This window comes from Pieris brassicae, chromosome 10 (assembly GCF_905147105.1).
Source record: "Pieris brassicae chromosome 10, ilPieBrab1.1, whole genome shotgun sequence".
Classification (NCBI taxonomy): Eukaryota; Metazoa; Arthropoda; class Insecta; order Lepidoptera; family Pieridae; genus Pieris; species Pieris brassicae.
In genome coordinates this window covers 13,481,037-14,016,496 of record NC_059674.1, presented here as the reverse complement: position 1 = coordinate 14,016,496, position 535,460 = coordinate 13,481,037, and the positions used below count along the sequence as shown (strand labels likewise).

Below are 535,460 nucleotides of genomic sequence, written 5' to 3'. Positions count from 1 at the left end.
ACATATTCTACTATGATATAATCTATACATTCTTTAAATTTTTTATCTATAATTTATCTTTATCTGTCAAATGAATTTAGTTATAAATTGTAATTCACTATTTATAAATAATTTTATGTACCTACCTACTTGTAATATTTAAGTGATTCTCGTAACGTATCTGTTCATTAAATATTTTTCTTTTAATAACAAGAAGATCAACCTTCTTTAAATTCAAAACTAAAACATCTTTTTCTTGACCATATTGGATCCTTGACGTAGTCAGCGCGTTTTATGAAACCACAGACTATATACAGTACGTGATTCGATTTAAAAAAAAGAATAAGGTACGTCAATATAAAATATTATTTAACGAAATCTTATCTAGTAATTAAACACGAGTTAATACTAGTAGATAACAACGTAATAATCCTGATTAAGCTATTATCTTGTGTTTTGAAAAGAATATGCTTATACGACCTGGCATACGTGAGAACGCCAAACAGCAAAACCTCTTTATTGGCAAGTACCTTTGCCATATTGCATATTACATGACTTTTTTGTCTATACCTTAAGACGTCAGAAGTAATAAACAATACAATAGAGGATAAACAAATTTGTTTAATCCAGTACAACGATAAGATACTTTTTAAGGGTTCTATAAGTCCTAAAGCAGACATATTTCAGTTTGTCTTATAACTTTTTCTAAGGCAAAAGCGGTCATACAACCCTGGTGACGTGCAATACCACTAAGACATCGAGGTGGCTAAAATATTTCATGTGCCCCAAATATTTGTCGAAAACAGTGTTTAAATTAGCCTTTATCAGCTGTTATGAAAGCTAAAATTAGCGCGATGTAATTTTATAAATCCTGAGCGTCTGTAATCTGAGACTTGTCATGCGAGCGCTAATGACATCATTGTTCAATCTTCATATGACGGTTAAAATACCTTTCAGCTTTGAATGAGGTACTGAGTAGTGATAAATCAAGGTTTAACGAAATGGACTTTGGACTTTTATAAAGCATTTTTTTTAAATTTGATTGTTACGCTCGAACAAAAATATGCAAATATAAGTTTTGATTGTTAAGTGTCATTCGTTCATTCATCATAGACAATTAAATTAAAATTTCATATGAACAGTTAAGATAAATACAAAAAATATTATAATCCGAAGGGGAATTAAATGAAGATCAAAAAATTATTCAGGCCACTGAAGTCTTTCTTCACGGGTAGCATTTAACCTTGGAGTCCCAGGAATACGAGACATAGAGCAGGTGCACACAATTATCTACGTTGGTCTTAGACTCAAGTCTTTAACCTCTCAGCAACCTATCACCACTATTGGGTTAGAAATTTCAGCGGATCTATTGTGAGGATTGACCATTCGGTCAAGTCGACACAACGTACTAAGGCGAGAGAATAAATAATAATACATATGTATGTATGTAGTATTGTCTTTTGTTAACATAGCTTTTACACATTAAGAAAACACTTTTTAAACGGATTGAAACTATGTATTATTATTAAAACGGTGACCGTGACCACGCACGCTGAAAAAATACATAGCTTCAATCAGTTTAAAAAGTGTTTTCTTAATGTATGTATGTATTATTTACAATGTAAAGGCATTATCTTTTGCGAACTAGTGAACTGGGGAATCGACTCCAGGTGAGATAAGACCTCCAACTCTTCAAAATTCTAGTGTCATCTTCCCTCAAAGGCTGCCGGCCTAAAAACCCACTAAAAATGGGTGTCTATGGGCTGCGATGACTGCCCTTTTTGAGCGTCCCGCAGGCTCGTTTGCCCCCTATTTTATACAACGAAATGTTTATTCCTTCCCTAAATTTAAAGAAATACTGATTGAGATTCCTACTTTTTATTTCGATGTAAAGACCTCCAAAGAGTAATCTCTAATTCAATAGACGTTATTTCAACTAAAACCCATTGCAATAAGAAAACAATGTAGCCGTTACTACTATCGTTATAACTATATTGATTTCGTTATAATTCTTACCATCTAAAAATCTGTCTTTTATACATATTTATATATATTAAAACTTATAGAATATGTTATTCCTGTTTTAAAAAGGTATTATTATTAAGAATAATAAAATATCACTTTTGAAGAAAACAAAAACGAGGTAGGTATGTTGAGGAATTCAACACATTTCCTTTTTATCATGAATCATGATTAATCGAAATTCGAAAGCCGTGGAATCGGTCATTGTGAATTGGTTTTGTAATAAAATAATTATGCAATTAAATTCTGGGTTATTCTTTGTAATCTAGGAATAAAAAATACAACAATATATATTACAGATTAGGTTTGATTTTATAATTGTAAATATATTGAAATTGTATCTAGTTACTACAAAAAAATTGTTGTATCTCTCTCTTTGTTTAATGTAGAATCTTATGTAGGTAAATATGAAGTTTTCTTTTTATAAATATTTGTGTCGGTTGTAGAATTCCAATAATGTTAGCTTATTATCCTTTTAGCGCCATCTATTTAAAATTCAAACTGAAAATAATAAAATAGAAACCGTCGTTTTGTGCAATTTACGTAATTTCAATATGTAATAGAAGATGGCGCTCTAATAATATTAAAAAGTAAGGTAAGTTTAAGTGTTGGTGCGCCATCTATCGACAATTTTATAACTTATGAAATCTCTCCAACACCTGAGCTTTATATCGTTAATATGCTTTACTACTAGATGGCGCTATTTTCAAAACAGAAAATAACTTTATAAGTTGTTTGTTATTGTTCTAGCGTCATCTATCCAATGCTTTAAATAACTTTTACAATCCCGAGACATCAAAAACTAGGCTTGATGAAGTAAGTACATTAAGTCAAGGTGGCACTCATATTAATGAAAATGTTATTATGAACTTCTTAAATTATGAAAATGATTGAATAACAATTTAGTAATTAGTTTGTTGGAAGTTGATATTATATCTGTAATTATACGCTATTACAATATAACTCATAACTTATCTTTATGGTTCGCTTATGATGTGCGTTTGCCAATGAACAAATACGAATTTTAATAAATAATATGTATATGTTATAATTTCATAAATACTTTCTTATTATTTATTGACAGATGTCGGTAGAAAAGCATGGCTTACCCAGCTTTTTAGTAGCAGAGTGCCGGATGACTTGACTAGAGATTTATGAAAAACACTAAAATACACAATGAGTTAGTTATGTATATAATTACGATACATTGTTATAAGTACAAAGCTGTGTACTTAGTACTTACAAAGCTTAGTATAATAATACTAAGCTTAGTTGATAAATATATTTGATCAAGGGAATCATTCTGTTCAAACTAAAAAAAAACCTAAAATGTTGTCGGTTTGTTTTAAAGAATTTGGTGGTTGTGGTTGGTGGTTCAGCCGCGGAGTATAGCGTCTGAGTCCGTGCGTTTAATATACGTTATTTTATAAGGTCCAGTATTTTTTTAAAGACAAGTGTGCGTAACAGTTCCGTGTTTACGTTCGTGTCCGCGTTCGCGACCGAGTTTGAAAGTGAAGTGGGTTCACTCGAGCATACCTCACAAACCTTTGGTTTATATGTTAAATATGTACTTTTTCTATTTACCAGATATTTCATCTGTATTTAGCGTACATAGAACCAAATAAGCATATGATATACATACATTTATAACGGCAGTGTTGGCTTAGTGGCTTCAGCGTATGACCCTCATATCTGAGGTCGTTGGTTCGATTACCGGGTGTACATCAATTTACTTTCTTTCTATGTCGGCATAAAGTATTCGCTCGATTGGACTGAGGAAAGTGGCTTGCCTTAGAGCCATAAGGTCGAGTGCGTGCATTAAGCACAGGAGTCTGATCACCTACTTGCCTATTAGGTTGTTAAATTATCATGAAACAGATACAAAAATCTGAGGCCTAGGCCTAGGTCTAGACCTAAAAACGTTTAAGCGTCAACGATTTACTTTTATTTTATAATTATTATTTTCTTCTCGTAAATATTTCCTAAAACTAGTCGCTTTAAGGCGAGGTGCTTTTAGTAGCTATTTATTTCACCCCTCAAATATCACACCAAAACATATGTAATGCTAGTAAAATTGTGGTAAATAATCTGTTAAAAATATATTTTAAATAGATTTGTGTTTTGGACTTGCTTCTGCTGCACTTGACCCATTAGCACCAGTGTATTATGTACAACAAAGCTTTCATCAACAAATCTACATTAATTTGAAAATGTTGTCATCCCCTGTATAGAAGGTGAGAGAGGCTCGATCGTTGCGCGTACGCGCCTAAGCTCAGTAGACAGTTGACTATCACTCGCGCACCACCTGAACTTACAACCGCATTCGAGAGATGGCGCTTTGCTGATTTAACCCTAGTGAAAAAGTGCTGTGAACTAGTAGAATACTAGAATAGTATGTTAGTGACAGTGAAATGCTACAGCCTAGGTTATTAATGTGTGGCAGTGAGATGGGGCTAATTAACTGTGTCCGATGGGGTGTGGTGGTGCTTTTGTTTACTCTAGCGACATGTCAAGGTATGATTCACCCCTTAAAATTTTTAATAAAATATAACAGACTTAATTTGTATATGTACTCAAACAAATGTATAAAAAGTGCTTAATGTAATAAGTCCAAGAAAGCTTTTATAATACTATAACACGCCTCTTAAAAACACAATATATATACAACATTTTATTATAGTACAATAAAATAACAGTCACGATCTTATTGATATTAAAACATTTTCGTAGGTGTAAAATTATCTATGTCAAGTCTTGAAAGCTCGCTTATAAAAGACATCAACGCGTTGCTGCATTAATACTAAGGTGATAAATAGCCTTATTGCCCCACTTTATAACCTATCATCTTTATAAATATATTTTTAAGGTGGAAATATAATAATTATTATTATATTTATAAAAAATATTGTATAATTTGTTTCTATATACTGTATATTTAATTTATTCTAAAATTCCGGAAAGCTTTAAGTTTTAATCAAACAAATGTTAAGAAGGTTTTACCTTTAATATTAAAAGTTAAGAAGGTTTTACCTTTAATATTAAATTATAAAAACAATTTAAATTATTGTGATTTGAGTCTGATTTGTCTGTAACCCTTTGAATATTTCAATAACCGCTTAGAATATAAACCTGTTTTAAAATTAATCACATAAAAATAACTTAGACGTGTGCCTAAAATTTACACAGAAAATGGCAGATTAAATTTTGCTATTTTAGGTTTATAGAAATGCAAGAATCTTACATTTTTATTAATAAAAATAAATACAAAGATTACGTTACATGTATACTTGATAACGCAACTCAAGACGATTATTATTTTCTGTCTTAAATGACATAGTTACAATTATATACTATGTTTTAATTATTAAATTTATAGAATTATTTACCTTATTAAAGCAAATTTTAGAATTTACCAACATTTTTAAGACCCAAATTGACTCATAATAATTACTAAATTACGCTAAGTCATTATGCAAATGTTAAAATTCACTTATGAAACACTCATTAATTAATTGTTATGTTACCAAATATTATGCCACTCTTAAAATATTACATTTACAGTTAATGTGAAGAAATATAAGCTCTTTCAACAAATAATAGGATAATGAATCGTTTGAATGTAATGGATGAACAGAAAGATGAGGGAATTAGACTAGATATGTTATGGACCAATCACAAACAAGCGAAACGCACCATCGTTTTCGTTTAACGAAACCGTAAGCTCTATAAGCATTTCGTTAACGTTTTGATGTCTTATGAATCTACCATTGGCTTTATAACTAATATATAGTCTGAAATAAATAAGCTAATATTATTAGAATTCCTTATTAATGTGTAAAGAAGTTTTTAACGTTATTTTATGTTTACTTGGACAGTCATATAGCAATGTTAAATATGGAATAAAATCTGAAGAGGCTTTTAAATATACTGTAATGACAATTATATAATATGTAGTGTAGTAGTAGTAGTGTAGAGTATGTAATCTTTTAAAAATCTTTGTAAATATAATCTCTCATTGTTGATAGTGAGCTTGGCACCTAACGATTACAAATGTTTATTAAGAATTATTTGTGGTCAATTTTGAAGACAATTTGTTAAAGATATTTAAAATAAGTAAAACTTGATCAGCGCCAGCGGCTCAATGATCATTCTAAACTCTCAATGTTAAAGTAAATTCAAGAGTCAAACTAAGTCTCGACTCTGAACCTTACACCCATATTCTAGACATTCGAAAACAAGAAGGAAGTTATGAAATCTTGATATTTAAATGGCCAATACAAAACTTCTATATTTGTTGTTTCTCTGCAATTTCATAGCTTATTCTATAGGTCGCGTGTGGTAAGTATTTGCGTAACTGGCGAACGGTCAGCTAAATGTCATATGGTGTCATACGATTGAATCTTGTTTTATTACATGTTAGCGTTCATCACTTTACCCATGGTCTTATTAACATAAAATCCAGTATGTAAAGATAATATTTAGTTATAACATACTGGTAAAAAGTGCTACTAAGAGGTATATTCTCAAAATGACGCAGGCTAATATAATTCTAATTCTATAAACTTACCAATTTTCAAACATTCGGACATAAGCGCGTGTGAAATCATACATAAACCCTGATCTAGGAAAGTACGTTTCGACAGTTCGAAAAAAATATTTTTTAAAAATCAATGAGGTCATTTCGAATTACATAAAACAAAATAATGAATGATAAAGGGGTTAATAATGGTTCTAGACTCTGAAGACGGCATACAAATATAAACAACTATTGTACGTTAAATAGTCAATTACATCTCAGTTCGGATCACAATCACGTTGGTCACGACATCTTGGCTTAAAAGTGAAATGATTGCGTCAGTATTAACTTTCGATGTATGACGAAAATCTATTTAGTTAGAGCCTAGTTGAATTTATGTAAGTATTGCGTATTTCAATATTGTATCTTTAAAATTTGTATAGAATGCGGATGCATAAGCTGTCAATCAGAGACAACAATTTATAAAAAAATTCTTTTCGTTTTTAATACGACCATTTTTGGTATAGATAAAATGAAAATGCAAGACATAGATATTGCCCGGGGTAACTTAAAAAATATATGCAAAATAATCTCCACACATTATTTATTATCATATATTATTTATAAAGAAGAAGAAAATACGTCAAGAAAACGGTGAAAGTAAATTCTAAAGATTTTATTGTAGGTGTAAAATTATTGCAAATTATTGAATTCACATGAAACTGTATAAGTATTATATATATAATATTTGTAGCAACAAGGTTAGTCGATGATCACAGGAGACCGAAGAGCTGGTAGCTACCTCGGACAAAGAATTAGTCTAGCTATTCAAAGGGGAACCCTGCCAGTTTTTTTGTTATTTTAAGTTAGGTTAAGAATAGTGTAAGTACTGTATGGTGTTGGATTGTTTTTATATCGAAACAAAATAAGATTTTTTTACATGAAGTATTAGTTTAGATATCATAATGATAATATTACACGTTCCACACATAAATTGTTTCTTCAATGTACTTATTTCAATCGACGAAAATTGCTGATAGCGAGACTTTGTTTGTATATAGATGTTTTATTAATTAATATAGAATAAGAGAAACCTTAAGGACAATTTCCACGCTTCACGATTTAAAAAAAGATACAATTACAGTAATACGTACTTCCGTTTGATAATGAAGTAATAGAATGATAAAGGGATTCCAAATGGTTTAAAATTGTGTATCCAATGACATATAAAGTAGGTATTATATAAATAATAGTCAGTTTTCTAATAATCAAGAACAAATCGACCGAGAATGTTTTAAATGTTATTAAATATTGAGAGTTATTTATCGAGATATTCTTAAAATACCCAGTAACAGTGCCTTCTGTCTTCAACAGCATTATTGCTCTACTGTCCCTAAGGAACTCCTTGTTCAGATAATAAAATCCACATTTGAGTCCCCGAGTGAAATGTACACTTCATTGAGTAAAATAAAAACATATATATCGATTATCGTCGAAGTAGGCTCACCTTATAAACCTGTAGCTCACTGGGTCACCGGTACTAACGGATATGTACTCACTTTTAAAACATTCTCGGTCGATTTGTTCTTGATTATTAGAAAACTGTCTATATATATATATAAATTTATCCCTATTTCCCTTGGTCACGGCATCACGCGTGATTGGCTGGACCGATTTCGCTAATTCTTTTTTTGTTCTGTTTGTTATTATCAGTAGAAGGTTCTAATAATAAAAAATAATAAGGAAATTGCGCAGAAATTTAATTAAGTCATCCATACAATACATTAAGTATTACACTTTGTTTCTGAAATATTTTTTTAGTTAATTATAGCAATTCGAAATCAATATTCATAGTTAAGACATGACAATGTGTGTCGGGTCCGCTAGTTAATTATATATATGATTCCTACTTTATATGTTCATTGCTTATTTAAAATGTTAAATAGTGGCTTGGTTTGATTTAAATTTTAAATCTTTTTATTTCTCTATGATGACAAAGATTTATCTATAAAACAATCGATATTGGAAAGCTTTTAACAGTGTACTAAAAACTGCCCTTATATTGCAGTTTGTGTGGATTTAAGTACTCTAATTATATTTTTATTGTTACAATAAACCACTGAGGTATGTAGTCAATAAGCATTAACCTTTTATGGGTCAGTTAAACAGTTAAACGGTATGTCGAAACTAGCCTATAAAGTAAATACTATTAAGTAAAATACGGGTTAGCGTAGAGCGTAAGCGTGAGTGATAGCTGTTATTAAAAGCTTAAATTTGAATTTATAAGTACGAAAAATATAGTGACCTAACAAATTTTACTCATACTCAAATATTATATTGGAACATAAAAATTTCAAACTAGCAAGTAAAAAATAAATGCAGTTATTAAATTGTAAGAGGGAGATTCACTGAAGCATTAAATGTAGTAGATAAACGAGCTCAGCAAGCATATACATATTTTTAGTTCTGGTATCTTTAGGATTAAAAAGAAAGTATTATAATAAACACAAGTGGCATAGATAATTTATTTATTTAAAAGGTGGCTATGTTATAGGTATGTACTGTATTAAGAAAGTATCATCAACTGAGCTTTAAGTTCCGTTAAGAGATTCAACCAAACCATTATTTAAGGTGATTTACAATCTATATTCATTGATGTTGTAATACTTAAATTTCGCGCCTTTTGCTCCATTGGCTTGAGTTGTCTTTTATGTCATATCTGTTTCTCGTTTGTCTTTGCCCATATCTCTACTCTGTGAACAATACTTGCCGATGTATTGTTTTTAAAACTAAATAAATTCGAAGTTATTTTTCACATAATACTTGTTTCCATTAAACAATTAATATAAACGCCTATTGCGATTGTGACAGCTCTATGCCTCAATTCATATAGGCAGATATATATTATTCATAGAACCTTTCCTTAAATCTCTCCTTGTAAAAGTCGTATTAGAATTTGTTGCCGTTTAAATAAGCCTAGTAGATAGTGTCTTTTTATGCTAAAAAGACATTTAATGGGGAAATTATTATGTACACGCCTTAATACTTTCACAATCTCCAATGAAAGGTCAAACCGGCTGCGTGTGTATTTAGATGTTTGTGTGTTTACGTGTGCGTGTGATCAGATGGTTCAGGCCAATGCTAGCGGCTTTCTAATATTTCGATGTCTTGTTGAAATTTTTCAAGGGCGCGATTATTAACTGTCAATAACACAGTAAATTATAAAAAATAGTAGTACTTAACTTTAAAGTATTGTTAAAATTTATTTTAGATAAGCTAGTTTCAATTAGTATAATTGTATTTTTTTTTAAATTTACGTTACGTTACGTTTAGTTACGTTTAGTTGGGCACCTCTTGCTTTCTTTCTTAACCCATTGTATTTCAAGGGTCACCTGAAAGTGACCCTTTTTACCGTCCATTACGATTCATACCTAATTTGTGTACTGATAAATATTTTTACTCACGATAAAAAATATTATAATTTAAGCTTAATTAATTAAAAGCCAGTTTATCGAAGTCAACGCAGTTCTTTTTCCAATAATTTTTCTCCCAGGTAGTTTGGCAATTCTAGTACTTCATAAAGAATTTCACCTTTATTAGAAAAAAAAACCAAAGTAAAACTTGGGATTGGTCTCCGATGTCTGTATCTTTTACTTAGTAATTATATGAATAGGTAAGTCGGTTATCTGGGGTAGGGCCTTCTGTGACCCTGTCCATTGTTGGGTTTAAGACAAGTTAACAACAGTTAAATGCCCAGAAGAAAAATGCTGTTGCTTCCTTATAAGGTATACAGCAATATTCGTAATTAAAAATAAATTCCTTGAGCTTTTCAAGTAACTGCAACGTCTTATATCTCAATCGTGATGTAACAGTTTACAAGTCTGTATAAAATATTACGTGTAAAGGTCACAAATAAATGTCAGGTCATTGCAGATACCCATCATATAAATGATGTGTCATTGGTGTGAACTTTTCATATTTGGAGCAAGAGTTAAGCTAACAGGTGTTAAAAATATCACATTCAAAAGCTACAACAGCTACAAGGTAGGCCTTTTTATGAAAAAAAACAGTAGCGCTAAAATCTTCTAGTCGGGGCCCCAGATTTTTGTGCCTCTTTCCTGATCATTTATTTATTCTAAAGGCAATTAACATATCAGTCTTATGTGCCTGACTCATACAAAGCATGCAGTTTTCCTTTACCGTACAACTTAGTTTTAAATGCGTTCATAGACAGAAAGTCTCTTAGTGCACAGCCAGGGATCGAACCTACATCATGAGAGTCACATGCCGAAGCCTAAGTCAGATACAGAAAAAATATAAAAGCGAAAATTTATAATATGTTTTGTATATAAAGTAATAAATAGAGTTCTCGTTGACATGATAGTTTTAAATCAGACGAAACGTGTTAAACGTAAATTCGCGCTAAAGAAGTTCATTTGGTTCTATGATACGTTTAATTAGTGACCACCTGACCAGGGGTTCACCATCGAATATAAAAAGAAGGCTTTTTAAAATGTGTTGGTACATATAATACAATACCGTTCCGTGATGGTACTCTCGAAATCCGGGTTATGACTTATATACTTCATCAATAAAACTCAAGTGAAACCAGTAGTTTCTGAGATAAGAGCGTTTTACTAAGCAAACATTCTTTAATCACATACACATTTAGTTCCAGGATATCATCTAATGATAAAGCGATGACTCCAAATATAGACCAGAAATTAAAAGTATGTCATTGCAATTCGGAAGTTTTCTCAGCCGGAATAAATCTATTTTTATGTAATATCGAATGATTTTAATTAAAATTGTCCCTGTGGTCAAATCAGGAAATGCGTGGTAAATTCAGAGACTGGCGAACGAAGGCTATATAAAGGTCGTACATATTATTATTGACACCTTGTCTAATTCACTGTTCAAAAGAATACCACTTATTTCCTTTTCTATAACATATATTAGAGTTCGTAAAAACTTTGGCTAAAATATAAGATTGTTCGAAATGGAATGTTGAATACAGTCTTTTAATATATTGGAAAAGTTCAGTCATATTGACGTGTAACAATTGAACGCTTCTTGTCCCATTGTTACGCGATATTAAACGGGAAGGAGGCTTAAGGGACCGCCCATAGACAACTACATTGGCTACTACAGAAGACTGGCAAGTGCATTGCCGATCTTTTAAGAATTGTTAAGCTCTCTTGTTAAAGGAACCTAACTCTAATTGGTTCGGAAATACTTCAGGGAGCTGGTTCCATATAGTGTTCCTAGTTCCACATTTCCAAACCAAAAATTTCAATGAAAGGCAATCTGAATATTGTGTATTCACGTTTCAATTGTAAACGACATATTCACACAAATGCAATACTTATGACCCTGTAGATATTTTATGTAACATATTACATAGAATTATTCAATCGCATGTATAAAACGCATTAAACAAAAGGTCATTTAATTAGAAATAGGTTTTGACCTCTAAGTAGATCAGTTTCGAGGAAATTAATTTAATTTTTTGGCAATCGAAGGCTATTTCAACCAAAGTATGGATCCGAATTACTGAATATATGAAAATCAGAATGAGTATTCGGTATAATTTTAAAAGTCTATATAAATACTTTTAATATATAAAGCAAATCTGTTTTTGGCGTATTATTTTTTTCTATTTACTATTCTCGAACTTTATAACACCCTCGACGATGCCAACATCGTCTTATTAATAAAATACAACAGGGTGAACTGGTCGGAACTTATGCACTGAATGGCGGACGACAGGACCCTAAGGTGCTTACAGAACTCACAACCTGGTAGCAACAGAAAACCCGGTAGACTGAGTTTGCGTTGGTGAAATGGAGTTGCCAAACCTCGAAACAATAGACGTTCAAAGTTGATCGCTAGAAGCAAGAGATCGTATTCGATATCGAAATATAATTGCGGATGCAAAGCTCCTTATGGGTCATCAGTCTTTGATGATGAAGATACAAACTAAATAGAATGCTTTTAAAATATCATTACATATTTTTCATGTTAATATCTTAAAGTATTTTCTTTCCACTTTGTAGACGTTATATTAGAACCGATTAAAATATTAAACGATTGGTGAATACTTTTAGAAAACTTAGCTAACAAATTATATAATCTGAATAGGGAAGTGCTGTGTGAATTTCTTACTGTAATACGTCTATTTAATCTGAGGTAATACTTTGTAATAAGAGGTTTGGTCTTAATGTTTTGACGTAACATCTTGAAGATAATTTAACTTATTTGAGGCAACCCTGCGGTCGTAATATAGGGCTACCAGGGTTTTATATGTGGCTATATTAATTTAGGTCAAATATTTGTACTTCGTTGTCTTATGGCGAAGAATAAATATCATGTTGTTTTCAGTCTTGTGTTTACGAATATTTCGGAAAATGATGTTACTATCAAAGAGATTGATACTATAATACAGTGGCACTACAACCCTATATGGGTCTTGGTTTCAAATTGAGTGATCTCCTGATCACCATCAGCATTCTATCTGACACATGCCGTGGACTTTTAAATTTGAGATATGCCGGTTTCCACATGATGTTTTCCTTCACCATAGGAGCGAGTTAGATGTGCACATAGACAGAAACTCCATTGGTGCACAGCTGGGAATCAAACCTACGACCTCAGGGAGAGTCATACGCTGAACCCACTTTTAATAGTTAATAAAAACTATGTCATTGAAAACATTTGATTTTAATAACTAAATAGTATTTTTTTGTCTATGTATATATTTATGTATACTATTTATTGTACATTATCATTATTCTGTTTCCAAAGTCCATTAATAATGTCCGTGGCATTACAAAGAAAAAATATTTTTTACATTTTATATAAAATGCATTAACCTATACGCCTTGCAATCTAGGATGGATACCTAAACGGGTGAAATGGCACATAATATAAAAACCATACCGGATGGTACTGACCAAGAGAAAATTGGATCGGGCTTATTCGAATCACGTTTTTACGATTCCGGAGAAAGTGCGCTTGACATCTTTAGATTGATGTGACGTTCTGAAAACACGTTGTGGACTTTAATAGATTTTAACTTGTAAGGTTTAAGGCCGAATGAAGTTATTCATAGAGTATAAAACACTTTACGGACAATATCACATTTCTGCGGTGCGCTTTTCACTTAGAGCTTTCTTTTATGAGTGTAAGATTATTATTTTTATCTATAATGCCAATTGGATGAAACAATTGCCTGTGTTTAGAGAGGTGAACATGTCAGTTTTCGAACAAATACAAAAATAACTTTCGAAAAGCTCTCAATCACTATACCCTATTTCTTTTCTATATATACATCAACAGTATTTGATTTTGTATTATCATGTATGGTTGGACAAGCATATCGTAATATTCTAAATAAATTACATAATACTATTGCGTTCGTGCAAGCGCAGCCGCGCGTGTCGCTAGTGTCGTGGGAAGTGTACAAGTGGTACACTTAATTGTTTTAATTACCGCGCTCTGTGTCAATGTTCGACTTACGGAAAATGAGACGATTTTGTATGAAGCATATTTATATGAAGTTTTCATTGAAAAATCGAGTTTCATAGAAAACACGTTCGCACACGTTCGTTTATTAATCCATATATGAATATTGGTAAAAGTAACTTGGCTTGGTTTTGCAGAAACGTCAGAAAGAGGTTTCATTCTTGACGAAATAATTCATATGAGTAGGCTTAGAAGGTAGGTTACTTAGTTTACAAAATATTGATTAATCAGACATAAAAATCTGCCCCCTCATTCGGGGACAAGATTTCAAATATAGATAATTTACGTAAGAGAAACCACTTTATGTTATTGAGGTCGACGAATAAGGCGTGAAATAAAGTGATAAATAACATAATGTTATACGTAATTTGTTATGTAGCTTAGTAAATATTCTTCATATAATAATTTTAAAGTTTAATATGCTATGAGAGTGATGCTACTACTGAACTATTTATTTGAGAGAGTTGAGTTATTAGGGCATGTCACATTACGCTCGTCCGTCGTTCGTCCAATCTCCGGCAAGAACTTATTGGTTTTATGTACTTTATTCGGTAAATAAAACTACAGAAAGCGAAAACTATAGAATAGTAATTTTTTTTATGAAATCTTATGCCTATTTGGCACTAAATTCTTTGCTAGCATATATTTCAAAAAGATTTTGTCTAGTAGAAAAATAATTATATAAAGAATTCAATTCAACAACTAGACATAAAGTTTCAAAACTAATAAAAACAGGTCTAACTACATAATGTATGCTAATAACACAAAATTTCTATACAAATATTGGATGAACGAATACAGCACCAGTGAAAGTGCATTCCGTTGGCAAATCTGGGCAGCCCTTGAGCGAAGTCTACTAAATAACTTGAAATTGATTTTTCCTAATATATCTTTAATTAGTAAGAAAAATCTTAAGTATTTGTCTCGTCAAAGTTCAAACTAAATGTCGCGTTCGCCTTGAGATTTATACGTATACATGTACCAATCCTGTCTAGTCTAAGCATCTGTTACAATTAACTGTTTAAAAATTTACAAAGGGACTTACTTAGGACTTTCATAGACTAAAACCTGTGGAGAATAAAGCCGTAGAAACCTTTTTTTATGAATTTTTACGTTTGATAGTAATGTTGATATAATATATTTAAAAAAAGTAGAAATTAATCATATTTGCATGATATTAATTTGATTGTCTCACCACACAGACTCAAACTGTTTTCTGTGGATTCACAGAAAATAAGGTCTTAGTTATGTTTTTCTAAGTAAACCTGAAACGACGATTATTAGAAGTACTTCCCACATATATCTATAAAAGAGATTGATTTAATTATAATAAATTTCAGAAATGTATACACATATCAAATTCTGCTGTAGGTTGTTATTACAATGTACGAGAATCAAACGTGATGATGACAATACGTGGTGTCAAAAAAATTTCTAACATTTCATGTTAATCAAATAGTTCCTAAGGTGTGGTTTTAATAAGGAACTCAGTTCGCATTTACGCTATATTTGGCTTAACCAATTATTTCACACGCAATTGCAATTGAAGGAAAATTAACTTGTTGCAAAGAGTAGAAAACTTGATGATGTTATTGCATTAAACATGTCAAATTAATCGGATCGCATCGACTTTTTACTCAATCATCCGCCAACTTTGTTTATTAAAATTACAATACTAGTAGATATTGTAGATATTTAACAACACAAGATAGTAAATATGTTCTGTGTATACGGCGCTGAATGAAGGCGGTTATTTTATCTTGTAATAGATTAAAAAACAACTATAGACCTACTTTCACAATAGTATGCATAATTTTTTGTAAATAACAAGAAAATTTTATTATTTATTATTATAAAACATATTTTTTAATGACTTTTTGAAAAGTTTTATAAGGTTTATTGCCGACTTATTAAAGTTTAAAATACATTATAAGTTTCATTAATATAAATATTATTCCAAAGATTACGCAATTAATAACCAATTGAATTACTATATTAACATTTACGAATGAAATTATATTAAAATTTTGTTTTTTGTTTTCAGGTAATACTTGTTGACATTTGCTGCAAGGTCGACAGACTGTCGAGCGTGACAGTGAATATTACTTTTATTTTTTCCGAGTTAACGTAGTATAAAAATATTTTATAATTATATACATAGATATATAGTGAAATTGATAACAGAAAAATACTAGACAAAAGCCCATAATAATTTCAGTTTACCTATTTATTTTAAGTGAAACTTTTGACTACGTAATAATATAATTGTACTATAAACATGTGCAACTCATTCTAGTGTTTTCTTGACATAAATGCGACAAAATATTTATTAATACTGAGGAACAAGAATAACTTTTAGGTTTAAGTTTTCAGTTGTAAAGTTATAGTTATGATGAAAAGAGGGACTTACGAATTCATTTGTTATTATTTAATTATAAAATCCTAAAAGCAGGAAAGTATTGCTATAAAATACAAAGGGGATTCTAATACAATTCTTATTTTCGTCTTAATTTAAGTAAATTCCAAAATAGTTTCTTTTTTAATTTTTATTTATTTATTTATTTATTTACACTTCGTTACACTACAAAATAAAAATAAAAATTAACATAATTAAATCAAAAGGAGGGCAACTGGCGGCCTTATCGCTTACGAGCGATCTCTTCCAGGCAACCACTGTGAGTAAAGAAAAAAATAAATGTATTAAATAAGATAGGCAAGTAGTGCAAAATACATGTAATACACAGTTGTTAAACAAAACTAAACAGGAATAAAATATTAAAGATACATTAAAGAGTAAAAAGACACATAAATCACGATAATTTAAGATAAGTCTCACGTCAGTTAGTAGTTAGTAAGAAAGTTCGGGATACGATGTGGACAGGTAATGTTTGTACAGAAGAAATTTAAAGGAAGATAAAGAAGGAGCTAAGCGAATAGGGACGGGAAGTGAATTCCATAGCCTAACTGCGGAGACCTTAAAGGAATCGCCAAGAAAGGAGGAGTTATGAGATGGGATTTCAAGGGTATAATTTTCGGAAGAGCGTAAGCTATAGTTATGGGCTCCCAAAAAATTGAAATCATTTTTGAGATAGGAAGGAGTTTTAGGGTTGAACAGGATGGAATATAGGAGATGAAGAACATGAGCATCGCGTCGCTGACGAATTGGCAACCAGCCTAGCCGCTTACGGAACGCAGAGATATGATCGTACTTTCTTAGACCGAATATAAATCTGATACAGAAATTTTGGAGACGATCCAGTCTATTTAGCAATTCCTCGTTAAGATCGGAGGAGCAGGCATCGGCGTAGTCCAGTAAAGGCAGGAGGAGAGATTGCGCCAGTGAGGTTTTGGTACTAAAGGGAAGAAAATTACTGAGACGTCGAAGGATACTGGAGGCACCGTATAATGTTCGGCTAACTTCTTTAACATGCTGCTCCCAGGATAAATTTTGATCAAATAAAACCCCCAAATTTTTTACTGTACGGCTAAAATTTAAAATTACACCATCGATATGGATAGGGGATATCCTGGCCCAATCAATTCTCGTCGTGAAATAGGGGCTGCCAATAATTAATACCTTACTCTTTTTGGGATTGATTAGAAGACCAAATTTTTTACTCCAGTCAACTATCTTTGCCAGCTCATTGTTGGTAGATTGTATGGCTTGCGGGAGATCATCGAGACTTGATTGTACGTAGATTTGAAGATCGTCAGCGTATAAATGAAAATTAGTTGAAAGTCGGAAAGTTAAGGAGTTAATATATATAGCAAAAAGAAGAGGAGAAAGTACGCCACCTTGCGGAACGCCAGATTCAATCAAACTCCACTGAGATATGCAATCGCTTGTCTTAATACACTGGCGGCGCCCATTAAGATAGTTAGAGAACCAGTTAACAGCATGAGAAGAAATATTAATAGATCTAAGCAACCCCATTAGAATTTTAAAATTAATAGTATTAAAAGCGTTGCTGAAATCTAGCAGTGTGAGAATTGTGAGTTGTTTGTGGTCCATGCCTTCGCGAATATCATCGGCTACTCTGACCAGAGCAGTAGTAGTGCTATGTCCAGGTCGAAACCCAGACTGAAGTGGATTCAGTATGGAATTTTTGTTTAGGAAATTATTTAATTGCTCATGTATGAGGCGTTCAAGTACCTTGGATAGAAATGGCAGAATCGAGATGGGTCGAAAATCAGAAAAAGTACTAGGATTAGCCTTTTTGGGGATAGGGATGATAAGTCCATCCTTCCAGCAAGAAGGAAATTCACCTATAGAAATGGAAAAATTAAAAATATGTGTGATTACAGGAAGTATAAGAGAGAGAATAGGTATGATCATAGCACGACTAATCAGGTCAGAACCAACAGCGTTGGAATGAATAGAAGAAATACTCGATTCAACTTTCTGACTAGAGAATTCATCGAAAGAGAAAGATGGAAAACTAGGACGAGGGAGAGATGATATATACTCAAGTGTTAAGTCCAGATCGATATTACTTGAAGTGGAGTGAGAGGTAAAATGGGCGTTTAGGCTGTTTACGTCGATATCGGGAGTCATGGCAGTACGTGGTGGCTTACCGATACCCAGAGATTTTAAGAATTTCCATATTTTTGAGGGATCCCCATTAGACACTGAGTCGTGAATGTGTCGTCTCTGCGCATCGCGACAACGCGTGTTGCAACGGTTGCGCAAGGTTTTGTAAAATACATGTTCCTTATCCGTTTTGGCTGTTCTCATCTTGGCCTTAGCACGGTTTTTTTGTTTAATCAAAGATTTGATTTCATCGTTGAGCCAAGGAGCAGGTAAATGCTTGAGTTTAACGGGCCTCAAAGGAGCATGTATATCATAAAGATTAGTGATGGAGGCATTTAGTAAATCAACTTTACCATTGAGGGTGGGACACTCGTAAATCGTGCTAAAGTCAATTCTGGCCGCATCTATAAGCAGACGCTCGGTGTCGATCGCAGCAAAATTACGCCTAAGGACTACGGTGGGTTTTAGTTTAGGAGGTTTAAGATTGAGAGACAAATAAATGAGGTCGTGATGAGAAAAAGCAACAGCAGGAAGTTGGCCATGGTTGGTAACTAGGTCAGGAGAAGAGGTAAATATAAGGTCCAATAAGGAAGGAGTGGAGCCTGGGACTTTGTGTGTGGCATTAAGTGGCAGGTTATGAAGATTATAAGATTCGGTGATGGAGAGCAACTTTTTCGATCGGCAGTCGTCTTTGATTAAGCAGGTATTGAAATCACCCATAACTATTATGTTTTTATAGAGAGGCGAAAATTTTTCAAGAGTGTTATATATATTTTTCTAATATTGTAAGCAAAAAAAAATTTATTACGAAAACTACGTGTTCAATTGTTAGATTTGAGGAATCTTTTTAGTAAAAGTAACCTTTGTAGCTCTTACAACAAACATACAAATAAATACTTTATTGGCGTCGCAGTGTTGTCAACATAAAAAAGGAATTTAACAATGCTGCCACCTAAAGTCTTACAACAGTTCTCGTTCCACACAGACTCTATTTTCATAAATTAGGGAAAAGATTTAAACAAAAATAATCTGCAGTAATTCGATACTTGATAGTTAATATCAACCCATAATATCTAGGTTTCCGTTATTGTATATATATTGCCCACAGTTAATGAAAAGCAATGATAGTATCTGTTCGCGCTAAATCGGTGTCAATCAAAGAAGGATGACAATTGTCGATTTGAATTTGACACACGAACCGGAGATGATAGGTGCTGTTCCGGCGTAATGGAGCAAGGGAGTGAAATTTTAACCGCTGTCGCGTGCGCACTAAATATATACCGCATACCGTATAGCATTTACTTTTTTTGGATTCATCATTGAAGGATCCAGTGTTTGGAGTGAGATACGCTACCGTTGCTGGTAAGTGCTAGTTTAGTCTTATCGACTATTGGATTCCTTTTTTATTAGACTGACACGCGACAGCCGAACCAGCGCATATTATTTCACCGAGAAGGGAGCATCCTAGATATAGGTTCCGGATACCCAGGCCCACACAGTATCTTATAATAAGTACTAACAAATTTCTGGTTATTTCTCTAAGGAAAATTTGCACTAAGTATGCGTTAACGTCATATGAAAGTTGGCAAATTCCATAACGTACAGATGTGCGAAAGTCGCACAAATGCATCGCAGTGGGCCACTTTCATCTAAACCTTTCCCTTCTAAATGGTTTGTTTCCTGTCAATTTTTTATAATTTTACGTATTTTAATCCTGTCGCCGATAGCCATAGTAAATATAAAGAAAATAGAAGGCAAAACTTGGACAAAAATATCTAACATTAGAAGATAATGGAAGCAGCTGGAAGAGGTGTCACCGGACCCGCTGATTACCCAAAACGGATCAAGTGCTATAATAGATTAACTTTTATTTATGTATTAGAATTAAAAAAAAATGTAACTTAAATAAGTGTTAATATATTATACTGGGTGTCAGCAATAAAGGCTTAATAATAATAATAAATCCTGTACGATTTGACATACGGGTGTCACTAAAACAGAATTCGGTTGATATCGGCATCAGCCATCTGGAGTATGCAAATTATTGTATTTTTCTCTAGGATACGTTTCACCGTTTACTTTCGCTATTTTAATGGTTGGGAATAGAACATTAAAACAATATGGCTACAGCGATTTTTCTCACGTTAAAATGTTAAGGCATGAGACTGATATTGAGGATTTATATTATGTTACGAACGATTCAAAAGACAATATTAATTTCTAGAACCTACAAAGAATTAGATTTTTGGGCTAACAAAAGTAAACCATAGCGAACTAATTTAATTCTTTAATTTAGAGTGAAAAAATTAATTACCTTCGCTTTTATTTTAAACGACTTTTACCTTGAACTTGACTAATCCATAACTAATAAAGTCAGACAAAATGTATTATAATCGTTGGTGTCCTTTTATTTGTTTTTATTTATTCACACTCAGTTCCTTTAATAGTAAGTACATATACAATCAGGCGACTTAAATTATTAGGGAGGATATGGGTGACCTTATCGCTAACAAACGATCTCTTCCAGGTAACCTTAGTAAAAAAAAAATTCTAACTACTACTTTACCCATACAACCTGGACCTTCGTCGTTTGGCGTTTATTAAGGCATTTTTTCTGCGCACCACCGCTATGTGGAACCAGCTCCCTACTGTAAGTGTTTCTGAACCAATTCATACCAAGAGCGTACCAATTCTCAAAAGAGTGAGTGTTCCAATGTGAGTATCCAATGTCCATGGAATCATTTAACATCCAGATGAGCGTCCTGCCCGTCGCATCTTTTTATATAAAAAAACAAAACTAACGTAACTATACGTAAAATAACAAAAATAAAAATTTAGATTAACAATGCAGACTTGTTACAAAACTTAAACCAAAAGATTTTTTATATTTATAAAACTTGAATAACTTATTTAAAAATCGCAAAAGTACCGAGAGTTTGACTGTTTATCTAATTATTTATTAGAACGTTGTTATTATATATTTTACCAGTAGGCCACTGCTCAGTAACGCTTTCATCTACTCCACTGCGTCTTTTTTGTGCGTTAATAACAACAAAGCCCGAGGCGATTCTAGTGAAACAATAGATTCATCTTATATCTTACTTGTCTATGAAGAAAAATTATGAAACAGAAGTAAACATATTCTCCTCGTCGCCCAACATATATTTTGACATTTGATTTTTGCGTTTTGTGTCCTTATAAAGTTGTGTAAACACAAATAAAAGTGGGCTGTAAATCTAGGCCATGTTCATTATTCAGATCTTAACCGATCAGCTTTTCATTTATATTGTTCAAGGTTCGAATAACAATAACTTGTTATCAAGTGGACTTAAGTAGTCTACTATGATTTTTATATAGACTTTTAATCGCCACGGCATGGAGTTTGAGTATATATGTACTTCTAACTTAGCTATGGTCAGTGTGAATAAATTTGCCGTTGCCGAATCTGGAAAACATTAAATCTGTTGGGTGCGAGTTGATATTCGAAGACGACGTATGAAAGACTAAACGACTACGATCTGTTTTGATTGGTTTAAAGCAATGTCTTCCAACTTTTTTTGTGCCATGCCAACCTTAGCCTTTCTAAAATTCTTATACGAGCACCCCTCTTATGTTTAATGTTTAAAAAAATAGTTAGCTTAAGAAAACATTATAGGTGGTAGTAAGAAATAACGGTTACCCACCCATTATTGATGAATTACACCTCCAAGGAAAGACATTTTTCTCTTGCCACCTGGACCCACTATAGCAGTTTTAAAAGATCGTTCTCCCATTGCATTTACAGGTCGTACATTGCGCCGTTTACCTTTTGTTCTTATCCATTATGTTACTCGTTTTGCTCCCTTCTATCTTGAAGTCTAGCCGCAGGTCCCATCCACTTTCATTTTAATTTTTGGCATACTTGACTGCATTTGTGATTTTGTCAAAACTATTCGATTTGGTAATTAATGTTATAATAGTATTTACTGAGCTAGGCGAATTTCCACGGGTGAAATTTAGTATGTATTAATTACATTGTCTTAAAAGCAACAAAAAACAGCTGAGGTTTCATCCCAATCACGGTCCACTTGTCAAACCTGTCTCATATCAAATCTTGAGTACAGGTGTTCAGTCCTCGACAATGGGCGAGGTGATTGACCCGTCTCGCTTTCACCAATGTGAAAGTTATTGAACCTCTATTTTTTGATGGACTTTTTACACTTTCGATTAAGCTTTAGGGCTTTTGTAGTGTATAAGTTTTTGTCTCAGGCAATAGGGTATAATACATATAATGATTATAATACATAAATATTCTTTACTATTCAATGCAATTATTTGTAGTAGGACGGTTAATATTTTAAGACTGGTAACGGATTGCGAGCCTTATGGTAGAGTGTGAGTGAGCCTCCTGCCCCCTATTCTGTAGCATAATCTTTTAATAAAAAACATAATTTTAAAAGGTATATAGTACACTCAACTTTTCATTCTTGTGTCCACAGTGCAACCAAATTGGTTTATATCACTAGGCAAGGCAACATTTATAAAAGATTCAGAATTTACATGAAAATATGTATTCCATGAAATCATGTTTCGTTTTGTAATAAAGGGTGGCAAATCTTAATCAAATATTATTCTGGATATATATTAAGACTAAAATATCACCATGGCTATGGAATAAAACTTTGTTTCCCGTTTGCATTTCCTCAAAAATCAGGAAGAGCGAGAGTAATTTCCTTGTGAGTTTTTACGTTAAAATTTCTAAACTAGTATCGCTTTCCGGCTACACTCGTAATAAAACTCGTTGCGATCATTACGGAGAAAACATCACTAATTGCGACTCAAGCGTAGATTTGAAAATGTCATTATTATTGAATTCTTTTAATGACTTCAACTTATCAACTGACAGAACTATTTAAGTTACTAGGACTGAAGAACGATGACGTATTCGTTTTCTTTAGAGTAATTTTTGAAATAGCCATATTATGTCTTGAGACACGAGTCAAAACATACTAATGGGGGCTTAAAGTACGATTTAGAATAGCACCGCTTTATTGACATTTACCTACTATCTATCTATAATAAATTATGCAAACGTATATTCATATCCTAGAGATAGTAGGATAAAAACAATAATGAGATAAAAGTTATTCATTCTAGTTAGCTGAAAACAGTTTATCTTCAACTCACTCATAAGAGTTAGTAAAGTAGAAGATGGAAACATAGTAGTAGAGGGACGTCCTCAACGTGGTCGGCATAGGTTGGTCTTAGGCAAGTGTTAAGCTAACCGAATTATATAATTTAAGAAAAATAACAATATGAAAACGAACTGCAATGTATAGGATAAAAAACTCAAATTTATTTTATTTGTTTATGGCCAGTTAATCTTAAATAATGACTAATTACGTCTAGCAATCGATTAATTTGAAAACTTTTAAATATACGGATGCATTAAGCAATAAAGTCACTAAAGTAATTCAATGTCTTGTTTAATTAGATATTAAATATAGCAGTAGTCTAATAATTTGCATTTCTGACTTTCAAGGTTTATATTAGCTTTTAATACCGGATACAATTACATTTTTAGGTCAATTAAAAAACGAAATAGCTCTCCCGATATGTTTGAGAAATTTAGGGGATATAAGGATTGGAATTGGCACGGACGTTTAATGATAATCCAGTGGCGTTACAACGCCTTTCCGCCTGATACAACAGGGTCAGTTTTCTCACAAACTTCAAAGTATGAACAAGTGCTTGCGCTCATAGAAATCTTTTGGTGCACTGCTAGAATTTAAACGTACGAATTGCGTGGGCATTAAAATCTTTGTTCAAGGAATAAATAAACTCCAGACTAACTACTAGACCAGGTCCATTAATATAATATAATATATACCTAGTTTTGCATAAAAAAGACAGCAAAATGTGATCGAATCCGCCATCCTAAAATACCGGATTTTTGTATAATATTCGTAGGCACATTGTCGAAAAATACCAAAGTTATACCACACATGAGTCATGCAGGATGATGTGACGGGAAATAATATTTATAATAATCTAATTAATGTCACAAATTAAGTATGTAAGTTAAGTGACATTAAGTTGACCTCAATTTACGTAATTAAGTATTGAAAGAAACTAAGTTAAGTATGTGTAAAACTGCCGAGGAAAATAAAATAAAATTTATCAATTAATATTTCATATGCCCTGATGCAACTGTGGGTAACTGTTTATTATTTATAACTTAGAAAATTTATGCCGAGTACAGGGCCAGTTTATACTGAATTTGAAAAGTTACAAAAATATGCATATTTAACGAAAATAATTAAATATTAAATAAAGAACGAATTTCTTTTGCCAAAGTAGACGATGTTGAAAACTAAATTACCCGATGTAATATAAAACGAATTTTGATTGCAGCGTGACGAATGTGGACACAGCTCACAGAAATTGGCTTCTGAAATAATGAGGTTCGACTTAATTATTCTTTTCTTTCGTATAGCAAATTTTAAACATCAACAAAGCTACAATCGTAATATACAACTATTATAAAAATGTTTTGGCTTTGGACTGAAATGTGACTGTTTTTATTTCCAATTTCAATTCCAAAAATATCCTACCATGCGAAACCGGTATACCAAGGGAATTTATAAGAAGGTATGTTTCACGAGAAAAAATGTAATTAAAATCTTTTTTTGAAATATAAATAGAACACATCTAATCTTTCAGTTACATTGACGAACTGGTACAATTAGACTATCTGATCAAGGTACCCGAATACAAATTTCATAGTTTGCGCTAAGAGAAATACGCGGATCGGGTTTGTACAGAAATAGCCACGTGACCACGAAGTTAAGTCAATGATATACATTTTTTATTATCCTAGATCAATCCTATACTGAAATTGACATACTTTATACAGTAGATTAAAATCAATGAATCTATTCCATTCACTTGATTGACCAAGCCAATTACATTTATCTGTGTGTCTAGCGACGGGTCGGTTACGAGTCGTCAAAAGTGCATCAACCGGAACCAAACACGCACCACTTGCAACGAAAGCCGCTCACTGACCTATTGCGATTTGCAATATCAGATCTAAGATTTTTGTATTGCTACATACAGGAAATATATTTTATTATGCGAAAGTAAATAACTAAAACGTTACAGAAATTAAAAATATTACAATAATATTGAAAGTGAGAAATCTTTATAAAGTATTAACTAGGACCATTCTTAACATGGTTTGTTTCATTTAGACGACCTACATTTTTCTGAAAAACAATTTTTGTTGAACACGAAAATGTTTTTCATATAAACAATTAAATAGATTTTGGTTGGAACGGGACATACACTATTATATATCACAGAACAACAACGATACAATATGAAACGTTACTTTAATCAATTATTCGTTAATACTTGTCAAATCCATCAGATAACTGAAAAAGGAAGTAACGGCGCCTTCCAAGCTTATGATAACAAACTTCTAAGAATTTAAGATTTTAATTAATTTACAAAGAAATTTTAAAGTAAAATAGTTTTGACTACGATCAAATTTTGTTAAATATTAAATCGTTTAATTTTGTTACACATACGTTAATTTCTACTAGTTATAGCATTTTGAGCTGCACCTGAGTATGAGTTATGGTCAAAAGTATACAGTAAAGAAATATAGAATCCATGTCATCCGCTATGTACAGTGCCGTTGCGCGCTTTATTATCTGTCATTTAAATAAATGACGTATCGCGGGAGGGAAATTACGAATCTATAGTCTATTAATGATAATTGACATCATTTTCCCGATTGATCTCATTTCATAGGTCCACGATTATGTCAGGATTCCTGATTACATATCTTTATCTATTTTGCTGAGAGAGAAAACGGTCTTAAGATACATTGTTATTAATATCGATTGATGTGTTGATTTCAAGTACATAGTGATAAGAGGAAGTACTTGAAGAACAGACCTGAGAACCAGAGAGACAACTGTGAGCTGTTTTATTACACTATTTTTATTGGATTAACAATGTAATGATTTGAAAAGTGTTTTGAACTATGCTTTTGATTGAATAGATCACTAGGGTGTGTGTTACACTAGGCAAAGATTGAGAACTAGAAACAGTCTAGGAATTTATTAATTTATTATCTTAAATAAGATTGCTTAGGTTCAATCTAGAATCTCTTACTAAAAGATTTTAGATATAGATTAAAAAACAAAACAGAACTAACGGCCGCTTTTTGAGTATCGTACTTCCTCTATGGTACTTCTCGATGGAAGGCTTCCTATTAAACCACAGATTAGAGAGAACTAGATCTCCATTCAGAGCTTCTCGACGTGACAATTATATATACTACAGAACATGATGGATTTTGATTACTCGTTCTCGGACAATAAGTTAGCTATATTCGTTAGAAGGAGCTGTAGGTATGTATGTTTTTTACATGCGAATATTTCTTCACCGCGCAATACTGACGAAGTTAATACACACCTATGTATATGTATTTTATAATCCTTATAAAAAATGAACTGCTGTATGCCTCATTTTTTCGAACTGATTAGCGTAACTCCACTATATGTCGCAAGTTTTGCACATTCCACGTTAGTTAAGGCGATAAAGAACTATGTAGTTTGATTGGATTTTTGTTGGTTCTCGAAACATCTAAGCCTAAACAATTTTTACTAGGAAGATATGTTTAAGTACAGCATTAGGCAAAGCTCCATAAATAGTTATTGATGGAACCTAGTACAGGTTGGCTGATCACTCATGATCGGTTTTTGTTTCGGCATGTCGATTATTTAACGATGTTTCCTCAGCTGTGGCTTCAGAGTGCCATTCTCATCCCTGAGGTCTTAACTATGTGCGCATCTAACATTTTTAATGTGAAGCATCGTGAAGTCAAATCAAATCAGAATCATTTATTCATATAGGTAACAAAATGTACAGCTATGAACGTCAAAAAAGAAATTCATATTGAATGCTTTTAATTTTACTTTTACTGCCAGTTCCCAAATCAAGGGCGTAGAAGGGAAGAGAAGAACTGTCAATAAACTCTCTCTCTCTCTCTCTATTTTTAATCACCAAGTTGTTTGTTTTACAGAATGTTTGTAAGGAGCTGCAACCATTACACCATGTTCCACATGACATCTTAAGTAATTAAGAATAATAAAATAAATTAAAAACAAAGATTTGTTCTCTACCAGCATGGTATGGCATGGTGAAATAGGAGCACGCACTTTCATTCTCGTGGGAACAACGCAAATACACAGTCGAAATCACTAACATCATCGCATACACGAATTCAAATCTGACCAGTGGCCACAAGTAGCACCGGTTCACGGGTATCACGCATGGACAGCCATCGACTCTCTCGCCATATTTTACACATTTACATTGACATTTAAGCGAGTATGACGATCCTTGAAATGTGAACTTGGCTACATAAGAAAGTAATACTATTAGTTATACTGAAATAATTTGATACCATATGGATCACGGTTTGTTCCCACTATACTATACAGTCGTGGATGTTGACGATCTAGACTACTTCATGTTCTCTGCTGTTGAACTGAGTGCGATTTGATTTTCGACAGATTTAATTACGAAACATTTAAATTCCTCTATTGTTTTTCTTATTTTGAATGAAATCATAGTTTTGTACACATACGCATTTTAAGAGTTCAATATAAATTGAAGCTGAAACTAAAAGAAAAAACGTTGTCAGCATTTAAAAATAATTACTTAAGACTCATTCCCCTCTGCGTGTTTTGTTTGGTTCTTTGAGTCGGAATAATAATATAATAAAATTTGCGTATCATTTATGCTAATAAATGACTCATCATATGACCTTTAAAAATATAAAATATCGTGTCCGGTTTTAATGAGAATTTAAGTTTTTAATATTAAAAACGCTGATAAAACCCTTAATAATCATCGTCAAGTTCCATGGAGCTTGGGACCGGTATATTCATCTGGGTACATGATAACTTTTGTTCCACAGTTTGATTTTAGTTGCTAATGAATGTAGTGGAGTAGCTATGGATACAAAATCATAGACAATTAGACAGAACTATTCTCCTGTCAAACCATTCAATTTTTGGAAGAATGGTATAGTGTTGTTGATATATTTTTTGTTTGTGTGACAACAACTCTAAAATGCTGCAGTGCATCAAGCATTCAAGTTCTTAGTGCGTTTTCTACCTGACCTTGATTTGTTTGAAAGTAGTTCCTACCGGACACTTACAGGTTTATATACTAGTTGTAAGCTGAGGAGATGTTCGTTGTTAGAACGTGTATTCTTGTTCGTCCAAAATTTAATTGAAAAAGGTCCAAGAATTCAATGAAAAAAAATAGAGAAACTTAAACGTTATTATTTATTTTTCGTTGATTTGATATAAATTAAAATTTTATCGGTGTTTTTATTGTGCACCTATCTGACAACGTTTAACAATAAATATTAATAATATACGAACATCTTTTCAGTACTGAATGATATCCACTTCAATCTTAAAATATCATCATATAAAATATCATAATATAAATCAAGCAGCGCTGCAAAACATGACTTGTTCTTTACTTGAGACTTGTTCTAAGCGCTTTAATCAAGCGGGCCCATTTTAGAATTCCAAATTATTCGTTTAATCAAAAACAATTCACACTTTATATTACTTTATTACGTGAATAGCTTTACAACCATCAAGAGGCTCACAAGCGCTGTAACCAATTTAATGATATTTTAACAACATTTTCACACTCGTAATTTTTCTCTATACTACAAGTTACACAGATCAATGTTGGCTTCAGCGTGAGATTCTCACTCCTGAGGTCGTAGGTTTGAGTCCCGGCTATGTATCAATGGACTACACCTCCCTTTTCTACACCCCAGAATGACACTAATCAATGAATCAAATAGTATTTTTTAGCTAGTATTATTACTTACGTTAACAATAATTTCACACTCGTAATTTTTCTCTATACTACAAGTTAAACAGATCAATGTTGGCTTCAGCGTGAGATTCTCACTCCTGAGGTCGTAGGCTCGAGTCCCGGTTATGTATCAATGGACTACACCTCCCTTTTCTACACCCCAGAATGACACTAATCAATGAATCAAATAGTATTTTTTAGCTAGTATTATTACTTACGTTAACAATAATTTCACACTCGTAATTTTTCTCTATACTACAAGTTAAACAGATCAATGTTGGCTTCAGCGTGAGATTCTCACTCCTGAGGTCGTAGGCTCGAGTCCCGGTTATGTATCAATGGACTACACCTCCCTTTTCTACACCCCCAGACTGACACTAATCAATGAATCAAATAGTATTTTTTAGCTAGTATTATTACTTACGTTGAGCTTGTTAAAATGTTACGTTATAATTACAGACCAATTATATTTATAAATTAGCCACGTCTTAACGTGTTTGATGTCTTAAAAGGATTTAGAAAGTATTGGAATGATATCCGCGATCTCTATTCGGTGATAAAATCGTTTGTCGATGACTTTCTTGTACCTGATTCGATTATAATCGACATTAATATTAATCTAGTCAGAAGCAGAGTATTGAATAATTTTGTATTATTCGTTTTGCAAATTTAAAATAAGCACAAAGGATTAAAATAACATTTTTTCAATGTTACTCAAGAGTATATCTTACAATCATAAAAGGTACTCATCCGTATCTTTCTATTAATTAGTGTTAACGCTGTGAAGAAAAGAGATAGATAATTGTTTGACACTGATTTAGTTAGTGGGAATTAAGAGTTATTTTAACACTGCTGTGACACAAATATCTGACCACCATTGTAGAAACCCATCCAAAACGTTGGGTTTTTAATAAATTCACATTTACAAATCCTGCACAATCATCGCTTTCGTAATTCATTATTTCTTTTGTATTGCATCGCCATCCACGAATCCGTGAGCTTAGCTTTTTAGCTTTTGAAGTGAAACTTCTTTATCAGCGTTGGAAAATTTTTGGCTTCGAAGAGCCATTAATAACTAAAATATATAATAACGATAATAATGATAGTTATAATTCTATTAAAATTAATGAAATTATGTATTATTTGTATTCATGTCTATTATAATAAAAGCCTTTTGTTAATTTCTTTTCTAAATCTACTTTATGTAACCAATTTTCGTAAATACTGTAATTGTGTGCTTTCGGATGTTATCTAGAGGTATGTTCTCTATCACTCATAAAGTCAATGTCAATACAATAAGATGGTAACAAACTATAATTTGACTCCAAATTTTATAATTAGGCCAAAAATCGTCGATGAACAAAAAGCTGTAGCTGACACTCACGTGCCTAATGATACTGCACTACTAGGGTATATTCCATAGTACCATACATAGGTATAAACGATTTATTAGTGGAAGGTTTCCTAACGCCTGCAAAAAGACTAGGCCGTAAGAAGTTATAAGAAGTCGTATCGTGTTTGTCGCAAGTACATTCCGGGTCAACACTTATGGATAGTGCTAGATTCTATGCTGTTCTATTAAATAATTCATATGTTACCATTAATTTGTTTTTAAAAATACCGTCCACGCGCCATGGGTTAAATAAAAAAAATCGTATTTCGGATGGCTTAAAGTGAAAAGTGTCGAGACTTCGTAACTGGTACGGGTTGCTACGGGTATAAAAACTTTCAGCTGAAACAGTTAAAGTACTACTCAGTAGTAGTAGCATAATAAGTATTTCTAATCATTTATATTTCCTTAGTTTTGTGAGCACAGCGATTAGCTAAAGTCGGAGTTGCTCCGGCGCCACCTGATTCTATGCCAGCCACTCTTTTCTCTGGGACTAATTCTATTCATTAATGGCATTTTACACGTTTACTGTACGTAACCACATGTTATTATATCCTCTATTATTAAAGGCATCCCTCTGACCTACTTCTTGGTATCATAACCAGTAGTGATGACTGCAGAGTCGACTTGACATATTTCAGCATACATTGATGAATACAAAGATAGTGAGAGTGCTCTGTTCAATGCCACTTATAAATGAACAGCTATTGTCAATGTCACGAAAAAACTTTTATTATACGGTAAACGCTTGCCTTATCCGTCGTTATAATGCTATGATAAAAAACTCAAACGCGTCTCTTGGTGAAATTGCGTATAACCTAAAAGTTCTAAGTTCTCCAGTGAAGAACAATTATAAAATTTCAGCCTGCAACAATCATAATAAACAAGTTTGTATGATTTGCATATGTGTGAGTGTGTCTGTTTCAGTGCGTAAACGTGAGACAAAAGATTGGAAGGCCAAAGGATCTGGAATCTTACCCTTCCAATCTTTTGTAACCAAAATCAAAACTCCCGGAAGGGTTTTCAGTGTAAGTACTCACTCATGAGTTGATTTGCTTCAAATAAAAACAAAAGCCCATTGTATATCACTCAAAATCAATATTTAACATTATGTTTTCTAAGAATCTATATATTGGATTAAAAGTGTGAAAGGCTTCACATACGTTTTATATAAATAAAAGAGATTTGTTATTTTTACCTTGACATTTAATATATTTAATTTTCTATTTCATCTGTGAACTGTGCTGCATAGTGGTGTGCGTTGTTATCGATACATGCATTGTTTTTTTTAAATTTGCATTATCATAATAAGACGATTTAAAAAAGTAATATAAAAAACATAGAACTGGTATTAATCAATTTCGCTAGAATATTTTAAAAAATTCTTAAAATTATATTATTTGTATGACCACTATTTATCAATTAAATACTCTGTATAGTATTTTGTGCCTACAAAAGAACTAGAAAAAGTACGTGATCATAGTTTATTTGTACTTCACTTAACAAAAGATTGAAAATGGATGGTCACGAAATGGTACAAGGACGCAATTGACAGTTCTATCGAGATTACGAAATAGCAACGTTTATGCTATTTATAACTAATCTGAAACAATTTAACTACTTTTATAATTTCAATTGAAATCAGGGTCAGTTAAAACGTACATATATGACTCGATCAGATACGTGTCACTCACAATCACTTTAATTAACGAGCGAAATTGTAATAGTCCGAAACTGCAAATATGTATATGTTATATATATCGCAAACATAAAAGAAAGAAAATGTCAAAAACATACTACACGCATAGTTTATATTTTAGATTATTTATTGAAGAAAAACACTTAAAACAATAGTACCTACACTTTAGATTAGCAATTAACGATAAGAAAAACACTTTTTGAATGGATTAAAGCTATATATTATTATTATTAAAAACTTATAATTATTTACATAATTCTAAATTTTAATTTTTTTCCGACGTTTCGCGTGCTTTTCAGCGTGCGTGGTCACGGTGACCACGGTGTTTGTTTTTCTTAATGTGTAAAAGCTATTTTAACAAAAGACAATTAACGATAATTCAATATCAGGTTCATATTTATTTTGTCTTTTTGTTATCTTTTAACCTACAATAAGTTATTTTATTATTTGATATTGTTTTTATTTGTCAACCGCACGTATACCAATTCCTTGACAAAATTATACTACCGATAAAGTACTCTGAATTCGCATCACTACTTAATAAAAAACAATAGATAGTGAGCGTCTTAGCGTAAAGAAGAACGAGATTGCTTCCGAACTTTGTAAAATGGCGGTAGCCATACATTTATCTATTATGGGGACATTTTGTAAGTTGTAATAAAATAAAATATTATTGAAAGTTGTAAGATGATTTATATTAAAGTCCTAAAGGAGTTTAAAACTCACTAACCCAGAAACACGGCACAATAAGTGACTTTCTCTCGTAGGCGAATAAAGATTTTATATAAGTTTGCAATTTAAGCGCTTAGCCATTGCCAAGTTTGTAATTCATACTTATTAATATTAAACAATGTATATGTAACATTATCATAATTTATGTTCCGATTACGCTGCATTACCTAACGTGTTTAATGTATATTACTACAAGTAGTTGCATTACACTAATTGCAACATTATGTATAAATATTTAAAATAATAAAGTCAACTAATCATATCAGGTTTGCAAGATTATGAATGTTGAAGTTGTGGTATTTCGATTGGAAAATCTTACGCATTATTCCTTTACTACATACATTATTAAATAGCCAGTTGCTGTTGTATTTGAATATCCTTTATATTGTATACATATAATGTGGCTATATAATTAAAATGAAATTTGTACTAGTGTACACATTCGTAAGAAGTGAATCTTTTTTATGACCTTATTTTATGAAAAAAATTCTATATACACAAATAACACAATTATTGCATTTTACATTATTACTACTAAGTTTATTACAGATTTTCATTAATTGTAATACAATGATTACTATCATTGTTATCGTTATTATATATTTTTGTTATTAATGGCTTCGAATCTCTTCGAACCAACCGTGGTAGGGACAAGAAAAAGATGGCGCGTAACGGAAAAATCTGAGGGTAATTTTTTTTCTAACGCCATTTCACTTCAAAAATGCCAATTACTAAATTACCTCGTAGATTTTAATAAGCAACCATAGTTTCCAACCAAATAAAATTAAGAGTTAAACAGATTGCTAACATTAAGCCGAAATTGCCTGACTTTGGATATTCTTTACGAAATCCGAGTTATTGTGTAAGAGTTATTATAATAATTATGATATTAACCAAGGTACTTATTATACTTTCATTCACAAATGGATATCAGAATTATCCAACTTATATAAGAATGATAGCCACTGTAGTTTTGTTGCGCGGCCGATCTCATGACCTATTGTAAAGTATACAATAAACTTACGGTGTGTTACACATACGTTTAATAAGAAATTAGGCCTAAAAGCATTCCCACACAATTTCCTAATTGAAATTAGAAAGTTTTTAATTAAATTAATTAAGAATGTTAATACTTTTTTCAAGTTATGAAAAAAGAAAATTATTCATGCCTATTTTTATATAAAGCATACGTTTTTCGCTTTTAGAATTTTTATGTCGATTAAAAATGTGTTTTAATTTATTGTTGTTTTAATTTTAATGTGTTTAAAAAAAACTTAGGTTACTAAGCAGCGATACGTAATAATTTATACCTTAATCAAAAACACAATTTGGCGTCAATATCAAAGATCTTCATATTTACTAATCAATTCAATAATAATATTAAAATAAAAATGAATGTAGGTGCAACATTATATATGCAAAACGATTCATTAGCATACTGTTTGGGTAAACAAAAGCTAAGGTCCAGTTATTTGAAGTAGGCGGTACATAAGGAAAAATCGCTGTTAGTTGAGCCACTTAATGTTTAGAAATTATTTGAAACTTATTTTTTAAGGACAAAACACACGGCTTTTCTTAACATTAAGAATTGATATACGCTTCGCCTTACTTCAGTACTGTAATTAGAAGATTTATTTTAAATATGGTTACCATGGTAACGATGTTTTCCCTTGTAGGACAATTTATTAAAGACAATCAATAAAAGTTCTATATAAAGTTATGTAATAGTTGGTTTGTATGATTAAGGGCGTGACAGGTTGATTATGTAACAAATTTATTCCATAGATTTAACAAATCCTGCTTAATTCTAGGTTAATTTAATCGATTACATAGCAAACAACAGGCAATATATGTTCGCCTTGAACCTGTTTTATTGAATACGTTTTAATAATTCAATATAAGCTCTATTTACTTCAATTAGTAATAAAATTATTTAGAAACATTAAGTGTAACTATAGTTTGGTCTGTAATAGTTTTTGTTATTTCGTATTGTATTATTTTGTTATGTAGAAAATTATTTGTACATATTAAAACTTTTAAGTGCTACATCTGTTTAAACTTGCAAGTACCTATAGTTTTTTGTAATAAATAAAATAATATGCTTTAAATACAAACAATTAACATCTGAAAACACAATATTACAACATTAAACGAAAAACATCAATATTAGACATAAGCGTTTAAAATTACTATCCGCGTAACAATTCATACAATTTTAAAACCTGAAAATATTTAGTTTAATATTAATTAATATTAAAAAGAATGATGTAATACGTTAAGTATAAGTATGAAAAACATATAACCCTGACATAGTCAAAACGAGATCGATTTTCGCAACACGGTTCGAAACTTATGATCGTGGTGTTAACAAATAAGCAAAAGCTAGCTTTCGGGTCATGTTATAGGAAAAACAATGTTAAAAATATTGTGTGAATGTCATATTGACCGTATTAAATGTACAGGTACAGGTAGTACAGGTAGAAGGTACATAAAAACTCAAACACGTCAATACTGTTGCTCATTCTTTCGTCAATACTTGCTTCATGATCATTTACGGTCGCACATACGATTTTTAAAGTTTATTATAAATTCAATAGGTCTAAAATAGAGACCATTTTAGACCTATTCTTTACTCCTCTGCTTCTTTAATTCAGTAAATAATTAACGTTAAAAAAGTAGCTATAGTACAGAGATTTTTTTTATAAATATAATTATTAATCTAACGACGATGTAATACGACGGTATTTATCTTAAAAATTATGTTTTTTTTTGTTTTTTTGGTTGAAAGTCCTGCAACAAATTATAGTATGAGTAGTGCTCAAACTCAGACTGTGTACAAGATGGCTTTTCTTTGCGCGCATTTTAAACTCGCTCTTACGGGGAAGGAAAACATCATAGAGCCAGGAAGTCGACGGCGTGGGTAAGGCACAGGCTGATCCACCTACGTGTCTATAAAAAACCGAATATGGTGAAACCGGTTCTTTTATACAGTATTCCTCACCGAATACTGAGATTTTTAAAGTAATATTTGACCAATAGTAATCGATATCGTATAAATCCTTCATCCGTCAGTTTTTTGCAGTTGATTAAAAACAACGTCGGTTTTTGATTATTATTATTAGATATTTAGTTCCTATTACGTCGATACAAAATCATGTTTTATTATTTAACGCAAATACAATGGTTTTTGTTCAAAATAGTCACGATATCGTGATAAAACTTGATGATGCTCAAAATATTGGATAATCTTTATTAAAGAAAAAAACATAAAAGCCGCTTTGCGATATCCACGAAAAATTATTTATTTCATTTATTTAGTCGTTTATTAAACTGAATACAATGCTTGTAGATACAAAGTGCGTGGTTCACTTAGTCATACGGGCATACTTAGCTTTGAAAATAAAGGTTTCGAAAGTATTATGACAAATTATCAGTGATGTAATGTTACGGTAATGATTAATGGTTAACACAAAAATACGTTTTAGCTTACAAAATGATCATAAATTATAACTTTTACTAATAGTCCGAATAGACTAGTTTTGCTGAATGTGATCAGAGATGGCGTGTTCTTAAGTAGCTAGTAAAAATATAACTTATTTAACACATTTCTTTTGTTATTTTTATTCGTTTAAATCACTATTGAGACATAGAATTACACACAAATGAAGTGGGTTCTCGTGATACGTTGTTTTCTTTATCTTTTATCTTTTAGTGTTAAGATTCATTGAATTTTACTCATAGAAATCTTTCAGTACGCTTTTCTGTTTATACGCAAAGTCATACAGTCAAGGCCTGGTATTATGAATAGTCTAAATAGTGTGTTATAATAGTGGAAAACGCGAGGCAAGAAAACGTATAATTTTCAATACACAATTAAAATTAATAGCTTTTCGTAATGGATCTTCGTTATATGGCGTATTTGTAATCGGACCTATGTAAAAGTTAAAAGCGTTAAACTGACTCGAAGAAATAATTATAACCGTTTGATTACTTTGAAGCTCGAGAAAGCTCGTAACATGTAATTTTACTATTTATAGTTAGAGATGAAAGTTTCATTTAGCAATTAAAATGTTTTCGTGTGAACCTTTGTTTTACAGAAACAAATTTTGTTTTAAAAAGAAATGCTTAGTTATATTTTTTTAAGTCAGCCCGATACTGTTGATAATAATTTTTATTATAATTTTGCTGTTTTATATTACACTTGTATGTATAACGAGGACTCAGTTTCCGCACTTAGACGTCTATTATGTCCGTTGTGCGTAAAGTCCTGTCTAATTAGGCTAAGCATCCTTAGCACTTGTTTTAAACAACTTTTATTATTTATTTATTTTGCCTCCCCATAATTTTTCGTATAAAGTTAGTTATTATAAACTTTAAGGCTATTTTCTTCTATTGAACGTTTTAGAAAGGTTCAAATTACATTTTTTATTTCATTCATGTACGTAGATTGCATCGCAGTGTTTTTACGCTACGCGAAGCACAACACTACTGTCGATAAGATGACGTTTTTATTTGTTACCATTACCGTGAAATGTATGTTAATAAGTTTTTAATCAAGCTAGAGTGGGGAGATGCACAAAACAATTCTTCTCAGAAAATAAAAGGCCTAATACGAAAGAATGATCCTGTTAGATTATTCAACTTTATATATTAAAAGTGTGCATATGATTTTATATTTCATTAACTTAATAATAATAAGCTAAACTAAGAGGCGATTGCCTCGGTAACTTTTTTTTATATACAAGGTGATCCGTGAGGGCCTTCTTTGTCTGACTCGTGTCGTAAATTTATTGGTAGCCGTTCGAACGAACGGTTAGGTGTCGCATGCTTAAGCCCCTATGCAAACACTGTTCGATTATTTCTTTAAAAAAAAAATCTTTTCATCTTGAAATAACCAAATTCTTGAACAAATGTATGGAGGAAAATTATCTTCGATGTGGACAGGAAATCAAGTAACGGAAACAAGGTGCACGCAATTCAAACAATGCGTGAATGTATTGTACAATGATTTTACTCAATTTCTTTTTGCGCTTAATGTTACATCAATCATGTTACAAATTCCTATGAGAATTGAACATTCACTATGGGATTAGCTATGATTGATGAATTTGTTCTACAAGCTTATGAAGCGAAATGTATAGTACCGATAATACACATTCGTGAAATATTTGTGTTACAATTAGAAAACGCTAAGAAGACATAATACCGTTTTGTTTACATGACATTAACGTAAACATGACAAAAAACCAAAACAAAATATGTAAATCGCCTTTCGGCTAAATGTAGATTATTTCTGGACGTTAATAAAACAAACATTTATTTATTTATACAACTACCCTAATACCTAATAGCCAATGCGATAGTTGTGATATATAATTACAGTAGCGTAGGACATTTGACGTCGTTTTTGGATTCGATCGAATTCGATCTGAAAACATATAAAATATCGATCGTTTCGGCAGTATTCTCGCAACACTTAAATTAAAAAACTTACATACGACACAAAACTTAAAGACTGAATTACTTTATGTAAAATTACACGCAAAAGTAAATTACAAATCGATATGGTATGTAGCGATTTGCTGTCCGGCCCATACGCAGTTCGATCGTTTGTTACTACTCTGCGAGGCCTGCACGCCTACTGCCAGATTAAATAATTATTTTATGCGTGTACCATTTTTGTACATATATTTAAGGTTATAATATTGTTGTGTGTAGTTTGTTCTTTATCTATAGATTCCGATATAGAACATTTTTGTCTAACTTTAGGATCCCAATAACTTTTACTAAGCTAAGAAAAATTACGTGTCAAAATGTGCCCTTTCGAAGGCGTTCCTACTCGATGTTTTGTTCATATGTATTTATGAGTTTTATTGTTTCAGGTAATTATCCGGTTACTTCATCTTGTGGTATTAGGTACCGTAGAAAAGGATTTGTATTTGTCATTGAATACTTTGTATTTTTTTAATATTTTACGTTAATAATATAGTAATAATATTCAGTAAGTACTTTGGCAAGAATAAGGCCGAAAGCCCGCGTGATTTTAGATGTTATAACTTAACAATTCTTATCTTCCAGTTGCTAATTAAGCAGCCGATAAATATACACTCCCCCTGACAAATGAATTCGAACAGAATTATTACAATTGTGAAATCGTAAAACTTAATTTTATGCAACAGTCTGGGTTATTGTTACATGCGACTACAAGATAGGGAAGGTCGTAGGATCTCGAATAAATACCAAGGCCGGACGTGCAAGGCAGACTGCAGATTCGGACATTCATTATACCTTCATAGGCAATTTACGATTACAAAATTAACAGTATTTAAACTCTCATTGCTGAGTATTACATTTAAATAATTTCCCCTCTTATAAGTACAAACTGGGTACAAATGTATAAAATACAAACTGGTCTAACTATGACTGATTCCAAATGAAACTGTTGTTTTGGTAACTCAAATACATTTAAATGTTACATAAACAAGTACATAAGAATTTTATTGAACAATTGTACAATGACCAGGAGGTATTTCGATCTAATACGTTTATAAAATGCGTTTCATTATTTCTACATTCCACGTTATATTGCTATTGTCAATCCTTTTTTGTACCAGAATGACGTGGGCAATTTAGATGTGTGTGTAGACAATGTAACATATAATATAAATCTAGCAGTAGATCAGCCATATTGTTGTTGAAGACCAGTGTTGGCCTAGTGGCTTCGGAGTGCGACTCTCATCTCTGAGGTCGTAGGTTCAATCCTCGGCTGTGCACCAATAGACTTTCTTTCTATGTACACATTTAACATTTGCTCGAACTGTGAAGGAAAATATCGTGAGGAAACCTGCTTGCCTTAGACACAAAAAGTCGACGGCGTGTGTGCCTGACACAGGACGCTGATCAACTTCTTGCCTATTAGATTGTCAAATGATCATGAAACAGTTACAGAAATCTGAGGCCCAGACTTAAAAAGGTTGAAGCGCCACTTATATTATTTTTTTATATAAATGTCTAGATATATATTTGGTGGATCTTAGTCTTTCTCAGTGTTGGCAGTGGTTAAAGTTTTTCTCAGTAGTGTCTTGGGCGTGCTACATTTATCTCTTGGGTCCGCAAGTACCCCAACTGTACCCTATTAGATTTTACGTGTGCCTTTGATACTCACTCGTCGAAAGAAAACATAGGGAACCGGCATGACTGAGACCTAAAAAGCCGACGGCGTGTATCAGGCACAGAAGGCCTTAGAAGGCTATTAGTTAAAGATATCTAAGCCAAGCGTTGTCACGGGTTTTTTAAGACTCTTGTTTTAGCACTTAAATTGACTGTAATAGAAACAATTTAGATTATATGTCCTAAAGGTCGAAGGGGAGAAAAATATGTTAAAATAATATTTTTTTACATAAAACTTCAACGATACATTAATATGTTATGCGAAAATTTAGTACATTATTTCTATAGCTCAACATTTAAGTGATTAAATGTTGAGGTATGGAAATAATATAATAAGTGATCTAGATTATACCAAAAACAATGATAGACAGAAGAGATATTACATTTTGAAAATAGAACACAAAAGTGTCATCTAAAAGTAAAATAAAACCATAGCCTTCTAGAATATTTTGCTATACGAATAATATTTGCAAGTACTCTTATAAAATATGGTTAAAATTAAATAACGAAATTAATTATAATCGTGAGTGGTCACAGCTAACCGTAGTTAACGGATCGAAACGGTAACACGTAATCCATTACGGTAAATGGTCTGGTTCTTACGTAAAAATTATATATTTTGATAGATTTTTGCAACCAATTTTTTTTATGTTCTTGTGTTTTGTCACAAAATCTGAATTTTATCAAATGAATTTACTGAAATTGTGAAAATTACTTATAAAAAAATTTAAGATACATATAAACATAACCGTTATATACCGTAATGGTTGAAATAAGCTTAATAAGGCCTGCTTACACCGTTTGATTTGTTTATGTATAATATAATGCTTAACTCAAAGTAGAATATTAATCATCATACTATTATATATAGGTACATAAGATAAATATCTTTATATAACGGTTTTAAACTAAATGTACCATAAAAAAATAAACAAAGGTACAATTTCTTTCATTTTAGTAAGGTGCGCTACCACAGTCATGTGTTTTTACTCTGCCTGGGTTGGCAAACTATCGAAAGAGGGTACTTACAAGGAATTAAAATTTGTGTATACTTTGGCAATACTTTTAAGTGCATTCAAAGTCAAAGTCAAAAATCATTTATTCATATAGGTAACACAAGGTACACTTATGAACGTCAAAAAAAAATTTTAACTGCTTCTAATATTACATTTACTTGCCAGTCAACAGAAGAGAAGAACTGGCAATAAACTCTCCGCCACTGTTTTTAGTCACCAATTCACCGAATATATTACCTTTTTAAGAATACATAATGTCTAAATTCTGAGGGTATTTGGAAGATGCACACAGCATTACACATAGAAACAGAACGTTTTTAATTTTGAATCGAAACCTATATAGTAATTATACTTTGTCCTTTGTCAAATTTTTGTGCGTGAATATACTTTGAAAATTGTAGAGATTTTTTGGTATGTTATATAGTATTATTAAATAATATAGCACAAGTCTGAGCAGGAAATTAACCAGTTTCTTGTATAGAAAGTAAGGTTCTGTCGAGGTCACTGAATGGTATGGCGATTATACTATATCGAGGATATTTAATCACTTTTATTTAAATATATTTTGAATATGACCTTAGCATTAGTAGTTTGACGTAGATTATTGGAAATATCTAGAAGTAATCCAGAGATGGTATAATCTTAATTTGTAGCGGAACTTTTTGAAATTAATTATTTAAAATAAATTATGTACCCGCAAAAAGCTTTTATTTGTAACAATATTAAATTTCTTTATTCTCGACAATTATGAATCAAATTATTAAACCGCTAGAGATAGCCTTCTACACGTTATTAATCTTTAGAATATAACATAATATATATAACCTAAAAGCTGTTTCTCAGAATTCGCGATGAACGCAACTATTCTAGTGCGTGACCAACTGGAAGTTGACTTGTCATTGAAACATTTACTATTGCCTTCACATTTAAACTAGACTTCCTAGAGATGACACCAAGGGTTGACTTATGATATCCTAGTAAAATCTGATGTAACTACTTATTAGAAATATAATAATCAATAACAAGAGGTACGTTAGATATGTATATTATTATTGTTTTCTTCAAAGAAGCTTAAATAATGAAAAACTTATTTATTGGTGAATTTGTTGCTCGCTTGATAAGAGGTGATGTGTTTTACGTTAAATACATATTCAATTCATTGAGTTGTTTGATTAAAAAACAGTTATAATACAAACTATCAAAATTGAAAGTGAGAACGTGAGGAATGAACGGAAAGGGGGTCAAGTGAAAAGCCCGCGAAACAGGTTCTCATTTTAAATTTGGGCGCGAACACAGGTTTCTCTTATCACGTGGCCTCCACAGATAACAATTGAAGACTGTGAGAATTCGGAATTTGAATTTAAATTTTTTTTAATTATTACTGCTTATTATTGCCCTTTTTGTAAGCTGATGGTATCAAACCTTTTTTAAGAATTCCTTATGATTTTAAAATAAATATCTACAGTCAAACTATTCTAGAAAATATTATGGTATAATTTAATACATATTCTTATGTCACGAATAAAGTTTATTACTTCGATTACAGTGGTTGCTTGTAGGTCAAGATTTTGCGGTTTACAATTAACCTCCATTGTGAACACATCTAATAATTGTCATATCATCCTAACTGTTGAGAAAACCTAGGGCCATCGTTTATCTAATAATTATAAACATTTCAATTATATAAAAAAAAACACTGGAAAACCAAATATTACTTTGTAGGTAGTGATAGCTTGCCCCATAGGAGGATTTCACTTAATCATTTATTCCTACGATGTTCGTATGACTATTTAACTGCATTTTACTAGTGAAATGCTAATTAAAACTGCTTTCACGACACTATATTTTAATGCATCTGGCTCTAATACCCGTTGCAAACGGTATGAAATATCGTCACGTACTGTCACTGGTCATAATTTAATATTTCTTCTTATTTTGTATTAAATTTGAAACTGGAACTCGTATTTTCGCTGAAACATTTTTTTCGCAAACTCTTTAATTTATGGCCTTTATAAACGAATTAAATTCAACTGGGTTAAATTTAAACGATTAAGTGTTTTTTTAAGGAGAAAGCTTATAAACCATCTTTTCAACTTTATCGTATGCGATTCAGCGACTTAAGCGTAAAAGTATGACTTCTTTCACATTATTAATGTTATGATGATTGATAAAAATTAACTAAGACTGAGTTTGGCGTGATTTATAATAAAAGTGTCTCATTTGAATTTCGAACACGTCTTTGAATGTGATTCTAATTTTAAAATATAACTTTCATCGCAAAACGCGTGCAATATAAATTCTGTCCTTGCTGTTCTCTGCTTTCCCAATAATGATTCATTTTACGTACGAATTCTTGTGAAAGCCCATTCTTACAAATACATTCTTATTGAGATTTTTGATTCTACCAAAGTAATAACTCTCGCGTAGCTCATATAAAGACTATTTACATTAGTTCACGTACAAACGTGTTCGTTAAATGAAATTTCACAGCAATTAAAAGTGTGTTAATTTTATTTACACTTGGCTGACCTCAAACCCGTGTCCACATTCAATGTAAATCATGCATTACTAAACCAAATGCTTAAACGGTTAGTTCTGCGATTTGTTACAAAGAATTTATATGGTATACAAGACAGTTTCTCTAAGATGAGCTGTCAATATTTTCAAAAATATATTAATTTCATTGGTGTTTTTATGAAAAACGTATGTATTATGTTAATTTTATAGACCCTTAAAACATGATCGTGTAAGATATGCGTCGTAGTTGTACGCATTGGTGATTTTGTTTTATAAATATTTGGCCAAACTATCGTTAAGCCCATGTGCATAATTTAAATATTTTTTATTTATAACATATACCATACAATTTTCTACTATGTCCTTAACGGCTATTGAACTGTGAAAAAATTACATTATTACTTTGGGCGTGTGAAAATGTAAAAAATGTGAATCTCCACACTTTCACCGAATTTCGCGTTCTATAACCAAACATTCTTTTTATTGTTATCTTTAAGTTAAGATTAAATAGTGAAAGCTGTCATGATAAATATGTTTTCTAAATTTGAATTTTGATTTGAAACATAAATTATAGACATTGATTCTTTAAAAAAAATTGTATCGAATCTATGCGAAAAATAAAAACATCAATCCATTACCATTCTGGAACCCTAGTCCGATTTAAAGGTTTAGTTTTTTTTGACACGATTCCAAGACTTCTAATACTGAAACAACTACATATGGATATTATAAATAATTTAAAACGATTTAAAGGGGAGTTCCTTGTAACCTCTATATACGTAATAGCATCACATTGCTGTTTTTAAGTTGTTTTTTAGGCTTCCAAATTTAAAATTAACCAATCGACAATATTCTAGATTATATTTGACAACACGCTTTAAAATGTTCCTAGAATAATTGTTTCAAAGAATCGCCGGTATTCTTTTTTTAAAATGTGGTTTTTATTTTTCAATGTTTTAAGCATCTGTAGCTCTCGTTTAGCGCATGCGCTGTATCTATATGTAACTTAGCAAGGGTTTTGGGTCCATTAAGTTCAGTTGAATCGAAAACAACAACAATTACATTGTTACATGATTTAAGGATTCAAAATGTCGAGGACAATTGTTTTCAAACAAAATTAATATTTTTTTTATATAGATGATTTTCAATGCAAAATAAATAATTGTGCTAAATGAATAATTGTGCTAAATTAATGAGTTCTAATCTGGTAAGTGTTTCCTTCATGTACCTACGCGAATAAAAAGCAATATTAGTGTAATCTAAGTCGACATTATATGCAAATGAAGTTAAGTAGGTTTCCCCATTTCTCATGAGATTTCTATGCCATGTTTGGTTTTATGACGTGTGTTCAGTTTATGACGTTATTGTTAAACTTCCTTTCAAAGTACATATTGGTTTTGAATACTAACTTAAACTTCAAAATAATTAAAAGTTTTTTTTCAAATATCAAGTAATAAAGCTTTGTAATTGTTTAAATTTGATTGTGATTTACTGGTCAGTTTCATTCGGCTCGTGTCTAACCTAAAAAAAATTTGTTTCGTCGCCATTCGAACTTAGAGCCGGCCTTCACCATGTGAATTACCAACCAAGCCATGCTATAATACTGATATAGACTATATATGATGAAGAAACCATAATTCCAAATTTAAATACAATATGCAACGCTTTAGTCACTTGATTTTATTGTCTGTGTAGATTTAGAATAAATCTTTGTTCGAAAATTTAAATATACTTATAACATACTTTCGAATTTAATAAACTTGAATGCGTCTTGTGCTTAGTTCAATAGTAAAAGTTTTGTAACAATATCCGATATACTTATTGCAATTATATCTATAACAAGATACGTAACCATTTCGCAACAAGTGAATGTTATTAACCTTCAGAGGCCTGGGAAAATAAAGTGAAAATGAGGATATAAGAACAAAGTTAAGGATTTAATTAATTTAAAATCTCTTTTCTCACCGACAAGGATTTTTTAACGTATTAAACAATTTTAGTTGGTAAATTTACGACATTATTACGAAATTGAGCTGTGTTGGCCTAGTGGCTTCAACGTGCGACGTTCATCCCTGAGGTCGTAAGTTCGATCCCCGGATGTGCACCAATGGATCTTCTTTTTATGTGCTCATTTAACACTCGCTCAAACGGCGAAGGAAAACATAGTGAGGAAACCGGCTTGCCGTAGACCGAAAAAGTCGACGGCGTGCGTCAGGCACAGAAGGCACCTACTTGCCTATTAGATTATCAAAAGATCACGAAACCGATACATAAATCTGAGGCCCAGACCTAAAAAGGTTGTAGCGTCATTGCTTTATTTTTTATTACGAAATTGACACAGTAACAATTTAGAATATTAAATGGGACTAATTCTAATAGGCAGTCAAAATAAATTTTGACGAACAATATGGACTAGTCCATACTTATATTTTTCTGTTCTGATCTACTATCACTACCCATCCCCCGGGAGACACCCTGGCTACTTTGAACTTGGGTTTCCGTCAAACATCTCAGGCGCCCTCGCCTTACTTTACCATCGATTCACTAGTGAGTGACCTGACTTTTTGATGTTACTATTTTACCTATACGGTCATATATTTCAATGTATTTTCGTAAATAAAGTCCGAAAATAAATTATTTAAGGTTTTGTTTATCAATTGTAAAAAAGATGGAACTAATATCCTGTTAAAATTTAACAATCAAGTGACCTAATGACACGTTTGACTCATCATATCCTTTGGTCAAAAACAAGTTCTCCTTGAAAATATTCAACGACTTCTAAATATTCGTTTAAATTAAAAATTCGATACACAACATTTTTTTACTCGTTCTAACTGAACTGTCAACTAAAATCTCGTTAAAGGAAATCATTAAAAAATTATGTCGTCACAGTGACTCAGTCTTAATTGTTTCTTAAGAAGATTTTGCAATACCAAAATATAGAAAGTGATATATGTGTTTTAGATGTGTGTTATCTAATAACAAGGTCCTACAATCACTTAGAAAGCCTATTAATAAACTGGTTTGCACAATATCGGTCCGTTTTGAAATCGTTTTAAAATACGCTAAGGGTTTTTAATTCTGCTATATATCGATTAAAGTGCTTATTATATTAATGGATTGTTATTTTATTTATATACTAATAATTGGGACACTGACATACTAGAACTAAAACTCCAAGGCTTACATTTCACAACGTTATATGTGGGTTTTTGTATCAAAAGTAGACTTATCAAAGTTTTCGTATTTCACCAATATGTTTTTATTCAAACGTGTTACTAAATCGACGTATAAATTAATACAACATGTTATTAGATACATAAAGATTTTTAGGAAGTCGGTGCCAAGTCAAGCAATTTAGTCAGATTTTGTTAGACAATGCTCCACACATATTTTATTTTGTAGAACTAATAATTATTGTAGTCATTGAATTCATTGGTTTTTGAACATATACAAAATGATACACGTCGTCGTAGGCGCATTCCCCTTTTCCCTTCTGACATGTGTACTTTAAATTTTAAAGTCACTACAATAACACTTAACACTTTAGCATGATACGAATTTTGAGGTGAAACAAATAATTATCCCAATTAATCGCGTTCTATCAGGAGAAGTCTCTTTTAATTTTCCCTAATTTTCTGATCCTCGTGGTTAAAAATGCGTAGATATGTATTCTATAACACCAAATAAAAATCTAATTTCCAGACCGGACAAACCATATTTTCTATTCATCTGACAATACTCAACAAAAGATTGTGAATACAAAAATAATTGTTACATCATTATTTCCAAACATGTTCATTTAATCTTCATAAATTGCAATAAAAATTATTTCACACTCGTGAACGATTATGGGTAAAAATATTTGCATTTCGCAAAAAATCTCTCACGATTAAAATCGTATAATGGACGCAATTTTTACACAATGCGAGCTACGACTAACGACACTTTACGACATCGTGTGGACGTGTTGCATTAGATTGCAATTTTAATAACCGAAAGGATGAGCCTTGGTGATTATCGGATTAAAAGTAACGTAAGATTTAAAATCGACTAAATTTTTATTATTCAGAAACTAAACTTTGCAAACAAGGAACAATAGAGCTCTTAGGGTAAGCAATAATCTACCCTCAATTAGGCTTTTGATTTTTTTTTCTATATGTGAAATGGACACATGGTCGTGAAGGGAGAAATCGTTACGCTGATAACCTACTTGACTACAAAACCATTTAAAATATACATGCCTAAATTCAGCCAGATGACTTCATATACATCAATGTAGGTACTTAGTTTCAAAATATATACACTATATACTATATACAAGGATGTATCATTTTGGAACAAAAGTGACAAAACATTATTTTACTAATTAAGAGTTATAGTACATTTATGAATAAGTTCATATAATATGCAGCTGCATGTTGCTCAAATGACTACAGCAATAATATGCTAAATAGCAAGAAGTTTCGTTCACGATATTAAGACATTTACTCCTTTCTAATAAATATCATTTTGCCATAACCTGTATAAGTGCAATGACTTTACCCAGTGACATAGTTTTGAGTTAACACCCAGTTGCAATATTTCACTTACGAATGGCCGTTGATAAACTCTCACTAGAGTTTACGTTGGAACCCTAATTTGACCTATTGATTTCTTCTATGTTAGCCTTTAACTTTTCAGCCACTGATTATGTAAACCTTTAATAATTTATTCCAAACCATTGATTGTCTAATAAATAGCGGCGATATAGAGAAAAAGATAAGCACAATAAGCATAGCTTGTAAAATATTGATAACAAAATTTAAAGAACATTTTCATCCGCTGGTAATTTGAAAAAATACTTTGTGCTTTTTTCATTTCGCGATAAAATTTTACAAATCTATAAAACTGTTTATTACTTTAGTTATCATGACGAAACGTTGTTACTGGATCATTAGGGCGTAGGCATTTCATACATATTAAGAAAGTCGTCATGCGGTTAAAAAAACATTGGTATGTGACAGGAACTAATACTGGGTCGGCACGCACCCTGCATATAATGAGCATCGAACCCACTGACTTACTTAGCCTGTCATACTTTTTACATTAGCTGTGTTGGCATACTCTATAGACTATATACATCAGGACTTGTTTTCTAAGATGGTTGATTTTCATAACTTTTTTGTTGTATTGACTATTTATTAAGAACGGAATAAAGATAATTGTTTTATGTTGACATGTTACGGTTACGAGTAACTGAATATTTGGAAGATATTTAACTAACCAACTAATCCTGATTTTGTACTAGAAAAGGGCTAGTGAATAACAAATACATTCAATTAAAAAATCCCCTACAGAAAAGCAAGCTTATATGATGAAGTCACATACTATTCAAGAAAGCTTTGATTTCGTTGTATTGTAAACTTTTTCAGGATTATTAAGAAAATTTACCACGTTAATATTTTGTTTAATACAATTTACTACAGTTAGTCGTAAAGCATTACAAACGTCGATTTATATAAATAAAGTAATACATTAATTTATAAGCTTTTAAAGAAATTTTGTTTTAGTGCGTACTCGCGGGAACAAAACACAATATAAATAGTTTTTTGTTTTTGTTTCAGAAATGAATGAGAACGAACCTATAGAAGCGTCGAGAATAAAAAGAGAAGGAGTTCCTGAGAACAGGGGTGAGTAATCTCTTGCATGTTGTTTTTAATCTACCAGGTATAGATACACTTCTTTAAACTCCACTGTCTAACGTATTTGCACACTATTGTCATTTGATTATATTTAGCAAAAAACGTTTAATGTTATTATAATTCCGGCAAGGGTTCTAAACACGAAACGATAATGTTCATACACTTGTTTTAGTTTCCTAGTCGAACGTAAGAAATGCGTTTTGTATTCCTTTAGTTGAGCCACTGAGCGCTGATAAAGTCTTCTACTTATATTAAAAAAAGCGTTTAGCGTTTTTGGCTTCAATTATTTTTTGCTTCATTTTCGCAATTGATACTCCGGTTTCTGGGTACAAATGTATTTATCAATTATAAGCTTACAAGTGAAATTATAAGATCAAACAGACGATCTTGATACTAGTTGTTTATAATAATTAATAATCTTAAAAAACCAAAGTGTATCAATTCCTGGGAATTTATTTGTAAAAACGCTTGTAACATAGTATATTATGCTGTAATTTCCTTTATTTGGTTTGTCTCTTTTAGTTACTTATGCATTTATAACATGGTTTTACCGGGGAATTTTACCGTGTAAAAACCATAGTCATTATTTGTTGTAAAAATTAGTGCTAACTATTTTATCTATTGCTTCCTATAAGCATTCTTTTTTACTCTTTCTTTGTTGCATTATTAATTGTATGTTTTTTCTTTCTCTTTCAAATCTAATCCTCGGTCGGGGTCTCCGAACTCAATGGACTTTGTAAAATAACGCACCCTCACCCTTTCCAATGACGGATGACTACAGACCTGACAGTACTTCTTTTAAATGACCAAAAACGAAATGACTATGCTTCGAAGAGTGGTCGGTATCACAGTGTCAAGCCACTTATTGGTCTTCTAACGTCAACGGCTCGAACATTTATTCAAGATGGAGTAACAACAGAGTTTGCTACACAAATCCTCGGTACGACATTAGATAATGGCCGTATATATGCACAAGTTCTAACAAAATCTTCACTTGTTTTATATAGTAAGCCGTATAACGATGATCCTTATGTAGTTAGCCCTACAAGGGTACCTTCTCTAGATGGTTGGAACGTGAAACAAGATTTAGGTATTATAGATCCAGATAAATTTGTGCTTAAGAATACCGATTATTTAGCACCTAGTAGTAAAATGGATATAGTTTACGCTAGTAAGCCGGCTAAAGACACTTTTAAATTTTGGAACATTGCTCCTGAAAATCAAGTTAATGATGACGAAGAACCAACCGGCCGTAGGGTTCAAGCTTACAATGAAATTCCAAAATTTGAAGCGTATAACTATCTTGACGGTCCAGCCATTGATAATGAGAAAAAAGTAGAATATGTCGTAGTCCCTAATAAATTAGATGATGTTAATAGCCAATATCGACAAAGTAAAGCATACAACCCTGTCATAGAAACCCCGGAAGACACTAATGAACAGGTTGATATGATTAAAGAATCCGAAATACTTAAAGTTAAACCCAACTATGACTTACCAACATTTACGATTAAGAACGAGTTTTCACCGATATTTTATTATATTGATAATGTTGAATCTCGTCAATCAGGTCAACAAACATTGCCTCAAACAAAATTACCTAAAAAGTTGTTCGGACATAAAAGTGAACCAAAACCTAAAAAAACCTTCACTTATCAAGGTTTTGCTGATTTTACGACCGTAGTTGGCGATACTGTTATTGTATTTACACCAAATACCGATACTGTCCGCCAGTCAAATCCAGATGAAGTTAATATCTTTCCATCAGCAAATCCAGTAGATAAATTAGCGACTAAAATTACTTTCCTATCTGCTGATATTCCCGTAGCAACTTCAACATTTAAAGCTCATGAAGAAAATATGGTAACTAAGTTAGCCACGCCAAGTAACAATGAAGATAGTAATGAAAAACTTTTCTATGATGGTGACAAAAGTGATGAAATTTCCCATGATACTGATAGTAATATTCCCGATTCAGTAAGCGTTCAACATTCGAATGGATTCGATTTAAATTTGGATGTAATACAGCCATCAGAGACAGTTTACACAACAACGGAAAGTACACAAAACACAGACAATTTAGAAATTATTTCAATAAATGAACAAAGTTCACGACCAACTGAACCCTTGAATACTATAAACCCATCAACTATACTATTAGATGAGTCAAAAGAATCAGTGGTTACAGAAGGAAACGTTAATGAATTATTTACAAATTCCGAAGAAGAGACTGAAAATACAGCAGCGGAAGTCACTGAATCTACAGGTGAGGATGAGGAGTCTGAAGAACGTGAAAGTACGCACGAAATGGAACCAGAGTTATTAACAACAACTGAGAGTGGTCATAGTGAAGAATCCGAAGAAATAGAAACCACAACAGAGAATAGATACAACAAGCATGAGCAGGTATTCTGTAATGACGGTCTTGAAACACAATCTACTATGACTACCGAATACAAGACATTAACATATTTAACAACGTACTTTATTCCTTTAGAGAGCACCGAAACAACTACGTCTATAAAATCAGACATTGTAGTTGAAAGTAATGTCGGATACTTGACTAATGTAGTGTGCAAAACTGACGCTGAGAATATTGAACCCACCTCCGTCGTAAAAGTTGAAACTATTACTACGCAAAGTAATTTAGAGACACCAGGTACACAAGAAGATTATAATGACATTATAACAAACGCAGTGACAGAGAGTATGCCTAATACTACTCCAATGCAAAAAGAGGTACTTACAACTTCCCAAGATGAAGAGCCGCTTACACAAGAAGATTTCAATGAATCGGAAATTATATCAAAAGAAAGTCACACAGAAGTATCAACAGCTACAACTGAGCGAGTTTCAACTAGCCAAAGTCACGTAGAGGTGTCAGTTAGTACGGAACATACCCCAACTGAAAAACAGCCACTAAAGGAAGAAGTAAACGATGCAGATAATGAAATTGACCTTATTTATAAAACTTTATACACCACTTATACGTATTTTACAACATTTTTTGGTGACCAAACATCCAGTGTAGCTAGCCATAAATCTATAGTAACTAATATAATCACATCTACAATAGATTTATCACGATTGGATCCATCATTATTAGATGCTTTTAACGAAGGTGAAATTGCTCCAACTAATGTTGTAGGAGTCGGACAACCTACAGAAATAATACCTATAAATAGTATAATAGACTTAGTCAAAAATAAAGATGTGATTGAATCTGTTGAAACAGGCGAACAATATAATTCTCAAACTCCTACACCAATATTAGAAGATGCCCTAAAAAGCATAAATCCTGATTCAGTGCAAACTTACTATACAACGTATAAATTTTTCACAACTATCTATGTCGGTACTGATGCAAATGTTTGTAGTAGAAGTGAAATTTATACAAATTATGTTGGACCTGATGAGTTGATTCCAACTAAAACTAATCAACTAGCAACTGAAAGCACAAGAGCTCAATTTGATTTCAGAAATTGCAAACAAATAAAAGGTAAAGCACTAGAAGATAATAAAAGTACCAATAATGAATATACAGAAAGTAGTGTGTCGGTAAATACAAAGGTTGATCCTAAGGAAATATCCCCACAATCTACACCCCTTGAAGTAGACATGTTATTTAGCGTAGATTCCAATCCACTGATATCAGAAAATTCATATGTAACGGACGTAAAATCGTCATCTTCTAAAGGTGAAACTAAATATTTAGATAATAATAACGTGCTTGATGACCAAATTAGCTCTGAAAGCAATATCGATGAAATAATGCCTTCACCAACGCTCCTTCTACAAACAAGCTACACAACATTTACATATTTTACCACAATGTATATTGGAAAAGACTCAAGTAATGTAAAAAGCCGATTGGAAACCATAACTAATGTTGTGACAGAGACTATAACCCCAAAATCCGAGCCAGAAGAAGAAAGCAACTTACCAATTACATATTATACAACCTTTACGTATTGGACTACACTTTATAAAGATAAATCAACAACAATAACAAGTCGCGAAGAAATTGTTTCAAATGTAGTTACTCCTTCGGTTCAAGTCAGTGCTACCATTAGTCCCATAGATACGTCACCTATAGACGTTGAAAGTGTTTTACCACCTAATGATCTTGAGGTTGTTCTTAAGCCATCTCTACTAGAAGATACTCTAGAACATGATGATGGAAAAGCCACATTCTATACAACATATACATATTTTACGACATTCTATTCTGGAAATACGTCACAAATAAGAAGTAGCTTAGCTACAGTCACAAACATTGTTGACAGCACTAAAGTACTCGAAGATAATCAACTGGGTAGAAAAATTCAGAGTGGAGGAATTGATAAAAACTTAGTTCAAGATAACGGGGAAAAATTATTACAAAACATAATTCCAACCCCACTTAAAGAAGAAATTAAAACAACGCAGTTACCTGATTTATCTTCCACAACGACTACGGTTCTACAAGGTACTTATATTGATAATCTATTTGCTGAAGTAAAACCAGAAAATCAAGAACCAATTCCTGACCAAGAGAAGAAAATAATATTTTCCCAGGTGGCTGTTATATCTGGAGATTCAACTATTGTTACAAACGATAATAAGACTTTAGACGAAACGACAACACCAACAACTACCACATCTACAACGGAAAGTTCAAATATTCTCACTTCAAATCCTGATGTGATAGAAAGTTCTGTAACTGAGCCAGAAACCACAACACAAGCTCAATTAAGCGAGGAAGATGATGATGATTCTAATTCCAGGAAAAAGGGCCGACTTAGTTTCACGACAAAAAAACCTACATTTACACCTGTTATTATTCCGTTTGCTTCGAGAAATAGGCCAACATTTAGTCCAAAGCGGCAACAACTTCCGAATAGTGCTACAACAATTACTAGACCGGAATTTACACCGACAATAACTGCTACACCAACTCTGAAATCTGTACGGCCCACTGGTAGTTTTGGTGGAAACCGAAAACCAATAGCTGTTGTAAGTTCATCAAATTCCGGAAAAAGGTTCTCTGGTCGATCAAGTTCATCTGTAAATCCATCTGCCAATATACCAGCCTCAAGGCCTGGAGGATTTGGCAGAGCAAGTATCCAGCCATCAGCAAGAAGAACTGGTTTTCGATCGAGTTCTTTGCGTAACAACTTAGACTTTTCTAGCAGGTCAGCAGTACCAAAAATAAGACCTACCGCAACAACACGCCCGAGAACTGGTAGGCAATCCTCTTCTGTATTTTACACACAATTAGACCAAAATGAGGGTGAAACGTATGCAACCCAACAAGAAGAAAACGTAACAGAATCATTAGATGAATTTACCGAAACTCCTACACGTCAAACAACGAATAATCCATTATTAAAATTTAGACGACCTCCTATTGCGAGACAGCCGGGTACAGCTATAATACCGAGATCAACAACTCCTGCCCCAAGAAGAGCTGTACCAACACGTGGTCGACTTACAACTACAACAAGACGAACGACTACTAGAACCACGAATAACCCATTACTTTCATTACGCAGACAAAGGCCTAACGCTTTGTTCCCAAGAAGAAATCTATTTAAGCAACCAGAACCAGATCCCGAAGAAGAAATAAGGGAAAATGAACAAAAAGTTGATGAAAGTGACGAAATTCTAGAAGAAGAGGAATTTGAGGAAGATAACGATTACGATTCGTCAGATCGAAAAGAGCAGAAAGTTGCAACACCTGCTCCATTTAAAAGATCTAACGTTGTTTCTATAAGACCTTTTGGTTTCAAGCGAAGAGTAAGACGTCAAGTTGATTATGGAAGCAGAAAGTATAACAACTTTAGACGACCCGGTACAAAGTCAGTAAGTACACGTAAGCCTGACCCGGAGCCTGAAACAGAACCACCAACTCCTCCAAAATCTAAATCTAGTAGATATAATTCAAGAGTACCAGCCAACCCGAGAAGTACAACTGCGTCAGCACCAAAGTCCACACAAAGACAACCATTCATTGTGCGTGGAGAAAGTAGGACAACAACCACGACAAGTCCAGCTTACAAACGTGGTGGGAAATCAAGAACTTCATCTAGAACAACAACTTTGTCTTCAAGACCTAAAGCCCCTCGTTTATCGGGGAAAAGTTCCCCAACATCAAGATCAAATTCGGGAAGAACAACGAGCAGAAATTCTCGACCTCGAACAACAACAAGCAGAGCGTCTAGTAGACAGAGAAGTTCCTTCGAAAATTTTAGCGGTGAGAGACACAATAAATTTGACAACATATTAAATGATGGTAAAATAACTGTTACCCATCAAATACCTTTTGAAGTTACTATACCAATTGTAAATGGAAAAATTACAGAATACAAAAATGTTTTATCTGCAAAACCTAGTATCGAAACACTTTTGCTAAATCAAGTGTCCACGTCGATCGGGCCTTTAGGTAACCAACAATTAGTACTTGCAGTAGAATCAACTGAATTATCAGATAATGGTGCCACTAAATTAACCAAATATGTTCTTCATGAAACACCAACAACTACTGTTATATTTACACCTACAACAATTCGTGGTCGTAAAACGTCATTTTCCCACGTATTACCAAGTACAGTCTACAATGTAGAACCTGTGGTGCAAACTATAGCCCCAGAAATTAACACCAATGTACCATTAGCAAATTTATTACTTTCTCAACTACTCTTAGGAAACCAACAACCAGCAATAAACCCTCTACTTGCTCTGCAAGGTCAAGGATTATTACCTCAACAACCTATAGTACAAACACCAGTAACTGAGTACAAAACTAGATCTACGACATATGTAACAACAGTAACGGATGCAAGAGAAACTGTTTTGTCCATTACATTTAGAGGTACACCAATTTTAACTACAATAGTCAATCCAACTATGGATGTCATTACAGCTACTGAATTCATAACAGAGACAGTAGTAACAACACCGACAGTTTTAGCTCCACCACCACAACAATTCAACTCGCTACTTCTTCCATTACTTCTTCAGCAACAACAGCAACAACAAGCTTTACAAACCGCTAATCCTTTATTAGGCTTAGCTCAAAACGACTTAAACTTATTATCAAATAATTTAGGACAAAACAATAATGCTCAAAATAACCACTTTAACAATGACATCTTTAGCAATAGTCCCAAACCTAATGTTCTCTCAGATTTTAATAGCAACGAAGACTTTTCTGACGATGTTCAAAATGACGAAGAGGATATTCCTCCTCCATCCCCACCCCCCTCACGCAGAAGGAGCAAACCAAAATCTGCCAAACCCTCTCCACCAAAATTGACAAGCGTTGTAACACTATACGTATCTGGCAAACACCCTGGTGAATTTAGCACCGTGTTGTCGACAGTTGTTACAGATGAAACCCAAATAGTAAGAAAGCGTGAAGCGATATATTTTGAAGACGTCAAAATAATACCTTCGGTACTACCGACCGTAAGCGAACTGTACGGTTCACAAGGAAATGCTATGGAAAACTCTATTATTTCAGATATGGACAGATACTTTTTAAGCTCAGTAGAGGACTCTCAAGTAGAAACTCAGAGCTTGGAAAGTATAATTGGAAGTTTAAGTAGTCACATAAAATATGATGCTTCGCCAACTTATGTCGTAAAATTAGCAAGTGCCTCTGTAAGTGATACAAAACAAAGCTCGGTAGATGGCGTCTCGTGAAAGCCGAACGATTGGTTAGGTATATAATAATGGAAGTAGTTATTTATTTACATTGTATCATAGTAAACTATGAATAGTGCCTTATAGTTTTAGTTCATCGTATAAGAAAAAATACTCTTTTTACTTTAGATTTAAATGTTTCTTAAGAATTACCAAAAATATTCTTTTTTGTTACCAGAATTTGTACTAAGGTAACGTTTGTCTAACCACAGCCTAAGAATGACTTTTGGTACTTAAAGTATAATTTTAGTTACTTTTTAATACTCGTACATACTTAACGCTTCAAATTGTAAATTGCAAAATACGACTTAAATAATATTAATAAATTGTATTGAATTTTTGTTTATGTTTCATTTTACCTTTTATAATCTCATCAAAAACGTAATATCATTGGCATGTCAAAAATACAATCAAGTAATTATATAATAGTCTTCAAAATAATGGTAATCAAAGAAAATAACATTTCAAAGCAACGGCTGATTGAGAAGTCTGATAGGATTTTTCCAAGTTGCCGTTTCGGATCATAGACTACAAAATATGACTGAAGACTGACCTATAAAACTTGACACTGACTGACATCAATAGGAAGACTTGACTACCTACCACGGCCCGTCCATCCTGCGCTCAACCAATCTTGGTGAGTATTTTTTCTTAATTATGCTTTACAAACCCATATAAGTTGATCTTTTCAATAGTTGATAATACATAAAAAATCTTGGTCATGACTTCTGTGTGTTTTGTAATGTAGTCAACAATAAAACAACTAAACTGCAGCTTATAAAATGTAATTCCTTATCAGGTTAATTGATTTTAATTATTTTAAGAAACTATTTACTTATGCTGACAAAAAAGCTTGCAGTATTATAAAACCAACTATTATTTTTTATTGCAATTTATTTTTATTGACTACCGATGATACTTAATTGACATTTTAAAAGCTGTAGTTATTTTTTTAACATGTACATAGTATGCCTGTATGAATGTTTAATACATGAAGTCTTAGGTTTATTCAACTAAGTTGATAAAATTAATAAATTAAGTAATGACGAGTGTCTCTTTTATTTGGTAATGTTCAAAGTTCAGAAATCTTAAGGCTTCAGTAACAGTAGAGCATGATGTATGTTGTGCACAGAAAAAAGCTAGTAGAAAAACAAAGCTAAATAGTTGGTTCATTATTGCATGAATGCTATGTTGATAGGTAAATTTTTAAATTATTTTCAAATCCACATATTTAGTTTTTATTAGTTCAGATGCTTAAAAAGCTTTTAAATATTTTCTCATACTCGCCCTACGATAGATGAGACTGGACGCGTAACGTCGTAGTAGATGATTTTCAGGTCATTTTGGTAATGAGTGACTCGGTGTAATTTCACCACTCGAGGCGACAAAGCAGTGTGCGAAATCTCTGCTGGAGTCTCATCTCTTGTGGTACCTTTTAAAACTGAATTTCAGTTTTAAACAAAAAAATAATTTAGTCGGCCTAAAATATTTCCTAAACGAATTATACAAAAGTAAATAAAAATATTATATTGTATATAACTATTGTATTTAAATAATGGTAAGTTCAAAACCTAACCTCTCACCGTTCCAATGACGTCATTTATATTTTCAGCGTTTAATACAAATGCTATCGTATACGATAATACGCCATGGAGACCAGGAAGGGACACAGGCGTGCCGCATCGTTCAGAGGAAGATGTCAGGAAACTTAATCTTGCTACAAGGATCATGTCCAACGGTGTTGAGGTTTTGGTTAGAGATAAAAATTTCGATGGAAAACAAGAACAGGTAATTGCTATTTTTGCTACAAGCGAAAATAATTATTTAAAATATGCCAATATATAATATTTATTAAAAGTGGTATACAATGTGGATGAGTAAAACGACACATTTTTTTATGAAATTAAACCCTAAAATTTGACAATAATAACACAAATATGAAATTTTGTTTGTCACATAATTAATTTTTAACAGCAAGAATTTTTTCTAGTATAATTTCCAGGCCAACCAACCAACTGCTGGAGCCACATAACTTGTTATCGTATTTTTATTTTCATTTTATTTTTTCTCAGCGTATGCTAAAATTATTGCCAGTTGCTTCAACAAAACAAAGCAGCATTGGTCAAAAACAAAACAAATCACTATTATCATCAGCAGTAGCTACAGTTGTTAGTCGACAGCAAATGAGCGCAATCTTACCAATACACCAATTAATGCAGCACAATTATATAATCAAGACATGCATGACAACTTACACATATCTCACGACCATAGTTCACAACAAAAGAAGCGCTATTTCAACGTTTGAAACTATAGTGTCTGTAGTTACAACAGAGTCACTGACCAATCTGTACGCATCTGAAGTACTTGCTGACCTAAAGCCAACGAAAGTAAGATTACTTACATTACCCAGGGTACCCTAACTCTTGGGGCTTTACCACATCCAGTGCTGGCACCCTTACCATGCGTTATTACCTAAATTATGTATTGAAACAATAACCCCAAATACACAATAACCTACCCTACTAATTCGTTATCATAATTTTAACAATGCCCCGTTATGACTTTAAAATTAATTAACTATTTATTGACATATTGTATTTGCAATTTCAGACCAAGTACATGGATGTTAAAACAATACATGCAACAGCTACAAACAATATTTATTTGGGAAATCTTCCTAAAATTGACAAAAGAGTTGATAGTCAAGAAGATGATGTTATGTTCGATTTGATACAGCCGTCGGAAGTAAGTCACTCGCCATGTTCAACAACTTCATGCTCCTGTAGCCACACAAAGACTGAGAGTTTGCAATCGAAATACACTAACGCAAAAGATTCAGTATCCACCACTGAAAAGCATGGATCAAAAACTACAAAAAGAGATAAACTCAAGCTAGATATTAAAACAACAAATAAGGAAACATTAAATATGAAAACAAATTATCGACCTTACGACTATGAAATAAACTCTCAAATTACTCCTACAGACAGGATCGTAGAAAAATATACAGAAGTTATAAGTGATTATTCTGATGAAAAAGAAACAAGCCCTATAGAAACCAGTGACCTCTTAACTAACGAGCAAGCACCAACGCCAATCAAAAATAATAAATTATCATATAATAGTAACAATACTTCTGAAAAAGTGAAACCAGAGAAACCGCAAAAGATTAATAAAAATAAACAAGTTGTAGCTGAACTAATAAAACTGGGGTCGCTTGGAATTAAAGGCTTATCCCAATTAACTCCTATTTTTGAAAAAATGACAGGTAGTTTTATGAAAAGACAAGACGATAATCAAAGCACAACATCAACAACTACACCAAAATCTGCTACAAAGCTTACTCAATATTCTGCTGACAAGCGTGTGGATAGTGTTGAGACTAAGCAAGGAAACTTTCCAATTTACATCCCTGTAGATGAAATGGAAACATCTGAATCGCAAGTGTCTTTTTCAAATGTTTCGATGCATCCCAACTTTCCCTGGGCTCTTGAATATAAACACTCTAAAGGACATATACTTCCACCGAAAATTGTACAAGAAAGTCCACTCGTTAATGGTGGTATCCCTATAAGCCCAGGTGAAATTATACGAGCAAACTCTGACGTTATTGTCGGTAAACCTGCAGTGGGTGGACCCCTGACATTGGCAGCTAGTGGCATCAAATTGCATAGTTCAGGAAATCGTCCACCGCTGGACAGTTTTATGTCTGATAGCGAGCAATATTCTGTTAATGAACCATATCCACTTTCACTTCCTCAAAGTAAAAAAACAACACTAAATAATGTCGACGATTCATTTGATTTAAGACCTCCAGAACCACCTAAGATTTCACCCCAGAGAAAGCCATCTTTGAATGTATATGCGCATCAAAGCTTACCTACCAATAAGAACTATGAAAAGCCACTGTACTCCACGCAAGGCATTGCAACGAGCCCTAAAGATAGAATAAACCAGCATAAAAATATTCAAAGTACCACGTTAAACAATGATTACGGTAAGCCAGCATTTTTAGATTATACACCACTAGTAGTTAAACCTTCCAATAGTATACCATTAAAACAACATATTGAATTTAGACCTTATGATGATAAACATATAATGGATAGCAGCCCCAGTTCCTCAGAAATTGTTAGTACAAAAATAGATGCGACGGATGAAGATTCAAGTCACTCAGACTCGTTAGAGTCCGCAGACAAGCCATTTCTAGTCGACATTCAACCTTCCAGAGTAGCTAATGTATTAATACCCCATGGAAGTTCAACCGCTCTAATATTTGCTGGATCTTCAGAGCCTCACAAAACCGGAGAATACATTGATGACCCCTTACCATATCCTGAACCAGGATATTTTGGAAGTTTTAGTATTGATGCCCCACAAATGACTAATGTTCATAGTGTTAATCCTAGCAAAGATCAATTTTTAAAAGATTCTCGTATCGTCACCTCACTAGATCTATCAAATAATCAGAATATTCGATTTAATGAAGGTACAAATGAAACACGTAATGGAATATCAACAAGGAAAAATAACCAACGTTATAATTTACAACACATTCCCCCTCCAATCAGTATGCAAGAAACGCATTTACGTATAGGTCCGCATATTACTGTTTATAAGCCTGATAATTATAAGGGTGATTTTGAGAAATATAAGCAAAATAAAAATTCTAAGCCTAAAGATGAAAGGCAAATAATTGATCGGGAATATGAAAATTATCTTGCAGTACCTCCTCCTCCACCAAAACAACAATTTAGCCAAGAAAAACCTTTTATCACTAATAAGCCATATAGTCAGCGGCCAATTGTACATACAAAGCCAATTCATGATATGAAGGTGTTTTTGAATGTTCAACATCCTGTACCAGATCAGTTGCCGCCTAAGATTACATCTGAGGTATATTTTGCTTCACAAGCGCCGACTAATAGCCAATATTCAACGTATACTTATCATATACCCAAATCACAGGCTACAAATAATCAATTTAATAAGGCGAACACAGAAAATCACACACAAAGTAATTCGTTTTCTATTGTTTCATCACCAAACATTTCGAATAAATCAATAGTAACCAATATTGGTATGGATAATACATACAGTGTAACCCTTAATACTGGAACAGGAGTTAAAAATACTGGTGGAAACGCTCACATGATTGGTTCAAGCATTACTGTTCCAATAAGTACATCTGAACATAATGGCGAAATAAACGCTAATATACCAATTGGAACTAATTTTGCTATTCGTGTTGAAGATGATCCATCAAAATATGATACTGTTGCCTTACACGGTAAACCAGACCCAAGTTTATCTTTACTCAGTAATAAACCTATACAAAGTTACTTTAATAAGCCTTTGAATTCACAAAGTGTAAAAAGTACAAATATTATGGAGCAAGATAAAAAAGATGTTATTGTTTCCATACCTCCATCTCAGAACAGCCACGCGAATTTCCCAATGATTAATGAACATTCCCATAATTCAGTGTATACAAAAGAGTCTTCCCCAGAAACACTAGAAGATAAGAAGTCTGTGGACCAAAAAAGACCGGGAAAAATTATTTCAAACATACCTACAAACTCTCATGGCTGGTATTCCAGTATACTGGATGAAGATAGCATTAAACACATGAATAACATTAAAGGGGATGTCACAACTACAAAGGTTATACCTTTAACGTATGATTATAATAAAGATACAAAACCTACCATTAGTAAGAAAATTACGAATATTGGCAAACCTCCATCAGACTTTTTGGCTACATTAACACCCGTTGGCAATAAATTTAATATTGGTAGACCTTTTGTAAAACAGAAAGAATCAGATAAACCTACCGTTTCAACCTTTACCATTAAACCCAGTTACATACCAACATTTAACGCAGGGGAACAGCCTGTTTATAACATTCCAATAATAGAGGACTTTAATGATGATAAATCTAAAATAAGTTCAATTGGATCGTCTAAACCTGTTTATGAAAATGCTGAAGAAATTTATGATGGTAAAGATAATTCTGATACAGAAGGAGAAAGCGATGGAGAAGTAAGTTCGGAATCCATGAAAGTTCCTGTAGTTACTTCATCTAATGAAGAAAAACAACATATTAAATCAACGCAGGACATTACTATAACAAAACCCCTGACATCAGACAGTAAAATAAAAATAAATAACGTCCAAAGTGGTTCCCAAACGGAAAAACCTTTCGGCTCACACAATAGAACTACATATCAATCAAATAGCATGAGCCCAATTATAAGCCAATCTAATACATACAATATGAAGCCTAGACCATTTACTATCAGCAGTTCAATTCCACTTGATCATCAATTACAACAACCACACTGGCAGATTAACCAAATGATGGAGAACAATAATAGTACATCGTACGAAGACAGTTATGAATTAAATACAGGAGAAAAAAAATATGACAATACTATGTACAGAAATAATACTTCTACTAAAACTAGCCCAGAAGATCAGAACAATAAAAGAGTTGATTCACAAGTTAATACCAGCCATAAAAATAGTTCAAGTATTATAACTTCAACTGTGCACATATCGGACAAGAAACCGTTATTTATTAAAGAATTAGAAAAGTCCACAGTACCTACTTATATAACAACTTCCAGTTCCATACTAAATGAGACATTCGGTGATAATATTATAAATTTATCACCACCTCCTCAGAATCCAAATTACGCACGTCCCCATCAAAATAAGGATCTTATTATGGGAATGAGTCCACCACCACCCGACAACGGTTTAAGTAAACATCAGTCAAGACCTCATCAAACTCAAAGACCATCACTGCCAATAAGAACACCACCGCCATACAGGAATATTCCTCCAAGAACATTACCCCCCAGATTAAGTACTCCGCGCCCTCTGCGGAAGCCAATACAAAAAGATGAAGTATCCACTTATAGGCCAAGTAACAAACCACAAGAAGTAGTCAACAAACCTAAAAGACCATATTACAATCGCTATCAACCATCATCTCTATTATTACCTCCTCCTAGAGAATTACCTACAAGATTACCCGATTTAAACTCAATTCCAGAGACACCCCTTATAACGGCATCAGGCTCCGGTCTAGTTTTCCCCACTGCTTCGATGTCATCTAGTTGGCTTACATCTTCAGCAATAGACTTTCCTCACAGATTTGATTTTACACCTACATCAGTGCTCTTCCCTGAAATTATTACATCATCAACGGTTTCACTTCCTGACGTAAACTCGGCAGAAACATCCATTGAAGATTCATATTCGTATGAAGATGTTTCATATCAATCCAAGGAGGAAAGTTTAGATAAATCAGTTGTAGATAAGAACACTGATCAATCTCAAGAAGAAACATCATCTGCAAATCCAATGTTTACTAATCACACGAGTATTTTTAACGAATCATCGCATGATTCAAGCCAAGTAAATTTAACGGATAAAGTTAAAATTATACCTATAGGTGTAAAAAATAGAACACGCAAACCATACCCAGTGCGTGCAGATAATAAATATAAAATTTCATCTAAAAGTAATGTAATTGCACCGACGAGAACAATAACTCATCCAGAAATATTATTCCCAACCATACATGTAAGCAATAAAGAAATAAGACCTCCGTTTAACAACCTCCCAAGCATACATAATGTGGATATCATAGAAAGCTCGGAAACTTTGTTAGAAGAAGATTTTATAAAACCTACACAAGTACTTAATGTATATGGTAATGCTCCTGAAAAGACGTCTATAATCGAGAGCACTTTAACATCTACGTTTACTATAAGTAAAAATGATGAGCACATAGATACAAAAATATTGCATCATGCTGGAAATGAAATAAAAATATCGGACGAAATCGTTCCGACTAAAACTAAGTTCAAAACATCAGTTGTTACATTTACCAAAACTCTTACAGAACTTCCTGAGCTTATTTCTAGTGTCGGATACGTCAACTTGACTCATACTTTGACCGTAACGCATACAAAAACAAGTTTAATAAGTAAATCAGAAGGCGCTGTTACTGAAACGTTAATCTTAACTAACACGCATACATCAACTGTTGTCGATGTTATTACTGAGATTTACACACATGTGCAACCGACCACTATAATTGAAACGGTGACCAAACATATTCCTATTGTAAAAGTAGAACCTACTCTGGTTCAGGAGATAACAACAACAAAAGTACCTTTAGATGACATATCGATGTCATCAGAGGAAAAAGACAATTTTGTCATTAGAGATTCAGATGATAGAGTAACTGAAAATATTCAAAAGATCGAAGCTGAAGAAGAAAAAGAAAATGATAATTTCTTTATTGTTATGAATAAGTCACAAAATGGAGGGAAATTGCCACCGGTTAAAGCGGATATAGAATCAGGCGACTACGACGGTATTACAAGAAATGAACAAGTGAACAATAACGGTGTTTCACAAGTCCTATTTGGCGAAATATTATTAGCCGGAACTCCGTACTTGGAAACCACAAATATTGGCCACCCTGCCGGTAAGGAAATTACTTGTGATAAAACTATGTGAACCATAAAGTAAAATCAATAAATAATTTAAATATTTTTTAGGCTTTGGAAAAGAATGTCAACCTGATTGTAAAGCATCTAGAAATGAGCGGTGTCAGCGAATTGATGGATTGATGAAGTGTGTATGCAGACCAGGCTTTGCCAGGATGTTCCCTGACCGACCATGTAAACGTATGTAATTCTTTTTTTTAATTATGTTATTACTACTATTTACAATTTATAAATATTTGTGAACTTCCCTTGTACATTTACATTTATTTCAAAAGCCGTCTTGATTTTTGAAATTAAATTTTACGTTGACTTTACTTACTTATTTAACGCAACCCGAATTTATCCGTCGATTATAAGTCGCAGTCGTAGCTTTAAGTGATAAGGTTTTTTATGTCTGAATTCTTAATACTTTTAGCCACGTACACGTATTCGGTCAGCCTTGTCCTTGCATCTCAAGGAAACAAACGGTTACGATTCCATCCTAATCTAGCGGATAACTCAACAAAGGAATATAATCAGCTAGCTATCGATACTCATGAAGGTATCAATAGAATGGTTATGCAATCTGACTTAAGAGACGTGTTCCATGGTATCCATATTACTGGATTCCGTCCGGTCGAGATAAAAGGCAAGAATGGAATGTATCAGGGAGTTACGAATGACTTCTATGTACAGGTATGATCTGATTTTCACCGGTCTCGATCATATTTATTGCTTTAGACAAAATATTTCATAGACTCGATGTATTGTGTTTAAATTTTAGCTTTCAGATAATGCTCACGAGTATAGACTTAAGGAGGTAATCGAGAAATATTTAAGAAACAACAACTACAGTCTCGGAGGAACAGATGTTCATGCAGCAGCAGAACATATCGACAGGCTGAATGTTAGCGGTAAGTAGTCTCGCATGCAGGCAGATTTACGCATGTTTCTTTATAGGATAAAATAACATCACCAGTGATAACTTAGATAACCTCAAAACGGATCTCTAAGTCATCTTAGTAACTTGTGAATAAGGTATAACAAAAGCCAACTTGTGACTCATATAAATCTTACATTCCCAATGATATTTATTTTCTAGACTTCGACGAATGCGTTAGCGGTCAGTTCCATGACTGTTCAGAACATGCCAAATGTTTCAACTTACGCGGAACTTACACTTGCAGCTGTTTGGAAGGTTTTGCTGATCTTAGCGTCAATACTTTGTACCCTGGAAGGATTTGTTCATGTGAGTTGTTTTTGTTATTTTTTTCTTGTAGTTAGAGCGAGGTTTTTCCTTCTCAAAAATCCAATCCATCCTGAAACTCTATTGTGTGTAATCGATTTTTAAGAAAATGGGCATTTTTCAGCGGAAGCGGTTGGCTGTGATACATGCAATTATCACGGCACTTGTTTCGATCGAGAGAGCGCTGTCATATGTGAATGCTTCAAATGGTACGCTGGAAGAACCTGTCAGGTCAATTTAAAAGGTGTGTATCCAATTTTCATGTGCCTATTATATATCTTCTATATATATATATAGAGGATACCGTCTTAGATTTTTCATCAATTTATGCTACTTTTAGGTATCTAATATTAAATGTTTTTCCAGCGGTGTTAATAACGGTAACAGTAAGTGGTCTCCTTATTGTCACTGCTGTGACCATTTTTGCCTCCCGGAGATGCTGTGCAGCAAGGAGTCCAGCCACGCAGACCTTCGTTATTGGTTGTATGCAGGGGATGCCGAGCTTACATCAGGTAAGTCTCTAAATAATCGCTCCTCCATACGTATTTCCTACTTCTGAACGCATAGCATAATATATATCGAAAAAGTTATCTGTAATTTCCAAAACATTTTTTTTTTCTTAGAATCACACAATATGGAATTATAGATTGTAAGCGCCGAATCGATTTTCCGGAGTTGGTGTAAGAGACCAATCAGTTGAAAATAGAGAAAAGATTTTAACTTTCAAGTTTTTATGAAATATGCTTTAATATTTTCAGGGTAATATGCCGAAACAGAGAGCTGATCGAAGGGCTTTGATAGCGGAGAGAGAGACCGCAGAGACGTGTAGTGTACAGAATGCTTCATTACCTTACGTTCCAACAAAGGTAAAGATTGAGATAAATATGTTATAAATAACAGTTTATATGAAGCAATAAGGTAAGGGGGGTGGGATAAAATAAAACAAAAGACGAAAGATGTCGAATTTCGTTTGATTGTGATTGGTTAAACGGATAACTGCAAATGCTTTTAATTTAGCACAATCGAATTACATCTTTAACATAAAATTATTACCTCAAGGTCAAATGATTAGTATAGTCCATTTCGAATAGGACAAAAGTCGGAATTCGGAACATACATAGAACTGGATAAATTTTATTACCGTTTAAACTAAAATTGTATGTGTTGTAAGAAACACAAAAAATAAAAGTTGCGGGAGAAATTATTTAGTCTATATTAACGTTGTTTCCAGCGCGGTCGATCATCGAAGTGCGTGATGTCTGAGCCGCCCGCGCACTCCCCTCCGCCGCCACCCGCCCCCGCTGTCCTCATACCCCGGGCTCGTCTGCATCAACATTCGGACAGGTAAGCATTTACAAAAGCAAACATTTCTATTCATGAATATTTATGTCATAAGCATAACTTTTCTGAATGCGAGCTGGTACTTGCCTACTTGATCGCTGAGAGAAGGTTATTCGAGATTGGACAGAGAACAAATCACAAAAAAATAAAAAGAACAAGGACTAAATATTTAAAAGCTGAGTTTGTTTGCTTAATTACGCCTATCTTAGGAAATATACATTCGTGTTGGTTGGTCTATTTATTAACACGTTAAGACCGAGTATTAAAACTTGTCATATTACGGAAAACTAATTTTTCAAATGGCAATCTTAAAGTGTTCAGTGTCATTGGCGTCACCTGTCAAACTGTGGCGTGGTGTGTCGTATTATAAGAGAGAGAGATACATATATATATATATACATATATAAAAGTTAAAACCAAATACCATTTAAACTCAGTTTAGAAAAGTTATTTACGATACACCGAAGTATTTGTCGGAAAGAAAGTATGTCGGAATGGAATAGAATACATTTTCTGTTGATAATAAATAATTAATATATATATAATCACAGTTAATTTAGCGCCCCCAGAGCAGCTATTTATTTTTATTGGTCGGGATTTATCTAAACAAATAAATTAAAATAACAATATTACAACAAATGTTTAAGCATGGTGTATAGTATCCATACTTTCAATACTACATTGTTAGGAGATTTCGCTCTTCCTACATTCACATATAACAATTTTATTGGGTGTGCCTGAGTGCATGTGTGGGGGGGCGGGTTGTGTGTGAAGGTGTATGAATGAGGCACAGATATCTACTCATTTGTTTTGTCTTTAAATAAGCATGTGTCAAATTAAAGCCTTTGTAACCAAAATGTCTATCTACTACTTAGTGTCTTATATATCTTAATATATTTGTTCTTTCAGCCGAGATAACCTATCGAGGAAGAAAAGTTTAGAGGCGTGCGCCGAAGCAAAATTGATCAGCTATCTCGAGTCTGGCGCTACTAACGTTACCGAAGAGGTATGTTTAAATACTTTACAATCTTATTTATTAGATCATTAAGAAAACAAAACACTGTTGGTGTTTTGAGTTCAATTTAACCTCTCTGGAGGAAGCGGCAGTTATTACTTGAACCTCAGGTGATTCAACACAAACTGTCGAGGATTAATCGAATTTAATTTCTATAATTTAAGAAAAAACATTATAAGGTATAAAAATAATTATTTTTAAATTTTGGATATGTACTTGACTTTAACATTCCGTATTTCAGATGAGACGAAAACACAGTTTAGAATCGTCATACAGCGCAAATAAGGACCGACATAACAAACAAGGTAATAATTATAATGCAATAGATTTTTAGGAATTAATAAATATCTCTAAGTTGGCCTTGGAGATGTTTTTGCCAAGTTTTTATTCTTAAGGCCCTATCCCAGTACGAATGCTGTGTGAGTGTCTCGGGATGGAGCGCTGAGGCGCGCCGTCCCGTAATAACAATTAGTTATGTAAAACATTAAATTAATGTAATTTCATCATTTTTTTCTGAAATGGATTACTTGGCTTGCGACAAAATATATCGTGTAAATTTCAAAATCATGTTCTATATACATTTTCGCCATAAAATGAATTCAAAGTGTCAAAAATTGGCTATGTTTGGATTTTTTTCTATCGAGCGAAGTTATTTAAATCGTGTATCGATATTTCAAAAAGGGATACATAAACTACTCAACTCCACTATATATTTTTCCATTCGCAATACTTCAAGAAACGATGACAATATATCGAAAGAAACAATGTACGTTTTTGGAGTTGTGCGACCGTATAGGACTTTAAGAGCTCCCTCCGCCCGCTCAAGTGACTAGTGAAACAAACATATGCCTGAAGTTCGTGAACGCCAGTTAATTTTTATTAAATAACTCGTAAAATATACAATATTTAATAAAATCGCTAGTAACAGCACTCGGCCAAACTAATTAGCTGTAATTCAATAATTTTTTGACTTTATAATACTCGCTATGATTGAATAAAAACTAAATTAGACATAAGTTAGAGGTGACTTTGGTGTTTGTTTTGTATTTGTATGTTTTTAATAACAGTCAATCATCGAAATAATAGCGAAGCATCTATACATATTTATTGTTTTTAATATAAACATCACATACTTAGACAAAATGAAATCTACGATTAGAGATTTTGGTAGTGCACGATCTTTAAATGTCACCCAGAATCCTGCCTTGCCACATTTGCCTCCGGTCCCATAAAAATATAGTCAGGTGTAAATTCGTGGTTCGAATACACGCTTATGGTTGAGATTATATACTTTATTACTATAACTTAAACCAGACTATTAATTCGAATATTTAAATAAATGATTTTTATCAATATTCCAGGTGCACTAGTATCAGCTGGATTCAAAGTGTCCACAACGGTCCGCCCTGAAGATGGACTCAAGGAAGACGACGCCTCATCCATAAACAAGACTGACATCGATGAACAGCTTTCCAGGTTCGACACCCTGAGAAAATCTTATAGGTATTTTTTATTTGTATTGTCGTATAGAAATTATACACCGCCGAATACGCTCAGTGTACAATTTTACTTATGTGTCTTCTTTTACGCCGATTTTTTTAAGATGTTAGTACTTTACCTCTAAATAAAACAAAGATATAGACATATTTGAACCTTACTATCTAGTAAGGTCAGGTAGCCGTTCGTGTCCTTTCATCTATAAACGCTGATGACAACAAGGGATAATTATAAACTTGATAAAATTCATCACTATTTGTAAAAAAATAATAAATCAGTGGCGATATAACCTTTTTAGGTCTGGGCCTCAGATTTATGTATCTAAGTAGAAGGTCCTTTGCACGCCGTCGACTTTTTGGGTTTCCTTCACCATTCTATCGAATATTAAATGCACACATAAATAGAAAGTCCATTGATGCACAGCCGGGCTCGAACCTACGATTTCAGGCATGACAGGCGCACGCTGAACCCACTAGACTAACACTGCTTTTATTATTATTTAATTACTACGTAATATGATATCTATATGTACTAAATATATAAATTACTAGTGTACATTAGTAAAATATAAATTGAAAGTGTGAATACTGTAACCGAAAGTAACCAACTGGCCTAACACTACACAATTAATATGAAAAAGATCAGAAATATATCTTAAATATATACATTATGAATAAGCACTTATAGATTGTCTATAAGTTAAGTGCAATACATATTTCACTAAAGTTATACAATATTTAGTGCTTATCTATAATTATTATATATCGGAAAATGCTTATTTATATATGTACTGTTGGTTTCACAAAGGCCTCTAAATGTTTACGATCGTGACGTTCTCTAGTGGTTCGTGTTCACAATGGATCTTTTTTTAAATAATTCTCTCATCTTCTTATCTGTCTCTCTTTCGTTTCCCACTTCATGAGTACTACTTTGTTTCATTTTTGCTTATTTTCTCTCATCATACGACCCGTCCATCATCATAAACTATTAAATAATTAGTGCCGAAACTGCCAATATACCAGACCATAATGGACGACCATAATACAGCCAAAATAATTCATATTACATAATTGTTTAACCAATTTTTAATTTACTCTTTTGCATTTCAGTCAAGAGGACAATATGTCTGAATGGACAGATGCAGAAAGACGCCTTGGAGAGCTGTAAGCTAAAATAAAATCATTTAAAATAATGTATTTTTAAGTATTTTAAACCAAAAATATACTTATATCAAACAACCTAATTTATTTATAAAATAGATGAACTCGTTTTTACAAAAGAGAACTAGAAAAAGCTTATTTCAATATTTATTGTTTATTATGAATTTTTTGTGAATTTTTACAATAATTATAGGACCCTGTCTGAGGCTCGCTCGGTGGGCGGGACATTGCCCGCGAGTACTGGGCGGGCGGCGTCTTCGACACGACTGACACATCAGGTATTATCTGTTTTACTGTGTCGTAATTTTATAGTAGATTTGATTTAGCTATCAATTCTAAGAACAGAGTAGATAAAAACTGTTTTTATTCTTAGCATGACCGTAGCGCACCTGTGTTTTGTAGTCTATAAGCATTTTTTAATAACTTTCCTAGGAACATAGACTAAATCCATCTATAATATGTATCTTCTCTATAAAAGTATGTACACACTTTCGTCTCTTTCTATCAAATTATGTTTACGATATAATAAAAAGGGACAGGCAAATACTCTCAAAACGGTACAGCCCGATTTATGAATAACGAGAATGAGTTCGAAGCAAATTAATGGAAACTCGGGACATCATTTATTACAATTTTACATTATTTTTGATCGTTTTGTCTTTTGTTGTCCTTAATTTTTTAATAAATCCGTAGACTAGTAGTTAGATGTTTATAGCACTACCTTCCTTACTATCCAGGAAGCACACACGATGGCTGAAAGAGACCTGGGCTCCACCTTCCTCCTGCCGCACGTTCACCTCTATAAACCTGACCCTGTGGGTAACTGCACGCGTAACTCTTCTAATTACTAATACATGGAACCCCGGCGTTTAAATAGACAATTGATAATTATAGTAGTGTAGTCGCACTCTTTAAAATATATATATTTAACAATTTGTTAAGTGGCCTTATCCAGAGATCTCTTCCAGGTAACCTCTTATGAAATAAAAGCAATTGCAGGTACGAAATTGAATAAATTTGGGATCGAAATATCTAGACTGCCATATGATACGATAAGCAGAAGTTGTAGCTTTTAAAATAAAAATTTATGGTTTATGTCACCCCCATGGCGCGATGAACGTGCTAACACGTAGAGGTCCTAAGTTCTTTTCCAGCGAAACAATAATACTCTTGAGTCGGTGCGGTCAAACTTCTAATTGACAAGTCCCTCTCTGCCCCCAGCGCAAATAATATTGTTTAATATTTTTTTTACAGAACAGTGACGTATCGGAGTTCGATTCCCTTTGAAGAACTTGAAACTAGTAAATTATTTCAAAAAGCATCAGTGGTAGAACGAGACTTTCCTACCAAAGCTAATTTAATAATTTATTCAATGTAAATACTATCTTCTGGAATACTCTTAGCAAAATATTAGACGCACATTAAACATTGTACCTTTTGCAAACAAAATATAATGCCATAATATATTTAAGCATGGTTAGGTGTAAGAATGAAAACGTTTTGAAGAAGAGATCTAGAATGATCTTTTATTTGAAGAGTTTTCGTTATAGGTAAATAAATTGTGCAACGAAATGTGCCAATGCATAGACATTGTAAACAAATTAAACGTGATTATTATAATTGAAAATGAACACTATTCAAACTTTGAAATTACTTACAAAACATACATCATTATGTAAATACAAATTATCCTTATTAGTTATGTTGCTAGGTTTAAGATTATTTATTTCTTATTAATAACTCTTTATTATTAATGTTTGTTAAATATATTCTTGATTTAAAATGTCTATTTTATTTACCTTTACTTTAAAAAAAAACAAATCGTTCATTTCAGTTTGAACGATGTTATAGGTGTCATCGTACATATTATATATGTACGATGTTAGTTGTTATTCCCTCTCGGATCTCGCTTAGAAGAGTATGTCGTTTATAAAACCACCAACCCATTTTACTTGAATGTTTTTTCAAAATAACCTTAAAATAAAGCAATACCAAGTACTAGGATTACAGTGCATCGTAGGTGCTTAACATTCAAAAACAAGACGAGCAAAGCTTTGTCATCTCTAGGTAAACATGTAAAATGTTTGAAAAAAGTCACAGCGAAGAAATTTCTGACTTTACAGAAGAAAAGAAAAATATCATAACTTACTTGAGAGAACCAATAGAAACAAATGGATAAGTTATTTCCTATGATTTCTGCTCTATGTAAGAGCAATTCGAATATAAAGTCGATTACATTTTTGGCAGAACAAAATGTTGAGTTCAAAATAAAAGATAGAGGCATTGGAGATGAAGCTAAAAAAACGAGATTAACATATTTGGATATTAGAAAATAAACAAGAAGATACCGCTCAACAACAAAAGAAAACACAATTGAGATGAGAAATGTACCTCTGGAAGATAAGGAATAGGCAAAAACGTAAAAGGTTTGCAAAAACACACAGTGAGGAAATTTCTGACTTTAGGGAAGAAATGAAAAATATTATTACCTCGTGGGAAGAGAAACATCAAAAGCAAATGGACAAGCCCAATGATTTCTGCCTTAAATCTGAGCCGCTCAAATATAGAAAAGTCTATTACTATCCTAGCAGAACAAAATTTAGAATTTAAAAAACTACCATTGCATAAACACATCAAAAAAATCAAAGTAAATTACATGATCTCCAATTCCTAAATACATACCCTATCCTGTGTCATCTTACCTTGCTTCCTGCTGGTTCCTCGCTTATGGAAAAAGCCGTATTCAAATACAACTCACAACCTCCTGAGCCTTACCAAACTCGGAAATGGATGGGTACTTTCACGATTTCGACAAAACATCTAATTTCTCCTCAACTCTCTGTTTAGGAACTCTCTCTCTCTCTCCCGAAGAGCAAGAAATTCATTTCAACCTGAAAACAGGGATATTATATATTCTTACCCAAAATATATGAAGTGTCTTATAAGAACTCGGATGACTTAGATTAAACTTAGAGCTGCTTTATCTACAAACCCGGATATAATTATTCTAACAGAATGTAGACTTCACCACGATAAACCCCTTCCTATCAAAAAGGGCTATCAGGCCCATCATATAACAAGAAAACAAACTCAAAACGATGGTGTAGTTATTTATGTCAAAGATAGCATTGAACACTCCGAGCAAGAACTAGACTTATTCGGAGCGTCTGGCATGCTTATATAAATACAAAACCTAAGCATACTTGGAATCTACCGATCACATACAAACATCAACAAAAATAAATTTACAGAATCAGTGACTAAATACCTAGAAGATAACACCTTGTCTAAAAACATTATAGTACTAGGAAAACATTTACTGACTCGGACGGTACTGACTATCTAACACACCTCTCGGGATTAGGGCTGATTCCAGGACACCGCTTACCAACCAGAGACAAAAACTATCTAGATCATGCTATGCTTAACCTTGACCCTAAATGTTTTTCAGCAAAAGTAGCAGTTTTAAAAACTACCATAACTGATCACTCATCTATGTTCTTATATATATTCAAACACACGACTTCGACCGAAGTTAGTAAATATAATACCATAACCGACTATGAAAGTGCGCTATCCACCCTGACGCAAACTGACCTCTCTCATCTATTAACCATAGATAATCCCAATAATTTAACGCAAAAACTGACTGATATACTGATACACAGACTCTTGAAGCAAACACTAAAATAAAAACTATCCCAAAAACCAAGCGTTGTCTAAAGCCCTGGATTACACCCGGTGTTCTGAAATGCATAAGACAGGAATGAACTCCAATTGCAACTCAAAAAAGACTCTAGTAACGAAATCCTCCAGCTAACATACAGACGTTATCGTAACTACTGCAACAATTTAATTCAAAAGCTGAAGCGCAAGTATAATAGTGAACTATTTTCTAAAACAAGCAATTATACTAAAACCCTCTGGAATATAAATAAAGAAATAAGTAATCTAAACAAACCAAAAAATCAGAACTTATGCATATATTCTAAAATGTGTCATTAGTAGGCACGCAACCACTCCACATAGAACCTTATTAACCTTATCTCTATAATAGTTTAAATAAAACCCTTAGCTTGCATAATCTTACATACCACAAATGTAAAACAACTTTAAAGCATTGGCTCAGTACATTCAACTATAACAAAAGAGAAGCATTGTTAAATCCTCTAATATAATTTTTCCTTAATCCATCTTTTCATGCAACACACATTTGTTTCGTCTTCCGCAAACTCACACAATTAAATAGTCATCATAATTTATTCATATATTTTTTATTTTTACAGTTACCTCGTTATTAAAACCATTTGTGTTGGTTACCCCTATGAAACTTTGTAAATTTAAAGAAGAGCGAAGCTTCCCTGTCACAGGTCTCTGACTTGCTAGGGAGGCGTCAATCTGAATTCTATTGTACATATAGCTAAACTAATAAAGAGTTTTGAATTTTGAAAGTAAAAGGTAGACACAGGTAAAGTAAAACAACAAATGAAATATGAGACATAGCATTTTATTCAATATCCAATATTTTAATAGAATATTCAGCATTACAAATACAACGTAAAACAATCTAACGTAGCAAATAAGATAAACTTAATACGACGCGTCACCACTTGACGCCACTTACTTAACATTGACTTGAAGCACACATTAACGTAATTTACTATAAACCGCTATCATTAACTGCAGTCAAGACTTTACAATTTCAACAACATATAAATCCAAGTTTAATATGACTTAAAATTTTAGCACATAGTAATAAAGCCTCAAAATTTCTCAAGCGTAGAGATAACTAGGATAGAAAGCTGTTTGGTAATTATTTGAACTAGAAACAGTTACCGTTGTGAAATAAGAATCATTTTTACTTCTTACTTAAGTCGTTACTTCAGATCCCCTGACGCCCACAACTCCATCCTTATATCTCTATGGTAGTTCCAACTTATATATATTATAGTTATACCATTTTTAACTACGAATAAAAGAATCGTCTTGACTGTAGTGTACAGCAAATATTTAAACCACCTAGATATGAAAATCTTGCAGAAGCAAGTCCACCAATCAGGATCTCAGTCTCTGAATTTTAGATCGTTCCTTACAAAAAGTGGAAGTGAGCAAGCCACGAAACGGCCAATTAACAATATGGCAACAACGTTAAACCTATTTTAAAGCCGTACTCAGTAATTTTTAGTTTCAGTGACAAAAACGATACATTTTTTTTCATCGACACCTACTACTAAAACTAGTATTGTAATTATGACATTATTACAAAACTTAAGTAAAATGTGTGAGAGCCTTGGTGTTTCTGAGTACGGCCATAGAGAAATAAATTTTAATTACAGCATACAAATAAATTATTTACAAAAATGTTAAAAAATAAAAATTTCAAAACTAAAACACTTAATCAGAAAATATTCGATACAAAAAATAACGGAAAGCCGGCCGTACCTTATCCTAAATTGTACCTCTACCTAACTACTTATTGAGAAATTGTGCATGAATAGAAACGTAAAAATTCTGATTACATCTAGGTTTTCTACTAAAACTTGTTCTACAACAAAGTTGTCACTTAATTGCGTTAAAATCAAAATGTTTATAGGGTAACAGTTTAATGTAAATAAAAATTGCTTCAAAAACGTCGATTAGAGAATGTCATGTTTTTTAAGTCCAATTTCGATAGTTGATGGATTTTATAATCTAAAAATTATTTAATATTTACCACTTGGGGGGAAAATATAAATATCTGTACGGAGCACAGAATAGCTTGTTATTAATATTGATGATATTACTAAAAAATTCAATAGAGATTCAACAGCTTCTAGTAGAACACCGAGACATCGTTTTACTCCGACGATTTAAATCTGTATAAAGGACAGATTTTGTAGGAATTTTTGTTCAAAATGTCTATAAAAACCCGACGTAATGCTCACAATGTTATATGTTCTAAAGGTAAGCGATATTTGAAAACTAGACTACAGATCTATGCTATTTAGTCAAGGACATACCGGTGACTTTGATAAAATAATGAGATATAAATTGTTTTCAAAGACAAGCAGCGAGCGAATAGACAAAGTCACACGCATGCACTAGACTGCTGAGATCCTGTCAACGCACAGGCACATTTTTTTTTAAATCAAAATCGAACTGAGTCTTGAGAAAAGGACCCAAGATATATGCCATAAAATCTAAAAAATCTGCTCCAAACTACCTGATTGTTATTCATTTTTAGAAATTATTTCATATTACTTTCGATAGATGGCGCTGTGATACAACTGTGTTAATGTACTAATTTTAAAACACGATTTAATCTTATTTAAATAACTTTGCTATCGTAACAATACTTGATTCTAATGATTGAAGTTTCATGGTAAAATAAATCACCGATTTATCAAATGGCAACTGGTGTTGAGCCATGTAAAGTTAACTCGTGTAAAGAGAAATTTGTGATTTCTGAATTTGTGGAATGTATTTGATAAAAGGTCGACTAAAATATTTAAGCACGCTGCAGGACCTCAGCTATAGGTCGAGTATGGACAGTCGGAACCCGACAGTACAAAAGTTAGTACCAAAATATTAGTCTAGTTTAATGATACATGAACTACAAATACGGTTACATTGGGATCAAAATCTTGGGTGTAATAACTCCACAATAGTTTGAATTTATAGTCTTGTTGACGGAAATGTTTTGAAGAGTGCTAAAGCTTTGCATCAAAAATACTAAAGCTTGTTTGCTGGCCAATGATATAGGAACAAAACTTTGTTAGAAATTTCACGATATATTATTACTCTTTCAAAGATATTAGTTATGTTGTCTCAAGCATATATTCGCCAAAATGCTGGTTGACCGTCAGGCGATATTAGCATTGATCACTCTTGAACTATATGTTTCTTAAGTACAATACAAATTGCGACAATGGATATATTGAAATGTTATAATTGGTTGACGCAACAAGATCGGGATTAATTCCTATTTGCGATAGTTTTTCCTAAGCATATGGATATAATTTTATTCCTTTATTATTGGCTTCATCAATTCATGGCTAGAATAATGTTAAAATTTAGAAAAGTAACAGTAGTCTTTTTCTTTACTTCTTTGCCTCTTCTTCTAAGCTTGAGTGTGGCGGCTTTGCGATCATCGTCAAGGATCTATAAAAAGGTCAACTTTAGGGTTTAAAGAATATAACCTACTATATATACTGTGGAATAAATCTCTATATATTCTACAATGAAATTCAACACATAAATAACAATGAAAAACGTAATCAAACTTCAGTTTAAACATATATATTGCCTTACTTAAAAATGCTACTTTACAAAAGCTATTGCAGTAAGACGTTTCGCTTGATTTGGCTTTACAACATATATATCCCAAGCTCACTTGTCAATGATGACTCTATACAAATAATACTGTTATAGTCTATATACTATTTATAAATCAAGGTAATTTACAGGTATATTCATAAATTATAAGTATAAGCACTCATAAATGGAGGCACTTAAGATTTACAAGTAAGTATTTATAAAAAGGGTGTTAAAAAAACAAAAAAACTCTTTAAATAAATCCAACACCAACGCTTCGTGTTAACGCAAATATCATGCTATATGAAGCAAATAAAAACCAAGCAATACAATAAAAAGTGTACCTATTTTTCAGTCTTGTCTTGGGGGTGACTTAAACAATAGCAGCTGGAATTATAATGACATTTTAGTTGATATTTCCAACGATTAATACTTAAATGTGCTTACTTTGGGAACACTAGTAGGAAAATACGGAAAGGTGAAAGAATAAACCAAATACTAAATAATGAGTGAACTGTTTTGAATAGAAAACTTATTCAGATGTACTTTAATGTAATAATATGTACGTGGACTTTAATGGGGGTGCCTAAAGTGCGTGTGTTTCATGATGGGAAGTAAGTAATCGAATGATTACTTCATACGCGTATTCACCAGGTAGTAATTTTCTACCATAACATATCTGCCAATTTAAAAACACATTTGTAGCCGTTACAGAACTATTTGTAGGGTAAACTTAGTGTACATCAGAATAAGCGTCATGATCTTTATTCACGCAAGTACCATTTAATCGCTTAATTAATAATTGAATTAATAAACAAAAACTAAAATACAAGGGAGAATAAAACGCTTTACACAACGTTTTGATATCTATGACGTGTATGTGTGCAGGCTGTGACAAAATAAAAATAAGCATCGAAATTACGGAACTAGAATAACTGACTAAAAGTCTAGCTTAGCTGTTAACTTAATGAATAACTTCATATAAAACGAATTGAAGAGAGTAAATTATGAGCAAATGTATATTGAGGGTGCACGTGTTTGCAAGTACGTGTAGGCTTTCGTACGTATTGCATTATACATTTACATATACGGTGTGTGATCTTTGTATTTGATTGAAGTGATTGGTAAGCTGTATAATTTTATGTTAATCATTATTTTCTTTATGAAATGTGTACTCAACTAAATTTTCATAAATAATTTTGTCGCAATAAGTATTTACAAGTTCTTCAGATAGTTGTTGCAAAATTTTAAATAGGTCTATGGAAGATTTTAAATGAGATTAAAATATATTCCACGCAACGAAGATGCATCTTCGATTAATAATAACATTATCAGGTAATATTATTTAAATTTTTTCAAGCAAAACCCGCACAATGCAAATATTTTGACATATTACCTTCGTTGAGCAGGTATAGGTGTCGAAGTAGTGGTGGGTGGCAATGAAGCAGGACAGCTGCCAGAAAGAATTGTTGGTTGTTCCTCTTCTTCTTGGTGTTCTCCTATATTAATAACTAAATATTACTACGAGTTGTAACTATACTTTTCTAATAAAAACATTTGTATGTTTAATAAAACAGAGGTTTCAAATTTTCAATTACCGCGTACTTGTTTTTTTATATGTAAAATTACTAACTAACCTCGCAATATTGGTGTATCACCGATATAGAATGTTGCAGCGGGTGCTTCAACAGCTGCTTCTCTTACAGAATTATCAGCGCTTACGGCACTTAGTGTGTCCGTACTGTCGAACATTATCGTCCTCTCTTTGGTCTTTGGGATCCTTCCATCAAGTTCCTAAAATTTTCTTTTATTTGAAATACATATAAAGACATTCTGCGCTACGCAGCGGGTTTTGAAATCGTTTAGTACCAAAGAGGATGAATTGAAGATATTAGTAGAAGACAATTTCAAAAATGCTTATCTTGCAAAAAATGGAATCACTGGAATAGACGTGACAGAACAAGGTTCAGGTAGTGTATAGTAAGTGTAGTTCTGTTATGCATTCAAAACAATAGTTGTTGTAATTATATAATAGCTACTTTTGGTTTTAACGAAGGACAGGGAAAACATGAAATTTAGGACATGGGAGTTGAAAAAAGAATGTCTTCAAAACCAATGTAATAAAAGTATTGACTGAAATGGTAAAATGGAATAGTTATATAGTCATTACACCCGCTAATGGAGTATAAGTCAGTTATTAACATTTACAGATTCGGAACGAAAGTTACCATGAAGGTCGGAACTACTAGGGACAAAAACAAGATTCTTAATTTCACTCACCAATCTCTCAGTATCCGAATCCGGTTCATGCACCTCAAAGTGTGAGTACTGCTCACTGGTGGATTGGTGTTCGAGGCTTTCCATTTGAACTGCGGTGACAGGGTCCAGGGTATCAAGGGAAGATACCATGGTGTTCGACCCTGGAGGTGGTAGCGCTGTTATCTTTCTGATTAGTAAAAGCTTCATAGCGATAGTACATAGAAGTTAGCTTTAGAGATAAATTTGAAACAAAAACCCCGTATTCAATTTCCACAGCAGTATACGAGGCCTAACACCCTTACATTAATAATTTTACGTGATATTGCGCATATACTAATAAACACGAAATAAAATATGATTCGAGGTTATTATTTTTATAGGCGACATACAAAAGCGGTAAAATGTTTAAACCGAGCATTGACTGTATTCCAAATTTAGGTATTTTTGCCAGGAACGATTTTTTTTAATTCGCACTAACAATAAAAATGAAACGCAATGTCAACAATTACTACAATGTCGTATAAAAGCGGTACCAAATCGGATACTACACTATGGCTACAACTTTACTTGTATCAGTATCCTTTAAAACAATAAAATACCTAAATCATGGTTTTGATTATTTTAGCAGCGCTACGGGGGTTTTGTTATCCGCAAATGTAATGCAATGAAATGAGATATTGTATGACATGATTGTTATCTGGAAATAGAGCAGACGTTTGAAGGTGAGAGATCTCTAATATTTATAAGTGCGATAATATAGAATCTGCATATAATACATTAAAGCTAAAAAGATATAAGATATAAAATGTTTTATGCAGCAAAAAACTGAGCTGTACTGGATGGTAGGATTTACACGTACCTCCAGACGTAAGGCTTCCAGTCATCGGAGTATCAACTTCATAGTTGTATGTAGCTCGAGTTGCGTTTGAGCTTGTTGCTTCCAAACTATCTGTACTTCCAAGCATCAAGTCCGCACGGGCTCTGAAAGACAATAATAAATATAAATGTTATTGTAGAAATGTAATACAATATTGGTGTGTCCTCCTTTATCCATTGATAGCGTAAATTTGACATGGTGAGTGTACAAATTGTACCTAAATGGATGAATTATGAATTTCATAATTAATTTTATTATGACAACTCTTTAGTTTGCAGAATAAGAACGCAAACAAAACAAATTTGAAGGAAAAAATAGGCCGTTAGAGTATTACGTAAGCACTCATTAATTTTCTCATATGCTGATTACGCCAACAGTATCTATTTACTTTTTACACATATTACCCACACATTGTCTATGCTTGCAAACAGTATACCTACAAAAAATTAATACGTTTATTTACTATTATTTTTGAGAGCTTTGCTTACTTATGCTGACGAATGGGGGGGGGGGCTGAATTGCAGTAAATCTGCTTATGTAATACTTGAACGGCCCCAAAGTAAAGGACTAATTGAAGTATTAAATAGCATTTGTTGTTACTACTACAATTTTCCGAATAATGTATGTCGTTTCTTATACAATTGTTATTTTTTGAAACTTTAAATTACAAATTAAAACAAGTTATTTTAGTTACATAAATAATTAGGGATTGCAATGAGTGGTCTATTCGCTAACAGGCGGTCTCTTCCACGCAAACCGTAATAAGGAAAATATTAAGTGCATAGCTAAATTAACTAAAATAAGATTAGAGGTAACAATGACAAATAAGTTATAATTACCAAAATTTAAAAAAATCATGAATCACAATTTACAATACAATACAGTTTGAGTATATTCTACTCGCTAATAGCTTCTATAGAAGACGTAAGACAAATTACCTAACATAGTTTAACAATATTCACTTGAAAAGAAAATAAATTGTAAAATTAATATAACTCACCGACTAAAACTTCCAGAAGAACTCAACTCTTCGTCTTGAACACTCCAAGAGCCACTGGCCGGATCTGTAAAGTGTTTACCAGACACAATACTGTGAGCTACTGACCTCCCGGATGAGGGTGATAGCTCACGTATTGCGCTACTTTCTCTAGATATATCTAAATCTTCTGGCCTCTCTGCTGATACAGTCACACTATGACGGGAGTATACTATTTCCGTTTCACTGTGCTGCCGGTCTAACACCGTCATTAAACTATCCATTTCCGAAGGTTGTGACGCTAAAGATGAAGACATTTCAGAACTAAGAGACATGCCGCATTCATCATAGTATGTTCTAGTTGGAATATCAACACCGTCACTTTCTGTAGCGGTTACACTTTCTGAAACTTTCTTTCCATCCACAAAACGCTGTTGAATCACAGTCGTCGTTCTCACAACTTCGATCACGCCTCCTTCGCGTAATGTGTTAGATATTTTATCTATCTTAGATTTTTCTTCTTGATCTAAAATTTTCATCATTTCTTCGCAATCTCCAGGAATGGATTCGGCTGAACCATCACTTGGTGCAGCTGCACATACGAAAGAGGATTTCTTCGCACAATCTTCAATAACTTCCGATGCTTTGGGTTCTGACATTTCAGGGTCGGGAACAGGAACAAAGAACGCTCCTTTGTCGTCGTACTTCTTAACAGTTACTATTTTTGGTCGCGACTCTTGCATACGCTGTTCTAAAGCTAGTTGTTGATCTATTAATTTTTTTATAGCCGCTGAATCTGCTAATAATTTCTGTGAGGGGCTGCCATAGCTTCCAACTCTTTGAGATGGACTTCCACCTTTCTGTGATGGGCTTCCATTCTTTTGAGATGGACTTCCAGATTTCTGCCCTGGACTACCACTTTTTAAAGGTGGGCTGCTATCTGAACTACTGTCATAAGAACGTTTTTCTTGTTCTAAGAAACTACCACTTACAACTTTAGGATCCGCCAAGAGGAGAGCTTCCTTTTGCTTAGCAAGTAGTTCTGCTTTAAGGGCTTCTAGGCAAGCTGATTCAAGGCCTTCAAATTCTTTTAAACTAGAAATTTCTATTTCTTCGCCTTGGTTTTTACTTAAAATATACCGACGGGGTAAAGAACCATTTAATGAATCTTGAGAAGATGAGGAGTTTTGTTGATATTGTTCCATTAATGCCCTTTCTAGGTTTTCAAACTCTTGGAGGGAGCTAATTGATATATCATCATTTTCTCCTTTTATCCTAAATCTCATACGCGAGGCCATTTCTGATTCAGATAAACTTCCGTATGAATTTCTAAAACTACCATAACTGCCTATAGATTCTTTTTGGGAACTTAAACTTCCAATACGACTAGCATCGAAATCTGTCATTTCTTCTTCTTTAATGTCCTCTAAAGGAATTCTTTCATAATCGTAACGTGGATCTCCTTCAAACTGCATCTGTATCCAGCGTTTACCAGCTTCAATTTCTGCTAACTCCTGAGCTTGTAATCTACTTTGTTCCATTTCATATTGCATGTCATCATCAGAGGAACCGGAAGTACTGCTGGTACTTTCTTGCTTTTTAGAAGTTTTGGACAGATAGTCCTCAACCTCAGTATCATGTCGTACAACGTATTTCTGCGTCTTAATTTGTAAGCTTTTACCCTCTCGATCAGATTCTTGAGCTTCTTTAGCCACTTCTTCAATTACCACGAAGTCATCCATTTCACTTGGTTTATCAACCATTTCAAATTCATCACTCGTAGGTGAATCTTGTTCTTTTTCATAATGTTGCAAAGTTCTGTCGTCTGTTGTAACCACAAGTTCAGACTTGCTGCTTTCAGTAACTATATCAGATTTAAGTTCTGGTGCTTCAGATATATCATAAATATCATCTAATATATATTCACGCCCATTGTCAGTGGAAATAGAGCTTTGACTAGGCGCTGATAATGGGGTATGTGGTGTTGAAATATATTCTTGAGTCTTCAAACTGGAAGCCGAACTTTGTTTACTTTCTAATCTATCATCATCAGGTAAAATAGATTTTTCCGCTTTTGTTTTTGGAACTGATGAGTCACTTTTTGACTTTAATATTTCCTCATATTGTTTAGTACCAACTGGTATTATATCATCTTCAACATCGGCAAATTCACGTACACTAGGAGGCTTTTCAGTTAGTGTAAAAGGTATAGCACTAATATCTTGAACAGATTTTTTAACAAATTCTTCTTTAACTTCGATTTTGGGGGATGTTGAAACGTCAATATTTGAAGTGGAGGTTAAATCACTTAGAACAACGGTTTTTTCTACAGTAGTTCCTTTGGAAGTTTTTGTTGTAGAGTTAGTTATAATACTTCCGAACTGTTCTATTTCTTGATATTCAGCAGAGCCAACTGGAATTATTTCACTATCAATATCAACAAACTGCCTTTGTGTTCTTTCAATTTTTGTTACAGAAAATGGAACAGCATGGTCAGAACGTGACGAAGTTCTAATTATTGTTTCTTGAACTTCTTCTCTATCTAAGTCTAGTTGTGATTGTGATGATGACATATCTAACTTGGAAATTGAAGACGATAAAATTTCGTCTGTCTTCAATTGACTTGATATAGTTGTATCTGACGCTTCTTTATCTTTTAAGGAGTTCTCATCGAATTCTGTACTTTCGGAAGTGGTTTCTAAAGGAAAATGTTCTGGTATCATATCTTTCGGTTGAAATCTCATTTCGTGTGATCTTTTCATTTTTCCAATTGGTTCTTCTGCATCTTCCTTAAAATTATCTTCATCACCGTTTTGATCATCATCCTCTTCACTTACTTTTTTTGTGAGATCCTTTTCAGTTTCATGGAGAAATTGTTCTACATATGTACTACTTTCCATTAATTCTTCTTTTAATTCGTTCGCCGAAGGCACTAAAGTTTCTGATGCATCAGATATATCGATGCTTGCTACATGGCTAGAAGCATCCGAATCTAAGCTTTTCACACTGTCCCTTGACGCAAGAGAACTGCATGCTGTGTAATAGTCTTTAGAAGTTCTTAGAGATTGAGATGAGATATCATGACTTGTTAAAGCTGTTTCAAACTCAGTTCCACTTTGTGCTGTCATCATAACTTCAATATCAGACGACAAAGGTCTACTTTCTGAATGTTCAAAACTTTGATAGTGACTTTCTCCAGAACTTGACCACCCTTCAATGTCTGAAGCTGAACGCCTTTCAGTGACACCCAGTTTCGATTTCATATGCTTTTGGACTCGCAGCTTAACTTCCGGACTTCCCTTAGATGACAACTCTCTATCAGACATAATTTCACTTTCAGTTTCTAAAATAGAATGAGGCCCACTATCTGATTTAATAGAAACATCAGCGTCCAATGGCGGGCTTGGTTCCTTCATGACAATAGTTTCTTTCATTTCAGTATCTGACATACTTAATTCTTCATGAGAACTTAATTTATGTGATATGCTTTCAGATATTTCTTCACTTTCTCTTACTACTATTTTAGTTGATATATCTTCGCTATGTTGAGGTTCCTCTTTTATAACTTCAGGTCGATCAGGACTTAATAATATTTTAAATTGAAATTCTGATGGCGATTGTTTATATTTTATACTACCATCACTTTTTTCGCTTATAATTTCTACTTGAGCGGCTTCAAGTGACTGTTTTACTTCATCAATTGTTTTTTCTAAAACAGACAAATCTGTTAATGGTTGATTGTATACAATTGTATCTAGACCAATCTTCTCTTTATCATGTTTTGCTGCTTGAAATTCAGCAGAAGAGAGGTCTGTATCGTAGCCGCTGCTACAAATATCTTCCATACTTTTTTCCTTGGTTAGTTTTAATTCCTCTTTCTTATGATCGGTTCCCGTTCCTGTAAGAAACGCGGAATCTGCCTCTGTTGAAAAGTCAGACGGATGTAAGGTTTCAGCACTCACGGTTGAATCCATAGATTTTTGTAAGATTTCAGCTTCATGTGATTCTAAAGATTTAATCATGCATTCGGTATCTACGCTGTCTGCTGATTTAACCATAATATCCTTCGAAGTACTCTGTTCTTCTGAGACCTCTACGGCCCCTGGTGACACAATATCACTTTTAGTTGCTTTCGTAGTAGCATCGTCCATTTTAGCGTCACCCAATATTCTTAATTCAAACACGGTATCGCTATCACTAGCTATTGTAGTTTTTACTGACTTTATTACGGTAGATTTAGCAGAGCCAATTTCAATATCCCCCGTTTCTGATTTTTGAATGGATAACACTTGTTCTTCTATTTGATTTTGGGAAATTTTCACTGGTGATTTAGAAACTTTATCTTTTTTAGGCGTATCTGCGTCATGGGGTAATTCGGGAGCTATTTCTGATTCTGAATGGGTATCTTGACTACCAGTTCGACTAAAAGTGCTTTTAACTGGAGAAGTTGACACTCGTATTTCCTTGATAAAATCTACTTCGTAAGTTTCATCATCTTTTTTGAAAGACTTTGATTTACTTTTAGGACTTCCTTCTGTGGAGCCACGTCTTTCTGCAGTTTCACTTTTAAAACTGGTTGCATGTGATGCATCAGAACTTAAATCATCATGTTCTTTGCTCTCTATTATAGATTCTTCTTTGTGATGTTCTACTTTCGAACTCACCACTTTACCCTTTTCTGATACCTCAACACTTGATACAACTTCATCTTTCTCTACTATCTTTAAAGCCGAATCTACAAATGCTACTTTAGTTTTTGTGTCATCAACCTCATGTATATCCTCCAGTTCACCTGGTTGAGTAAAATATTCTTTTCCCCATTGCTCATGCGATAAGTCTCGTTCTGATATTTTTATATCATGTTTTTTCTTTACCGTTTCATCTTTAAGTGCGGTCATACGCTCTTCCGACTTCGTTTGCCTTCCACTATACAAGCCTTGCTCTGAAAATTCCCTCTCTACTTTCACTAAATCCGTATCATCCGTACTTTTAAAAACCGTTTTTGTTTCAGTATCAGATCTTTTCGCAGTTGCTTCATGTGCTCTTTCCATTTTCTTTTGCGATGTTTCTGTCTGTTCTCCATCTCTTCGAATTATAGTTTTTTCCTTTATTTCGTGCTCTTGCCCTCTTAGTTCATGACTAGTTTTTGTTTTTATAATAAGTGAATCGTCGTCAGAAGATGAAACCTGCTTTGTTTCAGAAAAAAATTCTTGCCCAGATATTTTTTTCACTTCGGTTTCCTTGTGTGATAAAACAGTACTAAATTCACTAGTAGTTCCGAACTTTTTTATCATGTCAGACATAACTGCATTTGGATCGATGTTTTGAAACACTAATTGAGATCCTTCCACAGTTTTATGTACTGAAGAAGACGAAGTAGATGTTTCTACTCTAGATTCAGTGTAAAAAGTGTCCGTGGATGTTGACTTTTGCATTTCCTCCATCTTAACAGCAAGTTTTTCTTTTTTAATTTGATCGATGACGTCGATACTTTTTTCAATAGTCCTATCAACTAATTCCATGGCACCACTCGTTATTGTCGGCTTATCAACATTTACGAAAGACAAATTATCAGCTAAATGCTTTGATGGTGATCTTGGTGTGGTAGCGGTGCTGTGTACTTTGGTTGCATCTGATAGTACGTCTGAAATAAAACAAATACCAAATAAGGAATCTCTCATAATTTCATAAAAGTAATCTACTAATAATGTAATGTGCAAAATTTTAATATGGTTAAATTTTCCTCCATTACTATTATTAGTAAACATTTGATATAAATTATTTCTTCAGAATATATAATACACTTGTTGAATGGATTAAATGCCAATTAAGTATAAAAAGTAGATTGATGGTTGATGATAAGCTTGTGAAATGGCTTGTATAATAAACAAGGAAAATTGTGATCAAAGCGAAACGTTACCCCAAAATAACACAATGTTAAAATAAAATTGTGCGAAAGACAGAAAATCCAGTACCGCTAGTAAAAAGCGATAAGATACATGATTACGATTGACACCGTCGGTCCACTTACCTAAAGCAACGTAAGGGCTCCGCAAGAAAGAAAATAAAGTTTACTGTGCTATTCAAATTGCCATACTGCTCATTAGTGACAGTTGCAAAACAAACTAATGTCCAATGATATTTTAATCCTATCGTGTATCATAATGAAAGTATTATTTGGATGAAAGGCAGCTTGTCATGTCTCGTGTGGCAATTTTTAATTTTGTAGATACATTATTTCCTCAAATATTTTTTTAAGTTGGGTCATGCGATAATTGGCTTAAATAAAAAGTGTGGCGAAAATAATTAACATCTATTGTGTCTACTTGACAATGAGTAAAGTTTCGCCATGACACTACATACTTTGCCATAACTACGCAAAAGCTTATCAAAACGAATTTATAATGAAATAGGAACATTATTTCAACACATACGTCATTACGCCGAACAAAATAGAGCGCCCTCAAGGGGTAGTTAACAACCCCAAGTAAATCTATTATTTACCTCATTTTACGTATAAAATATATGTTTTATTGCCAGCTTTACTAGTACACATTTTTTTTAACTTACCGCTTTGATGAGCGTCTGTTTCGCTAATAAAACTATCTCCGCCAGAGGACGCTCTCGGTGACTGTCTACTTGCATCCAGGTACGTCGTCTCCGAACCTGAAAATGTGTAGTATTTTTTTAACATAAGAGAATTTACTCATTGTTGAATCTAAAAAAACTAATATTTTTAAACAAAACGATTGCTCTTTTACTTTAATGTATAAGCAACGTAAGCCTCATTGATTAAGAGATTGAGATTAAGGTAACATGTAAAAATGAGTTTTGCAATGTTCTTTGCTCTCTATTATAGATTCTTCTTTGTGATGTTCTACTTTCGAACTCACCACTTTACCCTTTTCTGATACCTCAACACTTGATACGACTTCATCTTTCTCTACTATCTTTAAAGCTGAATCTACAAATACTGATGAACTTTAGTTTTTGTGTCATCAACCTCATGTATATCCTCCAATTCACGTGGTGGAGTGGTCACTAATCCGACAGAAAACTATGTATGAAGTCGATTAAAAAAAATCTCTTTTTAAATTAGTTTCAACTATGTCTTATGGCTTCATTCCCAAAAAATCCAAACCAAAAGAAAAACGAGCAGTAATGTACAAACACAAATTCTGGGCTCACGGAATAGTACTCTTACTTTGGAGAAACTAAAACTCACCTCCTAGTTGTAGCCCGGATTGCTTGTCGCCAGAACTTTCACCAGTTTTCGCTTTATCACGAATTGTAAGATCCACGGGAGATGGCGGTGGAGTCTTTGATAGTTTCGACACAAGGTCTAAAAAGTTAAAGTAAAGTTTAATTATAGAATTAAAATGGGACAATAAGCACAATACACCGTCAAAATAACCTAGAATCCTCTTTAATATAATAAACTCTTTTTCGTCACTTACCATGTGCTACGTGACTTGAATCAATCCTTATCAACGCACCCTGCGCTGATATATCTTCAAGAAGGTTTGAACATCTCCTGTTTAATTCTTTCATATCTCTTATTTCAGTTTCCTCATCAATGGTAGACTCATCCATATCTTGTTCATGAACTTCTATTAGTGCATCTTCAGCAGCGGCTATTTTTACACCTTTTTCTGTTTCTTTACTTGTGACTTTGTCTATAGTAACTTTCGATGATGTTACTTTTTTATCTAATACTATATCAGTCTTAGATTGACTAAATGCCTGCTCAGATGACCACGATATATCCTTACTTTGTTCAGATGCATCTATTGTTTTAGTTTTATCAAACTTATCTTCATACTCACTAAAGAACCTGCTAGTTCCATGTGAGGAACTTGATGTTTGTTGTGCTAATTTAGACGCTGATTTGTCATCTTCTATTTCTTTGCTAACAGTCACCCCGTCTGATGCATCAGACGCCAACGTCTTAGAAATATCCAAGGATGAATGATCTTCTGAAAACGTTTTCTCGTCAATAGAACGAGTTTCTTTAACGCTATCTATTGAAGCTTTCGAGAAATCTTTGGTTAAATCAACAGTTGAGTCTTTAGATAACTCATTTGTTGCAAAATCTCTGGACGTATCTTTGCTATCAATGGATGATTTAGAGTAATCTTTTGTTAATTCTAAAGACTTTTTCGATAAGTCAGGAGTTGCACGGTCATCAAATTGGTCTTCAGTTTTATAATCTTCTTTGTGTTCTAGAGATGTTTTAGAAGAGTCTTTCATTAAGTCAGCACCACTTAATTTTGAAAAATCGGCAGATGTACCTTCTTCTACAACCGACTTTAGTTCTTCATCTGAAGATTTCGTTAATGTAGACACAACAGTGGTTACAGACGATTCTGTTGTCGACTTAGAAACCAAATCAGATCTCATTATACTATCTACAAAATGAGTTCTTTTCACAAATTTTTCCTGAGTTTTGTCTTCTGTTTGGTCTTTGAACTGACTAGAACTTGGGCCATCAGGTTTTCTATACAATTTGTCTTCTTCATATGTTAACGAATCTTCAATACCTCTCCCTTCCTCAAAAAATTCGCTCTATAAAAAAAATCAAATATATATATAAATGTCCGTTTACAAATATATATAACCTAACTCAGGTTATGGGATTTCATATTTGAATAAGAAATCAAATCTATTCTATAATAACGTCGTTTATATTTCATAATCAACTCGACAATCGTCTCACGGCATATACATAAAATATCAGAATAACAAAAATCACTAACGTCATTGCTTAAAAAACGTTATATCGTTAGTCTATGGTATATTATAATTTGACTTATCTGTAGCAGTTTTTGTTTCGCGGAACGTCGCACTAACATTCCGCGGGCGAACAAAAGCTGCGAAAGCGTCATGGAATTGAAAAGTACACTTTCTGAGTTCCATTCGCGTGTCGAATTCTCAATAATTTTGGTAATACTAATATAGTTCTGCTTTTATTAGCCGCGTACAACATTAAAAGATACAAAGGAGAACCATGCGTTACAAAATCACTTTGTTTCTCATTCTAAATTCTACAGGCTTTCTAGCTGAGCAAACGATATAATAATTACATTTTATTACCAATGTTGGTATCATTGTGTAGATATATTGGTATTAAAGCCATTATTAATGGCTCCTGGAGTATGTATAGGACCACCAGCTGATTAGGTATTGTCAATCGGGTGCACCGCGTCTTGAAAATGTTGCCAATTTTTTTTGGTACTTTAGGGCAGTTATGCATGCTCTGGAATTTCTATTGTGGGGGGGGGATGTTGTCACAAGTATGACTCGGCTGAGTATTCGCTTTTTTTGCCGAACGCGGAGCATGTTGTTGCAATGGTAATTTTAAGAGTTTAAACTTGTGCCGGTATTTCTATTGCAGGTTTTCAAATTTGTAAAGGTAAATAAGAACAACCATTTAAGAAACTATTTGGGACGAGGTCAGGTTAGCAGGTCTCCTTTATAAAAGCAAGTTTCAATATAAATCCTTACGTACCTCTTTTTCAGGAAAGTCATCAGCATCATCTAGAGAGTCAGTTTTGACCTTCCTAATATCAAAACTTGTAGCGATAATTTTACCTTCCATATCAGATGTCGGTTCTATGATCTCTAATACCTTTGCTTTATCCATATCTAAAATAAAAGATAAAATTATGTGGATATTTTTATGAAATAATTTATTGCTAATTGCAATATTTTTATTTTTATTTACTATAATATTTATTGATATGAGGCTGATATTGGTTGAAAAACTGATACCATAGGCTTTATGAATTATAAAGAAATATTTCCAAACCTGACTCAGAATCTGTATAAATTTGTTCTTCCACTTCATCTGGGGAGCTTTGTACGGAAAAAGTTCGAGCATGCTTCTTTTTAGGTAAAATAACTATTTCACCACTATCCTTTGATAAAGATTTCATCAATGCTGGCCTTTCTTTTATAATTTTGCCTTCCTCTATTATAATACCTTTATGCAATTTTTCCCGTACTTCAATACCTGTTTTCTCTTTAATTTTATTTTGGTCATCAGTAGAACATTCTTTTGTAGTTTCTATAATTTCTTGTGGAGATGATTCAACTTTGTCAAATACTACCTCTTCAGAAGACAAGTCAACTTCTTCAGAAGCCTGCTTAATAATAATTTCAATATTATCCGCCATTTCCTTCATTGCAGAATCAGATTTTTTAATTTCTCCAATAGATTTTTGTTCAATAAATTTGGTAATTTTCTTTGCTTTTGAGTATTCTTCCTCAGCTTCTACTTCAGATTCTGCTATTCGTTCGAGAGATATAGCAGGGCTAATACAGGAATGTCGCCGTTCATCTTTTTGAGGAACTTTTGCGTCATAACTCCTTTTTTCTGTTTCTGTCACATCTTTGCTTTTAACCTCTTTTTCAATTGTAGGGCTGCGACTTGCAGCTGCTGCTATTGTTCCCTTTTGTAAGATATCATCAATTACTGGTTTGATTTGTTCTTTAGAAATTTCCGGAATATCATCAATAGGTAAATCTTTAGGTATAAACTGTTTTGTTTCTTTTATATCTCCCATAGCTTCCGCAATTTCAAGTTTACTAAGAGTGTCAGTTCTTATCTTAGTTACATCAAATTTAGGTTCGTTGATATTATGTGCTCTCTTTTGCTTAATTTGGTCAAAGTTGTCTGTAAATTTGTTATCCACAACTATGTCACTGTAAGTTTTTGATGTTAATTCTTCGGTATATGTTTTCGATTGTATAGTCTCCGAAACTTTTGTTGAAGTGGTTTGTTTGCCATCAGGATATTGAACAACTTCTGTTGTTGTTGTCTTTTGTACTTCATCACCAGATGGCAATTTTGTAAGTTCTACTGTTGTAGTAGTTGTTATTTGCTCACCAGCTTCACCTATTTTGATATCTACTTCAGTATGAGTAGATTGAGTGCCGGTATCTTTTTCCATTTTAAGGGTTTTTTGTTCGTAGAATTCCGGTTTTCTTAATACTGATACTGTATCAAACATTTGTTCTTGCGAGGTAATGGACTCCGTTACTTTAGTAGACACAGATTCTTCACCAGAAGGATGTTTAGTTATTTCCGTTATAGTAGTCTGAATTATGTCATCTCCTGAAACTGTTTTTATTTTTTTAACTGTAGTTGTAATAGTGATATTTTCTCCTGCTTCGCCAATCTTTGTATCTATTTGCGTATCAATACTTTCATATTTTCTTTCTAATTTTTCGTCCTCTGTTTCTAAAGACTGTAAGTTACTCGTCAAAAATTGTTCTTGTTCCTTTGAAGATTTCAAAACATTCTCTGAAACCTTGGTAGTTATAGTTTCTCGGCCAGATGGATATTTAGTATTTTCTGTTACAGTTACTTTTGTAGTTTTGTCTCCATTTTCTGACATAATGACTTCGGTAACCGTAGTAGTCGTTATTTTTTCGCCTTCTGCTCCAATGTTTATTTCTGTTTGGGTAGAAGTGTCTGTATCTGTTGGAATCAATTTATCTAGGGATTTTTCAGATGTTGCATGGCATTCATCTTTTGAAAGAGTTATAACATCTTCCAACTGTTTACTGATAGTGCATTCATGCAGTTGTCGCTCTTTTGTTAAGAATTGACTAGTAATTATTTTATCCGAACTGGAAAAAGAAAACAAATTTTATAAAACAATTAGTAAATCGAAACTTCGTATAGCGTAGCGCTGCTTTAAACTTTCTGACCTTATTTCTTCTATATGCGGAAGTTTATGTACATAATCTGCAACATGATCTTCAGGAAAAGCTTCTACGTCATCTAAAGAATCACCATGTATTAATTTGGATAGTTTTGGCGTTTCTTCTTTACCTAAAAATTTATTTATTTAATATAATGGACATTAATGCTCTGTATTAATAATGTATGTAATATATTTAACAATGATTGCTGGGGGTGTACAGTAATTTACCTAGTGACTTTTTGCTTTCGATGTCTTTTAAATCCATTTTGTCTTTTATATCAAGGTGTGTACCCTGTGTTCTGATATCATCCTCTGACTCCTCAAAGGTATAATCTCTGGATTCTGTCAGGCTACGAGCGTCAGATGGCCGTTTTTCCTCTAACCGGAGTTCAGTAACTGAACCAGATTCTGCTGATGCTACAGACTGACGCTTAGTGTCTAAAATGTAAAAAAAAACAATTAAACACATTGTCTTAGTTTTTTTTTGTTTAATATTAAGTTCTTACATATGCTATTGACATTTAGTCTATTTACACGTGAATTTGTTTTTCGAAAACCATGATTCATGTAATTTTCCCGTTTCAATTTTTTGTCTTTGCACTCTTGGCACTCTATAAAATGGAAAATATGAAATATCGCGTTATTTACTAGTACGAGTTCCACCGTTGCACCAGTCCTGCAGAAACGGCTAGAACGAGGTGTATCGTGCGGCGGAATCGCAAAAGAAAACTCAGTACGATTTTGGTTCCAACGTTTTCGTTCTGGAAATTTCGAGCTGCAGAACAAGCTCCTTGGACGGGTGGAGACTAAAGTTGATAACGAAGAATTGTAAGCTATTGTGAAAGCAATCGCAAACTACGTCCTAGTTCACTGCGGATGATGAAAAAGCTACGATATTCGAGTGCATGCGGGCGTTCAACAAGGCTGATTAACCTCTCCATTACTTCTCCTGGTTGTTTTCAACGGGAATATGCATCTCACACATCAAAACAAGCGCCGCAGAGAAGGTGCTTGGAAGCCGCAAGAAAAGCAGAATCGTGGCCTTCCAAGGCACCATACAGTTTTACACGTGGCAAAGAGAGCCGGAAACACTTGGAGCGAGATAAAATGCGAGGCTCAAGACCGAACGCGATAGAGACTCACTGTAAAAGCTCTCTAACATCTCGGTTATAAGACGTTAAGGTAAGGGGGAAAAAGCTTGAAAGGTGGTTACCTCATGAATTGAGTAAAGCAAATCGACAAACCGGCGTCGACTGTTGCGTTACATTACTCAACCGGCACAATGCTACAGGAATTTTAAATAGATTCATTACCTGATGAAAAGTACACCTGTACGATAATTGGAAGCGCTAATCCTAATGGTTGAAGCAAGCGAAAATTGACTCCAAAAAAGTTACTTGTGAGCGTTTGGCAGATGTCTGTTATCAGTAACTGCAAAGCTAGCTATTTATTTTAGTTTCAATCGCTCTAGGCCAATGCTATTTCACAACATCGCTAGACCACAGACTGCTACCAAATAGATGAGCAATTGGCATGTCTAGGATATTCACTGTACTCCCCGGACCTTTCTCCAATAGATTACCATTTTTTCCGAAATTTGGATAACTTCTTGTAAGGAAAAAAATTCAAATCTGATGGGGCAGTCGAAACCGCCTTCAAAGATTTTATTGATTCCTGTCCCGTGAATGTTTTTTTGTAAAGTTATCAATAATCAACCTATAATATGGCAAAAGTGCATACATAGAAATAGTACATACCTTGATTAACTTAATATATTCTTTTTTTTTAAGAACTTGTTTTCCTCTCATAAAAAGCCAATTTCAAGGACTTAAATATGTACTTACCAAGATCTGCAATATCTTCCTTAAGTTCCACTTTTGTACTTTCAAAGTCTTTTATAATATCTTTCACAGATTTCGTAGTCTCTGTTCCTATAATTTGTTCGCTTTCTTTATGATCTTCCGCTTCTGAAGATGATTTTTTGTCAGTAACAGCATCTTCTGAACTTATTTTATCTGAAATTCCTTCCGATGATTTTCTATCAGACATTTCAATTTCTCGGCTACTTTCTGAAGAAATTTTATCAGATACTTCATCTTTTTCAAAAGATTTGTCAATTTCTTCAGCTTCAGTGACAATCATTTGAAACTCTTGTTTTAGTTTAATTGGTTCAGTATCAGTCATCAAATCACTTAATTTTGATATTGAAACAGATTCAGTCCTAGAATGTCTTTTAGGGGTCATTTTTTTAAATACAACATCTACTTCTTTTTCTTCGCTAGTGCTTGAACTTTGCTTATCTGAATCTAATGTTTTAGGGTCGATTCTCATGGAGGTAAAACCTACACTTTCCTCAAATTTCTCATCTCCGAATCCACTACCAGAATCTGCAGTTTCTTCGTATTCTGCCCTCTCGTCAAATTCAGATGATGAAACTTTGGCTTTCATATCAGATTGGTCTGATTTTAAAGATTCAGCCTCTGAATGGCGCCGCGAATCAGTGTGTTCAGAGTCCTCTAATGAGTCTGAATAAATACGTTTTGAGAAGAAACATTCTTGAACTGAGTCGTCTTCTGGAACGGTTTCTATGAATTGGCGTGCCTTGGCACTAATAACAGGTGATTCTTTAGGAGGAATCTAAAACAAGCATTAATTTTAGCTTATGTTTACCTTATATATTTACTTGGACCTAAGATAATTTAAAAAATAAATATAATGTGCATAGTAATGCTGTCGGTTACCTTAACAAATTCTTTATGTCCTATCGAAACGACCTGTGTTTGTGAAGTGTATTGAGTTTCATACTGCAAAAATTCTTGCGTTTGCAAGCGAGCCGATTCTATTGTTTCTGAAGTAATTTCTTCTGGTTCCTCAACCTTCTCAAGAGATGGCTTATGAGCAGGGCTCATACCAATTTGATCCTCTAAATCCGAAAATTGTGAGCTTTCGTCTAGTGAATCGCTTCTATGTTTAGAGTACACCTATAAAGTATTAGTTTGTAATTAGTGTCGAATAGATAACTAACGTATTGTTGTTGTATAATGTGATGTCTTGTATGCAGGCAACGAAAAATCCGTTGTAAAAAACACTTGCCGTGTTCACGATTAATATATAATTAGGGTGGTTGATTTTTTTATGTATTTAAGTGTCTGTTATAGACGCTTGTTATAGAGTGCCCAGGCTCAGATTATATTACAAATGATGAAATAAAAGCAGCCATATCATACTGGCTCCACCTCTTGCAAAATTGTTCAATATGATATTAGAAATAACCCATACCCCATCACAATGGTCAGAATCTAATATTATCTTGCTTTACAAAAAGGAGACCCTAAAGATATAGGCAATTACCGGGAGAATTGGAGCATGCTAAACATTAAAAAGGTAGACAAGATAAGACACATAAAAATAAGATCAGAGACCAAAGCAATTGATGCTCTAAGCCACGCCAAAAAACTAAAGTGGAAGTGGGCGGGTCATGTAGCACGCCTTATAGATCACAGGTGGACGAAAGTAATAACTACATGGAGAGGCCCACCAAGCAAACGGTACAGAGGCAGACCTAACGCTCGATGGGATGATGACATAAAAAAAAATCGCGGGTCCTCAATGGATGCAAATACCTCGAGATAGAGAAAGATAGCAAGCCTTGGAGGAGGCCTTTACCGGAGAGGGTTCCTGATACATACTAACTGTTACAAATATTTACTAACAAATAGGATAACCAGATATTAGTGGATCGGGAAATAATTTAAGGCTTAAAATGAATAAAGAAACAAGTGTGGTTGTGTCTTAGCGCTAGATTTGAGTTAGTTGTGTAAAAACCATAAGTAATCTACTGTGAATCAACCACGTGATCGTTTAAGATAAGTTACCTTAGACTCAGTCTGTGAAATGAAGCTAACGTCTTTTTCAGTACTTTGCTGTAAATCAGCCGATGAATCCAGTTTTTCAACAGCAGATGCTTTGTGATCTTCTAGTCCTTCGGAATCTCCCGAGTCTGTTTTAGTCTTGCTTATTTCAGATTTAAAACTTGTAACGGATTGCTGAGTTTCAGCCTAGACCAATAAAGTAAAATTAATTTTTATACCTAAAATATTATTGATTAATAAATCAAAAAAAAAAATACGAAAATACCTTCTTTTTGCTTTCATCTACTGATACATCTTTTTCTTCAAATGTTTCTGTGATTTCTTCTTCACTAACTTTACTTCTTAACTCATCAGTAAGTTGCTTTTCAATTTTTCCTTTAATAGAAATAAGTGGCTTATCATCCGAAACATCATTATCGTCCTTTCTGTCATGATCACCCTTATCTAGTTTATCTTTCAAGCCTGTCTTTTTATCAAATATTTGTTTACTCATGTCAACTTTTTTTAATTTCTCTTTTTCGGCCTTAATAGTTGTTTGAGATTCTGTCTCTGTTTCAGAATCAGTGGATTTTTTTAGAAATTCACTGTCCTCTTCTGATGATACTTGTACTATTGTTGAATCAGTTCTTGTTGATTTTGTAAAGGTTTTAGATTTATCTTCTATAATTACTTTGGAGTCAAACCTTTGTATGGTTTCTTTGACTGATTTTACGGTGTCAACTTCTTTTAAAGAGAGTTCAGTTTTTTGAGTCTCTTGTTTTTCCGTTTCTAATTGTTTTGCTTGCTCTCGAACAAACTCATGTGTGTATTCAATATTTTGATCATGCTCCATTGTATGTTTTTTGAGAGCTTCTTTTGTTAATTTTACTGTTTGAGTAACATCAACTTGTGGTTCTTTCATTATTTTCGTCTCGAATACACTTATTTTATCCTTTAATGTGGCTTCAGCTACATCCTTCTCCACTACAAGCTCAGGTGATTTTTCGCCATCATCTAATTTTTCTTCCACTCTAGCTCTATCTATTTCTTTTTGGGAAATTATTTCTTTCGTTACAGTTTCTTTGGTTTCTGACGTCTTTGTTTCAGTGGTTTCAGTAGTTAAGGATTTTTTAGGAGTTATAGTGATATTGGAGAAATCTCCCGATGGAAATCGCATCGATTCATTGCGCATGTGCCTTTGTAAATGTTTTGGCGTTGGTTTTGACGGTGATGATGGATCAAACTTTTTGAACTGCTCTGTTTTAAATTCTTTGACTTCTTCTTTCTTTTCAGTTATGATTTCTTTGTCAGTTTCAGTTTCTTGATGTTGTTGCTCATCAGTAGTTTCTGGCGAAGTTTTTGAACGAGTTCTTTCTAATTTAGGTTCCTTATCTTTTACCTGTTAAAGATAATGTTAGAATAACTTTAGCAGAACGACATATAGAGCGTCAACAAGAAAATGTTACCTACCTGTTGTTCTATGTCATGGAATTTTTTTATATCTGGTTTTATTTGTGTTTTAATTTCAATTATCTCCTCGCGAATTTCTTTCTTTTGCTTAGATGCTGGTACTTTACTAGAACTTAATTTTTTTGTTATTTGCTGTTTTCTCTCAGCGACACTACGTTTAACATCTGTAAGTTTTTACAATAGCACACGATTTATGTTTATGCATTAAGTTACTTACAAAAATATACTATTAATATATACAAATTGAATTTTTACTAAAAGAAACATAAAAAAATTATTTTAATACTTTCCAAAATCAATCTTAATAATTAAACTTCAACTTAAAAAAATAATAGGAAAAAAACTTACACAAAGTTTGAACTGAACCTCTTTCCTTAAATTGGAAAGAGTAATTAGTAACGGAGATTTGAATACCTTCATCTTCACTTTCTTCACTTGGTGTAGGTGTTCTTTCAACTTCACTCTTATCCACGAATGATTTTTCTTCCGGTGAATATTTCGCTTCGTCTTGATCCATGTCCTCTGTATGTGTACGCTCAGATATTTGACTGTCATCCATGATGTCTTTTAGTTTGTTGTCCTCTTCAGCTTTATCAAAATGGGATAAGCAATTAAGCGCCATAATGGTTTAATAATTACTATGATGGCAGTTGACACTGTATTATACAGTAAATAATTTAAAACGCAAATGTTACTCACTCTATGGATAACTTAAATTTATTTATTTTTCATAAGAATGGAAACCATACTAAAATATAAAAAATTGCCTTTAGTTTATTTACACAATATAAATTTAAGAATGACACGAAAATTTACTCCCAATTTTTTCTATCCGTGAATACAGGAAATAATAACATTTAACTAATAAGTCAATACAAAAAAATACATACTATTTATAAACATTATTATCTAGCTAACAACACCTGCTGCAAACTACTCGAAAAGTCGAGTTACGTAATATTTTTTTATAATAATCAAAATCAATCTCACAGTAGTAAGTTTGATTAATGGTTGTGAATGACAACTCAATGCATTTTTCTATGGCGCAATTAAGACGAAAATTTGAGGACCATTATTAAGAAACAGATGTAAAGTTCAAGACAAAGGCGAAGAAACGTTGTAGCGATATTAGTCCTTTCAATAGATACCTATAATTTCCTTTCAATATATATCAATATTTGTTCAACGTTTAACATTTTTATTTCAGCATAATTTTTTATTTTTATCATAGTATATTTTTAGTTTAATTTTTTGTGTTGCAAGTAATTCTGTTTTTGTTTTATTTATGCACTTCTTGTTATTATCTTTATTTTTTTTCCTCAGAATGTTTTTTGAGTTGCCTGGCAGAAATCACTTATTAGCAATAAGTCCGCCTATCGCCTAATAACTTCTGAAACCTGTTTTTTTAATATGTATGTTTGAGGTGTAAATAAATAAATATTTTTCTGTAAGGGCAATATCTATTATATTTGCAGAATATTCGAAATAGTACAGCTATAACTGAAATACCTCTATATGCCTCTATTTCTTCTGACTCCTGTCTCTCTTGGTAAATATTACGTTGAATTCTTCGCTCGTTAATTCCTTCTGACTGTGATGCAATTATGTCGTCTCTGCCTATACGGCATAGAGCCAATTCTAATGAATTATCTGTAAATAAAATTATTAGACATATATTTTGTAATATGGTTTTTATCTAGTGTACTAAAAATTTCATTTTTAGGGTCATTAAACCCAAACTTTTGTTTTAAATTGAAGAAAACATTTCCATCGCAGAAGTTATAAAAGTTTGAACTATTCTATTTGTATCTATCTATAGAGTAAAATTTTATTAAAATATGACTTAATTGGTATTAATTAGTATTAATATAGAAGAGAATTATACCATAATCAATATTTTGCCAAATTTCCATATATGTAAAATTTTAAATTTATTATAAACATAAATCTCATCTACAATTTGTAACCTTCATTGATTGCCATAACTATGACGGCAAATAATCTAAAGTATGAGAAATTTTGTATTACCTAGGGCTTTAGTCCCAGATTGAGTCTTCCACAATTTGAGCATAAGTTGCGCCTGCTCAGATGTAGTGATACGTTTTGCCTGTATCTGATTAACAGTGGCAACGCTTACACCCAATTCATACGCAAGTGCCACCCAATCTTTACCCAGAAGGTTACAGATGTCTTCTAATCTGTAATTTAATATAAACACAATGTTTAATCAAAACTTTAACTCATATAAACTGACAGCTTACAGCCAAAGCCAAATAAAAATATGAATTAGCACCCAGTATATTGTATTCAAGTACATATTATTTATACACACTGTTCGTATGGTTAATACCCTTAATCATAAAGGTACTTTTTCCTACTGAATTAATGTTCAAAATGGCAGGAGGTCAGTAAAGGTGAAAAAGGATCTTTAGAGGTTGCTAATTTTATTTTAGTTACTGATATTTTAATAAAACCTAAAAAATATCAGTTATAAAATCTTTATCTATCTGAAGTAATAATAATAATTTATAATTGAACAAACTATACTAGTTTTTTTTGTATTTTTAGAAAATACCTTGGATCACTAAGCCGTTGTCGCCATATCCTCTCCTGTTCCTCAGTACGACGAGGCAAATTGTCAGATTGAACTGGAGATATCCGCTCGGCTGATATATCATCAGGAGCCATTATGTTTAATACTGCGATCTGTAAACAAAATTAATTATTTATAAAAAAAAATATTCACACAAATGGAACACAAATTGGTCACAAATTCTCCGTCCACCGAAGCGTCGACATTAATTACAGTAATATTTTAATACTGTAAACAAGAAACTTCCAGACTGAATCGGAATAAATCGTGACATAATCATTACGTAAATAACAAATTATGGAATATTTTTAATAAATAAGTTTTGCTATGAAAACGCAGTTCTGTAAATATAAATGTTTTTTTTTCCGGTGAAACATTTATATACGGGAATGCTAGCATTATTAAGAAATGTTATGATCGAGTAAATTGACCGTTGATTTTTATTATTGCTTTGGATAATCATTGAGATTTCTTCTATGATTTTTAAAAAACAATTTTATTTTATTCATTTTTTTATCATTCAACTGTTTCATACTTTGGAATCCTTACTTAATTAATAAGTATACCTTATGTAAGTTAATACATTTTTTTTACTCAGTGGTTGCCTGGAAGAGATCGCTCGAAAGCGATAAGGCCGCCAGTTGCCCTCCTTTTCATTTAATTATGTTAAATTTTTATATTGTTATTTAACGAAGTGTTAATAAATAAATATATGGGGAATGCAGGATAGTACAGCACTGATTGAGGATTCAGTGGTTGTGGTGATGGTGGGTTGGACGTTGGGTTTGGTAGAATGCAATATAAAGAGAGATCGGTACTCTGAACCCGCTGCTCGTTATAATTTAAGGTAGTGCTAATGACGATGTTAATATAGATGGAGTGACGATATTTCTCCGATATACATATATATATAAATAATAACGTCTTCATTATATTTTTTCTAGGATTATCAACGTTATTCAAACTGATATTTAATAAAGTTGGTAAAATATTATGTGGATAAAAAAATTACCGGTGTCGGCGAAGGTTCTCCTTTAGGCACCTTCGGGTCCCTCATGAACTGGCATCGGCAAATAGGCTCTAAGTCTTGGGTCTTGATCATAACTGGGAAAGCCACTCTGTTCTCTCGGAACGCTCTGAACGGTATTGAGAGCTGCTCGCCAGATTTTGCTACTGGTACCAGGTTTCCACCAAATTCTAGGTATATAGATTTGCCTTCGTGAACCTAGAATTAAATGGGAATTATCCAAAATTAATTATACATTAATAACCTTAGGTATTTTGATAGGCCAATTTTAACTAAATCGTAATCGTATTTTGCGACCTCACGAAGATGTGCATATTTTTAAGTACACCTTCTATAAGATGCGTTACTGCAGTGCGTAATATAATCCGTACAAAGACATTTTAATTAAGAAAAACACTTTTTGAACGGATTAAAGCTATGTAAAATATCTCGACTATTTATTTATTCTATCGAATGACAAAATATCTGCATTTCTAACACATTTAAATTCAATACACAACAACATCAAATTTAGTGTTGAACAAGTAAACAACAACGCTTTTTGTATATTTTATTTATTTTTATTTTATTACACGCAAAGCACACTAGGTCACACAATACACAGAAAGGCAACCCACACAGATAGGTACCTCAATGGTGAATCCCACCACCACCCATCACAACTGCTTTCTGTCGGTAAATGTTTGTTCCAGAGAGTCCAACGTCTTTGTGATGCTGCCCACCTTGAGAAGGAACTACAGCATGTAATACAGGTGCTACACCGAAACAAGCTGCGCATCCCCCGGCTGCATCACAGAAACAAAAACAAGACACAAACAGTTCCCCGTCAACCAGCCTAACTGCCATATGTAAAGGGAGTTACAGATAGAATTAGCCGGATCCTAAAACGAGCTTCTATTAATACAATTTTCAAGCCGCACAAGAAGATTCAGCAATTTCTAAGACCAATCAAAAGTAACACCCCGTTGCAAGATGCAGGTATATACAAACTGGATTGCGACTGTGGCCTGTCTTACATAGGGCAAACTAAACGCAATATGTCCAGCAAACTCAAAGAGCAAATTGCAGACATAAAACATACACGACACACAAAATCAGCAGTCTGTGAACACACACTAGATAGGCCTAATCATTACATACGCTTTGACCAACCGAAAGTACTTGCGAAAGAAAAAAGATTCTTCCCAAGATTGGTCCGCGAAGCCATTGAAATAAATAACACCCCAATTTCAATAGAGAAGACGACCTAAAATTATCAAACACCTGGGATCCAATAATATCCAAATTAAAACGCGAAGACAAACAATCCGCGATAACAGAGGACACCGTGAGCCATTTTTGCAAAAACTCGTCATCTTTTCGTCGATACCAACTTCGGGGCAATAAATACAGATAAAAAAAACTTTCTCTGCAGCTGTGATACTTTTGACATTTAACACCTTTCGTCTTCAGTCACCGTGACCACGCACAATGAAAAGTACACGATAGGTCGGAAATTTTTAAAAATTTAGAATTATGTAAATAACTATAAGTTTTAAAAATAATACATAGCTTCAATCCGTTCAAAAAGTGTTTTTCTTAATGTGTAAAAGCTATTTTAACAAAAAACAATACTACATTTTAATTACTTCGAAATTTATTTTATCTATTGTTTTATATAATTTCATCGGCAATATAAGCCAATGCAGAAAGTATCCAAATAAAACTATGTTCAGTATTTTGTTGTCAAAGAGATTTTTTTTCTATGTATACAGAAATATTCATATGAAATATATGTATGCGATAATCCCATTTTTATCTCTTTACTATATTTGAGTACATCATATAAAAAACGTACTTTTTTTTAATTTTTTTACCTCTACATCCCGACTCTTAGCGACTTGGATGAACCGTTCAATCCTTTCCAATGCCTTGTCCTCTTTGTCATCTGTCACGCAGAACAATCGTAGTTGAGCCTGTGTTTCATCCGTGCGTTTCGCATACACTACGAAACGGGCCATAAATGGTACGTGAATTGCCTCCCTGGGAAGACAAAAATTACAATTCAATTTCAAGTTTATATATATTGAAAGCAAAAATAATTTAGTAGTACATTTAGAATAAGAACGTAATTTATAATATATATTGCCAATACATAAGAAAGCAAGGAATTGCTATAGATTGTATGGACAGAAATATACTCGTAGATAAAGTTCTTATACTATATCACAATCGCATAGGTCTGGTAAAGTATAAAAAGCAGCGATTTCATTGAAAAAAATGGAATATTATGGGCTCAAAAACCGCCTGACTAAGCTTTACTTAATTAAGTCTAAAATGATTACAACTTTACCGGTATAATTCCGTAGCCATTTTAGTAGCATCCTCAACATGTCTGCAATCAATTAGCCAGTATCTAGCCGATACTGTGGTTGTGAATGAGACGCAATCATTCACGAATGTCAGCGGTGTGTTCTCGGTAACATCCTCCCAATGAGCGCGGTTCGTTCCTCCTATATATAAACGTATCATGATAATGCAATAAAATTCTTAATATGCGCAAAAATACAATTACATTCCAAAAAGCATTAATTTACTCTAAAAAGTCGAAAAGTATCAGTAATGTCTACTTTATTGGATTAATACGACTTATATTTTGTGATAGTTATAGAAAATATACTTGTCACAACTATTAAAATTAAGGCCTTAACCAGCGGTCAAAACGCCTTTGTTTCAATCATAAGTGCCAATTTACACATGCATTAACTACATCAAGTATTTTAATGTACAATACAACAATTTATGTAATATTGTCGAGTGTTCGTAAATTGTGACTTTTGTACTTTATAATCTTTCTCGTAACAAAATATGATAGGTAAGAAATTAGGTTGAAAGGTTAACAAATTAAAAAAAAGTTCCAAAACGGCCCGTAGCAAACACACATCAAGCAAGGACAAACCACAGAAAAAAACATACCGTTTTCAGTCTTTCTCATGAAAAGTGAATTAGATGTGACACACTCGTATGTTAAAACCTGTTAAGCATCGTGCTGCATTTTCAAAATAATAAATGATTCAATTTGAACAATAAATTTGGCAGTTTTTCGAAAAACAGATCTCTCGAAGTACACTGTAAAACAAAAAGTAAAATCCAATCGGCGTGCGTCATTTGGTCGTGAATAAAATGACAAAAAAAATAGAAATGATGAAAGAAAGAACAGAACTGATAGGCCGTTTTGGAAAAGAATTTGACCACTTTAAGCAAATTAATATAATCGGGAACACTGACAGAGATGTAATGAAGATGATAGTGATTTTACGAAGAGTAACTCGAATCCCCTGAACAAAACTAAGGTGTACTTAAGTTACAGTGTGCCAAAGAAATTTCCACTGAAACCGTTCCTAAATCGAAAATACGTGAATCGAAGTGCTCGATCAAAACATTGTTTATGGTACAGAGTGACTGTGAGTTTAAAAAGCCAGAACTTCAGCCCGTGCAAAGAATGTAACAAAAGCAAACATGGAAAAAAGCATTCAAGAGTGATAGAGGAAAATATTTGACAGTTATACTCGATAGAGTACAACTATCAATAGGTGAGAATAAATCAAAAGGTTAAATTAAAAATAAATGTGAAACTGATTGATTTGGATTTGTATCTGTATAGGTCTAGTTTTTACCTTCGAGAGATCTTTTGCGAAATACCCCTGTTGGTGCGCGCCGAAAAGGTGGCAGCGTATTAATTTACGCCACACACGGTGAGCGTGCAACACACACAAACACACGAGAACAAAGACAATGTAGACACGCACAAAACGCACACATAGGGTTGCCCCTTAGCTGCTTTGTGTATTTGCTATAAGCGCAATTATGAATCCCTAGCCCTTATCAGTGTTTCAGAGTATAATTTTTGGTCAAATCTAAACTATTCGTATAACATGCTGATCCCATCGCCTCGATAAATGGGATATTACTAATTTGGATTTGAGAGTCTCTACACTATCGTTAATTTTCATACTTTAAAAATAATCGAACTATATATTCGTACGATCTATCGGCTACCAATATTTCGAATTTACTAACAACGGATCAAAGGAGATTATCTACATTACCTTAGCGGTGTTGTAATGGAATATTGTTTCTAGCAAATGCGAGCCCTTACCTTACGCAAAGCCTAAATTGTCAATTTAGCATAAACAAGCCATACTCCATTGCAACACTTCAAAATACTGTATTAGTTAACGAAAGTTAAATCTAATTATCAAAAGCGGTTTTCTTAAATTAATTAATTCGAAAAATATCTAAAGTTCACATACGCGTTATCCAGAGTACTCGTAAAGGGTAGTTTATTAGAACGTGGTCTTTTCTATTGAAAATTAATGTAAAACACGCTTTTTAATAATTATACTTAAAACTTCTGGGAATGGTTAAAAAAATGGAAAATGTACCTGATATGGAGCAAAGAAGCCTCAATGTTGGCGCTGATGATGTACTGTATTGATTGGTCATGCCCTGTGTATGCGGCCTTGGAGCTGGCATACTAAGAGTTATAGCTTTGTGGAACTTTCTGCGGCGAGGCTCTACTGTTACTACTGGAGAAACCGCTACGCCTCGTCCCAAAAGCTTTGCGGTAAGTTCGGAATCAATTATCTGAGCCTGTAATTGCGATTGAAAATCCCTTACATTGTGAAATTCATAAAATAAATATAATGTAGAAGTGACAAATGCAAACTATTTTTTTTTAATTTAGTATTCTGAATCTATTTTGGACATAAAGATTACAAGAACTTAGAATAGGCCAAATTTATCGATGAATAAGTATAGTGTGAATCACTAAAGACCAAACAATGCATGCAGTGCTAAAAGAAATTTTCACTTACCTTAACTGCAAATAATATTAATTGTTTTATTAATAGTGTTGAATGGGTGAGGGTGCATGATAAAGCATATGAAAATATGAAATCACAGCTAAAGCAAAGAAAAACATTTTCTCACACATGCTCAGTTGCATATGTTAAAGCGCTAAAAATGCAAAGAAACATTTACATGCAAATCTCATTTGGTCTTTAGGGAATACACAAACAGTTTTATTAAGCACATTACCCAATAAATTTAGCATAAACCTTAAAAATACATACATTTATTGAATACAATCAATTGACAAACAATTCTTCTTGAGTTTACAATATCAATGTGATTCAGTCAATTCTTATTTTAAATTTTAAAATTACATGCTTAGCCTAAAGACCAAAAAACAAATCATTCACGTCAAACGATGTGTGAGAAAAATCTAGAAAACCGACAGTGATTTCATATATATCATCGCTTCAATTAAAAGATTTTTACATTTTATTACGTTTATTCGTTTCTACATTCTTTACTAAATTTATTGGGTACATGAGTTTATCATATTTATTTTATAGACAAATTACAATTGAAAGTAATTTTAAACCTATTCCAATGGACGTTAGAAGAATAGTTTTAGGCGAAGTTCACCGAATTTTTAAGTGAATTACTCATTATTGCTTGAATTTTTTAGTAGGTACATATGTAACTATAATTTGTCTACATTATATTTAAAATAAATATCCGATATGTTCTATACTTATTCTTAAATCAAATAATACTGAGATTTTGGTTCTCTTAACCATTATATCAAGTCTACGTACACACAAGTTCGCGAGTGTAAAAATCACTACGTGCCAATCATTCCGTGATAAATATGAATTATATCAATACATTATATCCATACAAAAATTTCATAAAACCAATATTACACAAATTTGAAATAAATCTGTAAAGTATTTTATCACAATCAAGACACGTATTCGTTGCAAGCGTACAAAACTCTCGACAGACGTAAGAAACTATTTAATTGTCTCCAATTCGACATGGATTTAATAATATTTTCCACATATTTTCCTCGACGGTGCGAAAAAAATCGAGATATTTCCTGTGTACGTGTATGACGAATACGTGTCCGTTAGGGTACACTCATGACTCAAGCGCGAATACAGAACTGAGAGGATAATAATATCGAGGTCAATATTGTCCTTAATTCTGCTGATTTTATTAACATCTTGTTTGATATCTTCGACGGAATCGTCATATGTGAATATCTATCTTTATGAGGCGACCATTTTCGAGGGCTGAATCCGCGCTTGCCACAAGTAAAAACAACTGAATTCCTATACTTTATTGTCTTTGTTAATAATCATAATAAGCAGTAGAAGCCGACTTTTATATTCTAATTTTACATTATTACTATTCGATTGTAAAAATAAGACCAAAAATGGTAGTTGATTTGGCATCCATATTTGTACTCTTGTTTGAGTTTTAGTAAAATTAAAGTCTTTAGCATTTAGGGAGCGTTCAAGTATTTTGTAACAAATTTTGGGGGGGGGTCCCGTGTAAAACGTTATGATGCGGGGCGGATATTAAAGTTAATATTATTTGAGACTCTCATGTACTTTACACCACATAAGTAAGTTTTAGGTATAAAGAGTTAATGGGTGGTCACAAAAAGTTTTATCGTTGGGTACAGAAAACGTAACGGCGTGTTTCAAGGACGGGGGGGGGGGGTCAAGAACCTCCAAAAATGACTTGACATAATACTTGAACGCTCCCTTAGTAAAAAGATAATTTAAATATCTTAAACAGCAATTAAGTACTACACCTGGCAAATGAAACATATACATACTATGATAAAATATAAATATACGTATGAACACGAATAAAATTTCTTATACTATGGTAACTATGAGTATTCGATACATTTTCATAAGTACGGATAAGATTATACCGACTTAGCCGGTTGGTTAATAATACTGATCGTTTTTGACTCCTATTTTAATTTACCGTAACTGAATGACAACAAAATAACCTAAGAGTATTCAATCAGACAAATAAGATTGTTTACGTTCTAAGAAGTAAATAATTCGTTGATAGCAACACTGAAAATGTAAAATATGTTAAAAACCTCATGACAATTGTCGAAACACAATACATTCAAAGTGACGCTATTAAAATAGGAGTTTTAACTTATCTCTACTACCAAATCAAAGAGAACCGTTTCTTCTTCGACACATTATTAACAGTTATTTTCTTAAGATTCTTATCCTTAACACCTGAGCGAGGCTTAAAGAGGTTTACCTGTAGGCCAACTTTGATTTTCTTTGTGAGGGCTCCTTGTGGGAACACCGCTTGTACTTGTGGTACTACTGAGCTTGACACCATGCCGCCTAGAAATAAAATGTATGTTATATTAGCGGACCTGACACACGATGTCCTGCATGAAATTTCAAGCGATTGGGAAATTAAACATAGTATGAAAATACTGACTCCAGCGCCATCTACCGGGCGGATTTGTAAATCTAAACCATCCAGGACTCCACCGAACCGCACACAAAAACAAACCATTCAAATCGGTCCCGCCAAAGGAGTTCAGTGACATACACACGTACCTACAGTATAATTATATACACACACATATATATGTGTGTGTAAGCTATCCTATCTTTGCAGTTAGATCAAACTGCACACGGTGTGCAAATTTGAAATCGGTTAAGTAGTTTAGGAATCCATAGCGGACAAACAAAGCGACGCGTAGTTTATATATATATTACGATTAAAATCATTCATAATTAAGAATCAAATCTGACAAATAATTAGGAACACATTAGGTTACAACGCGAAGTGATTGAGATTACAAAGAGAATTAAATGTGCTTAGCGGTTTTGAAAAATGTAAATTGTCTTAGAGGTAATTCTGATCACGTGGTGATTAAACGAGTCTCCAAATTAGCCTGATTGAATAATTGAAATGATAATAATGCCAACACCCATGGCAGTCCATCCGAATGCTCGATAATAATCGTTATGTGGAATATAGAAACGTGCATCTGTACGTACCTTCCGGCCCAATTGCGTGCACCTCTTGTCGTATACGCGATATAACGGCAAAGTACTGTGGAAAGTCGTGAGTTAAAATACGCGTCACTCTAGCTGCTTCCCAACTTTTTTCTTCCTCGCTTGTATCTGTAATGAGTGAGTATTTTAGTTAAAATAATTAAAAAATACAGAATAAACACTGCTGCTAGCGGTTACAGACTACATAAAGTTTTTAAATTGGCTAAAAATGGCTTAACATATAAAAAAATACACACATGTCGACGCTTTAGGGACTTGTCGTTAAATCGATGGACGTTACATGGAGTTTATACTGTAATTGTGAAGTCAATCGACGACAAAGTCCAGTTTTGATGTGGCTCGCTATGTCCATTGGTGTTAGTAATACTAAATAAAATATATGGTGTCACCATAGATCAACCTCAATGTCAAAAACCGAAGAAGTTTCGGAATATAATAAAGTAACGAGTTAAGCTTGCTGTGTCTTCCAAGTCTCAGCTAAGGTTGTACCTGATTTTTTTCTATTTACCTTCAATCTCCAAAGTCTCGTTCAGTATATCTTGAACAACATCATCTGTTGCGTCAGTGTTATGTTCTCTCCAACTACTTCCATTGTCTGAACGAAGAATAACAATCTCCCGTTCCTTGCCTCTAAGAGATGCGTAGTGCGGTACTTCTAGTATAACTGGCCTGTAATAATAGAAAAAAATAAAGCATACAGGGTTTAATGGGATAATTTTACGTAGAATATTTTTATTAATAGCGTTAAAATTATGTACAAAAACCAGGCGTATAAATAAAGTGCCTAATCGATAGTATATAATCCATTATCTTTATAGGACTCCAGCGCTTCTATCTGAAAACCACTTCTCGAAAACCTGCACTCGTACTCTGCATGTTACCAACAACGATCCTAATCTCAATAATGAGCATTTCTTGCGCGATCCAAAGGTTGTGACATCAGCGCTACCCATATCGAGAGAACTACGTCGAACTTGCATACAAACATGTCAGGATCTGTATCGCTGTTACAAAATCCGTAATTAGTTTAATATAAATAAACTATAATGTGGCTATACAAACAACTTAAGAAATTGAACATACCCCAAAAACTTGGAAGAAATAGGTCCCATCTCCAAGACCCTTGATGCTAAAGCCTCTCCTTCCATCAATGGTGGCATGTGGTTAATGCGCGAAGGCTTTAAATATCTGAAATCAGCATGAAAACGTTTCAAACCAAAAAGTTTGCAGCAATATTTTATAATTGTAGACCTTTATTATATATACATTTCTAAAAAAATATAAAAATCAGTGGCGCTACTACCTCTTAAGGTCTGGGCCTCAGATTTCTGAATCTGTTACATAATCTGTGTCTGTGTCTGATTAGAGTGGCATGCTGAAACCATTACACTAAGACTGCTCCACGTTTATTATTATATATATATACTTATATATACAATATGTAAGTTTCCAAATCCAAAAATAGAATATCGTGATTCATATCCTAGGAAATATGAGACACTGTCAATGTTTTGAATTTAATTAGGAAAAGATTTTCCAGGTGACAAAAACTAACCTGCATGTGATTCTGGTGGGCTGTTGCGCGGAGAGAGGGGGTACAATAACCCTCACCCCTCCGCCCCGACACCCGCGTAACGCTCCACCTCGAGCGTCCACGAGGAATGATACCAGGAAACTATAAATTGGTTGAAAGTATTTAAAATTCGTATTCAATGTAATAGTCGTATGTATGCTTTTCATTTGAATAGTGAAATAAAAGTATTTTTCCTATGTGAATTAGTAAAATTTTATATTTCTATTATAATAGGGTAGGAGGGTAGGGAGAAAACGAGAGGCACGGGCGGTGATTGCCGTGTTTTCGACACTTTAAAGACATAAATTGTATCTGGTGTGATGTATAATTTTGAATTATTTGGGAAATAACTGTGTTGAGAGGTATGTTTTTTCTAATTAAGATTTGTTTTTATTTTGTTGTGAAGCTATCTGAAATGTTTTCTTCCTTTTTAGCTTTGGGAAACGCCATCAAATTAGATGTTCATTATTTAATGATAAATTAACAAATTTGTTTATGTGGTAGACGTTACCACATATAATGGGTTTGGTGGGATAAACCAAAATCCTCTTGGCATCCACATTTATTTAGTTAAGTTAATTATAAGATTTAGTTTAATATATTTTAGTTTCGTATTTTTCTAGTTTAATTGTTTGAGGTTCCTTTTATAAATATCCTAATATGTGCTAATTTCTTTTATTTAATGTTAAAAACCCATAACACTATGTTATTTGTTGGTTTATAATTATTTTATATAGTAATACTAGCAGACCCGACAGAAGTCGTACTGCATGATATTTCATGCGATTAGGATATTAAACAAAGCTTGAAAATACAGACGGCAGTGCCATCTGCCGGGCTGATTTGTGAATCTAAACCATCCAGGGCTCCACCCAAACGCATACAAAAAGAACATTCAAATCGGTCCAGCCGTTTAAAAGGAGTAGTAGAGTTATACGATATCTTTTAAGTTAGATCAAACTGCAGACAGTGTGCAAATTTGATTGAAATCGGTTTAGCTCTTTAGGAGTCCATAGTAATAAAATTGTAATATATATTAATATTAAAATTGTATTTATACAATTATTACTTAATTAAAATAACTTACTTCTTCCATTGTAACTTTTTCCTGTTAGTCCAAATCCAGTAAGCATGTGCAGGGAGAAATGTTAAGTTTTATTTAACACCAATTATTCTGAAATATTAATGGGTCATCTAAGTAATATGTAACTAAGAAAAAGTGTTTAATACAAAACTAAGGGTATATTGTTCTCAATTAGGAATCTTTATTGTTGTTATTGTCCCAATTTATTGTTAAATTTTGTCCATAACGCCATTGATGAGTTGTCCTTTGTATCAGTTTTATATACAGGCAATAAGTTAATGTTATATTTAAATCCTGGAAATACTGACTTGGGCAAAGTCGGGTCGACGTTGTAGCAATATCCCTCTGGTGCATGTGCTGTGCTATATCGGCTAACACTCTTCACTACCACTTCACTTTGAGGTAGGAAGCCTAGGCCGTTCATAGAACCTAGAAAAATAACTATGTACAAATACACAATCAAGAGACACAAAATAAGGCCTGAGATGTCCAGGGAGACAGGTAGAAAGTTTAAAAAGAATTCTTTAGAAGTTTTTGCATTGTAAAAAACATAAAGCTTATTTAGGGATAATGACAATGAATGTTGGTGAAATAATATCACAGTAGCTTTTGAAGATGCAATCAATGTAACATTTTCAAACATCTTTTGATAAAACAGGCAAAAGGATAGTACTGGTTATAAACAATCTTTCTGTTTCCAATATTTTTCAAACATAATATAATTTTTAAGCATATAGTTAAATAATCCTAATAGTCCTAGTTATACTTAAAATTGTATCAACAACCAAATAAGTAAGTACCAAAATTCTTATAGAATATATTTTTAAATAAGTATATTTCAATACCATGAGATATTTCCATAATATTCTTATGACTCATAGCAGATTCTGTTCTCTCATCTTTGGTAACATCAATGGGGAGAGAGTCATCGCCAAGTGACTTCATATCATCAGCTGTTAGATATCTGTATGGCTGGTCATTTAGGATTGTATCTTCACCTAAAAATAAAATTCAAACTTAAGGTTATTATACATATTATAGAATTATATGTTACACTGTGTGTCCAGACTAATATTGTTGATTTAATCTATTAATTTGTTTGATTACTTAGAGCAGAACCAAGATCTTGTAATTATAGTACTATATTGTTTCATATATTGAGGATATAATATAAATAAGTAAATCAATGGCGCTACAACCTTTTTAGGTCTAGGCCTCAGATTTCTGTTTCATGATAATTTGTTAATCTAATAGGCAAGTAGGTGATCAGCCTTCTGTGCCTGACACACGCCGGCGACTTTCTGGGCCTGAGGCTAGCCGATTTCCTCACGATGTTTTCCTTCACCGTTTGAGCGAATGTTAAATGCGCACATGGAAAGAATGTCACACAGTTGGTGCACAGCCGGGGTTGGAACCTACGACCTCAGGGATGAGAGCCGCCAACACTGCTCTATTATATATCTACATTGAGGATATAAGAACACATTTTTTATTTAACAAATTCCTCGAAATTAAAACCAATGTTTATTATAACATACCACCTTCCTCTTCAGAGTCCGACATGAACGTCTCCAACATAGTCTCTGGGGCCACAACTTTGTACTTCTCCTGAGAGGCTGGTGCAAGGGAAGGCTCCGAAACTTCCTTCAGCGTCTCCATTACAGTCACATAGCCTAGCTTTGAAGCTATATCCAGTGGGGTTTGACCGTTCTAGATGAAGAATAATCAGACTTAAAGTGACTTCATCAATTAAAACTTTTAAAATTATAATTTATTACGGGGGTATGCATTTATTATATGACTATCAATAAATATTAAATACCTATTTTTTAGTTGTATAACAAATTTATTAAATAATACTTAATTTATTTATATACGAATAAAGATCCATAGAAAGTCTTAATTAACCACTTCGAATCAATAAAATCCTCGACCGTATCCGAAGTTTGCAATTGTCTCGCAAAAAAAAAATGCTGTGATCTTATAATTTCAGAATTAGATCTTGTCCATGTTTAAGTTATGAAGGGAAACTGCTTTATTTATTTTAATGTATCGCATATTGTATTAAAAAAATATAATGCATGAATAAATGTTAACGTATTTCTTTATCATTACTTTGCTACTAAGAAATTTCACGAAATATTCACGAAAAAAACAATATCTACTTACCATAGTGGTGGCATTAGCATCGGCCTTATGTTCCAACAAAATATTGACGATGTTAATGTGGCCTTGTTGCGCAGCGTGATGCAGGGCAGTGTAGCTAAAGACAGAGTATTGTCTTTTGTTAATATCTGTATTTATTTCAATGTCAACTCCCGAGAAATAAATACAGATAAATTCTCTACAGCTGTGATACTTTTGACATTCAACACCTTTTGTCTTCAGTCACCGTGACCACGTACGCCGTAATATAGTTATAATGTATATAATATAATAAGCTTAATTTAGTAAATATAGACGATACCAATTCGCCTTCAAAATTTTGATCAACGGTGATGAAGTCAATTTTACATTTTTAATTTTATTTGCAAGAACCTATAAATTAAACTCATGGTAAATTCATTACGATTAGTTATTTACATATCATTTTCCTTCAGTGTGTTAATATTTTCATGTATTGTTTGACAAAGCTCACAGCTAGTTGATAATACTGATTAAACATACCCATGTGTAGTCTGAGCTTTGACAGACGCGTCGTTTTCCAACAAATAGCGAACCATGTTAGCCTGTCCGTAGTGGCTAGCGATGTGCAAAGGCGTATAACCACCCTTAGTGCCAATGTCCACCTGTAAAAACTAGTGTTAATTCCGGTGTCTACGAAGGCACCTCTTTTGTCATTATAATGGACTTTAAATTCTAAGTTTTCTCCCTTTTTTAATATAATTTTATTGTTATTATAATTACTGTTTCTATAGATATGATAAATATTAAAAGGCCGGCAACGCACTCGCGAGCCTTCTGGCATTGAGAGTGTCCATGGGCGGCGGTATCAGTTAACATCAGGTGAGCCTCCTGCCCGTTTCCCCCTTTTTAAAAAAAATATACTACGACGTAATAGTTTTGAAAGAATGGGCCTCGGGCACGTGTAATCATTATTGATTTTAAAATCAAGCCCATTACTAATATTAATTTAATACAATATATATGTTTCCTTCGCAGCTTTTCCAATTCCGCCTTTACTGCCATTTCATTGAAGAAAGCTTTGCCCGGCCGCCGATGCAGCGTATAGATCTTGCTGACTAGGTATTCAATTGAGAAAGACAAACAACAAACGAAGTAGATTCTACCAGTAGAAATTGTCATAGCTTATTGTAATCTGTGCTTATTTTTAAGCATATGTCGGAATTGGCTCAGACATCAGCAGTAAAGCACGAAATACAATTTAATTAATAAAAATAAAAGCAGTGAGGGAGAGAGGTGACAGTCGGTTAAGACTGTGGTCCGTGCACCTCGACGCAACCAGAAAAATGTAATTAGGTGTTTTGTGATGTAAATAAGGTTTTTTATCGAACCTGAGCGCCGTTCTTAATCAGCAACTGTGCCACTGGCACCCTGTCTTCTTGCGCAGCCAGGTGTAACGCTGCCAAACCATTCTTGGCCTGCTGGTCTACCTCCGCACTTTGTTCCAATAACAGTGCGCACATGTCTGTATGTCCCTGATTGGAAGATTATTAGTAAGTACCCGCTATTAATTTGTTACAAATACTTTACGCTTCGTAGTTAAACACCAAATGGATTTACTTGTAAATATTATTTAAATTATTTTTCTAGTAATTTAATTGTTTATTTTAATTGTTAATTTAATTGTTGTTTCATGAACTTTTATGTAACTAACTTAAGATGTTTTGTATTTTCCTTTACTCTTAACTTTATTTGTATTCCTGCTTTATAAATCTCTTTCACTAGCTTAATGTTATAATAAAAAAATGAGCAGTGTTGTGTTGGTTTGATTATGCACCTTCCGGAAACCGGCATCCCTAAAATCGTGGCGTCTGGCGTTTACTTATACTACAAAATCTTATTTTTGACATAAGTGATTAAATACCTGTTGTGCTGCCAAATGAAGTGGAGTAAATCCAGCCTTTGATTCTGCATTTGTCAACGCTCCGTATTCCAGGAGAGTTGCGGCTGTTTCCATTTGGTTCTTACGCGCCGCTATATGCAGTGGTGTATGGCCGTTCTTTGCCACGGCCTGCAAAGGTATAACATATTTTTAGATCTTATAAAATAGGCAATATATTGCCGCTTGTGATATTTTAATTTATTGCATACAATTTATATGGAACTTACTTTTTACCGAATTTATAGAACTTGTTATATTGATCCAATTTTAATAATAACTACTAGATACTCTATCGCTGTAATACAGTGTCGCACAATATATATAATGAAATATAATGCAACGAAGCACAAAGACACTTTGCAATATGTATCGTATTATCCATAGTTCAATAATAGTTTATGTTTCGCGTAATCCGTTGCTACGTCAGCTCTACGAATATTGAGAGAACTACGAGGTCATTGAAATTGCGTACAAAACATCGTAGAAGAAACTTATCAGTGCCGCAGAGTATTGGCGCTGGTTTGGTTCCTAATTGAATCATACATATGATGTGTCCTATAGTGTTAATTATAGTTGTTTAATAAAAAGATACCTTGGCGTCCGCTCCCTTCTCCAGCAGTGTATTAGCAACAGCCTGCTGGTCATACTGAGCTGCGATATGTAGAGGGGTCATACCGTTCTTGCCAGCCTGATCTGGTGATGCTCCGTTTGCTAATAAGAGATTGGCCACCTATAAAAACATCAACGAATGAAACTTGATACTTTGTAGGCCATAAAAAATTGTTTGAGAGTTGTTAAGGCGTCCAACAATTTACTGTAGTAACAATCTCGTCTTGAGGATGAAAATGCACTAATAATTATTAAATAACATGTTTTTTATTTGTTTTTTATCTGATCTGATTGACTAAATATATTATTCTCATACAAATAGTATGAGAATAATATATTTAGTTATATATATAGTTTTATCGTTCTGCTTCGTTTATTTGCGTTTACTGTGTCATTATCTCAATCTGACTACAAGATATAAAATGTTAATAAATTATGAATTACAATCTTACAATGAGTCGGTATACTAAAGCTAAATAAAAAATGGTTTGATAGCTTCTGTAACTAGATTGTTTGATCAATATTCAAGGGATCAGGTATAGATATGTTTAGGTGAAAAAATTGTCATATATTTCTTTTCATTTACCTTCAGATTTCCATATTTGGCAGCCAGGTGAAGAGCCGTGAACCCTTTTTTAGTGGTAGCAGTTAATGGTGCATTATGTTCGATTAACGCCGCAGCAACCTATAAGTAGTTTAATTAAGATAAAAATTAATTGTACATATGTTTAAAGCTTCAAAAGGAATAGATATTTTGAATAGAGAACGCGGATGTTACAAATTTTCAAATTTTTACTTACATCATGGTTATGTTGTTTAGCAGCAATGTGAAGTGCGTTATAATGGTCTGCAGTCATTGCACGGACATCAGCGCCATGTTGCAACAATAACACTGCAATGTCAACATTGCCTAGTCGAGAGGCAATATGGAGTGGCGTTTGACGCTCGCGGGCCTTTGCCTCTACGGCAGCTCCATTGCGGAGGAGAATTCGTATTATATCCGTCTGTGAAAAGATCGATGGTAAGTGATTATATATTCTGAGTATGTATATGATAAAAAATAACGTAAGTCATTAAAATAGTATCAAACTAGAAAAAAATGTAATTGATATCATAATAATCGCAAGACAACTGTGTGACTTCATTAGTAGAATTATAATTGCTTATGAAATTCATAAATGGCATTTCAAATTTATCGGGTCATAAAAACGCAATTTACGCAACGCAAAACATAATTTATATATAGTTATATGGAATTTTTACCTGATTTGCTCTAGCAGCGAGATGTAAGGGTGTTTCTCCCCTAACAGTGGGCACATCAGGATTAGCTTCATGCTGCAGCAAGTATATTACGATGTTCATGCATCCCATGAAGGATGCGACATGAAGAGGTGTCAGGCCAGATTCGGTGGTAGCTTGGATGCCTAGTAGATTAAAAATATGTATTTTATAGAAGCATATATGCAGATATTTTAAGTGTACTTTATATAGTCTTAAAAAATCTCTTTTTGTTACAGCATAAAAACAACGTGACAAAAGAGTACTTCAGTTAAAGACTACATTAAATAATATTTTAATTTGGATTTATTCATTTAATTCATCTGCATTTACGAAGTATCAGTTAAACTTTCAGCGCTATTTCATTATGTAAAATTATTTTCCACATATAATGATACTCACTTGCACCATACTTTAGTAGAAGTTCGACTACTTTGATCCTGTTCTTCTTACAGGCAATGTGTAGAGGGGTAAAGCCATTGAGGGCTCGTGCGTTGGCATCGGCATTACTGTAAAGAAACATTAATATAGTGACATAAGGTATTTACATAGAACTAAACACAACCGTAAGAAAATTAAACAGAATTTCTTAATTTTAGATAATATTACAAATATTATCTAAAATTATTATAATAATTAGCTAACTAGAATAATTTAAATAATGGAACGAGCATAAACATACCTAATGTATACGTACAATTTTAAAATACATAACTGTTTGGCATGAGTCTAATAACATAATATAATTTATGAACAATTCGTACAAAAACAGTAATTTATGTAAGATATATTCGTACTTACTATCATAAATAATTATTTGAAATAATCTCTGGACTCTTATGAACTGATATTGAAAATTTAACACCTGATATGCTGTAATTGTCTTAAAGTATTTGTTTGGATCAAGTTGAAATTATGCACATACTTTTCCCATAATCCCGAAAACCCTAAGGGTTCTGCTGAATCTGAAGTTATGTGATCCCTTTCAATGCTCAAAACTTACCGATCCAACAACAATTTAGCTACTTTAGCGTGTCCACAGTGTGCGGCGACGTGTAACGCTGTCAGGTAGTCCACGGTGACGTCATCGACTGGGGCCCTTCGACCCAAGAGGACGCGGGCGGCTTCGGAGTGGTCACCTTGAGCAGCCATGTGGAGTGGTGCTAAACCATTCTGGATGGATAAAAATGTAATGGATGGATGAAAATAGTGGTCAATATCAATATACGATGCATATGACGCGGCCATTCATAAAATTTAAATTAGTAATATTATTTATTACATATAAATTATTTGTATGCAGAAAGCGGTTAGTGGGTAGGTCCTGGATATAGGATTCGCGACGAAAATATCTTTATTTCTTGATTAATATCAAATTCCATATAGTATAACATTTATTAATGACTTTGTAATTAACAAAAAATTACGCCCTATAAAGATAACTTACCTTGCTTTTACTGGTAATAGGTGCTCCTCTATCCAACAAGGCTTCCACCACTCTCTCGTGACCAGAACGCGCTGCACAGTGCAAGGGTGTCAGGCCGTCTCTAGTGCGAGCTTCCACGTTGGCTCCATTATCGCATAAAAGAGACACCATGTTGTCTTTCCCTGTTGTAAAGGTTTTATACATTCTTTACATTGCGCAACTTTTATTTTATTGTCCTTCATTATTATAGTATTGAACTTCGTTAATTACAATGATGTGTAAACTAATTTAGGTTATACAACTTACTAATGATATATCTTAGTTTTTAAGGCTTTAAATAGCCAAAATGAATTTAACTATTTTCGAAATAAAGTATTGTTTTTTATTAGAAAACTATCCTAAACTTTCGTGAATTAAACACGCGTACTCATAGGCTTGTATTTATTCTACTTTTGCGCCGTTATCTACAGTACATACGATAAGAAACTCATTTCCTAAAATATAATCCTAAATTTATTCATCCATTCATACCCCACTTAGCAGCGACATGCAAAGGACAGATGTTATGCTTAGCAGCACAATTCACATCGGCTCCTTTAGCCAGGAGTAGACGCGCGACTGCCTCGTTTCCATAGTGAGCTGCGATGTGTAGAGGTGTAAAACCGGATTTTGATGTTACGTCTGGATTGTGTTCATTCTGAAAGAAATAATTTATCATTTCTAATTCATAAGAAATACGTGCTCCTTTAATTAATGGTATTAGTATAGTGGCAGGTAGAATGATACCTAGCCCGTCTTGGTTAAAGACTCATAGACAATGGTTTGTTCAAAGTAAGTCATTCCATTCAAAAGCACGGTATCCAAAATTAAATTAAGTAGCCATGATGAACCTTCGAAAAGAGATGGCGTTATAAGAAGATTGCAAAAGTATTAAGGACCAGTATTCAAATAGAATCGTGAAGATGACGTCTGTCAGGAAGGACTTTTAGCGATTTTTTTATATAATGTACATTAATATTATGTAACATTAATACATACATTCCACTTATGTACCTACTGTGTATCATGAGTTCGTCCTAATTTTGAGGAAATTTTAATATATTTTTTTGTTTCTTTTATCTTTGGTTTCTTTACCTCAAGTAGTAAATTAGCTGCCTTGACGTCATCTTTCTTGGCAGCAATGTGAAGCGCAGGAAGACGAACCCTGCCTCGAGTATCAGCCTCCAAGAGAACGGCCACTACCTTCTCGTGGCCTTGTTGCATCGCAACAGCCAGGGGAGTAAAGCCATCCTGTGATTAAAATGTGTTATTTATTCAGAAATGTTTGCTTTAAATACTAAGCGGATTCAAATCGGTGTGTCTTAAAGAACATACGAAAAACGGATAAATGATGATAAAAATAATTATTTAATTAATTTAAATATAAAATTGATTATATTTAACAACATAACATACATACAACATTATATAAATTAAATTGCTCTTTTTATTGAATTATTATTTTTTATTACCTCTGTAGCCAAACTCTGGTTAGCTCCATTGGAAAGTAGAAATTTGACAACACCATCGTGGTTTTCCTGTGCTGCCATGTAGAGAGGAGTGAAACCATTCTGCGACTGGATGTTGACCTGCAAGAACAATGAGTTTTAAATATAGCAACTAATTTAAAAGAGACAATTCTACAAAATAATAAACCGTAATATCCTAAGTTTTGTGCGTAGCTATAAGATTTTCATAAAAAATATCTGACGCATGCGTGCATGTTACGTTGGTGTTTTTATCTTTTACTTTGGTGTTTTACTTTATTATCTCATGAATAAATTCTCTCTACGTAGTATGATTATAGCAGTAGTTATAGTCACTATTTATTTGACAAGGACAATATAATGTAACAGAACAGTTTAAGATCCAATAAAAATGGGGGCGTAGTCAAGATCCATTAAGAGTTGTGTATGTAGAAAGTGGAAAACTAAATTTGTATGAGAATGTCGTAACGCGAAATTTAGTTTTCATTCAACTTCTACACACACACTACCATGTACTGTTTAAATATAATTTCCATAAAAATACTTTACAATCTGTGTGCTATAAATCTATAAAAATACACTTACAACCTAAAATGCAACCTTTGTCATTTTTCGCATCCATGGCTTCGTTTTGTACGTAATGACGTCATTAAACCAAAGTAAAAGTTCCGCCGAACTAATAATTGGTTTAGGTTAGAAGGATTTGCATAATAGAACATTATTCATGACAGAAAATATACGATTCTGGCAAAATTGAGCTAACGCTAGTATACACTAGGGAGTCCCTGTGCTGTGTCTAACTAGATAACAATTATTCCATGGTATATGGTGCATGTTTAAAACTTTTTTTTATGAAAAAGAAGTGTGTTACTAGTTGTGTCTAAATCTACTAATCAATCAAAAATACTATAGTACCTTAAGTATACCTAAATGTTTGAGTTTGTGAAATCTATTTTAAAATAGTATTTTTACAGTATAAGTCAAAATAAAAACACTTCACCTGAGCCCCATTTTGCACAAGTAGTCGTACGACGGCTTCTTGGCCAGCCAGTGATGCGATGTGCAGGGCTGTGTTGCCCTTCTTGGTGGCTGCATCTATCGAAGCTCCACGCTGCAGCAACTCCTTCACTACTTCGACATGTCCGTCTTTAGATGCAAGGTGGATTGCATTCAGGCCGTTCTGAAGTAAAACCACTTATTAGTATATGCTGCGGTGTTAAAGACGCTAGGTGCAGCGTATTTCAAAATAATATTTAAATATAGTGTTAGCGGACTGACGCCATCTTTGAGCAGAAACTTATGTAAGGCGCAGTAAAACCGGAGTTGACTCACTTTTTTTTGCGAGACTGAAAGATTTTAGTTGCCGCCTGGTAGACAGTATTGGTGACCCCAGAGCTGGTGCTTTCCTCGCTCAAGGAATAAGTATCGCAATATAGCAAGGAAATGCTGCCAGTATTAAAGGTACACTGTCACAGGGTTCATACTTTTTAAATTAGTTTTAATGTTCTATTTATTATTATTATTACTCTGTAAGTTAAGAGCAGTGTTGGCCTAGTGGCTTCAACGTGCGACTTTGATCCCTGAGGTCGTAAGTTCGATCCCCGGCTGTTCACCAACGGATTTTCTTTCTATGTGCTCATTTAACATTCGCTCGAACGGTGAAGGAAAACATCGTAAGGAAACCGGCTTGCCATAGACCCAAAATGTCGACGGCGTGCGTCAGGCACAGAAGGCTGATCACCTACTTGCTTATTAGATATGCAAATGATCATGAAACAGATACAGAAATCTTTAGGTCTGGGTAAAGAGGTTGTAGTGTAAATACTGTAAATTTGAGCGTTTTGTTTAAAAAGGTATAATATGGTTGTAAATAGTAATTTGAAAAAGGTTTTGTATGGTAATTCTACGATTGTTAAGATTGTTATTAGACGTACATAATAAGGTTTTTATTCAGTAAGTATTAATCACTAATACAGATTTTAGACAACATCGAACTTCAGACATAAACAACTATAGGTACAGCCCGTACTTTGTAAATGTAACGGGGAAAAGTTCGCACTTGAAAAATACAAATTCGACTCGACTCGCGCGCATTCTGAACACGGAGAACTATAATATTTCAGCTTTGCAAATTAGAGAGACTTGTCGCAACGCTTATTCCAGAAAACCTTGACGTGCCCCATAATATGAACAATAATGAAGATTATTAAGCGTGACTTACATAACACTTCAGTAGTAAAAAGGTTAATTATAATATTAGCGGACTCAATTCCTAGAAATGTTGAAGGAACACGCGATTTCATCACGAACATAATCCGGTGTGATTATTTTACTATGTGGCATTCGGTACGGTATGGTACGTCTTTTAGTACGATTTATTAGTCTAGACTATAATATTGTTAGTAATAGAATTAGACATAATGAAAAGATCAAAGTGGTTTGACGGGTGGATAAAATATATAAAGAAACATTTATAGTGATAGCTTGGTTTCCCGATATTAAGGAATTGGCTATAAGAGCCGGACTCACCGGGGCAAACGTTTTTCTAACTTTATGATTAGACTAACGAGCCAACAAAACAAATGACTGTAAAACGCGGAAACTGTTGACGTGAAATATACGACAAGTACTATATTTTTTTGCTGTTTGTCTTTGAATCTCCGTAGATTTTACTCTAGTGGTTGGCGCAAATTTTAACCCAAGTGGCGAATGAACTTAGTCCATAGTCTATTCCTAGCGGATTAATAATTATTTGGGTGGTACAGAAGACTGATTTATTATTAAAATTACTTGAAACAGACCCATAAGAAGAAGAGAAATAGCTTCAAAAATAAACATAGTATTTGATTATAGAACTTAGACTTATAGAAAGACATACATTGAACTTAGTTTAACATTTCTATTCCACAGACTCTTAACCAGCCGATGATTCGATGTTCAAATACTATAATATTAAATGTTACTTACAGCGTTGCTAACGTTGATGTCAACCCCTTGCTCCAGCAGACTGATGATCTTGTCAATTTGACCTGCGCGCGCGGCGCGAAGGAATGCCGTGCTGGCGTCCGCCTGTTGACAAGGTTAAAATAAAGTACACGAACATAATTTTGTCTTAGAATAATCGTACTAAGAAAGCTGAAACTTCGTTACATATAATCTTGTGTTTACGAGCAAAATTTGACAATCTGGAGTTCAACGTTTTGTAGATAATAGAAGATATTTTAGTTTTAAAGCTATTTTGACAATACGATGCCACATATTTTTACTGATCAGTCTACTATCTAATATAACATACAAATGTACTAAAGATCAAATAAAGAAGAGTCTATTTTTTAATACTCAACTATTCTGGCTTTAATTATCAAATATCACAAGAAGGTAAAAAGTTAACCTTTTTCCAGCAAAAAAACATTTGTTTCGGAGTGGTGGGGAACTGATGTTCCTTACAATAAATTATCAATACAACAGACTATATGATATTTATTGAAACTGATCTATCATTAATTATTACAGGACATCATATAAATAAACTTAAATAGCTATCGTCTGAAAATCTTTAAATCGTAGAGAAGCAAAAAGCAAAATAGATCGTCAAGGAATAGTATAGTAAAAGCATTCGTAGCAAACTACTGTAAAAAGATTCAACGAACTGCGGCAATCAGTACAATAATTACGACGTCACCCCATTGGTCTTTGTTTAACCCCGGTAGGGTTACACACTTGAGCTCACACATAATATCAGTATTTTCTTTAAGCTCTCGACTTTTTGCTATTGGAAAATAGGACTTCATTATTTGTATTAAAGTTCGTTTTAAATAAGTTTTATCGTTTTATAGACAGCTTATAATTAAAGGTTGCTTTACATATTTTAGGGAGCAGATTTTTCTTTATATCTGAGCATTTAACATTCTCTCGTATGGTGAAGGAAAACACGGCGACGAAACCGATTACTAAGTGGCCTATAGGTATAGAAAAATTAATGATTAGGAATGTGCGTTCTTTTAGCGCCACAATTTTTTTATATATTTCTTCCTTAGTTTTTAACAAATCAAAAGAAGACCCGGTTTGAGAAAAAAACGATACACAGAATCAAGAGATTTGCATTGTGAGTCAGGCGTGGCGGAATCCTAATTGTGGAATTGAAGTAAGAAGAGTAGTTAGCTTGCTTGGTCTAGCCAGGGCTGATGGATACTAATATTGAGTGATGCTCAATCACATTTCACTTAAAACTCTCCCATATGAATTTACAACAATGTTATATGAAACTCTTTTTTTTCTGGACTTTTTACGCGGAAACTGGAATGGACATGTTTTCTGATGAAGCTAATAATCTCATTGTGTGGAGAAGACCGACGCGCGACGGATGCGACGCCGCTATGCGGAACTGTGTTTCGAAGAAATCACTTCTTAGGGCGTAGTGTCCGTTATGTTTTGGGCTGCAATTAATTCGACGGATCGTATGGAGTTAGTTTTTACGTACAAAACCCGTATTGAGTGGTCTTGAGGAAGATTCCATTTTAATGGATGACAATGCTCGCCCACACCGTAGCGACGCCGAAGCATACAGCAAGAAATTGAGATCCATCGCTTAGATTGGCCAGCTCGAAGTCCTGACCTCAATCCAATTGAGCATGGATGATCTAAATAGACGAGTATGATCAGTGCAACCTGCACTACAAAACATCTGGGAGCTAAAAAAAGTCATCGCAGACAAGAGGAATACGTTGGGAACGTATTCCTCAGAACTTTGTTAAAAACTATGTAGAAAAGATGCCAAGAAAGATTCAAGTTGTGATTTTGGAAGGAAGAGGTCACGCTCGTTAATAGATATTTACATTTCATTATAAAGGTTAAAAAAACTTGCCTTTATTGCCGACCACTTCTTACTGTTTGATAGTACATCGGCTTTAAAAAAAAACAAGCATAAAAATTTGCCAAGATTTCACTTTACGCATAGTAATTTACATAATTATATGCTTACAGACTACATCAGACAATTAAATTGCATGTAAATTTCCTTAGGTTCCCGTTTCTTGTAGCCTGGATTTTTTATGTAGCGTTGAATGTTGCGACAAATATGAACGTTTATTTATTTGTGTCAAGTAATAAAATTTAACGGTGTGGTCTCTAGACGATATCGTATTACGTCATCTTTTTCACTACATATAAATTTAACTAGTTTCAGAAAATATAAACATTTATTTGTATTACCAATGAATACTACATTTTGGAGTTATATTAGTCCATACATTCCGATCCACGCCACGTTCTTTATAATCTACTAACGGACCTGGCGAACAATGTTCCGCCTAACAGTTAAATAATATCGCTTAACTTTAGTTTCGTAAAATTTATTTATTTATTTTGTGTTATTCGATAACTTATCCGATATTTTATTACTTATTAAGCTATTCGGAAGAATCCACCAAAAAAGAGAGAACTAACATCGGTCCAGCCGATATTGATTTATAAGTGGTGTAACTAACACGACTTTGTTTTATACATTTAGATAAAAAAAATGTGTTCCAAAATAAAAAAATCGGCATGGGCAGGAGTTTTTGTTAGCCCCATGGTATTAGTCACTTATTAGACTATTACTAGACTAACCAAACTACTTATTATCTGGCTAAAATGTTCTAGCCTAAAGTTATATAATATTGTTACAAAAAGCTGGCCCAAATTGGCGTCAATATTTATACCAAGAGGGTGTTTCACCCCAAGCCAGAAATAATTGCTCACGTGCCCAGACACAATCCTACTTAGTCATGCATATGACGTCATTACATAAGTTGAAACCTAAATCTTTGATCTAAAACACGATGCAAGCAAGCAAGTGTTTTTTTTGAACCGAAAAGGTTATGTTTCCGTGGTTGTCATTTATACTTGTTAACTACGACAATATGCTCGTGCCATTAGCATAAACTATACATTAGTTTCGTCAACTATCCGTATTGACCCACAATAACAAGTTTTTGACATTGGTATGGATTACTACACCCTCGATTCGTTCGAATTAATTCGATGTATGTATGGCCTATTTGGAACGAACGCTTTTACTACATCAAATTCCATCCCCCAAATGACGTCGCACGTGAGTCCAGTGATATTTCCCGCATCTCATGAGGCAAGGTGTTGTAAACACTCGTTCCGAAATAACTTATATAGTTGCGACCGTATTCCGTTTTGATTTTAACTAGATGTATGTGATTAGTTGAGCAGTGTTGGCCTAGTGGTCGTAGGTTCGATCTGTGCACCATGGACATTCTTTCTATGTGCGCATGTAACATTCGCTCGAAGGGTGAAGGCAAACATCGTGAGGAAACCGCCTTGCATTAAGACTCAAAAAGTCGACGTTTGTCAGGCACAGGAGGCTGATAACCTACTTTCCTATTAAATTGATTAATGATCATGAAACCGATACAGAAATCTGAGACCCAGACCTAAAAAGGTTGTAGCGCCATGGATTTTTTTATGTGATTAGTTGGGTTGAGTTTGGGATGTTGCGTGTGGCAGAGAAATAATCAAAGTAGAATAAATGCCTTCAGAAGGGACAAGTTAAAAGAATCCATAACCGACAAGCATACACCAGAGTCGATGAAACGAGAGAGGTATGTCAGGACTGTAGCAAGTGAAGATTATGGTCTCTGCCTACCCCTTCGAAAAATAGCATGATAATATAAATAAGTAAATGTGATTGGTGTTGGTGTTATGCCAACGACGCGGTGGGATGGAAATTAAAATTATTGTGTTTGTGCAACTGTATAGTGTTCAAATGTCAATGTAAAGTCTGTCACTTTGACACTAGCATAACTCGAGATTTTTGTACATGAATTTATCGCTTTTGCTATCCCTGCTAACGGGTACTGTTAGCGGTATAATTTTGATTTAGATTGAACACGTATCTGGTATAAATGTATCGAAGTTTCAGCCTAAGAAGGTAAAAATCCTGGTACCTGATAACGGTAACCATAGTAACGCGTTACTGACTAATGTTACTTTTGTATGGCTATCAGTACATCTGTAGTATACTGCATTTAAATCTTAATATACAAATTTGGGTCATCAAAGTTATTTGTATTATTCTGTATGGAAATTTTATTTTAGGGGGTGTATTAATAGACAAATTTTATTTATTTGAAGAATATATGCATTAAATTCCTCACCCCATTTTATTTTATAGCTTTTTGCTTGACTGACAAGTTACGATGACTATTCGAAAAGACCCTTTTCGACATTTAGGTAATGTATATGTAAAACTGGATAGTATTGGCTTTTATATAACCTAGTATCTAGGCGACGTATGTGAACCTAGGAGACCAAATTTAATCTATTTTTTAAGTAACATAAATTTATTATAACATAACTAAAAATCTTGGTTACGCAGAATTAGTACACATTATGCATATTTAAAGTAGTCTAAAAAATTAAATATGAAAAAAAAATCAATCTTAGTTTTAAACACGAAAATGTGAACCCCTGCGGCCATTTATACAAATTAATGTGTGGCAAACAATATACGAACTTGTTCTGTTGTATTGATTGTTGTAATACTTGTAATGTAGGTAAACCGAAGACAGAAATAAGCTAATTAACAATTCTAAGCTGGTAAAGGCTGGCATACATATGCGCACTTTATTTAAGTTAAATATATAATTAGTCAAGTTTAATAACTATTTGCAAAGGGAGACGATAGTGATAAAAACAAAACATTATATATGTATAAAACCTGTAACGCTACAACCTTTTTAGTTCTGGGTCTCAGATTTCTGTATCTGTTTCATGGTCATTTGTTATTTTAATAGGCAAGTAGGTGATCAGCCTTCTGAGCCTGACGCTCGCCGTCGCCTTTTTCCTCGCGAGGTTTTTCTTCAACGTTCGAGCGAATGTTAAATGCGCACATAGAAAGAAAGTCCAATGCACAGCCGGGAAACAAAGCTACAACCTCAGGGGTGAGAATCGCATGCTGAGACCAACACTGATCTAATTTATAGTTTATATAAATACATTTAAAATATAAAATCCTTTATGCAATAGATATAGTTTATGAATAAAGTTCTGTAGTACAAGTTGAATGTATATTGACTATGATAAAAGTAATTAAATTTAAGATTTTAAGGCCATCAGGACTTTAATTTGAATAACGTAGAAGATTTGTGAAATCCAACGGGATTTCACAAATCTTGCCTTGCCCTTGCCTAATTGCAACGCCAATTAATCACCTGTATTCTGTAGCTTTAATCTTAAAGCTACTTTCAAGAGCAGTCAAATCCTTTTTCTATTTAAACTTGGATATATTTATTTGTACTCAGATGACGACCTTACATTATTATCATCATCTAGAGTTTCTGCAAAGACTAAAAGTCCTAAATCAAACTTAAATAAGCTTGTGTTCTAATGCAAAACGCGAGTAAAATAATAAACAAATCGATTGCTGTACTCTTATCTATATAATCAAAACTTTCCAAATATAGAACCCCAATTCTACCCCAAAGTAGCCATTTCAACCCTAAACCTATGGCGTATGAGTACAACCTATTGATAACAAATAGGGCGACAATAGATGGCCCTCAGTGTCCCCAGTAAATGGGTCGGGACCCTGACGATATTTATAGAAGAATGCATCGATGTTGCACAGGTTTCTGCAAACGACAACTTTCTATAGAAATATTATTTTACAGTTTACAGTTCCTTTTACGACCGCAGTACAGAAGAAGGTTGTTGTGCCGCTACGACTCTAACAAGACCAATTCATATTCTAGACGAATCAATAATTTGATGCTAATATTGTGTACTTAATTCAACGATACAGACATAGATATTTTTTCAATAGAAATATATATTGTTTATTTATTTAACTGGTTTTGACATATTGTGAGCAGTGTTGGCGTAGTGGCTTCAGCATGCGACTTACTTCCCTGAGGTCGTAGGTTCGATCCCCGGCTGTGCACAAATGGATTTTTTTTCTATGTGCGCATTTAACATTACCTCGAACGGTGAAGGAAATCATCGTGAGGAAACCGGCACAGAAGGCTAATCACCTACTTGCCTATTCGATTAAAAAATGATTATGAAACAGATACAGAAATCTGAGGCCCAGACCTAAAAATGTTATAGGGCCGTTGATTGATTGATTTTTTTTTTGACATATTATAAAGGAAAAGTTATTAATAGCATAGCAATATACAAATTAAAATTATAAAACTGTTTCGACGTTTAACATACTTCATGGAAAGTTTGGGTAAGTTTGTAGTTATTTTGTTCCATATTTTTATTTTTATATTCAAAAATACTGTACATCAAAGAAGTCTATTGTAAGATTATTAATCTGTCCCACACAATGTACTATTCAAATATTTTCATTTAAAACTACTGTAACGTCATTGCAAAGCATTGAATGAAAATATGAAAAAGCACTTCAGTTGTGTGTTTGTTACATTCATTCATGGTGTTTCATCATTGAACTATTTTAATAATTATACGTTACATAATTCTTAAATTAAAACATTTAATAATATTCTTGAAGGTCACCTTAACACAGTTCATGCAGATTTTATATTGACTAATACTGAAAGATATTTAGTTTATACTTGTGTATAAATTCGGCTTTCAAGAAACGTGTATTTTGTAACTTTACTCGTTCATACAATGACCTCAACCTCACCTTTAAATATTTATTATTATTTCTTTATATTAGACTTATTTTACTTTAAGCCATTACTATTAAGGCAATATTTATGTAACATCGGTTTTTCAATACTATAGTAACCAAACGACATAATACCATTTATTACTTATATTTTCTGTAATACATAGATTATATTTTTACACAAGTAGATCTTCGACCGCTACCGCAGAAATAAAGAAATACCTTTTTTGTGTTAAAGAATCTTTTAAAATAATATATTTTGTTCAGCAATATTCTTGCGCTTAAACTGCTTCAAGCTTTTACGAGTCAAGTTGCATAACCTCGAAGCACAAAAATGGGCTTCTGATTGCATATCAACGAACTAAGATCTCAATAAAAGCTAAGCATAACTATTCCTTTGTTCAGTAATTATACAGTGCACTTCTCATAATGCGTCTGTGGCTTTGAAACCGTTCACAAAGCGTCTAGCATTGTACCAGACAAACTGAGCTTTGTTTTCATATTGTGGAGCTTAAAGGCTAATGCCCCAGACAAGCTAATATGAAGAATGAAATTTGATGTATTATTAACTAAATAAAAGTAAATTGTTTAGTTTTCAAACGGGCTTACATGTAATATAATATATATTATAGAATTTTTTTTAATCCATAGGTAAATATGTGATATAATTTTGGAAAATTTATATCTCAGAATAACGTGAAGAAACGTGAAAGGCGTTAACTTGAAGGAACAATTAATTAACTTACTTACAAATCCTAGGACTACCAGCGTTAGAACCAAGGGTGGATCTACGGATCGGATTGGCTAAAAGGGTGCTTAGAACTTAGTAAAATAAGCCAAGAATTAAACCCTAAGGTCGTGAGTTTGACCAATTTTCCTTCTTATCTTACACGACGATAAGTACTGAAGTCTCAGGCCAATATCGAGAATCGCATCACCTTTTTAGTTATTATTAGTTGAACCAACAGTAGGGCATGGTAACAAACCCGCTGATAAGTAGGTACATGCGTAAAATTTATTTTGCTATATGCGTAAACTCTAGGTGGTGCTACTAGCATGCGCAAGTGAATGCACTTCAATCCTTTTCCTGTATATGCGTCTTTATAGGAATAGTATTAAACCTACAAACAGAGCACGTATTATATCGTGGTCAATTACTTTCATCTAATTGAAAATTAAAAATTATGTTTCTGTACGTTTAAGCTACGAAATTTCAATTTATAAATTAATGACTGAATAAATGCTTTGAAGCTTTTATTATCTACTTAATTTCATAAATGAAATCATTGATTTCGTAAGAACACTGGAGATTTTATTATAGTTAGTTAGTTTCGAACCCTATAAAATTGTCCCATGTGTTTGAACCTTACATGAAACAGTAATTATGCACCCCTTTCTGATAAGAGTTAACTGCACGCGATGCAGTTCTGATAATACTTGATTGATCGGAATGAAAAAAAAAACATTACAAAACTATATTTCTTTTGAGTAATTTTACTTTATGTCTGTAATAACAATAACATGATATTTATTATATACTAAAACCCATTTTATAGTTTTCTGGCAAAATATGTTACATACCTTATTTATTATTATATATTTTTATCAATAATACAGCTTAAATGAAAAATAAATTAATACATTATTTAGCTAATTTACATATTAAAGAAAATATCATATGATAGTAGTTTGTTTTATTTTTTTAAGGGGGGCAAGCTAGCCTACGGGACCCCCAAAAAGGGCAGCCATCGCAGCCTACGGACAACCAATTTAGTGAGTGCGTTGCCGGCCTTTTAGAGAGGAGTATAATTGTTTGTAATAATTGGAGGTCGTATCTACCAAGGAAGACCAGGGGTGGATTCCACAGTTCGCAAAAGAATGTCTTCTGAAGCTGACTGTGGAAGAGTTATCAAGCTGATGCGTATGAAATTTCGAGTTAAAACGGCTCGTACGGTGTTAAAACGGCGCAAAAGTTACCAAACCCATCAATGATATATAATATAAAAATGCAAGAAATCATAAAATTTTCTATTTAGCAAAAAACTAACATCTTGAATAATGTTGGTAATTATGGCTTTTCCAATAAATGCATTTCTGCGTACAACTATAATCGCAATGCAGTCGACAAAATAACTAGCTTATTGCAATATGTCTTACGTTGTATTACTCGAATATTCTCGTAATTTAATTCGCGTTTATATCGGTTAAACGTATTAATATCAATTAGAAATAAGAACGTAAGTATTATTATTAAAAGTAGGGTAAACTCCCAATGTTTCATGTTACACAAATATAAACAGACAGCCCACACACCCTAATATTTACATAGCCTAATTACTGTATTCATAATTAAATATTCGTTTAGTATTAAATACAATATGGGCAAATTCAATTCCTTGTTCGGTCACGACTTTCATTCCGAGGCATAGAAGAATTAACCGCCGACTTCTTAATTAAGAACTCAGATAACGGACTCGTCTTCCTAATAAATCCATGCATTTTAATTTGGTGTTTTTCTTTCATTAAACTTTTCTTTTTCATCTGTAACATTAACTTAAATTACATTAGCTATATAAGTCCTTTATTCCTAAGAAAACACTGTTATAACTTTATTCTCAACTGCCTCTTTTCATCACAGCGTAAACGCAATGGGACATAATGAGGCGACAACTACCTTAGTTAAAAGTCTATTATTGAAGTTTTATGAATATGCTTATATATTTATCACATTAACTAACACTTTCATTGTATATACATCGACAGTTATATGATTTAGCACCGCAACATTATTCATTCAACCGACTTCTAAAACCTGCAAAGAGGAGTTCAATATATTTTTAAAAATATGTTGGACTTACAAGAGTTGAGAAAAAAATTGCGGTTTGGAGAAATAATGCAAGGAAATTGAATATTGAATTTTTAATTCCCTTACATATTGAAACAAATGTTAGGTGATAGTTCAGGATTATGGGAAGCCCTACACCAATGGTAAGAAATCCGATACAAAGTCAAGGGCGTAGCAAATGGAGCGTTAATTGTATGGCGCTATTCAACCCGAACGGTATATGTGTATACATGTATTGTATACTCACGAATATGCAACTTATATAAATTGTTTGTCTGTTTGTTTTGTTATCTTAGACGTGAACTGAACACTGAACCTATGCTATAGATCCGACACCTCAGGGTTCACACAGCACTTTAACCACTAGATTATATTATGATTAATTATACTCGAGCAGTATCTGCTCAGGTATAATTACTTTACCGGATTTGCAATGAGTTCAATACAAGTACTACTAGTCTATGATTTGATTGCCATTAAATATATTACATATAAAACCGATGACGAAACATCACTATTTCTGTTTGATTTGTTGAAAAAAAAATCTGATGTAAGAGAATATGGTCCACACTCTAAAGATATAACAGAGAGCATGTAGATTTATTTATGGAAGCCTAAACTAATACTCAGGGAGCAGTGTTGGCCTAGTGGCTACAGCGTGCGACTCTCATCTCTGAGGTCGTAGGTTCGATCCCCGACTGTGCACCAATGGAGTTTCTTTATATGTGCGCATTTAACATTAGCTGAAATGGTGAAGGAAAACATCGTGAGGAAACCGGCTTGCCTTAGACCCAAAAAAGTCGACGGCGTGTGTCAGGCACAGAAAGCTGATCACCTACTTGCCTAATCGATTTACAAATGATCATGAAACAGATACAGAAATCTGACGCCTAGATCTAAAAAAGGTTGTAGCGCCATTGATTTTTTTAAACTAGTGCTTTAACACATAAATAATGTTTCAGTAAATTTAGTAAACGAAAACCAAATTTCTTCCACTTTATAGGATATTTTTGCACTAATTTGAAATCTTTAACAAAACTAAGTTCTATAATAAACTGACCCAGTTTAAACCATTATCCAATTACCAAACCCTAGAATTTTTTTTTACTATTTAGACTTTAATTAGGCCTTCCATTTAAGCCCAGTTCATTACGTTACGTTTTTCATTTATTTTTGAGTCTCATTAGTATTCAAATATCTGCAGAAAATGTAATTTATTTACATCCTTAATTAGTAAAACAAATCAATATTAAATAGAACAAAGAATCCTTGTTTATTGAGTTTTCACGTTTCTTACCTATTTAGTTTTTTATTATTTCTTCAATTCGGTTTGGCCTCGTTGAGACATCAGAGCTAAGTAAGTACAATATTACCTTCGTGATTACCTTAATTCTATGCAAATACTATATATTTAATGAAAATTTCATAATTGCATGGACTGGCCCAGTATAATAAAAAATTGCAATGCACCATTCTTCGTTAACAATGTTTAAAAAAAACAAATTTAAACTTTTGTTACTGTGTCTGTGCCCATCCAAAACCAATCTATGAACCAGCGTCGGTACTCAATGGTTAAGTCCGAGAGATATTGCGAACTACGGCTCCGGTGACAAAATCTAATCCAATATTTTGGATCCACAGGTCAGCACGCTATACCAATCATACCAACTACAACATAGAGCTTTTGATCACAATTTTAATATATTTATTTCAATACTCAGCACTAATGGCGCAAGTTAGTTATTTTTGACTATGTATTTGGTTGTGCCCACGAGAATGTAAGTGCGTTCTCCTATTTCACCATGCCTCCTGCTGATGTCATGTGGAACATGGTGTAATGGTTGCAGCTCCTTACAAACGTTGTGTAATACAAAAGAAACTTGGCAATTAAAAAGAGTGGCGGAGAGTTTATTGCCAGCTCTTCTCTTCCGTTCTACGCCCTTGATTTGAGAACTGGCAGTAAATGTAAAATTAGAAGCATTTAATGTATATTTCTTTTCTATTGAGGTTCATAAGTGTACATTGTGTTACCTATATAAATAAATGATTTTTGACTTGGACTTTGAAGTTAGGATCAATTGAGGTGTCAAAGGATACAACCTAAACACCGAATTTGTAGGTTTCGTTATATAGTCGAATTGTTAATAGTTGTCATGATTATAGCTTAAATTTTATACACATTTTTCTAATGTCTTAATAGTGTTCATATTAAAGTCATTTGCTTCCATAACATTGGCAATACGCCAAGTTCTAGGATGTAGGGCTTTGGCACTGTTTGGAAATTCAGGTCGTCATTTGTCAAGCATCCATTGTTCTTTAGTAAGACGAAGGGTGACTATAATGATGTCATTACATTCAAAACAGGACCCTTAAAAGCACTTGTGTTTCGAAATTTTTGAAACTTAAAATCGTTGTTGATTCAAATGTTTTGTAAATATTTCCTAAAACATTAAGAAGAACGCTACTATAAATTCAAGAAATAATCAATAATTATTGTTACATCTTATTAGACTCAGAACCTCGAATATCTGAAATTAAAGCTATAGGTGTCTTCTTTTAGTATTTTTTTAATAAATTGTCTTTGGACAAAGACATCATTTAACATTAGTAGCTTAAATTAAGACTAAGAAGTTATTTGAAACTATCCTACTTGACTAAAAAGCATATTTAAGAGAGAAATTCAATACTTACAGTCTCTATTAAGAAGACACTCTGTTTATGTGTACTATTTATATGTTATTTTTCTAGTATACAATAAACTATTCACGTACAAAACAAACAATAGCTATTTGAAGCTTATATATTATATATGAAACGGTGATTGAATCTTAAGTGGAAACTAACTCCCATCTTATCTGGCATATTATACTCGTACACACACTTTTTCTTTAAAACTTAGCCATAATATGCAAATAGGATAGGTACGTTCCCTAGGTTCTCATGCCCAAACATTTGGTACCGTGAATGTGGGAATGAGTTGTGCCAGGAACATTGCAATTTGATTTTTTTTTTATATTTCTCTCCCTTTCTATGGTCTACTCCTTTGGGAAAATGGCATGAATAAATAAATTTAAGATTCACGAGTAATGCATGTCTCCTTAGTAAGATATTACCGCTACGTGTAAATCTCTCTACATATTTTATATACTTTTACTACCATTTATTACATGAAATATTTATTAACAGGACATATATAATTGTAATATTACTTGAAATAATATAACGTTTTCAGTTAAATTAAATATAAATTACTTAACTACTATGAGCTTGAATTTTAATAAATTATGATCCACGTTGGTAGTAAGGGTGACGAGACAGTTCTGAACTAAATTAAGTAAATGTAGCAAACACTAGCGTTGAACAATTAGGCCAGTTAAAAATTCCTTTTTGTAACGAAATTCCGAATTATATGAAAACTCACTAAACATTGCGTATGAAGCTTTCATAGCAGAATTTTTGTTCTAATAACTAAATGCGTTTTTAATTTAACGGAATTTAATATTTGTTAACAAACTCAACTTTTACTGTTGTTGATTTGATACTCTCGATAACAAATTTTGACATCTGTGCCGTCATCTATCAGTTCGATTTTAAAGTCGACTATAAATATCTATGTATGTATGACTCTTATTGTACGTACGCAAAATCCGTGATTTTTATAATTTGCTACTCTTAGCTATCTACTCGATGTACCGATAAGAGACCAGACGGATTAACTGAGTGAATTTCCACAACGGAAACTGATGTCGCCGGCGCCAGATTCCATTAGGGTAGCTACTTTGATTCAATTGTTTTGCTTTTCTGCAGATTAATTTAACGATAATATTAACTCTAGCTACGTCAGTAGTTAGTAGCGCTAGTATGTAAATTAAATATATATTTATTTAATACACCGTTACATAATATTACAAAAAATATGAATATTAAATAATTAGGGCAAATTGTCTTTCGTGAGAAAACTTTCTTTCAGGCAACATTTGTACTGAAAAAAACAAAGAGTATGGAAAAGGAAAATAATATCACTAACACAATTTATTTGTAATTTACTAAGCACCGAAAAATGTGTAGAGGGATAAGCGATTTACAAAAACGTTTTTAAGAAGTCAAAAATCAACGAGTAATGTATGCTGTACTGAAACGTTTTATAAAAAAGCAGTAAAATAAAAATGATTTAACTAAGAAATATCTCAATACTATAAAAGGATATTCTATATTCAGTTCAGTCAAATAGAATTAGCACATCGTAGCAAATAAAAATTTACTTTGTCTTAAATATACGTAGTTTACATATGCAAATTAAAATATACATAAATCAATACTTATATAAGTCAAAACAGTGTCCTTCACCGGGCTTTGCGCTTTGCGGTAACTTACCTGACTAGGCGTCGCCGTTTCAGTCGTCATATCTGTTCCTACTTGCTTTTCGCTGACATGTACACAAAGCTAGGCTCAGCTACAGACTAGACCCGACCCGGACGTATCGATCTAAGTCTCACCGAATCAAAATGTCCTCACCATAATAAAAATCCATAAAAACTAATATCGTAACGCCATTCGAAACTACTACAAAAACACTAAGCAACAATTAAAGCTGAGGCCTTATAAACAGCATATTATAATTTATTTTAACAAGAACACGAGCTAGTTGTTGCGTTTGAGACGTAACCGCGGGGGTGTAAAAGAATTTCGCCGGTATACAAGTGATTTGGGTGGGGTGGAAATAGCGCGCCTGCGCGAACTAACACTGTGTGCGTGATTTGCGTGTGTACAGACCGATACACTTTGGCCTCCCCCTCTGAATTTTTCCCTAAGAGGAGAACGGTGTTTGATAGGGATGAAAGGTCAGGCTAAAGTGGTTTTATTCACAAATACAATCGATAATGCAGACAGCTCAGGAAATATCAGACATGTTGTCGGGAAGACAAAGCGTTTGCAAAATGTCAAATGTATACCGAATTGAACTGTTTAGCCTTCGATTTATAATGCGATGATCCTATTATATTGTTTATCTCTGTTTAGCTCTGGAATAAGAAAATAAAATAGCTAGATTAGTTTTTCAATTTAATTAATTATATATTTTCTAGTAACACTTATATATACATATAAATCATAATAATTATTATATCATTTTTAATTACTATGTCAAGAAAAATCTAACGCTGATTCTACGAGAGATTTAAGTTTGTCATTAAGATAGATTTCATTTTCTTACCCTGAGATAAAACCTAAAACCATAACATAAAGTAAGGAAGAAACGTATAAACGTATACAATTCGTAAGTCAGGGCCAAGAAAGTCATACTACATTGAAAAACAATGAAAGACATTTAAAGAAAAAATAAATATATAAAATATATATATAAAATCCCTTAGAATAATAAAACAACGATTTTGATAATCTCCACGATGCCAAATATAGACAACCTTGGCTCATACAAAGAGGATTATGTCTATATTACTTTAGGAGACTACCGGCTCAAACCTGAATTATCACAGATAATCTTGTGATTAACTTCTTATAGTAATCGTAAGAATATTTTTAATAAAATATTATACCGACTACGTTACCTCATGGTATTGTACCTTTCTAAATGCAAATTATATTTAAAGCATTATTCGGTTGGCATGTCCCTCTCTCAGCAAGATGTCTTAAAACGTTATAAAGACAATTACATATTTAGAATATCCTAAAATCATTAAAAACCGTAAAAGTGAAAATTATTAATTCAACATTTTTAATGTTCCGTTCAAAGATTGCGTTCAACTTTATTTCTCAAAGTTTGTAATGTACATCGTCATAAGTATCTAAAAATAATGCATATATGGTAAACATATTAGTTGCTAGCTACATGTACAAACGCAGAACGCATTGCGTGTCTAATGAATAGTAATAATTTCTTAGACGCTCCTTCACATATATAAATAAATGCTATGAGTGACTTTTTTGATGTTTTGTAAATATGTACATATTTATTATTTTAATTTTTATTGAACTTTTACGATTTATATAAATGTCGTATATCTCGTAATCTCGTATAATATATATATATATTATACGTGTCACAATGTTCGTTCCCATACTCCTCCGAAACGGCTCGACCTATTCTGATGCAATGTTTTATCCACATTCGGTAAGTCTGAGAATCGGCTACTATCTATACTTCAAACTCTTAAGTGATAAGGGGTGTCCACCCCAAAAAAAATTTTTATGATTTTCGACATAAAAAAATACATACAACCCTTAATTTTCTCCCCTCTTTTTAACTTTTATTTGTTTATTAGAAAATTATGACTTGAATTGAGGTTTATGTAGAGAAATATTCACAGAAAAACCTAATAAGTTTTCATTCCAGAAAACCGAACAGTCTCTGGAGCAAAATGTTCCATATCTGTATATTCTAAAAAGGTAGGCTAAGTAAAATTACATTAAGGAGACACGAAGTTCGCGGGGACAGCTAGTATATATATATGGATTTTTATTTTTTTTAAATGGGTTTTATTTCTTCTAAACTGGAAGGTTATGGATCAATTCTATGGACCGATTTTGGTGATTTAGGTAGATTAATCGAGTCCGCTATAAAAAGTATGTCTAACATGCATAGTTTCCTAAATAAAGCTTACATATTCAGCTGTAATTTTTGTTTATTATTCCTTAACTTATCAACCGATTTGTGAAACGTTTCAAATTTGAACGTAGGAACATACTGATACAAATGAATTTCACAGTACTAAATTTCGCTTGTAAAATGAATCGCTAGATACTGGACCGTCTAGGTCAGTGAACCCACAACGCACGTAACACTGAATAAAAGATACTTTTTAAGTGCGTCTTGAGTCGCGTCGTCGTACCATACACACACACATACTCACAGCTTCCAGCGTGCCTAATCAAACATCAACACGAATATTGTAAAGTTTTTCTGTAAGTCTCTCTAAAGACTTGAAAATAACTGTTTATCAGGAGGATGAACACATCCCATAAATATTTGCATGAAAACCATAATTCTTAATACAAATATTGTATGCAGGCAATTGATTGATACTTTATCAAACTTATAATATATATTCCAAAATTGTATGTGGTTGTGGTCGTAGACCCCGGTTCATTGCGAGTTGCGATTGCGAGGAATTTGGTATGTCATGTCTTTCGACCTAAACATGACGAGGTATAAAGAATGATTATTAAGTAAGGGTCTTTAAAGGCCTATACTGTACTGGAGTAAAATTATTCCATGAAATTGGAATATTAGTAGAAAAAACAAAAAGTATCAATACAAATACATATACGAAAATCCATTGCAATCACGTACGGCTTATCGCTTCAATGTATACCTATTGAAACCCTAAAGCTTATATTCAGTCCAAAACGAAGGCTTTCACTCACAAATAATTGGATCTGTTTATTCGAGGCCACTTTTCTTACCTTCTTAGTATTAATTAAAGCCACTTATTAAATATAAATATCATTTCAATTCCTCCTATTCCCTTAGAGATCTAAATATAATTAGATTAGTAAACCTATTAACTACTTATGGAAAGTAGTTTGCATCATCTCAAACCGTTTTCACACCATTGCACCTTTCCGTGGTCACATATAAACGACTGTTAATAATTCTACTATATAGTGTTTTTTAGTTTTCCATAACTACCACAAATGAGAAAGGCATGATCTGGTGACTGTATGGTGTTTTCGGTGCCTTAAGCGTCTAACAAAAATTATTGTTTACCTCGTACGATTGACCGTGCGTGGAACAGACATTGTTTTACTTATAGAATAATAGAGTAAGTCTGTTTATTTAGCTCTTTGTAATATTGCATTGTACGGGCTTATATGCTGCAGGAATAGGTCACCTTCCTGTCGTTTTTTTAAAATATAAAATAGGGGGCAAACGGGCTGGAGGCTCACCTGATGTTAAGTGATACCGCCGCCGGTTTTTTTATTTTTTCTAAAATTAGTGATAAAATTGCCAATTTTCGTCATGGAGGTATGCTCTGCTGAGAGAAAACGAAGAGTTCTGGCCTAGACTTTAATTGTTTTGTCTAGAGATCTATTGGATCTAATAGAAACCGCAAAGTTCCCGTGTCAAGACCCAAAAGTGATTTTTTTTTAGAATCTTTCTAAAATTTGTGAAAAAATTGCCAATTTCCGTCATAGAGGTATGCTCTGCTGAGGGAAAGCGAAGAGTTCTGGCCTAGGCTTTAACTATTTTGCCTAGAAATCTATTGGATCTAATAGAAACCGCGGAGTTCCCATGTCTAGACCCAAAAGTTAATTTTTTTTAATTTTGCTAAAATTTGTGAAAAAATTGCCAATTTTCGTCATAGAGGTATGCTCTGCTGAGAGAAAGCGAAGATTTCTGGCCTAGACTTTAAATGTTTTGCCTCGAAATCTATTGGATTTAATAGAAACCGCGGAGGTCCCACGTCTAGACAACATGCTTTTTTTTTTAATTTAGTGAAAAGTTTGAAAAATGCTAATTATTTCGTTTTCTCTCACTCTTCTTTATTATTTTTTTTTATAATCAAACCTTTTTATTTTTGTATTTAAGTGATTAGGAACTATTACAATTAAATTGGTTGTTTTAATGAACCCTTTTTTGTCGAAATCGATAAGAAATGCTCTGCTGTGCCCGGGAAGCTGGCAGAGCATTTCACGATTTAAAAAAAAAATATTTTATGGACTTAAATGTGCAGAACTCTTTCTAAAAACTATCAGGAACTCTAGAACTATTGTGTTTGCTGCCAGAACTCTAATTTTGTGCTCTGCTGGTAAGTGCTCTACTAACTTCACAGACACGAGATGATACGGGTGGAATTTTGTATTCTGCCTCGACGTCCGATGATGAAACTCAGCTGCAGGTATTAATCCGAATAACTCCTCGGAACACTCTCCATGGTAAATGTGGTAGAAGATGCAGAGTGACCCCACATCTCTACGCAACGCCAAAGGATCGAGCCGCTCGGAGAGGGATTGGTCATCGACGATTCGAGCCGCTCTTCGTTAGATACGGTCAAGTGGAAGGAGCTGGTATTGGGGAGCCCCCGCCCAGAGGTGAGAACAGTATTCCATGTGGGGCCGTATTTGCGCTTTATAGAGTTGCAAGCCGTGGCCCGGAGTGAAGTACCGTCTTGCCTTGCTGAGCGCACCAAGCTTTTTGGAGGCTAACTTAGCCTTACCCTCTAAATGAATGGCGAAACTGAACGTCGTTCGATATGTCAACGCCAAGTATTCCGATGCTGGCTGTGGCTTCAAGAAGAGTGTTTTCGAAAAGAGGAGTAGCGACAAAGGGTGTTATTTTCGCGTAAAACGCGCAAACTTGTGTCTTCTTGGGGTTAAATTGGACTAGGTTAGGTCTATCCCAGTACAGAAAATACACAAAGGCATACATACTATTACTTAACTTAAGTAACAAACAAAACAAAACTATACGAGTGGGTGGAGTGGGTGTGTGAAAGAATTAAGTTAAAAATTTCTTAAAACACTCCACCGAGCTACAATTTATTTTGCAGAGAATATATGTTATTTGCACTACTTGCTTACATTTGCTAATTAAATATACAGGGTTAACCTCTTTTACGTTAAGTAGAATATTAGTGAAATAGTACGACGTGACTGACCTAAAGACCTCTGTTAGGGGGCTTCCTGTGCCTAACTAACGTCTACACGTAACTTATAATTTGTAATTTATTTATAACACTCGTCTTTTGATGAAACCCTCATACAAAAAACTCTTAAATTATACAAAAATTAAACAAAGTAAAGCATAGCGAAATAACGTAATGTTTAAAGCAGTGTCATCCTAGCGCAGCTCAACCGGGTCATCGGCCCTAGGCTGTACACCCATGGATTTTTCTAAGTTAAATGTAGTTAAATAACACCTTAGTTATGTCATTTTTATGTATTATACTTATACATTATGATAATGTGATATGGCGTCAAACCTAGCCGATACAATTTGATAATATCGTTGACTTCAGACATTCCTGCCTCCTAACTCCTTGGTGAGGGCAAAATAAATTAATTCTACTTCAGTTTTAAATATTTTAAAAATTTAAATATTGTATGATGACTATTAAGAAAATAATACTTAAGCGCCCTCTCTACTTACACACTCTTACTCTTACTCTACTTACTACAGGTTTAGACTGTAGTTGGCTCTATTATGCCTACCTGACACTAGATGGCGTTTCAGATATAATCAATGCGCGAAATTTCAATTTTGCCGTTAAAACAAATAGCTAAATTATAGTGAACTGTTGTAGTTGTTGAGCCTAAAAGGATAATAAACAAATTATTATTATGTGTTAATAGGAGTTATCTATATAAAAACATTGTGACATATTGACAGAAAGCAATACTTCATAACAACATATCAAACTGAAACATGACCAAGTAGATAAAGATTGTGGAAATGTGAATATACTAGCACGATGGTGGCTTTCAAAGCAAATAAAACATAAGTTACACAAAATATGCTTTTACGACCACTACTTCAAATAAACACACGCCCTCATCAGCTATATTCCTTTTTTAATCAAGTACGAAATGTTAGACCTACAATTAAAATAGGAAAAGACAAATTTCAGTTATTATTGGACGTACATCAGTTCAAAAAAGATGAAATACGAGTCAAAGCCCGACCAGAGTACGTTATTATTGAAGGAAAACAAGAAAGAAAGACCAAAGATGGATACGTGATACGAAAATTCGTCAAAAAATATCGTCTTCCCGATGGCTGTAATCCTTTACGTATACGATCCGAGTTGTCTTCAGACGGTTGCCTTTTTATAACAGCGCCAAGAGAAACATGTGGATTTTCATATCCTTGTGAAACTGTAGTGCCCATCACAGACTTTAACAAAACGACCAAACCTTGCGACACATTTCTCAACGATATTCCTATTGATAAACCCAAATCACGGCCAGAAAATGCCAAAGAACCGCCCAAAAACCAAACAAAATAAAGGACTTAAATAATGAACTGTGTTTGTGACAATCCCTAAAAATTCCAAAATTATAGTTGGATATGGGTGTAGGACCAAATTAAAGTATATTATATTCTATTTTTACGCTGTTCTAATGGTTCAGGTATTTTTGTACCATAAACAAATTTAAAAATACCACTGCTGATACAACTGCAATATTTATATCTCTCATTGAGTCATCAACACCGAACGTTCAAGCTCGCTGTAAGCCAGAACGTTCGAATACGCAAATAAAATATACGTCACGACTTCAAATATAAAGAGGATCGCTCGGCATTCCCTCTCAGTACTGAAAACAAATTTGAAAAGACAATATGTCAATATCTCCTTATTTCTTCGACTACGATTTGCCGCGGCGCTGGCCCCGTCGCCTCCTTGAACAGAATTTCGGCCATACCCTATCACCTGATGACATTTTCGCAACCAGCCCGGTCGTACCAAGACTTAACAGATTTTGATGGCCACAAGACTCCAGCACGATTAAAGTGGACAACGACAAGTGGTCCATCAACATCGATGTTCAACACTTCGCACCGGACGAAATAACAGTAAAGACAGTTGATGGTTTTATTGTGGTTGAGGGAAAACATGAAGAAAAGCAAGACGAACATGGGTACGTGTCACGGCATTTTGTAAGACGCTTCAAGTTACCTCAGGAAATAAATGTTGACGCGATAGTAAGCAGGCTTTCCTCCGATGGTGTGCTAAGTGTGTTAGCCCCCAAAAAAGAAGAAACACAAAAGGGTGAAAGGTCTGTTCCTATCACACATACTGGCCCAGTGAGAAAGGATGTAAAAGAAGATACAAAGGAAGAAAAGAAAGAATAATTCATTTTTAAAACAGTTTTTAAGGGGTTTTAAAACATGTTGCCATGCAGTAAACACACTGCAATCAGTTTTGTGAGTAAAATAATTGTAAAATTGTGATAAAATGTGTGTTGAAATATTATCTGAATATAATTAGGATGTTGAGTCAGGTTATTGTGAGTATACACTGTACATGCCTCAATTCTTAACAATATGGAAGTTACAAACAAGACTGTTTTTCGTAAGATTTTTACTAAATTATAAAAATTTGTTTACTAATGTCTGTTTTTTATTATTTATGGTAATGGTAAGAATGAGTTTGATAAAAATGGCTAATATTAAACACCTAAATCACTGCAGAGTAATTAAAGGTCACCTACATATTTTACCTTGACCAAAACACTGGTCATGGCTTGCATGCACTCAACAGGCTACTCCATTTTTAACAAAAAAAAATACAGAATATATACTTTTTAGGCATTTATATTATATCCATATCTAATACATATGGGGTGTATCTACACATCGTCAAAATTGGAATTAAAGTTAAGTCTTTTACTTATGAGTGTTTGATTTTAATAGGTCTGTACTTGAGAATTATAAAAAACGAGAATAAGAGAAATTAAATTATAATGATCGATTTCTAAACATAAGAATCTTTCAGCGCTCCATCAAAATAGTGCTCTCAAACACGACGCGCGCATCTATAAAAAATTATTGCCATTACCGATTACGTGAAAACACGTTCCCAGTCTCGTGAAAATGTTGTGAGAACTATGTATCAGGAACCTGGGACTTCCCAACTATTCAATACTAAAATAAAATTTTAATCACAATTTAAATATGAAAAAATGACACCTATTCATACAATTTTTTATCCTTTAAAGGTACTTCCATTATTTAAGATATGAAAAATAAAAATTTACACAAGGTATAATATAAGGGGACCTACCATATCTTATACTGATAAGGCAATTTCTAATTTTTATGGAATTAATACCAATAATAATATACATATGATTTTTAATTATTAGGGTGGAAATAAAACAAATTTATAAAGAACACAAATTGTTTATTATTAAACAGAAAATTATATCAGTCTTATAGAAATGGAATTTCACAAACTTACAAACGAAATGCATTATTCAGCTTTGTCACCGTTCGCCTGATCATTAACCTCCTTCCGAACTGGCCCCGTTTGAGCAATTGGTACGTTTCTTTCACCCTGCACTGCTGGTGGTACCTTCCTTGGAGCAATAACGGTTAGCACGCCATCAGATGACAAACGAGATTCAACCGACTCCGGAACACAGCCCTCTGGCAACGCGTACCGTCTAGTAAACTGTCGAGAAATGTATCCATGTTGATCTTTCTTCTCTTCATGCTTTCCTTCTACCACGATGTACCCATCTGCTGTCTTAACGCTTATCTCCTCAGGAGTGAAATGCTGGACATCTAAATTCACCTGGAATTTGTCTTTGTCCGCCTTGATGCTGGAGCCAAGGTCGCGAGTCGCGGCTGCCAGGTGACGCCAGGGTCTGTAGTACTCCCGGGAGGCGAGAGGACCAGCGACAACGCTCAGAAGATCATCCGGAGTCAAACCCAGCCCGAAATGTTGGTCCATAAGACGGCGGGGACGCAAATCATCCAATAATAGAGGTAAAAGAGACATGCTGAATTTTAATTTATATTATGTTCGACTTGAATGCAATATGAGAAAAGCACCGATAACTGTCACTACAGCCTCCACTCACTATTCACTTTTGTTTTCAAGTTCCAACTTTGAACTGACACTCACTGTGCCACAAGCTCACTTTATATATGCGAAGAATATTCTGGATAAGACAGGAAATTTCGCGACGCTTAGAGGTATTACACCTTTGGTTCAAAGAAAATTAAAATCATAACAATCCTTTTTTAAATAACTTGATCTTTGTCGTGTATTAAGTAGTTATCTAATATCTTGAATTTTTATAAAATGTTGCGTAAACCAATTCAGATTATAATAGGTTTTTAACGTTACTTTATACATACGTATACTTGGGTATTTAAGAAATATTATTTGTGTAATATTTTTATTTTTTCTCAATTATTTTAGTTCATGAAACAATATACAGTTATGAGTTCGAATGTTAAAACCATAAACCACATTCAAAATATAGGTACTTGTATATTTAATAGGTTACTATCAAAAAAGTATATTGAAATGGAAGATTAACAATATTGATACTTTTTGTCTATTTTTCGTTAAAACTATATATTAATAACCGTATATATATTAATATTAATTAAGTGATCTATAAACTACAACTTTTTGTAACGAATTATACACCAAAGGTTTAGGTTTTCTGAGAGTTACGTTTCCAGAAAATTCCAGATACTAAGGCGACATCTATAGTCGAGTAGCAATAGATTTTAATTAAAAGTTGTTTTGTGAAATAACGCCACCTAGTGAAACTTCTACAAACTAATATAATGTTCAAGGTCTAAATTTATGTTTATTTTTCATTTTTATTATTATATTTATATTAATCATTATTAGTTAGTTAATTATAAATAAAATGAAATCAGCTAGATTTAATTTTTGAATACTTTATATTCTATAATTATATTTATTTTTCATTATGGCAAGCAAAGGTATATTGGTAAATAGATAAGTTGCTATATTATTTTAGATTAAACTTGCCAATATTTTGGGAACCTATGCTAAAACAATTTTCTATGAAAATATAATTTAGACGCAGAAAGTTGTGCTTGTTCCTATTTAAATAAAGGGGAACTTTATAAAAATTTAAAGTATTAAAATTTAATATTTTATTTTATATTGTCATTAGCTTGACTACTTTTATTTTTTAAATAACACTATTATATGTTTATTCAAATGTATCATGTAAATTTTTCATTTTCCAATTCCAGTCGTTAGTAATGTCGTACAAAAATGTCTTTGTGTTGCCATATCAAATAGCTGATAGATGGCTACACTGACGATGACGAAGACACCGTCTCCCTCTCCCCGCCTCTTTACCCCCTGGCAAAATCAAATGTGGAATGAAATTGACGAATCCATCGTCGTCAAACTTTGAAGTTGTTATAACTCGTTATATGAGCACCACTCACCGCAAGTAAATTTGTTACGTTTTGTATTACAATCGCGTACTTAGGTATTTATTGTGTTTACATGTAATTATAACATTTGTGATATTGTGAATTTTATGCAATTATTTGCCTATATCAATCAGTTTAATTGGTGCTGTGATTTTTACAGTGTATGTGCAAAGTGCGGATTCCAACAGCGGTTTAGTTGTCGATGTTCAGAATTTAAATACTGTGATAAATTTCAATAGACGATGGCAGATAATACAAAATTGACTGATGAAGAGAGAGCAGAAATCAGAGAACAATTTTCTCAGGTATGGGACTTAAACTTTAATATTCTATTGTATTGTATCGTAATTTTTACCGGTGACTGCACCAGTACAAATTCGTTAAGTATTATTTAAAAAAAGGAATGACTCCTTTTGAAATATGCATCAGGATTAATATAAATCTTTTTTATCTTCCCTTGTCCTACATGCTTTCGAATTTATTTCAGCTTCTCCGCGTGTGGTCCAAAATAAGTTTATTTCTAGGCTAGAGGAGTTCATAGGTATTTTACGTCTCTGTCTTGTAATTACGAGTAAATACAAGTGATTACTTGCCAGTATTGATTTACGTCATATTCAATATTATTGATTTAATTGTTGAAGGTAATGTGACCTTTGGTTATTTATCTTATTGCAATAAAAATTAGAACATTGACCTTTCAAGCATAAAATTGTATGCAAAATTATTTTCATACAAATCGATTGACTTATTTTGTCCTTCTTAAAATCTGATCTATTGAGTAAAAAATTGCTTAATTAAAAAAGGACCTATTTGAAAAGATGTTTTGTTTAAAAAGTAGATTTTTGGTGAAATTACTATTCACTAAAATTAATAATTATATTATATTTGAAACATTACAAACAAGGACATATTGTTAACAAACTATATCATGTCAAGGAGACATATGGTACCTGAATACTAAAATACATGGTAATACCAAATTGCCTCTTGTGTAACCGATGACACATGCCGAGAATATTTACTACTTACATATGGCATGACTAAGTATTCTAGACATTGTGTTTGAACTAAAAATCAGAAACCTATCACTTTTTGTCTAAAACATCTAATTTATTAAGTATATACATATTATAGAGGCTATTAAATTTTTGCATGCTTAAAATGTACTAACAAAGGTACTTTTTTGCGGACACAATGGACTCAACATTCCACCTGTATGAGCTAGCCTAGATGTGCCAGTAGTAGAGTTGTACTTTACCCCATAATTTTTATATTAAGAATTTACCAACCTGTTTCATATAATTAACCAAGTGATCATTATTCATTTCTAAGAAAAATATTAAATGTTTAGTAAAAAAATAAAGCCTTTCTTAATTAGTTTTCTGTGCATTAATCTGTTTATATTTCAATCTTCAAGGTGTTTAAGATCTACCAATGCTTAAACCAATATTTAAAATCTATATTTCTATTCTCCATGTTTTTTATGATCTTATTCTTTATTAGTTTTGTAAGCGCGATTTCGTTTCCGTGTTTTAACCACAGTAAAATTTTATCATTTCGCAATTTTTAGTCAGAAACAATATCTTTCTACTGGTATAGGAATTTTAAATTAATTCAAAAACTATATGCTATGTGGAATCGAGTATGCAACGAGTAATCGAGTTACCGAGTTTTCGTATTAACAAGAACATCGAGATACGTATGATAAAATTGCTGAAATTTCGACTTCCAGAGGCGCGATTTCTAAGTGTATTTTTCTATTTGTAGAGTCGAATTTGAATATTAATTCAACTTAAGTTTTGAAGTATAAATTGTTTTATGAATATATTTATTCATTGCACGTAAACAAGACAAAAACAATATATTAGAAGCCCTGAACCCAAACATTCATTATGGATTTTATTGCTATTATTTCGGTTCTGGGTTCAATTCTGGTTAAATTATAATTTCTTCTCTTGGAAGGAAAAGGAACTGATCACTTTCTTAGTAACACATAAACAGGTCTTAAAAACAAATCTCTGGTCCTATTGCAAAATACTAGACTGCACACACACACTTCTTCAGTCACTTTCATTCATATACTAAAGTACTGGTTTTTTGAATGAAATGCCTAATAGACCATAAAACTAAGAGGAAGTAATGTTCATATCAACAAGAAAAACTATAATACACACAAATGAAATCCACTTTCACAGTTTATTAGATAATGCACCAAGCGGAACCAAACAAGATAGTTTAGTCAAGATAGATACATAAAAAACGCAGAAATCAAAGAAATATCATCTTGTAGCAAATTGATTATCCAATATTTGCTTTTATGGTTTATTGTGCTGTGAAATTTATATTTTTTAGGCATTGATAACTAAAACATTATTTTATCTATTTTATAATAAGTATAACTTCTAAACTACTATAAAAATATACTTAAATATTGGCTATAAAAATAATTAAGTCTAACTTGGTTGTGATATATGATATATATAAAATTCTATTCATAATGTACTATAATTCAGAAATAGCCTTTGATTGTTTTGTCTTTATTACTTCTATGACACTTTCAAACCAGCAAACCGTGACAAAACATTCTAATAATACATGAAATACCAAACTTTACTTGGTAATGGATAAATTTTAATCATATAAAATTTTTAGAATCTTCTCGAATTTATTGATTTCTTAAATATTTGTCTTAGTTCAATTTTTGGCTAATATTTGAATACATATTTTAAAGGCACAATCTGGTCTTGAGCAAGATATCTTCCTAAACAAACGAAAGACATATTCCTGTCGGTATATGTGAACAGTTTGTTCCGGGATAAAATATTAATTGTCTAAATAAAACCAAACCCAGGTTCACCTACCCACAATGCACGTAAAACAAGAAATGGGCCAATTACATTCTAATTCTTTTATGAACATTTGGACGGTCGAGATGGTCGTTCCTATTCAAGAATCCGCAACACGGCCTTGAAAGTGCCGTCTCCTAAGAAAGTCTTTTGGCATTGGATATATCTCATCCCACCGTAACACCCCAGGAGAAACATATCGGCATCATTCGATTGTTAGCTTCTAATATTAATTTAATTAAATAAATATTAGAAGCTAACACGATATTCTATCGTATCCTGGGATAGTTAAAAGTATTCTGACCATGAGTAATTTCTATGGGCAATTACTAGGTTCCAGGTGTCATTTTTCTCAAGAATAGTTGCATATTTAAATGCATACGTATGTATAATGCATGCATAGTTTTTTCCGTGCTTATCAGAATAAGCGCAACTGTGTGTTTGTAATCCGTAAAATATGCATATAATATTTTAATGCCTTCAAAGGGCAAATGGAGATATTAATTTCACTTTAAAGTAAATTATAGAGGTAATATTGAAAGGGTCTGGTTTTCGAGGTCACACTTCCGTACTGACTCATTGGTGTAAATAAAATTTACATGACTAAATCTTAAAATTTATTATAGGGAAGTACTTTGTAGGTCACTGCGCCAAGTCAATAACATTTTGATTAAGATCTTACTAAGTTGTTATTACCGTAAATATTTTAATTACTATGTTTTTATTGAGTATGAAATATATATACTGCATGTTTTGGTATACGTACTGTATTTATACATAAAAGTTAAATCTACTGTACTATATAAAACCTCGATGATTATTTATCTTTATCGTACCAGTGGAACATTACCCACAAAATCCTTGATTAAGTCTTAAATAAAACCCAAAAAAACTTGTTAAAACCAAGATGAATTTCAACCGAAAATCGTACGGCATTATCAAAAGAAATAGCTATCTACCAGTACTTAATAGAAGATTATTATTTATTGCTATCTTATAGAAGATATAAGTAGTAGAACGTAATAGAGATGAAATTAGTACATACTAAATTATAAAATTCTATACCGTAGATAGAATCGACTGTAAAATATTAGTGGATAATTCATTATATTCATAGTAATTGAGTAATTCAGTCAAAAAAATAATTGCCTAATTAACAACTTATAGTGGCATGGGATTGTTATCTTTATTATATTAATATAATATTTAAATTAACATAAGTAACTCTAATGAAAAGCTGTGCTCAGTCATAGCTAAGACATATAGGTAAATACATAAAAGGAGCAAAATTTGTTATTGTTAACTCTTCAGTGAGATTCAGAATTGTGAGTCAGCGCGAACTGTGACACCCGTACATGATAATTCAATACGTTTTTTGATAGGTAGCGTCTCAACTCTTTAACTAATTAATCACCATATATGTTGTAAAACACAAAATCTTATAGACAGTGATTTAATAAGTTTGTACTTGACAAAGCCAACTTGAAACTAGATGTGCAACGACCTTGCTTCGGAATGTCGTCTCGCCTTTGTCCTATCATGACGTAAGATCGTTAATAAGTTGTACTGAGTACAACATCAAAGATGCAAAGTACCAGTAAGTTGTAAACACAGAAACGTGAGTGACGATAATTAAAAACATACCAATATGCATTACATAAATACCATATACAGGCCACTTTTATCGCTTAAAGAAAATCAGAAAGAATATTGTGACGAAAATAATTTTTTTTTTTTGAAACATTTAAACTTTTTATTACGATAAGAATATGAATTGGTTTACTATTTTGTCGACTCTGTTTAGCTACGATTGCATATATATTCGTTATGTTTTATATAGCATTCATTATTGAAAAATATATTATAATTTTTACATCAAAGTAATTGTGTATTCAATAAAAACTTACCTGTCAATACTATACTTTCATATGTCAAATTTTAAAATTGCAGTAGGTGTAATTGTATTATTGCTTGCACATTATATATGAGTATGAGTCATACTCGTCCTGATTTCTCTTAACATCATTCAATTGGTGACAGAGCGATTAGTACTCGTATATTCCTAGAACAATTGTCCGATAAAATTATTATTTATGACGCTCGTTATGATGTAACATATTGATTTCATACGACCCAGTTGTTTAAATCCGATAACTGTTTATTGTCTTGAATTATATTTTTTAGTCGCTAATACACGATTTGTGTAGATAACGTGATACTTTATTTCAGGTACAAATATGCGTAAATTGTAAAAAATAAAATTAACTAAAACAAAACGCATCATAGGGAATCTTTATCTTCTTTCATAGTACGAGCAGACATTCAGTGTCAACATAGGACTGTCGCATAAAGTGAAGATAAAATAATTGTGTTCCAAGGTATCTTCTGTTTTTACCTTCGGAAGCTAAGTTAGCTTTTACTTCAGCCTTATGATTTGAATTTCGAATAGATTTGCAGTGTCCAGTGACAGAAAGGGTTGATCTATTAAAAAAGGGTTCAACCGTGTCATGCAAATGCCCACTGTCCATTTCAAGTTAATTCAGTTTCGTAGACAAGGGGTAACACTAACAAATCAATACATTATGAAAGGGTTCTCTCCCCGCGTTTGATGAGTATGGAAATTGTGGACGCACTAACAGTACAGATGCAACTGTGGATGACAAGTAGCTTTTCAAATATTGCTCTCCATAACCATGCAAGCGTTAATATAGTGGCTGGTTTCTGCGTTTAACGCATTCTTTTGGGTTTACGCGACGATTTTGTTAGTGTTTATTATCTTTGAATAAAAAGAATGGAAATACTTTTTAACTTGACGTTACGAGCGCTTTGCAGTCGTCGTCCTTTCAAAAACTTTAACCATAATTATCCCGTAAATATATTTATTTTTCTAAAGGGAGTCAATTTTTATAATACAATAACACTTTTAAACAAAAACCATCTACAATTATTACATAACAATATACTTATTTGCATTGATTGATTACAAAGATAATGTGTATAAAATGACGATTACCTTATTGAAAATATTAGGCAACTTTTTTGAATGACAGTGCCAAGTCATAATTCCTTGAACAATGCTTTTCCAAGTTTTTATAAAGCCAAGTTAGATTATGTAAGGTTATAAAAAATAAAGTATTAAAGAATAACGATAAATATGTTTATTCACGTCTTCGCTGCACATCCGTATCATTTGACACCACGATCCAAGTCGGTTCACAAACTGAGAAAGCTTGCACGCAAAAGAACAGGTCGTATTGATAACCTCCTCATTCGGTGATCATTTCGGTTAAAAATAATTAAACAATCAAGCAACAGTCCTGATTCTCTTTCCAAACTACCAGGTAGGCATAACTCTATAGGTACAAAGAGTTGAACGCACACACGCACAAGGTTGTACGCATTACGCAGGTCAACAGTCGGTGACTCACACACTGGATCCTTCAAATGATATTTACTTTTATATATAACTTGTGTCTTTGTGTATTTATTGTATTGTAAATAGCTATGCACATAGGCTATAAGTTTGTATGTTTGTAACTCATGAATGAATACACAGTGCCTGTTAGCTATTTCTTTATTCTGAAATATTTCATTTTAAGAATTTCCTCATACTGTTGTTATTTTACGTGCGTACTCTGTACAACAGATACAACTATCTAACTGAACTATCCGACAAATAGATAATAGATCTAATAATTATTAAACACATTAGAAGGAACAAAAAAGGCAATGCTAATAATGTGACCTTTCCTGTGCTTTGTAATTAGGTACTTCATCAAATTGAAGTTTATTGCTACCCACTGTAAAGATTGGGCCAAATTTGGCGAAATCGTAAATGCATTGCTTTCTAAATGCAAAATATATAGATAAGATATTCTAGATAAATGAATGGCGTCTTAGATAAGAAATAAATGATAACGCGTTGTATAATGTTTTTTTATTCCGTTCCGTTATTCCGTTATCCATCATAAATCAAACGTTACATCATTACAGCAACATAGAGGTACATAGAACATTATTAAACAATTAATTACGATTTCAATTGCGGACGCACTGTCGATATGTTGAAATCCGTCATCCTGACAATTGTAATGAAGTTTGTAATAAGATTTTTTGTCTGCGCTTTTTGCATCGAAACATTTGCAAGTTATCAGAGGCTCAAATTGGGCGCTTCTTTCTCACTATTCATAACTTAACTGTAAATTAATTAAATCGTTTATCACACGTATGAATGCTTTAATTTGCACACAAAGAACATCGTACACGTCAAGTTTCGCACGAGTTAAAATAGCGAAAGATATAAAATTAGGTGTCAGATTGACATTAGTGGAATGCGTGAAATGAAACGTTATTTTAATATAGCTTTCATTTGTTATTTAGTCATCAAATGTATTTCGTGTAATCGAAAGAAATCGTGTGACGAATTTATGTAAAAATAAATGCTATTATGAATGCTATTTAATTGTTTGATTTTTATAATGTTATAGTTTATATGTCACTGGCCTTAGTATATATGTTAATGATTTAAATTTGTTCGACGTCCTGGTGGACAGAAAAACTGTGAACAGTTTGTGTTTCCACCACACCAACTTCCCTTTCTATTATGAACATTTATACAATAAATAAAAAAAATTACTGACGCTGAGCAAAATCAGCCAAGTAAGTGATGAGCCTTAAGACGTTATAATTATTATTGCAGCTTCTTATTGCAATCGAATCGATATTACATATCATATGCTCGACCACTTAAAAGCGCCCAGGTCTGCAACACTTTATACAAACCCCTTTTATATTAAACTGAGTTGGAAAATCAACATCGCCCTACCAGTCTGACTAGTTTGTAACCCGACCGTACGTAAACTGGTGTCACTGCGGAAACCGCGCACGTGCGCAGGCGCAGTTTTCGCCACAAATAGCCCGAAGTAATAGTACCATAGTTTGTTTATTGCATCTGCACTTCGGTATGTAACGGAACGTGAGTATGTGTACCTAATTCCTTTTATATATACACATGACTATATAACCCTGTTCAAATGCTAACAAAGTAGGATCTACTGATTCGAGTCGACAATTAAGTCAGTAGTTACGCTTTTAATTATTCCATACAATATTAATTTATGTAGGAGAGAGATTCTACAATCAACAGATTATATCTCTAGTATTTGTTTATTACTCTGTGCTTATTGAAGCGTTCGCGACCATCAGACATTAAGATGTCATTGTCAAATCCTGCCTTTATCTGTGTCGCAAACGCAGGCATCGCACAAGCAATTATTTTTGTGACATAACAATGTTAATTAAAATAAGTTCTAAACCAGGAAATTTGTCTGATTTTCCAATGCCCAAACAGTTAATGATGTCTTATTAAAAGGAATTTGTCGATAAATTGAGTCTTGAGAATTTTTTGTATAATCTGTACTGTAACTTTTCATATCTTCATTCCACGCTTCTAAATTAAAATAACCATTTAGTCTTGTTCGCGTTCAATGAATAAGGAATTATCTACATCTGGTAATCATTGCGATGAATTTGCAGCGCTTTATCTTCATGTGAATTTCTTATTAAAACTTATCGTTGAACAGAAATAAATAAATAAATGAAATAGTTACGGGCTGATGTGTGTACACAACACCATACTGGTTATATTGACCAAAATCAAAGGTCCTGGCGGAATTGTATGTATTAGGACGACTATCGGTCTTTGCGAACAAATATGAGTAGACCCTTCGATGACGTTATAACAGATTTTGAATGTAATAATTTAAATCAAATCAAAATTTATTTATTAATGACACTATGTACACTTATGAACGTCAATATAAAATTGAAAGGTCTATTTGAATTGCCAAGTTTATTGTTTTTAAAGGAAATTTTAACAATTACAACCTTTGACACCATGCTTATTCTGCAGCATACTGAACATATTGAAACTATTAGTTCATAATAAAACAACGCTTAGCTTCAGCAGACTTAAAACGTTTATATTTGAATATTTTTCTCGTGAATGACATTTATGTCCTTAATATATTATTAATTATTAGAAGAGACGTCTTAAACAAGGTAACCATGGTAACAAAAAACTTAAGTTCACGTTCAATATAACAAATAAGGACTTGTAGACAAAAAGTTCGTTCGTTCAGCCCTATTACTATGGGGTCTTGTGTTTGTCGAACATGTCATGTATTGGTAATAAAGCTATCAATTAAATAACTTAACAATGCCGATAATCGGTTTAATGTTACACAAATTAATCTTAATATAATTATTATGTTACATACAATATGTACTATAAGATAATAAGTTTGTGAAGATTTTGTATATGTTTGAATGACCAAAATTAGGACGGCTGCCCGTTGGCGACGTGTATCTCGTTCTTTTTTTGTATTGAGAAATAAAGTTCTTTAAACATTAAAATAACCTTAACTCTGCTATGCCAAATCAAACTTGGAATATTTCCTATCAATAAAGGCACATTGTTGTACTGAATCATAAATTCTATTTTTAGCTGATACAGTATGTATACGTACTTTTATATGTATTTAATCACCAATAACTCATACACGCTCATATTAGCTAACCACAAGTATTTTTATGAAAATAAATAAATTTTCATATGCTATAGCATTCGTTAAGCTACGATACGTTGAAATTTCTATTGGTACTCTTATGTAAACCTGAGCAATTACAAGAAATGTATAGTGAAAATTAGATATGTTTAAAATTATGGTATAAAGCATTAGTTATTATACAAATGTTGCTTAAAAGGTAGTCCAAGGTTACGGGAATAAAATGCTTGCGTTTTCTGCTAGAATAAAAAGCTCTTTTGATTGAGCTTAATTTCCTTTTAACAATCGACCTACGAGAATATATTGGGTAGTTGTAAGTTGTATTTGTACTACGCAAAAGAACTTATAACTCTATAAGGGAAAAATAATTGAACGTTATTTATTTTACCAAAAACTCGAAGCGCCAACTTCTCATTATTTTGTTTAATAATCATTTTTACCAATGTAATTTTTTATGTATGTCCTTATATATTTTTATAATACATCAATATAAAAAAAATATACACAATAGCATACATATGTACATACATACTTACACAAACATATATATCTAATATCATATAGAAATAAATATCATATTTCAGTACATGTTTTTAATTCAGTTGTAAATGAAACAAAACTGCAATTGTCATACCTTAGTTTACGAATGCTTCGCACGTGGCGTATCGGATTTCCATCAAATGTACGAACACGAAAACATAATTTAACTACTACACAACTACAACTACGACATATAATGTCCCTCATATGTTATTTCTGGTATTTTAATTCAATAAATTCCCTTTCAAAAGTTTAATCTCAACAAAGATTTATATTACGATCTATATATATGGCGTACCAAACAAGTTAGAATAAGAACGCTATTGGTATAATACGATCACAATATTCTTAACCTACATAGTAATAATAAGATTAATTAAAAATTAATAAAAAGTAAAATTAAACGAATTTAAAAAGTTTGGTACCTGTGGCCACACACAAACACAAACTGGTATACCTTTAAAGCTGGCAGCATTTCCTCGCTATATTGCGATACTTATTCGTTGAGCGAGGAAAGCACCATTTCTGTGGTCTGCGTTATCTACCAAGCGTCATCTTAAATCTCTAATTGGCCCCTGTGTACTTGAACCCCTCAGCACAAGAGTCTCTCTAAAGGGAACAAAATCAAAGTAGGAGGGCATACTCTTATATTTGAGAGTTGAAACGTTATTTTTTTTCTATATTACAATTTGATTTCTTATAATACCAATTGTAACAATTTGTTCGTTTAGTTATCGGTCAACACCTGCAAGAACCAGTCTTACTGTTACTGATAATATACATTGCTTCTCTTTTGATAATATTTTATAGTTCGGACCGAGAACTAACAGTAAACAGCAATGGTAAGACACCTTATACTGTGTCTCTTTTCATCACAGCGTAAACAATTTAACAGAAAGAGACGAGAGTACTTTAATAAGGAGGGCAAATAGAGTGATAAAGTTTTTTATAAATAATGGGATTAATATAGAGCATGGCCACGTATAAAGCGAAAGGTCGGGATTGTGTTTTCATTATTGTAAAAGTGAGATAAATAAACCTTTTAATCTGGTAAAATACATCTAAGCATGATTAGTTTGCGTTAAACATTATATATTCCTTACATATAACTCGTGTCCCTGTTTTAGTTGAATAACCTTTATTTCTTGACATTTGAGTGAAAAGTCAAGGATTTTCAATTAATCTTAAAAAGCTTTTGCTACGGGGCTTCGAGCCGCATTTATTTCTAAGCTTTATATTAGAACTTTAAAATTGCTTTATAAGTTTTTAAAAAAAATTATATACATGTGTCTTTACTACGACATCATGGAACATTACGATCCAACCCAGCTTAAGACTAATAAGTAATTTAAGTATAGCCTAATTTACTAAAAAGGATTGTTATCATAAGTAAGTGTCCAATAACGCTACTTATAGTCTCTATTAAAGGGAAAAGAGGCTTTATAAGTGACTTATAGTTCATAAGCTCTCTAAAAAGGATTCTCTTATCAAGGCTTTGTTAAATTAAAGTAAAACTAACCTGTCACTGGAAAATTATTGGATATTTTGAATCTTATTAAAAATAAAGACATCCATAAATCGTAATTAAATGTTATCCATACTTTTCTCGTCGTTTGAAAATAAACCAGCTTCCCGCTCAGGTATTTCCGTATTCCTTAGGGTACTAAGGGTAAAGAGCGTACCAATTATTGAAAGGCCGGCAACGCACTCACTAGCCTTGAGAGTGTCCATGTCATGTATCGCTTATAAGGAGATCCGGGTCTATTAAGATACTTGTAACAGACATATCCTTGGTTTATTTACGGAAAAAGGACCAAACTGACCAATGGTACCGCCCTATGTGAAGAAAGTTGAGGAATGTTAATACACATATCGAGTAATTCGAGCTATCTTGAGATCGGAATTAATAGCGTGCGAACATGCACAACTACCGCTGTTCCCATGCTCTGTTTCCCAACGTGTTATTGTACACTCTGACCTGATACGCTTTTCATTGCTTTATGTCCAATTTTCTAGAGTGGAACAGCACTAGCTGACTTGTGATTTGAAGACTTGCTTTTCATTTGTTTAATGAATAAACGAATATTTTTCGTATGACGCAATACAGACTTTTCACTGTATTGTAACAATATGACCAGTGTCAGTAAAAAGCCGTACGACAAAACCTGAAAAATATTATCATTAAAATTTAAATACTTTAGGCAACTGTTCATAACTAGAACTCTTCTTCACTTTAAGTTTAACGAAATTAAATGGTATTTAAAGAATATTGCATAACAACATATTTTAGAGTGCAAATACTGGTATATTCATAATGTTTTTCTTATTATTGCCTCATATTAACTCAGGTGACGTTATGTGAAGAACAAAGAGGAGTATTAACCATAATTATACAGTGACAACATTCCTGACCACACGTCTGTATAAGGCATACAACGCAGTTGATAAAAATCAAACGACAAATATGGCTCGATTTAAAATGACATAAGATAATAAATATATGTAAACAAATACGCTAGTTTTGTTTGTCTTTGTATGTGTTAGTATTTTAATTTGAATACGAAGTTTTTGTGAGTACATTTTTGATTATAAAAGAAATAGGATAAAAGTTATTTTCCACTGAAGTTGAACTGAACTCTACATGTTTCTTAAAATACATATGAGTTTCAGTCCCTTATATATTTTACAAATTATTATTAAACACTGGTACGAGCAATGTTTGTTAAAAATTATGATTGAATATATTATAATATTTTTTAGACTTGTTTGAACTTGGATGGCCAGAGCTTTCTTTAATATAAAATCAAGAGACTTTTATTTTACTAAAATTTTCTTAACAATGAAATTAATTGATTTTACCTTCAATCTTGCAAACCAGAACTTAACAGTTGTTTATTTGGGTCATTCTCAATATGGTATTATCAATTAACCAATTAAATGTAGTCCAACACCAAACGTTATACGTTACTTTGTATAAATATAAATTAATAAATCAGAGGCGCTACTACCTTTTTAGGTCTGGGCCTCAGATGTATGTTCCATTATCATTTGTCAATCTAATAGACGTAAGTTCACGGCATATGTCTGTCACAGGCAGCCTCCTGTCCGCCGTGGTCCTTTTGGGTCTAAGACAATCCGGATTCCTCACGATGTTTTCCTTCACCGTTCGGGCAAATGTTAAATGCGCACATAGAAAGAAAGTCCATTAGTGCACAGCCAGGAATCGAACATATGAGCAAAATATAATTTGAAGCATATTTTAATATATAAAATCAAGTTTATCTTTTTACATATCCAGTGGCGACATAACATAATATAGGTCTTGGTCTTCTCCACAATAATCCTCCACTGGTCTGGATCCTTGGCGTCTTCCAGTTCATGAAATTTCCAATCATTTTTAAATCGTCTTCGATGCAATAATTCTATCTCTTTCTGAGTCTGCCTCTTGGTCTTTTGTGTCCGCTTAAACTCCACTGAGTCATGGTCTATATAACGACCCTTTAATGAAACTACTAAAAGGAGTCGTTACACTGTAACATTAAATAGAGATATCGATATTATTGTTTGCAATTTTGATGTTCGTTCGTTTGTTTCAACCTGTCAACGTCCAATGCTGGATCCTCTAAATTTCCAGTATGGCTGGTTCCCCACGCTTTTTATTCAACCTCCTTCCATCCCCACCATCTATCCACCTAGTAGGAGGCCGTCCAACGCTTCGCGGACTGGTCCTTAGGCATTTCAGGACTTTTTTGCCCCATCAGCCATTCGTTCTTCGAGCAATGTGCCCGTCAATTTTGATGGAGTTTTCCAATATCCGTAGCACTGATGTCACAACCTTGGGATCTCTTGATAAAGAAGCTTATTTTTGAGCCGATAGGTCGTTATCGGCATTGAGAGTCTAAAACGATTTTAGTAAAAAAAAACGTGTTTCATTTCTACATTTTTACTGGTGGCTCTGGGTATAAATGTCTAAGAAGCGGATATGAATAACAATTGTACTCCCCGGCTACTATATCACGCATCCGTTATTCACTTAACCTTTGATCACAGACTTTGACTGTCAGGAGGCCGCCTTTGTATAACCACCGAGAGTAACCAATAAAACTTATGCAATTATAAGTCAAAAAACGCACAACCTAGATAATAACATCGAGGCACAGTACAAATACATAAAGCTTCAGATTTCTGTATCTATTTTAAAAAAAATCTCATGTAAAATTCGCCAATATTTAGTTGATATGCCGGTTTACACAGTCATTGTCTTTATATCTTGTGTTATTTCGACTCCTATAAAGATTTGTGTGGACCTTAATTTACTATTACTAACAGTCTTATTACACAAATGTTACCTTTTTGTCTCGTTTCATCACAGAGTACTAGAACCAATTCAGTACTCAGTTGATACAGTGTATCTTGTTGTTATTTGCATCTTATTGCAATTCAATCTGTAAAGAGAGGTGCTAAACTCACTAATAATAAAAGAAATCTATTAGATTTAGTTTTCCAAATTGATACAACATAAATTTCTGATCACTTATACGCATTAACCTCTAGTGAATTTTATATATATGTGTGTGTTGTTATCATGCCTTTAAACAAAACGCCTTGCAAATGTTATACCTTAAATTAATTTTGTATTTAGTTTAAAAACAGTTACACACAGATAGGTCATTGTTTTTTTTTTCAATCAAATAATGGTGGAGAGAAGTAGTTGTACAATTTTAAATACGCAATATTCAAGTGTATGTTTAAATTTCCTGCGCATAGCAAAACGCTTTATCGGCGTACGGCCAGTGATATTGTGGCATTTCATTAATATTACTACAATTTGATTATGAATGAGTTCGCTATTTCTTTACGCTTTGTTAAGCAGTTTCCTCTGGAATATTCTCTATGAAAATGTAACATAATGTTATGAATGTACCAGTATTTTCAATACTTCGGAGCCGGTACGTTTCTATCCTTAATTTTCATTTTATAGACGAGACCTAAAATTACTTGGGCTTATACTTGTCTATTACCCACTAAGCCGCGGAACTAAGATAAAGAAAGCAAAATACATTGTACATTTTTAATAATACATATTTCGGATATGAGTTGTGGTTAGGCTATAAAACAAATGGCGGAGCATGCGGTATGACATGAGGGACCCCTCTACCCCATAAAGAGCCTTTTTAAAATAAAAACTTAATATCATAAGTACAGTACTGTGTGCTCGCCGTGTATATATAAACCCGCTCTATGTTAACGGCACGAAAATAAAAACAAAGAGTTTAAGTTAAATACACCAGGTATCTTTATGTAGTTTTATGTAGTGTTGACATATTAAAAAATAAAAGTAAAAAAAAACTATTTTGACGCTAAACGTTTTTTTCCGATTCAGGTAATTTCAAGAAATGTGTCACTATTTATCACTATTTTACTTACGCAAATGAAACCACAAGTTGATGTCTATTCTCTTGTGTGGCTTCCTAGTATTCCCCTAGACAACACGATACTAACGCCGAGGGACGGTGACTCAGGGGATTTGGAACGTCATGTTATCCTACATGTATAGAGAATAACACATTTATTTCAATTTAAAACTTTATATTTTGTAATTAAATTTATTTAATATTAATTTTGTTTATTTAGCTTAGTTTACACACGTGGAGTGTAACCATTACGGTGGTCGCTTGTGTCGATCCAATAAAATATGTAAATTGTTGATAGAAAATATATTTTCGAACAGGACAAGTGTTACAATTTAACTCACAGCGTAGTAACAAATGTACGATCTAGAAAAGATGTAGCTTACGAGAGCACGTCACAAGAACTTTAAAATCAATTGTGCCGTTGTGGGTCATTGAACCCCTAATCGCAAGGTCCTCGACCACAACAGTTAAGGCGCACTGCGCACCGAATAAAAATTGCATGTTTTTGGAGCGTTTCCAAATTGTGTGCCATCTGTTCGACATGTCACAATTGATGTCCATTTATGATTATGGATTGCGATATTGGCTAACTAATACTCACCATCTTAGGATTTTTGAATATTTTATTAAATGTTTTATTAGTTTTATAACCGCATTATGTTCAGCACTCTACGGTATTAGCCTACTTTTAAATAAAGAACAAAACGATAGAGGAAATCTATCATATCGAAATTGTTTAAGTTCTAAATACAAAATTTAAATCTAATTCGAAATATAACCTTCGTACATTTTTTATTTTAAACACAGAATGCCACGGGAAAGCCTCGCTTGATATTATTTACGCGCAATATCAATTGACAAGATCGTGTGTCCCACGAGAAATCTTGTGTTAGTCGCATTAAAACTAACGGTGACTGAACTTTTAAAGATCCTGCACTTAAGATTGGACTTTCAATTGATCCATTGTTTAAACCTGAACGCTTCTATTATATATTATAGATATTGTATATGAAATGGGTTTTAGATTCTTTTTATTACGAAGTAAAGCGCACAATGCGTTACTTCAGTCTGTGGATCGAAAACGAATAAGACAGAGTTTCTATTGTACCCCAAAAGGTCGTTATGTACAAAAACTCTAGTTACTTATATAAGATATTTTTTTATGTTTTATGTTAGCAAAATTCACATATATATACAAAACTAAATCTACAATACACATTTAAATCTCCACTCTATTTGTTGATTTGTATGAATGATAACTTAAACACAATTGATAAAACGCCCAATCTTTGTTTCTACCGTCACTTAGTTTTATATAAGTGTAGACCTACCCACATAAATTAATTTAAATCCTCGAAGATTTGGCACACGACTAAAGAACCGTGTAACATAATACTGAAGTCTGCTTAATGTAGTCATGCAGGGCTTTAAGCGATTTTAGTATTTCGTAGGATCATTGCTATATTTATGCAGATATAACTTTCCTCATTAAATAACATTCATATAAAAAATATTGCAACATCAAATTTTGTCATACACTCTTTGTAGTTATCAGACTAGAAACAATTTCAGTTCAAAAACAGAGGAAGTACTTTAGTTATTTATTATTAATGTAAACTCAGTAATAAATAATAGACTTTAAGTACGGATTCACCCACGTACACATGCGTCAATAGATCTGAATATATGTTAATAAGGAAAAAATGTTCACGGATCAAGTACATAACGCTAGGTTATGTAAATATATAGAAGTGTGAATCATTGTATTAGTCATCGTAATAAAATACGAGCTTTGGTTCACGCAAATTTAAACTCCTAAATAGAAGTACGTTTACGTAGTACGTAGACAAAATGGTCGGGCAAGATGGCGGTTCAAATAATTCGAGAAATTTCGTTTTCGTTCGTACAATATTTGAACCTACATAGTAATAGTTTGGTCCCTGTGGCAGTGTATCTTTAATGCTGGAAGCATTTCTTCGCTGTATTGTTATACTTATTCGTTGAGCGAGGAAAGCACCAGCTCTGGGGTCACTGGTACTATCTGCAAGGCGCCAACCTAAATCTTTAATTTGCGCCTTTGCTCAAAACGTATTTTTACATTTTTTGAATATAGTACAAAAAGTTGTTAGTAGAAATAAGGAGTACTTAACCTACAAATTCTATTTTGCTAATCATAATATCTATACGCAAATACTACAACGACAATATAGTCGGGAAATTAGCCGTAGAATTTTTCATTTAAAATTTATATATGTTTAAAAATGGTGTGACTATGTTCTGGTGTAAATATAGAAAACACAACTCTAAGGCCACTATAAAGTTCGACCTGTTAAGTGCTGTATAAAAATTAAATAGACAGATTATAGAAAAATATGAAGAAATAGTTTCAAGATTTTTTTTCGCAGTATTTTTATTACGTGAAATAGAATAAGTCTAATACTATTCCTAGTGAAATAAATCCGCCGTATCTTACATAATATTATTCTTCACGGTCTGGTGGTATATGGCACAGATTTGTATAAATTAGACATTATTATTGACCTTGCAACTAATTTTCAACAGACTACATTCATATACTATATTCATACTTTTAACTTTCCGTTTTATATACTTCGGACAAAGCTTTCAAAAGCACACTATACAAAATTGTCTATACAAAAACAACATGCTTTTATAAAAGGAACTATTTTCTCCATCATTCGTTAATAGCATGTAGTTTTAAGTGTATCATGCGTATTTGTTATCAAAACCACCCACAGTGCTTTTGGCTGTTACCTTATGCATTATTTGTTTGACTCGGACATTTATTACGTTATAATACTTTGTCAACTGGACCCTGGAAAGAGAGGCATAGGACAAAGATAAATGGAAAAATATGGAGGAAGCTTGTATGGCATAATAGCATGTAACCAACGAAACTAACCTAAATATTTAGAACTTTTAGAACAACAAATACTTAACTAAGAAATGTAAAATCTATAACGAATAATAGTTTTATTGTATGGAATGATTAATAAATACTTAGTCAAACGCTTGGTTAAGATATTTTAACACTACTGACAACCTATAGTCAAAATAATGGTATTACTGGAACTAAAAATTGATATTCGCTTTTTTGTTTGTTCCCAATGCTACTGTAGAACGTACTTGATACAATTAAATTACCAACAAAATAAGTTATTTAAATCCAACTCGTTTTTGATATACAAGGGTCACACTTAGGGCTAACTTTGTTTCCCGTAGGTCAAAATGATATTATATTTTGATAAACCAGCCTGGTCTCGTTTCTAAATTTCACCCTAAAAACATATTTTGTTCCAGTCTCGGTGATTTTTATACAGGGTTCTGGGACGTATATGATTTGAAAATTAAACTGAAATCTATCATCAGCCACAAGTAGTAATACATTTATGTTCTGCGAAATTGATAATGATGATTCAGTGCTATAACCGTAACATACTAAACGCGTTAAAACAATTAAGAAAACATTTATACAATGCCGATGAACAATACATATTTACCTAATATTGGTACGTTACGTTATTTAATAACATTAAGTCATTATAGAAACGAATTTGTTTAATCGACTTCGAAAATATTTTTACTATATTCAGATATGTACCTCGATTAAGAAATATATTTTTGAAAGTCATGTTTTTTGTAGAAATTATAGTTATCTGGAAAATTCAATATAAAAAATATTTATCAATAATTAACGCGTCATTTTATATCGTTAATTATATTCCATGAATCATTACCAACATTAAAGATAACATTTTTCCAGCAGTAGTAGCGAATTATTATTTATTATAGTTAGTAAAGTAAGTAAATAGTTATATTTTATTTTCAATAGAAAATTTTTGATGTTAATTTATCTTGAAGAATAGCCACATTAATAACCATTGTTTCATTTAAACATCAGCGGGAACATCCCAACTAGGAATTTTACTTTACATAGTTTCGTGCACGTTAAAACGACAATCTTATTTATTCTTAAAGATAAAAGGGTAATTATTCCATAGAATTTCTATCATTATATTCGATCAATCCATGTTCGTGCTTCCCTTTAGAATACGCCTTAAATGTTTACGCGTTAAAATGTTTGAGGATAGGAAAGAGCATAATATGGTTACGTCGATAAAGATTTATTTAATAATTTTCTAGTCAAATAGTTTCTAGTAATTATTTCTTCAATAAATAATAGAAAACAATGAGTTATCAAGGTCAATAACAATTATCTAATAAAATTTTAATATGACAAAATAGATATATATGATAATAGTCAACGCACCAATTTTATCGGCCACTTGAAACAGTTTATCGTATTGATAAGAAAAAGCCGATTAACCTAAGGGCAGTTGATAATTGGAATATAATTGAAGCTATAATTTTACTAATTTCTTAGACCTTATGACCTCGTTTCATTCGTAATAACTTGTGTTCGCGTCCATCGTTACAATTGGTTGCATTTAGGATTAAATTTTTTACTATTCACATTACCGAAATAATTGTAACGATCGATTTTTACAACAGTTTTAATTGTGAATGGGAAATGGTTTCTAGTTCCTATTTGCAAGTAAGAGTAATCAGCTAGAATACAATTTTAATAAAGTTTTCCAAGAACCTGGTAATCCTATAATCTAATAAGAAGCCCTGGGGACGACCCACTTTATAGAGCTAACTCATGCTATCAGGGAAAAAGGGTATCCTGTATTACACAAGTAGGCCGGATACAGCTTAATCAACTTTAATCCATCCATGATAATGTAAAAATGGAGTTGTTTATGAAACAATCCATTATTATTAACTACTAACATTTTTATAAGTTTTTAAGTATTAATCGAAAGATACGGTATATCATGGATGAACTTTCGTGTAGTGTACGAGATTCTTGTAAAATATAATGACACTCTTATAAGTCTTGATGAAGCCTGTAATAAAGAAAAAGAATCTCTTCTCTTCTTCGAATCTTGAATCTATATACCTAGCCATAAGTTCTGTTACAAATGAGCATGATGTTTTTAAATGAAGTAATGTAATATTATTAAAATTTATATTTATTAGTCTGAGCAAAAAATATTCTATTCGAAATGGCCACCTTTGGCTTTTAATCGGTTTCCAAGGGAAATTTCGCCACTGTTCTCTTTGGAAACATATTTAAGAGACTCAATATCGCCCTGTCGTTTAGCAGGTCCTCTAAAACTGATCATAATTTGAAGTCTAAAGGGTTAAGGTCAGGGCTAGATGAGGGCCAGTCTTCAGGGCTCTTATAAATTCCGGAACGTTGCTTTCAAGCCAGGCTCGGGTACTTCCTGCTTTGTGACTAAGTGCAGAATCCTACTGGGTTGTCCACGGTATATTTTTTTTAAATTATGGCTGAGAGGTTTCACAATATGTTCCAAGACTGTATCTTTATACACTTTGGCTGAAGTTTTCACTCCTTTTTACCAAAATGTTCTGAATCCATGATAAGACACGCCCCACCAAACCATCACTGACGCAGGATGATGACCACGTTGTACCTTTCCCACCACTTCTTTAGAACTGTAAGCGTACAATTTATCATTTTGCTTATTGTATTGTTCTTTAATCGTGATTTTTTTTTCATGGCTAAAGCAAATATTTTGTGCTATTCTTCATGACAGAAGGCGTTTTGATTGATCCACTCGCTTTAATTGTAAATATTGAATTTGGTCATTTCCTGTATATCGACGATAAACACCGAACCGTCTTGTTTTATAATACGCGACAGAGTCCTAGCGGGAATCTTCATTTCTCGCTTTAATTCTGGCTTTAACAGCCTTTGTAGTTCTAACAGCACGCAGCCGCTTCGATCTTTCCTGGTCTATATCAGACGACTACGTAGTTGTATCTGCGGATAGTACGATATACGAAAATAAGGCTGATACCGAGCTTTTGAAGTGTCTGAAATATGACCGACGGCTCAATACCCACTGTATGCAAAGCGATCAGTGTAATCGTATTTTCTTACAACACCCCATTCCATATAGTGATTTGATAATGAACGCGAAAAAATATGAGAAATAGCGCAATATCGAAAGAAGTTTTTAAAAGAATATACGTGTTCCAAATTCAAAATATGTAATTAAAAAGTAGAAAAAAAGAAAAGTTTTTATCTAACAGTACCACTTGTAACAACACTAACACGTGTTATTCTGTATTTAGATTCATTTAAACATTTTTTTTCTTTCCAGTTGGACAAGAGTGGAAATGGCTACATTGACATGAAGGAGCTGAAAGACGCCCTTGACGGCGTTGGATACAAAATACCACAGTGGAAGGTTAGTAGGTCTTAATAATAATAGGTCAGAGGTATTAGGAGGAATTTAATCTACAACTAATGTGCTTATTAGTATTTTTTTAAATTGTCCTTGGTTAACGCCAGTGTCAATATACTATAAAATTTAAGAAAATGTGTAGAATCGTACAGTTTTGTATATAGTATTTTTGAATATTCTACTTCCCCTAACTCCACTTTATCTCCTGTTTCCAATCTTTACTTAGAACAATTAAATTGTATGGCCTCCTTGGCGGTTGATGGTGTTACGAACGCGATCAACCATTATAACATAACATTTTGATTATGTCGGTGTGGGTTCAGATTCCTTACCATAGGCAAATGGGTTTTTACGTAATCGATCTTTTGTTAGAATTTTTGAATACCGGTTTCTACAATGTTAATAAGGTTGAACGTTATTTAACAATCGCACTTAATAGATAATCAATTTTCTAAAATAAATCGTAGTAGAACAGCTAAATTTATGTAGGATTTTGTTTGTGACATTTTGACCTACTAAATGTTTTAGTAATGGAAAACAGATTTTTTGTCAATTCTTGAATTTTTTGACAGATTTCATTGCATTGATTTTTCGATATTTTTGAAATTTCCTTGCGTGCCCCCTCAAGTTCTGATGGCTTACAAGCGAGTGATACTGCAAACTGATACTTTCGAGTTTCTAAATCGGTCCTATTAAGACTAATGAACTATTCATCCTCTGTAATCCTAGTATATTATTTGGATAGTGTGGTTGTTGGCAATGGAATAAATTTTAACCGAAAGTATTAACTAACTACTACCATATCATCAAAAAATACGTATATTTTATAAAGATTAACTTTACAATTCGATTTGGCTTTTTCGATCGAATTGATAAAAGCACATCAACGCTGAGGTATGAGCCCCTGGTTCTGATACGATCTGTTCTGTTTTTCTTTACGATAGGATCGCCTAAGAATCCTAATATATTGCGTTAAATTAGGAATAACATATTTCAGGTGCGTTGTATGATAGAAGAGTACTATGACAACGGTTCAAAGCATGGGCGGGCCAATGGAAGCGTCAACGGCGACTCAAAGAAGAATGGCATGACTCTCTTAGAGTTTGAGGAACTCTGTGGAAACCTCAAAGCTCAACAGGTACGTGTATATTTTAGATCACAGTAGATTTGGGTAAAAATTATATGAAACAGAGGCATGCACCCTGTCACTATACAATATTTACTTTTAAAAAAAAGAAAGCCTATCTTTTGACCCTACTCATACATATAGCTGTGTCTCTGAATCGTATCCTAAGAGTCTGCGTACACTTAATCAATTTTTAATAAAACACGTCTAACAATGTTATAGTTTTGATAAATCCTTTAACCCTTTGACATTTTAAATTGCGTTTTATTGGTGAAGTACATAATCAATCAGAGTATTAAAGAACTTCATTCTGGCCCTTAAATTGTCTGTTAAATTAATTGAACTTAATCAATTGATGTTGTCAAAATGTATATTATGAAAAAAATGCTTGCCAGTGTAGTCCTAAAACGCTACCAAGCTAAATTGTGGACCCACAACGAGTGAGCAAAGGAAAATATTGATACTGAAATAAACGAAACTTATTATTATAATTAACATTAGAAAAATGAATAAGACACTCAAAAATATGAAGCGTTACTAAAGCTACTGAATGGGGATGGGCAGGGCATGTAGTGGGGTGGCTATTTCGAAACGAAACAGAAGACCGCTCACGAGATGGTCCAACGAAACGATATTGCAAAAACGGCTGGCTCGAGCTGGAGCAACTCACCCAAAACCGAGATACCTGGAGTTCCTTGAAGGAGGCCTTCACCAGTGGGAGGGTTCTTGCAAAATATTTGAGAAATAGATTTATAAAAATAGGAGAAATAATTAGTATAATTTACTTTTCTTAAAAAATATATATGTAATAAATAAATAAAAATAAAATTATTTTAATTTTATTTTATTGTTTTATGTTTTGTGCGGGGTAAAGACCACGGCGACATGTTTCCCTAAATCTTTGGAAAATATTAATTAAATTAAAATAATGTTATTATAAAAAGTAACAAATTAACGTTGAAACGTTATGATCTATGGTTCCCTCTGCTACGAAGTTATATAGTGGCTTTTAAGTTGACGTTACAAAAAGGGTTTTAAATAATGACGAGCGGTTAGCGAATACAAAAGTGAGGCCTTCAGGCATTTACTGAGGCTTTTACGCTAAAATAAATACTTTTGTTATATTCGCACTTTTTAATTGTGACGTTTTGTATGGATGTGCTGAGGTGTTTTCTGTGAGTTTATTTTTAAATTTAAAAGTGCCGTGTAAAAGGCAATGTTGCAGGTGATTTTTAATTTATTGTTTGGCAGTAGGTTTTTTGTTAAAAGGTTGACAGACTAGGGAAGTGTATACCGTTTTGACATTACGTATAAATTTTTTGTTGTATCTGTAAACATTTGTAATGTATGCAAGCAGTCATTTCGTTTTTTATGTAAGGAATTTAAAATTTGTATTCTGGTGGCACTAAGGTGGAACTCCTTAGTGTTTTTTGTACTTTCAGTTTATTTATAATAAATTAAGCAATTACAACTGAATTACTTTTATGAAGAAGCTCTATAAATTGGGAATTCTGTATTTAAGCACATTATTTTATTTAAGACTTTCCATTGATTCCTTTAAGGAACACATCCAAGTCCAAATGTCTAAATTATTGGTTGTAAATTCCAGGTTGCGAGTACATTCAAGCAGGCAGTTAGTAAAAAGGAGAACTTAGAACATCTAGGTGGAATGAGCGAAGCGTCCAGTGACGGTATGATCAACATTTTGTTTGAGAATAGCATTCAAGTCGGAATGTGACGCTTATATAATAATGAGGCTAAAAAGAGGGCAAACTTCCAACTGTTTAGATGATTAAAATACAAGTCGAAAATCGAACCTGGTTGAATTAAAAAAATATATAAAAAATTTAATCTTTAAAAAATGCATATTTTTCAGTTGACTTATTATTTTGTCCAAATTCCAGGCACAACTCACTCAGTGCGTCAGGAAGAACAGATGGCCTTCTCCGGATGGATTAATAGTAATCTGGAGCATGACCCTGACCTAGCTCACCTTTTGCCCATAGACCCTGAAGGCAAACAGCTTTATGAGAAGCTGAAGGATGGACTGATTCTATGGTAAAATATTCTTACAAAAGTGGCCTCGATTCCACATCTTTTTGAACCCTCCTTAGAGCATTTCATTACGGACCTACGGCGTTTTATTGACCGTTTGGTGTGACTCCCGTATTTTAAGCCTTTAAGGCTTGTATGTAATTCCTTATCAACCTGCACCTAAGTTTGCATGTTACCAAACTGCCCCACATTTCTTGATGCTATTATCAACAATATGAAGACAGTTCCTTATGCATTAAATAGAATATTTTATAAGGAAAACATCATGCGCTGTCATATAAATAGTGTAATTAACCTTCATACAATACACTGACACAATATCCACTGATTTTGTATCTTAATGACAATTAAAAGGCAAGAAATATAAATCCTATTTACTATTCAAGACTTATGAAAATAAATACAATAAATGTGTCATAAAAGTGGCGTTACAACCTTTTAAGCTCTGGGCCTCAGATTTCTGTATCAGTTTCGTGATAAAAAAATTCTAATAGGCAAGTAGGTGATCAGCCTTCTGAGCCTGACACATGTGGACTTATTGGGTCTAAAGCCGGTTGACTCACAATGTCTTCCATCGCCGTAGAAGCGATTGTTAAATGCGTACATAGACAGAAAGTCCATTGCTGTAAGACTGAGATCGAACCTACGACCTAAGGGATAAATGTCGCACGCTGAAGGCTCTTAGGAGTGTTATAACGTTTCGTTTTGCTGACCTGAATAATATTAAACAACTTTTAATATTATATAGTCAGCAGCTTACTTTAAGCATTTAATAAAACCTAGTCTAACACCTGTTGATATACCTAAAGAACTAAAATGTGCTAAAAGATATATATTTATACTCTTTTGAGCATGATATTGCAGCAACAGGTCAATCAGGGATCACTTGAAAGATTTACTTAACCAATATTAACGTCGGTGAATTCTATATAATAATTGTATTCATTACAGCAAAGTAATCAACCATTCCTGTCCGGACACGATCGATGAACGAGCGATTAACAAGAAAAATCTGACCCTTTACACAAAGCACGAAAACCTCACCCTTGCGTTGGTCTCTTCACAGGCGATTGGTTGCAACATTGTTAACATTGATGCACACGATCTTGCTAAAGGTACATTATTATTTCTTGTAAAGACTGAAGATTATGAAGCCGTCTGTTTTTTTCTCATACAAACATACACGACAAGAATGGACCATAAGTAATTATTTGTACTATTGTAAAAGCAAGTAAATAATATGTATATTTGTTTTATAGATCTCATTCTATATTTAAAATAGACCAACGACAATGATTTATAATTATTTACATAAATTTAAATTTATTTATAAAAGGTGTATAATTTCAAAAGTATCACAGCCGCAGAGAAAGTTGTGTTATCTATATTTATTTTCCTTGTTATTTATACGAGGAGTTTTATTATAATTTATTTTTATTTCACCATTCGATTATTATATTCTAATCATTTTATAGGTAAACCTCACCTTGTGCTTGGCCTACTGTGGCAGATTATCCGTATCGGTCTCTTCAACCAGATCACACTTGAGCACTGTCCTGGTCTTACGGAACTTCTCAATGACCAGGTATGTAAATATTAGATATGGCTTGTGTTTGTTAATTTCAAACTGGTTTGCATGTTTGACAGTTCGAAATTAAAAAACCCTGAATACACATATTAAATAGTATCTCATTTTTGACATAATTTTTTCGGTATGCAACACCAAATAGCAATAATTGTCGATAAGTTTTTTAAAGCCTTGGTTATGTTTCTAACCTCTGTAAAGCCATGACTGGGCCATGGGCTTTTATTATCATAGATCCCGTATACGGAGATGACTCTTAACAAACTTTATTTAAAATATCCATAGAAATCTTCCCCCACCCAAAAAAATATCAAGAGAAATCTCACCAAGTCCTTTGTCCATTGACTATAAAAACCTTATTTACATGTACTCAAATTATGATTTTAAAATGAAATTTTGCGCTTATAATGAAAGAAGAGAGGACGGCAATATAGATGACGGAAACAAAACAAAATTTTCTTTAGCCCATTTTCCTTAAATTGTAGTAATAAAACTTGCTCTGAAAATCCATAACCAATATCGCTTAGTAACTCCTCCACTGATTACTAAATATGTATTTTAAATAAACTACGTAATATTATTCATATTTAGAATGTCAAAAAATTTAATGTTTAATTTTGGAAGAACTAAATGCCGTTTCATAAAACTTCTCACTACATCGCTTTAACACTTGATAAATCTTGTAAAAATAAAAGATTACTGCTAAAGTTACCTTTGTTTAGATCATGCGAAGTAAATGACGTCTTAATTGTGGCTGTTATGGCGCTTTAACTTATATTTCAAACTCACCAGTAAAGTTGTTAATTTAAATTATGATAAAATTAGCTGAATTAACTGAGAGCCGTTTTCTCAAAGTCCACAGCCACATTTTTTTTATTTATTAATTTTTAACCGACTTCATTTACCTCTAGGAACGTATTGAAGACCTGTTGGCCCTATCACCTGAAGCCATCCTCCTGCGTTGGGTGAACCATCAACTGCAATGTGCCGGTGTTACTCGCCGCTGCACCAACTTCCAACAGGATGTGTCTGACTCCGAAATATACTCATATCTCTTGAAGCAGATCGCCCCAGATGATGCTGGAGTCACATTGGATGCGCTTAGAGTGAGTTATTTGAAATTTTATTTAATTATTTGATAATTCAGATTTACTATGTTTTTATAGTTATAGTAACAGGTTCAGTCCCAGGAATTATTATTTCTCTATTTATCTTAGTATTTTATTATGCTTTTTCATTTGTTTATCAGGAAACAGACCTCCTCCGTCGTGCAGAGGTGATGTTGCAGCAGGCAGCTAAGCTCCGTTGTCGTGCGTTCGTGGCTCCTGCGGACGTTGTCAACGGAGTCTACAAACTAAACTTGGCCTTTGTAGCTAATCTGTTTAACCAACATCCGGGATTGCAGAGGAACGAAACAGATGCTGATACATATCACCAGTTAGATGAGACCAGAGAGGAGAAGAGTGAGTAGCTTTACTAATACGTTAAACAACATTGATACATTTTAGGCAGAATATCTCTTTCGCCTATTTTAAATTGATATCAAAAGATGGCATTCATAAAATAAATAAATATGCATAACTCGCGCTTCTAGCGTATACATTCAGCATTATCTTGACCTTAACCAATAACATACAATAATAGTTAAATAAGGATAAAAAAAAATATTGTTTATTTTTGTAGTTCCGCACTTATTGCATTTCTTTATTTAATATGGCTTTCCTTACTATGGTTATCTGGAAGAGGACGCTTGTATATGATTAGCGTCTTTACATAAAAATCGTATATTAAACTTCCTACTATGGCAAACCAAGTGTTGCTGCATATTTGCATAGTATTTTAAATAGGAATTAGCTTTTATTTACTTAATATTTGTTTTTCAGCATACCGTAACTGGATGAACTCAATGGGCGTGGCACCGCACGTGAACTGGCTTTACTCTGATTTAACCGATGCGCTTGTCATCTTTCAGCTTTATGACATTATCAAACCTGGTATTGTCAACTGGAAGAAGGTAATTTTTTATTAGAATATTCCATATTTATTGATTTTGTTTGTTGTGTTTGTCTCGATACATTCTTATTCTTTTTTATATGAATGGAAATATTTAGCGTAAGAAAAACTCTCAGCATTAAAAAAAATAAGTAGTAACAATGACTACACCCAATTTTATATAATTAAATTGAATTAAAATATTTTCATTAAAATAAAATATTAAACTTTAATACAATAAAACTGATAGAATGTCCTATATTTTGGTTAGTTTTTTAGGTACTAAAACTAATTTCAGGTTCACCGTCAGTTCTCGAAGCTTCGTAAATTCATGGAGCGACTAGAGAACTGCAACTATGCAGTTGAGTTGGGACGTCAACTTGGCTTCTCACTTGTCGGTATCGCTGGGGCTGACATCAACGAAGGAAACGCGACACTCACGCTTGGTAAAGTTTCTTCTTTTTTGAGGTGATATTTTTACAAAATGAAACTCTATCTTGGTAATACCAAAATTTATCATAACAAGATAACACTTTTCGACGAAGACCTTGAAGCCTCAGCTAGCATCGAAATACTCGGCATTAACATACTGAATGACGTTCAGTTCCGCAGTCATTTGAACGGCTATAGTAGCCTCTCAGAAGCTTTGTGTGCACAGCTAGCGCCACCGCTTGCAACTCTTTAAACTGCAGATTCGTCCCCACATGGAGCACTGTTCTCACCTCTGAGACCTCCCAAGTAAGAGCGATTCGAATCGTCTACGACCACTTTCCGAGCGGCCTGATGTCTTACTATGATGGAGAGTGTTCAGAGGAGTTATTCGGATTAACATCTGAAGATGAGTTTCATCATCGGATGCCAAGACAGTATTCGATATACCATCAGTATCACCTCGATGTCTGGCATAATTTAACCATTATTTAAAAAAGGTATATCATTGAAAGAAAACAATTTTTTAACCGGATTAAAACATAATTTAACGTATTTTACGTAAAGCCCGCGAGACGTCGGAAAATTTTAAATTAAAAAGTATGTAAAATAATTATAAGTTTATAATAATACAAATGGCTTTAAGCCTGTTAAAAAAAAAAAATTTCTTTCAATGTGTAAAAGCTATTTTAACCAAAGACAATACTAAGGAATATCATGATAAGGTGAACACAACTGTAACGTAAAACTTGCTACGAAATGAAAGTTCTTGTCAATGTTCTTCTAGACCTCGAATGGGACGATGACTGGGTGAATGGCCGGAAAAGTTAGCTACCGTGAAAGTGTAAAATGATGTTTTATCTTTTTAGCTTTAATCTGGCAACTTATGCGTGCATACACACTGTCCGTGCTGACGCGATTGGCGAACACTGGCAACCCCATTATTGAAAAGGAGATCGTGCAGTGGGTCAATAACAAACTACAAAGCGCTGGCAAGGCCTCGTCTATTAGGAGTTTCCAGGTATTTGGTTAATTACGTATAAATATTAAAAATACTTAATTTCATATTTTGTAACAAAATAAAACTCGTTATGCATACTAAAGCTCTTGTTAACGTTTGCTTTCAATTTAACTCAATATGAAAACAGATTTGTATTTATCCTAAAAAAGTTGCAAAAATACAGATTTCTACCATATTTGTGTTCATACCCAATTATAGTTATAAACAAGTTTTTCACAGATATTTTGTAGTATTAACACTGTATTTTTTTCAGGATGAAGTACTTGCAGACGGAAAAGTGGTGCTCGACCTCATAGATGCCATAAAGCCAGGCTCAATCAACTACGATCTTGTATTGCCTGGGGCAAATAAAGAGGTAATTTTAATATATTTTCCTAATCTTCACTACTTTTTATTAAGCTTTTGTGAATAGTAACGAACAAGTTGAATATCTTTAATGATGAGCTTGTTAGTTTTGTTTAATTCTGCATATTTTGGGAACTGGTATATGCAGAACATTCCTACATATTTGCATTTTTCATGCAATCTCATCGGTGTGCAATCTAAATTAAAATGTATTTTTCACCTGAAACCGATTTCCAATTCTTGCCAATTTCAGTTTCAAGAGCAGTATCATTATACTTGCACATTAATAAAAACGTTACCTTTTTATAAATAAACTAACGTTATACGGCTCATTAAACAATGATTTTTTTTTAAATAAATAAATAACGCCCCTTGCCTAATAAATTATTTAACCTGTTTTTTATATGTATGTTTATGGTAACGAAGCGTAAATGAATAATAAATATCTTTGACATGTTTCAGGAATGTTTAGCGAACGCGAAATACGCGATATCAATGGCAAGGCGTTGCGGTGCGCGCGTATACGCATTACCTGAAGACATAACCGAGCGCAAGCCCAAGATGATCATGACAGTCTTCGCGTGTCTCATGGCCCTCGACTATATTCCAACCATGGACGCGCCCGTCGCCCAGTGAGTATGACGATTTTGTGGGTTGACATTTCTTATATATTATCAACTATGTCAACCCTTAAATCGGGTCTTTGGGAGCAAACAATGCTATCATGTCATGCCATATTAGCGATATAAGTGTAATCGCTTGTATCACTATTGGGTTTGTTGGGAGCGTGGGTATTAATATACGGTATTTTCGAAAGCAAAAACATACCGTCTATTAATAATGTCCTCTTCAAGGTTTTTGTCATTATGAATCTGTTTCAAGATTTTTTATCGAAATCGAAATCTTGAAGCAGCGTTCAAAGGGTGCACCTGCGCAAGATTTTTGATTTATATTACAAATCAAGCGTAGCTATGTACAGAAATATAGCTTCACAGCTTTGTCAAAAATAAGCCTAAATTGTAATACTTGATCACCTTATAATAAAGTTATTTGTCATTTTAAAATATGGACATTTTCGCTTTTAGTATTTTTAAATATCAAACAATATTGGCAAATAACATTATTTTTTCGTATACAAATGTGTACGTTGTATACGTAAGGTGAAGGTCACTGTATAAAAAGCACTTTTTAACTATGAAGAATCTTATTTCTCTTTGGGAATATTTTCATTTGCACCAGATAATGTGAAGCTAACTTTATTTTATTTTCAATGTAAGCCTAATACTTGAATTCCTTTTTTCACACGAAGAATAAAAAACATACATTACAGTACTTTGAAAGTATATATAATCAAAGAAGCCATATCAAAGTTAATTTATACGGTGACCGTGTGTCATTTTGTCTCGAGTATTGCCGGGTGAGCGCTAGTTTAGTATAATCGCCTATTTATGGTATAGAGCCTGGTCTAGGCTCTTAGACTATAAGAATCAATTACCTATTACATTTTACGTTTTAGTACTTATTATTAGATTAAATGTTTTTTATACATTTTTACGACGAGAATTGAATAAGATTTTTTGAATGGCATTCATGACATTAGTATTCTTATTTTTGGGTCCAATTATGATTTTTTAAATAGAGCAATACTCTGATTTTTTGAAATAATTGTACATTCCCTCGTTAATCGGCATTCCCTCTGCATTTCGTGTAATTCTTAATTGTATATCCTTAAGTTACGTGAGAGTATTTTTTAGAGATTTTTTAATATTACATTCCTATGGGATACAACGATTTATTTTGATTAATTGTATAGTTTTTATTTTGTTAAACATTTTATTGAATATTTTTATCAAATAAGTTTTTATTCAATTAATATGGTAATTTATATCGATGTATTCGTACATTACTTGTATTAAGCTACTCGCTAGCCATTATTAACATATAAATAAATTATGATGTAAGGCTATCAATAAAACATCGGAATTGATAAATGCTTTTATTTACTCATCACAATTCTATCATTCTGAAATATCAAATTATGTACCATGAGGAAAACTTCTATATGTTTAGAGATTCTATTATACAAGGAATCTTCAAGTTTTCTTCACACGGTACACAAGGGTTGTCCTTTAATTTCCAATTTCACTAAAATACAAGTGGGCGCTTAAAATCACTGGGATCATGTGGTACATTGCAATACACGCAAATAAAAATGCAATTTTATTCGAAATAATTCTTTGCTATGGGTTTTCATCTTCTATGTTGTGTCCAGGTGTAAATGTTGTGTGGCTTTGGGAGAATCACATTGTTACAATTTCAATTAATATATATTCATACGTATAAATGCGAGGCACCTTTTATGTGTTTAAATTTTTTCTTATGATCTTAGTCTTCTCGAAGACATATACTTATAAATATACCTTTACCTTTTTGAGATCAATCCAACTTGTGTACTTTATATGAAAGGGTAAGGCTGGTGTCATCTATGCGGTTGTTCATATCCAGGTACGCGCTTAGTTTTTAATAAAATATTGAGCTTCGTAGCCCAAAGAGGATTTCTAGAAGACACTGAAGGAGCTGCAAATATGTGCCCATGCCTAAGGTAACAGGATTACAGTGATGCCAATTCGTAGTGTTCTAACTTCAAATGTCCGTAAACTTTTTACGGTACACTCGGTTTGTGAGTTCAATTTGAAATCCGCATCAAAAATACTTTTCAATGTTTCAGTTATAGCCACGATTGGAGTTTATATTTGGTTGGGTTCTAGGCTTGATACAAATAGTACAGAAGCGTGCGCTTGTTAAGAAAAAAATTGCATAAAGTATCCCCTAAATAAATGTACCTCCAAAGATTTTTATTTCCCCCTTAATTTGGGGAGAAAACCTCCAAATTGGCATCACTGTGATTACAAGCTATTGACTTTTGTTCGTAATTTTTTATTTAGGCCAGAACCCGAAATGCCATTAGAACCTGTGTTACTGGATGGTGTTGCGGAAACGACCGATGAACCTGAAGATATTTCGAGTCCACAGACTCCTGAGAAGCCAATGTTACCACCAAAACCAGAGAGCCTTTCGCGAACTGTATCTACCACTGATTAACATTAAACAGTTTTTATGCCAAATGAGTTATAAGTCTGTTTATGGAAATCGTTATGTGAAGTAATGTCAACATAACATACAATAAAAAAGCTCCAAGCACTAAATTAGACCTCAAATTCTGCAATCGCTTCCTTTCCGTTCAGACTTTTCTTAAAACACGTAAGTACATATAGTGTGAATATATTAAGAACATTTTAAATTTGGGACTTAATGTATATTTTGAGTTTAGTAGTCCACATCGGAAAATATATTTTTTTACTTTCATTGATTAAATTTTTACCTTGTCATTTATTTATTAAGAATAAAATAATATTTTTTTACTAATCGTTTTAATGGACAAACAAATTGTTCACACAAGTGTGGGAAAAATAAAAAAAACTACAAAATAAAATTGTGATGATTTAATTCCATCCATAGGCATAAACAAAAACTGGTCAATTGTACATACATTAATAATTGAGAGCTCAAATTATTAAAATTACATTCCATACCCAATCTAGCAACAATAAATTACAACCCGGTTCCCATATGTTACCAGATCTCACATCCGTATCCGTAAAATATTGGAATCAGTGTCGTATGCACCAAGTTACCAAACAAATGTAGAAATAAACGCATTAACGATACAAAAATAACCATCCGTGAAAATATATACATAATTTACAAAATTATTCCCCCTTTTAAACGTTTATATTCTACGTCAATCGGTAATTTGGAATGTTTATTAATTATATTACGATAAATATACAATTTTGACCTAGTTCGTGAATTAATTTAAACTAATTATTGCTTAATACAACTTCAACTTTTCAAATAAAGTATCGACATATCCGCCAAAATTATAATTCAAGATACTGGCTTAATACAGAGATTTTAATTATAGATGTACTTTTCATATTTTCTATTTGTTGATACACTGAACATTTGAACAAAGTTCTGTGCGTAGCAAACGCAAGGCTGTCCTATAAAAAAAAACTATGCAGTGCGTGAGTGCGATGAACAAATGTCGCATCCCGCTCTCATTCATTTGCTTAATCACCTCATCTATACTTGAAATCTCTGATTAAATATTCAAATATAAATCCAATGGGTATACCATATCAACATTAATATAAATTTATAATCGACTTCGCACTGAAATAACTTGGGGAACATTGGGAAATATATACAGAATTTCAGCACGAGCCGACTTTAATTGTACTAATTTACGCAACTTAATTCCAATAAATAATTTTCGTTCGATAAGTAAAGCTTTTGTAAGAAATCACAAGTAGCAAACATTTCAGATAATAACCCATCAAAGAAAATTCTAAGGAAATAACTTGAACAAATTTAATGAATGTGATAACTACTTGAGCCGTTATCGCCAATAACAATACAAAAGACCTGTGCTCGAGAACAGAACGATTAGAGAACATTCCAAGATCTTAAACAAATAATGAAATTGCGTCTCAATTAGCGTTTACAATCACCATCAAATTTGTCCACTCCACGTACAAAACTCCCTCAGAACTCCATCCACAAAATATCACATAGTCCCTAATGTTGGATTAAAGTATTTCCATCAATATAAACAACGGTTTATTTGCAATTCAATCACAAATACAGCAAATCTTAAATCCACGCTGAACAGTCCAGACAGAATTGCAATAACGCCGAAAAATCAACCACACAACGACCGACATTCATACCTGAAGTAAAAAAAAAAAACAAATAAAAAAAAATTGCAATTACGTCCGTCATGTGATAAGCAATAACACGCTGGTATTGAAACATTCGAGCTACAATTTCCATAATTTTTATAAAAATATAAAATTATATCACGTATCAAAAGCTATTTTTGTAATGTCCCCACATGTATTAGCCATATATATATGTATGTTTGAATACCAGCCGTATACCATATAATGTATTGCCATATGGAGGCGATATATAAGCGGCAAATAGTTAATTATATGAGGTAAAGGTAATTGGTTCTTATAATAAAATTAAGTAACATATACAAGATATATGGCAGAATCACGCCTCCGATAATTTCGTCAATCGTACTTAAAATTTCAATAGTTCTAATGAGACTAGAATTCCATATCCATTCCAACAAACGCATAGTTTAAGCCCATACACCATACGCAACATATATGATTATGATATATAAAAAATATGTTTTATATTTTTGATAATAAATGAAAAAATAGTTGTTATATACATGCTTTCATAATATCAAGGAACTTGCCAAAAGTAGAAATTATACCACACCATTATAAATAATTTAATACGTATACATATATAAACACTTAAATATATTTATGGACTTAAACTTACTTTGATTTATAAAATTTATAGTATTAAGGATTTTTATTTCATTAATTCAAGATTGCTTTGTGCAATTAATATTTAACTAAAAACTTTATAAATCAGTAGGCGTGTTCATATAGTGTTGATTATTAACTTAAAGACTGAAACGCGTATTAATTATTTTAACTTGAACTCCAACCGCGAGATCTGTCAGAGACGTCAAAACACACTAAACTCAAAAATCACTCACTCAAAGATACTTAAAAATGTTCTTATACGAAAACAGTAGTAACTGGTAAAATACGCGTTTAAATCCATTATTCGTGTGTGCATTACCTGTCGTGATGTTTGTCAAGTAGATACTCTTTGAGACGCCGCACGAGGTGTTCTGAAAGTTGCGTCACTTCCGGCCATTGCTTTAGGACCATAACGCCTACCATCACTACGAGACTTGTCGTTAGGACTCGGACCCTGTATAGTAATTATATATCATACATTTGTATAAGCTTACTTTAACTTAGCAGAGGTTGCCTGAAAGAAATCGCTAATAGACGAGAGTTTTCTCGCCTTTGGACAAATTACCAAATTTTATATGTAGCGTTTTCTTGTGTGAAAAATAAATTATATATTATATTCAATATATTCTAAACAACGTTAACCTGAATCAAATCAGGCCAGAATGTTATGAGAATAATTTCATATATTCGAATTAACCAGAAAAGAGGCACATCGAATAGTTGATAAATTTTGTCAGTTGTTTTGATACATTTTGTCTTAAACTATAAGCCAAAAATAGGCGTATTTATTGGTAAAGTCAGGTTTCAGTTCGAAGGAAGGCATTCATTATGGTATTTCATTAATAAGTTTTACGACTAAGAACTCCTATAAAAAATTAAAATATTGACTAATTGAGATTTTAGATACTATTTATATATCTATTCATTGTTTAATAGAAAAGCGTATTTTAAGCACTAAATAGAACAAAAATTATCTAAGTCATTTATTTAGTCATTATACTACTTTTATATCGCAAATTTATTAGACTACTTTACAGTAGTCGTAGTAAGAAACAATAAAAAAATCCGCCTTTAATATCATTTAAAGCTGTATTAAAAGTTAGTTAAAATACGCAATTATAAATCGATTGCGGGTAGGCGCAACGTCAACATCCAGTCCTCATAAATTACAAAATTAAAAATAATAATTATTAAAGATACGGAATAAAAAGTAAATAACAGACATAAGTAGTGAAATATAAATCACAGGAAAAGATATCTTCTTCTACGGAAGTGGAATTAAACAGATTTTTTTTCTACCTCATTTTCGTATTTATAGTGTTTAGAGATTATAAGCATTCATTTAAAAACAGAGCTAGAACTATACCTGGTCCTCAAGAAGGGCATAGCTACGCCCGCGACCGTGGCTACCAGCAACAGAGCCAACTGCAACAGTGTGAGCGCCACGTTGAGCAGCTTTACCACGACCACCCGAGGAGGCAACGCCGCTCCTCCCGCCTCACCACCCCCGCTTCCTACGCCCCCCGCGCCCCCACCCGCCATCCATTGCTCCAGCTTGCTGATCTGGAATAAAAATATTTACGAGTTTGAACCACGGTATCTCTGTAGGAGTTGTTTTACATATTTGATTATAATATTAATATTTTCTACTGGTCTAGAATCTATTTTAGTTTTAATGTAACTATAAAAGTAACTTAGACGACAATCGACTTTCAAAATATTAACTCAATTTTTTCATATTGCGGCATTTATATTATTAATTTAAATATAAATACAAAACGTATTAAGGTTAACGTAAAACCAAGTCATACAATAAATAATAATACATTTCAAACAACTATTAAAGTCCTAAGCCTTGTATCTTTCTTCTTTATTATATTTAGTATCTTTGTCGTTCTCCTGATTTATAAACTTTGTATTGTATTGTCTACTTAAATAACATTCTGCTGTCATGTTTTGTTTTGCTTTATATTATTTTTTATCAGTGAAACTTTTTGTGTATATATCCAATGTGTTAATTTTATGTTTTTTTTTGTTTTTTTTTTTTACTTTTAGAGATGTATCTGTTTTGTTTCCTAAATGAATAAATAACGCAAACTATGGTTGTGACAAAATTGATCTGATGCTAGTACTCACACTAGCCCCTGTGTTGTGGGTACCTTTACAGCTCTTCCGTGGTACATAGTGCATGTTTAAAACAATAGGAATATAAGCCCTGTTAAAATTTAAGAAAAAGTAGTTAAAATGTCTTGCTAGTGGGAGTGCCATGCTGTTGCTTTCGGGCTTCAGCCAATCGGGCAGGCACGACCGGGGCAGTACCACTGTCTCACAGAAAACCGGCGTGAAGTGATGCAATAGGTTCATCTTATTGTACTCGCGTTTCGTGCGGTGAGTGAGACTCCCGGAGCCCATCAATTCCCCCCTCCCCCAGAATATGAAGATGCAGTTTAAACAGAGATTACCCCAGGGGGGTACCACACGTTTCCGCTGTGGAGAATCCCCCTCTGAGCGTCCATCATCGGAACAATCAGTATTCGGTGGTGGATGCACAGGCTGCCCTTCGTATTCTGGGGTGGGCAAAAACTGCTCAAAAAACTATAAGTTTCGATCTCGGGGCAAACGGAAGAATTTACCGAAGGCATCCCCTTCCACGCTCTCAGTGGACTTTACCAATGTTAGGGGGCTCAACTCTAATCTTAACGCGGTTCACTTTCACCTCGAAACTGCGAAGCCGGCCTTATTCTTCCTTACTGAGACTCAGATATCCTTCCCGGCTGATACTTCCTACCTCTCCTACCCGGGGTACAAATTGGAACATTCATTTGTGCCGCGGGCGGGAGTTTGCGTGTACGTCAGAGAGGATATCTGTTCTCGTCGCCTCGGGTCGCTTGAAGGAAGGGACCTATCTAGCCTCTGGCTGCGCGTAGACTGCGATGACCATCCGCGATTCTACGCATGCCTGTATAGGTCCCATAGCGTAAATACCGAAACTGAGCGACTCATTGAGCACATCCAAATGGCTACAGATTCCCTGCTCGAAGGGGTTCCTACCGCTGAAATCGTGATACTTGGCGATTTTAACGCTCACCATGCCGATTGGCTCGGTTCGGAAACCACCGATCACGCGGGAAGATCCTTTCACGACTTTGCTTTAGCTTACGACCTGTCACAAATGGTCCCTGCGATTACGCGAATACCAGATGTGGATGGTCATAAACCCTCTTTGTTGGACCTTCTGCTGACCTCACATCCGGAGACCTATCAAGTCTCTGTTGACCCGCCATTGGGTTCATCGGATCATTGTGTGGTCCGGAGTACTGTGCCTACTACGCGCCCTCCTCGGCCCCGTTTTTCGGGTTGTCGTCGTATTTGGCACTATCGGTCAGCAGATTGGGATGGGATGCGGTCTTTCTTTGCGTCCTACCCTTGGGGGCCTATGTGCTTTTCGTCGGAAGCTCCAGATTCTGTCGCTGCCTCTGTCGCCGAAGTGGTTCTGCAGGGCATGGAACTTTTTATTCCATTCTCTGCGGTGCCGATCGGTGGCAGGTCACAGCCCTGGTTTAAGCGTTCTTGCAAGGCGGCATCGCGTCGAAAGCGAGAATGCTTTAATGCATGGGCGGAAGCGGCGATATCTCGTGATGCCAATACCAGCGAACATAAAAAAGCATATAACTCAGCCTCCAGGTCCTTCAAACGGGAAATCGCTAAGGCAAAGTCAGAGCACATCGCCAGATTTGGCGAGAGATTGGCCCAACTCCCTTCTGGGACTCGAGCCTTCTGGTCTCTCGCCAAAGCTGTACAAGGGAATTTTTGTCAGCCATCGATACCACCGCTGCACAGAGAGGATGACTCGCTCGCCCACACTGCGAAGGAGAAGGCCGACCTCTTGGGCTGTCTCTTTGCGTCCAACTCGACTTTGGATGACCGGGGGAGATCACCACCGGCGATTTCGCGGTGTGATAACTCAATGCCGGAAATCACATTCCAGCAACGTGCTGTTCGCAGAGCACTATCTTCCTTGGACATTCATAAGTCGAGCGGGCCGGATGGTATCCCTCCAATTGTGCTGCGTACATGTGCTCCTGAGTTGGCTCCGGTCCTGACGCGCCTTTTCCGGTACCTGTACTCGCTCGGCACTGTCCCGAAGTGCTGGAAGACCGCTTCGATACATCCGATCCCTAAAAAAGGCGATCGCACTGATCCATCCAACTATCACCCAATCGCAATAACCTCCTTGTTCTCCAAAATAATGGAATCCATTATTAATGGCCAGCTCTTGAGTTATCTAGAGGGCCACCAGCTGATTAGCTATTATCAGTACGGCTTACGTCGTGGTCGTTCAGCTGGTGACCTTCTAGTATACCTTACTCATAGATGGGCAGAGGCAATTGAGTCCAAGGGGGAGGCACTAGCGGTTAGTTTGGACATAGCGAAAGCCTTCGATCGGGTGTGGCACAAAGCACTGCTCTCGAAGCTACCAGCCTACGGGCTTCCTGAGAAATTATGCGACTGGATCTCCAGCTTTCTAGCCGATCGGAGCATCAAGGTCGTCGTCGACGGAGCATGTTCCGACCTTAAACCCGTGAATGCTGGGGTCCCACAAGGCTGTGTTCTGTCCCCGACCCTGTTTCTTCTGCATATCAATGACATGTTGCAACTTAGCAACATTCATTGCTATGCGGACGACAGCACTGGGGATACTCTTTACACTGGCCGGGCAGGTATTTCTCGGGCAGTTGTCGATGAGTACCGGAACAAACTTGTGTCTGAAGTCGAAACTCTTTTACGTGGAGTCTCGGACTGGGGTAGACTAAACCTAGTCCAATTTAACCCCAAGAAGACACAAGTTTGCGCGTTTTCCGCGAAAAAAATACCCTTTGTCGCTACTCCTCTTTTCGAAAACACTCTTCTTGAAGCCACAGCCAGCATCGGAATACTTGGCGTTGACATATCGAACGACGTTCAGTTTCGCGGTCATTTGGAGGGAAAGGCTAAATTAGCCTCCAAAAAGCTTGGTGTGCTCAGCAAGGCGAGACGGTACTTCACTCCGGGCCACCGCTTGCAACTCTATAAAGCGCAAATACGGCCCCACATGGAATACTGTTCTCACCTCTGGGCGGGGGCTCCCCAGTACCAGCTCCTTCCACTTGACCGTATCCAACGAAGAGCGGTTCGAATCGTCGATGACCAATCCCTCTCCGAGCGGCTCGATCCTTTGGCGTTGCGTAGAGATGTGGGGTCACTCTGCATCTTCTACCGCATTTACCATGGAGAGTGTTCAGAGGAGTTGTTCGGATTAATACCTGCAGCTGAGTTTCAGCATCGGACGTCGAGGCAAAATACAAAATTCCACCCGTATCACCTCGACGTCCGACGTTCCACGACTGAGCGTTTCTCAAGGCAATTTTTGCCGCGCACCACCGCTATGTGGAACCAGCTGCCCACTGAAGTATTTCCGAACCAATTCGACTTAGGGTCCTTCAAGAAAACAGCGTACAAATTCTTAAAAGGCCGGCAACGCACTCGCGAGCCCTCTGGCATTGAGAGTGTCCATGGGCGGCGGTATCACTTAACATCAGGTGAGCCTCCTGCCCGTTTGCCCCCTATTTTATAAAAAAAAAAAACTAAATAAAAAATAATCGTGTTGAGTATGCGTAGATGCTTGAGTATGTGAATGTGGGTGTGTGCGTGAGAGTGTGGCTGTGTGTGGGTTGTCTGGGCGGGAGACATGTAATAAGGCTTCTTTAAAATCAAAATCCAAATCGGCTTGCATATTTTTAGTGGAATTTTGAGAAGTTATGTTTCGACAAGATTCTATTAAGAAAGGAAAATGCAAAAATAAATTACCTTAGTTTGACAGAGGTCTAATGCTTCGTGTATATCCCGTATTCGCTCTTCACTCTGATACTGCACTTTTTCCTCTACATCCGTCAGTGCTTGTTTTAAATTTTCAACCTAAAAATATATATTTCTTCGTTAATGAAAAAAAATCAATGGCGCTACAAACTTTTCAGGTCTGGGCCTCAGATTTCTGTATCTGTTTCATGATCATTTGTAAATTTAATAGGCAAATAGGTGATCAGCCTTCTGTGCCTGACACACACCGTCGACTTTTTGGCCAAGCCGGTTTCCTGATTATGTTTTCCTTCACCGTTCAAGCTAATGTTAAATGCGCACATAGAAAGAAAATCCATTGGTGCACAGCCGGTGATCGAACCTACGACCTCAGGGGTGAGCGCCGCATGCTGAAGCCACTAGGCCAACACTGCTCAATATAATAATCTTCGTTAATATAATAATAAAATGTCGAATATAGTCCGTAAACACAAGTGATAGTCAAATTGATAAGTATTTAAATGGTCTGAAAAGAAACCATTAAAAAAGATGAAAATTATGATTTTTGTTCGAGGATATTGTGAAAACGACCTCTAAATTAAATTTAGTATGTAAGAATCCAATTAAGTTCTTTGATTTTAATAGATCTTGTGGAAACTATGTTTGAAGAACATTAGTATGAAACAACATCGAATTTCTTAGACTTAAACTTTTCACAAGATTATATTTTAAAAAAATCGAGGGCAACGCAGCCCTGACGTAAGCTCCAGTTTGACAGGCACAGAAAGCTGACAAACTTTGTTTCAAACAGTTAACTATTTAATGGAATGACTACTCATTAACCTCATTTTGGTGCAATTCAGTTAAGTCGTTGATTTGTTCTTCAAGCCTCTCTGTCTTAAACCGTTCTTCTTGCAGCGCGGCCGAAAGAAATGATACTTCTTGCGTTAAGTTCTGAAAGTACATATTTACATTATTAGAAAAATATTTGAAAATACCATTATTATTTTCTCTTTTCTGGTTTGCTGTCTGAAAAGTGGAAGTTTTTTTAAACCAATTTAAATTGGACAGGAATACTGACTTTAAGGTTAAATCTTATATATTTAAGAAAAATATGATAGAGCTAAAATCTTACGATATACCTTTAATGCATCTATTTTCTCAGCTAATCTCTGGTAGTCTTCCCTGCGCTCGCGCAGTTCATTGAGTATTGGCTTAAGGCTAAATGTTGCTTCCGACATGTTGTTTGAACCCGCTTGCGTTGGATATCTGAAGAATTACACAATTAAGTATAGTAAGATGACATTTTTTTTGAATAATACATATTATTTCCCATCATATCAATATTATTATTGCCGCTTTAATACAATTAAAGACATATTGAAATTATGCTGCTTCTATTTCAAAGAGAAACCGAACATATACTGTTTAATACAAATCATTAAAGAACATCCAAAAAAATTTTTAAAATAAACTTCTTTAGCTAATATAAACGCAAATTAACTACATTATAATATAGCTCGACATTAAGTTAAGACATTAAGGCCGGCAAGATATGCTCTGTAAATTTGCGACAACTTTCATTAAATATTTATTTAAACGCTCGCGTAAATCAAAGATAAAAAATATAAATTCTACTTACGGTGCTCCCTCACTAGTAACTGATGAACTAGGTGAGGCATCAGGTGAGTACTTGGGCGCCGGGGAGGTGGCAGCGCGGGGCAGGGTAGACCCTCGGGGTGCGTTCTCGCCCGCTTCCGATGTGCGTGAGCCTTCCGAAGACGCGTTCGCTGCGTTGTAGGCACACTCAATACGGGGTAGATAAATCTTACAGGGCTATCCCGTAGATTCATACAAATAGCATGGTTAATACGATACCTAAAATGTCTTAAATACAGCTTGAAACGTTGACGGCTCTAAAGAGTTTCTCATATATGTTTGGTAAATAAATACTTTTCGGGTATCACAGTAAAATGCACGCCCGTATTACCACTGAGGCCAGGTTCGCACGGCATTGTACTGCACGTTTTTTTAACATACAATTGGGGTGTTCATATGGTAGATTTTGGTTCGTTTAAACACGAATAACTGCAGTTGTTACAGATACAAAGCTATGCTATATGACACTAGTATTGTCTTTAATTGTTAAATTATGTAAATAATTATAAGTTTATAATAATAATATATAGTTTCAATCCGTTTGAAAAGTGTTTTCTTAATCTATATGAAAATGCAAACCTAATACGGATCATTAGATTTGCTTGACAAGTCCGGCGAGTATTCGTTTAAACGTATAAACTTTATACGATTTTGCAGTACAAACAACGTATGAATGGTTCTATGTACCGTGTATGCGCCACTATTTATTCTTTAGTCAACTTACGAAATAGGCAAAACAAAAATTTAACAAGAAAAAAGCATAACATAAGCAAAACCTTACTATAATTTTCTTTTATCAAAATACAAACTTCTTCACTTGAATATTTAAATGTAATCAGTTAAAGCTATTAACAGCCCTATAGAGATTAAGAAAGAGGTAAACGAGATTAACGGATAATAAGATTAAAATTTAAAAAAAGGTTAAACAGAACAGAATGACTGTACGTACTATTCGGCAAATTTTTCATCTTCATATAATTCCTATAATTATAGAATCGACCGTGTTGAAAAAAATAAAAATTTAGTAAGTTACTTTGGTGTATTTGTTATTAAAATATGTAATTAATAAGCGTCGAAAAAATATTTATTTTATGAAATCCCAGTGACACAAGGACAAAACACAAATATATATTTACCTCGTAATTCCGTGTGCTGGGGCGCTAGCGTGCAAGAATGACATAATATAAGCAACATGATTGACATAAATACATGAACACAATGGAAAACTATCGAATCAAGAAATGATGCGAGTCGCAGTAAATTTATTAAACAAATTATTTAGTAAAAAATCTGCAAATTCGAACTTCGAATCATATCATGGTCGATTTTTCAAATTGACGTTCAAAATATGGAAGTATTAGGCTAGATCGGTGTGTCGAATTTCTGTAGAAGTTTGCGTGATATATAAAAGCTATTGTGCTGAACGCATTCTAATACATAAAACGATTTAGATGTGTATTCAGTTAAAGAAAATTATATTCTATGAAATGCATTGCATACAATACACGACAGATTCAACTTTTTCAAAATCAGTGTTGTTAGCGATGCAAGCGTTTGTAAGCAGAAGAAAAATCTGTTTGTTTGAAATAAACAATGCATAATATAAAGTGAGTTAACATGATAAGAAAAGCGGGAAGGACCCTCAACGGATATGGAGAGATAAATAAGAAAAATAAGTGCAAAAGTGACAGCACTATACAATTTTCAACAGATCCGAGTACCAAAATAACAAAAATCCCGACTCAACCCGTAAATGTCAACTTATATAATTTATAAAACCCACATTCACATTTCTTGCGACATTTTTTGCACTTTAGAAACATACCACGGCTACAACTTTTCACGATATACTGACACTATAATATAAAGCGCTCAAATTATAATATATTTCATACGAAATTCTACACAAGTGACTCGTTCAGCGCAAATCGTATGTGTCGATAAACTGCAGTTATCTGCTCTCCACATTATCTAACCGATTTGACCTCGAATTACATCATGCTTTACCTGTTCATATATACAAAATATATATGGCGTGTTAATACATGGTGTGGAGCGCAAGGAATTTGGTGATATCATTACGCACAATGCAAATATTAACATTAAACCAAATATAGATAATACAGATAATGGTCTTTGGAAGGTTAAAAAACAAAGTTCAGGAATTTCAACGTAGCATCGAGAAGTGTAAAGATAAAAAAAATTGTCTTTTTAAAAAAAAAACGTAATTCTTTTAGCTTCCATAAGTCAAAGAAGTTTCAAAGGCAAATCTAAAATATTTTTATTATATGTACAGTATTCGTTTATAATAATAAAAATACTAATATTTTGTACTAAAATGTAAAAAAAATGTCTACGCACTTTTTACATTTGAATGGTTAACTTTTTAGCTTCAAAGTCAAAAAAGTTCCAAAGGCAAACACACAAAACCGAAACATCAATCAATCAATCAAGTCAGTTTGTTCTTTCTAGTATAGTCTCATTACTGGAATAAAAAAAATCGCACTAGGTCAAGATTTTTTATGACAATTATTTAACTCCAACTCTTGGATCTCTGCCATCTGTGCACAATTGTTACAGTTTCCCTATAGTCAATCTTCTATAGATATCGTCAGATTCTATATACAATTATGTATCATATACTGCATTTGTGAGTCTCCTACATATACAATTATTTGTTCAATGTTATGAAGCTTTTTCGGGAAATATAATGAGGTCAAAGTATTTTCAGGCTAAATATCACCTACACATGTTATATTTGATACTACTAAAAATGAAAATTCTCACCAGTAGAAAGGGATATTATATCTAAACGGCAAAGGCAATACTGATTAATGATTAATTTTTAGGATATATAATAGGGAAGTCGCGGAGAAGTTTCTAGTAATATTAGTATAATGAACAATTTAAGTGTGCCATGTGTACAGAAATGTAGTAAGGAAATTCACTTGTTTGAAATTAAATAAAAAAAACAATTAGATTAGTATTCATGTGCAATTAGAAAATGTGTTTTAATTTTGTTTAATAAAATTCTCTAAACTATTCATTTAACTACAAGATACTTACAGGGACCCGTGTTTTCTGCGAGACAAAATGGAATATTTAGGATTTATACATATGGGTCATTTTTTTGTTGATAGCCCGGTTATAAGAATTACCAAATTACTTACTATATAATATTAATCATTACTAGTGTACAGAACACATGATACACACAAAACAGTGTAATACAACATTTATATTTTAGTTTGGGACTATTAATACTAGTGGCGCCATCTTCGTGTGCCAATAAAAAACTCGCAATTTATTAACAAAGGTATAAAAACAAGGAAATGTTATATGGTTTGCATTAAATAATAACCAGACTTAGAAAACGTGAACTGAAGATAGTTTTGCTAATATTATCATAATTTTTATACGAAATAAACTCCTTAATCATTAATCCACGATTTATATTTTGTTTGCATTGACCTTAAAGCAATTAAGGTGTCTGGTACTGTATACTAAATTAAAAATTCATAAAACATTTTAGACAGTAATGTAGGACACATTACTTGTAACGTTAAGAGAAAATTACTGTAATAATAAGCATTCTAGATTTTTTTATTTTCCAATTTAATACACCGAATACTGTCGTGGGCACCAAAGGAAATGTGTATAGTTATTTTTTACCTTGGTACAAACAAGCACGGAATACAGTTTACTGATTTTAATAAAAAAAATAATGCTGTTATATTATTCATGTGTGTAAAATCTGTATTGTCTGTATGGATTGGGCATGCATATTGTTTTAGAATTTATAATTAAAGAAAAATAAAGCACATTTGACTCAGTTAAGAAATAACCATCTTCCAAATTTATAATAAATGTCTTCAGTGTTATACATTTAATTAACGTTCGTCAAATATATTAGTAAAAATAATAATAATAATAAGTACTACAGACCGGCCAGATGCGCGATGTTATCAGCGGATCCGAAGCGGTTGGAGCGTGAGAAGAGGTGAGCGAATTCCCGCGGCGCCGCCATTACGCTTCCGCCCAAGCCAGTGATTCCGTCTCGTATATTACCGCCCACATTTCTATAGAAATACATTTTATATAGCAACGTAGCATTATTAATTCGGTTTTTATTAGATTTACATTAAAACTCACTTAAGCCCTTGTCCCATATCCCGTAAAACTTCCCGTGGTTGTCTATGTGATTGTCCACTTGTACCATGTTGCTGTAACAAATATATTATAGGCTATACATATATATACAATTTCTGTTGTTATTAATTTTATAAATATAAGCTATAGTCTTGCAGTTAGGCTATGGAATTCACTTCCCGACCCTATTCGCTTAGCTCCTCCTCTATCATCCTTTAAATTTCTTCTGTACATTACCTGTCCACATCGTATCCCTAGCTTTCTTAGTAACTACTTACTGACGTGAGACTTATCTTAAATTATCGTGATTTATGTATCTTTATACTTTTTATTTTTAATGTATCATCTTTATAGTTGAGATTTTTTTGTTCCTGTTTAGTTTTTGCTTAATAACTGTGTATAACATGTATTTTTGCAGTTATTCTTATGTAATTCAATTTTTTCTTTCTTTAATCACAGTTTCCTGGAAGAGATCGCTGGAAAGCGATAAAGCCGCCAATTTTTTTTTATTGCAATGTAACGAAGTGTTAATAAATAAAATAAATATATTAATTCTGAAATTTGTCTTAACTAAGAATGTAGTCAATAATTTCAGTGAAAATAAATATAAATTATATTCCGATTAGAAAAATTTATGTACCTATGGAATAATAATAAAAATGGTATCCAATAAATAAGTTAAATATTATATACATCTTTGAAACGACAGACAAAATTACCTCCCAGTTTTTAATACGTTTGTTATATCCCTCGAGTTTCTTTTGCAATTGCACAATACAGAGGGCGCTTTTCTGGTTTTTCTTCTCAAACACAGCCTTGATTCGCTGCAACTGTTGCTTATCTGCATTCGCTGCTAACTTCAGGTACTCGTTTACATTATCTGTATGAATCGAATGCGATATATTAGTACTTGAGACATAGAATAATGTGAAATTATTACTAATGTTTAAAACTAATATCATCGTTCAGATTTCACTTGAACATTGACGAACGACGAACTGCTGACACGGCTCGCGAGGTGTTTCAAATTTTAACAGCAGAAGATGAGCGATACCCCGAATACAGCTCATGAGAATAATATTAAATATATGAGTGTAAGTAGGATTTAAGATGTTGATTTATAGGAATAAATCAAAATTGAATACTACTGTTCAAGAGAAATTTGAACAAAAAAAGATACATTTATCTGAAAGGGCGACATTTGAAATCTATGAATACATGTTCTATAAGATGAGAGATAGATGTATTTATTTATTAACAGCATACATAGGCCAAATTTTTCATTAAATAGTCCGTATACTGACGACAGTTGAACGTGACAACGTCATAAGAAAATACTGATGGAATGGTTGCATTTTCCAAAAGAAAATTTTCATTTTATTTGTTTTATAGATATTTTGTATGGATATAGAGAGGAAATCACAGTTACAGATATCGAACGCTGCCGAACGCGGAGGCCGATTGTGCCTCTTTGTCGCTCGTTCCGCGCTCTCGCTCGCACTTAAAGCCTTAAATGGAACGCCTCAGAGCGAGGTAACGCCGCATGAGTCATGTTTTTTCGTGCATCGGCTCCATCGAATTATAAGACGTTGTCACGTCAAAAGTATTAAATTTTTATAGACAGATATAACAGTGATATAACAGTAACATTACAAAAATAATAACTATCAGTTTGTCAAAACTCATTTAAACTGATACAGAAAGGGTACAAAAATATTCAGCATATTACAGGATTTTTTAATAATAATACTCACCATCTCTTATAGTCTGTTCTAGCCGTATAAGATCCTTCGTTCTCTCGATCTTACTGTTGAGATGCGCAATGGCAGCCAATGCCTTCGAAGACGCCACATTGCCTTCATTTTCTTCCGCTGAAATTATAATATCATTAAAGAGCAGTTGCTAATGATAAAAATATTTTAATGTTTTTGTCCAATACTAGAAAAAAACTTTCGAACTCTAAATTAAACAGCAATACTTGTTCATACAGTTAAAACCGTCTGGAAACGAGTATGTCTAAAGCTCAACTAACATTGGCGCGGAGGCGTCTTGAACAATGCTCGCATCACCGCTCCCTGGTCAAAAGGGAACTAGAGACTTTTGTATATTTGTGAATAGTGCTTGCTCGACAGTATACAATAGTTGATATCGATCTTATTGTTGATTGCGTGGTAATATCAGAAGCTGAAGAAGAAAGTGCGTCACTGCAAGTACGTCTGAGTAATGCGCGACGCTTACAAATGTCAATAATACGAAGTTGAAAGAAAACACTTTTTTACCGGATTGAATTTTAAATTTTTCCGACGTGCGTACGTACGTAACCACGCACGCTGTAAAGCGCGCGAAACGAAAAAAAATAAAATGATTTAAAATAATACTAAGTTCCTTAATAATGGAAGAATAGAGATAATTATTATATAACTGAACCTTCATCTCTACGCCAGTGTGAGTTGAGCTTTAGATCTTTATATCGAACGCACAGAAGACTGATCACTTCCACTAATAATTGACTTTATTTTATCAGTGTCGTTTTAATACAACACATAATCTCATTATTGCGTATTATTCTGTTTAATTGTAGAATTACTTACATCCTTGTGTTAAATAATCCCCATCTTGACCTGAAAACATTAAATTCACATTTACAAAACTCATTAACTGATCGTTTATAGATAGATGAATGAATGATGACTTTGGAAAACAATCAAAAATAGACAACACACATGTGTCCTTTTCATTATAACGTAAATACAATTTTACGAAAAGAGACAAATGACTACTTCGGTACAAAAAGCGTAAAAATACTTATGGTAGTTTCATTTCATAAAATATTAAATTCTTTTTCATAAAAAAGAGGTGTTATATGTTAACTTTGAACTAGCGAAACACTAGATGTCAATGGTTAGAAGTTGAGTTTGAGTTGCCAGGTAAGAAAAGGTTTTTACATGACCACGAATACTCCTGTAGGAAAAAATATTATCTGTATTTGTTACCCCTGTAAGCCGGTGAGCCATATTCATCAGAGGAAAGGGCATATGACACATTAGGGCTGTACACGGCGGTGACATAGTCTCCGGGGATTATATTCGATATATTCTTCTTTTGCGGCGAATCTTCTAATCTGAAATTTAAAATTTATGACATGAGAATAAGGAGGTTCTAGAATTCTCGTATAGGATATATAGTTAATTAAATATGAAAACTAGCTGACCCAGCAAACGTCGTTTTGCCATGTATATTATTTCCAGAAAACATTTTTTAGTTCAATAAAAATAGGGGTTGATCGTAGAGGGGTGACAACTAAGGGTTGTATGCATTTACGTATACTGTATCATAAAAAAATAAAACAAAAAATTAATAAAAAATTTTTTTGGGGTTGACACCCCTTATCGCTTAGGGGTTCGAAAGATAGATAGTAGCCGATTCTCAAATTTACTGAATATGCATTAAAAAATTCATAAGCATTGGTCGAGCCGTTTCGGAGGAGTATGGGAACGAACATTTTGATACGAGAATTTTATATATATAGATAGATTGTAGCGAAAAATTTCTTAAATTATTCTTATACAACCCCCCTTTTCATACATAAACTTACAATAAGCATCGCATTCACATTTTGTTATCTTACTAAATCAGCCAGGAATAGTGTATGTGTCGCAGTAAAGTAGTTAAATCAGAGACTTAATTGAATCTCTAGACAGTTAATTAAAAATCGATATTCAATCAAGTCGCTAAAGTTCCGACAGACAAGTGAGTGAACGAAACGTTAAACAAGTTTCCTAAACGTTCCTAGGCAACAATGCTAACTTAACCTAATTTGCAATAAAGCAAAAAACGGAATTTTCAAGCTCTCAGTTCTTCATGATCACGCCGAAATAACAATAACAAATGAAATAATAATGGCGGAGTCTTGTTTTACATTGTTAATCAACACGCTGGCTTTCGGTCAGACGGATAGTTAAACGTTTTCGACGCTGCTTTATTTAAATCAAAATGCTAGCGACTTGATTGAATATCGACATTTAATGAACTGTCTAGAGATTCAATTAACTCTCTAAATTTAACTACTTTACTGCGACATATGTATTTACATGAGCAAGTATTAAGAACACTATATAATTTAAATTTATAGATATAAATTTAATTTTTAATACTATAGTCTTCATTTATTAAAAACTAATTCTGTATAAAAAGGCGCATAAATGGCGCCAAAATAACACACAGCCTATACGATACATCACTGCCACAGACAAGTAAACATTCAAGTATGCCACAAATTCAACTATTTTTTGCAGTATTTTCCAGCAAAAAATTGATGAAATCTCCTTGCTTTTGAAACGAAATAAATCATAACTTACAAAATACTGTTGTTTTAATTACGACGGCATTGTGGATTGAAATTCGTAATCCAAATGTTACGATATGAGAGCTGATAAAATTTGTACTTTGTGTTAAATACTAGTAACTGTTGTTACATCGCAAATTGGCATTATACTAGAAAGTTGCTAATCCCGAGAGGTTTCAAAAGCCTCTCCAATTAAAACTGTAACTGGCTTAAACTGCATCGGGTGAAAAGTGCATGGTTGTGAATTAATTGATTTAATATTATAAAATTAAGTGAATTAATTCATAATCGGTTTTTTTTCCTGTTTTCGGTCGCTATTTCCTCTTTCGATTTAGGAGTTTTAAAAAGTGAAGAATTCTGGCGATAACATTTTCGTAACTGTTAGACTAAGTCTAGTACCTAAGTCTATACGACAAGAATTTATAAATCTAAATTTTTAATATATAGTGACCCGGTTTGATATATATACATTTAAATACAGAATTGAAACTTACTCTCGTGACGTGTTTCCGGTTGTGTTTGCGGACAGGGGGCTGGTACCGAGATCCCTAGAATGCGACTTTACGTGATGTGAACGAGGCTCTCCGTGACGGGACGATGAATCCTGAAAATCCAATAAATGGTATTTGTTAATACTTAGTTAAAAATAAATGTTAATGTTCAAACACAGACACATTTTGTGTCATTTAAGATAAGTTGTCATGATCAGTTCCGTTTAGATTTATCTGCCATTGACCTTTCGATAAAGTTATTACTAAAATGAATTATGTAATATTCCTACAACTACTCAGCAATTGATTTCAGTATGAGATTAGCTAGATTTATTATATCTATATAACATGTGACCATAGGAACATATCTAAATTATGGTCTTAGTTTAGCAAAGGAAACCTGTGGTCTTCAAAATACGCTATAGGAGAATCTCTCACCAACACTAAACATCTGACATTGACATTATATCTTCTAAGATAGTCCGAGTGATAACTATGTATGTTTTTCTTCTTCTTGCCAGACGTAATATTACCATTTCCTGCTTATAAAAACATTTTAAATTGTTTCGGTACTAACACTGACATGATGGACCGTGGACGGCGACTGGACCCTCGATCGTATCAAAGCATCGTCAGTCAAGGCGGGATCTCTGGCCAGATCCACTGTGGACGGAGACTGGCTCCTACTGGATCCCTTACTGTGTCCATGTCCAACGTGCAATGTATCCATACTAAACGTTTATATGCATTTTCACTTATTTAACCGGCTTAAATGATTTTTTGAATCCATTGTTTTGTGTATCTGAAAATAAGAAGTAATTAAATGATCCAGTTTTACGAACTAAGAGTACGAACTCGCGAGCCTTGTGGCCGCGTGGGTATCACGCAACATCAGGTGAGCCTCACACCAGTTTGCCCCAATTTCTATAAGTCATTGATCAATTTGAACAAATCGTAAGTAACAATCTATAAACTATATTTTTAATTAGTCTTCTAATCTTCTTAAGATTAGAATTTATTTGCGATGGAGTCAGAATAAAGTTAGAATTTTCATAAGCGTAACTAAGATAGCTCGTAGCTATGCATGTTTCGTTGTAATACCACCCGTGAATACCAAAACACTTTCCAATGTCGACTTCCATAAACGAATTTCTACCGAAAAGTCGACCATGAACAGGTTCTTATTGCATTACTATAACTTATGAATGTTTAACTTATAATTTAATTGATTCATATATTTAATAAGATTAATAAATAGGTAGTATCTGTATTATATAAACTATAAATATATACATTTTCTTAATGTATAAAACAAGCAATATCTAATGGGGTAGACTAAACTTAGACTTAGATCTTTAGTGAATATTATGCTACGTAGGAATAATAATTAAATTAGTGGAGCTACAAATTGCTTTAGGTCTGTCTGAGGCCCAGCTCAGATTTTTGTATCTGATTCATGATCATTTGTCAATCTAATAGGCTATCAGCCTCCTGTGCCTGACACACGCCGTCGACTTTTTGAGTCCAAGACATGGTGGTTTCCTCGCGATGTTTTCCTTCACCGATTGAGCGAATGTTAAATGCGTACATAGGAAGTAAGTCCATCGAGCCTACGACCTCAGGCATGTGTCGCACGATGAAGCCACTAGGCCTATACTGCTCTACTAAATACAATTTTAATTTCATAGTAGCATATAGAACATATAGAAAATCGATAATTCATACGAAGTCAAACGCATTTTGTATTTTTAGCTCAATATTTATGAATGCGTTTCTCGGCTATAACTTCAATTGAATCGATCCATAAACGGAACAAGCTGTGACGCTTGCCCGTTTCGTTTAGTCAAGTGCCGACTGAAATACTTTATATAACTTCATTCTTCAATTTCACCGTCACACATTATAATGTTTATGGATTCGAGAGACGAGATAAATGTAACTAAACATAGGAAAAAACAAGTGATAAATTAGTACAAAGTTCGTTCTATTCTAGTACTGTGAACTAAAAACAAGGCAACCGGCATTTATAGAGTTAACAATGTCAGGTACAGAAGGCTGCATCATGAATGCTTCATGCATATAAAGAATAATTAAAACAGGCGCAGAAATGTGTCTGCTCAATGTGATATCACAAGATGGGTATCAAACGCAACAAACCCTAAAACAATCAAATCTGTAATATTTTCTTACAAAACTAAATTTACCGCTACTTTCTTGTCTCATTAACTAGAAATACATTTGAAAATTAATTACGAAACAAGCATCAGACATGCTAGCTAATTTATAGCTTTATAGCGGTAATCCAATTCGTTTATCTACTAGGTTAATTGCAATCGATTTTTGTACGTCTGTGCCAAAATATATGGGCATATAATAATTATTAGTTTACATCCAAGTAACCATACCATCAGAGAGACAAAACTACACTTGCATTTTACATTTTCAACTATTAGTTGTTAGTTAGTGTGTATGGATGAAATCCATAATATAGACACAGATCACAGATAAAGTTAAACGTTTTTTAGCTTTGAAGAAGTATTTTCAACAGAATCTTAGTAGCAACAGACTTAACACGTTTATTTGTTGCAAGGTGTCCTTGACATTTAAATCAATAAAATCAAACATTATTAAGCAGTGTTGACAGTGGTTTCAGCGTGCAACTCTCAACCCTGAGGTCGTAGGATGTGCACCAATGCATTTCCTGTCTATGTGCGAATTTAACACCCGCTCATACCAAGAAACATTGTGAGGAATCCGGCATGCCATAGTCCCAATAAATCACAGAAGCAGACACCAACACGTAACATAAAAAGCTGATCACCTACTTGCCTAGACAAAATCAAATGATTTCGAAACAGATACAAAAATCTGAAGAAAAACAAACCTAAAGGCGCAACTAATTTCGTTTAATCAATATATTCATTGACTACTTTAAATTTATGATGAGTTAAGATTTTTTCTACAGTTGAAACTGTTTGATATCAGAGTATTATAAGCTATTTGCATGTACTGTCAAAATAAAGTACTCCATCACATCACATTCAAAGCAAATAAAGCTCATTATTACTATACCATACTTTCTTAGTATTATGGTTCCTTAAAGGCGCAATCTATTTTTGAATGTACGCAATGCACACCAAATATCGACGAGTCTAAATCAATTAAACGTTGAATCACTCAGACATAAATTGGTACGCAATTAACTTTCTCCATCGTAAAAGTATCTTACTACGCTATAAGTATAAAGTTTTGTAATGTTATTAATATTTTACACACACGTAAACAAAGTCTAACATTAGACCTAGTTGGTTTTTGTAATTATTTGTACTAAATACGCAACTATAACAGCAGAACGTGACTGCTGAAATCTAAGAACAGCCCGAGGAGAGCCAAATCGAAGGAAGGCATGAAGATTAGTAACCAACGCGTTGGGCCAACCTTCTTAGTGCTACCGTAGCATTATCGACTTGTAACCAAATCTGAAAGACCAGCAAAAATTTAAGCAGAATATGCGACAGTACCAGGACAGCATAACAACGCGGAGCAATTGCCAGATTTCACAAGTATGAATGTCGTATATACATAACATTACTAGGAAAATATGAGGGCTACTATACTAACAATTTATGTCCCCCTGTCTACCCCACTCTTTTGAGAACAAGGTCAATATTTCAATAAAAGTTGTACGAAAGAGCTATATCTTACAAAACTTAAGAGTATCACGAATACGAATTGTTATTTGGAAAAGTCGAGTCTTTTAAAATTGTTTTTGATAATTGAAGTACAAACAAAGTACAGTTTTGTAGTATAAATTAGGAATATTATTATTAAACAGTATACTTAATATTGCGTACGTGATTTTATCCGGTGAAAAAATAATTTCTTATGTTTTAGGCTTGTGTGTCGCCTATTCTCTTAACTAAAAATAATCAATGAAACTTAACAATGTTTTCCCCACACGACTCATAGATAGCCAACATATACAGTCCAGTCCAGTCTAGTGCAGTTGAAATTAAAACCCTAAAAGGGTCTTGGCCTAGATTGCAGCCGTTTCTTTATAATTTTAATAATATTTTAATTTTAGCCGATAATAATTAAAGCCGATAATTTTTTTTACGTATGTCTTAGAATTTTGGGTTTTAACGCGTACTATTTCACAATGCTTTCACCGTAGGAGTGAGTGTTAATTGCTTACTGTTATGGTTATCACGGTTATTGGGTTTAAAAAATATATATATTCAGGATACGACCGAACTGTGTGTTGCTGCGACGGGGGATGATGCCCAACTGAGTAATTATTTTTATTATAGTCTCATCTCTTGATGTGAAATGCAGACATTACAGAAAGTAATAAAGTATCATAGATAGGGTACATCGCTATATTATAACAGAATATAAAATCAAAACTCCGTTTGGCCCATAATTGCAAGTTTAGCCCACTAAACCAACATGTATGTCTTAAATGTATAGTCAAAATAATAGTTTTCCTAGGGTTATTGCAGAAACTGTAATTGCAAAGTTTTTCAGTTATTAAACGGCGCAATCAAACGTCGAAACAACTTTGAAATTGCCAAACCGCACCGGTATTTCAGCTCAAAACGTTCATTGGGGTTATGAATTCAAGCCTTAAAATCAAGCATAACATAATAGAAACCTTTCTATGTAATTTTGAAACGCACTTATGTAAGTAGTATTAACATAGTTGATATGAAAATTCAAGCCTTTAAATCAAACATAACATAATAGAAACCTTTAAATGTAATTTTGAAACGCACTTATGTAAGTAGTATTAACATAGTTGATATGAAAATTCAAGCCTTTAAATCGAGCATAACATAATAGAAACCTTTCTATATAATTTTGAAACGCATTTATGTAAGTAGTATTAACATAGTTGATATGAAAATTCAAGCCTTTAAATCAAACATAACATAATAGAACCCTTTCTATGTAATTTTGAAAAGCACTTATGTAAGTAGTATTAACATAGTTGAACTGTATATTATGACAATTCAAGCCTTTAAATCCAGCATAACATAATAGACCCCTTTCTATGTAATTTTGAAACGCACTTATGTAAGTAGTATTAACATATTTGAACTGTATATGACAATTCAAGCCTTTAAATCAAACATAACATAATAGAACCCTTTCTATGTAATTTTGAAACGCACTTATGTAAGTAGTATTAACATAGTTGATATGAAAATTCAAGCCTTTAAATCAAACATAACATAATAGAACCCTTTCTATGTAATTTTGAAAAGCACTTATGTAAGTAGTATTAACATAGTTGAACTGTATATTATGACAATTCAAGCCTTTAAATCCAGCATAACATAATAGACCCCTTTCTATGTAATTTTGAAACGCACTTATGTAAGTAGTATTAACATAGTTAAACTGGATATATGACATTCTATTTTAGTTTAGCGCACATAAGTGACCGTTTTTGACCAGCTTCAAAAATTACAAAGATTTACATTCTGTCAACTTAATGTAAAATAGTATTGCGTTTTGATTCGATAAAGGATTTAAGATTTCCGTGTCTTATAATAATAAACGTACATTGCCTAAAATAATTAATGTTTTATCACGTTCATATATAGATATATAAACATTAGAGCAAAATAAATTTAAAAAAAAACATTAAAAAAAAATTGTTTTGCTAGATTCGAATAGTTGCCATGATTAAACTTCACACTAATCGCTTCAAATCATTTAAAATTTAAATGCAATAAAACTCAGCGCAACCTCGAACCTCGACTTGGCCTTTCGCCTTTAATATTACTACAAAAGAATGTTAAAAGATGTACGCGTTTGCGTATCGTATTCATAACATAACTGGGTGATATTTTTTTTCCATTTAGTGACTTACTTCTATAAACGTCACGTTTTTCGTATGATCAAAGAATTTTTATTTTATGAAATAAATTAATACATAAATAATAATTTATCTAATATGTACACATGTAAATTCTATATCACTTATTAGTAATGTTAACGAAATTCAACGGTTATCAAGACAAGTTTTGTAATTGATTTGAACTTTGACTTTTGACTTAGCGGATATTGTTATAATTTTTTTGTCCATAAAAACCACAGAGATCAGAGGAATAAATAAAAAATACTCGAATTGGTCCACCCGTGATAGTGTTGGCTTGGCAACATATTTTGCGATTAATTATAAAGATATCTCCCCGAGTTCTTCGAGATTCAGATATTTAGACTTGTAATCGGAGTAAATACGTTTGAATTTCGAACTAAAAAAATATTAAGGCACTTTACTCTACTTGATATAATTCAAGGCTATATGATGGTTGGTTGTGTTTGCATAAAAAATATTGTAACTGCTAACAAATGCCATTACTTCTCTAAACAGTTAGAAGACAAAATGCATAAATCTGAAGTAAAACTTGTCATTTGATTTGTTTGTAAACGTATGTGAAGAAGCATGTTTCTCGTGACATTATATTTCAACCCTCACTTCGGGATTAGTATGACGGGTTAATAATTTAAGAGGCTTATCTGAGATGGTTCCATTAGCAGAACCGGTTGGAAAAAATGCTAAAAGCCACGTTCCATCCTTATGGCGCTTTCTAGTTTAGCGATTATACATTTAAGTGTTGAACACAAATCATCCAAATAAAATATATATTCAATAAATGTTAGGTAAATAATTCTTGTTAATTTCAGCCTAAATCGCGTACTATACAATATATACATCATTATACTATATAATATAATTATATTATATTGCTTATAAAATGTACATAATTTGGTATGGGACACCTTTAGTCAGTCATCAAAATAACGAGTAAAGATAAAAAAGAAAATATTAGAATTCATTTGTCAATATATGAAATATCTTCTATATATATATACAACTCAATTGCTGTTCTGGGCAATTACGCGAGTCGGAAAACCAACATCTTTATATATTTACACAACACATAAAAAGATAACACATAGTGTATCAGAAACCTTTAAACTGATTTAATGTATAAAATATGTAGGTACGAAGTTGACCTAGTATTCAATAATAATGGGAAGTTGTTCGACAAATCTAATTGAAATAGATAAACTGTTTTCTTTATTTAATAATACAACTTAAACCGAGGTTGACCTAGTAAACATAATTTATAACCACCACTAAACACACTACACCACTATGTGGAACCAGCTGCCCACTGAAGTATTTCCGAACCCATTCGACTTAGGGTCTTTCAAGAAAAGAGCGTACCAATTGTTAAAAAGCCGGCAACGCACTTGCGAGCCTTCTTCCATGATATAAGGTGAAAAATAACTGCAAATATCCTTTATCATTACACACAGCTTTAATACTGACACAACTAAGTATACTCCTTAGAGAATATACTAGAACATATATATTAAAAAAGCAGTGTTGGCCTAGTGGCTTCAGCGTGCGACTCTCATCCCTGAGGTTGTAGGTTCGATCACCGGCTGTGCACCAGTGGACTTTCTATTGCGCATTTAACATTCCTCAAACGATTAAGGAAAACATCGCGAGGAAACCGGCTTGCCTTAGACCCAAAAAGTCGACGGCGTGCCTATAATCTAACAACCAAATGATCATGAAACAGATACAGAAATCTGAGGGCCAGACCTAAAAAGGATATAACAAGTAAGTGCAATTGATTTATTTTTTATATTAAAAACGTTACTGCCCTTTTCCCAGTAACAGGTAAGCATTTGACCTCAATCTAGCAGCCATAGTCTATTAGGTCATGGCAACTCTTAGCTTCATGACAATCTTAAATGTAGACGCTACTTTATAAATTCCTCGGGGTTCTTGCCCTTTTTGCATGATATCTATAAATTTTAATATGAACATCTGACTTATTATCTATATTTAGCAGACTTTTTAATCAAATACATACGTTCGAGTCTGCGTGTGATAAAATATCATAGTCAAAACAGACTAATTCGAAAGTTAAAGAATTGTGAACACTCAGCTGAACCTTTGGACTGTGAAATGAAAATGATGAGTTTCAAATAGTGTCAAAACTTAATGTAATAAATAGTATAATAGGATTATATTTAGGACTGGCTATACAATCATTAATAAATGCGAAAATCTTCACAGGCCTAATACTTTAGGCTCGGTACTTAATTCTTTAAGGAATATTCTAGTGTCTATAATATATTATTAGTTTCACTCGCATTTAGCAATTAAATAGGTGACCCACAAATCCAACAGGTAGATTGATTTATTTATTTTATACATAATCTTAAATAAAAAAGAAGTTGGTGTGGTGGAAACAAAAACTGGACACAGTTCCGCCCACCAGAACACTGAACATATTATTTAAATAATTCACTTATATACTAAGACCAATGACATATACACCATAACATTATAACCATTAAAATATTGAATAAAACTAAATAAATGTTTATGTAAAACTTAAAATTAATGTAATTTTATCAAATTTCTTTCTGAAATGGATTACTTGGCTTGCGATAAAATATATCGTCTAAATTTCAAAATCATGTTCTATATTCATTTTCGTCATAAAATGAATTCAAGGTGTCAAAAATTGGCTATGTTTGGATTTTTTCCTATCGAGCAGTTATTTAAATCGTGTATCGGTCTTTCAAAATGGATACATAAACTACTCAACCCCACCATATATTTTTTCCATTCGCAATACTTCAAGAAACGATGACTAGATAGAAAGAAACAATGTACTGTTTTGGAGTTGTGCGACCGTATAGGCCCTTAACTAATATATACACACTGACTAGTGTAATTAGTCTTATCATACTCATAATAAAGTTTAAACACAAAGGCAATATAATAAGTTCTAGGGTTCTTTTAATTATTTATTCAATATAAATTATGACTTAACTATGATAGGTCTTATAAAAATATATTCGTAAAAAAAATAACCAGCGACTCTTAATCAAATCAAATAGATATATAGAAAGGCAAATTAACTGCAGACAATATTTCACAGTCGCTTAAGCTTTTAGCTATAAAAGTACGGACAAATGAGGGTCCCAATAACGAGTGCCCCAGAATCAGGCTGGCTAATAGGCACTTCTGCGATTTAGGTCGAAATAATGGTTTTAAATGTCTGTTTTCGACTGTTTCGTGAGTCGTTACATTTGTATAAAACGTCTATCAAAGTTTAGATTTTTTAAACAATCTTATAATAGTTACGCACATAGCCAATTCATGACACTAAGAAGCAAATCTGCGGAAACGCAAAATATAATAACTTTTATTCAGTGCTGTATAATGCCCATTTTTACATAAGCCTTAAAGATTTTACCTAGTGGTAGTAGATAGAAATGTATTGTAATGTAACTACAATAGCCATTTCGATTTCAATATTAAGTATTTCAGTATTGAGACAAAAATATATGAAATCGAAATTGAGTTTCCGCGAAAGTTGACGTCATTAGGGTCTTTGTTAACTTAAATAATTATTGAAAAAAAGAATTTCTTACTTTTACTTGATATACACAATTCAACCGACCAAAGTCCAAAACACCGACTCGAGAAAACTTTCGCCGATAGAAAATCAGTTTGTTATTTAATTTAGTATAGATATTAGTAAATATAAATACTCAATATCGATATCGGAATCGATATTGAAGTGGCTGGGGTAGCTTGCAGGATGCAACAGGATTAGGGAGCGTTCAAGTATTACAAGTATTAATAATTTTAGGGGGGGGGGGGGTGTCCTCTTGTAAAACCTTACGATGCGGGGCGGCGATTGAATTACGCGTTATTGTTAATATTATTTTCCACTTTCCAGTACTTTACACCACATAATGGTAAATTTTAGATATAAAGAGTTACTAGGGTTGGTCACGAAACGTTTTACTATTGGATACAGAAACGTTACGGCGCGTTTCATGCCCCCCCCCTCAAAGAATCTCCAAAAATTGCGTGACGTAATACTTGAACACTCCCTTAGTTAAGGTGTCGCGCCACTAATTGTGTGTGTAAACACAATGACAATTGGGTTGTGAGTTATACATTACTTAATGACTTTTCTTTTGGTTTTATTTATTTATTAAAGAAATTAACTAATTTGGTATGAAAGAGCTTCACAAATTACTAAATCAGAATTCAGCAGCTATATGAAATTTATAGTAGAATGTTTATTTACGCGTAACATTTAAATTTCGCTACACTTGTCACTTGTAGATTTGTTTCGTAGGCAATTGGCAGTCTTTGAACCCGTTTTTATAACTTATATTCTATTGACACTAAAACAATGGACGGTGCTAATAAATCGTCAAGTGTAAAAAACAGCTAGCAATACTAATTACTGTCGTATTTTGGCGAATCGCCAGGGAAAAGAAGCCAATATCGATGCATATATTACAACTGCACAATTTTACTACAGCTGGTAACTCATCTGTATCTTAATATGTTTAAACGTAAGAAAATTCAACTTACAAGTCGAGGTGACATGGAAAGACGAACATCATAATATGTTTCAGGTACATATTGAAGTTAAAAACAATTAGTATTTTTAACAAAACGATTGCCTTTTTATCATAAATACCAAATCAAATGAGTGATTTGTGTTATTCTACCATAATTTAAGAAAATACAAATGTACTCTGTACGAGCCAAGGCTGTACAAGCGTGGCGATTTTCTAAATCGTCGAAGTTACGCCCCGAGAGTATATCCAGACGCAGAAACTCTCTTCAACTATTACTTTGCAGTCATTCATTTCATAGCAACTAAATCATGTGGAGTTACGCCGGGAGTATAACCAAACGTAGGCACTCTCTTCGAATGTTACATTGCATTCATTAGTTACATAGCAATTAACAATTTGGCTTATATTCTATTCTTGCAGGCGAGACATAAATTAACATAGAGTAAACCAATCTTCTATTATTTAAAGCACCACGATGACGCAGGAGCGTACATTTTGGGCTTTCGATCTATCCAGAATCGTATATTCTCTATCATGAGGCTATGTTTGGTTTCGTTTTCCATTTTATTTTTATAAATAATTTAGAGTAACGTAAGAAAATAATTCAGTGTGCTTCATTTAACTTTGCGCTAAATATAAAGCAAATATTAATTTCATAGTAAATAAAATGTCCGAAGGCCGTTGGTTGCAATGAAATGGCGACTCGAATCGCTGACATGGAAAGTGGGGAAAAAATATCTCATTTGAGAGGGTGCTATAGCCGTAAATGAACTTCGGAATTTAATTAATTTGTACAATATTCTAGCAATACGTAGCTATCTCACAAATGTATATTTTTAAATATTTAAATATGGCGCTTGTACACTGCAAACAGACCGGCAAATCTTTATCCTAAACTGTCTTAAATTACACTACTACAACTACTTACTACAATAAGACTATTACCGCACATTTACATTTTTATATATGTGTACTATCGCCTCAAAATACAACGATTTACGTCGTCTCCTATGATATGTAGAAGATTGTTATAACAATTCGAAACAACAGGTACTTTTGTACAATAATATATTTTTACTACTTCAGTGCTTATTAAGTATTCATGATATTAATAATTGTGGTATTAACAAACGTAGTTATATTTTAACTTCTCATGAAAAGCTCGAGACAGTGAAGAAAGATAAACTTCAAGAACAAATTGAACTCTAAGCAAAAGTTGAGAGTCATTCACAAGTTATTTTGATTCATTACAATAGCACTTCAAGATCAAGACTGTAATGAAAACATGTTTGCAATATTTTTATGATCCAAAAAAAATCTTAAAAAGATTACATTTAATATTGATATATACAAGTGTATCTTGTATATTATAGTAATATTATAGTAACTTGTATATTTTATCAAACCATTCCGACCCAAGCAAAAGATACTTGAAATATTTTCTTCATAGTATAATGAAAACACATAGAAATAAATCAGTGCAGTCTAGTAGTTTTTCGATTAAGTGTTGCACAATAAACATTTATTAACCGATATTCTTATCGGCTTCGTAAAGCGACATTAATTTTTAATTACTACTATCGTTAAAAAAATACACAGATAAGCTCTGTTCGGATTTGTTGAAGCCGGTTCATTATTAATAATTATTATTTCCTCCACGTCGTCTAGACTAAGATGAGGCGGCTTAATGGCAATGACTGGGCAAACACCTATTTACACATACACACTTTGGACCGCAGTCAAAAAAGCAGCTGCAAGACCAAGAGCTTTACGTGCTCATCTGAGCCACGGAAGTATTTAATTCAAGCATCACTAGCTTCATGACTTAGGGTTACCAGAATTTTCTTATAATGTTTTGCCTATGCCTATATATTTCATTTTCAACTTTACTTCATGACCTGCAGTTATAACATGCAAACCATTTGATCAACGAGGCAGATAATTTTTATGTAATTGACGATTTAAAAGTCACCAATTTCTGTTCCATTTTTATGATTTGATCAATATTTCCGATTGTCGCCTTATCAGAACGTATTGTAAATTAACACACTGAAGATTTTGCAATCTTTTGAATTAACTCTATATAAGAACTATGATTTTTTGAGCAGAGCAGTGATGCCTAGTAACTTCAGTTCGCGACTCTTATCTCTGAGGTCTTAGGTACGATACACGGCTATGCACCAATGGACTTTCTTTCAATTAACATTTAACATTCGCTCGAATGCTGAAGAAAAACATAGTGAGGAAGCCGACCTGCATTATACCCAAAAAGTCGACGGCGTGTGTTAAGCACAGGAGGCTGATCACCTACCTGTTAGATTGACAAATGATCATAAAATTGAAACTGACATTTAAGGACCAGACCTAAAAAGTTGTAGCGACACTGATTTATTATTATTTATTTTTTGACTTTGTCTACCAAACAAGATTTTTGTTAAAAAATTCTTAAAATTACATATCTATCATGCTGTTTTACTTATATAACATTGAGATAATATTAGTAGCGTAGTGGTGTACACGATTAATTTCCTCTATTATCAGTTAAACAAGTGTTAATTACAATATCATTGATCTACTTACCATTCGTACCTCTTATGGGTGTTCAAATCAAAAAGGTGAGTCATATAATAACTTTGCCTTAAATACATGCATTACGTGATATACCTATTTTTGACAACACGGCTGGCGAATAAATGAGAGAAAACGTACACCGGCCGCTAATATATCGATTTATTGTCCAACTTGCAAAAAGGCCTTTGAATGCCATATCAATTACCGTTACTCATATAAAGTATTGGGTTTCAGGTAAAGTGACATATGTTTCAAAGGTCAAAGGGAACATTAGTATTTAGTGCGTGGATATAATTTCAGAAGTTGATTAAAACAAGTATAAATAACACTCAGGGTATAGCATATGTAGTCTTTTTATAAGAAGGTAAAGTTTTGATTCTGAAAGTATTCAAATTTTAAGAGAAGAGTCACGTTGATACTTTAAAAGAAAATAGAGAAATAGTAAATTTTGATGATCTTTAAAGGATTGTATACAGATTAGATAATAAACAATGTAATGTTACAAATTACAATTCGAAGAAAAAGATCACACAATGGTGACTGCGAAGATGTAGCGATGGAATTCTTTGAATTGTGTCAAAGAAACTTACATTATAGGCTACTTGTTAATGCTTCCACGTTACAGGTCCTGTATATGACAACTATTTTTCTGAAGACTGATTTTATTTAAAAATAAAAACATATATAATTTGATATCTCATACATTTTTTTGGAAGTCATAGTTGCGTAATTTAAGGTACTCCGAGCAATACCGCAGTATTTAATAGTCGTCTTAAAGTTACTCCGTAATTTTAACGTTGGAATGTCAATCTCCAAGCCGCAGCGGCTCGTGATTAAATTCTAAATTAATTTAATATTTAAATAAATATATATCTATTCTTATTAAGCTACAAACTAACATCTTTGAGCCATCGCCAATTAATAAAATAACTGGTGCCGGATATTTTTGATAAGATGCATGCACTTGTTGACGTTACCATAGAAATATATATGTACTAATAAAAAAATATTACCCAACAAAGATTCATACGGCGTATATCATTAGATGTTTTAGTGATATTTTTAAAAGGCAAATATGGATAATTTTTTTATTAATTAATTTTAGTAAAATATCCGAGCTATATGTCTATCTTAGGAGCCATTTAATGACACACATCATTAAATGGCTCCGCATTCGCATGAATTGGAAATGGAACACCGATACTTAGTAATGTATTAACAGTAAGTGATTTTAAAAAGAGAATACAGTTTAGTATTTTATACAGACTAAAAATTTAGCTATCTATCATTTTCGTGGCACTTGACAAAAAGCACGTGCGTCACTTTGTGCGTAACATTTTGACGTCTGCCGATCGCATTCTTTGGCTGGTTATTAAATCTAGTTTAGTACTATTTTTGTATTAAAGCACTTTGTATTCAATTAGAAGTATAGCTATAGTTGCTTTATAGACTATGAGAAAGCATGTGACACGGCTAATCATAACGTCCTCCTAAAAAGTTTAATTGACACCAGTCTTGATGAAAAGAATTTTAGAGGAATCAGGACTAAAAACCTAAAAGAAATCGTGAAAGTTCATCACGAGGAAACGGATGAGATCAGTATTTACCGTGGTGTTCGTCAAGGTTGTATAATGTCTCCGTTGCAATTCAATGTATCTTCCGAAGAAACTATATCAGAGGCCATTGAGGGGTCAGAGGTTGGACTGAAAGACGTTTTAATAGCCTCGTCAATGGACGATCTGCAAATGCTTGTAAATAAAATTCATGAAACTAGCGAAACAGACGGTCACACAGTATAGACGAAGGCGATGGTGATATCATGAAACGACGCATTAAGACTTACTTTATCTGTAGCTGGAAAGACGCTGGAGCAAGTGCGGCAATACAAGTATTAGGGAACTTGGGTTACAAACGAGTGGAATCCTGATAAGGAGCATAGGTCTGGTTATGAAATTGCCCGAAGATCTTTTAACAAAATGATTTCTTCCGAGTTCTCCTTTGTTACATTTGGCCAATAATTGTTCTGTACGGCTGTAACGCTTGGACAATTAAGAGCCGTGTGAGATGTGGTGCTAACGTCACATGCTTCCTTTAAGCTGGCATACAGAAGGTCTCTAACGAAAAAATTGCGTGTTGCGCCATGACCGCTACCATCACTTCAATTATTATGGGAAGATCCAGCGTAAACGGCATTTTGGTAGGTAGAAGAAATCATGGCTTCGCAACGTTATGGAGTGGTATACGGGTATTGCGACTGTTGAAGAGTTGCTCCATCTGGCACAGGACATGACGCGCTTCAAGAGACTGACAGCCAACATCCAATAATGGAGAGGCAGTAAAAGAAGAATGTATAGAGCAAAAGTAAGGAACCACTTTTGAATACGCAAACATTACTTAAATTTATAGAACAAATAAGAGGGTGAAGGGGCTCAAGTCTTTAATAGAAATACAAAAAAACAACGAAATACTTTCTATTATACGTCTTATTTAAACGTATACTGGCTACAGCTAGAATATTGTGCGAGACCTAAATTAAATTGTGTAAAAGTATATGGCGAAATTAGGGGTGGCGCAGGAATCCTAATCCGTCATGTTACAGGACATATCCCTATTCTTTTTGACGTCCATCTCTTTACTTCTGTACTTTATTACCGCTAAATTTGAATAACTAGCTATCAGTCGTCAACACAAATTCAATGGTTTAATTTATTATTTTTGTCGAGGCACCCTTCTTTTGATAAATTAACGTCTATTTAAAGTTATAGGGAGATACTATGCGGGTTGCTAAGACATGTGGGGTTTGGATAATAGAAACATAACCGGGCATGAGACATTACAGACTATCAACGAATATGAAAATGAAAGAATGATTTTTTTTAAAGAGATATTCAAATCAGCTGATCAGTTTTGTGTCGTTGACCTGACATATGCGTGACGCATTTAAAAGCTTTCATGGGACAACGCCCTACACAGTAAAAGCACCGTGTAAGTTTGTATTCTAGAAATAACTTATAAAAATGTCCATGCCATAAGGGATCTTTGGGCAATTTCATTTTCAGAACTAATCTCTGATCAGGACTTCACTCGTTTGTAACCCAAGTTCCCAAATACTTGTATTGCCGCACTTGTTCGAACGTCTTTCAAGCTACAGATAAAGACGTCCTTAAAGTGTCGTTTCAAGAAATGACCATCACCTTCGTCTACACAGGATTAATAGTCAAACGTCTCTTTTGCTAGTTTCATGAAATTAATTTACAAACATTTGCAGGTCGTCCATTGAAGGTAATAAGTAGATATAAATTGTTCTTAATAAGGTGAAAAAAAATCTAAAACAACTTTACGCAGTTAATTCAGTTCAGTCCGCAAGTAATTGTTCGGTCATAAGTAACACTCATAGCATTAAACAAATTACTATGGCCATTATCGTCGTTCTATGATAATTTGTCGTCAAATTAAAGGATAATGTCTGACCAAGAAATCATTACTGCAAAGTTTAAAGTAACTTCTGTTAAAAGCTTTCATATGTCAAAGTTATGCATATGCATACCTTTCGTGTAACAAAAGCATGTAACAACTATTCAGGTATACAATATACATTTACATTCAATGTCAGGTCACGTATAACGTTGCATCGTGTGATCGTGTCTATTTACCGTGAAATGTGCTGTTATTCTTCTAATACCCAGATTTTAACTTTTAACTATAAAAGACATAAAATGTAGTTAGTCGTGTATATTCTATTTGACTACTGTTTAAAGTAACGAACAGATTATAGATCTGTCTTATTTCATCACAGGGTAAATATAACTAGACATAAAGGGAGGATTGAAAGTCGAGCTAGCCACTCCTAATTGTTAAGTATATAGGCAAGCCTCATTTCATTTTATTGATTCACTTATTTCAGCAAATCAAACACTCCTAAATAGTTAATTCCTAGTGACGGTTTTTAATGGATACAAAATGGTGAAGATATTTGTCTGTAAAAATTTAAATGTGTCAAAAATAATAAACTTATGAATTGAAATCTTACAACATTCCTTATCAAGTATTTACTATTACTAAATTTGAGATTAGTTAAAGTTATATTCTTATTGAAAATGACTGCTATCTTTGACAAATACCAAATACAATGATAAACACTATTCCAAATAGTTATCACACCTTGTTGGCTACATGTTATCAGAACATTGTTTATATCACAGAAAAATATAGCTAACGAGAAATGTTATAGGATATAAATGTAACATACAAGCATGTGTAAAATGCTATATCTTATTTCAAATTGCACTATGCAACAAATGACTCATCTTGTTTGCCTTTTAAAGAGTCCTTATTTACAATAAAGGCTGGCAACTCTTAATCAAAGAAAGTGGCTCCTAAAGAATTATCTTATCTCATAACAATGTATGATAATTCAATGATTATCAGAAACTGACCTAATGGAACTTTCCTTTTAAACAAATACATTAGACATGATCATGGAATTTCACAGGCCAGAATATATAAAAAAATATGCCCATTCCAATAATATAGTTTTGTGATAAAACATTTTTTAAGAAATACTTAATTAAAAAAGAAAATTCAGTTTTCATAAGTTTGTGGATATTGGGCCCCTAAGGACATTTCAGTGTACACAAAATAACTTATTTTTGTCATAAAATCCCAACTTAAATATCAGGTTCTCAGGCATTAGTATAAATATTATTATTAAATTAATCAGAAACTACAATGAGTTTCAAGGATTTTCCTCATTGTAGAAACTCTTGTTATTATTATGGTAATATATAATAACAGAACTAATTACTTCTGATTACATTATTTTAACTAGACTTCTGGATTAAACCCCTATATAAACCACAACAAGCATCAAAATAATAGATTTTTTAATAGTTTTACAGACAGAACTGTTTCCTCACAAAGTGTTAAGGTTACCATAATGACTATTACAGCTTCATTTTATTCATACATAGTGTACATGAATCATCTATATCAGTAATAATAACAAAGTTTAAGAGGCAACATACTATACTATGGAGTTATTACTTATAAAATATAAACATAGCTACTGGCTGGTTTCCAAACAAGTCAAATGACATCTAATATAAATCAGATACCTGAAGAACCGTAATTAATTCTGACTTCCATACCAGTATCCTGTCATTGAAAAATACTACCTACATCCGTTACAATGACTGATTCTAGGTTTAATAGCTATAATTAAAGCTCAATAAAACTATTATTTTTAAGTACCGATTGGGATATTAAATTTAACTTGTATGATTTTTTTGTAAAAATCTACCGTAATTATGACCCCCACTCGCTCGAATACGTGACGTATTAGTCAGCATGCCACAAAAAGGGATAATTTATAAGATAAAAAAAAGAAACCACTTTGTAAGACGTTAGATGAAAAGAAAAGATTTAACTTACATCTGTTTACGCAGCAATTTGATATTTAGACTCACACACTGTATTGTAACACGATAAGGTCATGTTTTATCGAAAAAATAAATTTAAAATTACCACATAACTGCAATTGTACATGAAATATGTAAAATATTAAATGACAGAAATACTTGGTGGAAAAAGACGTCTGGATTGGATGGAAGATGCACAGTTTATTATTTAACATCTGACGCTAGATGGCAGGGCTGAGAATATTACATAGACTATAGAGTTACAATTTGAGGGAACACCTAAAAGTAGTATTCTAAAACGAAAATAATATTAAACAACAATGTAAATGTATATTTTTTTTGTCAATGAATATGAACATTTAAAAGTTGGGAAAGCTATACCTTAAATTTACGCGGTCATTCAAAAGAAAAGAAAATGTTGATTATGCAAGCTTTGAGAAAATGAATATGTTGGATTTTTTGCAAACGATCCAAAACTGTTTGTTTTGTAATATTTTGCTTTGTAAACAAATCTAAATTTATTTATAGTGTCACAACATTGTAGGTACAAGAAAAAAAAACAATAAATAAGTAGAAATCTAGTTTATAAAAACGGTTTAGTATATACTGGTTATTAATCCAACTTCAAACCGCCTAAAGAGAACTAAACCTTTTAAGTTAAAAAACCTAGAGTAGAAAATATGAGTGTAAGTGCGGTACTTGGACACATGAACATAGTGTCAAAACATTATAGAACACTAAGACTCAGTTTACCTCAGTTTAAGCTATTTATTAGTAACAACAACATAATATTACTTATAAGCCATAATTATTGTATAGGCTAGATTGTAATTCTTGCAAAGTCGCACTCTGTTTTGTGAACATTTACTAGAAAAAAATACTATACTTTATAATTTTTTATCAAACAAAAAAAAAATTATCGGTGCTCAGTAAACAAAAAAAAAGCATTATGCAATATAATTTTAAAGTAAGAATAAAATATTTCTGCTTCCTTTATTGATTTTTTTTTTCATTTTATTTGAAATATATTAAAAGTTGTGCATTATGCATTATTGTAGACCTTAAATCTGCAAGCCTGAGCTTGTTGATTACAAACATGATTGGCAAAACTTGTTTTGTAAAGTTTTATATTAGAAGATATAGAATATATTTTTCACAATAAACTTTGAACTTGCCTGGGAATCAATACAGTATGTACCTGGGAATTCATTATTTTATAGGAGCATTGAGAAAAGGAAGGACACGAGTAGTCAAGCTTAAAGAATTCATATTACTTGATTTTTAATTAACGCGTACAGAACTTAACATTTATGCGTTTACAAGCATGGTACGTCATAGGGACCTATGCAGCCCACCTTGCATATAGAGAAGACTTTTGGCAAGTTCCTTAAAGTATGTTTAATTTGAATTATTTAATAGAGGACAAATTTATCAGAATTTCAAATTTTAATTGATACAGGGCTCATAAAAAAATTAAAATTGTATTTAAAATATTGTATTAGATTTCGTTTTCACTTATTTCTGACAATATTTAATAATTTCTGTTATTCCGACAGATAGCTAGTGTAACATATTTTTTAACTATTTTCCTTTATATGTATATTCCATTATTGAATAATGAAATGCTAAAATGATTTTCATACATAAGATACATTTTGTTTGTGACTTATGATACTTTGCTCGTTGGTTAGTACGTCCTGGATTTGGTACGGGTATATTATTGATGTATAATGCCATATTAGAACAAACATTAGGAAGATAATACGAAATAAGATTATTCGTTAGTTATATCAATAAAACTTTTAATATATTAATTTTATGACTATTGATCAGAATGCATTACACTTTACATTTTACCTACATAACATTTTACTAGGAGTTCCACAACAATAAAGTAATTTTAGTTTAACGCCATCTGTGATTGTAGACACGGTTGTCAGTAATGGCAAAATCTATCTCGCTCGCACTCATGTACTCCGCGCCTCTCTGCGCAGTCGAACGGTTCAATGACTTTGTGGGACCAGTTTCTATTTTCTCTCTGGTTCTGTCGTCGGGCCGACACGCAAGGAAGGGGGTCTTTGTTTGCGTATCACATTCGCGGTGCACGGTATCATCACTGACGGCTCCTTCGCAGTGCCCGAGACGGAATGTGCCGTGAGTGGAAGCGTCGTTCTCGCTCCTATCGTTTGTGAAATGTGTTGTAGTGGTTCAGGGTGGCGCCGTCCAATAGTGCAAGTGCAGTGAGGTGCAGTGCTGTGTTCGAGCGAGCGTGGGTCGGTACGGCCACGGCGACCGAAGTGCGTGGAGGTGGCGGCGGCCGCTCGGCCATGACCGGTGATATGCCTTTAGGGAGCGCGCACGCGTTCGGGCGTGCGTTGCTCCGGGATGGGGCGCTGCCGCCGCTGGAGCCCGGGCCGCCCGCTCCGCCCGCGACCAACGCGCAGCCGCCCGACAAGCGCCCACCGGCCGCTGCTGCAAGTCCCGAGCAGGTCATGAAGCTCTACATGAACAAACTTACCCCCTACGAACATAGAGAGATATTCGATTACCCCCAAGTGTACTTCATAGGCGCGAATGCAAAGAAACGACCTGGTTTGGTCGGCTTTCCTAATAACTGCCAGTACGACAATGAGCAAGGCTCCTACATCCACATACCACATGACCACATCGCGTATCGCTATGAGGTACTGAAAGTGATCGGTAAGGGTAGTTTTGGCCAAGTAGTAAAGGCGTACGACCACAAAAAGCGAGAGAACGTTGCACTGAAAATGGTCAGGAATGAGAAACGTTTCCACAGGCAGGCTCAAGAGGAGATTCGTATATTGGAGCACCTCAGGGAACAAGACAAAGATAACACGATGAATGTGATACACATGTTCGATTCGTTTACGTTCAGAAATCACACATGTATAACTTTTGAATTGCTATCCATAAACCTGTACGAGTTGATTAAGAAGAATAAGTTCCAGGGTTTCTCTTTGCAACTCGTCCGCAAGTTTTCACACAGCCTGTTACAATGTTTGCACGCGTTGAACAAAAACCGAATTATACACTGCGATATGAAGCCCGAAAATGTGCTGCTGAAGCAACAGGGACGCTCCGGAATTAAGGTGAGATACATTTATTTTACTATACTAGTAAATAAATAAATACATCACGAAATCCCATTACATTACCCTACAACAAATTAAAATTACTTGTTTTGATCACCTGTTCGTGGCCTGGGGATATTTGGCTCCAGGAAATCGATAAGCGTTTGTTTTTTACATCTGCGTTCAGATCAGCTGACCACACCCCGAGTTAATTCTATAAATCTAGCGTTGACTTCTATTCTATTAAGGCATACTTATTAGAATTAAATCTACCTAGCTTAAATTAATCCTAGAGATTTTTTACTTAATTTTATAAATTGGCTAATAAAAGCCAGAAATTGTGAACACTTTGAAAATCAAGGCAATTAATATTCAAAATATTTCCAGATTTTAATTAATTTTCTGAGCCTAGGCTATCTTTATACAATATTGTTAATACTAAATGATATTAGATAGTTGTAAATCACCATAATCGACTATGCTAAATGTAAATCTTGAGCGTTAACTGCGGGTTCTATTTTAAATTAAAGTCGACACGCGATATAGGAGTTTTATTTACGTCAACGTTGAAGGTTTGTTAGAAATTGGAGCCAATGTCGTGATTGCATATATATGTGCACGTGAACATTCAACCGCTCACTAGCAAAAAGTTTTGACCTATAAGCCGTTGGTTATTCAACAGTCAAGTCCGTTGAATTATGAATAAATTTAAGAATTTGGTTAAATCAATGGGTTCGGGATTGTAAATTTAGGGGAAAGGCTTGTCATCCAGCACTGGACCATTACAGGCTAAATAAAAAGATGTAAATTCAATTCGCGCGTTATATAATTGTTAATGAACTAGAATCGCCCATACAACACTAATGTGTCTACACACCTACACACTATGAACCCTCATTTTATCACCCTAGGGGATGTCCGCAATTTCTTCCACAGTTGGTTATTATACAAATGCAATAACTGTTAATTTATATTTTTCTATATTTTATTGCTTTAGGTCTGCGAAAAAGAATGCATCAGACCAATTTTCATATCAATTGACCAACTTAGTCGAGTGTGTGTTAATTTGGTTTTTAGCAAAAACTATTAGCTTCGCAATAGTTGTCACTCTGGAAAAAATATGTTCAGTTTTATAGTAATCATATACTTTCAAAATTATTTTTTTAAATAATAACTTTGTTTACACAAGTGAGCCCTACTTGGATGTCATCTGATAATGCAACTCGATAAGATAATAATTCTTTTTTTCCACACGCTTTTTACGCTACAGCGCTCGTTTAATAAGTTGACACAAATTATTAAAACAAAATAACGCAGTCTATAGTTTCTTTGTCTTTTGTAAGTATCGTGTTTATCAATTATTTATTATTAACGAAAAATATGTGTATGACACCTATATATACATAAAAGTATAAATAAAAATGAATGGCATATGTTGCTAAGCTCAAAACTCGAAGACGGCTGGACCAATTCGAGTAATTTATTTAAATGGATTGAACTCTGATTTTTTATATAAAGTCAATAATTTGAAAAATATAAAACAAAACAAAATTTAGTTCCATTTAGTACTTAGGTTTTTATATAAAAGCGAACTGTGTTTATAGAGAAGCATAACAAAATGTTCCATATGTTGGTTCCTACTACAAGGAATAATTAAAAAACATATTAAGGCGAAACGAAGTTCACGGGGGCAGCTTCCACAGTGAACTTTGTTTGGAATTAAATATATGTAGTTAGAATTATCCTTAATTATTTATTGAATAATTAACGACAGTAAAGGCGTCATTACATTAATATTGCTACAGTAAACTAAGCCTTTTTACCAGTACGTAACCGCTTTATTCCCTTGTGATAATTTAATGTTTAGTACATTTCTTCAGCGACAGTAAGTAGCGGTAGTTTCTTTTTAAACCGGTTGCTGTTCGGGCTGCTTGAGAAACTTGACTTCTTTATAACGTCTGTGGTCTATTTAATACTTAAAGCGGTGTTTGACAAAGTAAAATGCAAATTACTTAGAAATATGGCGTCTATGTGTTTTTATTTATACATAGATTAAAGATCTGTAGGTATAAACCATACAGGTTTTTATTCGTACTTACGTTAATTTTGATATAGGTAATGGAATGTTAAGTTAAGTTAAGAAATTATTTAATTTTATAATGTAATATATATGTGATGGTATATACGCCTCATATTTAATTAGACAAATTTTCACTTTAAAATGTATAATGTGATATTTGCGTAAAAGACAGTATTCTAACGACTATTCCATTAGAATCACACGGGCTCAATGGTCCATAGAAGCACATCAAAGGGTTTAAATAAATCCGAGTTAAACCGATCTTTTGAAGTTTATTCAATAGCGGATTTAAACCAACGTGGCGGTTTTGCGGCCCTGAACATTGTGAATACGTTTAAAAGGTTTGGTAATTGTAACTGAGTTTATCTAGACCTAGGTAGATTTATATGATGGAGCCCGTTGCAACTTAGAAAATTACGAATCCAAAGTATATGAAACGTTTTTGTATAAAGTTTTATTATTTATCTTAGTACTGGATTATATTTCACAATGTGTATCAATGTTTCGTTTACATCTCTAACAGTTCGGATATCGGAGAACCGTCCGGCATAAGGGTGGCGTGCAGTATAGTATCACATATTATGTTCAACGAAACTACGGGCTGAATTTATCGTTTGCAGAATCAATTCTCGATTAAACTTCAAAACTGTACTTTTAAAATGACCTGCTGACACAAAAACTGGCTAACACATGTTTGCAAGCTGGTGAATGTACCTGTCTCGTTTTTGTTCACTGTGTATGAGAGAGATACAAAGCTTTTGTTGCAGCCGGTTTGGGACGTTTCGGGTTTCTTTACTATGATCCAGATTTCTCGGTACCTGCTCTGATTAATATTTTGACAAAAAATGTCTTTTTTGAACTGGTTTCCACTGTATGTATAGCAGAAATTCAATATTATGGTTTAAACGTGATGTTATTTACATAGATGAATGGGTTCAAAAAGATATTTATAATTTTATGAATTCGCTCTTGCGAGCCTCCTGGATCTCTTGGACACCTGCAAAAGGGTGGGTGGTGGTGGTGGTGGATGGTTAGCATTTGACTCTTGACCTACTTCCTTGCTTGCCCTATGTTCCATTTGAACCCGTCTTTGTATCGCTCTAAAACCGAGAGAAAATACAAGAATCATTGGTAAAGTATTTCATACTAGATTTCCAATCGAATATTTTAAACTAAAAATTGTTGGAATTTATAGCTGACAATAAACTATTGAACGATTATATGGGATACGTTTTTACTAATCATCGCATAAAGTAAAGAAATGGAATTTTATGTTAAGATCTGGTATGAAGAATCTTTATATATATAAATCTTCAGTGTTTGTAATAATACGGCTCTTAAACGGCTGAACTGATTTTGATGAAATTTTTGTGTTTTCTAGTGGATTCCAGAATGTTTATATTTACAATTAGATGTTTTTAATAGTTTTGATTTATAATTGTTGAATGAAAGTATTAACTTAAATTTTTTGTGTGTTTTGAACAGGTGTATACAGTACACACGACAGAAACTGTCGAGTCTGCTAGTACATATATAATCGGTTTTTCTGAACCCTGTCTGGCGTCTAATGAAAAGGTTAGACGCATCATAAAAGAAAGAAACATAAACATTGAGAGAAAGAGAAACTATCTTTAAAATACAATCAAGGTATATTGTATGAGAAGTCTTAGAATTATTGTTATTTCCGAATAATTTCTATTCTGGCATTTGATAAACAATTCGTTAATGACATAAAAGCTCTCATTACCACTGCGGAAACAATCGTTCAAACTCGACTATCGACAATAATTGTGCACTAATGGGATATTTTCCTGTATTAACTTAAGGCGTCATTAAACATACCAACATTAAAAATTTATCGCAACCACGGGTATAAAGGTTATAGCTATTTACTAGTGCGAAATAAATATGAACAATTACATATAATAGACTTTTTACGTATGGTTAATTTATAATAATTAATTGTACGCTTCTTTGTATTAGGAAACATATCATGAAGAGTTGTATTCGTTTCGCAATTTTGAAAATCATAAACTTCACAAGATCTTTTTGTTTTACGAACTAGCGATCTGTGGAATCGACTGGGTGTCTTCTCTGGGAGATACGACGATACGATATGATAATCGTCCCTCAAAGGCCGGCACTAGAATGGACGTCCATGGGATGCCATGACTACGTTTTGCGCGTCACGTAGGGTCGTCTGCCCCCTTTCCTATAAAATAAGTCATGTCGAGGCAGGTCCAAAACCCTTGAAGCATCATAAACGTAAAATTTCGAATTTCGTTATGAATATCATTTTCCGGTTTTTAATATGGACAAGTAGAGAGTGCAAGACGATAACACTACATCAATTTTCTGCTTGCCATGGTAACTGGGACTTGTTTGATAACGCCTTAATTCTTTGTTTTCGGATTAGCTAAATAATAATTTCGCTAACTTTAGCTTTATATAATGTGACTTACTTATGAATAGATAACGGGTTGTTGAAATAAACTAATTTCTTATCAGTGTAATTGTAATTGCTTTCTATTTGTGTCAAATAATTTTGTTGTGAAGTTTATTTTATTATGTTAAGCGATATCGAAATATGGGTTTCCAATATATTTTGTGTGTTATAAAATGTAACACATAATAAGTATACACACGTTTTTGTTATTAAATGAACTGTAAATTTTCTGTGTAGCTTACACAATCGTACAACTGTGAAATAATTATTTTTAATCCCTTTAAAAGACTACATAGCATATTATGTATTCAGTTTAACCTGAAATATCCAAACTTGCATGATGAAACTGTTAAATTGCGTGCGCCAGAATTTTAATCGCAAATTAAAATTCTTTTATGGAAATTTCATACGTATTGTTCGTTATTTTGACCTATTTTCTCGTAAATTTTATACACGTGATATAATATGAATATTAAATGTTCTAGTGCAGATTGTAGATGTATGTATTTGAGGGCGATTGAAATTGTATGAAATTTACAGTTTTATCGAATATGATTTTATCGAGAAGGAATGAAAGATTTTGTATCTAGCATAAAATACAATTCTTAAGCCTAATCAAACTACGTTAAGCTTCACATAATACATAACTAAATCACAAGTCCTTAGCGCTGTGAAATATGTTAAATTTCATACAGAGAACTATTTTAATATTTTAGTTTGACTAACGTTTCTAAGAATATTTATGACTAGATATATTAATTCATGGTTCATTTTAATTTTATTAATATTTTTAATAATTTTTTGAATATAAATAAATAAATTTATTTATTTATTTTATGCGTTATACTCGACCTGCTACAAACCAAATGTGAAAATTGCATTAAATTTCGAGTAGAAGATTTAACGTAATATAAAAACCCATTTAAATGTTGAAATTTTAAAAATATCAAAATTTTGTAACATACAAATGTTAAATTTAGCAGTTTTTATGCCTACACAACAAGTTGCTTTGAAATTTCCAAGAACAACATGTATGCAAGATAAAATGCAGTAACTCATACAATAAAATGGTAAAAATGTTATCTTCACAATGATCTTTCGACCTGATCCCGCAATATTTAGTTATCTTACGACATTGTCTGTCCTTCTAGGAAGTTCTCTTAATTAGAGTTGTTTCTTATAATTTCAAGATAAAATAATGATAACTTTATAGTAACTTCACTTGTAATTATAACTAAGTTTCCAGTGTCTTTGACTCTTCCATTTTTAAATAATACAGAAAAAAAACAATACGTGGAAAACGAAAAATAAAGATGGCGCGTTTTGTTTACATGTGATTCATCAACAGCATCTCTACTTAAATCGTAGATAAGCGTCACGATCACGTTAATTTGATATATCATATGAAGTACAGTCAAAACCGTTTACGACGACAACGTGTAGAACAAAAACCGGTTATATTGACCAAAATCAAAGGTCCCGGCTGAATTCTTTTGTATTAGGTACTTAATAACATCGTCATCGGCTGTTACAACTATAGGTTTTTACGACCAAATATGAGTAGTGCTTTCGATGTTTATTTTGAATTTTGGCTGTATATTTATTTATTAACATTTTTTTAACAATATTAATTAATAATATTATCAATAAATTTTAAAACAACGAAGCAACGGGAGACCTTATCGCTACAAAGCGTAATCTATAAGCAACCTTTATTCAAGAAAACAGTAAAAAAATAATTGTAAAGAAGTGCTGGAGTGGGGTAACCAGTTTATAATATACAAAAACAAATACGTGTAATATTTATGAATATGAGAATTCCAACAATGAAATCTTAATATTAATAAATACAACTAAGAACTAAGTACAAGAGTGAGAAACTAGTGCCTGTAAGAGAACTATAGAAGTCCTGTGGTAACAGGTCACCGGCCTTCCATCGCGGATAGAAAATATCCATAAAGATAAGATAATCACAGTTTAAGGAGCCATGCCAAAGTAATTATTGCAAAAGATCTGATAGTTATTGCCTTTGTTGTAGTGGATATATACGTGAATTTATATAGCATTCACACATGGAAAAAACTTTATTAATCCGCATTTCACATTTTCTATCAATGAGAACAAACCGCATAGCAGTATTTGTGAAATAGTGTACGACTCTAGATTATAATTGTTAAAGTTAAAGAAGAGAAGTGTTGATGATGTTAAAGTGTCGGCACCACTTGAAGCGGCTCACAAAATGACTTACGATTTTGTCCTATAACTAAATCGAGATAGATCTTTTTTAAAAGTAATTAACAATGTTCAGAACTAGTGGATTGGCCCTCCGTGGCATCCTCAAGTGGAGTGGGATAATTTGGGTCATAGCGACGGGGCGGTCGTTATCGATTTTCGCTATCTTACGCAAAACTGACCAATGACGCGGAACAAAAATGTTGTACCAGAATTATTTATTTTATTGTTTACAACGCGTGTATATATGTTTAATATTTGCCGTTCTAGGTATACGGTAGGTGTGTTTTACCTTAAATAATTTAGTATTTTTTTAATCAATTTCCTTTTACCTCTCGTTCATGTTAGGTTATTAATACACATGAATGTACTTTAATTGGCTGGGACTATATTCCATGGGATGCCGAGCCTCCTGGTGTCGCAGGCTGCAAAACTTATCATTTTTATTTCTTACGAGACGTTGCTGAACTATGTCCATAATTTACTACTTGGTATTGCTTTTCAAAGCACATTTGCTATATGTTAATAAATATACGCGTGTAAAGGTGCTCTGCAAGACACTATAATTCAAAGATAGTATTTCATATATTAAAATATTGTATGTGGAAAATTATAATTATTAAGGTACAAAATATATACTGACCGGATTATTTTGAGGCCTATTTCATGCCATTCAATGTCTCTTTTTGCAGATAGACTTTAATCTTGTGGTATTTCTAGCCAGTTGTATCTAGGTAGTCTAAAAGCAGATTGGGAGCTTGAGCTATTCGGTGTAATTGGGTCGATGTGATCGATGGCCCCATACCCAATTAGTGTAACGAGCTATGAGGCTAATTAAAGGTTTTAGGATTATGCTAAGGGTAATTGAGTATGGAATTATCGCTTTATTATTTTATTATCTTATCTTTGAGTTTTTTATACACTGTATTTGATTCAACATAGCTGGTATAACTCTCCCGCAATATTGGTTTAAGGAGCACATGTAACAATACTTGAGATTTCGGGAGTTATTCCAAATCATACTAATATTTTTGTTTTTTTAATGATGTGTCGGTATCAAAAAAAGTATTTCTATTGCATTTTTCTTATTCAAAACTCATCATCATCTCGAACTCAATTCCGAGGAATAAAATGTTGGTATAAGACCTAACCTAATGATAGTGTTGTTGGTGTCGATAATCTAATATTGGATAATATTCCCGTATTAGATTTGTAAACAAGCTAAAATGCATTGATAGTTAAAAAATTTCATAAAACTACTCGTTTAGCATAAAACTTAAATTAATCTGTCTAGATTGTCAGACTTACACGTATTTTCGCTATCGGAAAGTTTTGAAGCATTTGAAACTTTTCGGGGTTACAAAAGTTCACGAGGTGGTCGACCGTTTAACATTAAAATAACGGTGTACATTTGTTAAAATCGATTCCGTTACTGAAGGACGTGATTTTGTGGGTCATGTGAGGTGCTGTTCATTGTGCATTAGGTGTCATTTGGTAGAACATTTATAATTGTATTGAGAATATTTTTTATCACATTTTCGAAGGACGTTCTTAATAGGATAAATTAAGGGTCTGAAGTGCCTTTATTTCGCTATTAGTTACACGTCAAAAAAACTTGTATTCACTACTGTACTTATAAAAAACTACTTGAGAAATATTAACTTTATAACATCATTCACAACGCTAACATCGTCCAATTCAGTAATGCAATAGGCTCAAGTGGTTGCGATATGTGTGGCAGATGACGGAATACCAAGATCTTTACTGAATTCACAACTTGGAGCCTGGTGGCTAGAGAAAACTCGATAGACCGAGGCTGCTTTGGTGGGGTGAAGTTGTCAAGGACCATAGGTGTTCGAAGTTGGACGCAAGAAGGACAGATTGCGATGGCGAAGTATACTTAAGGAAACTAGGGCCCACGAGGGTCCGTACAGGCATTGATGATGATGATGACTTGAGAAATATTATCATACAGAGACAACAACTAGAGATATTCTATAAGTTCATTCAATAACTTTTAATGGATTCGGTGAAAACAGATCTGAATTAACAATGAAGCTTTTGAAACGGTTGTAGTATCGGGAAACTGAAAAACATAGATAGGAACCAATATTTGTTTTCAATGAACTCACTCCGCAGAAGTTTTATGCAAATAGCAGTCGCGATTGGCTCGTATTTACAATTCAACGTTCTAATAAAATGAAGTGGAATTGATGACTTTGCTTATTTGTTTGAAAAAGCCTTCCAAACTGTGAATCAACAGAAGAAATATTTCGTTTTACTTTGAATTTATAAATCTAATTTGTACTTTTACCCTCAGATTCATATTTGACACTGAGCGGTAATATTTAGATATATATCAGACGTTGACACTATGACTTAACATATTCACGAATTATCTATGGCTGCGTGTGCGCATTTCCATCTTCTCAAAGATGAAAAGGCATTTGAATTTTCTTAAATTGTGATAATATGGTACAATGCACGAAAAGTTGAAGATTTATCATTAAGGTCGGTCGTAGTAAGTCCTGCTTATAAGTGTTATATCACAGTTGACGACCAGATGGAGTGTCAAACATCTAATATATTCTGTAAATGTTTTTATATTAAAATAATAAAAGAATACTGCTAAGTTGAGTAAGAATACTGCTGTTAATATTGAAAGCAATATCGAAGCGGTGTGGCAATTGAATCCAGAAGATGAGCCTTTGGGCAAAATGTATGAATGATCCCAATTAAGCAAGTAGTATGATGAGGTACTTACAGGCATAGGCGTGTGTTCAAATAAATAATAACACAAATTATATTTTTAATACAAAGTGACCTAATTTGCGCGATCTGTACTCAAAACCTCGATATTTGATATTGTGTATTGAAACATTACTAAGTCATTACAGCCTACATCGTTATCAAAATCGAAACAAAACAAAAATATTCGCTAATAATCCTTTAGAAATTCGTATGTTTCTATTTAGCTGTATCATTTATCACCTTAATAAAGAAGTACAACAACCCTTAACCTTCATATCGTTGTATTTGTTTCTTAGGTTTTTTTTATAGACAAGATGATTTGTACGTCTTATGTTGGTTTTCGAATTTTCGGTGAATAAGTTAGTTGGATAACAAATAAATATACATTAGGGTACAGCTGGGATTTGAACGCAATACTTCAGCGTTCGAAGTCCTTTAACTACTAGGCCAATCACATCACAAAAAATCTTGTTGGTTTTCTACATCGGCTAAAATGAGGTCAAATTGACGCATATCATAGTCATTATTCTTCTCTTACTTATCGCGGTCAATCGCCTATCATAAAAAGTGATTCTAAGTACGTCTTAACACGACAATTGAAAGTCTGTCAATCACAGCTCGTGTGGGCTTGGCATTAACCTACTTTCGGGGCTGTGGGAGGTCGGGATTTAGGAACTGTACTGTGTTTGTAGATTGTTTGACGACTAGTAAATGTCAATAGCATTATAAATATTGGGTTTATCTTAACGGTTATTTTTTTATAACGCTCTTGCTGTTTGTATTAAAATCTGACACTCAAATTAAATACTTGGGCATTTATTTTGAAAGGTATACATACATATGGCAGCGTTTTAATTGACTCCACTGTACAGTATACGATTAGGTTGGAAAATTCTTATTATACTGGAATGTCAGCATATTTATATATAAATCTTCTGTTCGTGTGTTTGAAATTAAAGTTGACCGATTTTGATGATTTTTTTTGTAAGTTAAATGGTTTTTTTATATAACAGGCGGCAAGAGGTAGCAGACATGATGTTAAGTGATTACCACCGCCTAAGGACACAATGCCAGAGCGCTTCTATAAATTGGAACCCTTTTTTCTTGAAGGACCAATTATATCGGATAATGCAATATATTAAATATTATTTGTAAAGTTGATATATCGCACCAATGCACTAGGGAGACGCTTGGCCGTGCTCCAATTGCGAAATGTCTTAAGCAATAAAGTATTAAAATTAAATATTGTTGAACCAATTCACACGGTTACCAACCAATATGAACCGCATTAAATGTGAATCAATTTGATATCCCAAAGGGTGGTAAACTCAATACACATCTATACTAGCTTTTATATTTTAGTTTAAAATAGTTGCGTAAGTCTTACTTAGTATCGCCGTGCAATACTTAATACTATTGAGGTTGTCACAATAATTCTGAATAATTTATCGATAATAATAATTTATCGTGAAAAACTGTTACCGTATTGCCGAGTGATATTTTATCTTGTGATGCATATATAAAGTATAAATTTAGAATATTCTATATTGCAAGTTTTCTGGTTATTAAAAAAAGTTATGATTAAGATATTGAAATATTTAGATAGTTTCTTGCCTAGCTCTGCGCTCTTGATATAGGAAGCGATAGTAAATGTAGATTTATATCCCAGCCTTTTTTATGTCATAAACAAGTGAATGTTGATTTGAATTTTGCGATGCAAGTAAGTTAGAGTAAATGTAACAGTCTAAATGTGTCTTCAAGATCCAAAGTCGCAGTTGACTATAGGAATTTATATTTGGTATTTGATTTGTAAACGAACGAACAAAAGTCCACTCACCAAGATTGGCCTAAACAAACACCGATGTTTGACAAACAATCTCAATTTTCGCGACCCACATTCGTTATCGAGGTGTAAGATAGCGATATTTGCACTGATAACATAAATTTACAGACCTAAATTTGTTTTAATTTTGTTGATGCGACGATATATCAGTTAAGTTCTAGTAATTAAACTTCAAATTTTATATTTATTGTATTAACACTTTATTTACATTACAATAACACAAAACAGGAGATTAAATAAGGAGGACAAAGAATGTAAATGGGTGGTCTTAATTTAAAAAAAAAAAAACTCCCAAGCTACTGAATATATAATCAATCCCAACAGTAAAGTTATAATTATTGGCAGCACTTATTTCACGACGAGAATTGATTTGGCGAGAATATCTCATGTACATATCGGTGTGACTTTAAATATTAGCCGTACAGTAAGGTTTGGGGAGTTTACTGGATCAAAATTGATCCTGGGAGCATACCCATTCGTCAGCGACGCGATGTTCTCCATCTCTTGTATTCAACTTATACTCTTCAATCCTAAAACTCCTTCCTATCTCAAGCTCATAGCTATAGCTTACGCTCTTCCAAAAACGATATCCTTGAAATCCTATCTCATAACTCTTCTTGGCGAATCCTTTAAGGACTCTGTAGTGGGGCTATAGAATTCACTTCCCGAACCTATTCGCTTAGCTCTTACTCTATATTTCTTTAAATCTATACTGTACAAACATTACCTATACACATCGTATCTCTAACTTCCGTACTAACTGATGTGAGACTGGTCTAAAATTCGTGATTCATGTGCACTTTATCTTTTTCATGTGTCCTTTTTTAGTTTAATTTTTGTTGCTGTTTTAGTTTTGTGTAAATAACTGTATGTATTATGTATTTTTGCACTCCTTGCTTAGATAGGCTCTAGATAGGGTATCTAATTTCACATTGGTTGGCCTGGAACAGATCGCTCGAAAGGCCGCCAGTTGCCCTCCTGTTCATTTAATTATATTTCTGCAACGTAGTGTTAAAAAATAAATAAATAGTACAGGTAAAAATAGCAATGGCAAGTGATGCTCCGACATATTAAATGTTTATTGATACAATGATCTCAATTGTTTCTTAAATGTAAATTTAGTCTGCGAGTCTACGGATACGAAATGTCGTCGTAAGTTTTGCATTTGCATATCGAATTTAATTAGGTGTGAATTAATTTCTAAAACAATAGCTTAAATTAAACATTTTTAAGTGAATTGCCAGACAAGAAATTAAGTTAAACTAAACCATAAAAAGAAAGGTATACAAATTTTCTCCGATATGAGGCACAGGAAAACCGTTTTCCATTTGGTAAATAGATTGGAGTAAATGTAATAAAGGAAGCAGGTACGGCTTCGAGTGCGTAAGTAGGTCAGAGGCGGGATCGATTGCACGCAAATATACTGTAAATGGGCTATTCCCGCTAAAGAGAACTGCTACAAACAGATGCCAAGATAGAAAGTTCCATGATGCTGAAATTTGTGCCATCCTTGGTCGCTCTTGAACTGCGCCAACGCGAAAGTTTCCGTAGGTACTTTATCAGCTTAGCCTGAAAGTTCTTGATTCTTGGTGAAATCGAAAAAAATATTTTTCATGGTAATTATTCCATTTATAAGTTTGTTTAAACTTACACGACTTAATAAAAAATCTGTAATTATTCCAAAAGCTCTTGGGTTGTATAAATATTATTGAATGCGAATATGTTGTCAAAAAGTATATATTTAAATGATTTCAAAAGGGATTCTTAAACATGACTTTTACAGAGCCTAATTAAAATTTAATACAGTTACATGTTAGATGTGTTAACGACATCGAATGGTCGTAAAAACCGATAGTTGTTACAGCCGATGACGTTGTTAAGTACCTAATACAGTAGAATCAGCCGTCGTCGTAAACAGTTTCTGTAGTTCACTTGTGAATAGCTCGCAATTGTGAATAAATCGCCTATTGAGCGAGAGGAAAAAGCATAATAACACGTAGAAAGTAGTAGGTAATATTCGGTGCTTACTGTAAAATTATCTGCTTTCGCTTGCGAATGCGAGCCGTGGTACATTTCACATTTAGGTTACAACCAGATATTAAAGTGAAAATTGTTTTTAATCAAATGATAATTGGCTTAAAAATGCCTTACGTTAAGTACTACAAAGTACACATTATAACACGCGGCAAGCCCACTTTCGAGTGCCCCACATTAGGCCAGCTGATGAACCAGTGTTTAAGAAACTTCTTAACTCAACACATTTCTATGCACTTAGGTTTGAATTAAATGTATAAAACAAATTGAATAGTTCAAATAGTCATCATTTAATAATAACAAAACATTTAAAAAATTACACTACATGTAAGACGTTTCCGCACAAAACCAGTTTTGTGTAAGCAACTAAACTAGAAATAAAATTTAAATGTTGTATTGTCGTTTGAAATACATATCGCACTATTAAAGGCTATTATAGGACAAAGACCTCTGTTTAAGTATTTCCGTCACGTGCTGTGAATCACAATGTTTTCATGAAGATGTTAATTAAAGATGAAGGTTTAATCTTTCTAACGGTCATATTGGGAGGTGTGTCTCACATTGAAATATATCATATATTCTGAAAATAAACTATTACTTAAACTCATCTTGGTTTTGAAATTATAAAGTAATGTCGTCCAACGGTGCAGTAGCAGGGACAGGTTTCGCGTGTCCAATGTAGGTATGGTTCTTAGGCATAAACAAAATCCAATACGTTTCTGACGTACAGGAGTCATACTTTAGCGAAAGTCTTTACTGTTGTGTGATTATGGGACTTTGATGTAAGAATCAGCTCGCTAATTATAATATGCTGACTTTCAACATACAATAACTTGTATAAATGTGTGCATATTGCACTCGCGAGTCCTTTGGTCGTTTGTGAGAATTTATTATTTAACATCAGGTGAGCCGTCTGCGCATTTGCACCTGTCCTTTAAACTATAAAATACGACAAAACAATGTCAAATCCAGCGTATTTAATTAAAAACGGTGAAGTAAAAATAAACCAAAAGGATGTTGTCAGATATAAGCATAACTAACATGTTTTCACAAACATCATCATTATTATATGTATTATCTTATCCTATCATATATGTTTTAATTCATGGCCTATCATAAATCACAGCTACATAAACCAACAAGGTTTAGATATTACAAATTTATGACAGTACAAACACGTGTTTAATGCACAGACGTACATTAGATATCGCTTAGATAAATACAATTATGGATTCAGCAAATAGTTTAAGAAGTTTCTTTATTGAGTATTGATGTATTATCGATTATTCTACGACTTTTCTGAGACTTGGAATTGGGATAAAAGTTTTATATTAGTTCATAAAGATAATTATTTGTTTTACGAATGTTTTCACATATACATATGTTTAGATCGCCTTGAATTTTCTAATGGTTTGAATCCAGTTCTTAAGAGGCCGGCAATGCTCTCGGGAGCCCCCTCACATTGAGCTCTGACTATCCTTAGGCGGCGGTATTACTTTACAGCAGATGAACCTTATATACCTTGGTCCTATAAAAACATCTAATTATTATGAGTGACATGTCATCATTCAATATGTTCTTTCTGAGTTACTGTTAGTGAAAGTTATTTAAAAGTCAAACATAGATCATATCTATTGTTATTTGGACGTAATGGGCATTAACCATTTAGTATCTAAATTGGTAAATAATTCCAAAGGCATTGATTGATTATATACATTAACAACTAAATTAAATATCCTTCATTGCTTTCGAAATATTCCCATTTTCGTGATTTTAGTTATACTCTGGGAAGAGTACTACGCTAGATGCCTTGAAGAAACTAAGAGCAAACCTTACAAATCAGGTAAATAGAGTAAAATGATTATACTCACATTCCATAACATATATGCTACCACGTTTTCTATTTTAAAACAGTCGAGGGTCCACTACAAACTATTTGTGAATATAAATTTCCCCCTGTCTTCCTGACATGCGGAGTGACCAACTGGTGTAAAAAATTATATTATTTGCATTTATTGTTCGCACTGTTGCTGGACCAGGATTTGTAGATATATGGGATATTTTGAATTAGTTTTCTCCTTTATATAAAATAAAACCTTAACCTTCGAGTTTAACATTTAAAATTCCATTATACATTTTAAAAATTGCAAAGTTAAATACTTTTAATACACTTGTACCCCTCATAAGTAATACGAGATATTAATATGCTGAAGTCTACAGCGAATACTCATTCTAAAATAGGTTATAGAAGTAGGAATCTTCGCGACTAGATTTATCTTTTGCAGGCTTGAGCCGTAAGTAATTGAAAACCACAATTTAAATGGTTATTACGTAGAAACCATTCAGTCACGAACCATCCAAGGTTTGAAAATAAGCGAAATTATACTAAGGTATTTTGCAACAAAAACTTAGATGCATAATGTAATTTCATGGTTAACAGGACTATTAAATAATAATATGTAGTTAAAATAATAGATCTTTTGTTTTTGTGAGTTTTTCGCAGTATTCTTAATATGAAGGTTGAATTTGCGCAATAAATTAATTAGTTTTTGTTACTATTGTATTGCGTTCAAATAGATTTTATCCTCCTTGTCCTATTTTATAAATCGTTTATTAAAATAGGTCTGGTTATATATTGTTTAATTTCGAAAACAATTTTACACAATAAGTAGATAATTTCAATCATTATTTATATTAAATAATTTATTAAATTTACGTCGTACAATAGATATAATGAAATCGTCTTGACTCTCTGTTCAATCATAGAGATTACTGCCACACTAATATAATCTTTGTATCAATTGTCTTAAAGTTGTGTTTTCCCTGTCTCATCTCTTAGGATGTATAATGAATTGCTTGAGATATGACCGCAATAAATGACGTTTGACCTCGGCAAAAATGTCATTTTGACGTTGTCACTTTGATATGCGGGCGTCAGGATAGAATCTATTTGCAAACGATATTCATCCCGTAACCTTAAAAGCAGGAGCAGATGCACTTTGTACTGAATATTTTATCTGTGTAACATATATTGCGCTGCTTTGCCCCAGTAAAATCTTTGTAGTTTAACTGACGTTGCTCTTGAGTACCAATGCGTTATTTAGATACATATTACATAGCGTAGTACTAGTAATTCGTATTATGTAAATGTTCAAAAGCCAAAATTGACAATATATGTTTGCTTTGTTTACATTCCTTTTCCATTTAATCGAAACTATACAACTTTTGCTATGGATTTTGATTATGTATATACCTGTAATTCCACGTATATATATATATATATATATATATATATATATATGTAATAGAAATCCAATGCTTCAGATTGCAACATCTGTTTCTATGATGCTTTTTTATGATAAGACGGTGATGAAGAAGAAGAATCATAAACATTTATGTTTTATAAAAAGCTTACATTTTAATCATACCACCGTAACGGTAATATTAATTTATTACTAAACTTTTAAATAACCAGACATATGACTCTTGTAATAAATATTTATCGACTACCAATAAACTGATAGAGGTAAAAGTCACAGAGTATATTTTATTTTAATGCTTTCCGGCGATTGTTACATCTGCTCGGACGGAATCGTGTTTTCCTTTACAATTGATTAGCTATTGTTTTGCTTCTACTTGGTTGCCATGCCTATTCAAGTATGGAATTTAAGACATTTGGAAAATAATACATACGTATATATTTATTTATATTTCGTATGTTTCGTTTACCAAAAAATTATATTGTAAATCATCTATTAAAAAGAAGGAATTAGTTCTACGGACCTAATAAATATTTTAAAATGATTAAAATAGTATAAAAATATTGTATACGAAAATAATAAAGGCAATAAAATAACTTAGTATAAGTAGCATCAAAACATAAAGAAGTGTGCTGAACACAGCGCTTCGCCCAAATTAACAAATTTGAGATTACTCGGTGCCTTTGCAATGGTCACTTGGCCATGACAGCTCTGATTTTCAGGGAGACGGGTTTTTTATTGTATTTTATTCACTGATTTCTCTTAATCCGTTCGTTTATATCTGTACATAATAGATCACAATAATCGCCCATGACGATATCGATCCGAGGGTCACCCCTCTCAAAATAACCGCCGGTTATCCCTTCTGGACTTCCTCCAACATTAATTACACTAAGTGCTCAAGATCAATAGAAATGTTTATCAGTAACAAAGGATATTGTGAAAGAGTTAAAAACGTAAGATCGGTTGCGGTCCATCGCACGTTCCGCAACACTTGAGATGTGGGCTAACGTTAAGTTGTGGCCTCGGGAACAGCGATCGCGTCAAGGCATAAGATAAAATAATACCAGGAATAGAAACTATGGTTTAGGAATTTGAAGAATAGTATGTCAATATCCCTTGGACGAAGAATGTGACGGAATGGCTTCCTATGAGAACAGAAAACGAGGAAGTCAAATAAAAATATGGGAAGATGATGTGTGAAGAGTAGCCCTATTTGGATGCGTAAAGTTAGAAACGGAGAAGAGTGGAAGCGAGTGGAAGCCCTTAGAAGAGGCCTATATAGGTCTAAGGACAAACTGTATACCTGTATAACAGAAATCAACCGGCTTGCCGTATAAGTAATTATTATTATGTCAATATCCATTGGGATAATGGGATGTATAATAGGATTACGTTCATGGTCGCTGAAGAAGACTTAAGCTGGATTGACATTATCAGGTCCTTCACGGTTCGTTCGCGGTCCCATCGCGCTGTGGTAAAATATTATTAATAAAAAATAAATGTGTGAATTCTACTTATTCATTATAGTCATTTTGCGTTCGAATAGAAATTATATACGAAGAGTATTTCACCAGACCGAGATTGGAACGAAAATTAACAGTAAACGGTATTATAGGACAGACCCAGCCAAGTCCAAGTATACACAAAAACCGAAAAAGAATATCAAAAAAAGTCTTACGTAATATGCCATTTCATAATAGGGATTTTGTATTTTCTTTTGGTCAGATGAGACGACAAAAAAATTGTACACTTTATTTTATTAATGCCTTTGCATAATGTTGGGTAGGGATATTTAAGCATTTCTGTCTTCATTTACCACGCAGCCCGCTTCCGCGTCTTGCATAGTCAGGTTTTGCGATAGCGCATGTGTTGTGCTTAATTTTAAGAAAATTTCCGACGTTTCGCGTGCTTTTCAGCGTGCGCGTGCGTTTCAAATTATGTAAATAATTATAAGTTTTTAATAATAATACATAGCTTCAATCCGTTCAAAAAGTGTTTTTCTTAATGTGTAAAAGCTATGTTAACAAAAAACCATACCATGTGTTGTGCTCTTTATCCGTTCCTTCTTTAACAGTTAATGTATGACTTTTTATAATTTATAAAAGGCATCGTTTTAAATTTTACACAAGAGTGTGATCAAATATGAAGTGAAAACGTTATGAATTTTTGCGATTCTACAAATAGATGCGGAAATTTTCTTACGCAATGCGTAATTAACCTTGTGTGAGGGTATTTCATAAATTCGTTCGAACGTCTTGACATTGTAAACATTTCAATTTATTTATCGGACCCTAAAATAGGTGGTGACGTGGCTAGGAACATTTGTACCAACTTACGCATGGTGGTAAAATACATGTAATTGGATTTAAACCGTTATTTATTTTGTAATTTTTGATGTAAGTAAAGATGCATTCGTATTATGACATCATATTTATCTTATAACGTTATACATTATTTTTATTTTATTTTCAGGTATGCATCTTGTTTACGCATAGACGAAGAAGCCTAACTGAGATTAAAAACTGCTTGGAAGTAGTGAGTTAAGTGGTATCACTTTATTTAAATACTAATACAAGTAGTTTGAAAATATCTACAACTCTTTGATGCAAAAGATTTAAAACATTATATTCAATTCCAGTTTTTTCACATTCATTACGCGTTTTTTATGCCTAGGTGGTTTAGGTATTGTGAACCAAACCGACTTAAGGTCCTTCAAGAAAAGAGCGTACCAATTCTTAAGAGGCCTGCAACACACTCGCGATCACTCTGGTATTGAGTGTCCATAGGCGGCGTTATCATTTAACTCAGATTGCCTCTTTGGCCTTGTACTATTAAACTACAATACTTTGTAGCTTTTCGATGTATTTGTATATAAATTTTGTAAAAATAAATAACGAGTAAACTTGTTAAATATATAAATATCTCTAAAGAGTTGTGTTAAAACTTAATAAAAGACATGTTTTAAATATTGAATTCCCACAAACGTTTAAATCGAATTAATTTTCTCAACATATTGCTGAAAGCCGAGTAAATGATTAACAAAGTCGGTTATGTCGTAACATTGTTGGCGTAACGGCAGCGTGACATTTTGATAGACAGAAATAGTCTTACGGCCTATTTCTACAGAGAACAGTTCTGCATAGCTTTGCACCTGGCCTCCAACACCTGATACTCTCCAGGAGTAACAATTAGTCCACACAACAGGGGTTTTTGAATGCGAGTTACACGTTTGAAATGCTGCCTTTAAGATCCGTAGACATCTAACAAATTAATATTCCATATTTAGGAGACAAGAACAAATTTTTATATAAGCTTGAATTATGTAACCTAACTTAAGTTACATATAAACACACACACATAATATACACATGGCACCAAAAACACGGCATGCACAACATGGGGCCTCATAATTTGTTTTATAGATTCTTGTTCATAGTATTGTCTTTTGTTAACATAGCTTTTACACATTGAAAGAAAACACTTTTTAACCGGATTAAAGCTATTTTATATTATTATAAACTTATAATTATTTTATATAATAAAAATGCTGTAAAGCACGCGAAACGTCGGAAATAGCTTTAATCCGGTTAAAAAAGTGTTTTCTTTCAATATTCTTGTTTCCGATAATGTCCAAAAAGGTCTACTTCACTTTCATTAAAGTGTCACTTAGGTTTTTTACCCTTAGATGAGCTAAATTAGTATTTTTAGCGTCGCAACACTTAATATTATTTTAGATGTCATGTTTTAAACCAATAAAACAAAAATGCGTTAAATGTGTTCGGGTAAGACAATACCTTTATACGTACAAAAGTCTAAAAAAACTGACCATCTTTAATAAAGGCTTAATAGATTGCATTATTAATTATCTTTTTATGTCTGACATTTACGATCTGAGAACCTTTCGACCTTTGTTCATCCCTCGTGTGAAAGGGCTCCGTATGATCAGAGCCTTCAACCCTTATATTACATTCTATAAAAAAGTATATCCAAGGAACTACAGAAGAAAATCCCTTACATTGCCTTAATGTATTAGCTATTTACGTTTCTCTCCAAAGAATGGTAAAGGGTCGGCTTAATAAGAATTCCTATGTACTAACGTCATGAAGTAAAGCTAATCTTTCTATTATATCCATATAATAGAAAGATTAGCTTTACTTCATAAATAGTATATAATAAATGCAATAGGAGTCCACTCCTATTGCATTTATTATAATTAAAAATGACCCGTAGTCTAGTTATTAGTGTTCTCTTAATAATGGCTCCGAGTAGCGTCTGTAGTAAGTCGAGTCACCCTAAACCGGCATGGGCGATGCATAATGAATTTCCAAATTTGGTATTTAAAAGTATACTATGCAGCTATATTGCTATCAAAATTCGAAGTAAATATTTATGATATTTTCTACAATAATACTATTTATCAAATGACAATAGATGAACAGATACAATGACGCGGTGAAATCTCAAAGCTTGGAAAGTGAACAATTTTATAGACTTTCCCGCGACCACAACTTATCCGCAATTTTCTACAATAGAGAGCTAACATTCAAGATCATATATCACTGGTAATATGACTTTTGATATTTACTAGGAAATATTTGTTTAACAGTGAAATTTTATATTTTTTAAATTGGTATAACTATATAGTTTGTATAGTGTTTACATACTAGCTTTATATCTGATAGTGAACTTTTTCATAAACAAAGAGGTTACAATGACAACCGTTTGTGTTTCATATAAAAATGGAAAATCCGAAGAGTGATTTACTATCCCAGTTATCTAAGTTAAGTAATTATCATACACTGAGCATTTCATATTCAATGTTAAACAAATAGTTTAAACACAAAATTATTTTAATTCAATAGGGTTGATGTGTCCTCATGCGTTGGCTGTATTATACTTTGGATGTTTAATGTAATCTGAGTTTTGTAAAAAATACAAAGTTGGCATCATATCAAAGATTTCTACCGTTTAATGCTGCGATCGTAAATTGTGATATTACAGAAAAACGTATTTTCATACCTTCTGACAAAGGACTCATTATTTCCTTATATTTATTTTTTGAGCTCTTTATATTAATATCTTCATTTGTCACGGGCTGTTTAGTTTTAATGTTTATTTTTTAAATTGTGTATGAAACATCTTATATTTATTTTATCATTAGTCTTTGCATATTAGTTTCCCGGATAGATATATGAGCATAGAATAATAATATATATTACTTATATTGAACGGGAATCTATCCTGTGCGTGTGAGTTCATTTAGTACCGGTTTAAGACACACGATTTTATATCCAAAAATTTGACGATGTATAGCGTATAATTTTTAAATTGACTTATGTAACGTGACGTAACAACAATTTAAAACTTGCGATTGACAGGTGAGAACAATACACTTTCGTAATATGTTACATACACGACAATTGATTTTCACTAAGATAGCCGCAATTGTTTAAAAGTAGGGCGAAATAATTGTCGCATACAATGAAGAATTTTAGGGGAATGTTAATAATAATCATTATTTCCACTCCATGTTAATTAATATATAAAGATTTTGTATAAACGAGTTCAGTGAGAATACGTTTTACAAATTAACTAATAGTTCTTGGGTTCGATTGTCAGCGAAAGCGTAATTATATCAAGAAGTTCACCAAGATTCCTTTGGTTGCAAGATCACCTCCTTTTAGTGTGGAAGGAAGATACAATATATATGTGATTTTCTATGATTGTATGGCCATTTGAAAAACAAACATGCGTAAAATGTTTCGCGTTTATAATGTTTATGGATACAAAGATCGCTGAACGAACGAACAAGGTTATTATAATATTACTCAAATACTATATGTATGATGAAATCACGGTTCATTGTCACACAATCACCTTTCTCGGTTTTATTCTTCCTTGTACTGATAACGTTATCTTTACATTGTAATTGATCATCTCGCCGCTGCTTGTCTCTAGCGTCAAATTCCTTACATACCTACTTTATAACCTGCCCCCGTACACATTCTTTATGTGTATATCTCCTTCATTTATTACGGGATGTATCCTTGTCCTCTACGAATAAAAAATATAGTAAATCTTGTTCAATTCTTCCTGTTTTTTTTTCATTTCTGAAGCATTAGAAGACTGCTGTCATTGTATTGTTTTAGAAGTCTTAAAGATACTTCAAAGTATTTAAATTATTCCTATGAAGACAACATGATTTCGTTGATTCGAATGAATTTGACTAATTTATTTCTATCTTATAAGTATAGTCGTTGCATTCAATCACCCAAGGGAAAGTGTTGTAATAAATCTCATTGAATTTTACATAAACATATAAATAACGAGTGAATTAAGAAAGCTAAATTATGTATGAAAAGTAAAAATTTCGTAACACTTTCAAATTGGCTCGTTTGTAGTGAAAGTGTCTGTCCCGATAAAAAGGTTTTAATAATTTCGTCAAATAGAAATTTATTTTCTAAAAAGTTAATATCAAAATAATGAAAAGTTTCAGAGACGGACATAAACGTGTAAGCTTGGAAGGAAAGTTGATGTCATGCATAATAATTGTCCTATTATGTTTCTAAACAACATACCGATTTTTACAATAAACGACAAATCCAAACAGTTGGAGCCTGCTAACGGGATATAATAAATTTATATTTTGATAATTGTTTCAGCCTTAACTATACATACCACTGTTATGAAAATCCCTAGTTCCAGTTGACGCATTTTTTGAACATATTCGCAAAAAATAATTCTCGAAAATTGCGTCCTTAAAATAAAGTAAAGTAAGTAAAGACGCCCGTCACTATTTAGAGTTTGGAAAACTGTCAGTGGTTTATCCATTACTTAGTCTTAGTTTGCTATATTATTTGTGCAAATTTTCTAACAAAACAAAAGGTAACAAAAAGCCTGAGAACCACTAATGCCAAGTTTAGAGGAAAGTAAATGTTTATGACGGCTTACGAACCTTTTCATACTCACAACCTCACTGTCAAGGCCAGCTTTAAGGTCGCACGCATGTTAAAAGTGAAACTAGTTGGGCATATGTATGGGGTGGCCTATCGTATAAATTGACGTGTCCAAATTGTTTAAAGACCACACGTTTCTGAAGAAATGCTCTTTATCATTGCTAGCTCCATATTTACATTTAACACAACTGGAGTCTTGTGCATTCTTAATAAGAGATTGTAACATTCTAGCGACTTGAAAAAATGTAATGTTGTATTGAATATATAATTGGTTAAGCAAATAGTTAATCTATTTGGAAATCGAGTAATTCTGATTTTATCTACAGGAGTTAAATAAAGCGTAAATTAAGTAAATACAAAGTAATTGTAAATACATTTTCATAAGGCGATACACGAGTTTACGTGGCCGAAGCATTGAAATAACGGGTACATCGCTGTATCCGTTCGACTGTTCATACTAAATGATTTCGCATACAATTATACAGTTAAATCTTATATACACATGTGATTTATCTCTCGGCTCAATGAGGAATTCACTTTTAATCATGGTCACTTGTTGCCAGTCCAATGATACCGTATTGAGGTTAAGATATTTCGGATATTTTTTCGTTGGATTTCATGAATCATAGCTATGGGTTTAGCTTGTGCCTGCTACATGTTTTAACTTTATTCTTATATGATTCAAACTCAGTTATGATATCGAAATCTGTTTCCTTAAAGAAATTAGTAAATAAAAACCATCGTAAATAAAAACCCTAGGGAAAATGAATTTGGTGGTAGAAGTAGAACCCACTTCTCCTTAAACTAAAGAAATAAAAAAGCGCAGATTTTCAGCCACATCCTATTCCATATCAACTGTAATACGTTTACCTACCCCAAGAGCAAAACATGCATCTGTACTTTCGTAAATTATAATGTGGCAATCGACCTCGCTCACAATGATAACATTTCACGCAGCTGCAGGAACCAGTCTAGATTTGAGTGGTCAATTGTTTAGGTACCCATTAAATCAATTGTATACAAACTCAATGATTTTTATTACCGCAATTTAAAGGCATTGTTCTTCTGTTAATTAATAAAAGTAGTATTTGTCGTAGCTACAAAATAATTTAATTCCCAAGAGTTTGTTTGGAATGGGTACGGATTTCTTTGGATATGTTTTCGATTTGTATTTAGTTCGGTCCTAAAAAGAGTTTGAATGTTAGAGTTGTAGTATTCCTATAAAATGTTTTTCTAGTACAATAGTTTGGTCAAAGTACCAACTCATTGTTCAGAAGCGCAGTATCCAAAATCAAAGTAGTCATAATGATCGTCAATCTTCGAATTCGGATAAATGTCCATGTACGATGATCTAAACATATATAAAAATATTTAGATATCCAAATGGTAACCTACTTTAGTCCTTTAGGCTAATTTAGTTTAGCCATGAAATCTATTGATTATTTCCAGGTATATTCAGACAGTACCTGTACTTATAAGAATCTATATTGCAAAAAAATAATCGTTAACACCGAACAGGTTTATAAGTGGGGATAATTACCACTTCCCGTCTCAAACTGGTATCAAGATGCACGCACCTTTACAAATTAATTTTCTTACTTCTCAATTATTATCTTCCGTTCTCGGTCCCACTTGCTTACAACAAATATGTTATTTTTCATGTAATTATATTTAAATTACATACATAATTGTGTATTTATGTGTAATTGGATATGATATACCTTTTAATTGATCCTTTAAGTACACCCGTTTTTAAATATATATATTTGTGACGTATTTTGTACTCCTTTTTGAAAGAAAAAACGTTTGTATCAGAGAGGTACTTTGCCATCAGAATTAAAATCCAGCTATTTAGATATTTGTATGTGTACTGTGACTTAACGAATCAATATGAAAATATGTAAGCAAAGTTGTAAATAACATATGATTAATGAAATATTAATGATACCTAGATTGTTCATATAAAGACCAAAAGTAATATATGATAATAAGGTTCATATTTAGTAGGTTTACCTACTAAAGATTCATAAGCATGTTGTGGGTATATATAAATTCAAAAAGCTCAGGTGCCGCAGGTGTTATACGCGTTTGATTCTGGAAATATAAATATTTGTTTCACAGATTGTGTCCGCGTTGTGGATTTGTAACGTTTGTACAACTTATGCGGGCTTTTGGTCCTTTGGTACTTTTGTATGTTTGAAAACTTAATTAAATCACTAGTTTTAAATGAATGCATAGTATTGTATGTTATAGCACTGCTAAAGTTAACAATTAGTCAAGAGTCAAACTTTGTAAAATTGTAATCATAAGGCACAGAATACAGCAGAATGGGCTAAAATAAACAAATAAGAAAGGCAAAAGCAGGAGACAACCTGACCATAAAGCTGGTTGCTAGAATTGTTTTTATTTTTTGTTTTCTTAGTTGGTAACTAACCGTCAGAGAACAAAGGCGTTTATATTTATTTAATATTAACCAGTAAAGTATATATAATACGTCTTAGGAGTTATAGTAATTTAAAAGTGTCATAATTGTGATAAAATATACAATAAACCTAGTTCGCATCTTTAATATATAGTCCATTGAATTTCTTCGGTTTGTTGTTTTATAGGTAATCAGCGTTCTGTTACAAACATATGTAATCGATTTTTGGGTTTGAGACATGCCAGTTTTCTCACCATGTTCGTCTTCAGCGACTAATGTGTGCACATAGAAGGATATCTCCATTGGTGGCATAGCCGTGATGATAAGAGACCAGACCATCCTGACCTCCGCCACTAGGCCAATACTGCTCAACCTAGCAATATTTTCTATTTTTTAGAATGATGTATTCACGAAGCCTTTAATTATTATAATAAGGCACGATCTAAAGATAGTTCGTAATTATGTACGTCGAAAGCAGAAACAAGTAACAAGATCCACAAATGTTGCCAGGCGTAAAATTACTAATTGTTTTCTTAAACTGGCTACCCCGTTAGATTAACTCGTTATAACGGTTTAATCTCATTTACAATTGCTGATGTTCATATATTAGCTTGAATTGTGTAAATTAAAATTATAGCAAAGTAATATAATAATCAAGGTCCATTTCAGAGTACACGAACTTGACGGGAAATGTAAACATCACCTCGATGGGAAATATTCAAAATAATTTGTAGCGGATTAATAACCATCTCATATTTCACGTAAATAACGGTCTTCATTATACCTCTACCTAATGGTTCTGTAAGTATCATCTTATTTATTTGTTTACAGCTAAGTTCTTCCAGGAGACGTTTTAACTAGACTATAGCTCGGCAACAATAAGATTCGCGCGGATAAAATAGCTTGCGATCGTAGAACGGAACGTCGCGTCAACGCGTTTTTGTGGTGGCACCTGTGATAGAACATGTCACTCGATTATTAACTCTATTTGGCACGTTTTAAGCTCTATATTCTCTTAATATAAATAACATTATGTAGCATCTTTATTGTGTTAGTTATAAAGGCGATTATGGTAAGATACTATTATGCAGGGAAAGCAGTGCAGTGTTGATCTTGATGCGTTCGGATATGTAACTTGCGTTTCCTTTTTTTACGCGTAATGTGAGAATCTTATAATTTATAAATTTGCAATTTATTACAGTATTACTGTGCTAAGTCACGGTATAGCAAGGTGTAGACTATGTTAAGGAAGACTTACGAATAGGAGGAATTTATTCTAACATTTTGGATTGAAATAGATATTATAATTGGAATTTGTATGTCATGATTATTTTCTGTCTTTTGGAATAGTATTTTATGTAGTTTTATTTGCCTACCCAAAATTTATTAATGGTTATTAATAATTTAATTTATTGATACCGCTGATATCGAACCCGGTTTCGGAGATTGTAAATAGCGTTTTTATTTGGTAGACTACAAAGACGAGAGAACAAATTCATAACTATTTATTATAGTTTTAGTACATTGAAGTTTTCAAGTTTGATTTCGAGATTGCTAAACTAGGTATAGAAATTTAAAGTGTTGAATGGATAGATTTTAATCTAGCTCTACGCGTTACAGTTATCTATAGATTATCGTTTCTCCGACTGTTAATCTGATGATGCCCTAGATATTCTGCACTTCAGCGGCTTTGCACAAGGTACTTGTGACCTCTCACGCAACAAGTATGCATTGTAAAGACTATTGAGAGCCGTGTTAAATGCAAGGCTCTCATTAAAGCTCCTTTTTTATTCAAATTGTAAATGAAACTTGCGAAATTTTCGCTTCTAATGGGCCTCATTTTTTTATTATTTTAATGGTTGTACCTTAGTTCTTATACACGTCTTCTCTATTCTCATCGCACGAAAAGCGTAATATATTAGCTTTAGTTCTCATAATATTTTTTGGTTAAGTACATAAATCAAATTATAACAATTCAATACTCCAAACAGCGTTTTTATCGCTCGTGATGGAGAATAATTTACCTTCGTCTGTCGGAACCCTTCAGACTAAACTCACGGGTCGCAAGTCGAAGTCGTAACGTTATTCTCGGGAAAATAGAATTTATGTTTATTAGTGTAAAGCTTAAAATTCATTGTTAGTATTTTTTAACTCGACAAACTGACTTTATGACTTTCGTCTTTTACATTTGACCCGGAAGTCGGTGATTGCATTTAATTGAAATTTTATTAAACGTAGTTTTTTAAGTTTTCATTTGCTTGAAGTTTATGTTCGATCTTCGCTTTATAGAATAGATGAACTAATGAACTTAATTTACTTACAATTTAATGTACACAATACATAAATACATGTAAAGTTATAATGTGCCTTGGTGTGTTGTACGTAGATATATTTTCCTTAGTTTTCACAAAATACATCTCAGGGACACTTCTGATCGTAGCCATAAATATTTGATAATCAATACGTATGTATGACTAATTCATTCCTGACATTATTTTTAAAATACAACATATTCTATTATCCAAATCTTATAAATATCATGTCTATACGATTTGTTTAAAATACGTTCTTTAATTTGACAGGTTTCCATATCAACGGGTTGCATATTAAATGTTTGACAGTTACGAAATCCATTTTGTATCGGATTTTATCTTCTTCTATTTTCCAATGTTTCTATTCCATGTCATTCTGCTATTCGGGACGAAGACAAATACAAAAAACAAAAAGCCATGAAATATAGTTCAGCCGTTCTCGAGTTAAAAGTATTCGATAAATCCGACTTTATTTTATATATTAAGATGTTGTTAAGGAAAGAACAGAATCTCAGAACTGTAGGACCTTTAGCGAATTACAATATTGTTTTAGCGCATAACACGTAATAATACATACCCTAAAATAATTAAGTTATAAACTTTATTTCTATTGTAATTATTTTATTTCAGTTTCCGGTACAAGTATTATTAAGATGCTATTCAGTCTATCGTATTATTGATATCTTATCGTAAACGTGCCCTCAATACTAACTAGGCGACAGATAGGATACCTTATTGGGCAGTCAACCTCATGCACTGGCTCTTATCAGTAATGACTTATTTCTGTTTTGACTACGACATTCATTACTTCCTCATGAAAATGTATTTAAGAATAATTTATGAAATGTTGAAGGATTTTAATATTTTCTATTATTATCTATTAGTAGTATTTTTAGGTTATTACCTACCTCCTCACAGTCCTCAGGTCCTCAGTAGGTACTTGCGTGACTTATAAATGCAAGTTCGGCATAAAATAGCCACAAAGCTTCAATACAACATAGATCACCTCATTGTGTATGAAGAAAGAATTCCAATTTCAAAAATGTACTTGTTAGCGGATCGTGAATTCTTTGTTAAATACTTTTATAGTAGGTTAGTACGGAACATAGTTCGCGTGGAATTCCGACCTACACGTTGCTAACGATAGACGATAAAGTTATTAATAATTAAAGTACCTTGCGTAGTTGCGGTGGTTTTAATTAGCAATTTTAGTCTTTTTAAAGAATGAGCTATACTTTATTTATACTATGAGTATACCGTTTTGAAAAATATATAGTGTATATAAACAGGAAATAATTAAGATTATAGATATAAGATGTAGTAGAGTCATTTTTATAGAATTCGTAAATGCCATATTTGCCAATTGTCATAAGGGAAGACACGATCCTGCGTCTCTTAAATATTTTTTTGCATTTTATGTATGTAATTTGCAGTGCAAAATAATAAATATTTTGCTGGACATTGAACCCGGTATGTATTTTGAAATAATTGGCATGAGGTTCATCTGCCACCGCTTATAGACACGAGTAATGAGTATATTGCCAGAGGGCTCGCAAGTGTGGTGCTAGCCTTTTAAGAATTGTTACTCTCTTTTCGTGAAGCTCCCTAAGTCGAACGTGTTAAACGCACTTAATGAAGTGAACAATTACTATAGCATGTTATTTAATTAAAAGTCGTGACGGTTGTGGTACACAGCACTTAGATTAGGTTTAAATAAAAGTCAAAAATCATTTATTCATATAACACAATGTACACTTATGAACGTCAAAACAGAAATACATAATAAATACTTCAAATTTTACATTTACTGCCAGTTCTCAAATCAAGGGCGTAGAACGGAAGAGAAGAGCTGGCAATAAACTCTCCGCCACTCTTTTTAATTGCCAAGTTTTTTTGTATTACACAACGTTTGTAAGGAGCTGCAACCATCACACCATGTTCAACGTGACATCTTAAGTAATAAATAATAATAAAATAAATTAAAAACAAAGATTTGTCTCAGATTGTCAAAGATCCTCTATCAGCAGGAGGCATGGTGAAATAGGAGCACGCACTTACGTTCTCGTTTGTTGCCTAAAATTTATTGTATTCAATCTACGCGGTTTTCATCCAAATTCAAATGTTCCTATAATAGGTTAACTGTTTACATATACTTCGTACGTATTACAGGCACCAAGTGCCTGTTCTTTAATTTCTACGCCAACAAGCTAAGCACACTAGCTTTGAAGTATTAAACCATCATATTTTCAACCTTATCCCTCATTACAAGAGTTGCTTTTCCCACAAAAGCTGGTCTGCAATGAGTCGAAAAACATAATTACCATGAACGTCTTAAGCGGTAGCGGTAATGTACAAACATTCTTTGTGTTAGTAGTTAGAATGAAAACTGTGTGGGATTTTTCACTTACAGCTTTCAAAGGGAAAGCTTTAGTTGCAAGCTTCAACCCAGTTTAACTTAATTTTTTACATTAGATGCATTTCAGTACTTCCATTTGATAGGTGTATATAATCTTAATTATGTGATATCAAAACCAACTACGTGCTATTGATATAATTTTATTGATTAACTCAAAAATGCCAGTAATCTTGAACAGACATCGTTGGTATACAGGAAATCTCAATAAATTTCAATTCTATATGAATCACTTATTTTCCTTTACCGTAAAAACCATATGGAAATCCGTAGTTTGATTTATCCGTGCTCCTACAAATAGACTACCATAAATGCTTCTATAGCCCAAATTCATCTGCGTTGTAAATAATATTCTATTATCTTGCTATTCTGGTTTTGTTGTTGTTTTAATAACTAAAACTCGATTCATCATCATCTTCGTATTTCATATCCAATGTATGAGTCAAAAATCTAATAAATCAAAGCCCTTATTTCATCGACATATCGAATATAAATGCGATTTATATTATCCGTTAAATTATAATTACGACGTTTACAACTACGTTGTGAATACATCATAATTCCATTGTTTTGTGTTTTAATCAGACCTTATACATTCTGAAATTTATTTAAGTTATCGTAACCTATTCGGACGTGTTAACATTACGAAATAATATATGTACATAATAAAGATAGTGTTATTTTAATAAAAGCATTCTCATGAGCGACATGAGATAAATCACGCGGTGATCAATTGATGACGTATGGAAAAATTATTTAGTTATTCATAGCTACATCATCTCTATAACTAATTATTTTTCTAGATAATTGTTCTTGTGTGATTGCAAGTATAGTATAGGACAGAAAAAACATTTATAAAGTTCAACGTTCGTATATTATTGATTGTGTTTTTTTAGTTTATAAGTATTTTGTCGTAAATGAACTAATGAATCTCGGAATCGTGAATATTATTCTGGATATACTTAAACCTATATTATCTATCATTACTAAGATTTCCTTGTAAATAAAATTAGATAATCATATGACTCAGGAAGTGTAGAGCCAAGGAAATGAGTCATCCTGCATTTTTGATGCATTCATTTATTTCCAATAGTATGGGTAGATAAGATTACAACAGCCCGCTATCTTCCTCATTTGCCAGTGATGCATTGAAAAATAAATTAATTTTATTTTGTTTGACTTCTAGGTGACCTTAGTTAATAGATTTCAAAAGTATTTGGACATTTCTTTAAATCATCCTATCAAATTCGAAAAAAGTTGTAGCTAGGCAAATTAGTGGCGCTATAACCTTTTGTCTTAGCCTCACATGTGTCTATTTCGTGGTCATTTTTCCTTAAGTAGGGGATCACGCCGTCGACTATTTGGGTCGAAGGAACGGCGGTTTCCTCTGAATGTTTGCCTTTACCGTACAAGTTAAATACTTAGACAGTCCACTCCACACAGTCCACAGCCTGGGTTCGACCCTCTGGGGGTGCAAGTCGCACACTCAACTAGGCCAAAACTTCCTCCTTCCCAAGGAGTATCACCTATTTCTGTATATATGCAATCACTCACGATTAGAGTTGTCTTATTACATTTGATTACATTTTGTTATAATAGTCCTTCTAATGGCAATATTTAATTTATTATTCGAAATTCGGGTCTTAGCCTAGAAAACTTTTTCAGAGCTTCAGGGACTAATTTCATTTAAGTGTACCTATAATTGAATTTTGACAGACAAGTAACTAAGTCTTTAGATTTGTCCGTCAATCTTAAATTAGGATTTAGTAACGAGACAGCGCGAATTATGGGTTATATTTTTATTTGTGTATTGTTATTTTGAAGTCATAGTTCCCACTACGGTTACAACTATATATTGGTGATTATTTAAATTGACAATACCCGTTAAGCAATATGTTATATAGATAAAAGGCTGCTTGAATACAGTTACACCATTTAACCGCGTCTCGGCTCTAATTAACTTAATTTATGACGTGTAACTAACCACAAATCCTTTCTAGTTATGGTAATAGTTTTCCTTATAATATATGTCTTGCTTAGTTCTACTGACGTCTTTGTTTCTACCACTTAAGGCAATAGACAGAAATTTAAATTAGACTAGGTTTTTTCTTATTTAAATAATGAATGGACTTCAATAGCGTTCATATCAATTATATTATTTAATTTTCCGTAATTATTTACATAAAATCTCTCTTAAATGTCTTATAAAATTGTGGCCTTTCATTTAAGAAACGTGATACGACCGCGTTGCTCCATTAATTCTATGACAATTGACAAACATCGCAAAAAATGACACAGTTATGAGTGGAACTTGGTCAATATGACATTTGGCATTGTGCTCGCTAATCGAGGACAAAACAACGGTGTTTTACATTATTACAATCGTCCTCTGATTCATTAACCCGTACACCCACTTACAAATTACTGTCCCCATTTCGCGTACGTTGCCTCAATCAATCCGTCATTATGATAGCAACACCGCGAATAAAAAACTCGATACCCACGCGGCTGTCGCCAAATTCGGTGGGAAAAAAATTAAACAATGGCGTCCGTAACGGCGCGTGCAGTTGGCGGGTAATATGTGTCATATGTCATATGGAACAAGTTTGTCATCTTGCAGTGAAATTGTTTACAGAGTATATTAGCAGTTACGCGTTTTTTTCTTTTAATGTAAAATTAATGTCTTCATTATCGTATCCGTTTATTGGGAAATATTCGCCAATTATGGTTGTACATATTGCAACGGTTTACTCACGCCTCGGTTAGCTTGCTGATTGTATCGATTTAATTCTTACGAAACGGTAAAGAAATTGAAATGAGACAGATATAAACATTAAAAGACCTAAATGAGCCCTAATATCCGCTAAAGATCTCTTAGTATTGGGGATATTAGAACTAAATACCAGACCATTATTCCTAATAATCTGATGTTCAATCTAAGTCGTATCTTATGGTCCAGTACTCAGTAGTAAAATATGAATCAGTGGACTAATCATTTTATTGCTATGAAACTGGAGAACAGTATTAACTCTAATTTATTCGCATGTTATGAGATACTATGCGAATTGGTTAAAACGAATCTTTTTAGATCAAGGGTTTCAATAAAGATTCAAGGTATGCGGTGATAAATGTTTATGAAAATATTATGTATGTATATAAATATAGTGATAAGTTTACTAGAATAGAACATACGCACAATGTCAATACAAACGCAGGCTGCAATTTCTTTAATAAAATCCCAGAGGCTCTTTTATCTCCGCCTTTTAATAAATTTAAGAAATGTATTGAAGAAAAGCTGTGTAAAAAGGCTTACTGCAAAGTTAACGATTATCTAGTTGAAAAGGGCCTGGGGCTAGTGCTAGACAGGCTGCTTCTATGTAATTTGCGATAATTGTTTTTAAATAAGTGTTGTTTGATGATGTGCTATTTTAAAAGAGTACCGAGAGTTCTATCGCCGGCTTTTTCTCTCGGCCTACATCCTCTGTCTTCTTTGCCGATTAGTAGGGATGTGTACCTTTTCAAATTTAATGATGTGGAATAAGTGATACTTGTATCTTATGGTTCCATAATAAAAAAAATATTTTATTTTTTGTAGACGCAAGTACTTTATAAATATACATTCTTATTTGCTACGTGTTATTTCATTTATTCTCATTTTTTATATTAAGTAACAATCGTCATTTCAAGCTATGTTCATATAACAAGAGATGTATTTAAGCACTGTTGTGACCTTAAATTTCTCGACGGTTCTCGTTCCGCACAGACTCAAAATATAAATACGTACCACTATTACAGGTTCGTTATCTACCCTATTGTCAAAAAAGGAAAGATTGTTAATTATGTTTGTTTGTCACCTTGAAACTGCTTGATGTATTTGGAAATTCTTTAGGCATATGTTGACTGTATAAGTTACTTTAATATAAACTTTTTAAATTTCTGCCTTCGAGGCAGATAATTCGTTCTCATATAACAGTTCTTGAAGAGTTGAAATTATAATTTATCGCTTAATAAGGCGTGAAAACTCCGCCTTACACGGTAAAGTTCGGTATCAAATAATTTTTTTACATACCGAATGTGTAGTTATAGCATAATAACTTATACAATACTGGGCTATAGACTCAGTTCCATACTACAAAATATAAGTAAGCTTTTCTTTTAAATTAAATTATTAATTTTAAATAAAAATTATTTCAAAGTTATAGAGCTACTTAAAATTATTCCAGAATTTATCTATATAAATTAAATGTAGTTAGAGCAGGGTTGGTCTAGTCTCTAGTGGGCTCTTACACAGTAGGTTAATCACGAATCAATTTATCTACACTTTGTCTAGAAAAAAAACATATGCAATGCACGCGAGCCCATGGTATTAAGAGTGTTCATCGGTATCACTTAACATCAGGTGACTGTACTGCCCGTTTGTTTTATAAAAAAAACTAAACAAATCCAGAAATCTGAGGCCCAGACCTAAAAGGTTATAGCGCCACTGTATTTAAACATTTAAAATAATACACACGATATCCGCGTTTTTTCACTTAGCTTGACCTACTGACTAATCATGTAAGTAACTGTAGAAGAATTTGAGTGCAATAAATATAACTGTCATCTCACCTGCCAAATATAATACTCATAAATAAAATTACTCACCACAATCGAACCTGATTCATTTAATGATCATTATAATTAATTGATTCATACGAGACTTGTGCAAAAAGTCAATGCAGGTACAGGTCCGTTATTTTGTTTTAAAATGTTTCTGAGAACTTGTAAGCAGGTAACGGTAATGCCCAAATGGACAGAATGCATAAGCTCGGTATATTCCGAGATTTATACAGCTTGTATAGTTTGTGAGTAATGTCTTGGAACGTATCTCGCGACAATGCTAATGGTCAGTCTGACACTAGCTAGACTCGGATAGAGCAGCAACTGCAAATTCTTATTACTCAAATGGATTGTATTCGGAAATATAAAAGATATTCAGTTCCATTATACTGGTATATATTGTTAGGTATAACCTAATTCCGGAATGTTAATGGTTTGGTCTTAAGCAGAATGCTCATTGATGCCTTAAAAATAGTACTAAAACTGATCACCAAATTGCTGAAAAGAACTATATACTGTTTAATGGCTAATTGTCTATCGCCGTAATAGGACGAGAATGTAAAGAGATTTAGTAGGACGTGCACATACAGCAAAGAACATATAGGGTCACATACAAAAGGGGTCAATTGTAGGTTCTATAAATTAAATGTCCTAAAACCCGATAATATTTATAGAATAACTTCTATATATTTAATGTTTATATATTGATTGGTTTTATATGTTTTATAAATAATAGTTTTTTTAATTAAAAGTATTCGCGTGTCAATTATGCTCCAATTTTACTTTTGTCAAATGAAACATTAGATACACGCGGCCGAAGTAGATGGAGGCGGCTTTAAGATAACATTACGTTCATTAATAAGGGAAAATCTCCTGAAAATAAAGAATAGTGCAACATAAATACCTCTTATTAAATTGGTTTTGAACACTTAAACGAAATTCGCTCGCATAATAACTTTGCGTAGCGCGATACGCTGGGCTGCACTTGGCCGGCGAGTTAAGGACTGAAGGGTTCGATGCCAGATACACTATGATAATATGTAGTTTTCAAGTTTTCATCGGCATTAAAATTTCTAGGGCTTGTATATTATACTCTGCTATATAAACAATTATGTTATTAATACTTTGCCAAAGGTAAAGCCGGCGCTTCTAAAGCTTCTTGTCGCTAATGAGAATACTAATTCATACATAGATATATATATAATTCACACAGTATAGATTTCCATATCCATAGAGCAGTGTTGGTCTAGTGGCTTCAGCGTGCGACTCTCATCCCTGAGGTCGTAGGTTCGATCCCCGGCTATGCACCAATGGATTTTCTTTCTATATGCGCATTTAACATTAGCTCGAACGGTGAAGGAAATCATCGTGAGGAAACCGGCTTGCCTTAGACCCAAAAAGTCGACGGTGTGTGTCAGGCACAGAAGGCTGATCACCTACTTGCCTATTCAATTCACAAACGATCATGAAAAAGATACAGAAATCTGAGGCCCAGACCTAAAAGGTTGCAGCGCCATTAATTATTATTATAGCTTTCCATTAGCAAAAGTTGTCTAAATCAGTTGTATTTGAGTAGTCTTTGTAACAAACAAATATACACTTAAGTGTCTGGTTTAGGCTTATTTATTTTCCATTTATTATTATCTGTACAATTTACTACTGTAATAGAGACGACAGTTTCGGTCGTTGTGTGTATAATTTTATAAAAAATCGGTAAATACTTGCGTGTCTTCCGGCAGCGGTATCACTCATATGTCGAGTCTCATGCGCTGTTCTATAAAATAAAAATTACAGTTTATTTATTTTAACATAGAAATGAAACATTTACACTTCGACATAACTTAATGTTACTTATTTATATCCCAAAAACGTGACATTACATGGTAAGTCCCACGTGACATGCAGCTACCATTTAGCGGATACTGAACCTGCATTGGTCGTTGGCATCAGATTTGATGTGTCTGACGGGTGGTACAACTTTGAAATAATTAGATTTACCTAATTTGCGACAGTGTACAGTTAATGTAACACTAGATTTTCTCCTACAACATCCGTTAACGTATTTCCGTTACTACATTCAAATTATTTTAGATTGTGTAAAAAATATACGTTATACATAAATTATAATAAACTAGATGACCTGCTAAACTTCGTGTTACCTACGTATATTTGTGTCAAAACTTAATACATATTTTTAAAATAGAATAAAGATATCGGACTTCATACTACAGCTATCAAATATTTCCCGTGTTATATTTTATAGTTTTAGAGAATTCTATTGGAGACTTTAGTATTTTTCTTTATATATGTTTCCCACTGTTTAAATTGTCCGGAAATATTTCAAGACCAGCCAGCCGTTCTCGAGTTTTAGGGAGACAAACTGACAGCAATTATATTATATATTTTTATATATACATATATTACGCATACGAAATCTTTCACAAAATCACATTTTCTTAGATCAATGAATGTAGATATTAATTCAGAGCTCGTAAGCTACATAATTAATCATATTTCTTGATAGCATCATATCAAGCCTTCTTAATCGAGACAAATACAAGTTAATCAAATCAAGATCTATCTATAAATAGATCATAGAGCAATTAATGTTGATTTTCTAGTTTAAGTTGTGCAAGAGTACGACTGTGGGGTCATTGTACCAGACCTATAATGTATCGCCAAATAGAAAAAAATATTTGTACCTGACTCTGATTTCTAATTGTACTACACGTGTTTTAATTATGATTTTTTATTTATTTATTTATTGTATACAAACTGGACACAGTTTTTCTGTCCACCAGGACGTCGAACATAAGTAGGATTATGAATTTATTTCAAAATAGTCAATTTCTATTAAGTGGAAAATCAATTAGGTATCATTTATCTAATATACTATTAGGATAATATGTTTATTTGCTGAAGACCTGACGCTAAAATAGTATTTGTGAAGTTAAGTCTTCAATAACTGTGCAACTTGTTCATGGGGAGTTTCTATGAGTGAATTTAACCTAATTATATCGGAATGAGCATAAATTCGTTACTAATTAGCTACTGTATTCAAAAATGCACGAACTTGTAAGCGGTCGTTAACACAAAAAGCTCCAATGTAAGGTCAAGGTACGCAACACGAATGTTTTGTATTTAATATTATATTTATTAAAGCACTAATTTATTGATGTTATAGGTGTATACTGACCCGAGTTGTTTATGTTCGAATCATTTTTTAAGTTAAGAATCGAGACTTAGGGCTAAGTATAACTCATTTATGTCAAAATGTAATCAGGACAGTCAAACTCCTTTTTGACTTTGCATCTTGCTCTTAGAACCAGTTTAAAATGAAATTTTCAGAATAATTAACATACATTTTAGCAGACACCTTATTTCACAAATCGAATTAATTGCAAATCTGTTATTGTTGTGTATCCGGACTCACGGTCGATACAACCATGTCGTTTAATTATATGTCAGAGATAAAAAAATACATATATTTAAGTCAATAACACCTGTTTCAGCTCTTCGATATCAAAGAATGTAAAGCAATATTAGAAGCTAAAATGTTACGTAATAGAAAGATACATTTATTTTCAATTTAATACATTTACTGCTTCCGGCATCCGACTATTTCTTGCAAGGGAATAAATTATATTAGAAGTCTTTTATTTGAGATAAATTGCTCAATGCATTTTAAGACAGACTTTTGATGTCAGTATTGGAATTGAACGCTCCATACATCGCGACCACCCGCTGGTATTTATAAATAGTATAGACTTGAATTCTTAACTAGCGATAGATTATGTGTCAATATAGCGGTTTTTAATGTCAATGTAAAGTGACATTTTCTTGTCTTATTTATTTTTATTTATTTATTTACACTTCGTTACACTACAATATAAAAAAATGAACATAATTAAATCATCAAACAAATTTTAAAATATATACAAAAGCTTTATAATATTTGAGAATATAGGTAGATTATTAATAGCGAAGGAAATAGATTTTATTCCTGATTTTTTAGACAACGTACAACAATGGAGTTCTTTGTAAAACGTACACGAACTATTGAAGGTCGTATAGGAAATGAGTTTTTGCTTCCACCTCTAATTTACATGTTTTTGTTAGTTTGTGTACGGAATAATAATACATATATGATTAAATTTTTATCAGATATATTTTTAATAAATTGTACATGATGCAGTATTTTATTATTGGCGAAACTGTTGTATGAAATTTCTTTTAAAGTGTGTGCCATAAAGTGGAAAATAAATAAAATCATTTTTTTTTCGTATAAATAACAATAATAGAATTTATTGCTAACTTTGGCAAGTTCCTGTAAAAAGGAATTTTATTTTAATGACATTCTAATACAATTTTAGAAATATTTTCATTTGTTTTTAAAAATCTTTGCACAGCTTCCTGGAGCCTATTATAACGTGGAAAGAATTTCATAAATATTAATAAATCCTAAGTCTAGACAGACGACGCCAAGTAAACAATGACATCATGTTCACCGCATTAATTGCTTTTAATTGTGATTGTCTCTCAATTTCTCTTAAAGTGCTATATGTTAATTATTTGATGGTTTGGTTAACGCAAAATGGTGATAATGATGTTTGTTATAATGGCATTAATTTAGTAATATGTGGTTATATTTCATTATTTAATCAAATAAAACAAGTAACATAAATTATTAGGCATGCAACGGGTGGCTTTATGGCTATCAAGTGATCTCTTACAAGCATCCCTACTAGGACAAAACAATACTAGATGTGAAGTGCAAATACCAGCCGAATCGATCACAAAATCGCCAAGCAATTAAAGTAGCAAGCTGCAATGTATATTTTATACTAAGAAACATATCCTTATGAGCTTTCTAAATGAAAAAAAATAATGTTGAAACCGTGTGAAGGCCTTCGGAGCCTCCTCCCAGAGAGCGGGGTGGAAAGCACTCTATCTTCACGTCTATCTTTAGTCAGTTGAAACAAATACACAGTACTGCCTACTCTCTATGGCGCGGGAAATAAATAAAGTCTGAAAAAACTGAACCATAGAGGCGCAAAAATAGGTTAAAGCAAGTTAATTGTAATACCGCTACAAAAGTGTCAATCATATACCGTTACACTAACAAATTTACGGCTGTGTTGTTTCGTATGTAAATAGCAAATCTGCTACTGCAATTACGCATCGTTTATTTTATTTAAGTAGTATTGATTTCTGTTTATCGTGTTTCATTTGATGATTTATTTGCTTCATTTAAAATTTTGTGAATACTTAACCGCTACAGTTCGTATCATAAAACGTCACACAATATTGTTTTGAGCGCTGACAAAAATTTCAAACTATAGAGAAAATGTATTTTGACAGATTTAGGTTTCGTTTCACAATGTAGGGAAGATAAAAGTTCCGAATAAAGAAACTTCGCGTTTCATCGGACTCATGACTTATGATGGACTTTATGTAACGAAAAGCGCTATCTGACAGTCGCGAAACGCAACAATAGTGATTATCCTACCTATATGTAATAAATAGCTTATCTGGAAATTATGTAGAACTTATCCGAACTTTGTGAAACAGACCCTTAGTTTTAAGTTTGATTCACTTTGGTTAATAGTATATAGTAGGTCGCGTAGGTCCAGTCAGTACCGATTCAATTCTGTTGTGCGCTAGAGAGCGCTTATTGCCATATCGTAATTTATAGTTACTGTATATAATACATATATACGTATATTAATCCAAAAAAAAATATATTTTTTATAAACATAGACCTCTTGTTTCTATTTGTGATTTAATTGTGTGTGATTATATTGTGATGAAAAATTCAGTGATGTCAGAATAGGTTCACAGTTTATATAACGTGTGCGTAACGGCAATACTATCAAAAACTAGTCTAGTATGTAAGTACAAGTGGCTTGCCGGCTATGTTAGTGACATAGCCTGTGACATTTGAATATTATGAGTTACCTTAATATACTATATGTTACATATTGTTTTAGCGATTTTAACTTGTAAAATGTAAAAAGCCGATTGAATACATAGGAAGTTAGAGTAAGTAATTTCGACAGTATTTATTGTAAATGCAGATAATTGTAATGTTTAATTCTAACTTTAATTTTATTACGGTCTGTAGTCTGTGGTTAATGACGTCACAGCGTAACCTATTTCCTGCGGTCGACGCCCGTTCCAGTCCGCAACACAAGCTAGTAGTAGGTAGGTACATACTCACTTTTGTTATTCAAATAATTATTATAAACATATACATCATGTATTTATGTAGAAAATTTGTCCTGACTTATATACACAAAACTACTAAACTACCTTTCGAATTTTAACGTATGATTAAAAAAAAAACAAAACTTTTTGTTTGATCTTTAACAGTAAAGTAGTCAAAAACCGTTTCCTGATTCTTTGCTTTATCTGTCGTAATGACATCAGATAGAGTTGAGGGACCGCGGCCGGATGTCTGATTGAGAGCATCCCAATAAATGGGTGATAAAAATTAAACATGGCCTATATATGGCCACTTAGGAAACATTAAACTCGCTTGCGCAGGTTATTATTATACGTTTTGTGTATAAATGGAAATATCTCACTAATTTTAATATTTATACGCTCTATTAAGTATTATTAGGCGTGTATTTCAAATCTAATGTCTAAACCATTTAGTTTTTTACATGACTTCCTACATTTCGATCGTGCTCTAATCACAATTATCTTTAAGATAAATTGTCTTGAATAACGATGAAACACGTCTTAAATTTCGCATTAATAGCTCGCGACAATGATTAATTCACATTGTACGCATAAATTACATCTGGCAAAACAATCAATTCGCAAACATTATTATTATCGTTATGTTAATATTATTATCAGGAATTGTCTTGTTGATTGACTCTCAACTGATTTACGATAACCCTTTATTATAATAAAATAGGTCCCTTTCATTGAGATTTCTCTTAAGCGCGAGGTAATGTGGAATTCAAAGCCTTGTCTAGATAGTCTAGATGTCTAGATGTCATAGTGTGGATTAAGTGGCTACAATAAATGTAACCAAATAGACCTTTTTTTTAAACAAGGTGGAAATGCATTTACGCATCCCATACACTAAAAGCGACATGTGAGACTGACTCACTATATGACACTACTCAGATAATCGAGTGAGATATACTGACATATCCACTACCAAAGAGCCAAACCACCGGCGAGCGACATTGACATAAGGCTTCAACAGAATGAGGACTACATAGGTAGCCAATTAGAGACAGCAAACCTTCTCTGTCTCTCCCCTCGAAAGAGAACCAACCCCACCTAGGTGGCAGGATAGGGCAGGAACAGACGCAATTATGCCTCAGTTTTGTAAATTAATTCAATATTCTAATCTGTTCAGAATACAAGGAACTACTTGAATCCCGATTTTCTTCAGATTTTCTCACTCGCATTTAGTTGCGGAAAACATGAGTCCACACATTAATTATCCTGTTCAATGACCTGGCGGACCTTCATGAGTTCAATGTACATTTGTCATAACAAAATATCGCCTATTAAAAGGTACATGTAAAATGTTGATGCTGTCTGTACGTCAAGTGTTTTGGCTAACTTCCAATCTGATTTTTGAATTCGGAACATCTAGCGTAAAATTTAAAATTGCCTTGTTTTTATGTAGTCTTTGAAAAAAAGAATTTTAAAGTAAAAAGAGAATAGCCTAGGATTAGATGGGGTCGTTACAGTAGAGTCAATAAGAAAGCTATTTGATGTTTAAATCTAAGAAAGATATTTGCTTTTAATAAGATGTTTATAAGATAATTTTATTTTGCGAACTTTGAAATCGACTGCGGGGTTTGTCCCTTGGAGATACGACCTCCAATTGTTTAAATAAAGAGTATACTCCTCCCTTATAGGCCTCAAAGGCGACGCACCAGCTGTAATGGGTGCCCATGGGTGTACCGTAGGCTCGCTGGCCATACCCCCTCCCCCACCAAAATAAATAAAATGACTCGAACAAACGAATAACAAGAACTACCACGAAACTAAAACAATTAACTTTACTTGACCCTTGTTAAAATATTGCTTAACCACATAGAAGCAAGCCCGATCGAAAAAAAGTATTTAGCCTTCTGTATGATGCATAGTTAACACTAATTTTGATATCAATAAACTTTCCGTTCAAGGTAAACGTCAGTGGTAATGACCATTAGTACCGTTCATTGTACTCGGCACCACTGACACGGTAGTTTACATTCCTCCCACGCGTGCAAACACGTGACAATCATTCTTATTTGGTAAATCATGTAAAGCACCTATTGACTGGATGTAATTTAGAAGTTTAAAACGCCATTCATAGTTACAAATATTTTTAATTTCTTTACTAACCTGAAGTTTAACTTAAATAATCTTGAATTGTTTCGGCTTATAGGTTTATTGTGAATGAATATATTTCATATTTTATTGCTCTGTTTATTTTTTGCCCTACCTTTATATAAAAACACTGATTAAACAGTATGTAAGCAACTTTTAAACAAACGAAGGCGGTTTCAATTCAATTCAATTCGATGTGGGTTTTGTTATTATTCATTCGATCGTACCTACTACTACGGTCTTTAATACTACAGTTTCAGGTACTCACATTAATCATTACTGAAATTACAAGAAATTTGGGTTAATTAAATAAATTGTTGCGCTAACACTTTTATCTGGTGTTAGAAAGTATGTGCGCGTCAATTTTATTAAAAAATATTTAATTAAATTTACTTTGGAAGGATGAGTAATGGAGAAAGTTGCTTTTATGAAAATAATTATACTTTCTTGGTTTGCATTTAAGATGTTCTAACGGTTGTAAAAGGTTTTTTATATCACATGTGTAGCGCTTGACCTTCTTAGGTGACCTGGGTCCGTTTTGAGTCCGATTTTTGTAATCAATTATGATAGTTCCGTGTCGGAAGTCAATTGTCATATCTCAAATAGAGGGTAAAAGAACTCGTATGAATGAGTGACTTTGTCAAAGTAAAAAATGATATTTTTAAAACTTAAAAATAAATAAAACTAAAAATAATAAAAAATAGATCGTTTATTTAACTTGTAATTTTTTTCTAAAAGAATATTAAGAATCTTCTAACATCAGAATTGTTGAAATCATAACCTTCCAGCTAATATTTTTTAAGTTCATGACATCCCTTTGTCCCTGAGGTGAATGCCCACAGGATGGGCAATGGTCTAGACTGGAAGAAATTATGAATCTTGATTGATTCACTGCCGCATGACTGTACTTTCTTTGTTAGCGTGGGATGTTGCATTTTAAATGGTTTAAAAAGGAAAGGCTTAAAATTTTATAATGACCAATTATGCCTTATGTTTTGCATTCGTTAAAAGAATATTGTTTTAGTGTGCATGTTACTAGCGCGAGCGCACGTCACGAAAGTTCTGTCAATTTGCCACAACTAAAAGAGCGACATATATAACATGTTTGTAATTAAAATGTCTTCTTAGTAGAACTGTTGTCTGGTTATACGAAAGATTTAAAAAATGCGATGAAAATTCGAAGGTAAAAAAACTTGTACTTTTGCCCCGACAAAACCAGTCGTAATTGCTACGAGTCGTAGTTATTTCAATAAAGCATTTTTCGGTCTATTATAATCTACGTCTACCCGTATAGTGTAACCTAAAAAGTACGTAGAACTGCCTTATACGTTTCACTTAATAAATTTTAAATTTAACTTTTTGAAGGCTATTGAGTATTGAAGGAAACAAGTTATCATGACTAATACGATATATTAAACATCATCAAGTGACAATGATCATTAAGGTGGGCGAATACCATTTCTGTCACATACATTCTCTTTGTCTAATTGTGAGGATATTATAATGGGTTCTTATTTATAATCCAGACGATTTTTTACGCGTTTTTGATTAATTGACTGCTGTAGTCGTGAATTGATTAACATTAATGTTAATAACATTTATTTCTCATTACGGTATTAATAAAAGAGTTGTTTTATAGCCGGCATGTTCCTTTGCAAGATGCGGTGTGTGTGGTTTAGATAAAAACAATAAATATACTTTTTTGGATTTATTCACTGGCCAAACATATGAATATTATAATTATTTATATGCAAGGTTTGCGAACAAGCAGTCACTGAATAATTGTATGATGGTTAGTAAGACTTAAGGATATTTTCTTATGTTAATGTTTATAGCAGTTATGGTTTATTTGTTAATATTGTTTGTTATTTGTTAAAAGACGCAGACTGATTGTTGGTATTAGTTGAAGTAGTATTCTTAATTTTTCATATTGTATTATTTTCTAAAAAAAGGTGCGCTCCAAGCTTTTAGAGTCTGGTTCTCAGATATTTGTATCTGTTTCGTAATAATTTGCTTATAGTATTGTATTTTGTTAACATAGCTTTTACACGTAAAGAAAAACACTTTTTGAACGTGTCCAAAACGTCCAAAAGTGTTTTTCTTAATAATTTGCTTGTTTTAATAGGCAAGTAGGTGATCAGCCTTTTGTGTCACATGTCGTGAACTTCTTTTTGAGTCTAAGACATCAAGATGATTTGATTCACCGTACAAGCGAGGGTTAAATGCGCACATAGACAAAAAGTCCATGGTGCTCAGCCCGAAACTACGACTACAAAAATGAGAGTCGCCACGAGAGTCGAGAGTTGAAGCCACTAGGCCAAAACGGCTTTCAACCTTCTACTAATACTTTCATAAATAATTTTGTTATAGGTCAGATAATAAAACGCGGTTATTTAAAAAAAACATGTAAAATATATCTCAAAGCTTTTTACACCTTATCTAACAATCATTTTCCTTATTAAAAAGCTTTCGTTTATTGAAGCCGAAACGAACCTACTACCATTGTATTAAGGTTGAAATTTCCATGTTATTACCATAGCTGTAATTTTTTATGTAGCCGATTGGTATCACGAATAACAATACAATTTTTTGTTTCAGGTAAATGAACTTAGTCCTTGGAACATGGCCGTTGAACTAGTTACAGGATATTCTATGTATGTACAATAATATAATATAAGGTAGGCTTCTGATTTGATAAAATAAATACGAAATGGATTATTTTACATAACAACAGTTTCTCGAAGAAATATTAGACTGAACTTGTACAATTGAATAATTTATCATCAAGAATAGAAAAAAAGACAAATCCGAACTAACGTTACATAACTAGAAAATAATAAATAATAATTAACAATAATAACAACAAATATTTCAGCTACTAATTAATTTTAGGGAAGCCCATATAGATAAAATTGAATGAAATAAAGGCTAGTTATATAACTATAACACGATATGATATCAAACTACTGCCGTATAAGTTTTATATAAAAACTTTAAAAGGCAGGATTTTGGATATAATAGGGGAAATCAAAACGCATTTAGTGAACGTTTAGACTTGCTCTAGTTGGAAAATACAATATTAAAAAGCTTGCGCAACGTAGAAAGTACATTTTGTCGGTCTTATCGAGTTTTTGATCGTCACTGTCACTTTTATGAATAGATTTAGGTTTGTAATTCTCTCACGTGCTTTTTGATGCGTTTCTGACTGACTTTTTAGAAAATTGTTGTCAATGAATTGGTATTTATTTAAATGGAAATGTATAACGGTTCCCTTGGTCTACGGGATACTTTGTAAAAATATAATATGAACTATTGGTTATCCCTCACGTATAGCAAATTCATAATTTTATGCTATGTTAGGTATATTTATAAAATGTTGCCTGCGTCTAGCTTTGCAGGGCGTAACTCCGACGTTATAGGTAAAATAATTGTTCTATTTCTACATATGAACCTTAAAATATAACTCACTGTAGCTAATATGAACTTTATAACAAACAAATAATTAACAATATATAATTATTTGTGTGTTTCATAACTCTTACATAATATTTATTTAGGCATTATTATTCAATTTCCTTAAAACGCTAACAAGATAATTAATATGTGAGATTTCACGCCTTTGTTACTGACGTGGGCTTTTAAAAGGAAATATATAACAAAGTTATATATAACTATGAACAATAATAATGATTGGGTATAATAATGCGGAAAATATGCATTCCTAACATATGATTCAAGTCTTTTGATTAAAAAAAATGGAATTAAAAACGTATTTTGTGTTTTTTAAGGTATAATTAAGTTTAGTGTTTTTTGAGTAATCTGGAGTCTAATTATCAAAAAAGGTAGCATTGATTAAAAACATATTAAACTCTACTCCTAGTGATTTCAACCTATTTCCACGATTAAAGGAACACATCAGGGGCCATAATTTTTTTAAGGGATGAAGATTGTTTTAAGAAAATAAATTTTAGTTCTTGAAATAAGATATTCAAAGTTTATAAACCTAAAAGGGGACTACGTCGAAAAATAAAAAAAACGTTTTAAAAAAGATAATTGCCTAATTCTTATTATCACTTTCTATTGCTTTTTAAGGCATTTTTTGCCGCGCACCACCACTTTGTGGAATCCGCTGCCCACTGAAGTATTTTCGAACCAATTAGACTTAGGGTCCTTTAAGGGCATACCAATTACTAAAAGGGTCTTCTGGCAGTGTGAGTCCAAGGGCGATATCACTAACCATTTCATGAGCCACCTGCCCGTCTACCCCTGTGCTATAAAAAATCATCTCAATTTGCCCAATTGTGGTGACAACAGCGATCTTAGCTTGTACACAGAAAACAATAGGATAATTCTAGAACCCGCGGATTACGGAGATACGGATATACTCTAAATACAACCATTCACTTTCAGTAAATTTTCCGCTGATATATTTATACAAAAAGCTGTTACATCGATTCACAAACGTTGCCAAATTACCTCATATATTATTAGAGTTAGCGCTTGAAATATATTTAAGATAAGTCGACCCGTCTGAGCGCTAGGAGGTGCTCTGTTGAACTGAAAGAAATTTTGGTGTTTAGTGATGCGGAACATTTAAATAATTTGGTTGAGTTGAATTAGAATTTTAATAAATAATTATAATTATTTAAAAAATTTAAAAATTACTTTTTTAACAGTGTTTGTATAGCTTGTTTCTCGTGTATGTTTGACCATTTAATTTTATACTCATGTTGGTCGTCACATGTCAATGTTATACGAACAATGTCATACTATTTTCAATATCTGAAAGTATACAACGACAAAAATCGTATACTATTAACACTACATCCCTTTATCTATTTTCACTAATTTTAAGCTCCGGTGCGCCTGCGCAGGAAAAGATATACATAGAATGCGTAAAATTCACAATGTGTTTCCATCTCGTCATGGCCAGTCCTACACGAGTTTGTTATGTTTATAACGTTGTACACGGGTCTTATGTGTCTTAGATTCTTACATGAATTATATATTTTCTTTGTGTACTATTGTTTAACGGTGAAACGATGACGTAGAGGCACAATTTATGTGCGAAATAGCATCAAATACTATAATTTTTTTTTTAATCCCAGCCGATCTTTATACATGAAAACTATTATGTGTGCAGTAGTATGGTAAAATGCTATTTTCCATCTACAAACACTGTATAGACGAAACATACGTATTTTTTTTTCGTGAAATTTTTTGTCGTCCCTTAAATTAAAAGCGGCCTGTTGTTAGTTCGCACAAGTGGACTCTAAATTAGTACTTAGAGATAATAAAGCAGTGTAATGGTAGAACAATTGAAATCGGTTCAGTAGTTTTTGAGTTTTGTTACAAACGTAAAAAAATATATTGTACTAGTATAAAAAGCGGTCCTACATATCCCCTGAATGTCCCTTTGTAAGATATTTTAATTTTGTAAAAGCTGGAGTTGGTAATACATATTTCACACATAAATTACTTAAACTTATATTTTATATCTATAATATTGAACTCTAAAGCGTCAAGTTCATTAAAATTAATTTTAATGTCAGACAGGTTGAGGTCATTCGCCTCGTGCTTCCTTGATTGTAATCTCACCTTCGGGAACTCGTTTTCAATTTTTAAGTTTTTAATTAAGTGCAAATTATACTTTTTATGGTACTCTACACATATTGGACAGTGGCAAACTTTATTTATAACTAGCTTCCTCCGCCAACTTCGTTTCAACTTAATATTATTTCTTTACTTAACCTACCTTTTTATATACCAACATATGGAACCTTACACAACCCCACAGAGACTGTTTCATTATCTGGAACAAAAACCTATGTACTGAATAAAAATATTTCTTCGAGGAACTTCGAGTTTTGCGATTCAATTTTATTTATGTAGATAACTAAGCCATCGAACCTACGACCTCAAGGATGAGTATCGCGGAATCCACTTGGACAACATTGCTCAGTACACTTATAACACTTGGCCATTACACAATTTTTTTAACAATAAATAGTAAGCCCCGAGGATAAAAGTGAGCCTTATGTACATACATCGATGACTTGAAATTAAAAACGCACACAATTGTCAGTTGTAGATAAGGAAACAATAATTATTGGAGTAATAAAAGAAAGTTAGACTTATAACAAATATTTTGCCTTTAAATAAAATTATACACATATACAATACATGTTTGAGGATTTAATTAAATAAGTTACCAAATACGACAAATTTGAAATGTATCGAAACTGGCGTTATATTAAAACCACAGCGGAAATCAAAGAAAGTAAAGAAATGTTGCGATCGGCATTATCAAAAAATTATAGCTCAACAAAATGCCGAAATCTGAAGATACCTGTGTTGAACTGATACCTGTGCCTGTGAACAATTACCTAAGTCGTAGTAGTAGGAGATAGCTGTCTGGACAAAAAAGAAAACTAACCTTTTTTGTATGGTGATTCATCGATCGTGAAGTGGTTTCTGTAAAATCGTTAGGGTTATGATTGTACCTAAATTGGGGTGTTAAATCTAGGGTCGGAGGGTTCAGCCCTAACTGAGGGCGTTATATGTCGCTAACTGTTGTTCGCTCATTGTATCACTTTAAAAAAATCTTTCTAAAACTACTGGTCTTGGTTTCTATTTAGAAGCATTTTCCAAGTGATTTATATCTCTCCATTTAAAATGTTAGTGATTTTGACGTGAAACAAAAAAAATTACTAGTTTGAGGTGGTATTTGATTTAGGGCTTCTAATAAATTATTTATTTATTTTCTATTAATATTTCAGTAGTTAAAGCATACAGTATACAATAAAGTAAAAACAGTTTACAGTAAATGTTATGAAACATCTAATACCAGTTATAACTTATTATGTATCACAAGTAGAAATCTTTACCAAAAAAGAACACTGAATTATCTTACAAAAGATCGTTTAATTTTTTATTTACAAGACAACGACCTTTCCTGTGTCACAAGTTTTATCTCTTTCTCCCTCGGGACCTGCAATGGCGTTATCTTTGTCTAGCATCTAATTTTATGATTTGAACAGTTAAAAAACTATTTATCTCGCTCGCACCTATTTGGGGAGTTATTTTGTCTCTTTCACTTGGACCTGTTGTTAGGATGCCCTTTTTGCGATGGGATAATGTGGCGAGTCTGGTGCATAGCCATTGTACTTCAATATTACTTGATTTATTGCAATTCTTTATACATATTGGATATTGCGATTTCTTAAAGACAATAATAATGGCATTAATGATAGGACATATCACGTATGGCATTGTTTCATAAATAAATCTACTTACTTTTTATCCCAAATGGGATAATAGGCCAATCTTATTTATAGATTTTTTAATTAATTTTAACATGTAAGCGTTGCGACTATTTTGATGTTAACTTAAACATTCATCGTGCTACGGGAAATATGGAAATGTATCTTCGCCATATTTTGGACTTAACCTTTTTAGGTCTGGGCCTCAGATTCCTGTATCTGTTTCATGATCATTTATGCCTGACGCACGCCGTCGACTTTTTGGGTCTAAGGCAAGCCGGTTTCCTAACCTTTGTTCCTAACCTTGTTTCCTTTCTTCACCGTTAGAGCGAATGTTTAATGCGCACATAGAAAGAAAGTCCATTGATGCACAGCCGGGTAATGAACCTACGACCTCAGGGATGAGAGTCGCACGCTAAAGCCACTAAGCCAACACTGCTCAAAGATCCATGAAGGAGTCTTAAAACTTTGTAAATAGTTAAAAATGTGGGTCCTAGCGGATCTTCCCAAATCGTTCGTCCATGAAACTGGATGACTAAACGAAACAACCCGTAGGGACTTCACTCATTAATCACTTTAGTTAAAGCTTTCACAAGGATAGGTTCTGCTCAGATGGCTTAGGAACTTATCTATAGTGTAATCCTGGGGTTGATGTCCGTAATAATTGTTTCCATACCTCGCAATAAAATATTAGTGACACAACTCAGAATTGTGTGCGACACATTTAGACTTTACCAATTATATCGCTAGAAATACGTAGTTCATTATTACTTCAGCCCTTGGACTTGCTACTTGATAAAGACATTTTTTATTATACAGTTGTGTTAGTGCAGTGATGGTCCCTCAGCATGCATAGTAGCCTGTTATAATTACGTTTCAAAAGAAAAGATAGATTCTATTTGTATAGCTTTTATATAATTATAAGCTTTAACAACAATGCATTTTTTCTATAATTCTGGCCTTCCTCTAGAATTTCTTAAACTTTGTGGCCCGCCATTAAAATCGTTTGCCCACCACTGTCTTAGTGGGTACGAATATTTTTTTGTCCTTCGTATTTCTTGGTTTTTGTGTTTGCAATTTATGTCGAAAACTTTATAAAGAAAATGTTATTCAATAGAATTTAATCAAGGGTAACAATTGTATATTGAGAAATCCTACTACTAAATACACAATAGTTAAACGTAATACTCTTCCACGCCTCATATTTATTAATTAGTATATGTAGAAATTAGGATTTCATTCTTTCAATTATTCTTTTATTAAAAATAACTATCAATATTTAAAATAAATAAAATTAAACAAATTTGTTGGCAAAGAAATATTGTGCGATTAAGTATTCGTAATTTTACACACATACACATTTAAATAACTTAGTTTATCTCACTTTCACGTTATGAAATTATTATAGAAAGCCGTTGTGACAAGAATTATGTCATGCGCTAATGGTCGTTTAATTATTTTAATTAAAGGAAATAAATGAGGATTTAAAGGAGAAAGTTTGACGTTTAAGTCTGTTAGAACGTTTTGAAAATGGCATTTCCAAGTAAATTTTTATGAAGCCTTTTTTAAAGGGTGTTTTTTTTAAATAAATTGTATTGAATTTCGGATTATTTTTTATTTTATTTTTAATAATGAATTAAATAATAAGCTCAATAGCTTGTTCTCTTGTATTTTTGGGTTTATATTGTGGTAAATAAAAAAGATTATATAACTGAGTATGAAGTCTTATACTAAGTTGTAAGCGCTTAAGAATATAAGGAAGATGTATCAGGATTTATAAATTATCTATGTACATATACAATTTGAATTTTTATACATATATCTTCACATAGCCACTAATGTGTTATAAAATTAGTACATCAATTATGTATATTTAGCATATGCCTAAATATTACATTTTTTGTGTTTTTTTTCACTTTATCGTATCGGTTACTAACTATACATATAACAGTAACCGATGTATTACTAATACATAAACCTTACAACGCTCGTAGGAACAGTACTTTAAAATGTCTGTCAGAATATTTTCTGGTATTTGTACCGCAAAGAGACATCGTCAATTCTAGTAAACAATACCAGTGGAAACTTTATCACATTTTGGCATTTTATGTGAGCACCTTATTTGTATTTATTACCATCGCATTAAATCTTAAAGAGCACTATTATACAAATGATGTCATAAGAAACTTCAAAACGAGGAAATGACTGTCTTTATAGTGTTCTTAACATAAAGAGGTTTGTCCGAGTGAAGCTCTGAGTGACCATTTATTTATAGTAAAAGAGCTTGTAATATTGTTAAATAATTAAGTCAACTCTGAGTGCCATACACGCGCGTTGATGGCCCTAGTTCAAATAATCCAGCTAATTACATAATAAAACGTCACGTGATTGGCAGCAAACGATATTGTTAACGAACACTTTTTCAAATATAGGTTTTCAAAATCGTATAAAATTCTAGAATCGTTTTAAAGTTATACGCTATTTTATTACAAGGTTTATGACACCATATCAAGTAGATAGTTTTGATTTTCGAATGTGATACGTTTCTCAGTAACACATTTGCTTAAACCAATATAGAACTCGACTTTAAGATAAATCCATCAAAATCAGCATTGCCTTATAAAAACAAAGAATTTTTTTTAAAACTTCGAACTTTATCTCGTGAAATCTAGTTAAGACTCTTACTCTAAAATACTGAACAGATAAGCAAAGACGATCAATCAAACGGGTAGATGACGGTTCAACGACCGCAGTTGTCGATGACGCGTCATTAATTGCCTTTAATTGCACCATAAACTACCTACCTCTATATAGCACTATAAATAATAACTCATAGATTATATGCACTAAAAATATTTCACCAATTATTAATATAAATGGAATATGATTAGTCTTCAAATATCATTTAAATAAATATCTTAATTACAACGTTTAGTTGTTCAACAATTTGAATTGAAAGTCTGTCTTGACGTTTCACCTCCTGCAGTAAGCAATTTGGGTTTATCACAGAATAAATTAATTGCACTGATTTAATTTGACCTTAAATAATCGCAACTTTTTAATAGTTTTAAATATTTATATAGAATTGTTTTAATCTATGGCGTATGGCGTTTACCTAATTATTTCTCTAATAGAGGTTTATTTCATACCAATGTGTAATCAATTTTAATTATAGTAAAAGTACAAGTATTGGTAATAGAATGCTGACAATGTTGCACAGTAAGCCATTAACCTAAACATCTGTTGACCTGTGTTTCTACCGTATTTATCTTAACGTTTTGAGAAATTTATATCCGGTTTCATTAGTGAATCTTATGTACCTACCATAGGTCTAAAAGGTTGGCTTTAAACCAAGATTTAAAGTACTCTTTACTATGTTTTCTTTCTTCATAATCTAACAGCTGTTCTATGAGCTAGTCTCACATCATTCTTAAAGATCTATAATGATAACTTGCATATCTATAAGTACAATTTGACTACAAATATACTGCTTTATCTAGATGAAGATAAAAACCGTGTCCAGTCGTGCTTAATTCTAAGTCGTGAGTGTTTATCTTGATGGCAAGTTAGACATAAATCTATTGTTCACAAATAGACCAATTATGTTATCAGACGGGCATTGACCTATAAAAGGGCACTGTATTATTTCATGTCTAACTTATACGCATACTTCATTTTTGTCCTTAGAGAAGCTGAAACTAATTTGGTCTATTGCAAGGTGCATTATATGGTGTAGATTGTTTAAGTCTGCATGCGTTATGCATAGTTGCTAAGAGTAGATAAGTTTAAGGATTTAAAAAAATAATCTTCTAATATATTCTGGTAGACAAATAGTAAAACCTAGGCCTTGTTAGTATATAGATAGTTTTAAACGTAATTTATCTGCTGTTAAAAACCCAGAAGGTTCACTCTTTGAAATAATGCATCGATATACCTACGATTGATAACCAAGAATCAACGGACGTCAAGGCAGATATGAATCACCAGCAATTTCACATCAGAATGATATTTAAAGCAGTTACTTACTGTACACCACTATGTGGAACCAACTGGCAACTGAAGTATTTCAAAACCAATTCCTCCTTCAAGAAAAGAGCGTTCCAATTTTTAAACGGTCTTTTACCGGTTTAAAAAAATGATTATCTTAAGACAAAAGACAGACACGTCAGTCCTGGCTAGGCGACATCTTTAAAAATTTGGATATCCCACTATAATTATATTAAACTATTCTTACGTCATAGTTCACAATCGATTTGAATGGATATCGATTGCCACATGATGGCAATCAAGATTACTAGCTGTCTGTGGAGTCAGACGTTTCCGAATTACGGCTTTTGTTGTCTCGACGGCGAATTACGGAACGTTCTACAATTCTTATTTTGAAAGTCGTGTTACGTGTGCGTATTGAAACCCGGTTTTTCTGAAAACAAGGTTCCTCACTTTGTGCACTTCTTTTACCTATGCTTTACAAATGTATTTTTTTTATATTATTTATATTATATTAAATACTAGTGCAATACCTACGGCTCCGGAGGCCTCCTACAAATTCTTAGACTTGTCCATTATCGTTTGCTACTATTTTCTTATACTTCTTCTTCTTCTTTATCTCTTTTATTTTTTCTTCCTAGGTTTCTTCCTCCTCCTCCTCTTCTATTTCAGTTTTAGTTATTGATATAAATTTATATTAAAAGGCTTAGGTACTTTACTGTAATTGTAACTATTTCCGCAGTATTCTCCATATTAAACAGTTTTCTCGTAAGACTAATCACACTTGTCGTGTGAAATAAAAGCTCTAAAAGCACACTGTGAACATTAAAACTCTAGTCATAATTTTTTTTTAATTTACTACAAAAGTTTTTTTTTTAAATTGTGCGCCTTAATAAGCCGTTTCATGAACAATTAAATTAGGCTTAGCGGCGGTGAAAGTTACATCCTAAAAGTATATTTGACTTTCGAAGTAATAAAATCGTTCCGTAATAAATTTTTCACATTAAGATCCTCGTACGATAAACATGCATTAAAGCTATTTTTAAAACATTTTAGTTGCAGCAGCGCATTAAAAATCTTTAGAAGTTAGGTAGGGTTGAGTTTCACATGATACGGTATTGCTTGTTACATGCATTAAAATATAAAACTTAGTGAAGGGTAATGTAATGTAAAATCCTTACTGAAAAAGTAAAATTTAGCTTCACTAGAAACTTATGTTTATGTTGTACTTGAATTTAAGAAAGTTTTCTATAGTTTTAATTTCAAAAAAAAGGCTCAAATGTGACGTTATCGCTCTCTTGTGTTGGGCTAATAATTTTGTACAATTTCGTTTAAGTCCTACCAATATACTTAATTTAAATTCAGCCAATATGAAGCCTTAAAAATTCTTTCAATGTGCATAAGTGGTTAGTTTTCTTTAAGATAAATATGATGGTTTTAAAACGCATTCGGTATGCATTATCGAAAGTACGGATGTAAAAAAGAAGCATTAATCATATTAATGGAGGCGTGGTGGACGATTTAAATCGATACATTTGTGGAAAGGAGGGGGGGGATTACAGCCGACACTCTCCGATGTATTTCGCGTGTTTAAAGCGATTTTTACGCTCGGATAAACAGATGGGTCAAGTGATATGATGCTGTGGCCTTTAAACATTTAGAAGTATGTATGTAAATAGATTATATTTAAATAAAAGTCCTTTAACTTTTGCTTGAAACGTCGAGTTACGTGAATAATGTTATAAATAAGCGTTTTTACATAAGAAGTTTTATTTAAATGTGTAATACACGTAAATAAAACGATAACTTTAAAATATCTAAGTTGGTTAATACACTGTGCTGATATTCTAAATTTGAGTTTGCTGTTGACTATTTCCCAGGCTTACAGGTTAAATAAATATGGACAGTGTATATGTCAGAATTTGAAAAATTCGTTACCCGCATTGCTTACGTAACATTTTTCTCATATGAGACAAATAAAGTATACGATCTCTAGCACTTTATTTCCTTGTGTTCTACATATGAGAATACTCTAATTATTTTTTCATTGCATATAGATATAACGTTTGTATTCGTATTTATATAAGGCTTCTCAAATTGTTTATCGCTTGGCACTAAAGAAATTTAATTTTAATGACATGAAACGTAAACTATTTAAATGAGACGTTTGTTTTAAATACCATCGTCCCTGATGTGAGTTACAACGCATTATGTTATTACGCACTTGCAGTACCACTTCCTGTATCTGACTCATTGATAATGTTAGTTCTTTGCTCTTAATGTGTGGAATGACCATTGGCACTTGACCATGATTCACTGTGAACTAAATGACTATAGCTTTTAAATAATTCATTAAGTAGTTTAATTATCATCTTATTAAATAGTAGTTCCGGTATTGGTTTATTGAGTTTATAAAATCAAAATCTGCATTAAAACAATATTACAGCTCTGTCAGAAATATTAGGTCCTTACATATGAAATTGGCGTTTTGTATGGGAGGAACAAAAAGTCGAATATTTTTCGAATATAATATATTTAATTAATCAAAGTACGAACCATTGTTTTCTATGCACTTTTGCCATCTCATAGGTAGTTCATTGATCCCTTTACTAAAAAAACCAGTCGGACGGGAATCAATAAAATCTGTGAAGGCGATTTGGACTGCCCCATCAGAGTTAAATTTTTTCCCTCGCAAGAAGTTGTCCAAATTTCGAAAAAAATTGTAATCTGTTGGAACAAGGTCCAGGGAGTACGGAGGATGTCTTAGACATTCCAATTGAAGCTCTTCTGATTTGGTAGCCGTCTGTTGTGCAGTGTGTGGTCTAGCGTTGTCGTGAAGTAGCAGTGGCGTGGAGCGATTGAGCTTTTCCATCATGGTTTGCAATTGCTGACAATAGACATCAACCGCAATAGTCTGGCCAGATTTGAGAAAACTGCAATGAACAATACCGGCACTAGTCCACCAAACGCTTAGAAGTAACTTTTTTGGGTTTAATTTTCGGGTAAAGAATCCATTTTTCATCACAGGTAATGATTCGGTTTAAAATACCTTCATTATTGTGCCGGTTCAGTAATGTAACGCAGCAGTCGACGAGCGTTTGCCGGTTTGCTTCAGTCAATTCGTGAGGTACCCACCTTTCAAGCTTTTTAATCTTCCCAATTTGCTTCAAGTGAATTAAAACAGGTTTATCACTAACACCGCAGTCTGCAGCTAACTCGGACGTGGTTTGCGATGGATCCGCTTCCACAATAGCCTTCAATACTTCATTATCAACTTGGGTTTCTGGCCGTCCACGGGGCTTGTTCTGCAGGTCGAAATTTCCAGAACGAAAACGTTGGAACCAAAACCGAACTGTGTTTTCTTTTGCAACATGACTGCCATACACATCATTCACCCTTCAAGTCGTTTCCGCAGCACTAGTGTCACGGCGGAACTCGTACTCGTAAATAATGCGATACTTTAAGTTTTCCATTTTGTAAAATGAGTGACGCAAACAGAAAAAAACTGAAGAAAAAACAAATGAATGACGGTCATCGAAGCACAAATACATGCTGCTGTACAAATTTGAATTTGAAATTCCTAACCAAAGAGGAGGTATTTGAGGTCAAAGTGGCCAGTACGACAAAACGCCAATTTCATATGTAAGGACCTAATACTTAAAATATATTTTTAATACAATTGTGGCAATACGTTAAACGTTGAAACGGTATGGATATAATGTAATTATTATTCATCCTTTTTATTATATATTGTGCTAAAATATAAGATAATGTATTGTATAACAGTATAAGCGTTCAGGCGTTTGTGTGTGCCAATCCGAAGTAAAGTCTCTCACTCACTTGCGAGTGAAACTAAATGTAAATTAGTGTAAGTTATATTTATTATAATTTACATAAACAATAATCATTTTTAAACATCGCTACCTGGAACTTGCTGCCGTATCGTAATAAAGTGATCTCTAAGATATTAAGTACCGTTTAAGATATTTATTTATAACTAAGGGTATTACATCACAAGTAAAGTTTTATAAACTGAACAAAAAAAATATTGCGGAATATATAAAATTGTTAAATATGCGTCTACAAGTTAAATAGATTTTAAAAACAATGTAACTGGAACTGATGAAGCCAATATTAGTTACGTCCTACCTTTGTCTTACTTCGGTAATTTTTTTAAATTATTTTTATTAGATTTTCAATTCTCAATTTAACTTAGTATGTAAGACTTAGACTAAATTGTGATTCTTTTATAATCATTTATCAGTCAAGTCATTTATGCATAGAATTAAATTAGTATTCAAAAGGCCCTTATAAAAGGAATTATGGTATTGCAAGTGTGAATCGATAAAGAATTGAACACGTGAACGCATGAACGTGATCCGTGAACAAAGATGTTTATTATACATTAGCGCATAGAATTGAAGATTGAGAATTAATGCTTTATGAAATAACAGTGGGTATTCAAGGATTCAACATGTTTCAAATACAATAATAGGGTTGAACCCAAGCCCTTAAGCTTGTCGGGTTTTATTTGTATAGGTTTTCCATACATTTAATTGGAAATTACAATTATATTCTTCATTTTATTGCCTTTTTGTAATAAATAATAATTTAATACCAAGTCGTAAGCACCGACAAGGAATATAATAAACATTCAGACTTATGTAGACTATAGAAACTTCAATAGATTGAATGCCTAAGCGTCATAAGTTTTATAGATAGTGGTAATTGCTTGGCAAGCCGTCGCCTTGGCAATGTCGTTGTGCTTAAATGAGATTTATTCTACGCTATTTTACATATTATTAATGCATACGATTTCAAGATTAACTTCGTGATGCTCATTTTTACCATGCAAACATACAGAAATTTTGTATTATTAACATATCAAGACATTATACTGGAAATACTTTGTTTGTAAATGTAGCGAAATTGCCACAATAAAATAAATGTATTAGTTTTACTATAAAAATACTTTATATATATTTTTTTTAAATCTGATTGCCTTATTTTACAGATTCATTTAATTTGTTTCGAAGATACCCGATTGATAGCAAAGACTTAACAAGATTCTCATGTGGTACTTTAAAGAGGGTGAAATGTGCCCTCAGCACGGCACTTCTTTCCCACGAACTATGTTTAACGTATGGTAGAGTCATGTGGTGATCTTTGTTACTTAATGTGAGCAACTTTTTTTTGTTGTTTCATAGTCTGTCAGTACATAAAAAGCTACTTTACTTGTAATGTCTAATAAGTAAGTGCGTCCTCCTATTTGACCATGCCTCCTGCTGACAAATATTTGTTTTTAACTTATTTTATTATTATTAATTACTTAGGAAGTCATGTGGAACATGGTGTAATGGTTGCCGCTCCTCACATACATTGTGTAAAATTCAAAACTTGGAGATTAAAAATGTGGCGGAGAATTTATTACCAGTTCTTCTCATCCGTTCTACGCCCTTGATTTGAGACCTGGCAGTAAATGTAAAATTAGAAGCATTTATTATGTATTTCTTTTTTAACGTTCATGAGTGTACATTGTGTAACCTATATGAATAAATTTTCAGTTTAACTTTGACTAATCGAACCATTTTTAAACAAATATATATTTTGTTTGTTTGAAAGAAATAAAAAAAAACAGACCATGCTGACTCTACTATTTATAGAGGAATCACTTAAAAATACGTAAAATGTAGGCTGATATGTAGGACATTAAATAATTTAATCAATCATTGTGAAGTCTTTGTTACCACTTGCTCGGTAATTGAATTTTTTTTGCCCGAAAATCAAGATAGTTTCTGGTTTCACTCACTGTGTAACCAACTATGATACGAACGGTGTTTTAATATAGGATCGTTTCAAGTTCGTAACAGATTAAATGTAAAGAAAACACTTAGCGACCTACTTATAATGCAGTGATGCAATCAAGTAAGCCCCTGAGTTCGATGGACACAAGATACCGGCCCCGACCGCAGACCGCACCATGGCTATAGCATCCGACACGGCTATTGCTATCGGAATTTAAACCGTAGTTTTTATTCCTACACTTATTAAGTAATAGATGGAATACCAATGTTGTTGATGAAATAATATGTAATTATTTTAATATTGACTTAAATTTTAATATGCCTGAAGCATATTTAAAGGAATTACGTATTTTTTTATTTAAAACAGATTAATTGATGGGATCAACGAACGAAATATGTTTATGTGAGTGCCTCCATTTTGCCGCTGGCTGATCGATTAATCGTTGTATTGAATTAAAGCAATATCAATATTAAATTTAATATAAATTTCCTCGTCAAATAAAAAGCAATGTAAGGAATTTTTGTCCTCATTTCCCCGTTGCGGTTGGCTGTGCACGAATGCTCCAATCAGCTGATATATGAGGTGACACACGGTCTTTATGTTTCGTGTTTTATTATTTTAATTAACAACGCAATGCACTTACGACGTCATTCCAAGAAACGATACACTCATCTAAAACTGCGTTCATTAATGCGTCCTTGCAAAACAATACAATAGTTATGGCTGCCAGACAAAGAGGCAGACGAACTGACAAAGGCGCAGTGTGTGGGCCCTTGGAACCTTGCCAGTAAGGCCGCGGTTAATGAGGTAGCGATTAGCGGAAGCATTCGGGTAGTAAGGATATTATCGCAAGCAATTTTTCCTCAATGAAACTAGGATTACAAAAATCTCCTCAAATATCAAAATGAATCTCGCGCTTATCTGATTAAAATCGTGTCATCAATAATTTATATATTAGCTTACGGAAGAAAAGCTTAAAATATAGGCCTTCGATCCAAAGACAAGTCATTCGTCGTTTGTATAATTTCGTCAATCTATGGAGTTCATTAAAAGTACCTAATTCCTTGTTGTAGAGTATTTTAAATAATAAAAGAAGTCTGTATTTACGTAAACTGCGCTAAAATTTTCCCTTTGGGACCACGGTCTTTGGGTTTCTTGAGTAATTCATATATTATTTACGAAGTATTTCACACGTACGTTGTAGTAGCGTGACTTCACAGATGGTTTCCATAACTCGCAGGGGATATGTCGTGAGTCGTGATGTTTATTTGTTCATTTCTTAGCAATACTTTAATAACTAATAAGAACTATGCATGCGGTTGGAATGCATAAAATAATACAGAATGGCAACCAAGGGATTGAAAAAGGAAGACCGAGAAGGTTGCTGCACAGCTTGGACAAGAAGAGCTAACGTTAGTAAATAATGGAAGCAGCTGGAAGAGGCCTATGTGTAACAGGAAACTCTGATGACCAAAACCAGCAATCTGATGTATAAGATTAAGTTATGTTATGTAAGTTAAACAAATGTTTATACATATTTTGCTAGTTGCTAGCAATAAAGGGTTATTAATAATAATGTAAGAAAATGCAAAGTTCGTAAAAACTAAACGTATGTATCTATATATACTCGTAGATGTCTCGTTTTCGAAATATTAACTAACCTAATTATAATTATTTTCGCCGCGAAATAATATAATTCCAAAGTAATTTAACTATTTAAATCTACTGTCTTAATTTAGGTAGAATATAGTTCTCTCCTCAATGAAAATCAAGCATTCAATTCATCATTTCGTTTTTATATATAAATTCTCTTCTACTATCAACTATTTAATGAATATACTTTATTATGTTGAATTTAATTACATTAGTTTATGAGGTCTATAAATTCACAGGAAGTGATTAAAATACCGCCTATCGCGATTACTGTAGTCTCACCTTTCGCATCCTACGTCATCTCCGCTAGCGATTTCCTAAAGCCTCTTTTAATTCCAGCGTTTAGGCTCTATGACTTCGATTCCGTTGAAGTCATTAGCTGAATTTAATACTTCGTTTTTAAAAATAGTATTCTTAAAATGTTATAAAACATTATTACATATTAACATGAGGTTTCGTGTATTGGTGAGCTGATAGTTAAGACACAGTTAAATATACAGAAAATATGCATCATTTTGATATAGATATATTGAATAAGCGTAAATAACTTAAGTTGCATTATATTACATACTAATTCATGCTAGTAGTACGTACGTACACAATTTTAAACTTATATGTACAATTGATAATTCCTTTAAATTTACTGAAACTACAAGGTCTAGAAAGCTACGGCATAAGTCACTTCAAGTTCAAGACCTGGATACTGATATCTAGACAGACATTATTTACGTGTCTAGACAGTGTTCGGGGGACTTCTTGTTAAGTGCTGTTATTGGCTGTTGACGAATGTCGAAACTTTCGTTCTGACTTTTAATTACGCCATATCGACGTATAGTCGAATTTAAGTTTGTCGTGATATCAACACTACACCCGGGTGCTATGTCCAAAGTAGAAGCCGTACCTAATTGGTAGGAAGTGGTTGATATATTTTCTATAGAAGGCGTGTTTTATGATTTAGACTGGAAGATAAGGAAGATTTTAATCTGTTCTAAGCTTGTAGTTTGATAACCCGTGATAAAATGCAATTGAAAAATGTATAATGTAACTTCAAAATATAATAATAACATTTAACGTAAATTAAACCGCTCAATATAAAAAAAATCTTTTATGGGTAAGGTTCAGAAACAAGACTAAGACGAGAACTATTACTCCCATATGTCAAAATCTAATAATTGTTTGATATACGGAAGCCACACTGAGCGCTGTCTCATTTCTGAATATAAGTTGAACTTGCTACTAAATTCGCATCACCTTGGTTACATAAGGTGTATTATTCCTGATTGTGGCAATAAAGTGTTCTATTCTTATTACATTGCCAAGGGCGATCGGGTCACGCGATTATACGCAGATCTAAATCGATTTGTTTTCGCTATGAACGGTTTTCAAATAAACAAATTTGTCAGCAATTTTCAGTTCTACGAAAGCTTACGCAAAAATATATTATAAACTTACATAGGTATAACTTTAACTTTTACTAAACCTCTTTTCCCTTACTTAAGTAAGGACATAGAGGTAGTGTCATCAGATATATTACTACATTTTTACTTAAGTATTTTTATTGGCCAGTAGATCTTCTAACGCCAATCAATGTCGGTTAGATTCGAACTTAGATCGCCCAAGTTAAATGCATTGAATTAACCACGCACTTGACTAAGGCTAGTTATTAAGAAGATACCTTACTTTCTTAATAAAGCCTTTATTGTTACGACTTAATCGACCCTGGTGCTAATGTGTGCGTCACCAGCCAAGCTACAGAAGTCAATATAAACAAATAGTAATTTACAATTGTAGTCGGTAGTAAAATATATAATTAAACTATTTGTTTAAGGTATAAAAGACATAGACCTCTATTTTAAATGTTTTAATGTGTTTTTAATCTTTGTCCTCAGGTAATGGCAACTCAGGGAGCTGATATAAGGAAGTATGGCTCATTAAGTAATTGTATAAAAACAACTTACCCGTATGTTTGTATAAAGGGAAAATCATAAAATTCTTTATATAAGGTTTTGTGTTATAGGAGTATAATGTATATAAATAAAAATGTATTTTTACGTAACCTCATCATGACGCGATTGTCACTTACAAAATTTCAGGCATCGGCTTTCATAATGAATTATTTCCTGTTATGTTACTACATATATAGTCGTACCGACTATTAATAGTAATATGTTCGATAGAATAGATCAGTAATGTATAAAAATAACTTGTAAACTAACGGATATTCAATATATGATATATTTATTTCCAATATATTAAAAAAAGACAGAATGTCCAGCCGAAATTGAGGCTTCTGGTATTTACTGTTAGCATAAACTTTCTTAGAGTATTTATTATTTATAAAAATCTCAAGTTTTAAAACCTACATAAAAGTGATATTATTAATTCTGTACACAATTCAACACTTAATATGACTATAAATTAAGCAGTTAAGACTTAAGCCATTAAAATAGAAATCATTAATAAAAGTCAGAGTCGATTAAATTAGCGTTACGTTGCCAAATTTGTAAAATCTAGAACATTCTCATGCTATTTAATTTAAAAATCGACATCGTAACGGTTTATTAATATATTCGTCCCAAAAGGAGTTTATTAGGCATTTTTATGTGTTGTTTTATTGTTGGGCTGTTTGTTTCACTCCAATTTGGAACTTTCCTTTTATTGCGAACCATTTACATCGATGTTTTCCCGATACAGAAATTATCTTGTGTTTATTTAACAAAAATAAATAATTAATATTAGTTGTTCTCAAAATGATAGATCAACAAATATTCTATATCATCGGTAAAAAACATAAATGCCGCTGCAATTCTTGCCTCCTTTATATCTGTTTCCTTAATCATTGGTGATCCTTCTGTGTCGGATTATTTATTTTAAGTTACTTAGTAAGTCACAGTAGTCATGACTTTTTAATTACACGATACGATTACGGAAGCTAGGAAAGCTAGCTCTCTATTATATGTGTTCTTACGTTGTCGCAAATATCCAGGACCCTATATACATCAATATAGTATACAAGCTTTGTATCTACAATAGAAATGGGTATATATATGTATATATACCGATATAGTGTGTATGTGTGTTTCACAAAAGTAATGTACAGCCGAGTACATTACATTACTTATAGTCCATGTAAGTTTTAATCAAAGTAACCAACCACAGAACGCCTATCTCATCCAATAGTTTTTGAGCGACTTGCATTCAAACAAAACGTCTCCATTAAAGTCATGTGTGCAATTCAATGTAAAATTTGTGGTCTTGGATACCCGGCCAAATTTTTTTTATTATAAAACCTTCAACTACTAAATAACCTTTTGTAATTGACAATAGAGATAGTGTCATTAACCATAGATAATTTGACAATTCTAAAGGCCTCGACCTCTGTCGTGAAATCAAGCGGGTAATTAAACGTCAATCGGTTTTTTCTTGCAAAATTCTCTTCTATACGTTGGTGTAGGATTGCGGTTTTATCATGTCATGTGGGCGATAGAATCATAAATAGTCTATAGCATTCTGATTGACTAATTGTTTATCTTTGATCTATGTGTTGACGTCTTAATTTTCAATATAGCTGGCTTGAACGTGATTGAAGAATTTCATATCAAATTCGTAAATTTTGAATTAAGAATATTAACAATTTTTTATGATGTGCGCAATGTAGAGCTGGTAAAAAATTTACTTACAACAATTGTTGAAGGTAACTGAGGTGTCTCGTTTCCTGAAAGTCCTTAGGAACATACCATGTGCATGGGACATGCTGCTGAGACTGTACTAAGCAGTAGGAATAATATGAAATATTTTTCAGTCCACTACTAGCGCCAATGGGACATGTGCCAAACGGTTTTCGTTGGAATCATTACATATGTAAAGTCTTTCACGATGTTATGTAAACCACATTGATTCGGGAGTATGTAGTTCCGCTATATCGGGATAGGTGGCGGTAGACGTTCCATAAGATATTTGGATATACTAATCATATTTTGATATAGTTTTTTTTTATTAAACCTGGTATTATTACTTTCCTATATTGCGTTTACATGATCGGGTCGATAAGGCTAAACGTCAATTAATTTTTATCCATGAAAGTTAATAAAATAATTCGCTTAATATTTGATATATGTATTTGACGACATAGCTATCTAAAATTGTCCGTATTCTCGTTCTGATATAATTAAAAATATTAGTTATATGTTACCATAGATTTTTTAATTTTTATTTAGATTTGAAACCTACCATTTTAGATTTGCATTACCATTCATGCCATGCATAGATTTTTAGATAGATTTCGCTTTTGTTCTTGTACCAATCAATTGTTCTTTTAAACCAAAAAAAATGAAAGACACATACAATATAACGTATATTAAACAGCTCCCCAGTCCTAGCCACAATGAAAATTACCGTATCACAGAAGCATGCTCAGTTTCTGCTCTAATTTCATGACTTTATCGTGTTGCGTTTGAATAATTTTACAGTAACAGTTTATTGCTGTGTTCAGTTTCAGTTCTGTAAATTTTTTAAATAATTTAACAAATATTATGAAACAATTATTACGAAGCACTCTTTACATGCGTACAAACCTATTCTATGTCCTAAAATTATAAAACATATTTTAAAATTATTAACTAAAGCATGTATTTTTGGCCAGTAAATAAAGTTTTGCCTGTGCTTGATAACACAATTTTTCTGTTTAACTATGTCAATTATATGTTTGTGTTTAAACCTAACTTAATCTATCTAAACTAATATACACTTTGGTGGAGGTGTAGTTAGTTATTAGTAAGGAATATTAAAAGTTTACTATTTTAATAAGTTACAGAAAAACGATCACTGTATTTTTGTTATTACATTTAATTGCATAAGGGTACATTGTGTCGAATTTTATGGGTCATTGGGTTTCGGTGCCTGGTGCGAACGCGTGGGAAATTCGGGATTGGGGTTGAATTTAATGATTGTAATGAATAGAAATTAGGGAATAAATTCAGTTACAGCTGTAATATTTTGTTATAGTAATATTTGCTTTAAAATTCATCACAATTAAAGGTATAAAATTTATCAAAGTAAAGGTTTTAGCTATTTAACAGATGCTTCAAAAATGTTATGAAACAGAAGTCCCTATTGCCTTATTAAAGTGTGCATTCGAGTACTAATTTTGTTTATTTCCATCGAATAATTGCTGATCACATAAAAATGGAGCAATGAAATAAAATCTGTAATGTCTCTATTGACATACATTTACAGCTCCAGATAAAATATTTAACGACATTGTCTCTGTATTAAATTAAATCCTTCAAATAAAGCTTTTTACATACTCACTGGCCATCACTAATACACTACTACAATACACACAAAAGTCGAGTTATAACGAAGTAATTTAGCTATTAAAAGTTTAATTATTTTAACTATATCATATTAAACCGAATTAATACAGTAGTAAAGCATGGCAATCAATCTAATGTATGCTTTATTAAGCTCTATTAAATCTAAATTTTGAATTAAATGTCTTCCTTATCTTCCGTTGTGACCAAGCCGTAAACTCTAGTATTTCTCAGAATCATATAAGGCAGCATTAAATCAACTTGCCAGATTTGGTCAGAGCTATGGAGGTCACTTCACACCTTGAACTTAACCGTGCTCAGACGCAACGAACGATTTATGGTGTCAATTAGTCTTACGTGTATTGTTATGGTGGTGTAATGTATTATAAATCAAAAAGATATATTTCGAAGTATTATTTATTTTGGTAGTGAAATTTCTTTATCGGCGTTGGAAAAAATTACCGTCACATTTTTCAGTTACGAGCCATATTTTACTTGTGCCTAACACGGTTGATTCGAAGAGATTCGAAGCCATTAATAACAAAAATATATATTAACGATAACAATGATAGTAAAAATTCTATTAAAATTAATGAAATTCTGTAATAATCTTAGTAGTAATAAGGTAAAATGAAATATTTGTATTATTTGTATTCATGTCTATGATAATAAAAGCCTTTAACTTTATTTAGCCAATTTCTGTAAAGTTGCATATTACTATATGTTACTACTGATAATTTTTCGAAAAATAAGCTCATAAAGAAGTTTCACTTCTTACATGTGTACATTAGTACACACACACACACACATTTTTGATCAACATTACTAAAAAAATGTGTTTGTTTTGGGAAGTATGCGCCACCATACTGCTCAAAGGCACGTTGGAAATTAATTCTTTAACCTCTTTAATTGATTCGATGTTACTTATCTGAAGAGGTTTTAACTTTATACCTACGTATATATACGAAAATAACTTACCCTTACCTCCTAACGGAAGTGGTAATGTAATATCCATTATAAAGAGCACAGCTGCTCAGCATACATTAATTTTATCTTTAAAGAGTGACTTTCCCTAAAGCAGTCAAATTGAGGACAAAGTGGCCCAAGTGGGCTTCAGTTATATTAAAAAAGTTGTGTCGCAGACCGTTTGTCGTCGCTTGGGGTAATTTTTAAAATACATTTATTAGACTGATTAAAATCATGTACCTAATTAAAACATTCCCACACATATATATTACATGTAGTGTTTTTTTGTAAACTGTATTTCTGTTTTATTTTATAGTTACCTTGTTAATATTTTATTCAATTTTTTGGCTATTTTTGCTGTACACATATATTCTATAACGATATGGGTTTGTAAAGATAAAAAATAACATTCAATTACCATGTACCCTTCTACAAAAGATACAATAATGCTAGCTTACTTATGACTCCGAAAGTTTATGTATTAATTTATAAACTTATTGGGTTAATTTGCAACCGTACAGTCCTTTTTATTTCTTTAATTTAGGTGAACTTGGGCGCTCATTTTTTACAGAACTAATTTGTGTTCTACCAATCTGAAACAAATAATACTTCCTCGGGATTTGAATCTTTGCTTTCAGATCAACAAAGCGCTATTTCCTAGACACTTAAATTATTTTATTAAAAGTTAACTAAAATACGTTAACATTAATCAAACACTAAAAAATCGAATTCCACGTCTGTTGGGTTTTTTGAAGTCGGATCAAAATCTTTAAACATCCTTATAAATCTACGACATATTCATTATAATATATAACAAGAATCCAAGACATATTCCTATTTTCGATTGTTTGGTTCACGTCACAAAAATAATAAAATACTGCTATAACATTTCGTTAAAAATAAAATATTTTTAATATCATGTTTTATAAACTTTTTAATTTATAGCCTAATGGTGATAAATTATAGTTACGATTTTTTTATTGCTACTTTTAAAGTGATTTCGAGGAATAAAACAACAAATTATTGTATACAGTTTTTATTGGTTTTTTCTTGTAAATAGGTTAGTATTAATATATTTGATAATTGTACGTATAATAAGCATATATTGTTTGATCTTGTTATGAATATATTATTTTTATTTATATGCATTAACTACACGATAATCAATAATGTTTCTAAACTTATTAAACTATTATTTCTGGACATATTTTAGTAATATGTAATGAGTATAATAGGAAACAAATTCAATAGTAATTTGGGACTTATAGTACGATTCAAAGTACCCTTAAACTTTTTATTATTTAAGTGCGTTAAAAATAAAGTAAATTGTGTTTACTTGACGAAAGCCATAAATCTAATTTAAAACACACTTATCTATAAATATAGGAATGAATTATAAACATTAAGTGTAATATATTATATTATGCATTAATATAATAAATACAATTGATCACTCATTGTACTATTTAAAATATTTGGGTAATTATTATCGTTTAAGTTAAATAAATATAACCTTGGCCCAGATAGTAACTCAAAATAGACATTAAATTTAAAAGATAACTTTAAGTTTAAAATAAACAATGAGTGGTCGAAGCCTTATCAAAAAAAAAGAACTTAAGAAAACTATACTTGTAGTATAATTTGAAGTCCATTCATAAATCACAACACACATTAATATCACAATATAACCTATTCCCTACACTTAGTATCAATTTAATATAGGCCGCTTCAAGGTCTGTAAATCTGTAGACTGAGCAAATATCCTACATTTTAATTATGTCCTTCGGTAAGTACAACCTAACAAGTAAGAAGTACACAAAATGCATTGTATTGAGCAACTAAAGCTTATCACTACCTTATCATTTAACTTTTAAAGATATTTAAGAATTTTGTCTTAATGTTCAAAAGGGTTGTTATGGATCTCTTCGCTTTCTTCTTTGGCGTCCTTTCGGGCCTTAGGAAGGGCTCTGAATGCCACTTTTGCATTGGTGACTGACACGGTGACATATCTTCTTTACCAACTTGATATTTGTACTCCTTGACTACTTTTTCTTCGTTTGGATCGTACCGGTATAGAACTGAGTATGTCCTTTTTACTTTCTTTGGCATTCGAGGGTTGTTAGCTGCCCTTTCGCTCTTACACCTTTTTACCTTATTACGGCCATAGTAGTCTTCATACATGTCAGCATCTACATAAATAATGCGCTTGCCCAGTGCTTGTTCTCGTTCTTTTTTCAGACTTTTCCAAGAGGCTATCACTGATTCTCGGCGAAATGTCTTATTTGGATTGTGACGACTGATCATATACGGCTGTTCGTCTTGAATATTCGACGTATCTTTCAATGGCGATCCCCTGGGACTCTGGCTATATTCGACCTCATAATCGTCTCGAGAAATCTGTAATAAAAAAGGTCCACTATTAATAAAATATTATATGTGTCTCATAAATTAATTAATCTCAAACAGCTGTCCCATAAACTACGTCAGTGATCTTAGGGATTATTTTAAGTACCAATATCGTAAATATCGTACGTGCAAGGGCGCGTTAGGTCGGTATTGCTGGCCTTATCTTTTGTTACTAAATAAATCAGCTAACTCTGTTTATGTCGTCATGCGAGCCCTTCAAATGGTGCCCACATGTCTGTTACCACCTGTCGGGCTAACCAAGTAGTCGACGACACTGGAAGCGTTGGCAATTGTTGGCTATTTAATAATATTCGGCTGTCTCGGAACTTTGTTACGAAAACAAAAGATCTTATTGATGATTCCTTGAACTAAAGGTTATAAGCGGTACTACGTCATGAGTTAAAATAACATCAGGCTCAGAGGTTGAGAAAGACTGAACGATGCGTTATTAAAAATGTCACCGGTTTAAAGCTTTGAAGCAGTAAAAGCTTTCAAATTAATGACTTCTATAATACGGTGACTGTTTCGTAACTAACAAAGTAATCCTCTTTTAATATAATGCTTGTGTAACATATTGTATGTTTTCACGAATATATGCAATGCTATAACGGTTTAAGAATGGGTCAGGCGAAAATAGATACGACGCTACAGCAGTTTATTGGAAAACGTTAAAGATGGAACGTTTGCTTAATGTGGAACTACCGTTCTATTTTTAAATCAAAATATTTAGATTCTATTTTCTAAAATTGCACAATAATAAAATAGTTGTGATAATAGCGGACTTTTGTTACGTTATTCAGGTTACGGCTGTCGTTGGTAATTTGTTTAAATTATCTTTGCCCGAATTCTTAAAGAAATTGATACATCTTGCGGTAAGATATTTCAATGTCCGCCGCTTTTGACACGACAAATCCGCCTCGATGCTTGTTTTGACAGAACGAGTTTTGTAACATTATTTTTAATGATTTCGTAAAAAAGGTGCAGTGTCGCGAATTTAGGTCGTTGCAAGAAATGGGTCAGGCTGAAATAGTTTTTTCTATTAGCAATGTTAGTTAACACTGAGCAATTAAACAAGATTATGTTGTGTGAATGTGGGTTACGAGATATTTGTAGTTTTTTAATGTTTGTTTCGTAATTCTTATATTTACGACATCATGATGTAATAACCACATAATATGTTTTTTAAAGCCATTGTTATTTTGCTAAATCAAATCTGGCTATGCTATATATATACATCATTAAAATAGCAAAAAGCACACACTTTTTTTTTCAATAATTGACGTTCTTTTACTAAGTATGGACTATTTATAACCTATTTTAAAGTTTACTGAAATTAATGTAGCTATCTTTGTTCCAGGTAATAAAACTAGTCAAATCCGGTCAGCCGTATCCATACAAAGACATCGTGTGCGATTTTGTGTTCGTGTGGTAATATTTCGTTAAATACGCCTAGTATTTCTGTCCTAACGATGCGTTTGTGTTATTTGTGGAGGTTATTAAAATATGAAGGTAAGACTAGTATATATTTGACATGGGTTAATTTTACACGTTCATAAAGTCATACCGAATTATCGAAGGTTACAAATATGTAATAATAAATTTGGATAATTTTAGTTGTGTTGTAGTTTAGTCTCTTAACCCTGTGATGGAGTATTGGGCGCTTGTTTCTTGTTTTGTTTCAATTTAAGATAACTCAAACATATATATATATATATATACGTAGTACATATATATATATATATATATATATACGTAGTGAATAATGTCGCGGCCAAAAATATATCTTTTAATTCTAATGTGTCCTCATTGCATAAATCCTAATTTTACAATTGGATAGAGATAATTAAGACTGAAATAATGGCAAATAATATATTATTTCGTTTACCGTAAGCGTATGTTCGTGCAAAAATCATTGCATTATTTTTTCCTACAAATTTACAGCTATTCGTCTTGTTCTAGATACATTACTTCTAAAATTTGATTTTGTCTTGAAACAAAATGTTTAATCTGCAACATTTTTTTAATATATAATTCGAAGTAATATTTCCTTAATCATTTTTTAAATTACGTGTCTGATTCACCATACACGTTCATATATTATTTAATAAAACACCATTCGAAATAATTAATATGACGATTCTGTTTACGTGTGTATATATCTGACCTTTCTCAATTGTAAAATCGATCTAGTACACGAAATATTCGTATTGAGTTATTTTCGTTTTCAGTTAGGTGTTATTTTTGGAGTTTCCTATGAAGGTTAATAACCGATATAGGTTGGCGCGAGTTTGATGTTATACATAAAACGTATTATCGATAATTTTCCCAAGCATGGTCGATTACATCCACCGTTTTAACAGAAAAAAGGCATATAGACAGTGTTAAAGCGGAGACTTAACCGATAACAACTTATTATATATTTTATTTAACTCGTAAACGATGTGTAGGTATACTTTATATTGGAACGTGTGACTAACGTGCCTACGTGCTTAAAGTATGACTAACAGCTATACTCAAAGTCTTTAATTAAATTAAATCTATCGTTAAAACACCTTGTTTTGTTAACAATTGGATCTTTGTTAAATGACTAAATCTTAACTCGTATAGTAACGATTTTGAGTATGGAACTACTTAGTACTAATAGCACAATTTAGAACCCATAGGTCATTGAACTCTTGATATCCTTGAAATTGATTGTATCAATTGATTGAAAAATTTGCATAAATTTATTGTAAGTCATTTATCTGGATTGATTTATAACCGATATTTTTTTGTTTAATAAGAAATAATTAAAATAATCTATTGTTTGGTTGTCTAAGGTTATTTTTTGCGAATAGTGAGTTTTTAACGTTTTTATTACGTGCCTTTGCTTCGACATGTTAATAATATAACTATTGAATTAATGTTATTTTGCTTCACATAAACTCTGTTTTCGTCAAACGTAATACAATTTATTGTATATTTTTTTAATTTCCATATGAGAAATGATATAATTTATAACTAAATTTCTAACTAAATAAATCTTTAGCGATTATTTTAAAGCTGTCATTCTTATCTATTAATCTCCACTTTCGAAACTATAAACCAGTGTAGGGAGAGTTGACTAACTGGTAATTTTACATGAGAGAATGTTCTCATTTTGAGGCTTCTTTTAACTTTTTAACAAGTAAAGAATTAGGTTCCACCAATCGTAGATATCCAAAAGTAAACATTTTCCATCGAAGTTGCATTTTATAACAATGTGTGTATTATATTTCAAATATTAATACATTTATTTTTTTAGTTCTCGAAGGAGTTTATAGACTCGCACTCTTCTAAAGGTAGAAGTCAGATAGATTTCTGTGTACGTTTCTCTTGAGTAGAAAATTATAGTATTTCATATTCAACATTAACATGTTGAATATAAAATACGACAAGAAGCATTAGATCTTTGAATTTATTTCACTTCTAATAAAAGTGATAAATGTATTATTTTTTGTTTGTTATTTCGAGTTGCTAATTATGAAAATATGAAACCTTTGTGGACTTATCCTCGATCAGTGAAAGTTGTTTAATTCGCCAACCAGTGAACATTATGATCGAAGTGTTGATAAAATAAAAACAATAGATAATTTGATACTTTCTATATTAGGATTGTTTGCTTTTGGCCTTCTTTTATTTCTAAATTATTAATGTCTAGGAATTGGAAATTCAGAATATGAACGAATTTAATTAAAATGTTATATTTCAATCGGTAATAAATAATTTCTTGGTCGATCATAGTATAAGAAGTTAACATGGTTAAATTTGAGCACGATTTGAAGAGCACTCCTAACTGATACACAAATCAGACAAGTGAACCTGTCAGAAGTGCAATAAATATTTACATCGGGCTAACTAAACAAAAATTATTTTAACACGATCTTAATTCCTTTAGCTATTCAGTTGATATTATAATAATAAAGCTTAGCTTTAGTACCAAGTACCCAAAACTCTTTATAGTCAAATTGAAAATAATATTTGAATTGATCCAATGCAGTGAGACAATCCCAGTTTGGGTTTCAGAATAAAGAGGTTTAGATCAAATCACTTAGATGTCCTAGCTTAGCTCATAAATGGAGGGTATCTTTCGGTAGGGAACTTAACTTCTAAACATTGAAAGTTCACTTAAAACTTACCACACTCTCCCAACTGCCTCCCAAGATCGTTTTGTCCAACATTATCACACACTGTTTTGATATCACGCCAAATTACAAAACGTATTGAGTAATCAAATGTAAACGGGATAGACACGTTGTCACTGGTTAGCCGTGGATATTGGCACTGTGTTCACTCCAAGCTCTCCTGAACGACTGAACTGAAATTATTGCAGCGAAAATATTTATAGGTCGCCTGAGGGCGGATTTCAGGAAGATGTTACTTCCACTTAGCGTGTAGTCATTTCGTTCGGGGAATACTATATATACCTAGCTTTCTTCTCAACTTATGCCCCATATTTCGCGATAGAAAGAGCTTAAAAATTTCGATTATCTTTTAAAATAAAAAAAATTCGATACTATATAAAATTGATTTTTTCTTATAAAATCGCCTAGTGGTAAGTTTGGACGGCATAATTGTAATCTAGTCAACCACAACTCAGGGGGTTTCTAGTGTGTGGACTACGTTAGATAAATATTGTCACAACCATATTTATGTCATGAATAAAGTTTTATTATTATTATTATTATATACGTAGAATTAGGTTAGAATTTTCAAATTTAATCCACAATATTAAAATTAGGAAAATATATTAATTTAATTATCTCTATTTGGACTCCATTTTCAGAAAACAAAAACTATTGTTTTAGGACGTTGAACGTTGAAGTAGGCCAACGCTGGTTGCATAATACTATCACTCGACTTTGTCCGCATTCATCGGTGAATATATAATTTAATTTTCTCAGATCTTTACTGATACACTATTACAAGGGAGGTCTCGTGAGCCGTATTTAAATAAAACTTTAACATATCGATTAATCAACCTAAATTCGTCTTTCTACGTGTTTATCTTCATCCACCAGAATGCCATTTATCTAATAGTATTTTAAATTAATTTACAAGGTACCAGAGACAGTTACGCTACAACTTAAACTTTTACACAAATATGCCAATCGAGTTATTTTAATTGCATAATTATGCCATTTACTTGATTAATAAAAAACAATACACCAAACTTTCGCATCTTTCCATGCAGTAGAATTTCAGTTTCAATGAATTTCACGTTGAAAAACGCTTTTTACGGGAATTTATGCGTTGCTAGCACAAATTAGGTCAGTTCCCCGCAACAGGCCATTATGAGCCTGCCTCATTATCCTTTGTTTATAAATACGGACTAGATTGGGCCTGCATTTCCATTTTACAACCGGGTTAAGGAGTGCATCAGTGCACTCGAAAACACTGACGTCAACGAGTCAATGACATTATTGGTTACAAGCGTTCATTGCCCATTAATAGATTAATTCGGTTAGGGCTGTCAGAATAACAAATAAAACGGTCGGTTTGAAGATTTTCTTGTGCAGCGACTAGTGACTTTAGTGTGCGATTCTCATCCCCGAGGTCGTAGGTTCGATTCCTAGCTGTGCACCAATGGACGTTCTTTCTATGTGCGCATTTAACATTCGCTCGAACGGAGAAAACATCGTGAGGAAACCAACCAAAAGAATTCGACTCCTATTACTTGCCTATTAGATTGACAAATGATCATGAAACCGATAAAGAAATCTGAGACCCAAAACTCAAAAGTTTGTAGCCCACAGATTTATTTATTTTTATTATTTTGATCTAACATTTTCGTTTTTTTAGATTACAATTTCGGTAGCTTTCGGTAAAGAGCTTTTTCTACCTTTTTCATTCAAATTATGTTTCATTTAAAATACAGCTAACAAAGTGTAATAGGGACCTCTCATTACTAGTGTTACATTTTTTTTAACTCTTATATGAATCACTTTTTGATATATTGGAGAGTTGTAGTCACTTTAAAAGAATACTTAGTAACGAACAGGGTATATCACTCGCCAACATAAAAGTAAAATAATGTATATACGTTTCTACCAAATTGATATTTTAATAAATTCAAATTATATTAATCAATCTTCTCACAGCCCCTAAATTGTTTGTATAAAACGGCCAGTAATGTAATCACTAATGTTAAATAGTACGAGCAAGCAATTTGTGTGATTTATGAATAACGATACTAAACATAATATCGGTTACTTGAACAGATAAGTTGTAAATTGAATTGTAACAATCCTACGGGGAAAATAAATTTAAATAATATTAATGACATAATATGTTTCAAATATATACGTGGTATCCAAAAGTTTTATATCCTTAAAAACATAATATGTAGACGTCGTAGTATGCACGCAAAGCTTAACAATTTGATCGTGATATAAGTTGATTGTCATAGAAAAATATGATGCTCGTTTGATGTTGTCTTTTGTCTTGTATAAAATGCGTTTTAAATTATTCGTGTGTATACTACAATTGAATGAAATTACCACTATGGTAGGTACTTTACTAGGTTTTCCCGATTGTAATATTTAGCTGATATCTTTGATAATAAAACAATTTACGGGAAAACAATTATGTAGTTAACGTTGATTTATTACAGCGATAATTAAATAGGACTTTCCAGATAATTACATTAATAGTTTTAAATATGGGCATTTCTTTACTTAGTGGAAAATCGTTGTCCTAAGCAAATTTTATATAATAAATTTTAATATTTCATTGTTTTTTTTTTGTATGAATAAGACATATTAGGTATTCTTGACACGCCACAGAATATTAAGTAATTTAATATTTGATTAAATCAACCTTAACCCCTCGAAATACAGTCACTTGGTATGGGCCTTTTCTCAAATTACAAGTATTAAACCAATTTTCGTTCTTTTAGCAATTGAAAAAAAATATTCAAATAAAACAGTAAGCATCTTTATAAATCACAATTGTATATTTCCTATAAAAAATTGATTAAAAAGTCTATATGTGATATATAAGTTGATAAAAAGAGTTGATTTTAATGCTATTTCTAAATAGATATTCTATGTTTCGCCCGCTGTTGCTCTATGTCTGCTAAAAATCAATTCTTTCCTATTGCTTATTAAATTCCAATATGTGTAAGCCCATAGGGAAATCAATACTTTATTGTAAATACAACTTTCCTACTAACTGGTTTTATTTGTTTACATAAATCCTCCCGTCATAACGCAAGTTGCCGGCCGTTGTTCTCAGAACATTGTGTATGAAATGTACTGTAAATAGTGCGAGTGTTGATGTTCCTTTGTGATTTATGTTGCCCTGGTACTTATAGCTCCTTCGCCTTACTGCGTAACGCCGGCCCAACATCAAATATATATATGTATATTTGATTCCATTATTCAGATAAACATGTTTTTCTGATATTTTCACAGTATTTTTAAATTACAAATTTTATTAATTTAATTTATAAATTATTGAAAAATAATTGTGGCCATATTGGCTATATTTAAAATTTCAGTTTTTTGAGAGATTATATAAAAAGTCGGTAGCTGCGTGAATATTCTGCTTAGAAACAGCACTACCATTTGATTTTCAGGTTAAGGTTATACGGGCACCTGGGTTGGCCTTGAACTTTTCGCTATAGATACTCGGTTCTTAGTCGAAAAAGTATAAAATAAAGTACGTATGTAGGTTTAAAATATCGTTGATTTATATATAGCTTGATTTGGCGTAATATTTTATTGGGCCTTGACACTTACTATTAGCTTACTTAAATGTAGTTAGTTAAGTTCTAAATTAAGACAGTTACAGCCTTCACATTATAAGGCATGGTCTATTGACACTACCGTTTTGGTTACCATGGTTACGACGTTTTCTTTAAAATGGTTACTGTGGAAACATATATGGTATATTTAGTGCGCATATAAGGCCGTTTAGGTCACAGAACACGAAATAGTAAAAATATGTACATCGATATAGCATTTTCATATTAAAACAGGTATTTATCTCGTTTTCCTAGTGAACAATATACTTTTTATTACAAGAAACCTTAATAAAGCTTAATTTATGGTTACATCAGGGAAAGGGGCGGAAAAGAGACCGTTCAGTTTCCCTAATGAAACCAGAGCCCCGCCCTTTCTGATTCCTTTGATGAATCACTTGCAACTCAATAAACAATTTTTAATAGCATGCAAGTAATAAACGTTGATAAGGACAAGGTAGATTCATGTCAATGAGGACGTAAAAACAAATTTAGAATATGTTTTTAAATTCTATAAAATTGTAATATTAATTAGATTACTAGAATGTATATACAGTCAGTAGTTCCTTTAAAAATGACTTTAGCAATGGTCAAATATTAAAACTAAAAGATTAAATTAACAGATCCATCCTCAATTTTCTCATAAAATTTGTTACAATTACATTACAATATGTTGAGTACATTATATTATGAATTTATCTGGTTATGCTTCATCTTTGATTCGAAATTCAAACTTGATTCGCACACGCCGTAATCATCGTATTGTCATAACATGTAACATTGTTTACGTAAGAATGCGCACGCGCCAATAACCATGCAGTCAGCAACGTGACACAGGCGCCTCACATAACATATTGACCTATTAATGAAAATATTTATCCTGTTTTGATAACCATAGTAGAGTCTGCATTGATTACTGAAGTTGAAGACAGTATTACTTCAAAGTCACGTCTTAGGCAGTAAACAACGTATTAAAGCATTTTATACTCGAAATTCTGATAAGCGTTACAAGTAAAATAATATAGAAAGACTAAGATGCAGTTATATCTAATTCTAAAATCAATCAAGGAAACCCAATGCGTTTGTTATGAATTAGTGTACTATAATATATAACATCATCAATCCCCTTTTGTAAACGTTTCGATTCGTGCACAAAAAAATATGAAAATTAAATTTCTTAGAAACTTCATCCTAGATTTTTGCTGTGCGATTTCCATCTCTGACTTCACGTAGTTTTCAGCGAATCAGACAAGGAAAACAGATTTGTATGGCCGAAACTCGCGTGCGTTTTGTTAAAAATTCCGTGAATTCCTCACATAGGCTTAACAGAGACATTCTGTTTTACTGGCAACTTCTTTCTTAGATAACTAACACTAAAACCCGAAATAATTATTCTTAAGAATCCAGAATCTCCAGGTTTTACGCATGTCCCTAACTATCATTTAAAGATACTTTTGCTGTATCCATTGTGATTATTATGTTAGTTGATAGGATTGCATAAAACAAATATAAAACAACTCGTCGTTAAATCGTAATATCATTCCTATAATTTAAAAGTACAAATTGCCACTTTAGCAGCGCTAGCAACGACTGGAATTAATTGCGACATTTTTCAGTTCACCGCAAAACTTGGTCAAGCCATTACGAGCAACATATAAATCGTGTGAGAAACGAAAATTTTATTGTCGTTTTATATATTCCCGTAATACAGAAATGCTGAACGATTAAAAAGAAAAAGATCAGTGTCGAAATATCAATTAAATATATGCCTGCTTATTGCTTACGTAAAATAGTTATAGAATTATCTATAATTATTTTCGCATTTATATTTATAAAACGTTGTATCTTTTTTCTGTAAGTTTGTACATAAAGGATTTTTAATCACTATTTAGAATTAACTGTATTTGTGACTTCTTTAGATTTTTTTTCTCTTTATTATACAAAATAATATAATATAATCAGAATATGTTACATTAGAAAACCGCTGTGGTTTGTAATACAAAGCTTTGTAGACGTTATGGTTGTCAATATATATAAAAGGCTTATTTTTGAAGCATTTACCAGGAATATAGCACAGGCAGATGTTGGTACGGGCTAGTTGCTAGAAAAAAATAAATTGCAGAGCTTATATCACACAACACTTGACCCTATTACATGCCAACTTGCTCTAATTCCGTCAACGCATTACGTTTTGCGTCTTACAGATTTTTTTATGGACTAACAAAGCTCTTACATCTGTTTTCAGTTAGCCGTAAAAGTTTTGTGTGTCATGTAATTGGGAGAAATTCGTATTACTCAGTATGCGAAATGTTACGTGTTTGGGATGACATTTTGATCCGTTTGAGATGAATTTGTGATGGTTATAAAGCGGAGTTAAAAAACATAAAATCATGTACAGATTGGAGTACCGTGTCATACGAAGCGTTCTACAATAATTGCTTTGTCATCGTACTATAAATCGAAAGCTTAGGAGATTTTAATGAATAAAACTATCATAGTAATTTTATTAATTAGAATGAATTCGCTAATTAATTATATAATAAGTAAAGATATCACATATTTAGTATCTTTTTAAGTTGAATATCACTGAATAATTATTAAAAAATAACATATGACGTAGGGACCGTACAGCAATAAATTCTTAAGTCATAATTCCACGTACCTTTTACTTCACAAGGAAACGTAAGATGCGTTAAGCAAACAAAACCGCACTCATACTGTTTGTGTAATCTAATTTACAAACGAGAAGATCCAAGCTTACATGCCACAGTGTTCCATTTCTCCTAAAAGTTTCCTAAAACGCCTTTAAAAGGATCATGATTAATGCCAGGACATAATTTATAATAACATATAAAATTCAACTTCCTGACGTTTTTATGTGCAATTAGTCCTTAATATTGACATATTTACATGTACCTTAAAAAATATTCGACCCAAATGCGTTTCGGGTCGACACGATTAAGCTGTAATTAATTTCCGGGAAATCGATAAACCTCGAAATCGACATGTTAAAAATTTTACGATTTTTTCTACATTTCGGCAAGGATGCGGTCTTTCTTGGAATGGAGTTGTTGGTTAATATATTAAGGTTGCGTAAACACTTGCGATTTAACGATTTATTTAACATTGATGTTTGCAGTTATTTCAAAATATGGTTTAAAGAAATTAATCATGAAGGTTATTAATATTTACAATATTAATACATAATAATTAAAACTTGAAAGGTGGTAAGATCCAATACTTGCTTGCATATAGCTATGGCGTCTACGGATTTGTTTGAATGATAAACGTGTCCAGAATTGGTTTGTTAAAGGACTTCGTGCCCTTGTATGTATATATTAATTAATATATTTAGTATTCTTTTTTAATTATTTTAAAATCCTATAAGTGCATTCGTTTTTGTTTAAAAAAAGGAAAATAAATGGACGATAAGCGAGTATGATAAGATTCCTCAATGAATAACATTTCATGTGTAATTTACGCAATGTAACACGTGTCTGATAAAATTTATCACAAGCTTGATTCTGGTATTTATAATTTGGTTATTGGGATATACCGGGAACTACGTGAAGTAGTTTTTTCGCCTGTGTCATAGATTTTATGCGATGAGAGTACTGAAAATCAGGTGATTTGATAGATAGTCTATCAATTTCATAAAATAAGCGTAAACCATAATGTTCCCGTAAATATGTGGCCTCTATGGCGGCTAATCTCGATTTAGTCTTTATACGCTGGTGTGTCTGAGCATTGACCATATTCGCAACTCTATTCCATAATAGACATACTCCGTTACGGAAGTTCGACGATAACGCAGTACCATAAATGGCTATAGCGTTTTGGCGTTACCCGAGACCAATAGGTCTACAAACAATATTCTAATCTATGAGATAGATAATATATATGGATATTACTTTTTATTATGGTAAAAAACCACATTCAACGAGGAGGGCTTTTCTTCGTGCTTCGCTTACTTAGTAAGCTTCCATCCGGGCAATTGATCACGCCGCGATGGCCCAAGCCGAGGTCCCGAATCTCGCAGATGCGCTAGATAAGCCCATTCCAAACGAGCAACGCTAGCCAATACAGCCCGTGCTGTGCTGTCAAGGGCCTTAAAGCTCACAATGTGATTTCAAAAAATATATAATTTTATCACAGTTTGTTATTGCTTTTTTATATCACGTATGTTCTTTTAAAAACAAGTTATCTCACACAAAATTACATAACACAAATGTATGTCACACACACGTGAAGAAATGTCATCCTGATCGGTCCACATTATTTTCTGTCGACAAATACAGCGAATTTTATTAGATGCGAAATGGCACAATTTTTCATGTGTCTAGTTGACAACGATGTATCTCCTCGGGCTTTTTAATTAGAACCGGAAAGGGGTCACAAAGTGGGACTGAGAAGTAAAGGTACGCGTACGTACGATTTTAAACTCAAATATATAACTTCTAAATCATGATTTTCGTAACGTAACTTTAAAAAATAAATTCACACATCTGATGTTATGTATTTTTAAATCATAACATATTCTAACGCATCGCTCGTTTTCGCATTCCCGAAGGTCTCATCTGTCGCGGTTTTGATTTTCCTGACCTCATTTTTACCGTCAAAATAAACGGATAAATTACCGTATTCACGGAATTCGCAATTAATAGCTGAAAATAACGGCCATTGTGTAAGCTCTGTTTAGTTTTCTAACGGTTCGCTTCGTTCACCTTTGATGAAGGTAATAAAATTTATTCAAGTATAAATATTATGGTACTTTTATATCTTATTTAAGAAGACAACTCGTTTTATATTAATAATTTCGTGCAATTTTGAATATTTACGAGATTTTTTGCTTCATAGTGACACACTATGTGATGCTCGCGGCTGTCAGATATTGTACGAGTAATTGCCACGCTTAGTGTGAGATCTGCACGGTGTACCTAATAACTATGAATATATAAATCCTAACAGAATACAATAGCTGTAGATACTTTCGTTCGTTCGATACACGGTTATGCACTAATTGATTTTTCTTTTTATGTCTACCTATATCTAAGGGTCTGTTTCACAATGTACGTATAAGTTCTACATAAATTCCAAATAAGCTATTTATAACTTATTGGTAAGATAAACACTATTGTTGCGTTTCACAACTGTTAGATAGCGCTATTCGTCACATAAAGTCCATCATAAGTCATGAGTCCGATGAAACGCCAAAGTTTCTTATTCGGAGCTTTTATCTTTCAAATAATTTATGTGTTGCAAAGCTATTTGGTACTTTATCCATACATTGTGAGACAGAGCCTAAGACACTCTAAGAGCTCGTACGGTAAATAAAACCGGTATTTACTACAGTTAAAATCCAACACCATATATCCCTTTAAAAAAAGTAAAAAAAAACATATATAGAAATCTGATGCGCTAGAGTTTTACAATATATGCATAATACTATAATATAATATGTATGCGGACCTAAGATAAAAATACTGTTCCTTTTTGGAATAACAATCGGAAGTGTATGTCAAGGTGAAGGAAGATGCCGGAAACGTTTCAGGGTAAGCAATGTTTGGTCTAGTAACAATTGATTTATCAGATGTTCTTTTATTTACGTTTGTTTATCTCGCGCGCATCATTGAGATTTTTACAGATCTAAGCGGAAATATACACGTAGAACCTTGTGTTACTTGTAATAATACTATTTGAGATAATTAAGTATTGTAACGTGAGGTTGCATTATCACTCAAGGAGGGTCAAACCTTTTCTTTGTATGGAGTTGGGATTTTCTTTTAAGCATAAGTTTCATATTATCATAATTGGTATTGACATATACAGTATTTATATAGGTACATTTTAATACTATGAATGCAACAATTGTTTTTTTAGTATATCTCTTATTTTCCTACAAAACTGATACATACATATTTGGTGTTATTAAGGCACATAAAAAGTGACTTTAAACAAACAAAATTTTAATGTTTGTTCATGCTTTTCCTTATTATGTTTCTCCCAAACATAGCGGAACTTCGGTAAACTTGCAAATCCAAGTGTAAAATTATTAGTTGCCCACGCGCAGTAAATCTGGTTTATAACTTGTCAGAGATTACAAAACTTATAATTTAGTACCACTGACGATTTAATCAATATTCTAGAATGCAATAATAGGAATTATAGAAAGGCTTACTGGGATGTTAAAATAAAAAATATATTTTTCTACTTACCAGGATCTGTGAGGTTAGGGACGACTTTCCAATAATTATTTTGTTTTACGATTGCTTTGGATTGTTGTAAACTTTTTTTTATAATATCAATTATAGACAATTAAATTATAGCTTAAATATAGTAGTCCTGAAGTATTTATATTTCTCGTAATTGAACTAACCAACGTCAAAATAACAACCATTAGTTCCTGAAATTATTGCGTTTAACTAATTTAGGGTTAAATTTTTGTATTTCTTTAAATTAATTTAAATAAAGAAAACTATATTCATTAATTTTGAGTACCGATACAGCATTTCGTAGAAACATTTTACACTTTCGCTACGGATAATCTAATTTTCCTTACACATTCCTGGATTTATTACAGAACTATTGTTAATAATAATTCAAAGATGGTGACTTATGGGCAGTGTCAGTTTCTTCTTCAGCACTTATTCAATTTATTTTATAACTATTAATCGGTTTGAATAAGTACACACTAAAAAGTTCGTTTTAAAATTACTCTCAACTTCGTAACAGTTAGGCGTGTCCGTTCCAGAATTGAATGTCCTCTTAAAAATACCGTGAAAATTATCTCGGTGAAATGAATTGGAAATTATTGTTCAACCTATATTGTAAAGATTTCGACACGCCATTGACGTCACGCTGTCGTAACTCTATCCACGCTATGACATTCACCTAATTCGAGTATTGGTTATATCACTTCTAATTGATGATCACTTTTCAGCGATTAGTGTAAACATAATAAGAGAATTTCAAAATTGTTTCGTGGATTCCCTATTTATTTTTCGGTGAGCTGTTTATTTGGGTAAACAAACATATCATAAATGCGTTCACTGTCTTAAACGATTTTCAATTTATTTGAAATTTAAGGCCGCTGTGTTTTATTTATTGGTCAGCTAACAGAAGTTACTTCCATCATAACTAAAAATATTTCTTACAAAAACGTTAATAATAAAGTACGCAGCATGCATTACATACACATAAAGAAGATTTAAGTATATTAAATATGAGAAACAAATCAAGCTTAGTTATACAACACTCTCCTTTAAAGTCAGGCAACGCATCGGACTGCGCTAACTACTTGTTAACACTAAGAAAAACACTTTTTGAACGGATTAAACTATGTATTATTATTAACATATTGCAGTTGTGATACTTTTGACATTTAACACCTTTTGTCTTCAGTCACCGTGACCACGCACGCTGAAAAGCACGCGAAACGTCGGAAAAAAATTAAAATTTAGAATTATGTAAATAATTATAAGTTTTTAATAATAATACATAGCTTTAATCCGTTCAAAAAGTGTTTTTCTTAATGTGTAAAAGCTATTTTAACAAAAGACAATACTATGTTACTTATTAACACTTTTTGTACGTATAAAATTTAATGTTGTATCGCTACAAAAAGGGGAGATTGAATATAGAAACTAAAAACCCAACAGTAAAAAGAAAATTTGAACATAATTTATAAGAATCCCGATAAACAATAAAGGATGTTGGAAAAGCTAAATTTTTGTCTGAATTCAATGAATACGAAATTGCGGCTACCATCTAATAATGATTAAAACGTCAATCATTTTTGGCAGAGTTCGCAAACACTCATTACACGACTGACAACTCGCCGATTGATCATTTCTCGGACTTGAACTTCTCGGAAAGTATTTTTTCCATGAGATTTAATATAGGAAGTGACCTAATTAACTAGCTGCCTTGTTCACATCTCACCTCTTTTATTTTATGGGATATCAAAATAGTCGCGTATGTGTAAAGTGAAAATTTTTAGGGCGAACTTCGCTTGATAAATATAATACTATTGTTTGATCTATCAATACATACATTAATATGTAAGAATTCTAAGGGTTTTAACAGCAAGTGTAACAAACAAACAATTACTGAAATTGATAATATTCAATGCGTAATTAATTCTAGAAATCACCTGGCATTATGTGACTTATGTGTTAGTTAGGTGATTAACTATGTATACTATAATACTATTGCATACTCGATAATAATACCTTTGTAGTACTTTATAGTAGTAGTAATAGATCAATTGTTAGAGATTAGTAATTTACATGCCATTTGCTACAATGGTTCATACACACAAACACACGTGCCACAGGGCCGTCCATAGTACTACTGTTGATTGTGTATAGTGTCATTTACTTACAGTGTGTAAATAACTATAAAAAATGATTGAAAAATAAGCGTTTATTTTTTTTATAGAAAAGTATTTCTATACCAATGCATTAATTTTGCAACACAATTCAATGTTCTTATAATATCGTAACAAATATACGACTGTTCACATTATGGTAATTTTTATTCAGGGTTGTACAAAACTTTCTCTTAAAGGTCAAAAAGTCGGAAAGCTCTAAGTTCTTAAAAGCTTTTCTTCATAAGTTACATTTTCTTTGGAACACTGCTGAGAAAATAGGTTTAACATAGAAAATATATGTTAAGCTGCAGGTGGTCTTTTGATTAATGATTTTAAAACTTTAAAAGATAGTCATCCCTTTATGGTATATTATACTATTTTTCTTAATATTTGGCTCTTGATGTATATATATATACTATATATAAATATCTCTATAGATAGTTTACGAAATTATTCTTTCCTTGTCAATCGAAGACGGTGATTTAAATTACTTTGAGAGACGTTTTCTTGTCACCGCAAATATTGTTTGTATGAAAATAAAAGATCTATTTTGTAAGAATGGAAGTTGATACTTTATCTATGAAACAATCAGGACGATGGGGTTACCGGTTAAGAAATTATAATCGACATTTTCGTTATATTCGACATTTTCGATTTGCTGTAATTTGATAACATCTAGTATATGAATATACAAGTTCACGGTCGCCTAAAAACAATAATTGAAATAGGTTACGTTTTTGTGTAATAAAATATTAACGCGATAGTGTTTAGTTACTGTAGGGTGTCCCCTGGCTACCCGCCAAGCTCATTCGCGGAAAAATCGAATTTGGGGCAAAATCTTTGTTATACGAAACTGTAATTGCATACGCGGTATTTTAAGATTAATAGTTTTGATTTATTGTATTGCGTGTGAGATTTTAAAAATCAATATTTTAAGTTTATAATATACACACAGTAATGGAATATCAAGGGCAACCTTTTTTAACAAAATAACAATAAAATTGTGTTATTTGTAATGCGATATTCATATAAGTTTTTTTTTCTTTTTTCCTACAAGAAAGTGTGCGCCTTTACATGAATTACAATCTAGCCTATACAATAATTATGGCTAATCAGTTCATATATTATTTTGACTTAATTTTCTACAATACTAATGAATAGCTTGAACTAAGGTAAATTTCATTATCAGTCTTAGTGTTCTGCAATATTTTGACACTATGTTCATGTGTCCGAGATACCGCACTTGCATTGCATTGCACTAGGTTTATTAATTCATATAACTAGAACATAATATACTTCTAGTTACCATATGTTGTCTAAACAGTTGTCATTTGTCGGTCGTGCAGTTTTATACCTTATTATATCGCGTGTGCGGTGTCTGTCACCAATTTTGTAGTCACCAAAGTTGCAATTGAGTGGAATTCTTGCAATGATGTGTCGACGGTTCGTTGACTTCTTCTTGCCATCTTCGGGAGACGCTCTAGATATGCTGACTTAGATTCTGTTACGAGAATTAGTTTTCATTTGTCGCCCCTACTTTTTTTTCCAAATGAATATTTTTTGTAACAACATATCCATGGACACGTAAAGCATAGTAATAGGTTGGTAAAAGGATAAAAAGATTACGATGCGATTTAGAAGTCTTAGACCACACAAAGTCTCAATTAAAAATATCTCTTAAGTATTTGATAGTATATAAAGAAAATTGCCCTCGAACAGTTAAAGAAGTTTGTCTTATAAGGTTAAACATAGGCGTTAAATAGAAAGTATAACTATAATTTTTTTAATAGATATAGGATTGAAGGCGATGTAAAGTTTACATTTTGCAATATTTACTAGATCAACAATGTCATTGAACCACATCTGTACACAAACGAAATCTATTTCGATTTAGATCTCTCTATTTACGCTTATACGCGAATCCGCGAATCCTGCGGTTTATATCGTTTAATCTTGGCACATTTTCTATTGTACTATGATTTATGAAATGTTTATAGTCTTTGGAATGGCTTTGGTGCTTGATATCGTACAAGGCTACTAAATGTGTCACGACTCAATGGATTCACTGTTCTATACTTTTAAATAATAATGGAATGGAAACGGAATATATTTAATAGTCAATGTTTATAATCTGTGGAGACAAATAACTCACTTAGTTATTGTTTAATTTATTGATTATAAGTTATGACTAATAGGTATACTTTTTATTTTTTTTTACAGTTTTTTTTTAATTATTGGAACATTTTTTTTTTAAATTAATAATTATATCATACAGCTGAATTTTCACATGAATGGGCGTTTAAAGTCAACAAGTATTCCTAACGAAAATTTTGAATTTCGAATCTCAATAAAGAACTAGCAAAGGCCTCGTGCATTAAGTTGGCACACAATGGCCCATATAAATGTTTAAGAGGAATCGCTTGCGTCAATCACTGCGTACTTGATGTTTATTATACAATCGCTTGATTTAATCGATTCTCGAACAACCCACTGCGATTGTTTAGACTCGTGAAATTGTCGAGACGACTGTAACTGTATCGGTCAGCTGTTATTAAGATATGTTTGTGGTCGCAAACTACGAATTTAAAAAAAAGGTAGATAATGCCGCCATACTATCTTGAATTGACAATAATACTATCTTGATTATTCTTTTTCAAGCAATGTTGATGTAGTTATTTCAGCGTGCGCCGTCTATGTACTCTGTACTATACTTTCCGTCTATGGGCGGATTTAACACTGGTTCGTACAAACATCGTGGGGAAACTCACGAAAATCGAAGGCGTGTGTCAGGCTCAGAAGGCTGATACTATAAAAAAAACAAAAGATCACGAAACAAACAGAAATCTAAGGATTTACAGGGTTGTTTGTTTTACACTGTTATTTATAATTTTTTGTTCTTTGAATTTTAAGATATTTATCAAATTTTATTTTATTGGCAAGTATTTAACTTTTATATGTACATATTCTTTCTCTTATCACTCTTTAAAGTTTTTACTTTCGGCCCTATTTGGTCATAATACATTTATTATGTTATTAAATATATAATGTTTATAAATAATGACAAGCACGGTTCTATAGTCCAGAAGTTTTAACAAGCCTACATACGATTCAAGTTTTTACTGTTCTTTACTAGTTTTTACTGTACCTATGTACACAGTCGAATACATAAATAACAAGTATGCATACATTTTACTTAAGTTTATTTTAACTTAAACAGTAGGTATGTGAACTCGTTTTCATCGGAATCCTAAAATTCTATAATCTATTTCAGCATTTCTTTTTAAATTTCTAATTAAAGAGAATTCTATGAAAATGTGAATTCAGAATCTTCGCTTACACTTTCACTCTACGATGAATATATAGGGAAAATATATGATCTGTCCGTAACCACTGTCGTTCCAAAAATAATCATATGTTCTGATATATAAGCCATTAATACTTTGACAAATTCATTAAGATTACTGATTGAAGCCTAATGTATGAAAACAATTCCTAACAGAACCAAAACTATAAGCTATTATTATGGTATAATGCCGATGACATGCGAATAATCAGTCTATTAGTAAACAGACATACTGAATGGAGTATGGGTAGATAAAATTCAGCGCTTTTTTATTAATATGTTTAATGTAAATGATGACAAATTATTTGAGTTTCTTGTTTCTACCTAAACTATGTAAAAGTATTTTTTATTTAGGGTTATTTGGTTAAAATTACATACGCCTAAAATTATGATATTTATGTTTTACAACTCAAAAACCATATCTAACAACAATTTTGTATCGTTATTTTTCACCAGCACTCGATTTGTTTCGTCGAATTACAGATATTGATTGAATTTAATCCGGCTTTGTGGGATATCAATCCCACGCTTTCCTGTTTTACCTGAACGTGTTTCAGTTCCAATATAAACTCGACAGTTACTATTATCAAAACATAAATTATTAGATAAATCGGCCTACTATTTATAATACAAAGCCGCGATAATTTGTTTGAAGGAAACTTTGGTAGGTTATATGAGAAAATATTAAATATATTTTAATCGTCTAACCGTCAAAATGTTTAGTAAGGTAGCTTTTCTTAAAAGTTGAATTCGAGTCTTTAAACGAATAAAAATCCCAATTATTAAATGTTTTGTCTTCATTGCTCTCGTGTTTTTCTTTAATATAAATGGAGAGACAAAGTATTCTTTAACTATTTGATGGATACGGTTATGGAGAGGTTTTATCCACCGATAAATGTAAAGTATTGGGAACATGTTTTGTTTCGCTTGTGTAATCTTATTTAAATTTAAGGTATATACTGTCGATTTCAGGTGATAGATTTCGGCAGTTCGTGTTACGAGCATCAAAGGGTGTACACATACATCCAGTCGAGGTTCTACCGCGCACCGGAAGTCATGATGGGCGCCAAGTATGGCATGCCCATTGATATGTGGTCGCTGGGATGTATACTGGCGGAACTGCTTACAGGTATGTGGGAAAGAGGTTCATGCCAATACTCAATAAAATAATAATAAACAAGTGACGCTATAAACCTCTATGGGGAATTGACCTCGTATAAAGTAGGTTTCTTTGATAATTTTTATTATATAGACGACTAGATGATCAGTTCCTGCTTCGATAGGTTGTACGATTTTTATATATAAAACATGCTATTTTCCTGATTTTCCAGCCAAGATTAAGGGTTTTGTGATATGTAAAGTTTGGCACTGAGCTCGCGTTGTTACACTAATACTTTTTATCGTGTTATCTGATATTTTTACTGGACGATCTAAAATTAAATATGGTCTATATTCTTTACAAAATAATTTCAGGGTTCCCCCTTCTCCCGGGCGAAGATGAAGCGGACCAAATGGCGTGTATCATTGAGCTACTGGGTATGCCACCCCAGAGGCTGATAGAGCAGGGCAAACGTTCCAAAAACTTCATCAGTAGTAAAGGTCTACCAAGATACTGCACTGCTACTACACTGCCAGACGGTACCACAGTTCTAAGTGGGGGTAAGATCTTTTTATATACGGCTTCTCAATATAAGAAATTAATGTAGTATCTGCAGACATGAGTACAGTAATAATTGGATTCTCTTATTTCGTTGACATTTTGAAATACATAGATATTTTCAGAGCTTTAACAGTAACCTTTATACTACTAATATTCTTGATCACCTGTAGTCATAGGTAACATATACGTATATTATGTTAAAGTAAATTTGATGCGGTCTGCATGCAAGCAAGGACTTAGGGCACATCTTATAATATGAATTTGTAAATCATTTAAGTTTTAAGTTATCTAATTTGTAATCCGTAAGTGTAGAAACTCGGTGGAGACAGATCCCTTCCTTTTAGACCCAAAGTGCTCCCGCATCTATTAAAGCTGACATTTTATGACTCCAATACTTTACAATCGTACCCAAGAAATCTACAAATGATTCCTCTAAGAGACACCTCAACAAGTTACTAGACAGACATAGACGCCCAATCTCCATCACTACTCAAACTTGGAACGGTTAAAAGCCAGTTTATTACATCATATTAAAATGTCGAGCTGCCGACTCTTTATAATATTTAACAGTCCATCTTGATTAGACTACAAATGTCAGTGATACACGCTCTTCCTGGTAGACATGATTCAGAAGTTGTAGAAATAGGAGTTCACACTTTCACACTTCGTTTCGAGTTACTAACATATATAATAAATATGTGACTAAACGTTTAGAAGTATTTTTTGCAGAAACATTTGTCAAAATAATTAATATTTTTTTACAATATTACATCTTACTCTACTAGTTGTAACTACAGGATTAAAAGGCAGTATTTATCTGCGTTTCATATTTACTTGTGAAAGGTGTAAAAAATATTTCAATTTTTTTATCATTAAGATTTCTATTTTTGTCAAAACTGTCATCTATAATATACGTCATCTTCATTTGAATCATGCATTCCTTAGAGACTACGAATAACGAAGTGTTTTGACGCGTCTAACTAATAATATAATATAGGAACTGTGACACACCTCTTGTCTGACTCGTCATTTATATCTTTGTTTATTTATGCGTGGACTCGGTTTTAGTAATGCAAGTGTTACGCTAAGAATTTTAGGTATTTCATTAATTTCAATTGTAACTACACAAAATATGTTTATCAACAAATTGAGGGGCTTTCAATTATTGTTCTATCAACGTAACGTTAATATTGAATACATAGATTTAAAATGGTTTCATAATTATTAGAGAAAAAAAATTCGCTATTTAAAACTTGCAATTTATATTTATTATGTTACATTAATGGAACAGTTTTTACATATCTAATAAAATAATAAATAAATCAATGGTGCTAGAACCTTTTTAGGTCTGGGCTTCAAATTTATGTAGCTGTTCCATGATTATTTGTTAATTGTATAGACAAGTAGGTGATCAGCCAGATCAGATTTTTGGGTCTAAAGTACGGTTTCCTCACGATCTTTTCCTTCGCCGTTCGAGCTAATGTTAAATGCGCTCAAAAAAAGGACTCAAAAGCCGTCATAGCTCGTATATAAACTACGAGCTTATCCAAAACAAATTTATATCTATTTTTAATACTTTGTAATATCAAATTAAATATTACATAACATTGCTAGTTCGTATTATTCTCGAAATAAGTACTTCTGGTACTAAAGTGCACACAATGAAACTGCTGAAATAGAAGTTGCACGTGGCATAATGAGACCGCCTAAATTTAGACATCTAATCAAAGACAACTGGGCCTTTATTCTTAGATGATTATTTCTGTCAGTTGTTAAGGTATAATAGTGGCACTGGACTAGAAATATCAATTTCAGTAAATTATTTCGTAAATTACTTTCCCGTGGCCGTAGAATATAAATAACATTTAATTTACATCGCAATAATACAAAATAGGAGAAAAATCAATGGAGACAAAAGATGTAATTGGGCCCTTATATTCCTAAAAACCGTTTCATCTAGACACGCGTATTTCATTTACTAATGATTCAGTATTAATGAATAAGAAATAACATTTTATTTCACTGTCTTGTCGTAATGTTTCTTAAGTTTTTAATACCGCGCGTTATTTCTTTCGAAATAAGAAAGCGTTTTTAATCAAACTTTGTTTTATATTATGTATGTAGATATTGGTAACTGTACTACTACTGTAATACTATCTGTAGTGTTTTTGAAGAACCGTTTTAAAATGCGTTTAGCTTTATGCGCAAACGCCGCAAATACACTTTTTTTATCCAAGAGAGCGTGTCCCCATTTTTCAAAGTCCAAAATTGCCCAAAAGCAAATACTCAACAAAGATTTTGTCCTTTGTTCATGCAAATTTAAACGCATTTGTTCAAACACAATCGCGTGAATTACGAGTGCATTATACGTTTATGACAGTTGAAATGAACATTTAACATAATGATTTATTGCACTTGATTATGAATAATGGCGACACTAACCAATTCGTATTCAATATTAGGACTGTCTTTTGTCAGCACAATTTTAGAAATATAATACTGTTTGATTACTGTAATTGATTAAATTAGATTTATATACCATAGTATTGTCTTTTGTTAACATAGCTTTTACACATTTAATGAAAACAGTGGTAACCGTGACCACGCACGCTGTAAAGCACGCGAAACGTAGGGAGAAATTTAAAATTATGTAAAATAATTATAAGTTATAATGTAAGTATAATAATACATAGCTTCAATCCGGTAAAAAAGTGTTTTCTTTAAATTTATACGCCATTCTGATTTTCTGTTGATTTCTTTAGTTTTACGCTAACTTGTAAATTATAAATTTAACGTAATTAAATCACTTGTAAGGCGAAATTTATTTCTTTAAATATAAAGAATCGTAATTTGATACTAGATGTAATGAATGCATACTTAAGAAGTCATAAAACAACTCATTATAAGATGTCTAAGTAATAAATAATACAAATCGTCTTTGTTAGCCGTGGTTATGTTTGATTGTGAGTTTGGATGGATGCCAAAATTAATTATTATTCATCATTTTATACGTAATGGTATGAGTTGGTTAAATGTATTTGGTAAAAGTATTTACGTATGCGGTATTGATGTGATACACTAGATTTGTCTATTGGTTCGAATGGATGTCATAAGGTCTCGGGTTTGAATCCCGGATGGGGTCGAAATGTTATTGGAAATTTTCTAAGAAAATTTTCTAATGTCGTTAAATTATAAAGTTTTCTGTTTATGTACATCTGATGAATGTTTAGCTTATATCGCGGATGTCATGATTTATTCTTTGATTCATATTACAATAATTTATTTTTATTGTCCTTTTCCATCAGTTTGATGAGCATCTAATGTAGGAAGTGATCGGCTCGTGAGCAGTAGTCACGTTCTGCAATTAAGACGCCATTTTGACTCTATGATGACTTTGTATGACATTTACATGATGTGTTCAGAACTTGTATTTTGACTTTGGCAGAGTAATAAATGTTAACCTATCAAAGTCACTTATCTAATAGATCTATCGTTTTATATTACCCGATCAAAATCCTTGTTTTTCCATACCATTTTAACACAGTTTTGTTACTTTAAATAAAATAAGAACTTTTTTATTCAAAAACATTTTCTATAGTGACTCGGATGATTCACATTTTGTGTGAACTGTGATTGGAAAGAACAAAATTATTTATTTAGTATTAATACGTATTTTGATTATTTGTCAGTTCTAAACTGTGCATTCTAATATTTCAGGTATGTCAAGGAGAGGCAAGCCCCGTGGTCTTCCCGGCTCAAAGAGCTTTGTGACAGCCCTAAAGGGGTGCCAGGACAAATATTTTATCGATTTTATTAGAAGGTAAGTTATTTGAATCAAATTGTAGACACTTTAAATACTTAATATTTTTTATCATTATTTGTAATTGTCAGAGATTTATTATTTATGAATCACTTACAAAGTCAAAATGGTAACTTAAACGTAACTTAGAAATAAAAATTTGCAGATGTCAATTTTGACTCAATATCCTATCCAATTATTAAATTATTTGTGAGTTTATTATATTTATTCAAAGCATATACCTATCTCTAATCCTTCTTATATTTGAACCCTTCTTTTGCTTTGGTTTAGTCCACTCTAATAATTAATTTAACATTCCAGGTGTTTAGAATGGGAACCAGAGAAGCGTCTGACACCTGCGCAGGCGCTGCGACACGCGTGGTTACGCCGCCGTTTGCCCCGCCCACCTCACGACGAAGAACCAAACCACGTTAGTATAGGCCACGCGCGACGCGTAGCCTGCACTGATAAATAGGTTTGTTTTGTTGCGCTTTTTTGTTGTGGCCAGAGAAATACATTTTTATTAATCTAAGGTAATTTACCCTTTGAAAAACTCACCTGGTTTTGTAAAAAGGCCTCAGCCGTGAAAAGGCTTTTTTGACTTTGAATAGGCAATTTAACTAACTCTTATACAATCATCGGAAATACCTTTTTTAGTAAAATAAGCTCGTCTTTTCTCACTTATTACACAAAAACTGTATCAAATTGTAAAACTCCTCTTTTTGGTTTTGTGAATTCGATTGATTGGTCTCTTAAGTCATATTCAAATATTTAATATTTCCTAAATTATGTATTTTTATACGTTTTCCGTATCCATCATTAAACGCACCATCTACATCCAAACACATATGACCTAAGTAGTTAATGAACATTATAGTTATCAAAATGTATTCTGTTATACTTACTCAAATGGATTGTTCAAATCAACCAACTCCTGTAGGCTCTGGCTACAACGTTTTTATTTTATTATAGTTTATATTTATTTGATGACGAATATTATTTTTGCTTAATTTATTGTTTTATTATTCTGAGTGGCAATTTTTTAGTAAAATAATTGGAATACGTAAGTTAAACGCATAATTATTTGTCTGTGCTTATATTTATATGAAATTAAGTAAGATACGGTTAAGGTTTTATAAAATTTATATTAAATTAAACTAATCAAAATATATTGAGTATTTCTAGTAAAACAGGATTATTCCACCGTTTTGGGTTTTTCTAAATTACTTATTTTCATTTTTGTCTTGTATTTGGATAATTGAATCCTAATGTCTAAAGGTTTATCTGGATCTTCGTGACCATTAAACAACGAAACAGAATAAAAATGGCCCAACCCCATTGCCCATTGTAAATCCATTTCACTATAGTACAAATACGGAATTTTGAATGTATTGAATTGTTCTAGTCAACTAGCGTATCAGGCGGGGCGGGCGGGACGAGCGTGGCGGGTGGAGCGGGGGCGGGCGGCGCGCGAGGCGGTTCCCTTAGGACGCCGCTCGCGCGCACGCCCGTCACTTTCAATGCCTCGCAAGTCGCCAGTGAGTACACCGCCATATTTACTCGCGGTAAATAATTGTTTATTTATGTATTTATATTTTTATTGTATAAACGAATTTAGATATTAGATACATTAGCATTGTGATTGTTAATGGTTACAGTGAAAAACATAATTTTATAAATCATAAATTTGTGGATGCAGCAGAAAGTTCATTTCATAAACATAATTAGAGATATAATATAGATTATAAATACAATGTTAGCCCAAATAGAAAATAAATATATTTTTATATAAACATAAAGATACTATTAACAATATTATATACAACTGGCTATACACGCAGTAAATGTAATGTAAATAAATGAAATACTATCTAACACCAAATCAATGTCCTTATTCGAATCAGTATTACCTCAAATTGGCGCGTTCAAACAAATTCTTTATAATATAAGTATAAATAATTACGACAGTTTCCTAGTATTTGCATGTTTGTAGTTGTGTCTTATAAAACTCGTAATTGCAGAAGCGAAGCTCCAAGCGGCCTTATCGGAGGAGGGAAGCGGCGTGAGCGCGGGCAGCGGCGCGGGCAATGCGCGGTACTGGGCAAGCAAGCTGCCCCACTTGCCCGCACCTTCCTAGCGCCCGCCCGCGCAGCGCCGCCTCGCTAAGGTGAGGAAAGCTGCTTATTTAGCCTATCACGCTATTATAATTAGAATTGATATTCTTTTGAGATATTAATAATATAAGTTATTGTGAACATAACTACGTAGATCTCAGGCTCCTGATGCAGTGGCAGCTGTATTACAGGAGCCTGTGACTTCCCAGCTACATATACTAAAATAAAATTTTAGAAAAATTATATCGTGTGGAAGAAGGAGAGATGAAGGTGGTAAGGGATAGATAGATTATATGGGATTAATTTGTACAGCGTACTTAGACTTCGATATCGTCACAAAATATATGTATATTTTTTTAAATATTAACATTTAAAATTTAAGTGAGTGTATTCTCAGGATTCTGTGCATCTGCGGTTACCCAGAATAAAATTCTTATGTCTCTGTCGCAGTAAAGTAGTTAAATCAGAGAGTTAATTGAATCTCTAGACGGTTAATTGAAAATCGATACTCGCAAAAGTTCCGTCAGACAAGTGAGCGAACGAAACGTTTATCGAGTTTCCTAAACGTTTCTAGGCAACAAGACTAACCTAACCTAACCATTTACAATAAAGCAAAACACGGAATATCCAAGCTCTCAATTCTTCCCGATCACACCGAAATAACAATAACAAATGAAATAATCATGGCGGAGTCTTGTTTTACATTGTTAATCAACACGCTGGCTTTCGGTCAGACAGATAGTTAAACGTTTTCGACGCTGCTTTCTTTAAATCAAAATGCTAGCGACTTGATGGAATATCGATTTTTAATTAACTGTCTAGAGATTCAATTAACTCTCTGATTGAACTACTTTACTGCGACATCTCTTCTCGCTTGCTTAAACCGTCAGATAAGTATACTAATTTGACTAAGTCTAAGAACGTTTAAAAAGATCATTCAAAAATTCGCGTGCCGAAATTCATTGGTAAAAACGTTGCAAAGAAAAAAAATGATGATATTTATACAATATAATATATAATAAACAGTTTTGATTTTTAAAATCAATTATTTCTAAAGGAAATGTATGTATCTACATAGCCCAGGTATGGTTAAAAATATTTGTCTAATAATTATCCTATCAGTTTTACTTCTTATATGCCTTGCATTAATTTCTTTCAATTCAATCTCTTAATATTGTAATCGTAGCGTTATAATCTTATTGAAAATTTTAAGGTATTGCCTTCAAGACTTTTAACTCTATAAATTTTGTTAGTGCAAATTGTATCTTTCCCTCTGTATTCATGAAAACTAAATCAATGTATTTGCACAATGTTAACTAAAGGACTCTTACGTCTATTTCTTTAAAATTGTATTTACGGTGTGATAAAAATTGATAAATGAGTACTTTACTTAATACGGTTCAATTAGACTGATTTATCTTTAATTTGATTAGATTACAAATCCCTTTTGAAAGATCCTCTTTGTAATAAAAATATATTTAAGTAACATTCTTCACGCATGAACAATAAAAACAATTTTTTACAGTAATTAGAATTTGTTGACTCTAAATATTTATATTTGATTCAACCTCTCTTGGCTGTGATTGGTCTAGAGACGTTCACCAATCACAATCAAGCGACGCGATCCTTCGTTTCAATTCTCAAAAAGTGTAATCTGGTCGTGATTTATTGTGTGACCAGTCAATCGACAATAATTTTGTCCCTTTCACATTTTCCCTGGAGTCAATGCCAAACATATTTCTTTCGGCCTGTTTTAAACTTACTTATTATGAATTAATAAACGCATGTATGCCCATATTTACGTGTCTTTTTTCCTTTTATCCTTTATATGTGTGTTCGCATGTCAACGGCATCTAAACGACTGATAACAGTTGGTGTGTTTCAGGTGTCGTCGCTAGAAGCGCCGCGGCGCGCGGTTCCGGGCCCCACCCGGCTCGACCTTGAGCGTCGAAGCCTTGACCTCGAGCGGGAGTTGCGCGTGGATAGGGACTCTGATGCCTCGCTCGATGACCGGGACCACCTCGTCTGAAGCGCTCGACTTCAGCGCCAGCTAGTGTCGGTGAACAGTGACTGGTTGCTGACCAAACTTAGAGATAAGATATACTATAGTGATCATTTTCAATACAAATTCTCTAGCAAGAATTATTATAGTAGTTATTCAAACTCACCATAATTTTTTTGGGAAACCGATTCGTATGGATTTTATTTCCTGGAAAACATTTTCCGATACAAATTATTCTCTACTTTTACTAGGTGTCAATCTTGTGTATGTGTTAAGTATTGAAAAGTGAAGCTCAAATATGTACCTAAGTTGGTCGGTAACTGGTTTCAGAGTGCGTGCTATTAAAGTAGTTGACTGCCAAATATCCGACAACTACATTTGATTTATAGCACTTTTTAGTTAAGTATTAACGGTTATATTTACTTCTGTATTTTTTACATATTGACCAAGTTTTATATGTGACCCAATTGGTTTTAACAGTGCTGTATATATTCGTAATAGCACGCTCTCTAATGTGGTGTAAAGTGACCAAAAATAGTGAAGTGACAGTGACATTAGCTATTTAAAAACGCGCCATCTATTGTTCACAGGCAGTGATTTAGTAGTGAAGTTAGTCACCATTGCCGTTACGGTGATTTCCAACGTGTAGTTTTATTTGGGATAAGGAATTTCAGTGGGTATTGGATTGATATCAAAGTATTAAAGTGCCTCAATTAGTATCGGTCCTCAGTGACAGCCCCAGTATTAGGAATTCATAAGAAAACCGAACATCGAAAGTTTTGTTGTTTCAAATGATTGTAGTAATATTGTGCCTCTCTATGTATACTCAGTTACATGTTCCTATTTATAATTAATTTAGGAAGTAGACTGCACTGTAAATAGATGGCGCCAAACCTGTAGCTGATTTAGTATTTGCGCACGGTACAGTTAGCAAAAGCATAGATAAATTTTGATGATGTTTTGGGCTTACAGTGGAGTTTATTTTTTAACTTGAGGCAATGGTGACTCTGCTAGACATCGCTTGGCGTTTAACCTAGTGCGTAGTGGCAAAATTGATCTCAATAATAAAATAAAGACTACAAACGTAAATAAATACGAAAATTTTAGTGGAATTGTGCGAATAACCTAACGTGTTTTACGTGTTTTCTATATTGTATATGTACCGTAAGGACAATGTTAGTGCCTACTAAGTCTGGTTTAGTGTTAGAAACCTCGACCACTGTTTAAGGATACTCTTTAAACAAACCGAACGACTTTATTCGAGAGATGAATTTTTCACGCGCTCACCAATTATTCGTCAAATCTCAAATGCCACTTACTTTTCGCAATACCAGAACTTTAATGCCGTATAAAAAAATGATTACCCATTTTAATACTACGTGAAATTACACCTTATTACCACAAAAGAATTGCATATGTTCGTATTTCATTAAATTAAAAAAAGTCTGTGGCACATCGAGATTTCGACGGAATTAATCTTTGTTAGCGAATAAGAGTCAAATGAAGAAGTCTCTCGCTAGTATAAGCGATTTATTGTGTGTGACTAAACAATTTTCTACTGAATCAAATTTTTATTTTATAAGTCTTGTAGTTTTTTCCGAGTGATATAATTCGCTGTATTTCATAGTGAAACGGTGACCTTATTATTGGAATTCTTGGACGTAAGGGTAGATAGATACAAGGCCTTCTAATTAAGATAAGCTATGCGATTTTGTTTGTATAGTATAGTTGTGATGTATACAGTGGACAGTTGTAGTATTTTTAATGTATCGGCCAATCTATCGCATAGTCGCAGGTTTAGATTATTTTTACTATAAAATTTTCTGTTTGATGAACCTTTCAATCATAGAAAAGATTTGATAATTTTATTTAATCGGAATGTATCAAATTAGTATGAAATAATCTACACTACGCAAAGTTAGTACATAAACTGCATTTTATTTACAAAATATGGTTCCTTTATTTACGAATGGTCAAACATATCAGTGCTCGAACAAGGATTAGTGAACATATTATTTTCAAATTTGATGTTTTTTTTTTGTATGATTTCTCACTCAAAGTTAGATAAATGATTTATTTATTGCATTTAGTTTGTTCTCTAACTTGACTTTAAATTATATTTTACAGTTTGACTACACTATTTGACTGTGAAGAAAAGAATTTCGTTTTACATATATTAAAAAAAATACATAAGATTTTAGTCAGTTTCACTGTCGATATGTATATAGGGTGTACTTATTAATTTTAAATAGATGGTCGTAGTATAAGAAACGAACTGATAAGAACGTATTCATTATAAGTATATTATGATTTTTAAGTACACCCCAATCCGTGCAATATGTTTGACAGTTTTTTAATCGCTTGTTTGTCTTCCTATGTACCGATAAAGGCCTATTTAATTATTTGTATACACATATGCATTTTCGTTTAGTTTTAATTTTTTTCTTTGTTTACGTGATATGTAAGTGTAATGTTTTATACATTGTGATTGTGAGCTTACCAGTGATGAAAATTGGAGGTGCAATCTACTTCCGCTGGGTTCGCTACTTGCGCGATTAGTGAACAATAGAATATGTCAGTTTTTTGGTTACAATTTCGCAAGTAGCGACATCTGTGATTCAAAATTGTTGTATAAATGCGTTTTTTGTGTGGTGTTATAGTTTTTGTACAAATAATGAATTAAACATTAAACGCACAATCAGTTAATAATGAAATTTACTAAAAATCTTTAGACTAGGCGTAAAATATGCATAACTAGAATTAGTAACAAAATTGAATACTGTGATGGATTTAAGTTTTCATCACTGGCAAGTTTTATGTATGAATTTATTAATTTTGCATATAGGCGGTCACTACGATGAAGATTTATTTTCTGCTTTGATCATGAATACGCAACATGTGAAAAAAACAATGGGTTTTCCTGTTTTATTTTACGAATGGAGTCGGAAATTGCCGCACTATCAATCAGTGACATTATACTCAATGTAGCATTCGATTAAGTTGACTGCCTTTTATTTTACTATGCTCAATAGTACGTAGTGGTCAAACTCGTTAAGTACAGTCAGGTGGCGATACTAGTTTTATTTTTTACCCAATAGCTGTTTAAGGTATATAGTCAATTACTATAGATTATTTTTTACTGAATGTTGGCTAGTGTGGCTCAGTACGGCCAATCGATGAACGTTGATAGCTTATTTGTACCAGCGCCATCTGTTGTGATAAAAAAATTCAATTTAAGCAATAATTTTAACTCAAATTACTCGATTAAGATGTGTTTCTCGTAAAAGTCAAAGAGGCTGATGTCGGTATAAGTTACGTGATCTACAGTTTTAGATATAATGTTCCATAATCTACTTACAAATTCCGTCCAAATGTTGGTTTTTATGTCGAATCAATAGTTTAAATTATCCAGTGTGTAAATACCTTTTGGTTCCACTTGTCTAACACAGATGGCGTTGCAAGCTATCCGCAACATTGATCAGTATTAAACATTTTTCGTTGGAAGTCTCGCATCGCTACTGCCAAGTACATTTAATTAATTATAAGTTTTTGCTATATCACAATTTACATATAGCAATTGTCTAGTGACTATATACAGAGAGTCTCGGGTATTTTAAGCCCTAAAGCGTACAAAACGTTCTTCGATTTTTGTAGGAAAAAACGTTGATGGCTAAAGTATATTTCGGAACACTCTGTATAGCTTTCGTTCGACCGCTGCATTTGACCCTAGTTACGTTGTAAAGTTGTGTTCTCATTTTGTATGTTACGCTGCTGTTTCATCTTGAAACTTGTAGCGACAATGTGAATACTATACAATTTAAATAAATGAATTATATAATGAATATTTTTTATTTCCTTTTTAGACCCAAGTTACATACACATTGTCTTAATTGACATATTTTTAATAGATTTATGTACCCAAAATAAAAATCCAATCTGAACACCAGCAAACTCCAAATATTACTAATGAAACTCAATTTGTGATATTCTTTGTAACAAAGATAATGCAATCCTGATAATATTGTTGTGGTGTGTTCATATTATAAAGAAGGTTGTTTATCGTAACCAGTTCGAGTCCCGGGTAGTTGATCAATAAATAATCCAATAAAACAGTGGAGCTACAACTAGGGAATACAATCTCGAGTCGAGATCTCGTGGTAGTTTTCGAAAACCAATTGTTTAAATCAAACAACTAAAACAATGAAAAGTACTAATATGACGTTAATTAAGACCGACATTATTTTAAAGATAAATATGTATTGTTATTCATATTTATTATAACTTCCTATTATTTATTAACTAATTGTTTATAATAAATCACGAAACATATCCATTAGTTATTTTAATACATACTTACTCGCAGTGGTGAATATATTATGATTTCCCGAACTACTTCTATACTACATATTTAGGAGTCATCTTGGAAATTACTTCTTAAGAAGCAAGAGTATCGAGCATCTTCAGCTGAACACTGGTGGGCACCAGCGTAAGTAACCTTCTCGTGTAATAAGGGTACTGCAAAAACTTACCAATTCCTCCCACACTCATATAGATTCATCTCTTTTTATGAGAGACTAATTTATCTAATCTTGCAGTAAGACATGAAGGACATTTTAGAGTGTCTTCGAGTTGTTTTTATAGCAGCAACGCGAAAATTCTAATCCCCCGCAATCATTAAAAGATACACCTTAGTTTTCTTTTACGCTTTTAAAAGGTAATCTGATAATATAATCGTTTGATTTGTAACTTCTTTCTGCTCGAGATCTCGTGGGATGGCATTTCCTAGCTACAACTTCTTAGGCCAAGGACTCAGATTTGTGTATATGTTTCGTGATCTATTGTTTTAACAGACAACCTGGTGATTAGTGGTGGTGGTGGTTGGTGATTTCTGGATCTAAGGCATGTTGGTTTTCTTAGTATATTTTCCTTCACTGTACGAGCTAGTCTGGGATAGAAAGGCCATTGGTACGCACAGCCAGGCATTGAACCTATGACCTCAGGGACTGCGTGTAACGTGCAACTCTCATAGTGCACGTTAAAATCCGAAAATAATGTGTTTTACTGTACTAATGCACTTGGTACCTTTTACTAACAATTGATTACATATAAAGTTATGTAATCAATGTTACTAAACTTTTTAAGTTGTAATAAAAATTCCACGCAGTATAATGAAAATGTCATGTATAAAATATTGTTAAACAATCATGATACGTAACGCTTAATCACACGCTTATTTCATGGTGTAAATTGCTGCAATCGTGATTAACTGATAATAACAATTGTACTGAGAAAGATTCTTACATACATATTATAAATTGAAGTCCCCGGCCGCCTCAGTTTGTATATAAACTTTTAAACTGATTTTTGATGCGTTCTTGACGTAGGTTTTGCTGTATTTCAATCAAATTCACGATGAAATCGAGCTTTCGTGAAAACATAGAAATCATATTTCTAATATTAACCTAATTCAAAATGGCAAATTCATTTTAATTTGCCATTAATAAAATTAAAATAAAATTAATTGATTAAAAATAAAAATTAATTAAAAATAAAATTATTTATACACGACGTATATATTCATTACGATTAACGGACCATTACAAGAGAACTGGTTTGCTGACTTTGAAAAATTCCAAAAACATTAGTCAAAAACAATACAAAAACACTCCAATATTGTATACTAATTGGCACTCGGGCGCATATTAACAAATTTTATTCACCAAGAAACTATAATGCCATTTCATTCAAAAGTAACATTCAGTTGCAAACTGGTTGCTATCTGTGTCGCATGTGTTAGTGTTCAAGTGAATATGTAAAAGTTATCGTAAATTAAGAGAAATTAAGGTATGAAATACAATTAAAATTACGTATTTGACAGATAAGTACTCAAAATTAAAATATGTGTTCAATTATAACGCTTACATCAACGAACAAGTATATCATGTATTTGTCTCTTATTCTAATGAAAATACAACTTATATAGACAGTATTTTTGTGTTAATTTTGAATTTTGTTTTTTTTATTCGTTTTGTATTATTACTAATGCGCTGGTAATTAATAAACTATCGTTACAATAGTATAGCTACTTTCGAAAGGAGCTAAATTTCATCTCATACTCTGGCTTAGTAGAAGAAGTAGATTTTATTATTATTATTATATATGAGAAGGTCACCGTGTATATGTGTGTCGTACACTCGGTCGAAAATTCGCAATCAGCCGTATTTGACCGTTCTTTTGTGAGTGAAGGAAAATTTTTTAATCGAATAGAGCAGATGTAAAACAAAACAACACCGTGCGTCGTAAATGAGAAATTTTTGAACTTTTAAACTTAGATTGCAAACGATTTTTATAATAAGCTGTCATATTTCATATACTATTTTGTTTACTTCTAACTGAGAATAATACTAAATAGTTCTAGAAGAATAAACAATAACTACTGGTCCAATTTTACATTTTTTTAATGAGCTACATTATCCCTGAGTGGGACATAATTAATTCCAATATATGTAAAAAATAAATCGTTTAAACTAAAATGTTTAATCGTTTAAAAGTTATTATCGTTACATATGTTACATACATTATGTCCATATAGACACGGAAAATGCAATAATTTTATAGATAAGGAATAAGGATATTTTTTGCCCATTTATTATTTCGAAATCTAATGAATTTAACTAAGGTCGTACTAAAATAACTTGATAAATGTTGATTAAACAAGTTTCAAATTTGTAATAATCAGTGATTAAACTAATGCAAAATTTAAAATTTAAAAAAAATAACACACAATTTAACCTTGCTAATATTTATCGAAAAACACACACTCACACAAACACTTATAAATAATTTTATGTACATAAATAATTTATTTCTTTTAATTTAACCAGAATTGTATAACTAAAGTTTTTGAACGGTTCCTTTAACAATAATTTCTATCCCAAAATTCGCATGCACATTGAATTAAGGTACGTGTTTGTACTGTACGATTATCATAAGACATTGTGTCGTTATCTGTTGTGAAATTGTAATGGTTTTTTTATCAGGTGCTCCAAAATACTATGTATCTCGTTAAATGTTACCTCAATAGTGAAACTATAAGTGGTTAAAATGTGGTGCTTTCTGTCATGAACAAGGTATAGTGTATTTTTTCTTAAAATTATTCAAATATCATCAGGAATACGACGAATGAAGAGAATTCTCCTAGAGCAGTGTTCCCAACCTTCGTTGTGCCATGCCCCCATAGACTTTCATCTTACACTTTCTAAAACTATTTTGCCCCGTATTCACAGTAACATACATAGCTTTCATATTAAAAAGTTGAATCTTAATTGATAGGTTTTAGGAAGAAATTACTAGGTAATTATCAACGAAACATAGTAGTAAATTTTGAATGAATGAAAATCTGAAATTCAAATTCCAAATAATTATAATCAATTTTCAAATAGCCCTTAACAATTAAATTATCACCCAGTGGGGTGTGGGCCTCATGTCGGGAAACACAGTCCTAGAGATTTTTGATGATTTTGAAATATTTATATAGCTTGTTAATAAATGAAAACATCCGACTATGCAGGGTCTAATTAAATTAAACATATATTATAACTTAACAAGACTTTCTTTGATGGACAAGCCAATAAATTTAATCGATTCAATAATTTGTCAGTTTTCTATTATTATCTCCTTTTGGTAATGGTTAAACATTACGAAATTTCTTTAAAAATATAGATACGATCATATACTGAAAAGTGTATTTGAGTGTTAGATAATTATTGCTTGATAAATAGAGTTTACACAAAGACCTTGGCAGCAACTATTATGATTTGTCTCCACACGTTCCCACGTCATTTAATGTGTTCAATATCAATTGTATTTGGTAAACAGTACATATTTTAAATTGTGTTTTGTTTGTGAAATTTCGATTTGAATACTTCATTCTGCAATTCTTAAATTCCGAAGTAATCAACAATAACGGAACGTTGACAATAAAAATTAAATAAATAAACTCAATATAATGAAACTTTCTTTAAAATTATCTTTAATATTTTCTGTGGCTAGTCTAGTGGCTGACGCATAACTGACTTTAAACCCTGAGGTCGTTTGAATCGTGGCTGTGCACTAACAGATTTGCTCGCAAATATCACTTGCCTACGGTACGGACAAATATCGAAAGTAAACTAGCATGTATTTATACCCAAAAATTCTTTGAGAATTAAGTATCTTTGAACCGAAAAGTACACGGCATGTGTCAGGCACGGTAGGATGAACTCATACTTGTCTGTAAAAAATGAAAACGATCAAGGAAAAGTATGCATTCTGCGGCAAACACCGATATAGGGTTGTAGCGCTACAGCGCAACAAGGACCTTAACCAAATCCTTAGGTATTCAAAAAAGGACGCAAGAAGGTAGGTGGCAAAAAGATACTTGCATTATGATTAGTTATGCGAATCTAGACAAAGGCACAAATAACTACACATTATATTACATGGCTCATTAGAGCTAATATTGAATGCCATCATTTAATAACAGATTAAAGAAGATTATCATTAAATTCTTTACAACTCTTTATCATATGAGCAAGTTATCATATTTCAAGGTTTATATTTGAACGCAACCCGTTCGTACGTAACGGATTTTCAACCATTAAATTAGAATGTACGGTAGAAAGGTTAACTTTACTCTAAATTTTTTGGTTTGTTTGAGTCGTATTTAATGCACAATGGGTCGTTAATTAACCAATTGTAATTTATTTCTTAAAAAAACAAAAGACATCGTTACGAAATCAGCATGTTAGACCCGGAAATCGAAGATGTGTGTCAGTCACAAAATCATTAGTTTGCCTATACAAAATTGTAATTATCATTTATCAAGCTTGTGTAGCTGGGCGCTTGTCCTTGTAACTTTTTGTGTTTTTGCTGTTTCACTGTAAAATATGTCGCAAATACGCGATGTTTTTTTTTACATTAAATCTTTTAGTAATCTGTGCAATTACCAACCCTAAGTGTAAAATAAACAAATGAATATTTAAATAAAGATAAAACTAGTCATCACTAACAAATTCCTTGTATATAATGGTTTTGTAAATACGACAAATCTGTTCGTAGTTTAATAATTACTAACTTTACGACAGACATTTAGACATCTTTTAATGTTTCTTAATGGCGTAATCGGAACAGTAATTGCATAATTTAAGTTATAAAAATGTATTTTACTATCGCGTTCAGAAATATTTGCAAGACTCATCTTGGACCTTTTACTAAGTAATTACGTATAAAAAATAACATAATACGCTCATTTCTTTTCGAAAATCTCCATAATTCCATCACCATGGTTCCATCGATGGTTTAGGAGGTTTTCTTAATTTTCGAGCTCAGCGCCTGGGTCAGTTTTCAATGCCTTTGAACACAAGAAATGTATTCGCACCTCAAGCCAAGCAAATGTTCAAATGTTACATAACTTTACTGTTCTTCTTATTGTTATTTAATAAGTATGTCGAAATTTATTTACTGCTAGTGATCATCAAGCCTTTCACTTTCATAAATAGTTACATTATCCTAATATATTATAATCGCCAAAGTTTGTTATAAAAATATATTGTATTCTATTTTAAATAGAATAAAAATATTGATAGCCCGAAACCTCACAATAGGGTAGAGGGCATATTTTTATGTCTGTTTCAACGGTCATGTATAGCCTTCTGTTATCTAATAGAAGGTCGAGATTTGAGTCTGGGTATTTCTATAACATACTAGTTCTTAAATGCGTACATTGACAGATAAAGCTATTAGTACAGAGCCGGGGCTCGTACCCATTACCTTGGCCTTGAACTTGGGTTGAGAATAGCACACCTATACTAACACTCAAATCCTAACTGTATTATTTTAATCAGTATTTTATTATTAAATACTATTGAGATGGATTTATATTTGACTTTATTTTGTACATATTCGAGAATTTTAATTGAAAACCTGCTTTTTTTGGCCTTGTTTACTTTTTGCACTCTTTTGTCTGTTTCACACAAATTTATTAGTCACACACACATACACATTTTAAGAAAAAGACAGTAATTTATTCAAGATGTCTGTATCAGCCTTGTGCTAAGGCTTTCACGGAAAATGTGTATCGAGTATATTAACCTTTCTTTATATTGACACAATTACCGGTTATTTGCAGCCTCAGTTTCGGATTAAAAAGTCGTTAAGATATTTGACGAATCCATATCATTTATTATTTAAAAGCGAAACATGACCTAGTTTTTTGCAGAGTAGGTATGGTTCATCGTCTACGAAGACTAAAAATCACATGAGAACGATTGACTCTCTTCGTGGTCATACCTCTGTAGTTCAATTACATGTTTAAAATTCCTAGGCCCGTATTTAGTTTCGTCAAAATAAAATCTATTTTCCAAAGTTAAAACCATTATCTTTATGGAGGGTAAACACAGAGTAAGAGAGACGCCATTACAAAGTAATTAAATATTGCAAAAAAGTAATCAGAGTAGTTTTAACTCCCCTTGAGACGCGACTCTCCGACTTAGACCCGACAGGTCGAAAATCGAACCCCGGCTGTGAACCAATTATTATAAATAAATATTAATATAAGCTCAGTGAGAAAACCGGCTTGTATACGCTTATCAGAAAGCCAATCACCTACTTGTAAAGAAAAATAATCATTAAAGAGTAAGAGATATCTGAGCCGAATTAGAAGACTAATTGTTGTAGCGCATGGGATTTTGTTTATAATTATTATTCCCCCGAATCCCTTTATATAACGTGTACCGATAATCATATAACTTCATTAGTTTGTACCACGCAATGTAGAAAATATACATCGATCAGTAGGTCTACAATAATATATTCTACACGCGAACGACACCAAATCTGTGTCATAAATTTATCCTCTGGGTCAGACAGGTTTACGTCACAAATAGGAGGGGGACTATAACCTTGTGCCCCCTCGACATAGTAACATATCGCTATATTATTTATGTTGCTAACCCAGCCAGTTCCCATAGTTTGTAGCCTTTTAATAAAGAATCCGAGATAACGGATAATAGTTAGTAAACACGCTTTCTATGCATTCAAGGAGGTAGTTGTAAAGTTCAAAATCCAGTTTTGAACTGGATATCAATTTAAATGCTATGCTTCAATATCCCAATGGTATTATGATATAATTTCGCTTCGCTCGAGGTAGGCTCTGTAAAAAAACCTATCGAATTGTAAATAATAAAGGATTAGGGGATTTAGGTAAAGAACTCGGTGTATTTTAAAAACACAGTGATTAATATAATTTATGACGAATTGTACAAAGGAATGCATTGCCTTGAGTACCTTCAATTACCTCTTGGAAAAAGTAGATTCGATGATTTTTAAGAACTTCATAAATCCTAATCTATATTAAGTGACACTTAAGAAATGCTTTTGTGAAATGTGTAATTACTCTCAAGATAAGGATAATAAATAGTGTTACCTTGGGTAATACATATTATTGTACATGCAACTTTCCTTCAATGACATTAATTTCCAAGTTACTTTATTAAACCATCCACAGATAAGTCAATGGATGTAAGAGGCTAAAACAAATCATATTTGCCAAGGAAACTCAGATTTCCTCATCATAAGATACGTGCCTTAGTGTCTGCCAACGCGAATTGAACCTAAAGCCTTCACGCAATAACTTCTATACGGACGACGGTATTGACAGTATTGTTGTGCATATTCAGTTCTGTCTTTGAAGGGAAATATTATAGGGATATATAATAGGGGATTATACGATTCTGAGTTCCGATGTTTCAATATAAGCGTATTTGTATCGTAAATATGTTAATAACATCATATAATTAGAACGCAAAGAATTAATGTCAGATAACATTAAAGATTTCAAGGTGTGTTCGTCACGGTTGCTTAGTACGAATAATATAACATAACCTTCAATAATTCGACTATTGAGCCAAATGCAGTCTGTCGTTTCAAATCAATCTTATTATGTACGTACGCCTGATGGTTTGAATAAGTATGGACTACATACAAATATACACTTATGTTATAAAGGATTGATAACTGTTTCTTTGGATCATAAAAGATATCCAATTGGTCTAAAAATATCTATTCATTGAAGCTGGGACGGGGTATATTTTATAATCTTATATTTTATGTATACATACCAAATAAATTTTACAGCTTTAAACATTTTGAAGCTACCTCTTTTAGCGCGTTACGGAAAAATGATGAGAATAAATTTGTTCGATGCGCGCTCACACCGCCACAAAAAACCGACACCCTGAAGTTAGCTATAGTCAACATTTTAATTATTTCTAACGACACTAATAAATTTTTTGTAAAGATTTTAATATTGTTACTCCAAAAAAGTAAAACTTCTAACGCGTGTATATAAGTACACACGTTTTTTTAAATATTTGTTTTCCATCATAGAATCAGTCGATTATTTATTTTTTAAAAGCCATGCAACACACTCGCAGCCCTTGTCCATTCCTCGTACCTACCTGAAAAGTGGCCTCATTCTTTACTACAACTACTTTGAACTAATGTATAACTAATTAAAAACTAATCGTTTGTTTTACCTTAAACGTCGAGGCTTTAAAAGCAAGTCACGACTTAAGTAAAACTATTTTTATCTATTGTTATTTGTTATTAATATCTAAGACTATTCCGCAACTTGTGTCCTCAATTAACACATTATTATTTATTCAAATAGGTTACTTTCAAAGGTGTTTACATACGTAAATAATATATGTAAATATATTGTATTTATAAATATTTTATTAATAATTTATATTCATTTTGGTAGTAGTAATAGTCTCTGTAAATGTTAACAAAAAACATGCACGGTTCCTGCGTAATTGGGGTGTTTTAAATAAAAAAAGATTTTAGTTTTACTCTATATTAACCACTCGCGTACAACAATAATATAAGCGAAATAGTGAAATGTGAATTGCTATGTAACGAATGTATGCAATGTACCTAACAGTCGAAGAGAGTGCCTACGTCTGGGTATACTCTCGGGGCGACGATTTTGGAAATAGCCACGCTTATAAAACTAAGAAAGCCTGAGTGGCAAAATGTACAGTCTTGGCTCGTACATATATGATACAATGGGTAGAGAGCTAGCGACAGGGACTGTCTATCTATATGCGAGGCACACATTTTAAACTATGTAATACAATTTTGTCAGATTACGTCATATAATAATATATACGGTTTAATTTTCTAGTTTTAAAACTTTTAATAATAGTAAATAATAGTAATCTACAAAACGCTATAATTTTGGTCACTATCTTTCCGAAATCGTTTTAGTAATTATACTGACGTTATATATAAAATAGATTGAACTACAACACGCGCATATTGTATTTGACACCATCGTGTAATTTATGTATATTTAATTATTGCAAAACAGTTGTGGTAATGTTATGTGGTTACCGGAGGTGAACAACCTAGGTTGCAACTCAGATTATTCTTGTAGGTACTTTGTTATTTCTTGTTTGCCCACTTATATTTTATGGCCAAGCTTATACAACTGCAGAAATTGGTGTGACCAATTAACTAAACAATTGTGTTTTATTAATTTTTAATCACTATTTTTGAAGCCTGAAGAATTAATTTAAAAAAATTGTATCTTAAGACAAAAAGTACCAAAACAACTGATATAATTTCCATTTAACATAACGGTAATATAATGTTTAGGCATAGCTTATGCATGACACACCTCATGTTAAGGCCCGAATATACATTTTCATATATGACGACATTTGATACTTATTTAGATATAAGTTAAAAGCAGTAAAATTAAAGAAGACGGAAAGTTAAGTTTTAGAATTTATTTAAAAATAACATATCTATTACACACATACACATTTCTTAGGAACTAGCATATAAATAGCTCCCCACGAATTATTTCTCTAGAGGGGCGTAGTTAAGAAGTTTCTCAATTAAATCCACGTGCCCCAGTAACATCCTTCTGCAGCAATACCGCTTTAGACCAAGGGCATCTAACGCGTCACTGTAATAAAGATTAAAATTTATACAATTACAAAACAACTGAACTGCTTCCTAGAATTATTAACAATAGAAACAAATTAAGTGTTTAAATGATAGTTACAATTAAAATAATAATTTATTTCATATTTGAGGAATAGATCATATTGACGAAATAATTAAATATGTCACAAAAAAAGTATGTCTCAAAATAGACTTTTTTGTGTAATCCAACAAATAATTGTTGAAACATGTTTCTGACTAAGGGTATAAAACACCACCACTTTCAAAAATTATAAAGTCAGTGTTTTGAAATGGCGATATGTTATACATAAGGATGATGCCTTAACACCATATAAACAGAAATATTAACCAAAATTTATATATAAGACAAAGTATATTTATAATCACTTTATTGTAACTTCACATTATTTCTTATACAAGATACCTCTTAATTGCCACAAACAAGTATAATTTAAAACTGGAAACTCATATTATCATTTACAATAGGCCATTATCTCGCCTTTAAATTCTTATTTAATCCGTCACTGACCAACTTAGCAAGTGGTTGTCAGTTAAAAGAAAGTAAAAATATTCCGAGTCAAAATTGAAAATTAATTTATTAAACAAACTTTTTAGTCTTCTTTGAATATAGCAAATATTGTTTGTTCTACAAAGACCCAGCAAATCATGTCTGTTGTAAATATCAAGTATTATTTTAAAAATAATTGCATAATGTTAAATGTCTGTCTATAATAAATAATCATATCATATCAAATACACAACTAATGTAAAAATTTAATTCTTGGATCAGTAGGGATAGACCACATTCAAGTGTAGCTGTTTATAAATCATGATTATTATTTATCATTAAAAGTATAGTCACATTTTCGTGTTATAAAATTTGAGAATTTGTCCAGCCTGTTTTTCATCACCGTACAATATACAACAGACCAAATGTGAGTCTAAGTGCAGAAACTGAATCCATACTACATGTTCCTACTGTCTAGCAATGTAAAAATGTGTGGTAATGTACCTGTCTTAATATATATAATGCAAAATCTAACAATACCCTTCAGTATATTCAGCTTGTAATAAACCTAAGTAAGCCTCCCACTTATTTCCAATGACTTTGCCACAAGTGAAGCAACGCACAGGAATGATCATTGTGAATTAAATCTGAAACAATAATTACTTTTTATTAGAACAAGAGGAAAGGCTAGAAAACTTCTATTCACATCACATTGGAAAGTCACCCGTCTTATCTCAAAATATATTATTAAACCTAAGCAGTACATGCAAGTTTTTAATGAAATATTTCAACGTCTGCTTCAAAATATAACACGCAAATATTGATGATTTGAAAATAAGAAAAATAAAGTCAGAATATATATCATATTATTAAGTACCATGATATATAATTGATTTCTATTATATATCTCTATTCATCTCTCATTATTTTTGACCTACCTCTTTCGATTAAGGTTATGTATTTAAAAACAATATAATGTAGTTTATATATTAAATCCACAAGATCTTCACAGCTCTATTTTTTTATTTATAATAACCTATAAACACAATTGGTAATCGCAAAATTTTAATATGTTTTGTTTAATGTTTTGCAACTGTCATCAAGTGAATCACAAAGTGAACAGCGAACAAGTGAAGGCAGTTGATATTGTGTGCACAGACTAGAAAGACTATATGTATGATGAACTGTGAAGTAAACTAGAACAACGCGCCACTCTGTAATAATTTAAATAATTTTAATATTAAGTTCACAGTTTCTATTTGAATGTATCTACATTTTTGTTAATTGCTCACACAAATTATTTGCTTGTTAATCTTGATAATCAGGAACAAAAAATGGAACCTTTGTCAAAATCATACACTTTTGAATAACCGATAAAATACCAGCGAGGAATTTTTAGTGTTAATTAGCGGTAGTTTTTAATATTATTTACTTATGTTTCAGAGGTTTGCCTTCTTGAAATGCAAATTAAAATGACTTTAAGTATGGAACAATACTTAAATTACGACGACAGTCAAATGGTATGTATAAAAATAAATCACATGCGGCTCTTTAATTGAAAACTTTACTTGTTACAACAATTGATACTTAGTCAACAGTGATGAAAAGATAATCTAAACCTTGGACGGGTCAACAATTATATACTGCGTAAGAAGGAGGTAGTAATACTATAAAATATAGTTCCATCCACAAAAACCATACCTAGTGAATAAGTAGTTTTACTTTATGAACAAAAAACACTCATGAGAGGGCAAAGACAATTGGCATATTAGGCTGTTTGACAGTTTAAAAAGTAAAGTGTGTGTGTAGTAAGATTAATATGTGTAGATCATTGCTTAAAAAGCTTTATGGAATAAAATAAATAATCATTAATCTATCCGAGAAATCCATAATGCGATCAGGATTAATTGAATCTATGATGTAGCATGCTTATAAATAATAAATATATCTTCGCCTGTCTATTCCTAGTACCATCGTGTTCTTTAAAACTTCACGTTTATTTACCTGTTTAAAACCACAATACAGAGACTGCGAGCGATGGTGCGATGCCATTTCGCCTAGAGAAGCGTTTTGGCGGGGTCTTAATGTTTTGATTTTTTTACGCAAATTATTACACCGAATCATTAATTTCCTTAGACCCTAATAATTAATTTTTAAGTCAAAGTCAAAAAGCCATTTATTTATATTGGTAACACAATGTACACTTATGGACGTCAATAAAAAAGAAATATACATTAAATGCTTCTAATTTTATATTTACTACCGGTTCACAAATCAAGTTTATAGAACGGAAGAGAAGAACTGGCATAAAACTCTCAGCCACTCTTTTTAATCGCCAAGTTTTTTTTTGTATTACACTAACTTTGTCAGGAGCTGCAACCATTACATGGTGTTCCACAAGACATCTTAAGTAATAAATAATAATAAAATAAATTAAAAACAAAGATTTGTCAAAGATTCTCTATCAGCAGGAGGCGTGGTGAAATATTAGCACCCACTTACAATCTCGCGGGAACAACACGCAAATACATAGTCGAAATAACTAACATCACTGCATACACGAATTCAAGTACGACCAGTCACCGTCACCGTCACCCAAGTAGCACCGTTAAAATCTTGTCAAAGAGCTACCTTATTTTTTTTTAATTTTATGGCCTGGTAACGACACCTTTAAGCCAACTACTTTATTATATTTTAGATATAGACAAAGACTCAGTCAATAATATTGACAGCAGACAATCAACAATCATTGTCAGTGAAGCAATTGTGAACTGTGAACGAATGATACAATTTTTAACTAATGTTATTTGAAAATTTCATACTTTTAAATTTTCATATTTAATTAAATGTTGTGATTTTTCGACTATGTATCTATGTGTTTTTTGTGATAAGTGGTATCAGAAAATTTGATTTGAGGCTATTTAACAAATTAGATATATCGTATACATCATGATATATCTAATTTGTTAAATCTTGCATTATAACTTTATAGCCGTGAGATATAGTGATTGGTTTCATGTAACATTTGTATTATTTTACTTTAAAATTCTTATTTTTGAGATTTCAAAACAAAGCCCACAATCAACAACAATTATCATATAACATTCTCAAAAGGTTGTAGGTTTAACTGGTAAACTAATTCATTACAAAAACAGTGAAGATATTTTAATCAATAACAAAATGTTTAAATTGGTTTTTAAATATAATTCGAGTGATAATTAGTCATTAACATTAATTGAATGGCCATATTGTAAGACTTCTAAGTAATGCTGTTGTAACATAGGTGAACAAACCTTAAGCCAATTAAAATACAATAAAAAAGAAGACACATCCTGTACTGTGAATACACATTTTTTAATGTATAATTATCATAATTCACTATGACACCTGATGACACTCAACCTATAGTTCAATATGGATCAATTGAAAGAAGAGATTTATTCTTTGAGCTTGATAAACAAAGGTTAAATGCAGATCCTGATTTTGAACAGGTAATAATTATATTAAGTTACTGTTTTTATATTTTTTACATATTGTAGTATTGTTAAAAAAATATAAGTGTAAAAACATTAAAAATGTAAACATCTGAAACATTTAGTTACAATGTATTAAACATATTTAAAGTAATTAAATATTAAATACCATAAATTACAAATTTTTACAATACAGGATGTCTCATACATAATTTATTTTTTAATTAGTGTCTGGTATATGATTATTATTTTCTCTGTAATCAATGTTAATAGGTATAATGCTATTAAAACTATACTATCCAATTACAAAAAACACACCATACCAGTAAATGCAATTTTATTATGGATGGATATTCTCTTTCATGTAACACTAACAAAAGAGATTTTAATGGAATTTTATTATAATGTAGATACATCAGATCAACACAATGCTGAATTTATAAAGATATTGTGTAAATTGAAAAAAAACAAGTGTTACATAAGTCTTATTTTTTTCTGGCTTTTTCAATTTCTTCCATTTTCGTTTGTGCTGCAGTAATCATGTGTCGTCAATCATTTTTGCTAAAAATTAATAAACCGTCCCTTATGCAGAATTTTGTAGAGAGATAGTGTGCTACCAGGAACTAAACAATGTGGATAAATAATTAACTACAAATATAAAATTACATGTAACACTAGAAATATACTTACTAAACTAAATATAATATTTTTATTTACTAATTAAGAGACAAAAGATAGATACTCAAAAAGATTCTTAAATAAATTTAAAGACAGAGTTTCTGTGAAGTACTAATGTTGTGCAGAAGTCACAGGCAACAGGCGGGTAATAGCTTATTTATGGTATCTTTGTTAATAAAAAAATAAATTAAAATTTATTTAAATAATGGTTTTATGGTTAAAACCATATTGATATGTTGCATGCCTAGTTAGCGATAAGTCGAACAGTAATCATAATACATCCTCTTTTATCATGCAAATTGCTTGCCTTATCTATTCTCTAATAAAATGTGTAAATTAATGGTTCATTCAATGTATTAACATAAAATATATTGTTTTAAAATAAAACCCATATAATTTATTTTTTAAAACATTTTATAATTAAGGATGAAACATTTCTATATATCATTATATATATTAAACATTAATAATGTTAACATTTGAGTAACATACGGGCCGTTATTTGTTGTTGGAACAATTACAGTAACAATATCATTAAAATAATATTAAAAGAAGAAATTTTCTGTCTCATTTCAGGTAGTATATGGCTACCGAACTACAAGATGGAGAAGTTTTGTAACATATCTTTTCTCAATTCTAACTTGCGGTATACCATTTTTGATATTTCATTGGGTACCCAGATTGAAGCTATATGCAACATCTGTTTGCAGCAACTTCCAGGAGGCTGATCAAGTCTTAGTTATTGTAAGTTTCTTAACATCTTATTAACTTAGAACAGATGTTTTTTTTAACTTATTTTTCTCACTTTTAAGTTTAGATTGATTAATCGCAGTTGCTTATTATAACAAACATTTAATTTACAACAAAAAGAATGGATATTTAAATCCAGGTTGACTCCCAAAGTAATTTCAGTATCCCGCAGAAATTATTTATAAATAGCTTTTACCTTAACATTTTTACCAAGTAATATTACGATTCTATATATGATTATGTATTATATGTTATACTATACAACCACACATATATATTTGTAACATTTCAATATTATACTATTAGCAATTGTTCTGCGATTTTCTGTAACTTCTACTTTTCACAAAGATGTTCTTTTTACAGGAAACTTACCAAAAGAAATGTAAAAGTCATTACATTCACAGAATATTAATAAAAAATATAAATGATCCTAAGTAAGTAAATTACATATTAAAATAATAATAGGGTGAGATAGAAAATTATCTGATAATTTTGAAATTTGTAGTGGGTTGTTAAATGCAGGATTCGAAGAGGAATATGAAAGTGAGAAAAGTCCTATTGAGATTGAAGACACATTACATACACCTATACATTTAGATGATGGGAGTACAATGAGTAAGTATTTTAAATATATATTTAATAAGTCAATTTGAGTATATTTAACAATTAAGTAATTTTTGTTTTGTTGTGTAAAAGAAAATACTGTAGCTTTTAGTCTTTGACCTTTACAACAGCGACAAGCAAGGATCTAAAATGATTAGTTGTAGGCGTGCGTCAAATGGTACTTATTAGGGTTTTTTCAGTATTTTAACTATAAATCTTGGACCATGCACATTTTTCTTTATAAACAAATGTTCAGCTTTCTGTGTCTTTATTATATGTCATAACCTCACTGTATTATCAAATAAGCATTTGAAAAGAATCAAAGGAGGTAATCGATTACACATGTAATTTTTTTTTAAACTTTAGATGTACAACAATACAACTACTTTAATCACAAAAAGCAATGTCTAATATGGGAGCCGATACGAGCACAGTGGATTAGGTTAGCTGGTGTGGAACGAGGTACTACTTGTTCCCAAATTCATACCATGGCATCGAGACCACCTTGCTCTGAACGTAGACTACGAATGTAAGTATAATATAAGTATTGCTAATAAGTTCTATCCTACCTACTTAAATTCATAATCTATAGTTAAATAGAAACCATTTTATCACTATTAATACACTCTTTAAATCTTTTGATTCCTTATGTCGAAATAAACATTCTGCTGAATTAATGCATAGATAGAAAACAATTTTTTTACCGGATTAAAGCTATTTGTAGTATTATAAACTTATAATTATTTACATAATTTTAAATTTTCCGACGTTTCGCGTGCTTCACAGCGTGCGTGGTCACGGTGACGCTTAACGCCCTAGGTTAATGCATAGATCTAAATTCTTAAATAAAAATAATTGCATATATAGCTTTTTAATTTTCATAAAAAAAAGTTGTGGTACAGAGTATTTAAAATATGTATTGTAAAATTTATAAGTTGATATTTCAAAAATTTAATTTTCATAATCATTTCAGGTTAAACACCTATGGGCTTAATGAAATCAAAGTTCCCGTACAATCGATTCTGACTCTCATCCTCCTGGAAGTGTTCAATCCGTTCTATGTCTTTCAACTATTCACGATTGCAGTCTGGTTGGCTGAACCATACTACTTCTACTGCCTTGCTGTAGTGCTAATGTCTACTTTTGGTGTTGCCACTTCTGTTATACAGACTAAAAAGGTTGGTAACATTCTATATTATTTATAACAAATGTGAAAAAATAATTCTTTACTGATAATAATATATCTGAAACGCCACCACCACTATGAGGAACCAGCTGACCACTGAAGTATTTCCAACCAATTCGACTTAGGGGCCTTCAAAAAAAGAGCCTACCAAATCTTAAAAAACCGGTAACGCACTTGCGAGCCTTCTGGCAATGTGAGTGTCCATGGGCAGCGGTATCACTTAACATTAGGTGAGCCTCCTGCCCGCTTGCCTCCAATTAAAAAAAAAACAATTAATATTTGATGTGGATAAAAAATAAATATTTTTTCCAGAATCAACAAAGCCTCCGTGCCACAGTAGAAGCTCACGATACAGTAGAATTAAGGGGCGGGCGTCGAGTGGACAGTAAGGCTTTAGTACCAGGAGATGTGGTAATACTGCCAGCACACGGCTGTATGTTGCACTGTGACTTGGCTTTGCTTACCGGGTCTGCTATCGTCAATGAGAGCATGTTAACTGGTAAGTAACTGACTTATTTATTAACCGACTTCAAACAACTTGGAGTATACAATTTAAAGTGTATTTTTTTTATTCATAGTTTTCTCAAGTACAATTAAGTTTATTTTTACGATGAAAATATTTATTTAATGTAGTATATTTTATGCCATTAGTTTCGTGGAAGAAGAATAAAAAAGCGTCCTGTTGTTATTATTGTCCCTTGTTTCCGTAGCAACGTATAAAAAATAATTTACGCTTCTCATACGAAAAAATACTCCATACCGCATGTAAATTCAAAATGATGTAGTCAATTCAGATATTTGCGGCCACAAATTATTTAAACAAAATTTAATTAAAATAAGTATCTAAAACTAAATGCCTAAACAAGCAGGAATTGGAATGCGAATGCGAAACGAGGTTCCACGTAATAACTGCTGACTCAGTGCAACGTGAGGCACGTGTAATTCCAGTTAGTTACGAAATGGTCGCTCGGCTGCAGATTCCAAGCTCCTTATATTAATAAAAAAGATTAAGTAATAATAAAAATACTGGCTGTACGAAATAAATAAAATAATTACATGTTTTTAGGTGAATCCGTCCCTGTAACTAAAACGGCTTTACAACGCTTAGACAAAGAGTTTGATGTCAAAGAGCACAGTTCCAGCATTCTATTTTGTGGTACTAAAGTTGAGCAGACGCGGTATTATAACAACGAACCCGTTAAGTATGAAAACATTCATTTGTAATTTTTTTTAAAATCGCTATCTCCCAATAGGAAAAAGGTACACTTATATTTGAGTATACAAATATTAAAATAAAATTTCTTTATTCTATTTAGATAACTTGACATGTCGTTGACGCAACATCAAGTTGAAACGTCATAACTATTTGACATTTTACAATAGAGTCTTAAAATTATGCTAAAATAACACCATCACACCACTATTGCCGTGAAGTATGTAAATTATGTAATAAATTATCGCTTATATATGTACTACTCGATAAATCATAGACAATATTGTATATGAGTCTAAACGATTACAGCTATAAGATTCTTTGGTATTTTGAGTATTAGTGTATTGTAATGGCGTCTATGTTTCGTTATATTTTTCAATATAAAAAGGTTGTATAGTAAACCGAGTATTTCAGAGCCCTGGTCCTTCGAACCGGATACAATACAAGTAAGGGTCAGCTAGTTCGCAGCATATTATACCCTGTACCAGCTGACTTCAAATTTGACCGAGATTCTTACAAGTTCATATTTATTTTGGCTTGTATTGCTGTTTTGGGGCTCGCTTATACCGTTGGGTTGAAGGTACGATTTTATTGAAGCTGCCATTATATAAATGATATTCAAAAAGGCTGTATTCTATTATTTATGTAACAAATTTCAGGCTTACAGGTCGCTAACAATCCGCGACATAGTAATAAAGGCGCTTGACATTATAACAATTGTGGTACCCCCGGCGTTACCTGCTGCAATGACTGTTGGCAGATTATACGCTGTCTCGAGATTAAAACGCGCGCGTATATCGTGCCTTAATACTAGGGCTATCAACGTCAGTGGATCGTTGGATTGTATTTGTTTTGATAAGGTATGATGATTAATGAAAAATAAATAGTTTTTTATAATAATTTCGATAGGAAGGACCAATGTTTTTTAATAATTTAATTATTAATTATATAACTTTAACCTTTTCAGACAGGAACACTTACAGAAGAAGGCCTAGATATGTGGGGGGTGGTTGCTGTGAGTTCAGCGACGTCCCCCCCACTTTTGGGAAGAGCACAAAGGGAACCCAAAAAATTAAACGATATACACGAATTAAAGATTGGTATGGCGTCATGCCATAGCTTGACGTTGTTGCATGGCGAGCTGGCTGGAGATCCTTTGGATCTGAAGGTTTGTTGCTGTGTTTAAACATTGTCAGAATATATTCTTTGATTTTTTTTTGAATCCGATATAATCGTGAATTCAAGACCTCGAATTGTTAAGCTTCTGGCAATTCCTTGTTCTTTTATAATAATAAAAATCTGAGTACGAGACAATAATATTGGGTCAACGTAGACAGAATACCTCCCTATAAAAGCCTTTTAAAGGCACCACTCTTATATATATAAAAAGACTGAAGAGAAAGAAACTGTTTCATTTCTACGTTTTACTTGTGCATTATAATGACATCGTTATATATTAGTATTAAGGTGCAATTTGAATTGATTTTAATATAAAAAATATCAAATTTATCACATGCATGTCGTAAAAATTTCTAGATGTTCGAATCAACCGGCTGGTTGCTAGAAGAGCCAGATGTACCAGAGCTGTCTAACTATGAAGTTTTGACGCCCACTATTGTAAAACCGAAAGGTTCTGCAAATATTAATATTGACGATTTACATGTAAGTGTTTTTGATGTTTTTATGTCGTTTAATGGTGATGGACAAGTCTTGAAACAGCCTTTCCGTTCCTCCTATATAAGTCAAGTAAGCGTCTTAAAAATATTTTTCCTATATCCAAAAGAGGTTTATGTTATATTTTTTTTTCTAAAATACATTTTAGACTCACTTTCCGACATTAGAAACACAATATTAACATCAAAAGTTTGCTTTTAAAATTAGCGTTTGCACTTGCAAATTAGCGTTCTTCACGCACAACGGACCAAATGAGCGTCTAAGTGCGGAAACTGAGCCACTATATACACAAGGGTCCTTCAAAAAAATGGAGTACCAATTCTACAAAGGTCGGCAACGCAACAACAATTTCGCATTATGAGTGTCCAAGTGGCCGTGTCACTTAGCAGAAGTTTTTGCCCCTTGTTTTTTTAAAAGAAGCCGCTTTTGGAATAACATATTAGACAGTTACGTGATTTGATGTTATAGGTGATACTTAAAAAATATGCCTTAATGAAAATTCTTTTAAGATCGTTTTTCATTTTTGGAACAAGAACTTTCAAATATTCCCTACTTCGTAATTTATAGTCCTGAAAAATTCGCACGCTTAAACACGTTTTGTTTTCAGATGCCTCTAGAAGTGGGTATAGTACAACAATATCAGTTTGTATCGTCCTTACAACGGTCTTCAGTAGTGGTTCGACTCCTGGGGGAGGACGTACTCAGGGTGTATTGTAAGGGTGCGCCTGAAATGTTAAGAACCCTGTGTAGACCTGAGACTGGTGAAAAATTTTTCATATATTGAACTTAATAATTAGAATAATACTTGTAGTATTGTATTTTGTTAAAATAGGTTTTACACATTAAGAATCAGCGAAACCAGAGGACACCGTGAGTTATTTTTGCAAAAACCCGTCATCTTTTAGTCGATATCAACTTCGGGGAAATAAATACAGATAAAACAACTTTCTCTGCAGCTGTGATACTTTTGACATTTAACACCTTTTGTCTTCAGGCACCGTGACGCACGCACGCTGAAAAGCACGCGAAACGTCGGAAAAAATAAAAAATTTAGAATTATGTAAATAATTATAAGTTTTTAATAATAATACATAGCATTAATCCGTTCAAAAAGTGTTTTTCACAATATTTGTAATAATTTTTTTATTTACAATAAATATTACAGTTCCAGGGAATCTTAATGAAGTTTTGAGTTCCTATGCGGAGAAGGGATATCGGGTGATTGCAATGTCGACACGATTACTTGAAGTCACTCACAAACAACTGCAGAAAATGGATAGGCAAGAGGTTAGCTTTTATTTAATTAATTTATAGTCTTAAAAGGTCGGCAACTCACTTTGCTCTCAAAGCCCTCTGGAGTTGACAGTATCCATGTGCATTCTCATGCACAATGAACGCTGAACATCAAGTGAGCCGTGACCGTTTGCTGTTCTGGAAAAGACAATTCAATCTCTTCTAAGTATGTCGTCGTAAGGGAGTTGAAAATGTAAAACAAAAGACGAACGATCGTGGCTTTTGTCTTTTGTTTCGTAATGTCATTTCCCTTGTGGTTTTTGTCGAAAATTATTATTTTCAGATTAACCCGAGCTATAATTACCCCATCTGTGTTTATACGAGTTCTTTTTATTGGACAAAATAATTTTGATAGTATTATTAGTCTTGTATTGTCATAAGAACCATCTTATAATTTTTAGGTGGAATGTGAGTTAGAGTTCCTAGGTCTAGTCATAATGGAGAATCGTCTCAAACCGGCAACGACGGGTATTATACGCGAACTCAAAGAGGCCAATATTCATGTTGTCATGATCACAGGTAATAAATATAAGGCTATAAATTAAACAAATAATTTTCAGAAGATCCAAAGAAAATCCATCTTGGCGATGTTCTTATATATTGACCAAATTTGAATGTTGAGCTATCACTTCTATGCATAAATTATTCTACTTGCGAAATTGCTATAGTTGTTTTAAAATTCTCCTGTGGGTTTACCCGCCTTAGTCTGAGACCTGCCTTGCAATATATTAATACTTAAAAGAGCTTTTCTGTTTGGATTGAAACGCGTCCTCACCCAAAAATACTTAAGTTTTTCGAATCAATATTTTCGGAGATTAGCGTGTTCAAACAAACTGAACTTTAACTTAGCGTTATATTTGCATAAATCGTTTAAAATTGAACTTTTAGATTATTCTATGACATTTCAGGTGATAATATCCACACAGCAGTAAGCGTAGCAAAGGAATGTGGTATACTTGAGAGTGTGGAACGAGTCGTCCATCTGACGGTACATCAGTCAGGTGGACAACCAGCTTTATACTGCCAGAGTAGTATGCAAGGGGTAAGTAATCTACCCTAACTATAAGGAATAAATTAATCTTAAAAAGTAATGTAATGGTAACTGCAGGTCCCAATGGGAGGTTTGATCCCATTTGAAGGCTCGTACAGAATGGATGATAGTGGGGTGGGATCGTGGGAAGAAAATTGTAGGAGTGGGCGCAGGACGAGAAGAGATGTAGAAGAACCACAAGGTGTCAGCTACAAGTTGGTGATGACCGGAGATGCTTGGAGGGTAAGGTTAAACTACCAGTTTGTTTGTTATTTTTTTCTGCCGAACTGAATTAAGATTTTTTTTTATTGACACTTACATTCATAAATGATGTTATAATCTTTGAATACTCTAATTGATACATTTAAAAAATAATTAAAAACTTACTTATTAAATTTTTTTTGTTAAATGCTTTTTTTGCTTTTTTAGAGCGTAGAGTGGTACGTACGTATATGATTTTATTTTTTTTCCTTTCACAGACGCTCCGCGCTCTTCACCCGGAAAGCGTTGGTCCGGTGGTGGAACGCGGTGCAGTATTTGCCCGCATGTCTCCCGAACAGAAGCAGCAGTTGATCACAGACTATCAAGCTTTAGGTTATTACGTTGGTGAGTACAATAAAATTTTTTTATTAAACATTCCTTCAATATATTATCTACCAAAATTGTATAATAATTGTAACTTATATTTATTCATCTTCATCACAGATCTCTATACAATAGAATTAAAAAATATATATATATATAAAATTAACTCATTTGATATATTCACAAAAAGTTTCACTGATAATAAATAAGATACAAAGCAAAACAATACAAAACATGACAGCAGAATGTTATAGACAATACAATACAAAGTTTATAAATCAGGAGAACGACAAACATACTAAATATAATAAAGAAGAAAGATACAAGGCTTAGGATATTAATAGTCTTTTAACCTGTTCATAAATAAAGCAATAGAGGAGTGCGAAAAAGGTGTTTTTTATTTATTTATTAATAATTTTATATGTGGTCTCGTATACGTCCACCGTATTTTGTATGAAAGCCAAGACTAAATATTTTTGTACTGTTTAATATTTTAAAAACAGGAATTGTTTCTAACAATTTAAAAAAATTTCAGGCATGTGTGGAGATGGAGCAAACGATTGTGGCGCCCTCCGCGCTGCCCATACCGGCATTTCCCTATCTGAACTAGAATCCAGTGTCGCGGCACCCTTTACTTCCCAACATCCAGATATTGTCTGCGTTTCCAGGGTTCTACGCGAGGGACGGGCGGCCCTAACCACAAGCTTCGGCGTTTTCAAATTCATGATCGCATACTCCCTTACAGAGTTCCTCTCGGTCGCCTTTCTCTACTATTTCGACGCGAATCTAACAGATTTCCAGTTTCTATACATAGATGTCGCTCTAATCGTGAACTTTGCTTTCTTCTTCGGCATGACCGAAGCGTACACGGGCAAACTTTCTAAGTTGCCACCCCTAACGTCCCTATTGGGGATAGTTCCATTAGTCAGCTTGATTGGGCAAATGTTATTGATTATGGTAGCACAATATTTGAGTTATTTGACGTTAACGTACTTCCCCTGGTACGTGCGGCATACGTACGAAGGGGAAGAGGCTAACAAGTGTTGGGAGAATTATGCGGTTTTCACGATATCAATGTTTCAGTATATAATTCTAGCGATTGTATTCAGTCATGGAGCGCCGTATAGGCGATCGGTGTTCACTAATAAACAGTTAATGATTAGCATTCTTTTAATGACGGGTATTGGCATTTATATAACAGTTGCGCCTGCGCAGTGGTTATCTGACTTTTTAGAACTTCAAATGCCTAAAGATTTGTTAATGGCGTATGTTGTCTTGGCCCTCGCTGCGCTTAACCTTGTATTAGCTTTGTTCTTTGAGCGAATTATAGTTCAATACTTAATGGAGAGGAGGAGAGTTATACCAAAGTGTATAAAAGAAAGACAAGTGAGAAAAACGCCACATTTAATGATCAAAAGGCAGTTGTCTGAAATGGATTATTTAGAGGGGCAAACATCTATTAATTATGACGTAGAAGGAATAAAGTCAAGGGAGGGTAGATGAAAAATATTCATGTCGTGTTTGAGGACACGCTCTGCATTAAACCGTCGACTTTGGTCGCGGTGGAAATTTATAATACATTCCGTTATTGTATTTTTATTAGTTTACTATTTATTTTATTTTTTTGAAATTATTTGACTTTATTGAACCGTAATTTTGAAAAGCATTTTTTTTAATTTGATTACTTTGTGTATTATGAAATGGTGCATATTTTATAGATTTTTCTCAATTTAAATAGGTATTGAGGAGGCGATCATAGTAGTTCAAACTGTCGTCTTTCCGATTCCTATAGATCTTTTAATTTATTAGTAACTCCCTTACCGATAAACTCCTCTGAAACCGTGTTTAAAATTCACTAAGTAACCGAATTCAGAGTAAAGAGGGCTTTAAAATATTAAAATCGAAACAACAGTTTCAACCAATGTTTCTTAACGTGGGACCCAAGACCCACATAGGGGCTATTTGATTTTTAAGGGGTGCTTTTCGAAATTTTAATTATTTTTTAAAACTCTTATACAGTTAAACAACGTTTACAATTTTTTAAATCTATTATTTGTAATTTTACTTTCTCATTATATTTTTTAAAATCGACTTACTGTGCTTCGTTAAAAATTTTCAAGTAATTTCTTCCTAAAACCTATCATTTAAGTATCTTAAATAATTTCTAAATTAATTTCCTTAATTCTATTTTAGATATTAAAAATTGTGTATTGTCCATTTGTCACAATAATTTTAGAAAGTACGAAGTAGGTTGGGAAACACTGTTTTAAACCTATTGAGAGTCAAGATTATGTTGTTATGTTAAAACGACATAAATGTCTATTACATTTATGATAGAGAATGTTGCCATAAAAATGTGTTAATTGAGGCCACCTATACGATTTTATCAGTAAGATTTTTTTAAACATTATTTAGAAGTTCTATTAAGATGTTTTAATAACTTTTTTTCATCGGTAAGGGTGTTTGTATATTTTAACCGTGTTCAATGTATGTGAGTTTTATCTTTATTGAAGCACAGTGTGATAATTAACATAATTAAGTGCCTTAATAGTTTTAAGATATACAATGGGAAGGAGTATGTTATTTTCTTAACGTTGGTCATAAATCATACACAAAGATTTGTATTTTTTATCAAATCTTATATGTTTGAGCTAATTAATTATTGTTTGTAAAACCGACACACATACACTCTCGAATTCATGTCACCTTTATTATATGGTACAGACATTGGCTGAGCCATCATCGGCTGTTAATAGTAAAATCAGTTACAGAAATAACTGATTACTATTTTTACAAATACAGTACTATATTTAGGCTTTGTTTTATTCGCCTGACTCCATTGTGATACGAATATAATATATGTTATATTGGGCTTTGGTTGCCCTTTATTTTTGACATACTATTATTACAAGTCTAAATGTTTTGTCATACTCAATTGAGTGGCATTATGAAAAATGAGACTAATTCGTTATTTTACAAACAACACTGAAATGTGATTGATGCGTCTGTCTTGTGAAATTTTATTAAACACATACATATTCAGTAAAAATTATTTAAAGTGATAAAATCATTAATCATAATTAATTATATATTCGTCTATGTAATGTGAAATATAAATAAGCAAGAGTAGTGAATAAGTATAAATTTTATGTGGATAAAGCAATATCTTGTAATAATCTTGTTATTCTGATATTGTTTTTGTAACTGTATGGGAAGATTTGAAAAAAAATGGTTTCTATAAATTGTTTTTGCTTCTTCAATTTTGATCATAGTGTGAAAAGCATGGATTTATTTAAATGCAGAGAATTTGAATCTATTTTCCTAACTTCTGTATAATATTCTGTAAAAGCCTGTCAATTATTAGATGCTTATATTAATAATAACTTAAGTGTTTCTGAAACTGTACCCATTTATTGTGATTGCATTATTAATCTTAAATATTATCATATGTTTCAAATGTATAATGGGTGTTGAAATTGTATTATATAACAAATTGCCTAAATTGAAATTATTAATTTATAAGTGCTGTTTTATTTTCCCTATAACTTTCTAATTTATGAAAATTGTTTTACAAGCACTGAGGAGTTGTTTATAAATGAAAACTTAGATACACTTTAAGTAGATGTGCAAAATATAAAATAATATTAAAAAGAAAATTATTTATTTAAAATAAATCAGTCTCAATAATCACTGTTAGTTGTAAACTAAATTACAAGTTTATGGGAAATATTTTACATTACTTAAATAAAGTGACGTTCTATTTTTTCTCTTCCACTTCCTTTTCTTCCGCTTTCGAATCATCCTTGATTTCCTTTTTAACGGGACCGGTTTGTTGAATTGGGACCTGCCTTTCATTCTTTGTAATATCTCGAACCCTGGGTGCGGTGACGGTTAACACGCCATCAGATGAGAGACGAGATTCCACAGACTCGGGTCGACATCCATCAGGTAAGGCGTATCGGCGAAGGAATTGCCTAGAAATGTATCCATGTTCATCCTTCTTTTCTTCATGTTTCCCTTCCACCACGATGAAACCATCAGCCGTTTTGACGGTTATTTCGTCAGGGGAGAAATGCTGGACGTCTAGGCTGACTTGGAACTTGTCTTTATCGGCCTTGATGCTAGAGCCAACGTCTCGTGCTGCAGCGGCAAGCTGTCTCCAAGGGCGGTAGTAGTCTCGAGAGACCAGAGGAGCGGCCACAACCGTTAACATGTCGTCTGGTGTTAGAGCTAGGCCGAAATCCTGGTCTAACAATCTGCTTGGTCGGCGGGGCCAGTCGTAACCGAACACGTATGGGAGAAGCGACATCTTATAATTTAAATAAAATTAATAACTTGTATAAAACCTCGGAAAGCGCACTGAAAAGCGTACCGCGTATAATCGCAGAACCGTTCACTTCGATCGCTTTTTCAATTTGATTTAATTTGCTTCGCTCCACTGCCGCTTATATATAATTCTCGCCGCCATCTAGCGTCGAGTAGAATATTCGAGAAACTTTTATTTACTGTCTCTTTCTCAGAAGTGTTAAATTGCTATTGGCATCTCATGAATCATGCAAGTACGCGAAGATTCTTGAATTTTATCCAACAGCTGACGCGTTCAGCATTTTTATTTGTAAACATTGCAGAAGTCTAGATGCAAAATTAAACATGTAACTTTTGCCAAAGATAAGTACGTTAGAAATTTGCAAAATAATATAACTAAGTACCGTCTACACGATATTATATATATTTATATATTTTTGGAATATGGGTAAATAATAACATTATTTTATGAAAATAAAGGGTTTGTTGTTCTAATTAAATTCTAATTCTTTTAAAACTTTAATATTCTTTTTAAACCTTTACTTAATTTTTTAAATTTAATTCGATTAATTTTGTTATTATTTATTTTATAGATTTTTTTTTGGGACTGTTGTGGCTTAGTACTTTCTTAAAATCTGAATGTTGCCTATCCATTATAGAGAATAGAAAATATTTTTTTCCCGCTTTTAATATATCTATTGAACCTAACTCTTATTGAATTACAGCTAAGTCTATTTTTAACCGACTACAAAAAGGATGTTGCTCACCCCAATTTATTTAGGTTCGCAAGTAGGAGTTCATGCTATGCACGTTTGTCCACAAACTTCTTGGATATAAAAAATTGTCGTGAATCTCGATTTGTACCGTTAGTGTTACAGTCAAACAGACAGTACCTTGTAAATCTTTTTATTAGTTTTTGATAGATGTATACATCGATTAGAACAACATCCCGATTATATTGACCAAAATCAAAGGTCTCGGCGGGTAAAAGTATTAGGCACTTAATAACAATGTCATCGGCTGTTGCGACTATCGGTTTTAACGACCAAATATAAGTAGTCCCTTCGATGTCGCTATAACAGATTTTGACTGTGTCTATATCTACGCATTTCAATGGTAGGTAAGTTATATCGCATTTTTTGTTGACAGTAGATCAACCAATATCATTTAAATTCAAATGGAAACACAAAAATACATTTTAATTATAACGATAATCATACATCAGCTGGGTTTGAGTACGGCTGAAAATTCGCGAAAATTCTCGAGTCGCAGTGCTCTCTCATGTCCTTGGGACTCGATTGCAGCCGTCGTTCATTGACCTACACTTGAGTAGCGTCAGGGCTTCTAAACCTTCAATTACCTAAATGTAGAATTGGATGAAATTAGAAGGAAGGTTTTATCATTTATGATAACCGGATTTCATTTAAGTATTACGTGTTTTACGTTAATTACTTAAGTTAACAAATTTTATGTGATGTAGCACATACGGAAACCATAATTATTTATGAGAGTTTATCTAGCTAATAAACCAACCTTACAATCTAAGTACGCACTTTTTTAACACGCTTTTAAATATTAAATAGGAATGGTTGACAAACAATAAAGTTAGTATTGTTTTTTATAACCATAGGAATTCAACCTCTGACAAATATTTTTTCTACTCGACACAAGATGGCGCTGTAGCTTTTTAATCAACGTTATATCATGTAAGTCCACATATCAATAACCAAATATGTATTGTCATTTATAACTCAATACTAGTTTTAATAACGCAAACAATTTTTTAATGTAAATAATATTTTTTCAATATTGAAAGACCCTGATATGTAAAGTTTTTTTGAAGAAATATTATTTATTATGTATATTTCTCTGATTAAAAAAAGAAACTGTGTATACTGAGACTTTGTTCCATTTTTACTAATAAATAAAACACGATTATATACGAATCACTTTATTAGCTACAACAAAACGACAAAACCGCCTTCGGGCACAGTGGATAAATATTAAATAATATAATAGTGTACATACAAAACAATATTATTTCTTAGAAGCTCAGTTACGCATATCACTACAGTGCTGTGTATTCACAATTGATTTATTAACTCTTTAATGTCGATTAGGGATTATATTCAAAAAATATAGTAGACAAATTTAAAGAAAATAAAAAATACTTCCATAATACTACATACGTTCCATTTTACGTACCAAGTAAAAACGGCAAAATACATTAAAATTTTGGATTATCAAATGAAGACGATAAATCCCATATCGATATTAAATCTAATCTATAAATTACTATACATTGAACTAGTTGTCAACATCAAAATCTAACACACAACATGTATAGTTAACAGAACTATTATTAAAATAAGCGTACAAACAAGAAAATAGAAAGAAAAATGGCGGCTAAACATTTACAACGTCAATAATATTTCATATATGACGTAACATTCTAAACGTTTAATACTAGTATAAATAGTGATTCAAAAGAATATTGCAGTTCAAATAAGAAATTTACTTAATATAAAATACTTATTTCTTATAACGATTTCGAAATATTGATATGTTTTATGTTGATAAAGAACATTTTTATTGTATAAATACGCAGGTGCAGTGCAGTGTAAATAATTATTTTGAAAATTAAATATTTTAGAAAATATTAATCGTATATTGCTTTTATTTACATGAGCTGTGCTCGTTTATTTATTCGGGTTTGTAATTTGTAAAAGTCAATCGTTAGCGCAGAAGTCGTTATTAGGTATTCATCTACCCACTAGAAGTATAAGCGCTTTTCCCGCCACCCAAAATCTTAAGGGATCCGTACCGGTAACATTACTGATTTAAAGTAGTTCGTTGACTATAACCCTAATCATTTCATATATTCATTTCGTGCGTCTAATATTCTTAAAATAAAACGGAGTTGAATGTTGTTTTTGGGAGGAGTTCTTGGATTCACTTTAGTGAAATTTCATCACATTAGCTTCCTCTAATTTTAACAATTGATAGTAAAAAAGAACAGCTGTTATATTACTTCATCTAAGAACCTAATTTACTTATTACTTAACCTATTTGAAATGTATAGGCATTTCATTAGATGTCGAGGATAATATAGTGCGTAGCCTAATTCTAGTACTAAAATGATATCCTTATTGTTGCATTTCAAATAGTTTAAGATCGGAAATCTAGGAAATAAATATAGTAACTGAGGGCTTGGATATAAAAAATATTGATGTTATTAGTTTTGAAGACTTTAACGATTTAAATATGGTAAAGTACTTGTAGCAAAGCTGTTCTAAGTACATTTCAAATTTACATTCCGAAGTACTTGTCTAATGTTTTCTGATTAGATAAAAAACTTTTTGTATCCGTCAAATTTTATTAAAATTGTGGCGAAAAGAGACATACTTTAATTTAATTACATTGACATAGTTTTTCTGAAGGAGATTCATTTTCACATTTCTCCTGGCTCCGCAAGAGCTTGCCTTATCTATACAACGTCTTAAGAATGTATATAACGTATTTTGTGCTTTTAAGGTATTATTTATTGAAGTATATTAAATTTTTTATCATTCAGTGGTCGTATAAATAATTCAAACACACTGATACACTCAGCGTCAGCAGACTTGTCATCGAATTCATTTTGCCTTGAAATCCAAGCTCTCTAAAACAATAAGGACATTATTATCTAAAGTTTTATATCTAATATAATTCTCTATAATCTAATCTACATGATATGCCTCAGTTTCGTCTATACTATAAGTATAAAATTGAGCTTTCTTGATATGTTTCGTTTTCGCTAAAACTAAGCGATTTTAATAATTTTGTTAGTGTGTACCATGTACCCTTGAGATGTACATAACATTTGTTCTTAGGGAATAAATTGGCAAGGCATGTGCATGATCTTTTGCGACTAAAAGTGTTCACGCACTGCACATAATCTTACCAAGTTGCGTATATATATATATTATATAGGTACGTACGTATATTGCGTATATACGTAAAACAATATTATGTTAATATTCAAATTATTATATTAAATATAATTTAAATATTTGTTTAAAAATAAATTTAAATATAACCACAACAGCTTAAATTTTAGCTATAAAAGATTAATCTATTTGTAAAAGATATTTACGTAATAATAGTATCGTAATTTCATATTAGAAAAGAAACGTCAAATATATTTGAACTCTAAGAGAATACACAGGTTTTATAAGGCCGAAGATTTTATAATACATTTCCGGAAAATCTCTGACAATCAAGCCAAATCGAGGGTATTTACTTTATATTTAGATTGTTCTATCACGAGTCTATGTAGCCTTGATATTATTGGTTTATCCTATGACAACTCTAAGAGTAATGCAATAAAGGTTATAAAATCTATAAACTATAGTGTCTATAGGTTTATTAAAATAAAATACGCATTTAAAAAATACTTTCATACTTCTCACGATTGAATTTCTGAAGGAGAAATGTCGAGTGAATTTTAATGACACCTATAAACTCGCCTACAATAAAGCAAAGAAATTACATAGACGGTACATCAAATTCTAACGGTTAGTTTATAACACAAGAATCTATATCTACTCCAAATTAAAGCTTCCTTCTTTACCATTTCGCTTCTGAAATATATCTAAGTGACCTAACATTATAAACGTTATTTAGCAACTTCCAATTGACAAGAAATAACGTATAGATAAAATATGAAACAATACTAATATAAATATTCAATCCTAGTTCTTTTTTATTGTTAGGATATCTTAATATAGTTTTTGCTCATCATTTCCTTAATAACAATGTGTTAAATAATATTTAGGAAAGTTTAACTAAGTTCTAGCATTCTTCAATTATTTGACACCATTATATGTATTTGCGACATCGACATATTTATTTCATAATTTAAGTAATTGATTGATGCCGTGTTAGGTGACAATGAAACTGTTCAGACTCAGTCCGTATCTTCAATAGCGTATCAGTATCTTCACATTAGATTCACGTCGGTTTGGATACGCCGTTTGATGACGTCATTAGATTGGTGGATAGACACTTGGTGAATTGAGTATTACAAGTCAGTATTGATTTTAGACAGTTGCAAGGTTTTGTATGAGAGTTGCTAAACACACGCGTTCTATCGTGCATACATTGACAACTCCTAACTAACGGAAAGGCGCATGTAACATTCTACCCTTATTATACGATGATGGCTTTTGATACAAGTGAATTATAGGGCAAAATATAATCCATTCTTTTGTGATGGTTTTAGTTAGGTACTTCTCCACTTCAGCTATAAATTCAGAAATGTTGTGAATTAAACAATTTTTTTTCAAATATTATAACTTAGTAATCCTTCGATGCATACGAAAGACAAAAAAAAATATGATGCAGTGATTAAATGTTAAATAAACATAGTGGGAAAGTGAATTATTAAAATTCAGATGTATCAAAAAACATCAGTCACTATCAGAGCTGGAACAGAATTCTAATAGTGTAAAAGGCGTAGTATATTATTTACAAAACCCAGCCTTAAGATCCACCTACAAGCACCAGTTCTAGTCGAAAATAAACATAATACACTTAACTATAAAGATATGTTTAGTTCATCTCAGTCTTCATACTACTACTAGAGTTAGCTAAACTAACGGATTTCACAATCCCATAAGAAAAGGACGCGATATTTTCAAAAAAGAACTCACCGAAAAGCATCGAAATAACACCAATATACACATCTCTAGAAAAATATTTAGGTTTCATTGCTTCAGCAACAAGTTTACAAGTATATATTGTTTTCACAGCTTTTACGATATGTTTCGTTATCTTAACGCTATATACATCTATATAACTTATAAATATATTTGTGATTTGTGCTTTGTCTAAAGCGAGTGCATCGTGCGAGAATACATTTTCTACATCGATAAATTCTTTATAACATTTCAAAATAGATAAAAAATCTTTATATATCTTTGAAAGAACGCGAGAAATTCGTCCCCTAAATCTAGTGTTGTGTAAATTCGACAAACAATTGACGGTATTTTTAAAAAATATATAAAAATTAAAGTTGCGTAGGAAAGTGATTAATATAAGGAGTGTGTATAAAACTTTGCTTGGCGTGAAGTGGGGAGATGAGGAGGCGGGGGGTGCGGGGTACACAACGTCTACTTCAGCGATCTTGAAGATGGAAAGCAGCAAGTGCGAGGAGATGTCCTCGTGCTGGGTGTTGATGCGAGCCTTGATTATCTTCAGGACATCGATGCAGGCCTCCTGAAATATTCAATATTATATTAATAATAGAATTTATAAAACATTGAATTCCTAAAGTTAGAACTTCTATAGTCTCTTGAACTTCTAAAGACGTTTGAACTATATGTATCAAGTATATTTAATATAAAATTGTGGCCTGATACCTTACTGTTAATAATACGATATTTCGTATTTGTGATTTGTGCTTTGTCTAAAGCGAGTGCATCGTGCGAGAATACATTTTCTACGAGATTAAGAAAATTTAAAATCTATTTAAAAGCCCTAAATTTTTTACCTTTTCTTTGTCCAGTAAGGGTTCACCAGCCTCTTTAAGAGTTTCTTGTTCCTTCTGAGGAACACTGGCGGATATGATCACGTTTTCGTTACTTATGTTGAAAAGAGTCAGAGTGCAGTTAGTCTGAAATAAATTGAAGAATTTTATTTAATCATAATACATAATTTTTTAACATATCATTATGATCATTTTATTTTTTTAGGCTATATGGAAAAATAAGAATTGTTTTAACTGGATAATAATACTAAAACACAAATAAAATTACGGTTCTTTTATTATTAACGACTTGGGATAAAATAAATAAAACATATGTAATTTACCTGATCCCTAGTGACGTGATGCATATACTGTTGTAGCAGCCTCACAGCATCTTCAGCCCCAAGACCCGTGTGCGGTCGCAGCAATGACTCATCTACCGAACTGAAGCCTAATAAAAGGTACACGCCTTCTGGAAGCCGATATTCACCTGAAAATTAAGTACTTGCTATTATAATTGTAGCCTGAAGGTTTTAAGAAAATCAAGGTTAATTACTTTTAGAGACTATTGATTTAAAGCGGTGACCGACTCTCATGTGCCTTTAGACTGAAATTCATTGTGAAATTTAAAAATGGAACAATTTAAGGAACACTATAGGCCCTCTAATGTCACCAAACTTTTAGAAAATAAAAATATAACGTAATATATATTATTAGAATTTACCTGGATTAGGCCGCATACAGATAAAGGATCCAGAGTAGCAGTAACATCGCCCTCGGTAGGCCTGATAGGCTGGCGCGGCGTGCGAGTAATGCGCCAGGCGCGAGGAACATGGAGCCCGGGGGACGCATGCCACCTTACACGATACTTGGAGAGAAGCTTCGCAGACGCATAGGTCAGTACATTCCGCCAGCTCTGCTGACCGGTATAGCTGGAAACGATATATATATACAGTTAGTTTATGTAACAAAACCGCCTCAGCTTCGGAAATCTTAGAGGCTTCCGAAGAAATCATAATCGATGGGGTTAATGAAGGTGATCACTAAATTACCTTTTTTAACAAAATTTTACTTTTACTGGTTAAAATAAAGTCCTGACGGACATTAACCAAGCGGTTACACAAACAAGACTAGACAAATTATTTTATTCTTGTTCGTCAGGGACCAGTTATTTATTTTCTTAAACCATGTAAACAATTGAATGATTATTCTCCAAAGTTAATGTTTACTTTATACTTTTGTATACTCACCCGCCTCGTTTCACCCATACGAATAATTTGTTCTTTATCATCACTCTCTGGTTTCTTAACAACGCAATATTTCGCCGGCTCCAGCGTTGTTGGTTTTGGGGTTGTTGTAGTAGTTGTTGTTGTGGTTGTAGTTATTGTTGTTGTAGTAGTACTAGTTGTTGTAGAGGTCGTAGACGTTGCGGCAGGTTCGGAGATCTGAGATATTTCGTTTGGACCAACAGTTTGCTCTGACATTGTTGTAATTGGGCTTGGCTCTTCACGGGATTTCTAAAAAAGATTATAAGTATTGTACAAGAATTATACATATATTGACGATTGGGATAGGTATAATTTGTACTGAAATAATTATATATTTTATTGGAATTATATAAATATTTAAGTACAAGTAACGAGTATCGAACGAATATTAGTTTATAATATACTATTTTTTTAGAACAGGGTGCAAACAGGCTTGAGGCTCACCTGATGCCGCCCATAGACACTTAATGCCAGAGGGCTCGCGAGTGCGTTGCCGGCCTTTTAAGAATTAGTAATACTACTAACACTATGTTTTCATAACTAAGCCACCGAAGCGTAACATTTTTGTATTAAATATGTCTTTTATTATATTTTCCTCTGCTAATATTAATAAATAAACGATATTGTCTTGTGTTTTAATACACATAAAAACTTCTTTAAGAACTCAAGGAATGTTTCGGGCATAATCATCATGGTGAGGGAGAGGGTATAGAAACAAACAGTGAAAACTATTCTACATATTCTTATAGAAAAATAATTACTTGTAGTACTTCAGGCTTCGATACATGGTCCGAAGTACCATGCTGAGTCGTGTGACGATGGTGGTGGGTTGTTGTGCGGTGGTGAATTGCTGGTTCCGGTGCAACCGTTATGTATCGGATTCCGTTGTCGAAGGGAGTTGTTATTAGCAGAGGGCCATAGGTTTTTACGTGGTAGTCGCTTTGAGATTCAACTGTAATATATTGATAATTATTGCATTTTGTTCATTAATTAATGTGGTAAAGGAAATTCGTGCGGAAACTGATATATAGTCACGTTATATTATTTACATAATCGTTACTTAATTGCTTTTGTTGGTATTTTCTAAAAAAGGGAAATGTTTGTAACAATAACTATAAGCTTTAGCTACAAATCATTGCGATGACGTCCTAACTCCACATTGGTGACCATGCAGAAGTACAGCCCACTTCTGAACACTGGGAAGTATGACGTCATCACTCCTCTTTCATTAGTCACCAGCAGTGGGAAGTCACAGCCAGCCAGTAGATTCAACTATTCACTAGCACCAACCAATTCAACCACGATTAGAACAAAACACTGGAGTAACCTGCGTTATCCTCGCACACAGCAAATTCCGACCCACTGCAAATTATGCGATATCCGGTTCGAATTCACTGGAATCTCAGACAACCTGGCACCGGAAAGAAGCATCCTCTTTCAAACAGCTTAATCGGCCTCCGGACTTCAGGGGGGAGTACTGAAGCGTACACCTACTATCTACGGCTACGAATTACTGGGATAAAGTCATGCCCTGAAACGCGTAAACGAAGTTATTCCGGCCACTAAGGATATATACTTTTCGACCTAAGCCACTGGAGTCTTCGGAAGTGGTCAGCCAGAGGTTTGACTGTCAGGTTGGAGGAAATATTCAGGAACTTCTTCAACGTAAAACAACATAGTATTTCTATCCGCACTTACCAACACAGGGATTAAGCCACAGCAGTCTCTGCCAACCGAGACAGTCATAGAGTTGTGCGAAATCAGTCCCGCGACATGCGCAGGCGGCTCTTAGTTGAGTACCAAGAACAGCTACAACGGCAGCGCGGCAAGCTGCTGGAGAACCGGCGCATCCCTGAGTCACGGCATCCACAGCACACCATTGTTCGTAGTTCTCCAGACGCATTCTGAATGAATCGAAAGTATTTTATTCTTATTTGTCTAAATTTTGTATAGTTAATAACTTTTACAAGGAAGATTATATGAACTTTGTAATACAACTTCAATATAAATAAAGACTTGACTCGAATAGACTGCGACTGTCATTGTAGGTCGTGCGTTGGAATCACGGTTAATTGGTGGACCAATTGATGTTTATTTCCATGTAAGCTATTAGCCCTTGCTCCTACAGTGAAGGCAAACGTCGTCAGAAAACTGGCTATTCTAAAAAAAACCAAGTTATGAATGGTTATACATGCTCTACAGAGCAAAGTTGGTCTAGTGGCTTCAGAGTGCGCCTCGCATCCCTGAGGTTGCTACTTGCCCATTCGATTAACAAATGATCACCAAAAAGATACAGAAATCTGAGGCCCAGACCTAAAAAGGTTGTAGGGCCATTGACTTATTAATGAATTATTTTTATACATGCTTTACAGGTAATCTTCAGGTATTTGTTTCTGGGAATTGACGATGTAGTGTTGTTTTTTTATATAGGTATCACAAACGAAATATTACTACGCTTATAAGGAACAACAGTAGTAAACAAACGTATAATTTCTTGTAGATCAAGACCCCAATCAAAGATTCTAAACATATGTTATATCAGACCTAAAATGTATACAATATGCTAAATACAACTGACTACCACATATAATTGTTGATATAAAAACAAACCTCCACTTTCAATTTAATTATCAAAACAAATTACGATGATTAAAACAAACAAAATGCAACGAATAAATAACAGAGATCGTATCTACACGGAAATTCAGCATTCATTTTCGCAGTGAATGTTTGAACTCAAATTGCTTTATTGCTCGATTACGTAATTATAGTATCACTGATGCCTACAACTTTAATGTTAGCAAAAGGTATTCTTTTTTATCTAGTTTTAGATTACTTCAGAATTTTTTATGAAACTGTATATACAATATGCCAAATACACTTTACACTTTTCTCAGGCTAGCATTAAATTACTGACAATTATATATACATTCTCATCGGTGTCATATATACATTCTTACATGAGTGGTAGCACGATTGTTAGGCTATATAGCAGTATAAAAGGGCTTTTCAAAATACCATCGGCACACCTTGAAACTACTATTTGAGTGCCATCAAATTGGAAATATATATTTTGATTATTACTTTCCGAATACGTTCAATCTTCATAATATCAAATTATATCCGACTACCTATAAATTACTATCGGATAGGCGTCAAAGTACTAACTGATAAGTACAGGTTTAGGCTTGATTTGTATTCAGAAAATCTGGAGTAGTCGTTATAGAGATAGACAATTCCAAACCCTTAAAATTCTTAGTTATGAATCGGCAATTTGTGTAACGTACCGAAAATCCCCTGCAGCCAGATAAATGCTCGAATAATGTCGTACAACCTTTTTATCCTCGCTTAAGTCGCGGCTTAGTCCTAGTACACATAAGATGTTTTGAGGCGTAAAATCCTGTTATGATTCAAACATGGTTTAAGGCAAAATATGTAATGTTCCAACTTTTTTTACTTACAGATCACGTTTGGATTCCTGTAACCTTCGAACAGATTACAGATAGTATTACAAAGAGCAATTATACATCTATCTTATTGATATTTTGGGCTACCAATTTAAAAAAATAAACCTTCATAACTCGAATTTTGAATGACACAACGATCTTATGGCCAATAAAGTTAAGTTAACCTAATCTCATAGAAGCGGTTTATTTATATTATCAAAGAATAAGACAAATACGGTGATTCCTTGTAATTTTTTACAATTATAAGTGAGTGAAAAAAACCCAGCAAAAGGGAAGTTTGTATTATTCTATCGTTACTCAACGTGATTATCTCCAATTGTTGGCTGGTGTCGCAGGTTTGATATTTCAAAGTACAAATATGCAAAATTTATGAAATATGATTGTTTAATCACGCGACAGGCTTCATACTTGCTTTATAAATCTTTCGTGGTTATCAAACGTTTTTATGAGTGTCAAGTGTGTAGTAGGCCTGACGTAGGTAATTAACGAACTTTTGTTTATTTAAATGACTTTAGTTTTTCAGAAACTTCATAATGGACGCGTTTTGTCAAACACCAGTCAACTTAAATTACCAAATGTTTTTATATGAACATTTTTTTTTATTACAACACATTTATGGAGCTCAGTTGTAGAGTAATTCCATGGCAGTTGTAATGAAAGGATAGGTACTTGTGTTTAGAAACCTCGCTCTTCCAATGTCACTATAATTTTTTTTATTGCTGCAGAGTGTGAGCGTGTATATAAAGAGTATAGAAACATATTTGTAGACATTTTAAAGTAACTTTAGATTAGATTAGAATTAAAAAATAAAATGGCAAAAGCCGGTACTGTGTAATTTTTTATTTAGGTAGTGCTGATATCGCCCTTGGCTCGCGAGTTACAAAAACTTAACATTAATGTTGATGTTGTGATAACGCTACTGAAAGTTACAGAACACGTTCGTGTGTATTATCACAATTCACGCAGTTTACATGTAGCACAACTTCAGAATTAGCTATTCTAAAATGCATCTAAGATAGAAAGCCATTGAGAGAGCAAAATAAAATTCCAGTATTTGTCCAAATCAAACCGTTTACGTATTGCAACACTATTTGATTTTCCTTTGGCAAATTGTCAAGAGACGTCCTAATGAAACGTAGCAAATTGGCTTAAAAACGTATTCACCGTTATTCAACTACGTGATATAAACGCAATGTTGATCACGATTAGGGATGACCATCTGCTATTTGAACTGTTATACTGTGATATTTGAATACAACAAACTGTGAAGAAATATAATAGTTAATCGTGAATAAGAAACTGCTATCCATGTATGTTTATATTTTTAATTTTATAAAAATACTTTATTTTTATTTTTTCGACCACAAAATTTGGAAACACGCATGATACAACAAACAAACTGACGTCCATAGATGAAAACGACCAGTAAAATCAAGTTCAAAATACAGTAATATTAAAAAATTTAAAACACTAGTAAAATAATAAACTGAATCGGTACTGTCTCCTAATTCTACTCTTAACCGAGGCCAGAGGACCATGAAACACGTCAAAAATTTTAGGATCTTTTAGTAATTTTATGTATTTTATATTGGCTGACTAAAATACTACCAAGTGTAATTTATCACAATTAGGTTAATATAATAATGTCTAATTTCTGTGCAAGTAATATTCTAGCTAAGGCAAAGATAATGCCAATTAGAAATGATAGACTATACGCTCGTTTGTATGGAACCCGTAAAGAAAGCGGATCAGTGGACGGTCCAAGAAAAACTAGCTTTGTACAGTTGCAGATGAGAGCCGGATAGACTTGGAGCGAGCGATACGAGGTAAAGTCTGCGATCAAGACCTGCATCTAGGGGTTTTAGAACATTAAGTCAAAGTAAATAAGTCATGAATGGTGTACGCATGTACGTCATGGGTTTAAACCTGGCTCGCTTTTCATTCTTAAAGTAACTGCTATTTCCGTTTATGTTTTCACAGTGATAGACACTGCGTCCTATTCAATTTGGTAAATTCGCACGGTCAATCGATTCGGTTAACATGCCTATTGGATATAGCTTTCAGAATATATCCCATTACCGCTGATTGCATTCGTGCCAGCTGTGTGACAAATCTATTTGGAATACTCGACTATTTCCGATCGCTAAACGAAATTAACTAGAGTTTTGTTTTGGTGTAAATATGTTAAAAAGTTATCAAAACTGGTATTGTTTTTTATCTCCTAGACAGCGTGAAGACATTTTTCATTCGAAATTTGAAAATCGAATGAAAAACCTAGTGTATGGTGTAAGCAGACCCTGAGCTGGCTCAGGGTCTGCAGGGTCTGCTCTTTTTTAGCTCAAGGGCGTAATATAAGTACAGTACTTTCTAATACACATATGAGTTACTAATATAGTCTAATATATAGATGTAGGCTAATGCGGGCTCTTAAAAATCTTTAGTATCTATAAATTTTGACTGTCATAATTTTGCTAGATTTATAGACTATATTAGCCCCTCATAACTCAACCGTTGTGATTTAGAGACCTAAATTTAGTGACCTAGAAAATTCGAACCTAGAATACCGTAAGCCTATGCCGTAAGCACTAATATCGAATTACATTACGTCATTCACTAATGTTCCCGTATCATACATGAACTACGTTAATTAGATATTTTGGTAATGGTAATATTTATTATGATTCTCTTACACCATTATGAACTAAAGTATATAAATAAAGCCTGGATTCAATTCCAAGCGATACCATTATTTCAACCCCACAAGACTGAAAATATGAAACAACCCTCAAAGTAACCCTGGTAATAAAAACTCGTTTCAATATTATAAAATGTATCAATCATGTAAAATTTACAGTTTACGATTACTACAGCATCATGTAACATGTATGCACATTGCACAATAATAGGCTCTCTCGTCACTTCAATGACTATTTTGTTATAATGGAGCTTTTAATATGAGTAGTTTGACCTACATTTTAATCATATAACAAACAGTTCCATGAGACGACAATTCAATTTGAAATCATTAATTCAGATAGGTAACACAATGCACATTTATGAACGTCAAAAAACAGAAATGTATATAAAATTCTTCTAATTTTATTCTCAAGGTTAAATCAAGGGCGTAGAACGGAAGAGAAGAACTGTCAATAAACTCTCCGCCACTCTTTTTAATCGCCAAGGTTTCGTTTTACACAAAGTTGTACGGAGCTGCAACCATTACACCATGTTCCACATGACATCTTAAGTAATTAATAATTATAAAATAAACAAAAACAAAGATTTCCTCTATCAGCAGGAGGCATGGTGAAATAGGAGCACACTACATTCTCGTGGGAACAACACGCAAATATGTAGTCGTACACTTTGTATAGTTGCAATGCATTTGATTAGTAGTGCCTTCTTACCTGCATTCAGGGTCCTCGCGACAGGTATGGGCAAGAGTATGGCAGGCAGGTAGCGGAGATCCCACTGGGGGCCGCTGGGCACACGATGGATGAAGCCGCTCTTGGGCGTTCATACAAGAGTCCTCTTTGTTGTCAGTTTTCCTATGAAAGAATGAAAAGAAAGAAACAGAACACGTTATTTTACATTATAAAAATGGATGTTTTGTTAAAAAATAATATATAATATAAATATATAATTTCTACATAACAGTAGGGCAGGTTGAGAAGATATTGCTTAAGATTGTTAGTGAATGTATAAAAAATTGAATCGTTAGTGAAAGTTATGTTTTTTAGAAAGTGATTAAAGAGGAAGAATGGCCTCTGGGGGATAAAAAACGTTGATCGAAGAAAATACTTTTTTTTAGGTAGCTTATATGTAGGCTTGCGTAGATTAGAGAATTACATTGTTCTTTACTGATTAATTCTCATACAATGAGGTAAGAATCTGATAAGTAGAAAGTACGGAAGTATTTCTCTCTCTTCTCGACAAAGTTATGTACTGCGTTATCTGCAGTTTAACGAAAACCTAAGTCTCAAGATGAAAGGTAAACTTTGTAAGCTTTATTCCCCGCAAGTCAATACAGTTCAATAATATTAATCAAAAAGTTATTCAATCACATTGTTTGACCACTTACTTCTCCAATAACATACGAACTTCTACCAACTTCTTAAGGGTAAATATCAGTTCGATTTAATTAGTTTTCGCAAGAAAATCTTGAACTTAATACAAATATGTGTAACTTTGACGCATATCGTTAATGTTTAACAGTAGCACTCAAAGACGTCTATTAAGTTTCCATTGTGTGTAGGTTATGATTTTACTATATATAGAGAATGGTATGTGTGAAGACAATTTTAAAATACAAACAAACATAACAACACAAAATAATAAGGGCCATACTCTGAATTTAAAAATGAAATGTAAATTTTTTCGTAGCCTTAGTTCATTTTGCTTCTGTGATCAAAGTTTAGGTAGGTTATATCTAAGATTTTACTTCAGTTAAAAAACAAAAAGTTGTAGTAAATTTCTTTTTAACATTAATATTTTAATTAGATGAGCTGAACGGTACTTTTATTTACGAATCAAAAATTACATAGGCTGACGAAATGTATGAAAACTTACTTGCACAAACAAAATGCGATTTCTGTATTCCAATGCACTCCTGGCTTGCGGTAGAAGTGCCTTAAAGCTCCCATGCACCCTTCCCGATCACAATCGGTTGAATGGCACTTCTGCAGTACCGGCGTTAGGGCTGCCACACATTCGGTGTCCTTAATACAAGTGTCCAGGGCTGTGTGACATGTTGATTGGAGAGCCGCCTTATCATCACCTGCTTTACCGTTTTCCTTTCCAATTCGCTCTGTAGGTGTATTACACGGTTTAGTATTCACAACGTCTTGTGTCGTTTCTTTTACCACTTATTTATGTTAACGCTAGTTTTTCTTATTTTAATTTATATTAAGTGTTTATTAATTTTACTTATCTATTATCCGTAGTAGTGTGTGATTAAACATTTTGTGTGCTGTGCCATACATGTTGATATTTGGGAGAAATTATAATGTTGTCAAAATAATTACTTATAGTAACGAAAATACGGTAAACTAAAAACAATATTTGGATCAGGTGATAATATAAATATAATATAGTGTTCAAACATTACTACATGCGATAGGTAATATTGTTTAAAAGTAATTTATAAATTGGTGGAATCATGAAATCGTGTTATATGATTTGCTTATGATCATGTGAAAAATCTTTTGATTGCAAGCAAAACTCGATATACCATGCTTATGTGTTGCCTTCAATCATTTTAATACCTTTTAACTTACCGGACTTATATTTAAAGGGGAATAATCGTTATCCATGAGTAGCTAGGATTGTTGCAAAGCTTCGCGGAGTTGTTTTAGAAGCGCTCGTATACAGTCGTATTTGGTCTGACTCGCTCTATGGTTTTAGTTCTACGCAAAGCTTTACCCGTACTACCTTACATCTACAAGACTAATCAGGTTCAGGAATGGTGGTAATGACATGAGTTCCTGTGCCAGTCCGTGTTGATGATGTTCTAACTGTACAAACTTCGCTAAATGTTGTTACGATATCTATGGTTAAGTATTTGTAAGTGTACCTCATTGTAATCATAACAATACCGTTGACTACTCTCCTTATACTAGTCTAGTTCTCTATCAGTGAACATAATACATACGGTTTTCATCAATATATCCTGGTCCGTAGACTGTCTTGGTTGCGTAAAGTGGGTCTTCGCTCCCCCCTGGCTCATGAGTCCACCGATGGTAATGCCCATGCGGTTTGTAGTGAGGGCTTGCGAATCGGTGTACGTGACTCATAATTTTGTCCGGGGCGATTAGGTTGCCATCTTGGGTAATCGACATACCGCCAATCCATGACGTCACACCTGTTGCGTTCCGATTTGCGTTTCGTCCGTCCGACATCAGCTTTACTGGAATTGAACCCGACTCGCTTAGCTGAGGTAAGCGTTGACCGAGCCATACCGCGAGACTCTAATGACTAAGGCGATCGCGTAGGGCCGGTCTGACATATAAAAAACCCCTACTAAATCAAAAACGACAAACAAACAACGATATCCAAAACGTATGATACAAAGGACAAAAATTAAAACCACGAACGATCAAATTTTGGATATATTAGCAAAGCTCTTTACGACTTTATAGAACTGTCGTCAAAGCAAATCTATGCCGCGCAGTAACCATAGAGATCGTAGAAATAGGAGATGCAGACATGCAACATGCTAATACTGAAATCTGGAAACACAAATTAGACTCTCAAAGCGGACGCGTTAATTGGATTAATTGGCTCATTCCATCCAGTTGAAAGTCTAAAGTGGTTTAAAATTAAGGAGTAGAGGAAAGTAGCAGTACCGAAAGCATGCGGGCATAAAGTAGGAGCGGGTTCATTTTTCCTGAGAGCAAAAATATTTCACTACGTATGTCTTTTATTTAAATGTATCAGACTAACTGATTTTTTTATTTAGGGACAATGTATAAAACACATTCCGTTTTTAAATACCTATTCTATAGAACAATGGTTCTCATAATGACCTACTACTAAACTTCATGAAACAATATTTGTGACAAGTTTATGTATATGATGTGTCGATTACGATGATTAAGTAAAATTACTTTATAGACGAATTTTTTGTGAATTCATACTCTACCCGCCTCGTACCGTACCTAGACTTTGTAAAAGCATAATTGCACAATGATTCGACGAATGGACTGCAGTGGTTCACTTGCGCTCCTACCTTACGAAGCATAGCGAAGCGTGCAGTGCAAGAGGCGACGGAATCCGATAGACACATAGAGAGAGGTGCGGCGGCGGATTACCGTGACGGGGCCGAGGGGGGCGCGGGGAGAGGAGGGCAGCGCGAAGCAGGCTTGCAGCGGCGGCACGCGTCATCAGCCTCGTGCCGTTCTCGGTGAGAAGCAGGATGGTACCGTCAGGAGCTGCGTACCGCGTCAGCGGTGGCGCTCTTGCCGCAGGCTTCCTCGGTTCGAACAGCGCCCTCACCGCCGGTGGACAATCGCCCCCAGCCGCCGCTGCCCCATAACCACGTTACCAACAACCACTGACCGCCCCCGTGCCGAGCCGCACTCAGAATACACTTAACGGATCGTGTGCTTGAATTATTGTTTCATTAATCTCCCTTAAGAGTATTCTTGTGAAAAGTTAGATAAGAGTAAGGATATTATACGCCGCCCCGACAATGCTCTATCAGTAGCAGGCGCAGACCATCACCGAAGGCCGAAGGTGTGAAGCCAAGAGTTGAGGTAACTGCGGGCATTTGTACGGTGTGTGAGGTCAGGAGTACACTAAAAAGAAGCTCAGTGTCCGTGAAACAAAAACGTTTACAGCCTTGTGTGGTAAATTAGTGATCTAACTTTATTCCTAGGCCTAGGCATCTAACAGTGTGGAAATTAATAGGCAGATAAAGTAAAGTAAACATGAACAGAACAAAAGGGTACAAAACAAAACTAATATAACACGTTGACAACTATTTTGTTTGAGTCTAGAACTCTTGAAGCTTTTGGTGAAGTGTATATGTTTGTGGTTTGTTCTTAGTTTCATTAGTTGTAATGTTATGCATTAAATATACAAAATAAAGGCACACAGTAATGCACTTAAATAATTCATATCATGTTTTGTTTAAACAGTGTAGGGAGTCTATGTTTGGGATCCCACAAGGCATTCGTCTTGGTCACGTTTTATTCACAACGAGTGAAACTGGTAAACCATTAATTGTTTGTGTACATTAGGTCACAAGTGTAGGTACCTAAGCATTGCCATTAAGTTAACACTTAAAGCTATATATCATAACTTTCTATTTTGAGTGAGATAATATTGTCGGGAGATTTATCAACCATTGAAATCCTTTCATAACAAAAATCGAGCGCGATGACATGCGATTCGCAGATTTTCAAGCAAATATTTGCTCGATAAAAATACCTTTCTATATATTTTATTTAGAATGTCGTTGTACTTGACAGGCATAACATTAAAGTTATGTTAAATAGAAGTATTGTTTATTTATAGTTATAGATTAGTTATAGATACAAGAGATTTAACCAATTGACAGCGATCTTCTCGAACTACTGTTTTTGATTTATTTAAGTTAAATAAATATTCTCACAATATATTACAATATAAGAATACAATTGAAGTTTTTTTATTACGCCATACATTACTAGTGACATCATTTGAGACATTTTTCAATTCCAAGTCCTGGAGTATAGGAGACAAATTGTCTAACAGTTGTGTACGTTCTCACGTACAAAACAACACGGACGATACTCATTGTTTTTCAGACGTTGTGACTTATAAGCCGTAATAACAGAGTTAAAAGTGTCCCCTTTAAGCTTAATAATAAAGTTTTAAATGCCAGTATCACTTATTTTTTATAGTCATATGTTCTTTAACTATCTAATATTAATAATTTTTAATAATTATTAATCAAAATATTAAATTCCTAAAAAAATAACACTTGGGGATGATGTAATATAAATAATAATAGCAAAAAGTGTCCCGTGACAGTGTCAGCTTCTTATAATAATAAAAATAATAATAATTTATTGTCTTATGCTTCCAACTGAGATTCTCACGGTATGAACAAATGAGCATTGAGGCTATTTTTCATGTGATCAATTTTCCTATTGCCCCTTCATAGAGATGAAGATATAATATATAGAAAACAGAGATTAAATAGATTACGCAACTAAAATAAAGGTTTCAGATCATTGATTGACTGATTATAATTGACGATTTTACTTACGTCGCTTTGTTTCCGATCAAAAACAATTACCAGAAATCGTACCATCGATTAATTACAACACTTAATGTGTAGACCAGCTTAATTTTCGTATTACCCTAATACTGAATATTGAGTATTGAACCGCTATAACCTCAATCAGGGGGCGAAAAATCGGTGTCAAAGTATTCTTCAAAAGGTTTACTTCTGTAGACCGAGCTCAAAGTGCCCTTAACACAAAGGAGGGCTGAATGGATTTCCGTCCCATTGTTTCTTTTGTATTGCTTTTTGATTTTTAGATTATTCGATTGATGTTATTCGTAGAGAATAATTGATAAGGTGATTAATCAAATTGAAAATCAAATCGTACATCCATTTAATGACATACAGCTGAAGAACTAAGGAATGGTTTAGTTATTTTAAAACCATTGGTGATATAACTCTGTTTCAGTTTTCTTTAATTATTTTTCCTTTTCTGGTTAGTGATCAGATTTTTTCTGATCTTGATTTAGGGTTGAGACGCGCTGAGTGTAATAATCTTGTGGAGATAAATGCTATTTATTATGTTATTGAAAAAAGGTAAAATTTGCCTGTTGAATATTTTATGTTCTTATTACAAATTGATTGGGTTGAAAAAAAGGTTTCTTTGATATATTTCGTACTATTTTATTTTTGTTAGCCCTCATCCTCTTTAGCGCTTCAGATGTTAAAGATAAAATTTTAAACAAAGTTATTCCCTTTATCAATTAAATTTCCTAAGTATTTAAAAATATGTTTACAGAGTTTTTACAAATATTTATTTTATTTCAAATCTTAAAACCAAAGATATCCTTATTTATTTGGGCAGATCTCAGCCATGTTCTTAGGCCTTCTGTACCGGACACATACGCCAAGTATAGAGACTAAAGGTAATATTTTTTTAAAGTTGAAACTTAACGTGAACTAAGAACTAATAACTAAAAGTATCTATTGACAAACAAATTACTTTCTTTCTTATGTGTACAAAAATTACGCATTGTATTCCTCTTTCTTCGAGAGCAAATTCCGTTTTCAATTTTAAAGATTACCGCGGGATTTAAATTACGGTTTCTATTTATATTTGAGGTAAGCCAACTAATCCTTCTCTCGGATTTCAAAGTTTCTCAAATAACGCCCTGCTTCAGTAATATTGCTTACTTCTGTGTGGATTTAATATTTACCTTCGAGGTTAATATTGTAATTACGTTATTATATATGAATATGTGGTGATTAAAAACCTATTCTATATGACAATTGTTATATTACAATTTCTAACCATTATATTATTTACATTACACAAAAACCGGGCCGGACCTACTGGCTTCGACTTAAGTTTGCGACTATCATCCCAGAGGTAGGTTCGAACCCCAGCTGTGCGGTTGGCGAAGGAAAACGTGAGGAAACCAGCATATCTTAGATTTAAAAAGTTAACGGCGTCTGTCAGGCACAGACGGCCGTCCACGTACTTGTCTATTAGAAAAAAAACAAGCGATCACGAGACCGATACAGAAATCTGAGGCCGTGACCAAAAAGGTTGTAGCCCTACTGGGGTGTTTTAATTTAGCTTAAATACCATTTGTGTATCATGTGTATGCACCATAAATCTTAAATACTTAAAGGGGCTTCTATATAAACATATTTCACGTACTTAGAACGTATATGAAGTTCTTACATAAAATTATATTTTATAATACATATTCACGTTAAATGGATCGAGTAAGACACGCCAAAATACTCCATTTACAGTAGTACGCAGAGTCATTAATTAATTTTATTAAAATACGTAGTTTAATAATTGTAACATATTTAAATAAATGTACAACTCAGAGAAAATAAATGGTTGCTAGTAGTGATTCTATGTACCATAGATAATTCTGTTTGTATCGGTTCATATGATACCACACATTTACTCATTGCAGTTGAAATTCAATTTCATTTCCTATAAGAACAAACAAAGGCGAGCCATCGATTTATGGAATTAAACGACTCGGTCTAGATTGAAAGTTGAAGCCGCTGGCTAGAAATCGACCACTTCGGATTAATACTTCCCTCGGGTAGACATTTTAAAGTTTTTCTATGTTTAAACGGTTTCTAATCAGACTTTAATAGTCACCTTAGCAACTGTTTTGGTATTATTTATCTGTTTTGGTAGACTTGCTGGTTAAGTCTTTTTTCTTACTCTCCAACATAATTTAATTTACTTTAATAAGTTGATGGCGTAACTCTGGTTTCAGAACGGTTTTGTATTATAAATTTCTGTAGAGGGGCTGGACTATAGACTTCCTAACATATTAGTTGGTGTACCCCCGTAACATTTTAACGACAAAAATCAATAAGTTGAATGTTTATCTTCAACTGATAAACTATTAAATTTTCTGTAGTTATTATAGGGTTATAATCAAGGTTTTTTTTATAGAACAGGAGCAAGGCTCACCTGATATAAAGTGATACTGCCCATGGACCCTCTCAATGCCATAGAGCTCACGAGTGCGTTGCCGGTCTTTTAAAATTAGTTATTTGACGGCCCCTAAGTCATTCAACTTATCGGTTCGGAAATACTTGATGTCAATTCGAAGTGGAACGAGCCATTTATTTCATACAAGTCTTGCCTCACTGTTCAGCCAAAAATATATTGCTTCAAAAACCTATTTCACATATATATTAATCATCATTGAAAAACTCTCATAACTATTTTTTTAATAACCTAATTACAAATACTTGCCATATCAATTGGTTTCGCTTACGATCCTAACTTTTTGAATAAAAAGATTCCAGGAGTAAAAACGTGTAGTAAATTGTTTATATAGATTTAGCCTTGTCTATTCATCAAAGTAACAGAATGAAGCAAGTGAGATTGAAATATGACGTATAGTAATGATTGCCATTAAATAATTTCTTTTAACGTGATGCCATGCGCAAAATTGCGTTAATTTAAGCGCAAATGACTGCGTCGATCGACAACACTTTACCCAGTATTTAGTATGACCAGTATCATGCTAACTTACATGTTTTGTTGCTGACTAAGAAATAAAACGTCTTGTTGTCACGCGACAAAAACCATTTTAATTGGTACTTTATTCTTGACTATGGAGAGGCATGCAAGGCCCGAATTGATTTATATAAGGACTTTATATTTGATTTTTTATAGTCTTAAGAATTATATTGCAACAACTATTGTGATAAGACATTGAGCCTTAATTTGAAACATTCTATCATTCTACAAAGTGGGGAAATTAACATGTGTTTTTCGAAAATAATGTTCTTGGTTTTCTTGAAAATGATAGTAATCTACATAATAAGGACTCAATCAAATCATATATTTAGGAACTGGTTTAATTGTTAGAACTGTCGCATTAACAATATAGAAATTGATAAAAATGCAGTGAAAATAAGTTCTAAAAAGCAGTAGCTCCGTAAAGATTTATGTTTCTGTAATTACGATATGAGTAGACTTTATATCAGATCTGTAGATGTAAATAACTGAAAACTTTTTTATAGAACAGGCAGGGGACTCAACCGGTGTTGAAGTGATACCTTCTCTAAATTGTGTGTGCCCATGGACACAGTTAAAGGGTCACGAGTACGTTGCCGACCTTTTAAGAATTGGTAGGCTCTTTTCTTGAAGGACCCTAACTCGAATTGGTTCAGAAATACTTCAGTGGGCAGTGGGCTCCACAAAGTGGTAGTCTTAAATTATTGTTCCGTAACCCTGCGGCGTTTAACACGTAATATTAAGCAGATTATAATATTGACACCTTGTATTGTCATCAGACAATTGTTACGTTTAAAATATTGGTATGGGTTCCGAAATATTATCTCACTCATCACATTGCGGAAAGCTAAGGGTGCGTACTCACCAACACACGGGTTGTGGTTTACAACAGCAAAGATGCGGTCACAACGTTTCTTCATGTGGGTGTTGGGGCAGATGCATCCGAAGAGAGGGGAAAGACGTAAACCTGCCCAGGCTTCACGGCAAGATTCCCTGGAATTTAATGATTCAGCTTTGCATAGGAATTATTATTGATACTTAGTTTTCATTTCTTTTGCCAAATGAATCAGTGGGTGAATTCTGATAAACGAAAGGTGAAATGACGGGCCCAACAAAAATGGCGTTAATGGCTCATTGTGAGTAGTAAACGCGGTCATTCCGTTCCAGCACAATAAGCACACGCGTTTCGTCTTTTGTTTTTTTTTTAATAAAATTATCGTCATAAGTGTTAGCGATAAAGTTATATAATAGCACTAAAAAGTATATTAGCTTTTATGAGACATTTGAGTAATTATCTTAAAATATTCTAAGCTAATCTGACCTCATTTAATTCACTTCGTGTCTGTGAAACTTTTGACATCTCAATCAATAGCATTACAAACGGAGAAACTAAGCGTGAAAATACAAATTAACCACCTCCTATTAGTATTTAGAAGTCTGTGATTATTGAGCCAGAATTTAAGGAACGAGAATTTTTAGTCAAAATATCAGTAAATATGATCAAATTACTCGTTCCTTTTTAGTATATTTAAGTGGTAATGAGAACATCATATTTCACTATAAATTTGCAATAGTGCTATTATACTAACTACATCGCGTTCAACCGACAGTCATAAATCGTTATTACGTCTTTTATTATGGGCATACACATACTGTGTGCTTGTAAAGGGGGTAGTTATGAGTTCAAGATATATATAATCTGTGCTTGTTACTGGCTGATATCGATAAACAAAACACGAGAAGTCTTATTAAGCGGGGTAAAGTGCCGTGTTTGTTACCTTAGTAACAATGGTAATTACATCTAAAAAAAATGGTAACGATAGTAAAAGACTCGGCTATATCTTTAGTGAAAGCGTAAATAGATCATCATGCTCAAATGTTATCAAATTTCAAAATTATAACTACAGGTCAAACTGATGACTTCACGTTTTTCAAGGAGGGTTAAAGGTACGTCACTTGACCCATCCGAAATAATTTAGAAGAACTCGGTTTAACTAAGATTACTTCCGACAAATAAATTCACAAACTTTATCTCTTTATATAATTTACGTATTTAAATTCAATAAAACGATAATTAGAAAGGTCTTCCAGTAAAAGGCTTCTCTTCTAAAAACGTTGTGAAGATTTGAAATCGTTAATTCATTTTAATAACTATTTCAGAAGGACTTGCTTAAATGAGAACATAAATTGGAAGACAAGAAGTACCATAATAGATGTCTATCAAGACTACAGTCAGGTTAACAATCACCTCCTTACCGACAAAATTGCGTAACATCTCTTAATTGATCCGCTATCAACCAACTATTATCTTTTTGTTATCATTCCTATATTATATTTTTGGTCAACTGCCTAAATTTTTACCATAAATAAAATTGTATATCGTGTATCCATGACATTTCAAGTTGCCTACTACAAATAATTGTAGTAATCTTAATTTAACAAATATAGGTATAATGCAATACAGCCGCCATCTTGTGAAACTTGAGGTTTGGTTAAAATTCATTTAAAGTAAAAAATATGTAATCGTTAGCTTACTATTTAGAAGCGTTTATGGCTATGGGGGATAGAATACACATAAATAACTTTTACGCGTCAAAGTAACTATTATATCATACACATATACATACTTTGGGGTTGACATATTTTGGGTTTAGACACTTTAATAAGAGAACTTTTACGTGGTTTTTTTTTCTAAATTGAAGTAGACAATTGTTTTTGTTATTTTTAATCCTACCTCTAATTATTGAAGTCGTAATGTAACTGAAAAAATCATCTCTTGTAATCCTAAATATTATGTACCTACATTAACTAAAATACTCATTTGTACGTATCAATAAGAATTTATGGTTATGTAAAAAGATAAATCATAGACCATCATATTTTGGCTTTCGGCGCTTGTTTTAAATGCTGAATGGCCACTTCAGGCTTTAGCCTCTATTGCGACTACATTAAAATATAAATAATATTTCATGGTCGTACTCTAATTAAAATATCTTTTACTTTCAAAAGGAAAATATATTAGCTCATATTGTTTCGGTTTGAATAATTGATATAGTTCAAGATATACATTTATAAAAAACTTCTAAGAAATCTAAAGATTGGTTTGGCAATTCTTTGAAAGTTACATTAACTTATGATTGATCGAACTTAAACCATAACGTAGGCTAAGTTCGAAATTCAAAAACCTTTGGCATTTGCCGCCTTATTGGTTACGAAAAATTATGTGGGAGTTCGAACTGTCAAAGTTATTCGAAATATCAGCGGTTTTGCAAGTTTGACAATAAATTTATTCTAACAAGATTTCATTACTTCAATATGTACTTAAAAAGATATATGTTTGAATTAATTCATCTGAATTCATGGAAAATCATCTACTTATGTAAAATTTGGTACATTTTTATGTTTTTGGACTCTAAAAAAGAAACGCGTATACTGTACATATACCTACAGGACTAGTGTAGGTGGAACATTGTAATCTCTTGATAATCTTGTCTTGGTATTACAATAATTTGTTCGTAGTTGAGTTAATAATATATATTATAACATCCAAAAAATATCACGCTTTCACTTATTAAAGGAGTTCTATACATACAACATATATAGTAATATTAAATTAACCAAACAATACAGTTTAACTAAAGTTATTAGTTAAATAAAACTTCGAATTCTTCGCGATTTTAACGGATTGAATAGTGCTTATCTGAGCTGAGCCGGTAGTGGGCTGATCAGTTTTAGAGAAAGCGTTGTTAGGTGCCTACATCGAACCTAATTCGCTGTTTTGCTGATTACTTTGTTTTTGTATTATATGTTATAATTGTATTTTTTAATTTCTTTTTTTAAACACTTATTTTTACTTCAATTGTCATACATTTTAGATCAAAGATTATATAAAATATGCAGTAGATTAAGTACAATGTATGATGTGGTAAGCTTTAATAAATAAATAAATAAAACATTTTTTCTTATAGGCAAAACTTAATTAGTACAAAAAAAGTAAAGTATATAAATAGGCTTTGGGTGTACCTTAAATATTCTAAATGTATAGAATAAGAGTGGATACCTATCCTCCATACGACATTCTCCATCCCTGGCCTTGCAGGCGTTCTTGAACCGGTCAAAGAGGACCGAGCATGGTTTTTCATTGTGGCAGACACTCAGTGCATAGGTGCAGGTTGGTAAAGTTTCCACTGGGTATGGGTCTTTCTCTGAAACAATTTGTTAAATTTTCATGATCTTTATAAATTGTTGTAATTAATTAAGATCGCTTCTTTATAGAAAACGTATTTGATATCCTATCTCTAGATAAATATCAACGATATGTATCTATTTTTACAAAACTATTAAATATACCACCATAAATTAATTAAATTAAGTAATTTTACTTAGTCAGAGACCACTTAACGGTTAGTTATATGATTATTTAATTTGCTATTCGAATTAGAAGTTAAATTATAGATATACAATCATTTTTATGCGGCTGAAATTTGTCGAAAGTTATTTTTTTAAATAACTTTTCATATATTAATTTATTATCTACAATTCAATGTTTTGCGTACATATTCCCTTAATTTATTTTAAATCTTACCCTTCTTCATAACAAAAACGCAGGGATGGTCAAACAGAAAGTCGCGGAAAGAGTTACATTCAGGATCAACGTTCGGTTCTCGACAGAGGCAGGTCGGCTTGAAGAACGGAAAGGCTTGCAGAGTCCTCAGTGCAGCTTGGCATTTCGTCACGGTAACGGTAGAGCAGGCAACTGAAAGAAATTATTTATTTAAACATACAAATAAAGCAATTTCATTAAATTTACGTAACTCGATGTTTTGAGTGCTTTCGTAGTCAGCCACTGCCTGAAAATTAAGTCTTTTGAAACGCGACTCACCCGAAATATGCTGATTAATAAAATAAACCCCCAATAAGGACGAAACTGCACACTACGTATCATTGGCTTTTTAAAGTTACATATGGTCAGGTTCCTACTATAACTGTTAACTTATGCAGAACCTGGGAATTCAAGCTAAGCCACAGAAACCTAGATAACCTTTTATTTTATTAACGTAAACAATTTTTACCCAACCAAAAGCTAATCAAAATTATTAGAATTAATCCATGTTGAATAAAAGTAAGTTGAGTAGAAATCGAACATCATTTCCCAGTCACGACGAACTTGGTCATTACATTCTGTTTTTGTTAGAACTCGTTACAGAATGTAAGATGACGAATTTTTTCCTTTTCCCTTTCTGACCCTTGAAATTAGGAAATGTATTCGAACAAAGATTCCATTGATTTTCCTTAATGCCTTGTAACTTTTTACAGGGTAAATGAAAATAAATTGTCTTAGATTTAAGCACGTATGATGCTGCGGTAGAAATATTTGAATACTCATTAATTTAGTAGATTGCCCAATAGAATTGTGAATCATAAGTGTGTTTCAATTATCCTTATTATGCAAAATCTATCTCAATCGGTATAATTACAATATATAGTCAAATGAGGTATAACTTAGTTAAATGTATTTAATATTATGACGATTAAGCAACTATTTGTTTATAGCAGCTGTATCATTTAAAAAAAAACAGACACCACTACACGCAATACTCATCGAGCGAGTTTGTATATCTTGCCGAAGACGCGTTCAAATTATTTGAAGAAGTCTATTAAGTATGAGGGTGTGCAATTATTTAATCAATTATCGTTTAAAATTCGTGATATTAGCGCGTTTAACCAGTTCAAAAGGACAATAAAGATACATATCAGAATGAGCCTAGTAGACAGAAGTTGGGAGGGCTGATATATTTAATATATGTTTTTTTTATATGTATATAATTTAAGTTAGCAGTAGGAGTACGAAATAAATAAATAATGAACATGATTTAGTGTATTTGTATTAAAATAAAACGAACCATTGTTATGTAGAATTTTTTTTAGATTGATGTTGTCATAACATGTGATTGTGTTCACGGATAGATTTAACATAGTATTCATTCGTTTCCTATAAAGGTGAATACAGATTATTAATCATTGTTTTAGATTAGAGTAGTAATATTAACTGTTTAGTTCCGATGTTTCAGTTTCAATAAATTGTATGGACCTAATAATGTATATATAGGTATCTTATTAAAAACAATGTATTAATATTATTTTACTGTTATAACTAACGGTCCGTGTTTGGTTTACCTTCATATAACTGAAGGAGATGAACGGATACTATAGTCGATTTTTAATGTAATAACTAAAATAGATTTGGAAAGTTCGTAATGTCATTACTTATTCTCACTTATGTACTGAAATTACCTTAGGTACCCGAGTAGACCTTCTTGTCACTTATATTTACGCTTCCCTTAGTAAGACTGACATTTATTTTGGCGAAATTTAAAAATAAAAGTTTGATAAAGTAGTAAAAGTAACGAATACTTCTTAATTAAATTTAACAACCTGTTTTCGTACAAATAATAAACAGTTTTCATTACAGTCTTGTTAGCTTAAAAATGTATTTTTTAATCATTTTGAAATAAAATTTCTTATTTATAAGCATTTTTGTTTATTTACCATTACTCACTAAACGAGATGATACAACTGAAGTGTCAATTGCAACCTAAATCAATCTCAATTGTGAGTTTGTACACACGACCTTAAGCTAGAAAATCACAAGCATAAGTATAACAAATCTCCCCCCCCCACTACTCACTCCTCTTTCCAGGTGGCAAAAGTTCCATACAAATCCATCCCTATATTATACAAGAGACTAAACAGCTTTCTCCAAGAAATAAAGCATAAAAAATGAGGGAGAGTCAAATTGCTTTAAAAATGGACAACTAAATCCATCTATTCTTGCCATAATGGGCTTCAATGACCCGTCGCGAGTCGCTGTCATATTGACAAGGGTTGTACATTATCGATGTTAATGCTCAAAAATTCCCTCTTAGTAACCCTAATTTGCCTCTGGCGGGCACAAAAATTTACCTATTCATACATAATAGTTGAAAATATACTTCATAACCGTAACGGTTTTATGGTGTTTTGGTATGCAAGTAAAATATTCATTTACACTTTATTGAACAAGAAAAATAATATATTAAGAATAAAATTAGGAAAACGGTGCAACGGCCTCACTACTGAGCGATCTGTTCCAGGCCCTAATTAAAGTAAAAAAATAATTGTAAAGTGTGTGCAATTTAATTAATAATACAAAAATAAATTCAAAAAATCAATGACATATTAAGATAGACAAATGACAATAAAAAAAATCAAATGTAATAAATATAAAGACATATATTACATACCCAACAATTTTTAAGACACCCGATAGTGTAATAATTAAATACAGGTACAAAAAGGTTCGGTTCGTTGGTCGTTCACCATAGTAAATAAATATTTATAAAGAAAAGCTGTTTGTTTAGCTTTATAAATTACCAATAAACAATAATTATTGTTAATCGGCTTTATAATCCTCAACAAATTTTAACCTTTGTGTATTAATTATATGAATGCTCAGCTATACCTAATTTGAATTTATTAAGAACATATTCAAATTTGGAACGCCTTTTTAACCTAAAAGCGATTGAAGAACGTAAACGTTATCCGAACTTTTTTAATTCTTGTATTTTACATCCTACAATTTAAGATCCACTTAGGCGGTACATATTCTTGAATGCCATAATTCTATAAGCGTGATGAAATGGCATACACGCAACACGGCCAACTTTAAATGGAACACCTACAAACAGTTTGAAATGTGCTTTTTAATATTTTTCAAGTGAGTATGGCACATTAACTTTTACCGTATTTTTAACGACTACAGTTATTCAAACAGTTTTGTCTTGTTTGTCTTATGTAGGGCATGTAATTAATAATATAACAAGTCTCCATTTAGCTAAGTACCAAAACAAGAATGCACTATATGATCTGTTTAATAGATAATTGATAATTTGGACAGTCAATAATAGTTGGGATGGAAGTCCAGCTGTATATGTCTGCCGAAGCTCGACTTTTGCGTAGTCCTTTTGAGTAGTTTATAAACAAATTGCGTTCCAGTCATCAGGTCGAATTACAACATTTTATCCTTATATACTGAACAGAAGTCTATGTAGATATTGAGCACTACGCCGTAAATTATATAGCGATTTCAAATTAAGAATATATTATTCATATATGTTATGGAAATATAAAAAGCGTCAAACCTACATAATTATAGTACATTTCAAAAAGAAAGGAATAAACATTGATATGCCTCATAATAATTACAAGTTAATTGGATAGCTAAAAATGCTTTTTAATGTGCTAATTTCTCTTAAGCATGCCGTGTACGTAATTTTAACTATATATAAAACATACCACATATATATAAAAGTGTAATTTAATTGATATATAGTCTTAGAAGGTAGACATTAGTTTGCTAATGACACAATCTTATTAACTGAATAAATATATAGACTAAACAAACAACATAAGAGTTATTATTTCTGCAACTATTATTTTATAATTACTTAATTATTTTCGCAAGGATCTTAACACTGAAATATACGCATTATTACATAACATACATACATATTAGAAGTTATTATTACCTTTTTAAAAAATCGTTTTGTAACACAGGCTTGATACATTTTATTAGGTAACATATCGAGATCTTTCTCGGGTACCACCCCAACAAAGTAATGAAAGTCGATACATTTCATTAGCGTTGTATGTTATACGGTGTAGTATCTCTGGGGAGATTGTTTTTTATTTCCGCGGAAGGTTCATTACATTAATTACAATTTGTGATAGTCTATGTCATGCCCTATGAGTTTTCCTTGCGAAAATAATTTAGTAATTTTAAAATAAAGGTTCCAGAAATATTTACTCTTCTGCTTTATGCTTACTTTATATATTTATTAAGTTATTAAGATTGTGTCATTAGCACACTAATGTCTACCTTCTAAGACCATAAATCAAGTAAAATTACTACGCTTTTACATAATCATCTGTGATTGTAGTCAAAATTACGTACACGGCATTCTTAAGCCAAATTAGTACATTCAAAAGTATTTTAAGCTAACCGATTAACTTATTATGGAATTCGAATATAATTAAATTAAAAAAGTAGTAAAGAATAGAAAAAGAAAGAAAAGAACTACAAAAGTACAACAAACTTAAACAATAACTCAAATAAAACTAAACTAAATCTTAAAATTTATTTATATGAATAAAGAATGGACTATTCCACTAAATCGTATTTATCACAACTTTTTTTTAATACCCTAATTGGACATCTTATTTCAGAGTGTTTCCCAAAGCAGAAAAACAAAACATTTCACATAACTCTAAAAACAAAATCTAAACCCAAAATAATATTTAAGAAAACTCACCCTTTACGAAGTTACAAAATAAATCCAAAATTTGATATAGCCCAACAATACAATCTATAAATCAATAACGTCCAATACACGGAATCACCGTCTGAGTCTATCTTTTTCCAATATTTTTATTATAAAATATACTTGTTGAACTTAATGAAATATCTTTTATATACTAAAGTCTAAATCTTGTTAAAATAATTGCTTATAAAACATATAGAATTGCAATATTTTTAAAGTTAGTTTCCAGCTCCATCTCTCTCTTTTGTACCTATTGGCTCAAAGCTTTCAAAACTCGAATGTCGAGCAAATTATTTGCAAACAATACTTGACCATACATAAACTGGAATAAACTTGCTAACAACACAATAAGTCAAAATTCAAATAGTTTTCGAGTTGAGGCAGAATCCTGCCTTCACAATGGCATTGTTCCATTGTTATATCAAGTTCATGGTCGTAGTTATAATTCTTTCGACATAGTTAGTAGTTAAATTCATTACGTTTCGCGTAATTGGGCACAAGTTGAAATATTTGTTCAAAATTTGTTTTTTTGGTTTAAGGAATATCTTTTGTGTAAGGGTCTACACTTTTAATGTCACCTTAGAACGCTGGACGTTTGGAAATTAATAATAAAATAATATAGTAGTTACATATAAAAATATAACTGCAATTTAATAAAGTAATTGACATAATGGTGTTATGTAGTGTCGATCCCCTCATTATTTAGCTCAAACTTCCAGAGAAGGAAAACAAATCGCAAATTACATAATCGCTCTAACCGGAAATCAAAACTAATATCGCCAGCGTCATAATTACATAGTCTATAAGTCTCATATAATATTGAAACAGTTTTGGTGAAATTTGAAAGTACCAGATACATTCGTAACATTTCTGTTTAATATTAAAGAAAATGTTATATTTAAGATTAAAAAATTGGGAATTTGAATCAAAGTACTCGTATAACATTAATTAATGATGTTTCTCTGGAGATTTTCTTTTCTAATTGTAGAAACATTTTAACGAGCGAGTCTTGTGAGGGCAAAATTATTTACTGAATAACTTAAAACCTTTGTTAATGGTACTAATTTTTGTCGATATTTATTTTAGTATAAATGAGGATACATGATTCTTTAGGATCTTAGCAGGCTTATACATACAAATATAATAAATAGAGAGCTTAAATAGATTTTTATTGACATAGACTTTACAGAAGAATTGTATAAATCAGTATGTGAATTTAATTTTAGACACCAATTTTTTGATATATAACTTTAATATTAATTATTTAATTACTATTTTAAATATACTGGCCATCCATTAATTCACCCAACGGTAGGCCTTTTTGACGTTAACCACATTCTTATAAACAAAAGTATATTAACAAAATTCTCTCAGCTCTCATATTTTAACTAACCTGAAACTACACCTTTTAAACCTGTCAAACTACGGCTTTAGTTTAATATGTGACAGGTTTTACTTAGGCACTTGAATTATAGTCAATATTATTGCATCAAACATTTTACTGTATGTAAAATGAAATAAACAAATTTATCCTTCCTTTCTTTCTTGAAATGATTTAATGTTAATTATATAATTACTGTTGTTAAGCCATTGTGCACGGAAAAAGATAGGCGATTAGCCTTTTTCTAAATAATTGGAAAATAAAATTTGCAATGAGATTTAGGTTACAAATAAGTACGAATGTTGCCACATTTACCATTATTATTAATTGAATATTCATTATTAATGGAATATATAGTAACGTACAAAATTAATCAGTTATTTAGACTGCATTATTTACTTACTTGATAACTATTATTCGTACACTTACTGTATATACAGCTAAATATATTTTGGCAATTATTTTTGAGATAGTAGAGCACATATTGTAAGGAATCTTGTTTGTCAACAAGTGAGAGCTTTTGTTAAGCCAAAACTATTATGCATGAGCCCACATTCTGGATACAACCACGAACCCCTTTCAAAATAGTTCCGGCTGTCTATAACACTGTAGTTCAAGTAATACTATGGACACAGGTTAACAATTAAATATTATATATTGTGAAAATTTGAATGCATATTAAAAAGAAATCTGTATTTTATTTCATATTGTCTTTGGTCACCTTTTCAACAAAACTTATAATATATCTTTCCATATATGTTTGTTATTGAATTATGTAAATAATGCCGCGTTAATATTTGTTTATTTTATGTGTTATAAAAAGAATGAACCAACGGCTGATAGCAAATATAACTTTTTTGTTCAACATTTAATCATATTAATATTGTTGTTAATTATTAAGCATAGAAGAAGAAGAGAATAGAAGAGTGTAATTGTTAGGATAAATACCTAATCTTACACTTTATTAGATAAAATTTATTTATTATTAACGCACTTTTGTCGCATGAATTTCGATTATATGATTATACCATATCTAAGAGTTAAAGTACAGCGAACAATTTGTACTTTCTATTTAAACACTTAAATAATGTGCTAAGTGCAATCGTAGCCAAGCTATATAAGTATTTCAAAAAATCATGTATACCTTATATGCGATCAAGATTTAAAAGAACGGCAGAGAGTTTATCTCCAGTTCTTCTCGTCCGTTCTACGCCCTCCCTTGACTTGAGAACTGGTAGTAAATGTAAAATTGGAAGTATTTCTTTATTGACGTTCATCACGACGATGATTTTTGAACTGTTATTTAAACGTATAGTGTTCGCGGGAACTAAAAATTTGACAATATTAATTTATGTTGCGTTCACTTCGGTGAAATTGCGTCCATCGAGAGATTCATCCCTTGTATAAAGATAATATAGCAGAACACTGTCTGAGGATCTCGTAAAATATAGAGGGAGACGAATGCCCAACCGTCGACAGCCTTTTCAGCTTAGACATTGTATAAAATAAACGCTTGTGAGAAACAAAGATGGTGTTTTTAAGTCCTTTAATTACTATATATAAGTTAAGTTTTCTTGCTGAGCGTTTTATTCGTGCGGCCATCTATATATATATTGTTGTGATTGTCTTGCTAAAACTCAAGAGCTGTACTGATTTGGCAAATAATTTGGACATATTTGTGGAAGATCAGGGAAGGTTTATCGTTAAACATAAATAATTAGTAAAAAATGATTGTCTCTTGCTTGTCGATAATTATAGATTCTCCTACTCCTACCCTATGGTCTGTTTCAAAAATTTTGATACAAATATACGTAGGTATGATACACAGTCCACCGGGCTATCTGGTAAATATATAAAATACAATATAAGGAAACTGTATATAATCCACCCCAATTTTTTTATTTTCGTCATAAAAACCCAAAAAATACTGGACCGATTTGAAAAATCTTTTACTAATATAATCCAACATTACTTTCAAGTAACTTAAGATTATTATTTCTTAAATATTAATTTGTCTAGCGGTGCCAAACCGTAACAGGTTTCTCGTTATGAATTCTTCCATGTGACCATTTTGCTCGGGACTTCAGCAATCCATACGAATAATAAAATGTAATACAAAATATACCTCATATGCTTTCCATATTTGGGACGTTTAACCAAAGGATGTCAAATCAAGTTCAAAACATGATATCATAAAAGTCATAATTGTTTCTCAAACGCACAGACAATAGAGGTCAAAATTCAAATGATATTTTTTTTTGATATAATATATGCACCAATGTATGCAACTCATCTTCGACACATTCTCAACCGGGTGAGTCCGACATGCGCTTGGAAATTGGGACACTTTATTTTTCAAATTTATTTAATATAAAAACGTCCTATGAAAACAAGGTGGTCATTGTGAGATTTTCTCAAAATAAACAAGTTGATAAAGTAATATATACGTATGCTTTTAGGTATAGTTCTAATGACTATGACTGAAGGCATAAATAAATTGAGAACAACAACCTCATAAACCACATAAATCACAGTAAAACTCACAAAGTCGATCATTCTTTTAATTTGGGTGACTAAGCTTGCCCTCCTGACCTCCTTACGGTCTATTGTTATATTTCCTTGACCGCTTCAACCTTATTACTAGGCAATAAGGTCGAAAAAACTAACCATTGTTAAACCTCTTTTGTTATACGGTGTATTAATATTTTCACACCTGTATTGTTCTTTAGAATATGTTAAAAAATATAAAAGCTCATTCTGAATGTTTCTGTTCGTATAAAGCTCCGTTTTTGTGATTGTGCTAATTAGTGTGCTTCAAAAAGCTCAAATTTAGATTAGATTTTGGCCTTTTGGGATTAATGATCTATATAAATTAAGATTTCATTCTCTCAAGGATACCACCCTATCACATGAAATGTGCTTAACCGAAACAACTACTTATTTTAATTATCCTAATCTGGTTATTGTACCTACCTACGATGTTGGTACCTTCCGGAACATACTTTTATGTCCTAGTTTGAAGCAATTTTTTGTTAATATCGTGCTGGAGTATACTGTAGATATATATATCGTTCACATAACCGATGATGAAGCACAAATTCCGACTAGTAGTTGAAGTAGTATTTCTGATCAATACTTAATAGGACAGCAAACAGTACAGTAAAAGTGTAATAAAGTAAAAAAAAAGCAATCTTCACAGACATACAACATTTCATAGGTAAACTGCCGAATTTAAGTCATCTCTTTCTGTCAGCTTATCAATATACCTATATGTCCTTTTATATATGTAATTGTCAAGGTTTTATTACTTTCGTAGTTTATATTTTTATTTATTTGTTTGCATAGAAAAATGTTCCTACATAAAAGGAACATTTTATATAGGAATATTATAGACACTATTTGCTTTTCTGGAATAAAAACTTAGCTACTAAATTTCCATATTTTTTCTCCATACATCCTCAGAGTTCAAGGAATAAACAAAAACTATTCGAATTGGTCAGCCGTCTTAAAGTTTTGCACTTAGAAACATATGTTGCGATTCATTTTTATTTATTATGTAACACAGCATTCATTCATTCTTTCTTCAATAGAAATATTAGGTGAAGATCTTTTCACAAAAACCTAGGTTATAAATGGAGTTTGCTAGATATTATCTCAAGATCCCCTGAGCTTGAAAGCTCAAATACAATAACGAGACAGACACATCCATTTAGTGTTTCTTTAATATCTTGTAAAAATATAGCATTTTCTATCACCCTTGGAATTCTATGATCTAAGGGTGTTTCTTTTTCTTCTTTAAGAAAAGGGCAAAAATTTACGTAAATATTGCAATTGGGCTGAGTAGATGAACTGTAAATAACGTCGTAGGATGTACATATATCATATACATACTTATGTCTTTAGATCAATACTTTGTTATAAAAATATATTATGTTTGAAATATTAATTATCAGAGTTACCGACAGTGTAGTAATAATTACCTGACAACTCCAACAATTAAGTGCTTCTGTGGCTCAAAAGAAAAAGCTATCTTTTACCCACATTAGATGAAATGTGAAAATTTTACTAACGGTTATATTATTAAACCGTGAAATTACAATAACTAATGATAGAACAACAATAGCGTCCCGTAAAGCTAATTTAAGCGATCGATCAACGAAGCTTATTCCTCGCGCCTTTGCCTAATTTTATTTGTGTTATTCGTCACGATTAGTCTGAAGATTGATGTCCACTTAAAGACACCGATTTCAATGTGCAAGTTGGTTAACAGCCTTATTGAACTAATGGTGATCTCGCATCAAATTGTGAGAATAAATGCCATTAAATTTGCTAACAAGAAAAATTAATAAGGATAAAGGCCTTACCGCTGAGTGACTTATCCTGTATGTCAAATCTATAATCTATACCTAAAATAAGCTTTGTGAGCGTAAATCTGTCAGTTTTGCAATACCTGACATACCTCTTTAAAATGTTATGGAATACATTTGTTCTTCTTGTTTCTGTTCATTAGCTTGTGCATCATCTTCATCGTCAATGGCCAGTATCAGTTTCAAATGAAACCTGTACTAAAACGCATTTTGTTCCATTGGCAGATATTAGTATTATATATTTATTCTTGATTATAAAATTTTAAGTTATTCCTAGTTTATCATTACTTAGCGTAATATTATTTCTTATAAACCCGCCTTTATTAACTAAACACGTAATGAGTGAATATAATTACGTACCGAGTTCGGATCCACAGACGCGCGGTATTATTTCCAAAATGGCGGAGCAGGAGGCATCTTCGAAGCAGAGTTGTCGCGCCAGTAAACAGTTGAGTATCGCCATGGTACCTTTTATACCCGGCCCTGAAAAAAAATTATTAATTTTAAAACATCATATTATTAAATCCATATTATTTCTATTTTTTAAGATTGAAATTTGCGACGAACTTAGGGAGAATAAATTTAATCAAATTATTTTGGTAACCATTTCAATCGTTGCTTGTTTAAGTTTCAGTCGGTATAATAGTTATGTTAAAATATTTATATAAACAAAAATATTTACCAAATCTATTACGAAGTAATAATAAATAGTACTGCTATTAATCAAATTTGACAGCCTTTTATGGAAAGATAAATGTTTACGCGTCGTAGCTACTGGTACGTACACTCACGTACTATAAGCTTAAAAATTAATAGATGAAGTATTTGGAATATTTAGATAATTTTCCAAATACTTACAATAGTTAACAAACTTAACGATTGTTGTAACTTACGGCCGTACTCTGAGTAATTGATAAAGAGATCAATACTAATTGAACCATTTAGTAAAAACGCAAACTCAAAATTATTTCTTAACTAATTGGGCAACTAATTTCGAAAACGCTTTGTAAGTAACATATCTCTAACGGTTATAGACAATTTAATACAATATAACAGAATGTATAATAATTAACCGACAAATTATCGTCTATTATCTATGTACTTGTATCGTGTATCAATACGTTAATTTACAATAATGTGTGTTTCAAGGATAGTAAGGTCAGACGGGCGATTAGACGTAGTAGAAGGTAATTAAGGTATACTTGAATAAGTAACATACGTGAGCCTAATAAGAAACTATTGATTAATATTGATTTCTTGCTTTGGTAATTGTCTTACAACTTACAAAAACGTAACGTGATACTTCTGATAAAACCTTTTGATTCAACTGAAAATATACATACAATAAACTATCAATACTTCATTATCGAATAATTATAATAAAATAACATGCAGTTGCTGCGCCGAAGTTTTTATTCCCCTTGGAAAAGGGACGGGGTTCAATATGGGATGGTACTTGTGTGGACATGTTTGCCTCGTCTCCTTCGTACAAACAAGAAAGCAAGATAGCTCTGCAGCTGCAGAGCATGCAAACAATAAAAAACGGCACAAATATAAGAGTCTTTCCTCCAACTTTGATTTTGTTCCCTTTGGAGTAGAGACTCTTGGCCCGTGGGGTTCAAGTGCACAGGCGCTTATTAAAGATTTAAGTTTGCGCCTGGTAGATAGTACCGGTGACCTTAGAGCTGGTGGTTTCCTAGCTCAACGAATAAGTAGCGCAATACAGCGAAGTACGGACAGCGACGTTGGAAGTACCAAAACACTTGTAATATAAATAATTACGTAAATTGAACAAACACTGAACAGTTAGACAAATCAACTTATAAAAAAACAAGTTTTAGTGCCGTAATTCGTAACATATGCGTATCTATGGTTGAGTTTGATTCGAAATTTAAATAACGATTTTTTTAGATGTGTTATATTATGTGAGTGACATTGACATTTCTTATGATTTCAGTTTGCTTTTATTTTTATCAATGTGAATACATCTGTACAAATCAAAATATAGTGCTAAGAGCGAAAGGCGATGGTGGTGGATCAGTTTGAATATTTTTTTAAATTTATGCCGTGAACTCTGACGAAGGTTTTTATAGAAATAATATTTAAAAAAAACTTCAGTTTTGTTTAGTACTTAGGTTTCTATACCAGAAAGCGGACATTCTGTGGGGCATGTGATGGCACAATGTGGAGCATAGCAAAATTCTATATGTAGCTACCAAAAAGGTAGACTAAGTAAAAATCATGTCAACAATTGAAATATATATTTGTTCCTTAAAATAAATATCGATTCATAACCTAAACTTAACAATTACCTGGACTGAAAATAGCGGACTTGACTATTTCACGAAAGGATCAATAGTCGTAGGCTTGTTTCTAATTTGATACATTTATTTTCGGTTTACCGAAAATAAAAGCCTTTAAGTTTTTTCTGGATTTCGTGATGTAACGTTTGATCTAAGCGCGTTCGAATTGAAATGTTTATAAGTCATTTAATATAATTAATAAAACTGATTTTAAAAAATTGTATGTATTTAAAGGAACTTTCCCACCTATAATTAAAATATTATTCCTCAAAATTAAAATTAAGCTTTTCATTAGCATTCCCGTAAAGTGTAAATGATTTTTCTTTGATTTTACTTTACTCTTGTTCCTAAGGTATGTCTAGTACAAAATAATAGATCCACTTGCCTATTGAAATAATCAAGAAAACAAATACAGTAATTTAAGTCATTAATCAAATATAGTGCTTGTTTTAATCTCACCCATTACGATCTAAAAAAATGTATACGTGTGCAGCGCAGTGAAATACGATGTTCAAATTTAACAAAACAATGTTAAGTCAAGCGAATGTAAAGACCTTGCGGATGGCAGTTAACAAGGGTTGTACAGGTACTGGCATTCGAAATTTGAATTTGTTCTAAAGAACTTAAATTAACTTGGTACATGCAGGTTCAATAGGTACTCGTACTTATACTTTTAAACTGACTCAAAGGGGGATCTACGTTGAGTTGTATTTAAATGTTACTAGTTCGTTGAGCTTATTTTACAATATTTTGTGCATGGTTTAAAGTATCAATTACTGCGATAGAGCGGCAGAAACATTCCTGTACTTGAAGAAATGTAGGTGAAGTTTCTCTAAGTTCCGAGTTAAAAAAAATGTTTCACAGAACATCAAATGTAGTTATATCAACGGCAATGTGTGAATTCTTAACAAATATTAAGATCTTATCATACATGTTTTCCATTGACTCTCTAACACCATAAAACGTGTACCTCATTAAAAGCTTCTTCATCTTCATCTGTGGTGTCATTTTTATTAATTATAATTTACGAATTGAGAACTTATCATAGTTTTACGTATAGTTTTTGTTTTGTTTTTAATAGTAAATATTGGCTACAGTTCAGAGTTTGTAGTTTAAAATCTCATCAACAGTCAGTGTATAGGCTAAGCCTGACGCTGTTATGTGGGATTATAGAATTATCACATCTGGCTGCGTCTGTCAGGTCGCGATTGGATCACAGTTTCTACACCTACACTAACTAAAAACAGCTATTTTCGCTCTTTTTAGGTCTGGGCCTCAGATTTCTGTATCTGTTTCATGATCATTTGTAAATCGATTAGGCAAGTAGGTGATCAGCTTTCTGTGCCTGACACACGCCGTCGACTTTTTTGGGTCTAAGGCAAGCCGGTTACGGTCCGAGCTAATGTTAAATGCGCACTTAGAAAGAAAATCCATTGGTGCACAGCTGGGGATCAAACCTACAACCTCTGAGATGAGAGTCGCACACTGTAGCCACTAAGCCAACACGGCTCCTTTTGATATAAAAATACCACAAACTAAATGACGAGTCACAAGATTCGATTATCAATTTAAATAAATAGGTCGCAAATGATATATTATTTACTCACTACAACATCTATGGACTGTTTTATAAGGCCTATGAACGTATGTAGTTATTTGTCTCACTGATTACTACTGCGAGCTCCAAGCTGGCTATTGTCACATTCTAAACTATTCTGTAAATAAAATAAATATGAAGACACGGTTGTCAAGCTAATATAGCCTATTCAAATTCAAGTAACGGACGCTTATGTGTAATATTACGAACCACATTGCCTTATTATTAATCTATGATAACACACTAAATTGGCAAGATTATATATAAGATATTATAATTCTTCAATTCCAATGTAGCAATTTCTTACTTAATTCTTTTTCTCTATAGAAAAATCTTCTATTAAGAATCACGAGTACTTTCGTATGGGCAATTTTTTTTAACATAAAATTTATTACTTACGAAACACATACACTTCTGTTGTGTTAGTTTCTACACACAGAAAAAATAAAAAGATCAATTTTTTCTTTTAGGAATAAGGTACATTTTAAATGTGTAATGTGTGTGTTGTGGTTGTAACTGGGTCAGCATTATTCTGTGTAGCACACACAACATTTTATTTTAATAAAGAAATACCGAATCTGACACTTATCGCTAAATTAACTAAGGTTGTAGGCTAGGCTAATTTAAAATCGGTTTCAACCATTCGTTCATAATTCCATGAAAGGATTCTGAGAATTTCCCATGTTTTATGCAAGAATTGTAGATTGGAGTTCTGAATATACAAGTAGTACATACCTGCTTTTAATTGAGTATTGAGAATTCAGTTTGACGAACTGTTAGTATGTTATTTCAGTAAGAATATCTAAGTACTTTAGTACAAGTATTGATAAATGATAATATAATTCGAATAACAAATATTTTAAAATGAGTTTTGCCTATTTTGACTTACCGCAAACTTCGGTGTACGGTGATTGTGAAAGATTTTATGAACCATTTTTTATTTATTATAAAGTAATAATAATCTAGTAACACTACAACCGTATATGGGTCAGATGTCTAGTTCTCATCATATCGTAGTTAAATTGTGACGCCATACAGTATTAAAAAGATAATCCAAAGTGAGTCATCACAAATCTTAAAGTAGGCAATAAAAAAATTATAAAGCGCAATCAAATATTTTAATAAAATAAATCGATAAAAGAATCTTAGAACAGTCTAGTCTCCTTCATCTCCACCCTCCTCTTCTTCATCAAATTCGCCTTCTTCCTCAGCAGTGGCGTCTTGGTATTGCTGATACTCAGACACTAGATCATTCATGTTACTCTCCGCTTCAGTAAACTCCATTTCATCCATACCTTCACCAGTATACCAATGTAGAAAAGCTTTACGTCTGAACATAGCAGTAAACTGCTCAGAAATACGCTTAAACAGCTCCTGGATAGCCGTGGAATTTCCAATGAACGTTGCCGACATTTTCAAACCTCGAGGCGGAATGTCACAAACGGCTGTCTTAACATTATTCGGAATCCATTCCACGAAGTAAGAAGAGTTCTTATTTTGAATATTCATCATTTGTTCATCCACCTCTTTCATTGACATACGTCCTCTGAATATAGCAGCAACTGTCAAATACCTTCCGTGACGTGGATCACAAGCAGCCATCATATTCTTCGCGTCAAACATTTGCTGTGTCAATTCCGGAACAGTCAAAGCTCTATACTGTTGACTGCCTCTAGATGTTAAAGGAGCAAACCCAGGAATAAAGAAGTGAAGCCGAGGAAAAGGTACCATGTTCACAGCTAATTTCCTCAAATCAGCATTTAATTGACCAGGGAATCTGAGACACGTAGTTACACCTGACATAGTTGCAGATACAAGGTGATTCAAGTCACCATACGTCGGGGTCGTTAGTTTTAGGGTTCTGAAACAAATATCATATAGTGCCTCATTGTCAATACAATAGGATTCATCAGTATTTTCTACCAGCTGATGTACAGATAGAGTTGCGTTGTATGGTTCGACTACTGTATCTGATACTTTTGGTGACGGTACAACACTGAAAGTATTCATGATACGGTCAGGATATTCTTCACGGATCTTTGAAATGAGTAGCGTTCCTAATCCAGCGCCGGTCCCACCACCCAGTGAATGTGTAAGCTGGAAGCCTTGAAGGCAATCACATCCCTCCGCTTCTTTTCTTACAACATCTAATACAGAATCAACCAATTCTGCACCCTCTGTATAGTGACCCTTAGCCCAGTTATTGCCTGCACCAGATTGTCCGAAGACGAAGTTATCTGGCCGAAAAATTTGCCCAAATGGTCCAGAGCGGACGGAATCCATAGTGCCAGGTTCCAGATCGACCAAGATAGCTCTAGGCACATATTTGCCTCCGGTTGCCTCGTTGTAGTACACATTAATACGCTCTAACTGAAGGTCGGAATCGCCGTGGTATGTGCCAGTTGGATCAATGCCATGCTCGTCCGATATCACCTCCCAGAACTGGAAACCGACGATTTATGTTACTGCACGGTATTATATTAGCTAGACGAAATTATGTTGCTTTTAATGTTTTTAATGGGCTGGAAAATTATGTTCTTTTCGTGTCGAAAAATATACATACCTTAGCACCTATCTGATTACCACACTGACCAGCCTGTATATGTACGATTTCCCTCATCTTATTTTATATTAGAACTTAAATAATCTTTCCTTGAAAAAATATAGACCAACTTCACGTCCTCAACCAACTAGACAGACGAAACAAATGCACCAAATTCAAAGATTTCATCTCGCATTCCATATAATTTCAAATAAAAAAGAACATAATCATATATAACCAACATTGGCATATAAAAACTTTTTTAGTCATCTTAATCAAATAAATTTTATAAGAATTTTACAAATTTAATCATTCGGTAAATAAAAACAAATATTTAAATGCTTCTCAATATCGTAGGTTCGATCCCCGGCTGTGCACCAATTGAGTTTCTATGTGGGCATTTATGACTCGTGAGGCTGGCCTTAGATATGTCACCTATCTACCTGCTTATTAAGAAAAGTAAATAATCACGATATTCTGTATACACTGATAATTTTCTTAATACAATATTGTACATTGTCTAAAAACCTTATGTAACTACTATTTCCTGACATATATAATATCCAAACAGATTCACCGACTTAATGCTTAACAGAGAGGGCGAAAAATCCAAAGTTCTTCGATCAGGTGAAGAAATAAAACAGACACTTTTTTGCAGGAATTGGGCCACTATAAGCAATTTACTAATAATAAGCTTTTTTGCGTTTCCGTTGAATAAAGTTACGAAAATGGGGGTTAGTGCAAACTCGTCGAAATAAATTGTCGATCAGTTGAGCCGTTCATTTGCACTCTTGCGTTAAACGGCGGGCTCCAATCAGAATTTTGGTGGAGAAATTTCACATTTACTCGACCGAATTCGCCTGATTTGTTAATGCTGATTGCGAATCTGACATACCTAAACACTATTATAAAAAGAGAAATTTAAAACATGTCTTTTGAAGCTTACAGCTTGTATAACAATTGTGTCTGTATAATTATTTTACGCTTCTTAAGTAAATAAAATCAATTTTTCGTTTAGAATTATCAAATATGAGTCTATTCTTGTTTTGCTTCTCACTAACTTTTAGATGTTTTAAGCAACGCTTTATCAATACAATAATTAAAAAGGTTTATATGTTATCACTGGATAGGTTTAAGACGTTTCCTATCATATATAATATAAAAACGTTATCATTATTATATTGAACATTTCTTTGGGGGTTACGATAATGTTGTTTAGACCATGGTGTTATGGTTGTAGGTGATTAAAAAGAGTGGCGAAGAGCTTATTGCCAGTTCTTCTCTTCCATTCTACGCCCTTGATTTGAGAAGTGGCGGGAAATTCAGTTCATAAGTGTACATTGAATATATGAATAAATGATTTAATATTTGAATTTGTTTCTTATTTAAAAACACAGATGTCGTTTATGTCATTTGAAAAAATACGCTGCTAGTTAATATTAATAACTACATAATTAATTTAAAGAAAACACTTTAAATTCATTATTATAAACTTATAATTATTTTACATACATTAAATTTTTCCCGGCGTTTCGCGTGCTTTTCCACATTAAAAAAGTGTTTTCACTACACTGGACTATATTGCTCTTTATTAACCTTATTTTGTTGACAACTGTTCGCGCTAAATCGGTGTCAATCAAAGAAGGATGACAATAGTCGATTTGACTTTGACACACGAACCGGAGATAGGAGGTGGTGTCCCGGCGTAATGGCGCAAGGGAGTGAAATTTGAACCGCTGTCGCGTGCGCACTAAATATATACCGCATTTACTTCTTTTTATTATACTGATACGCGACAGCCGAACCAGCGCATATTATGTCACCGAGGGAAGGGAGCATCCTGGATATAGCTTCCGGATACCCAGGCCCACACAATAACAGTTAAATGTAGTTATTACGATTTAAACTATCCCTCGTTAAACATTAATCCGTTCACTATGTGTGAAGTGTCTAATTACCTGAAAGGTAATGTACCTGCTCCTGAATATTGTATGAGTGTCCGAGGGATAAGAGGAAAAAGATCAAAGATCCGAAATTTTATAGAGCTGTTATTACCGCCAGATAAAGAATTAAAACTTTCGCATGTTTCGTGTATACCTTTTTATATAAATTACTATTCTTTAAATGAGATCGTATAGTAAAAAATAACCTGAAGTAGTACCTAATTTTATATGTAAAAGAAATAGTATTTCAGTTTTTAGGAGGTGTGTCTGATTAACAACTCTGTATAATTCATCAATTAGCTGAATGGACAAGTTTCAAGTCAAAGGATCTCGCAAAAGCATCTGATGTGTAAATGATCTCTGTCCCTTTCTAACTTATAATAACATCATACGTTTATCTTGTTTAGTGAGCCCTTTGCCCTGAACCTTCTAATTCAACATATTACCTTCTTCAAATGTTAATTGTCCTACAATTTTTTTTCTTTAAAACAAACATTTCATTCAACTAAATGAACTTCATAAAGTGCAATTTTTGTACGGCTTTGACTTGTAAATTATTCTTAGTTTCCAAGCTATGAGAGGAATCCGAAAACATTTTTTATGCATATAATTCATGGTTATTGAAGTAACGTAAAGTATGTAGTCTTATAATAATACCAATAGCGCTACCACCTTTAAGGTTAGGACCTCCAATTTCTGAATCTGTTCCGTGATCTTTTCCTTTACTGTACGAGCTAGTGTTACGTGGTGACATAGATAGTGAGTCCACCGGTCCACAGCCAGAGATCGAACCTACGAACACCTACCACTAGGGGATAGGAATAGAAATGCACTAAAGCGATTCCACTTCAGAAACGAAGCTGCCTGCAAACCGATTCTTAAAAGGCCGGCAACGCACTCGCGAGCCCTCTCTCCCAATATCAAATAAGTCTCCAGCCCGTTTGCCCTCTGTTCTAATAAAAAAAACTCTTAGAATGGAGCGACTTAGGTCTTAATACCAATGGCAAGTTCTCGCGAGCTCTCTGGCATTGAGTGTCCATGAGCGGTATGGGCGGGTATCACGTAAGTTCAGATATTATTTCACGGTTAAACGATACAGGCAATTCCGCCAGGTTCAAAATAAACGTAAATACAATTGATCATGTCTCATATATTCGAATATATGCGGAATCGACCAACGTTATCCGATTAATTAATCTAATGGATCGGAGTGCTGCCAAAAACCAGTGTTTGTTGCACGTGTTCATGGACTCCGCAAGGCACTAACATTAATGACCAAATAAGATTAAAAAACATTTCCTAGGAAAGGATTAATTTTAGAAGTAACTAAATTCGATATGCTCCGAATAATTTATTAAGAGACCTTTTAAATGAACATCAACAACAACCTAGTATTATTGTATTGTATTGTAACAAATCGGTATTGTTTTTGAACACTTATGAATTTCGATATAAATGAAAATGATTCGTAAAATGGACTTTGAGGAAGGTTTTTATGGAGAGAAAAACTGTATTAATCATAAAAATAAAAATTTAGTAGTAATTTGATCAGTAAAAATAAAAATAAATTAATGGCGCTACAACCTTTTTAGGTCTGGGCCTCAGATTTCTGTATCTGTTTCATGATCATTTGTAAATCGAATAGGCAAGTAGGTGATCAGCCTTCTGTGTCTGACACACTCCGTCGACTTTTTTGGGTCTAAGGCAAGCCGGTTTCCTCACGATGTTTTCCTTCACCGTTTGAGCTAATGTTAAATGCGACCTTAGAAATAAAATACATTGGTGCACGGGGATCGAACCTAAGAACTTAGAGATGTGAGACGCACGCTGTAGCCACTAGGCCAACACTGCTTAATTTAATAAGTGCTTAGGTTTTTATTGCGGAGAATCGTACAGTCTAGTACAGAGTAATGTAATGTAACAGTGTTAATAAATAAAATAAATAAAACTATCACATTAAGGCAAAACGAAGTTCGCGATTTTCAATAAAAGAAAGATTTAAATATACATTCATTACCAATTCCCAAATCAAGCGCGTAGATAGAAGAACTGCTAGCAAGAAACTCTCCACAAGCCTTAAGAAAACTAACGTGCTCAGCGTAATTGCCTTGCGGCAAAATGATAATTTTAAATTATCTAAGAATGTAATATTTTACCTTTAATGAACTAAGTAATTGATTACTAACTTAAGTTTTATCATCGGACATCAAGGTAATACGGGTTTAATATCGTATTCTGCAACTGAGTTTTTTGCCGAGACCACCCCTATGGGGAACCAGTTACCCACTGAAGTATTTCCAAACCAATTCGGTCTCTTTTCTTGAAAGACCTAATTAAGAATGTACCAGTTCTTTAAAGAGACGCAAGTCACTCGCGAGTTATCCATGGGCAGCGGTTTCACTAAACATCAGATGAGCCTCCTGCCAGTTGGCTGAAAACAGTCTTTATATACAGAAAATTACACATGGAATTATTAAACGTATTAAATACAATTTCTTCAATTGCGTTTCAACAATCGAATTGAATTATACATATCAAATTAAAATTAAGCACACGTACTAGTCTACTCGTAAGATATAGTCCCTACAATATAACAAACGGGTCAAACAGATAACCTCCTTTTCCGAAGTTAGCTAAAAAATTACCAATAGGTAGAAGTGTATTTTTTTTCCAAATCTTCACGATACAAGTATTTTAAACTGACAACTGGCAGAAGATAGACCTCAAGTCCGTTAAAACCTCTAACCTCTTTAATATCTCCCACAATCTCGTCTGACCCGCGAGACCGAGACGCGATCTCCTAATGCCCTAGCGTAGGTCATTTATTCGCGCATTATGGCCCCTCCCTTATCCAGAAGCTACGGGTCCTCCACGATCTGGAGTTTACGAGCGTCAGCGTCAGCGTCAACTAAGAATAGGGATTCCCACCCGTAGAAGACGCCGACGCTTAACGGATCCTGGTGATCCAATCGCTGAAGCTAATGCCAACGCCAACGGGCACGACAAAGCAAAATCAGATAAGGGTGAGGGTCTCTCAGCCAACCCCATTCCGGCCGAGCTACTCTCGCCAAGACAGCACGAGATCAGCTTCTAGTCCCTTCAGGCCAACAGTGAGGTTGCTCCTAAAAAGTTTTCCCTGGCAAAACGTGTGCCCCAAATAGGTATTTTTTATTTTATTTTATTTAAAAAGGCACAAAAACGAAACACTTGACATACAAAAACAAGATACATGCATGTGCATCAATGACAAGTGTGCACAACATTTAAAGGGAAACATAACAATGACAAAGAGAAAATAACTTAAACATTAAAAGTAAAAGACAAACTAGACCAAAAAATACAAAACCTACGCACTTGAACCTGCTAAGGTACGTAAATATATACAAAAAGTTGTTACAGTTCGTTATTTGATTTTACGAACTTTTAGTACGAACAATACGTTACATTTCGCAACTAAACAAATTTTAGAATTTCACAAGTTCGATCTGTCAAAAACCGATATTATCGTATTATAGAACTAATTAATAATAGTATAAAGTTCGTGTTAACAGGTTTTCGTCTAGTGAATATAATCGCAACCTATAACAACTGTTTAAAACGACATCAGATTCCGGGGAAGAGCCCACTTCTCAGATGGTGTCCTCAAAACTTGGTGCGAGGATACCTACACGCTGGGATGGCTTACCGGAGCATGCGATGTCATCAACAATCCGATACCGGACACCAAACTGGTGGTACGGCCTCAGTCAGACATTCCGAAGAAGGTGCCGTGCTTACTGCATGTTCCAGAGTTCACTGGTAGCACGGAAACTTTACGGAAACTGATCACCAGGCAAAACCGCCACCTAAACATCAGATCTTGGACCCTGACTCACGAACGTAGAACACAGGACCCGACAGGCGTATCTTTGTTCCTTCGTGTTCCGGAATATGAGATCTCAAAGATCAAGGCACACGAACGCCGCATCTACTATCTGATGGGGAACATCTATATCCGAATTCTGGAAAAGGATGAACCCTCAGTGGTAGCTGCCGCCACAGTAACTACTGCCAGTACATCGGGGACGGGATCCTCGGGGCCAAAGCCGCCCTCGTCAACGACGGAGATAGCCGCGGGTGCCGAGGTAAACGTCCCCATGGAGACAGTTCAACAACCACCCTCACCGGTGCAACTAACCTCGGATGACGAGTTCTTTCAGGAGACAGGGGGGAGTGAATTCAGCGACAGCTGTTTGCGCTCCTCCCCCTAACCGGACTGACCTTATCCAGACCAACCTCCAGCACAGCCAAACAGCGTCGGCTTCACTACGCAGACTGCTGGAGACCAACCCGAAGACCATTGCCGCGATCCAGGAGCCGTGGATCAGGAATGGCAAGGTATGCGGCCTGGGTAACACCGGTGGTAAACTTTTGCTGGATACCTCAGTAAGTAACCCAAGAACCTGCATTATCATACCTAAACATGTACCAGCATACCTAATTAACGAACTGTGTTCAAGGGACCTTACAACCATTAGGTTACCTAGGGACGCACATCCAGACATCGTCCTGGCGTCCGCCTACTTACCGGGTGACGAGGACGTGCCCACTCCAGAACTCGGCCTTCTGGCTGACTACTGTGAGAGGGAGAAACTGGAGCTTATAATCGCAGCAGACTCCAACGCGCACCACACGCTATGGGGTAATGCAAATACCAACGCTCGAGGTGAGAATATGCTTAACTTCATTCTTAGCAATAATCTTATCTTAGCAAACAGCGGCTCTGAACCAACCTTTATCAACGCACGCTCGCAAACCATAATCGATCTAACAATGGTGACCTCTGGTCTGTCAGATCACATACAGGATTGGCATGTCTCCAGAGAGCTATCATGCTCAGATCACAGGTGGATCCGCTTTACAATCAAAGGGGAGCTACCTAAACCACAACCACGACGCATACCTCGGAGAACTAATTCAGTAAAATTTTACAGTATAATCGGCTCAGAGGTAAGCAAACTAACAATACCAACCACCATTGATGTACAAGACATAGACAAACATGTAAATAACCTAACGTCCCTACTCCAGACCAGCTTCGAACGGTCGTGTCCCCTTACCATGCCTAGGTGGGGGAGTAGACATAACTGGTGGTGCCCCGAACTGGAGAGACACCGAAAGAAGGTCAGGAAGCTGTTCAATAGAGCAGGAAATACCCGTTTACCTGCCGACTGGGACAAGTACACAATCGCGAGAAGACGATTCAAAAAACTTTTACGTTCTAGGAAGCAAGAGTGCTGGAGACACTTCTGCACCAGCATTGAAAGCAACAGCCAGGCAACCAGAGTGAAATCATGCCTCTCTAGTGAGCCTTATCACTCAATCGGTTGTCTTAAAAAACCTGATAAATCATTTACAAAAACTGATGCAGAAACATGTGAACTACTGATGGAAACACACTTTCCAGGCTGCATAATTGCCAACGACCAAGCATGGCAACCCTACTCAGAAAGAGCCACCACCGACTCAGACTGGAATGTAGCTCACAAAATAATCACAAATGAAAAAGTAACATGGGCAATCAACTCCTTCCTACCATTCAAAGCGGCTGGCCTGGATGGCATCTTCCCAGGCCTACTAAGATGGAGTGGAAACCTTTTGGTGGACTATCTTGTCTCAATCTTCCGAGCATGTATAGCCCACCGCTACATACCTTTGAAATGGAGGGAAGTGAAAATAATATTCATCCCAAAACCAGGCAGAGAGGACTATACCCAGGCGAAATCCTTCAGACCCATAAGCCTCACATCTTTCCTGTTAAAAACAATGGAGAGGCTTGGAGATCTGGAAATACGTAGCCAGGTATCGCTATCCAAATTCCTGCACCCAAATCAACATGCCTACAGCCCAGGCAAGTCAACGGATTCATCACTCCACAACGTTGTGTCTCGCATTGGCGACTCCCTGAAGTTAAAACAGTCAACCCTTGGTGCATTTATTGACATCGAAGGCGCTTTTGACAAAACAAACTTCACGAGCATTACCAGAGCACTCGTTACATGTGGAGTATCTGTCAGCAGAGGCTGTCCGCAAGGTGGTGTCTTATCGCCGCTACTGTGGAACCTCGTAGTTAACGAGCTCATCACAGAACTCAACGCTGGCAACCTCTACACAGTGGGTTATGCGGACGACATAGCTATCTTGATATCGGGAAGCTTTGAAAGTACCCTATGCGATCTCATGGGAAGGGCTTTCAAAGTAATTGAGAGATGGTGCAACAAGCACGAGCTATCTGTCAACCCATCAAAAACAGAGTTAATACTCTTTACAAACCGTAGGGTTCTGGGACCACACAGGCTTCCAAAACTCTTCAACACAGAACTCAAACTCAAAAATGAAATAAAGTACTTGGGTGTGATTCTGGACAGTAAACTGCTCTGGAACAAACACCTAGAACACAAACTGAGCAAAGCAACGATCGCCTTCTATCAATGCAAAAAGATGCTAGGCGTGAAATGGGGCTTATCGCCTAAAATAACATTATGGCTATACACTGCCATAATCAGGCCAATGCTGGCCTATGGAGCCCTAGTTTGGTGGCCAAGATCTGAACTTCAAATGGCGATCACGAAACTGGGACGCTTCCAAAGGCTTGCTTTGTCCGCTGCTAGCGGTTGTATGAGAACAACTCCGACCGCAGCAATGGAGATAGCCCTGCAAATCTTACCTCTAGACCTACACATACAGCAGGAGGCGGCACTAGCGGCCATCAGGCTTATGGTATTGGACCTATGGGGAAAAAACCACTACAGTTCACACACAGTGATTCTCAACAGGGCAATAAAGTACCAACCTCTTATAGCTGCGCCATGTGACAGAATCACTAATCAATTAATATTCAACAAGAAATATCTTATACAACCGAGAGAAGAGGAGCAAGATCAGTCGCCCCTGAATGAGCTACGTATATACACTGATGGTTCAAAAACAGGGTGTGGCTCAGGCGCTGGTATTTTCTCCTTTGATCTCAACATCAACATACACCTACCTCTGGGCACACAAAGCACAATCTTCCAATGTGAATGTGTCGCTCTAACCGAAGCAGCCAGAGCCGTACAGCGGATGGGAGTCAATGACTTTTACATTAAGCTCATATCGGACAGTGCATCCGTGCTGATGGCGCTCGGTAACGAAAACACAAACAGCAAATTAATACTGGAGTGTCACGAAGCACTGGAGGCAATAGCTCTAACAAATAGAGTTACCTTACAGTGGATTAAGGGACACAGTGGCTCTCTCGGCAACGATGCAGCCGACGAGCTTGCGAGAAGAGGCTCTGGTATGATACCTGCTGGCCCGCATCCGCTCCTCCCCTTGCCCTTCTCGCTAGTTCGAACCTGGATTCGCCAGAGATCCACTGTACTCCAGAATCAACGATGGTCGCGAAGTGTAGATTGCAAACAGTCCAAAATGGCTCTGCCGGCTGTGAACCCGCAACTTACTAAGCGACTTCTAAACCTGAACAGAACCAATCTCAAAACAATCATAGGGACAATCACGGGCCATTGTCTCCTTAACAAATCTTTTCGTCCTAGGCGCAACAGACAGCCCCTTGTGCAGAGGCTGTTTCAGCGCAGAGGAATCAGTCACCCACGTAGTCCTGGAATGCGAGGCTGTGGCTAATCAACGTACAAAAATCCTCGGAACAGTGAGGTCGCTCCGCGAGGCCTGTGAAGTGCCCGGGAGACTTCTGTGCTTCTGGAAGGAGTTGGGCTGGCTAAATTAGCCAGGGCTTCTACGCACAACGGACCGACTACGTGTCTAAGTGCGGAAATTGAGTCCACCTACCTACCTACCAACTGTTTAAAAATATTTATCAGTATAAACATAAAGCAACCAATTCATTAATATCTGGTCTCGCAGATGAAAATCCATTGTATTATGATTTTATAATTAATTTTTAATCCCACCATTTAAACAAGTATTTGTAACGGTTTGATTTGGATTAAGGTTGATGAAATTTCGTGGTACTTTTGTTTATTAACAGATTTCAGTTTTATTTTATTTACGTGTGAATAAATGAAACAATTGTTTGTTAGACATTGATAATATGTTAACATACGAATGTTAAAACCATCGGTGTTTAACCAGATATTTTATTTTAATAAAACAAATATACAGTTTTTACAATCTTCTTAACCTGAATAATAATATTTAAAAAATATAAATATAAAATGAAATCAAATTTAAAAAGTGCGGTCCCTGTGGCAGTAAAGTATTTATTAGGTGCTCACATAATATAAAATTGGCGTTTTATCGTACGGCCAGTACTTTACGTACTTTGATCTCAAATATTTTTAGGAATTCTAAATTCAATTTTTTACAAGTACATCGTGCATTTATTTTTTGAATACTATAATAATATCTATTACTACATCACTTTCCCGTTTTAATATTTTTTTAAAGATTTCCACTTAAATCTCCGTTCTACATATATGTTTAATAATTAGAATAAACAATATTACGAATACTGATTTACGATGCTTAGATATAGTCATATTTTACAGTAATAATTATAAAGAAAGACTAAACAAAGTATATAACATCTTCGTATGTTGTACTTCGTAAGTTTTAAACGATCTTTCATATAAAAAAATAAAAATTCATATAAATCGCATAGTCGAGTGTGCCTTTAAACCTATTAAAATCATTTTACATACAAATGCAAAAATTGTTTGAAAGCATTAAAATGCATAGAAATAGATTCGGCTGTATAAAATTTTACTCCCGATTTTACAATGATTTTTATGCAGCTTTTTTGATTGTTCCGTGTTTTTTATGTTCTACAGTTATTAAGACAAGTATCGTTCTGTATCTACCTATAGTTTTCACCTATACCAAAGATAAGAAAAATAGGTAAGCCGCTTAAACATGAAAGACAATCTAAGTAAAAATATTATTAGGTTAAAGGCAATTTTTTATTTAGTGGGTTATTAGAGGGTCGTCGCTTTAAGAGTTCTTTTTCTTAGCCTACCTTTTTAGTAGCGACATATAAACATATGGAATATTTTGCTTTGTTACCCCGTAACGACTGTTCGCTTTGCTCGGTAAGTTACGTAAATAAAACTAAAATATTCAACTTTTTTATATTTTAACAATGTGGCCATAAAATCCTTCCAAAAGGAAGGAATAAATAATAAAGTGATCTTCGAATTTTAAGCTAAGTCAAAATCATTGCTTAATATAGGCAACACAATATTTTTAATCGCCAAGTTTTGTTGTGTTTTAGATAATGTCTGTAAGCTGCGACCATTACACCATCTTCCACATGACTTCTTATGACTTCTATTAATAGCTAATTAACAATAATAAAATATATTAAAAACATGGATTTGTCCTCTAAGCAATATATTTTGCGAATCCCTTTTTATTTATATATAGTCTAATATACCTTATTTACCGGAATGAGTTACTCTTTCTTTAGCACGATTTAACGCAAAATTTACCTTACTACACGATTTAGATTGTACACGTTTTGATCAGCTCTATGTTCTTGTTTAATTAAACTAGTTCTCTGACCAGGACTCTGGACTCTGTCTCGAAACCGGTGTCTTGTCAGCTTTCAAGACCACTCGGCAACAAGTGTATTCTAGGGCATAATTAATGTAATTTTTGTTATATTATTTATTTCGGAAAATTACAAGAAAGGCACTGATTTTGCGTTTCCAAATTGGTTATAATAGGTCCCGAAGTTACATCAATACGTGCCACTAATTTAATTTATATAACTGTTTGGTAACGATTCCGGTAGCAAATTGACAAATCTTGGGATTAACTCATTTATTTTATTTACAAAATCTTGCCAAAGTACAACGCACTGATACATTGGAACATAAAGAAAAAACAAACAAGGTTCAATGTGACAAGCATTTACGAGCAAACATAACAAACACGAAGAGAAAAAAAAAACCTACATCGATACTAATGTTTAGTATGTTTTGTTTTTATAATTTATGTTCTTGTTTTAATTATAGTCAAACCTGAATGTGACAACTGGGTAAACGAGACATAGAGTTGTCAATGAGAGTATTTACCGGGACCCGTCATTTTGCCCCCCTTAAACAGTGACACAGAGAAACATAAAACGTGGTTGACAGTCATTTTCCACGCGTAAACCTCTGTAAGTAAGATTGATACTTGCCTATACCTATATTGCCTATACTTTTGCTATTTATGACTTATTTTTGAGGGGCTATTATTTAATTACACGCTAATGTACGTCGGTTTCGTTCTATCTTCGTCAAAGTTGTAAAGCATACGCTTCCCTGCTTGGAAGAAAATATTAGCCCTGAGATTAATGTTCTCATGTAGTGACGTAACTGTCATAAATTAGTTCAAGAAAGCAGTCTTTAGTATCTTTACAGCTATGTTTGCAGCTCCTCCATAAAATAATATAAGATGGCGGTCCCTTGAGCTCCACTAATCCAGGTTTGATTTATTTTCTATATTTAGCAATAGAGGCAATACGGAACTGTGAACCGCGTGTGTATTAATCTCGATTATTATCATTTAATTTTTGGTTTCTTACTCAGTCATACTTTCTAATAGCTCTGCATTGCGGTTTATACTGGTTAGCCGATAATACCCCTTAAAACCACTTTAATAAGGCTGTGTACTTTCTCAAGTCCTCAAAAACAAAAAAAGGTCAAGTCACGCACGATTTCGTGACGTGCCTAAGACGTTAGGGTGTTTGCACACGATGCGATTTGATTAAGCGATTATAATCAGGGCGCATGAATTATATTCATAAGTTGGATGCCAATTGTGTATGTCATTAGTTTTGTCGTTTTTCTGTGATAAATTACAGGTTTGGTGAGTGTAGTGTAAACTAGCATTATACATGATTAAATAAATCAAAAATACTTTAGCAGATTAAGACTTACTGAAAAAAAATTGAATTAAAATAAACAGTTAATGGTTTAGTTATTTGGACAAGTTTCAATTCGAAATAAATTGTTGCGTATGATTAAACGTATTAAATCCGTTAAGGGTATTTTTTATTTAAAACTATGAAGTTTTGAATTGAAAGTTAAAGCAAACCATAATTAAATATACTAGATCCTAAGTATAAATGTTTTTAATTGAATGTTCCTAAGTCATTTGTAAAGATAATGCTTATTCGTTTAATGTTCCTTATGTAAGAATGCTAATCAAAGTTTCATAAATAATAGAGGTTATGTGATAGGAAAAACATGAAATACATAATTAAACATGAACAATTTGGGGCCATCAAGCGAGTGTTGAACTTAGATGTTTATCGGTGGACGTAATAAATCAAATAGGTCATAGCCTAGCCAAAGATATTGACTTTTTAATGAAAAGAGTTTTAAAAGTCCGCACTCTGATAAGCCTTAGAATAAGGTCTAGAAGAAAAGGATAAAGAGAAGCAACTTTAGAAACGAGGTAGCTATCTGTTAATCCAAGACAGCCAACTGAAAGTTGCTGGTTGCAGCACCTTAAAGATTTGGGCCCAATTTCTATTAAAGTTATTTTATCGAATGTCCTTTCTTTGTATGGTAAATCATATAATAAACTATATCTGTATAATATATAAGGAAAAAATTAACAGTAACAAAAACAGCTATGGCATAGTGGCTTCAACGTGTCACACGTTCTCGTCTCATCCCTGGGGTGGTAGATTCGATCCATGGCTTGTCCAGTGTACTTAATATCTATGTGCACATCTAACATTCGCTCGAACCGTAAAGGAAATCATGTTTCTACATGATGAGGCACACACGGTTTCTACCGTGTGTGCCTTAGACCCAAAAAGTCGACGGTATGTGTCACGCAGAGAAGGCTGGTCACCTATTATAAATGATCACGGATTAAACACAGAAACCTGAGGCCTAGACCTAAAAGATTGTAGCGCCGTTGGTAAACAAAATAAACATCATTAAGAATTAGTTATTATATAAAAAATAAATTCAAATAACGCTTCCGACGGTATTTTCTAACATACTAACAAGTAATATGAGATTCATGCTTGTAAGAGAAAATATTCGTCCTTCGATTTTAAAGTTTAAAATTTCCTTTCAAATCGCGACATCTCTAGAAACGACACACCTGTGATCTTGTAAGTTATCGTATTTCCAACTTTTATTTATATCTTGAATTTTCTCATTTCAAAAGCAAATTGAAATAACAAGCACATGTATGGCCACATCTTAATATACTGGGATTACTAATTGAAACAAAAGCTTGTCCCTATCTTAAATATATAAATAACCGAAAAATATTTATTAATTGAATTAATTCTTTAACAATACATATTTGAATTAGAAAATTATTACTAGTGTCTTATCTTTTATTAATTTTATGTGTAATATAACTGGTTTCTACCAATAATAAATATAATAATAATTCTAATAATAACAAAGACTATATAGTAGACTAGACCAATAAGACAAAATTCGAAATATAAAAAGAATCCTAGACCAAAATTAAATAATTTTTATAAGCTTTTATTCAAAAAAACCAGCCACCTTGCAAAATTCAAATATAATGAATTTCTCAAATAATAGAAACGCAAAACGGAGCAATTAGCATTTAAACCATTAAGCAGACGTTGTGCTAATATTTGAATGAACTTATAACTTGCTCAGTTCAAATATATTAAATTATATTAATGAACTAACGAATTTCAAAGTTATATAAATAAAACATAATAATACCGCAAATCTGTAAAATTTGTTTGCGACATTTATCAAAACCTTATAAAAGAACCAAAAATTAAATTCCATATATGTATAGTTTATACAATCTAGTTTAAACAAACAGTAGTGTGGCACTTCAGCACGTAGCTGCAGGCGTCTAATGCAGTAATTCCCGCGGAGGGTTGTTCAAGCCACGAGGGTCCTGCGCGTAGCAAGGATAATTGTAGAGGCCGTACATTGCATACTGCGTGTAGATATTTAAATTTAGAATTTAGGTGCGCTCTGTGAAATGAATATTTTATTAGAAAGAATAAGAATAGGTTCTACTACAGAATACAGATATTAGAAAATATGAAATTGCATGTGCACAAAATAGAAGCATGTACAGAAATGGAATGAAGCGGTGAAGGACAAGGACTATTTGGAGGAGGCCATCCGTCGGAGGTCGTGAACTAATGTTAAACATAATGACATGGACATAATGTAATCCTGATTATGTATTCCTAATACAGGTTATTTTTATTATATAGAATAATTAGAATTATATAGAGCATGAACTAAGGAACATGATAATAATCGAACAATACATAATTTAATATATTTTTTTCGGATAAAACATTGTTTCCGAAACAATGGCTTATTCGCTTATTATTATCTTTTTGTATTTTCTGTGTTCTTTAATATAATAAACACAGTGTTATGTCTATTAGATAAACTTGTTTTTGAGCGCTTTTAAAGTAATTTCTTGCTGCGCGCCGCTATATTATTTAATCCCTTGCCAACCCATGTATTTCCGAACCGTTATGACTTCGTTCGTACCACACCTTCAAGGCAGGCAACGCACTTCAAACGCCCTGGGGTTGATCTCCATAGGCGGCGGTAAGTACTTAACTAAATAACACTGTAAGCGTTAGCGTCATGTCACATACTAAGTATTTTTTTCCAAGAATTCCCCAGAAATCCAGGTACGGGTTATACAGTCTGGAGGTATATTTGGTATTATTGAGGATTACGTCCCTTATTAATAATGTTTTTAATAAATACTCCAAGGTTCACATTTCACGTTACGATGTTCCGGAGTTATTCGTTTCTCGGCGAATACTCTTCTATAGCCACGGAACCAGATCGATTCATTCTCTTAAATATCAATAACAGAAATGATCACATCAGGGAAAGTATGACACAAGTCTTGTATGACCAATCAAATGGATATGGTCATCGGGATTGGCCCGTTCCCAGTTTATGTAATGTATGGGACATCAACCTCCTGGAACAAGTCCAAACGCACGATTAGTTTACTGCAAACAGTTTTTTCAATACAGAAAAGGGCTTCGTTTTATGTACCCTGATATTTTATTAATCTTTGAGCCTATGATTGTATTGGATTTGACAATTAACCATTGTGGTTAGATATAATTCGTGACTTAGCGTTTTGTGTTACCCCATATTATGTCAAAAACGTATTTCATTTGTCATATGTCATGGTTAGCACTTAGAATCAACTGAATTAAGCTTATATAACTGAAAAACACAAGAAACGTTGCGTTACGTAATTTATGAATTAAGTTTTAATTTAATAATATCCTTGCGTATATCATGACATACTTTTGTAATTTTTTATAGACAGTAAGTTAGTTAAGATTTTAAGTTTGTAAGAAATACCCTCTGGAACTACTTTGATATTTCAGAACATAAATATATTGCTTTATATAATATAAATATTTGTGTTTCTTGTTTCCACGAACGAAGCCGAACGGGATAAATCTAAATTATATAGACCATAGAGAATTTAAAATGTGTGTGCATTTAACATTCGCTCGAACCGTGCAGGAAAACATCGTGAGGGAACCTGCTTGACTTAGACTGAAAAGTCAACGGCGTGTGTCAGGCACAGGAGATAACCTACTTCCCTAATAGATTCACAAATGATCATGAAACAGATACAGAAATCTGAGACCCAGATCGCTATAGTGTTATTTTATTTTATACGTATTTAATACTTTATCAAAATAATGTAACATAATAATTTAAATTTTAAACAGAATCGTTGGTTGATACAAAAATACAATTATGAACTACAGGCCGAAACCGATCGCGTATACACGATTGTGACCGTGTTTCGATTTAGGTCACTGACGTCATCACAGTGCACACAATTTACAGTGATCTGGTATTCGAGTTATGTCACAAAAATGAACCGAGATAAAATCTTTTTGGATTTAGTGTAAATAAAGTATTATGTCATCGATTCATAAACTTGTCAATGAATTATGGTTCGCAGATCAGAGTGATAGAGTTGAACCCCGGTAAAGTAGGATTAACTGTTAAAGTATTGTTCTTTCCAGGGTTAAAATGTTAATATTATTAAATCTCAACCTTTTTACAGAACAGTTATGTATGTATCTTGGTGATGATATCTACTAATATACTTTTTATATAATTTAAGTTTTAAAGCGGATTAGGCAGGAGTTTTATTGTTGGCCGATTCTAGGTACAGTGAGGTAGTGAAAGTTAGTTCAATATACCCTCAGTTTCCAGATTCAGTTTACATAAACACATTACCTATTACAACATCTAACTTTCCTACTGTTTAACTAAATGTAAGTCAACTGTGACAGATATTGTTTGCATGCGTTACCGTTCCCACAGTAGTAGTATATTTATAAAATACAAAATGTTATCCGTCATAAAATTTGGGCCATGAATGTATTAACTTAACAATAGTAAGAGTTTATAAATCGTTATCGTTTCGACTTATTTAAAAATATATATTTCATACTGTCAAGTGGCAACTATCATTATCACTTATCATCTGATGTGGTGACAGCTGTCAGATGAATTTTTCATCGTTCAATACATGTTCTAATTCGTACGTACTTAAAGTCACAATTTCATCTTGAGCGCTATCAAATATGCCAAACTTCAATTAGAAAATAGTTTGACAACTATTACAAATATATTTGTTTGATTGATGTTCAAGAATACGGATGTCTTGTTACTTTCATAAATCATATTATGTCATCTATTATGTTATTTACTGTCTATTGTTAACATTCAAACATCAATAACAAACTGCCATTTTTAAGTTAGGACTGAAGTGTGGCCTGATTTGTTAAGTAATAGTAAAGTTGAAATATTTTATTAAAATGTATCATACATAATCTAAGGAGAAGCCCGAATCGTAACAAATACTGAGTTCATGTGAAGTGTGTGCATTACTTTATTTGCTGAAGACAAATCTGAGTGAGACTTACCCCTCTTCCACCCCGACCCCGCATAAATTCTGGATTTGTATGGATAAGCGAGCACCCCTATTAGCGGACTTAGAAGATTTATGTTTCGCGTTTGAAAGTGGATTTTTGAAATCGTCTAGAAAGAATTCTTTTTGAATACGAAATTTGCTTTGCTTTTCAACAATTTGGGGATAATATTTACGTGTATTTATTTTGTAATGTTTAATTTAGAATGACAGAGAGAAGAAATTATGAATTATATTTTAATTGTTAACTATTACGATTCAAAAAAAGAGTGGCTTTATTGCCAGTTCTTCTCGTCCGTACTACGCCCTTAATTAGAGAACTGGCAGTAAATGTAAAATTAGAAGCATTTAGCATTTAATATGTCTTTATTGACGTTCATAAGTGTACCTAAATGAATAAATGATTTTGACTTTGACTATTCCTTTAGTATAATACAAATTTCAACATCTTAATGTTATAGCTTATAAGTTGTATAATATAGGAATTCAAATGCTGCGTTATTCACGGATAAACTAAAGGGAAGAATTAGCCCCAATGAAGATTTTTACTGAAATTTGAATAAATGTGAGCAGTTTTGGCCTAGTACTAGGCTGTAAACCAATGGACTTTCTGTCTATATGCCCATTTAATATTCCCTGGAACTTAAAAGGAAAACATTGTGAAAAACTGGCTTGCTTTAAGCCCAAAAACTCGATGGCGTGTGTCAATCACAGGACGTTGATCACCTACTTGGCTATTAGAGCGACAAGTGATCGTGAAATAGATAAAGAAAATTGAGGCCTAGACCTAAAAAGGTTGCAGCGCCATTTTTTAGATTTTTGTTTTGAACATCAAGTATTGTCGCTTACTTTTTATAAGTATATAGAGATATAGTAATGAAGCTGGGTAAAATTAAGAATACATTTTCTAGTATATAAACGAAGGTATAAACGAAGGCATAAGCTATATATAAAGGAAACAAATATCAAGTACCAGGGAGATATAAAATTGTTAGAGCGTAAGTTACCTGTAAACTTGTGTTACGTTTCAGTGCGATTGGAACAAGTTTTAGATTTACGAGTATCGAGAAACTCGAAGATTCATTCAGTGATACCGATACTGAACATCATTTATCTTGGCTCTTGAACTTTCTCGTAGCTAATCAGAGAAATACTTGTTTTGTATTTCATGTGGGGAATTTAACTTTGTCGATGGGGGACTAAATGACGTTATTAGATTATGCCGTATACAAAAGTTTTTGCATATATATTCAATTATAGCTGCCCCCACTAACTTGATTTTACTTAGCCTACGTTTTAGTACATACCAACATGGAACATTTTGCTATGCTATCCCAGTCACAGTCTGTTCGGTCCAAAAAACTTTTTAGGGTCTTCTGTGAATATTTTTCTGTATAAACCTTAGAGTTCAGGTCATCCTTTTTTAATTAACAAATAAAATATAGAGCTTGATAATAGAGGGGTGAAAATGTTATATATATTTCTGTATGCTGTATCATAAAAAAATAAAAAAAAGTTTTTGGACTGGGCATCCCTTTTCACTTAGGGGCTTAAAAGATAGGTAGATAGTAGCCGATTCTCAGACTTACTGAATATGCGTAAAAAATTCATAAGCATCGGTCTAGCCGTTTCGGAGGAGTATGGGAACGAACATTGTGTCACGAGAATTGTATATATTAGATTTAAAACCATAAATCTAACTTCGAATTATAGTAGATGTCTAAAACTTTTTTCTCGCAACAACGAGGAGGCAATTCGCCTTATTTATAAACAATTTTGTTATATTAGACTGATGTCTAATTGCACCATTTGACTCAAGTACTCTAACACTTTTATCACAGCATAAACAAAATTAGACGGAAAGAGATGAAATTTTTGTTAAGATAAACTAGACTTTAGTTAGACTATTAATAAGAGAATTTATTTTTAAATATATTGCGTTATAATCTACCCCGCTTACACTACGAAAACCTATTTTTTCTCCACGCTTAAATTGACTTTAAAGTAAAGTCAAGTTAAAGATAAATAATTTTTGTCAGTATATAAAAAATCCCTAAATAATTATACTCGATTTTGTATTCTTAAACCGTTCTAACAAAGCTTATCTCTAGTCACGTACCTAAAGAAGTATTAAAAGAGCTTTCCAAAAATTTAACTCACCCTTTCTAACTTTAACGAGCCCTAAGGGATATCCGAAGATTTCTTTTCTCAGGGTTTAATGACAGGACTGACTTTGACGACTCGATTTAGCAATTTTCTTTTGTTATAATTTTAAATATGAAAAATCATCACTAATTTGGTCTAAAAAAATGCTTTGTTAAATTTTGAATGTTAATTTTAAGGATTTTTCTATTAATAGAAGATTTTGTATGAATAAATTTGGATATAGTTTGATGTTAACTTCCTCCATAAACGATATATAAGAAGAAAACAATTTCAAATCGGACCAGTTGGTAGCAGTGTTGGTTTAAGCGATCCTCAACCTAGAGTTTTGTGTATTCCAATCAAATGGTCTTTTCACCAATGGAGTTTTTATGTATGCCATTAACACTTGCGTCAGGTAAACATTGTGAGATAGATAGAGAGAGAAGAAATACAAAAGATCAATAAAACAGATGTACGGATCAATAAAGCGCCACTGGATTATTATTATTATCTCCTGATTATAACAAAGCTTTATAAATTCCGTGTACATAGATTAAATACGGTATGGATATTATATCTAATTATTCCAATATATTTTAATAAAAATACTTTTTCAGAACTGAAGTCGGGCTATACAGTCATACAAAAATAGACCCAGGTCCAATCCAGCGAGATACGTCACATTCGTGAATGGTTCAATAAAATTGCCGGTAACGAGATCAAACGAACCGTCCCTACTAGCTGAAACGTCCAGTGAATTCAAGTCTCTGTAATGTACTTATTTTCTTGCTGAAAATATAACAATATTATAAGTTATAAAATTACAAAAGCTTAATAATGATAAACTCGTTTGGAAGGCTTTGCCTGAATGGGACAATAACAATAGTTACGAAGTTTTTTTCTTATGCGACAGATTTTTTCATACATTTCACAGATCTATATATTATTATATACATCATTTTAATATAGATCAAGGAACAAGGAGACGTGATGTTAAGTGATATCATCGGCCATGGACAGTTGTACCTGCCTCGCGAGTGTATTGGCGGCCGACGGTAAGTCCGAATTGGTTCAGAAATACTTCTGTAGGTTGGTTAGTGTTGCACGGTAAAAATTGCCTTTATTGCGCTCAGTTAAGACGATGGACGTCAAGGTGATACGGTTGGAATTCCGTATTCTGCCTCGACTGCCAATGATGAAACTGAGCTGGTGGCAATTAATCTGGACACTCCAAAATGCAAAGAGAAGATGAGGTCGCAGTTAATCGTTTATACTTTATAATTGTGTTTGTACTTGTTTGTAACAAAATCATAAATAAAATTATGATTTTGTTAGTCACAAGATAGGTGCAATAAAAACGGAAAAGAACAGTAACCTATATGATTCCAAATTTTATTAACTTCTTACCAGAATCACTACATAAAAAACAAATAAACAAAAAATATCAAACTATAAAAAACTATAAAGATAAGAAGGTAACAAACGTTCTTATCTTTATTTGTTTCTTTTATTTTATATTTACCTACATGTACAAACATAAAGTCAACTATAATTGTGTTCCAGTATCACATTTTTATATTTTATATTTTTTTCAAATAAATAACTAACCTGTGGAACGTATTGTGAAAGTTGTGTTCCTCATTCCTGATATAGGTTATATTAAGGTGAATAATAAAAATTTTATCACTGAAATATTTGACGCTAGTTTATGACTACGTCAAACTCAGCAAGGCTTTAAAAGCTTCTCAAATTGGTTGTTTTATTATTAATCAGCTTGCTTCGTAATTGAGAGGCTTTCTGACTTTCAAATTATTCTTATTTATTTGAAACATATCAAAGAAGTATCGTAAAAAGGGCTTTTACGTGTCGCACATTTTGGTTTCTGAGATAGCGTCTTACTTGATTTTTTTTAACAGAGAGAAAAATCATTGGTGCCTTAGCCAATCAGGGTTCGAATGGTTTTCCATCGCCTGTACTCTGTGACTAGCTACTTCAATGCGCGCTACGATTATTGAACTATACCGAAATTGCATACAACAACGTCGGGATCGAGAATTGCGTAATTTAGCGAATTCTGAGTCGCGGTCTTGATCAGTAGGTTTTCCTATCAATCTTATCTCGCTGTACCTTAAAAACTTCGTTATTACTATAACCACATATAGTTCCATACATTCAAAAGATCTGGGCAAATGGTTTTCCAATATACAAGGAAACAGGAAAATCAATCTGACAAACTCCGTAAAAGCTTACTTTTCTCCAAATTTTCTCCCAGAAATTATGTTCGACTTTGAAAACTCTATTCAATAAAGAAATTCTTTTCCCCGTGCAAAGCATAAACAAACAAACAATAAAACAAAAAAGAAAGTAAGAAGTACCAGTCGCTCTGCTTTGTATTCATGACTTTCAATAAATAACTGTTTCTGTTCCGTGAGAAAAGCCCTAACATCTGTTCTCCAGTGAGATGCTATCGAGATTTCAGGTAGTTACATATATGAAGCTCAGAAATGTATATGCTATGGCGCTCTGGGGTAAGGCTACATTATTATTATGATATGAAACCTTATTTTTGAGGCCTCTGTGCTATTTTAATCAAAATATTATATAGTTGTTATGTGATAACATTAAAAAGACGTAAATTAATTTAATTTATGCTTAAATCCGAAGGAACAAAGTATGGAATATTGCAAACTATTTATTTGAAATAGGCACATCAAAGTACCTGCAATAGTCTTACACTACACCTCATGCATAATATGTTTTCATGTCACGTTAAATGAGAGGCAGTAGTAGAGGATGCGAATGAAAAATTCGAAATAATATGTAAAATTGTGTAATGTTGAGTTTGTTCTCGATCAAAGAAACAAATATGGTACTGGTACAAATATTAAGATTACTTAGTGAAGTGTATGTTCTTTAATTTTTTTTAGACTTTGTAGTAGGTACATTTGATCTTGACGGACTTAAAAATATGTAAAGATTGCGTGGCAGCTAATGGTGTCCTTTACAATACCGATACAAGTAATATTAACCGTAAACCGTAAGAAACGGTTGTTGCTGAACGGCGTGTCACTCGGAAAACCTAAAAGATAATATTGATATTGAACGAGAACGCAGGGCAATGGCGACCACAGATATTATGTTGGCTCGTACATTTGCTCGTTGTAAAGTGAAAATCACCCAAAGTAAACAAGTGAAAATCACCAATTTCAAGGCGTTTTGTCATAACTTAGACACGAATAGTGTATGGGTCGACTGTCAGGTCGCTAATTTCTGGACTATTATTAGAATTAAAACAGGTTCTCTTTGAACCAGGAATGGAGCGGTCGGAATCGTCATCTTGTGGTAGATGACCTGTTTTCACCTATCATGAGGCATTTTGTACGTACACTTAGATGTGCGTATGCATAGACTTTTTCATGAGTTATATGTTTAGCTTTTTAATAATAATATACTAACACTAGCCAGTAAGTTTATACTAACATAATGATGGATTATTTATCTGAACAAATAAATAAAAATACTAATAAGTATTTGGATCTAATAGCGCTGATCTGAAGTGACAAAGAAGACCGCTACCCGTAAAGCGTAAATTGCTGGCAGGGTTTGCACATAGCCTAAGGCTTATTGTTAGTCATTTTACTTTTGCAGCCTATGAACCCGTTTGAAGGCGTTGAATACGCTTCGTATTTACCGCGGTTTTGCAGCGTGTCCGGTATGTTGGTCGTGACCCAAACTGACGATTTTCATGCCATCATTCCGAAAAGGTTGGTATTCTTGATGCATCATGTTAGGCATAGCACCAGTGGCATCCAAAATTTGTTGATCACAAAGAACACGCATATCTTAGCATTAGTATGCTGTCCATGCCCTACTAAACGACTGTTTTGTTTACTAAAACTACATATTCATATAATCTGAAATAAATTTAACTGTTATTATGATTAAATCAATTTTTTTAAAATACTAATCTATTGTATTGTAGCGATTACAAATACACATTTCTCTTAACTGTATTTAATTTTTATTTCGAGTATCACTTTGAGCGTTTTAGCTTAGCCAACGGTTTCATTAAAAACATCGTGGGGTTTTTGATTTATTCACATTTTGTTACATGTATACAAAACAAATAACATAATACATAAAAATTATAAGGGATGCAACAATGCCTTGTCGCTAACAAGCGATCTCTTCGAGGCATCCCTAGTAAGGGCAGAAACTAAAAAAGGAATATGGTATATAAAACCTCAATCTAAAACGGATTCATGAATTGCAATGCAATACAAAAGAATAAAAAATACAAGAATTTCAATTGTCACGATTGAGAGAGGATAGGATATGGTTATGAAATGTTTATGGAGAAGAGTTTTAAAAGATGTTAGGGAGGTAGCCAATCGTATGGAATTAGGCAAGTCTTAAAAATTTACGCAGACATCACGCCAGACCTACTAATCTATAATACCAATAACAGTCGCAGAAATCTGAGGTCAAGTCCCATAATTGAGGTGAAGTGTCAATAAAATTATTAATTACTATGAAACGTAAACGAAATAAGACATAAAAATTATTTATTCTTGCTTATATAATTGTAAATTATGTCATACTCGCACTCATATGTTTTTAGGTCAACGGGATTAAGCAGGGTGCGGGAAAAGAAAATATTATGATATTGTATACAACACGCAACCTACGATGTTTTGAATTGTAAATTAATAAGGCATTTCTTGCGGAACACACACACTGATTGTTGTATTCAGGAGGTAATTCAGTGTTAATTCTATGCACATAGACTTCCTAGGCTCAAACTGAAAAATAGTGCAGAATATATTTGAATTGTCTGAATTAAACTAAAACTGTATTACATAAGAGTTTTGTCACTCGTACAAATGTTCATGCGTATATAGACAAAAAATCCGTAAGCGCAACGCAGTGGTTCGAAATCACGATTAAATTCCTACGTATAAATTAATGCGCGTATGCAAAAAACGATCCGAGGCAATAACGGTTAGTAATTAATATAGAAATCAAGAAAGCTTAGTAGCAGCGTACTTGGTTTATTACAGCCCTAGGTGTAAGTATATATAAGTGATAATATTGAGCAATAAATCAAGATATCTGGGTAATATCAAGTAGAAATTGGACGTCTTTGGTATGCGGCAATATGCATACAAATGAGATTCTATCGGGTTAATACTCTGTCACAAGTCTACACATGGCTATAGTTAAGTACTATATTAAGTTAAATATAGTTAAAGTGTATTTAGATTGGAGTATACTGACGTTGAATTGCCTTCTATGTTGTTTACGGCTATTAATAATTTTCTTGTTCTAATTGAATTCAATAAATCTATTTGTGAAAAGTATGGCCCCTTAAATGGGCCATGGGGCAGACACATTTATGCATTTGCCACTGTCGTTCTGTAGGTGCTTCAACATGGTTTTATAAAGGCACTCCTAAGGAAACTAGTGTTTAGGGAGTAAATATGAATAACCCATTCAAAACTATACTACAACGTAATAATTCTAATTTTGATTTAAGAGAAAAAGTTTTAGTTTTCGAGATAATTTTTTTTTAATAAAACTTAGACGTAAATTTTTGCTATACAATCACGTCTAAGATGAATTCGTACTAAATCTATTAAAGAAATAATTTTCTAATTCTGTTTGTACATCGCCACAATATCCCAAATGTTTAAATTTATTTAAATAATATTTTTGCATAACTTTGTGAAGTGTAGATGTGCCGCTTATGTATAACATATACAATGTATATAAAATATTTAATATGCCAAAATGGTTCTAATATCTTATGGCATACATGTATTATAAAACAAACAAAATTTAGATACGGAGGAAATGTCACATCTGTCATGACAAATGAAAAAAATAATTACATTATTACGCTCCCTGTTTTTCGCAATATTATTATGAGTGTATTACTAAGAAGTAAAATAATGTGTTGTATCGTATATGTATACATTTAAACCATGTATAGAAATATCTTATAATATGTTATCTAATTTAGAGTTATTTAATCTAGAAATGTATTGAACTATATTAAATGAAACACGCTCCGAGGCAGCTAAAATAAACTATATTGAAACAATGGGAAATGTGCCGTAGGAATACAAAATAGTAACATAATACTAAGAGTTTTGTATTTTACAAACAAGAATATTATTGTTAACTAGGTCTAGTAATAAAATGATTATCCAGGAAATGATCTGAGGTTTAGATAAGGAGAGTTAAACTTCTATTAAGCGTCTTAAGTACCCTTAATGGACTACCGTATATGTTATAAATATGCGATAAGCATTTCAGGAATTTTCGAATCGATACACATCAAATAACTATCATGTGCGCCATTGAACTTTTAAAAACGATTAAAAGCAAATTATTTCCGTGAAAGAAATTATTGAAAGATTATTTCATATGAAATTTTATTTTCATTGCCTAATGGTTTTTGAATAGCTTTCGTAGAAATATTTTAATTGAGTAGCGATTTGTTGAAGCAAAAATGCGAATGTTACCTTTCCACGTATTTAATTATGCATTTACTTTTACAATCTTACATAAGCTATATCCCTATGGCATTAAATTAATACGTTTAATGTCATTTTTAGTACATACTCGTGGATGGAATGACAGCGTAGACATACCTGGAACAAAAATCGTAATAATTAGCAAATCTTAATAATAATATGAATATACAATTACAATTCCCCACATTGATCAATAGTTTATAATCTTAGAAATTAAATTTGTCCTAGTGGCCTCATCGTGCCGCTGTCATACATGAGGTCGTAGAATCGATCCCTAGCTACGAAAACGGCATTAGAAACAAAAAGTCGTGTGTCAATCACAGTAGGAAAAAATTTTGTTTTGTGTTGCCCTTTTTATTAATCAAGCTAAGGTGGAATTAACTTAATCAAAAACACATTTATTTGTCTATAAGAATGATTTACAAAACAGATAAAGTCTGGATTATTTATTATTCTTCACATATATCTCATCCGGAACTGTATATTTTGCATTGTTATAAAGTACCCAAAATATATAACTCGTATCATCTCTTATATATCTCCCTGGCATACAGGAATGTACATAAAGATAATAAAGGAGACAGAAACAATCAAAATGGGGTAAAGTTACGACAGTACATAAGATTGTTCGAGAGATTTAGTGCACCTGTGTAGTGGGATCTTAAATTTCGCTTTATATGGACTTTCATCAGTTTCTTATCTTGTTTATAATTTATATGAATATATAAATGAAGCCACTGAGGAGGGTAAAGCTTATATAGGTTGGGGCTGTAAATAAAATTAATAATTGCTTCGTCAATAGTCGAACTTTCGTCGAACGATAAATGTCAATAACGCAATCACTAAAGTACAACGCAAATTAGTACTAATCTAGTTTTATAAGTTTTAAGAATAAAAGATTATTAACAAAATCATTATATTAACAAGTTATAAGGATTTTGTACTGTTATTATTGTTTTCAATCAAACTTAGGAATAAAACTTGACAATCACGTCATAGATATCTACTAAAAAATAGTTTATTTGATATCCACTGGAATAAGAGATAATTGTGCACACAGTGAAATTAATTGGTGTATAAATAGGGTTTGAGCACGTGACCTCATTTTTAACTGAAGATTCGTAACAAGAAGATAAAAAACTTTGTAAATATCAGAAGTTTCCTTAATATCCAATGAACTGGCAACTAAGTCCGCAACAATCGCAATATTTTCACTTTGTGTAATCTTTCAGCATTTACCAAGTTTTTCTTTATAACAAAATCATTTTCCTGCTTAGACCTAAATTTGTAATAATAACTAGTTTTCGTAAACACACTAAGCATAAGTATATTCAGAGTGCGTAGAGTCCTGATCCTAACTAAGCCAGCCTAGTTCCTTCCAGAAGCACAGAAGTCTCCTGGGGACAGGCTTCATGGAGTGACGACCATTTCGACACCTGTAGGTAGTATGATGACGCCTAATGTTGAAACTTCATGATGTTACGCGGACACCTTGCAGCATCGATTCTACTCCTCTCTAAACCTCTAAGTAGAGTAGTTACCTAATTTTAAAAAATATGGTCTTAGAACATATTAAATTATGAACACGTTTTTGCTTATTACATAAACAATCGACTAACATACATTATTTAGGAGGCAACGGACAGCTCTAACCCTGACTGTGCGTAAAGATTAAAAGAACGTAAAATTTAAAAATTATCCACTTAAAACTTTGTTGCCGTGTTTGTCTTCCATAGCCAAGAACTATTAATATATATTTTATCTTTACATCAGTGGTTTTCGATTAAAGTATTAGATCGAAAAAGTAAATCGAGCGATCGAAACTTAATATGGGTACATGTAATCACCCTAGGAGCAGGTTCTTAATAAGCAATTTGTCCAATGACAAGATACGTCGAACTAAGTATATCTCTAAGTATGTCTATCTATATATATATATATATAAATGAATCCCTAGTTCCCTTGGTCACGCGTGAACGGCTGGACCGATTTCGCTTATTTTTTTGTTGTTGTGTTTGTTATGGTCAGGAGAAGGTTCTTATGAAATAAGAAAATTTCGTGGAAAATTTGAAAATTTAAGATTACTTAATCAGCACCTTATGAAGAAGTCCTTTTTTTATGTAACCTTATGGCGATTGATATAACATTGACGGAAAGAAAAATTTATATAGTTTAAAACAAATGCTTCGATCGGAATTATTATATTGATAAAATACATATAAAATAATTACATTCGCTAATTGTTTGTGGCATTAATCTTGAAAATCTATGTTTTTCACATGGTCATATGTCGCCTGTTCCGGAATACCAACAAAACTATTTATTTACGCGCCAGAAAAATATACAAAGAATGTTATTTATCATAAAGCATTAGAATAATAAACACTATGTTTTTAGTATGCATAGTTAAGACAGGACAACGTCTGTCGGGTCAGCTAGTCTGTTATAAAATTGTAATAGATCAAACTAGTATAACACAGTGGACTCAGTTCTAGTTTTTTAAATAGTTTTAGGGATTTTGTACTGTCTGTGATTACATTATTGTGAAGTAGGTTCCTTCCCTTCTGTTAGGCACTCAAATTTTTTTTATCACCGGAAATGGTATCCAGGACAGTGGATTTCCGGATCAATGAAGCGTTTGAGATATAATTTATAGCTTGTATAAATAAGCAAAACATGAAAAATAATGAAATACATAAAGTGTTATAATACCTAAGTCTGGGTATTAAATGTCTGTTTCATGATCATTTATTTTTCTTAATGTAGGTGTAGGGCAAGTAGGTGATCAGCCTTCTGTGCGTTACACCTGCCGTCGGTCTAAAGCATGGCTTCCTGACGATATTTTTGGTTGTTGTAGCAGAAGTGTTAAATGCGCACATAAACAGAGAGTTCGCTGGACAGCAAATCGCAATTTCCAAAAATAAAATAGATGTGAATTGAATTGCGAGTCGGTTGATATTTTGGACGTTTATTTGTAGGATCTTTCCCAGTTCATATCCCGAAAACCCTTCACACGGTCCTATACAAAAGCCGATCAATATAATTTCATTGGTAGATTACATAGTTATGCAATAAATAGGATGTCTTACGTATATAATAAAAAAGAAAATTTAAACGACTTCCCGTTAATTCAAGAGTCTTGAAGAAATCTCGTTAATACTCCAGATGTGACGTAACCATGACGTAACAAGTAAACAAGGGTCGTACCATCAAATATTGATGGCCAGGAAACGATTCCACCTCATATTTTCTGAATTTCTTCCCTCATTCTAAGTGCTCTTCATAATCACTTTGTATTTTTTATGAGTGTTTGATATTTTTATCAACTTTGTAATGCGTGAAGAGTTTATAGAGAAAGAAGCGTCAAAAGTTGATAATTATAGTGCGAATAGAAGTTTTGTAGTTTGGGAAAGTTATATTTAAATATAGTAAAGTACAACTGAATAATAAATACATTACAAATGGATGACAGGAATCACACCATAATATATGAAAGGTATATATCTGAAACTTTCCTAAATAAATGCGTCATTTAGGTGTTTATTATATTAATAAGAGGCGAGTTAGTTAGTATCGAGGGAAAGAGAGAAAATTACTTATAATTTACAATGATTAAATTTCTACTGTAACGAATCTTTCGTCAATGTCCCATTTCAGTTAAAAAAAGCAATAATGTGTGATGTAAATGAAACAGTTATTAAAAATCAAGTGCCTAGTACCCTACCCTTAAAGCTTTCGTCGAGACCTCTTAATTATACAGTTATCATCTGGGTCAAAGTCTACGGCCTTGACTGGGTGCATTTTTCCAACACAATGTGATTTCAGAAGCATCACGTTGAAGGTTTAGTTTTTTTGTAATCGGCTTTTCAACCTAAAAACCGCGATCGGAACTAATATTCAACTGGACTTTCAGGTTATAGATCGGACTTGCGACAGATGAAAGGGTTCGTAATAGAATTTAAGGTAGGTTAACATATTTCACACAAAAAATATAATAATAATTAAAAATTACTATGAAAATTATGTAAAACTCCGAAAAACATAAATACAGACCATAGATAATTAAATTGTTTTAAATTCTATTTTGACATATTGCGTGATTTGAAATAGCTGATAGTGCTGTTCGTTGTAATTCATCCATCTTAAGTAACGCTCCCAATGCAAATACAGAATTTATTATTTTTGCAAACTTTAATAAATACTGTTTTTTGCATCTAAACCCTATTTGAAACTTTATCTCTAATAAATGTATACAATTTTATTGCAATGCAATAGGTTTTAAAATAAATCCATGTAACACGAGAAGGATTCCATGCTTGGAACGACCTAAGTTTCAGAATCCAATTCTATTTTAAGACATGTTTTACGATAGACCTTTCTGACTATGTATCAAACATCACAGACTGTGTTTTACAAGCTGACCATTTACTTGTATTGCTTGTTTGTTTTGTACAATTTGAAATATCGAATTAATCAAGTTTTAATATTGTTACGAGCTAGGGGATCGGATAGAAAATGCCGTGGATTTCTTCAAGGGTTTATTTCTTAAAAAATCAATGAGGAATTTATGGGCACAGTTTAATTGCAGAGATGCACTAATAATACACAAAAACACAGTCACTTATGCACACTTCACACTGTACTTTATCACTTGTATTCACTTTATTCGCACTTTATCGCTTCGGTGTTTCGCTCTTGTTGTCGCATTCAAAACTAAAGGCGACTAGTCGCGTTTCGGCTCGCTTATATATCCCTGGGAATAATTCTAAACAATATTCGAGAACTTTCTAGGCGGGCTTGCTACTGAGTAGCGATTGCACAATTCTAGAACGTTCGCACTCTTTGTCTCTTTCGCACGTTGCTCCGTCCTTGTCGTACGGTGTTCTAGAGTGCTCGTCTAGTTTCGAGAAAGTTCTGATCTTCTCTCTCTCTCTCTCGTATCATTTCGTCCTTGTCTCACACCTAGAAGGTTCGGTCTAGAATATTCCTTCATCAAAGGGATATAACCAGGCCTGAAAACGCCTAAAAACGGGTCTCCTGAAAACTGCACCACTCGACTACACATGTTCTGAAACTGACTGAAAAAATGTTTCAGCTTCCTGAAAACTAGGGTAACATTATGGAAATTACAATTTTCTAGTATATGATTGACCCTCTCCTGAAACGGTCAGAAATCATATTTCAGCCTGCTGAAAAGTTCTCTAACTAGTGGAAAAATCTAGAAACATGCAGTCGACCCGTCTTCGTAACAATATTTATAATAGTAAACAGATAGGCGATATATATATAATATAAATCAAATAGGTAAAGGAGAAATATAGTAGTAGTTTCTCGCTGACAACTAGCCGTAAAGCTCTCGAGTGAAGTAAAAAATGTATATGCAATATACATTACTTACTCTTATATATATTTTGCATTTTTATTCACTGTATATATTTTGATATATAGAATAATACTTGGATCCTTATAACTATGCATTACGCTCCTATGATAGATGAATTTTGGAAACTCTTCTCATCTCATCTTCCGTAGGCATGGCTTTTAAGCTCTTCGCTATAAAGTTATGGTATGCTCTTTTGGACTTTTAAAAGTCTTTTAAATAAACACCTCTTTAACATATGCTTTCCAAATTAAATTGTGACTTTTGTAATAATTTTGTTGTTATTGTAAATATATTATTTTATGTATTTTGGAACCTAGCATTGTCATTCACTTTTTCATTTTACTAGGGTTGCATGGAAGATATTGCTTGTAAGCGATAAGGCCTACCAATGTCTCCTTGATGTATGTTGAATGTATGTGTATCAAATATCTAATCCAATAAAGTGTTGATCAATAAAATGACAAATTAATAATATGGAATTTATTTCCATCCATATGCTTTTTTAGTAAACAAAAGCTATTGAAGAACATGAACAGTGTTCTAAAGCCGTAAAATGTAAGCTATTTTATTTAATTTATATATTTTAAAAAAAATCTTGCCCTTGTTGCAGTGCACAGTACTTACACAGCGTGTAGACATTTTGGCATGAACAATGAGTACGACGGACAAAAAGCGACAAAGAGAAAAATGTGCTTATTTAGTATAGATCATATATTTCGTTATTTTCTACCGACCAGTCGCTAAAGCGCCTTCTTTTAAGTTAAATTACGTAAATAGACTTCACACAAAAAGCAGATGCAGCGAAATATTTACATTATAAACGCAAATAAGATTACCGAGTTGAAACAATCTAATTACATGAGAGCTTACGTAACATTACGGTGACAATTTAATTCCGTTAAGTGTCCATTGCTGTGTGAACACTATGCAGATGGAATGCGGATTGAAAATGCAATGCACTAGTTCTTGAATACGCCCTTCCAACTGCAAAGTCGATCTTTATTACGTTGTTATGCCGACAAGAAAATCAGACTGATGAGCACTACTATACTACTCTAAATATGAACATATTTTTAGGATCAGATATTATATCGATAAGAATCTTTAATTAATGTATTTAATTATGTTCAGTAAGCGTAAAAATAGTTGTTCTTCGCGTAGACCATAAAAAAATACTTGTTTATGAATTTTTGCACTTTTATACAACTTCACAAACACATATAATATTCCTTTTTATAAAATATTAATGTTCCCGATTGAGCACAGAGTCTATTTTTATCACTGGCGGTGTACATAGGAAATAGTATTGTAAATAAGCGCGTGCACAATGACACAAGTGGACTTGCATGCTATTACGTAATTCTAATATACCGGATAATTAGACTAAATGTCAAGACCGGGTGTATCAGGCGCATAACAGTCAACCCGCGGTACGCGAACGAACAGTATATGTACGGAATTCCATACACTGCCAACATCCTACGGAGGACACCATTAATTAATTTTTAGAAAATCGTATTCTTATTATCGTTCCATCTGGGATTTGAAACACGACCTCGCAGTCTTTACATACCACTAGACCTAAGCCAATTAATAATACACAAATAAACTTAATATATTTAATTAATTTAAATGAGGTCATTTTTATTTTGAACGTTTATAGATGCTAGAATTGATGTCCAGGCATTATTTACTCCACTGGCGCAACGACCCAAAGTGAGCTTTGGCTCCCGAGATAAGAGAACACCACTTTCAATGATTTAGCACTGCTGCTTGCTAGTCGGCCACTTGGAGTTCACGCAAGTCCCTCTCTACAACGACTTTGCGTCGGCCCATTAGCATACCAAGATATGCTTTATTGACACACTGATCATTCTCTTCCATCCTCTCTAGGTTGCGAGTCCAGCGGAGGCTATTGGCTTCCTATGAGTAATTTTGGGAAATCTTCTATTTTAGCTCAGCCAAGAATTTCCCTCAGCTACACCTTGGTTAATAGTTTGGACGTAAAAACCTTGTGAAGGATTACTCTACAGCGGAGGGTTTTTGGATTCCTATTATAAATTTTCTCACCCCGTGTATTCGTACCTGTTATAGTATTTTAGTAATTTTCTGGAGTCCAGGAACGACAATCGCTTAACTATTGGCGCCTTGATATTTGTAGCATGATGTGAAGATATTCCGTTTTGTCGACAAGTCAATCCCTGACCTGTTTGTGCAGATCGTTTTACTTCCTTTCCTGTCTGGCTCTGGCTCCTGTTCCGGACAGTCCATAAAGCCTTATAACCAAAATCGTATTTCATAATGTTCCGATCATTATTGATTCACAACTTCTGATACCAATTTAATAATTTAATATGTATCGTAATGCGGGCTACGCGGGCCCCCTTATCCGATATTTTTTAATACGGTTGCTCAAAAAATGCCGTATTACAGGGAAATATTCTCCGAAGCATTTTGTGCAATTATACTGAGTTCCAGTGGTCTTCATTCAAATAAAATATCGTCGAAATTACTCATTTTGTGCAACAAACAAGTAAACGCGCAAGAACATTTTTGTAAAATGGAGCTAACCGTAAAATAAGATAACCGTATAATAAGAAGAGATTTTTTTTCTTCATTAATTCTGGGTAGGCAAAGGGAACTATGCCCATACAGCCAAATCTTCAGTAGATTTTTTTTATTAATTTAAAATTAAATTTATGAGATGAAATGAAATAAAACCTAACCTTACTAATTGAATCAAATCATTAAATCTTATATTGAAGCACATTAGTAGCTTAATTTTAGAAATATTTGCATGAATATTAAAAACTTCAATGATTTGTTTTTTAAAACTTCGTGGATGGTTTTTTCTTGTCAATAGACTTTATTTTAACAGTTGGGAAAGAGAATGCCCTAGTGCGGAAAAGGTAAAGAAAAGCTCGAGTATGTGGGCTATTGCCCACACCCCGAACGCTATACATCCCTGCAATACGCCACTTTTTGAGCAACTGTATTAGAATATACTATATATAATATTTAACGACAATACCTGATTAATTTAGGTATCAGAGTGCTTTGATGAATATTTATATAGAAACTGCTGCTCTAGTAGTAAGTTATAATTTCGTTTGGGTTAGTTACACAGTACACAAAGAAAAAATTGAAAAGATTCAAAATAACTTCATTAAATTTATCACCTATAAAACCTATAATAAGTTTAATACCTGGACGCATGTGAACATTTAAAATTGACACTTTAAATTCTCGATGAAAACAATACGATTTATTGCTACTACATGACGTTCACTTCTATAAAAATTGCCTTCACATGTTCCATCAACACCAATTATGCCAAATCTCTTAGCTTTGTATCGCTCAGCCTGCACATACAACGACCAATATTTAAGGCTTGACTTGTTACACCTATCGTGAAATATGCTCAAGCGGAGTATTAATTATATCCATAGCGCAAAGTTACCTGCATCTTGATTACACATACACACCCTCACGATACGTATTAGTACGTATGTAACATACTCTCACTTTTACACTATCAAACAACACAGCCAAATAAGGTAGTATCACTTAATTTAATTGTATTGAATAAACTTTTATTTTTAATAGCTTTTTTCTTCTGTAATATTTGTTTACCTTTTTGTTTATATTATTTATTTCATTTTGGCTATATGTTTAGTATAATTGATTTTTATTAGCTTAGCTGTTAAGAGTACAAATTCAATAAATACATACTAAATATATTTTTGTTTATATTGTTCACTATTGACTTATTTTTTAATTGCTTTGTTTTATTCCATTCCTTTTATCTGAATAACTGAACTCGTGATTTTTTTGCACTTCTTGCGCTTGCCTTATCTAATTTGAAATTGAAACAAAAGATTGTTTCACACATTTCTTGCCTGGAAGAGATCGCTTGAAAGCTATAAGGCCATCAGTTGCCCTCCTTTTTATTTAAATATGTCAACTGTATTATATTTCTGTATGCAACGAAGTGTTAACAAATAAACAGCTTTCTTCTTCATAGAGTTATAATTTACTGCAATGTCATCGAAAATACTTGACAAACGGGTCAAAGTACACAGTACAATCAATGCTTAATTAATGTTTACCTGACTCTTATAGCAATCACTTCATTAGCCTTGATTGTAGAATCTCATTACCATTATTGAATTGTTACTTTACGGATAAAATTATTAAACAAGTGAATTTACAAAAATAAATCATAAGTAAATATTCGTGTTGTAAAATGTAGAGTAACATTAACTGGAAGTTACTAACTTCATTAAAGATTATACCAATGATTTTGTGAGTTATCGTATCGTAGGGATTCCTTTTTTAATTTATGTCTAGTATTTCGAAAGTCAAAATTTAACCTGACCCCTGTCAAATAAGAAATCTGACCAACAAATTTGACAGGGGTGAAGCATCAATAATGCGTTCAAAACTGGATCAAGACTAGGAACACTTCTGAATACGCAGAGATGATATAAATAACTTAAGTTATGTTCTAACGCAAATTTACTTCACCTAAGAAAAATGTATATAGTTACATAACATAACATGCAAAATCATACTCGAAGCTACGCGATGAATCGCTGTGCTATGGGCTACGAAATCTTCTACGAGCACGGGTTACGCCTTTTCTATGCTACACAAAAACACTGCTACGCGATCAGCATGTCGCTGCGTTAGAAATGTGCATCCTCTTCATATGCTATGGGCGTGTCAAACAAATATTTTACATAGCAACATCAAAATAAATTAAACTATTTATTTATTAAGTAAGGAAAATTTCAATTGTAAAATATAAAGTAATCCAAGAATCACTCCACATCAATAATGTAACACCTTAATGTCCCCTTAAGTTCATACTTAAGGGGACATTAAGGTTGTCGTCCATGTATCTATCGTCTATCTATTAATAAAATAAGTCTAGATTAATTAATTTTTTCACATATAGCAATAGTTCTTTTTACTAACAAAAGTTTTTACAGATTTGGCAAAATATGAATTATAAAGAAGTTTAGCTATAATGGGGAGTTCAATAACTTATCGTGATTGATACAACAATATTTTAAAACAACATAAATGCCAAAAGTCTTGACGTCACAACGTTTGAAAGTACACTTTATTCCTATACAAATAAAATTCAAAATGGCTAAGCATTACAATCGAGATTAAATTATTGATTATAACTCGAGTAAAACACGACAGCAATCTGCAGTATTAAGAGAAAAACCTACCGTCAGTACTTGTTATATTCATTGTGGACCACTTAAAGAAGTAATTAACAGTTCAACTCCCAAGTTCACACACTACGTACGCGTACGAGGAAGTAGCTCGCACTAAGATTTTCCGCGCGAACGATTCTGCGGTTTGCCGTATTGCAGATAAATCGACAGTAAAACGCCCAATAATATAATCCTTTCACTTCACACCTCCAGAGTTTAAGTACTTAACGACGAACTTTTAAGACACTGGACGTCAAGCGCAAAGGCGCGAAATTGTTTTGACAGATCACTGATTGATAACCACCAACCACGACGCGTTCATTTTTCGAATATGCTCTTAAGTAGTGTACGATATCCGGTAGATATCGGAAGATGCTACTTTGCGAGCAATCCAAAGCTTTTTGATAGTGTAACGACAAAACAAATAGTCCAGAATGAGTGAATTTCGAGCATGCGCACTGAGTTCTACCGTATGCGTATATTGTTAAGCTGCGGTTATCCTTTGATAACGTTTTCACGATGTTTTTATGATCTGGCACAATTGTGTGACGAATTGTTTTTACAATGCTGGCAAATGTCAAACAATTTTTCTGCTATTTTGCAGGCAATTGCGTAGAAGGCTAGTTTTTATTTGGGACAATTTTTGTTTTATCTATGTGACGGCGTGTAAAAACTTGTTTTGTTATATTTGTTAAATGTTTTTTATTTGAGCTGGACTTGGGTTCTCATTCAGACAAGCCTCTATCAAAGAACGAAAGTTATAACAATAGTGTTAATTCAACAGGTACTGTAATGGTTAACATAGATACATGACATGAAATTATATTTTAGTATTAATGAGGTCTTACATTGTACGGCTTTTAAAAATTAAGTTAAAAATGATTTAATTTTAAATCCCGATCATATAATATAATCGTAAGTATTTAAAGTCTCACGGTATATATTTTAATTTCTTGATCAGAAAATCCTGTAAAGTCACATATACCGAAAACAAAAAATGCTAAATATGAGTATTTAATGACTTCTATTTTTAAAACTAGTCCCTGTGGACGTCACCTTAATGCAGTACGACAGAGTAGGCACGTATAGGGCTACTCTTAAGATATTTATCCGCGTGACAGGATAGATGTAGATATACCACGTTTTATACAACCTTTACAGAATTTACACTCCTGAGCGTCTGGGATTCAGTCTAAATTTCCATGTAAAACCAACAAGAGTTCTTTTCAAGAAAAATTAAGTTCTACACTTTAGTATGGGGGTTTCAATTTGTATGTGTAAATACGATTTTGTACATCTAATTGCTATATTAACAATTATATAGGTTTTTAGATCTCAGATAATAATTGTAACCCAGCTTTTTGTAAAAATGCAATGAGGCGCTAAAAATTTTTTTTAAAGGTTATGTAGAGTAGTTTAATTATTAAATAATAGGTAGCTCTGTATTGTAAAACTTATGTTTTGTTTATGTAGTTAACTACATAAAAGTACAATAATACACACAAAAAACCATAGTCCACAGATTTTATTATAGTGCATGTATATTGATCACCTACTTAATAAAAATATTGAATCACAGGACATCACTGTGAACGAATATCATCTTGACATATGAATTAATGGTTTTCCCCATTACGACTCAAATTTATTCATAAAGCAAAGAAATAATGCAATGATTGGAACACGAACAAGATACTTCAGTTTTAATGGAGTTCCCTCTTCTCCTCTTAGAAAGTTCCTAATTAATTCTTATGAGATATTGAGGAAGCCTGTAATGTGACAATCAGTATTACGTTTTACCAAGCTCAAGTTAGCTTGCGTTGATCCAACAGGCCCATAGATGGCGTTGATTGAAGTTAAGCATAAGCAAACTAAACATACAGGCCATACTAATAAAATAAAGATCTTCATTTTATTAGCCTCGTCATTAAAACTTTATTATTATATGTATAATTAATTCGATATATATGTTTAATTCGTTATATATGTTTAATTCGACTAAACAATAGTATGAGAGAAATAATAATGTAGGCACTAAAAGCCTCCAACATCACGTGATACTTCGTAGATTTAGTGTAAAATAGTAGTCGTCAAAGTATCGATGAGTGACACTTTCTACGTTTCTTTAATAAAAATTAAAATATTTTTTCGAGGAAAGTTTTTTTTACCAAGTTTAATTACAACGTGTAGACCTTTTATTTTTCAAAAGCTTGATTAATTCTATACAAAAGGGGACTTTACAAACCGTGGCTTAGTGGACTCATAACTCTGCATATCTTCCATGCAATTGTATCAAAGCAGGCTGTAATCCTAATTGGAACGTCTCAGACATCATCTAAGCAGGTCTTGTATACATCAGCCATTATTTAAACAACGAAATAGTTTGGGCTGTAACTAAAACATCAACCTCAAAAACTTTCATCATAACGTCTAACTGTGGTTTCGTGTTTCACAAAGTTTTATTCCTTCATTAGCCTTCAAAACTTACAAATGTATGTTTGCTATGATACATCTTGCTCTATTTCCCCCAATCACTATTCGAATTAAAGGAAATAAACGAAATGAATTGGGTCTTGGTTCCGACAAATCGTTAAGTAGTTTACGTCTATTTGGCAACAATAATCTCTTACTAACAACTCTCTTTTAGTGCGCTTTGCCTGGCTAGCTATTTATCGCTAAAACTGCCTGTTACACCCAGTGTTTAGATTTTACTGTGTTACGTACGCAGTCGTGGACGCTTGAAATTGTAATTAATTAATATATGAGAATAGTGTCCACTAACATAATCTGATTAAATACTATCGCACTATCTTTCTTATTCTTCTATAAGAATATTTAAACGCTTGACAATTTAACTATGCCATTGTGGGAAATATACTAAATTATATTGTATATGTTAAATAAAATAAAATACATATTATAAATTTAAGTCTCATGAATAATTTCATATGATTTATTTTATATATTGCAAAACATTACCAGTATCTGGCACAGGCTCCTGAATGCAGTTCTCACTACATCCTACATGTTTGCTGTTTATGGTAATAAAATTTTATTATTAACAAAAAATAACTTCGCTGTGGCGTAATTGCCTGAGAATAGCAATAATACATTAACTCAAAAGGTTTCCACATTTTATTTTTTAATCGACCTAGTCAATCGTAATCTTTCTACTTAATAGTGGCGTGAAGGTAAATATGAAAAAAAAATATTAATCCTAATTATTGCGCGCCCGCACACACACACACACACAGACACCAACACACACCAAAGTTATTTTTACGACTCCATTTTCAATGTTCCCTTTTAGCACTTACTTATTTTCTTCTATTGTATCTTATGACAATGACCTGATTGTACGTGTTCCGGTCCGGAGGTGGAGAGGCTGGCACTCAGGTCTCCTGTTACAGAGACCAGTTAAATGTTATCATCTTAGTTTAATCATAATAACCTTGTATGTATATGTGAGAGAAAAAATAAAGATTATTTATTATTATATTGCCTTCACATTATCGTGGTAACAGAAAAATCTTACTGTCAAAGATCAAAGCGAGACACTTCGATATGTGGCATTGTGTTACACTATTTAGAGATGTTTTAATGTGTGTATGACAATTACTTTTCTGTTTAGTATGGAGGCGCATGACTATGTACAATTCAAATAATGCTCACGTTTCAAATTAAGATTATAATTTTAATAAGCCTCAACAAAGTTTATTATTAAGCCTTCATTTAAACCTAAGTTTAGGCAGTAACTCATTTCCCTAGAGTGTAAGTAGACTTACTAAAGATCTTTCGAGATAATCATAATCGTAAATACGTGTTCTGAAAACTTTATGCGCTACGTCTGTCAATCAAAGTTTGCTTAGAAGTTTAAATGGAACGTTTTGATTTATTGAATTATAATAGAAGTTATAATACAATTGAAGCAAACTTTATAACTTAGATAAAATAAATTGCAATTCTTGTTGTGTAAACGAGAAAAATACTAACCGTAAATATACGTCTAAGAAATAATTAACAATATAGTTCCCCTAAGCCCATTTATTTTGATTATTTTCACCTATTCACATTTTATATTAGTTATTTATGTTTTAAAATTTAAGTTCTGTATTTTTTATGCTTGTATTTTTTTTGTTTGGTAGAAAATGTCTTTAGTAGTAGGACCGACCATTTATACTTGGTCTTATTTATTTTTCCTCCTGTTTTGTATTACTCTAATGTAAATAAAGTGTTTTTATTGTAAGGGTTTATTATAAAAGTGTAAAGAACGGTAAGGTAATCTATAACATCGAAGGCTATCAAAAAAGCCAGCCTTTGCTTAACGTACATCACGTTTGTACGTTTTTAACGTTCATTTTTATCCATTATAGTTGGGACTTCCATTGCTATACTATCATTATCACTGGAAAGGTTTTCTAGTGATTTTAAATTATAATAATGTTACGTGACGACTTCGATAAATCAAAACAATACCAACAAGTAAACACATAACTTAATAAAACCAAAAAGTAATAAAAGGAAATAAAACTTTCTCAATCATTGACACTACGCCTGTAGAAAATTGGAAATCTTGGGTGGTCGAATCTAAACTCAATTTGAGACGATAAAGGAGGCCGAACCAATTAATCTATGTGAATTAATTGGACTCATAAGACGATTTATTTCATCGTATTTCAAATAAATTATTTTAACTCAGAGACCTTTATACACTTATGTATTGTTATATACAAGAAAATAGGACCAATTATCAAATGCATATATAGGCTAAAGGTTACTGTAATTGAATTTATTAAATAAATTCATAGTATTGTCTTTTGTAAAAATAGCTTTTACACATTAAGAAAATACTTTTTAAACGGATTAAAGCTATGTATTATTATTATAAGCTTATAATTATTAACGTAATTTTAAATTAAAATTTTCGTTTCGCGTATTATTACATAGCCTTAATCCGTTTAAAAAGTGTTTTCTTCAATAAATTCATTTTAAAACACATTGGCCTTTAAGTGAGTTAAAAGTATTCAGAAAAAATCAGTATAGATTATAATAAACAAATAGCAATAATAAAGAGGGCAAGTGGTGGCCTTATCTATTACAGACAATTGTTAAAGAAAAGTTCGCGTAAATAGTGCAAAATTACATATTTAAAAATAGAACACAGTAAACAATTAAAACCGATTTAAAACACATGAATCACAATTTGACCTACAATCTAATGATTTAAATAGAATTACTATGAGTGCAGCAAACGAATAAAACATCAAGTTTAATCCCAGTTTTAGTTATTATGGTACGCGTTATAATGCGCTACAAATCATGAGCAATGTCCTTTCAAAAACGAATCAATGGCGCTACAACCTTTTTAGGCCTGGGCTCAAATTTCTGTATTTGTTTCATGACCATTTCTTAATCTAATTGGCAAGTAGATTTACAGCCTTCTGTACCTGACGCACGTCGACTTTTTGGGTCTAAAGCAAGCCGGTTTCCTCACGATCTTTTCCTTTACTGTTCGAGCGAATGTTAAATGCGCACATAGAAAGAAAGTCCATTAGTGCACAGCCATGGATCGAACCTACAACCTCAGAGATAAAAGACGCACGCTGAAGCCACTAGGCCAACACTTCTCGAAACGTCAATTCTAAATCCCTTACAGAAGCTTTCACTGACATTAAAGAAAACCCCATATGAATTGTACTGTATTATCTATTTTGACAAAATAGACACAGCAAACCCTTTTGAAACCCTAAAGGTCCCCGATTCACGTCTGGACTGCCCTTATTCACTTTTCATTTCAAAGCCAGGAGTCGGCTGAATGTGAATAAAACATAAGGAATTATGTTAACACGCGTCCTGCAAACGGTGCTCGCATCTTGATTAATTCATACAGCCAAACAGGACCTAAGGGTAACAATACACTAGTTATCGAAACATCATTAGAGTGTTGAATTTTATGTCAGGTTTTTTTGTATGAATTAAAGCTATTTTTTGTACACCATCATTTTGATTCACCCCCTTTAGAGGTATTCCCAAGTCACGATTTAATCTCTAGATCTTTGAACGTAGCATATTTTCAATTAAATTGAGATGTTTTAGATGAGAATATTGAAAAGCAGTTGGGTTAGTGAGGAAGATTTTTATTTTATTTCAAGATGCCTTTAAAATTATATTATATTTTTAAACACTAACAATACATTTAAATTACTTAAAAAGTTGATCTTTATATATTGTAAATTAATGTAACCTAATTGATTATTTTTTGTTAATAGATGAGAAAATGTCTTTACTAGTATGTATCAGCCCTTATTACTCAAATGTACTATCAAAGGTTGCTGATTTGAATGTAGGAACACCTACAAAAAAGGTTTACAATATTTTGAATCCACATGAAGTCGTGGTTTTTGGATGGAATTATCTGAATAAATTTTCTAATTAACAGAATTCGATTTACAATCACAACAGGGCTGTTAAGAAACTGTAAACAAATGCGTGGGTTTTGTATATTTCAGGTAGGTTATAAAATGTAAAGGGAGACATAAAAACAAATCTTAAAACCAGTTAACAGATTATTATCACTCATTTGTTTCATTCGACTTTGTTCCTATGTGGAGTGTTGATTTATAAACAGAACTTTTAGTGGAATTGATGCCAGAATTTTATTAACAATGGGCGTGAATGAAGGCCCGAATGCTTTATCTGTTTTATTAATATTTTTTTAGGCAAATATTTGATGAGCTTTTTGTGCTCAATTGTGCACGATCCTTTGTGCTAGAAAGTGTTAATTTAATTTTGACCATACAAAGGAAACTCTATTTGGCTATGCCAGTCTTAGAACCTACGATCTCACAGTCATTTTTCAATTAAAATTCTTTCAAATTGCACGCTAAGCCAAACTAATATTACTCCCTAGGCGTGTGACCTTTAATAAATTGGAATTATAACATCAAATTATAACCTTTTGATCTTAGTTCGCGTGTTTTGAATTGGGTTCACGTCACGAACTTCCTAATTTGACCAAAATTAACGCTTAGTGACAAATGGGCGTAAAATATGCTTGATTGTAGATCTATTTCAAAATAAAATGAGGTCACCCATGTGATATGTGTGTATAGGAAAGCGTAGTATTACTTTATATGGTAAGGTGGTTTTTTTTAAACTAAATTACTTATGATTAAATTAAGTCTTCTTCGTAAGGTGTCACTTTATTGCTAAAGGTTGGCTGTTAACTTGCATTGCCGGATATAATACACTAGTCTCAGACGAACAGTTGTTCGTCGACGGATGTGATGTCCACTACCGTATGTTCCGAACCACTTCTATCTCCTACCAATTTGTAATTTCACAGGCAAAAGACGGGCTGGACGGGTTGGTAGGCTCATCATTGTATGATGCAACAAGTCGTATCGATGACGACGCAAAACGTGTCTGTAATATTTTAACAGTTTAGATAAACTTTCGTGTCGTCCTGATCCGTTAAAGCACTCTTTCATTCGTCAATCTTTGGACCAAGCTGATGCGAAGGCACCACAAAATCTCATAAGCTTCGAGGTGCCTTCTTGTGTCTTCTTAAATTGTCCAATGTGCGACTGGCAAGGTGTGACGTAACAGAGAGCCGAACCCTCAATTTGATACTAAAATAAACACATGGACTGGATAGGATTAATTTACATTAATAAACATCGTCAAAATTCAAGGTTTAAATCAGAAGAACCTTTAGAAGCCATAGGTCGAGGCAGAGGTTCAACACGCCGCCATTCTCGAGACTCAAAGTTTTAATGTACTAAAGAATCAGCTGCGGATAATACTACTTGTTATTTCTCATAAACACAGACGTTGCCATATGAAAATGAAGGCTCAATGATACTGAAATATTTGTTTCATGACCAATATAAAAAGTTCTACAAATGACATGCGGCAATTAGCCTCATTAAACAATATCTTCCTATTAGTTTTAAGTTTAGCGTATTTGAATTTAACACCATAGTAAATTAGTTATTTATTTCGTTGTCTTTATAAGCCCATAACACTGTTACAGCCATTAAACTAAAAAAAAACGTAAACCTTGACCCGGTAAATAAAAATAAAACCTGCCGAGTTAAAGGAAAAACGCTTTTCGGATTAACGAAGTTTTGAATTAATTGGCAATGGATAAGGATCAAATGTCGACGTCACACGTCTCAAGTCAGAAGTTTCTTTGGCAAGTTCAGATTATTTAAGTAGGGAAACAAAACATTTTGGAGATTTATGTTATATGACTCGAACGCTTTTCTTTATTGTTAGGTAATAACTTTAATTTGTGATAAATATATGAAGATAATCAGTGTATTTAACTTATGACATATCTCTATGTACACTATTATAAAGAAACTATTTCGTCGGTCTGTTTAAGTAAGAACTTCTAATGAATTAAAGAAGGTAATCACTGTGGCTGTAGTTGTTAAGCGATATCTTTCAGATAAACTAAATTAAATAAACATATTATGTATTATTATTGATGCTGCTGTAATTCATAGGATTACATCAACAAAACTTTAAATTCTCGTGTATTTAATGCGTCATTGCTAAGTAATAAGTTTAAGCCACAATAATGGCTTTGATGACCATAGTAACGCCATTATTGACAGGATTTCATACTGAGGGTTCGAACTTTGGCTGTGCACCCAATGTCTAAGCGTATTTAGCTCGCGCTCGTACTATGATGTAAAACACCGTGAGGAAACTGGCATGCCTTAGATCCATACAGTGAACGATGTGTATCAGTCACAAAAGGCTGATCACCTACCTGTCTATTAGAAATTTTGATCGAAACAGATAGCCACCTGGCCTCGTACCGAAAAGGTTGTAGCGAAACTGGTTGTTGTTGTTATACTTAGTAATATAGTGACTGTAAAGGTTCTTTGGCGATGTATTCTTTTGAACAGATTTAACATAAGAACAATACTTACAAACATTCACAATTTCGAATGACGCAACGTAATATTTTAAAGGCGTTTTATTAAAATAACCACTATTATACGTTTACACGAACTACTGATTGCTTCAATTAAATACATCGATTGCTAGGGGTATATAGTACCCATGGAATCCCGTGTAAAATTGAGGTCTTACTTTGCACGTGCTTGGAAAGCGAAATGGTTAGGTCGTTACAGAGAGCCCCATCCTTCAGTGACAAATCGCTACGATTGCTTTAATTTTAGGCGTATAAGGTACAATGCATGTACTACAGTACAGTATTGAATAAATATATCAGAATATTTATATAGAAGTATTTTCGAACTATAACATTTTCGTACGCGCTCACCAGAATTATCTTAAGATAGGGTATGAGATAAAAATTAAAATCCGATACTTTAGTGGTTTAATTTTAGTGAAAAGAAACTGGTAACGGAGACGTTTCGCAGACCAGGTATATTTTTATAATAATTGAAGTTTTACTTTTTTTAACGCGTTAGGGAAAAAATATGAGAGTAAATTTGTCACAAAAAACCGACCCTGAAGTTAGCTATTGTAAACATTTTAGTTTTTCAAAAAAAGTTACCACCAAAGTAAAAGTAAGGACATGCGTGAGAACTGACAACTGTATTCAGGATATTGATTTATTCAAGTGTTTCTGAACCTACCACACGTGTTTTGTATGAGTCCGAATAAAATATATACAAATATACATAAATATTTTCACAAATAATAATAATAATTGTTTTTACATATTACTTTGAGTACTTTTGTAGAATTTGGGGTAAGTTGACGGTTTGTAGGTAATACATACCGTATTACCTACATTGTGATATTTAAATAATTAATGATTTATTATATAATAATTTATTTAAATAGAAAATGCATTATGATAAAACTTTCAATGTATTAAATAACTTTTTTTCAAGTGGAGGTGTTTTGTTTTGGTTTTTCGATAAACGTAGTATAACTTCTAGCGCGTGTACATGTTGCACACACATGTTTTTTTATTAAAATACAGATATTTATGTGACGGCGAAACACTATTGGTCTGTCTACCGAAGCTATGACATTCATTACACACTGAAAAACAAAATTAAATACTTGAATGAATTACTTAGAAAATTCAAACAATGCATGATAATTGGATTACTATTTACTATTTTAGTGTTAGGTACAAAGTGTAGTTAGTGTAAGTAATAATAGTACTTAACTTCCGACAATACCAGGCAGAGAAAGAATATTAATTTAGAAAACGTATTAGTGTAATAAAAGGTCGTTTATATTAATAAGTAAATACCTTAATAATATTTAGTACACAAATAATAAAACCGACAAAAAGACTGATCCAATTATATTTTTCGATTCCAGTAATCCCCAAACAACGACAATACTACTTAGTAATTACAATCATGATCGAGTCTTCGGAAGGGAAGACTTATATTAATATTAATAAGAGTGCGTAGACATAATGCTATCATAAAATGGTCTGCGGAATAGAGCCTTCTACGTGCTTAGGGCTGTTAAAGGCTGGATAGGAGTCTAATAATATAATCTATATATATACAAGTTGAAGAATCTCTATGGTTGGACGATCGCTATTTCAACTGGAGATCTTGGAATCCCGGTGGAGCAATAAATGTTTTGGAATAGAATACATGGCGTATGACTTGTCTATAAAGAAAAATCGTCAATTGACGCAAAATTCTCTATATTATTCGTTGACAGGTACTACAAACTAGATATATTATAAATAAATTTTGATATAGTAATTATAGGGATTACTTTCCAATATTTCGCTGAATATATTTACTGAAGGCTAATAAATATTTTTAGCATGCTTATACTTTTATTTACTAATCCACTACTCAGTGAAATATTCGATAAAATCATCGATTTTTCAATCATTAAAAACTACACTATAGAAGTGAAGAAAAAGGGAAATCTTGTTATAAAAAAAAAACTTATTACTAAAATCATTTAATGCTTATACGATTAGTGTTAGCTTAACGGTCAAGTGTGCGTGTTCGAGTGTGTGTTATTGAGCTGGACCGTAAGGTCGAGCCCCAGATGTGTAAACGAGTATTATCCTTTTTATGCGCTAATATCACTTGATTGTACATTTAGAAACAGTGATAAAAAAACCGACTTACATTCAAATATTGGCAACGTATGGCACATCAATGAAACAGATGCAGCCATCTGCCAATTTGACTAAATTTTTCCAATTGGCGGAGAATATATGTCATTTCTATTCTATGACCTTTATTTGAAAACCGGCAGTAAATGTTAATAGAATTTAACTTGTTTTAATTGACATTGTTACAATTTTTTGTACACTTATCAATGAATATAACAACTTCCTTCCCTAAGGAGTAGTTTACCTAAGATCGAACTAAAATTCGAACATACAAGGGTATAAACTTGAACAGTCAAGCGAATGTGTTATCAGTTAACATCTGACGATATTCCCATCGCGAGTACCTTTTCACTCTCAAAGTTACTTATGAAGTTCGTGGTGCGGTTTTCTTGTTATTCTAGTTAAATTAATTAGATTATTATGTTACACTTGGTAGTGTAATTAATTCCCGCATATCAGTTTTAAGTTTACATACTCTATTATTAGGTTTTCCCTAAGGATTATGATAACGCTTTCGTGATAAATACGTTGTTTGAACGAAGGCTCTACATGCTGAGGATTTTTTTATAAGTGCTGAACATGAGAACAATATACTCAAGCTTCATATGTCAGTTTAATGGTTGTATATACACTGTTCAGTATGTATATCGAAGCTGATTTTGAAAATTCTTTCATTAGTAGAACTGAATGTTATATATTCATTATATAAAACTAATAACTTTGTCACTGTGATAAAGTTTTTCTCAAAATTATTATATAATTTACTGGGCAATTTACCAACAACTCCTAACTCAGGAAGTGTAAAGTGCAACGATACAGAAATGTTTTATAATTTTCATGGCAAGTCAACGTTAGAAAATGTTGATCACCTACTCGAGCGAAACTGTATCCCCCTATCAGAAGATTCAAGCCTTCCAAACCATTACAACCAATTAGAAATATCGATTCCAGGGCTCTTTATAGTTCAACCTGAATTGGAATTTCTTAGAAATGCGTCCGATATATCTTTCAACGACATCTATCCATAAAACTGAGTCCTGGACATCAAACTCATAATTTCTAGTAGTTTACCTAACAATGTCAACAATCACTTAATGCCAGAGGTAGGTCAAATGCCAACTCGGCAAATATAGGCTAGACGGAGGCCTCATTGATGTAAGATATATAATAAATATATATTACTAAACAGATAGTGAAACAGTGCGTTTTTTTAATGAAAAACTGAATTCAGGTTTGATTCCCTGGTACAAATATTTTAGTTAAGTCACAGAAATATGTGCTTATTATTTTACACATTTGTTTATATATATGTTATAATTAAAAACAAATATCAAAAGTTTTGATTTTTTTATAAGTGCATAAAGCATTAATATTATAGTGTGTGTATTCAAAACACACAATCAGTAAGTCTAATTATCCTTATATGAAACCCACAAAATGTTGCATGTACATACGTTAACTAGAGTAAGTATACTTTAGAAAAGCGTATAATTACCTAATACAATTTAATAATATGTTTCAAATACATTATTAAAATTAGTTGACCATCAGAAAACTAAAGCACGCAAAACGCCAGGGCAGTTTTATGATTTTAAATTCAAAATAAATACGAATGTTTCATAGTCAAGAAAATAATGTACTAAATCTTAAAACGTCAACAATGTACTGGGGCGGCGGTTTGACAACATGTGAGCCTATTTGTTCTATTTAAACTTCTAAAAGAACTTTAACCGGTGTTTTTCAATAAAATCAATCAAAATACGATACGATAACCATGACATGTTTATAAAATTATTGCTTTTTATTTCTTGAGCAAACCATTTCAATATATCGTCAAAACCAGATCGAGTTAAATAAAAATTACAGCCTATTGTATATGTGTAGTATTATTTTAAAATTTAATTAACTGGATATTAATACTAAATTGCATTTGTATTTCGTGCTGCGTTTTAAGGGTTAATTGATTAAATTATAAAGATTGTGTTGGAAATACTAATTTCAGTTTTTTAGAGCTGTACAATTATTAAACCTGACACGTAACCTAAACAATAAAAGTAAAACTGTGTTTACAAAATTTATTTAAATAGCCGTATGTATGTAAATCGGGCAGATATATTGTATCTCTATAATTGATTTGTTTGTGAAACATTTCGTTTAGGGCTAAGCTATGCTATGCTATTTCCTTACGATTTTTACTCCCCAGTACAAGCAAGTAATAATGCTTATGGAAAAAAAATGTTTGAACAATTCACTGCTCAAAAGAGGCAGTTGTTATCTGGAGCTCGAGACTGGCATGAACATCCCTGGCTAGCCTATCTGACATGTTGTTCGAGCACAGATCGCAGCTGGAAAAATTCTGACACAGAATTATCAAATTTGTCAGCAAATGAATAGTTTACTAATAATAGTTATAATGGTGACGCGGGTCTCGCGACTCCAACTCGCCCATACAGGTCTCGATGATATTTCCGGAGAAGTCACCGTCCGGTCTTAGCGACAGCACAGCAGACTTAAGCTAATTAAGTAAGTAAAGTTATTAGGAGAGAGAGAAGAAGAGACTCCCCTGCGGTTTCTCTTCTCGGCCACAGTTCTCGTGGTTGGTAGGCTATTAGGGGTCCTGTATATTTAAAAACAAATCACTGTTTTTTGTAAACCCTTCAAAAAATAAAAAGACTTAAACACCATATTTGGTCTCCAACGTCGACTCAACTTCATTGATTAGACCTTAACAAAGGAAAACACAGAAGCGTCAGCATTAAAAAACAACAACACCGCCCAAGAAATGTAATCCTTATTTTAAAATCGCATTTGTGTGCGATAATGATCTTTAAAAGGTCAGAACAATATATCAAATCTTTAGTTAAAAGTTGGAAACAAAACCATTTTATAAATATCTACCATGAAAATACATTCTGCTACTGAAACAGCGACCACAACCGCAATGGAAATGTTTCAAACAACGAATATGGCTGGCAGGGTTGTCCAAAACTGATAATACACTTTGACATAACACATCTAACTTTAGAGACTGTTATAAACACAAAAATAAACTTCCATCGCCTAAAAAATATTAGATTAAAATATCGCCATTCAATCGTGGTTTGAAATCTTGACTTACATTCAATAGGTGTTTTGCAATATGATATAATTATATAATTAGACAGTTTCTGTTGATAGATCTTTATATATTTATTTTTTATTTACAAAAGCTCTAGTTAGGACTAGGCATATTAGATTCGGATTTATTATTTTTCTAATTTAAAAAAATGCAACTGTAATTTAATTTGCGTTAAAAAATATATCAGATTCTATCTGTCTCTATACCAAAATTAATTCATTTCAACTTAACACCGATCTTAGCGGTTTAAAGGTATATTGAATAAATTATTACGTTATAAAAAAATGTATTTGTAATAATGTAATTGTTATCTGATATGTCTTCTGTTTTAATTTAAAATTATGGAAAAATACAATTTCTTTGCAAGCTACCCTAGTTAGTATATTTTCTTATGTAAGTTAATTTTGAAATATTCTTAATTAGAAATAAATATTTTTCATATTTATTATAATTTCTATTTTTATAAAGCTATATATCAACCCTGGATTACAGTCTCATCGTAAGTACTTTTAGACATAAACCGGTGTGTTTATTTTAAATTAACCAATAAAAAAGTTACAAGCGATATAAACGACGTTAACTGACAGAAATATCGAATTTTTATGTAGGTCGCGGTGAAGCGTAATTTATTAAAATACTTTTTTGAAATCTTTACAAAAATTCCAGATCAAATTATTGTAATATAATTTAGTTATTAATATACCATAGATGTTGCTAGCTGTTCTTATACAGTTTTCTCTTTCTATCATCAGGTAGGACAAGTCTGAGCGTCGTGGTTAGTAAAGAAACATATTGAGTAATCAGTCCGGTTTCTGTCAAACGCATACTCCAGTGTATAGTTTTGAGAATCATGAGGACAGACTCACCTAAAACTTACTACACGGTGCAATAATTTTCCAATGGTAATTTCAGTTAGTGCCTTATAGTTAAGGTATAGGACATGAACTTCTTAGGTTCCAGAGCAATAAGTTTTATCTGTTGGTAGCCCAAGCTTACAAATATGATGTCAATATTAAAATTTCGTAGATTGCAATTTCAAATTACGACGAATATTGAAAGACAGATTGGCTCTGTTGTTAGATGTTATGAGTTCTTTATAACATCAATGCTAGTTAATTGTTAACTAATTATAGATGAATTTATTAAAATCGGTATTAGTTTTACAGAGTAAGCCTAAAGGGTTGGTCATTATTTTTGACGTACAAATAACGATACATAAACGCAAATTCGTGTTTGTTCTATGCCATCATCATGTCTGCCATTGGATTTTTACGCGACTCCAAAGACATGTTCATATAGGAAACAGCTTCATTTACAGTATCCCAACAAAACACATTTTATACTTGTATATCATTCGTGCACAAAGAAATAGACACTTAGATTTGTATTAAGAGTAAAATGACTTTCAAGAACGGGAGACGAATAGTTGAGCTAGCGATACTTCTACGGACACGATACAAAAAGAAATCAGTAGCACTAGAACCTTTTTAGGTCTGGGCCTGCGACTTCTGTATCTGTTTCATGATTATATTTCAATATAATAGGCAAGTAGGTTATCAGCCTCCTGGCTTGTTGGGGTTAAAGCAAGCCGGTTTCCTCACGATGGTTTCCTTAAATGCGCAAATAGGAAGAAAGTCCATTAGTGCAGAGTCGGTGATCGAACCTACGACCTCAAGGATGAGAGTCCTACGACATACCCTAGACCAAAGTTTTTGACCAAATAATTTTGTGTTGTATTATAGCTATGGTTTTTTTTGATCTAATAGGAGGCAAACGGGCAGAAGGCTCACCCCATGTAAAATGATACCGCCACCCATGGACAAAGACATTGTCACAAGGGTTGCAAGTGCGTAGCCGGCCTTTAAAATGGTATGGTCATAGAAACAAAACAAAAAATATGTATAAATTGTGCATCCGTGTGTATTTGAATATTTTGAATTAAAATGCGGAGACTTTACATTTTCTCCGTAATGCGTAGATTTTTGCCACATTAACAAAAAAAACATCAAAACCCTAAACACTGTGGCAGAGAACAACATATACCATTGTCCATAATATTCTAGAATCTTCTAAGAGACATCCCTACTCCATTTTTAATTTTAATCAATTGAAAGTCCGGTACATTATAAGCAATTTCATTGCGAAGGACCCTCGGGTCGGTCTAATCGCCATTATAGCTTGAATCGAACGATTTAAGTGAAATATGGGGATATTGAGCATTTAATTGCTTGTTAAATCTTAATTATTATAGTAATTTAATAGACGCTTTCTGTAGGGAGCTTGCGTTTAAGTTCTTGAATTATGCACCACATTATTTTAAGTTTACTAAAAAAATCTATTCATCATTTATGAGCGGCGTTGGGCTGCGTTAACCTGCAACTTTCGTCCCTGCAGTCGTAAGTTGGGTTGCCGGCTGTGCACCATTGAACTTTAACATTAACCGGAACAGTGAAAGAAAACATCGTGAGGAATGTTGGCTTACCTTAGACTCAAAAAGACGTCGTGTGTCAGGCAGAATACATATTACCTACATGCCTTTTCGATTAAAAAATTGTCATGAAACAGATGGTACTGAAATCAGTGGTAGCGCACTCATCTATTTTTATTTTATTTTATAAAAATTACTGATGGACATATCAAGAAAATCCATTGTCACTTTTGATAGTAACATTACTAAAAGCATCTCTGACTCAAAATTTAAAATTCGTATCAAAATTAAAATCGTAAACTGTTTAACATAATTCAAAGGTAACCTAAGCCTTAAAGCAGAATATAAAATAAATATACAAAGTATTCACTTTAGAGTTCTTGCATAAATTTGACGTAAATTAAATGAAGATAAGCCGGGTGAACGGACTAGGTGTCTCGGAGACAATCCAGTGGACTCAGACAAATGAAACCTAGGCCGCCCCCTTGAGCACACTTCAGTTGATAGTGATGTGACTAAATATCGATAAAAATACAATTTTCAACATAAATGTTTAAATATTTATTTTCAACGAGAATATTAATACCTATTTGGATTATTAACATAATTTAAATGGACATTTATTACAGCAAACGATATGCCGTTCGTACGTACATAATTATAGTAAAATACAGTTCTAAAAAAGGTATCTATTAACTAAATCAACAACATTATTAACTATATAATATATTTCGGCATGAGTTGCGTATGCCGTCCAACTGCAAGTCAATATTCTATGTTATCATGTGACCTAACGTTAAGAGATCAATACTAACAACATACCTAATGTTTAAAAGAAGAGAAGAAAGGAATCTTTCTATCTTTTGAAAATATTACAATTTATACATGCTAGTGCTCACATGGGACCACCCTGTGCGAACGCCACTTTTACATAGTAATAACTTGTATATGAGCTTCGATTCCATAATATTTGCCAAGAAACAAATTTCCGGTGCATAATTATGCGATAATAACACGATGAAGCCTTTTTAGATTGGTGCTTTAATCACAAAATAAAATATATTACCTTAAGTTGTATATTTCAGATATTGTAAAACTGGTAGTAATCCCTTTTACAACTTATTATTTCAGACTTCACGTCAATTTAAATGTAAATAATAGTACTTTAATGACAATTATTGTGAAGTACAATTATAGCTGCAATCTGTAGTCTCCAGACTTCTATTTATGCAAACAGTGTTAACATAGACTCGCCATTAAAACTTTTCAACGGCTTGCAATTAGTAGCTACGAATTAATAATGAAGCTTAAAAACTGTCTGAGGAAATGTAGCAAATAGTCTTAAGCAAGAATACTCTTATGAAACAGAGATTTGGGTTAAGGTCTTAGTTCCAATGTGATGTCATTAACGCAATTTAAAGTATAGTTATAATACTGCTTTAGTAAATGTAGCCACGCCTACAATCATCGGCTAAAAGTCAGTAGGATGACGTGTACACGACGCTAACCTTATTCCGACCGGTAAAGATATATACAACTGCTAAAACACTAAGCCTCCGGGCCTATCAGTGGTTAAACTGGTCGAGGTTTCTCAATGTACATCGGAGGAAGAGCAACCCCTTCCTTCATCCATATAAATAATAATGATATGATATTGGGCAAATTATTAAAAGTGTTCATGTTAATATTCTCCACGTGGCACGCATGATGTTATAGAGCTTATACACTATTCGGCAACTCTCTCTCTGATGGCACGGTCTATCATGACCGGAGTATAGGAATATCAGCGATGGACCAGGCACCGCCAGTTTCCTAACTTAAATTTTTTTAAGTAGCACTATTTATTTAAAACCGAGATCTGCAAATAAAAATGCTAGCAGAGGTGATGACCACATTATATCTGCAAATACATTTTGATAAATGTTGCTTTTAATAATGGGATTTTTTAATTGAGAAATATATTTTGTAGTTCACGTTTCTCTTAACAATGATTAATCTAAAGCTCATGAAAGATGTTTTTATTTATACATACAAATGCATTATACACATCCCACCACTAGTTGAGCACAATGCACTGAGGCGTACCGTACACAACTTCATATAAGTAAGGGTATATTAGGTAAGTCTCATTTTGTTACAAAGTTTTATATCGAATAACTAAGTTGCCTCAATTTATGGGAATGTATTTTCTTGTACCTGTTTTGATTTGGCTTATATGTAGATTTTGAAGGTCTGAAATAGGCGACAGGCATCGAATAATTGCTAACCTAACCTTGTTTTTATAAATACGCGATTTAAATATTTGTTTCATAAGTAGGAACGTATCTATAACACAAAACAAACTGTACTGATTCATGTAAACGAATTATGCTCTTTTTGTTTATGTTTTTTTTTAAATAATCATTGCCCACACGTTTTATAAATTAATAATTAATTAATTATAGATAGTTATAAATGACATTAGACAAAATTTTAGACCACTGGATAGAACATCTTTTTCATAAAATAAATTAAGTCTTATAGTTATATCATAGCAAATGTTAAAAAAAGTAAAACAAAAAGCTTCATTAACGAATTATTATTCGCTTAAATAGAATAAATTCGTGTACATTAGACGAGAGATTTTTCATTAAAACACGTTCTTTCAAAGCGTAATCGGTCATTAATTTTCTCCAAAATATCAATTTTCATTGTTCAAAAAGAATTGTGTAATTAAATAATACAATAGAGCGGTAATTTTTGAATATTTCTGTTTCATACTTATAATATTGATTATATTCGTATATGGTATTGTTATATGGCTAGTAATAGCTCCTAATGAGCAGTGTTGGCCAAGCGGCTTCAGCGTGCGACTCTCAGGTTCTCAGGACTCCCTGAGGTTGTAGGTTCGATCCCCGGCTGTCAATCCCCCCCCGGGTGGCCGGCGGCACCAATGGATTTTCTTTCTATGTGCATTTAAAATTAGCTCGAACGGTGAAGGAAAACATCGCGAGAAACCGGGCTTGCCTTAGGCCCAAATAGTCGACGGCGAGGCACAGAAGGCTAATCACCTACTTGCCTATTCGATTAACAAACGCTCATGAAACGGACACAGAAATCTGAGGCCCAGACCTAAGAAGGTTGTAGCACCATTGACTTATAATTTTTTTAATAGCTCCTAATAATGCATGGTGTAGAGACTACTACTTATTCGAAACAATTATTACTTCACCTAGGTTTTATATTTATGTAGTTTCAAGTAACGATACAAAGAGTTCCTCTATTCAATTGTCTTTATGTATTCTATGAATTACATTATCTTTTAAGTTACGTGAACGTTTTGTTAACCGAGAGCGGAAATCTGAAGCACATTGCAAACATACGGAGCTCACATTCGGTCTGCAAGTACTGTCAAGATGCTTTCATAACGAGGATTTGATAGACTACACAGACTACTAAAATAGAAGATTTCTGTGATCGATGCTTTAAGATCTGTAGCGTAGATTTTGTATAGTCATACTAAAAATATAAAGCTGGGATTTATCTTTGTGTAAATTCAGAAGAAACTTTAACACTTGGTCTTGACCTCAGATTTTTTTTATAATAGGCAAGTAGGTGATCAGCCTTCTGGTCTCACACAGTTTTTCGGCGATGTTTACCATCACCGTATGAAGGAGTGTCTAAGTCCTACGTGTCCCTAGTCCAATTGGTACATGGCCGGGGTATGGACCTACACCCTCAGGTATTAGAGCCGCACACTGTAGTCACTAGGCTAACACTTCTTAGAAAATTACAAATTATTAAAAAAATGACTTATCAGTCAATAGTCTATATCGAAGTTTGATATATCAGTTTCAGGTAAGATGTGTTATCAAAACACAGATAAAGTACCCATGAATATGATGAATTGTATATGTCTGAATAGAGGACAATACATTTCAAAATGATATGTCTAGACTATTTTATTTATAAACAAATCTCGATTCAAAATCGGTCCACAAATATAAATGTTTTGCGGGCAAATACATTAACGTCGAATTATTGCTCCTCGCATTTACAAACGAAAAAGTTAAATACCAATCAGTTCTTACTCAAATACCAAGAACTAGATGCACTATTACATAATTTGATCGATTTATTTCAAAGTCTTTCATGTAACATCGTTAAAACTTTTAATAGCCAATAACGAACGGAAGTGGCTAATTCAAATGATTTATTAAAACTTAATTTCAAACCAACTTGGCTCGAATAATTGTAATATAAATTCGATAGAGAGAATTCTTGTTTTTAATGTTTAGGTATTGCTTAATATTTGCGGAATATTTTTTATTTTATTGCTTTTTAATTGTGTACAATTTGGAGGTACAAAAAGTACCTAAAAGTAGTCTAAAAATTACCACGATTATAGAATCTTCAATTCCAATGTGTATTAAGTAAAAATTAACGACTTGCATTTTTATAATAACATTAGGGGACTTAAAAATAAAGTATATGTACTAAGTGTATAACTTTTGTTATAATGTATTAATTAAATAGTTTCAGCCAATTACAGCGATTTTTTAATGTTTTCTAAATCATTCCCCGACTATGTAGTCGTCAAAGGTATTAAATAACTTAAGTAAATGGCATTGGGAACCCGAAAGATTAATCACTACTACCTATTTGTTTTAAGAAATTTTTGTATGACGTTTACAGCAAATTTAAAAAAAGATACCTCTTACCTAATGTTGAACATATGTTGAACATTCCTTTAAATTCGTCTCCATTACTTTTATTCCCATGGCTTGTTCTGTGTTATACCTATCGTATCCATACATTGGGCAGTCGGTCAGAACATGTAACACCGAATCCTCAGCTGTATTGCTACAAGGACAAGCAGTACCTTGTCTAACCATGAACCTGTCAATATACGACAATGATCCACCGGGACCTGTCAACATCTGGGTAATCAATCCCGTTGATTTTAATTACAGCTATTTAACACCAAACCATTATAGAAGTGACGCAAAGACATGGATATTGAGACATTTTATACTCAAAATAACTTTATTCATATAGGTAAACAATTACACTTATTAACGTCAACAGAAAAGACGTTAAATTAAATTCTTAATTGACATTTAATACCAGTTCGAAAGTCAAGGGCGTAGAACGTGCAAGAAACCACTCTTTTTAATCGCTAAGTTTTGAGTCATACTATTGTTTGAACTAGAGCAAAGTAATAGCAAGGATTAGGATCATTTAAATATTCGTTAAGTTTATAAAAAGCTTTATTGATTAATTTATGTTCAATGAGGGCTTTGAATTTATTCCGTGATAATTCTCTAATTTCGCTTAGGAGGTTCTTGTAAATACGAATACCATTTCCAGGTAAGGTGGTTTATCTTCTGGAGCCTGGTTGGTAACTTTTTATTCCTTTAATTCTTTTTTAATGTGTGAATACTTTTAACCTACTGAAAACCATCATCATCATATAGCATCAACGCCAACTTGAATATTATAACTAAAACAAATTGCAATCCACTCTTGTATCCAAAATAATACATTGCTTTGACACTTGCCACGGCAAAGGGTGGCCGAGGTCAGGTTAATGGCTGAACTCGTCATTTTAAAACTTCATAAATTTTACAAATACGATGTATATCTAAAACAAATGTATATTTTATACTATTTTTAAACAAAAATACTTTAAAATATGTACAACATTGTAATGTTAAATTTAATGTTTATTAACCTAAAAATCGTAGCTCATCTCTTAGTTTGCTTTGGAAAACTGTTTAATATTTGGAATGTTCTAAAATTTGAGTTTTGGGAGCACAATTTTTTTTATTTATAACACACACACCTACTTGTAATACAATTCAGTAAAACAAACCTTAAATCGAACTTTAAATCGTTAATCCAATTTCATCCTTAAATCAAACCGGCAAAGTCATGGTCCATTATTAAAAAAAATAAGCAGAAAATTATTCAAGTTACAAGAGCTTACAGTATGTTTATTTATTCACTGACAAAAGTGAGCGCAGAAAATGAGATTTCTTTGTGAAGATTTAAAAATTGTCACTGTCGTTATACTAATTGGTTCGGTCTTAGGAAAAACATACGGCATATATAAACACCTGTAGGGTTTTTTTTTAATTCCATTAACAAGTAGGCAAGGTATAAAATTGTGCTTGCAGTTGCAACATAGTTTTGTCTACAACATTTTCGGTATTCCTTCAATTACATTAATACTACAAAAGATAGGTTGTGTCGCGTAATTTAGAAATACATCAAAGTAGGGTTATAAATTTATTATTAAAAATATTAAACTAAACGTAATAGTACCTCATAAATTAAAAAAAAGTAATTGTTTTCGGTCCGTCCTAATTACATTACTAAATAAATTTATTTTATTCACATTTATTAATTTACGTATCAGAACAAATATGAATGATTCCAAAAAATCTAGCTTATTAAGGCGGAATAAGACAACGCCATCTATTGACCCGAGTAAATTATCACTGTAACTAGATGTATATTTTACTGGCTTTACTCAAATTTATGAATGTTATTGAATGAATCCCACGAATAACTTAGAGATAAGTATAGTTCTCTGTTGTATAAAATATATCCAAAATAACGAATTAAAACGCATTATTCACATACGCGCGGTGATGCTTAGAGCTAACGCATGCGCAAAAGCTTAGAGTTGATAGTTTGCATTCGCAAATTTTGCGCGCGCATTTGCTCAAGCTGCGCAAATAATCGAAGTGTCGTCACCGCGCAATTTCGAGAGTTGCCTTAAGTTAGGCACAGATGATTATGGAACATGAATAGTAATTACTAATTAGCAATCAAAGAATAAAGACATCACAATATATAATCATTGTTTCCGTGTTTCTAACACGAATAACTTAACAACAACTGTTTTTTTTAATTATGAACGGTATTTCATTTGATATGCAAGTATTAAAATATATTATTTATAATCTTATCACTGAACGTTAGTGCAGCCCAAAATAACTCAATTTATGGATGAGCAATACGTATAGGTAAATATTTATAGAATATCAATTGAATTGTTTCAATTATGGGGAGAGACTGCGCGTGTTTTTAAATTTAATTTATTCACGTACAAAAATAAATAAAATATGTCTAGTACCTCGGGGCAGACTTTAAACGAACCAATTATTAACGTTACTGTTATTGGAGATAAACATTGTATAGAGTGCTCGTTTGTTCGTTTGTTTCAGCCTGCTGACGTCCACCGCTGGACAGAGGTCTCTTCCTTACATTTCCAGTACAGCCGGTTTCTAGCGCTTGGCAAACAACGCTTTACCTCCATCCTCACCAGGTTATCTGTCTACCTTGTGGGAGGCCGTCCAACGCTGGCCGTACAAATTGTGAGAGAGAACACAAGATAAGGTCCGTGCCTGCAGCTACAATATATTCTTAATTTTTTTTTAATTTAGACAGAATGAAAGCTTAGAAATCATGCCTGTAAAATTAGCAACTCATATTCGTTAATAAACGCGCCCCTTGTGCTACTAAAATTATTTAAGAAATCATATAGAGTATTATATAAAAACTTAAAAGTATGTTAATTTGTATAAACGTATATGATATTAAGCTTGACAACTGCACTTTAATTCCATAAGCCGATTAACCTAAGGTCAATTCTATATTTAAACACCACTGCAGCTATTTCAAAGAAACTCATTCAATCTAATGGAAGTTCGCGTGAACATGTGAACTTTACAACGTAATGTCGATATTATCGTAACAGGTTTTACCCAATAGAAACTCGGGAATCTTACAAAAACGAACCCCCTTACAAGAACTAAATCAATCTAAGTGCATTTACTAGAGTAATCTTTCGTCTCTTTCTGTCAAATAGTGTTTACGCTGTGATGAAATAATTACTTTTGTTAAAATGTTTTAATGAATTGAAAGGGTAAGAAAAATTAAATTAACAGCTTTACTCCGTGCAGTACAATTAATTCTCTAACAAATTCATAATTATATTTTCAAAAAATCGGATGGAATGTTTTCAAAGGAGTGCTTCGGATTAACCTGCAGCTGAGTTAGAGAACTATCGGACGTTGAAGCTGGACCTGAAATTCCAACGGTAACCCTCGACAACTCGAACTATGTTGAACCTGCTGCCCACTGAAGTATTTTTGACTTGGGGTCCTTGAATAAAAGAGCGTACCACCAACTAGTTTGTTAAAGATATTCTTTCGGTTCGGCGTAAAAAATGTAATACCATTATTTAAAACTGTGACTCACAATCACATTAGGTTTGCAACACCCGTCAGAGTTGTTAACGACATGCAAAAGGTCGGTCTGGAAAATTCTACGCATATACTGAATGTCTGTATGTTGTTTAAACTATAGATGGAAGCGAATTCGTATAAAAATATTAAAGAATTTAATGGAAACTCAGTGTGTCATTATCATCGGTAATATTACAGTACAAAATATTTAATTATGCATGCATTGACATGATTTATAAATCCGGAATTTTTAGAAAATATATTTCGTACTTAATATTTATAATTTATCCGTCTAAATTTATATAAAACCGCATCATAATATATTTCATAGCACTATTGAATAAAAAAAATCTGTGCGTATACACGTAAGAAGTGAAACTTTTTTATGACCTTATTTTTCAAAAATATATGCAAATTTACAGAAATGGGTTAAATAAAATAAATAAAGTTTAACAAAAGGTTTTTATTATCATAGACATGAATACAAATAATACAATCATTTAATTTTACCTTATTACTACTAAGATTATCACAGAATTTTTTTTGTAATAGATTTATTACTGTCATTGTTATAGTTATTATATATTTTTGTTATTAATGGGTTCTAATCTCTTCGAATCAACCGTGGTAGGGACAAGAAAAAGATGCTACGTAACGGAAAAATGTGACGCGTAACCTAAAAATATGACGGTATTTTTTTCTAACGCCGATAAAGAAGTTTCACTTCAAAAATAAAAAATAAAACGAATAGCACTATATTATATATGTGTGACTTAAGGTCCTATGTGCTCTAAGTGGGGTAGAGGGCTCTTGCTACGGGTGTGTGCTGGTCATTAAATTAAGTACGGAAAAATTACTTCCACTTCCAACTTAAACCACCAGTCACGACGCTATCAATTTAGTGAAACGCCGAATACCTACACTCAACACTACTTTTTTGGATCAATTTATTTTTCAACATCGTCACAATTCTAGTTGACCATGTTTACTCGCGAGCGTAAGTATCCTCCAACACAATAATGATATAATAGAAGATGTTCGAAATGCATAATTTCAATTTAATAATGTTTGATCCCAAATATTTTTTCTCGGCCGAACGTCATATTTATTAGTTGTGTCATTGTTGAGATTTACTCGGGTTACGATAGACACATTTTTATTTTGATATATACTTTTTGTTAATTATAATTGATAATAGTTACGTACACTATTTAGAATTTTATAGTGACTGTTTAGTGCCGTTTTTGAGAACTGTCTCTCTTTGTTCCCAAACTAATAGAATTTCTCCAAATCCTTACGGCTGATAATATTAATATTTATTCCTGGTAAGAAGATATTGTAACGAAATATGTACTCAGGACTTATTATTCTAGTATATGATTGTGTATCTACGGCCCCAGAACCGATCTTTGTGGTACAGAAGAATCATTCGATGCGTGTTAAGGTGAACGTATAAAAAAGTAATGGACTGTTCGGACAAGTATCTTTTCCTTACTCACCCCTCACCTTACTTGCCTCACGTATAAAGTCAAAATTATTTATTCATAGGTAACACATTGTACACTTATGAACGTCAAAAAATAAATACATAATAAATGCTTCTAATTTAACATTCGCTCGAACAGTGAAGGAAAACTTCGTGAGGAAACCGGCTTGCCTTAGACCCAAAAAAGTCGACGGCGTCCGTCAGGCATAGAAGGTTGATCACCTACTTGCCTATTAGATGAACAAATGATCATGAAACATATACAGAAATCTGAAGGTTGTAGCGCCATTGATTTTTATTTAATTTTACATTTACTGCCAATTCTTCAATGAATGACGTAGAACCGAAAAGAAGAACTGGCAATAAACTCTCCGCCACTCTTTTTAATCGCCAAGTTTTTTGTTTTACACAATGTTTGTAATGAGCTATGGCCATTACACCGTGTTACATATGACTTCTTAAGTTATTTTAAATTATAATTAAATTCATATAAGAATATGAATTTCATATAAGAAAAAAGATACTGATATTAAGCAGGCCTTGTCTCAAAAATAAAGCTTATAAGCTTTAAATAGCTAAAAAGGCTTTCGCAATTTCGTATGATTTGGATATTAATAAGTAAGACAATAAAGATGTCATGAATATAAAGATTTTTATTGTAAAAATCATTATGTTACATGTGAAACTCATCTATGTTAATATTACACGTACGATCATTTTCTTTCTTTGACGTAGAAAATGTACTTAGGCGCTCTCAATTCAGACTTACTTGTTAAAGTTGTATAGAAACTTGAAAGACTTAAGTCGAACAAGTTTGTTTGTAGATTTAAATGTAAGTCTTGGCAAGAAATTTAACTTATAGTTATACGCTTCATAATTACCAAAAGACGATTGTATGTCTATTTAAATTTAATCTCTTAGAGACCTCTCTTTCCTTCTTCCAACCAAATCCATTGGCTTCCATACTTAGGTACAACTTTTTGTTTTTAAGTGGAAATAAATACAATAAATGATTAAACAAATCTACCTATATTTATTAATCACATACAGCGCAAAGGTTTGATTTGGTTTATTCCTTACCTTAAAAATGATAAATGAAATAAAAATAACAAACAGAAATATCACTTGATTATCAAAAAATCACGCTTTTTATATACAGCAAAGTATTTTAGTTCTATTTTTGAACTAAGTTTCAACAGGAAATTTAATTGGGGAATTTCCTAGAAAGTTCCCCTAATTTAGGACCATAAAAGGGGCCTAGAAAATTACGTTTGTCGCAAACAAAATAAACCGGACAAGAAGGTAATTACTCTATGATCGATAAGCTTTCGGCGCCAGTGAGTCGAGCTTACTGTAATAGAAATATATTTCTTTTGACGCAATATTGCAATAACTGTTATAGAATGTTAATAATAAAAGTCTTGTAGTCGTTAACTGACTCCGCTTAGTGATCACCTACTACTATTGTATATCATGCTTTATGTCAGTAAATTTTAAGCTATTGTATCACTGTGTGGAGAGGTGCTTTCAAAACCAATCTACTAAAACTTGAAAAAACCCAAAGAGCAGTGGTAAAAGTAAGTCATTCCTTATCGTTTATTTTTTCCACTAAAGAGCTTTAGCCGTTGTATTAATTAATTAGTCAATGATTGCTCCTCAACACAGTTTTAAAACAACATTATAAAACTAGTTACGACCCCGAATTAAATATAAACAAGCGGATTAAACATAAAGTTTGCTGTCGTATTACACAATGGACAACTTCTTTCTCGCAAAGATTCTTTGGTTTCCTAACCTATATAATAAATTAAATGAAAAAATTACCATTTACCCCCTATCTTAATATGAATGTAAAAAACGGTTACTAATTGGCTGAAGACGTTGAGTTTTGATGAAACAGAAGATTTAATAACTCCTACCCTGTAACACACCCACTTGCCCACACATACACACACACGCGCATGCGCACACACACACACACAAAAATAATTTTTACGACTCCGTTTGTAATGTTTTCATTTCGCACTTACTTATTTTCTTCTATTGTATCTTATGACAATGACCTGATTGTACGTGTTCCGGTCCGGTGGTGGTGGTGGTGACACTTAGAAATATTATCTTCTTAGTTTAATCATAATAACCTTGTATGTATATGTGAGAGAAAAATAAAGATTATTTGTTATTATTATAATAAGAGGATTCTGGTTGAAATTACAGTTCGATACCCTCAAATTTTTTTCCCACCCAAGCCCCAAGGGCGACAATACTTCAATACATTTACATAAACACTACTCTATTAGATCAAATATATTTTATTAATGACATATCGTTTAACAAAAACACAATTCGATTATTATTTTTGACCTACATTCGTATATTGTAGTAAGTAAATGAATAAATTACATTTTGATTTGATTCAATAGCTATTAAAGGCTTAATGTACGATTATGCAGGCCTTCTTTAATGTTCTACAGCACATTATATAGATAGATTTATATTGTTACAAAATAAGCAGTTGTAATCCCAAATTTTACTTGTATAGCCTTCGACCATGGAGGACGAACGTAACAAAGTTTTTAAGACCAACGAAATAAAACAGTAACTAATAAAATCTAAAACAACCATAAACCTTTATATAATTTTGAATGTATTAACATATTGAACACACGCTATTTCATTATAAAAATGTCCGTCTAATATTCTTTTAACGAGTTTAGAAAGGGTTTCATCGTTAAGAAATATTGCTCTAATTTTCTAAATCGTAAAAATTTATTATTCCCTCCCGGTTATGGAAAAGGTTTTCTGATAATCGCGTTGGGACTGAGGTTAACCATACTAAAAATCTCGAATCGTCAAATTAATAAAGAGAACGTACTTTTTATTTTCCTTCAACGTATCATAATAGATTAATCAATTGTATGTATAAAAAGTGGATTGTATTAAAATATACACACATGGAAAGAAATTCATGCTTTCCTAACATACGCAAAATATAAATAACCTAAATATTAATTTGTGTATACATTACAAAACATTTTCAAGACAAACTAGCACAATAATGTATACGTATATACGTATGTTTGAGTGTTAGAGATGCATTAGCTTAGCAGGATACTAAAGCACTGTGCAAACAAACTAATTTCACATAGTAATTACTTCGTTAATATGCAAATAATTAAAATAATACACCTCTAGCTTCTACCGGAAGCTTCATTAACATGCGAGAAAAATTTCTATCCTCAAAGGCCTGTTAATACACACCGATTAAAATGAGACAAGGGCAGGTCATTATATTATGACGTAGTATAAAATGTTATATAGTCAAAATTAAAAAAAAAAACTACCTACACCACATAATACCTTCTTAGGATCTCTATATGTAAATCGTACCATCATAAAGAAGTGGATTTAGAAGGCTATCAATATCCATATTTTTTGAGAAAAAGTCTTACAAAGAAGACCGCATTTTACTAATCTTCAACCAAAGGGTAATATTTACAGTTGAGTCACTTTTAGCCCTTATGACTAAATGGCAGTAAAGGTATAATTAGAAGCATTTAATGTATATTTCTTTTTTATTAACTTTCAAAAGTATACATTGTGTTACCTATATGAATAAATGATTTTTGACATTGACTTTGACTAACTCCCGTACGTCAAAAATGCTTTGCATTTTAACAAACGATTTTGTTCGCGCTATGTCTCAAGACTCAGTCGGCCCTCAAACTGATTTAAATTTTAAATAAAAAAGCATACTTTGAATCAATACTTTATGTTTTAAATATATATCTAATTTTAATAACCCTACTAAAAACACTAACAATATTACATTAATATATGTACGATAATAAAATGATTAATGGTACCGATAGATAAATAGGTAAATGCTTGATTTCATCAATAATGTAAGGCAGTAGTGACATTAAATTGTGATTAATATCTGTTTTTTTACAGTGTTACCGTTTCCACGCGAACGAAGCTAGTCATATACAAAATGTTGTGACAACTTGCGTCTTCGTATAAACCGACAATAAACATGAAATATTATTTATTATTTTGTTATGCGTAACATTTATTTGTGTTTCTTCACAAATAAATGTGTTAAAAATATTATCTAACTTCTGGTTTTTAGGATTCATATGAATGAGCCGACTAAAATAATCTTCTATGTAATGGACAATGATGTATCCGTAACATTTGAATTTCGAACGTCAAATCGATTTTCTGTTGATGTACTTAAACATAGAAACACGAAATTTTAAATACTTTGGAGTTACATAGATTATATAAGTTACTGAACAAATTATTATTTTTTAAATATTAAATTCAAGACAAACAGACAAGAGGCTCATCTGCTGTGAAGTATCACCGCCATTGATAGTAAAAGTCTGTCGCACTGCACGCGAATGCGTCGCCGGCCTTTGAATATCATTAATCTTGTCAAATTCCGTATCTACGTTACCTCATCACTCAATCTACTCTAATCGACAAATCCCAATCGTTAAGATAAAATTCCTCTCTAAATTCTAAAATAGTAATTCCGTTAAACTTTGCGCGGCAATTTGTAACCATTAGATCTGCGTTGTTAGCCCCCCACTAAGGGGGTCTCGGTAAATAGAATCAGCCTGAATGCCATTGAAGGGTTACTCTTGTTCGTATTGATTGCACGTAATCGTATATGGGCTGAATTGGTTGCTCAACTCTTATAATTTTCGCATCAATGCGCGCGGAACTTTTATATGCTTTATGTTCTATGTCTAGGGCCAACATAATCTGTTCCACCACCGTTCACAGATTACGTATGTATGTATATTTAGTGAATAAATAAATGTAACATAAAGAGAGATTCCAGCCCTTATAAGTTTGTAGTATCTCTAATTTAAATGCGAGTTATAAATTCACTTAATATTTGCCTATTACAGAAGTGTAGACAAAGTATAACCTCAACTGGATGAGTCTTAATAATGGGGAAACCAGCTATTAAGACTACCTACGGACCACGTCAGATGCGTATAGTCGTCTACTGCTGTACAATGTTTGGAACATTATTTCTATTCGTTGCGTGTTTTTCCACCATTAAATATCAATTGTGATCTAAATACAAAAAGTACAACAAAGAAAAGTAATTCTATTTTCAAAATGTATCGAAGCGCGTAATAAAGACATGTGAATTGAAAAAGAGCATTTACATAGATGGATACAGAGTAGGGTTGTGTGTTCATCTTTCAGAATCTCTTGAAAAATTGTCGAATTATTACTAGATTTAATATACAACTTGGCGTAATATAATATAAAATTATTATAATGTTATCTATTCCTTTTAGCGCATTATTAAATTCATAAACTTATTGCTTAGATTTATGTGTTATTGTTAGATTTTGTGTTTTTAACTTTCAATATTAAACATTATAAATTCTTATTATTACCTAGTTACGACTAGCCGTGACTGTTAAGAGAGATAGTAATGTTTGCTGTTAAAATGTATTTTTATTCTCAATGTATTACTTGCGTAAATAAAAGACAATATAATCATTTGCCTTTATGGTAACTTAAAAGTTTTTTTTATAAGTATTAACGAAGTGGCAAGCAATAGTAAATTTATAGTAAGCGATTTCCTCTATTAAAAAAACGTATTTCGATAAATATAAACATTTAGCAAATATTATTCCAAAATCGGCAACCCTATCATGACCTGTATATTTGGCATATCAGGAACTCTCGGGGAAAGTCAGGGGCAACCAAATGAATTGGTCGGTAACGGCTCGGGGGCACGCGAGCGGTATGACATTGAACTGTCACAATCGTCGGTCTATTATCTGACTCATCATTTTAGGGTTAACTTAATTTGACCTAATGATGCTGAACGTCATTCCCTTATTATGTGCAGATTTTGTTGAGAAATTCAAAGAACCATCCACTCATAATAATTACGTAAAGTACAAGGGTAGAAACGTTTATGCGTTGGTGGTGTTAATGTATTTTAAGTCCTAACAAAAGTCATATAAATTAAACAGACCCAATGATAAGTCTCCTGCAATGCGTGGATGTCCAAGTTTCTAAAACTACTGAGCAGATTTTGATGAAACTTATATATATAGAGACCTTGGTTGAAATATACCTGATGAATGAAAAATTTGTCGACAAGCATACACTTATAAAATTTAGCAATCGCACGAATATTTACGTTAATCATACTGAAATATTATTCAATTCCAACAATATCAATATCAAACCGATAACCTTATTTTTTATGGTCAGTTGAAAATATACCCAAAACCATAATAATAACTTAAAAATTTTAAAAATATTTGAAAAAAAAAACCATGAAAAACATTGTTATGTTGAATAGTTTATTTCTTTTTTTTTCTCTTTCTCTGTTTTGACACCTACACTACTGTAAAGCTACCAATAATAGCCTATCACAACTGAAATAATAAAGAAAATACAAAGATTTCAACGATCAGCCGAAAGGAGCATGTAAATGTACAACAATACGAAATAAAATAAAAATTATAGACGCAGTTAAAGTAGTGTGCCGCCCGAAATGGCGTTGGGCGGGACACACAGCCAGAAAGTGTAACAACCGATGGACTTACCAGAGAGAACGCATGATAGATAAGAGAATGTTCCTAGTGCATTGTGAAAAAAACATAAAGTCGTTTTGGTGTTGATGTGATATTTAAATATTAGATACATAGAAAGCTTTCTCGTCAAAGCTTAGAACAAATCTATTCAGTATAATATAATGTCTATAGAACCTTTGTGGGTAAGCCTGGTAATCGGTTTTGGGGCCCGTGCCTTTGTAATCGAATCGGTGTCAATTCCAACCTGATCACATTAGACTTTGTTATATTTGAATACCTTTGGGTAATAATGCCAACATTGGAGAGATGTTTAGTTTATACTTTAAAATCTTGATTTTTTGAATATTTACGAACTTATTTATTCCTAGTCCCCGACTTTTTGTACATATATGACACAATATGTGTAATTGTTTAATATTGTTAAGACATTTTATTTTTATTAAACATTATTAAGACTTAGAAGAATTTCAATGCAGTATCAAGGCTGATACTGGTTAGACTTTTGCTAACTCACTTCTAATTGCATCAAGAGCATTTGAAGCTGGCTTTATTTGTCCAGTCACCTTGATAAGGAATGAACACTTAGTATTGATAATAGAAAAACAGAGAAATTATTGAAACAGACAAATGGAAGAATCTTTACACAAATTTAAATATAAATTAACTAGCTAACATCAATGGTTAATAGTTTAAAAACATAAAAAGAAATATATGAAATATCACAAATTATTTCTTTCTTTAACTTCATTCAACTTCTCTTTTGAGAATTCGGTTCTTACAAAGCGAGGAAGCTAAAAACGGAACTAAATCTTGAGAAAATATTCTCGACGTCATTCGTTGAGCAAAATGGCTTCGTGAAATTTTAATATCTTTGAAGATGTAGTTTAAATAAATAATATTTGATACCTTGTTGCAAAACGAAGCAATTTTTTACTCTTTTTGCCTTAAGTTTCAATAAGCTTAAAATAAACGTTATTTAACGCAGTCTCAAAAGGTATAAATATAGTTGATTGATTTAAAAAAGAGTAAGTTCTGTATCAAAAAAGTGTTTATTTATTATTAAAGTACACATTTTGGAAATTTATTCCTTAAAAATAAACCGTCCAAATGTAGACCCTCGCGTTCGAGGCATTCATTTAAACGAACAATAAAATTACTTATGACGGCTCGGCAGGTAGACTAAGTGATGGCTGCCATTTCGTGACGGATATATTCTTTCAAAATCGCCAGAGAAGTCGGCTTATTGGCGTAGACTTTAGATTTAAGATGACCCCATAATAAAACCTGGAGCGTTTATCTCTCCTGGAGATCAATTTGCATGAGAAAAATTCACGAACTCGTGGCAGAGACGTATTGGACGTGTGTGACTTAACTCCGTCCTGCTGGAACCACATTCTTTGGTTTTGGCCAGGAAAGTATTGAAGTTTCGGCACCAAGAAGTCGTTTAACATTTTCACATAACGCTCTGAATTTATTGTTAACTTTCTTTTGAGACACTTGTTACTGTTTGAAGATCACTGGAATGTACCACTGCCGATTCATTGTCATTACTTGGCTTGGTTTTTCCTTTTAGGTTCATTCTTTAGCGAAGTGACTAGGCTGCTCAAATAAAAATCTAAACTTGCTAGAAAAAGTTGTATTATGAAGATCTTATGATTTGACGCTGTTGAAGTCTAACTTTAAGTGGTAGCGAATTACGCCTTACAATGCTTAATAATTATACTTTGGCACGAAATACATATTGCACTGTACTGTGTGATTGAACATTTTTCTCCATGAAATGATATTGATGAATGCAAACATTTTAAAAAAATTACGCCTTTTCTGTATGTTTTATACTTATTACGTGACTAAAACTGGCCAGTTAGAAACATTGCTCATGAAAACTTTTTATTAATTTCAATTTTAGAACTCTTTGGTAATCTAATGTAGTATATTGCATTCATTTGTTTTTGTGAATATGCGGCAACTCTAAAACTCTTGTTACACGTGAAAATTAACCTAACGCGAGAAAATTTTCGGTCAATGATTTATCTACTTTCGATGTGGGCTTACTCAATAACAAAGCTATGATAGGCCGCGATCAGCATTTCTTAATGAAGCCCCATCTCGTGACTCTATTTACAATTGAGGGACGTCCTTTAACTGCGACTACTGAAGATAAGATCAGTGCTGTGCGACGCATGATAGAGGAAGATAAGAGAGTGACCTTGATAGGTGGGCAGATACGGGCAAGCCTAGGCATTGGTACGAGACAAGTTCAAAAAATATTACACGAACATTTAGGCGTCAGAAAGCTTTGTACTATATGGATTCCCCATACTCTAACCGACGACCAGAAACATCATCGCATGGACTGGTGTCGCCAAATGTTAGGTAAGTTCAACAGCGGTGACTCAAATGCTATATTTGGCATCGTCACATGGCATAAAAGCTGGGTATATTGCTACGGACCCGAAGCCAAAAGACAATCAGCTCAGTGGATCGGGTCGGCCAACTAAGGTAAAGAAAGGAAGAAGTTGTCTTGGAAAAAATTCGCCAGCAGCACCCTCGAAACAGGATCCTCCTTCACCACGACAATGCTTCAGCGCACTCCGCAAAACGGACTGTTGAATATTTCATTATCGCAGGTGTCGACAATGAGTCATCCACCATACAGTACTGACCTGGCGACCTGCGACTTTTGTTTCAAGAACTAAAGATAAAATTCGAGGCATTCGCTTTACGAGCCCTGAAGAGACCCACTGGAGGAAGAATAGACCCACTGCTTTTCTCAGTGGTTCCATCGAATGCGGCGATGTGTAGAGAGGAATGGAGATTACTTCGAAAAACAATAAAAATATTGGCGACTTTCTACATTAAGCCGTTTTTCATTTTCTTACATTGACAGTGTTACCTAGGTGAAGTTAAGGTAAGTTATTGAAATTATTGTTTACTATAACAATGACTGATGATTTGATATTTGTTCATTTATATTATGTGTATAAGTTGTGTCGTTGTTATACTGTCCTGACGTTTTTAATTCAAATACAACATGAGATCAATACAGTAAAATTTTTTAAGCAACACCGTAGTTACGTAACATACTACGCATATACACTATATCTATATTAAATTAAAACTTTTATTTTTTCCTCGTACCGTCTCAACCTTTCGCTATCCTGCGCATTTTCCTGTCAGCCCATGCCAACTTTCATCGAACAAAAAAAGAGGCGGCCTCTCTTTATTTTTCATTGACAGCTTTCAATAGAAGTTATTACATATATGTTTAATGCAATTCTACGAGTAAAACAAAGTGTTAGTCTTAAAACAAAATTGTAATGAATAACTCAACCATTTTACAAAACTACCAAAAAGCGTTGGCGCTGACAGTAATAAAATAATTACAATTTCGTATTTAATTAAAACTTTGAGGCGGAATCGGTCAGAAATATTAGTACAGTGCAATGTTGACTGAAAGTTGCCCTAAGCTGTAATGAAGTAGGTCAACTTGACTAAATTTGTTGTGTTCTCTATAGAGGGCGCTATTTCAACTTATTCATTATAATTTCTATACAAACTGTAAAAAGATGTATAAAGATGGTCTTTTATTAAAATTATTAGTCTAGTAATTGACTAATTCAATAAAAAATATGTATATGTCTACTAAAATCAGTTTCATCTTCATATGTAGAGGCAGCACTGGGGCGATAAAAAAATAGAATCTCAGAATTATTTTACACATTTACCAGGATAGTATCTGGCTATGTGCCAAGGGCTCCCGGCAAAATTAATTTAATATAACACGCTCTTAGTGTAAGTGTCTGTAATGAAACTATTCTAAGTTTTTCACTTTTTAATTTGTCCAGTAGTTTATACTTCTTTTTTTATGTATTATACGGCAGGTATTACGGAATATTTAACTAAACTTACAGTATGAGCATTGTTGGTAGTAGGTTCGATCCCAGGCTGTGCACCAATAGAGTTTGTATCTATCTGCACATTTAATATTCGTTCGAACGGTGGAGGAAAACATCGTAAGAAAACTTGCTTGCCTTAGACCCAAAAAGCACAGGAGGTTGATCACCTAGTACCCATCACTTGCCTATTAGATTTACAAATCAAAAAAAAACAGATACAGACAGAGGCCAACACCTAAAAATATTATACTTGATACAATAAAATTTCCTGCAGTTTTTACATTTAATCGTGAACAATGCACGAAGACGGGGTATATGTTAATAGAATCTATTCTAATGAGACTGAATAGTAAAATTGCGCAGCTTTAAAATTCTGATTAGAATCACATCATAAGTATAAATAATTTAAAAAAGTAATCACTATAAACAATGAATAAACGACGACATTTATTAAGGAGTAAAAAATAATACAATTTTAAATTAAATTTCTATTTCTAAATTTGTACGTTTATCAAAATTAATTTTTATGGTTCGCATGTATAATGTTAATAACTTGCATGCGTCTTATTCATAAATAAACTACCCTTTTCAATATGTCACAAACCCCAATAAAAATACACTCTCTAATATTACTTTATTTTTATTTCCATACTCACCCCTTTTGTTCAAAATGGGTCATTTTTTATACCTTACATGAGCTTTCATGTGTGAAGATAACTTTTTTATGTTTTAATAACTTTAATATTCATAATCAGGGCATAATTTAAAAAAAAACTAAAAAATGATTATAGCTAATATAAGGCCGCCTGTTGTGTAGATAGTATTATATTCCACTATATTTAGAAAATACATAAACTATAAACTTATTTTACTATACAACTTGATTGTTTTTAAAATGTAAAATTTGTGTCAGACTCGCTGCCAATTTTATATGCCAAATATATGAAATGTAGTATATAGATTAGATTAGGTTCATAACAAAAGTGAACTTTGAAATTGATAACGCCAACTCATATTTAGATTTGCCTCTGAAATGTCTCTGCTTTTGACTGCAAGAGATAGTCCGGTAGACCAATGATAAGTTGATAGAATGGAGCTGCCTTGGACCTAATTGAGTCCAAAATGCAGGAGGCCTGAGGTATGTTGCGTTAAAAATACTAAATAAGACTAAAGAATTCGTCTAAGAAGGAGATGATGCCATGATGAGTAAAATTAAATTACACATAATAGTTGTAAAATTCATAGCAACAAAAATATTTAGTTCTAAATACTTCGTCTATATTACTTAAATCATGCAAAACTCAGAAATTCCATTATTTTCTAGATATAAAACGTCTAGACTGTGTAACTCATGCAAATATTACACTGAAGGCTTCGTTTGAAGGCTTTAGCATTCAAATATCATGTATATTGTGATTCTTGGTTTCAAATTTCATGTTACTCTTTGTAGTCTCTCGGATTTAGTTTCAAAAGATTTGCGTATATTTTTTTTACAGGTAATCTTTCAAATAATGTAGATGTAATAACTAATAATCAATAGGTAGGGTAGGTAGAAGGGTCCTCTAGAATCTACCCTAGATTGTAAGGGACCCCGAGGCTGAATATGAATATGAATATGAACCCCCTTATCGTTGGACCGACCAAGATAAGATTCTAATAGGTCTTGGTATTACATATAAGCATTTAAGCTTTCCGAAGACAGTAGGGAATGGAAAAATGCATGCAACACTAACATGACCTTTTGGTACGCGACAAAAGAAGAAACTTTAATAATAATAACTCAATAACCTGCACTATAAAAGCATATTTTCTAGAAAATCACTGCTTTCATTAAATTATTAATTAAATCTTTACCTACAGTGTGTCGCAGCGAAAGGTCCAACTATTTCTTGTAACAAAAGTCAGTCTTGAAAGTCGAACCACCACAAATGAGTGTCTCATTTAAACAATATCACCAGATAACAATTTCCCACTAGCTAGGAATTTTTTGCAAAGATCTCTATACAGAAGAGCCGACAAGGAAACAGTTACAATGTTATTTATTTATGTATTACAATTTTTTAATGTTTTCATAATTTTAATAACGCGAATCAAACTTTGGAACATTCCTAGATCCTTAAACATAATTTACCAATAGTTTTAGTAAGCATTTTAGGATAAGAAACTTAAACCAGTTATAGAAATGTCAAAAATCTTTTGAAATACACCCAATCGCATAAAACTAATTGTCCATTTATAATTGTCAAAGGAATTAAAATATTATTACGATTAATCTTAAGAAAATCCCAATACGTTGTTATTGAGATCCAAATTGAAATTCAGAATTTAATAGGCAATAAATATAAACAAGTACATGATTATCGTTTTCAAACGAACCTAAGTGGCGCTTTGTCGTCGTTATGAATATAAAGTGACGTATCAACCTTGTTGTGAACGGTTATTTTAGGAATAATTATTAGGAACTTTTATAACGCTATGTTTAAGGACTAATCTGCTGCTATGACTGTCAAATTAAGGCTGTTGTTCCTCAAGTTTATAATGAATAGTTTCCTGTAATTGTGTTGTGTACCATGGTCAGACATTGGCTTGCTTTAAGTCAGAACTAAACTCTCATTTCGAAGACAAGTAACAACAAAAATAATCCTTCTGATTTCAACAACAAAATTCAGGTATTCAATCTCATTCATTCTTCAATACATATAAAAATTGATTAATAGCAACAAGTAATAGTATAATAATTATGTTGGTTGGAGCGTAAATATATTTTACCAACATACCATCATGAATCATAACCAAAAGCCTAGAATGTTTGGTTTTTGGTAATGATTAATTAGAATGATGTATATTTTGTTAATTTATCTATATATACAAAGACTATCTATCACAAAGTATTTCACGACCATAAGGCCAGATTGTGCTTAACATCGGGGTATGCTACTAGTATAGAATGCATCGATAAACAAATTTGGAGATTCATTTATATTCATATAGCTATCGTGCTGAATAGATTCAGTGGGCGTTGTGCTAGTGATAGCGGATCTCTATATTATTTTATTAAACATAATCAAGTTGGGAAATGCGAAAATATATCTTGATATGTACGGGTTTAATGCGGCGATGAATTTGACATGTCTCAGGGCAACCGCCAACCATATTCTGTTTCTAGTACGTTGTAATATGACGTATATTAGTTCGATAGCAGAAAAAGTTTAAATGGAAATCCTGAGGTTTTAGCATCTAAAAAACAATTGTCTAATGTTATTGGATCTGCATTTATTTGTTTCTTTATAAAAAAAAGCAGAATTAAATGTGACCGTGGACACAAATTGGTCTCATTTTCTCCGTCCACATTCATTATAATATTATTTATAATACTTAAAAAATTAAGTTAAAATTAAAATGATAAGTTTAAATTGTTTACAGTGTCAATATTAGACAGAATGAAAATTGAACTTCAGTGTATTATTGTGTGTTTAATTCAGATAGTCAAGATATTTTACTCGTGGAATAGTATTTTAATGTACACACAGTATAAAAAGACAGCGCGACACAATAATCCTTTTTTTAGTGCGTAATCCTGCAGTGCAACCACACCCTTTTGATAGGCGAAACAGCCATTTAATGATATATATTATATAATTTCCTATAGTTAAATGCAAGACAAATTGCATATCGTATGCCAATCATTGCACTCAGTTTCAATACGCCTATTAACAGATTAGTCATTTATAATTGTGAAGATCCTGTTGTACTAAGGCTATATAAAAATTTTATATTATTTCAATATAGTACCGGGAAACAATTATACACAAAATATACCTCTTAGTTCATCCACATTTATTTTATAACCTTCAAAATCGCTATCGATAATCCAACCAAATGTTAGATTCCGTTGAAGATGTTGATGGCCAACTAGATCAAGCCAAATGCTCATCAAGGCTCAACCGTTTTTTAATGATTTGTACGACTCATAAGACATGTTGTTTTATCTCCTGTAATTCCTCTGTAACTTTTTAATCCACACACGAAATTCTATTGGTAAAGGAAAATTAAAGACAAATGATAGACAAACATCCGATGTTGTTGTCCTTAATGATATGTAATACACACTATTATGTTATTAACGACGCAACGCAAACTCCGCACCAAAATGGAAAAACGTCGATATTTATATGACGCGGCAGATGATTTGTAGATTTATGTTTAAAGAATTTAGCATATCAGTCCCATAGTTTTAGAGCCGATCCAATGCAAACAAACAATCAAATACTTCCTCTTTAGATTAGAATAGATAAACTATCTGAATATTGCAATTTGTAGACTTGGTCACTAATTGGACCGTGAAAGGTCAAGAAACATCAATTAATCTCCGCATAATGAGGAACAAGAGAAAAAATTTGGCGAACAGCTCACAATTTTAAATTAATAAAATCTACACTAGAAAATATTTTAAAATGATATCAAGGCAGAGGTGTTAAATAGTTTATTTCGTCGTGCACTAGCTTAACTTAGTTATTTTTAAGGATAACATTTTTACATTACTGTATTTATTTTAGGAAAACTTTTATTTTTATTTCAAAACCATATATATTATTAGGCGCCAAGGATACGAGGTTATGATGATTTTTTAATTTGCATTATAATTTCATAAAAAACAAAAGAAAACATTAAATGAGTGTAGTATTTAATATTTTTTTTGTTTATTAAAAAGAAACTATTATTTATTTCATTCCTTTTGACGATAACCATACCCTGGAGGTCAATTCAACTAAACTTTTTCATAGTAACACAAAGCTGAACACTTTTGGGTCAAAATATTATAAAAACAACGGGTACAATAATATGTCTGCCCCACTAGTTATAAGAATAGCGTGATTATCAGTCCAAATGACAAGTCCTAAAAAAACAAGAAGAAACTGTTTTCATAAGTAAAACCGCTGGTTAACATTCTTCACTTCTTTTGTTTTATTTTTCTCTTGTTTTCTGATATTTTGGTATTACTATAGGGTTCTTTTTTAACACATAAATAATAATTATTTATGCAATAAAAAACATTTCCCATTATAACAGCCTTGCCAACTCAAGAAATATTACCTTGTACCACAACTAATGCCTACATAAGTTTCAGTGTGTAGTTTAAAAGATTAGCCTCCATTAGGTAATGAGGTTGGTAAATGGGAGGTGCTAAGGTTTATGTGAAAATGGCTCCCGAGTGAAGGGTTAAAGTTAATGACCCTTGAATTTTTCTCACCTATAACAGTATAAATGAACTGCTATTGTTTAAAATTAAGCTGAAAGCGGAAAGCCGTGTTTTAAAATTGGTATTAATCGTATATTTTACTGTGGGGCAGACACAATTTTACGATTTGTATAGGTAATTTTATGTGTCTCGAATATTTATACTTGAATATATATTTCATCATATATCAAGTGAAATGTTCAGGTCAAAATACAATAATAAATAATTCTTAATACTAATAAAAATGGCGTGAAAGACTTAGGGCCTAGATTCGCTGCAAATCAATAATTGTAACGGATTCATAGACAAGACACAGCATTAAAAAAACGTCTTATGAAACACAATCAAAAATGTGTGTATGTTGCAGTCTCTAAACAGCTAACTCTGTTATATAATTATCGTTTATGACGAAGACTCAAAAATTCCAAAAAGTAAAAATTAACCCCAAATTACACTTCTGTTTCACTTTAATTGTATTGCATAATGTAAATTAATTATAGCTGCGCGAGGGCAACAAAACTTGTGAGAATAATAGCCCTGACTTGACCTAGTTTTTCACAATAATACAAGCAAGCCTTTCAACTTGCAATTCATCATTGGCGACGTGTGTTGTTGCCACAGTTAATAGAAATGCAGTGGTTAATTTGTCGTATCTAAGCTACGGTTTAACGGTTTAGTGTTTTATACTATGATGGTGTTTCATGTAGATTTAAATATAAAGCTTATAAAATATAAAGCCTTTATTAGGAATAATAGAATACATTAAACTAACAAATGTATGCATAATGTATACCGTCAAAGCAGTAATGTATCTCGTTTTCTCACAGCGTTTATTTGACAAAAAGAGACGAATGAGTACTGTATTGGAATTTTAACTTTGTTATTGTTTTTTATTAGAGTTGATTTATAACGTCTACACACTCATTGAATCCAAATCCTGTATCGAGTAAAGAAAAATGTATTATAAAATACTAACAGAATTCGCATACATTTATCACGCACTGTCACTGTGCTTTAAAAATAGAATTTAAATGTTGGGATAGACACCGATTTCGTAAACAATGAACTCAGTATTTCACAACTGACAGTAAGTAAACATTGGATGTCCGTAGTGTGACATTATTAATTAAGCCTGGTGACAGTGTATTACTGACGGTGACAACACTGATAGTTATACAGTGACGTGGCATTTTAAAGTTTTGAAAAGTTCAATAACTTTGTATTATTTATTTTTATATATGTCAAAAAGTCATCAAGTAAATAGCCGTCTGTCTAAGATGGTTGCGCATTTAGACGACGGTATAAAGTTTGTCTCTACAATGTACAGAAGTGATGAACAATGATGATGTTGATAATAAACATGTAAAAGGCAATTTGAGAAATCTAAGGCCCTGTCCTGAATGATTGTAGCGCCACTGGATATTATTTAATAACCTTGAAGAAGATTTTGCGGTTGTAGAAGTAATGAACACTACTAATTTGTTTATACGTATTTATGTTTAAAAAACGACACTTGAAAGTTTAATACAAAAAATTACTCTAGATAGAAACATTTAAGTAAAATTAGTATTTCAAAATCTCAATAACAAATTTAACTTACCTGAAATCTTTCCGACAGGATGGGTGACAGGAGGCGATGACGTGGTCACCGTGACTGGGGGGTATACTGGATCGCAGCATTCTCTTTCAGGAAACTCACTTGCGCCAACACTTGTAATCCCCACCAGAACACACAACCACATACACATTGTCACTAACCCCCGACCATTATACACCGACCCCCCCTTAACCAACATCCAAAGGAGCCTTCTATATTCAAAAAGTCCCCTGCTGTGATAGCTTAGCCCCCTTTTATGATAATAATCCCCCCGCTTAGAAACCCCCGTAATTCTAGTGCCATATCGTTGATTCATCTGTCACTTTATCATTACTTCATATTACATATTTTAATTGACAGCGATTGTGACGTTTGCGTTTATGTTTAAATCTGGAAGGAAATAAAAATATTTTATTTTAATCGCAATAAATTAATATAAAAATTGAATTATAAAACGTAAAAAATCTGTGCCTTGGAGAATATTGTGTGGCGTGTCCACGTTCAAAATAATTATAATTTACTAAGAATTGTTTACTTATTTTGATCTTATCCGACTCGATATCGTAAAATTATCAATTTAGGAAATATTCTAAAAGCGTTAGATCAAAATTATTTGTATGTTTTAATTTTTATGCCGGGCATTATGAATTCTTAATATGCTATTAAACTTGAGAACTGCGCGCTTATTGCTTTTCTTTCAAACTTTTAAAGAAAGATTTGATTATGTCGTACGCAATTTTGAAGGTTTTTATCTTACAAAAATTACGTGTAAAAAAGTGTTTTGACTTATGTATCAAGTGTTAAATTTGTTTTAGTCGAAAGATTGACACTATAATTAAGAGAAAGGTAAAATTTAACACCATCACGTGGTTTGGGTTTCAGTACTTTTACTTATTCCACTTTTTCATTTATTTATGAGAAAACTATGAATCTTAAAAAACAATCACATTATCAATCTTATCGATTGTAATAAGCAATAACATTTTGCATAATAAATAATAATAAAAAAATTACCGGCACTATAGGATTAAAAATGTAATTATAGTCTTATATTTACTATGTTGAATAAATAATCCATATACTAAGCGTAGTACCAAATTGGACGCCAAGTCGTGGGCAATTAGGACTTAATATCGCTTTATAATATTTAATCAACATTTCACTGTTGTTGTGTTTTTATATGTTATAATTTGATCTTTTTATAAATAGCCTACTACCAACCTGCAAAGCAGCCTTTATAAATAAAGATCGATAACCATAAAACTGTTATTTTCCGTATCACGTGTATAAATAACAAATGGCGACTCGCCGGTCATGGAAATCATTAAAATTTCGTTTAGTTAATAAGAAATTTAGATGCAATGTATATGTCAAATATTTATTTACATATATATCAAACTTAGAAATATTTTCATTTGTTTACAACATTAATATTAATGGAAATTAAGTTAGTTATTATTGATAAATAATAACGTATTTAATTCAAAACAAAAATATGGTTAGGTAATATTTCCCCTTTTTTTGATAAGGTAATGTTATTCTCTTTAATTTCTAGACAGTTTTTAATTAACATTTAATAATTGTTCAAATAAAGTTACACAAACTAAAAACAGCCTGCAAGTAACATTTATGGCTTACAATGGTCTACGTCGTAGCATCGTCTACGTGGCGCCGTAGCGCTCATTTACTAGCATGGTACTCTACAAAATTAAACGTACTATTAGCCACAATTAGTAAAGTTTTGTATTTTTTTTGTACAAGAGAACAATAGTGAAATTATTTTAATAACACCGATATGATTTACAACTAACATCTTGGATCATAGCATCACAATCTTCTTTTAAAAAAACATTTTCCGCATATGTAGTCCTGTTTCAGCATAAATCTGATCATAGGCTAAGCTTTCTTACTCGCAACAAGGTATAAGAGGACACTTTGACCGATTGAGAGGGATGGAAAGTTCAGACTAGGTCTTATTAAGGGCAATCTCCATTATTGATTATTTCTTTTAAACTCTTGTTATTCCTGTATGCAGGTATTTCATGTAAAAGGCCAAATGTAAAGGTCAGTTCAACACTTCAATTTAAACTTTGCACTGCAAATAATTTTACAAAATAAAACTTTTTTAATGAATAGCTCCCTTTACGTCATATAACCACTAAACATGTGATTATTATAAGAAATTAATATTATTATTGCGTATATATATATGAACTTACTTGGTATGTTTTATCAGAGCTTTCCGTTAAATTATATAGTAAGAATATGAAACGTTACATTATCTTATCATTTTGAGCAGGCCAACACCTAGTGGCTACAGCGTGCGACTCTTATCCCTGAGCTCGTAGGTACGATCTCCGGGTGTGCACCAATGGAAAACATCGTAAGGAAACCGGCTTGCCCAAATATTCGACGGCGTGCGTCAGGCACAGGAGGCTGATCACCTACTTGCCTTTTAGATTAAAAAAAGATCATGAAACAGATAAAAAAACCTGAGGCCCAGGCCTAAAAGGGTTGTAACGCCACTGATTTATATAATTTTTACCCTCTTTTTATAATTAAAGTGTAATGCAAGTTCGGAACTGAATACATCTATACATCTTTAATCAAAAAAGAGAAGGAATACGTATGTATCAACAAATCGCTTACAACTCTGTAACGAATGCTAGGTATCAGGGGAAAAAACTGAATATACCCACTTCCCGCCCGTGCTTCTCGTGATTCGCGCGCTTTTACAGTCGTACAAGATTTATTCTATTTTTAAATATGAGTGGCACTCACTTGCGCCAGCTCTAAATCAACCTCTTTGCAAATTAGAAGAAAATTACATAATCAATCTTGTACAGCGTCAATATATTCACAATTTGATACTATTTGCCAATATACGTTGTTCTATACAATTAAGCCTAAATTAGCTTTAGAGGGTTGGAAGACAATCTAAGCTTCACGTTACATAATATTGAGTCAGCGCATATCGATAGGTATACATCATAATTCGTTATCTAACTCATTTCATTATATATTTAAGTTAATTTAAATATTCGGTAAGTTTAAAATTAAACACGTTCAATCTTTATAACTAGGTCATACGTTCGACGAGATGAATACCAGGCTTTGTCTATAAAATTCCATCCAAGGCACAGAATATTCACAGCACTATAAAGAGGAGGTTATACAATTAAACAAATGAATTACGTTTAAAAAAAATCGAAAATGTACGCGTGTTTCATAACGCGCCGTGCGACCACCGCAACCGCCAAGATTCTACTAACGTAGTAGACGATCGGGTCACCCCTCACCCCGATAAACCCCTTTGAGCCCTCGACCGTGGCTACCTTTCGACCTCCGAAATGATGTAAATACAACTTTTAAATAAAATAATGTTGAGCTCTAATTTCATTCCTGTTAAGTTGAAAGTTGCCTGTTAATACATCTGATTTTCTAACACTAATGTGTGCCGGAAAAGCGAATGCGCCCCACAGCCTCACAAGTCACTACAAGAGGACAACGCAAGATGAAATTGTAACTTTAAACGTTGTACTTAAGGTTCATTTTTCATTAAGCTCATCTGAAACGTGAGTAAAAATTGTAAATGTACGGGTCGAACTGGACACGAATGTCCAAATTCGATTATGTTATAATTGTAACAATGGTCTGTAAGAACATAATTATAAAGTGTATTTTTGTAAATCAACGTCGCCTTTTCTGAATGTTTTTGGCTTTCCACGGGTCATATTAGCTATTTTAAAACTTTAGTGTGGTGGGTAATTATGAACCTTAGGTAGCAGGTGAAAGAGTTGACATTTTGACATGTTCTTTTGAATATGAAAAATCGAAATTTAACACCAAGAGACGTTTATGAATGCGAGCGTAGATTTTGTCAAATGAGAACAATAAGATGTGCATTTACTTGACAAAGTGGTTGCATTCTATCTTCAGGGAAAAATGTCTTAATAATTCAAGAATTTTCCTGTTCATTTGCGAGTCGCGGTCGGTACTAAGAACAACTTTTATCGTAGTAAAAAGAAGAGTTTACACTTTGTGTGGTTATAGTAATATTTATGATATCTAATTTCATTTTTAAATTTTAGAATAGTTTGTAAATACAGATTATTAATTTGACCATTATTAAAGCTCGTGGCAATTTTTTTTAATCTCTACTTATCATTAAATCCACAGACATGAAATCACGTGCTCTTACGCTTTCCAACTTTGTCACGCTATGATTTCACAATATAATCAATATTTAAATTAATTCTTTTTTGTTTGCCATAATTTTTCAGTTGTTCTTTACCCAATATTGGAGATTCATCTGGAGTATTTGCAAACCAATTCAAAAGGTAGAGCCAACATTGAAGTATTAAGTTATTCTAACTCAGTTTACTAATAAAAATATACGACCTTGAGCTTTTATTTGTAATGTCACTGATTATATCCGCTTTTTATATAAATTAAAAAAAAAACACTTAAATATCTTAATGGTCGCAAGCCTTATATTTATAATATTAAATAACTAATATTAATCTAATTAAATACTTCATTATATTTCAATCTATGTTAGGTTCTATTTCTTCTATATTGTTTATTATACTTTCTATGTTGGGAAAAGGATAATCAGAAGGTTTAATCTTTGAATTATTTAATGAATAGCTAAAATATCTCGGCAAATTCAAATACTCGATAATATGCAACCTTGGTGAGTGGTTTATTTAATATATCACCTGGTTCGGTCTTAGGGCTAGAAACAGGTCAGGTAGCTGTCTGGGTCGAATAGGTTGACTATAAGTTACCTAATTGTACTACCTGAATATTTTAGAATGAAATTCGCGTTACGCTTTTGAAATAACACTTTTTCAATAAAACGATAATGTTCTTTAGAAAGTATAACTCATTGTTCAAGAGTATAACTATATAAATATTGAACCAGCCTCTACTGTATTCATGACAGAATTCATGAAGAAAGAAGTTCTTCATATGGCAAAATCTTTTAAACAATAATGTAAATATTTATCTGAAATCACCTAAATAGAAAAGAAGTTTCCTTTCGAGTAGTTACTAATTTTAACAGATTTAAACTTCTAAAAGAAATTTAGGATTACGGACACGAAAACGAAATATTAAGAATTGTTACATACGTTGGGATCACAACGCTAAACCATAAAGCATAGTTGCCCTATTCACTGTATCGCACGCAAACCACAGTTCGATTGGTCTTTAACAAATTTTGATAACATGACCCCGTTATATTTTTATTTGTTTCATAAAGTGAGTTATTGAATGGATAGTTGTTAACTGTTGCAAATATTGCCTTAAAAAGATTATAAAATATTTACGTGATTCATTTAATAAGCTTAGTGAAGTATATGTAAAATTAAAGTATACAAATGCCTGAGTGTAATGTACCGATATTAAGATTTAACAACCACTTATTAGTAATCATCTATTAATAATAAGGTTAAAAAAAATCAATGGCACTACAACCTTTTTAGGTCTGAGCCTCAGATCCCTGTAGCTGGCCTGTATCTGATGCATGATCATTTGTTAATCTTATAGGCAAGTAGGAGATCAGCCTTCTGTGCCTGACGCATGCCGTCGACTTTTTGGGTCTAAGGCACGCCGGTTTCCTCCCTTTACCGTTTGAACGAAAATTTAATGCGCACATAGAAAGAAAATCCATTAGTGCACAGCCATGGATCGAACCTACGACCTCAGGGATGAGAGTCACACTCTGAAGCTACTAGGCCAACACTACTCATTAATATTAAGGTAAGTTAAAAAAATAGGGAATTTATAAAAAAAAAAACCTTTTTTTATTATTTTAGTATCACACAGTAGTGTGTGAATGTGAATAATTCTTTCAATGATACTCTGATGACATAAACTTGGAATTATGTTGCACGAAAACTCAAAAGCGTCTATAACAGACCAAGCAATAAATATTAAAAAAAACTTTTATTTCTGTGACCACACAATATGTATTTAAAATACAACATAAAATAAAATATTTGGTCTAAAGTGTGTCCTGGAACACGTAGGCCCCTTCAGGCTTTCCCAATTTGTCCCTATCTCCGGCAACTCTAGGGCACACAGCACCTCTGGTTTCTGTATCATCCCTCCATCGCTTGAACTGTCAACCTTTTTTCGTTTTCTATCTCGTGGCTGCTATTTGGTTATGAAATATCTCACGATTTTCTCTTGTCATGTGCCCCGATCATCGCCATTTTAGCTGTCTTATTTCTTAACTTAACTTGAACTTTTAAAGTGACACGGTGAGTAAATAATAATTTACAGTCATAGTTAAATAACGCATCAATAGTTTTTCCGCCAACAACTGTGACAGAAACAAATGATTCATAATTATACTTTCATTCAAAGTAATCAATTCACAATTTCCCTTAAAACAATAACTTTAAACTTAAGAAAACCGCTCCTTTGCAAACGTAGACTCCTGCGGTTTTAAAATTGCAATATTTCCTTTGAACAAGTTATAACTACGCCAAGATACAGTAATATTTAACTGTGGTTTTAAAGTGCTCATTGTTCGTGACGGTTTGTGATTAAATCAAGATTCAAACTACCCTGCGGTTGTTTTAAACGTAGAACGATGGTGATAATTAAAACGTTATGATGTGATGTAACCAATTAGAATTCTGTGCAATTGATAATTATAGACTAAAATATATTATTGTCGTAAATGCCAGATATTTCTTAAGCATATATTTGTGATATTTTTATCGTAAAAATATAAATTTGCATTTACAAAAGTGTGTATTAATTATCAACATAAATTTAAATTTTATAATTGTTATAAAACTCAACATATCACTCTAACTTGCGAACACTTAACTCTGATGCCCAAAAGCTTAAATGAAGCTTATATTTTAGCGACTTCGTAATACGACCATGGCCTTTTCAGCAATATGTTCACGCGTACAAAAGATTGTGCCAGAATGTTTATATATTATCCACTTGGCTTGACAAGCGAGTTGTCGCAGTTTACAAATCGTTAGTAGGCCACGGATTTATAGATCTAGATCGGGTTCAAAAATATGTTCACGTTCGTGGGTCAGTAATTGTTGGTCACTTTACCCGTTTGATTTAGTTTTAAAACACCGTTCCAAAAAACCAATGCCGCTACAACATTTTAGCCTCAGATTTTTTATTATATTTTGTGTTTAAAAGAATCTTCAACAATAATTTTAACAGGCAAGTTGATGATAAGCCAGCCGTACCTGAGCCGTCGATTTTTGAGCCTAAAGCTTGCCGGTTTCCTCACAATGTTTTCATTCACCGTACTAGCTAAATTCGCAAGCGGACAGAAAGTCCATTGCTGCTTATAAAAAGCTATTGTATACCTAAAAATTCTATAAAGCGCAAATTCGGCCCCACATGGAATACTGTTCTCACCTGTGGGCGGAAGCTCCGCAGTACCATCTCCTTCCACTAAAGTGACCGTATTCAACGAAGAGCGATTCGAATCGTATACGACCCATCACTTTCTGTCCGGCTTAATCCCTTGGCATTACGTAGAGTGCGTTGCGTTACTCTGCATCTTCTAACGCATTTACCATGGAGATTGTTCAGAGGAGTTGTTCGGATTAATACCTGCAGCTGAGTCTCATTATCAGACGGCAAGGCAAAATACCAAATACCATCCGTATCACCTCGATGTCCGTCGTTCCACAACTGAGCGTTTTCTAAGGCAGTTTTTGCCGCGTACCCACTGTCCAGCTGCCCGCTAAAGATTTTAAGACCCAATTCGACTTAGGATCCTTCAAGAAAAGAGCGTACCAATGATTGAAAGGCCAGCAACGTATAATATAATACATAAATAAATAAAAATCTTGAAAATTACTAAATAATTAGCAACATTAATACAACTTAAACCATACGACCTTTTAAAATGGTAAATTAAAATATCAGATATAAAATTAAATAAATTATGATTTATTAAATCAGTGTTGGCGTAGTAGCTTCAACGTGCGACTTTCTGAGGTCGAATTCAATACCAGGTTTTGCATATGGACTTTCTGCCTATGGCCCATCTTACACTCGCTCGAACTGGAAACATCGTGTGAAAACCGTCAGTAGATAATAAGAATGTCACAAATCCAAAATTCGACATGTGATCGAAAGAGAACGCTGTAGTGCAAGTTGGCAGAACATGTCCATAAATAAAAATTACAAACACTTATACTGGCTTATTATCAATTATTACATTCCAACCACTAAGAAAAACCGAAAAAACACACGTTTAAATAATATTTTCAGTGCGGTCATTCAGTTTATGCTTAATTTACCAACACACGGTTTCTTCTTATTTACTATAATAATATGTATAATGTATATATGATATGATATAATAGATATATAGCTACGACCTATAAGAGCTATGGCCTCCTCAAATTGTCACGAGGCTTGGCGACCTCCAGCTCGTGAACTTTGCCATTGTTCTCAGGTCATCAAAATTGACGTTTCGTATAAAAATGTTTACAAGCATGTAGTTTCAATACATATATTATTAATGAAATAAACAAGCGCCATCTAGTTCTATTCCAATACACCACTGTAAGTGCCGGTTTCTGTAGTTCAAACAGTGTTGTCTGGTTGACAACAGCTATCACAGGTGTCGCTTGCTATTTCAAGGGTATAATGTTATATTATTGTAATCACATAACTGAAAATAATTGTTTGAAAAATAACTCCTACAACATGAATAAAAATGTAATGCAATATAATTCTCATTGTCATTTTCTAATCGCGTTGGTCATAGCGCCATATATTCGGTTAAAGTGCATCTTAATTTTGCAATTAAAAGCGCTGGCATACTGAGAACAAATCTATTAAATTAATTATTTGTCTCTAATCCACTATAAGATCATGAATTACTTTTGTTGAGTCATCCCCATTAAAAAATAATTTGTACTAACCGTAAGCTTCCTTTCTTTTTCACTAAAATCATTCTATGACAATATTGAGATCTTTCTTGATAAAAAAATCCAACCTAGTGCAGATAATAACACATACATTAAAATATATATCCAATTGGGTACAACTGTCAGTTATATGCGTCCCTACATTTCAGCGATTCATTTCTATTTAATGATTAATAAACATTTTGGAGTAAATTATTCCTCTGAAATTATTTAATTAATTTAATTTAATTTAAAAAGTTCTATATAGAAATCTTTACAATGATACATTTCGGGAAGTCGGATAAACCATTGTTGACTTCCATAAATATATAAATATTATAATTGTTTTAATCAAGTTGCCTCTAACCTACCCTTACTTATGTAAAAATAAAAGGCATTGTGTCAGCTAGACGTCATAAACTATTCTTCTTGCTAAAGTCTTTAAAGGTGGTTGATACCGTGGAGTATATATTCGCCACACATAATAAGCAGTTACTCAACCATCTAGGAAGGAACTGGAGGTTTTTTAGGTGATGTCACATTATGTAAATCCGATTATTCACACACTATTTGCCTGCACAATGGCAATACATAAGCCGTGTTGTTTGTCTTAATACATTGGTTTACATAATACATCAACTTATCATCTATTGATTTATATACACAGCGGCTTTTTTAAGATAGCAGATCTTAACATTAAAAACATCGCTTATGTCTTATAAAATGTAAATCATGTTGTAGTTATTTTCACAATTCGGTTGACGGAAAAGGAATCTTTTACTATAGCGGCATTCATTACCTGCAGCAGGATAGTACTAGTAGGTCCCGGATCTTCACACCGAAAAAAGGATTTCTATCATAACCTTGTTTATGAGAGTGGCCCGACAGGGGCCTAACAAGTTGCAATCATGCGCTGACGTCATTAACGGGACATCAACTAAAAGGAAATGTGTAAAGTTACGTGCTGCTATATTTTTTAAATTTTCAATCTACACAACTTCAAACATTTCATTACAGGATATCACCAAAAAACATATCGGACGTATATCTTTTTAAAAATGTATATACTATTTATACCGCTATTTAGACCAAGGTGACCAACTATACTCATTTATTAAGTTTTGTACTCTTTTTTCGCAATCTGTACTCTGAAAGTACTCATTTGTATAGAACATATCCCACATGAAAATTTAAAAGCTTTAAAAGAAATTTCCAGGCACTATATACTGCTGTTGAAAGGGTATTTTCACTAAGGAGTGATTATTGGAGCAGTGAGAAGTCGCAACTTTCGGTAAAAACATTATCTGCCGTCTTGACAGTCAAATTAAATTATTATGCAAAATGAATATTTTTCGGCAAAAAAACCACTCCGAAGAAAAATATGTTTTTAAAAGAAAGTTTTTTTTCAACTAATGAAATACTGGCAAAGTGTACTCTTTTTGAACAAAAAATAGTTGGTCACCTTATTTATACAGATGCACTACTGTGCATCTTATAGCTTTTCATACCATCCAATTTAAATAGCTTTAAAGCTGTAGCTCAATACATCAAAATCAAAAATTTATTCATATAGGTAACTTTAATGACAATTTACATTTACCTTCTACCAGTTCTCAAGAGCGAAAACGAACGACAAAAACTGTCAATAAACCCTCCGTCACTATTAAATCCGAAGATATATGCAGTCTCAAACAAAGATATTTTATCCCAGAAAAAAATGTTCAGTAATGTAATGTACTCTACTAAACGAAGTCGTGGAAAATAGTACTAGCGGCAATTAAAGAACTCTATATTGGAATACGTGGTTGTAAGTCGCGGAATGTTATCAGTATCAATTTGACCCATAACACTACCGGCCGGGGCAGAGAGTTGACGTTCTAAGTTTAGTTAAGTGTTTATTTATTATAATGAAATTTTTAATTGTGATATTTGTGCTGTGTGTTATACAAAAGTTATCTTTCGGTAAGTACAGATTTTAAAGAAGTATTTTTATGGATTAAAATAAGAATATTTCTATTTTATGTTAATGATTGTAATTTTTAAAGCGCTAAATTGATTTTAATAATAATATATTGAGGTAATATTAGATGTGAAATCTTGCTTTTTAATTTAAATTGAGGAATCGTTATTTTATTTATACAAGAATTTTCATGATAATTTTAAAAAAAGTATTTTTGCGTTAGAGAAATATTATTTTCATATTTCTCTAATAAGTAAATTAGATTTGAAATATAATTGTAAAGTAATGTTGATTGGTAAAAACAATTTATCATTTCACTATAATCTAATTATAGACAATAACTACTTATCATGTTTCTTATCTTCAAAGATGATTCTTAGAAGGGACTATCTATAGTGGAACCGCTTCCGTAGCAAGGTTTTGACTTTTCTTGCGTTGCTACTTTATTTACGACATCTAAACCGCCTGCATACTCGTACAACTCCCGGAGAAAAAAAGTTTGATTCGGGTTGGCAAAAAATTAAGAACTTAAATCTATCTATTAAACCGGTAGAAGCACAATGGTCCCTCGGAAGGTTAGGGGAGTTCAAACACTGTAACCGAATAGTATTAGTACCTAGAAATTTAATTAAACCTACTTTTGATATAGGTTTTTGTTTTATTTAAATCTAATATCATTGAATGGTGTTAACCTAGAGATCTTTTAAGACTTCAATATGTGTATACATCTATTTGACCTTCTGTTGAGCGAATTACATTAATACTATGTTTAAACAGATGCACATACATGACAAATCGGAATGTAAAGTGCTTATTATTTTGACGTACGATGTATTTATTATTTTAAAATTATGAACGGTTTCTATCATTAATCCCATCAAAGCGCTCAATTTTTTAAAATCATTTTATTACTTAAAACATCATTCATTAATTGTATGTGTTTTTATTTCATTCAAATGTTATGTTTTTATAAATATTTATGCAAAACTTTAGTTTGACTTAATTTTTATAATATACCAAACTTTTGTCACTTTACAACTTGTTATAATTTTAAGTAATTTTATTTTATGACATTCTTCTAGAATTTAGCTGTAAAAATATCGGCTTACAAAAAGTCTATTCCTGTAAGTAAATTAATCGGCCAATAGCTTAATGGATTAATTAATTGGGATAAACGCTGACCCAGCTATCGCCTCATAATAACACACGTCTACAAGGCCGACTTCGACTACGCTGAGGCCATGGATTCTATTGAGACCCTTTATAAAAACATTTATAAGATGTTAATCACATAATCAGTATTTTATTTATATTAAACAAAATGGCTAGTTTAAACAAATTATTTACGTTGGAAGATACAGTAGGTAGAACATTTACTTGACTTAAAATAATTATTATAATTAATAGCTTATGAATATAGTAATCAAATGTATTATAGGGTTTGGTTAGTTAAAACGTCACTTAATGTTCAGAAGGAATTCGTTGCTTCGTGGATTCATTGCTGCGTTGTAGGAATGCTTTAGGATGTCAAATTCCATTCAATTCTTAAAGCATTTTGAAAGTATATTAAAATACTATAGAAAATATTTATAACAACACAAGTGATAATATCAATGGTTAAAAATTAAGGAATATGTAGTCTATGCATAGTTTTTGTTTTGGGGCTCAATCGTATATCCTTTTAAAAGGCCCCCTACCTGTATAGATATCATGTGTCTAATCCTGTGGATTTGTTATTTTCATGACAACAGCAATAAATAATAGGATACAGAAAAACTAGTTCAACTATTGTATGTACCTTGTAATAAGTAGTTGTATATGAGTGATGAAAATATTTTCTATGTTATTCGCTAGATCTATATTTTGAAAAGGACCATCGTCGATTTCATTATAGTTGTAATATTAATATATAAATATTGAAATATAATTCACTTACATTTATTTAAAACGATTAAACCAATAGTGCTAATGTATGTGAGGACAACAGAAGAATTATACAATAAGGAATCTGAGGAAAATTCAGTTAATAATGAAGCAACTTTTATTTCATACTATTTACAATAAAATATACATACGTTTTTTTTGTTTGTTATATACGTACAACTAGTCTAGGTAAGTTATTGTTATTTTTATTAGTAGTAGGGATCCACTCTTTTAGGTAAAATGTCTTCCTGTATTTTCAGCTAGGAAAGGGAATGAAATGGTTATTGAAGAAAAAATGACAATTTGTATTGCGATTGTACGTATTTATTGCGTATTTTTCATTGACCTTTCGAGTGTTTACAAGAAAGAAAGCAAGAAATGAAAAATAATGGATAGCAATTCAAACGCGAACAAACTGCAAACCGCAGCTCCCGTCCTACTATGTTTACAAGTTGTGTTTAACTAATCATGATAGATTAGTAAAAATATGAATCAATGCGTAGTTATGAACTGAGAAGTACCTATTATTATCACGTCGAGTGCATCTCTGAGGTCAACAAAGATTATCGGCTCGCAAACTAAAACAAATACATGATATAGCAGCCATCCTTAGAGATGTTTTCCCTGGTATCTTGGAGAAGCAATAATATGTTGCGGAGGAAAACTCCGAGAGTAAACATCAGAAAATCATATGACGATCATAACTTTCGCTTATTTTCTGAGATCACAGTTTTTTTGGTGGCTTTGTTAGCTTTTTCAGTTTTTTTTGTGTTCACTATTTTATATTTAATAATCGGATTCTTTCAAATTTCTCTTCTCTATAGATGTAAAATTTTCATAGTAAATATTTGATCGCCAATTAAATTTTTTAACGCTCTGAGCGTTATGCTTAAAAAATATCTATAGATTTTTATATTGAAAGCCCATTTATCGAACGAATTTTAAATGATAGAATTCCTTCTCTTCTAATTTACCAACTAGGTGCAATCTAAAATGCATCATCCTCATCTCCGCAGCAATTTACTTGTTGCTTTGACGCGTTTATCACTACTTGACATTGTTCTACATTTATAAAGACGTAGGCAGGTCGTAGGTCACTAAATATGTTGAAAACCATACAAGAATTTAGTACGATACAATATATTTTATTCTGTATCCTATGAATCTTAACCTTACTAAATCAATATTATTGCACTCATCTAAAGTAAGTACTCTCTTACTGACAAAATTTGTTTACGTTATGTTGTAAAGAAACTAATGATTACTTAATTTTAAATGGTGCTATACTGACATATTTTTAAGAAAGGAGTGACAAAGACACTTGTGAATGGGTTATCATTGTCGCCTCTTGTCACTATGCAAATACATAAACGTGTGTGTTTAATTTTAGCGTAGAAAATATATATTTAGTTTTTTTATCAATCATATATTTGGTAGATTAGTTGCGGTACGACTGGATATCGAATGCCAGCCGCAGTTGCCTCCCAAACCATATTTGATGTTTTTCTACAACTTGTGAAGTTAGAATCGCATTATGGATATATAAACCAGTCATAAATAATGTATTGAGCATCCAATCTTTAAATAAAATATTTAATCGAATGTAATCTACTCATTGTTCACAAGTATTATGTAATATTTTGCACGTAGAATCTACAAAATGTATATTTATAAATACACTGCAACAGCAACCTGTCACGCGGGAACTCTGTACATTCATTTTCTCCACTGATGCACTGATCCAAAGTGGCCTCCGGAAGTATGAACCACCATCACTTTGAGCTCCAAATGCATGCTGATCACTAGAAGTTCTCGTAGGAGTATGTCCTACGAGAACTCCACGGCGTCATTCCAGCGATATCTGGGCCTGCCGACGGGTCAATAGCCGATTGGTATACCGATATACGCTTTTTTAACACTCCATTCTTATTTACAGCACTTACATCAGAAGAAATACTCGACGTCACAGATGAATGCTGTACACACGGACAATCATACGCTCAAAATGCAGAAACATGCGCTGGCGCACGTCCGCCAGATGACATAGGAGATGAGGAAAAAGACATTTGTATTAGTGCTTTAAAGAGTTGCTGTGAAGACCAGTTGCAGTAAGTTAAAGTTTCATAGTTTCATTTTAGATTTAGGAAACTAATGTACAAAATATAATATTATTAACATAGCTTATACACATTGAAAGAAAACAATTTTTTAACCGGATTAAAGCTATTTGTATTTTTCCGACGTTTCGTGCTTTACAGCGTGCGTACGTTATGTAAAATAATTATTAGTTTATAATAACTTTTCTTTCAATGTACTAAATATTCAAATTACGGTCAAGGCAGCATAGAAAATTGCTCTTTTTATCACCGCGACGTACGTCGTTCCACAATTGAGCGTATTTTAAGGCAATTTTACCGCGCACCTCTACTATGTGGAACCAGCTACCTATCAGCTTTGTATTTCGATACAAATTCGATTTGGGACCTTCAAGAAAAGCGCATAGCAATTCATAAAAGGCCGGCAACGCATTACCAAGCCTCCTGTAAAAGAGAGTGTCCATGTACGATTTCACTTAACATCAGGTGATTCACCTGGCCTTTTGCTCTCTATTATATGAAGAATCAATTATTTGTGCTTTTCTGAAATAAAATTTACAATAATATTTTAATTTTTACTCTTGTGACAATAATTGGCATATATATGTTATCTTTAATTAACTACTAATTAAATATGGAAGTCTTCATGCTTATCATGTCCATGTCCATCACCATTCTTCATATCTTTGTTGCTGGGATCTTACTTATGCTGGGATATATAGTAACTCAGTTAATGATACTTCATTGTTAACAGGCAAAAAAAGGAATGCGCTCTAGGAATGAAATTGGCAGAATCAAAACAATGCAACAGCCCAAACAGTGATATAGGAAAAGTAAGTTTATCTTCTTTGCGCGAAGAGACATATTCGCTTCAAACGTGAAATCTGCAGTGCACTTGCTTGGCATAGGCCCAGCCTTTCCGAATTCTAGAACTTAGAATCCTGTCCATAGAGAAAAGAATAGAGCTCTCTACACCTTATCAAGATAGCCTACACATAGATGACACGTTAATAAGCACGCTCCTATAATGATAAAAAAACAAACAGAAACCTTAATCCTCATAGGAATTGGCCTCAGAGTTCTGTACGCCGTCGACTTTTTAAGTTTGGCAAGGCAAGCCGGTTTCCTCACGATGTTTTTCTCCACCGTTGGTGTGAATGTTAAATGCTCACATAGAAATAAGGTCCTTTGATCGAACCTACGACCTCAGTGGATGCTGTAGCCACTAGGCCAACACTGCTCATATATCACGATAACGTTGATTAAATAATATTTGACAGATGTGTTGCAACGAATGCTCCTTCGGCCAGCTCTCAGGAGAGTCTCAAGGGAAGCTTGGCTGTGGCGAGCCATCAGAGGACTTTTATAGTCCTACAGCAACTTTAAGAAAGAACGCCTACTACCAATGTTGTATGGTACGTATAGGCATTAACATAATAATACAAGGGAATTAACTAAATGTTTTAAAAACTAATAGCGTAGCTTTGAAGTTTATAATATTTACACAATAAATATGTAAAATTCACCTTTAGCCAGTGGGAATTACAAGCTTAACATCACCACGTGGATGAGTATTATTATTTTAATTTTGTTTGTTACAAAAATACATCGAAGGGTAAATGTTTTAAACATTCTATAATTAAATTTAAGGTGGCAGCTGAAGAACCAGAAACAACCACAAAGGCTCAAACAACAACACTAAAACCTGAAATCAAAGAGACATGTAAGACAAACTCTTGTGAACATATTTGTAAGGAAGATCGTGGTCGAATACACTGCGAATGTCGACAAGGGTTCAGGCTTCAACCAGATAATAAATCTTGTAAAGGTACTTAACAACCTACATTTACTGCACAAATATAATTGACGGTTATCTAATTGGTTTCTTTATACAAGACTTAAATAAAAATAGATTTTCAAACTCCTGGACGATTGAAATTGATTTGAATTTGGAATGTTACAATAATACACACATTCCAAAATCAAATCACTTACTGATTATCATTCACCAAAGAGAATAATCATATACTACATGATAAATCTCTTTACTGGCATTTGGACCAATTTAAAATCGAAACGTAACACGCGAAACGAAGTCTTTTTTTTAAATATACAAAAATTAACAAAAATGTATTGCTGTTTCCTGTTTTAATGGTATGTTAATAATCATAACTACTTTTTCGTCAGTTTCGAGTTGTAAGTCAATTTTTATATCACTAAGCCTTATAAAAAATATATTATGTTATCATACTAAGTATCCTGTAATTAGACTAATTTCAATCCATTTGTCAGACATCAATGAGTGCGCTGAAGCAGAGGATGATCTATGTCTTGCGGCTGACACAGTGTGTCACAATACAGAGGGCTCATTTAGATGCGTGCCCTTAAACAAGAGAGAGGTTGGCCTTAGCTGTCCACCCGGCTTCAAGAGAAATGTTGTAAACCAAGTGTGTGATGGTAAGGCTTCAGTAATTCCTAATAAACCGACTCACAAATGTGCGTGAGATTTAAGAAACTAAAATTTGTCTAGATATAAACGAATGCCAACTGCCGCGACCGCCATGTCCAAAATACCTTTGCGTAAACACAATTGGTGGCTTCAAATGTTCCGGAAAACCTGGAAAACCCTTCGTAGAAGAAGTACCAGGTGTGACAACAGAGGCTGTGGTCACTCCAGCTGTAAGGAATGATATCTGCCCTCCTGGTTTCAGGGCCGGTGATGAAGATGAGTGTTTGGGTAAGATTTTTTTAAACACAGATATACTAACATGATATATAACATTTATTACTAACAATATATACACACAGAAACTCAAAATGTGTAATGCGTGTCCGCTGTGGTTGTAATCGCCCCGGCTTAGGATTATGCTGAGGAGCAGACCGTTCCACCAGTCTGCCAGAGATCATTCTGCATAGCTAGTTTGCGCCTCAGTCGCAAAAAAGGAAAAATAATGTAATAATACTAAGTACAAAAAAAATATTTTAGAAAAAAGTATATAGTAAATAAAATTAAATAAAAAATAGAGGCACCTCAGAGTTGACAGGCGGCTCATTCACACTGCTCATGTTATTCTTTACCTTAAAATTATTTTTCCAGATATTGACGAGTGCGGTGAAAGATTGGACGACTGTCAACATCTTTCCCAGCACTGTATTAACACGCATGGCAGCTACTTCTGTCAGGACCACGTCTCTAAGCGATGCGCTCCGGGGTTCAAAGTTAACCCTTCTTCTGGTATTTGTGAAGGTATTGCTTTTCAAATCTTGTGCGTTTACTAAATCCCTTCTTAAGGATCGACGTACAAACAGTTTTAATATTATATTTTAATGGATATTTAGTAGTCAAAAGTTTGTGATTATATTATTGGGTTACACACCAGCTCTCTGGTTACCGGTAGTATCTACAACTTAAATCTATAATAAGCGCCTGTGCCCTTGAACCCCACGGCCCAAGAGTCTGATATTTGATTGTAATGACCTAAGGTTGAGCGTTTTGTAGACCTCCTAGCCGGGTTGTGTAGCTAAAATCTTCCACAGATCCAGATTTATAAATCATTGCTAGTTTTTGGGAAAATAATATATAGCTTATATAGCATATATCTCGTCAATAGTTTTTTTTCAACCATACATTTTTATATTATAGACATAGACGAGTGCGAAGAAAGTCTGGAGGTGTGCAAGCGCAGCGAAGTCTGCGTCAATCTACCTGGAGCTTACAATTGCAAATCTAAGATTTCTACATTGCCCAAGTAATATTTTCCATAAACATACATCTACTATTTCTTTTTTATCATACATTCTGAAATTTTAATTTGAAATTAAAAACTTATAGAATTTAGTTAACTCTATTTGAATTAAATATGTAATGGCAAATCCATTTATCTAACGAAAATTTTCATAGTAGGTAAGTGATATGTTTTATGATTTTTTATTTAACTTATTACCTGTTTTGTTTGTGCGTTTTATATTGAAAGTTTACGGTACCTAAGCATTTCTAACGTACAATATAGATAAATATAATGCTTTGATATTTTTATATTATATAAATCAGCAGCTTCAACATTTTTTTTTAATTTCATTTCCAGGTTAGCAACAAAGAAATGCCGAGAAGGAACGCGGGTTAGACCTGGGGGCACGATTTGCGAAGGTAACTCTCAACCCGTCATATATTTATTTATTTATAAAAGCTTGCCAACGCGCACACTGAAAAATTGGTGAACTGAACTATAAAAATTTTAATCATGAAATCAATTCAAACACTTAAACATAACATACACGAATAGATAATAAAAAGTAGTTAAAAAAACAATTACAAAAACTAAACGAAAATCGGTTTTAAAATGTGAGGGGAAGATCTATGGATCTCCAAACCCAGCTCGTTAATCAGAATGCTCAATCTGGACATCGGTAAGTTTTGACCAAAACGCGTTCTCAGAAAAGAGAGACAAATGGAATGACTTTATATGTGAGGCGCGAAATGTTTGGTAGAACATCGTTTTTTGTGTTTTAAGATAGTTACCGTTGACCTGTTTGTATGTGATGTTGGAATACCTAATTATAGATAATTTTACTAGTAACAGTTACTTGATTCAGGAAAGCACGTGTCCTAAATGTTCGTATGTTTGTTGTACTATCTTCGAAAATCATATTGCAAGTAATTAAAGACTCCAACGAGAACTCTCAAAGTTTTATCAAAATCAGTTAACGTATTAGGGAATAAGAATATAAGAAATAGGTGATAAATGTTGACAAGTGTTAGATTTAGAAGTAATTGGTTTAATTGTTCGTTTTATGAACTTTTTTTATAGATATAGACGAGTGCCGAGAAGGAACACATCTCTGTGACCAGTTTCAGAATTGCATCAATACATTTGGAGGACACGAATGTCGCTGCAAGAATGGTTTTGAACTAGATTCTTCCTCGGGGTCTTGTATTGGTTAGTATACCTAAATAACCCCAACTGACATCATTTAAAACCTCCAAAAAAATTATGTGCTTATGGCAACATAACCTAACGACGAGGTTTTGATAGAAAGCTGTTGTTTCTTTATTGACCAAAACTATAGGACTGATTGGATAAATTTTTTAGCATTAGAACCCTACGTCATCCCAGATGAATATTCAGAAAAAAAATAGAGTACAGTATGATAGTGAAATCCAAGGTGTGAAAAACACCAATAAAAATTCCTAAATCACTTAGGCTCCGGAAGCTATAGGCATTACAGCAAAGTCATGTACTACATTTTATAGAAGACTTCTATATCTACTTAATAGTCCGCGATACTAAATGTCTAACAAATAATATAATTTTATTTTTGCATTTTAAAGTCTATTTAACGAAGCAAGGTTATAGAATATTGTGCTACGACTAAGATTAATGAAGGAGATACCGCATAGCACAGCCAGTATATAACTATGATAAAAACAAAAGAATTTAAACATTTTCAGATATTGATGAATGTGCTTTGAAATTGGACAATTGCGAAAGAGGCATGACGTGTCTCAACGTGCAGGGTTCTTTTACATGCAGTCGTCGTGGTATCACAACTACGAGCACGACTGCACCTCCTATTTACGACTACGAATATTATGATTCGGAGTATGTATATTATATTCATTAATAATATTTTTCTGTTTTTAATTTAATTGTAACTTCATGTTATTCCTTTCATTTTTAGCACGATCAATCGCAACGTTTCGTCTTGCGTCTTTTGTTCTACCACCGTCTTTTTTTTTGGCCGGCAACGAACCCACTAAAATGGGTGTTTATGGCCGACATCGTGTTATATGCGATGACTGCCCTTTTTAAGCGTCTTGTCCACCCAAACAAAATTTAATTTTAATTTAGTATGTTATGTTAAATTTACAATATTTTATTAATATGAGTGCAAGGAAATATTCATTCGAACAATATAATATAAAAAACACAGTTTCCAACCATTTTGTATAGTGATTATTCTTATTTTAGAGAAGAAGAAAATATCACTAACAGCAAACCAGAAACCACTTCGTCAACCACAACTTCTACAACAACCACACCCCGTCCAACAACGACTACAACAACAACAACTCCGCGTCCAACAACAACGTCTACAACAACAACATCTACATCAACAACACCGCCTCCAACAACATCTTCAACCACAACCCGTAGATCCCACCAAAACCCCAGGCGCTATCCATATTATTCCCGAACAACGTCAACTAGTCAACCTCCAAGAAGGCCATATTATCCTAGAACAACAAGTACCACGGAAATTCCAGATGAAACTAATACAGAAATCTCTTCAAAGCCAGACAACCCTGATGATAAATACCCGTATATTCCTAACCCTAATAATAATAGAAGACCAGATGATTCCAACAAACCTAACACGGTACCAGTTGAAAGAAACCCATACGATAGACCCGAGAATAGACTTCCGAACAGAAGACCGCGGCCAAATCCTGAAACAACAGAAATACCAAGACCAACAGCACGAAGACCCGATGAAAGACCGCATTTCTACCCGCGCAGACCAACAACACTCACAGAAGTTACCGTAACAGCTCCTTCAGATATTAATACGATAGAAAGAGACAGAACACCCGATGGAGCTTATGATATAGATACTGGTAATATTCCAAAGGATAAATGGACCAATGTCATAGGAAAAGATCCTGTGGAACCCGAGTTTGATCCCTTACTTGTTCATTGTTTAAACGGATTTGAAAGAAACGAGAGAGGAGAATGTATAGGTAAGATTATTTTTATAAGGAGGCAAACGGGCAAGAGGCTCACCTAATGTTAAGCGATACCGCCGCCCATGGATACTCACATTGCCAGAAGCCTCGCAAGTGCGTTTCCGGCCTTTTAAGAATTGGTAAAAACCGTCTTTGATTAAATATATAAATATGTTTCATAAAATTTATTAAAAGTTCATATTTTCAGTAACTAAACACAAGTCAATAATAATAAATATCATATTCATTTTTATTTGTATACAATTTATTAATTATATGGATTACAATCATGTATACTGTATTAACAATTTTTAAATCTATAGATTACTGTCGACATTTGCATACTTGTTTGATGATCTGTCTATAATAATAGAAAGTCTTTATACTGGTTATGTAATTTTGCTATTGGAATACGGATAATGTAAGTTCCGGAAATGCATGTTTAACTTTTAAATATTTACTTAAATCCGAGCTACAGGCGTAGAAATAAATGTTTCCTCAGATATCAACGAATGTGAAGAAGGCCGCCATATTTGTAGTACCCTGGAAATTTGCAAGAACAGACCCGGTGGTTACCAATGTGACTGTATATCTGGATTCACCAGGGACGGTTCAGGGTGGTGTGCACCCATCACCACCGCTCGGACCACTAGCACCACTCCTCGTACTACTAGTACTAGTAGTACAACTAGTACTACTAGTACAACAACGACATCTACCACTCCAAGGACCACGGTTTATAACACTGAGGCTACGACACGTAAGTTTCATACAAATCTCTGGATTTATATTACATTTTTTTGGTAATGCATGACGATATGAACATTTCCTTTATATTATAATAATGTAAAGCGTAAAAGTGTAAACTGCCACACTGAAATGAGTCTTTGTATTGCTTTGATATTTTTTATTGACATGGATGGATCGAATTTTCTATTTGTTAATTTTTAATTATTATTACTATTGCGGTAAAGAGAATTGTAATTACTGTTTATGTGTTTAAATAAGCTTAAAATAGATTTAATCTAAAATAATGTAAATGTGCTTAGAATATGTAAATAGTCTAGCAAACTTCGGTTCGTCTTAATATGATTTTTTTTACTTTGCCTACGAAAAAGAAAGCTGGTTTATAGTTTTCCCGTGTATTTTCTTTCCATTAAACCTTCCTCAGAGTTTAAGGAATCATAAAAATTACTCCAGGCGACTACGTGTTTTGCAACTCATTTTGAGAATTATTTTTATTTATATATATTTTGTCGATCTGTTACCGCGGTCTTTACCTAACAAGTTGTCAGCTCAGTCTTATCTAGAATATTTTTTAGCTTCAACGACACCGGTATGGCATTATCAGCCGAACGAAGGCGATTGGCCACGAGCGTCATGCAACCAAGGCTTCTATTATAGTTTCACTGAGAGAAGATGTGTGGGTAAGAAATTACAATATAATTCCAAAAGTACCAAAAGTCATACGAATCATGTGTAAGCCGGCGATACTTATATGTATATGTACTAAGAATAAAATGAAAACTTAATAGGTAATTGTTATTCGTTGGTCATTTTCATAGATAATCAGTTTTCTGTGCTTGACACAAGTTGATTTATGGCTTAAAATACGAGACGTTACAAAATTTAGCGCTAACTATATATGTAATTGAAAGTGAGATACTTTATATCGCCCCTCTGAATTGTCTATCATTGGACACTGGAAAAATAAAAAAAAGGGAAGACAGAGGAAAAATGAGCAGACTATATAGAGGAAATAGGAGATACAAAGACGAGAAGAGCTAACATAAGAAAATAATGGAAGCAGCTGGAAGAGGCCTATATATCACAAGACACGCTGATCACATCTGATGTATTAGATTAAGTTAGATTATGTAACTAAAACAATGTTTCAATATGTTACACTGGATGTCAGCAATGTATGTAACGTACATTTTTGACTTACGAAGACATTTTCCTATCGCTTTAGTGTTTAGAATCGCACATTCTATTGGATTAATACTGGTCTCAGCTCGTACTTAGTAGAAATTTATTTCTATTCTAGACATTGATGAATGTTCGACAAGCAGAGCAAATTGTTTACCGAAAGAGGATTGTGTCAACACAGATGGAGGATACCGGTGCGAATGCGGCCGACGTTGTAGGGGAGACTTTACACCTAGTTATGGTATTTATCTTAATAATTTACATATAAAGGAATCCTGTGGAGATACAACCTTATAGGTCTGGGCTTCAGATTTGTGCATCTGTTTAGTATTTTTTTTTATAAAATAGGGGTCAAACGGGCAGGAGGCTCACCTGATGTTAAGTGATACCGCCGCCCATGGACACTCTCAATGCCAGAGGGCTCGCGAGTGCGTTGCCGACCTTTTAAGAATTTGTACGCTCTTTTCTAGTAATCACTTGCTTTAATAGGCAAGCAAGTGTCTAAGGAATATCGGTTAACTCACGTTGTTTTCCTTCGAAAAAATTGGGGTTCGAACCGACCACCTCAGAGATGAGAGTCGCACGCTGAGAACGCTGGCACAATAATGATCTGTAATTAATTAATTATTCACTTATACATACATAAGTAAATTAGGGTTATGTGACACGTTGAAGTAAAACTTCTTGTGAACTTATCACACTGACGTCGAGTTATGTAATTTTACAAATTTCACATGCCAATAAAGTTAGTTGACAATTTTTAGTTCCCCGTGACCCAGAACCGATGCCGGAGACCAATATTATAACAGTCGGTGCTCAATATGGAAGAAGAGGGTCTCGGTACATGAGGCCTACTTACACTCGTCTACCAGACACAGGATCTATTGTAGCGACTTGCTTGTGGGGCTACAAACTGACTCCAGAGAAGCATTGTATCGGTAAGCGCTCCAATATCATCCTCCTATAAACTTGTAAATTACATTTATACTAATAATGTAAGGATGTTATTCTTAAAAATATTAGATTAAAAAGTGACTTAAAATTCATTCTTATCCGCAAATTAGTCAATTCTATCATAAATGCTATAGTGCTTTACCTCAAATATTGTTTGGGATTCTCTATTTATAGGAATATATAACGTTTAGCTTTCACCCGAAATTTTTGATAAGTAAAATAAAAGATGAAAGGTCTAACGTATAGCATAGATACGTATGACGCACACAATAAAAAATCTAATATTATAAGGAGCAAAGTTTATATTTTATATGGATTCAACGAAAACTACTAAAAAACTACCGATTTTAAAAACTTTTTCACTATTACATTGCTAAAATATTGCTCAAACATACATATTTACAGATATAGACGAATGCGAAAATAAGGTCTCGGATTGTGGTCCGGAACAAAAGTGTGAAAACTTCTACGGCGGGTACTCATGTCAGTGTCCGGGCGGCCATCGCTTAGTCGGGAAACGATGTGAGGATGTCGATGAATGTAAATTTGGAAATGTAAGTTTCTTTACTAAATTAACATTGGTGTTAATTAAAAAATGTATTGTAGCTGAAAATTATTTAAAATGTATGTTATTTGTACAATAAACTATGGTGAATTACATTACAGCCGTGTTCCTACAACTCGCGATGCATTAACACAGTCGGTTCCTACCGCTGCGAGTGTAGTGAGGGATTCCGCAACGCTCCTTCTAATGAGAAGGTGTGCGTAGACGTAGATGAATGTGCGGAGTCATCATCCTTATGTGAGCACTCCTGCGCAAACGCATGGGGTGGTTACCGCTGCTATTGTAATAGGGGATTCCGACTTAGGAGTGATAATAGGTATGTACTTGTCAGTTCTTATTTATAATATTATAAAAATAAAAAATACTTTCCTACTTTTAAAATTCTGTTGTATCACAATTAAAAACATATTTTAGCTTTCCTGAAAGTATTTAAAATGTGCATTGTAAAATATTCTAAGTGAATAAGCATCGCATCGCGTTTACCGCAAAACCTAAAGTTGTAATATTAAAAATATACATTCAAAATGTTTGACACAAGATGAAACATAATATCTAGGTATAAAGAACATATAGTCGTATTGGCCAAGTGGCTACAGCGTCCGACTCTCATCCTTACTGAGCTCGTATGTTCGATCCTCGGCATTAATGGACTTTCTTTCTATTTGCGCATTTAACATTCTCTCGAACGGTGAAGGAAAACATCGTGAAGAAACCGGCTTGTCTTAGACCCAAAAAGTTGACGGCGTTTGTCAGTCACTGATGAAGAAATATGAGGACAAGAACTGAAAAGGTTGTAGCGCCATTGATTTATTTTAATTTTATTGTTAATAATATACTGCTACATTTAATCCCCGGGTAAGAATTTGGCTGAGACAAAGTGAATCATACTGACGATTTACACTTATCCAGGACTTGTGAAGATATTGACGAGTGTACTGAAGGAGGCAGCGCCATCAGTCGTCGTCTATGCGGAGGACGATGTGTCAACACTCCGGGAAGCTATAAATGTGCCTGCCCTTCCGGTTACCGGCTGGCTGATGACGCAAGGAGTTGTATAGGTATATATGCTGAAATGGTTCATGAATGGTAATACCACCGCCCATGGATGCTCTGTTGCCACCCTCTATATGAATTGGTACGCTCTTTTCTTGAAGAACCCTAAGTCGAAATGGTTCAGAAATACTTCAGTGGACCGCTGGTTCCACATTTTCATTTTCCGTTATGATCTTTCGGTATCTAATTGTTTATCAAAACAATTTAATATTGCTGAAAAATATTATGCCTTAAGTACGATACAAATTTTACTATAGTCTAATACAATAATAATTAACTTAACAAATGCTTTCCTAATAAAGAATTGTCATTTGCGAAGTCCTTCTTTAAGCAAACTTAACTACACGTGAGACCTATGCATAATTTAATCAATAATAATATTCGTTTAAATTTAATTTTATATATTACAGATGTTGACGAGTGTGAAAATGGATTGGCTCAATGTGGTCGCGAGCCTGGCTCAGTATGTCAAAATACGCGTGGTGGATATCATTGTCACAACATACGATGCCCACCAGGATACAAACTGGAGGGAAAACAGTAAGAACATATTTTATTAAGAAACGTACTTGGTTGCAGATATTATTTTAAAAGTTTACTAGCACCGAAGGATAAGAATTTTATTTATAAATTATCACCACTTGTAAAGTTTTTTATAATATAAGGAAACAAAACTGATACAACACGAAATTTAGACATAAAAGAATAAAAACAAGTGTATATGTAGTATGCGTCCCAAGGACAGACGCAAATATTTACAGAAAGCTAACTGAATAACAAAGAAAACGCAATTTATTTAAGAAATTTTTCCTTCCTTTTAAATTGATTAGTTAAAACCGCAATTGTATTGATGATTAAAATATGTATTTTAAATGGAATAGAAAACATCGTGCTCCCGTACTGTGTTCAAAATCGCTGTTTTGATTATTTGGTCTTTTGAGTATGTATTGCTGTGTTTTTGTTTAACAATTTAATAACACTACTTTATATATAAATTGTTTACAGATTTTTTTTCATATCTTGTATTTGTGATAGGTCTGTGAAATGTCCTTATTAATAAATAAATATAATATCTTTGCTTAAATTAAGTTTTCCTTTGAGTAGAGGGTGTCACACTCGCTGATAACGCCCGAAATGTCAAGTTGAATAAGTAATTGCGTTGCGTATATGTTTAAACACATTTTATTGAAGCTCATATTTTCGTTTATTAGCAAATGCAGCCGAATACAACGCTCGTGTCTCGTGTCTGACTGGGATTGTTTGCAACGGCCTAGTACATACAGTTACAACTTCATCACTTTTGTATCTAACATCTTTCTACCGTTGGGAAGGGTATGTACATTAATATTACATTAGAAACTCTTTATAGGTATTAGGATTCTACATCTGTTTCTAGGTCAAAATGGTATCCTGACAATGTTTTCATTCTCCATACGTACAATGTAATGCGCATATAAAAATATTTGGTAAACAGTTTAAACCCAGCGTGGGTTAGATTAGAAATTGCCGTGTAATGATCATTTTGTATCTGACAGTAAATCTTCTGTAGTTCCCATTTATTTTTTTATTTGGCGGCACTTCTATGCTTACTTAAAAAATTAAATAAATCAGTGGCGATACAAAACTTTTTACCTTTTGACCTCAGGTTTATGTATCTGTTTCATGCTCATTTGTCAAACTAATAGGCATGTAGGTGATCAGTTTCCTGTGTCTGATTCATCCCTTCGACTGGCTCAAAGGGAAGCCATTTTCCTCACGATGTTTCCTTCACCGTTCGAGCATTAAATTCGCACATAGAAATTCCATTGGTGCACAGACGGGGAATCAAACCTTCGACCTAAGCGATGAGTCGCACGCTGAAGCCAGCCAACTCTGCTGCCTACTCTTATTATTTTTTCTAATTGTGTGAGAAAATTCACGGTGGCAAAGTGAAAGCATAAAAATACATTTAAAGAATGCTAAGCAACTTAAAATCTAAATATGCTTATTATTTTAATATTACTACGTGTGTCTGTTTAGGTGGACTTATTCACAATGCACGGCCCTGCATGGCGTGATTCTGTGGTCAGCTTTGAGATGCGTATGATTGACGTCCAAGCCTCGCCCGGAGTCAAACCCACTGATCTGTCTTGTTTCGAGTAAGTCATATTAAAGCAAGAAGTATCTAACACATAATTACATTATCTTGATTCTTTCGATATCTTATAAAGAAACTTAAAACCTATGAGTAAGATATCGTGTGTCTATTAATTTAAAACAAAAAATACGTGTGTGTACTTATATATACACGCGTTAGAAGTTTATACTTCTTTGGCGTAACAAGATAAAAATCTTTTTAAAAAATTGTATTTATCTACGTTTCTATAAAAAACGACACTAACAATAGAAAAACCTAAAATGTTGACGAACTTCAGGGTTTTTTTGGTACGGTGTGCGCGCATCCTAAAAATTTACTCTCATCATTTTTCCCTAACGCGCCAAAAGATGTATAACTTCAAAAACTTAAAACATATAGATCTCATAATATTAAGAGTATAAATTATAAAAAAAATTACGTATTATATAAGTCTTGCTTTTTCAGTATGCGTCCGACTGGAAATACATGCGTCGTATCCCTCCTTTGCTCACTTGCGGGACCTCAAGTTGCGGAACTGGAGCTCACAATGTCGCTTTATCAACGCGCGCAGTTCGCGGGAAGCGCCGTAGCCAGACTTGTTGTTATAGTTTCAGAATATGAATTTTAAATAAATTTTATCCATTAGTATGTATTTTATTAACCAAATCTTGATAACTTTCGAAGCACAAAATAGTTATTCTATTTTTTAGGGGAACGAAGGCAATCGAGTCAGCGGGTCACTTAGAATAAAGTGGAGCCGCTGCCCATTGACACCCGCACTGTTTGGGATTATGGATGTGTTGATGGCCATGCCATGTTGTTTAACAATCATACATTGAATATATCAATATTGTATGTGTGAATGAGTAATGAAAATGGCGACACTGGCTGTACAATCCGAACATTCATCATATTCATCAACTTGATAACGATATTTCGTGGATGGAGAATTAGTTTTGTCTTTTATTAAAATAACTTTTACTCATTTAAAGATAACACTTTTTCAACGGATTGAAGTTATGTATATATTAGACATATGAAATTGGCGTATTTCGTACTGGCCACTTTAATAACGATGTTCTCCTCTTTGGAAAAGAATTCCCATTTCAAATTTGTACAGCTATTTACTCATGTATTTGTGCTCCGATGACCGTCATTCATTTGTTTTTTCCTTCTGTTTTTTTCTGTTTGCATCACTCATTTTACAAAATGGAAAACTTAAAGTATCGCATTATTTACGAGTACGAGTTCCGCCGTGACACTAGTGCTGCGGAAACGACTCGAAGGGTGAATGATGTGTATGGCGGTCATGTTGGTCACAGTTCGTTTTTGGTTCCAACGTTTTCGTTCTGGAAATTTTGACCATCAGAACAAGCCCCGTGAACGGCCTGAGACACAAGTTGATAATGAAGTATTGAAGGCTATTGTGGAAGCGAATCCATCGCAAACCACGTCCGAGTTAGCTGCAGGCTGCGGTGTTAGTGATAAAACTGTTTTAATTCACTTGAAGCAAATTGGGAAGATTAAAAAGCTTGAAAGGTGGGTAGGTACCTCACGAATTGACTGAAGCAAACCGGCAAACGCGCGTCGACTGCTGCGTTACATAACTGAACCAGCACAATAATGAAGGTATTTTAAACCGAATCTTTACCTGTGATGAAAAATGGATTCTTTACGATAATCGAGAGCGCTCAGCGCAATGGTTGGATCCTGGCCAGCCAGTCAAATCCTACCCCAAGCGAAAATTAACCCCAAAAAAGTTACTTGTAAGCGTTTGATTTGACTTGTGCCGGTATTGTTCATTGCAGTTTCCTTAAATCTGACCAGACTATTACGGCTGATGTCTATTGTCAGCAATTGCAAACCATGATGGAAAAGCTAGTGGCTAAACAAACTAGGCTGGTCAATCGCTCCACGCCACTGCTACTTCACGACAACGCTAGACCACACACTGCACAATAGACGGCTACCAAATTAGAAGAGCTTCAATTGGAATGTCTAAGACATCCTCCGTACTCCCCTGACCTTGCTCCAACAGATTACCATTTTTTTTTTCGAAATTTGGACAACTTCTTGAAAGGGAAAAAATTTAACTCTGATGGGGCAGTCCAAATCGCCTTCACAGATTTTATTGATTCCCGTCCGACTGGATTTTTAGTAAAGGGATCAATGAACTACCTATGAGATGGCAAAATATAATAAACATAACAAAATATAATATAATAACATAAAATAGAAAACTTCATACAACTTCATACTTTGATTAATTAAATATATTATATTTAAAAATATTCATATGTAAGGATATAAATATTATAAACCTATATATACCTAATATTATAAACTTATCATTATTTTTCATAATTTAAAAAAAAATCCGACGTCTGTCGTACTTTTCATCGTGCGTGGTCACGGTGATTGAAGACAAAAGGTGTTGAATGTCAAAAAGTATCACAGCTGTAGAGAAAGTTATATTATCTGTATTTATTTTCTCGGAGTTGATATCGACTAAAAGATCACGGGTTTTTGCAGAATGAAATTAATTATATATAATTTAAAATTATGTAAAATAATTATAAGTTTATAATAATACATAACTTCAATCCGTTGAAAAAGTGTTTTCTTTAAATGGAGGATTAGTTATTATGAAAACAATAGGTATATTAATAAAATTTATTATTTTATTAAAATGTAGCTTTTCTTATGTGTGATATAATACAATCATATCTCTGTAACCCATAGGTCACCGTAGTTTATAAACAAACATTCGAATTCAAAGTCATCTTACAGTATTTGTGTCTCAATCGTACCTCTTTGAAGCTATATTTCTTTGTATGTTGGTGAAATGAAATTTTTTACACTATTTATTTTTGGTGCTATCCTCGGATTGTGTGTAACTGGTATATATAACACAATAGCTTAAAAGCTTAAGAAATTAACAAATAAATATATTTCTATTTTAAATTAACACATCAGATATCACGCATAGTAGCCGCATCTCATTTTCGATTCGTCAATTAATTTTGAAACGTGTCGTTTCATTGGATTCACTTTATTGACTTCAGTACGAATTAACTTACAGAGTCTCCTCAAATAGATACAAGATACGCATGTGAAGGAAGAACATTAAACATTGAATGTAACAACGGCTCCGTTATACGGCTTATTCGAGCAAGCTATGGACGATTTTTGATAACAATTTGCAATAAAAACGGGAACACTAATTGGAATACCAACTGCTTCTCAACCCAAACTATGCGCGTTGCACATAATAGGTAAGAATACTTCTAGGTAGGACTAGGTAAGTCTAGCCTCAGCGTTCCCTAGTCAGCTGTCTCGTCCTTCAGGCAAGTGCCCCACGACAGCCCAAATGACAAACCTCATCAAGCACTTTTTTAACCACAAATTCAAATAAGAGTCTTGGTGCCGGTTTTAGTAACAAGTCTGTTGAGCTGTAGATGTCCTTCATGCAAGATTTAAAAAAATGTGATACTTTAATAAAGTTTAAAAATTACTACCATATTTATAGAAATATCCATGACACAAAAAATGCATGTTAAAAATAAACGTTTTTTCGTTCATTTATATATACAGGATTACAATTATGAAATTAATGTTTTTTTAGGTGTCACATGCAACAGTCTTGTACTTTACTAGCGAATGCTGATGAATTCGGGGATCCCTGTCCAGGCACGGGCAAATATTTAGAAATTCATTATCAATGTGTACCAGGTAAGATTACAACTTCCAAGACAAAAATATTACTAAAAGCTTAAATTTCCATGGACTTTATACTGTACTTACGGCGTTGGCTAGCCAGACTTATGAATGTGTGAGCTTACATTTAAATGAACTTATTTACTCCACTCTAAATTATAAATGATTATATTTCCAGCTCCAACTACTACTACTACGGAGCCTTCGGCACCACCAACCTGGTTCGTTACAGTTCCTACAGACTAAACTATACAAACGAGTTATGAATTATTTAATATTATCAACATGTCCTTGAGGTCAATAAAACAACCAAGTAAATAGTAATATATCTTTTATTAAGCAAGATTATTCACCATACGGTGTTACTCGAATACACATCCTATGTAACGGTGCATTAGTAACTGATTAGATTGATCACAACATATATAAAATTAATATATACATATTGGGTTAATCTGGTCCCGAATCCATGTATAACATTCCTAGTATAAGCCGTTCAGACACAGGTTTTTGTTATATAAAGAATAAATTTTTTTCGCTAAAAAATTGTAATCAACCTCAGATCTATCTCGCGATATGTAAACAGTCGCATTATTATTCGAAAGCTGCATAATTTAATGCGTAATCTTTTTCGATTGATTATAATCCATCGAAAACCGTGATATACTAAAATGGGTGATGATAGGCGTGATTGATGTGTGATAGGGAGTTCAGTGACACTTCAAATCACTATATAAAATATATCTGTGAATATAAATAAATATTAAGATTAAAAAAATAGTGTAACACGTTAACTGTAGAAGTACGATTCCTAACATTGACTTTCATAATTCCATGTTTGAAATAAACATTTTTGAGAGAAATATTTGGAAGCGGTATTCAAAGTACTTACGATACCTGTGTCTGAATGGCTCTTTTATGGCGAAATTTCATAATCGTTATCTTTCCATAACATGTATAGAATAAACGATTAAAAAATCAGCCTTACATTCATTATCATCACCTTTGTCATTAACTAGGCCGAATTTCAATGGAAACAACTTAAGCTAAGTTAGGAAATTCAAATTCAAAGCTCTATTCGATCACTAATGCTAAATTATTTTTAAAGTTCTTCATACAAGCCAACTCTATACCAGCAGAAACAAAATATGAAATTCAGCCCAGTTCGATTGTAAAAACAATTATCTATAAATGTAAATCATGATCAATAAATGTCAAATTAAAATTCCTATATCTACAAGAATCAAAAGCAATGTAAATCTATGACATAATCTCGCACCATTTTGTGAGTATAACAATTGACTTTTAGTAAAACAACGCAAGGCAATCATTCATATTATAAATAATACCTGTTTACTAAGTCGGTATTGTTATTGTTAACTATAGTTAAATAAAAAGAGCAATTTTTATTTCATTCTAATTAACATGACTACAACCCTTTAATATTTTATAAAACTCAAAGTACAAATTCCTGCACGAGTATTTCTCACTTTAATTGTTGTATGTTCAAATGAAAATAAATGTTTCTCCTGTACTTTAATTAATTCATTGCACAACCGTCACTGCCAAAGCGCTTTTAATTTTAGATGCCAGCTGTTTCATTATCAGCATTATGCATCAAAAATATTCCTTAAAACATCAGTCAATCAGTCAATTGTTATACTAGATTTTAAATACACAACCAACAATGACAGAAAAACGACAAGTTAGACCCAAATGTATACAGTACGTTTAAAACGGCTCACCAGCTGCCTAAATACTAACAGTCCGGGCTGTACTTACAATATTATCTAAAAACTTTAAAAAATCCGTACCGAAGGACCAATTACTTCATTATTTAGTAGGATGGACAGATCATGTTCTTAATAAAAATTGATTATGTTTAAGCCGACACCGTATAGTTGCATGTTTTCTAATATTGTAAGTACCACACACTAGATAAAGTATTAAAAATGGCATAAACAACAGTCTTATATTATAACACAACTAATATAAATTTTGTTTACATTATCTTGTAAAGTTTCACTACAATTAGTTTGGGACACTTTATACTTATCTTACCTATTGAAAATATATATTGACGTCTTATGCAGCATTCAGTAAACTTAAAAACTGGTGGTTGCTGTTGTTATTGGATTTTTGTTGCAAATAATTAAATGTATTTCTCATAACATAAAATTGTAAATTACATTACAAATAAAATCGGGTCACTTAAATGATTAGGAAGGCAACCAGCGGAAAAAACCAGAAGTGCGTAATTAAATAAACAATAATAAAATGTAACAATAGAGAATTATACATTATAGTTTTCATGTAATTTTACTGATTGTGTTTACTCTTTGACAATAATACTGCGTCTAACCTCAACATATAATTTGCTCAAACAAATCCAGGATGATATAACAAAGAAAATATTTTGAAATACAATTTGTGATATGACTATAAATTCGACTGTATTTTATATAATATATAATTCAATGACTCTATTAATTTTCAAATCATAATAATGCGATTACTTAGTAACATACTAAATGTAAGTTAACTATTATATAACTATTAACTCATGCAAAATATTGCAAAAACTAAGATACAATAAATCATGTTAAGTATAACAAGGAAGCCTTGAAAAGCTTAAATGGCATTTATATACTAACAATAAAATAATTATATTACAAAAATATGTCATCTTAACAACTAACTTGAAATTCCAATAACTCTTTACGTTTGTATGTATAATAAAAATAAAATATAAAGCATTTTCAAAAGAAATAAAATAAAATATTTTTTTATAATAAATTTAAGATATAAATAACATAATGATGCTCTTTCAGAACAAATATAAAAATTTTCTTTTTCTGAATTATGTATTAATCGAAACGTTACAATATACTTTAGATATGTATAAATTGTTTTAAATAAAATAATAAAAAAAATATAAATAAAGGTGGGTAAAAATATAGCATGCAAAACAGTTTTGAAACTTAACACAACTAATTATTGGACATTCAACCACTTATGTCTATATAATAAGAAATATAATAAACATTTAGGCTCATTTTGCTAAAATACGTAAGCGTAGGCGCCTCTCACGATATATGTAACTGTTTAATATAACCTCAAGTATTTCCCAAAAATATAGGTTTTAAATATTCCTGGTTCTATCTGTTTTAAAATTAAATAACCGTATAATATAAATAGTTAGACCGAATTTTTAAAAGCAATAATTACAAGAAACGCCCACGGATTTGCGTATTTTAGCAATTATTGGTGTCTATAAAGCGATTACTTAATTGATAAATTTGTTTAGAAAACCTTTTTATTAGGGAACAAACGTGATATGGGTTAACAAGTCAGTCGGCACGAATCTAAACAAACCTACCAATCCGGCTCGAAGGATCATTTATGATAATATATAATAGAAATTCATTATCCAATCGATGTCTGCGAAATCGTTTTTATTGATAAATGCTGTAAATATGCACTTGATTCCAATAGATTATCAAAAACGTCCCTCGAGTTTCCTAAAACAAATACAACATGTGCTATGCACAACTATAACTAACTCGCTACGCTAAGTAGAGATCATTTCTTCTTCACGGTTGAACCGCTAGCGCAACTACTCGATCTTGTTTGGACACCCTCTTTCTTCAGTAGGCTCACACCGAATGCAGGACATTTTTTTCGTAATGCCTTAATTTTATACAACTTATTCCCTTGCGAATTATTTGTCTCCTCGTAGTTTTCTGGAGTCACATCAGCAGTTATAACCGAGTTAGATAAGGTGTCCATCGGTTCGGGACTTTTAGATTTATCCCGTTTTCGTCTGAACCTGAAGGGCGTGTCTAGGGAATCAACAGAGATGTTGGTTATATTGGTATCGCTTGATGATAGCTCTTGGCTCGCTTCGAGATTACTTTTGGTGACACTTTTAGGAAGCTTTTTACGGGAAATGGAATTTGATCGAACAATCATTTTCTTCCTGGCACTGTTTATTACGGGAGTTTTTGGTGTAGCTTTGAGATTCGGCTCTGATGGAAGACGGTTTTTGCCATTCAAATGACAATTTTCCGTCAGCGTTGTCAAAGTTGTGGTAACATTGCTGACGGTTGTGACGGCGTTTGTGTCGTTTGACGTCATTTTTGTGGCACTCATGGCTTTTCTGGTAAATGTCTTGATGGGGCTTGCGCCGTGAGTGTAGTTTGCCGGTCGCGCAAGATTGGCACGGCCGTGGAAGCTGTTTTTGCCCGTAAATTGAGCTTTGACCCCAGTTAATTTGGCTTGGGAGTTGGCACCTCTTGTAGGGGGGAAAGTGGACGTTTTGGCCGCGTAGTGAGATTTAATCGTTGAATTTATTAATCTCGGCTGTGGTTTGAGGTTGGTGTTATTGGCATTCTTTACATTGTTCGTGGGAAGCATATAGTTCATTTTTGGTGTGAACACTTTAACTGGTAACATCGGGGAGGCGGTAGTCTTGTACTTGCCAATGACTTGCGTTATATTGTTTTCTCGATCTGTCTCGTTCGCGTTAAGGGCATTGGCATTGTCCAGCTGGAATATAGAAAAGTATATCATTTTAAATTAAGTTACATAGTCAACTTTCACAGTTGATGTCATTGTGTTCACAGTAATATGCAATTAATCCTAAATGGATTTAAAGATGTATCATTGTTTAATGAGATGAAACATATGCTGAATTTATGAAGTAAGGATAGCTAAAAGTTTTTCTTCTCCTTCGTTTTCTACATAATATAAGCGCTACAATACCAATGATGGATATTTATTAGTTAACTGTATCTCGTACTCTTGTAAAAAATATCAATTTGTTTCTCACTTTAATATGAAAACAGTTATCGCCATACAAAACCTACCTTATTGGTATTAGCATTCTTGGCGTGTAATATGGTCTGCAACGAAACTGGTTTTTCTTGTATTGGTACCGGCTCCGGGGCCAAGTCACTGTATATCCCTCGTGCAAACACGGGTAGCGATGTGATGTTGTGTCTTCGACGGTGTGCGTCTCCTTCAGCATGCATCCGAGGTTGAATGCTGTAAAAGATGTTGCCTATATAATGCACTTCAATTATAAATAGGCCAAGTAAAATGTATGCAATTGTAAAAATACAGGTTATTCGGTGTTATTTATATATAAAACAGGCATCATAACGGAGTGCATATCATACATTTATATATTTTTGATAAGGACTCTACTCTTTATGCAATAATTTCTTGAGTTTACGTCGAAGATCGTATCGAGATAAAGATGACATTAATATAACAGCGTCTCTCATTTGTACCGTACTCACTTCTCGAGGAACCACTGCTGGTGGCCAATAACAGATCCAGGTCTGCAGATCCGAAGCCAGGCGATAGCCTCTCGAGCTGTGAAGGCATGGTGCTTCATCATGTAGCATGCTATCAGAGTTCCTGTACGGCCAAGACCCGCTGAAAATTTTGGTACTTTTGCACTACAGTTTTACCCGTAAATCGGTCTTAGTACTTAAAGAAAATCTCTTTGATTTGTTGATATGATAATTACGAATACAAAAAAAAAACGAATTTGGTGCAGTTGTTAAATATATAATAGGCGCAGACATACAATTCTGTTCCATTTATATGTATTTCGACAAAATCTTATTTATCGCTCGAGTGTTTAACATTCTTTCTTTCAGACTTCTATTATATTTGCATTTTCCGTTGTTAAAGAGCATTTATGGTAAATTTTTTAGAAGTTCTTCTAACAACTGTGTGTTCCAAACTGAATGTTTACGAGGACCCATCCCAAATAATTGTTTATTAAAGCACATATAACATTAACAAATTTACCTTTACAATGTACAGCAACAGCGCCTTTCGCCACCTCAGAGATCCTTATGAACCTGTTGACTATCAGATCCGAAGGCACCGAACCGTCGACAAAGAACAATTCCCTATGCTCAAATCCATGCGCCGTAAACTGCCTTGCATCATATGATTTTTTGTTAAGCCGAACGATGGTGGTCACGTGGTGCTTCTTGAAGTATTCGTGGTAGTGTTCCGGGCTATGTAAGGGGTATCCCCGGTCCAAGCGCGAACGATGGTGAGGACCGGAAAACGCCAGCATTTTCCCGGGTATTATCCAGTTGAGATCACCGTTTTCTACTTTCTGCAAATTTTATGGTCACGTACAATATTATATATTCTCAATTCCGTTTATGATAATACTGTTTTACTAAACTCAAATTAATGAAGCTTTAAGTCAATACAAGTAATGTTTTGTGGTATATTATTAAGAATTCTGTAAATAAATCCAATCAAGATGGTATGTAGGACCACCGTTAAAGCTCTGCGGTTAAAATAAATGTGATGATATACATCTGGACGAATGTAGGATAACTAGACTGAATGACTTGTCTTAAAAATTATTAATGTAACTCCGAATAGTTTTTTCACCATTGGTTAAAAGATTTCAACTATTAATTAAAAAATAGAAAGGTACTGTTAAGTACACAATGAGGCAAGGTCCAGACATATTGTCAAGTCCCTGACTAACACTGACTTATTTAATCCTTCTAAAAATTGACGTATTGAGGTCTTTAACATCTCAAATTCAGCACTCACCTCATAAAACAAATACTGTTCCGTATCAAAGTGCTCGAAGTCGAAGAATTTCGCATCATGCGCCACTTTGACGCCCTGCAGCACATCTAGAAGCGATATATCAAAGAGCGCTGGTCCGCCTGACGCATCACGGAAATTCAATAAGGACCAAGTACCTTCTGTTAGCTGTTTGTGGACCGTACCAGGGGAGGAGCCCAGATATATTATCTGGAATCATGAAAATAATATTTATGTTTTGTTACTAAAACTCACTCAAGCTGTTTTGAGAATCGCAAATGAAATAAAAATACCATGTAATAAAAAAATAATTGTTCATTATTTCACATAATGATATAACTATGACGTGGTTCATTATTTGCAAAATGAGTACTATTATACTAATAATAGTATAACCTAATAACAAACTGGAATAATCAAGAAATCAAATATCTCAATATTCAAAGAGCCAAAGTTTTATTCGTTTGAAGCACAATCCAAACAATCAGATTAAGTGAATTTGCTGACGTTTCGTTGCCGTTAACTGTATTAAAGGTTCTCTTATCTAGAACGCTAAATATATTCTGTAGTTATCGCGAACGCCTTCGACAAACATAGTAGGATAATTACGACTCTGTTCCTATTAAAACATACTGTCTGATATCAATGATAACTTTCATGATTGATGGAGTTTTTATTGATCATTGTTAGGATTTCATAACACTTCAGTGATTTGACTCATGGAAACAACTATTGAATAATGCTATTCTAGCGTAAAATACATACATTAATCAAATATATTAATAAAACTATTCTGATATTTTCCTAGATCCTTTCATTAATGATGGTGATGAAGGCTCTGCCGTTCCCTCGAATGTTCGGGGTTAAAATATACTCTTGCCACAACTTTTTCAAGTAATATATTAGTAATACCTTACGAATGATATAAATAACATCTAAGCTAATACAATCAAACTGTAATTTTGCTAAAATAGATACGATACAACGTCCCACGCAAGTCGATTATCCAATAAAACGTTAATCTAAAACACTGCTGAACGACGTAAGCTCTGTTACCTACGCAGTTTATTGTAAAAAAAAACTATTTTTTATCAAAGCTACGCTATACGAAAGAATTTGTGTTTTTCCTATACAAGTTTTTTTTGTACCAGACAAGTAGCAGTTATAATAAAGCCAAAATTTAATTTATTTCAAATTAAACATTTGAGATCAAAATGAATGAAATATGAACAGTTTAACATAGATAAATAACTAAAGTATTCTTTTGTCGTTCTTAATCTGTCATATTGTGTTAAGCTGTGATGATGGGAATTACAGTTTAAGGTTTTTTTTTTAATAAGGGATATATTTAATAACATATAGAAGCTGAATTATAAAGACAAGCAATGAACATGACCTTCTAATATAAGTAAATATTCATCTTTTATAGTCACACGTACGATAATCATCAATGCCTAAATATTCTAACCTGATAACTCCCAATAAGATAGGCCGCGTTAAGCCTAAGAGTTTCACTATTGCTAGTGTAGAAGACGATTTTTTTCTTCGGATTCTTCTCCAATTCCTCATTAAGCTTGTTGCAAAATTGATACAAATGGCACAGATGATAAGGGCCAAAATCATAGTAGAAGTTTTCATAAACAATCTCATCTTCAATGTGGAAGTATTTACTATTGCGCGTAGGCTTTGGTTTGTAACCAGTTTTGAGGGTTGCGAAATATAATCTATCTGAAAAAACATAACCACATGTCTTAGTTAAAGTAAAATTACATTATTATAGTTAGTTTTTGTTCCGATTTGGTATGGCTTTGGTATTTTTCATATTTCTTTATCAAGATACATATCAGGCAAAGCAACAGAATTCTAGAAGCCAATACACGGCAAACCACTTCCTAAATTGATTTGCTTTACCAGCTTTTCTTTTAAATTCAATCAGACTTTGAATTGCTTACGAAATAAAATACTCTTTCAATTCGCAAAACTCAAACTTTCGCATGCTTCTAAGTAATTTTGTCTAACTCCACCTAAAGAAATAACATTTAATAGTTTTTCAGAGTTAGATTTGTTACAGTCTGCACTTATATTAAGAAAAACTAAAGGGTGAATACTTCGTATTAGTAAGCTGTAAAATAATTGACAGTAAACATAATTTTGGTAAAGAGTACTTTGAAGATTAGACATAAGATCTTAAGGACTGAGTGGCCAATAAACACTTGATGCTCTAGAAAAGTTTTGAAGCAATAGTATTAATTTCCGAATACATATGGTATAGATAGATGTATTTATGTAAAAACGTACTCCAATTCAGGCAACTATACCTAAAGTATATTGACACAACTTTTAATTGAAGTCATCTCTGCTCGAATGCCATTAATTTTCGCTGACCACGTTAATTGGTACATGCATAAAAAATACTCGGAATTGGCTCTGTAATAATTAAATGACCAATTACGACGCTGTGTTGATATTGTTTTATGCATGTCAAATGTTTGCATTATATCATGAATATTTAAATAAGCACTTGTTTAGGAATAAATGCTTCTCTTTGTAAAATCGAGTAATCCTCCTGTTCTATGAAAAGTAACTACGGTCTACAACGAATAGTATTACCATATGTATCTTATATATTTGTTATATTCGACAAAACTAACAATCTAAGCGTAACAGTAAATCGATAAAATACCACACCGTAATGCGTAACAGTATTAAAAAATACATTTACATAGATACATAAGATTTGACAAACAAATATTTTATGTGTTACGTTTCAAACTTAGTAAACTCATATTAGGGATTACATTTCTTTGAAATTGCTTCAACTTTGGTGTAAGTCGGTAGCAAAGTTGTACACTTTTTCGTTTTAACACCAACTTAGAAACCTTGAAAAGGAATCGATGCTAAAATAAGCACACCAGCCCTCATTTCAAGGCGAACGACGAAATTGATCAAATTCTAATTAACGCTAGAATGGCGTTTCAACTCTTGACAGGTAACCCTGCACCAGTTAAGAGGTAATTTCGCATACTATTATTTACATGCAACGTAACAAGGAAAATTGATAAGAGCGTAGAATAACTTAAGCGTTTTTTTATGTAATAGGAGGCTTACCTGATGTTAAGTGATACCATTATGTTTCATGTAGCACCAACCTTGTACATAGTCTTTTCCAACGACAATAAACGCGGTTATTAGCAGGATAGTAATAACAACATTACTGTAGTAAAAATGAGTGATAATGTGTTTAAAATGCCTATTTAAATCAATATTGTATTAGACCTAATGAACCGAGAGCCGTTCACTTTGGAAGGCAGAAACAAAAATGATAGACGCACGCTTGATTTCCGAATAGAAGTACATTTTCATATTGTTTATTTCTAATTCGAATTTCGAAATTCTATTTGCAACACTAAACCAAATGCAAATATTTTTTCCGTCTGTCCTTGGGCCATACGTTACATAACTTCAAGGGCACTCCAACACTTGCACCCTACATCATTGCATGTGTAGGGTAGGAAGCCATGCCTATTTTTGAATTTAGAACATGCGGAGGCTTGATTTGAATTGTAAATATGCAGGTCACTTAGAATATTTAAATATTAAAAAAGCATAAGTCTAAGTTAGGTTTTTGAACTTATAACTAATGGTGTGAAGTCAATTTTTAAATTAATAAATTTTTATCTTAAGCCATAGTCTGAAAGGCAGTGGTCAGTTTGTAAATGAAATCTTTAAAGCTTTCAATTTCATAATGATCTTCTTAACAAACGAAAATAGTTTTACTAGAAATCAAATTTTGTTCTTCGGCGTTAACCGGCGACCCAGTACTTTGCTCAATCATGAAGCCGGTATTTATTTGTAAACCTAGGCTTACATTAAAATACGGTATAAAACAGTGAATAACACGATTGTTCAGCAATCTGCCATAATGCAACCTTTGATATGCTAACTTTTATATTAAACTTGTATCAATAATAACATTGTTCCTGTTATTTACAAAATATAAAAACCAATCCGAAAATTTTGGGTTATATGCCTATTTAATATCTCTCTCTGACATTAGTGCTAAATATATTTACTAGCTTTAGATGACAAAAGATCAAAAAGTAAATATGTAGTTATTTTTTTTATTTGAGAACTTTTACATCTACGGATACTTTATTCGTAGATCTTTTAACGTTTCTATTTTCTTATCTATCAAAAACACCATGCATAATGTATGCAAATTACCGACGGTAAGACGGCGCTGCAACATAATGGCAAATGCAATGTGGCTTGCATAATTTATATACATAAAAAGTAATGCACTTTTACCATGCCCATGTAGTTAAAACGTACAAGAGTGGAAGTCTTATACATGCTTGAGTACACAATCACAACTCTTTCTTACAGATAATGGTACAGAGTAAAACAGTAATTGGATCTAGTTTGTAGGCTGTGAAATCTGATCGCTTATTGAACTTAATTGAACAAGGAGACATAGAAATGTGCCTGAGACATCGGCGGATTTATTATTGGTTTGGTAAAAATCGTTTGTTTCTATTTCCTTTATATGCACGTAGGTCAATATATTTGTAACACGTCGTTGACTTTTGTTATTACGTGTTGGAACGACCTCAGGGATGAGAATAGCACGAAACCACTAGGCGATATATATATCGAAACCAACTCAGCAGGTTCAGTTTAAAGGTGAAATATAAAATAAAACATAGATTGTATAACAACCACAGTTGCGTGTAAATTTATAATTATGAAATCGCGATATTTTAGGAAAAAGTTTAATAATAAAAGTTTGAAAACTTTATAAATTACATTTCGGAGGTTTTTTTTTTTAATTACGTTATCAAACGTTAACAATGTAGTTTTATATATAAAAAAACACGTCAAATTGATAAACCTCTTCTTCAAATTTTTCGAAGTTGATTGACTATTAAAATATGTTATGGGCTAATAATACAGTTGACTATCCTTTAGGTGATTATTATATATTTCTCGTTTATTCCATAGTGAAATTGAAATAGATGTACTTGTAAAGGATATCACAATATTTATTGATATATTGTTATAACACTTCTATGTATTGCATGAGTTTTCACTTAACCAAGGTCTTGTTATACATCTATACATATATTGTAAATGCTTTTAATGCAACGGTTGACATACAAGTACTGCCTTAAAGTCATAATAGTGAAAACTATTGAAACCTGTTATGAGGTAATCAGAGAAAAAAGTAAGTATACTATCATTAGGAAAAGCTTAGTTTTAACTTACTAATGATAATATGATCTTCTGTGTTGCAAAATAATTGTTACATCTGGAGTACAACATTTAATAAATTGTTTGAACACTGAGCCATTTACACAGTTAGATATTACAAATTGAACAACTTGTGTTGTCTTAGTTAAAAATTAAATAAAAGTCCCCGAATTTGACTAGCCTGTTTTCCAATAAGAATTTACATTCATACCAAAACTAATTTGTACACACAATTTTAAAGGAACAAATATCATTACCAATACTTAGAGGAACCTTGACAAACAATTTGTAATGGATTACATAAAACCTGAAGGTCACTTAGAAGCTTTGTAACTGTCATCTGATGTAATTCTCTTTGTTGATGTTGATGTCATTGTGTTACTTAGAGTTTATGACTCCCACATATTTGAAATTATATTTAATAACTAACCAATATTTTAACTATTTATAGATAATAAATAGGCTTTATAGGCATTATGGTAATAAATTAGATACAATTTACAGCTTCTATTAATTTTAGAAGATATATTTATATATATTTAACTTGATCTACAAATTATAACTAACATATAATTATTACAATGTAATTTCCACAGAAATTTGAATTATCAAATTACACTATGGTGTATTAGTAGTTGTATGTTTTATGCATTCATTTACAGTAAAACTATCTATATTTTTATAAAAGTTAGTTACCTTTAATTATCTCCGTAGAAGAAATTATTATATCATTTTCATCCATTCTCACTTTGTAACATAACAGGTTGGTTGATTTCTTTATTTTAGGTCTACAACACTAAGTAGGATGTCCAAATCCTCTTTCATATTAATCATTATCTGTAAAAAAAATTGATGGATAAAAGACATCATGATCACCATATTTAACTCGGTAAAAATGGACATGATTTCAAATTTAACACAATCACCTTATTAGATAAGTAATGTCTTAAATGATATAGCTTAAGAATATTCTAATTAAAAGAAGGTTGTAGAATAGTAATTAACTACAATTTATGCCATCTGTTCCAATAATGAGAAGCTTATTCCTTAAAAGTGTATTTCAACCTTGACAACTTTATAAAATCAGTCGATACTCCAAAAGAAATGATCTTAACATCATACAACACTTAAATCTGTAAATACTATCATTTGTAGTTCATAATATAACGTATATTAATAACACACAGAAATTAGTGAAAAGTTACTCTAGAAATCGACTAGTTTTGTTAACATTCTGTCGTTTTTAGTTACAAGACAGAGTTAATTTCTTGTTGGCGCGTAGGAGTTTTATTACGCGGCGTGGGTCGCAAATTCTTACTTAAAACTAAGGTCAGATGCTACCAAATAGGAACTATGCGAACTTCCAACGGTTTAAATGATAAAATCATTTATTGAGTCTTCCGATCACATTGTACTGCACCGCTCAGCAACTTGTTCAACACTTGACTAGCAAAAAACCGGGCGTAACAACAAATCACAATAGTAGACGTAGCATCACAATTCACAAGGTCGCAAACCGCCGTTCTGCCTGATTTGAGCTCCAATTCAAATTGTTTACCTGGTTCGTACTGTAACAAAACAGATCGGCATTTGCCGGAAATAAATTATTCAGATGAATAGTTTTAATTCAAAGATCCCCATTTACATTTAAAACACTGACTGAAGAGATGGGTAACACTGCGCTACACTACAGATAAAATTCTAAATTAATATATTATCGTATAATCGCGCTATGCTGCGCGTGTCAAGTCTACACCAAGTCTGACAACTTACTTTTACATTTTAGTTGTGCACAATGCGCATGTCACTGTCACACCGCCATATGTTAATTTACTTTCGTCGAATTCGTATGCAAATACACAATTTTCTCATTGCGATATTCATGCTTAAGTCAAAACCGTTTCTATGGGTAAACTCTTAGTGGAAAGTCACCTCTAAAACTTCAGTCAAATTATATATATATTAAGCGTCTATTGTCAACTGTCAGTATTGTACCAGAAAACGCCCTGCTACCCATTTATAAATTCTTGAAACACAATAAATTCACTGCTATATGTATATAAATACAGGACTTGCTGTCTAGAGTCTATTAGTGTTACTAACTCATAATAATACGAAATATATTTAAACACTATTGTAGACGTTAACTAATCTTCATTTCACTTCTCAGTCCACAATAATATACATAATATACCCCATCCCTTTTGGCCACCTTTTACCAGGTACTAACGGTACATAGCCAACTGTAGTTTTTTTTGCAAATAAAGCTGACAATATAAAACAACAATATGACATTACATTGCAGCTAATTTACATCTCATTATATTCAATTGTTCAAAAAGGGGATGTTAATGTTGCCTGTTTTGCTAGTTACTTTTCCCTACCATTTTTAGAAGTCAGATAAAATAATTAGTAGCATTATAAATGATTTGATATGAATATAAAATATATAAATGCGACATAAATATAATATGTAGTATGTATAGTTATACGGTAATTAGTATAAAAGCTTATTTTTAAACTGTTTTCAGTACTGTTTCAACTTTTTTGTAATTTCTGGTGTTGGCTCATTCTGGTTTGGAAATATACGTAAGATAGTTTTTATTCTAATGGTGCCTTGACAATTTATTAATGACGTACATTACTAATTAACAAAATATTTATACTAAAAAAGACTTTTTTATGAAAAGGCTTCTTTATAAAGTGTTTAGGCCGATGTGGATATTAAAATAAAAGTCTGAATTAATTTATAATTTTATTTTGGAATTATTCTAAACTTGTTTGTAATTACTAGATACACTGTAAGACCATTTTTTATATTCAATAAAAAGTAGGTACAGCAAAGATGGTATAGTTACGGGATAAATTATTTTGACAGAAATCTTGCAAGCACAATATGGAATTTACTTTAGGTATCTACCACAGGTTGTTCACTTGTTCAATGTTTCATTTACCACCTTGCAACGATTAGATGCTGCCATTACTGCTCCAATAACGGCTGAGCGGAAACCTAAGATATAATATTTTACAGTAACTATCATTATAAATTATATATTTTCAGGGATATCACTCTAAAGTATTTCTATTTAAGTACAAAGCAAAAGATATTAATGCAAAAGGCCGTCGAGCCATTGCAGTTGAAAAAAAATTATAGCATTAGATAAAGTGAGATATTAAAGAATATTTTATATTTAACAATAAAATGTTACCGTTTTGTTCTAAATGGTAAGTTCCTTCTGCAGTTGAACCGCCAGGTGAAGTCACATTATCTTTCATTTCAGCTGGATGGCCTCCGTTTTTAAGCATTGATGCGGACCCTAAGGTCGTCTGTGTTGCAAGACGAAGAGCCAAATCCCTGGGTAGGCCACATCTGACACCTCCGTCAGCTAGGGATTCTATCAGCATATACACCTGGTAAGATGATAACATTATAAGGTATATATGGTATATACGGTATTGCTTTCGAGCTATGTTGGTTCAGTGGAACCGGTAACACTGGTGTACTTCAATCCTTGATGTGTTTACATTGTCTGTACAATATATAAGTATTCAGTCCATAAAACAGTGTAGTCTGTGTAAAAAGCGAACAGCGTGAAACCAACTATTAGGAGCGTTCAAGTATTACGTCACACAATTTTTGGAGATTCTTGACCCCCCCATGAAACGCGCCGTAACGTTTTTGTTTCCAATAGTAAAACGTTTAGTAACTAACCCCAGTGACTCTTTAAACCTAAAACTTACCAATATGTAATGTAAAGTACTGGAAAGTAGAAAATAATATTAACACTAACGCGTAATTCAATCCCCGTCCCGCATCGTAACGATTTACAAAAGGACAAAAAATTCGTTACGTAGGTAATACTTGAACGCTCCCTAATATATATATTTCTTATAATCAGATGATTTCATTTATTTCTAAAGTCTTTAGTGTATAGTTTTATTTTTTTCATATCTGTTTCATACCTATCTCGACCTCAAATCCCACTCTTTTCACGCAGTCTATTTTATAACACCCAGCAAGTAACTTGGCAAGACAAATACCGCATATGTGTGGCAGAAGGTCTAAAAAAATCAGTGCTGCCTATGTTGCCAACGATGTTAAACGATAGAATAACTTTACTCTTGGTTCATTTGGTGCTTTTATATAATTTTTTGACTAAATTCTAAACAGATGAAACGTAACAGTAACTTGATACATTTTCTATTTACAATATTTTGACTCACATAAGCAGGTCCACTTCCACTTAAAGCTGTAACAGCGTCCATTTGGTACTCAGGCACTTCATCACAGGTGCCAACAGCTTTGAATAGCTCTGTTGTCAGTTTAGCGTCTTCTGCTGTAGCTCTGGTGCCCCTACTGAAAGCCGCAGCACCTTGAGTTACAAGTGCTGGTGTGTTTGGCATTACTCTTATAACTCTGGCTTCTGGTGGGAGAGCCTGAAATGTTTATTATGAAACACTTCTGTGAATAGGAATAGGTATTAAATGCTTATGTCTGCGTAAAATGTGTAGCGATACTAGTGATACGTAAATTATTACGAGTCGATTAAGTGTCTCGGGTTTTGGCTTAAGAGATTTTCTTTTGGAAACTGTTAAAAATATTTGTTTAGCCCAGTAATATTAAAAATTATCATCTGATTAAGTAATTATCAGATCAAATTGCAGATTACCTTCTCTATGCTCGTAATGGAAACTCCCATTGCGACAGATATAAACAATTTGTTTTTACACGCCTGGTGATCTTTTATTTCCCGCAACACTGGACCAACAACATCAGGCTTGACTGACACAATGACTACTTCAGATCTCTCCACCACCGACTTGTTTTCAAAAATGGCGGTTGCTCCCAAAGACTGAAATTTTCAAACATCTTATTTACTACGATAAAATGTTATACTAAATCTCATATTTAAGCAGCAGAGCAGTGTTGGTCTAGTTACATCAGCGTTTGACTCCCATCCCTCAGGTCGTTGGTTCGATCCCCGGCTGTGCACCAATGAATCTTCTGTCTATGTGCGCATTTAACATTCGCTTGATTTTTTTTTTAAATGTATTAGGAGTCAAACGTGCATGAGACTCATCTGATGATTAAAGATACCGCCACATTGCCAGAAGGCTCGCAAGTGTGATGGAATATGATACATCGTTGTGTCAGGCGCAAGAGGCTGATCACCTACTTGCCTATTCGATTTACAAATGATCATAAAAGAGCTACATATATCTAAGGCACAGACCTAAAAAGGTTGCTAGCGCCACTGGTTTCACCTATTTAGCTTGGTAATCAGTAAATACAGTTCCTTGTCACTGATTGAACAAAGAATTAAAAAGTCTATCATTACCCTAATAGACCTTTTATTATTAAAATGTATTATTTTATAAGTCAATTGTAATCATTTTCTTGTTGTTTAAAGTCCCGTAATGGTGCTAAGTTATTATTGCCATAATCTTATTTCAAAATTGTTATTTTATTATTGTATAAATATATTTTAATTTTATTCGGTTACCTTAAAAGCCTCAGCGCTCGCTTTATCTGCAGGATGGACACTGGCTGTGATTTCATCAGGTTTTGCTAAACCTAAAAATATAAATACTTCGACACTAGTCACAAAATACCATGATTACAGGATATACTAATTACAACTTAAGTTCAAGTTTGATGAAACATATATTCCGAACAAGAATAGATAACAAATTTAAGACAATTGTATTTTTAGAACATTACATTTATTGATTTACGAAGAATAATCTGTATTAACACTTTTTTTCTCTGGTGGTGTACAATAATCCGTATCTGCGCGCACGAAGTATGCATTGTTTTAAAACATGCAGCGCCATCTAGTTTATTTAAGTAAAACTACATTATACCTTATTTGACACTATATTTTAAGAATTCCTTGTTCTTGTCCTTCATTATGCCTAAACCAATTTTATATATAGAATATGAATATCAAAGTGAACGTTAAATAAACATTCAATCACTCTTTCTCTACTACTACTTTTAATAAGTTTATAAATTTCATGAATCGCCCGTGTTGGTAAAATATTAATATCTTTACAAAATCATATATTTATATTGTAGATTAAAGCGGCTTATATGACGTAGACAAAAGATAACCATCGACTCAAAACTTAATCCAGTCAACATACATATCATTTATCTAACAATATAAGTAAATAATTTATAACAAAGATAACGTTCCGTAGGCCTACTCTATTAACCCGACACTACTTCTCCACAATTAACTCATATGAATTCGATCTCTTACGAAGTATCGATTACAATAATTATGACGTCAATAAAATTGAGACCCGAATGATGTAGGTATAAAAATTCATCATCATTCAAAAGAAAGAAACAAAGAAAAGTCATCATATAGCCCCCTTTCATGTAATTGGAAATACTAACCAGCGGAAATAAATCCATTTGCCAATGCAAAGGCCAACCTGCCGCCACCTATAAACCCGATCTTCATGGCTTCTTGAAGTGATACTGAAAAAAGTTATATGGATAATTAAAATACTTACACAAAACATCTAAAGGATTAAGACTTCCATATGTCAAAAACGCACAAATGTGTCATGCTTAGAGCTAAGTGCCGTTTCTGAATCTTACCCTAATACTAGTTGAAGAGCTCTATCAGGTACTAGAAAAAATTTAATATGAGAAGCGGCATCCTCATAAACTTTCCAAAAACGATTTCTAATAATGATAATTTTTACTCAATCTTAATGAAGTGCTTGTTTTCTTAGGAATTAAGATAGACATGATAATTAAAATGTTATAGATATACATTCCTTGATAATAGCTTTATTTTATAGATCTAGCTACATTTTTTTACGGTTTCTATTATACATACACATTATATTATAAAATGCAATAAAACTCTATTTATAAATCTATTTATTTAGTAGTACAGCTAACTTATATATAACTAGAAAATAATTCTGCTAAAAATATAACTAAAAGATTTATACAAAGGCCTTTCCATTGGAATCTTATGGAATTTAACGAAACAAATGAGTGACGCAACAATTTTAAAATATGTTAAATAACTCACACAAAAATCAATTATATTTTTTGGCAGCTCACGAGTTACCCGAAGTATCTCTAATTGGCGACTGAGAGCTCTTCACGAGGTTATCAGCTTATCAGTGACACAATTGGCAATACGTAATTAATGTTCAGTAAAAAGAACACAAGATGCTTTTAATTATAAACATCCTAATGCTTAAAACTTTGATGTTTGACAAGCAAATAATTTCCATATTATGTTAATATTTTTTTAAGTCCAACTCGTTTGTGCCAAAGAACTTAAACTAATATTGTTTGGCCGGTATCCATTCTAGGATTAATCGTTAATTTCCGATAATCACTTAGTCATAGGAGTTTTGCTGTACTACTACAATACTTAAATATTATAAAATCTTCATTTGGATTGGTTTATTATGTAAAGCAGAACTAACCGTGAAGTGACATGAGGTGTGTATAAAAAGCTACAATGTAAAATGGTTGGTATCGAATTATTAAATAATTAATTAAGTTTTTTATGAATATATTTATGTTTATATTGAGATAATACATATTGTTTCCATATAATTATCCATATTTTTTGTACGTAGATGACGCATTCGTTCAGTTGACATTTCGGTTTCTAAAAACGCGGGAAAATAACTATTCAAATTTGATATATACGTAGTCCTGTCTATGTCATCTTCATATTATATTATATATTTTAGAATTTCGTCACTTGTGAAAATTTGAATAAATTCTGCACTTTAAAATTCAGTATTTTTTGCTATGGCTTACTCTCAATACAAGTCATGCTATTTTGCATAATTTCATTACGTACGTAAATTTACTTTATTATCAAATCTTGATCATGGAGGCTTAGTTTATATATACAATATTCATTTTCTGTTTAAAGTACTTGCTTAAAATGTTTGTATCAAATTTTCAGTTTTACAGTATTGTTATATAAATAATTATGGAACAAGTTGTCGTCTGCTAGTTAATGTTTATTGATATATCATTGCAACCTTGCGTTCAATTTATATCATGTTACATAGAAGCTGACATTTATCGTAAAAATCTATATCATTAAATATTTTAGTAAACAAGGGTATTATGACTCTTATGGTGACACTTTTGATTTTTAGACCTTAGAATAGATGTGTCTCTGTGTAATAAGATGCAAAAGCGTTGAGACATTCACGAACTAGAAAAAATCCGTAAAGAATTGTAGCAAGAAGAAGAGTGTAACCTAAGGGTTGCTACGAGAGGTAGAAATTATCTTCATCTCCCATTAGAGTATTACGTGACTTACAACATAGAGAACAAAAATATTAAAGATTACGATGACCGTCTAAATCTAAAAAAATATATCTGAATTAGGGTAACATATTTTTGAAATACAAAACGTTGCCCAATTAGAGCCATTATGTATAGTCAACTTTCATTAACTTTGCTAACTATTGCAATATTACTGTCGTATGCAAGGACGACAAGTTGATCAGGACTGACATAATATTTATCTTTGCATAAGTATATAAATATACTGTACAAAGCGCATTATTTATTTATGCACCTACATAACACAAAGTCCTCTGTGTCATCGTAATAATGCATCTTAGAGAACAAAGCGATTATTCGTAATAAGTATAATAAGATTGTTTAAAATATATCACTTTTAACTTACCTAATTTGCCTAAATTAGGGCGTATGCTAATAATTCATTATGTATTTGAATAAAGATTTCTTGTATTTTAATATGTTTGCAATAATTTTGTAAGAGAATGAACAATTGACTTATAATTACAAAACTATGTCCTTTTTCGTTTTAAATTATTTATATTGATTCAGCGCTTAAAGACCGTCAAATTATTGGTCCTTTTGATGAGCTTTAAATAATTTGGTAAATTTACTTACATTTCAGCATTTTGTCTAATTTAAAAAACACAGTTTAAAACCGAGCACCAGACGAACAGGTTTCAGACACTAATAAAACGTTTTAAACTTCATAAATTTTTCTGATTAAATATAATCTATAGAAATGGTAACATGGGCGATACATGCATTGTAATTGTACGTGCGCGATGATAACTAGAATGCGTTAGAGTCCAGTTTCCTCCCATAGGTACTCGTATTAGTAGCGTCGGAAAAACACTCATTTAAGGAAAATTAAATAGGTACATATAACTATTTTCGCTCACCGCATGACGCTATAAATTTTGAACATGGATTGATTGGAAGTTTGTGAAACAAATTAGAAGGAAAAAATATGGTGCTTTATAAATGAAAAAAGAACCTTAAATGTATACATTTATTTTGGATAAACTTCTACCCTTAACTCTGTCCTTATTCGCATAGTAGTTTGATCAGAACTATTTATCAGTATTGTTATATTTTTTTTAATAAATTAGATGAAATGAACACTAATTAATGTCTTCGAGTCAAAACGTATTTATGTAAACATCGCGTTCAACTTCTTGTCTGTCAGTACATGGTTTAATAATATTTGTTAGAAATCACTCGTAATGTTATCAATTTAATATGTGGAGTGGACATTGAGATGTGAACTCATAATGAGTTTGCTCGTTAGTCATAATAAATAATCAAACATACTTTTAGTCCCCGTTATCACATTTTACGGCAATGACGTGCTGTCTGAAACATTTTTCTGTATCTTTAAATAAAATCCTATGGCTTGAACGAATTTAGATTTGTTAGTATATTAATAATACTATTTAAAATAGTAAATTATTTAAAATACTATTTCTTGTATTATTACTTATTTTAATTTTTAATAAGTTATATATCAAGTCAAGTAATTATATATATGTCAGGTTTAAGCAATGTTTAAGTATTTCAAAAATATTACAACGTTATTTTCATGCAACTTGTACAGACATGAGTTTTGTTTAACAAATCTTTGGACAAATATTTTTTAACAGATAGGTAATTGATAAGGACTGAATGAGTAAATGAACGATTTATGATGTAATTTTGATAAGGTGCGTGTTATCGAAAAATACCTCAGGTACTCTTAAAAAGTTGGGAGTTCCTCAACGAGATAAAATCAGGTCTGGATACATTTATAAATAACACACTATCAAAATATCAGAGATAAATGTATAATTTTG

The 535,460-nt window shown here is 32.8% G+C and overlaps 15 protein-coding genes, 1 long non-coding RNA gene and 1 pseudogene across 39 annotated transcripts; 7 read left to right on the top strand and 10 right to left on the bottom strand.

Moving 5' to 3' along the window:
• The first annotated feature begins 4,294 nt into the window (after positions 1 to 4,294).
• Positions 4,295 to 73,799, top strand: LOC123715811 (mucin-5AC). Of its 2 annotated transcripts, XM_045671129.1 has the most exons (19): positions 4,295 to 4,515; positions 49,605 to 49,670; positions 58,981 to 59,156; positions 59,982 to 65,877; positions 65,951 to 66,079; positions 66,315 to 66,574; positions 66,663 to 66,792; positions 66,981 to 67,127; positions 67,249 to 67,368; positions 67,491 to 67,636; positions 67,883 to 67,990; positions 68,356 to 68,468; positions 69,375 to 69,471; positions 69,722 to 69,785; positions 70,842 to 70,983; positions 72,087 to 72,140; positions 72,331 to 72,415; positions 72,875 to 72,952; positions 73,392 to 73,799. In XM_045671129.1, exons 1-19 carry the CDS (start codon positions 4,413 to 4,415, stop codon positions 73,422 to 73,424), a joined length of 7,947 nt encoding a protein of 2,648 aa, XP_045527085.1. In that variant the 5' UTR covers positions 4,295 to 4,412; the 3' UTR covers positions 73,425 to 73,799. The 2 variants fall into 2 exon arrangements, with proteins under 2 accessions (XP_045527085.1, XP_045527084.1); XM_045671128.1 differs by lacking the exons at positions 58,981 to 59,156; positions 59,982 to 65,877; positions 65,951 to 66,079; ... (12 more) ...; positions 72,875 to 72,952; positions 73,392 to 73,799 and adding an exon at positions 50,464 to 57,708.
• Positions 73,800 to 76,661: 2,862 nt separating this feature from the next.
• LOC123714802 (ankyrin-2-like) lies at positions 76,662 to 140,807 on the bottom strand. The gene is made up of 52 exons (XM_045669331.1): positions 140,526 to 140,807; positions 126,628 to 126,729; positions 124,661 to 124,840; positions 123,646 to 123,762; positions 123,269 to 123,424; positions 122,666 to 122,831; positions 122,156 to 122,316; positions 121,712 to 121,881; positions 121,111 to 121,217; positions 120,694 to 120,854; positions 120,231 to 120,434; positions 120,017 to 120,115; positions 119,414 to 119,551; positions 118,804 to 118,950; positions 118,271 to 118,414; positions 117,423 to 117,544; positions 116,925 to 117,018; positions 116,294 to 116,465; positions 115,601 to 115,753; positions 115,064 to 115,184; positions 114,759 to 114,779; positions 113,654 to 113,773; positions 113,182 to 113,286; positions 112,607 to 112,767; positions 112,081 to 112,206; positions 111,323 to 111,411; positions 108,619 to 108,826; positions 106,527 to 106,686; positions 106,051 to 106,216; positions 104,180 to 104,392; positions 103,150 to 103,280; positions 102,603 to 102,772; positions 102,084 to 102,224; positions 100,989 to 101,162; positions 100,575 to 100,738; positions 99,391 to 100,503; positions 99,129 to 99,311; positions 97,995 to 98,234; positions 97,098 to 97,890; positions 95,482 to 95,691; positions 95,258 to 95,381; positions 93,351 to 95,176; positions 93,051 to 93,187; positions 91,000 to 92,107; positions 90,768 to 90,884; positions 90,113 to 90,208; positions 83,567 to 89,186; positions 82,549 to 82,670; positions 81,711 to 81,850; positions 81,068 to 81,224; positions 80,827 to 80,929; positions 76,662 to 79,277 (listed from the first exon to the last, which is right to left on the bottom strand). The coding sequence occupies exons 1-52, from the start codon at positions 140,553 to 140,555 to the stop codon at positions 79,217 to 79,219; spliced, it is 17,043 nt and encodes a 5,680-aa protein (XP_045525287.1). The 5' UTR covers positions 140,556 to 140,807; the 3' UTR covers positions 76,662 to 79,216.
• A 6,354-nt stretch (positions 140,808 to 147,161) lies between these two features.
• Positions 147,162 to 148,221, top strand: LOC123714937 (annotated as a pseudogene).
• Positions 148,222 to 148,997: 776 nt separating this feature from the next.
• LOC123714936 (protein lethal(2)essential for life-like) lies at positions 148,998 to 149,748 on the bottom strand. Its single transcript, XM_045669630.1, has one exon. It carries the CDS (start codon positions 149,612 to 149,614, stop codon positions 149,084 to 149,086), a length of 531 nt encoding a protein of 176 aa, XP_045525586.1. The 5' UTR covers positions 149,615 to 149,748; the 3' UTR covers positions 148,998 to 149,083.
• A 1,115-nt stretch (positions 149,749 to 150,863) lies between these two features.
• On the top strand, positions 150,864 to 184,639 carry LOC123714935 (plastin-2). Of its 3 annotated transcripts, none has more exons than XM_045669629.1 (16): positions 150,864 to 151,060; positions 151,208 to 151,352; positions 172,629 to 172,715; positions 173,710 to 173,850; positions 175,448 to 175,529; positions 175,743 to 175,896; positions 176,845 to 177,008; positions 177,369 to 177,478; positions 178,390 to 178,584; positions 178,728 to 178,941; positions 179,362 to 179,492; positions 179,769 to 179,916; positions 180,769 to 180,920; positions 181,174 to 181,275; positions 181,728 to 181,897; positions 184,211 to 184,639. In XM_045669629.1, exons 2-16 carry the CDS (start codon positions 151,290 to 151,292, stop codon positions 184,365 to 184,367), a joined length of 2,070 nt encoding a protein of 689 aa, XP_045525585.1. In that variant the 5' UTR covers positions 150,864 to 151,060; positions 151,208 to 151,289; the 3' UTR covers positions 184,368 to 184,639. The 3 variants fall into 3 exon arrangements, with proteins under 3 accessions (XP_045525585.1, XP_045525583.1, XP_045525584.1); XM_045669627.1 differs by having other exon boundaries at positions 150,864 to 151,103; XM_045669628.1 differs by having other exon boundaries at positions 150,864 to 151,122.
• A 114-nt stretch (positions 184,640 to 184,753) lies between these two features.
• Positions 184,754 to 221,760, bottom strand: LOC123715000 (transmembrane and coiled-coil domains protein 2). Of its 6 annotated transcripts, none has more exons than XM_045669753.1 (18): positions 221,588 to 221,760; positions 203,736 to 203,960; positions 203,162 to 203,271; positions 201,316 to 201,443; positions 200,914 to 200,943; positions 200,077 to 200,193; positions 199,042 to 199,202; positions 198,326 to 198,396; positions 198,119 to 198,252; positions 197,240 to 197,254; positions 195,310 to 195,333; positions 194,157 to 194,304; positions 193,657 to 193,783; positions 193,358 to 193,468; positions 192,527 to 192,634; positions 188,046 to 188,242; positions 186,999 to 187,133; positions 184,754 to 186,058 (listed from the first exon to the last, which is right to left on the bottom strand). In XM_045669753.1, the coding sequence occupies exons 2-18, from the start codon at positions 203,886 to 203,888 to the stop codon at positions 186,031 to 186,033; spliced, it is 1,797 nt and encodes a 598-aa protein (XP_045525709.1). In that variant the 5' UTR covers positions 203,889 to 203,960; positions 221,588 to 221,760; the 3' UTR covers positions 184,754 to 186,030. The 6 variants fall into 6 exon arrangements, with proteins under 6 accessions (XP_045525709.1, XP_045525710.1, XP_045525712.1 ...); XM_045669754.1 differs by having other exon boundaries at positions 203,742 to 203,960; XM_045669756.1 differs by lacking the exon at positions 195,310 to 195,333.
• Positions 221,761 to 223,572: 1,812 nt separating this feature from the next.
• On the top strand, positions 223,573 to 328,650 carry LOC123714809 (dual specificity tyrosine-phosphorylation-regulated kinase 2). Of its 4 annotated transcripts, none has more exons than XM_045669350.1 (8): positions 223,573 to 224,684; positions 316,206 to 316,362; positions 316,707 to 316,892; positions 320,611 to 320,713; positions 321,014 to 321,122; positions 322,098 to 322,230; positions 322,714 to 322,859; positions 324,692 to 328,650. In XM_045669350.1, exons 1-7 carry the CDS (start codon positions 223,902 to 223,904, stop codon positions 322,827 to 322,829), a joined length of 1,587 nt encoding a protein of 528 aa, XP_045525306.1. In that variant the 5' UTR covers positions 223,573 to 223,901; the 3' UTR covers positions 322,830 to 322,859; positions 324,692 to 328,650. The 4 variants fall into 4 exon arrangements, with proteins under 4 accessions (XP_045525306.1, XP_045525304.1, XP_045525305.1 ...); XM_045669348.1 differs by having other exon boundaries at positions 322,098 to 322,257; XM_045669349.1 differs by having other exon boundaries at positions 322,098 to 322,257; positions 324,678 to 328,650.
• LOC123714810 lies at positions 294,591 to 300,111 on the bottom strand. Its single transcript, XM_045669353.1, has 2 exons — positions 299,915 to 300,111; positions 294,591 to 295,748 (listed from the first exon to the last, which is right to left on the bottom strand). Exons 1-2 carry the CDS (start codon positions 299,954 to 299,956, stop codon positions 295,215 to 295,217), a joined length of 576 nt encoding a protein of 191 aa, XP_045525309.1. The 5' UTR covers positions 299,957 to 300,111; the 3' UTR covers positions 294,591 to 295,214.
• A 1,926-nt stretch (positions 328,651 to 330,576) lies between the features above and the next one.
• On the top strand, positions 330,577 to 355,837 carry LOC123715663 (polyamine-transporting ATPase 13A3). 3 transcript variants are annotated; one of them, XM_045670881.1, is made up of 20 exons: positions 330,577 to 330,652; positions 340,773 to 340,849; positions 344,057 to 344,224; positions 344,594 to 344,664; positions 344,736 to 344,845; positions 345,200 to 345,362; positions 345,807 to 346,011; positions 346,332 to 346,518; positions 347,086 to 347,221; positions 347,647 to 347,812; positions 347,892 to 348,092; positions 348,200 to 348,400; positions 348,769 to 348,894; positions 349,514 to 349,667; positions 350,072 to 350,193; positions 350,601 to 350,718; positions 351,108 to 351,241; positions 351,308 to 351,472; positions 351,709 to 351,835; positions 352,350 to 355,837. In XM_045670881.1, the coding sequence occupies exons 2-20, from the start codon at positions 340,790 to 340,792 to the stop codon at positions 353,315 to 353,317; spliced, it is 3,582 nt and encodes a 1,193-aa protein (XP_045526837.1). In that variant the 5' UTR covers positions 330,577 to 330,652; positions 340,773 to 340,789; the 3' UTR covers positions 353,318 to 355,837. The 3 variants fall into 3 exon arrangements, with proteins under 3 accessions (XP_045526837.1, XP_045526838.1, XP_045526836.1); XM_045670882.1 differs by lacking the exon at positions 330,577 to 330,652 and adding an exon at positions 331,881 to 331,938; XM_045670880.1 differs by lacking the exons at positions 330,577 to 330,652; positions 340,773 to 340,849 and adding an exon at positions 342,220 to 342,820.
• On the bottom strand, positions 338,621 to 340,471 carry LOC123715665 (DNA-directed RNA polymerases I, II, and III subunit RPABC5). Its single transcript, XM_045670885.1, has 3 exons — positions 340,268 to 340,471; positions 339,870 to 339,976; positions 338,621 to 338,822 (listed from the first exon to the last, which is right to left on the bottom strand). Exons 2-3 carry the CDS (start codon positions 339,962 to 339,964, stop codon positions 338,714 to 338,716), a joined length of 204 nt encoding a protein of 67 aa, XP_045526841.1. The 5' UTR covers positions 339,965 to 339,976; positions 340,268 to 340,471; the 3' UTR covers positions 338,621 to 338,713.
• LOC123715664 (protein lethal(2)essential for life-like) lies at positions 355,459 to 356,251 on the bottom strand. Its single transcript, XM_045670883.1, has one exon. The coding sequence runs from the start codon at positions 356,121 to 356,123 to the stop codon at positions 355,572 to 355,574; it is 552 nt and encodes a 183-aa protein (XP_045526839.1). The 5' UTR covers positions 356,124 to 356,251; the 3' UTR covers positions 355,459 to 355,571.
• A 4,066-nt stretch (positions 356,252 to 360,317) lies between these two features.
• Positions 360,318 to 481,812, bottom strand: LOC123715790. Of its 5 annotated transcripts, none has more exons than XM_045671094.1 (14): positions 481,528 to 481,812; positions 394,568 to 394,690; positions 383,686 to 383,856; positions 383,161 to 383,305; positions 379,966 to 380,093; positions 371,932 to 372,169; positions 370,770 to 370,910; positions 365,594 to 365,799; positions 364,657 to 364,847; positions 363,878 to 364,144; positions 363,352 to 363,559; positions 362,972 to 363,117; positions 362,652 to 362,774; positions 360,318 to 362,377 (listed from the first exon to the last, which is right to left on the bottom strand). In XM_045671094.1, exons 1-14 carry the CDS (start codon positions 481,721 to 481,723, stop codon positions 361,712 to 361,714), a joined length of 2,949 nt encoding a protein of 982 aa, XP_045527050.1. In that variant the 5' UTR covers positions 481,724 to 481,812; the 3' UTR covers positions 360,318 to 361,711. The 5 variants fall into 5 exon arrangements, with proteins under 5 accessions (XP_045527050.1, XP_045527051.1, XP_045527052.1 ...); XM_045671095.1 differs by lacking the exon at positions 481,528 to 481,812 and adding an exon at positions 437,857 to 437,977; XM_045671096.1 differs by lacking the exons at positions 394,568 to 394,690; positions 481,528 to 481,812 and adding an exon at positions 388,451 to 388,523.
• LOC123715791 (tubulin beta chain) lies at positions 399,207 to 400,829 on the bottom strand. Its single transcript, XM_045671099.1, has 2 exons — positions 400,671 to 400,829; positions 399,207 to 400,549 (listed from the first exon to the last, which is right to left on the bottom strand). The coding sequence occupies exons 1-2, from the start codon at positions 400,725 to 400,727 to the stop codon at positions 399,263 to 399,265; spliced, it is 1,344 nt and encodes a 447-aa protein (XP_045527055.1). The 5' UTR covers positions 400,728 to 400,829; the 3' UTR covers positions 399,207 to 399,262.
• Positions 481,813 to 492,213: 10,401 nt separating the features above from the next.
• On the top strand, positions 492,214 to 510,404 carry LOC123715048 (fibrillin-1-like). The gene is made up of 24 exons (XM_045669839.1): positions 492,214 to 492,401; positions 496,259 to 496,430; positions 497,173 to 497,251; positions 497,699 to 497,833; positions 498,069 to 498,246; positions 498,711 to 498,875; positions 498,949 to 499,155; positions 499,516 to 499,665; positions 500,062 to 500,167; positions 500,504 to 500,565; positions 501,227 to 501,355; positions 501,868 to 502,018; positions 502,388 to 503,157; positions 503,645 to 503,902; positions 504,465 to 504,569; positions 505,190 to 505,312; positions 505,836 to 506,009; positions 506,431 to 506,579; positions 506,692 to 506,906; positions 507,500 to 507,648; positions 508,054 to 508,183; positions 508,855 to 508,975; positions 509,663 to 509,781; positions 510,225 to 510,404. The coding sequence occupies exons 1-24, from the start codon at positions 492,347 to 492,349 to the stop codon at positions 510,385 to 510,387; spliced, it is 4,065 nt and encodes a 1,354-aa protein (XP_045525795.1). The 5' UTR covers positions 492,214 to 492,346; the 3' UTR covers positions 510,388 to 510,404.
• A 2,129-nt stretch (positions 510,405 to 512,533) lies between these two features.
• On the top strand, positions 512,534 to 513,690 carry LOC123715536. The gene is made up of 4 exons (XR_006754444.1): positions 512,534 to 512,659; positions 512,842 to 513,034; positions 513,385 to 513,491; positions 513,655 to 513,690. It is a non-coding gene; the product is annotated as an uncharacterized LOC123715536 (long non-coding RNA).
• Positions 513,691 to 516,302: 2,612 nt separating this feature from the next.
• Positions 516,303 to 527,064, bottom strand: LOC123714979 (dual specificity protein phosphatase CDC14AB-like). 6 transcript variants are annotated; one of them, XM_045669699.1, is made up of 8 exons: positions 526,247 to 527,064; positions 526,017 to 526,157; positions 521,539 to 521,798; positions 520,074 to 520,280; positions 519,300 to 519,618; positions 518,780 to 518,918; positions 518,345 to 518,522; positions 516,303 to 518,024 (listed from the first exon to the last, which is right to left on the bottom strand). In XM_045669699.1, exons 2-8 carry the CDS (start codon positions 526,060 to 526,062, stop codon positions 517,059 to 517,061), a joined length of 2,115 nt encoding a protein of 704 aa, XP_045525655.1. In that variant the 5' UTR covers positions 526,063 to 526,157; positions 526,247 to 527,064; the 3' UTR covers positions 516,303 to 517,058. The 6 variants fall into 6 exon arrangements, with proteins under 6 accessions (XP_045525655.1, XP_045525656.1, XP_045525659.1 ...); XM_045669700.1 differs by having other exon boundaries at positions 526,639 to 527,064; XM_045669703.1 differs by having other exon boundaries at positions 526,662 to 527,064.
• A 998-nt stretch (positions 527,065 to 528,062) lies between these two features.
• On the bottom strand, positions 528,063 to 534,424 carry LOC123714980 (pyrroline-5-carboxylate reductase). Of its 2 annotated transcripts, none has more exons than XM_045669706.1 (7): positions 534,247 to 534,424; positions 531,727 to 531,810; positions 530,825 to 530,895; positions 529,991 to 530,173; positions 529,545 to 529,757; positions 528,530 to 528,731; positions 528,063 to 528,330 (listed from the first exon to the last, which is right to left on the bottom strand). In XM_045669706.1, the coding sequence occupies exons 1-7, from the start codon at positions 534,254 to 534,256 to the stop codon at positions 528,251 to 528,253; spliced, it is 843 nt and encodes a 280-aa protein (XP_045525662.1). In that variant the 5' UTR covers positions 534,257 to 534,424; the 3' UTR covers positions 528,063 to 528,250. The 2 variants fall into 2 exon arrangements, with proteins under 2 accessions (XP_045525662.1, XP_045525663.1); XM_045669707.1 differs by lacking the exon at positions 534,247 to 534,424 and adding an exon at positions 532,379 to 532,474.
• Between the last annotated feature and the right edge of the window lie 1,036 nt (positions 534,425 to 535,460).

Bases quoted from the DNA above. Each gene is read 5' to 3' on its own strand.
- LOC123715665 (XM_045670885.1), bottom strand. From the start codon at position 339,964: ATGATCATTCCTGTGCGTTGCTTCACTTGTGGCAAAGTCATTGGAAAT. The intron at 338,823-339,869 runs GTATTGTTAGAT...TCTTTATTACAG, and splicing joins CAAGCTGAATATACTGAAGG to TGACGCGTTAGATGCCCTTG.
- LOC123714810 (XM_045669353.1), bottom strand. From the start codon at position 299,956: ATGTTGGACAAAACGATCTTGGGAGGCAGTTGGGAGAGTGTG. The intron at 295,749-299,914 runs GTAAGTTTTAAG...TTTTTATTACAG, and splicing joins GAGGCAGTTGGGAGAGTGTG to ATTTCTCGAGACGATTATGA.
- LOC123714802 (XM_045669331.1), bottom strand. From the start codon at position 140,555: ATGACGACTGAAACGGCGACGCCTAGTCAG. The intron at 95,382-95,481 runs GTAAATTACTGT...ATAAATTTTTAG, and splicing joins CGAAAGCAAAAAGTCACTAG to GTAAAGAAGAAACGCCAAAA. The intron at 80,930-81,067 runs GTTAGTTAGTAA...TTATTAATATAG, and splicing joins TGATACACCAATATTGCGAG to GAGAACACCAAGAAGAAGAG.
- LOC123714980 (XM_045669706.1), bottom strand. The intron at 528,732-529,544 runs GTGAGTCAAAAT...TCATCTTACCAG, and splicing joins GTGGAAGTGGACCTGCTTAT to GTGTATATGCTGATAGAATC. The intron at 528,331-528,529 runs GTAACATTTTAT...ATTATATCTTAG, and splicing joins TTACCATTTAGAACAAAACG to GTTTCCGCTCAGCCGTTATT.
- LOC123715000 (XM_045669753.1), bottom strand. From the start codon at position 203,888: ATGGATACATTGCACGTTGGACATGGACACAGTAAGGGATCCAGTAGG. The intron at 194,305-195,309 runs GTAAATATATAT...CCTACAACGCAG, and splicing joins CCAGCACACGGAATTACGAG to CGAACGCGTCTTCGGAAGGC. The intron at 186,059-186,998 runs GTAATGCACACA...TTTTTACTTCAG, and splicing joins CTTGACAAACATCACGACAG to GTATGAATGTCGGTCGTTGT.
- LOC123715791 (XM_045671099.1), bottom strand. From the start codon at position 400,727: ATGAGGGAAATCGTACATATACAGGCTGGTCAGTGTGGTAATCAGATA. The intron at 400,550-400,670 runs GTATGTATATTT...GTCGGTTTCCAG, and splicing joins GTAATCAGATAGGTGCTAAG to TTCTGGGAGGTGATATCGGA.
- LOC123715811 (XM_045671129.1), top strand. From the start codon at position 4,413: ATGCTACAGCCTAGGTTATTAATGTGTGGCAGTGAGATGGGGCTAATT. The intron at 59,157-59,981 runs GTAATTGCTATT...TTGCAATTTCAG, and splicing joins TCGATGGAAAACAAGAACAG to ACCAAGTACATGGATGTTAA. The intron at 67,369-67,490 runs GTGTGTATCCAA...ATGTTTTTCCAG, and splicing joins CTGTCAGGTCAATTTAAAAG to CGGTGTTAATAACGGTAACA.
- LOC123715790 (XM_045671094.1), bottom strand. From the start codon at position 481,723: ATGTTGGTTAAGGGGGGGTCGGTGTATAATGGTCGGGGGTTAGTGACA. The intron at 383,857-394,567 runs GTACGTAATTAT...AATTTCTTTCAG, and splicing joins CGTCTGTGGATCCGAACTCG to TTGCCTGCTCTACCGTTACC. The intron at 365,800-370,769 runs GTAAGAAGGCAC...CGATTCATTCAG, and splicing joins CGCGAGGACCCTGAATGCAG to AATGCGTCTGGAGAACTACG.
- LOC123715048 (XM_045669839.1), top strand. From the start codon at position 492,347: ATGAAATTTTTAATTGTGATATTTGTGCTGTGTGTTATACAAAAGTTA. The intron at 499,156-499,515 runs GTAAGATTTTTT...TTATTTTTCCAG, and splicing joins TGATGAAGATGAGTGTTTGG to ATATTGACGAGTGCGGTGAA. The intron at 502,019-502,387 runs GTATGTATATTA...TTCTTATTTTAG, and splicing joins TACGAATATTATGATTCGGA to AGAAGAAGAAAATATCACTA.
- LOC123715663 (XM_045670880.1), top strand. From the start codon at position 342,710: ATGACACCTGATGACACTCAACCTATAGTTCAATATGGATCAATTGAA. The intron at 344,846-345,199 runs GTAAGTATTTTA...TTTAAACTTTAG, and splicing joins AGATGATGGGAGTACAATGA to ATGTACAACAATACAACTAC. The intron at 351,473-351,708 runs GTAAGGTTAAAC...TTCCTTTCACAG, and splicing joins TGACCGGAGATGCTTGGAGG to ACGCTCCGCGCTCTTCACCC.
- LOC123714936 (XM_045669630.1), bottom strand. From the start codon at position 149,614: ATGTCTCTTTTACCTCTATTATTGGATGATTTGCGTCCCCGCCGTCTT.
- LOC123715664 (XM_045670883.1), bottom strand. From the start codon at position 356,123: ATGTCGCTTCTCCCATACGTGTTCGGTTACGACTGGCCCCGCCGACCA.
- LOC123714979 (XM_045669699.1), bottom strand. From the start codon at position 526,062: ATGGATGAAAATGATATAATAATTTCTTCTACGGAGATAATTAAAG. The intron at 520,281-521,538 runs GTTAGAATATTT...TCATGATTCCAG, and splicing joins ATCTTATTGGGAGTTATCAG to ATAATATATCTGGGCTCCTC. The intron at 518,025-518,344 runs GTAGGTTTTGTA...TCTATATTCCAG, and splicing joins AGAATGCTAATACCAATAAG to CTGGACAATGCCAATGCCCT.
- LOC123714935 (XM_045669629.1), top strand. From the start codon at position 151,290: ATGGCAGATAATACAAAATTGACTGATGAAGAGAGAGCAGAAATCAGA. The intron at 177,479-178,389 runs GTATGTAAATAT...ATTTACCTCTAG, and splicing joins CGGAACTTCTCAATGACCAG to GAACGTATTGAAGACCTGTT. The intron at 181,276-181,727 runs GTAATTTTAATA...GACATGTTTCAG, and splicing joins TGCCTGGGGCAAATAAAGAG to GAATGTTTAGCGAACGCGAA.
- LOC123714809 (XM_045669348.1), top strand. From the start codon at position 223,902: ATGACCGGTGATATGCCTTTAGGGAGCGCGCACGCGTTCGGGCGTGCG. The intron at 320,714-321,013 runs GTAAGTTATTTG...TTAACATTCCAG, and splicing joins TTTATCGATTTTATTAGAAG to GTGTTTAGAATGGGAACCAG. The intron at 322,258-322,713 runs GTAAATAATTGT...TCGTAATTGCAG, and splicing joins CACCGCCATATTTACTCGCG to AAGCGAAGCTCCAAGCGGCC.